This window comes from Microtus oregoni, unplaced genomic scaffold (assembly GCF_018167655.1).
Source record: "Microtus oregoni isolate MIOR12 unplaced genomic scaffold, Mior012 000023F_ref0000262, whole genome shotgun sequence".
NCBI classification, from domain to species: domain Eukaryota; kingdom Metazoa; phylum Chordata; class Mammalia; order Rodentia; family Cricetidae; genus Microtus; species Microtus oregoni.
Genome location: NW_024543082.1, coordinates 4,151,456 through 4,728,171, shown reverse-complemented (window position 1 = coordinate 4,728,171; position 576,716 = coordinate 4,151,456). Strand labels below are relative to the sequence as shown.

At 46.0% G+C, this 576,716-nt stretch overlaps 5 protein-coding genes and 1 pseudogene across 6 annotated transcripts in view; all 6 read right to left on the bottom strand.

The window, feature by feature from the left end:
• Nucleotides 1-63,933, bottom strand: part of Adcy5 (adenylate cyclase 5) — a 148,364-nt gene extending 84,431 nt beyond the window's left edge. Inside the window, exon 1 of the mRNA XM_041672832.1 lies at nucleotides 61,570-63,933. Coding sequence (XP_041528766.1) covers nucleotides 61,570-62,700 — 1,131 coding nt within the window. The 5' untranslated portion in view covers nucleotides 62,701-63,933. The remainder of the gene's footprint in view (nucleotides 1-61,569) is intronic.
• Nucleotides 63,934-110,592: 46,659 nt separating this feature from the next.
• On the bottom strand, nucleotides 110,593-205,390 carry Hacd2 (3-hydroxyacyl-CoA dehydratase 2). Its single transcript, XM_041673143.1, has 7 exons — nucleotides 205,169-205,390; nucleotides 201,724-201,841; nucleotides 188,104-188,122; nucleotides 153,904-153,992; nucleotides 120,683-120,804; nucleotides 118,246-118,424; nucleotides 110,593-113,394 (listed from the first exon to the last, which is right to left on the bottom strand). Exons 1-7 carry the CDS (start codon nucleotides 205,321-205,323, stop codon nucleotides 113,312-113,314), a joined length of 765 nt encoding a protein of 254 aa, XP_041529077.1. The 5' UTR covers nucleotides 205,324-205,390; the 3' UTR covers nucleotides 110,593-113,311.
• A 20,032-nt stretch (nucleotides 205,391-225,422) lies between these two features.
• Nucleotides 225,423-478,674, bottom strand: Mylk (myosin light chain kinase). 2 transcript variants are annotated; one of them, XM_041673002.1, is made up of 32 exons: nucleotides 478,530-478,674; nucleotides 409,875-410,042; nucleotides 365,654-365,861; nucleotides 351,259-351,307; nucleotides 350,396-350,555; nucleotides 349,089-349,254; nucleotides 346,724-346,742; nucleotides 345,164-345,678; nucleotides 344,433-344,639; nucleotides 338,026-338,160; nucleotides 334,370-334,522; nucleotides 320,026-320,163; nucleotides 318,082-318,279; nucleotides 317,167-317,416; nucleotides 311,461-311,532; nucleotides 309,935-311,022; nucleotides 303,061-303,177; nucleotides 293,238-293,324; nucleotides 279,085-279,135; nucleotides 278,205-278,332; nucleotides 275,573-275,726; nucleotides 268,349-268,651; nucleotides 259,054-259,086; nucleotides 258,860-258,953; nucleotides 257,386-257,589; nucleotides 251,216-251,433; nucleotides 249,200-249,323; nucleotides 241,459-241,611; nucleotides 239,066-239,189; nucleotides 232,655-232,784; nucleotides 231,039-231,170; nucleotides 225,423-227,521 (listed from the first exon to the last, which is right to left on the bottom strand). In XM_041673002.1, the coding sequence occupies exons 2-32, from the start codon at nucleotides 410,037-410,039 to the stop codon at nucleotides 227,268-227,270; spliced, it is 5,829 nt and encodes a 1,942-aa protein (XP_041528936.1). In that variant the 5' UTR covers nucleotides 410,040-410,042; nucleotides 478,530-478,674; the 3' UTR covers nucleotides 225,423-227,267. The 2 variants fall into 2 exon arrangements, with proteins under 2 accessions (XP_041528936.1, XP_041528937.1); XM_041673003.1 differs by lacking the exons at nucleotides 303,061-303,177; nucleotides 309,935-311,022; nucleotides 311,461-311,532; ... (12 more) ...; nucleotides 409,875-410,042; nucleotides 478,530-478,674 and adding an exon at nucleotides 302,355-302,472.
• A 6,428-nt stretch (nucleotides 478,675-485,102) lies between these two features.
• Nucleotides 485,103-489,879, bottom strand: LOC121462051 (annotated as a pseudogene).
• Nucleotides 489,880-498,789: 8,910 nt separating this feature from the next.
• Nucleotides 498,790-536,062, bottom strand: Ccdc14 (coiled-coil domain containing 14). The gene is made up of 13 exons (XM_041673241.1): nucleotides 535,956-536,062; nucleotides 530,415-530,467; nucleotides 529,318-529,390; nucleotides 528,894-528,963; nucleotides 528,684-528,803; nucleotides 520,631-520,864; nucleotides 520,427-520,521; nucleotides 518,516-519,035; nucleotides 515,871-516,012; nucleotides 507,617-507,687; nucleotides 501,449-501,667; nucleotides 501,237-501,369; nucleotides 498,790-500,071 (listed from the first exon to the last, which is right to left on the bottom strand). The coding sequence occupies exons 1-13, from the start codon at nucleotides 535,983-535,985 to the stop codon at nucleotides 499,141-499,143; spliced, it is 2,691 nt and encodes an 896-aa protein (XP_041529175.1). The 5' UTR covers nucleotides 535,986-536,062; the 3' UTR covers nucleotides 498,790-499,140.
• Nucleotides 536,063-545,706: 9,644 nt separating this feature from the next.
• On the bottom strand, nucleotides 545,707-575,562 carry Ropn1 (rhophilin associated tail protein 1). The gene is made up of 6 exons (XM_041673373.1): nucleotides 575,368-575,562; nucleotides 559,690-559,817; nucleotides 556,612-556,729; nucleotides 555,285-555,446; nucleotides 548,011-548,186; nucleotides 545,707-546,392 (listed from the first exon to the last, which is right to left on the bottom strand). The coding sequence occupies exons 2-6, from the start codon at nucleotides 559,803-559,805 to the stop codon at nucleotides 546,326-546,328; spliced, it is 639 nt and encodes a 212-aa protein (XP_041529307.1). The 5' UTR covers nucleotides 559,806-559,817; nucleotides 575,368-575,562; the 3' UTR covers nucleotides 545,707-546,325.
• Nucleotides 575,563-576,716: the final 1,154 nt, after the last annotated feature.

Below are 576,716 nucleotides of genomic sequence, written 5' to 3'. Positions count from 1 at the left end.
TTCTATACCAGCTACATAGCCCTCCTCAGTCCCCTACAAACGAGGTACACAGAACAGTCTGGCACTAAGGTTCTGGCTCTGACTGTCCCTTCTGCATGAGACACTCGAGGTCAGATAGCCTTTCCCAAAAGAACTGCATCCTTTCCACACCAGGATGTCCCCCAGAATCATCTCATCTATGGGGGGCAGAGTTGGCAGCTAGTCTAGTCTTTAAAGAGAGACAGTGAGAGCCAGGCATGCTGGTACATATTGTAACCCTGGCACTTGGGAGGCAGAGGCAGGAGGATCAGAACTCAAGGTCATCATCAGCTATATAGCAAGTATGAGGCCATCCTAGGCTACATGAAAGCACTGTCTCAAGAAGAAATAGTAATAATGATAAACTGTTATAAAAATTTAAAAAGTGTTGGTAAGAATATGGAGAAACGAACTCTTCTGCATTGTTGGAGGAATACAGACCGGTAAGGCTTCAAGGGAAATAGTAAACATAAAGTTGCCAAAGATCCATTGATCCTGTTTACATTCCAAAAGGAAAGCAAGGTCTTGGTTTGCACATCTGTGTTCATAGCAACATCATTCACAAGAGCCAAACAGTGGGTGCGGCCCAGAGCCACTGACAGAGGAATCGCTAAACAAAATATGGGCTCTATATACAATGAGCATTCCATACTCGGCCTCAAGGAATGAAATCCTACCACACTACAGTATGAGTGGATCTCGGCATCCTGTAAGTAAAGTAACTAGACAAACGCAGTGACCCCACGACCATGAGGGGCCTAGAACCGTCAGAGTATAGGGTATAAGGAGTATGGGCTGTGAGAAATGCCGATACTATTTCAGAGGGACAGGGTTTGTCTGGGATGATGCAAAGCTTCTAGAAATGGATTCTAGCAGTGACTACACAGCATGACAAACATATTTTAATGCCACAGATTGAGAAACCTCTATGCTAAATTTTATGTGTCATTTAAAACACTTTCCTTTAATCTTTAAAATTCCATTGACTTATTGTATGTGTGGGTGGGGTGCGCACGCATGCTATAGTGGGCCCGTGGAGGTCAGAGAGGAAACTTGTGGGAGTTGAGCCTCTGCTTCTACCATCTGAGTCCCGGGAATGGAACTCCGGTCACCTTGCTTTGCTGCAAGCACTTTATCTGCTGAGCCATCTCACTGGGCCTACAACAATTATGCTTTCCGAGGACAAACCACTCTGGCTCCTGCCAGCCCCCTCAGCCTCCGCCACAGGCACTCCAGGGTCTAGAGTGCTGCTAACAGGTAATTCCTGACCGCAGTTGCACAGTGGTGACCAAGTCCTGGCTCTGGGGTAGGGAACTGTGCCAGGGCTGCTGCCCAAAGGACACATTAAAGGCAGCTGAGGCCGTGAGGAGGAATCCCTCACTAACGACTGAACCTTTGACAATAAATACAAAGCTTAAGAGACAGGAAGTCCTGGGGGAAATTTGGGAACCTGAGCCCCTGCTCCAGGATCAGAGACCCGGGCGATGCTAAGCCTTGGGGCAGACAGTGACTGAGGTATGTGGCAACAGGAGAGGACAAGGAGGCCTGGCTCTGGTCTGCAGCCTGGCCCACAGCTGCCCTCTTGCCTCCTTGGGAATGAGAAGTGGGTCAGTGTGGCCTGGCACCTGAACAAGCTCAAAGGCCTCTCTCTCCCGTCAGAGCTCTGCCAGGGCGAAGGAAGGGGAGAGGGAGGTTTCTGGTTTCTAGATCCACTCGGTGAGGCAGGGTGAGTGGTGGCCCTAGGGCTCTAGCTCTCGCCTTCCCAGAGGTGGAAAAACTCAGGAGGACAAATGCCGGGCAGCAAAGAAAGCACTGTACCACCAATACCGCCACCACCAGCACCACCACCACCAGCAATAGTGCAGTTCCCCAGCAGAGCCCTCAAATAGCTAAGCTGAGAGGGGTTAAGCTACGACATAACTGGCAAGGACACAAAAAGGCCACATTCACATACACACACGTGTGTACATTTTCAGCACACACAGCCATCCTTCCTTCAACCTGGCCTTGTACACGCTGTTCCTCTTCCGTGGTGGGAAAAGGGCATCTGTCCGTGTTCCTGGACAGGGCTGCTTCCTGTACTGCTGTTCTGAAGCAGGAAGGCTCGTTAAATGACACTAACCATGTGGTCAGGGGGGTCAGAGGTCTCTAGGTCCCAAGAAAAGATCCTGAGGGAGGTTTAAAAATAAACCTCTGCAGATGGGACCGGTTGTCTCCTGTGAGAACAGAACAGGAGAGTTTGACAGAACATAGCATCAAGGACTTCCATGAGATCCAACATGGATCTTCCAACCGAGGGGAACCAAAATACAGAGCTTGGAAACGTCTCCAAGAATAGTGACCACCTCCCAGAAGGGAGTGTGTTCTCTGGGTTGGGACAATGTGACCGACTGGGAATATAGCTAACTAAACAGCCTTAGACACCCTGGGTGTATCTGCGTCCTCCCCAGTTGTACCCTTTGTGTTATCTGCGGCTTGGAGAGGCTGAGGATTTGCCTGTATCACACAGTGAGTGGCGGCCAGCGTTAGGATCTGAGGCCGGGTATGGCCACAGGCACTATGTAGAATCAAGCACCAGGGGCTTTTAGTCTGGTCATCTAAAAGCCATGGTACCAGCAAACACCTGTTGCCCTGCCACTCCCCATGAGCCCCGCCTCCCCCCAGCTGGCTTTATGCTCCAGGTCACCTCTGACACCCAACCTCTCACTTCAATCTGAGGAGCATAAAGACACCAAGAGCCCACTCAGCCTCTTTGATCTCCCTGAAACCAACCCTTCGGCCAAAGGGAAACAGAAAAACAACAGGAGTTTGGGGGTACCACGGGCACCAGGAGGACCAGCCTTCCTTGGAGTCTCTAGGCCCCACCCCGGTCCTCGAAGTCATAATATTTACAGGGAACCCTGTAAAGCAACATGCAGCCGCTCAGCCTGGCTGGCAAGTTACTGCAAACAGCAGATGTCTCTGAACAATCTGAACACAGCCCCCTTACACCCACAGCCCAGCCCACCCCCCACCCCCCACGAGGAAATAAGCAAGCAAGAAACCCCAGCCTGAGCAGCCGCCAGCTCTGAATGGCTAGATCCAAGAAGCTCCCCTTCTGACAGAGGCCACCTTGGAGCCAGCCACACAGATACACTGTGTGGGAGAGCAGGCACGTCCTTCTAGGGGCAAAAAATGTCCACTGCAGTGTCTCTCTCTCTCTCCTCCTCCTTCTTCTTCTTCTTCTCTCTCTCTCTCTCTCTCTCTCCTCCTCTCTCTCTCTCTCTCTCTCTGAGCTCTCTCTCCCCCTCACTCTTTCTCTTGCTCTCAAACACTCTCTTCTCTCATTCTACCCTTACCCCAGCCAGCACCATGATCTGTGCGAACTCTGGGAAAGCCAAGCATGGAGGGATGGAGTCAAGAGGAGGCAGAAGTGTCAACAGAGCCCAAACGCGTGTTTTGTTTGAAGCTTTTATAAACAGGCCTCACTTGTGCTGGACAACTCAGAAACATGCCGGCTGAAATCATGACTTTCGAGAGAGAAGATGGCCAGTATAGAGGTGTGTTCTGGGTGAAAAGGAAGACCTGTCCACGCTCTAAATGTGTATCCATGTGCCCCTCAACTTCTGGAACTTACACACAAGGGCCCGATCAGTCCTGAAGCTGCTACAGAAGCCAGAGTCCAAGTGCCCCGCGCCACCTGACTAAATAACCGTGGGTAAAGTCACTTGACCTCCACGTAACTTGGTTTCTCATCTGCAAAATGGAGACTCGGTTAAAGTCTAACAGCATTTACATCCAAGGGTTGTGGACAGTGAATGAGATATTAGCTATCACCATATTGGTTTGCTTGCTCTCTCTAGTCTACTAACAATAACAAACAAACAGCCTCCTTTTGTGACAAAAAGAGAATCACCACCATCAATGCCATTGTCACTCTGTCTAGTTCCACGGCAGCCCTTAGGGTCTGGAGATAAGGGCACTGAGGCTCAGAGGGACTGCAGCATGGACTGAGGGCAGAGCCTGAGCAATAGGCCATGGAGGATGGATAAAGAGACAAGGAGAAAGTGACAACCCAATAGGCCAGTTGAAGTCCATGCCACCATCTGAACTCTAAGCCGGGAGCAAGCAGGTAAAGGCTCAATGCTGGGAGCCAGGAGAGCTACATGGCTCAGCCTTGACATCTCACCTGCTGGGGCCAGGAGGCTGAGACCCAGCTCTCCCATCCTCAGTAGGTCCACTATCCCACACAGACCCCCAAGAGTCGGGATGAGACCCTAATGGAGACATCCCGTAGGATGGATGGCCCCAGGTGTCTCACTTCCCAGCCTGGAGATCTCTGGGCTTTTCGGAACACTCCAGGACCCTCCAGCTCCTACCTATGGGTGCTCTGGGGGCAAAGACAGGGTCTTTGGAACAGGCCTGTCACTTGGTAGGCCAGATGCCTCAGTGTGCTCAGCATAGCTCAGCTGTGCCAACTTTCCTTCTGCTCTCAGACATGACTTGGTTTCAGTGATGAACTGTATTGGTCACCATAGTCCAACCTTCCCCTCAGGTTCCTGAGGCCAGATGGTCTCCAAGGTACAGCATCCCACCCACCAGGGAGCACCAAGACCTTAAGTGGCATGCCTGACCACTTCCCTTTCCTTCCAGATCTCCACTGCCTTATGTAAACATAAGTGGACCCCTTATGTTTACTGCTTGATGATAGCACAGTGAGCTCTTCACATTACAAACAGCCATGGGTCTTGCACTGTTGGTATGGAAGGCAACTTCCGGCAGAAACTAAGCTAGAACAGAGGAGGGACCACCAGAGCTTGCCGTCAGCACAGTGACGGGTCACCAGGACCCATGAGAAACTACCATGGCTATGAGGGAATGACAAACACATCTCCCTCCAGCATGCTAATCTGTCTATTCACTCAGGAAAAATGTATTAGACAACCAGGTTATAGGACCTGACCTTCAATCAATGCCGCAGAATCCAAGAGCCTACGGACTTAGGGTGCAGACACACAAGTGTGTATACAATGCATGTGCTTAGTTATGCATGACTGTATTATATGAATTACTCCAATAACGCCTGGGAAGCCACTGGTTTCAGACATTAAAACACATCTTGTGTCTTATTTTTTAAAAAATACCCTTTGAGCCAATGTGCAGTTACCATGTTATTCAAAAGAGTCTGGACTCTGAGATCTTTTTTACTTCTGTAGAAAACACCAGGCATTAGGGAAGTTACCCAGAGGGAAGCGATCGATGCAGTCAAACTCATTGATCTGGGAGCACGGATTAATCGCTCAGGATTTGAACAACACAACAGGAAGCTGGGGGAGTCAACCACAATGTGCAATCATATGTGACAATCACCAAAATATGAAAACCCTCAACCCTGCGGGGAAGAGCTACCTCTTAGGCAGGAGGACAGCCATCCTGGCCTGCCCATCAAAACCATCAAACCAAATGAAAGAGCAGTCTGCTTACAGAAGGCAGATGGAGGAAAAATTTCCATACAACCGTCATTAGTCAAACATATTCTAGGGTCAACAGCAGGCCAGCACTTGGCTAGGATTGAAACATCCGCAAGGAAGCCCACCTTGAGCCTTGAGATAACCTCGTCTTGGAGGAGAAAGAGAAACAGGGCGCTTCAGCAGCTGGCACTGTGGAATCCCGGAAGAACACCAAGGAAGAAAAGGATCCATCCTGTGTGTTGAAGGGTGATCTAGGAAGGCTTCCTGGAGGAGGGGAAGTCTGTCTTACACCCTGGAATGTGGGTGCAGGTGGGAGGGGCAGGAGAGACAGTCTTACAGTTGTAGCCAGGCTGTAGGGCCAAGAAAGCCAGTGCTGGGGCTAGAAAGGCCAGGAAACCCTGTGCTCTGACCCCGGTGTCGGAGGAATGTCATTACATATGACAGGTAGCCCCCCAAAAAGGAGCAAGCTCAATCAGGAAGAGCTGCTGCAGAGGTCCAGAGGAGCAGCCATGAGAAGTTGGAAACAGCCAGTTGAGAAGAGAGAGAGATGGGCAAACAGAGGAGCACCTGAGCCAAGACTGCCAGGCCTGGGTGCCCCCAGGGGAAGTGAGAAGTGAGGGCGCAGTTGTCAAGAAGGGCTGTGGTTCCTAACAGGGCAGCAGGAAGATGGCAGAGAAACTGCTTCAGGAGAAGCCAGAGGGTGGAGGGCCCAACAGAAGCAGAGCTGACAGCCGGAAACACCCAGGAGACCACCAAGGGGGTGAATAAGGCGTGAACTAGGAGGAACGGGGACAGGCTCCATCAGCCACAGGAAAGATCCCAGATGGGACCCTGAGAAAAAGACAATGTTTGCAGATGAAGGAGAGGACAGGAGGCAGAAACAAGAGTCCATGCAGATGTGGGAGCAGCGTGAGGGTCAATACTGGCAGCCAGTGGCCTGCAATATGAGCTTCCAGGGTGCCATGACTTAGCCTGAGTTGAAAGCTACCCCGTCGGAAAGCCGGGTGGTGAGCTGCAGGAGGGATAATAAGGGGGCTGAGGCAAGAGTGAGGAGGAAGGGGGAAGCTGTCTGTGGTCAGTGTGCACAGAAGGGACCCAGAAAAGGGAGTGATGTGGCCAGGTCACCAGAGGCAATGCTCTGAGCAGGGCACCTGTGAGGCCAGGCCAGGTGGGCACTGGAGATGGGGAGGAACAGGCACTAGCGCATCATTATGGAAGCCGAGGACTGGAGAGAATGCTCTGTGGGTAAGAGCACTTGCTGCAAAAGCATGAGGGTCTGAGTTCGAATCCCCAGAACACACACACACACACCAGATATGGTTGCACATACAGCAGTAATCCCAGTGCCAGGGATGGGGAGGATCACCATAGCTTTACAGCCAGCACTCTAGGTCTAGGTTCTGTGAGAGACCCTGCCCCAGGAGAACAAGGCACAGAGCGAAAGAGCAGGACATGATAGTATCCCTGGCCTCCACTCGTGCACAAATGTGCATACACACGAGAGAGACAAACAGACAGACACACACACACACACACACACAGAGAGAGAGAGAGAGAGAGAGAGAGAGAGAGAGAGAGAGAGAGAGAGAGAACAGAAACCACGGAGAGAACAGCCCTGGAGAGGCTCAGATTGGCCATGCTGAGGAGAAGGATATAAAGAAAACAGTCAACTTCACCTAGAAATCTGGCTACTAGGGCACCAGGTTCAGAAGAGTGAGAGATTCTCCTCTCGGCCCAGAAGGGCAGTCCATATCCCTCACTCCAGAGCTCTGTCTGGTGCAGTCTACCCTGGTCATCAACAGGGTACATTTGCACAAGGGGAATTTTCATGAAAGAGAGCTGAATGCCACTCCGGCAGTGTGCACACACACAGAGACACACTCCACAGCACTAAGCACAGACACAGCTGTTTTCTCCCTCTTGGTGACACCCCCAGCTGAGCAGCACACACAGAGAGGCACAGAGGGACACTAAGGCAGAGGTTAGAAAAACCTGTAACATCCCTCCTCGCTGACTGTGGGGCCAAGCAACTCTCCTGGAACTAAGGACTTCTCTGTCTGCGGCCCTGGGTCAGATGGCGAATCCAGAGAGAATGAGCTCTATGCAAAACCAGGCAGAGGGAGAGCGTACACATGACCACACAGGTCTTCAGACCCCACCTACAGGCAGGGCAGGGTACAGTGTGAGGGTGGGCTCTGCTCCACAGGAAGTTACAAATGACTGTCCCTTTCTTCTCCCTTTGTAGAAAGGTATACAAAAATGCAGGACCACGCGAAGGGCAGAGGACAGGGCCTACACAGGGCTGGAAGCCCCCGGCCAAAGCAGACAGCACTGGGTGACAAGGGTGAGAATAGGCTTCCCTGTCCTGGGCCAGCAAGTGGCCTGCTTCCCTGTGAGCCCATGCAGTTGGACAGACACCGTGAGACAGCAGCTCGGAGGACAGCGTCATCTGCTAACTTTTGCTCCAGTCCCCTATCCTCCTAGTAGGCTGAGCTCTGGGCCAAAACTAAGTTTTTTCTCTTGTTTGTGGACAAGGGAGGTGGAAGAGAGGAAGGGGGAGGGAGGGAGGGAGGGAGGGAGGGAGGGGGAGAGAGAGAGAGAGAGAGAGAGAGAGAGAGAGAGAGAGAGAGGAGCCACATGGTGACTGGGTGTCAGTGCAGTCTTTGGCACCTCCTTGGTCATCCTGTCTGATGTCTGCCTCCTGCCCATCTGTAGCACTTCTTCTCCTGGAGACCTGTTTAACGGGCCTTTGCTGTGGCATATGCAAGTGGACCCCAGGAACCTGGAAAACCAGAGCTGCTTTTCTCCCTGCAGGGAGGGGGAAAGGTCGGAGGATTACAAGTTGCTTAAGGGGATTGTGATATACTGAGGCACCTTAGAGGGAAGGCAGAGGTCTGAGCATGGCTTCCCTGTGGGCTTGGCAGGAGTAGAGAGCTTCCTCTTGATTCTCTGGCTAGCCCAAGTCCACTCTAGGCCAGGGAGGCTGCAGGTGCAGCGGGAGGGCCTCGGGTAGGCCACCCAGTTACATCCTTGGAATTGGAACCCCCTCCATTCCTTTTCCTCTCTTCACAGGTTCAGGGCAGCAGGCAGAGGTCTCTGGGGCCTGCCCCCCAACTCTCTACTTCTTAAGCTTGTAACTGCATGATGCAAAGAGGTTCACAGCAGGGTATGCTGTGGGCCGTTGGTGGGCTTCCCTTCCCTGGAGTAAAACAGCTCCAACCGCTTTTGGAAAACCAGAAGTAGAACATTACAAAGACAGAGTGTGGAGCCAGTCTTGGCCTGGGGCCAACCAACTTCTCATCTGCCCCTCCAGGAGCTCAGGCGACACCCCGCGCACCTGCACAGAGGACCAGCTGCCCAAACAGACTGACCAGGGGTTCCTGGAAGCTCAAAGGAGAGATGGGGGCACGCAGGGGCCCTCCAGGTGGGTGGGATGGGAGGAGATGGCCGGGAAAGGAAGCAGAAACATGTGGCTTTAGCAGGGGGAAAGTGAGCTGTATTCTGAGAACTTGGAAACTAACATGTGCCGCCCCTGAAGCCTCTGGGCTGTGAAAGTAGGCCAAACCCATCCTTCTTCCCTGATGACCACAAACCGTCTAAATACTTCCAGATGTCCTTGAGGGCCATATAGAGGACAGCAAGTGCAGCCTGGACGATACGGAGTGAAAGCCCATCTCTTAGGAGAGGGGAGCTGCAGATAGTCAGAGCCACCAAGCACACAAAGAGAGAGGGGAGCTAAGGATTGGAGTGTAGATTTGCTTTCTGAGAGACAGCCCCCTTCCAGCCGCTGTCCTTGATCTGCCTCTGGTCCCCTTGCTCCAGACCATCCTCTGCAGTCACTATCTACAAAGTCCACCAAAATGCCTTTACCCCAATAATGTGCCCACCACTGTAGGGGCCAGGATTCTTATTAAATCCAAGCAAGGACACAGGCATTCCCGTAGGTATTGGCCCATTCCCTTACTGCACATGTGCAGGGTGGGGAGGTGCCATTCCTGGTGGAATACATAAAAATGGTTCCCCAGCAGGCTTCCGCATGGCATGCCAGGGCTCCTATAGGCTAAGAGGTTGTGATGAGGCCAATGGCTCTGCAACCAGCCCTCTGTGACAGGTCGTGGTGAGGTCAATGACTCTGCATCCAGCCCTCAGTGGCCATGTGCCCAGCTCCCCACGGAGCTTGCTAGCCCCTCATCTCCATTCCCAGAGACATCTGCAGTCCCCACCCTGGCACTGTATGGCCAAAGCGTCCCTGTCAGATCAGGACTCCGGGGAGATAAGGGAAAGTGAGTCAGCCTGCTCCAGGCCAGAGAGGCCACTTCTCATCTAGAATATTTGCCTTAATTCACTTTGTGTAATTAAGAAAAATCCACCGTTAGTTGCTCTAACCAGCGTTAGTTGCTCTCAAGAAAGAGGAAGTAAAATGGATTAAAATTAGGGGTGTTTTTCTTTCCTCCTTTTCCTTCCAGATCCTCTTTGCAGTGGAGAATGCGGCTTTCGTGGCTGGTGGAGAGGACAGAATGAACCGAGAGAGAGAGAGAGAGAGAGAGAGAGAGAGAGAGAGAGAGAGAGAGAGAGAGAGACACGCTCTCCCGGTCACCCTGGAAGGGAGCCTGGGACTTCAGGAGAGTGCTTACCTCCTTGGGGTAGAAGGCACTGGACCCTATGGACAGCACAGGGTAGGAAGGGTGACCAGCTCTAACTCTCAGGCCACATGCCAGTGGCCACTCAGCTGGCTGATGGTGCCCAGGTCAAAATCAAAGACAAGGTCCTCATTTCCGGGCTTGTCTTGCTTCTCTGTACCACTTTCTCTGTGTGTGTGTCTCCCCCCACCAACCCCACAGTACCTCCGGTGCTCACTAGAGGCCTTCATGCTGTCCCTTACCTACCCCACCCCAAGGTAAGTACAGTTGGGGTCAGGAAGATGTCAGTGTCCTCTGAGACCACCACTCTCCCCTGCTCCGAAGAGCTGCAGGGTTGCGTGGCTCTAAATGCTTTGGGTCTAAACGGACACACACTTGGAATGCAGAACTTCAGTCCTGCCTGGAGACCACAGACAAGGCAGATGAGTGGACAGCCAAGTATAAAAGCTGTGCCCCCACCACCCACACCCCAGCACACGTCTGTGACCCGTGTGCCATTCAAAGAGCATGGGACATGGGAGTGAGATGGGCCTCGGTTCAATCCTTATCCCATAAGCTACGTGTGCTTAGGGTTCTTGCTCTTCTTCTCTACCCAGGTCCTCGTCTAGACACTGGGAATGGTATAGACACTGGCAACGGTATAACCTCTAGGGGATTGGCATCGTATGCATAGACAGTGGCCTGTGACAAATCCTCACTATCATAGACAAGTGCACTCCACACGGTAGCTGTTGTCACAAGTTCCATCCCAGAGGAGCAGCCTCCTGCTTCTCACCCCACCTCCCTCCAACCTTGGTAACTAACACCGTGACTAGCAACAACTTTAAGATGTTGTTATTTTCTATACTTAAGAAAAAAAAAAACAAGATATTTCTTTTTCAGCCTCTCGGTTCAATATGATAAGGCTTTTCCCTCTCACTTAAATCGCCAGTAAAGGATGCTGCCTCCAATCAGAACCTTAACAAACCAAGTATCTTCATGTTCCCTTGAAGGGGAGGGGGTTGTTGTTTTTGAATGAATTTTTAAGAAGAAAAAAAAATGTGTTTCCACAGTAACACCTCTTCCATCTATAGCGATGTCAAGACGGGAAACAGCCAGCAAAGGACCTGACGGGACAGAACAGGTGTCATTCAGACCACACGGAACAATTACCCGAGTGCTAATCTCAGGTTATCACTTAGTACCTGATAACTGTTAGTTTGCACAAGGCCTAATAATACACTTGTCAGGCTCGTGCAGTTTAGAAATAGCAGGCTGGCGGTGGGGGTGGGGGTGGGGGTGGGGTGGGTGGGGACTGCTGCTCCAGGAGGATCTGTGACAACATTGAAAAGTGACAAGTCACGGCCTTGTCATGAAGAAGAAGACAGAAAAAGTGTTATTTTGGAAGTTGCTTAAGTTGGCTGGGAATGTAACTCATGAAGCCCTGAGCTCAACTCCAGCACCTCACTTACAGGGTGCAGTGGCACACACCTATAATACCAGCACTAGGGAGGTCGAGGCAAGAAAAACCAGATGTTTCAAGGTCCTCCATTACCTGATGAATTTAAAGTCAGTCTGGGATACAAGAAGCCATTTTTTTAGTTGCATAAGTTACATATTTAACATATACACACACAGGAGCTGGGCAGCTTGGTAAGGGGGAAACAGCCCTGGGCTCTCCACCCTCCGAGATCCACCCTCCTTGGGTTCCCCTATCTCTCTCCTGGCCTGCCTCACTTCCTGACACCTCCCTCCCCACCAGCGTCCCACTCTACCAACTGAATTCCCCTCACCACATAGCTCCCTTCTGAGGATCTGCCTGAACCCCATCACTCTGGCTTGGCCATAACCTATGTGCCACGGGGCTCAGCCTCATGGGTCCCCAGTGGGAAGAGTGCCTCACAAGTCTGCCTCACGGACTGGGAAGCATGGGTTGATCAACAGCAGAGCAGACCCTGCCTTCTCCAGCACGCATGGACACGCATGCTGCAGGGACCCTCACACACAGGGCAATGGCAGGAACTGATAACCGTGCACTCCTGGGAAGGCTCGTGCCCCCCTTTCCTCCACACGCCCTCAGTAAGTAGAAGAGCTTACTTTTTCCTGGCGTTCCCAAGAATGGGTGGAACTGGGTGAAAGAGGAGGAGGCTCTGCCAACTCTGTCATCTACGCAAGGCCTAGCTTTCCCTTATTCTGCTGTGTGGCACACTGAAGGGCAAGGGCCAGGAATACCCAGGATCGCTTTTGTCCCACTTCTTGAAGGTGTTTCCCAAGAGCAGCCAAGGGGAGGAATGACTGGCCTGTCTCTTCCAGCCCTGAATCTTCACAAGTGAAAGTTCTTCCTTTGGGGGGCAGGGTCCCTTCCACACTCTCAGCCATTTCTGCTCTGAACTGAATCAACTCCTTCATATCTTCCTTCGTTCCTTCGTTCCTTCCTTCCTTCCTTCCTTCGTTCCTTCCTTCCTTCCTGTTTTCAAGACAAGGTTACTTGGTAACCTAAGGTTATTTTGTAACCCAAGTTGGCCTCAAATTTGCCATCCTCCTGCCTTAGCCTCTCCAGTGCAGAGGCTACAGGTGTGCACCACCACATCTGTTTCAAGGGGACTTTTTGAAAGCAGGGGGAAGAGGTTGAGGAAGAGGCTTGAGAAAGCAAATGCTTTCCTCAGACTGAGGAGACGAGGTGGCCGAAGCAGGCACACCTGGGAGCCACTGCCGAGTGGAGCCAGAAAGCAGGAGAAGGGTCGGAAGGGAGAGCAGGGCTAACCCTGCCGTGGAGAAGTCCAGCTGGCTGCTGAGGCCCCAGCAGCTTACGGGTGTTTTGGGGTCCAGGCACCTCTGTGTCTAGGACACTCTACCCCTGGCCCTGCAGTACCAATGCAGCCAGCCATCTGTTGTCTTCCTACACAGAGCACTGGCAGATGTGTGCCCATTACCATGGCAACCAGCTCTCCCAGTACCTGGAGAGCGGGTCCCCGCAGAACTGGGGCCCTTGAGTGGTTTTGTAAAATGCCCCTCCAAGCTGAAAGCAAGGAGGGCCGACACTTTCCAGCTGCACGGACCTGCGAGGCCAGTGTGGACTTCGCTCACGACAGTTATACACAGCCATCCCAGGGCACAGAGAGGTCACACTGGGGTCTCCTAACTGGAGCCACATAGGGTCCAGGAAGGGACCCAATCCTCCATGATTTTTGCAAGGTGATGTCTGGACAATGTTTTACTACCATGTTCACCACATTCTAGTGCTCAGAACCCAGGCATGCCCCTGCTTCAGACCACCTAACACATGGGTCACCCCAAGTGTTACTTTTATCCCAACACCTGGGAGCAGCTCATCAGAGTAGACCTTACAGTGATGGCATTCACACCACCTAAAATTCACACTCAATCCTGACCCCAAGTCCCTGCCATTCTACTCTCCCCATGGTTGTCCTCACGCCAGTCTTCAGCCCCCATCCCATGTTCCTGCCCTGTGTTCTTCCCTGCTCCTACGGCCCTGCTTTGCCTGAGAGTCACCTCTTCAGCAAGCCCTGTTGCACACAGCCTTTCCTTACAGTAACCTTCTCTGCAACAATACCGGACAGTAAGTGGTCACCTGCAGATGGGTGCACATCTCTAGCTTACAAAGACTTGCCAAGGGGAGACCTTTCTCCTCAAATAGGCTCTGGAGGGCCACACATGACCTGAACCTGCAGAGAACCCACCACCCATCTTCTCTGTCTTATCCCTTAGACATAATTGCCCCAGATTCCCTTCCGAAACCCCTAAGGGCAGGTTCAAGGGAGCAAGTGATCTCTGGGCCTCCTCCAGGCCCCCCGCAGTTTCTGGGAATAGGTGGGGGCTCAGTGGAGAAGCACTGTCCACAGCAGATTTCTACACTGTAAAGGGAAAACTCTCTGGAGAGTCTGGGTACCAAAGACTAGACGTGAAGGGTTGAGTAACCAGCTGCTGGGCATTTTCTTCACATTGCTTACGTGGTAAGGCGAGCATGCTCCGGCTATGTTGGTTTAAAACAGCACCTCACTAAAGTCAGTGTACCTGTCTCTTTTTCACTTTGGAGAAACACGGCTGCACACTAGCTGCGCAAGCCTGACAGTCTGGAGCGTGAGTCCAAAGAGCCCCGGCACAGCTGGAGGCAGTAGCACGCACATCTGTAACCCCAGTGCACCCTCAGGAAAGATGGAAGACACTGGAAGTCTGCAGGCTGGTTAGCCTGGGGTGTGCAGCCGTGCACACGAGACCCGTCTCAAACAAGGCAGAAACCGAGGACCAACAGCTGAGGTTGTCCTTTGATCACTACAGGTGTGCCATAGCATGTGCACACTCCCCCTCACTGGGGAACACAAGGAAAGGGAGGGAGGGAGGGGGAGGGAGAGAGAGAGAGAGAGAGGGAGGGAGGGAGGGAGAGAGGGAGGGAGGGAGGAGACACATGTCTATAGGAAAACATTAGGCTAGTATATGTCCCACACTGTGTTTCTACTGTACTGGGGGAAGCCTGGGGAGCCATGGGGATTTCTGGATGGCACCTGTGTGTTAAAATGTCTCAGCCTGCTACAGGGTATGGAGAGAGTACCATCTGAAGTAGACTCCACACCTTAGTTCTTGCATTGCTTCTGTAAATTAATTATATCTTTAAAAACACAAAACCTAACCTGAACCTTACCCTCTGAGCATATTTTGAAGCAGCCACCACGGCTCTGCACTTTATGCCCCCACATCCCCTTTCTAGTTCTCCTGATGGATGTACATCTTTGAAAAATGCCTCAAATTCTCCCTACAAGGAACCGGCATTGCAAAATCAGCTCCTTCTATTTCAGTTGTTGGTACCCTAAGGCCAAATCTGAAAGCCAAGGTCATTTGGAATAGCCGACAATCACCAGCACAGCAACCTGCTGCTGTTCCTTACCACACAGCATATTTGCATATGTTGGCTCAGGGGGACACCAGGAAAGGCTGGGTCAGCATGAACAGCCCCAGTCCACCATGTGGTCCCCTGCACATACCAGAGAGACGACACACAGCCCTCTTCTGCCAGAAGAATTGACTACATACCAGGAGGCCCTGGGGTACAGCTCAACAAAACCCCAAAACAAACAAAACCCAAAAACAGTATTAGAATCCGAGCAGGTGGAAGACTTGACATCCAAACTGGAAACTGCGGGCCTGAATTCTACCTTCCTCTTCACCTCGGGCAGCAGCTCCCCCATCCTTGGCTGGGCTTTCTCATCTGGAGCACAGGATGCAGTAGACCCAACACATGCCCGCTTGCCCCATTGGTGGGAATGTGAACTGGCCTAATCCTTTTGTACAGCCATTTGGCAATATGTGTCAAAAGCCTTCAAAGTCTTTGACCCAGTAATTCCACTCCTGAGAATCTTAAGGAAATCACCCTAAATAAGGAAAAAGCTTTAAGTGCAAAGACCTTTATCTCAGAACTATTTATAAAACACGCAACCCCCCTAAAAAATATGGAAACACACTGAAGTCTAATAATAGGAAGAGGGTGGTTAAACTACAGTATGGCAAATCCACTTAATGAAATATTTTGAAACTATTTAAAAGAATTTAACATCAACAAAGAAGGAGAGGGAAGTGGGGTGTTTGTTGTTTGTGCTGTTTTCGAAGGGGGTGCTCATCTGAGCTATGGGGGAAACAAAGATGAAACGGCTGATGTTGTATATCTAAAGATAATTTCATTTGTACATTTATTTATTGGAAGAGGCACCATCACACATGCACGTGGAATCCAGAGGACAATTTGCAGAAGTAAGTTTTCCCCTCCTACCATAGGGGTCCTGGGGAAGGTCGCTAGATTTGGTGGCAAGCGCCTTTACCTACTGAGCCATCTTGCCTAGTCTATAGATAATTTGGGGGGAGGTGTGGGGGATTGAAACAGGGTTTCTCTGTGTAACAGCTCTGGCTGTCCTGGAACTTGTTTTATAGACCAGGCTGCCCTCAAACCCACAGATATCCCCTGCCTTTGCCTCCCGAGGGCTAGGATTAAAAGCTTGCTCCACTATGCATGGCTCTAATTTTTTTTTTCTTAAGAGAAAAAAGTGTTTCCTTTCTGTGGGGATACATAGGCATACATGTTCACAAAAGTCAGAGGGCATCCTCCGTTGTGTTCCTAACAACTATTCAGAAGGATGGGACTGCGAACCGTTTTCTTCACTCTGTTTCTAACAATGAAATAAGCCAGGAGGCCTAGCTACTTGAAAGGCTAAGCCAGGAGGCTTTCTTGACAGCAGAACAAGTCCCGGGCAATACAGCAAGACCCTCAACTCAAAACAAGCAAGTAAAAATGGCATGGGTTTTAAAACATGCACAGCAATGACCCCGGACTTGGGGCTTCCCAAAAGTTCCTCAACATGTGGCAGATCCAGGTGGTGGGCTAGGTGGTGGTGGGCTCCTGGTCTGAGCCCAGGTAACAGCTGGCTTGACCAGGAAAGCACCTGGGGCTCCTTGGCTGCAAAGCGACCCTAGGAGACCAGGGTCCAGTGTTTCTGTCCAGCCTACACTCTAACCACCCAGCATCCTAAGCACCTTACATTCTAACTTAGAACAATTGCGCTCTCTCTCTCTGTCTCTCTGTCTCTCTCTCTCTCTCTCTCTCTCTCTCTCTCTCTCTCTCTCTCTCTCTCCAGGGTCTGTAGCTTTAGCTGGCCCAGACCTCACTAAGTAGACCAGGCTAGCCTTAAACTTGCAGCCATCTTCCTGCCTTTGACTTCCAAGTACTGGGATTCTAGGCATCAGTCACCATTCCAGACTTGAACATCAATTTGAACTCTTATTCACTGGAGGTCACTCAGTGGCAGGGAAAAGGAAGGTCATCCACCTGAGTGGATCTTCATGATCTGACCTGGGCCTCTGTGAAAGACTTGGGAACAAAGGACAAGAGTGTCACGGTAGTTCTGCAAAGAGTAGGGACAAAATGGTCCCAGCCCTCTTGGGTCAGCTATTATCTGACCGGCCCAGAAAACCTTGCCTGTCTGAAGGAAAAACAAAACACAACACACACACACACACACACACACACACACACACACACACACACCCTTCAGAAAGCTCTGAAAAGTTCACATGTAACCTACAGTGCCCATTCCAGAGTCTTCAAGCAATGAGTGGCTCTCATGTTATATTTCACTCCAAGCCTGACCAGGGTAGAGCAGAGAGAGAGAGAGAGAAAGAGAGAGAGTTGTTTTTTTTTTTTTTTTTTTTTGCCTTTGCGCACAACTTTATTTTTTTTTTTGCATTTTAGAACTTTTTTTATTGAGAAAAGGAAAAAAAAACAAGTTTCCGCCTCCTCCCAGCCTCCCATTTCCCTCCCCCTCCTCCCACCCTTTTCCCCCTCCCCCTACTCCTCTTCCCCTCCCTCTCCAGTCCAAAGAGCAGTCAGGGTTCCCTGCCCTGTGGAAAGTCCAAGGTCCTCCCACCTCCGTCCATATCTAGGAAGGTGAACATCCAAACTGGCTAGGCTCCCACAAAGCCAGAACATGAAGTAGGATCAAAACCCCGTGCCATTGTCCTTGGCTTCTCATCAGCCCTCATTTTTCGCCATGTTCAGAGAGTCCGGTTTTATCCCATGCTTTTTCAGTCACAGTCCAGCTGGCCTTGGTGAGCTCCCAGTAGATCAGCCCCACTGTCTCAGTGGGTGGGTGCACCCCTCGTGGTCCCGACTTCTTTGCTCATGTAAGAGAGAGAGTTTTTAAGGGACGGGGTGTTCTTCCATGGCCAGGTCCAGGTAGCCCTCAGTGCTTCAAAGTATCACAGTCAGGGGGAGATGCGCGAAAGGGAAGCACCTCCCTAGCTGGACCTGGGGCCACAGCAGCTCTTGTTGCTCAAAGAACGGAGATCAGCCTTGGGCCGTGGGCTCAGAGGGACAAGGAGGAGGCCGAACCACGCAGTTATCAAGGGATGTGGTGGATGCCTGAACGGCCAGCAGCACCTTTTAAGGTCGATGGCAAGGAGACAGCCCTCCACTCTAAACACGGCACTTGGACCAAGCCCAGGAGTAGAACGCCACACTGCAGAGCATGGCCCTCACCCAGAGGGACTATTCTTGGGATCGAATCTGGCTGCCTGACAGCACTGGACCTTGGTGGGTGTGACGGCCATGCGCTGACAACACTGGCAGGCAAAAGAGGTACACAGACACCCGCTATCCGAAGAAGAAAGGGCTCAAAACATCTCCGAGTTTGCCTTCGATATGAAGCAGCTATGTTGCAGTTATTATATAATTAAAGATGGCAATAATAAAGGGAGGAAGAGATCATAAAACAGTCACTACTGATGCCGAAGGCGATGACATGGAAAGATGCCTTCACAGATACTTTGGGTCCGTGTCTGGCGAGCCAGACTAGAGGAAGACGGACTAGCAGCACAAATTTAGAACCAGAAAGACCCACGTTTGAGTTAAGGCTGCACCACTTGAAGCTTAGGGGACCTGGACCTGTTTCCTTGTTGGTGAAATGGTACAGATACTGAGCCAATAATGGGAGGAAGTAGTTCCTGGTTCTGTCCTCCTACAGATGCCACCTTCCCCCTCTTGGCACTGCCTGATAAACTAACCAATCACTCAGGAGCGCCCATGGGGTTGCTGCCATCTGGGAAGGAAGAGTGAACTCTGGGCAAGGTGTGGCGGCTCAGCCTGCCGTGCAAGCACTTGGGAGGCTGGAACAAGGGAACTGCCAACAAGAAGGCCAGCCTGGGCTACGTAACAAGGCTGTCTCAAAACAAATGAAAGAAAAGGGGGGAGGGAGGGGAGGGGAAGCAGGGGAGGGGGATTCTGGAGGCCAGGTTCTCCTAGCCTGCGGGGTCTCTCCTCACACAGTTGCTCAGCGCAAACCTCAGTCCCTCTTCTGCACGTGTCCCATCATATCAAGCTTTTCTGTCCCTTCGACTTTCAAGCCCATCGCCTTTGGAATCCATATTGCCCTTCAGGCCGTTGGCATCTCTCCAGCCAGAGGACATTGCTCTCTGCTGCTGGCCTGTCTCTGAGTACGGGCAGCTGTTCACAGATGCCCACCCTTCTGCCTTTAGCAAACCCTTGGAGTTTGACTGGTGGCCAAGAAAAGGGGTAAAGACCCAGGCTCCTCCCTCAAAACACCTGAACTCCAAAGCCGAAGCCCTCATAAGCCCATCAGGAAACACTGTACCAAGCTGAGCCCAGAGCACTGCAGGTGAGGCCAATAAGCAAGCATCACACGAGTTACAGACCGGCCAGGCCACACTCACCGGGGACTGGGCAAGGGGGTGAGTCTAGCAAGTCCCCAAGGGCTAAGAGCACAAGACCTAGAAGCAGCAAGGTTTCTGCCTCCCTAGATACCTGGTTCAAGCAGACACAAGAGTGGACATGGCCTGCCTTGAGCTGCTAGCCAGTTCAAAACATCGAGCAAGGGGCCCTCTGGCCCCGGCTTCAGCCCGCCTAGTACCTCCCAACCCTTGGGAGGACAGTCTGCCAGGGTAGAGATAGGCCGTCAGCCCAAGTCCCCTCCTGTGTCAGGGCCTGGCTCCTTCTGGCCCCTCTGTCCAGCAGTGTTCTGGAGAGAAGAATTTGCACTATGCCCAGAACAAACACTTGCAAAGACACAGAAGGGGGGAAGCAGCTCAGAGAAGAGTGGGAGGCAGCTAGGGGAGGAGAGGGAACTGGGAGTGCCTCAGACCAGGACACTAGCTAGCCCTCCGAGGCAGTACGTCTTATCATGGACGCCGAGTTCAGTGCCTAGGAATTTTTGATCAGATGGAACAAGATGGGAAAACCACAAAGCTGCGGCCCTCTATGGTGGTCTAGCAAGAAGACAGACCCTGGGGAAAGCCAAGCCTGAGGCAAGGGCACAGGCCAACACTGGAATCCCTGCACTGTCTCATCCCTCTTTCCAGAGCTCGGAAAGAGAGGCCCTCTCTGTGCAGGTGACCAGGGTGCTTGCCTTGGGGGGGTCTCAGCACCCAATTCTGTGTCTTAGTTTCCCTACAACCCTTGGGAGCATTTATACTTCCTATCAGTGCCTTAGGTGCTGTCTGAGAATATAGATGCACGGGGTGGGGGGCGCCATCAGGCAAAAGGGAGCTAACTTCCCAGAGTTTGCTACGCCATCCCCACACACAGGTAAAGGCACATGCTCTCCAGACCCAGCTTTCCCCAGCTGTGGCCTTAATTCTCCTGCGAAGGAGTCTCAGGCCCTTATCCAGCCTGAAGCAGCCTGGTCTCCATGCTCCTCCCACAGCCCTGGGTTAAGGTTCTGAGCACCAGCCCACAGCTCACAAAAAGGGCAGCAGACGACTTGTCTCTGGCCACAGAACCTCATCTTCAAAGTCTTTACTCTACTGGGAAGTGTCTTTGTTTATTTTCTATTACTATAACAGAATAACTAAGACAGCAATAGCAACAACAACAAAAGAAAAGGCTATTCAAGTTCTCGCTTATGGAGGTGGGAAATTCAAGATTGGGCAGCCCCGGCTTGTGAGGACCTCATGCTGTTACAATTCATGGCAGAAAGAGAAAGGTACCCAGGGAAAAGACAAAGTGCAGAAGGCAACCCCCCTTTACAACAACCCACTCTGGGGGTCACAAATCCAGCCGAGGGAGAAGACCCACCTGATGTGAGTTCAGGCGATGTCAAGACACAGTTCAACCCAGAAGCACACAAAGGCCTCCAGACCCAGAGTCTCTTCAGACGGGGGGGGGGGGGGGGGGGACACTGTCCCTTTACCTCCACTTCAGAACCTGACAGAGCCGTGGAGGCCAGGAAGGGGGCAGGACACCCAATGCCAGGCCACAGCAGGGTCACACTCAGGTCCCCATTGTGTTCTTACAGGGTGACACTCAGCTCACTGCTAACGGACCATGAGTGAATGTTCTATTGCTGTGAAGAGACACCTCAGCCACCCTTACGAAAGAAAGCATTTAACTGGGGCTGGCTTACAGTTCCAGAGTTAGTCCATTATCCTTGTGGCAGGGAGCATGGCGGCAGGCAGACAAGATAGCTGAGAGTTCTACGTCGGGATCCACGGGCAGCAGGAAGAGAGAGACTTTGGGCTGATGTGAATTTCTGAAAGCTCAAAGCCCAGCCCCAGAGACACACTTCCTCCAATGAGGCCACACCCACTGGGCACTCACACTTTCAGTTTCTTCATTGGCTATGCCCTGATGGGTAGCACCTGGCTGACCCTGCAGGCACTGGCCGGTTCACAGAGAGAGCAAATGCCTGGTCTGTGAGTAAAATTCTTCTAGCAGCCCAGACAAGCCAGAGACTACCTTTTCATCACCCCCTTCTACTAAGGAGTGAGCAATGTAGCCGAGTGGTGGCATTCCTGCCCAGCATGAGCACCACTGGGCCTCTACTCGCTCCCACCCTAAAGAAGGGTACCAGACAAGCAGGGAGTTGTAAGCATTCAAGTCAGCTGAGCCTACACCTGCTCAACAGTCTCACCTGTTTCTTCCCTTGGAAACAACAGGAAAAGCTCCTGCCCAGGTTTCTCCCTTGCACGCTCTGCCTGCCGGCATCTTGGCACCTCCAGGTGCCCACCCCCCAGGTACCATGTGGTCCCCACACTGGTGGCATGGATGGCAGTCCTCCGGGGAGCTGTAATGCAGTCGATGGCAACTGTCTCCACACCTGCCTGTTTCACCACACTTACAAAGTTTAAAATGTAAAAGCTCATCGCCAGGGAGGGCTCCCTCAATAATTACAAACAGCCACCTGATGCCACTGAGAGTGATTCGGTATCTTCATTTAGGGTAGGAGCAGTGAAGGGAGAAGAAAGGGATTCACCCCCCCTACCCCTACCTGGACCTTGGAGACCAGCTTTCCAGTTGTCTCACAGTTACTCAAAGGGGCACAAGTAATGGCTTAATGTGTCGGGGTTCTGTTGAAAGCGACAGAGGCACAAGGATGCAGGGACTGCGCTCTGGGGACTCCACTCAGCTGTCCCTCTTCACTTAACCTTCACCTGGCCCCTCTCAAGAACATACTGACCACCATCCCAGCAAGGTATGTACGAGTACACCTTTCCTTAGCTACAGTTTCTGAGGGACCGTGAACGCTTTCCATCCTAGGTCAAAATGTCTCGCTGGAAGCCTTCTTCCCTCATGGCTGGAGACATTGTTTGGAGTTGAGCCGCATTTCCAAGGATGGACCACTCCTTTCTGTGAACACGACACTGGTTACTTCTCTATTGATGTGAAGATACCATGCCCAAGGCAACTTGTAGAAGGCAGAGTTTACTCAGGGCTTACAATTTGGGGGTTGAGTTCATGACCATCGTGGTGTAAAGCATGGCTGTGGGCGGGCAGGCATGGTGCTGGAACAGCCGAGAGCTTACATCTAGGCAGAGAGAGCTAACTGGCCAAGCTGTGGGCTTCTGAAACCTCAAAGCCTGCTCCTAGTGACACACTTCCTCCAACAAACTCACACCACCTAATCCTTCCCAGGGAGTTCTACCAACTAGGGACCAAGTATTCAAGCATGCAAACCATTCCCATTCAAACCTCCACGCCTTCCAGCTGGTCCTCCACACAGAGAACACCACTCTACTCTGTCCACCTAATCCCCTAAGGGTATGACTCAGTCCCAGCTCTGGCCACCATCTCCCATCTTCCCAAAATGCCCTAGGACACTCACATTTCTCACTGTCCCACAGCGGTGTTCTTTCAAGGTCCCTTCTTCAAACATTCGCACACTTTAGCACCTAACTTCAGCCCATGGATCGCTCTGGCTACCTTCAAGAATGTACTTAGAGAAACAAAGTGTGCTAACTCTGTATAATGGACTGCCAATCCTAAGAAGGAATGAAGGGCCAGTTTATGTCATGGTGTAAATGAACTTCAAAAATATTATGCAAAGTGAGGGGCTGGAGAGATGGCTCAGTGATTAAGAGAATATACTGCTCTTGCAGAGAACCTGAGTTCAGTTCCCAGAACTCCAGCTCCAGGGAAATCAATGACCTCTTCTGACCTCCATGGACACTACACTCAAGTACACAAACTCATACACATACTTATAATTAAAAATAAAAATAATCTTTAAAAATATGCAAAGTAAAAGAATCCAGATACCAAAGACATAAATTATATGATTTTATTCATGTTAAAGAGTCATAATAAAAAAAGTCCTACATGGTAATTTGAATGTAATTAGCCCCTCACAGAAAGTGGTATTATTAGGAGGTATGGCTATGGCCTTCTTGGGGTAAGTGTGTCACTGTGGAGGCAGGCTTTGAGAGCTCATATATGCTCAAGCTATGCCTAGTGTCTCAGAACACTTCCTGTTGCCTGCATATCAAGATGTAAAACTCTCAGCTCCTTCTTCAGCTACAATTTCCATCTGCATGCTGCCATGCCCCACCAAGATGATAGTGGACTGAACCCTTGAACTCTAAGCCACCCCATTGAATATTTTCCTTTATAAGAGTTGCCATGGTCATGATGTCTCTTCACAGCAATAGAAACTCTAAGACACCATAGAAACAGAAAACAAACTAACTGGAGAAACAGCAAGTACTAATGGGTGTAGGATTTTCTCTGATGGTAACAAAATTGTTTAGGATTAGCTGGAGATACTGTTGAACATTGTAAATGTAGCACACACCACTGAATTATAGATTTAAATGGTTAAGCCTCTGTTAAATACATTTCATTTCAGTTGTTAAAAGGATGATCTCAAATAACGGATCAATTATATACAGTATATAATGTAAAACAGCATGAAAGGTAGCCTGGAATAGTGCAAGGAACCTTGAGCCTACTACAAAACAATCAGCCCCCAGTTGTGTGTTCAGTGAGTAGGAAACACTCAGCAATCCACGGCACAGCACCTCCATGAGATGCTCAACTCACAGGAGCCTGGCTGCAACACGGATCTTCATCTCTGTTGTGAGATTTGAATGAAATGACGTAGGAACATGAAGAAGTTCATCTGGGTACTCAGCAAGTGAATTAGTATGCAGACTGCTAAAATTTTAATACAAAGTAGCATGCTGGATATAATGGGGCATCCATGGAATTTAAGCCCTGGGCAGAGGAGCAGAAGCAGGAGAGGAGGATTTTCACACGTTCGGGGACAGCCAGGGCTACAGAGTGAGACTCTATAAATCATCTACAATTTACATATGTGAGATGCAACTGTGAAAATAAAATACAGAGTGTACTTGGAGAGCTAGCTGGTGTTTTAAACTAGAACCTGCTTCTAGAGAGAGTGCTGCCTATAACCATCCTGCGAAGCCTGTGACATTCCCTCTCCATTCAGCCCTCTCTGGAATTCATAACTGTTTCGCCATAATTCAAGCAGAATAACTTAGCTCCGACTTCCTCTGTGTGCCAGGGACTGTGCTAGGCGCCAGGGGGTTCCAGAAATGGGGAAGAGTGAGTCCCTTTACCCAGGCAATGTGCCATCGATATGAGTACCATAAAACCAAGCAAAAATGTGAAAAAGAGAACAGACAACCCACAAATGTCAGTCCTCAGCGTGGCCACTAGGGAAGGCATTCTTGGGACCAGGATGTGTGGCTTCTCCAAGTGGAAAAAGTGTTTCCTGCCTAGCTACACCCCCGCGAGGCGGGGAGAAAGAACCACCACACATCCTGACATGGCTCCCTAACAGAAATGGTCACCAGCAGCCCCCCATGACAGGCAGACTTTCGGTCTCTACCTGCTCTGACCTAGAGAATCAGAAACACTGGGGTAGGGCCCATTGGTACTGAGTATGGCTTCCCTGCCCTGCCCTGCATCCTTCACAAAGGCCCAGCAAAAACGAGGTGAAAATTGTTCAAGAGGATGCTCTTCGTGGGAGAACCCTCCCACCTGCCAGGCCCTTGTGGGATGAGCTGAGAAAATTCCCCAAGGCCAGATAGGCTAATCCATCCCCTGAATATAGATGAACTTTCCCTCTCCACCAACCTGCTGGCCTGGGAACAGCAAACACCTGCTTGGGAAAAGCAATAATAAAATCTACTGCCAGGATCCCTCCTCAGTTGCCCTACCCCGGCAGAGGTACTCCCATGGGGTGTGGCTCTGTAGTCAGGAGGTCCCCAGCAGGAAGCGATGGAGCTGACACAGCCCTCTTCCCTTGGCCCCAGTGCATCAACCCAGCAGGAGGTCCCCATTTGCCCTCTGAGCTAGACGGAGGAAGGAGAGGGTGGGAGGGAGAGAGAGAGGGAGAAGATGGATGGGGGCTGGAGCCCAGCTCATCACCCCAAGGACAGCAGAGTGACTGGGACTTTCCTTTCTAGAACTCCCCAGGAAGCAGCTCACAAAGGCTCCCAGGGCAACTCCACCCCTGCAAAAGCTTCCCCTCCACCCCCTCCACTCCCTCCACCCGCTCCTTCCCAAAGGAGCAGCCTGGGACAACCCCACCTCCCAGGGTCATCCAGGAACAGCGGGGGCCGTGCTGAACTGTCTGTTTAGGAAGGGTTCTCCCACTGTTATTCTAGGGTCCTTGGCCACACCCACCCACCTCCTACACATGCAACAAAGGCTCCATTACAGGAGTGCCCTGCTCATCACCATTCCTGTTTCCAACAGTTTCCATGCCTAACCATTCCCTGCTGGGTAGACCCCCAAATTTCCAGTACTAATTCTTGGAGCTCCCTGTCTATACGTGAGTAGCCACCCCAGGACACTCAGCAATTTACGCCAAGCCCAGTCTGTCTACTGCTGAAGAACACTTCTTCCTGCCATGTGTGTCCCTCACCTACCCCACATTCTGTAGGACCCCCTCCGGGGTTGGTGTTAGGGCCACAGGAGCACCTGGTTCAAGAAGCATCTGTGTCGTCCTTCCTGGGGGCCCCTCACAGAGGCCTGAGCCATGAGGAACGTGTCTGGAGAGTGAATGGTTCACTTCCAGGTTCAGAAGCTAGGAGGCTAAAGTCGGCAGGGGGAGCAAGCCGTGGCCCACTGGCTTCACCCCTCCCTGCCCAAGGCATCTGATAATCATGCCAGGGTTTTGTTCTAGGCACCTGAGAAAGAGGACATTCTGAAAGGCTCTGTCCTCAGTGTTCCCAGCTTGAGACAGAAACTGCCCAAGCCTCTGAGCCAGACAGGACTGCGGTGGTAACCTGCTTCTCATCCTGGACTGGAGATCACTCACCAAACCCAGGGGCAGCACCAAACCAATGCTTGCAGTCCCGCCCCAGGTACCGACCTAAGGGCAAAGGAGACCAGTAGAAGTTGTTCCCTCCCCCATATGTGGGGACCAGAGCCGCAGGGCTCCTCAAGGCATGCCCACAAGCACTCTCCCCACTGGGTCAGCTGGGCTGACATGTCAACACAGGTGAGCAGACTGGCAGGGCTTCCACGCGTGTTGACTGCACACAGGGCCAGGTGGATAGCCAGAAGCTTCCTTACTCTCCCTATGCACAAGTCAAGGCTGCCCAGGGCCTGCTTCTAAACTGCCCACCTCAACAGTCTGCCTGCTCCCAACACAGGCTAGCATGGCTTCCCGACTCTGAGCCACTACCCCGCTAACTAAAAGGTCTGTCCTTTCCAGAAAGCGCCACTAAGGTCCCTCGACCAACAAGTCCTCTTCCACAGAAGAGAGGACACGAGGATACAATGGGAGGGAACAAAAAGCTAAGAGAGGCTCCCTGACTAAAAGGACATCCTCCCTGCAACAAAGACTTTCTCCTGTGGTCTCACTGGCTGGCAGTGTCTGGGTCCAGCTTCCTGCTTCCAGGATGTCCTTTGGGAAGGCATTCTACCCACCAGGAAGCAGGAGGAGGAGAGGGTCAGCCACAGTCTGAGACTGATCATTTGAGCCCAGGGGTCTGAGACCAATCTAGGCAACATGGTAAATGCACCCCCCCCCCAATAAACAAAGAGTGACAGGAAGACATCTTGACTGGCCCATGCCCATGGGCTCCCCTCTGACTGCACAGAGACCATCAGTACTGCCACACCGAGCACAATGAACAGAGGGGCCAGGGGACATTCTTAGGTAAAGTTCTAAAGGCATATGGAGACAGCCATCCCATTGCTGATGGTGGTGTATGGGATTGTCAGGGAACTCTAAGAGAAGCTTTAAAAAATGCCTAAAGACTCACAGTAGTAGATTTATGGGCTTACTGCGAGGGTCCGGTGCCAACGGAATCTGTACCAGGCTTGAGTTAAGTACTTTTGTGGATGGCTCTGGAATCCATGTCCCTCTTGCCCCTCATTTCCTATCTGTCTTGGGGGGGACGGGAATGAAAAACAAAAACCTCCACACAATTAGAAACATCTGGATCCTTCCTTGGGCTAAAAACAAAACAAACAAGCAAACAAACAACAAAAAGGGCAGTCCTGGTTATGTGGCTCGTTCGATGACTGCCCTAAATAGCCCTGAACACACACAGGCCTGCCAGAACAGATGGTGGCCGAGTCGCCGGCCAGCCTGATCCAGACGCCTAGCCTAGAGCAGCCTCACAGAGCAGCAATCACTGCTCTGCCTCAGGCTCCGCCCCCTGGTCAAACCTCAAAGTAGCAGAGGCCCCCAGGAGACACCCTTGGTGTGGGAAGCAAAGGCAAGGCTTCTAAGGTGAAAGCAGTTGTGTCTCTGCTCCTTTTTCCTGTCTTCATCTTGGAGACTCGGCCAGTTCACGACAAAGTTGTTGCAGTCCGCCAGTCAGGCCAAGCCAAAGCCCAGGCTGCTCCTCAAATGGTGACCTTGGTGAAACAGTGGTGTGTGTACCTAAAACACCAATTTCCCTAAGCTGCAGGGAAGAGTTCCTGCTCCTGTCCAGGAGGGGGGCTGGATCAGGAATAAGGCTGTCCTTGTCTGTCAGGGAAGAGAAAATGTTACCTCCCAGACAGAAAAGTCCCAAGGTAGAATCATCAAACGCTGGCTCCAGAAAAGGCCTCCCCGCAGAAACCTGGCACCTGACGCTGAGGGGCCAACTGAAGACCAGCCAGCCCTGGACTGGTCTGTCCGAGGAAGCGATACACCACAAGCCTGAAGTTACAGGTGGCAGAGCCGCCCTGGGGACCTGATCTGCTGGCCCACCTTTAGTTCTGCCCCAGATTTATACGTGTGACGGCAATGCTGGTGTCTCTCCCTGAAGGAGCATATCGGCAGAGACCAGCGGACACAGAGGGAGGAGGACAGGGCTGTCTGGTGAACTGAGTCACATCCGAGGACGGAGTCCCGGCCTTGCCTTGCACTGTTTGACCCTGGAAAGGTCATTTCCCCCTGTGTTGAGCTTCAGTTAGGAATAGAGTGAGGGGAGACCCTCTCAAAAGTCCCGGCCAGCTCATATTCAAATAAAACAAAAGTAGAGGAAGGCAGAGAGGAGCAGTGGGTGTGTCCCGAGCTAACAGCACACAGCTGCTGGGGGGCACTGAATCTTCAAGGATTCACACCCCACTTCTCATCCCAACCCCCTTTGTCATCTACTCCCAGTGCGGAGGCACAGCAGGCTCCGGGCACCATCTGCACGTGTATCCTCCCTGAACCCCATTTTTCTAATCTGAAAAACGGGTGCGATAGGAACTCCTGCTTTACCAGTACCCCAAGGAGGTAACTAAGGCAAAAACTCTTTGGAGTCTGTGCCCGCATTGCTCTGTGCCCAGCGGGAGACACGAGAGAGGAGGACACTCCAACTCAGGGCCCTGCGAGCAGCCATTTCTGAGTTCCAGTTCTGATCCAGGGATCGACTCGTCTTTAAAACACCATTCTCAGGCTCTGCAGAAAAGAGACCTGAGCTGTGAATGGCTAGGCAACCTGCCCCAGGTCACAGGGATAGTGACGGCCCGTGGAGAGACTTGAATTCAGAACTGGCTGGCGCTAAAGCTTCTGCCACTCCAGCTACATGACTCACAGAGAAGACCCTGGGGTGAGCTCCGGTTGAGCAGCCACCTCGCTGACCAAGGCGGAAATCCACTGAGCTCTCTCACGGCCCCCCTTGGCCCTCAGGCCTGATAGGAACTGTTTATTCTAGACTCTGATATTTTCTGTAAACACTGCTCGGGTTGCCAAGGGAAGGAGAGAAATTCATTTCTTAGCAAGGAATAAGATGGAACCATAAAGCTCCCTTTGGCTCCACTAAGGACCAGAAGACAGGGTGCAATCGTCGGCACAGCCTGGAGCAGCCTGGCCCAGCCCATGGGAGATCAGTGCCACCTCCACGCCCCAGGTGCAGCCTGCCAGCCAGGTGCCTGGGTGTCTGTGGTCCTGGCCAGTCAGAGCACTCCTTGCCGGAGTCCTGAGGAGATCTTTATGGCAATAAGCAAAATGACCCAGATTCTCCCCGAGCTGGGCCACTTGTCCTCCTGGGGTGACGGCGGCCCCTGGGAGAACTAATGAGCCTCCCCTCCGCGTCTGCGGGACCGTTTAGAAAATGATTACTTTTCCTGTGAAGGGGGGTTGGTGGAGACGCGGCCCCCAGCAGCTCTGTGGCCTTGGGGATGCGCTTCAACCAGGGAGGAGGCGATCTAATTACAAAGCCAGCATCCAAGGTTTCATCCAGCACCTCTCAGAGCACAGCTTTTCCCTTTTGGTTTTCCACTTCATCGGAGCCCCACACCCTTGGGGGAAAATGCTCTGAAGGAAGCCAAGGAAGGGCTCTGCTGATGGCCCTGGGCTCACACATAGAGACCAAACATCGGAGAGAACATTTTTTCCAGAAAGAAATGCTAAGTATACAGGGGTCAGTGGATAGAATGGCTGGAAATGGCTTTAATACCTTAATATACTAAAGCAAGAAAGGGAGGTGGGGTGAAAAAATAATAAAATAATGGGGCAAGAATCACGGCAGCTGATAGACCGAATGATGGGCACACAGAAATTCAAACATCTCTCCACTTTGAAATGCTTCATACTGAAAAATCTCAGCCAATGGCCCCATGTCAGGACATGGGTGATGACCCAGAGAGCCATGGAAGCAAGAGCGTTTGTCCCTCAGAGGGTCCAGTTCTAGAATCTCTGTGCCCCCAGCCCTTTCCTCAAACGTCATCCCTCAGAACTTCCTGACTCTGTCGGTAGGGATGGGCAAGTTGAGAATCTTCTTCCCTGGGACTTTCATAGGCAGAAAATTCTGTCCAGGGGAGTCAGAGAAGACACCCAGCTGTCCCGGAGGAAGACAGAGCCAATGACAGTGAGCTGAAGAATGACAGAATGACAGAGACAGCTCGAAGGCCCTGTGCCACCCCCGGTACCTCTCTCACAGAAAGCAGTGGAGTCTGCAGCTCAGAACAAATGCTCCCCAGATGGGTCTTGCACAGCCCCAGACATGCGTCCTAGCACTGAGAAAGATGCCAACTGTGGTGCTCACAAGACTTCTCGGTTTAGCTTGCCTTCTACTTCTGTGATAAAGACCAAAAGCAACTTGGGGAGGAAAGAAAGGATTTACAGTCCATTGCGAGGTCAGGGCAGCAACTCAAGCTAGGGCAGGATCCTGAGGCAGAAGCAGAAGCAAAGACCACCCGGGAGCACTGCTTACTAGCTTGCTGAAGCCTGGCTTACTTAGTTTTCTTTCTTATATACCACAGATCCACCTGCCCAGCGATGGAAGTGCCCAGAATGGGTTGCCCCTCCCCCATCAATCATCAACCAAGAAAATGCAACACAGGCTTGCCTACAGGCCAGCAAGCATGATGGTGGCATTTTCTCGAGCGAGGTTCCCTCTTCTCAGATGACTTTAGCTGGTGTCAATTTGACAGAAAACCAACCAGGACAAGCGAGCCTTGTCACGTGATACGCCAATACATTACTATTAAACCATAACCTTTCCTTCTTGTTCATCCCCATGACCTCACATTAATATCAATATCACAACATAAAACAGCTGGGTGGTGGTGGCGCACGCCTTTAATCCCAGCACTCGGGAGGCAGAGGCAGGTGGATCTCTGTGAGTTCGAGACCAGCCTGGTCTACAAGAGCTAGTTCCAGGACAGGCTCCAAAACCACAGAGAAACCCTGTCTCGAAAAACCAAAAAAAAAAAAAAACATAGTGTTACTTTAAAATTCCTAGTCTTTAGAAGTTAGACTCTTAAAAATATCCAAAGGCTCTCTAAGAATCCAAAGTATCTTTAACTGTGTATGGGCTCCTATAAAATTAAAACAAAGTCACACACTTCAAAGAGGGAAGAACCAAGGCACGGTCACAATCAAAGCAAAGCAAAATCAAAATTCGACAGTGTAAAATGTTCAGTGCTTAATGTCTGGGACCACTCACAATACTCTGGGCCCCAGAGGGACTGGGCAGCTCTCTCCACTCTCTGGTTCTGCCATACACAGCACACATCGATCACTTTGCTGGTTCAGACCAACTCCACACCAAAAGTGCTGTGTCCTTGGTGGTCATTCCATGGTACATACCAACATCTCCAGAATGCTAGCATCTTCCACGTGGTGCCAAGCCCCAGCCTTTCTCCATGACCCGTTCAATCTTGGAGTTTCTATAGCAACTGAGCCTGCACCTTCACTAATGTACTCTCTTGGCCTCTTATAGCGCCAAGCCTCAGGTATTTTTCATGACCCCTTCATGTCTCCAAAACACTAAACCCCCTGCAAGACTCTTACACATTATCAAATTCTGCTGGCAGCAGAAAATACAGCCTTGGGCCCTTGGACCACAGCTTCTGATCTGCTCTAAGAAAACACTTCCCGGAAGATTTCACCTCAGTGATGCTGGTCTCTTCAGCATAACTTATCTCTCAGCCCCAGCAATCGGCATTAATTGTTCCAGTAAAGCCAAGGTTGCACCTTTAGTGGCGTGGACCTCTTGCTAATCACAGCCCCACTTCTTCAGCTCCAGCTGACCAGATGCTCCAGAGTCTTAGTTCAAATGTATCACATAAACGACCCTACCTGGAACGGTCTCTGCTTCCCTCTGAAACATCCCAAGCCAGGCTTCTATCTCTGCATGGCTCTCAGCACTATCCCCCCAGCTCCCCAAACAGCTCACAAAGCTCTCCCACTCAACGGTTTCTCGAACCCTAAGTTCCAAACTCCTTCATAATCTTCCCATAAGAACTTGCTCAGGTCTATTGCCACCACAACAGACCACTCTCTGGTACCACTTCTGTCTTAGCTGACTTTCTACTGATGGGATAAAGGCCATGGCCAAAAGCAGCTTAGGGAAGGAATGGCTTGTTTCAGTGCACAGCTTATAGTCCAGCATGAAGGGAAGGCAGGGCAGGAACTCAGGGCAGGACAGGACCTGGCAGCAGGAACGGAAACAGATCACAGGGGAAAGCTGCTCACCAGCTTGTGCATGCCTGCCTTACTCAGTTTCCTTTTAAGATATCCCGGGACTACTGTCCAGGGATGGCACAGCCCATCACAAGCTGGGCCCTTCCACGTCAATCATTGGTCAGGAAGATGCTCCTGCAGGCTAATATGGTAGGGGCACCCTCTTTAATTGAGGCTCCCCCTTCTCAGGTGACTCTAGCTTGTGTCAAGTTGACAAAAAGTCAACCAGGACACCCCTGCTGGAGACTGGATTGCAACACCCCAAATTTCTTACCCCATGTAACTGTAGTTCAAGCCTTTAGGGAGTAAAACAAAACCAAATGAGGTCAGAAGTTTGAGACCCTAATCTACAGGACTCAAGTCCTTTTTTCTTTTAGGTTTTATTTTGGGGGGGTTGGGGGTCGAGACAGGGTTTCTCTGTGGCTTTTGGAGCCTGTCCTGGAACTCATTTTGTAGACCAAGCTGGCCTCAAATTCACAGAGATCCTCCTGCCTCTGCCTCCCAAGTGCTGGGATTCAAGGCTTGCACCACCACCGCCTGGCCTCAAGTCCTTTTAAGAAGAGGAAAGAACCAGAGAAAAGATGAGGAAGGACCTGGGGCAAGGGCATGCCTCTGTCAGGTGCTAATTCAGGTGGCACCTTGATCTTGATCTTCCAGACTCCAGAACAGTGAGAGAGCAAATACCCGATCTGGAAGCCACGGGTGGTGCTTTGTCTTGCTTTAGTCTGGGAATGGAACCCAGGACCAAGCACCCACTCTACCACCGAGACACACCTAGCCTCTCTGGCAGTTAGCACGGCAGTTGGAGCTAACTAATACTCTCCTCCCTGGAAAGCAAGCCTCCAAAGGTCACTACTGCAGCTTCACCTGACCTTTAGAAATAGACTTTCCCAGCTCAAGAGTCTCTGGTGTCCTAGTACACACCCCCCACCATGCAGGATCAGGGTTAAGGCATGGAAAGGCCAGAAATCATGCTACCTCCCCAGCAGGGAAAAGAGCATTAGACACCCCTACTCTCTCTTCGTAGCTCCTTTTCCCAGACTCCCCAACATGCCAGCTGCTCCAAAGCCCTCCTTTTCCCCCAGACTCTCAGAGAGGCTATTTCCTGGACCCACTGCCCTGTACAATCCCCTACATGAACACACTTGATGAGTGTGTGCTCGGCACTGACTCGTTTCGCCAGGCAGAAAGTCTTTACTAAATATTGAATGTTGGAGATAGATGTGTAGCTCCTGACTCTCAAAGAAGTCAGAAGCCTAAAGGATGAGGAGGTAGAAGAATATGGTGGTGGTAGGGGCTATGGGATAGTATCTCAAAAGTGGGCTCTAAATCCCAGTCTCCAGTAGTAGCCATATTCTCTGGGATGGTCACCTCACCACCTCACCTCTCCGGCCTCCATTTTCACACTGAAAATGACAAATAGGAGATAGTGACAGCTTGCTACCACTCAGGCACCCAAGAAGTCTGAGGTGAAACTCAAAAAAGAGAAAATGACACAAATTATGAGTTGCAGAATAGGATAACCTTGGAGGTCTGTGATGAGCTGGAGAGAAAAGCCGAGTTGATATTCCCAGTATGGCAAGATCTTGGACCAAGCACCACTATTAACTCTCCTGTGGGCAAGAAGAGCTACTGAACAAGTCAGGACAGCTCATCTCTTTGGCAATCCCTGGCCATCAGACCCACAGGCAGTCCTGAACTACAGAGCATCCAGGAGCCAAGGCCCACCCTGGTTGCTGGTTCCTGAAGAGGACCGTGGTACAGGTTCACCCAAGGGCCACCTCAGCATCCACTCCATGCCCTCAATATTCCTGCTGTGAAGGTTAATTCTATAGGTCAATTTGATGGGCTAGGGGAAGCCTGGGAAGCTGGGAACACATTGTTTCTGGTGTGTCTGGAGGGAGCAGAAGGAACGAGCATTTGAATTGAGAGAGAGGAAAGAACATGGCGCTCGTCAACTGTGGTGCTTCATCTAGCCTGCTGAAGACTGGATGGAAATGCCAGTAAATCCTCTCCTCTTGAGCTAGGACCTCCTCCTGTCCTCAGGCACAGCTTCAGGTTCTCAAGCCCTTTGGACTTGGGGTTGTGATTTACTTTCCCAGACCTCGAGCTTTGGGACTTGAGCTAGGACTCTGACTGTTGGCTCCCTGGTTGTTAGGCCCTTAAGGATAGACCGAGAGCATCAACTGCCGTTCTGGCTTTTCCAAGCCAATGGCAGATAGGAGGAGCCTTCTCAGTCTCCACTGCTGGCAAGCCAATCCTTCACAATACATCTCTTGCCACATACCCCCATAAATTACCCTGGTGTTTCTCAGAAAAACAGCCAAATTTCCCAAACGCCCCAGAAAGACCTCTGTATCCCCATGTACCATGATGACCCCATCAAGAGTTCTTGTACCGACCCACGGCAGAAGGCACTCAAACACCTTCCCTGCATATGTACCGTAAGCTAGGGGTGAGGGATACTGCCCACCAACTTCTTTCAAAACAGCAGCATTATTCCTGTGCTTGTCTGCCTTATGCCCTCTTTTCTTTACCTACTAAACTAACATTCTTTTTTTTTTTTTTTTTTTTTTTTTTTTGGTTTTTCGAGTCAGGGTTTCTCCGTAGCTTTTGGTTTCTGTCCTGGAACTAGCTCTTGTAGACCAGGCTGGCCTCGAACTCACAAAGATCCGCCTGCCTCTGCCTCCCGAGTGCTGGGATTAAAGGCATGCGCCACCACCGCCCGGCTAAACTAACATTTTTCCAAAGGGAACATCTCTCCTTTGCCCACCTTCCCTTCTCTATCGCGCATCATCAACCTCTCCTCATAACTTCCACAGCATGCTCTCCAGCATTCCCTCCTTGTCCAACGGATCCTTCCAGAACAGAGCAAGTTCACGCCCCTATATGCCCCCGCCCCTTGACAGGCACTCATGGCTCCAGCAAGAAGCATGTGTTACCTGTCTAGCCTCATCTTCCACCTGCCTCAGGGAGCCCCATACTTCGGCCCCCAGAAAAGGCTCACAAAGCCATGCAGCCAGTCTCCAACACCAGCCGAGGCCTGGAACTTCCCTGGGCTCTGCCTCCACCGTCCCTCCCCTCAGAGCCCTTGCACTAAGAGTGATCTGTGCACTTGTTGCAGACACCCCAACCCCTTGCACAAACAGCACATTTCTTGTGAGCGAGATCTGCACCTTCCTCATCGCTGTGTCCCCAACAGAGGCACAGCATAGCTGTTCCCTCAAAAACCAAAAAACTGGACAACCAGTTCCTTGGAGGGAGCCGGCTGGGGCGGGTTGCCAAGGTGCGCTGCGGAGGGCCTTGGCGCTGCTGGCTGCTGTGTTGGGAGCTGCATCACCCACCCTGGGGACAGACAGGTCTCATCTGTCCAGCACAGTGTGATTGTAAGTTTATGAGTCATGGTCACGAGGCCACAGCAACTTAATAAGGGACACGCTCTATCCACCCTCACATCCGCAAACAGACACACCCCAAGACAGACAGACCATGTCCCGCTCAGGGATCCGAGCCGAGGCTCTAGGAGACAGACCACAGTGACCTGTCCTCTCCAGGGCCTTAGTAGTACTATCCACTCATTCTCCATTCCCTCTACTTCATGCAGGACCGATCTCGAAAGTTGAGTAAGAAAACGAGGCAAAAAGGTTTGGGGGAGAGTAGTCTACACCCCGAGCTCTGTGAGTGGCCCCATCTCCTAGCCTGCTCAGCAAGTGGCTGTGGCGGTGTGGATGGGCCAAACACTCATCACTCAAAACACCACAAGAGGGGAGGCACAAACGGTGACAGAGTCACTTCCTCGGAAGTGCCACAAGGGAGAATTGGGTCCCTGCCATTCATGCAGGGCCATGAGGGCCCCAGATGTTCCCCTGCTGGCAGAGTCTCATTTTGTTGTCAGGTCCTCTTCCCATTCTGTCGTTGTCTCCAAATCCCGACTTTGTATAAAAACTCCAGCCACTATTTATTAGGGTCAATCCTACCACTTCATCTCAACACAGTCCTTTGCAAAGGAAACAAACACAGGTGCTGTGGGTTAGAACCTCAGCGTCTTTTCTGGGGGGGGCACAATCCACAGGTAACAGGCACCAGGGACAGGAGTCAGTGGAGATCCTATTACTACTTTTGCTACTGAAGTAATAACTATAAAAGAGAGAACCCTCAAAGGGCAGGCCTTGTGCTTCAGCGTTTATTATAAACATGTTGAACAACAGCACGAGGCAGGTCCCTTTTATTAGCTCCACTTCCTGCTGAGAAAGCCGAGACCCAGAAAGATGACCTAACTTGCCCAAGCTCAGTTATAATTTGACAGCACCAGGATGCAAATTCAGATGGTCCTCGGTCCATGCCCTACAATAACCATATCACACTACATTTGCCTTGATGCCAGGCCCAGGCAGTTCAGACGTTCTGTCATCGTGACACCTTGTCCTAGGGTGTAGGTGTGGCCCACTAAGCCACCAGACTGGGCCATCCAGGAAGTGCTCTCACAAGTCAAGTGCTCCCTACACTCTGGCTCAAGCCACCACCCAAAGACATATGGGGATGTGAAGGGCAGTGAGGAAGGGGCACAGGGAAAGGACAGAGCTCACAGTCTCGATTTCCAAGTCCAGCTCCACCCAGCCCCAGATGAGCACCACTTCCACCACTTGGCCGCAGTGGAAAGGATTTGCTGGTTTGCTCTATGGGCTTTTGATTTAGTGGGAGAGGGAGCTGAGCTGGAAAAGTTTGCAGCTCGCTGCCTTCAACAGCTTACCACCATCCCTGGGGTACTTGCCACAGCCCTGGCCTGGGGCCAGCCCCTCCACTCACAACCGTCTCTATAACCATGTGTGCTTGCTGGTGAATTCGTGTTGTTGTTGTTGTTGTTGTTGTTATTGTTGCTGCTGTTGCTGTTATAATAATCACATTACCTGATGCTTCCTCCCTGGCCACTCCAGGGACAGCACAGACATTAGCTCATAATAATGCGGTCTTCAGTGGAAGCAAGAGACCTTGTGGGCACAGGGACTGCCAGCTCCCTCCCGAGCAGAGAGAGGCCCTCCAAGGGCTCTGCCCAGCTACTGCTTCAACCAGCTTTCCACCCACTTCTTCGGTAAACCAGCACCGAAGCTGAGTTTAGATATGGATGAACAGAAAAAGCAGCCAAAAGCGAAACTACAGGCTTCTGGAGAACTGAGGGTGGGCACAGTGGCTAAAGGAGGGGCTGGGCTTCTGTGTACATCTGTCTGTGTGGTTTCCAGGGGCCACGGGGAAGGCTGGAGCATTATAAACAGATGGGTACACTATAATTCTCGCAACAGCTCCGTGCGGTGGACAGCAACAGTTCCAAAGTCAGGTCATTTGTCCACATAAGCACCTACACACAGGTAGGTGGTAGAGAGGGACAATAAGCCCAGAGATGTCCAAATGGAAACCCTAAGTACCTGTCACTGAGTCCTACCTGCAGGGGAAGGCAGGGATGTTAGCTCAACACCCATGGGGAGTTGCAAAACCCTCCCAAGTCTCTGCCAGATTCACCTCTCCCCAAGCTACAAGATGACCCAGGCTTCTAGGTCAGGTCCCCAGCAGCAGGCTTGACCTCCCTTTAATAGCACCGTGGTTCATGTTGACAGAAATCTTAGATGCTCCAGAATTTCCTAAGAATTATGCCATTCCCTCAGGTGGGGCACCACACACAAATTCATGGTCCTTTTTCAAGTTGTGGAGATGGAGGCTCCAGGCTATCACGGGATCGTGGGAACCCAGAGATTCTTACACAAATCACCTAGATTCACAGAGTGTGGGGCCTTGTGTCACCATGGTCCTTGTGAAAAAAGGTGTCAGGTTGACGTCAGATACAAATTTATACTTCCCTGCCTGTAAGTGAGGGCCAAGCCAGTTATTGGAGACACCCAAGACTATTATCACATAGTAAGGTAGACAGAGCAGAGGCTCAGGCCTCAGATTTAAGGCCACAAGAGGCAGCAGCCACCCCCCTTCCACTGTCTATCCCCAAGCCACACCACTCTTCTGGCTCATCTTCACACACAAGCACACATGGGTGTGCACCTGAACACAACCCTAAATTTATGAGGTCTTGATCCTCTATGGTAAAATCATCCCCATGTTGCCTCTGGGGGTTGGGAGAGGAAATGAAGGAAGCAACTAGGAGATGCTGCTCTTGGCTCCACCTTCCCAAGGAGAAGGGAAAAAATTTCTCAGTCTTCAGTTAAAGTGGTGGGGGTCGATTTGGTTCCTGCCCATCCTCAGGACCTCCTAGTCTCATGGGAAAACCATGGTGGTCACCCACAGGAGCTTCTCATTTGATGGGGATGGGGGTTACAGTCCCTTGCCATCACTAGGCTCACAATTACTGTGAAGGACAAGCCCCTACATTCAGTGTTTCCTGACACCATTTCAAAAAGGACTGGAATTGAGTTTCAAGGCAAAGGTCCCATAGGACAGCACCCAGCAGACAATAGTCCCCCTGCGGGAGTATCCAGCCCCAGGAGTACAAAGCCTTCCTGAGACAGAACAGGATCCCTGAAGACCAGGACAGCAGATGACATATCCTTCAAGAAAAGAAGGGCAAACTGACAGCTGTGGGGGTGTAGGGAGAGAATGAAGAGGGAACCCAGGCATCAGATTGGCCACCATGTGCCGTGGGCAGTATCTGCACAGCCCCTAATGGTCTTAGAAATAGAAGCAAGAATAATTCCCATTTCTCACACACACAGGCCAAGACCCAGGGAAGACCTCAGGTATCCATCCCAGAAGGTCCTCGCATTTCACTCCCCATTCTATGCTGACCTTTGAGAATACCAGGACTGGGCAATGTGGAAGGGGCATGAGAGGCCCCAGCCCCAGAGAAGACAGGCTGCACTGAGGCAAGGAGCTGAGAAGCTCACATGTCCAGACCACTCTCCCATGGACATGCCTCGTGTTCGGCACAGGCAGGACTTAAAGTCCACCCTGGGACCTGTCCCTCTGTCAGCAGGCACACACTGCACATGCTACTCTCTGCTCAGGCATGTGTCTTCCGGGCCCTCATGCTTGAGGCTGAGGGACATGCATCTCTCTGGCAGGAATCAGTGCTGTCCCCACACTGGGAACAGGCACTAGCCAAGTGGTCCTCCTTCAGAAGACAAGAGCAGTGGGATCAGGCAGAGAAGAATGTCTTGGGGTCTCCACAAGGACGTGGTGTTCCCCAATAGCTTATGGGGTGGTCCTTGTGTTCTCTCAGTTCGCTTCTGGAAAGATGGTCTAAGTAGAACACATGATCCTCTCACACAGGAGGGGCAGGGCCATTTCTAGGGAGATGCTACTTCCTGTCACCTTCACCACCTGAGTCCCAATGTCTATCCTTTTGGTCCTTTGCCCTGGTGGGCACAGGCTTGCTCTTCCAATGAGCTCCAGGATAAGAAGGGGTGGGCATGCATGCGTTTGCACAAGAATGCCAGTGTGTGCCCATCTGTCCCGGGGAGCAATAATAGTTAATAAATAAATGAATGGCAAAAATAGCCTCAAAGGAGCTGACAGGCAGAAGGCCAGAGCGGCCGGGCGCGGGGCCAGCACCCTGAAATGTCAAATGTTAATTTAGCCAAAAAGAAAAAAGGTCCATCTTGAGACTGCCTCCATCGGCCAGTGCCAGAGGTTGCTGTACTTTCTGGGGCTGGCTTAGCCCCTCCCCAGACAGCTAGATGTGGCAGGCAGGAGGGGATCTTGAGGAGTTCGGCTAATAGGGCTGGGGAAAGAAAGGGCCCAGCCTGAGGCACACAAGGTTATGACCAGGTAGGAAGCTGGCAGGCCACTTCCCAGCAGGCCTCTAACCATCGAGCCAGCCATGGGTTCAGCCCCACAAGTTCACTCAGCCAGAGGAACACTCTGGATATTAGCACAGCCAAACTCCCCAGCCATGGGCCCTGCCCACCTAGTCGCGCACTCAGAAGCAGGGGACTACACTCACAAATGTGGCACTCGCTCACCCCTAGCTGATACCGTCTCAGCCGCTGTACTCTGAGGCCTCCTTCACACAGGGCTCAGAGCCCACGGCTCTCCCACACTGAGGTCTCTAGTGGTCTGTGGTCTGTGGTAAGTTTTGTTGTCCTTCTATGATACAGGCACATCCACCTTAAGTTTTAGAATGAGACGCATCTGGGAAAAGGCTTCTGGCTTCCTGGCATCACACCCATGACCTCTAAACCTATTGCAAGCCATCTGCAAACCTGTAAGCTATGCTTCTCGGGGTTTGTCTGACACACTGGATATCTCACTCCTTTGGTTTTTACTTTTTTTTTTTTTGGTTTTTTCTTTTCTTTCTTTTCTTTTCTTTTCTTTTTTTTTTTTTTTTTTTTTTTTTGGTGCTTTATTTTTCTCTGGGATTCTGTCCTGGTCACCACTGCACCCTGCAGGTCTGCAGGGTATTCCTTGAGGTTAGTGCCTGTGCTTTCTGGGCCTCAGTGTTCACCTTTCAGAAGTCGGGGGGTAACGATCATGCCAGGGAAGAGTCGTGTGCAGCACGGAGCATGACGGACAGTGAGAGCAGAGTGCCTAGCCTCACTTCCAAGGGGACTTCCAAGGGCCTAGCCTCAGTGTCCCCTTGGTGGCTGGGAGTTTGAAATCCACCTACACGGCAGGGTGCTCCCTGTTTGTCTCAACTGCCTGTGTGTCTGAATGGTAGGGGATGGAAGAGGATGGGGAAGAAGCCTACACTCCCTCTGAAAACTTGAGTAAGGAGAGCACAGGTCCTGGGCTATAGGTGCTTTTCCCCATCCCTGGCCTTGTCCTTATTCTGGTTGCAAACAACCAAGTAATCAACATAAACTCTAGGAGTGGGGCCAGTTAGTTAGCTATGACCATGACTACCTGGGCCCATGTGAACTGGGGAGAGGGCTGGGTCAGGTCCCACTGAATCAGGGGTGGCTGAAGCTGAGGTCAGCCCCGAGAGCGGTGTCCCATTCTGAGATCCAGAGAAGGGAGGAGGGGCTCGTGGAGGAAGACCGGTCAGACGCCTGCTTTACCCAGACGTGCCTCTTTCTGAAACTTCATTTACGGGAATGTGCCTGTGTGGAAGGATAGCAAAACCTCCCAAACGTTGCAGAGTATTTGCTTACACTGTAAAGACATGTCTTTGCCAAGGCGCCTTTTGATTGATTTAATAAAGAAATAAATGGCCAGTAGCTCAGCAGGAAGAGCTTAGGCTGTACTTTGGGGGAGACAGAGAGCACTCTGGGAGGGAGAAAGGTGGAGACACCAGAAGACGCAGAACAAGCAGGATGTGCAAGGGGAGAGGTAACAACCACGACAATGGCAGAATGTACATGAATATAAATGGGTTAAGTTATAAGAGCTAGTTAGGAACAAGCCTATGCTATAGACTGAGCTTTCATAATTAATAATATGTTTCCATGTCATTATTTGTGAGCTGGTGGCCAAGAAAAAGCTTGATAAGTCCAAAGACCACCAGTGTGGGGAGAGCCGCAGGCAGTGAGGCCTATGGAAAGGAGGCCTCAGGATACACTGACTGAGACAGTATCTGTCAGGGTGACTGCCACATGCATGAGTATAGTCCTCTGCTTCTGAGTGAGTGAGCAGGTGGAAGGGCCCACGGCTGGGGTGTGTCACTAGGGGTGGCCTCAGAGGATCATGGTTCCTCGGGGAGGAAAAGCTAGGAGATTGAATGTCTGTGTGTCTAATGACTGAATGAAAAGAGAGCCCTTGCTTGCACGAAGGAGGCTGTCATAGTTAGGGTTACTGTTGCTATGATGAAACACCATGACCAAAGAAACCGAGGGAGGAAAGGGTTTATTTGGCTTCTACTTCCAATATCACTGTTCATCACTGAAGGAAGTCAGGACAGGAATTCAAGCAGGACAGGAACCTGGAGGCAGGAGCTAATGCATAGGCCATGAAGGGGAGCTGCTTACGGGCTTGCTCCCCTTGAGTTGGTCACCCCACCTTCTTCTATAGAACCCAGGATCACCAGTCCAGGAACCGTACCTCCCACCATGGGCTGGGCCCTCCCCTATTGATCACTAAGTGAGAAAATGCCTTACAGTTGGCTCTCAAGGAGGTATTTCCTCAGCAGAAGCTCCTTCCTCTGATGACCCTAGCTCGTGTCAAGTTGACACACAGAACTGTCCCCCAGCTCTGTCCCCTGAGGACTGCAAGGCAGAAGCTCCGCAGAAGTTCCTATCACAAACTATACCCACCTCATTCTGCCTGCTAAGCCTGCCTCCGGCTGGAATTCACATGGCTGAAAACCATACAGAAACCAATGCTTCTATGGAGGAACTTTTGATTTTGAGACAGGGTCTCAAGTACCCCAGAGTGACTTGAACTTCTGATCCTTCAACCCTCAAGTGCTGGAATTACAGACATGTCCTGCCATTCCTGGTGTAGATAGTGTATGCTAAGCGCTAGTTCTGCCTCTGAGTACACTCCCAGACCAAGGAAGAGGGAACCTAGATAACCGCAGCCCTTGCTCTGCCTGGGAGGGATAATGGATAGCTCCCAGGTCACCTGCCTCAACTGTGGGGTGCCCACCTAAGATGTAAGTGGCTGGGCTCTGAACTCCAGGTAGCGGTCAGACTTTTCCATGGGAAACTGAGTGTGGCTCTTGGATGTTAACCTAACTACACCTGGAATTAACTAAAACCCAGATGACTGGACACACCTATGAGGGATATTCTTTTTTCTTAGTTAAACCATTGACGTGGGAAGACCCACTTCTAATTCAGATCTTTGGGGTGGGAAGAACCACCTTTAATCTGTAATACACCTTCTGCTGTCAGCCTAGATAAAGGGCATGGAAAGAGAAAGCTATCTGTCTATCTATCCATCCATCTATCTATCTCTCTCTCTCTCTCTCTCTCTCTCTCTCTCTCTCTCTCTCTGCCTGCTTGCTCTTGATCTTGCCAGCAAGTCCATTCCTTCACTGGCATTAGAGTCTACTTCTTCAAGGTTCCAGCATCTACAAGAAGTCTAGCTCAGTCATTCAGTTTCTATGCAACGATTGGATCCTTGGACCTTCCATTCATAGACAGTTGTTACTGGATTAGAGGACCACAACCTCCTGTCATTCTAATAAAGATCTCTCTCTCTCTCTCTCTCTCTCTCTCTCTCCCTCCCTCCCTCCCTCCCTCTACACACACAGAGAGAGGGAGGAAGGGAGAGAGGGAGGGAGAGGGAAGAGAGAGAGAGAGAAAGAGAGGAGAGAGAGAGGGGGGAGAGAGAGGGAAGAGAGGGGGGAGAGGATTCATTATGTAAGTTCTGTTACTCTAGATAAACCTGACTAATACACTGAGGAATGGAATTTTTAAACAGACTTTCCAAGAGTCCTGGTATGAATGGGTTTGGGAAGCACTGAGGCACCAGCTTAGAATGTGACACTGGAGAGCCACTGTGTCACTTGTTCCAATTTCCTTATCTGTAAAATGTTCTTCTCTGAGAAAAGGGCAGCATCAACTGCCTGGTCTAATTTGTGTTTCTGTAAGGACATACCATAGACATGATGAGCAGGAATGCATATGTCTGTGGTTCTGGAACCTGGGACAGTGATGTGGGCAGAACTGGACCCCATTCCCATGCTAACAGCATTAATCCAGAGTCCCTGTGACCTCATTGTCTCACCAATGTACACCCTCACTCCCTTCGGGCATCACAAATCCTTCTTCTCCCCACAACAGAAAGCCAAGAAAGCTCCTCTCAGGGATATGTCTGCCCCATCCTCCTCCCTTACCCATCAAGCATCTTCCCAAAAGTTTTTTCTGCCAGGAGCCTGGAAGTCAGAGTACACATACACAGGGATGCCTATGACTAAGACTCTCTAATAGCTCAGTCCCAAGCTGGTGCAAGGAAGGAAGAACAAATCCTAGCATGAGGGCCACATACACCCCACTTGGGTAGCCAGCCCAGGCTGCCTGGCTTCCGGAAAGGTTTCTACCCTCTGCCTCACCCTCTCCAGAACCAGATCACCTGCCTTGCCACCATCTGAGCTGGGGAGTGCGGTCCCAGCAGCCTCAGGAGTGGCAGCATACCCTGGAGAAAGGGTGCCTCACTTTATTCCAGGGTCTAGCTGTGCAGCTGACACATCAGGGGGCCCCTTTTCCTCAGCCATCTCCACTGACTACCCGCAGCAGACACACAAATACCCTCTGCTCCCTCCTGGGGTTGCAGAAGGGGCTGTCTCCATCTTTTAGTTTCCTTAAGAGAAATCAGGCAGCTTGGGCGGGGTGGTACACACCTGTAAGACTGTGGCAAAAGTAAGCCACTGGGCAAGACAATGCTCGGCTACCGACAGTATGCTGTCCCAGTTAGATAAGCAGGATAGAAAAGTCTGTCAGATATGCTAGGCCTGTAGGTGGAAGATGGACGACCAACGTTGCAGAGGAACTTTGGGTGACTGTCCAGGCAGCCAGATCTTTCTGTCATTACTTGATGTGGGAGTGTCATGTATCAATCTGTTGATTTCATTGGTTAATTATAATAAAGAAACTGCTTGGACCTCATAGGTTAAAACATAGGTGGGAGGAGTAAACAGAACAGAATGCTGGGAGGAAGAGGAAGTGAGCTCAGAGGCCATGCTCCCCTCCCCTGGGCAGACGCCATGAAGCAAGCTGCCAGGTCAGACATGCTGAATCTTTCCCGGTAAGACTGATGCTACACAGATTATTAGAGATGGGTTGATTGGGATATGAGAATTAGCCTGTAAGGGCTAGAGTTAATGGGCCAAGCAGTGTTTAAAAGAATACAGTTTGTGTGTTGTTATTTCGGGTAAAGCTAGCTGGTGGCGGGAGCTGGGTGGCGGAATGCAGCCCCGCAGCTCCTACAACAATTACTCACATATTTTGGAAGTCGCCTGCTTGCACTTCCTGCTTATTCAGTTAATATTATTTCTTCTTTGGGTCTCTGAGGTAGTTGAAGACTAGACAGTTGTAGTCTTCCTTGTTTACGAGACTCAGAAAAGAAATTTCACTAGAGCAATGTAAAGTATATAAGGTTGAGAGACATTAAAAGATAGGTTTGGATATAATAGAAGTTGTGGTAGAAAGTATATTAGGTACAAAATTTGGACTCACCAAGATATGATAGATGTGGAGTATTTTCTCTGAAAATGTCAAATGCAAATGTACTAGACATTGTTAATGTATTTATTACCTGTATAGATTGTAATATAATTATTATATTTATTGTATATAATTTTTATTATGTTATAGTCTTTTTATTTTAGACAAAAAGGGGAAATGTAGAGGCATTTCACTTGTATTTTAATAAATAAGCTTTGTTTCACAGAGAATAAAACAGCCCCACTGGTCAGCCTTACAGACCAGACAGTGGTAACACACACTTTTAATCCTAGTAGCCACACTAATTGCCATAGAAGTTGGGCAGTGCATGTCTTTAATCCCAGCGCTAGAGAGGAATATAAGGTGAGGGGAGAAGACAGCTCTCAGACACAGTCTCATTATGAGATTCCTAGAGGCAGGATCACCATTTTGGACTGAGGTCAAGATAAGAGCCAGTGGCTGGCTGCTTTGCTTTTCAGGTCCTTCAGGTTGAACCCCAATATCTGCCTCTAAGCTTTTATTAATTATGTTTCATAATGCAGAGGAAAACCCCATCTCAAAAAATAACTAAGTAATGATAGAGAAATCAGGACTGCCTTTAGATCTCCGAGTTCCTTGAACTTCAAGAAGAAAGACAGAACAAACACACAGGGCACAAAGACTAAAGGAGGCCTCAGATGCTGTCATCCACATGATGTCTCTGCTGCTGGAGAAGAAGGCTTGGGACTCCAGACCTCAATCCTGGAGAATGCGCGAATCCTCAGGAGCCTTACAGAAGCAGGGCATGCTCTTCAAAGCTGAGCCCAGGAGCTCCAGAGCAGCCTGGGGAACACAGCAGGGCCCATCTCTCTGATGGGGCTGGCCTTCGCCCCACTGACTCCCATGGCTCCCCAGACACCCTAGGATCTAAGATGAGTTCACATCACATCTCCTCAGCCTAGTTGGAGTACTAACAGACTGTGGAATCCCCTGAACATGTGAAGACAAAGTCAACAGGAACCCCACCGGTGGAAGGCAGGTGGGACAGGCACAGGGTGGCAACACCCCCTCAGGAGGACGTCAGACAGTGACTAATTGACTTTTCTGGGCCATCATCGCCAATGCTAAAGGAATATTCCACTTCCAAAATTTATCCAAAATTAACTCTCCTGGGATAACCCTTTCCCAAAGGATGACATGGCAGTCCACATGTGACCTTGGTGGAGCACTGACCTAGAGGACCAGCCCTTGCCCTGGACGATCCTCAAGCTGAGGCAATATGCTAAGGGCTTCCCATCTCTGTGCTCCAGGGCACAGGGGCTCCAACAGATGGTCCCATCCTTCTTGTTCCAGCACAAAGGGGGCAGGAAAGAGCTAGCCTTAGACTAGACAGGAAGGGTGGCTCTCACGGTGCACACCCTGTCGTCGTCCCGGTCCTTCCCACCCCCACCCTGTCACCTGCTTTTACTTTCTAGGTCTTTGCCACACATACATATGGGGAGGCAAAACCATGCAATCCCTTATTTTCCATGATCTGTAAAGTAGAAGAAAAAGAAGCCGTGCCAGACTGGTGCCTTGTGACCCTCAGTAAAGCCGCCCCTGCATCGGATGAGTGTTCGGTGAGCATCTGCTACAGAGACTGCTAGGCTACCTCGGGAGCGATCTAGAAACTACCGAACATGGCCAAGGAGGGTGAGGCCGAGGTGTTTGTACAAGGAAGAGAGAAGGGAAGAGCTACTCTCAACCACCGGGAATTTGTCAGCAGCTAAAAGACTTGGCCCTTCCAGAAGGCCAAGGGAGGTTTCCTGCTCAGCTGAGACTCACTCAGCGTTCATTTTTCTAAAATGTTCTTGCAGATATTACAGCACTGGTCTCGGCCATTTATCCAGCCGCATTTGGGGTTAATTGCTGGTGAGAAGAGCAACATAAACAAAGCAAACCGCAGCCTTGCCTGGCAACATTTTATACACCAACCCCCAAGCAAGTTTTCCTCCCTGTTACACGCCTGCAGTCATCTTTAGTGGCCATCGGTCTTTACTGAATCACCACAATAAACCCCTGTGTTATAAACTACTTGTTCTTCAATATCGCCATAAAGTAGACTCCCGTGTCATCTACGTGACCCCTCTGCTGACAGGGGAGGCGCGGGGCTCAAGTCTTCAATCTTGGGGCATGTTAGAATTCCACAAGAGCTTTACAAAACGCCGATGCTAGGCTGCAGGGAGCTTAGTGACAGAGCTGGGGCTGTGTACGCAGGAAGCCCTGGGTTTTAGCCCCAGCGCAGAAAACAATTTTATGAACACCAACACTCACAGCATCTCCACTGGACCCTAGGACTAGATAGAAACTTGTGGATGCGCCTCCTCTCCCTTCTGGTGGATTCTTTGAGGTTAACCCACTCAGCCAGTCTAAACGTCAGCCCCAGGCACTTACAGTGAAATGCAAGCAAACACTTAAACGATCACACGTGCTGATAAACTATAAGGAAGTTTGCCATGTGCTCTGGCGATGGCTATTCTACGGGAATGCAATGAAAAGAACAAATCCTTTCGGAACTTCTGTAGTGATCCCTGCTCATACTGGTACAGGCGGGTAGGGGAGGAGATAGGTGGGGTCCAGGGAAGGGGCCCTCTCTGTCAAAGCCAGAACTTTCTGCCCCCTTCCTAAGGGCTGGACAAGTGGGGACCAGAAGACTAGTCACATACAGTGAGCACGTGTGTATCAAAGCAAAGAACTATCTGAGCAGGAAGGGGAGAGACTCGGGGTGTCACACTGTGGTAGAGCGCTTGCCTTGCCTGCATGAGGCTCTGGACTCTGCCCTAGCACAGAACTATATTTCAAAGGCAAACTTGACAGGGGGAAGTTCACAGGCCCCAATCCTACACAAGGAAACTAAGGAATGCTGAGAGCAGGAAAAGCAGTCTTCCTCAGGGAAGAGCACACCAATTTGGTTACCCAATACCAAACGGTCAGCTCTGAAAACACACACATGAGTAACACTATATAGACTGGGCAGGTTATATTTACATATTGGTGAGTATATACAAAAGGCATGTGACAAGAACTAATGGGAAAAAAAGAGATCATAAATTTAAAAGAGAGCAAAGAGGGATATATGAGCGGGTTTAGGTGGCAGAGAGGGAAGGAGAAGTGATTTAATTATAATCTCAAAAAAATTAAAAAAAATAAATAAAAAGACAAAGCAGCATAGGTGTTACAAAGAAAAAGACGATGCTTCTAACTTAGTTCATAGTCCAGATGTTGCAGGGATAGGCCTACTCCAAGTTCCCAGATCTGCTCTATCCCAATCCAGATGTTGCAGGGACAGGCCTATTGCACACTTCCAGATACCCAGATGTACTCTATCCCAGTTCAGGCTCTGCAGGGACAGGCCTGGTCCACACTCCCGGATGCCCAGATGTGCTCTATCCCAGGCCAGACTCTGCAGGGACAGGCCTGGTCCACACTCCCAGATGCCCAGATGTGCTCTATCCAGTCTGCAGCCCTCTGGGCTGAGGTGTCAGTAGAGGCACTTCCCAGCTGACACTGTCTACTGGGGACCAGCCAGGAGCCCAGTGGCTCCCATCCACGCAGCATGGTGAAATGCTTACAGGAAAGAGACTTGGCCAGAGGAGGACTAGGGACTAGGGCAAGTTCAGGGAACACACAACTTTCCCATCTCTAAAAGAAATGTGGCAATCAAACTTTGAGCATACGCTCCGTGGCAAGAGTCACTTCCATGTGACCCCACTCCAGAGTAGACTGTCCTCCCGAGAGTTGTTGGGTTACACAAACTAGACCTGATGGGAGGTGGAGTAGGGGGATGGGAGACAACAACAACAAAACCAGGGAAAAAAATGCAAAACGTCAAACTTAGGCGAGCAGAGAGGCGAGGGTGGAAAGGATGGGTAAGGAAGGAGGATGGGTGGGGGAATAAATGTGATCAAAATACACTGATGAAATCCTCAAGGAATTAATAAAAATATTAACTTTTAAAGACTCGTTTTCCTGCTGGGTGATGGTGGCGCACACCTTTAATCACAGAAATCAGGAGACAGAAGCAGGTAGATCTTTGTGAGTTTGAGGCTAGCCTGGTCTACAGAGTGAGTTCCAGGAAAGCCAAGATTACACAGAAAAACCCTGTGTGTGTGTGGGGGGGGGGGGGGACCAGACTTCTTTTCCTTCTAGTCTTCCTGAGAAGACTAACTGATGCAGGGGTGGGTTTGCAGAAGATCATCCTTTGGGACATCAAGGACACTTTATAGGGCAGTGGTGGTTTTGGGATCTGGGTTTTAAAGACATCCTCCAAGTGCATCCTTAGTGAGCACTGAACTGTGCAGCTACAAGAAAGCTTCTCCTCAGGAGCTCCATGCTGTACCAGGGCTGTACCAGGAGGCAGTCCTGAGATACCTGTGACAGCCTCCCTTCCCTCTCACGTCTCAACTTAAGCTAACAGAAGACTAGCTCCGAGGTAGCCTCACCCCGGGGCTAAGCCATCCCAGCATCACGTCTGACTTTCCTCCCAGATCCTGGTCTCTCCTCACACCCATAAAACCATTAGGAGCTCCCCAAAGGTGATCGGCAGAAGGCAGGTGCAGGGAATGACACCTCATTTAGTGCCCATCTGCACCCGACACCAGGAGGGAAGACATTACAAATAAAAAGCAAAAGCCATGCATTCCAACACCGAGCTGAGGCAACTGCCTGGGTACAGCTGTGCCATCTACAGCTTCAGAAGCACCACAGGGGACAACTGGACCCAGCTGTGAACAATCCCGACTTCGTGTACAAAATCTGGATGTGTGCAGGGCCTAAGCAAAAGGACTGGTAGTGTAGCCTCAACGGGGTCATTTTGCCTCTGAGCCTCTATCCCCCGCCAAACCCCAGGGTATCATGTGACACCTCCGTCTAGGGCACCCTCACACACACTAACTTGTAGGGTCACAGGCCATGAGGACGGTGGTGTCACCGGGGAAGAAAAATATGGTGACTCCCCAGAGCTGTGGCACTCAACCAGGGCTGTCAACACCCCTGGGCTGCCAGAAGCAGACACCTGTGAAATGCTAGCTACATGGAGACGTAGCTGAGCCCTCTGGGATGACTGGAGCCATTGTCTAAACCACATCTTAACCCTGGGGACAGCTTGCTTTATCCCTGGAATTTATAATAAAAACAGGCTGGGTGGGTGTGAGTATGGATCTATTTTCAGAGCCCTGTAGACAACCCAAAAGTGTAAGCAGACAGGAAATCCCTTACCTTGACCCCTGCTCACCTTAGGCCTATGTGACCAGACAAGAGACTACACAGGAAGACATGCGTGCCCTCTAAAGAACTTGACCTCAGGGCTGGAGAGATGGCTCAGAGGTTAAGAGCATTGCCTGCTCTTCCAAAGGTCCTGAGTTCAATTCCCAGCAACCATATGGTGGCTCACAACCATCTGTAATGGGGTCTGGTGCCCTCTTCTGGCCTGCAGGCATACACACAGAAAGAATATTGTACACACAATAAATAAATAAATAAATATTTAAAAAAAAAAAAAGAACTTGACCTCAGTGTCCCATTATTTGATGCCAAGCCCTCCCTCACAAGCGCCACATCGCAGTCCTTTGGGAACATGTCCTCCGCCAGGCCACACTGGTGCCCATCAGTGAGTAAGCAACATACTGAATGTTAGCTGCCTGTGGGGCCCACCTGGACAGAGTCATCAGAGGGAGCGGGCTGGGCGTTCAGCAGGCAGAATGTGCCAGAGGCTCCACCTCTCAGCAGCGGGCAGAATGTGCCAGAGGCTCCACCTCTCAGCAGGTAAGGTCCCAGCAGAAGCCAAGAGGAAACAGACCACAGAGTTAGCCACCAGCTACATCATGTCACTGCCTGGCCAGCAGGCTCTAGGGTCAGCATGGATTTCTGTCAGATCCACATTAGAGCAGAAAAGAAACACCTAAATTTCTTTATTCTTAAATTCTTCTCATTTCTTTAAAAAAGAAAAAAAATGCTTTTGAGGAAATAGGTTTATTGCCTGCCATCTTGTAACAGAAACAGTAATTTGAAGAAAGGTCAGGTTAGCTACATAGGGTATATAAAGCTAAAAATGTTTAAGTAGCAACTAAACAAATACATGTCTCCCTAAAAAAACATTATTTTAAATTTCACCTCATTCCCCTAGTCTTGCCAGCAATCTACCAGTAACAAACACGTCACCGAACGGGAGTGGGGAGCCAAAGGCAAGCCCACGGCTGTACCGTCTGCCACCCAGTTCTGCACCTGATGCATTTCTGCCCCCAGCACACAGCCTCCTGCTTCCTAGTGTTTCCAAACTGGGGTAAAGTCAGGCTTGCCCACTGCTTGGATTTCCCCCTAACAAAAGGATCCCAAGGTGAGGATTTGAATATAGGTAGTTTGCCTGGGAGGTGACCCCAGAAAGCAATAAAAGGGGGTGGCAGATTACAACTGGGAAGGAAGAAAGCAACAAGGAAGAAGAGCAGGAAGAAGGGGTTTATCACCTGAACAGCTTTAGCGCTTAACCCTCCCAGAGAACTCTGGGAAACTGGAAGAACCCAAGCCTCCAAACAAGACTACCCCATCTCCAGGGCAAGGAAGGAAGATCCTCCAATGGTCAGGGTACTTCAAGCCTGCCCTCCCAGTAGACCCCAAAGTCCAAGGTCTTCAGAGGATAGCAGCTAAAAGTCCAGCAGGCAGAAACCAAAGGCACATACATGTCCAAGGGCCATCAGTCAGGGGACAGGCCATCTGCTACACTGCTTCGTGACCTTGCAGGAACTTAGCAGGTTGTTTGGTCATACACCAGTTTCTGCAGTGGCTGATGGGGGGTGGGGAGCTCTTCCTCTCTGGGTTAATTTTAAGATGAAATGAGGTAGGGTCTACAAGATGGTTCAGCAGTTACAAGTGCTTGTTGTGGAAGCTTGAAGGCCTGAGCTGGATCCCCGAACCCACAGTGGAAGGAGAGAACCTGCTCCCAAAGCTGTCCTCTGACCTCTGCACGTGGGCTCTGGCTATGCACTTGGCATCCCCACTTACCCCTGCATGCACAATAGTAAGAGTTACAGGACAGGCAGAGCTACACAGAGAAACCCTCTGTGTATGTGTGTATATGTGTGTGTAAGATAATAATAATAATAATAATTTTTCAAAAAGTCTTGAGATAAGAAGAGATTAATGAAGTTCTACAGCTGGACATGATATGCAGATTTATAATCCCAGAATTTAGAAGGCTGAGATTTAGAATGATTAGCTCAAGTTTGAGGCTAGCCTGGGTTATCTATTGCATTCAAGGTGAAGACAAAAAGACAAAATAAATAAAATAAATACCCCCCCCCCCCCGCACACGGTGCTTTAGCCAGCTCCCAGGGTGGAGTAGACTCAGGACCTATGCATTACTTAGGATCGACCCTTCATGAGATCCCTTATTTTGGAGAGTGGGGAGAGGAGAAGACAAAGACACATTTAGGGGAAGGATGATCCAGAATGGCCATGACTCCTTCTCCCTGGGCAGCTACACACTCAGTGCCTGAAGCAAGAGTTCCAGAAACACATTTAATAGAGCCCAGGCCTTCCCAAGCATTATCACGCAGAAGCCCAACGGCTCTCAGCCTAATGCCAGCAGACAACCCCTACAAGAAGTCAACGCTAGGTAAAGGGGACATCTCTCTAGCCTGGTCCAGCCCCGCCATTTTATTTTATATAGGATTTCTGACCCAGATGGAAAATGAGACTTGAAAGTAGGCAGCCAGCCAGTCAGTGCTGCCTGGGCAATCTCCTTCTAAGGGAGGCAAGCTGCCAAGTCCGAGCCTCAAGACATGCCTCAACATGCTGTTCGTGGTAGGTCTATCCCAGAGGCAGGGGACTGGAGGGAAGAGCAGGTCCTGAGAGTGCTGAAGTATGTTCCACCCAACACTAGTGTCCCCGAAAATCTTGACTGGAGTCAACTACATCTAATAAAAGCTTCATGCGATATCCCCTTCTCGGCAACTTTTCATAGATATTAATATATTAAAAGCTTTCAAACCTGGGAATTCTGTTCAACCCAGTACAGCTGTCCCTCAAGGTCTCTGGGGGACTGGTTCCAGGACCCACTGCAAACACCGAGATCTGCAGGTGTTCAAGCCCTTATATAAGATCGTGTGAGATTTACATATAACCCACACATCCGCCCATGCATTAAGCCATCTCTGGGTTCCTTGTGTCACCCTAATGCAATGGAAATGCCGTATGAAGTTATTATTAGGGAACAGTGACAAGAAAATGAAACCTGCATGTTTGGTGCAGACTCAACTATTTCCAATCTGCCGCGGTTGGATGGACAGACACAGAACTATGGGCGCAGAAGGCTGACTGTGCTTTCCCAAACTTATTTGACACGGGCTGTAAGTGTATTTATGAAATGTTGGTTAACGTCACTCTCGGGAATACGCTTAATGTGGGGCTCTGTTCTAAAGCTTGTCCCGGGAGAGCCAGGAACCAAGTAAAGCAAATCATGGCCCTTGAGCCTAACCCAGCGCCAGGGTCATGGAGGCACCAGCAACAGCCAGTTACCGGAGTGAATGACGAAAGCTGGGAGGATGACTGTGTGATGATTTCCCAATCTGCGAAGCTGTGTAGTATTAGCAGTGCCAGGCGGCAGCCCTGTTTCTAAGGCATGCGTTTTAAAATTGCTGCAGGAGGGTTTTGGAAGCCCTACTCGGAGTTTAGGATTACAACCCACCAAAATAGGCTTCCAAGCGGAGCGGCTGGCTTCCTTCTGTGGAGGTGTCGGTCTAGCACTTCAGCAAAGCCTGGAGTCGGCGTGCAGACATCCACCCACCCCGCCACCCATTCATTCATTTCATTTGTTCATTCAGACCATCGCCGAGCACCTACTACGGACGGAGTGCTGGTAGACAGGAGGCCGGGAGCCCCCAGGACCCCTCTGAAGGTGCAGCTAGGCTGCCCTGAGCTCAGGGACAATGCCCGATGCCTAGGGAGCCCTAGAAAGAAGGTGACGGTGATGTCAGGAGGCCTCAGTGCTGGAGCAGCAGTGTGTAAACCCCCAGAGCAAGGGGGGCGCATTTCATGCTGACACACGAGGCTGGCCGAGAGAACAAAGCCCCTTCTGTCTCCTTATGTTTTGTTTGTCTCCCCCTCCTCTGTGACTATGTCCCATTGTTCCGAGAGGCAACCCTGCCCCCACTCATGTCCTTCCTCTCCCCAGACTAGCAGGGCCAATCTCTTCTTGCCATTCCCTAAACCCTACCTCCCTCCTTCAAACCACCTCCTAATTCCCTAATCCCTTCCTCTCCTCTGCTTTCTATTCACCAGAGAAACAAAGGAGCAAACCCCGAGGCAAACCTAGTCCCCCCATCCTTCTACCACTCCTATCCCATCACCATGGCTACAGATGGCTGTGCCTCCATCAGGAAGGAGGGACCAGAACAGTTGGATGAGTGGAGAAGAAGAGTTCGGAGCCTGGCATCCCTCATGCTGGTTCACTGCTACCACCATCCAATCACCTTCCAGACCTGCATCCGTGAATCAGCACACACTCACCAGCCCCACCTGGACACCCTCTGCTCCAATGCAGGATGCAGCTGCTTTCAACAGAGGTCATGCACTGTGATCTGTGCATGGTTTGTGGATGCCCCTAAGGATCCACAGTGATTAAAGGGTTGCTCCCCAGGGTGACACTCACGGGAGGTGGTAGAAGCTTTAAGAAGTGAGCCCCTTGCAGGGATTCCTAAGGTCACCAGGGGTGTGAGTTATCTCCTGCATGCCTTCTATGTGACTCTATAATAGTTTTTACAAGAGCGTTGTTGTTGTTGTTGTTGCTTTGTTTTGTCTTATTTTTCCAGCCAGAGTCTCTGTAGCCCAGGCTGGCCTCAAATTTACCACATAGTTGAGGATGACCTTGAACTTCTGAACCTCCCTGCCTCCACCTGCAAGATTAAGATGTGGGCTGCTTTTGCCCAGTTTATGTCCCCGGCCCAAGAGGGTTATGATCAAAGCCCCGTCCAGCTTTCTCTGCTCCTGATTGAAGATGTGAGCATGTGGTTCCACACAGGTTCCTGCCTCTGCTACTCATTAAGCTGTAACACAACCCTCGACCAAAGTGAGCCAACACGGGCACTGTGCCCTGGAGCCTCCAAAAAATAAACCGCTTCTTTGTAACTAAAAGTTAACTCCCAGGGTCTCTTGTTATAACGATGAGAAATGAAATGATATACTGGGAGAGTGAGATGAGGGACCATAGAGGACTCCAGAAGCCAGCTAAGCTGCACTGCCCACTGAGCCACAGAACCCTGGGGCTGCACAACCAGAGACAGCTCCGCTTGGCTCCCACAAGTGAGAGCTGGCCATTAAGACTCCCTACCAGGAGAGCTTGGAACATGAGATCCAAGCTGTTTTAATAATAACAGTAAGCCCAGGCTGGGAGACTGATTGAGTAGAGTCCCCATTAACATGCCCAAGGCCCTGTATTTGCTCCTTAGCACCAATCGATCAATCAATCAATAGAAACAGACTATTTCCGGCCTCCACCCCAGACCCTTGGAAGCTGCATTTTCTAGCAGCACCTAGGACCCTGCATTTTCCAAAAACTTCCCAGAAGATACTGATGAGTCTGGGACTCAATGAGAGAATCGACCCCAGGCAAGCACTTCCCACCATAAGAGAGCCTTCTGGACTGCATTGGTACACTCCACTGACAAGAGAGTATCTGGTTTGGTCACTGCAACCCCAGTGGCCAGAAAGGTCTGGAGCTAAAATCAGTCCATTATTTTCAGCCATTTGTCCTACAGCCTGTCCTTGGGAGCAACGAACACTAAGTCCATCCTGTAAACAGCAGCCAGCGATCTCAGCAGCCACAGCTGGCCTCGTTCATTTCTCCTCCGCGCTAGCCTTCACTCCGTCAATTGTCCCCTTAGAATTCAAGGTCGTCAGTCCTCCTACCAAACTGGTCACCTCCCTCTAACTAAGCATTAAACACCAGGCTTCAGACAAGGTCTCAACCTTCCTGTGAACGGGAGCTCCTAGAAACAAAGCCAAGATTCCTACCTGCCTTTCCCACAGCCACACCAAAGATGGACTTGCTGTCTGTTAACTAGAAATGCCCAGATTTTGTTCACAGCACTGTCAAGAGCTTCTCCCATTTTACAATTGCCTTGAGAAGGGGAAAGTGTGTGTGTGTGTGTGTGTGTGTGTGTGTGTGTGTATAAACTTTGCCTTTCCAATTTGCTCCATTAAGTTTTGCATTTGGGAAAGGAAATGAATGCTTGTCCTGCTCTCCGTAAGCCAGCCTCCCCAAATCTGATAAGCAAGGATGAGAGAAGAACATACTAGATCATCACTTATATAACTATACCCTAGGGATCTGTGGGAAAAGAATGGTGAAGTTCCCTGAGCAAACTTTCCATTCCCGACACTCCTGAAAAGTAAACGATCACATGCTGGGCCTGCCACAAAATGAAAGAAGTTACCTAAGGCGCTATTGTGGTACCTTGTGGACCAGAAGTCACCCAGCTGGAAGTTGGAATAGCCCAGGGAGACCACTTCCTGGGGCTCCCTGACCCACCCCTACTGCCACATTTGGCTGGACCCTAGTGGCAGCTCCATTCACATCTCTCAGGAGAGGATGTGGCCTGATCCAAGCCTAGGCCACAGCCCTATTCTGCTGGCTGTCAGCTTTGACACAGGGACTGACGGCTAGGGCCTGTCTACACGGGACAACTTGTAAGGTAGGGAAGAGGTTGTCTGTCCTCTGCAGGGGCGTATGAGAGCTGTTCCTCAGCACAAAGACCTGAGATCTTACTTGTAGGTCAACTCAGACTGAACTGTGAACTGTGAGCATCCCTGTAAATGTCACAGCAGCACATTCTGACCCTCGGCTGAGTTCTCACTAACAGGCTCTTCCCTCTCAGGTTTCTGATCCCCTAAGACCTAGCAAAGGACCCCAGCCCCCAATCCAGAGGCCTGCTCCAACCCTTATCAGGAGCCACTCTGACTCCCTCCAAGCACCCTGTCCTAGCTGCCAGGAAGAGGAAAACAGAATTGAAACCACTTAGGAAATAGAGCCCGAAGATGCACTGAGTCCCGAGGGGCGACAAACAGACCCTCCTCTGCTCTAGATTTAAAGTCAACCCAGACTCCAGGCTGCTGGCTTTGTTTGTGACCAGACTGCCCCTGCAAAGAAATACAGGTGATGAAGAAGTTGCTGGTGACAGACAGTGCTGACCCTGGAGAGTAAAGGTGTGTCTTCTTCCACATGACCCAGCGGCATACTTCGGGAGGCCACGGTGACCCATCAGAAGGCCTCTGGGCCATGTTCCAGAGGAGGAGGCAGCTTCCCAGCAGGTGTTCCAGTGCTGTGGAGCACACGGGCTGCAGGGGGAGGACGGGGGGGGGGGGGGTACACGACACACCAGGGAGGAGATTGCTCAAGCCCAATCCCTCCCCTCTCAATGATTAAAAGAAGAGGGGCAGCACAAGCAGAGAACTCCCTGAGGAGCTCAGGTCAATAATGATAATTTGTTATCATTAGAATAATAAGAAAGGCAAGGGCCCTGGGAACCTAGCCCAAAACAAGGTCAGTGCTGCAAGGATCTCCTCTGAAAGGCTTTCCGGCCACCCCAGCACTAGACAGACAGACAGACACACCACACACACACACACGTGTTTGTCCCTGGGAAGTCATGGGACTCCATTGCTGACCTACATCCTCACCCACCCCTTACTTCCTAGAGGCAGACATTCACACGTGCTCAGTCACAGAACATCTCCCACACAGTGCCTGTGCCACTCGGATGGCTGGAACAACTGGTGACAGTTGTGGGTTCGAGCAGGCACAAAAGAAGAAATGCAAGAAGCCACCAAGCTAAGCTTCCCCCAATGAGACTGGAGAGGATAAGGACGAGGAGCTAAAGGAAGATAGAGTTCAGTGAGGATGGGCATCCACACGGCTAGCTCCCCAAGACACAGGCAAGATCAGAATCTTCTCCCCAGGAGCCACATGTGGCTACGTAATAAAACACCTCACATCTGAACAGTGTTCCTACTTCCTAAAGTGCTTTTCCATCCATATCGCCTCCTAAGGTATCTCTCGGAGGAAGAAGGGACTATCTCTTCAGACTCAAATGAACACTTCACCCCCACAGGTCCCAAGGACATTGTCTCCAAAATATTCTTTGACAGCCAAGCATGGGTAATAGTTGTGGGAGCATGCTTGTTTGTGTGTGAGTGCACACAGAGGCTTTATGTAGCAGAGTGGGATACAGTCAAACAAAAATGAGGTTGCCGTGGCAACAGGCTCCGGCATCATTGCAGCCTATTAACACAAGTGAGGAATGTGTTTGGCAGATGCTCGAGTGTTATTTATGGTATGGGTGTAGCAGAGGGACCGCTAACAGGCAGAAGAGGAGGAAAAAAAAACAACCTATGACGCTCTTACTGTACCCCAGCGAGGGGACGAAGGGGTGACAGCAAGTCAGGAGCACAGGAGAGGCTGAGAGGCCAGGAATGGGAGGTAAAAGAGAGGAAAGCAGAACGAGCTGAAAGGCCAAAGAAGGGCTAGGTGGGCAGAGAACGACAGAAGTGCTGGAGAGGATGGGGTAGGAAAAGAAAGTGAGAGGAAAGGAGCAGGTGGGGAGCGAAGAGGGGCCGAAGAGGAGGGTGGCAGGTCTCTAGGAGCTAGAGACAAAGAACTGGAAGAAAGACACATTGAGCGCGACCAAGAGGCCTTCTTCCACCTGGGGTCTCAGCTGTCACCTGAACATAGTAAGAAACCAAGCACAGCTTCTCCGCCTAGAGCCAAGGACAGAACCCGTGTATCAAAGGGGCTAGGCAGAAAATAGTGCACAGACAAGATCGCACCAAGACCCCATGAGGCTCTAAGAGGGCCGAGGGCAGCATGGCAGAAATGAAGAAATGTACACATAATTTACTGTCAGCCTGCTGAGTGATCAAGATGGTCAAAGCTCAAATGCTAGAACAGGTTCACTGTCACTACCTGTCCCAGGTACGTGTCTTTATTCGGGGGAAAAAAAACTAACATCAAACCTGAGTCACCCTCAAACACCTGCTGCTGGAGAGTAATCAGAGGTAGAAGTAAATGCGGGGCTGTCCTGTCCCTCTACTGTTTCCCCAACACCCAGCCAGCTTTTCCTCAAGAAGACACATTCTAGATCAGCTTAATCTGAAGGGTAAATCAAGTACAAACGCCAAAAAGATACGCTTTCTCAGAGGCCAAATAGAAAGAACGTTCGTGTTCCCCTGCCTTGGCCCATTCCTAACAACCCCGGCTAGACTTAAGAGTGGATCAAAAAGAGTTAAGTATAAACCTAACCAAAACCTTGCAGCCAAGGAAAAAGTGTAAAGACCACATTGTGAAAAGAAGCCTAGAGTGTGGCTGGGTGGAGCAGGGAGGGAGGGAGAAGGATGAGTTAGCCTGAGGAACTGCCAAGGGAGAGCTCACCTAGCAGACAAGGTTGCACCAGTTGCTCATGCTAGGAGGAAGCTGCAGCACCCTAGGGCTGGAGCCTCTGTCCTTGATTTTATCTCCATCTCCTAAGAGAGCCTATTATCAGGTCTGCTTCAGATCATTGGCAGACTTCAAGTTCCCAAGTCTGGTGCTGTGAATACATTGAGCTATCCTGGAACCTCCATGGCCACACTCGAACCAAGTGTCCTTCCTTCCAAAGAGAAGCTGCACTCCCCCTACGCTGACACAACCCCCATCTGAGACCATGGCTCCATAGCAACGGTAGTAACGTTTCCAAACAACAACCCCGTCTCAGAGGATCTCTCTCACAAGTTCAAAGCTGATCTCTACACACATACCCCACTCCTTCTGACGACACATCGGAAAAGCTACCATCACCAATTTGACCTGACCCCAATCAGTGGACCCCAACCAAGCTGGCAAAAAGTTACTAAATCACTACTAAGTATTCTGGGGGAAGGGGAAAGAGGGAAGGAGAAATAGAGTTGGATACCACAGGAATCCAAGGCGGTTACGCTGGACAGGGTTCAAAATCAGTGAGTGCCAGAGATTAACAAGCACTTGAACGTGCCTCTGGGTCCCGTGCTAACCAAACAATGGGGAGAGAGTCCAGAGTGGCCCTGAGAGAAGATTCCTGCAGGAGGTGATGCTCCGCACTGAGGATGCTGAGAGTGGAAGGGGCACAGTCAACCTTCTCATTCTCTACAAGAGAAACCTGAGACCGAGGGAGGTCGCTTCCCAGTGCCCTGAAGGGTTAGCCAGACTCCATGTGATTGGCATTCCCTGTGGATAAGCATGCATCCAGAGAGCACAGGCGAGCATCCCAGTATTCAACAGGCTCAAAGTCTGGGGAAAAGGAGGAAGTAAGTGTGGAGAAGCAGGACAGCAGCAACAAGAGAATACTACTAAGAGGCTCTATGTAACGAGGTAGATGTCAAGAGATGGGGTGAGGTGTGCAGTGGCGTCCTAAAGTCAAGACACTCGCCTGCTGCAACACCCCACTCTCCAACCGAGCCACATGCGAACAAGCAGACCCAGCAGGGCTCATAGACTGGGACTGAGAACACAGTGTGGATACCAGGGAGGGCATCTCACCCAAGCTGGAGTCACCAGTTAACCAAGAGTCCTATTCAGTCCACAATTCTAGGTTTGCCTAGCAAGTCCCATTAGGAATAGAAAGTTCCCACTAGAGCAATAGGGGTGTCTAATGGATATGAGTGTCCATTAGAAGGGGTAAGGGCGTTCAGCAAAGCCAGAGAGGGGACGGTCAGCACACATCTCTGCAGCTCTTTCTCACTTTTGCAAAAGGCAAAGAAACAAACTTCTCAGTCCTTAAAGATCTCTCCACCTTCCAAGAGCCTCTGGGGGCCAGGTTACAGACTCCTCCTTAAGGCTGGGCAAGGGATGCCCAGGGTCTCTCTTCCACAACTGTGTACCCAGGACTAGCTAATAAAGCCACAGTGGTGCTCAGGAGGGGTTGGCTGTTAGAAGGCCTGGCCATTTTTGTTAGGAGCTTTCTGTATACAGGACCAGAGACTGAGATCTTCTCAAACCCTCCTTCTCACTTGAATTGGCAGTTGTGCCTACTCTGAAGCATGCCCACTACCAGGCCGACAACATTACAAGTCATGCAAAAGTAGTCCTTAGTGGACAGAGAAGCTAGGCCTGAAGGTTGGCCTGGAAGTCACATAGACTTTGAATCAAAGCCTTGTTTCTCTGGTCACTTTTACCACTTAACTGATATGGGCTGGATCCCTTTACTTTAAAATCAGGCTGAGGCCTGCCCACCACTCAACCCAGTGTGGCCAGGTGAGTCCCTACCTGCTTCAGCAGAAACTTGTCCTGGGCGTTGGTATGCAGAGAGATGGCCAGGTGGAGGGCCGACAGAAGCACCCCGCTGAGCACCGCGGCCCTCATGCGCACAGGCAGCAGCGTGTAGATGGTATAGATGAAGAACACGGTCCACCAGATGCCCTCGGAGGCACTGCGTGGCTGTGGCAGCAACAGGCCCACTACCTGGACGGCCAGCACTACCGCAATGAGTGCATAGCAGGCCAGGCCCATGTGGTCCTGGTGGAAGGCTGCACGGTTGCAGAGCACGGCCATGATAAGGATCACACCGACAGCAGCTGCCAGCACCGCCAGGTAGGGTAGCTGGAGCGGAGGCCGCGCTGCGTGGAAGGCCAGCATGACCAGGCACACAAGCACCAGCACGGCCATGAGCATGGTGAGGCTGCTCTGGTTCAGGCGGAAGAAGTAGCGCTGGTACAGTCGCTCTAGTTTGTCCGACGGGAACTTCTTAGAGCGGAAGATCTGCAGTAAGGCCAGACAGCAGGCGCCCAGCGACAGCACCGCACCGGTCCCAGAGGCTGACCCCACTGAACTGCCGCCATCCCCGGACCCATCTCCATCCTCGACGGTGCCAGTGCCAGGCTCCAGCTCATCCTCCTTGCGGCCTTTCCCACGACGTTCCTCCAGGCCCAGCTCCACCGAGCGGGGGCGCACCTCTGTCCCACCTGCGGCCGCCGCGGCTGCCGCCGAACCGCCGCTGCCGCCCGCAGGGGGCGCCCGGGTGCTGCCCCCTCCAGCCGCGCCCCGCCGCTGCCGCCGGCTGCCGCGACCGCCGTCGTCGCCACCGCGCTCCTGCCAGGCGGACTTGGAACGGAAGCTGAAGCCGAAGCCCCCGGCCAGAGGGTCATCACCGCTTAGTGGAGGGTCGTCGTCGTCGCCACGCCAGCGGCTGGCCAGGCGTTGCTGTTGCTGTGGGGTCACTTCTCCCCCAGATCTCTTGGTAGAGCCGCGGGCAGAACCCCCGGGGGCGTGGGGGTAGCCATTGGCCCGGGAATCGGCTTCTCCCCACGCGGCACGATGCTCCGGGCCTCCCCGGGGCGTCGGCGACGCTGCTGTCTGTGCAGCGTAGCCCGGGGGGCTCACGCTTTTGGAGCCGGACATCCCCCCCTCGGCCTCGTCGTCTTCTTCCTCTTCCCCCGGGGGCCGGGCCGGGGGTCTCCAAGGAGAGGGCGGACGGCCAAGCAGGGGGACTAGACTAGGGTCACACGTCGAGGGCGGCCCGGGGCCTTGAGCAGCAGCGGGACATCGTGGCACCCCCGTCCTGAGCGGTGGAGGACAACGGGAAGGCTAGCGGGGAGACAGCGCAGCCCCGAGGTGAGAAGTAGCTGCGAATCAGAGTCTAGAGTCCCAGGTCCGAGACAGAGTTGGCTCCGAGCAGGGGCAGCGGGGACAGCTCCGGCTGCTGCGGCGTGGCGCGCAGGGACGTCCGGACTCCTGGCTCGCGTCGAGCTCGACGAGGGCCGGCCGAGAGTTGCGGATCAGGCGGGACGGAGAGATGTCCTTGCGGGCGGTGCCTCTCCAAAGCTGGCAGTTCCCGGGTGCGGCGCTTGCCGCTTCTGCTTAAGCGGAGCACAGCGGCTCTCCAGGCGAAGTGGCGGCGCGGGCGGCTCGGTAGGGGTCCCGGCACGGAGACTCAGCGGGTGCCCTTTGCTCGCAGCGCACTGGGAGCGACTGGGAGGTGCAGGCTCCTGCCAGCATTATTTTCTTACGAGGGGTGGGGAGGTGGGATGGGGGGTGGAGAAGACGGGGGAGGGGGCGGCGGGCGGAGCAAGAGCTCCCGAGCCCTGGGGAGGAGGGTCCTGGAGCCCGGGGGGGCCGTCACCCGCATCCCCCACCTCCGGCGGCGCGAGTGGGAGCGTGGCCCCCACGAAAGGCTAGCCGAGCCTCCGGCGCGTCCGCGCAGGGGGCGGGGGCGAGGACCGGCTCCTGCGGTGCGGCCCTTCCCCTCTCGCCCCTTTCTGTCCCCCAGACCCAGCAGGCTGGCCCGCACCCTCCGGTCCCGAGGGCTGAGTCGCTGGCTCCGCAAGCCTCCGGTTCCTCGTTGCCGGCGGCGGGCCCACCGTGGCCGGGCGCAGAACCTCTACGCGGAGGGCGGAATCAGGCGCAGCGCCGCCGCCGTTCTGCCCCAACGCAGGCGGGCTTCTCCCGGAGACCACGGCATCCAGCGATGGAGGGCTGCGGCTCAAGAGCAGCCAGCCGACAGGAGCCGGCCAAAGAGCCGCGGCGCCCCCGGGGCGCTCCCGAGGGGCCCGCGGGAGCCCGGCTCCGGGCGCGCCATGCACGCCTCGGGCCCTGCGCCGCTCCGGCCGCTCGCGCCGCTCCTCCCTTCTCGCCCGCTCGCCGCCGCCGCCGCCGCCGCCGCCGCCGCCGCCGCTGCCGGAGCGCCCTCCGCATCCCCTCCTCCCGCCGCTTCCCCGCCCCCCCCCCCCCCCCCCCCGCGCCGCTCGGGCCTCGGCTCACAGCGGCGTGCAGCCGCCTCCGCCCTCTGCCCTGCCTCGCCCCGGACTCTGGCCCCGGCGCCCCGCGGGCATACTCAAGACCAGCCCGGGGTCATTAGGGACCCCCACTCCCCTTACCTAAAATTTTCACTGCGCCCCTCCCTCCCTGGTGCCTGGAGCCGGGTCAACCAGCGGATCCCTCGTCGGACCTGGGTAGCGGGCCATTCACCCCCGGCCGGGTCCTGCGCCCCCAATCCTATCTCCCCTCTTTTTATTACCCTTTTCTCTCCCACCCCCATTCAACCCAACTTCAGCTACGGTGCTGTCCGTCCCCCCCCCCCCCCCCCTTCTCTGGTCCGGCTCTATTGGCGGTTTCCAGAGCTGTCAGACTCGAGTCCGGTGCTCTTATTGGGCGATTCTGTGGCCCCGCGACGGTGCCAAAGGAGGGCGCGCCGGGTGGGGGGCACCCCAGCCGCTTGTGCCGCAAGGAACTGGAGTCAAGAGTCCCTTGAGAGGACGGAGGGACCCAAAGCCAGACCCGGAAATGAACTGAGGAGATGCAAAGACCGAGGATCTCTGAGGCACAGGAAGACAGCGAGGGAAAAGATGGAGTTGCTGGCAGTGGGTGAGGCCGATGCAGCCAGGGTGGGGCGGACAGGACCGCTTTGGAGCATAGTTACTAACAAGAAACAACACTGATAGCTGTGAGAATACCTGGCGTTTCCAAGGAGCTCTTTGCCTCTTCGTGCCTTTTAAATCTCATCTGGTTCTAGTAACAACCCTGGGCTATGAGGTGGACAGGGCCTGTGTATTTATTTCCTGTTTGTAAATGTGGAAACCGAGGCTCCAAGAACTTAACCATCGTGTCTTCTAACCTTCAATACAAAGATCTTTTCTTCACTTCATCTTTTCTACACTGACTCCCACACCTACCAAGATGTTCCCAGGAAGGATGCCCACGGGCAAGGTATAGTCTCCTTGCCAGTTAGGAAGGCAAAAATGACCCTTCTGGGGACCCTGGTCAAAAGCAAGGGTGGACAAGACGATATTGCTGAGAAGACAATCTGGTAACGTGCCTCTTCAATTCCCTTGACCCCCCTAAACTGACCTGCTGGAGTTTTGGCCGTCTCAAAAGGGGAGGATGAACAAGAAATCTTCAGCCCCTTCATCCTTCCGCCCACCTCCAAAGTCCCAAGGAGCGTGGAAATCTGAGAGAGCCTTCTCTACAGCTCATCTCTTTGCTGACTGGAAGGTAAACCGTTCCAGAACTACAAATCGGGAGGAGGAAAATAAAAAGAATTCCAAGAGTTCTGAGAAGACTGGGTCTTGAGTAATCACCCAACCTTTGAGTAATCCATTTTTAGCTAAGTGGTAAGAAAACAACACGCACTTCACCAACAAAACCCGAGTGCATTTTGCACTATGCAAAGCACTGTGCGGGACGCTACCAGGAAAAGATGACCAGACTGGACCTGGACCTTATACTCAGGGAGAGAACAGGAAACCTTTTGGAGGTGGAATCTGGGTCTAGCCGGGGAGGAAGATGGGTAATATTTATTAAGCGTCTTGGTACTGAAGGAAAAGATTCTATTGCCGGTGTCAAAGGCCAGTCAGACCCCAAATTTAGTTGTGATCTTAATTGGCTTTGCTTTGTGATTCGGGAATGGAGCAACAGCTCGTTCTGTGTGATGACTGAGGGATGTGATGAGCTGCACGGAAGAGCTCTTACTTTCTAGACAGAAAATGGCGGAAGAGGCAGGCTCAGAACAAAGAGAGAAGGTGAAATCACAGCAGACCTCCTTGTCGCATCCAGGCTGGCTTGTTTGGAAGGTCCACCCCTACATAGTCTCTCTCTGCCCCTTAATTTCCTAGAAGGGGAGACGAATAACTTAGGGTGGCCTGGACTGGGATTTGAGCGAAAGCACCTCCATGTTGGTTGGGTCTGTTGGGGCTGGTGCAGGATCTCAATCAGTGACCTCCTGTAAATGTTATTCAACAGCACATAGCCATCTTGAGGAAAGTGTTAGTTACTCCTGCATAGAGATGAGGAAACACACTTAGGGAATTCAGCCATTGTAGCAAATACAGTGTCTGAGTGATGCTTGGGACATTGCCAGCAGTGTTCACAGAAGCCAGGTGGACAGCAAGGTTACGGGCCAGCCTTCCATCCTTGGACCTGCTCTTGCTCCTCCAGTTCCTTGGGTCATCCCTCCTCCTTCTCCTCCTCCCCCTCCTCTTCCAGCACTGTTAATTAAGTCTAGGACTCACACATTTACCACGCCACTGTTCTTTTAGTTCTGTTCCGATAAAGTAATCGTTTTACAGCAAAAGCTGTGTGTGACTGATAAAATGGTTAATGTTTCTCATGTCAATCAACATTCATTTATAAAACTCGTATTTTAGGCACACTTTCACCATGTAGCTCAGGCTGGCCTTAAACTTGTTCTCCTCCTGCCTCAGTTTCCTGAGCACGGGGTTCTAGGTACACTCCATCACACTGGCCTAATGTCCATTTCATAATGAGCACGTCGGAGTTGGGATAGCCAATACTCTACTGTTAAACATTACTGTCGTGGTCATTTACAAAATGTTTTTACTCTTTTACCATTAGGAACAATAAGCATTTTGCTAGCTAAGTCTTTACATGCATCCTTAATTATAGTCTTGGGAAAAATTCCTCCAAGTACATTTGTTCAATCAAAAGATGAGCATAATATCCTTAAGATATTTCAGAAATCTGTCGTTAGTTCTTGACTCTTGAGGTTCCAACTTTCCCTTGCCCTCGGATGCTCTTGAGACCCGCCCATAACTGATTCCTTTTATCTGAAATTAAGACCATCTCCCAACTAGCTTGCTGCCCCTTGTGTTCTCTCAGAGGAATGACTGGACCTACACTCCCGTGAGTGGCGATCTGTCCATCTGTCTCTGCCTCTCCATCCTCATCACCACCTTTGTCCGGATGGTCCCCTCCTTGCCTTGATGACTTCTGACTCACCCTTCTCTTTTGTGCTTTCATCTCATCATTCCCCCACCGAATGTTGTCCGTGCATCAACATCCATCAACCATCACTTCCCATATTACCCAGCCCCCGGACTGCTCCACGAGCCTCTGTAGACATTGTTTTCCTCCACAGTCACCAGCTCCTGGGGGAAGCCCTACTTAATGCCCCTGTACCTATTGCAAGGCTGGTAGGCACTCCCACCTCCTCTGCTCCCAGGGCACCTTGCTTGTATCCCTGTCCCACGGTATGGACACATTAACAGGCCTGGCTCCACACATCCTGAACCCTAAACCTGGTCCCTGACAAACAGCTGTCCAGTGATGCGCAGGATGCAGTCTCAAGAGTGTGTGTGGAGAGGGCTTGCCCTGATAGGTGGAGATGGACAGTTAGGTTGGAGCCTTCAGCACAATACAGAGGAGTGGAGATGGAGAATTAGCCCTGCAGTTAACAGCATTTGTTACAGCTGCCATGAACCCAGTGCGATTCCTAGCACCCACGTGGTGGCTCACTTCAGCCCCAGGGGATCTGACACCTTCCTCTGACCTCCTCAATCACCAAGCTCACCACGTACATTTTAGACATGCAAGCAAAATACTCAGACATAAAATAATAAACCTACAATATGTAAATAAAACTAAGGAGGTGGGGCTATGGAGATACTTTCTGCTTGAACATGAGGACCTGAGCTCAGATTCCCAACACCCACATAGAAGCCAGGGCTGCAATACCAGCCAGCTATGATAAAACAGGAAATTCCAGCCTCTTTAAGAGACCCTGTCCAGCCAGGCAGTGGTGGCTCACGCCTTTAGTCCCAGCACTCAGAAGGCAGAGGCAAGCAGATCTCTGTGAGTTCGAGGCCAGCCTGGTCTACAGAGTGAGTTCCAGGACAGGCTCCAAAGCTACAGATAGGCCCTGTGGGAGAGAGAAAGAGAGAGAGAGAGAGAGAGAGAGAGAGAGAGAGAGAGAGAGAGAGAGATCCTGTCTAAAAATAATAATAATAAGATGCAGAGCATGGGCACCAACAACTGGCCTGTACAGATGTGTGCACAGGAAGAGCACAGACATTTCAAGAAGTGATTAACTAAAGGAACTCCTGCATTTGAGGCAGGAGCATCCTGGTGTTAGGAGGCAACCTCTGACAGTGAAGAAAAACTCAAGACTACAGACAGAGCAGATGGAGTTTAGGACCAGATGTGACAAGACAATGAGAGTAAGACTGCTGGCTAGAAGATTCCCAGATCGTTCCCTATGTTAGCGAGGAACCCTTCTGATCAGGAGATAACTCAGAGAAGTCAGGACCACAGGATGGAAGAGCAGTCCCTAGGATGTCCAGACTGCATGAGAGAGGTGGACACTGGCCTGAGCCCTCTCTGGAATGAGTGTACATGTTGCCATTGGCAATGTCAGTCCTGTTCTCCAGGGCACCGAAGGTCTTTGAGATCTAGAGACAGATCTGAGCTGGCCATCTACCTCTCGTGTCTCAGTTCCCCTCAGGGCTTTGTTTACCACTACTCCAGGCTGCCCTTTTGGAAGAATATGTCTACTTTAGAAGTCAGAATATTAGAATGTAAGTGTTTTAGAATCTGCAGAAGCTTCTATAGAAATCAGTACTGATAGTACTCTCCTACTTACAAACAGTTTGCCTACGCTGCTTAAAAATCCCACTAGTAGACTGTCATACTTGGGGCTATCAATCACACACACACACACACACACACACACACACACGAATGCAGAAAATCCAGAGACAGAAAGTAGATTAGTGGCTTTTGAGGCCTACAGAAGAGGAATGGAAAATGGCAGCTCATGAGTAGATTTAGGGTGATGAACGTGTTTTAAAATTAGATTATGGTGGCGATTGCACAACTCTGTAAATATACTAAAAACCATTGAATTACATAGTAGAGTCTCTGGGGAGACAGCTCAGTAGGTAAAATTCTTGCTGCTCACACATGAGGATCAGAGTTCAATCCCCAGAACCCACATACGTGGAAGGTATGCTGGGACACGGGTGCCCTCCGTGGCACACAATTTCTGCCTTGGGGGCTGGAGAGATGCAGTAAAGAACACTTGCTGCTCTTCCAGAGGACTGGAGTCTGCTTCCCAGCACCCACATCAGACAGCTCACGAACCACTTGTAACCCCAATACCAGGAGATCCATGCCAGCTCCTGGCATCCCAGGGTACTTGCATACAAGTATGTATGCACACACATGCACACATATACACACATGCACATACACACATGCACATATACTTAAAATAATTATTTTAAGTTATATCTCAATACAGTGATTAAAAAATAAATCAGCCGGCGGTGGTGGCACACACCTTTAATCCCAGCACTCAGGGCAGAGGCAGGTGGATCGAGGCCAGCCTGGCCTGCAGAATGAGTTCCAAGGACAGCCAGGGCTGCACAGAGAATCCCTGTCTTGAAAACCCCAAAAACAACAACTAAATAAATGGATAGCTGTGAATGGAAGTGTTGTTAATAGGTTGACGGGCTCGTGATGTGAAAAACTATAAGCAAGTTGGTGTGCATGGGTGTTATCAGCCCATGCCCTACCCACAATGCCCTTAATACTTCCGACTAGGGCTCAGTTAGGACAAGGAAGAAGACTCGGAGGCAAGTGAAACCACAGTATGGAAAGCAATGGGTACGTGTAGGAATGAAAAGCATTAGGGACTCAAGGTCAAAAATGAATTTTCCCAGGCAACAGCTCAGTTGTCAAGAGTCCTTGCAAGTTGCTTTGTTGATTTGACACAAGGTAGAGTCATTTGGGAAGAAAGACTATCAATCAATCGAGAACATGCTCCTACCAGATTCCCCTAGGCAAATCTGTGACCCATTCTCTTGGTTGGTGATTGATGTGGAAGGACCCAGCCCACTGTGGGCAGTACCACCCCTGGGCTGGTGGTCCTGAGTCCTATTAGAAAGCATGCTGAGCCAGTCACGAGAAGCAAGCCAGTAGTAAACAGCACTTGCCTGGGAGTGAGCTCCTGCCTCCAGGTCCTTGACCTGCTTGAATTCCTGTCCTGACGTCCCTCCGTGGCGGACTGTGATGTGGAACTGCGAGGTGAAATGAATGCCTTCCTCCCTGGGTTGCTTTTGGTCCATGGAGTTTATCACAGCAACAGAAACTCTCGCGAAGACACCTAACATGCCTGAGGCTCTGAATTCTAGCCCCAGCGCTGTGGAAAACTGACATGATCCACAGACTTGTAATCTTCAGCACTGGAGAAGCGGAGGCAGGAAGACGGGGTTGTTCTCAGCTATACAAGAAGTTTGAGGCCAGCATGGCTGGAGACCCCGTCTGAAAATAAAAGAGAATGTTGCCTTCTGTATGTTTTCAGGAGATCTGCCTCGAAAGGAGTTCTTTTAAAAGAACAAATTCTGGGGCTGAAGAGACGGCTCGGTGGTTAAGAGAACTGGCTACTCTTGCAGAGCCCCTGGGTTCAATTCCCAGCACCCACATGGGACTTACAATCATCTGTAACTTCAGTTCCCAGGGATCTAAAGCCCTCTTCTGGCATTCCCAGGCAAAACACCCAAATACATAAAATTAACACTTTAAAAATTAAAAATAAAAGTAAAACAAGCAGATAAGTAGGAGAAAACACAATTTTTATTCATTCATTCATCCGAGACAGAGTTTCGAGCAGCCCCGTCTGGCCTCAAACTTCTATGGGATAGAGACAGGCTTTGAACCCCTGATCTTCCCACCTCCCTTTTCCAAGTGCTGAGAGTTGCCCCACTATTCCTAGCTACGTCATTTTTTTTTTCTGTGTTGTTGAGGACCAAATCCAGAGCCTCAGAACATGATAGACAAAGTGTCTACCGGTATACTACACTCCCAGCTTCCTGAAAACACATTTACTAAGAAACATTCACAGTATGAAACACAACAATGGCTTAAACACCCTCTTCATAAGGGAGTGGGACTGGGACCTGACTTCTGGAGTGAGGAACGGACCCAAGAACAGACAGTGTCCCAGTACCGAATTCATCTGGCTGCTATTCTAATTTCTCTTCCAAGTTGATCCGCGGGAGGATCCAATCTCAAGGTAGACGGGAACTACGGTGAAAGCCCCTGCTTCAGGACAGAGGGACCTGATGAGGATGGAGGCCAGGAGGACAGGGAGACCTGAGCTCGAAACTTTCATCTCACCAGAACATCCTACTTTAAGGGATCATTTTCTGAGCTCAGCCAGGATGCAAAGCATCTTAAAGATCACCCCATGCCTAAGTAGAAAGAACATTCGCATTTTCAGAGCAAGTCCTATACGTCAAACAGGATGACATAACTTTCCCACCAAGAACTGCTACCCTTTCAGGTGTTGGAGTAGATGACAGTCTAGGGAACTGTGTGTCTGGAGGGCAGGTCATCCAGGCTAGTACTTAGTATCTTAGCCCCGGGGCCACAAATGCCTTAGGTCTCTCGGCAATCATCCCCCTACCCAGCCTGTGTTTCACTAAGAACCCTGAGATCCAGAAGACCTTGTTCTTTACCTCTGTCAAGAATGGAAAGTCTGCACCTGGCCAGAGAGAGAGAGAGAGAGAGAGAGAGAGAGAGAGAGAGAGAGAGAGACAGAACCCTAGGTTTTTCCAAACTCCAGCCTCACCTTTATATTCGTGGGCCTAGGGGAGCAGGAACCCTGCAGCGCTCAGATTGAGCCTGGAAGTGGCTGGTACTGGCAGGATCCTGTTCTCTCCCAGGTGCTGGCATTTGCATTTTAATGGAGGCGGCTAATGCCGCCAGCGAAATGAGTGACTAATAGGTTATTTCAATTGCTACTGGAGGTGGATGGGAGACCCTTTGTTTCCCAGGACCTTTTAAAGACCCTGCCTTCACCGTACAAGGCCTGTAGCTCCTCTGCCTTTGAACTACTGTGCCCACATACCTGCCCTTGTTTTGCTTCCCCCTGCGTCTTTTCCTGCTAGAAACCTAGAAACATCCCAATGAGTCATTGATTCTTTGAGCATGAACTTATTGCCCGTGTGGAGAGAAGACTGCTGGGTAGAGTGGAGTTGAGGGAGCCCAAAAAGCATCAGAAGACACCACCCCAAAAAGTTAGAGCTGAGGGATTCATCGAGAGCTGGAAACATGACGTCGGCTCTTGATGACAAATGGGCCATGCTGCTTATGCCTGGTGTTTCTGGGGCAATCCAGACAAGAGGTAGCAAATTTATAGGAAAAGAGATTCCTGTGTGTCAGGGTGATCCAGAAAAGCTTGGCAGGGGCAGCGCGAGGGAGTCTGAAAGTACACATAGAAGTTAGATACAGAGGCTGCCGGTGTAAAAACAACCATAGCTCACGTCTTAAAGGGATAAGAGATAGTTTATTCTGGAGTCATTTTGAGTGTCCATTGCCTGGGAATACAGATTTAGGTTACCCCAAATTTCATATTTCAGCATGGAAGCAGTTTCACAGGGTTTTTATAGTTTTACAGAACAAATAAAGCCATAAAAGAAAGCAAGTGTAAAAGGCATTGGTGGATCAGGAGCGAGGCCATGTGGTGGTTTGAAGGAGAATGGCCCCCATAGGTCATAGCTGAGTGCTTGGCCACCAGGAGTGGAGGTGTTGGAAAGGATTAGAAGGATTAGGAAATGTGGCCGTGCCCCTGGAGGTGGGTGGGCTTTGAGGTTTCAAAAATCCAAGCCAGGCCCTTGGCGTGTGTGTGTGTGTGTGTGTGTGTGTGTGTGTCTGTCTGTCTGTCTGTCTGTCTGTCTGTCTTTGCTTATGGATCAGGATGTAGACCTCTCAGCTACTGCCCCAGCACCTGCCTCCATGCCACCATGCTCCCCACCATGAAGAGAATGAGCTAAGCCTCTGAAACTGTAAGCAAGTCCCCAATGAATCATGCTTCCTATTTTAAGAGTTGCCTTGGTCATGGTGTCACTTCACATCCTTAGAACAGTGACCAAGACAGGCAAGGTACAGCAAAACAGGGGTGGGGTGTTGTTTAGTTCTTGGACTGGCAGAACTAGCAGAAGCTTAACATTCTGCCAAGTTAAAAGCCTCTAGGACAGTGGTTCCCAACCTGTGTGTCATGCCCCTTTGGGGGTCAAATGACCTTTCCACAGGGGTCGCCTAAGACCATTGGAAAACATAGATATTTACATTATGATTCTTAACAGTAGCAAAATTTCAGTTATGAAGTAACAACAATAGTTGTTTTATGATTGGGGTCACCACAACGGTATTAAGGGTCTCCAAGTTAGGAAGGCTGTTAAGTATTAAATCCTGGTTAATGATAATCCGCCACCACTGATGTAATAAGCCAATCAAACCAAAGAATTTCTGGGTGACCCCATGGGAAGTTGAGGAGACCACAAGGGGAACACATGAGGTGGGGCTTTTAAGGCCCTCAGGGGTGGAGCCACCAATGGTGGACTTTCTCAGGGGCAGAGTCTGGACTGAGGCAACTCTAGGCAAGGTGGGTTGGGGTAGAGCCTCCCCCGCAACCTTCCAGACTCTTTGGGTATATGGATGTCAGGGGAGTGAATCTTCCACCCGAACAAGAACCATTGTCTAGGAGTTTTTATTTATTATCCCAAGACGTTGGTTCTGATATAGAGTGGAGCAAACAGCGGCTGTTCCAGAAGGCCAAGATAAAGTAATTAGTCTGTCCACAGCACTGACATTCAGCTGGCCCAGCAGTCTCTGCAGGCACAGAGACTCCATGAAGGGTCTTCGTTCACTGTTAGACACAGCTTCTGTTTGGGAATCTGCATTCACAGGGCTGATTCAAAACATTCCACTAATCACAAAGACCAGAAATTAGATGATCCTATTTGTATAAAATAACCAAAAAACAAAACCCAATCCATGGAAATCGCATAGATCGGTGGTTGCTTAGGGCTGGCGGGCAGGGAGTCAATCTTAATGAGGGCAGTGGAGTGGTGGAAATTGTTTTAAGATTATGATGGTGGTCCCATAAATATGCTTTAAAAGTGAATTACCATACGTTAATTGGGCCTAGACAGGCAGGTAAGTAACTTTTCACCAAAGCTGCTTAAAATGGGGGAGGAAAGGTAGAATATTTAAATATCCTTCAACAGTTCTTCTCCACAGTTACAGAGGTATCCTGTTCTGAGTCTTAGTCTTTCCTGCCCAAAGATTCTTTTTCTTGGGGAGGGGGCATTGAGACAGGATCTCTCTGTGTATCCCTGGCTGTCCTTGAACTCACAGAGATCCACCTGCCTCCACAGCCACCTGAGTACTGGGATTAAAGGCGTGCGCCACCACTACCTGGTTGGGTTCATTCTTAAATTTGTTTATTAGTGAAGCTAAGAACCCCAAGAGGGGACTCCAGTTTTCCTAGTACCATCTGGCTACCATGAAGGGAACCCCCTAATAGTTTTTGGGGTGGTGGGAACTAGTTGACTGCTAACATGTCGTCTCAAAAGTTTTACCTATTAGCCATAAAATGTTAGGTCAGAAATGAAGGTGGATAGAAAATGTCTATTAAGGGGATGGAAGATAACTCCAGAGAATTGAGTCTTCTCCTTTTTTTTTTTTTAACCTTAAAAATGATCTTTGGTCCACCAACTCCAGTAGGACAGGGAAAGAACCAGCACAGGTCCAAACAAGTCCCTCTGAATGTGGGTGACAGTTGTGTGGCTGGGGCAGACTGCGGGGCCATTGGCAGTGGCACCAGGATTTATCCCTACTTCTTGTACTGACTTTTTGGGAACCCATTCTCTTTGGATGGATATCATGCTCAGCCTAGATAAATTAGGGAGGGTCTTGGACCTTCCCCAAAGCAATGTGCCTTACCTTCTCTGAGGAGTGGATGGGGAGTGGGGGGGTGTAGGAGGAGGAAATGGGAGGAAGGGAGGGAGTAGGAACTGGGATTGGTATGTAAAATGAAAAAAGTTTGTTTTTTTTTTTTTTAAAAATAAAAGAAAATAAATTATTTTTTTAAAAGTGAATCTTTGGCTGGGAGATGGTAGCACATGCCTTTGATCCCAGCAATCAGGAGGCAGAGTCAGGTGTATCTTTGTGAGGTCAAGGCTGGCCTGGTCTATAGAGTCAATTCTAGGACAGCCAGGGCTAAACAGAGAAACCCTATCTCAGCCCTCCCCCACAAAAGACTCAAATAGAAGCTAGAGGACGTTTTTATTCGCCTTATAAATGGAAAGGTCCCTGGGTGGGCAAGTTTGTAACCTGCAGTAGCTGCCTGAGAAAGGGAATGGAGGAGAGAGGGGAGGTCACAAAGTCTGACCTGTCCCATGGCAGCGAGTGGGACAGGAGGAAAGGAAGGAAGCCCACAGCCCACACAGTACCAGAAAAGCATCCTTCCGTTGTGGCCAGCCTCCAAAAGGAGGGAAAAAAAGAAAAGGTACACCTTTTTGAACCAGGTGGCTCAGCTCATACCAGGAATTCTGGGAAGAAAAAGAAGACTGTCTCAATAAAAGGGTAATTAATCCACCTACCTCTTTAGCATAGCTGGCCTAAGGTGAACCCGCCTTCCTGGGGTGGTCCATGAGCTGGACCAAGGGAAATGGTAGGTCTCTACCCAGGGCAGAGATTCTATTCTCTTGGATAGAAGGAGTTTTTCCTTAATGGGCCTTCATTAGTACTCTTAACACCACAAGTGCTATAACATTTGAAACCTACAGAAGAGAAACCCTCATGCCAGCACCCACCCCACCCCCATCTGCTGTTACCCATCTTGATGTCTCCGCCTGTAATTTCCATCATTAGGTAAGTGGTTTGATTTCTGACTTTCAGTCTGTGGCCATCAGAATTCATATAACCTCTTTCGTGATGGAATCTGCTGTGCAGAGCGATCCAGGTCCATTCTCACAGGCCCTGGCTGCTCATATTTGGCTCAGAATAGACTATACATGATTCCTTCTGGGGCAAGAGCCATGTTTTCCATTGACACACACATGTTTTCCCACAGTTCTGGAAGCTGGAAGTCAAGATGGCTGTCACACCTGATAAGGGCCTCATGCTGCCATAAATCAAGGGCAAGGAGGCCCACTTCCCGTGTAGATGACCCTTTCATTCCTACAAAAGGCGGCCCTCATTCAGCCCTCTGAGCAGGATAACTCCCACGCCTCCCAATACTATTGTGTTCAGGAACTAATATCTTAACATGTGAATTTTGTGGAGACACACTTGAGTCATAGCAGTATATATGGGCTACCCCCACCACACACACACACACACACACACACACACACACACACACACACACACACAGAGTCCTGTTACAGTCACCCAGACTAAGCACAAACCCTATATTCTGCTTTCCCAGTCTCCTGAGCGCTGACATTACAGGCATATGCCACCACACATGGCTAGGATATATATATTCTCTTAGCTTAGAATTATACATAATTTGTGAGACTATTATACATTTAATAATTGAATTAAATGGCAATAATTCACCGATCTCAGAAGAGTGGTTTTGTGTCTGTGGGGCAGTTTGTTTACCAGACGTTCTTCAGCCTGGCTTTATGACCTCTTTCCAAGCCTTCTTAATGTCTGGAGGTCCCCAGGTTTAGAAGCCTGGCCAGTGCTTTGCTAAGATCTATCCAGTATGGCTCCCTGGCCAGGCTAATGGAAGAAAACCCATTATCAGAAAATCTGATACAATCCCCACCCTGGGCTATTGCCGCCTCTTCAGGCCGTTCAGCTAGAATGGCACCTTTCCTCCCCCCCAAACCAATGAGCTCGGCGGAGAGTGGACACAGCAAGGAAGCCAGCCAGGGCCTGGCTAGTTGGCAGACACTCGTCTCAGGCAAATGTAATTAAAGGCAGCAGCAAGTAAGTGCCTATTAATTTTTCATTAGAAACGTCAAAGGCAACCTCCTTGGAAGACGGCGTCATTGAACTTCAGGTTTGGTGGTAAGACTGGGTTTCCCCACGGTGGAAGTCCTTGCTCTCGAAGTGCATGCATCCACTCACACAGGGAGCCTGCAGCTTCCCACTGAGCACAGGAGAGAAGGACTGGGAAGCCAGGACCCTGACCTCTTTCTTCAAAGGCCACTCCATTCCATTTCCTGTGCCCTTGTAACTCAATGACGACTGTATGGACCCAGGATGAGGCAGCAGTCTGGGGAGATTTCGCCTCCTTATATGCTTACATATTGCTTTATAGTTTGAGCTCCAGTTCAGATGTCATGGGGAGGGGCTACTATTAAATACTCTCAAGAGAACCTACTCCCTAAGATGTCTGCTCCCTCAATGGAGTGGAGCCAGGAGTGGGGGGGTCTAAGAAGAGGGAAACAAATGGGGGACTTTGGTGGTTGCAGCTAACCATCTCCTGCAGGGCTAACTGCGGGCCCATCTCTCCTTCCCATCACTTCCAGCCCATCTCTCCTCTTCCGCCTCAGAGCAGAGAGCCATTCACACAGAAGTGGCTTCAGCATTAAACTAGGAGTCAGCTTGTTGCTAAACCCACTTCCCTGGGGGAGATGTTTTCATCGTCCCCTCCTCCTAAGGTCCCAATGACAAACTGAGGCACAACTCCACAAAGATCCCTGGGGGAAACCAATGAGTTTATTTTACTTCCTTGCAGAGCATAGGTGAGGGGTTACTTGTTGGACTGTGGGTCCTTCCCCACCAAAGTCTACCCAAGGGGGATGGTGGTTTTCCCATAGTCACATAAATGGAACCCCTTGCCCCCTCCGGACACACACTGCCTGCAGGCTTCCCTGAGTTATATTCTCTGGCCCCTTCTCAAGGCCACATGCGCACACAGGTGGTAAGGAGCAGCAGGAAGCCCAGGGGAGCCTCATGTCCCTCTCCGTTCCTCCATGAGGGGGTAGAAACATCAAGAAGCCCAGCAGATCTTTTGCAAGTTTTGCAGGATGGTGGTTGTTTGTCTCAGAGGATAATCCCGCACAACACAGCTCTCCCCAATTCCAGCTGTACAACCTCAGACAAGTCTGTTCGCCTCCTAGAACTGCAGAGCCACCAAGGATACTTCCCGTGATGTCTTGTTACCAGGAGCAAGAGAATGATGGGAAGTCCTTTTCAAATGATTCCCCCTTGTGTCGAGTGGGAAACATTCTTAACAATAACGAACGAATAAATTCACTCTGCGCAGATCCAATGTTTGCTTCCTAGGCTGGAATGAGGCACAGCTCTGGGTCTCCATCTCTTGCATACATTTATAGAGGACTGTGATAAATATTTTCATGTCTGTGCTGCGTTGTGTACCCACTCCTCTCATAGCCTGGAGATCTGCTCTTTCATCTTCTGTGTTCAAAGCAGGGCCCCCAGGGCTTTGCAGATGAAGTTCTGGTTCTCAGAGACCTTCCCGATTCCAGGATGCTGACAGCCAGCAGCCTGCCTGCCATGCCTACTGGCAAACTGTGTTGTGTCCTCCTGCAGGCGTGGGTGGTGATTAGAGAGGCCTGGAGGGGGCCAGAGCAGTGCTAAGTGTTCTTTCTCCTCTCGGTGGCCTCTCTGCTTAGCCTTGGAGTGGTCCTGGCCAGGCTGTGTGTAGCTGGCTCTGCCTCTGTAATGGACAACTGGCAAGTCAGGCTAGGGTTGACTGCTGGGGCTGGCTGACCTTCCCCAAACCCAGATAATCTCTCTCCCTGGCAACAGGCTAGGCTACCGAGGGACTGTGACAGATTGCAAAATCCTGGGGCTAGGCTTTCTAGAATTACTTTAAACAAGAAAATAATATCGAGTCTACACGTTTGTATCATGTTCTTTAAAAGAAAGAAAGCGGTGCTTAAAAACGGAGGGCAAGCCTGGGATTGCCTGGGAAGACTGACCCAAGTGGATGGGAAAGACCTGTTCTTGTTTGCTCCTAATATGGAGAACATTAGGAAAAATAATTTCCCCTCATAGATGAAGATATAGGAGAAGAAAATGGAGTGATGTAACAAGATTCCACAGAAGCAGGAGCAGAATTTGACTCGACAAGATTCAGTCATTTTAAAGTTAGGCAGAGAGAATGAGATCGAAGGGCCTGGCAGTTTGCCTGGTGAACCTGAGACCCTGGAGTGGAGACACAGTCATTGGATTTTTCCTCCTGTGGCGCATATGGGAAGATGCCCTGATTTGCATATCAAAAACAGTGAGGAGGAAGAGGAGGGGCAATGCAAGGCATGAGAAAAATGAGCATCCTTCTGCGAGGTTATTTTTGGTAAGGACCGTTGAACAAAGGAGCAACTTCAACAGTTAGGTGTGGACGGGGACAGCACCCGCTGCCGGGAAGGGCTCAGCAGGAAAATCACCAAATGCAGCCCAGCGGGCCACGTGCAACCACTGCCTGTTTTTGTAAATAAAGTTTTATCGAAACAATCATGTTACTTGTCATCTCAGCAGCTTCTGAACTGCAAGTGACAGATCTGAACATCTGTGAGAGATCTTGTAACCCATAAAGACTAAAGTCTTTAGTATCTGACCGTTCCAGAAAAAAAATAAAAATTTGTTCATTGCCTAGCACCATATACACAAAAAAAAAAAATGAACTCAAAATTTTTAGATCTAAATGTGTAGTGTAAAACTTTTAAAATAAGGCCGGGCGGTGGTGGCGCACGCCTTTAATCCCAGCACTCGGGAGGCAGAGGCAGGCGGATCTCTGGGAGTTCGAGGCCAGCCTGGTCTACAAGAGCTAGTTTCCGGACGGGCACCAAAGCTACAGAGAAACCCTGTCTCGAAAAACCAAAAAAAAAAAAAAAAAAAAAAACCCAAAACTTCTAAAATAGAACAAAGAAGACAATCTTCGAGTTAGGCCAAGATTTCCTTGACAAAACACTAAAAGCATAATTGATCATTTTTTTTCCTCAGTATTTAACATTATTAAACACTTTAAAATTTTGTTTGTTTCAGTGTAGGGAGGCATGCATGTGCCACGGTACATATATGGGGGTCAGAGGTCAAGTTGAAGGAGATGGTTCTTTTTTTAAATACTTATTTATTTATCTATTTATTATGTATATAATATTCTGTCTATCTGTATGTATGTCTGCAGGCCAGAAGAGGGCACCAGACCTCATACAGATGGTTGTGAGCCACCATGTGGTTGCCGGGAATAGAACTCAGGACCTTTGGAAGAGCAGGCAATGCTCTTAACCACTGAGCCATCTCTCCAGTCCAAGGAGCTGGTTCTTTCCTTCCCTCATGTGGTTCCCAGGGACCAAACTCTGGTCGTCAGGCTTGGTGGCAGCAACCTTTACGTGCTGAGCCATCTCACTGGCTTTCAACATTAAATATACATATTTATATAATATATAATTATTTGTATAGGTGTTTGCCTGCACCAATGTCTGTGCACCACGTCCATGCAGTGCCTACAATGTCTGTGCACCACGTCCATGCAGTGCCTACAATGTCTGTGCACCACGTCCATGCAGTGCCTACAGAGGCCAGAAGAGGGCATTGGATTCCCCGAAACTGGAGTTAATCATGGTAGTGAGATGCCATGAGGGTGCTGGGAATTTAATCTTGGAAGAACAGCCAGTGTTCTCAACAACAGAACTATTTCTCCAGCCTCCTCAATATTGTTTGATGAGTTAGACTTTGTTAAAATGAAAAACTTCTCAGCCAGATATAGTGGCTTTACCTGCTAGTTTTATGTCAGCTTACATATAAGATACAGTCATCAGAGAGGAGGGAGTCTCAGCTGAGAAAATGTCTCCTTAAGCTCAGGCTGTAGTAAAGCCCACTGTGGTGCCACACACGGGCTGGTGGTCCTGCCTTCTATAAGAAAGCAGGCTGAACAAGCCATGGGAAGCAAGCCAGTAAGCAGTGCTCCTCCATGGCTTCTGCATCAGCTCCTGCCTTCAGGTTTCTGCCCTGACTTCTTTTGATGATGAACAGTGATATGGAAGTACAACCCAAATAAACCCTTCCCTCACCAACATGTTGTTCAGGGTGTTTCAGCACAGCAAGAGAAACCCTAAGACAGCGGTGCACACCTGGAATCTCAGAACTCAAGGAAAAGCAGGGAGGTCAAGAGCACCCTGAGCTGCAAAGTGAGGCTGTCTTAACCTATTGTGGTGTTTTATTTGTGCTTTAATAAATAAAGCTTGCCTGAAGATCAGAGAAGCAAAGCGGCCACACTAGTCAGTCATACAGGCCAGGCAGTGGTGGTACACACCTTTAATCCCAGCACTGGAGAGGTATATAAGGCAGGATGAGAGAGGAACCCACTCTTTCCAGTCTGAAGATTTTGTAGACATAGATCTCTCTAGCAGCTGACTGCTTTGCTTCTCTGATCTTTCAGCTTGAATCCCAATACCTGTCTCTGGGTTTTTATTAGTCATGCTACCTCAACCAACAAAAATAACACCCACACACCTATACACCAATCCTGATCCAACTTTTGGCCTCTGCAGATGCACCTGAATGTACACTCTTGAACATGTGCAAAGACTGTTAAATCCACAAAGAGCCACAGATTGTGAGAAACTATGAGGAAGTCACAAGTATGATAAAGTATTGGCAGTACCCATAAAGAACTCTCTAAACTCACTGATAGTTAAAAAAGGAAAAACAAGCCAATAAGATGGACAAAGACATACAGATCATGTAGACCATAGAAAGTCATGCAAAGCTGTCCTACGTCATTTGTCATTAGGGAAAAGCAAAGCAAATGACATGTGAGACCCCATACATCAATTAGAGTGGCAGAATCAAAGAGAGAACATCTTTGAACAACTAGAATGCTTATCCATCCCTGATGGGAGTGGAAAATGCTACAGCCACTTTAGAACACAGAATCAAAGTGTCTTAAAATGCTAAGCAGACACATAGGATGTAATCTGTCTATCTTAGTTAGGGTTGCTATCGCTGTGATGAAACACCATGACCAAAGCAGCTTGGGGAGGAAAGGGTTTATTCAGCTTACACTTCCACATCATAGTTCACCACCAAAGGAAGTCGAGAAAGGAACTCAAGCAAGGCAGGAACCTGGAGGCAGGAGTCATGTGTGCTCCCATGACTTGCTCAGCCTGCTTTCTTATACCATTCCAGGACCACAGCCTAGGGGTGGCCCCACCCACAACAGGCTGTCCCACATCCATCAGTAATTAAGAAAATGCCCATAGGCATACCTATAGTGTAATCGTATAGAGGTCTTTTCTCAACTGCAGTTCCCTTCTCTCTGATGACTCTAGCTTGTGTCAAGTTGACATAAAACTAGCCAGCACAGCATCCAATCCACCTTATGTGTAGCCAAGAAAAGTGAAGGCACGTAAGCATATGTCCACGCAAAGACCTCTGGGCTGCAGTGGTGGGTATGGCTGCCTTCCAAAGACCCCTGTGAGGATATTTATAGCCTTTCTTTTTACAACTAGAAGCAATCCAACTATCCATCAACAAGTGAACAGATAAACAAAATGTGGGCTGCAGAGATAGCTCAGTGGGTAGACCACTTGCCTGATGACCTGAGTTCCGATCCTTAGTACCTTCTACCATGTGGGTCTATACATCAAACTCGGGTTGTCAGGTTTGATGGCGAATGCCTTATCCCTGTGAGTTATCTCATTGGCCCATTAGAAATATTCTTGAGGGTAGGCAAGATGACTTAATGGGTAAAGGTGCCAGCCTTGTATGCCTGGTGAGTTGAGTTCAGTCCCCACAATCTGCATAGAGATAGATGGAGAGCCAACGCTACAGAAATGCCCGCTGGTTGTCACGTGTACTTTATAGTATGCACCCACTCCCCTCCCCCTTAAAAAGCAAATTAATAAAAACAATACAAGCACGATCCAATCAATAAACAGGCACATAGATTAACACACTTTCAACTAAATTCTAATGGTGGAGGCTGAGAGTGTAGTTCAGTGAAACCCAAGGCCCTGGGTTCAGTCCTTGGTGAGAGAGAGAGAGAGAGAGAGAGAGAGAGAGAGAGAGAGAGAGAGAGAGAGAATGTTTTGAGACAATTAAATTTTTTTAAAAAAAATGGAAATAGCCAGCTGTGGTGGCGCCTGCCTTTAATCCCTACACTCAGGAGTCAGAGGCAGGTGGAGCTCTGTGAGTTCAAGGCCAACCTGGTCTACAGAGAGAGAGTTCCAGGACAGCCAAGGCTACACAGAGAAACCAAAAGATCAAACCAAACCAAACCAAAAACAAACAAACAAATTTAAAAGAAAAAATTAAAAATTTTTACCTCTCCTCAGTCAGGATGGCTATTAAGAAGAGAGGGAGAAAGGGGAGAAGGGAGGGAGGGATGAAGAAAGGAATGAAGGAAGAGAAAAGAAAGAATGAACAACAAGGGTTGGTGAGGATGCTGCGTGAAAAAGGACCTCTGATTGTAGGCGGACATGTAAATCAGTCCAGCCGTGTATATGATCCACGATCCAGCTGTGTTATCCCTGTGTTTATGTCCCCAAAGAAGCAAAGCCAATTTCCTATAGGGGCACCGGCATATTCATGTCCGTTACTGCAGTATCCACAATAACCAGAATATGAAATCCGCCTAGGTTTCCACCAATGGGTGAACAGATAAAGAAAATGTGGTATATATACACAATAAAGTTTTATGAGATCATAAAAGAGAATGAAATTATGTTGTTTGCAGGAAAATGGTTGGAACTGGAGATCATCACTGTTAATGAAATGACCCAGACTCAGAAAGACAAGTATCAGATGTTTGCTCTGATGTGGAATCTAGGTGGGTGGAAACAAAGAGGATGTGAAAGGAAGAGCATTGGGATATGGGAAGGTAAGGGGCGGGGGTAAGAAAGGGAAGGAGAGGGGTAAATATGGTCAGAGGACTTTGTATGGTTGGATGGAAATGTAGTAATGAAATCCATAGACAGCTTTTAAAAATTCAGTTGTTTCTGTCCCAACATCTCCTAAACAATAGTTTAACCATTGTTTCTATGGAAATTGTATTATATGAGGTAATAAAATATGAATATTATTGTAAGTGCACAGGAGGCTATACATAGCTCTTATGCAAATACTTTCTACTTATATAGGACCTGAGTATCTATAGATTGGGCATCCATGGAGGGGGCCTGAGCATGTATAGATTGGGCATCCATAGAGGGGGCCTGAGCATCTATAGAGATTGGACATCCATAGAGGGTCTTGGAATTAAAATTCCATGGATATAGATGGGCAGTTATATAAAATATGTCAAAATTGATCAAGCTGTCCACTTTAAGTATGGACAGATTATGTGTGCCAATTATAACTCAATAAAGCTATTTCCCCAGGCTGCCTTAAAAAATTTTTTTTTGGAAGAAAAATTCCTGAACTCTTAACTTCTTTAGACATTCTGTGTTGCTGGAAGCAGCCAGTTCAAACCCAAGCTTTATATTCATCACTTGTACACAATAGGCTGTGACAGCCATTCTGTCTTCTTATCTTCATCCTAGCGAACCACAGGCTATCAGCCTGTAGCCATCGCGTGGGATATAAAGGACACAGAGCAGGTCTCCTACTGCTAGCAGGTCACTGTTGCCCTCCGATCCAGCCAGGGGGGAAAATACAATGTCACCATCTCATTTCCCTGAGCTGTGGTTGCTTGGTACCATCTTGGTCTCAATGACTCTGTGGGGGAGAGTTAGTTTCAGAGAACGAAGCCCATCTCCCCGGGTGACTCAGAAAGGAATACAGTAGATATTCTGGAGATGTGTGTGAGAAACAAGGTCTCAGCTGTTTCAGTAGACAGGAATTCCTTCCGTGTGTGAGTAAATGAACTTGCCATGCAATATGAAACCCCAGGAAAGGAAGCATCTGCTCTGCGGTGGTTTTTCTCACAACACAGCACTTCTTAAACCCTTCCTTCTTTTCCTCGTTCCTCCCTCCCTTCTTCTTTCCTTCTAGTCTCCTTTCCTTCCTTCCTTCCTTCCTTCCTTCCTTCCATCCTCCCTCCATTCCTTCCTTTTTCTTTCCTTCTTCCTCTCTCTCTGTCTCTCTGTCTCTGTCTCTGTCTCTCTCTCTCTCTCTTTCTCATTAAACTATTTACAACTCAAACTCAACTGATGACCAGGACTCCTTTGATAAATTGCCATTTCACATCTGGAAAAGGACAAGGTGAATTTGGAAAGCCTCCCTGGGATAGAAAATAAAGATGTCCTATAAAATTGGCAGGACATGCTAAAAAGGCCACAGGATACTACATATTATTAGAATGGCTGAAAGGCAAGGACAAAACACAAGGTCCCCAGAAGGGACTGCTCCTCCCTCAGAACGAGCTGTTTAGTGTTCTGTGAGATGCAGCTCACAGACGACCTGGCTGTGAGTCATAAATGAATGTCAGCTTCTCTGGGGGACATCTGAGAAAGCCACCAGGGAGAGGCCTGGTGAAACGGATTCTATACTGCTGGCCTGCCTCTGTCAGTCTCAGGGCGAGCCCTCTCTTCTGAACCTCGATGATAGCACAGCATAGTACATAAGGGTCAGGAGTGGACCCGAAATGCTTCAGGCTGAGTTCCCTAGAATGCCAGGCTCCTTGTTTTTGCCCTTGGGATGTCAAGGATCAAATGGGGGCCGGGCTGTGTGTAGGTACCCCTATAGAAGAGTCCAGCTTCCCCACTTTGGGGGAATATAAGTATTTAAATATATTTGACAAATGTAACTCTGTTAACTAACTGGAGGGATGGAAAATACCAAGTTTTTACTTCTCCAATTTTCCAAAATCATTTTGAAGTCCCAAGATCCATTACCAGAAGCTAGATAAAATATTCACCTCAAGTCCTTTGAGGGCTCTTCTCTCAAGCAGTGCGTGACTCCTGTGACTAAGAGGTCCAGTGAGGTGAGGCCCTTGTGAGCCTACTGCCTCAGATGCTATACCACCCCTGAAACATGCGTACCTATTAGGAAGGAGCTGGCCAACCTTCTCTCTGTCTCCCCTCACCCCACAGATCTTTCTCCTCAGCCCACTTCCCACCTAAGGGAACCCTTTGGGAGGGTCTTGTATTTTTCCAAGGCATTATTCTGTGTGTCTTCCCCTGTTGAATATAGTTTCACTCAAGGAGTTCACCCCCAACACCTTGGGGCAGGACGCTCTTTCTAGAGAGAGTCAAAGCAGAGTGGGGTCATTTGGATCTGCCTCATCCAATTGGAAGTGTCTTTCTAAGAAGACGAAATAAGGACACAGCACAGAGGAAAGAGGGCATGGAGGGAGAGGAAGGAGATGTTCTCTATAAGCCATGGAGAGAGGGCTAGGGCAGATTCTGCCCACGGTGTCAGCTTTGATCACAGACATCTGGGCTCCTGCAGTGTGGAACATGAAGGTTTTGTATCCTTGACCAGCCAACCTCAGCACCTTTGATTACAGCCCTGATCAGCTACAGGGATTCCTGCTCTTTCCTTAGCTCCCATTGGAACTCTGCATGCTCTCCTAGGGATTGCAGGACAGTCCAGCTGCTCTCGAACAGAAGAGAAAAGGACAGGAACTAGACTTTATGCCCCACGGTCTCATTCAGCCACACATGCAGAGGGGCTATCTAAGCCAACGGTCAGAGGCTAAGACTGCTCTAGACGTCACGGGACTGGTGACCCATGATGTCACTGACTGGGTGATGGGAGGTTCTTCAGAAGATCAGGATGTCATTCTCTCTGTTTTTGTATATATTGAATTTTTTTCCATTATAAACTTTTGGTTGCGAGCCTAGGTTTTAACAGCTGAGCCATCTCTCCAGCCTCCACCATCAGCTTCAGAGGGGAGGTGGAAAGCATCTCCCACCACTGAGGCACTCCCTGTCTCTAAAGCTCCTAGCTGCGACTTCAGGCCCTCCTGTGGCCTGACCAGCCATTAAGAGTGACCCCCCAGCCCTCCTTCCCATGTCAACCTTGAACCCGGCGCCTTCCTCAGTCAGGCTTCAAGCTCTGACACCATCACAGCACTAAGGCAGCTCCAGTCCGCAGAGCAAGGGCGGCTGACAGATATTTCTCAGTCCCCAACATCAAACAAGCCTTCCCAACAAGCTGCATCACACCACAGTGGCTTCGCTGCATCCCCCCAGTGACTCCTTTCCCAGCTTCCCTTCCTCCTCTTGGTTGTTTTCTCTGTGTGTTTTCTCGGTTGTGTTCTCGTTTGAGTCCTGTGTTTCCATTTAAAATTCTAAACCAGAACTGTGGACAAAGGACCTGCGTTTTCTCCCCCCCCCCCCACACACACAGATGACAGATGTACACACATACACAGAGACACACATGGATACATAGATGCCCACACAGATAGGCACGCGCTTGCGTGCACACACACACACGGTCTACTTTTCTGAGACAGGCTCCCAGACTCATCAAGAACTTCTGTTGCTTCCCAGCCTGGGTCAGGGTAGAAACCCACAATCCTGTTATCTGTGGCATCTGAACTGGGCTCTGCATATGGTGGGTGTCGGGTTGACAGCCCTCCTGGTTCTAAGGTTAAACATGTAGTCAGTGGAAGCCCATCCATCTGGGTGTCCTCTCGCCCCAGTTCAGGGCTCTTCTTTCTTTCTGGGTTTTTATTTTTTTTCCCCTTAGAAACGTGTCTTTTACTTCGTTTTGAAGTTTGCAACACAATAAAACAAGAGAAGGAAAATGAACTTCCACAGGACTGACTTTAATAAGATCCGCAAAGTGTCCTTTTATTTTAGAACTATGTTTTTTTTTTCTACATTTTGTTAGGAGATATTTTCTGTCATGAAATGGTGGAGTCAGCACACCACAACAGTATCAGCCGAGGTTAAACTGCAGGCCCAGCCGTCACTTGAGTTATTTCAGCAGAACAGAAGAGAAAACAGGTACTCGGAACTTCCCACAATGATTGGGAGAGCTGGGGTGCCCACTTAGGCTGGGTTTCCTGGAACGCCTCCTGTGTCTGTCAGCTTGCCACCACTATAACAAACTACTCCAGCTAATTAACTTGCAAGTGAGGGAAGCGTTTCTTTCTTAAAGATTTATTTTTATTTTATGTATATGAGCGTTTTGCCTGCATCTATGCGTATGTGTCATGTGGGTGTCTGGGGCTGATGGAGGTCAGAAGAGGGCATCAGATCCCCTGGACTTGAAGTTACACCCTGTTGTCAACTGCTACGTGGATGGTGGCTACCAACCCCAGGTGCTCTCCAGGAGCAATCAGTGCTCTCAGCCTCTGAGCCCATCTTCCAGCCCTGTACATGTTTACGTTTTTAAAGGTTGTTTGCAGCTAGCAGCCGGAGAGCTGGCAGGGGCATTCACCCCAAGGGCAGATAAGACTCTGTGAGCAATGAGAACGAGGCCCAGATCTGGAGGTAAGCAGGTACTCTTGGGACGGTGCTCCATTCTTTCCTGGCCCACAGCCTGTCAGTGGTCCTCTGCTCCTCTCTCCTGAATACCAAGCAGTGGGCAGTGCCACCAAGCGCCCTTGAGGGAAACACGTTGTTCTTGAAGACAAGCCTCAGAGAATCACAGTTATTGTTGGCTACGGGGAGGTGACTGAAAATTCTGGAACTTGTGCTTGCCCTTGGGCCAGCATCTCTGGGACAGCAGAGAAATGTTTGGATGGGGGGGGGGTGGAAGGTGGCGAGGGGGGGGGGCGGGAATCTGGCGATCCCCGACCCACAGGAGCAGAGCGGGAGAACAGTCTAGTGTCTCTAGACCATGTTAGCAGAGCAGGCTGGTGGCAGCAGGAGCCAGTGCCTCTGGGTGCTCCAGACCCTATGTTCTGGATGTGCCCGATGCACATCCCTGATGCCTCCAGGGCATGCCATGACTATGTATCAGGCGTGCCCTGTGAAAGCGGGCACAGTCTCATTCTTCCCCATTCGCAGCCTGACACTGCCGGTACTTTGCGAGAGTGGAGGGAAAGGAAATGCCAGGCATTGAGCTAGGCAGGCAGTGAAGGGACAGATGGTATTAAGAAAGGCAGCAGCCATGCCCACGTCGCTTCTAGCCTGCGTGGTACAACGACTGACCTTCACTGAGTGTTCGGTGTTTGCAGACCCTGTTCCAACTTCATGGCATCTTCTCGCTGAAGCCTTAGGTCAACTCTGAGCTGGGGCATCAAGATCCCATCTTACATACAGGGGAAAGGAAGCTGAGAAAGCTGAAGTTACTTGGGGGTAACCTCTGAGGGCTTAATCTTCCCACCTCCTTGTCTTCATGCTCTTGTTGACCTGGGGTCTTGCTACATAAGCCCAAATGGCCTGGAACTCGCTATGTAGACATGACTGGCTTCAAGAGAGCATCGGTTTTCTCGAGTCTGCCTCCTAACGGCCACATCTGGCTTGTCTTCATGTCTTTTGATACTTTTTTAATTCCATGTGCAATGGAGGACGGTTTGGATGCATTCATGTCTGTGTAAAGGTGTCCAATCCCCTTGCAAATGGAGTTACAGGCAGCTATGAGCTGCCATGTGGGTGCTGGGAATTGAACCTGGATCCTCTAGAAGAGCAGCAGCACTCTTAACCACTGAGCCATCTCTCCAGCCCCTGTCTTCACATACCTATAGAACCCTTAACTATTTCTGTGCAGGCTGGGTTTGTTTTTTTATTGGCTTGGAATGGGTAGAATGAGGTAGACTCTGGAATATCAGCTTGGAGAGTGGGTTACAAAGAGACAGTGGTCTGCTTGTGGGTGCTGTCTTGGGCTATTCTGTTAGGGAAGCCAGATGCCGCCTCATAAGGCCAGCTTGGGAAGAGATGACGTCCATGTGACAGAGGTTGGAATCAGTTTCTCAGCTGAGCTCTGAGATGACCGTGACCTTGTGAGACTCCTTCCCACAAGCTAAACTGCTGTCAGATATCCTGAGATAATACACGGTGCTGATGGGGCTGGAGAGATGGCTCTTCCAAAGGTCCTGAGTTCAGTTCCCAGCAACCACATGGTGGCTCACAACCATCTGTAATAAGGTCTGGTGCCCTCTTCTGGCCTGCAAACATACACACAGACAGAGTATTGTATAAATAATAAATAAACAAATATTTTAAAAAAATACACAGTGCTGAGCTAACGTGCTAGGTCGCGAGAGACAGCTAACACACTTGCCCATCCCATAGAGTCTGTCCGTGATAAGGCTGGCATCATAGCTCAGGTAGGCCTGACTTCAAACTTCATATCTGCTTTTGTTCTTTGGTGCTAGACTCAAACTCAAGACTGTGGGACGCTGAGCCACTATGGAGCTACACTTCCAGCCCTTCAAAGCCCACTGTTTAGTTACTAAACCATGCTGCTTCCCCTAAAATGTAGATGAAAGACATCCTACCCCAAGTGAAGATAAAACTAAGAGCAAAGTAACCAACTCTGCATCAGTTTCCTCGAATGCAAAATTGGCTGAAGCTGATATTAACCAAACTCTTAAGGTTGTTGTGATGATGAAATACATTTACTTACATGAAGATCTTAGAAGATAATAAACATTCAGTAAGAATTAACTATTAGCTGGGCACAGTGGCAATGCCTGTAATCTAAGGTGTTTGAATTTTTTGGGAGGCTGAGTTCAAGACCAGCTTAAGCTGTTACACAGTAAAATCCTAGATTAAAAAAAAAAGGAGGGGGCCTGAGTTCATTATTGTTTTTGTTTTTAAAGATTTATGTTATCTTTATTTTGTGTGTAAGAGTGTGTGCCTGTATATGTGTGTGTGTGTGTGTGTGTGTGTGTGTGTGTGTGTGTGTGTGTGTACCATGTGCATGCCTGATGCCCATAGAGGCCAGAAGAGGGTACCAAATCCTCTGGAACTAGTTACAGACATTTGAGAGCTGCCATATGGGAGCTGGGAACCAGACCCAGGTCCTCTGCAAGAGCAGCCAGTGCTCTTAACCTCAGAGCCATCTCTTCGGCCATGAGTTAACTGTTGTTAGTACTAGATGAAATGCATACACACATTAAGTGATTTAAAATTGGCTCAAGCCCCTGCGAAAGAAAGATCAGCGATATTTGTGTAATGGTGATCACAATACTGTCGTCACCATGGACAGGACTAGAGGAACTGGCAGGGTGTCCAGCTTCTGCTAGAACCTTAATAAATGGCTGCATTGATGGAGGAGGGCCATATGTCTATGTGTTACTTTCATTGGTTAATAAAGAAACTGCCTTGGCCCTTTGATAGGACAGAAAATTAGGTAGGCAGAGTAAACAGAACAGAATGCTGGGAGGCAGAAGGCAGTGAGGCAGACGCTATAGCTCTCCTCTCCAAGATGGATGCAGGTTAAGATCTTTCCCAGTAAGCCATCACCTCGTGGTGCTACACAGATTATTAGAAATGGTTTAAAGCAAGATGTGAGAATTAGCCAATAAGAGGCTGAAACTAATGGGCCAGGCAATGTTTAAAAGAATACAGTTTCCATGTAATTATTTAGGGTAAAGCTAGCCGGTGGCCAGGAGCTGGGAGGCGGGAAGCTGCCCGCTCCTACTACACTGCATAGTGCCTGGGACACTCAACATCCATCCATCCATTCCTGGAACACTATTCAACACACATATAAATATACATACATGCATATACACATACATACATACCTGTAACACTCTACTCATCACATACATACATACCTGTAACACTCAACACACATACATGTACATACATATAACACTCAACACACATATACATACATACAAACAAACCTGGGATACTTCACTTAGCACATACACATACCTGGAATACTCCAAACATATTCATATAAAAACATACATACATAGACATATATATGTGTGTGTGTGTGTGTGTGTGTATATATATATATATATATATATATACACAATACATACCTAGAACACTACTCAACATACACATATATACATATCCTGGAACACGCTACTCCGCATACACATACAAACCTGGAACACTCCACCCAACATACATGCATACATATGTACATACTGACTACTGCTTTCGAGCAGCCAGGAGGTGCTGTCCCAGCACTCCGCTGATACTGTTCCCTGGAGTCAATCGTCAACCCCCTGCTGCAGGGTCTGGGGAGCCAGAGCAGTTATGGTCCCTGAGAAATCTGAGAAGAGGCCCGGTAGGTCCCGGTGCCTGAGAATGTGCCCTTGCGGAGCCCATCCAGGCCCCCTGCACTGGCACGAGCAGGACCTTCAGGCCTCCAAAGAGAGGGTTATGTTAAGAACCCCAAGGAGGGAATTTGGAATTTGTTCCATGGCCTCCCGGATCCCTGGGGCAGGAGGGCTTAATGAGTCCCAGCACAAAGGGCACTGCCGTTTCTCATTCCAGTTGGATCTCTCTTGCAATCGCACTGTTTGTGCTCCAACGGCACTCCAAAAGAAATAAACGAGTAAATAACACGAGAAAGATGGGCCTGGATCCACGGCCCTATGTGGGAATGTTTGGAAAAATGTGATGACCATCTTAGTTCAAAGATTTGGAGATTTGCGGAGCATGTTTGTACAAATCCCTTTGCCAACTTCTCCTTGAATTTTTTGGCAGTTGAAGTACCAAATATCATAAAGAAAAAAGTAAGAACCCACACAGCCACCAGTGAGACTGGCATACACTCATAAAAATACATCTTTGAATCAGACATGGTGGTGCCATTTGAGGTCTCAGCTGTTCCAGAGGTTGAAGCACGAGGATTGTGTTCGTGAGTTCGAGACTAGCCTGGGAACACAGTGAGCCCTCCATCTTCAAATCAACCAATCAGTAGAGTCTTCCCAGAAGATAAATGTCATGATTTTCCTTGAGGTCCAGCCGCACTGTCGATGAACTTCATTTCGGGAAAGATGCGGGCTGAGGTCCTTTTCTGGGAACCTTGTCCTTGACTGCCGACTTTTTACCCATAAAGTGTTCCATTTGACCTGATCAGGATTTTCAATTTGGCTTCTTGGGGGTACCCTGGGGGGTGGGAACACCCACTTCTTATGTCAGTCAGAGATGCTTCCCCTTTGTCAGTGTATCAGATTTTTTTTTTTTTTTGGGCCACCAACCAGTTCCCAAATCATGACACAGAGACATTATTAGTTTTGAATGCTTGCGCATTCAAAATGCTTAGGCTCATTTCTGGCTAGCTCTTTTAACTGAAATCAGCCTGTTTCTCTCTCTCTCTCTCTCTCTCTCTCTCTCTCTCTCTCTCTCTCTCTCCCTTTGTTTGTTTTTTGAGATAGTGTTTCTCTGTGGTTTTGGAGCCTGTCCTGGAACTAGCTCTTGTAGACCAGGCTGGTCTCAAACTCACAGAGATCCGCCTGCCTCTGCCTCCCGAGTGCTGGGATTAAAGGCATGCACCACCACTGCTCGGCTCTGTTTCTCTTTATGTACCTTTGGCTTCGGGACTTTTTACCTTACTTCTGTGTCTCTTACTTTCACTGATTCTCAGTGTCTGGCTGTCTGGCTTCTTGACCCAGGCATGTTCCTTGTTCTCTCCTCCTTCTCCCATTCTTCCTTCTCTCATTTTTTCCTTTTGAGCCTAGATTTCTCCTCCTATTTATTTTTTATGCCCACCAGCCCCACCTATCCTTTCTCTGCCTAGCTATTGGCTGTTCAGCTCTTTATTAGACCAATCAGGTGCCTTATGCAAGAAACCAAGTGAAACAAATGAGACCCATCTTTAAATAATTAAACAAATACAGCATACGCAATTCAGTTAATAATATTCCGTGACCCCTCAGTTTTAGAGCTCAGAGTCTTACTTTTTGAAAAAGGGATTTTGCTACTTATAAAATAGTAACACCTGACTTCATGTCCAGTGTTCCCCTCACCTACCACATTGTTTTTTTAAAGACAAGTTACTATGTAGCCTCAGCTGGTCTGGTTTTTACTACTTAGTTCAAATTAACCTTCAACTCCAGACAACCTCAGCCTTGGAAATGCTAGGTTTACAGGTGCATGCCACCACACCTGGCTTTGAATGCCCCTTTACTGGGTGACCTCTAAGGTCCTGACTAGGACCGATAATGCTAGATCACATTTGCTAGCTTGGAGGAGGGTGAGGGTTAAACTTGCATGTAAAATATAGAAACCAGGTTCACCGAACTGCATAAGAAAATCACTGCGACCACATAGATGGGAGGGAGCTGTGGAGTTCTGCTCTGTGGGGGAACCTTGAAGAAGAGTGTGGAAGGGTTTGAATTAGGGAGACACTGACAGTGCAGGGTTGAGGCGATGGGCTGGTTCCACAGTTGGATTCCACCAGCCTGTGAAATTCTGCCAAGAGCTGAGCAATTCCTAAACGGGGAAAGGCCTGGCAGACTCCAAGGCAGGCTGTTCCTCAGTTTCTTCCTTCCTCTGGCACTCACTCCTCCCAGCACTCCAACCCTCGCCGTTTACTGAATGTTCTGTGTCTGGTGCATCGAACCCAGAGAGGCCATATGGAGGTTAAGCTCAGGGTGTGGGAAACAGAGGACTCCCCTGAGGCCCAGCCCCAGGGCCTGATCCGGAGCTTCCACTGCGGGTTGGTGAGGCTGACCATCGCGGACAGTGTGACTTGGACCAGGAATGGTTTATACTTGGTCCTGTCCCGCCAGAGCCCCAGGAGAACACGAAGTGCACAAAGCCCTAATGGCTTACACTGCAGGCTCTGCGAATGTCACCTGTGTCTCTCGCAGTGGGTTGGTGTTCAGCACCCAGTGACTGGCTTCAAAGTGATGCTCAGGATGTCCGTCTCATGGCTGAGAAGACAGGTTACCACAGCCTTGAACAGGGCAGCGCAGGCTTCAAACAGGAACTGTCTTTACTAGCTGCAAGTCTTCCCAAAGCCCCCGTCACAGTGTCAGGCCCTCTCCACCTGATCATGGCTGCTCCTGCCCCAGCATGACTGCCAGAGCAATGGTTACAATGAGGGTGAGCAGAGAGTGGTCAGAGCCCTTGCTTGGTGAACTGTGGGTGATATGCTATTACTGAAGGACCCAAGAGGTGCAGCCTGGAGATAATTTTGGTATGTGGAGAGCTGGTTGGGTCAAAGGGCCAATGATGCCTGGTCTCCAAAGGCCTTCCTCCTCGTAGAGTCTAACCACTGTGGGGTAGCCTTCCCATGGAGGAAGGCTAGCACCTTACATATTCGGAGCCCAGGCTGGTAAGTGGAGAAGATGCCCCAAATGGCCACAGAGTATCGTACTGGGTAAGGATCCACTGGGGATGAGGGTGTGCTGGAAACTTGAGCCTTGTCGTCATTGGTTTCTATTACTGTGATAAACACCAGGACCACAAGTTGCCACTTGGGGAGGAAAGGGTTTATTTCATTTTACAGCTTGCAGTCCATTGGAGAAAGCATGGCAGAAACTGATTCAGAGGCCTTGGAGGAACGCCACTCTTAGGCTTCCTTATCTCCCCTAAGACCACATGCCCAGTGGTGACACCACCCACAGAGAGGTGGGCCCTCCCACTCCAGTCATTAATGAAGAAAATGCCCCCCAGGCTTGCCTGCAGGCCAATCTGATGGAGGTAATTTTCATCTGAGGGTCCCTCCTCCAAGATGACTCTAGTTGATGTCAAGTTAACCAACCCCAACTAGCACAAGGCCCAAGAGCCCCACAGGCTCTTCTCTACCTTCCGGCTACGTCCATCCTACAGAATGGCCACAGAGCCTGCCTGGTTTTGCTCTCAGTTCCCTGCCCACTAGAACCTACAGAGTCCATGGACATCTCTGTGGTGTTTGTCACCATAGAAACCAAGGACAACAGAGACAGAACAAGAGAGGAGGAAGGTGAGTCTGAAGAGCATGTGGGTTACTGTGCACACTATGGGCATGGGAGGGAGGCTGGTGGGGGTGCAGGATATACCACCCTATTGGACGAATTCAAACACGTGGGTGGGGCACTGAGATCCTCCTGTCAAGCCACAGATGTAGTGCCAGGTGACTTCTGCCCCAGCCCCTGAGAGGGAAGTGATTCTTTGGGACACTTCTAGAAGTGTGTACAGAGAATGTCTGCTAAATGGGACTTAGCAGGGTCTCTGTGTGATCCTGGAGATGATGAGACACTGAGCCCAGCCCAGCAGGTGCTGGGGACAGGTCATCTCCTACCAGCGGCAGAGGCAAGAGCCACTCTGGTTGGGGACATGGTTCTCTAGTGGGGGTTGGGCCAGGATCCCACCTGTCTTCTCCACTGTGGTGTTTTCACTTCAGAGGCAGTGGAGAGTGGAGCAGTATCATTAAATGAAGATAATAACTAAATTAATCTGTCAAGTAATTATAGACATAGCTGCTATTATAATGTGTGCTAACTGACCATGAACAGCAAACAGTTTACAAAAAACAAGGCAACGCCTTTCACTCAGCCAGGCTGGGAAACTCCAAGCAGGTTCCTCATGGTCCTGGCAGCTCTCCAGGATGCTGGGGACTGACTGAGTGCTGACCTGGGCAGTATTCAATCCCACACAACCACTGACACTTGCTTCTTGTGTCTCAGTTGCCCGGCGTCCCTGAGCAGCCCAGGATCTGTCCTTATCCCTCAAGGGAGTCCAGCTATTCTATCGGGTCTCTTTTGCCTCCTTCAATTTATCAATTTTTTTTGTGCCCCTCCTCCATGTAGCCATCCTCTACCCAGTGCCAGCAACGTGGAGGGGATGGCCAGCTAAACTGTCAAGGGCTAACAGAAACATCCATCCTCTTAGGAGGACAAGAAAATCCTCTTCATGATGTCACAAACATGTCATGGCTCATAACCAAAATACCTTTTGTTGTTGGGTTTTCTAGTCCCACATTAGAATGCCAAAATGTTGTTTGTTTTGACTCTTTTCTCTTTACTCTTTTGTTCTTTGGGGGCCTGACACCCAGCACCCAAATCTCTCCCCCCTTCTCTCTCTCTCTCTCTCTCTCTCTCTCTCACACACACACACACACACACAGAGGCTCATTCTTTTTTTTTTTGTTTTTTGTTTTTTGTTTTTTTGAGACATGGTTTCTCTGTGGTTTTGGAGCCTGTCCTGGAACTAGCTCTTGTAGACCAGGCTGGTCTCGAACTCACAGAGATCCGCCTGCCTCTGCCTCCCAAGTGCTGGGATTAAAGGCGTGCGCCACCACCGCCCGGCTCAGAGGCTTATTCTTACTTATAAATGCCTGGCCTTTGTTTCCAGCCAGCTTCTCTTGTCTTAAATTATTCCACCTATCTTTTGCCTCTGGGCTTTTATGTTTCTCTTACTTCTGTATATTCTTATGTTCACTCTCACTCCATGGCAGACTGGGTGGCTGACCCCTGACATCCTCCTCTCCTTGTTCTCTTGTTCTTTCCCCTTCTTCCCAAGTTCTCTTTGCCTGCCAGCCCCACCTATCCCTTTCTCCTGCCTTGTTATTAGCCATTCAGCTCTTTATTAGACTGTAACACAAGGGCCTGCTTGTTGGGCGTTTCTGTCCTGCCCAGTTCCCACAGCTGGTAAGCCCCAAAGAAAATCACACAGAGAGTCTGCATTAATAATAATAAACTAATTGGCCCATTAGCTCAGGCTTATATTAACCCATTATTCTTATCTATGTTAGCCACATGGCTCAGTACCTTTTTCAGCAGGGTAGATCACATCCTGCTTCTTTGGTGGTCTGGGCAGAACTGGGGAAAAAGCTTACTTCTTCCCAGAATACTCCTGTTCTTGTCACCCCACCTCTACTTCCTGTCTGGTTGACCTGCCAATACTTCCTACCTGGCCAATCAGCATTTATTTAAAACATGATTGACAGAATACAGACAATTTTCCTGTACCATTAGACCATCAGGCGTTTTAGACAGGCAAAGAATCACAGCTTCACAGAGTTAAACAAATGCAGTATAAACAAAAGCAACACACCTTTACACCATTAAACAAATGTTCCAGAGCATAAACAGATGTAACACACCTTGAAATAATAGTCTACAACATCCTTTGTAGGGCACAAAAACCATTTGGAGACCAGGGAGAGATGGCTCAGCAGTAAAGAGTTCATCTTTTGCTCTTGCCAAAGACTGGAGTTTGGTAGCTGGCATCTGCACTAGATTGATGTGGGATTCCCTTCTGTATGCTGTGAATATGTTTTATTACCATTAGTTAATGAATAAAGCTGTGTAGGTCAATAGCTTAGCAGAGCAAAGTCAGGCAGGAAATCTGAACAGAGATATAGAAAGAGAGTAGGCCGAGTCAAGGAGACGCCACATAGCTGCTGAAGGAGAGGGTTGCTGGAACCTAACCGGGTAAGCCACAACCTCATGGCGATACACAGAATAATAGAATGGGTTAATTCAAGATGTAAGAGCTAGCTAGAAGTACGCCTGAGTCATTGGCCAACCAGTATTGTAATCAATACAGTTTCTATATCATTATTTGGGTGTGAGTGACGGAGAAACAAACGCACAGTCTCTGGCTACACTGGATGGCTCACGGCTGCCTGTAACTCCAGTTCCAGTGAATCTGGCACCCTCTTCTGATCTCTTCAGACACCTGCATACATGTGTTACACACACAAGCACACACACACGAATAAAAACAAAACAAATATTTTAAGAAGCACTTTTAAAAAAGCATAACACAGATAAGTGTTGTGGAATATTTAACTGTGTGAAGGTGTGTTACATCGGTTTCTGCTGCATTTGTTTAATTGCGAAAAGATGTGTAAGGCCCCTGATTGGTTTCAAAAAAAAGTTGACCAGCTAATAGCTAGGCAGGAGAGAAATAGGTAGGGCTGGCAGGCAGAGAGAATAAATAGGAGGAGAAATCTAGGTTCAAGAGAGGAAGAAGAGAAGAAGGGGAGAGAAAAAGAAGGAGAGACCAAGCCCTGGGAGCAGGCAGCCAACGTGGAAGAAGCAGAAAAATAGGATGTACAGAATGAAAACGTTGTTTACCCCCTTTTGCCCCAAGGCAAAGGTAGATGAAGAGAAAGAGGTTAAGTTAAAAGAGCTAGCCAGAAACGCGCTAGGTTGAGCATTCGAAACTAATAGAAGGTCTCTGTGGCATGATTTGGACGCTGGTTGGTGGATCACAAACAAGATCAGTTCAGGTTACATTGGGGATAGCAAGGCTAGAGGAAGTGGAGCAGCGGGCTGCATCAGGGCGCAGAGGACACTGTGTGCATGCTAGCACGCAAGTCCTCAGCCTGCTGTTTCCACTTCCCATGGTCCATATTTCCCTAATGTGGGAATGGGCCCACCACTAATTTTTTTTTTTTTTTTTTTTTTTTTTAGACAGGGCTTCTCTGTGTAGCCTTGACTATCCTGAAACTCGCTCGGTAGACCAGGCTAACCTCAAACTTAGAGATCTGCCCACCTCTGCCTCCCGAGTGCTGGAATTAAAGGCGTGTGCCACCACTGCCCAACTGGTCCCACCTGTAATTAAGACGGGTTTCCCCATGTTAACATAATCAAGATAACCCTCACAGGTAGGCCCAGAAGCCTGCCTCCCAGGTGATGCTAGGTTCTGTTAAGGCGACAATTATCAATAGCTACTGGAGGCCTATAAATATTAATGACTGAAAGTTTAGCATCTTGTGATATGCAGATCACAGTGGCCCATGGGACCCATGGACTGGTACTCCAGCCACGAGTTCAAGAGTAGCTGCATCCTGAACTGGAATCCCTTCCTTTTGAACAGGGCTAAACAAGGTGATCAAACAGGGAAGAGACAGGGGACTTCAGTGTATTGTGTTCCTCAGAGGTCACAAAGGAAGTTCAACCTTGAACTTCTTGCCTTTTCTGGGTTATCAAGAGCTTCACTTGAAGCCCAGAGTGGCCAGTGGCCCTTGTTGCTTGGGCCCTTGTGCTGTCAGGGGTGGGTGTTGGTGACCAAATGGGTCACTGTAGCCAGAAACCATCCAAGATGTCACAAGCAGGGCGGGGAGCTCACTTCAGGGTTTGCAGCCATGTGAAGGCAATGCAGTTAGTGAACTCACAAAGGGCACAGGCTCTGCCATTCATGTGTCAGGTGACTTTGGTGGGCTTAATCCTTTCTGTGCCATGGTATCCTTCCTCATCTGTAGAATGAGCGTCTGACAGAATGACTTTGTAGAAAGTCGGAAGAACTAGGTCAGTTAATATCTATGAAGAACATGAACAGTGCTTGGCATAGCAAGGCCTACACAGTAGCGCGATGCTCCCTGGGCTCCTCCATGCATGAGGGCTGCACGCAGGGAGTCTTTTTGCATTTGAAATATGAGCTGTGAAAGAGACTTCTCGGCCTGCCTTTGACCATGAGAAAAGCTTTCATGAGGTGCCGGAGGAAGGAGAACTTTTGTTTTTTGGGGACAGGGTCTCATGTAACTCAAGCTGGGCCCCTTCTCACCTCTAAACTTTATTGCCAACATGAGAAGGCCAGGAACAAAGGGTCTGAGTAGATGGCAGGATCCCTAGAATAATGGAAAGAGATGGGTGAGGGCTGGGGATGTAGCTCGGTCGGTAGATTGCCTGTCTAGCCTGCACAGGTCTCTGGGTTCGATCCCCAGCCTAAACTAGGCATGGTAGCAGACACCTGTCATCCCAGCACTCTAGGGATAGAAGTGCAAGGATTGGGAGTTCAAGGGCATCCTCAGCTACAGAGTCACCTAGCTTGAAGGCAGCCTGGGCTTTTATCTGGCCTTTTTCTCTCCCTTGGAGCCTCAGTTCTGCCTTTCTGGTCTTAGGCCTCTTGGTGCAGACTGTTGGTATTTACCCCTGCTCCTGAGAGTCTGATGGCCCCCGAGCATTCTCGAGGCTGCACTCACTCCTCAAAATGCTTCTCCTTTAAATCGTCTGGTGTTCAGGCCAGGGGTTGCCTGGGAGACCTCGAGCAGTGCTCAGAGGTGGGGATGGAGACCTGGAGAAGGCTGGGAGGAGCCCGGCACAGCAGCATCCTTTAGGAAGTTCACAGTTCTTTTACCATGCCAAAAGCATGGTAGGGGCGGTGCTGTGTGTGGGTCTGCCAGTCACTCCTGCACATGGGATGCATGGCGGTCATTAGTTCCTTGCTATTGCCCTTCCAACCACAGGTAGATAAAAAGATCTGAGGCATGGGTGCCAAGGCCCTGGGCTCAAACAAACACCATTGGGAACTGTTCTGGCCTAATGGAGGGTCCCTGGTCCTGACCAGCCAGCATCCCAATGAAACTTATCATGCAAGGAGGTTTTTGCTCTCAAGGGTCAGAAGTTGCCGGGCGGTGGTGGTGCACGCCTTTAATCCCAGCACTTGGGAGGCAGAAGCAGGTGGATCTCTGTGAGTTCAAGACCAGCCTGGTCTACAAGAGCTAGTTCCAGGACAGGCTCCAAAGCTACAGAGAAACCCTGTCTCAAAAAACCAAAAAAAAAAAAAAAAAAAAAAGAGTCAGAAGTAGCTGGGTGGTGGTGGTGCATGCCTTTAATCCCAGCATTTGGGAGGCAGAGACAGGTGGATCTCTGTGAGTTCAAGGCCAGCCTGGTCGACAGAGTGAGTTCCTGTATTGTGAGGGGCTACACAGAGAAACCCTGTCTTGAAAAACAGACAGTCCCTAAAAACAAAACAACAACAGCAAGAAAAAAACTAGTCAGTGTAATGGTTGTTCTGTCTCTTTAAGAGACAAGCCATGCCCACTCCCTCCCCCATCCACTGAGGCAGGCAGGTCTTCCTTCTTGCTTGCAGCCTTAGTCTCTCTCTCTCTTTTCTGTCTTCCTCTCCGAGAGGCAGCTTCTGCCTCTCTCCCCATTTCTCCCTTTCCCCCACTTCTCTCTCTTCTCTCTCCTCTCTCTTTCTGCTCTTCTCCCCTTCTCCCTTCCCCCTCCATAACCCCCTGAATAAATATTCAACCTCACTCTGCATGTTGTGCCTATCCATGTCTCTGTCTCTTGCCTGCCCATCACGTGTCTCCCAGCCTGGGACCAACCACCACTCAGGGACGGGCAGCCATCTCTGCCTGGGACTGGCTGCTCTCAGGGCCCACTGTCTGCTGCCACATAGCCCGCTACCACCACATGGGGACCTACAGCATTTCTGCTGCCTGCTGCCACCGGGCATCCTGCAGCATTTTTAATTTTTCCATTGCACTTAGTGCTTAGTCATCAGGGAATGACACTATTTGAAAAGGATTAGAAGGCTTGGCCTTGATGGTGTGTTAGAAGTGTTTCAAAAGCCCATCCCAGGCCAATGTCTCTTCCTGCTGCCTGCAGATCAAGATGTAGAACTCTCAGTTTACTGACCAGGGTGTAACTTCTAGTTACTTCAGCACCACACTTACCTGCTGCCATGCTCCCAGCCACCAGGCTCCTGCTACCTGCCACCATGCTCCCGGCCACCAGGCTCTGGCGACCTGCTGCCATGCTCTCTAGCACCATGCTCTCTGCCACCAGGCTCCCTCTACCCACCACCATGCTCCCAGCCACCAGGCTCCTGCTACCTGCCACCATGCTCCTGGCCACCAGGCTCCCACTGCCCACTGCCATGCTCTCTGCCACCATGGCTCCCCACCGTGAAAGTGGACTAAATCTCTGAAACTGTAAGCCAGCCCCCAATTAAATGCTTTCTCTCATAAGAGTTGCCTTAGTCATGGTGTCCTTCACAGCTACAGAATGATGACTAAGTCACATGGTCACTTCTGGACTACTGAGGGGAGGGCATCCTGTGGACAGGAGCTGTTTCCTGGAACCAGGGTAAGGACAGACAGGACTGACTTCTTTTGGGTCTTCTTTTGCCCATCACTGAGGCAAGCGTCTAAGCATCCGTGGCTATCAACGAGCTAGGACACTTCAAGCCAACCCTCACAGATACCCTGCATTTTCTGTCCCTATTTTATGTGAAAAAGGCCGAGGGAGTGGTGAGAGCGAAAAGTGGAGAGGAAAGTGAACCCCAGCCTGACTCGAGGCATCACACGGCTCTGCCCCCATGGATGGAACCAGGCGCCGTGCTAAAATAGAACAGCACAGGCAATAATATAGGGCACAGAAGCGGGGTGAGAGGAGCAGGAAAGGGGAGAATCTCAGAAGACCAAGGGACATAGCAAACAAGAAATAAAAGACACGCGAGCAGGCCCTCCTTCATGTCCCTATGCCTCTCGTCACCTGCTGCCATAAAAGGCCCAGGCTGTGTGGGCTGTCTGTCCCCAAAACCTCCATTGCCAGCCAGAAGACACATGTGAGCATCAAAGTCTGATGAGGTGGTTCAGGGACCCTTCCCTCCAAACGACAGGTGTCTGTCTGTTCCCCAGGGAGCCACTGTGGAGCGAAGGAGCAGGACCTAAAGTGACAGGAACGCCACATGTTTCTTCAAGAGAAGCAGGAAATTAATTTTTTAAAAATGTGATCTCTCATAATTTTAAAATGAAAAAAAATATTTTAGAGGAAAAAGAAAAAGCTGCCAGTCGGCAGTAGGCACAGCTAAGCTTTGGCATATTTGTTTATATGAGGGTCTCTAGCTGGGCATGAAGCTCCTAAAGACCATAGGAAGGCACCGTGTGTGTGCGTGTGTGTGTGTAAAAATGAGGGTCAGGAGGGATTCAGAGTGGAAACAGCCTTTGGAGAACAATGCCTTGCCGTCTCCAAACACAAAAGGGACATTTTGCCACTGTCCAGGGCTGCTTTCTACCAGCCAGAGGCATCTGCTCCCCACATGGAGCTGAGAGGAGCAGAGGGAGGAGATGGGGATGAGTGAGGCGGGGTGGGAGAGGAGGGATGCTTGGAGGTGGTGGGAAGCGGCTCAGAAGTGAATCACAGTTCCACGTGATGGGTGCAGTTCACACTTTGGGAGAGAGCAGGGAGCGACCAGAGCCTGACTTTTCTAAATATATCAGCCAAGTCAAACAGCTGCCTGGCTTGGAATGGAGATTTGTGACAAGGGGCCGAGCACCCCATGTTCCTTGTCTCCAGTGGGGGGAGGGGTGCTGAGGCTGACTCAGGATGGAGCCTGGAGACTTCTTTTCCTAAGTGCTGACTGGGCCTCCGGAGACCATCACGGAATATATATATATATATATATATATATATATATATATATATATATATATATATATATAGAGAGAGAGAGAGAGAGAGACCTGTGTTTTCTGATGGTCTTGGGTGATTCTTGTGAAAGTGTTGTTTGGTCCCAAAGGGGGTTTATTCTGCAAGCCCCAGGAAGGAATGTACTTGGAGTGCCCCCCCCCCCCCAGCTGTGGCTCTGCTGCCTTGGTCAGGAGCCTGGGTCACCAAGGAGCCAGATATGCCCACTTGGCATACCCAGATGTGCCCTGCACACCATCGCGCAGGCTGTGGGGGGCACCCAGATGTTCCCTGCACACCATCGCGCAGGCTGTGGGGGGCACCCAGATGTTCCCTGCACACCATCGCGCAGGCTGTGGGGAGCACCGAGATGTTCCCTGCACACCATCGCGCAGGCTGTGGGGGGCACCGAGATGTTGTTCCCTGCACACCATCGCGCAGGCTGTGGGGGGCACCCAGATGTTCCCTGCACACCATCGCGCAGGCTGTGGGGGGCACCCAGATGTTCCCTGCACACCATCCCGCAGGCTGTGGGGGGCACCCAGATGTTCCCTGCACACCATCGTGCAGGCTGTGGGGGGCACCCAGATGTTCCCTGCACACCATCGCGCAGGCTGTGGGGGGCACCCAGATGTGGCCTGCACACCATCGCGCAGGCTGTGGGGGGCACCCAGATGTTCCCTGCACACCATCGCGCAGGCTGAGGAGCAGGGTAAAAGCAGCAGTTCTATCACTATCGGGCCACACCTTTTCCCTCCTTGGCCCCATTTCCATCTTTATGTAAGCAGAAGCCGGAGGTGACGGAGCAGGCTGAGGCACCTTCCAGCTCTAATGTCATAGTTCCCTTAGGTTAGAGGTGGGCTGGGGTTTGGGGGCAGTGACAGCCTTCCATGGAGTGGGTGGGACTCTAGTTTCCTTTGTCTATGAGGTGAATTGTGCTAGTCACTGGCAGGTCATGCCCATCCATACTTTGCTGGGAGGCAGAGAGGCGCCTGGAGCCTGACTAACAGCTCAGACACAGAAATGTGCCAAAGAAAGGTGGCTTCCATACTGCTCTGAGATCCCCTTGTGGGGACAGGCGCTGCCGCTGGGTGCTGCCGGAATCTACCCCAGGCCTCCAGGAATCCTGTGGGCAACTCCCAGTGGCTAGCAGCTTTGCCAATAGCAAGTGCCTGAGGAATAAGCCAAGTCTGGGAAAAGCTCTAACTCAGCTTGAAGGCAGCCGTGCAGGGCGCCGTAGCCCAGGATCTAGGAGGTGGCACCCTCTCAGGCCCTCCACCTTCCCAGGCACTAACTGTGCTTTTCCAGGAGTCATCAAAGATGTCCGGAGGGCAAAGGGGGAGCCAGCACAAGCCTCAGCAACCAGCTTTCATAAGCATATTTAAATATTCTACTTTGTGTGTATGTATGTATGTATGTATGTATGTGTGTGTGTGTGATGTGCATATAGGTCAACATCAGGTGTTTCCCTCAACTCTCTCTCTCCCTCCCTCTAGATAGGGGCTTTCCTTGATACCGGAGCTGTCTAACTCAGCTAGACTCACTTCACTGGCCATGAGTCCCAGGGAGCCTTGTCTCTGTCCCTTTGGTCCTGGGATTAGAGGGGAGCACCGCTGTGCCCAGTTTTTTGTTTTGTATTTTGTTTTTATAGTTTTTTAAAAGTGGGTGCTTAGGCAGTGTGGGGGGTGGGGGAGCAGAGGAGGGAAGCAGGTGGATAGTGGATGCTCAGGACCTAAAATCAATAGGCTTGAGCAACTGAGTGAAGTGAGGACAGGCGAGAACCTAGGAGAGAGAAGATGGCTCCAGGGCCTGTCTTGTGTGGCTGGTTGACTGAGGCCGTCAGAGACAGGAAAGACAGCAGTGGACGAGGACTGCGGAGGATGAAGATTTGTGGCGGGGCGGGAGAGGGGAGTTCCAATGTGGAAAGGTGAACTGGGTGTCTATGGATTCCTGGTGGAGGTCAAAAGTCCGAGGAGATCTGTCCTCTTCTTAGCATCTGCTCCAGGAGCCTCTAGGACCCGGATGGGCAGTGCCAGGGTGAGCTGCAGGACTGGACAGCCAGCACTGGAGCCTGAGCTAGTTCCCTTTCCTAGCACCAGATCCAACAGGTGACACCCTCCCTGGTTGTCACCAAGGCCCGATGGCAACTTCCTATGCCTCAGCTTTTTATTATTTTAGAAGATTACATGGCATCTTATACTTGCAAATTGTTGGCAACTTATTTGATTAAAGAGACAATGAGGGTCCAACAGAATATACTCACAAGTCAGATCTGCTCTAGCCCCGCAGGTCAAAGGCCTTGGGTTAGAATGAGAAGGAAAACAGATGGAATTTGTAGCACGATTAATAAAAATCCAGAGACAGATATTAGGGTTAAACTGAAGACCAGAAAAGCAAAGCAGCCAGTCACCAGCTCTTACCTTTACCTCAGTCCAAAGATGGCGTTCCTGCCTTCAGAAATCCTCAGAATGAGACTGAGCCTGAAACCTGTCTCCTCCCATTTTTTATATTCCTCTCTAGGGCTGGGATTAAAGGCGTGCGCCATTACTGCCCAGTTTCCATGGCAAACTAGTGTGGCTACTGGGATTAAAGGTGTGTGCTACCACTGCCTGGTCTGTAAGGCTGATCAATGCGGCTGTTTTAGTCTCTGATCTTCAGGCAAGCTTTATTTATTAAAATACAAATGAAATGTCACTACAGGAACCACCAAATCCAGGAGTCCCACATTGTTTTTTCAAAAACTCTCCTCAAGAGGGTCAAGGAGATGGCTTAGCGGGCACATTTGCTGCCAGTCAGGATAACCTGAATTTCATCCCCCAGAATCCACATGGATTACCCCAGTTGTCCTCTGACTTACACAAGCATGCTGTGTAACACGCAGTAAAATTTCTCCATATGCCCCTGCAAGTAAAACTACCCATCACTCATAAGCACTAGCAAAAAAAAAAAAAAAAATAGACCCTCAGGCTTCAGTGTTGCCAGTTGGGTGGGCTTAGGGGTAGCCCAGGGCTGATTCTAACGAGTGCCCGGAGTTCTTGGGGGCATACCAAGTACACGAGAAACCAAGTTGGGAAGGAGGCAATAAAGCTTGGCCTAGAAAATCAAAAGTGTGGGCTAATGGACAAGAGAAAACAGAGCTACTGATGTGAGGGAGGGTGCTGGCTCCCAGGAAGACTTCCCTTATCCTCCCACGGCATCTTTGCTTCTCCCCAAGGAAGAGGGATGCTGATCTTAATGCCGAGTCTCAAGGTTATGGATGCTGCTGATGGGCCTTAAGAGGTCATTGCATTGGGCTGGGATCTCTGGCCTCTCCCAGGCTTAAGTAGCGAGAGGAGTAGGGGTGTTCTCCCTAGCTCTCCTTGGGAACTGCCCTGCCTTCTCGGCCTAGTCCTCAGCCAGCCAAAGCCAGTTTGGTGCCAGGTGTAGTGGCCCAGACGCTCCATCTGTCTTTCCCTCCCCGTGCTAGTGCTGGGATGAAGAATGGGATGACATCTGAAGCGAGTTTAGAAGGTCTCGTCATTTCCTTAGTCTAAGTGACCACTTCACATTGGTTTAGGGAGGAATTTTTTGAGGCTCTTTCCCAGCCTAGAGGAATTCCACCCTGGAAAGATTAGCCATGACACTTTTTTTGTTTACTCTCCATGGAGGAGAAACAAGAGTCCTGGGCTAGCACTGGGCATTGCCGAGCCTCCTGGTTTATTCCAAAACCCTATCATGGTCTCTAGAGTCTGAGACTGCTGGGTGCCCAGCCCTAAGACAAGGACTAAACAGTGTGCCCTGAACCTATAACACGGAGACCACCAGCAATCTTGACAGAACCATGTCAGTGGCATGACATGGCAGGAGAGGGACAGAGAAGCAGTGTGGGAAAGAGCCCAGAGGCAGTACCAAGAGACTCGGACTGAATATCTAGAGTACGGCGGAGGGATGGGCCTTGGGTAAAGGTTAGGAGGAGGCAAAGTGTGTTTCCCAAACAGGTTTAGGATTTTGGTAGCAAAAACTGGAAAGATTGCTACTGATGGCCCCTTCCCTTCCAACACCTGCCTGTTTTTATTTATTTTTTTTTTAGACAGCATCTCTTTCTATAGTTCAGGAATCCACTGCTTCAGCCTCCTAAATGCTAAGATTACAGGTGTGAGCAACATGCCTAGCCTAGGTCACCGCTTTCTTGGTGAAAGCAGGGATTTAAGGGGGGGGGGGGGATGGAGTTTAGACTCCTACTGGGCAGACAGGGAGCCCTAGGGGTTTGACTGGACTTGGGGATGGAGTTTAGACTCCTACTGGGCAGACAGGGAGCCCTAGGGGTTTGACTGACTTGGCTTGGAGCATCATGGACAGAGTAATGCGCACTAGCGACACCTTTTACACCCACGGCACACCAGCAACCGTCATACTCCATCTGGGCTGGGCATACCTGCATCGTCAAGCTAAGCATCCACGTACTTATTTGATGAGAGTGGTGTATCTAAAAATCCGACCCACCTAGAAACGGAAGTAGCAAGCTCCCCAGATCCCAGGTTGAACCCCACTTCCACCATCCCCAAGAACAGGTGGCTATCCTTTGGAAGGCTGCCACCAACAGTCATAATTTTCAAGACGTGTTCAGAGAGCCTTGGGAAAAAACAGGTTTGGAAACTCTAACACAGCACCTCCTCTTGGAGATTCAAAATATACTCATAGAGTAAAAGCTGACAGGAGAAAACTTTCAGTGTTTGAAACCACGGCCACCCCCACCCCAACACATCCACCCAGAACTGTGGCGGATGGCCGACACATCTGGTTGGATTAGCCCTGGGTTATCTGCTTGGTCACGCCAATGTGGCGGCTGTTTAAGCAGCTCTCTGGAGGAAGAGGTTCAGCCTTTTAAAGAGAATAATTCATGGCATGGGCAGAGTATTTAGAATCTGTGAGAAAACCCACAGTCCACGAGTCAAGTTAACTCAAGTCCACAGTGTACCCAGCAAAATGCAGACAGCATTCTCGGGTCCAGACACTGCCTTATAAGGTGGTCTGACATTTTCTCATGGCCCAGACTGCCCTCCAAAAATATCCAGAGACAAAGCAAGAGTGGGAAAGGACCTCCTGGGGCATTTCAGATAATCACACGCAGGCTCGGCTGCAGAGCGGAGCTAACACCTGCTTGCTGCCCTGGCTCTCAAAGCTCTGGGCTGTGCAAAACAGGAGGACACTATGGGAAAAACCCGACCCTCAAGGCAGGCACCCAAGCTGCTTTTTCTTTGTATGCTTCCAGAATGTGCTCTCAACCTGCCTTTGCTTTATATGGACAATAGATGCGTGACTAGTTTTCATCTGTGTGCCTTGCTGCCCTTCTTATCCTTGGGCCGAAGCTGTTTCTGCGATGCTGCCAGTGCTCCCAAAGCCCAGATAGCCTGCGAGGTGCTGCCCCCCAGCGGGAACGGCTGGCTACTACAACTCGCTGGCGGAAATGGCGTTCCAGACTTCAACCAAGGCTGTAACTGCAGCATGTCTGGATTCCATCAGCCCACTGCCGTACAGACGTGAAAGTGATGCGGCGGACAGGATTTATGCTCTAGAATTAGGGAGCTCCCAGAAAACAAAGTGTTTTACAAAAGAGACATTGGATGTTTCAATACAAAGCGTCTCACTGTTTTAGAAAGATTACCCAATGGGGGTCATGGGACAAATTTGCCTTTTTATTTTTGGTATGGAGATTTGCCCATGTAACACCATGAGTGCCAGTCTAAATGGAAAAAAAAACACAAAAACAAGGAGTCTCTCACATTTTTCAAAGAAAGTATTGGTTAAAAACACAAAAGAACTTCATGGCTCTCCCCTGATCTGGCTTAGATACAAGGAGGGGAATGTTAATAGGTATGGCTATTTTTGGGTATAGTTACTTAAACAGTTTCTTCACCACCAAATGGTTTGACAATGAGCCAGGCTATTTGTAAGGCTAGGATTAAAAAATAACGATATGATGAATCGCAATGCTAGTTCTCACTCGTTAAGGGGCAGAACCCAGCAGCACAGAAGGCTGTGTAATAGGAGGCTTCCTAATCGCACCAGGCAAGTCTTCAGGCTAAGGCTAACATCAGCAGAGCACACATAGTTGCCACAAAGTAGACAACGGCAACCAGAAAGTGCCAGTTCCCATCACCACCCTGAGATGGTACAGGATGACTGACTTTCCCGCCTGATTCCTTTCCGCGTAAATGAGAAACAAAGGATCCTGCACGGGAGAGGGGCGCTCAGGCTGCTGTGCAGAGAGCAGATGTTCTCCCCTGGGATACCAGACAGTGGTTAACTTTGAGAAACACTGCAGATTTAGGTGGGGGCACCTAGGAGACTGGACAAGCCTGTGCACGGAGACCGTTCTAGGGAAAGAAACTGGATCCAGAGCGGGAGGGCATCCTACAAGGTCCCTCCAACACTTCTTAGGTGAGCTTGACCACCACGTGAAAAACTCCCAGGAACTTTCTGGAACTGGAACCACTTTCAGGGTGAGGTCCTTGAACTTCACCACATCTAGTTTCATGGAAGACGAACACTGCTGGGAAACAGTTATCTGCTACCTGGGGACTCAGCTTAGAAAACCCCCCAAACAAATAAACAAAAACCCCATTCTAGGGCAAAGGATCTTCCATCTTCACTTCTTACTGATTAATGTAGACTTCTGGTTCCTCAGCTGGGGGGCGGGGGACTCGCAGCCTTGTGCAGCCTGTTGGCAGCCTGCCTTGGTGAACCCGAACACTAACTGGCAGAAAGAAACATCTTAATAAAGTCTATTTTTTCTGTAAGTACAGAAGTGGTAATATCAGAAACAGATTTGAAAATCATCAAAGAACAAGCTGGAGTCTGTAATGGAAGGGGAGTTTCCACATTCTTGCAACATGGCCCAGATCAGACCCAGGCAGAGCACACACCAGTTTATTTTGAATGCAACATAGATCAGTGTTTGATGAGTATAACCTACTACATTAATATCAGATAAAAACAGCTTTCAAATGCATGCATAGAAAGTTAAGCATAGTCTTTGAGCTCCTTATTTCTAAATATACAAAAAATACATTTAAATTATATAATTTTAGTGAATCAAAGACTTATAAAATTACAATTTTGGTTTCCACAACATAGAAAAAATACAAAAATGATTATATATATGGTTGTATAATTTTTTTTCACCCAAATTTCAAAGGAGCAGTAAGTATTGACTTTGATGTTTCATAATGGTTAATCTGAAACTCAGAACTGAATGTGATTTTCAGGCGGACCACAGTGACACCAGCTTTTATTAGAAATGAAAAGCCAGCAGGAGTGAAAAGCAGCAGTACGAGCGATCCCTCGTCTGCCTCTTGGGCTGGTGTCAGCTGCATCATCCTCTTGCTCAGTTGGCTTTTAGAGGAACAGCGCTTATTCTGTGACTAACTCCACGGGGCCTCTGATTACAGAGCAGGACGTGCAGTGAGTGGTCCCCACCTCAGCACGATGCAGATTAACAACACGAGTCTACAGAGCACTGCTGTGCACCTCAGAGAATCCTTCCCTTCAAGAGGGCCCCTTGGGAAGATCTGAGACCATCACGGGTGTGGGGAAGATGATGCCTCAGACTCTTAAGTCTGAAAGTACCCTTTGAAGTACCCTGAGAAGCACCTTCCTCAGTCACACCTCACTATTAGACGTGACACTTGGAGGGACTGGATGTTCTCAATTTATAAAAGAACAAAATTACCTTAATTCCAAAGAAGAAATTAATTCATGTTAGGGATGAAAAAGGAAAGGAAAAAAAACCCCAAAACACTAAAAGTCAGCTGCCAAGAGAGGTGACTGGCAGACAGCTGCACACACCTGCTGTGCCTTCAGTGCTCAAGTCCAGAAGACACTGGATTGAGACCCTTTCTGAGGGAAACCGGTGATTGTGTTCTCATCACCCACATTCAATTCGATGTAGTTCAGCCGATGCAGAACGCCCCAGGAAGACCCTGTCCTTGGGCTGGACGGTTTGCTTCTCACATCACCTCCTGCAGCCATTCCGACACAACTGTGACAATCTTAGTCAGATACAAGACTGATAACCCAAGTTGATTCTGTTTTACAGAAGTACAGTTTGGAGGAATAAAAAGTTGAAGAAAATCTTTCCCACATATTTGTCTATCAAATACCAGAATAGATTGTGATTTAAACACAGCCAAGTTAAGAGAGCTGACTGGAGGCAGAATTCTAATGTTCCCTTTGACAATAACTTATTACACACCTGCCTGCATTGGTTTTTCAAGCTCCTATGAAAATACACATTTGAAAATGTAGTTTTCATTATATTCTTCTGATTATATTCTAAATGACAATGGCAAGATTTTTAAAGTCTTAAATAGAAAAGAAAACAAGGGACGAGATCCTATTAATGTGCTGTCTGCAATCAGGTGCACATCTAAACTCAGGCCTGGCATCTTCATTAGAACTTTGCTTTCTATTTTTAAAAGGACAGTTTGTTGAGTGCACTGTGAGGAGCGGCGGGCAGGGCAGTAACTCAGGTTTTGCCTGTCTCCTCCAAACCTTTCCTAAAGGGACTTCCATAGACAGTTAGGCAATTCAGTGCTGGGAAGACTCCTTAGACAATGCCCACAGTCGAAAGCCAGCGGGGGGCTGCTCTGACATGTGTGTCACTGAACTTACAAGGCAGTGGGAATTAACACAGGGCCACAATCAGGAAAAAAAGTATCCAAACAGAAGAGTCAAAAGCTAAAATAAAAAGTAAGTATAGATTTATATTTATTTCTGAATGCTTTTCTGAACTATGGTGGTAACTACAGATTTCCTCCTCCTGTGTAATGCGGGCTTCGAGTCTGGCAATGAGAATAGCTTTGGGCCAGTACATATCTGTGCTCTGAGCTGGGTACAATGGAGGTACTGGGCATTTACTAGGTACTGAGCCTCCCCTCTCACACCTTGGCTTGTTAGAACCTGCAGAAGCTAAGCCCAGGTAAGGGTCTTTACAGTATACAGACTTACTAACTCCAAGCACGGTTCTTAGTGGTAGGCAGTAATGAGTCAATTGAGAACAAATGAAAGACTTAGGCTTTTAGTGGCTTTCTGGTTACAGGCACTACCCGAAGCTTCACAGGCATATACATCTTATAACTCATTCACTAGATATGAGGACTAGGTCCTAGCCAGAACTTCAGAGCATTCCAAAGGATAAACTGCTGCTTCTTAATCACAGAGAGTTTCCAGCATGCCGTCAAGCACTTTGAGAAGGGGATGCTAAACACACTGCAGACTGCAGCTCTCGAGAACTCAGTGTTACAGGTCTCTATCTGTCAGGTATATGAAGGACACGGAGAAGATAAACGCCAACCCCTTCTAGGACCATCACAGACACTGGGAACTCCTGGTTATAGCATGCTGAAAGAACCAGCTAGGATGCTTGAACTAACAGCTTTCTGCATTTTTATCTTTATTTTTATTTTTTATAAAATCCCAGGCCCACGTGACACTGGATTTTGGTTCTTATTTTGTTTTTAATATTTTAAAAATAGTTCTTACTTATTTTCTATGAAATGTACTGGGAACTCAAAAAGTCTGCAGCATTTTTTGATCTTTGAGAAGTTTGGTTTCGGGTAGTGGTGTGGAGAGCTAGTCAAACTTCTTGTGTTCTTCAGTGCGAGAGAGGACCTTTCTTCTCTGGTGGAGCATGTGGAAGTACAGCTGGGGGAAAACTGGAAGACAAGAAGAGAACAGTGGCTTAGGCACCTTTGGAAGCTCCACTCACTCACTCAAAGCACGGCTCCAGACAGTGACCAATAGCACTAATAAAACAGGCGTGGAGAGGGAGGAACAACATGGGACTCTCCTGCTCCAGCTGAAGGGAAAGCAGTGTGCAGTGAAATGGCAGACACTATTGCCACTACCACAAGAGTCAAGATGCCAGAGGTCACCAAATAGTTATCATCCATGCCGGAGACTGGAAACAGTGTCACACGAGGCAAGTTTCTGTCACTGAGCAATGGGCCCAAAACTTGCTTATGCCCCACTAACCACATTTATTCTAGGCAACTTCAGAACCCCAGAGAAAGACATGTGATGGAGTCTTCCCGATTTCAGGAGAGGAAATCACAGCTCCAGAGAGGGTAAACAACATGCCTGGGTGCTCACAGGGAACCTGATCAGGTCCTGGGCTCTGGACTGCTTGGGGGTGGGGCCATAGTGATCACCTCAGGGCACATACTGAGAAAGGCTCATCTATGACAGGCAGAATGAGGAGGGAGAAGAGGGCCACAGACATAACAAAGTAGCACTAGGGGTATAGAAGGGAAGCCAGTATTTTGGGTACTGGAAAGCCTTCTGTCCTTGGTATTGATTTTAGAGGAGAGACTGCCTCCCTAGAGAATGTTTGGCAAGGGGGTTGGAGTAATGAGCATTTAGAATATGAAACAGGGATGCCAAAATATGCCTAACACCTGTTCACCACAAACCAAATGCCCAGTGGAGAAGTGCTGATTGACAACCTGGTCTTCATATGGCTACTGCAAACGGGGACACCCAATCACCACAGAAACACTGTGTAAGGACACTTCCCTTCCCTTTCAGTGGCCCCATCTCTGTGTTCCAGAGAATGGCCTGTATTTGAGGGAAGGGGGCTTCTACTATTGCCAGCTCTCCTGGGAAAGTTAATTCCTTAAGCTGATAACTTTTTTTTTTTTTCTGACAGAGTCTCTCTGTAGTCGTGGCTGTCCTGAAACTTGCTAGGTAAACCAGAGTATCTGCCTGTCTCTGTCTCCCAAGCGCTGAGATTAAAGGTGTGCACCACTATGCTTGGCTTTAAGCTGACCAAAATTTAAATGCCCCTCTTAAAGAGCTTCAAGGTATCAGGAGGTATCCAGAGATGTGGCCAACAGGCTCCAAGCCCAGTTGCCACCCCATTTGCTACTTCCAGGGAGGAAGTTACTCATGGAAGAGGCTCAGCTTATGCAAAGAATTCAATAGTGACACAACTATTTTGGTACGAAAGCCAGAAAATTTGACAAGCTCTATAATCTAAAAACTGGAAATAAGGATATAATTAAGCCATAGGGAGTGCTAATTGTAATCATTTAAAAATGTGGGCCAGCCACATCGCCAGCTTTCCCTAGGAAAGGGGCTCTCTGAGCTGAGCAGGCCCAGGACTGGCTGCATTTGTGACTACTGCATCACTCACAGGGGGTGGCAATGTGTTGGGAACTATAGATCCCTGGCCTCTTGACTTTCTCAGACCCTTTGGCTGCTGGAGTGAACTGAGCAAAACACCTGTGCCTGCAGCTGCTCGATCCCAAGAACTAGGCGTGGCTAAGGATCCCTATATAAGCTGTCCCTGAGCACAATAAAGACTGGCACTTGGCATTCTTGTATCAAGGATGAGCCGTGTCTGCGTCTCTCTGTGTCTGTCTCTGTATGTTTTTACGTCTCCAGCTTAGTTCCCGGCTCATGTACCAGTCCTGTAGTGGCACGGAGCTCCAGGACTGTCTCCATTTGGGCTTTTACAGCAATGCCCCATGGCATCTTCAGAGGTTAGTACTAGAGGCTATTCATTAGATCCCTCACTGGTAGTAGAAGCAGAAGATGGTCATGCATTCCTTCAGTCTCATGGGAAAGAGCTTGAGGCTATCAGCAGGGTCACACTACAGAAATGAGGCTTTTTCTAAATTTAGAATTTTTAATAAACATTTATTTAGTATGTGTGCATTGTGTCTGTGCATGTGCCGTGTTACATGTGTGGAGGTCACAGGACATCTTGTAGGTGTCGTCTCTCTCACTCTACCATGTGGGTTCCAGAGATGGCACTCAGGTTGCCAGACTTGGCACTTTACCCATAGACATTTTGCTGGCCCAGGCGTGACCCTTTCCGTTCTCTTACACTCGGCAGTGGCCTTTAGTGCTCTAGGTAGAAAGAGGAATGTATGTGGGAAGCTGGAGACTGGATGCTCTAGGGCGATTTTCTGTTCCAGGGGTGACTTCTTGGCAGTCAAAGCATTGATACTGTCTCTATCAGAATGACCACTGTGATCAGGATGAACACTACCCTACCCATTCTAAGCAGTAGATCCTGAGTTTACTCCTAATGTCAATGCAGAAACAGAAGAACAAGACAGCAGAAAACAGAGTAAACTGCCCCTATGTCCAACTGTCCCTCATGAAATGAGGAGGGGCAGAGGATGTGGATTGGAGGCTGGGGTGCCCCTGTAGCAAGTCAATCCTCAGTATTCAGGACACATGGCTACTTTAACTACATCTAGCCATACTGATGAAAGAAAGCCTTGAAGAAGATACTAACCTGAATAGGCAACTGAGAAATCTACTATCTTCTGTTGGTTCTGAACTGGAGAGCAGAAAGGAAGGAGGAGGAGAGACCTAAGGTTAGGAAAGCTGAGTTCCATGCCTGGAGAGACCAGTCAGCTGTAAAAAGCATATGTTTCTCTTGTAGAGTACCAGAGTTTGGTTCCCAGCACCCACGTGAGACAGCTAATTCTAGCTTTAAAGGATCTGATGCCTCTGGCCTCTTTTTTTTTTTTTTTTTAATTTTTTGAGACAGGGTTTCTCAGTGGTTTTGGAGCCTGTCCTGGAACTAGCTCTTGTAGACCAGGCTGGCCTTGAACTCACAGAGATTCGCCTGCCTCTGCCTCCCTCTGCCATGACTGTGATCCCGGTCACATGGAAAGAGAACTGACACATGACTGTGATCCCGGTCACATGGAAAGAGAACTGACACATGACTGTAATCCCGGTCACATGGAAAGAGAAACAACTCTTTCTTTTGTTCTCTGACTTCACACGTGTGCTCCTTATAAACAAGAAGTCAACATGTAAGTGAAAAGACAGTGAATCTAGTTTAGGGCTGCAGACACAGGCTAGTTGTAGAGGCTATGTGCTAAGGCCCAACAATCCCACTCCTCAAAAAGGAACGAGAATGAGAGCGAGTTCTGCCCTTAGGTCTGTGCTTGCTCCCCTCTCCCTGAAGGTCAAGATGGAAGACCCCACAGTGCTGGCTGTAGTTTCCACCAGGGCCCAGTATCACGGAGGGCTGCTCATGCCTGACCTGCTAGTCAGTCCAGCAATAGGCCATCAGGAAGGCTTGGCAAGGCTGGCTACCAGGGAGAGCAGAGGGAGGCCGCCTTGAGAACTGCTCCTAGATGGAGGCCTTACCAGCAGTGGGACTCTGGCAGGAACCCTGGGCTGGACCCTGGATCACCATCAGTGTGGAAGTTCTTGCAGAGGTGTGTCCATGCCACCTTCCCTGCCCTTCTTAGTCCCACAGTGTGGGGCATATCTCCTGCTTGTCAGAATAGAAACAAACAACTGAGGTGCCCACGGGGTTGCTATTCTGAGAGTAGTAAAACCACTGCTGTTCCTTGATGCTTTGGAGCCGAAAAAACGAAGCTCCAGGAAGCAAACGCTGAAAGGTGAAGAAACCGTGCATTTGCGTAATGCACATTTCACTCTTCCAGATCTGTCTTTTGTTTCAACATCCACGCCCTTTCCCATGTGAGGAGAAATGGCTGTTAGCTGCCAGGGACCAAGCACGAAAGGGGAGGGTTTGGGAATGTATAGAAGGGAAACCAAACCATAAAACAGGATTGCTGTGTTCAAGAATTTCTTCAAGACAAATGTGCAGATGAAATCTGCAAGGAGTTTTTTTCCCCTCCTCACAATGCGTAAAATGCAATTTTCCACAGAGGGACACAAACATAGGATGACTCACTCAGATAATGCTGGGGGCTAAAGAAATAAAATCTATCCCTGTGTGAACTTAGTGGGGTTTAAGGGAGATTCAGCGTTAGAGTGGCTACAGTCTAGCTAAATGAGAAGATGAGTTAGCTGGGGTTGTCCTTGAGTCTAACAGGTCCTTTTGGGAACACAGAGATCAACCAGAGGAGTTACAACTGAGGAAAACACTCCTCGTGACAGCAACAGGATCCGACGGCCCTGTCAGATGTGCCCTTCCCGCTCCGTCCCTGTGTACTCAGAGGTACATTGAATTTTCCGTACATTTAAGCCATCAGTGGTTCTATTAGAATAACTGGAAACCACGCTGAAGGGAACACTGTGTCCTATTCTGAGGGTTTTGTGCTTAACAAGAAAACGAGAAATGTAGAAAAATAGAACATTTGTTTTCATTTTGTTATTTGTTTCTTCTAGTCAGCTTCTAAGCTCTGGAAATGAAGCAGAGCTGCCTATTTTGATATAGCAAGCAAAGCAAACATCTTTTACAATGTGTTTCACAAACTATAATAAAACAATTCTTAAGAGATAGGAGAATAAAGCAAGGTAAGGCCTTCAGTGGCTTTCTGCTTTCTCCTTAATACTCTCCCTAATACAGGGTTGACCTAGCCTCCTCTTCAGTGTTTCAAACCCATACACTAAGAAGGGTTCATCTTTATTCAATTACTACCAGAGAAAATTACTTCTGATAGTTGGTGATCAATGAAAACCAAAGTGTTCCCATCAATGAGATTTATATTAGATATAAAGCAAAGAAAAGCAAAGATGTAACTCTAGTTACTGTAGAGCTGACTTTTGCACATAAATATACTTACGTGGAATGTAGGAGATCATTACCAGGATCAGGAATGCATAGTAGTCAAAGGAGAAGTTGTATTTGTTAGGTAAGCTGATGGAGTACAGGCCAGCCTGCCGGACAAAGGGCAGAGCTGCGTATATTGTGAGCAACTCTCCCGATACCCCCATTGGGTACAGCACGATGAAAAGCGTGTACCTGCAACAAAACAAAACCTCACTGTGTGGCTCAAAGCCATGTTTAGAAGCACTGTCTTCTCAGAAAGCTATTGTCTCTGCATTTCCTGATCACCTGTTTATATTCAGCCTTTACCAGACAATTTGAAAAGGGCCCATTGTAGGTACATCTTTCTAAATGTTCTAAAGCAAAGTCAATGTGTTTAGCCAGCCTCAAAACTTGTCTTCTTCAGAGCATGCCTCTTGAGACCAACAAAGGGGCATTAAGACATAACGAAGGGCCTTCCTCATGGAGGCACAGAGGAAGGAGGTAGAACAGCTACCCAGGAATTCCTAGGGCATACCAAGCTGCATGTGGACTGAAGAAAACAGCACATTACACACGTACTTTCTGCTGTTTCCCAAATGCCTATACATGCTACTGTGAAAACAGAATCTTGACTAATTTTAACATTAAATTTCTAATAGCCTTTAATTTTACAAATAAACCCACACAATTATACTATTATTGCTGCATGAGAGGCTCGTAGAATTATTCTCACTTTAAAAAGTTTTATCTGGCTGGGCAGTGGTGGTGAATGCCTTTAGTCCCAGCACTCAAGAGGCAGAGACAGGAGGATCGCCATGAGTTTGAGGCCAGCCTGGTCTACAAAGTAAGTTCCAGGATAGGCTCCAAAGCTACAGAGAAACCCTGTCTCAAAAAACAAAACAAAATAAAACAAAACAAAAATCCCAAAAAAGTTTCATCTGTTTTAAAAGAATTCAGAAGAGCTGGAGAGAGGCTCAGTGGTTAAGAGGACTTGCTGCTCTTACAGAGGACCAGGGTTCAATTCCCAGCACCCACATGGTGGCTCATAGCTATCCATAATTACAGTTCCAAGAAATTCAAAACCCTCTGACTTCTGCAGGCATCAGACATACATGTGCTACACATACATTCCTGCAGGCAAAACATTCATACATATTAAACAAAAAGAATTCAGAGGGCAGGTACTACTAGCACAGGACTGGCCTACAAATTATTCTACGGCATCAACATCCTGTGGAAATTACCAGCTTTGATTTAAGAAACCATTGCCTGTTCATGGCTCAAGATTAACCTGGACAAAACTTCCAGGCACAAGAATCTGCTGAGAAAGAAGCCATATTCTCTGTTGCCAACCTAGCTCATTAGGCAGGGTAATGGTAAAGAATTGTTCATAGACCACGGAGGAAAATGAGCCAAAGAACTCTCCAAGAGGGGCTGAAGAGATTAAGAACACTGTCTGCTCTTCTAGAGGACCTGGGTTCCATTCCCAGCACTCACACAGTAGCTCACAACCATCTATAATGAGATCTGGTGCCACGCCAGAACACTGTATGCACAATTAAAAAAAGAATTCTTCAAGAGTAAAGCCAAGGCCCAGCCAACAACCATCCCCACAGACAGAGAGCCGGCACAGTGGCGGTGCAGGTGGGTTGGGAGCTGCTAGTTCCCCTTTTTCCTGAATATAATTATTTCAGAAAATAATAAAAGAGGCTCATATACCTGAAATGTTGGAAACTGAATGCTGTTCCTAATGTAATCACTGAACAACAGCTGTTTCCCTTCCAGGAAATGAGGAGTCTCAACTCCAAAGTGAGTCTGGAGCTTTTTGCTATGTCCTCCTCACCCCATAGTCCTTCAGGCACAAAATCGTAACTGGATAGACAGATCTGCCATCAGTCTTTTGCCAAAACCATAACGGAATTTTCTTATTGTGATTGAGACAAGGATCTCATTCTGTGGCCAAAATTTAGGGCAACTCTCCTGTCTCAGCCTCCCAAGTTCTGGGAATTACAAAGGTGTGAATCACTGTGCTGAATTCTTAATTGAATTCTTAAAATGAAAAGCAAAATAAAACTCATAAGCTGAGAAAACAACATAATGTTTGTTATTAAGTAAAAATGACCTTAAAACTCATAGTTTCTTGAAAAAACAAGACTAAGAGAGGTAGATACAAACCAGAAATCACAACAATGGGACAAGTTCATCAGCTAAGTCGAATAAGGACAAAAACCAGATATTAAATCTCTACTGAATAAGTTAACAGAAAAGAACTGATTTCCATAAAAATAATCTAAGTAAAGCACAGAGACTGCAGAACTGTTTCTAGAGATGAAAGTCAAGACCATTCTGGTGAGACCCCTCCATCTCATTCAGTTCGAGTTTGGGGGAGTTGGAGGCAATACTCAGGTGGTGAGAGGAGAATACAGTGATGGATGCTTTCAAAGTTAGTGTTCGCTTATGCACTTCTTTACCTGGCCCATTTGATGATGTAAGGCAAATGGTTTAATAGACTGAACGTGTAAAAGGAGTAACGAATAATTTCCGTGATTGTCCAGGCAATAACAAACAGAAGCACACTGTCTTCACTCTGCACCTGCAGGGAAAGGAAAAAGATGTAAGAGCAAACAAAGGAGCACGTGGAAAGAGGCATTACAGTCTGCAGTGCCTGCAGAGCTGCCCAGTCACAACCACGCATCTCTGTTCTCAGTGGCTGTAGCACAGCTCAGAAAAGGGCTCGCTGACCAAAACCCAGGTATTACAGCAGTCCTGTAGAGACGCATAGGAGGCTCAGCTTATGGGCCAGCCCACAGGAGCCGCTGGACGGGAACTATCTGAGCTGGATCTCCCAGTGGGGGGGGGGGAAGGGGACAAATACAGCAAGGCTCTCTGCTGCTCTGAGAGGCAAAGGTACAGTGACACTGGCAGGAGTCAAAAGCAGGGAGGCAGGGAGGCCAGGAGGACAAGCTGGTAGGACGCTTAGGATCCGTCACCAAGAATCTGAATGCAATTGGTGTCACAGCTGGGATCTGAGGACATTTCAAGAACGAGAATGTGAGGTTAAAGCTCAGGTGGGCAGGATGAACTCAAGGGAGGAAGAGGTGTAGACCATTTACCAGGCAGGTGTTTATGGTGGGGCACTCATGACTTCTTCCCCGAGCCCAGGTTTACACCCTCTGTGAGGAGAAAAGCTGTCTTGCGGCTCACAGGAGGCAGCTAGAACCAAAAGAGCTTTGACACTGCCTGTTTTTTTTTTTCTCTTATCTACCCACATTTATTAAATCCTGCCTAGAAACAAGTCAATACGGAATAACATAGACCCAGTAAGTAGAACAGGAATTATGAAGACATTCTTTAGATCCTTAGGTGGACAATGATATTCTTTGTTCTTTCTTTCTTTCTTTTTTTTTTTTTGAGACTCAAGAACAATGGCAATGGGTTTTTGATCCTACTGCACGTACTGGCTTTGGGGGAGCCTAGGCAGTTTGGATGCTCACCTTACTAGACCTGGATGAAAGTCGGTGGTCCTTGGACTTCCCACAGGTCAGGGAACCCTGATTGCTCTTTGGGCTGATGAGGGAGGGGGACTTGATTGGGGGAGGGGGACTTGACCGGGGGAGGGGGAGGGAAATGGGAGGCAGTGGCGGGGAGGAGGCAGAAATCTTTAATAAATAAATAAATTAAAAAATAAAAAAATAATGACACTGCCTGTTTTTATGCTGTAAAAATGACAACCTTTTAAACTGCCACTATGTATCTTATAGATGCTGTTCCCATGCAGGGGAACTTACGGCTATAACATGAACTGAAGCACCCTCCCATCCCACTCTAGTTGATCATTTTTTCATGAGCCAAACCCAACAGAGACGCTGTTTCCCACACCCTCCGTGGTCGGTGAGTTGATGTGTTAGAAATCCGACTCAGTAAACTGAGCAGACTACTATGCACTGTTTTCTATCTTATCCCAAAACCTAGCAGCAAAGGTATAGCATCCCAGCCTTCACTTTTGCTTCTTTCCATCTGCAGAGGCAACAGTTTCTAGCACTTACATTCTTTCTCAGAAAGTGTACATGGAGCAATCCACCTACACAATGAAAGAAGCAGTCATTTACATAGCTATTAACTAAATTGCCCTGACAAAGAACTTCATAAATGCATGGTTACTATTCTCTAAAAATAATAAGAATTTTATACTGTCAAGAGCAGGAGTACTTTCTGCTTTCCTGGTGCTTTTTTATTAGCCACAGTAAGGCCAGAGTGCAGCACCTTCAATGCCCATGGTGAAGCTTTGAGTTAAAGCCTACTGATACTGAATCTAAGCTCGTAGGACGTGCTGCTTTTTCATGGATTTTTGTAAGCTTCTTTATCTGACACTGATGTAGGATTTTATTGGTTTTATTTTATTATTATTTTTTTTACAGCTATGGCTAAATCCTGTGTAAAGACCCCCAGTAGGAAGCTCCTCCAGTGTTTTGTACTCTATATCATCTTGAAAGAATATGTGATTTAACTTATCTTTTGTCTTCCCAAAGCACCCAATGCTTTTCCCAGGAACAAGCTCCACAACTATCTGTGGAGCAAAGGAATTCAACCTACTCAGCTCACTAGACCCAGTTCCCTTCTTTGTAATACTTAATATCTGTTACCCACATAGGCAGGTAACAAATGAGCAGATGAATCTCAAGTTTCTCACTTTGACCCAGTCAAGCAGGTGGTCTGAAGGAACAGAGAGCTTTTACACAGTCTCTGTTTACTTACGTCTCTTTTAAAGGCTGGGACTAGGGGAATGGCCATGTTGTACAATTATAACTGCTGATCAATAAGAAATTCATCCTTGGGATCAAGAAGGGATTTGAGCAACTACTGAGATGGCCTAGAGGGCACTTCCAGAGGACCTAGGCTCAACTCCAAGCACCTACATGGTGGCTTTCAACCATTCTTAACTCTAGTTTCAGGGGATTCAATGCCCTCTTCTGGTCTCTGTGGGTACCAGGCACACACAGGGTGCACGGACATACATGTAGGCAAAACACTCATATACATAAAATAAGATTAAAATAAAAAAGAAGAGATTTGGATAAAGTTAAAGGTCAAATCTTTCTGATTTGCAGATAATTATTTAATAACAAGGAACAAGGGCAAAATGTAATGAGTTAAAATCAACAAGATGACTGTAGTAGTTTGAATGCAATTGTCCCCATAAGCTCACAGGGAGTGGTACAATTAGGCTTTGCTGGAGTAGGTATGGCCTTGTTGGAGGACGTGTATCACTGTGGCGGAAGGCTTTGAGGTCTCATATGATCAAGTCAGGCCCCATGTCTCAGTTCACTTCCTGTTGCCTGTACATCAAGATGTAGGACTCTCAGCTTCTTCTCCAGCACAGTCTGCCTACACACCACCATGTCCTGCCATCATAATAGACCTCTAAACCTCTGAACTGTATTCTACCCCAATGCTTCCTTTATAAGAGCTGCCATGGTCATGGTATCTCTTCACAGCAACAGAAACCCTAAGACAACGACCAACAAGACTGGGATTGGTGTCTGTAACTCATGTCACAAAAGTATTAATCATAACAGTCAAAGGGTGGATGGAATTCAAGAGTACATTATGGATAAATACATCAACAACTGCATGTATGTATAAACATACAGAATAGGAAATATTATTAAGCCTTAAGAAAATCTTTACAGGTGCTACAACATGGATAAATGAACCTTGAAGATTATTTCAGTTAAATATGCCCTTCACAAAAGAACCAACACTATGATTCTACTTACATGAGCACATGAGAAGTCAAACTCAGAGGTAAGTAAAGACAGGTTTCTAGGAGCTGGGCAGGAAAATGGGGAAATACTGTTTAACTGGTATGAGTTTCGGTTTGGGAAATTGAAGAAAATTCTGCAGATGGAAGGCAATCAAGGGAATACACTTAAAGCAACTTTACTGTACACCCAAAAATGACCAAAATGGTAAATGTCATACCTATTTCTCCATGATAAAATAACTTACACGAAATATTTCAAAATCTATAGAAAGAAATATAAAGTCTTCCACAATTCAGCAATGAAGTGACTTCAGTACAGACTAAAGAATACCCTGGCTTTTGTATGCAAAATTCAAGAAGTCCTTGTTTTTTACTGCTGAGTAATACTCTAATATGTATATATTCCATACTTTCTTCATCCATTCTTCCGTTGAAGGGCATCTAGGTTGTTTCCAGGTTCTGGCTATTACAAACAATGCTGCCATGAACATACTTGAGCATATACTTTTGTTGTATGATAGGGCCTCTCTTGGGTATATTCCCAAGAGTGGTATTGCTGGATCCAGGGGTAGGTTGATCCCGAATTTCCTGAGAAACCGAAACACTGCTTTCCAGAGTGGTTGCACAAGTTTGCAATCCCACCAGCAATGGGTGAGTGTACCCCTTTCTCCACAACCTCTCCAGCAAAGGCTATCATTGGTGTTTTTTATTTTAGCCATTCTGACAGGTGTAAGGTAGTATCTTAAAGTTGTCTTGATTTGCATTTCCCTGATCGCTAATCATATTTGGTTTCTAGCCATAAATAAAGGACATTGAGCTTATAATTCATGTTCCTAGAGAAGCTAAATAAGAAGGTGAATCCAAAGACAAACACATAGGCATCCTCATGAATATTAACCTTCATCAGGCGATGAAAGGAGACAGAGACAGAGACCCACATGGGAGCACCGGACAGAAATCTCAAGGTCCAAATCAGGAGCAGAAGGAGACGGAGCACGAGCAAGGAACTCAGGACCACGAGGGGTGCACCCACACACTAAGACAATGGGGATGTTCTATTGGGATCTCACCAAGGCCAGCTGGCCTAGGTCTGAAAAAGCATGGGATAAATCCGGACTAGCTGAACATAGCGGACAATGAGGAATACTGAGAATTCAAGAACAATTGCAGTGGGTTTTTGATCCTACTGCACGTACTGGTTTTGTGGGAGCCTAGGCAGTTTGGATGCTCACCTTACGAGACCTGGATAGAGGTGGGCAGTCCTTGGGCTTCCCACAGGTCAGGGAACCCTGATTGCTCTTCGAGCAGATGAGGGAGGGGGACTTGATCGGGGGAGGGGGAGGGAAATGGGAAGCGGTTGCGGGGACGAGGCAGAAATCCTTAATAAATAAATAAATTTAAATAAAAAAAATCACCAAAAACTATTAAAAAAAAAGAATACCCTGGCTTTGGTGGTTTGAAAGAAAATGGCACTATTAAGAGGTATGGCCTTATTGAAGTAGGTGTGGTGTTGTTAGAGAAAGTGTGTCTCAGTCTCCTCCTGCTGCCTTCGGATCCAGATGTAAAACTCCCAGCTACCCCTCAGCACCATGTCTGCCTACTAAGCCTCTGAACTGTGAGTCAGCCCAAATTAAGGTTTTTTTTTTTTTTTTTTTTTTTTTTTTTTTTGTAAGTGTGGTGATGGTCATGGTGTCTCTTCAAGGCAACAAAAATTCCAACTCAGACAAAGCTGATACTAGGGACTAGAGTATTGTTGTGAAAAGCCTCACCACGCTTTTGTTGGGAGGAATGTGGGCTTTGGATTAGAAAAACAGTTGAAGGCTTTAAGTGGGGCTTACTGGCCCATCCTAGTAGGAACGTGGAAGACAGTGGTGCTGACGTGATCTGAACTGTGGAAGACTGGCTGAAGAGGTTTCAGAGAAGAAGATTAATATGTGCTATTAATCTTGTGACATTTTGGTGAAGAATGTGGCTGCTTTCTGTCTTTGTCCAAAAATATCTGCCTGAGGCTAAATTGAAGAATTTTTGCATTAATTGCATTAGCTGAGGAAACATCAAAACAGCCTAGTATTGACTCTTTGTGGTGATTAGTGTTCACTCTTAATGCAGATTTATAGCGAACAAGCTGAGCAAGGAAAACACAAAATGTACAATCTGAGAAGAAAAGGGGCACCAGGAAGTGAAATGGAGCTAAGGTCTGTGCTAAAGGAGATAAACAGATTAGAGAATAATCTAAAGTTATGTAGAGTGGTAATCTCAGGGCAAGATCCCACTGAGTTAAGCTTCCAATTTGTGAAAAGGAATTAAAGAAAGCTTAGAGCCAGGTGTGGTGGTAAGTGCCTAAATCCCAGCACTAGGAAGGCAGAGGCAGGCAGATCCACAATTCACGGACAGCCTGATCCACAACATGAGTTTGAGCACAGCTCAGGCGGTGAAGGAAACCATGCAGAGCAGAAGGCTGGTGGAGATGTAATGGAGTGAGCAGCAGAGATCCGGCCACAGCAGCAGCAGAGCTCGAGCTCCAGAACCACATACCTGTCTCTAGAGTCAAGAATAGAAGAAAGGGCTTATGGAATCTCCTCCCATGACTAAGGAAAGCCATTGGGGGCCAGATGTGTGTCAGGAGTGTCCCTGGATGGTGGCCCAGAGAGGCCACTGTGTGAAGCTGAGAAACCTTGATTGCCTTGGAGACCCTAAAATATTGAAGGTGCAGAGTTGTGGGATACCTGCCATGGAAAGGTGCTAACAGGGAGAGGAACCAGCCCCAGGAAAGAAGTGTGCTGCAATCAACAAAGCTGAAAAGAGCTGGAGATCTGAAGAGCATTTTAACATAAGACATGGAGATGCAGAGTTTGGAGTTTGCCCAATTAGTTTTTGGTCTTGCTTTGTTTGGTCCAATATTTTCTCACGCTTCTCCTGTTCTATCCGTTTAGAATGATAATGTGTAGCCTGTGTCATTTTATGTTGGAAGTATGTGATCTTCTTTTCATTTTGATTTTACAGGGGGTTACAGTTAAGAGACTGCATGAGTCTCAGTAAAGACTTTAGACTTTTACAGGATTTAGACTATTATAGACTAAGGGGATTTTTAAAGTTGGACTTAATGCATTTCTGTATTATGATATGGCTACAAGCCTATAGGGGCCTGGAAACGGAAGATGGTGGTTTGAAAGAATATGACCCTATAGGCTCATAGGAAGTTGTACTATTAGGAGCTGTGGTCTTGTTGGAGGAAGTGTGCCTTGGTCTCTTCCTGCTGCCATCAGATCCAGATGTAAAGCTCTCAGCTCCTTCTCCAGTACCATGTCTGCCTGTGTACTGTCATGCTTCCCATCACGATGACAATGGAATAAGTAAGCCTCTGAACTGTAAACCAGACCCAGTTAAATGTTTTCTTTTGTAAGAGCTATCATGGCCATGGTGTCTCTACACAACAAGAGAAACCCTAACTACGACACTGACTTATGAACCCCAGAAATGGGAGCAAAAGAATATGAGCGATTACAAAACACACACTCAGCATTCAGCCATTAATACTGTAGTCCTGTCCCTAAGACTATGCTCTAAATATATCAGACCCCAGCTAGGGGCCTTGAACTAGCTAGCAGAGTTTATCCTAGAAAAGGAAACAGAGGGCATGTACTTTAAAGCATAAAAGGACATCATTAACATGAGACTAGTAGATAAAAGCAGAAAGCACAGATGCTGGTCTGAAACCAGAAAACTGACATAACAAACCAGATGACTAAGAACACCTGCTACCTCCTTAAGCTGCAGGATTCTGGGCCATGGACTTAAATCCAAACTGAGGCCAGGAGCAAGGAGGAGTCCTACAGAGGATGGTGGGTGAGTTGAATGGGCGCTGACAAGGGGTCCTGTGCAGTGCCTTGGGAAGGAATGGTGTTACCTTCCCCTGGAAAGTCACTGGGCTGGCTAACAGTTAGAACCAGCCCAACAAGAAGGCAGGGGTGGAGGAGGAGGCAGAGGAGAAGAGAATAAAGGATCACTGGTTGCTGGGTGGGTGGGATTGGAGTGTTATATTTTCCTTTGATTAGAGGATGTTGAGCAGACCACGTCCCATCATTCAGTTTTCTCAGTTCTAGTTCAGGTCTGGTTCCAGGGCTGTATGGTATAATGCCTCTTACATTCAATGAAAACTAATTTTTTTGCTTTTGAAAGCAAAAGTTGGGACTATTTCACCAGTCCTATCTAATAGAGGGTAGTGATTCAAAGAGAAATGATAAAAAGTTTTCATAGAAGTTATGATAGTGTAGCTTAGGAAGGCATTTTTGAGAAAAAAAAGGACAAGTATGTCAAAGAGTTCAGCTCAGTTCTCTTTGTTTACTTGTTCTGGAGACAGTGTAGCCCTGGCTGGTCTAGGATTCACTAAATTGCCAGGCTGGTATCAAATCTGTCACTGTCCTCCTGCTTCTGACTCCTAAGTACTGAGGATACAGGAATGAGCCACGACTTGCAATTCAGCTATTTCAAGTTAAGACCTAGAGACATACAGTTTTATTAGCTATTAAGAATAAGAGGAGCTCATTGAATGTAGGGAGGTTGAACTAGGCTTGTATGGAGCCTTCACCCCTGTCTCATTGGGGTGGGAAGGTTCTCTGTGGGCTGTCAAAAGAGAAACCTGGATACCAACCCACACGCCCCTTCAACCTACAATCTGTCTGTCCTGCCTGTAAGATCTGCTGGGGCAATGGTGGTGTAAAACTTGTGGGAGTGGTCAACCAATGTCTGATTTAATTGAAGGCCCACACCAGGAGAGGGAGCCCATGCCCTATACTGTCTGGATGGTCAGGAACTGGAGACTGGATATCCCAGAGACCTAGGATAACCCTAAACTTGACTGGCAAACAAACAATGAAACGATTCCCAATGATATTCTGCTATACTCATAGATGGTTGTTATGTCTAGTGTCACCAGCAGCAGATGGGAGCAGGCGCAGAGAACCACAGCCAGACATTGTGCAGAGAGAAAAGAGTCTAAATTGAAGATCTCTATTAGGTCCCTCACTTCACAGCTCAGGGAACCCTTTGGAAGAGGAGGAGGAAAGATTGTAGGAGTCAGAGGGGATGGAGGACACCAGGAGAACACAACCCACTGAATCAACTAAGCAGGGCTCACATGGGCTCAGAGACTGAAGCAGCAAGCACAGGGCCAACATGGGTCTGCACCAGGCTCTCTACATATATGCTGTGGTTGTTAGCTAGGTGTTTCTGTGGGACTCCTAACAGTGGGAGTAGATATATCTCTGACTTTTTGCCTGCTATTGGAACTCTTTTCCTCCAACTGGGCTGCCCTGTCGAGCCTCCATGAGGACTTTTGCCTTGTCTTATTGTATCTTGTTTAGTCATGTTTGATTGTTTTCTCTTGGAGGCCAGCTCTTTTCTGCAGGGAAGTGGATCTGGGGGAGAGGAGAGGTGGGGAGATCTGGAGGAGCGGAGGGAATCTGGTCAGATTGTATGAGAGAAGAATCTATTTTCTAAAGAAAGACCGAGAGAGGGAGAGGTTTAAAGCTGAGTATGGTAGGATATAATCCCAGGACTCAGAAGGCTGAGGCAGGAGGATCACAAATTTGAGGTCGGCCTAAGATACATAGCGAAATCTTTTTCAGGAAAAAAAAAGGGGGGGGAGAGGGTTGCATTCAAATATTCATAGAACTATCACAGTTTATAAGAGTTAAAACAGTTGAAATATCTAGTAACTGGTGACATAATATAGTCATACAGCAGAATATGATTCAGCAACCTCCAGGAAAAAAACTGTATGTACCACAACATAAACTAGTTAAATGGGTTAAAAAAAACAAAATAAAACATGTGTCATACTGTGTAAAAGAAGCAAAATGTAAGTGGTCATTGTCTAGAAAAGACAAATCTGGAGACAGAAAGTAAATTAGTAGTGGCTAGGGTTTGGGTGTACAGTGAACTATAGAAGAGCAAAAAGCATCATATTATAGTGAAAGAATGTTCTAAGACTAGATTAAGGTATGTTGGTTGCACAACTTGTTAAATATACCAAAAAGTAGTGAATAAGTAAAATATTTTAAAAAAATCGCAATGTTAAAAACTGAAAAAGATTTTTTTAAACAAGATTATAAATAAATAAATAAATAATACTGACTTTTAACAGTGAAAAAGGTCATACAAGGCAAAAGAGTTAAAAGGTGATAATTGTGATTTACTGAGACTCAGAAAGGTCAGAGTGCAGGGCTAGAGTGGGCTTCCCCAGGTATCTTTAATCTTAAACACAGGGTCTGTGTCCTAGGCTGGCTAAAGATGACTCTGAATTTCTTATCCATCTGTCTGTACCTCCTGGGTGCTGGATTACAGGCAGGCACCACAACACTGGATTATACAGAGCTGGGGTTTGAATTGAGAGTTTTGCATGTGCTAGGCAAACAATATGTTAACTGAGACACTTCTCTGTCCCCCAAGTGTCTCATGCTGTGTTCAAAGATGCATGTTCACAGTGAGGGCACACAGAGGGCAGAGGTACCTCACCGGTGCAATGTGCTATGGGCTAGACCCTACTGCACACCATGGGCATGGGTCCTGTCCCTGATCTGAAGCCAGGGAGGAGGTAGTGTGTAGGTGGTTTGTGTGGTTTAGCCACAGGAGTTTACATAGCAATTCAAGCTGGAGAAACAAATGGGTGCAAGAGAGAAACCTTTACACATAAATAGCATCATCTGTCTGACTTTAAAAGGCATGGGGACTATCAGCGCACGGAAAGCTGTCACTTTTGTCACAGTCGAAGAGAAACAGATGGTGCACATAAGAAAGCAGCTATTGCAGAAACCCCATTCTTCTCAGTCCTTTGAAACCTGCTGTTTATCACTCCATTTATTTCAAAGGACTCCTGAGCCCAAGCTTTATGGCAAGCGTTCTTACTACAGCAGGGAGGAAGAGAAATGGTAAGGGTTCAGTAAGATGAGACACGGGACTAGAGGCTGCTCTCAGAAACACTAGGAAGGGGGTCTGTCCTCGGGCTACCCAGGCTTCATAGCCTAGACAATGGAAGTCAATTCTTTTACAGTTCCAGAGATTGGTGGCCATCAGGGTGGCAGGCAGCATGGTTGGCTGTGGTAAGAGCTTTTTCTGACTTGCAAGCTGGCTTCCTGACGCAGCCTCACATGAGGGTGGAAAGGGAGCTTTTTGGTATCCTATAAGGGTACTAATTCTTCATGAACTCAGCTAAATGAAACTGTCTCCAAAGGTTCCTGTCCAAATACCATCAACATTAGGGTCTTCTCATCAACATAGGCATCCGGGCAATGCAGTTGCATGTGTGCAGTAGGAGGGGCATTATCTGGTCCAGAACAATGTTCTAAACCAAGTATTGACAAAATTTTTCTGTAAAAGGCCCTATATAGTAAATAATTTGGGTTGTGCATGACATGAAAACTTTTAAAAATCTTGATTGATTTTTATACCCCTTAAAAATGGAAAAAAAAAAATCTGGCCAGGTATGGTGGCACATGTCTTTAATCCCAGCCCCCAGGAGGCAGAGGTAGATAGATCTCTGTGAGTTCAAGATTGCCTGGTCTACATAGTAAGCTCCAGGCCAGACAAGGCTATGTAGTGAGACTGTCTCAAAAAATAAAAGTAAGTATAAAAAAATTAAAAGCTGCAGGCTTGATTTGACCTAGCCGCCAACCCCTTTACTAGGTCTATTTGCCCTTCCTATGACTCCTCTTCCCACACAAATGGGTCTTTCCCTAGCATTCCTTTTAAAGGTTGAGTCTGAAGGACAGGAGGGCAGTCAATATGATTTTCTCTTTACGGCAGGGATATAGTTTGAAAAAGTGTCATGAGGTCATTCCATTGTGCAAACGGCCCAATACTTTTATTCAAATCCAAGTGATGAACCTAGAACGATCACATTAGAGTACACACTGCATGTGCTATATGTTCATAAAGTGGCAAGGTGGGTGTTTATATCAGAATCACCACATGTGAGTCACTAGGCAATAGAAAGTTCAGTCCCATTTTGTGATCACTTTTGTACTGTCTGAAATGATGCTCCATGATACATGACTGTCTATGGCCAAGGGCATTGTGGGAAAGGAAGTACTGATGCAAGACTATGCATGAGCTTTTCACATTACTGTATCTTAGGATCTCAGTAATCTTTGTGCATGTCAAAATACACATAGCAAATATGAACAGTTCCAGCCATTTATAAATTCATTCATTGGTAGTAAATGTACTCACCACATGATATAACCATTACCCGTTTTTGGCCAGAACTAAGTAGGGGTTGGGGAACAAGGTGGCAGGCCTCACACATGGTAGGCAAGCACTCTACCACTGAGGTCTTCTCTAACCCCCTCCAGACTACTTCATCATCTCAAAAACTCTGTACCTACTAAATTACAACTCCCCATTCTCCCCACGCAGCCTCTAGTAACTGCTACTTCAGTTTTTGCCTCCAAGAATCAGTTTATTATAGGTACTATACAGTTAGACTCATTCAGTACGTGTCCTTGTGTGCCTGGCTTGTTTTATTAAGCAAGATGCTTGCAAGGAACGTTTCCTTCCTTAGGAGTGAATATTTCATTGTGTTTAAATCACAATGTTGGTCAGTTTGCCTGCTGATGACTGTTGTTGGGTTGTTTCTGCCTTTTGGTTATGGTTAACAATGCTACTGTGAACAGTGTACAAGCTTGTTCTGCCCAGTTCTCTGGGGTGCATACTTAGTAACACACACTTGGAATTGCTGGATCAGTTGGAGTGGTAATTCTTTTTTTATTTTTATTTATTTATTTATTTTTTAAGATTTATGGGGCTGGAGAGATGGCTCAGTGGCTAAGAGCTTTACCTGCTCTTCTAAAGGTCCTGAGTTGAATTCCCAGAGACTACATGGTGGCTCACAAACATGAGATCTGGTGCCCTCTTCTAGCATGTAGGAATACATGCAGGCAGAACACTGTATACATAATAAATTGCCATGCTAGAAGAGAGCACCAGCTCTCATTACAGATGTTTGTGAGCCCCCATGTGGTTTCTGGGAGTTCAACTCAGGACCTCTGGAGGAATAGCAGTGCTCTTAACCTCTGAGCCATCTCTCCAGCCCCCTTACTCCCCACCCATGGTAATTCTATGTTTAGCTCTTTCAGGGCCTGGCAAACTGCTTTCCACAGAGATTGGACCATTTTACATTCCTACAACGCATTGGGGTTACAATTTCTCCACTAGTTATTTGTAGGTTTTTTGTTTTGTTTTGTTTAAATAACAGCCACCCAAGAATGTCACATATGACTTGTAATGGTAAAAGTAAAATGTTGCAAGTCCCCGAGTGGTGGCAGTGGGCAGCGGGTCCCAAGACCATGGCAGGCCACCATGGCAGCTAGTCCTGGGCAGGGAGCCATGCAGCAGGTGAGAGACCAAGAGCAGCAAGTCCCATAAGGACCCGCAGCCCTGGTGGGTGAGAGACAAAAGAATAGTGAGTTGACCAAAGGCTAGAGAGTTGGAACTTACTAATGTAGGAAGGTCATTTGTCTATCTGTTGCTTTCATTGGTTAATAAATAAAGAAACTGCTTGGTCTGATAGGTCAGAATTTAGATAGGCGGAGTAGACCAAACAGAATGCTGGGAAGAAGGGAGGTGAGCCAGATGCCATGGAGCCAGCCACCAGGTCAGACTTGCTGAATCTTTCCCAGTAAGCCACCATCTCGTGGTGCTACATAGATTATTAGAAATGGGTTAATCAAGATATGAGAGTTAGCCAAGAAGAGGCTAGATATAATGTGTCAAGCAGTGTTTAAAAGTTTGTGTGTTGTTATTTCGGGTAAAGCTAGCCATGTGAGAGCAGGGTAGGACGAAAATAGGCCTGCTTGCCCTCCTTACTACAACTTACCTCTATTCCTTCAATGTTATTGTGTTTCTACCTCAAACAAAGGTCCCAAGTAGATTTAGAACAGAGGGTTCTGTCCTCTCAAGGTTATTGTCAACAGGTGTGGCTATTTGCCAGAGCTTGTATTTCAGGAATAGAGAAGTAGATATGTTTCTACTTCAAACAGAAGTCTAAGGATCCAACTAATGTTCCAATTCTTTTAAGGAGATAACATTAGATTCCACCCAGGGACTGGTTTGCCTACAGAATGTTTGGTCTAGGGTATGAGCATGACTTGTTTTGTTCTAGCAACAGAATGTTTAACTATGGACTAGTCAGCGACCTTCAACTGGTACGTTCGTTTCCTTGTATCATGTTAATGCAGTTTTTTTGTCTTATTCCTACCTCTTGGGGTCAGGGTGTTTTAAGCAATTGGAAATTAAATGTGGGAGATTTCAGTATTCACCGGAACTTCCTTCCAATACTATTTTATGTTTTTCTGTCTTATTATTTTCACATCTTTGTATTCTTTACTAATATTTCTAAATCCCAATGTCCCTACCCTGACAAGTGATATTTTTGTCGAGGCTGGTCCCCAACACCGGGTGTATTCTCCTGTGCTTGTTGGTGTTTGTTCCACTTCTTTGAAAAAATAAATGCCTATTCAACTTCTTTGCGTATTCTTTTTGGAAGCAATGATTTTTCAGTAGCTATAAAGGCAACAATAAAGCTATTATACTAACTGTGTTTGGGCTCTTATACACTAAACACTTCTGTACATAAACTAACTGCCTTATGAATTCCCATTGGACAGACAAGGAGAGTAAAGCTGAGAAGATCCAAACCTTAACCTTGAACATTTCTGATTTGTGTTTTTGGGCTACACAGGTATGAAATAAATGGCCAGTGTGGTTGGGAATTAAGGTCCTAGGAGTAAATAAGTAAACTAACTGAGCAAATAAACCAATGTGTTAAGAAAAAATAGGCTTCTTTTGGCTGGAGAGATAGCTCAGTAGTCAAGAGCACATGCTGCTCTCACACAGGACAGGAGTTCAGTTCCCAGCACCCATATGGTGCTCTTGTTATAGGGACAGACAGAGAGACAGACAAACAGACACAGACACAGACACACACACACACTATTTGCAACTGTGAAATGAGAGTACTAGAAAGACCAGAGTATTGGAGGAATCAGTCTGACCTCATAACAAATACATAAACTCACATCGCACATACAATTTAGCTATGTACAATGTACAATGGAAGTACATTTAGATGTATATGTGTGAGTGCATGTATTCATAGATACAAGAAAGTATGCTTTAGTTTTCTCTACTCAAAGAACCCATGAGCAATCAATAGCATGTCTGCTGTAAGCTCTTCAACTGCTCAAACTGCAATTCTTTTTAAAACACAATTTTAAATTAAATTTTTTTCATATATATTGCTCATGTTTTCTCCATCCTAGATACTCCTCTCTTACCTACCCAACTCCATCTTTCTCTTTCAAAAAGACAAATAACAAAACTGGTCCTCCCCAGCCCAAAAGAAAAAAAAAAAGAACACAAAAAACATGGTCTGATTTATATTGGTAACTATTTTTGAACACAGAGCCTGCCTTGGAGTGTGGTTGATAGATCCAGTGTAACTTCACTGGCTGATTTTTTCCTATCACTGCAGTTATCAACTGCAAATACCTTCTTGGTTAGGGCTGGCTTTATACACACTCTCGTCCATGCTGGGATTTTCAGACTGTGGTTCTTAATACAATTCTTCACTAGAAGGAACACCAGGCTCCTTAGTAAGTGGCCAATTCTAGGGGGCAGGGGAAGTACAGGGTAAGTCTTGAAATGTTTTCACTGAATAAGATAAAGCATGACTGAATGATGGAGCTAAGATGAAAGGACCTGGAAAAATCACAATTTTGGCATCAAAATAAACAACAGATCATAATTCACTGATTTTTTGTGAAAACTTCTTAGTAAAAATCGATATGCATAAATAAATAAATAGGAAAAAGAAGTTATTCCTTATGGTAGAACAGGAGTGGAAGAAACAGCAGATAGACATTTGGTAGCCATCACAGAAGCAGTGGGCATGGTCAGGAGTTAACATTAACATTCCCACAGATGTTAATAAAAAAGAACAAAAAGCAAAATTAAGGTTGAGAAACCTGGCAAACATTATGAGGAGCTGGTGCTTGGGTCAACACCACTGGCGCAGGAAGACTGCCATACTATCTTGGTGTAGGAGGTCCTTCTGTTGTGTGTTGCTTTCATTGGTTAATAAAGAAACTGCCTTGGCCTAGTTGATAGGGTGGAGTTTAGGTAGGCGGAGAAGACAGAACTGAATGCTGGGAAGAAGGGCAGAGTAAGAGACGCCATGAATCTTCTGCCTGTTAAGGACGCTGGTTAGAATCTTGCCAGTAAGCCACAGTCACATGGTGACAGATTAATAGAAATGGGTTAAATTATGGAAGAATTAGCGAATAAGAAACTAGAGCTAATGGGTCAAGCAGCATTTTAATGAATACAGTTTCTGTATGGTTATTTCGGGTGTAAGCTAGCCGGCGGCAGGGATAAACAAGGGGCCTGGCTCCTTGTAACACTATCTCCTAAGGAGTGCATGGGGCCATTTCTGTGGGTTTCCTGCCAAGAATGCATGGTTTGTATTGTTAGGAGCAAACTTTGGGTGGATCTATGTTAGAGGCCACCAGAAAATATGCTCTTTAAAGCTGTCAATGATGTGAGCATGGGTGAGCACATGTGAAATATTGAGGAGCTTTCCAGACTGGGTTGAAGAGGCCTGACAGGAACATATCCTCCTTTCCCTCTGTGTTTTTCTACTCAGCACAGCACCTAAGGCAGACAGCACATCTCCCTGTATATATACACACATGTGCATGCATACATACATACTTCCAGAAGTACTTATATAGCTATACTGTCTGTATATGCATACATATATATGTATTGCCATTTTAAAAGGACATTGTTTGGCAGTTAGTGAAGTGTACATGGGCCCCATGGAATAGGTAGCCATGTTTTATCAAGCTGACTTCCTTATTTGGAGAGCTACATACAGGTACTTAGTATCTGAATCCCACACCTAAGTATTTAAAGGCAACAGAATGTCATGCACAACTTACTCTCAAGGATCAGAAGACGATACACAATGATGCACATATGTACACGCACTGGAATGGATGGAGTAAAATGTCAATGGAAGAAAGATATATTGGAGCTCACTGGACTGCTGGGGCAGCTTTTCTGCCAAGTTTGAAATTATTCAAAAGTAAACTTCCTTTTTTCTTTGGAAATTTTCATCAGCTATTGTGAAATCATTTTGATAGCATAAAGAGCATATTAATTTCTATGTGAAAAATTAATAACGAACATCAGATTAAACCCAGGGCCTCATGCATTCTAGGCAAGCACTGTATCACTGAGCACATCCCCAGCATAAGTAATCTTTTAAAAATCATCTAGAGGGTCGGGCATGGTAGTGCATTCCTTTAATCCCAGCACTTAGGAAGCAGAGGTAAGAGGATATTTGCGAATTTGAAGCTAGCCTGTGTTGTGGGAATTCATTCCACCAATAGTTTTGTTGTATCGGCCTTAAGGCATGGCTTCTTGTCTGCAGCTGTGATGGCTTAAAATGGGAGAGAGAAGTTGGGCACGCTCTCTCTTGAGTTGTGAAGATTGCAGCGTGTGGCCAGTTCCCAGCTCTCTAGATCCTGTGAGTCTGTTCTCCCCAGCATCCCTAAATAAACTGATTTTATATATATATATATATATATATATATATATATATATATATATATATATATAATATTGATTACACACACACACACACCCCTTTGTGATTCTTCCTAATAGCCTATTCTACATAGTGAGCTCCAGGACATTCAGACTTACATAATGAGAATCTGTCTCCAAAAATTAAAATAAACAAACAAAAAAAGATAAAAATCACCTAGCTGCAAGCTATAGGGTGCCTCAGTGGTTAAAATGCTTGTCACATAAGCAAGAGGACAAAAAGACAAAGAGCAAGTTGGCTCGTGAGGCTAGCCTTATCAGAGAGCTCTGGGTTTGACTGAGAAATGCTTCCTCAGAAGAATATGGTAGACAGAAATTGAGAAAGACATATCAATCTGAGGCCTCCACATGCATGAGCACCTGTATGCACCATCCCCCCACATATTGCAAGCACACACACACATCATAACATAAGAAAAAATGAAAAAACTCTTATAGCTGGGTGTGATGGTTTATAGTGGTATATTATTTGTGTTTTAATAAATAAAGCTTGCCTGAAGATTAGTGCAAAGCAGCCACACTAGGCCATACAGTGGTGGCACACATTTTAATCCCAGCAGCCACACTAGTTATGTGGTGGTAGTGGTGTACACCTTTAATCCCAGCACTAGAGATGAATATAAAATGGGAGGAGACAGGTCTCATTCTCAATCTGAGGATTTGTAGAGGTAGGATCACTCCTCTGTTTGTCTGAGCCTAGGTAGTGGTAAGATCTCTCCAGTGGCTTGGCTGCTTTGCTTTTCTGATCTTCAACTTGAACCCCAATATCTGCCTTTGGGTTTTTATTATTTGTGCTACAGTGGTTCATGCCTGTAACCTCAGCACTTGTAGGGCAAAAGCAGGAAGATTATCTAAGTTTCAGGGCAGTTTGATCTATAGTAAGTTCCAAGCCAGTCAGGGCTACACTATGAGATCTTTTCTCAAAACTGAAAGAAAGGTGCAGTGAGATAGCTCAGTGTGTAAAGGCACTTGTCACCAAGCCCAAAGACCTAAGTCTGACCACACGGTGGAAGGAAAGAACTGACATCCCCGAGTTGTCCTCTAAGCTTTGATTGTACCCACATACACAATAGACAAATGAATAAGGACAAAAACCAAGGAAAACCACCACCACCACCAAAAAAAAAAAAAAAAAAAAAAAAAAAAAGAAGAAGAAGAAGAAGAAGAAGAAGAAGCAACTACGCCGGGGAATCAATTTAGAGATAAATGGAACTACTACCAGGCTTCTACATAAACTTTTTAGTCCTAAAGGCTCAGGATGCGCTGGAAGAGGTGGGTTATGAAACAGTCTTAGGAAAGACATGAACATGTATAAAGAAACTTACCAATCAGGGTCCTGGAGAAAGACTAACAGGTTGGATGCTGGCCCTGTGCTGGGCTGGCATTAGTATTGTCTTAGAGCATAAAAACACAGGGCAGGCTACAAACTTGCTTTGAAGAAGGGTTAGCCTAGTTAGAAGCTAAAATCAAATTCTTAATAAATGCTTTAGATTAGGATAATAATCATGATTATGATAATGATAGTTCCCATTAGCAGGGATAATTATTCCTTAAGTAGGATAAAAGTAATTATGTAGAAATTTTCACCAGCTACTGTGAAACTATTTTAATAAGTAAAAGAACATATTACTTTCTATGTGAAAAGTCAATTATATCTCTGCTAGAAACCTCAGGACATAGAAAAGGCTTCAAAACAGTTACACAGGAAGTCGCCACTACACTGTCTTGAAAGGGTCAGGCTACATAATGGCTAGAACGCAGTGACTATTCACTGAGTTCTTCCAGGAGCCAAGGCTCCCCAAGGGCTGCTCTAAGAACTTTGTATACACTGACTCACAGCAGCCTCTAGATCTCCATGAAGGAAGAAATGAGTGTGCGAGACAGGCTTCCTTAGAAGAGGTGCTAACAGACTGACATTCAGTGGAGGCAGGACTAGTGGCCAGACCACCCCTCTTTTCCTCAGCTTCAATAATGATAATCCCACGGCGCTGTCCGCAGCCCGCTTGACTTGGTCTGATTTGTGCTGGGCTGGACACCCTTCTGAGGGCGGCAGCTGCATTTCTGTTTCTCCCGCATCCCAGCACTAGCCCCAAGGACACTGAGGCCCTTGTACTGGGGACCTAGCCAGTCACAAGGGCTGAGCGACTGCGACAGGAAAACGTGACATGGGCAATCTTGGTTCTTTCTTTAGTTTGAATAAAAAAAATAACTTTTTTAGTCACTTATTTAAAGGAATTTTATCCTTGGTAAAACACAGAGATATAGATATAGTGGTTTAAAAAAGACATTTCGACTAATTCTTCATCTTTTAACAGGTCAATTTCATATATTAAAGCACTCTTCATGATTAAATCCATGACAGGATACATAACAAACCAGAAAATATCTTTTGTTTGTTTTTTGAGATAGGGTCTCTCTACATAGTCCTGGCTGTCTTGGAACTTGCTGTGTAGACCAGGCTGGCCTCAAACTCATAGAATCAGCATGCCCCTGCCTCCCGAGTGCTGGGATTAAAGGCGTGTGCCACCATGTCTGGCTAAAATACTATTATTTTTAATGGAAAACATGAACTATATGATTAAAAAAATCACTATTTACCCCATTTAGAGGTTAGAAAAATGCGTTGTTGCCAACACTTTTTTTTAACTTATAGTGACAAAGGAAACCAATTAAAAAATTCTTACCATTATAAAATAATAACTAAGGACTTTGGGGGACAGTAGCTTGAGACAGAGTCTTATTATGTAGTCCAGGTTAGTCTCAAACTTAGAATCCTGTCTCATCTCCAAAATGTTGGTTAGAATTACAGATATGCATCACCACAGCCAGGTCAGGATTATTATTTTATATGCATGCGTACTTGTCTGCATGTATATCTGTGTACAACATACATGCATTGTCTACAGAGGGCAGAGGAGGGCTTCAGATTCCCCCCAGGACTGGAGTTACAGACAGTTGTGGGCTGACGTGTGGGTGCTGGGCATCGAACCTGAACTCTCTGGAAGAGCTGACAGGGCTCTTACCCACCTAGCCATTTCTCTGGCCCCAGGAGTACTTTAAAAACAAAGAAACAAAATGAAAAGAAAATATTTTATTTATTTATTTTGTGTGTGTATGTAGAAGTCAGAGGAGAACTTCCAGACAAGTTCTCTCTTGATACCACATGGGGTCTGGATTGATCTCGGGCTCTCAGACTTGGTGGTGGGTGGCCTTTACCCACTAAGCTGCATCACCAGCCCAGAGGACTACTTCTGATATGAATGATGATCTTGGTCTTAGGTATGAAATCAACTGCTCTGATCATGCATTAACAAAGACATACAGGCATGCAGTCAACAAGCAATGCACAACCAACTCTGCATCACGACATTGCCAGGCGTGCAGGTCTGATCTGAATGCTCTTTTTGTCTAGCTTTATGGCTTTCTATGTACTCAGCCCATTTTCCAGAATGCATGAAAGAGGGTCATGGGTACTTTATTTAAATAGGCTAGCTCGGTCACCATGTCACTGTTTCTGGCTCCTACTGGAACTCTGGAAGGAAAGAGACCTCCAAACTTCTTAGATGCACTCCTTGAGCAAGTTATTCTCTCTGAACCCTGGTTTCCTCATATGGAAACTAGGGGCTTGCCTTTGTGTGGTTGCAGGGTTTGCACTAACTCCTGACCTTTGCCAGCATTGTTCCTCAGTCCTAGCTGGGTCTCTCTCTTTCAAAGAGCACTAGCAACTAAAAAGATTTCCCATAGTTACTATGTTCAGCATAACCCATGTGCTGATTATAACTGGTTACATCTGAACAGGGCTATATGTAGTCCCATATATCTAATCCAATGTGAGGATTCTGTGAACTAATATTTCTGTAAGCACAGCGACAACAGCTCAGAGAACAATGTCCCCAGCATCAGGCTGCTGTGACCCTAAAGAAAGAGCTGGGTATACGCATACTTCCAACTATACTCCAAGGGGTCAGATATATAACAACTAGACACTAGAAGACATCACATTGGCAACACATATTGTGAATGCCATAGTGTTTGTTATGTGTAGTGTAATAAGTGCAAAAGTTTCAAAAGACAGGAAATAAAAATCAAAGCTATTGCCGGGCGGTGGTGGCGCACGCCTTTAATCCCAGCACTCGGGAGGCAGAGGCAGGCGGATCTCTGTGAGTTCGAGACCAGCCTGGTCTACAAGAGCTAGTTCCAGGAGAGGCTCCAAAACCACAGAGAAACCCTGTCTCGAAAAACCAAAAAAAAAAAAAAAAAAAAAATCAAAGCTATCATTAAGTACCAATTCTTGGAACAGAGATGAGAATGGTACCCAGCTGTCTCTGTCCACAGATGTCCTGTTTGGAATTGTACAGTGCTTTAAAAATACTTACACTAGTTTTTGTTCATTTGTTTGTTCTTTAAACTGGGAGATTTCATATTTTTTTAAAAAAATCTGTACTTTTGTCATTTTGTAAGAAACTCAGACAGTATCTGGTGGAGATGACTAGTTGAGGTACGCACTGGCTGCTTTTATGAGAAGGCCTGCTCTCACCAGTGCCCACATCACCAGCCTGACTAGCTGAGCTCTCCAGGGCTATAGTGCTATTGCAGTCTCATCATGGATTCCTGTGGACCTTCCTGTGAAATCATGAACTCAAGAGAAGACCTTTACAGCTGACCCAGTAAGACAGCCACCAGCACAGAAGGCAAGAGACAACTTTCAAACTCAGGTTATTTTGATAGAGAGTCAGAGCAAAGGGGGTAAAAGGGAGAAGCAGACAGACTTTGTCCTGTTTCAAACACAAATTTATGGCAGCAATCTGAGAACAAAAGTTAAAGCTGGACCACGTATCAAGCCTAGGGTACTGGTGATTAGATTCCCCTGTGGCACAGCAGGCCCTGCACATGCACACATGACATCCACACAAGAATCAAGTCCATCTTACAAAGTCCAGAGGTGCACCAGGGTTTTACGCCAGACTTGAAAAGGGTCCTCTCTGGAAAATGCAGACAGTTTAGTAATATGCCTTATTTCTTTTATGATACATTACTGTGACAATTTGAACAGGGTGTTCTGATAATGTAAAGTCAAACATGGTTACTGAGCCCTCTTTCCTAAAGACATTGTCTTTCTATAAGGATTGGAGTAACTTCTCCGAGTCCTCCTGTAGGTCACAGAACTGTTAATGGACAGTCACCTGATTGTTCACTGTGTAGAACAGCTCTCAGTGGGTGGAAAGTTCCAGGAGTCTTGACTTTTATATCCAAGCTTCAAAATAAATGTGCTTATAAAAAGCTACAGTGTATAGGGCACTGCTTGCTCTGCCAAAGAAGCAGGTAATAAGAGAGAGTTCTTCCCACATATTAAAAAGTTTCCACATGAATATTAATCAATGCTTTAAAGATTGCCATCCAATGTACTGCAGAACACTCCTGTTTAAACACACTGTATAGGTGAAAGCTTTTAACTTCTCTTGGCTGACATATCTTAGCGATGCTCACGATGCATGCCAATCTCTTAACTTTGACAGCAGGAAACAAGGATCTTTAAATTCATCCAGATAATAACACTGACTGTACACCACTGGTATTATTTAACTCAAAAAGGAGAGAAAAGGCATGTGACATGTTTCTCAACAAGGGTGAACCTGGGACATGCTGTCACAGTAAAAATCTCTCTAAAGGGTAAGGCCCACGTGGCCTCATAACTGGTGGTTAGAACCACCAATTTCTACCTCTGTACCAGACAGTGAGAAGATCGTGAATGCCACCCCCACTATCAGGATTTGTTTAAAATTAACAATCCTTTATTTAAAGAACAGCATTCCAAGTACTCCTAAGTTTTCTGACTGCTTTCTTGAAAAAGTATTACGGTCATTCACTAACCATGAGAAACCACACACATGAGAATCAAACTGGATGAAATACAGGAAGGCTCAGAAGGCTGCATGCACCATGTGTGTAAACCAGCATCTTAAGCCACTTCACCTGCTAACAACTCTCCACTGACATCACAACTACAGGCACAGTTATGTGATACAAGCTTTGTTCTGCATGTTATATTGCTCAGGTCACTCCCAGCCAAGAAACTGCATTTGTTTATTTGGGAAACTATTACTTTAAGTTCAAGCAATACTTTTCTTCCTTAACTCCTGTTCCCTTGATGTCAAAAGCCAAGCATTTTTGTGCAAGTGACCAGATTTGGCCCTGAACACACTGCCCACTACTGACAGACAGCTGCAATGCATATATTAAGACACCACTCAATAGTGTATATACCTGGAGGATGTACTCCAATAAGCTACTGTCAGAATTATCAAAGATAGGAATGATGCAGAGCACTTCTTAATATCCATTATAAACAAGAACCATCAGTATTTTAAAGGGCTAAAATGCAAAATGCACAAAATTCCCAGAAATCTGGGACCTGAAGCAAAGAGAAAGAAGCAGGTAACTCTGCTGCCTGAAAGGACTGGAACTGCCAGGGCAGGCCAAGGCAAGCCTGGCTGTAACTCCTGAGAGGCCTCAGCAAAGCGGCTCGGACACTCCCTACCAGCCCCAGCCTTTCCTCTGAATGGCATTTCTCAGAATGAAGACAGTGGTATAGGCTTCTAGAGAATTGATCTGGTGTTGTTTCTTCTCATGATGATTCTGACACCTGGGGATGCTATCAGATTTTAGCCTCAGGAATAAGAAAGCAAAAGAAGTACCAGGAGAAGCCTCACGTGCTGGATGTTTGCAGGGGAATGAGCTCAGCAGGATAAGGATGATGCAGGGCATCATGAAGTCCAGAGAAGAAAAAGACTAATAGTAAAGAAAACTTAGTTAACTTCCTGCTTTTGCTGAACTTGGACTTACTCAACTATAGACTGACCAGGGGAGTGGAGGGGGTTTATGCTACATTCTGTATGGAGTGATGATAATGCTGAACAGTTTACAAAGACAGTTGTAGTTCTTAAACAATGACTGAACTCTCACCAGAGGACATCATATTCTGAGTGACAAACATGCTGCAGGAAAGCCTGACAAGAGATGAGAGGGTTGACTGTAGGAGAAAGAGGCAGCTTGAAATGGCAGAAGTGAACATAGGCCAAGCCTAATGGATCTAAGTATTTGCAATATTTTGATGTAGAATACTGGAACTTGCCAAGCAGGTAACAGAGAGGGGGAAAAAAAAAAGACATTCTGGTTTTGCCACAATCACCCAAGATTGGTAATGGAAAAAGAACAATTTAGCACAGATGAGAAATCCAATCAATCACCAAGTGCCCGCAAAGATCAGACATGAAAAAGAGTGCTGCCTCTACCCAAGAGCTGCCTAAAGTTTGACAGTGCTTGATGAACAATCAAATAATTTAGTTTTTTGCCTCTACGAGTGGGCTAATTTTAAAAGTGAAGGTGATGTGCATCCACCTACAGGAGTATTTAAAATAGAAAGTAAGGAACTAGATGGAATAGGAGAATGGCAGATGCCTAGCTTTCAAGGGGACTACAGGATACTGAGCTGTGTCTCAACAGTATGAGATGGCTGGAGTATCACTGTGGGGAGGGGACAGGGGAGACTGGCATAGTCCAGGTACAGCATTCAAGACAATGACACTTGTACAGACACAGTATCTCATCCCCCTCCTTGAACAATAAGGACTCAAAGCTGATCTTTTTTTTTTTTTTGAAACAGGGTTTCTTAGTAGCTTTGGAGCCTGTCCTGGAACTTGCTCTGTAGACCAGACTGGCCTTGAACTCACAGAGATCCGCCTGCCTCTGGTTCCTGAGCACTGGGATCCACCACTGCCCGGCTCACAGCTGCTCTTTCTGCCTCACCATGCTTGTGCGTGGCATGCTGTGAACATAGACCCCCAGTGGCAGGAGAGGCAGGATGGGAACTCTGTGAACCTAGCTGGAGGACCCAGCATAGAAAAATAAAAAGGAGGGCCCAGGAGGAAGAGAGGAAAACCAGCTGTAGGATGAGCCCTTCTTCCTACAGAGTCCTTTCTACGCTTTCACCAGCTTCTGACTGGTTTCCAGCTCCCTCCACCTTGTTTTCACACATTGTTACTTTACAGCTGTGAGTCAGGAGCAGGACAGACAAGAAAAGCTTGAGGAGGCTGAAGGGCTCTGTCCTAAATTGAAAGTGTCAGACACAAACCATCAGTCGCATTCCTCCATGTTCTGGAATGCTGAGTTCCATTTACTCGATAATAGTACAATCGTCTAGGGCAGGCACAGCACTGCCTCAGGTGGAGACCTCCTACACAACCCCCAGGGCTGCTGTAGGCACCATGCAGCTAGGACCACAGCGTGAAGCAGATGCAGTTCCCAACACCTCTCTAACCGAACAAATGAGAAGTCGTTTTGTTTCCTAGATGCTGTGACTTCAAATCTTTGAAGGCAGACTACTTCTCCAGCTTCCTTTAAGGAAACACCAGAGCCTACATGGGAATTGTACTGAGTGGTTTAAAGAAATTTTAAGGATCTCCTTAAATCTGTAGGAATGAAATTGGAGCCCACTATCTTAGGATTGTCTCTATATTATCTCTCCCAATTAGGAATCCCAGATGGCTTTGTTGTAGCCTCTGTCATCCTGTGACCTGCCAGTACCAGGGAGGAAATTCTAGGGAGGCCACCAGAACACCCTGGCAGCCAGGGAATGGCATTATTATCATTTAAAGGTGGGGCCATTGACTATTTTTAAAGTTGATTTAGTGTATGGTTTGCCAGGATGTACAGGTACCATGTGCAGGCAGTGACTGTGGAGGTCAGAAGAGGGCATTAGATTCTCTGGAACTGGGGTTATAGGTAGCTGTGGGTGCTGGGAACTGAACCTAAGTCCTCTGGCATAGTAGTCAGTACTCTTATATGCTGAGCCATCTCTCCAGCCCAACCTTTCACTGTTGTTGAGACAGGGCCTCAAGTATCCCATGTTACCTTCCAAATCCCTATCTAACTGATAAGCAGTTTGAACTTCTGGTTCTTCTGCATGCATATGCTGCCATACCTCATTTATGAACTGGGCTTACTGAATGCTAGATAACTCCCGCTACATCCCCCAGCCCCAGCCACTGACTTCCCTCCTAAGGAGCTAGAATGTCCGGACTTTGTATAACGGGAGAACTATAGAACCCTACATTCCTAGGTATCTGCCAGTAGTACAGAAGTTAACTGACATACCAGGAATGGAGCCCAGTGGAGCCAGCCCGAGAAATAAAACACATGAAGTACAAATGAGAAGACCTGGAGAGCAGGGCTGCTAGGAGCTCCCACACCCCGGATGTCTGCCCTGCTAAGTTTCAGTACTACACTGATCTCAAACCTCCTTTGTATGCCCCAAGTCCTCCCTTCTGTAGGTCACTGTATATTGAAGGTGTGTATGTGGGGCTAGAGAGATGGCTCGGTGCTTAAGAATACTTGGTGTTATTGTGGAGGACCCAGGCTCAGTCCCCAGTACCCAAATTGTGCTTCACAAACTATAGTTCCAGGGGGTTCTCATTTTCCTTTTTGGCCTCCATGGGGCATCAGGCACACATGTGATGCAACCTACATATGTGTATGTATGTGTGTCTGTGTATAGGTATATGCATAAGAGCAGGTTAGGAACGTACCCAGGAAAGACCCAATCCTCTATCTTACAAATCAAATATATATTCTACCAAAATGTCTAGTCTACTTTGTACACACTAGAATGTGAGAAATACTGTTGTAACTCACTAGAATGTTTTCATTAAAAAGTCTGTCTAGCATGATTCAAATACAGCATTTAAAAAGTATCTGTTGACACTTGATAAACATATGCGGACACAAGCTTTACACAAGACTGTGGGGCTGTAGTCTCTGTCTGACCTGTTGCTCTCTTAAGTGTCCTCAATTCACTTCTCCTTTTTATAAATAAATAGGAGAGAATAATCTAAGAAAGAATTTGGGAACAAGGGCTGAAATGGAAAGTAAGACCAACAGAACACAGCTATCTTTAGGGCATTTCTCAAAGCTTAGAACTCATAAGATTATCTGAAAAAACGTTCATTCCTTGGCCCTTGGCCCAGATATCCTCTATATCTGAAGTGGGACCTGAAATTTGCATTATAAATAAATATTCTTAGTAATTTTGGTCCAAATGGTTCATGAATCCTAACTTTAAAAAGTTTGACAACTTTAAAGTAGATAAACCAGTGAAGTAGAGAGATTCACCCAAGAGCCATCAGCACAGTAACAAAACTTGAGAAGTAGGATTGGGGATCTCAGTGGTAGTGTTTGTCTACCATACTTGAAAGCTTGGGTTCAATCCCCAGCACTGGATAAACCAGGCATGTTGGCACATGTCTGGAATCACTGTTCTCAAAGTAGAGATAGAAGGATAAATGTTTAAGAGCATCATCAGTTACTTGGGAATTCAAGGCTAGCTTAGGAGCTAGGAGATTTTGTGAGACAGCTGATTTCACTTGTTAACTTGACATGACCTAGAATCCCCTGAGAAGAGTCTCAGTGAGGGATTGTCTATATCAGCAGTTCTCAACCTGTGGGTCACAACCCCTCTGGCAAATCTCTATCTCTAAAAATATTACAGTTCATGATAGTAGCAAAGTTACAGTTATGAAGTATAATATTACAGTTATATACTCAAAATTGGTTATGAAAATAATTTTATGGTTGGGGTCACCACAACATGAAGAACTGTATTAAAAGGTCATAGCATTAGAAAGGTTAAGAGCACTGGTCTAGACAAAGGTGGCTTCTGGGAACGCCTATGAATGACTGTATTGATTGTTTCTGATGTAGGAGGATGCAGCCCACTGGGGGTGGCACCATTTCCTTCTTCTGGGTCCTGGACCCTATCAGTGTAGAGAGTGGGCTGAGTAAAAGGACAATGTATATTTATCGTCTTCCTGCTACTGACTGGATATGAGGAGCTCCTCCACGCTCCTGTTTAACTTACCCACACAACAATGTAATCTGGAACTCTAAGTGAAAAAGCCCTTTCACCCTTAATGCTGCTCTGTCAAGGTATTTTTTTATCACAGCAACAGAAAGGAAACTAGAAGGCCCTATAACACAAAAGGAAATAAAGTACACAACAAAGCAAAAACTCGAAAGCAAAGTGCTGCAGGTAAGTCCTGAGGGGAGGCCCACCACTGATCTGCACAAGGTGTGCAACCGATTTGGTGGGGGACTCATACTTAGTAAACACATGGCAAAATGAAGTGTTGAAGAGGAAGCACGGCCAGGGTCCCAGGCAGTGAGAAGGGTGAGAATAAGGCAACTGTGATGTGGGCTCAAGACCCCGGACTCAAGCCCAACTCCAAATCTGACCTTTGCTGGTGTGAGAGTAACTTTACCTCTCTAGCTTCCAAACTAACAGAGGGCCTAATTTACCTCCAGAGACTATGGTCAAGAGCAAATGATTAAACTTTCTGTAAATTATAATGCATCAAACAATAATCAGTACAATAATAATAAGGCACCAGACACTACTTTCTTAAATACTGATTTTGACATACTTGTAATCATTTTGATGAATGGCAAGAATAGTAGAGTACTGCTGGAGAGATGGCTCAGGGGTTAAGTGTACTGGCTGCTCTTCCAGAGGTCCTGAGTTCATTTCCCAGCAATCGCATGGTGGCTCACAACCATCTAAATGGATCTGATGCCCTCTTTTATCACGCAGGACTATATGCAAATAGGGTACTCATATACATAAATAAATCCGATGGCGTAAATGTCCAGAAGCCCAGAGTGTGCCACAAAGCGGTGCCAAATAAGCTGCGTGCAGTGATTCAAAGAATGGGGGGAAACAGCCCTTGCTCCAGCCGTGGTAAATGGTAAGAAAAGGAGGTGAGGCTCTATCTTTGGGGTTCATTTTATTTTATGCAGGTCATCCCCAATAACGGGGTAGAGCTTCTCCATGGCCCTTGGCTGAAAGTCTTGAACTTCCTCAACTATTCTCCACAGAAGACCTGGGGCTTCTCCACCAAGAGCACAGTGCTCTAAAAACTTAGGGACTGGGTTTTCAGAGGGCTGAGTCAAGGAAAGAACAGAACAGCTGTGTGTCTAAGAGTTTGAGGCCAAGCTTAGCTGTTTCAGAACAAGCAAGCGAGTTTTGTTTCTGAAGAGAATCACAGTGAGAAACAGAAAGTGAACTCTTGCCCATTGCAATTCATTTTAAAGATCTTGGCCCTGTCTCAGTTCAATGAGAAGACTCACACTCAGACCCAAGAGAGAGTGAGGGACCAAGTACCAGCAGAAGGCAGAAGTGGAAGCAGCCAGGTCAGATTTGGGATAGAAGGAAACCTGGGGACAGACTAGGTCAGCTAGAGTTGTGGACTGCCTCTTGTGACTCCCCTCTCACCTCCATGCTGATTGTTGCACCACAGCTTTTCTTTGTTCATATGTATAATCTCTTTAAAAGGAAATGTAGGAATGATATTTGCTAAAGGAGAAGCTTTAGTATAGATACTTTTCTTTCTTTTTTCTTTTTCTTTCTTTCTTTTTTTTTGAGACAGGGTCTATCTATTTATCCCTGGCTGTTTTCAAACAGAGATCAGCCAGTTTTCTGCCTCCTAAGTGCTGGGATTAAAAATGAGCGTCACCAGGCAGGCCCACCTAAGATACTTTCTTGACAACCTTGTTACTGTGGTGTCACAAGCTGAGACTGGGTCCTTATGGTGTAAGAGAAAACTCTCTGATCATCTTTAGTTCCACAATGTGACAACTCAGGCTGATGTGGTAGTACACCTGGGATGTGGAAGCAGGAGGATCAAGATTCTAGAGTTCACTCTGAGGCAAGCCTGGGCTGCATAAGAGCCCATTTTTTTAAAAGGAAGGAAGGAAAGGGAAGGAGGATACTTCAATATAAAAGTCAGATCTTGAAAGGTTTATGAGTTCGACTGTAGCACATCACAAAATTACAGGAAAAAAAAAAAAACAAAAAGCAAAACACCTTTAATCCCAGCACCAAGGAGGCAGAGGCTGACAGATCTCTGTGAATTTGACTTCCAGGACAGCCAGGGCTACACAGAGGATCGTGTCTTGAAGAACAAAACAACACAACAACAAAAACATAAGAGGAATTAGCACTGAAGGCAGAGTAAGAATCAAACCCACAGAGAATGTAATTTCTGAGCAAGTGGATTACTTGCTGTCCCCTTTAGGGAAGAATATGACAAAGAAACTGAGAAATATGGAAACTGATACTGTATTTATGCGGTTCCCACGGTTACAGCACAGGCTACATAAGACAAATACAGCTACTTTTCAGATGCTTCAGGAAATGGAAGGGAAGTCATATGCAATGTTGGACACAACAAATGGAATTACAATTTCTAAGAAACCTCAAGACAGAAAATAGCATTTGGTTAAGACATGGGGCTTACGGACAGGTAAGAGGTAGCAAACAGCCTGACCCCTGCAAACACAGTAAAAGGTTTTTCAATTTAGGCGTCAGGTAACTGGTGTGTGTGTGTGTGTGTGTGTGTGTGTGTGTGTGTGTGTCCTGGAATCAACAAAATGACGAGTGAGTAGTTCTGTCTAGAGCAAAGAAATAAAATCCTGGGTCAGCAAAAATGCTGAATTCTATTTACTCAAGAAAAGAATAAGTCAAGTAATCAATAGAGTGCACAAAACAAAAGGATCCTGAAACACAGGATACAGAGGCGACAAGAAGATGGTGAAATTCACTACACTAGGTCTTCAGAAACTGGCAGGTTAACGTTAGCAGAAACTGGATCACTTTGACTGCAGAGAAACAGCTGTGAGTACCCGTATGTAATGAGTATATCCAGTAACACTAAAATGTGATATTATATTTGGAACCACCTGCTAAATGTCAAGTCTGCACATCTGGCAGATAGTGTGGTTACCAGAGCTGATGGCCAACTCTAGTACCCAGAATCTACAAAGATATATAATAGCTTTTAGAAAATCTGTTTCAATGGTCTGTTTAGGAAATCTGGGAATCTAATGGAATTGCTTTATCTGAACTGCAAGTATTTTTGGGAACTTGTCCACCTGCTTGGGCAACCATGTTAATAAGCAGAAGAGTGGTCAAGGAGGCAGCTAAGACATTAACACCTGGATAATCAACATCAGACTGCATTTGCAAAGTGATGAACAGTCTTTATTGGACAATATTTTGGCTCCACGTACTGCATCTCATTATTGAATCCACATAATCACCTGTTTAAGGTGTAAGTAAGCAGCTAGGCCTAGTGGTACAGGCATGTAATTCTAACCACTCTGGAGGTTTAGCCCTAGGAGCACAGTAATTTAAGGACTATGTGAGACAAAAGAATTCAAGAGTGACATGAGTGACTTAGTGAGATGCTACCTCAAAATAAAAATGTGAAAAAGAGGACTGGGGACGTGGCTGAGTGGTAGAATGCTTGTCTATCACACTTGAGGCCCTGGGTTCAACCCATAGCACTGGGGAAGAATACAATTGAATTACAACTAGGAAATATTTTAGGTTATTTGAAAATATTGGCAAATAAAATTAGGAGTTATTGGTTACAATGAAAAAAATTATAGCATAAATATATATTGTATAAATATATAGTGTACTATACAGTATAGTATACAAAAAATGTAAGAGGAAGAAATATACATTAAAAATACATGGCCGGGCAGTGGTGGCTCATGCCTTTAATCCCAGCACTTGGGAGGCAAATGTAGATGGATCTCTCAGTTCGAGACCAGCCTGGTTTACAGAGTGAGTTCTAGGATAGCCAGGGCTACACAGAGAAACCCTGTTTCAAAAAAACAAAACAAAACAAAACAAAATAAACAAACAAAACCCAAAGAAACAAAAACTAAAGAAAGAACTCTAAATGAGCCAGGCGGTGGTGGCGCACACCTTTAATCCCAGCACTCTGGAGGCAGAGACAGGTGGATTTCTGTAAATTTGAGGCCAGCCGACTACAGAGCCAGTTCCAAAGCTATAGAGAAATGCTGTCTCAAAAAACAAAACAAGGGGCTGGAGAGATGGCTCAGTGGTTAAGAGCATCGCCTGCTCTTCCAAAGGTCCAGAGTTCAATTCCCAGCAATCACATGGTGGCTGACAACCATTTAGAATGATGTCTGGTGCCCTCTTCTGGCCTCCAGGCAAACATGCAGACAAAATATTGTATACATAATAAATAAATTTAAAAAAAAAAGAAAAAACAAAAGAACTCTAAATGAAGACATTACATGGTATTATAAGTAACACAACTTCCCTAACTCTCTGACAATTACAAATGAGAATAGAGGGTTGTATGTTATACTAGAATTTAATTTCCTTTTACAACTTTTAAAACTGTGGTTACTAAAAGTAGGTACACAATTATTCTGCATGCTTCCTGCATAGTAAGTTTAGATAGATCTTGAAAGAATGAGAGATTAATAAGTAAAGTCCATGGATCTGTTCATCCCATGTGAATATAAGAAAATGATAGTTTATTAATCCACCTTGGCTAAGACTTCATTAGCTATGCACATTTTTACCTGTATATCATGTGGGTCAATTTTTAAAAAGTTAGAAAAAAAGCCTCATTAGCTGAAATGCAAATGAGACTGTCAAAAGAGATTATGACCAACACTGAAGTTTTGACAGAATTTCAGAATGAAGAACAAAGAAGACACAAGATTAAAGTTAACAGATAGATAAGCAATCGCTAGAAAGTCAGGGAATCCCATGGTGATGCTAACAGGCTGTAGAGATTGTACGCCAAAGATAAGTCTTTGTACCTGCCAATACTCTAACTCCAGGTAACAACAGTGATAAAAACCTGACACTGGAACAGCAGAATCCTCCTCAAAGCAACGTGAAACAAACCAATGCTTGGCTAGGGATTCACACTGAAGGAATGGTGGTTTTCTCCCAGTTCTGGTGGTGAGGGCTCCTGGACCTACACGAGCCACCTGGCACATGTAGCAATGCCATTAGCCCAGACTAGGGGGCTGGAAACAAGTTTGCTTCTCCTGGTACCACAAAAACAGAAGTGTTCCCCCATGCTCTCCAAATGATGCAGAAGCCAATGAGCTGGCTACAGACAGACACTGAGGCAAACAACTGAGTTGCTGAGAATATGCACACCCAACCTCCATGAGAACTGAGACTCCATGTCTTCGATGCTAACTCAGCTCTCTCCTGAGCAACAGTGAAGACTGGGATTATGTGTTGCACTTTTGACCTAACTGTAGCAGTATACATGAACTTTAACTTGGTAATTCTGAAATGATCTGAGTTCTGTCTTCAGTCAAAACAAACACGTACAAGAAGAGCTCACTGCTGATATTCCCTTTACTCACCTCTTTGACACTATGTGTTACTGCCCATATTAGGAAAACTCTTGACATCACCTGGAAAGAAGTCAGGACAACAGAAGATGGCACAATTCCTGGAAGAAATTTAGGATGTGTAAATTAATGTACTTTTAAAAAAATCACATAGTATGTTTTATCACATAATATGTTTTTCAAAACTTTCAAATTTAAATGTCTACAGTCAACACCACCTCCAACAACTGACACCTACTATGTGGCTATAAATTAAGTCTGGCAATATCACTGTAAAATTTTCCCTGCCCAAGCAGTAACATTGTTCATGACAAATGAGGAAGCTGGCTGGCTTCCTTTCTTAAGGCTTCAGAATCAGTGACCAAATACAATATTTTTAATACTTACAGACAAAACAAAACCACCACCTGACCATTAAACAAGGACCTTGATGGTTCATTTTCTAATATGGCTTTCCTGATGACTAAGCAACTATGGGGCAGGAAATCAGTCCTACTTACGTCTAACGAATGCTGAAAGTTCCTGGGTATAAAACTTAAATATTTGGCCAACAAGACTAGCAAAAATCAAAGCTTATTATCTTAAAACAATTTTTTCTCACCTTGTTCACTGCAAGCATAAGTCTAATTATCCTCTCAATACACTGTTTATAACATGAAAACATCTCAAATTCTACTAAGTTCATACTTCTTTGGCTTCAAATGCTATAACCATGACCCCAACATGTAGCATTCTTGCTTTTTTTTTTTTTGGTTGTTCGAGACAGGGTTTCTCTGTAGCTTTGAAGCCTATCCTGAAACTAGCTCTTGTAGACCAGGTTGGCCTTGAACTGACAGAGATCCAGATCCAACTGCCTCTGAGTGCTGGGATTAAAGGCGCGCGCCACCACCACCTGGAGAATTCTTACCTTATTAAAACCCCCAAATAAGCCATCATTTGAAAACATTCTCCTTGTGATGTTAAACTAGCATGGAACTGTTTTTAAAATGAGATTTGAAAGCCAGCAGCCCTTCTGATTCCCTCACTACTGCCAATGCCTATTCTCACTTGCTAGACCCCTGAGATTGAACATGGGATATTCTGCACCTTCCAGGAGCCTTCATCCCAGCCAGTATCTGTCTCCTTTAAAACCAAGCTTATCTTCAGCACAGCCAGTGGACCATCTGTATCCTGCACCATCTCTACTCTTCAGCACACTCACTGGCTATTCTGCACCATTTCAATCCTTCAAGCTCCCTAAAATATAGTCTTTGAACATTTACATAGCAGGACAAACTTGCAAAGACCATGTACAAGTCAGATGGAGCTACAATTGTCACCACAAGCTGGCTACAACAGGAAATCACTTTACATCTATTTAAGGGATGCTATAGCACGCTAAAAAACGGATTTTTAAAAAGAAACATGGGCTTCAAAGAGGGAGAGTTTGCTCCTTAAAGCAGGTATCATGGGAATGTCAAACACAATGTTTGGCATACAGAGGCATGTCGAATGAATAGAAGAAACTGCAAGTGCAGAGATAGACAGGCAAATGGAATACACAGTGAGTCCAGACAAGAATCTTCACCTTTACACTCACTTGATTTTCAGTAAGCATCTAAGACAATTTGATAGAAAAAATGATTTTATTTTCAACAAACTGGTGCAACTGGGTACTCCCAGGTGAAAACAAAGGACTTACACAAAACCTGACTCAGGAGCTAAGATGGCAAAGTGGTTAAGAATGCCTCCTGCTCTCCAGTTTGTCTCAGCCCCCATGTCGGGTGGGATGCCCAGTAAGTTCAGCTCTAGGGAACCTGACATGGCCTCCATGGGTACCCACACAGATGCGACATACACACTGACACACATACATATTTTAAAAAACCAAAGAAATTAACTCAAGGCTGGGGTTCAACTCAGTGTCAGAGCACTTCCCTATCAAGGCCCTGGGGGTTTGAGTCCTTGCCATTCATGTTCGAATGAACACACACATAGACACAGATACACCCACTCACCACACACCACCTACAGGGCCGAAACCCTAAAACTCAGTAGAAAACAGGTACAACTCTTGAAGGTTTGAATCACATAATAGTTCATGAGATATGGCACTAGGAAAAAATATATTTGGCTCAGAAAATCCAAATGCCATGTGCTTCAAAGGATACCGAACAGGAAGTGAACACAGCTCTGTTCCAGTTTGGATATGAGGTTTGGTGCCCAATTTAACAATGTTCAGAGATGAGCTTTGAGGAAGTAGCTGAACCATGAAGCTATATTCTACTAAAAGTGCCCTGACCTCAACAGTGGGTTAATTCACTGATGGGTTCCTTGACAGGAGAAAGACTTCAGGAGGTAGGCTCTACCTGAAGGACATACGTCACTGGGGCATGGCCTGAGAGAATGCGTATTGTCTTTGGATCTTTTCTTGGTTTTTGCATTTTTCCTGCATTCTGTCATCATCAGAGAAATAGCCCCCTTTGTCCCATGCTACCTCTGCCGTGATGCTGCTTTACAGTCCCACAGTAACGCAGCCAACTGACCATGGAATGAAAGGGTGAGCCAGGATAACCCTTCAATCACAGTGATGAACCGCTAATACACCATAGCCGGGAAAAGATCTGCAATCTTATTTGACATGTGAGAAACTTTTACAATTCCATAATGAAAAATAACCGAATAAAAAAAATAGTTGAAAGGAATGGGAAAAGCCACTGAACATCATTAGTCACCAGGAGACACAGATCAAAATCAAAAGAGACAGAGTTCATACCAGCTAGCACAGCATTGCTGTTTGGACTGTGAAACAGTACAGCCACTCTGGACAGTTGTCAGTGCCTCAGAGTATTAAACACTGAGTTATATACAGGCATGCATGTGGGCATACACACACCCACATACACACACCCAAAAACATGCGTGTGCACAAAATTTGTTTCCACAAAAATTTGTTTATGTATGTTCATAGTGGTGTATATATGTTTATGAACTGAGAATAAGTGTCTGTCAACAGGTAAATGGGTAAACAGAATGTGGTATACTCTTAAAGATAAAGATTAATAAAAACGTGGGGCTGGAAAGACGGCTCAGAAATGAAAAGCCCTGGTTGCTCCTCTAGAGGACCCAGGTTCCTTTCCAAGACCCCATATGTCAGCTCACCGCTGTCTGTAACACCAGTTCCAGGAATCCGATTCCCTCTTCTGGTTTTTGTGCGCACCACAGATGCAAGTGATACACAGACACACACACAAATGAAACATCCACACACATAAATAAAAACTGAAAATAGAATAAAAATAGATATACATGTTTGAATTTAATTCTCAAATAGTTAAAACTATATTAAAAATGAAACACTGTAAAAAGTAATGAAGCACTGACATATGCCACAATATTGATGAAACTTCAAGATACTATATTGAGTTATAAGAAATAAAGGGCAAAAGGCCATACAAATTTATATGAAAGTACATCTGTGGTTATCTGGAGTTTTGGGGGAAATCGGAAGTGACTGTTAATGGATTTCCTTTTGGGGTAATGAAAATGTTCTAAACTTGACTGTGGTAATGGTTGCACAACTCATTTTACACTCTAAATGGGTGGATTATATCTGAATAAAGAGATGTTATTAAAAATAATATGAGTGAAGTGCAAAGCCTGGTTACATAATTATGTAACACAGCTAAAGAAACAAATTAGCAAATCAAACATTTAGCTAACACTTTGAGAAAGTTTTACAAAAGGGCTGGAGAATTAGATTTTTATGAGCAGCAAGTATTTGTTGCTTAAGAAAAGATGAATATTTCCAACTGCTTCTTTTCCTCCTGCTCCAACCTAAAGACCAGTTTATTACAAAAAACTATGGTTTTGCCCTAATTTTTGCCCACCTTCCTTGTCCATTAAACAGTGTGTTGGCCACTGAGCTGCTGCTGTTTCTTGAAATGCTCCAGGATGCTGTTGTGAGCTTCAGAGTCCGGACTTCAGAGCTGTAAGCTCAAAACTGATTTGATCTCAGCAAGAATGGAGAAACTGATTTACATTAGTCAAATCATGTAAGATACTGTAATAATCCAAATATTAATTTACTCATCTGTAATAGTGGTGTAGCTTTCTAATAATCTGAGGCCAAAATCAGGATGCTCAGAAGTGTGGCTTTAACTAAAGAGTAGAAGGACAGTCAACTCAGCTGAACACGAGAACCCTTCCCACCCAGCAATGGAATCTGGGGCCTTGTGCAGCGAGGCAGGCATTCTACAAACCATGCCACAAGGGAGCCTTTTATATTTTAAGATTTATTTATTTTATGTATATGAATGTTTTGCCTGCACATCTTTTGTATGTGCACCACAGGTGTGCCTGGTGTCTGAGGTAGTGAGAAGAGGGTAGATCCCCTGGAACTGGAAGTATGGATGGTGGTGAGCTGGGAACTGAATCCTGGCCTTTTGCAAGAACAAATGTTCTTAACTGCTAAGCTATCTCTCCAGTCTCTAATGAGGAATTCTTGTGTTTTTAGAGACAGGGTCTTATTATGTAGCTCTGGCTGTCCTGGAACTTACTATGTAGACCTGGCTGGCTCTAAACTCACAGAGATTTGCCTGTTGAGATTGAGGCACATGCCACCATGCCCAGCCCAACAAGGGATTCTTACTCACCCCTTCTTTACCATAAAGTACACTTTTCTAGGTAATAAGAGTATTTATAATTGTTTTCTTTAAAAAAAAAAACAAAAACACTAAATTAAAAAATATCAGGAAGTTTTCCTTAGAAACAAAATTTGAAATCAAAAACAACGATCTATTCTTTTCCTTTACCTTTAAAAATGTATTTATTATCATTGTATATGTATGGTATGATGTGATGTGTGTGCCATGACATTCATGTGAGTTCCAGGGATGGAACCAGGTCACTGAACTCAGGCTTGCCCAGAATGTACTTTACTGGTAGGTTGAGTACCCTTGAAAGCCCTCTGAGCATATTTAAAGAGACATATGAATTCTAATGCTTGTGCTCTTTGAACTGTTTTCCCTTACATATTTCTCTGACACCCTTCAAAATATCTTGAGTGATACTATTCCTTTAAGTGAATATATTTATCCATTCTCCTTTTATCAGACATTTAAATGACCTCAAATTTCTTGATGTAGTTAAGTGAAGGAATAAAATACTATAAATAACTTAGCATTTTTGAGTATGGATTTGTTCAAGGACTCTTTTCTTGGGGTAGTTTCTCAAGAGTAAAAGTACTAAGTCAAATGGTAAGAACAGCTTTAAGGCTCTGAAAACACATTACCAAATTACTTTCCAAACAGTTTGTTATCAATTTGAATTCCTAATCAGCAATATCCAAGAATGTATGCCTTTGGCAACAAATTTAAATCTTATTCACAAATCAAAAGCTAATTAGTATTTTCTAGTTTGGTGACTGGCCCTGCTTTTAGGCACTCCTGCACTTGTAGCCAGGAACCTGGTTCTGTAGACGCTACCATTTCCCCATGCTTGTTCTTCACTCCTGCTCTCAGTGCGGTTGCAACTCACCCCAACAGGACACCCAGCAAACAGAAGTTGAGGCCCTGATCTAAACACACTCTCAAAATGCATGCTCTGAAATGCCGGTGGTGGGGGTCCTGGGGATGGAGCTCAGCGGCTGAGCACTTGGATAGTACTCCTATGGCGCAATGCTCAACCCCAGCACTGCATAACAACAACAACACAAGAAACCATCTAACAAAATATGCCAGAAGGAGCGAGGCACAGTGGTGCATGTCTAAAGTCCCAGGACTGGGAGGCTAATGCATAAGGATTTTACAAAGAAAAATGCCAGCAATGTCTTAGGGTTTCTATGTGATAAAACACCATGACCAAAAGCAACTGGAGGAGGAAGGAGTTTATTTCATCTTACTTGTATCCATCATCCAGAGAAGTCAGGGAAAGAACATGGAACCAGGAGTTGATCATGGAGGAGTGCTGCTAATTGGAATTGCTCCCCATGGCTTGCTGAGCCTGTTTTCTCACAGTACCAAGGACCACAGCCCAGGTGTGGCATTGCCCACAGTGACATCCTCCTCATCAATCAATAAAATGCCCTAGGCTTGCCCGTAGGCCAGTCTGGTAGGGGTACCCTCTCAATTGAGGTTCCCAACACTAGCTTGTGCCAAGCTAACACAAAACTGTATGTAAGGGGGTGTAGTAAAGAAAGTGCTGGATGGCTCCTCCATGGGGCTGGGGAGGTTTCTATTGCGAATAAGACAGAGAGAACATCCAGAGGCATCTGGATGTGTCCAGAGCAGCGGGAGAATAGTGAGAGTGGTTGGATTATAACATGAAGAATGAGTAGCTGGGAGGGAAATCTGTGAGCCAGAGCAGTTGAGGGTAGAAGTGGGCAGGGTGTAAGAGTGTGTGTTCCAGGATGCTAGCATGGACTTTAAAATGTATAATGGGTACTTGTGAATAGGCACCATAAGCCTGGAGACTAGCATGAACTTTGATATGATGACAAGTGCCACAGGTATATCAATGGGGAGCCTCCATTGACAAGGAGAATGACTCCTCTTAGTGAAGAGAAAACCCATTTCACAAGTTCCTGAGGAATGCTGGATTTTATCTAACCGCCAGAGATCCTTCTATAGTCCTGCTTGAGACGGGTCAAGACTGTCACTTCTGGATATATGCACTGCCTTTTAGAGTTTGGGGAATTTGAGTTCTCTTTGAACTTGACATTACAGCCTTTTGTTGATGATAAAAGACAGAGATAATCTCTGCTGCAGCTGTTTCTCAGATGAGGAGGATCAACTTGGTGGTCCAGAAAGCTGCAATGCAGTCAAAGGCGGGGAGGGAGGAGAGTTGGGCGATTGCAGGAGACTTGGGGAAATTCTGTCAAACTCATCACTTTACTGACTGTGCCTGATGAGACAGTGAGCAATCACACTGGTGGGACTGGTTTACATCCAGAACACAAGCAAGAAGAGAGGCCTTTCTGTAAGGAGGACTGGCTGAACGCCGGGGAGCTCCAAGTCAGCCTTAGATTCCAGCTACACAAACAGCAGAAGCCACACATCTTATCTCTAAAGCATCTATCTCAGAGAGGCTTGCGGTTATCAGATGCATGTCATAAGAAACTGTCAACCCCATGCTCTTTTCTGGAGGGATGTTACACAGTGCAATGCTTGCCCTAACTCTCTGTAACCCTTCCATAAAGCTCCAGATGGGAAACCTGCTTTAGACTTTATGTTTGCTCCTTTCCAATGATAAGAACTGTATGACTCAGTCACCCTGGTACCCAGAAAGCTTAAAGCTAAGCCTAAAGCATAAATCCCAGGCAATCAGAGTACAGACAGAAGAGAACCACTAGATGCCTTTCTTTTCTGCTTCTGTTCTGGTCCCACTGTGCTGTGGCCCTTGTTGGAACACAATGTATGGCATGTTAAAGTCAACTGCAGATGTTTTTGTTATTTTCAGGAGTCAGGGATTCTGCAATTTTAGTAAACTCCAGATTAAAATTTATTTAATAAAGATTTGCTGGCACCTATTGTCATTTTATTTAACAGCTATTTCTGGAATACCTATTTTGTGCCAGGTTCTGTTCCCTTGGTAGGATCCCAACTGTAGAAGACAAAGTTCTGTATGAGCTTAAACACAGCATGTAGGGAACATTCTTTAAAACACCTCTAATTTGGACCTTGAGATTTCTGTCCGGTGCTCCCATGTGGGTCTCTGTCTCTTTTCATTGCCTGATGAAGGTTAATATTCATGAGGATGCCTATGTGTTTTGCTATCAGGAGCAGAAGGAGACGGAGCACGAGCAAGGAACTCAGGACCACGAGGGGTGCACCCACACACTGAGACAATGGGGATGTTCTATCGGGAACTCACCAAGGCCAGCTGGCCTAGGTCTGAAAAAGCATGGGATAAATCCGGAATAGCTGAACATAGCGGACAATGAGGAATACTGAGAACTCAAGAACAATCTCAGTGGGTTTTTGATCCTACTGCACGTACTGGCTTTGGGGGAGCCTAGGCAGTTTGGATGCTCACCTTACGAGACCTGGATAGAGGTAGGCGGTCCTTGGGCTTCCCACAGGTCAGGGAACCCTGATTGCTCTTCGAGCAGATGAGGGAGGGGGACTTGATCGAGGGGAGGGGGAGGGAAATGGGAAGCGGTTGCGGGGAGGAGGCAGAAATCCTTAATAAATAAATAAATTAAAAAAAAATAAAATAAAACACCTCTAATACTGAGAACTTCTCTCTGAAGGCAATGAAGGTGCTTAGAATTTGTAAGTGACAGATGGTATGATCACATCACAGGTAAAGAAAGTTACCATCACGCTTTGTTTAATTCCAGCACTTGGAGGCAGAGGCAGGCAAATTTCTGTGAGTTCGAGGTCAGCCTGGTCTACAGCGCTAGTTTCAGGACAGCCAGAGCAAATAGTCTCAAAACAAAACAAAGAAAACAAGGAAGGAAGGAGGGAAGGAGGGAAGGAGGGAGGGAGGGAGGGAAGGAGAGAAGAAGGAAGGAAGGACACTACTGTCAGCAACTCAATCCCTTAGCTAGGCATGGGTGTAATTTGAGAAATCATGAAGGAATTTTGTTGAAAGGACAATGAACTTGTGGAGCATTTAGCAAAGACACAGTCTGTGTGTGTAAACTGTATATAGGTATTCTGGCAACCAGTGCCTACTTATATAGAAATGAGGATTTACTGAGTCATTACACCCTGCAGGGTGGAGAAGTCCTCAGGTAGGCTGGGTTAGTGGGGCTGGTAGACTAGCCACAGGTTGAAGACAAGCAAGACAAGGTTGAAGGTTAAATACTGAAAAGGCGAGGCAGGGGTGGGAATGGAGTCTTGTAGTAACAGCCAGGGAGGAGCCAACTAGCAAGTTACAAGGACAAGGTCAAGGACACCGGAACCAATGTTAGGTACAAAAGGCAGTCAGTGCCAGAAAAAAAGCTAGACATTAGCAAATGAAACCAGACCACAGAACCTCCCCACCAGGTACCTGCATACCAAATCGTAAGTAATAATGTTAAATACCACCCACCATCAGCAGCAACCAAAGAGAACGGGCAAGTGTGTTTAAGAGTAGTATACCTACCCAAGATATTCTGTGTAAAAGCAAATGTTAAGAAGACACCATTATCCCATGCTTTTTCAGACCCAGGCCAGCTGGCCTTGGTGAGTTCCCGATAGCACATCCCCATTGTCTCAGTGTGTGGGTGTACCCCTGGTGGTCCTGAGTTCCTTGCTCGTGCTCCCTCTCCTTCTGCTCCTGATTTGGACCTTGAGATTTCTGTCCGGTGCTCAATGGGATAAAACCGGACTCGCTGAACATAGCGGACAATGAGGACTACTGAGAACTCAAGAACAATGGCAATGGGTTTTGATCCTACTGCACGTACTGGCTTTGTGGGAGCCTAGGCAGTTTGGATGCTCACCTTACTAGACCTAGATGGAGGTGGGAGGTCCTTGGACTTCCCACAGGTCAGGGAACCCTGATTGCTCTTTGGGCTGACGAGGAAGGGGAACTTGATCGGGGGAGGGGGAGGGAAATGGGAGGCAGTGGCGGGGAGGAGGCAGAAATCCTTAATAAATAAATAAATTAAAAAAAAAGAAGACATCATTACAACAGGAAAGAACCTGGTATACAATGCTGACTCAAGGTAAGCTTCTTGAGGACACACAAGCTACTGGAATCCATTCAAGTGAAGTAAATCAAAATAGAGAACTCAGAAATGTTGTGGAATATTATTTTAAGGTGTGTTACATTTCTTCCTACTGCTTTTGTTTACAATGCAAAGACATGATGCGTTTATCTGTGGTCAGGAGGCTGAGTCAGTAACTAGCTGCCGGGAAGTGGTGGGGAGGAACCATGTGGAGCAGTGTTTTAAAGTGGGAGCTGAGCATTAGGACTGTGGATTTTCTGGAGACACAAGCAAGGAGAGAAGGTTAACTACTTGCTATTGAGTTTCTCTGAGTGAGCAGAATTTCACTTCAACCTCTGAATTCTGAGTTCTATAGAGGGGTAGAGATCTAGATAAAATTTCCCTTGGTGCCTTTGAGAGAGCCGATGTGTGAGGGAACAGAATTCCCACCAGATGCGGCCCTTGCGGCCAAACCGCTGCTGGTAGCTGTGGGTTGCAGCTGCTGATTAGGACAGAGTTGCTTAAGGCGCAGCCACTGTATTAGATGAAAAACAACAGAGAAGTCTTCCTTAAAGGGATGTTCTAGTAAGCCCCTTGTGGGATAAGAGTAGAAAGGCTATCCATCTTGAATATTCCACTTATCAACTAACTTCCTGGCCCATGTTACCATGTGAGAAAAGAATGCTCTTTGGAATATTTATCTAAAGTTAATGAAGATTTACTGGTAAAATTCAGAATAATTTTCTTTCCTTTTCCTACCAGTACTGGGGGGCAGATCCAGGGACGGACACACGGACACAAACACATGCACACACACAGAGCAAAAAGGTTCTGTGAGTTCAAAGACAGCCTGTGTACCTAGTGAGTTTCAGGCCAGTCGGGACTACACAGAGTCTACACAAAAACAAAAAGCAAAACCCTCCAGGGCACTTGGTGTACACTTGTCAGCTGTCCGCCACGGAGCTGGATCTCTAACCCTACTCTGATTCTAGACTCTTTGTAGTTTCCCACATTACCGTAATTCCTTTTAATTTCAAAATTAAAAGTAATATTCTTAACTCAAATTAAACTTTTAGCACTAACAAAAAGATAATTCTGAATGTGAACCAATTCTAATCTTAACACAGAAGTTCTCTTCAGTACTTTCTCTAAGCATACAGGTTAATGGCAGTGCAAGAGAAATGAAGACTGGAGAAAGACGTGTGAAGTCAGGGAGCAGGCAGAGCAGACAGCAGACAGACTGATACCACTGGGCTTGACTATGATGACGAAGGCCACTCTGGACAGACAGTGAGTGGGCCATTCTCTGTTCCTCTCCCGGAAAGCAGAAAGGCGACCATGTCTCTCGAGGCTGGAGTACCCAGCCATCTCCAGAAAGCAACTGCTGTACAGTTTACACAACCACACGTATGCTACTGAGTTTTGACCAAAGAAATTTGGTGGACTCTTAGGCGGGAATCAACAGCACAATCACATCATTTATATAACCTCTGGGGGGGTATCTGAGGTTCAAAAATGTTGTCAACATCCATGGGCACTATGTTGTACACAGTACTCTAATGTACACAGGCACTGCACTTTCTCTATGCAGAAGGACAATGTTCTAATGAGTGCATTCATTCTTACATTTTTATTAAAATAGAAATGATACAAAGGAGAAACAGAAGAAACAACCTATAACATTACACGTGTCGCCCTTGGTAACAAATGTACAGTAAGCATTAAATCCTGTGAACTGAGGGGACAGTCACTTCAATAGCAGAGGTGTAAATAAATGGAACATGTGAACCCTCAAGGTGTGAAGACTATTACAACAGTTTGTACCATTCAAATTGTTCAAATTCAACTCAGAGGCAACTCCACCAAGCTGTTTACTATATGACTGTGCACACCAGAGTGAGGGCCCTCATCTCACCAAGTCTGCCTCTCAACGTCAGAATTTCTATGTATAGTCCTGAATGTAATTACTTCATGTGACATTCAAAAGACACAGGAAGACACAGTTTGATCATTACTAGGTCACACTGTGAGCCAAGAGTAACCTAAGACATTTTTCCTTATAGAAGCAATTCTGCCTTAGGGAACACAGGCACAGGATGCATGGTACTTCTTGGAATACTAATTTTTCCTGGGATTTTTAGGGGAGATCTATTTTCACATTGATATTAAAAAGGAACTTTAAAAGTGACCCTTTCTACACTGTTGTCAGGCTGCCTGTCTCTAGTCTCAAACCTCTTGGGGTAGAAGAAGACTCCTGCTATTACAGAACCTCGGAAGAAAAGCACTAGAACACAGGACCAAAATATAGGGGGAGGCTGGGCTGGAGGAAAACAGGGCAAAGGAACTTTGATACAACCAAAGAAGGGGCAACACCTACGTGGGTGGACACGGAGGCTAGCACGCTTGTGTAGGGTAGGGTGTTGATCCTGAGCTCCTTTTCTACCAATACAAGGAAATAATAAGGCTGGTAACCAAGAAGGAGCCAGGAGATTGGCTCTTTGAATCATGTTCTCACGTACTGAACGGCTATTGCTGTACTGGTTTTAGGTTGCTGTACTTTTCAGAGCCATTTCCTGCTTCAGATGACAATTGTCAATGTGCCTGTGAATAGCAGCTTATTCTTCCATTTACTGAGCTTTTCATATGTAAAACAGCCCCAATAAACTGGTTTTAGTGCAGACTCAGTGTCTTCTGAAAGAAAGGGGAACCTTTTGGAGGCTCCTTCCAACAGTATTTTCACTTGCTTACTTTGGAGGGGGGTCTCTGCTATCATTGTCTAGCCTCTGAATAAGCAAAAGACAAACATGAAACATATAACCCGAGTCTCCATGTTTCTGAAGATAACATAATAGAATGTCATTTTGAAAAAGGTGAAGCCATAAACATACTAGAACTATACAGTAAGCCAAAGTCATGGAGGCTTACTCAAACCTCCATTAGAGTCAGTGTTCCAATGGCATTGGCATTCCCATCTGATCATCTTCACGGTATGTATGTAGAACACAAGGTGTTTACACCAGACTACTGATTACATTATATGGATGGTTCACACGCCACCTCATTTTTTTTTAATTTTTTTTTTATTGAGAAAAGGAGAAAAAAAACATAAACAAAAAAACAAGTTTCCACCTCCTCCTAGAGCAATACTGACGAGTGTCATTTTTTTTTTAAAGTAAAACTGTCAGAGGCAAACAAAATTGGCAGCTGAACTATGACATAAGTAGCACTATACAAACAGCACTGAGTTGATCTACTCTATTTGTTATGTCAAAAGGAAAAAGACATGGGGGGGTGCACACTGGTAGGGTAGAGAATGAATTATTCACTGAGAAATCAAACTCATATAAGTATCACTGCAAAGATGGTGTGTGCTTGAGCAGATTAAAACAACAAAATCTCAGAATTCACTTAGTAGACAGTGTAGTTGTAACAATGATATGCATATGAACCAGATCTGGAAACTCAAAAATAAATTTGTTGACTAAAACTAGAGATTTTATGGTTAGTTTTTTTTCTTTTTTACCAAAATTAATTTCAGAATTATGATAGCAAGAGACTAGGAGTTACACTGACTCCCTGACAGACAGACAGGAAGAGGAGTCATGGCTAGGTAATAACTTTCAAGATAGCTGGCTGCTTCTTCTTCACCCTCCTGCCTGACAGTTTTTACCTCCCTCTCTCTCTCTCTAAAAAAAAAAAAAAAAAAAAAGCCTTGTCTATTTTTGTCTGCCCCCAGCAGGCCCCTGCTGATGGACCTGCTCAACAAGTTCAAGGCCTGCTAAGGACATGTCACCTAACAGTTCTTGGCCAATCAAACATCTAGCTTTCTTCAAACTGACCAATCCTAAATTAGGGGAGGAAAAACCCTTCAGAGGCTTTAAAACCCCAGGCCTGGAGAAAAGACTGTCATGGTCTTTGTGGTGGTTGTCTGTGCCTGTGTCCGTCCCCCACTACTTCCCCCTGCTTTGTGGAGGGTCTTTTTCTCCGTATGTCTGGTCTGCTGTGTGCCTGTTTCCTCACCCTCAATAAATGCCTTTCTTTACCTGCTGATTCTATCCGTGGTCCTGAGATTTCTCTGCTGCTACCTGCTGTGTATCAGATTTTTCCTGACTTTCAATTCTTTAACTGGCAAAAAACAAAACAAAACAAAAAACCCAAAACACAAAAACAATCAAGACCCCTAGACTATATCATTTCTAGACTCTATCAATGTAGAAGCCAGGTTATTTGAACCTTGAACCCACAACCAACATACTGAGAACAATTTGGGGTTAACGTAACTACACAGGCAAGAGGAATAAAGAAAGGGTCTCCTGAGGGCTATTCACAGCAAACACGCACAGTTCAAATGTCTTTGCCGTCTGTTTTCCCTTGCTGCACTCATGGAGGTGGGGTGGGGGTGTTCACTGAGTAGGAGGCCAACAGAACATGGAAAGAGCCTGTCGACAGCATATAAAAGACACACACTGAAAACACTGCTTGCAGGAGGAGTGAAGCTTGTCAAAGTACTGCAGAGGCTGGAAACGTGAAGAGAAGAGAAAGCAATTATAACCTGAAGCTAACAATTCCTTGGCTAATTTTAACTGGAGAGGTGGAATGTATCTGCAGTTGAAAACGATAGGCAAACGAGTGTTCAGGCACAAAAGACCCACCCACACAGAGCCTGAAATGGCCACTGCAAGAAAAGTGTATTTCCCATCAATCATCTGCCATGGCTCTGATAATACTTCACTTGTGGCTCCTTTAGAATAAATAAATGGCCTCAGGGAAGAACAAAAATCCTAAGCTCAGAGCAGAAGCTGTAACTTTTTGTTACAAGATAAATCAAAGTCAGTAAGACTTTATTAATGTCAAATTTGGCAGAAATGCCACTTTAACATTTCTCAGCTATGAATAATGGAAACCAAATATTAACTCATGTTTACTTTTACATGGAGTTGAAATAGTTATTCAGCCAAGGTTTTCTTAACTTTTTGAGTCAAGAGCTAGCACAGCTAATATATTTATTCATATTGAAGTATGTTCACAAATAATTTTAAACATGTTTCCCATTATTTTAAAATCAGAGACAACAATGACAATTATTTCTTAGTGATAGGATCACGAATGACTCTTAAGTTATTATGAGAGGTGTCTTGTACCACGTGAGGGGAGGGCAGAGGACAACTATTCTCTTCCTCCATCTTTACATGGGTTCCAGGGTTTGAACTTAGTCACCAGACTTCCAGGCTATTACCTGTTCAGTCAGCTTAATGCTCACCCTGAGGGGTGATTTTTACATTCTTCACATATTTTGGCATTAGATTATTTTTTTAAAACACTATGCACGTGTTAATTTTATATTAGAAATAAAGCCTATTCCTTTAAGAATGTTACAACTCAATTTAATAGCCATTGAGTTAAAATGGGTACAATTTCCAGAAAAAAACAGCTGTAACAAGCAGATTTATGAATCTTTTTAACAGAAAAGCAAAACTCAAACACATATAAAAAATTAAACACAATATGTGAAAGGCTTTATTTATTAACTGCTCCTTTTACTAGTTGAGGATTTTGCTGGGAGGAAGATGAGATTACACACAGGTCATTACTGTGATTCACAAACATGTACGCTGCCTAAAGGCAAATCAGTGCTCTTTTTAATTTAAGCTTAGCAAATAAAAAACATTACTCATTTACATTGAGTATTATCCCACCACTATGTTCTACCACCACGTGGATGCTGTGCTGCTGGAGCTCACAACGTTGGCAACAATCCAAACCCTGTCGCTTACCCTTTGCACCTCCCCCTCCCCAAAACACAACACTGGTTTGGGCACTGCTGATACACTAGTTTCCTTGCAATCCTTTGCACCTCGAGGAAGCCATGGAAAGCTTTGCTAGAGTAGCCACTTTGTGCCTGTGATATGAATATGACACCACGTAAGTTGCCACTGTTGTAACGACTGGACCACAGCACAAAGACAGAAGCCACACAGTGAAGATAACAGAGTAGAAAGACAGACTTCCCACCTAGGAAAAACAAATCCTTGTTTGGTTAAGCCCACAGTGGCCAGAATTCTGGATAGCATAGCTAAATGCAATGCCCCTGCCGTGTATAGCTTGGAAATTAGCTTCAAGTAGCTGAGGGGATTCAGAAGTCAAACTAGAGCAGAGTCAACAGTGGCCTTCCACCAGAGGCTACTTCAGTTATACTCTCTGCACACAAAACAAATAGCATCACCAGGAAAGAACACAGTGGAAATCTAGTGGATTTTCTTTTCTTTTCAGAACCATCTATAAAACAGTTCATTATGTTTAAAAGATCACTAATATTTTATATCTAAAAAATGTGAAACCCGTATCACTAATATTTTATATCCAAAAAAACCTGAAACCCACTTCATTTTACAGTCCTGGCATGCGGTACTCATGAGTAGCACTTAAAAACATCTTTCTGGAGCCAAGGTGTGGCAGCTCACTTGATCTAGACAACAGAAATGCGGTACTGAGTGAAGAACTGGGCTGCTCTTTAATTTAAAGGTTGCCCTTTAATATCTCTTTTCTTTGCAAGTGTTATAAGTGTCCCCCCCTCACCTTATGCACAGATTACTTTAGGGAAAAAACACCCTACCCATAAGCATATTACCTAAATAATTAGATACAAATCTAACAACAAAAGAAATAGGAAAGGAAATAGGCCCCAGAGTTAAAAGTACGCTTTGCACTCAAAAGGAGTTTAATAAATAAGTGTGTTCTGAGTATGGGATAAGTCTTGAGCAATGAGCACAGACCACTCGTCCAAAAGCAAGGCTCAGCATATGTGTATTAGCTCTCATACTGCCCATTGCAGACGGACTCTGTGCACATCATCACTGCGCTTCCACCGTGTATTCCTGAACACAGAGGACAGCACTGGGTGAGAGGTGTAGCCCAGGCATGAGTTTACAGACAGACACTAACCAGGCCACACTGTTGCTTACACTAGCACCACCAGAAGCCATCATTTGCTAAGGGCACTCTATGCCTCAAACTTAACTCCAGAATAGGGAGGAAAAACACAGGTCAAAACAAGTCTAAGTGATGTTAAAATATGTCCACGAATTCTTTGATATTTCTCTCCGTCAGATGTAGAATTTAATTCTTCCTTTGATTGTGGTGTGCACTTAGTAACATGCTTTTATCAAAGAAAAAAGCAGAGCCAACGGTGTGTAATTTTATAGCCTACATCACAGAGGCCACTGTGGCTCTCTCACTCTGGAGGAAGACAACTATCAGGTCTTGAGAGATATCCCAGGAGACCTCTCTGGAGAGGCCAAGCAGTGAAAGAAAGACTTCCTGCTATCAGCCACCCTTCGGTTCTAGTCCGGGATCTAAATGATGGTCACCCTGGGTGACACACTGACTGAAATGACAGGACACAACTAGAAATATCCAGCTGAGCTGCTCAAGTCCTGAGCCACCACTCTTCAAGCACACACTGTCTTAAGTGATGATTTGGGGGCTAACTTTTAACACATTAATAGAAACTACTACTAAGGGAAAGGACTACTCAGGCACTTTCATCAGAATCCTACTTCCAATCAAGTCATTTAGACTAGTTGTCAACTGTATAATTAATGGCTCCATGTGGCTGCTCATTCCCTGGAAGCAGTAACTATTTTGATCAATTCAGAAGGAACAACAAATCCTTTATGTCCCTTCAAAAGCATAATGAACTGAACTAATTAATTTTTGAAATCCTACTCAGAATTTCTAATCAGAAAAATTCTACTCAGAAATTAAGCAAGGGCTACAGGGTATAGCTCAACAGTAGATCATGTAGTCAGAAAGCAAAGCAAAGTAAAACAAAACACCAGGAAATGTATAAAAAAATGAATGATTATTTTGGCTCTAATATTTCACACACCCTTTTTTTCATCTAAGTCCATAAAGAAGCAATGTAGTCTACCTCCGACGATCTAAAAGAATGAGCTGTCTACTTGATTCCCGACAGTCTACTCAAGGTGCTAATCTGCCATTATTTATAGACCCTTGGCTCCTTTCTGCGCAGCTGCCATTAATAGAACAACTTAGGAATTCAAAACACATTATCCAACTCAACTGCCTCCTGGAATATTAGTTTCTCAAACCTACAACTGTGTAAGAACTAAAGACAAACCACGTCTTCACAAGGCTATGAAGAGCTGCCATGAAAAACACCAAGATTAACTGTTGCTCTCAGACTGACATTTCTTTGAAGTCCCTATTCCTAATCACTACGGAATCTTCTATCAGCTTTTAGGCTTCCTCTTCCTGGGAGGGCTCTCTGTCCCAAAGTTACAAATGTCATCCGGGAACTCCTACGTCCCCCACAGACAGGCTGGTCTATCTCCCAGGTTTAGAAGGGAAGGGGCAGTACTATTTCTCAGCTAAAGCATCCTCTCTGAGCCAGGCTTTTGAGTTTGGCTACCCATCTCAACTCGAGCTTTATAAAGAACAGGTCACAACCAACTGGTACCTGGGAAGTACATCTGGAGAAAGTCTAAGGGCAGGGAATGTAGACCAGACACATGAAGAACCAAGCAGAAAAAGGAGAAACAGAAAAAATGAGCAAGATTGAAGAAAATAAAGAAAAAGCAAGGAAGAAAAAGTATAGAGTTTTTTTTAAAAAGCAGACATGAGATCAAACAGGATTCTTATATAAATTTATATATATAAAGATTTATTTATTATGCATACAGTATTCTGCCAGCATGTATGCTTACATGCTGGAAGAAGGCACCAGATCTCACTATAGATGGTTGTGACCCACCATGTAGTTGGTAGGAATTGAACTTAGAACCTCTAGAAAAGCAGTCAGGTCCTAAACCTCTGAGCCATCTCTCCAGCCTCCAAACAGGATTCTTAAAAGTTGTTGTTATAGTGTGTGAGCACACTCACACTGTGTGCCATAACACACAAAAAGAGCTTGACTCGGTGGAGTTGGTTCTTTCCTGCTACCTCTGTGTGGGCTCTAAACATCAAACTCAGGTCACCAGACTTGTGGAGCAAACCTCTTTACTTGCTAAGCCCTCTCACCTATTCCCCAAAAGGATTTAAAAAAAAAAAGATAAGAATATGGACAGAAACAAGGAAACAAAGTTCTCTGAAGGAAAGAGGCAGAGAAAAAAGCAGGTGGCAGACGGTGGAAAAAGCAAAGACCGACTCAAGCTTTCTGACCGAGGACTAGTTAGAAATGGATAGGGCCACAGCAGATCCAGAGAACAGAAGACGGGTCAGGGTAAAACCATGAGAGAGGTTCTGGACAAGCTGAGTTTATGGTGTCTGCAAAATGAGCAAGACAGAACCAAGGTGTGACCCGGAAGAGATTACAGGGAGCCACTTTTCCACAGAAGAGTGGTAAGGTCACACTGGGAGACTGTCAGCAGACGATGATTAAGGACCAAAGTCCAGGGAACTTCAATATTTGAGAAACGCAGGGAAAAAAAAATCTCAGGACAGGAGCAGGTGGCTGAAGCCATATGAAGAGAGCTATGTTATAAGAATGAATGACCACAGCTTAGTGAGTCCACAGTGCTTTCCTTGGGAGGGTCCAGTATCCAATGAGGTTTGCAAGTAGTGTAGAAAAAGAAGACTTTATGGTAGAAAATGCCCCAAGCAGCTCTGTGGCCACTTTCTATGCCCTCTGCATTTCTCTGAGCATAAGGTCTACTATACTGTCTGTTTCATACCCTTTTAGGAGTGAGCTGGGTTCTTGCTTTTGTGCACCCTCAACTGACTGTCAGCACAGCTCCTGTCATCAAATCCTTATGGGTTTGCTGGAGGACAACTGGAGAATGTGAACTAGTGAAAGTCTCAAAACGACACTGCCCTTGACCTGTGTCTAGGAGTTACCAACAGAGATTGATCTAGTTGTGTAAAACCACAACTACAGTATGGTTATAATCTACAATGTGAAAGACCCTGATTCTGTCAGGGTCTTTCACAAAACAAAAAGACCAAGAAAGCCTACTACAGACTCATAAACACAGAATTGACTAAAACCAAACAAACCGATCTAAACTACAACACATCTGTACAGCTGAATACCATAAACCCAAATGCACAAAGATAACAACAAATAAAACCACACAATACCCATACCCTTAGCAGAACTAAGAGATACGGGTTAATATAGGTGAAAAACAAAAGACTTCATTTCCAACACAACTACCTTGAGCTTCCACTGCAAATCTCTGTAAAAACAGAGCTTGGAAATGGCTTGATGGAGGGAAGAACAGTACAGAGGGCCAGCATCAGACTTAAATTACCTCTGAAGAGGACAATATGCCCTTTGTAGAAAAACACCTCTTAACTAACTACAGAACCAACCAGAGGGATGGTGTCAGCCCACAGGAGCAGCAATCTGAAATCTGAAAAAGATTCTCCTACTGCAAAGGGGTGGGCAAAAGGAAGCCAGAGGTGCCCTCTAGCGACTGGTAAAGGAGAGGAGGCAGCAAGTGCTGGAGCCTATAACACAAAGGAGAACTAAACAATCAGGACTTAACATCCATCCCTAGACAACCTCAAGCAAGACTCCACCCATCCACACTTCCAAACCCACAAATCAATCAAAAATCCCCCCCCCCAAACAACCAAAAGGAGACTAACATCATTCCAAACAAAACAAAGAACCTTTAAATAAACATTTGGCACCTAAAAAGTGTTAAATCAGAATTTTAAAAGGCAAGATTAAAAATGGACAAAACAAACAAAAAACCCAGAAGTGCAATAAAAACTGATTAGACTTAAGAAAAGTAAAGAAAAACTAATGTGGAGACAAAGCCTTAAGTTTCAACATGCCCAAAGGAGGACAAGTTCAAATGAATACATAACAGAGGAGACTCAAGAGTGGAGATAAAACATCCAGGGAATTGAAGAGAACAAATCAAAAAGGATAAAAGGGAGAATTCAAAGAGCAGGCAGGTGAAGTTGAGCCAGCACATATGTATTTGAAGTCCCTGAAAAGGAAACCTGCAAAACAAAACTAAAAAAATTTAAACTCTAATCCAGTAACACTTTCTAGAAAAAGAAGGCATAATCATTGTTAGGCACAAATCTACTGAGTGCTAGGGGCTGGGTGTAATGCAGTGCTTGTCAGGCATGCATGAAGCTCTGGGCTCAATCCTCAGCACCATATCAACAGGGCTGGGTACTGGGTGACTGTTATACTAGCACTCTGGAGACAGAAGAGGACCAGATGTTACAGGTCGTCCTAGACCACACAGGAATTCAAGGCCAGCCTGGGATACATGAGATCCTGTCTCAAAACAAAAAACTGTGCTAGTATTGTCAACTCTGAACCACATTCTAGGAAAACAATCTTACCACCCTCCCTCACACACAACCACAATGTTTTATGATTTTAAAAAGGGCTGGAGAGATTGCTGAGGGATTAAGAGTACAAAACGCTCTTGTAGAGGACCTTAGTTCCCAGCACCCTTGTCTGGTAGCTTACAACCTCCTCTATCTCCAACTCCAGGGATCCAACATCCTTTTCTGGCCTCCATGGATACCTGCATAAATGTGTGTGCATGTGTGCATCTGCATTCACACATGCACGCACACACACAGTTGTATTTTCAACAAATTCAAGGGAAGAGAGAGTGGAGTATTTGATCTAGAAAAGGCTAGAAAGAATGCCTATTACAAGTCTGAACTCAGGGGAAACTGCCTGCAAGCCCTTTTTGAAAAGCTTTCTAGAGAAGACAATCAGGCAGACACCCTGGATTATCCTTGTTCGTGCAGAGTCCTAACAGTCTTACTACAGAGTCAAGCTCACTGATTTACTTATCTGAGACAGTCTCACTCTTAACCCAGGCGATTTCCTAGGGTTCTGTTTTCAGGAAGCAACCTTGGGTGATGAGGGAGCACGCCCCCTAAAGAGCTTCCATCTACTAAGTGCAGATTTCCTTAGTTCTCCATTCTTCCATAATACAAACTGCTGTCATGTAGACATTCATATATACTTACACGTGACGTGAGAAGCATAAAGAACTATTGCAAATAAATGTAGAGCTTTGGTTACTGCTTCTGTCATAAGTAATAAAGTTCTTTGTCCCTGACTTGAGAGTCTTGTCTTTTGCCAGCACTCAAAAAACAGTACTAAGCAATTCTACCAGTTGGGAAGTAGGGTAAGAGCTCCAGTTGTCAAAACTCCCAATGGTACCAAGGAAGCTCCAACCCCCTAGAAGCTGATGAGCCGGTTAGAGCAAAGAATGGAGGGTGAGCAGTGAATATGTGTCCACCGAAGGCTAATACCTAGAGAAGAAAAAGATACAAATGTATGCATGTTCTCAAAAGGAAATAATGTAATTCTAAACACAGGAGAAGGTGAAGGGAAGCAGGAAGGCAACAGGTGGAGTCAGAAGGCAGCTTTTAAAGTTGACAAGCTAGCTGGGCAGTGGTGGTGCATGCCTTAATCCCAGTACTTGGGAGGCAGAGGCAGGTGGATCTCTGTGAGTTCGAGGTCAGCCTGATCTACAGAGCGGGTGCCAGGCCAGCCAGGCTACACAGAGAAACCCTGTCTCAAAATAAATAAATAAAAATAAAAAAATAAAATAAAGTTGATAAGCTAGACAATGAAAGATAAACTAAGAAAACTGAGGACTGAGGATATTAAAAAAGGGCACAAATCCAAAGATCATCACTAGGAAAAAGAAAAATTTCTAAATTCCAAAATTAGTAAGAAAATAAGTCGGGTCAGTAAACATAACAGAGTAGATGTAAAAGCTATAACATAAACTGACAGAGACCTCCAGAAGAATGCAGGCTGCCGCCACTGCTCTTAACTGCTCACTGCAGGCCCCTATTGCTGAAGACACAATACATTTGGGTTGCAGGACCTAAGAAAACTTGCCCACTTCTGACTAGCTTTCCTACTTTAGAAAGTCACCAATGGTAACACCTAGTTAACCCTGAATGCTACAAATCATCATGCCAGGCATGATGTGTCCCCTGGTGCCACAGGGCATGAAGGTTGTCAGAGTAACCAACTACTTTCTGGGTTTGACCTATTCCCCAGGGGAGAATTCATGCCTAGCGTAAACCTGATGAAAAGCTCACAGGCTGTAGGAAGGGACCTACTACTGCTGCTCTGTTACATGTCATAAATACTTATGTTTACATCCAGAGATTGGTGCTGCTCAACTGGGTCAGAGAAGTTGCTTCTGCAAGGGGCAGCAGTTGACTCACACATAACTGGTCAAAGTGCTGAGAAAACGGAACATCTGTATCAACTTCTGCTAGGGCTCAGGGAATGGATGGGAAGATGGGAAGAAGTAGTGTGAAACGCTGTCTCTGACACGGCATGACTGTCGCACTCATGAACTTACTGCAGTAGTACCTGCATAAGACGGGAATGAGATCAAGCCAGTTAACATTCCAGTCTGTAACACACCAGGTTACAAAAACACAGCAGATGACATGAGGTGGGAGGGATACACAAGGGGGTGTCCTGGTGGAGCTGGGGGTGGATGTGATAAAGATCCATGGTATACATGTACGAAACTGCCAAAGAATAAAAGATATTTTAAAAATTGACAGAGCAATTGTCATATCAGCAACTACACATGAGTTCAACTTATTTATCAAGAGGTTTTTAATTGACTTACAAAAGAAGACCCGACCTTGTATCATTACAAAAATGATTCAAAGGGGCACAAATAAAAGAATGAACAAAGGATATTAGGCAAATGGAAACAAAATAAAGTATAGGTCAAGATCCTGATATCAGACAAAGTAGAACGAGAGGGGGAAAACAGCAGTTAATGTTACCATCTGTGGTGTACATGCCTCCAATCAAAACTACTTGGGATGCTGGCCTAGGAGGATCACATGTAGAAGGCCAGAACAATTTAGCCAGACCCTACTAAAAATGAGAGTATAAAGGACTCTGGGGATATAGTTCAGTGTAGAGCACTTGCTTATCATGTGTAAAGCATTGGGTTCAATTCCCCTTCCTAACCCCGTGTGTGTGTGTATGAGAGAGACAGAGAGACAGAGAGAGAGAAGACAGAGAGTCAGACAGGACAGACAGACAGACTGTATTTAGATACATTTTTTTTATTATGCATGTGTTTGTCTATGTATGTCCTACTTTGGTATCTACTGTTGTGACAAAAATACCATGACAAAAAGACTCTTGGAAGAAAAGAGTTTATTACGCTTACATGTCCAGATCGCAGTGTATCACAGAGGAAATCAGGATAAAAATTCAAAGAGGGTAGGAACCTGGAGAAAGAAACTGAAGATGAGACCTTAGAGGACTGTTACTTGTTCCCCTTGGCTTGCTCAGTCTGCGTTCTTATACCACCCAGGACCCCCTGGCCCGGGCTGGCACCACCTACAGTGGGCTGGGCCTCTCCACATCAATCATTACAATGAGTCCAAACTGATGAAGTCATTTTCTCAACTGAGGGAACGTTCCATTTTCCAGATAATTCTGTCTTGTGTCAAGTTAAGAAGAGTAACCAGGAGAGAGGCTGCATGTACATGAGTGCACTGTCACCCACAGAAGCAAGAGGTAATGGACCCCTTGGAGCCAGAGTTACAGGTGTTCGTGAGTCTCCAAGCAAGGTCCTAGGAGCCGAAATCCAGTCCTCAAATGAGCAGCAAGCACTCTTAACCTCTGAGCCATCTCTCTGGCCCCAGAACATACTTTTTAAATGCTAAAAGCCATACTTTTCAACGAAGGTATAGCAGTTAGAAATACCTATGCAACAACTATTACGGACACTTTTGTTTTTGAGACATGAAGCACTGGTTGGCCTCAAACTCACAGTAATCTTCCTATCTTGGCCACTGGGGGCTGAGACTATAGGCAAGAGAAATCATACATGACCTATAGCAAACATTTTTGCTAAATCAAAAGCCACAGAAGATCATAGGGAAGTAAGACATATATTGATAATTGTAGGAACTTAAACAGGCCAAATGAACAACAAATATAAGCAATGAAACAGAATAGCTTTTTAAAAAAGAGAATATACACTGAATTTTCTATCTAGATAATATAAATGAAGAAGTATATATTATTCAAAATTATTTGGGCAATAAAAATTGAGTTGAAAAAGGTTTATCATTCAGTGAAGAATATAATGAAGTAGGCAGGAGAGATAGCACAGCAGTTAAAGGTGAGGCTCACGACCAAAGTGTCAAGAATATAATATAACAAACATCATAATCCAGGTCAGACCACTGCAGCAATATAGCAAGACCATCTGTTAGCAAAAAGAAAGATGCAGAGGTTGCACACACGTGAAAAGACAGGAACATCCCTGGCGTTACTCAGACAACGTGCCCCCTTTACTTCATTCTTTACCCAGTACGTTGTCACAGAACTATACAACTAATAGCTTAAGCAGTTTAAATAACAACTTCTTTTGGGATGGGGGGTGCATGCCAAAGCACACGTGTAGAAGTCAGGGGACAACTTGTGGGAGTCTGTGAGTTCCAGGGACTGAACCCAGGTCAGGCCTGGTGGCAAGGGCCTTTACTCACTAAACCATCTTGCTGACCCTGAGTAATTCTTTTTCTGAAAGACGATTCACACCTCCTCTGTGATCAACAGATATTCCACGTCTCATTTTAGTCACTACACAGTGTTTCTCTACCTTCACTGGTCTGATCCGGCTTTTGAACCTAAGAATATAAACAAAATGTTTTCTTGACTTCCGACTGCCACAAACTCTCACAGGAATTTCAGAAGTGGAGCATTTGCCTTCATAGACAAACCAAGCTCATTCTCAACTTAAAAGAGTTAAGAAACACTATATAATGACCTCCCAGATAACACATAAAGTTCCAGTTTTTCATTATCTACATCATTAATGACTAACTCAAGAGGCAGCAACAGAAAAGCATCCCCTTTCTCTGGTTAACGTACTCATGCCTCTCCAGCTGGACCAGGACTGAACGAGCATGGGATAAACTGGATCCTCTAAATGTGGCTGACAATGGGGGCAGACTGAGAAGCCAATGATAATGGCACTGAGATTTGTCTCTATGGCATGTACTGGCTTTTTGGGATCCTAGTCTATGTGGATGCACACCTTCCTAAGCCTGGATGGAGCGGGGAGGGCCTTGGACTTCCCACAGGGCAGGGTATCCTGTTCTCTCTTAGGACTGGAGGGGGAGGGGGAGGGGGAGTGAGAGGGAAGTGGGAGGAAGTGAAAATTTTGAATGGTATTATTTATAAAGTAATAAAAAATTATTAGGAAAAAACTTACGCCTCTGCTTCAGTTAATGGTTCACTACAATACATTTTTAAGAGGTATTTTCTTACTAACACAAGGGTGCCACCTAGTGACAACTGTGGGAATATGGTATAGAAAACTTCATCAGTCCACAGAGCTTGTCAGGCAGGCCTAAGAATCTAAATTAGATCCCCAGCAACCACGTGAAGGCTGGGTTTGGTACCGGATGCCTATACACTCAGTGCTGAGGTGGAGGAAGACAGGCAGATCCTTGGAGCTTGTTAAACTGCCAGTTTGGCTAAGTTGGTGAGCTCCAGATTTAGTAAGAGACCCTGCCTCAAAAATTAAGGGGAACATGCCTGATGTCAACCTCTGGCCTCTATATGCATATATGTGCACCTGCCTATGTATGCACACACACATACCATCTTAGTCACTTTTCTGTTGTCACATAATACCAACAAAAGTAATTTAAGGGAGGGTTTACTTTGTCTCAGTTCAAAGTACAGCCCATCATGGTGGGGAAGTTAAGGAAGAAGGAGCAACTGGTTACACTGTGTCTGCAGTTATGATGAAAACAATGAATGATGTACACAGTTCACTTTCCCCTTTTTATACAGTCAGGATCCCAGCCAGGAATGGTGGTACAACATACAGTGGGTGGCTTCCTACTTCAGTGAACTTAAGAGAGTCTCCTACAAGCATGTCCGGATGCCCACGTCTCAAGTGAATCTAGATCATGTCAAGTTGATTACTGTGACTAATCACATGTACACAGGAAAAAAAAAAGAAAATTATATTTATTTTATCCCAGTTCTGCTTTTTGAAATGACTTTTAAAATGCACCAAAAATGGTAGCAATGCTACCATACTTGAGCTTCCTAACACACACATGGACACACTGAAACATCTAATAAACACTGCTTACATCGCTGCTCAGTTCACTAATCTCATTTAGGATACAGCACCTTTTAGTTTCGTGGAATTCAGAAAACCTGGTATTGTGGTGACAACATCCTAGCTTCTCAGATCTCAGCCCAGAGTGTAGACGCTTGACTAGTTACCCAGGCACCTAGATAGAATACAGTTCACTCACACCAGCTTCTTGTGGACTAGAAGGAGTTAATGGTTGATGAGGATGGCATTTTCACCACCTTTAGAGATGTTTCCGATCACGAGGCCCTGGCTTCTCCTTCAAGGGCAGCAGAGGGCAGCCTCTGGGCTCTTTTCACATGTTCCCTTCTGAACAGGAAGTGGCCACACAAACCCAGGTACTGTTTTGCACAGGCTTTGGGTTCCAACTACCAAGTGCTTGTGAGGTTTCAGGTAGTCTTCACAGTCCCAAGTGCCTTGGGGTCCTGAAGAGCACACCCCACTTCTCTCCCCTTTCGCTAGTCTCAGTATGTTTGTTCCAAGCAGAGAACAAGTATCAAAGCTGGGTGTTCCTGGCAAAGAAGCTGTATGTGCAAAACCAGAGGTGTGAAGAAGGAACTTATTCAGAGAACAAGAGTGGAAAACTTGTGCATCGGGAGCAGAACGTGCAGGTGCTAACTCCCTCTTTACTTTCTTTTTTCTTTCTTTCTTCCTTCTTTTGTGGAGCATGGAAGGAAAATATATTAGGAAGCAACAGAATGAACCATAAGCAAGACAGGGCAGCTAAGCCAATGCAGTCTAAAGGAAGTAATTGAGTTGGCAAAGGTTTCAGTTTGGTTAGTGCCATCCTGACATGAATGTATGCAGTGTGGATGCTAAGAAACCACTGTATTTGAGGTAAAAGGCAAAGGTAACACCATAAAGGATGGAAGGTAGCTGTCCAAAGCTGAGCCTTAGAAGCCTGAAGATGGAGCACAAGCTGGCCAGCTGAGCATGAGTCTCCATTCTTCTGACCTACTCCACTTGTACCACTGCAGTCCAGACAAAGGCCGCACCTAAACCCAAGTGAGAAATGGTCTGTGTTCTTATCTGTAAGGAGGATGAAAATGTGGGGTTGGAACAGGGGTCAGGACTTGAAGAAAGGTGGTTGAACTGGCTCCCAGGAACTAAGCATGAGTTAGGCTTTAGGACCTAACTCTTGGTTTGTTTTTTTGGTTTTTTTTTGGCGATATGAAGTTTTTATTTTAGATAAGTATCCCCCTTTTCTTCCTTCCTTCCTTACTATTTTGGTAAAGTTCAGTTTTAAAATGTCGCCCACATTAAGTAGAACCAAATAAAGCAGTTTTGGGTTCAAAGAAAGCAGTTCTGTTTGTGTGCCCAGCTACCCTGAGGGCTGGGCACAAGCTGGAAACAGATGTTAGGGGTATTAGCTACTTTTCTTTTTGCTATGAGCACATAAACTAGCAAGAAGTAACGCAGGCTTTAGATGGGCTCAGTGTCTGAGCATATATGGTCTGTCTGTCACTGTACAGCATGGCATGGGTGGTCTTGGTGCAACAACAACATGTGGTAGCTCCTGGGGTTTTATTGCTCTTTCTTTTTTGTTGTTGTTGTTGTTAAGATTTATTTATCTTCTATGCGTACATGTATTTTGCCTGCATGTATGTCTGTGTACCACATGTGTGCAGTGCTTGCAGAGGCCAGTAGAGGGCATCATATCTACAGGAGCTGGGTGCTGGGAAAGGATCCCAGGTCCCCTGCAAGGGCACCCAGTGCTGAGCCATCTCTCCAGCCAAGGCAGCTGTGAGACTGGGCCAGCTCAGGCTAGAAGTAAGTGCCTCTGAACTGCTCACAGGAAGATCACAACTTAAGAAAAACAAGAAAAAAATTACATTTAGATTTCATTTGCACATGTGCACTGCACATGTTGGGTGGTTTGATAAAAATGTCTCCTAGACTTGGTCCCAACTCAGCAGCCGTACTGTTTAGGGAAGCACAGATCCTTTAGGAGACACTGCCTGGTTGCTGGATGAAGTGAATCACAAGGGGTGGGCTTTTCGGGTTACTAACCCCACCCACTTCCTATTCTCCCTATGCTTCCTGGATGCGGATGAAATGTGATCAGCCAACTTCCTGAGCCTGCCACAAAGTCTTCCTCACCACCGCAGACTCTCCCTCTGGAATCTTAAGCCAAAATAAACTCTTGCTTCTGTAAGTTGATTATGGAGTTTCATCACAGCAAGAGTAACTAAGAGAGAAAAGGGGAAGGCAGTGTGTGAGTGCAGGCATGTGCGCATCACAGCACATGTGGGCAGTCAGAGGGCAACCTACAGGAACTGGTTCTCCCCTTCTCCCTGGGTCCCAGGGATCAAACTCAAGACTTCTGGCTTGCCTGGAAAGTATTTTTATCCACTGAGGCATCTTACTAGCCCCTAAGAGATTTTTTGTTGTTGGTGTGCATGCATGCGTGCATGTGTGCATGTTATGATGTATGTACATAGGATCTCCCTGTCTCTGCCTCTCAATCCTGGAATTACAGGCATGCACAGCCATGTCTGGCTTTTTACATAGGTACAGGGGATTTGAACTCAGATCCTCATACTTTTACAGTGAATGTTTTCACCCACTGAGCCATCACCCTAACACTTACATAAATCAAACTACTGACCATTATACTGGCTTCAGAATAAACGTATGACACTCTGTGCCATGTTGTTCTCATTTTCAAGCCGGTAAGCTGCAGGCACTGTGTTCCATGTTCTTCAGGTACTGTTGGGCCGACTTCCACAACCTTGTCCAGCAGGGTCATTAGCTCCTTTTACTGAGATAGAAACGACCAGGTATAACATCTGCCTTACTTATGGGAGCCACGCAGTTCACAAGCAACCCAGTCTGTTCAAGGTCCAGGTTTTTCAGTTTAGGAGCAAAAATATTTTAAGCCTGTAAGTTTCTAAAAGATCAAGTGCTTGTAGTAAACTTCCAAAATCAATCGTTATTCCAAAAATAAACTGCAGTTTTGAGTGCCTTTAGATAAATACTAAAAAAAATAGCTCATTTTTATTGTTATCATTAATTATTTAAAGTAACTGAAACTACTTTGGAATATATTTTGGAAATCCACCAGGATTTGGTAGGCCCATGATCACTGATCACGAGGCTACATAGGTGTGACAGGAAGTCCTAGTGTTATGAGCTGGAACACAGGGACCAGTAAGAACAGTTTTTGATTTCCAAACAGTAAGGGCATGAAACACAGTGACAAAGCACACATTCTACAGAGGACATGGCACTGGGTCTCACAGCAAAGCCACCTACAGTGCGTCACATAGTCAGAAGACAGCAGGGGAGTGTAGAGAAGGAAGGAGCTAAGTCAGTCAGGTGGCCATGTGCTAGGCTCACTCCAGGAGAGGGAAAGGCCCAGACACAGATCCAGATGCAGGAAGCCAGAGCTGCCCTAATGCGGACTGGAAGGCTGGGTGTAGACCATGAAGAAATGAAAACCTGTCAAGGTTTTAAGGAGGAAGCAACACGTTCAGAGCCATCCCTTAACTAAAGCCCTCAGGGACAGAGTGAAGCAGAAACGTGGGCAGCATGGAAATGGGCTCAACACTTGGCTGTATCAACTGCTATGAAGAGAAACCATGACCATAGCAGCTCTTAGAAAGAAAACATTTAATTGGGGCTGTCTTACAGCTCAGAGGTTAGTCCATTATTGTCATGGCAGGAGCATAGCAGCACACAGACAAGGTGCTGGAGAGGTGGTTCTACATCCAGATCCTCAGGCAGCAGAAGAGAGAGCTACTGGACATAGCTTGAGCTTCTGAGACCTCAAGGCCAACTCCACGGACACACTTCCCTCCAAGAAGGCCACATCTACACCAATAAAGCCACACCTCCTAACAATGCCACTCCCTATGGGTCTATGGGGGCCATTTTCAAACCACCACAAAGATAAAACCTTTTATTCCCCCTTTTTTAACACACACACATCAATATACTACATGGTTGGAGACATATATTAGCTAAGATTAACATCTGTGTTAGCTCACATACTTATCTATGGTGAGAACAGATGAGATCTACACTGGGTCTTGCCAACTGTTAATGGAGAGTAGAGTAAGACATAGCAAACTCAAGTAGTGGAGCCCAGCAAGTGATAAACGGCAGCTGCTGACACGAAGACTGTGTGTCTCTACTTCAGGAACATCTACATGGGAGTCTGATGAGATCTACTGAAAACCCTCATGGGAGAAGTAGCTTTCAATTCTTCAGACTGTCAACTAGACAATCTGAAAACTATTTAGGGGATAAAATTGAAAACTTCAGTGATAGCCCAGGGCTAAAGTGTGAGAGAGAAGGTGTTAGTGATAAGCTCTAGGTCTAGGCTGGGTGATGGAAGGCTGTGGCTGGTGGCTCCTCTGACCAAGAATATGGAGGCAGAATGAGTCTGGCAATGTGGGGTCTTGCTGAGGAGCGGACCCTCGTGTGCATACAGGAGTAGAGACCTAAAAGGTCAGTGGGCAGGTCTGGGGTGTGGGTACAAGGTACGGCTGGGAATTAAGAGGGGTTATGAGCACCTCACACCATGAGAAGGGAAGACACCGCCTGGAGAGGGCATGTTCAGTCAGCTCAGTGAGCCAAGACGGAACCTGAGAACACTGACAGGACAGGAGGCAGGGGCACCCATGGAAGAAAAGAAGTACAAAGTAGACTGGAGCCCAGCTCAGTGAGTGAAACACCAGCCATCAAATGCCAAGACTGGAGCTCACCGCACACCTGCAGGGATGTGTACTGCTCACATTTCATCAAAGAATCTTCTTCTTAAAGCTGATGGAAACCATCACAGAAAGCCACAGCTAGTCAGCAGGCAGAGAACAACTGACTCTGGGGTATCTATAACACATTAACACAACCCTTCCCCTAAGGCCCAGGGAACGTTAAGGAAGAAGGGGCAGAAAGACAGCAAGAGCCAGAGGGTCAGAGGATCAGAGAGTCTGCTGCAAGACTGTGTCTTTTAGATCTGACAGGGAAGCCAAGCCCACGGAATCTCAATATGGCTGTTTAAACAAGAGCAGAGCAGGATAGGGAAAATCTTATGGGGTCCCATGCCCAGATGAAGAGCTACAGGCAATTAGAGACTGCTGAGAGGGAAAATTAGTCTTCTCCAGATGAGCCCCTTAAATTGTTATCCAATCCCAAGTGCTCAGCACTAAAAATATATATGGATAAGCAGCACTAAACAGACTCAGCAGGTTGTATTAACATATTTACTTTCATATATGTGTATGATGTGTGTGTGTGTATATATATATAAAATTAAAGAATGAGAGGCCATGAATTTGAATGGGAGCAGGGGGAAAGGAATCATGAAAGGAGGAGGCAATGATATAATTATATTTAATTTAAAAACTTTGGGTTTTGAGATTAGTTCTGTCTACATAGACCTGGCTGTCTTTAGAACTGACTCTGTAGACCAGAATGGCCTCAAACTCACAGGGATCAGCCTGCCTCTGCCTCAAGGGCGCTGGAATTAAAGGCGCCGGCTAACTAACTTTAAAAATAACTGGAGTTCAGATTCCCAAGAACGCAAGAAGAATTTCAACTTATGATGGCAAGTGTTGTCAACCAGACAAGACCTAGAGAAGGACCTCTTGGCATGCCTAAAGGGGGTTATCTACCAACCCACTACAGGTGGTAGTAAAAGAAAGTCTGCTAAGCACAAGGATCCACTGATAGAAAAAGAGAACATTTCTCTCCCTCCCTCCGATTCATACACACATACACACACCACCAATTGTAGGTACAATGTGACCAGCTGCTTCAAACTCCTCTGCTTTGATTTCCATGTAACTGTGAGCCGAAATAATCCCTTTCTCCTTAGCTTGCATTTGTCAGTGTATTTTGTCTCAGCATCAGCAAAGGAAAACTAAGATAATCTCAGCTCTTATATGGGGAGATGGGAGGAGGAAAAGACAGGAAATCCCTGGAAGCCTGGGGTCAGTTATGCAGTGGCAAACAACAACAGACCCTGTCTCAAGCAAGGTAGAAGACCAGGACTCAGCGGAGCTTGTCCTTTGACCTCCAGATGCATACTTGTATGTGTATACATTTACACACGACAAGGCATACGCAGCAGTGGGAAGGGGAAAGAACCTGCCATACACTTAGGTGATGGGACAAGGGGGAACTATCCAGGAGGAGGAGGAAACTGCAGACTCAAAGGTTAGGCTCAACATTATAGTTTTGGCTCTTTGTTTAGACAGGGTCTCTTTATGTAAGCATGGCTGGCCTGGAACTCACAGACATCCTCTTCCTGCTGCCTCTCAAGTGCTGGGAATCATTATTTGTAAGATAAAGAACTCTGATCATTCTGTGAACTGTGAAAAATAGAACCACAGACAATACAAAGAACAATGACGAAGCCGGGAAGACCCATTGACAGGACAGGGTCCTTGAGAAAAAGAAAGGCTTTCAAGATTCACCCGTGTATCAGGGGCCTCCTAAGAGCTCACAGTCTGCCAGGGGAGCAGTATCAATAAACAAGAGGCACATTACGCCACAGAATGGAGGACCCAAGTGGCATGGCTTCCCCGAACCATATCTGTAGCTGCTCTCATTCTCCATTCCTGCTGTCTCAGGCAGCAGCTGGGACCCAGCCCCACCAGGAATTTGATGAGGCTTTTTTGTTTATTTTGTATGAATGAACAAATGAACCCACTGGTATTTACTCCCAGGGATGGAAATTTTAAAGAAGTGTAACAACTTATTTTAAGATAAGCAAAGTAATTTGGGACATTAAAACATTCAGACATTAATAAAAATAATACTATACATACAATAGTACACACGTCTACTTCAGCTGTCAGGTAAACCGAGCGGGCGATACTGGCTTGCAGCCTCAGTTCTCAAGTTTTCAGACTTTCGGTACGTTTGAATAAATATCATCTGCACACTGTCCCTTTGCTTTATAGGGTCTGTTCACTTTCCGAAATTGACCTTTGTTTAACTACAGGTGTCTATCCATCCCATACTAGAAGCTATGCCTCAGAGTTCCATGGCAAAATGTGATGGCTCTCCCAATAAAAAGGAACCATTTGGCCAACCATGAACATGATCTACTTTCATTAGAACTCCTGTACATAGTGTTAAAACTATTATGCTTTACAATACACAGAGAACACCCATGTATGGGTCACAGGGGAATTCTCCAACAAAGCACAGCACCTGAACCCGAGCCACGCTTAGAAACATGGGAGCGTCCTATTTATTACTACTGTGTTCAGAAGGGGAGGTCCCTCCTAAACCGACAGGAAAGGAGCTACAACAGATAATGTGTGTGGTGACAACATCTAATCAATACTTTCTATGTCAGAAAGCAAAACTACTTAAATGAGCAATTATATACATATTAATTAAATAATCTGAGTTTTAAGGACCAAACCAAGTCCATCATCTATGACTCTAAAAAAGGCAAAATTTAATGCATTCAGAAGGTGTGGGGGGGTGGGGTGGGGTTCTACTTACCTATAGCACAATGTAAAATCTAGAGAGAAAAAAAAGGGGGGAAGAAAATTAGTGAGGACCAATATTACAGCTTTATTTCACATAAATTGCTCTTTCAGTTAAGAAAAAAGCAGCAGTGGCCAGCTAACCCGAAAAAAACGAACATTCTACTTTTAAACCTTGCTACAGGCTATTTAACAAAATAAAACTTGTTACTAGTTTTGTTTGTTCATTTTAGTTCGTGTATCTCTGAGAGATCGTAAAGACTTAATGGTCACACAGTGGCTTCTTAGATGTCAATGACCTCTTTTATAACTCATCAGCTCACAAATACAGCCCAAGCACAGCCTCTCCTGTGTCCTATAATGTGCAGAACAGAACTGTCACAGGCCACACAACGTGGCACCAGTAGCGCCTTTGTTGGCTGTTCTTGCCCACAGACCCTTCAATGCGGATACACATTCTTCAAAGCTCCATCCTTGGTCCCTCTCTCGCCTTACTCAATGATCCTGCTGCAGAGTTCTTCCCTGGTCTAATTTCTACACTTGTCTCCCAGCTCCAGCTGCACTTTCCAACCCACCGTGGACATCTGCATGCACTACATCAGCATCTCAAAACGGTTACCTCAAGGAGGCACATTGCTTCCTTCCTCTCTCCATTACCGGAGACCACTGGGCTCCCAGTCTGTTGGACTAACGACTCCTCACCTCCAAGACTCAACTGGCTTCCTATTCCTGCTGGTTTCCACTTCTAGCACCTGGACTGAGAATGCCATTTCCACCCTATCTCAATGGCCTCCCAATTGGCCAATTGTGTCCTTCTAAATCCCTGTTGCTTTAACACTGGTGATGACTGTCTTGATGCCACCTCAAGGACTGAGTTCATGAACAGAGTTCTTCTGGGCGATAAGGATAAAATATGTTGCAGTTCCTGGTATCACTTTTACAAAACATCTCTAGCAGTTCTTTATTTGGTCCTGCTAGTCACCCTGACAGGTAGACAGGGCAGTTAGGACAGTGGGTGGGAACACCAGGACACAGAATGCTGCACAGCTTGCCACAGTGGTCAACAGCAGCCTGGGCAAGAATCCACACCTTGGTTTTCTGTCTTCTCTATGTTTTCTGCCACTATTTCTGAGTTCTGAGCCCCGGAGGCAAGACCATCACAAGACAGGCTTTAGCTGAACTATCCCTGATCAGCTCTATGCTTAGAGACTACTTATTTCACTAACGTTCCCAGTCTCATGGAGAGAGCAGAGTAGAGGGAGAGAGTCTGGCTTTAAAAACTGAGCTATGCAAAAATTCCTGCTACCCAAAAAGAGAAGAGAAAATTTTTCATCCATCCAGTCATGTTATCCCTTTTAAAAGATGCTCCGAAAATCTCAAATGTGTGACTATTACAAGAGAAGCTCAATCTCCTACTGCACAGCTTGGGAAAAGCAGAGGACAAATCTAGATTAAAGTGAGGGCTGAAATGAAGGGCATGAATGAAGAGCAGCCTTTGAGGAGACAAAGCAGCATGCATTCTCTTCATGTGTGTGACAAGACATCCTGACTGCTCATTAAGGACCGGCCCTGGAGGAAAAGATGACAGCAATTCGTGCTACCCTGTTTTCTAGGTCTCCATCCTCTCATCACACGTATTTTATAACATCCCCTTCACCTTCCTAATGAAACTCAGCTGACGTGACCTACTTACACAAAATTTTCAAAAACTACCCTAACTGATACACGAAGAAGAAATAAGAAGAAAATAATTTAATTAAAAATACATATTTCAGTATGTAAATGCTTTTGGACATAACTATGTAACAACAAGCAGATACAATATTAACTCATAATAAATAAATTTGGATTTAAAAATAAAATGGCCAGGGCCAGAGAGATGGCTCAGCAGGTAAAGCCTTGCTGTGTAAGCCAGGCACCCATGCGAGGAGCCCATGGGAAGGTAGGTGGAGGGGCTGACTCCAGTGTTCCCTGTCTGCCACCATGTGCACTCCCATGCCCATACCCACATAATAATAAATAAAACTTAAAAACGGTAATGTAAATATCTGTGTTTTCCAATGATCTTAAGTAATCCCTGTAAAACCTACAAGGGGGGGTTGCAACCCACAGGTTGAGAACCGCTGTCCTAAGAAGTGCCAGTGCTCTGGGATCCATTGAATAAATCACTGGACTAGAAGAAGCATACCTGTAAACTGAAGTTTCTGTTCCACTAGCTCAGTTGGGAGAGCATGAGACTCTTAATCTCAGGGTTGCGGGTTTGAGCGCCACATTGGCGCCAGGATGTTGCTACAAATATTTTCCGCCCTGCTGGTCCCCCTGGACTGAATTTTCTCAGCCCGCCTGTTCCCAAAGCTGCTTATAAAATATCATTCTGAGGCTTAATATTAATTACATACTCTTTGGCCTATTAGCTTAGGATTCTTATTAACTAACTCTTACATATTAAATTAATCCATTTCTATTTATTTTATATTTTACCACAAGGCTCATGGTTTGTTATCTCACATCTTGCTTCTTGGGCGGCTACATGGTGTCTGACTCCGCCTTCTTTCTCCCTACATTCAATTTAGTTTTCCCTCCTAGTTACATACTGCCCTGCCATAGGCCAAAGCAGCTTCTTTATTAACCAGTGGTAAGAAAACGTATTCACAGCATACTAAGGGGGATCCCACAACACATACCTCATAGGAATAACAGTAGAGAACTTGCCATATTCAAACTGCCTGTGAAAACACCACACAGTCTTCCCTCGAGAGCCCTTTACATTGTGGGGATGTGGCAGCCAGTCCTAACATGACGACACTGTGTAATTGCCTCTAAATTACAGTGACACTGCCCCCAGAGTGCTCAGACCTGTGTAATAATTCACACATTAACTCCCCTGTGATGGCTAAAGAAATTTAATGTGGTACCAGGCAACCCTTAAGGGCTGTTGACTTCTGCCCTGGAATGCCTGTGAGACCCCAATGGCCTGAAGATGCGTTAAGAATAGGATAATGGTGTTCCTGCTTTCTGCCTTGTAAACCTACCTAACACTCTGGGACTGGGATGAAGTGGTCTTTTTATTACTATACAATGGGGAAAAGAAATAACTGGGGGAAGTAGAACAATTTTCTTTCCCAGCTATGAATTCCATAGATAACTGTAATGTACACCTTGCTATCCACCTTTATAAACCTCTTCTTTACCCCCATTTGGCATGGAATACTGTTTGGCTGTAAGGCCGTTGTTTTTCAGCTAGCAGTAAGAATAAATTCACTTAATCTAAATTTGAGTTGAGTCTAAGTCTTTGGTCTTTCCCAGTGGATTCAAATGCTACAGTATCTACCTACCAAAATATACGCTGGTTTTGGTTTTAAATTTTAACTTCAGTATCAAATGCCATCTTGTATAATGGCTTTTTAGAAATGCCCTTTTGAAAAAGTTCCTATGATTTGAACTGAGGAAATTTTGTGAGTTATCAACAAACCTTTCCAATTTCATTTAAAAATATTTTGTTAATTAATGTGCATGGATGTTTTGCCTGAAGGTATGTCTGTGTACCACATGCACACCTGGTGCCAAAAGAGGGACCCAGATTCCCTGGAATTCTAGTTACAAATGACTGTCAGCCAACATGTGGTTGCGGGAAATCAAACCCAGGTCCTCTGGAAGAAGAGTCAGTGCTCCTAACCACCGAACCATTTTAATTTCAGGTAAGGAAATAACAGTAAAACACCCACACAGAGTTTAACAAGTCTCAAGGCGAACAGGAACCCATGGGAGGATAAGAACCTGACCAGCCCAGTATGGGTCAGGTATGCACCCCTGCTTCAACTGGCTATGGCTTAAGAAGGTGAGTCTTTGGCAAGGGATGCAGTCTCAGGAACAGAGAGAACGTCCACACATGACAAACTTCAGAGCTGGGTAACTCACTCGTATCTACTAGAGTTGTCTACACTGTGCAGTAGCCCATAATTAACTGTGCACATCAACTAAAATTTGATTCAATTAGGAAAATAAAATACCATATACAGATAATCTCATTTTGCTTTAAACCCATGCATATAACATGTAACCTTTTCCCCCAGTGCTGAGGACCAAATCCAGGGTCTCACATATGCTAAGTAGGTACTCTACTACTGAGCTACACTCCTAGCCTTAACATGTAGTCTTGAGGGTCAGACACCAAAATGTGACGAGCAATTTTGAGGCATGGAGCATATGAACAATATGTACACCTCCTTCACCATCTTCCATCCAGTGAACACACACGGCATTTACTGTTAGAAGGGAGAACCTCTCTCTCCTCGGGTGGCCAAGAGCAGGGTTTCTGCCAAATCCTACCAGTCTTTCTCCACCTTTTAATTTATTTACCTCAGGAAAAGCGGGTGACTCACCCTGGTGTCAAATTTGGAAGGAATAAACAGGGTGTGCTGGACTCAGTCTCACCCACAGTTTCCATAAAGTGCCTTATGTGGAAGGAGGCCAGTGGGGCAGGGAGAGCAAGCAGGGTGCATGCGACCACTATGTGTGATGCACATATGTGAAAACGTATAGTGAAACCTATTATCTTCTACAGTGAATGTGTTCATAAAAGTTCTTGAAAACAGAACCCTAGGTTCTCATGGATTCTCCAGGCCAACCTGGCTGCTACCACCTGTGATGCAGTGTGTAAAGTTGCTTCTGGGGTTCATTGAGGGACGAAAGCATGTTTTCCAGTCTAGCCTTCACTACACAGGCAACTCCTTTTTAAATGTTTAGAATCTAAGCAAAAAAACAAAATGAAACACCAGAGGCACCAAATGTTTTTCCAAAATCCTTTTACATCCTTGAAGGAGAAAACAAGTGAAATTTCCCTAATTGCCAATATTTTCTCATTGTTCTTAATTTCACCATCTTGTAGCACTATAGTGACTAATTTGCTTATCTTTCATTTTCTGAGAGTAAAGTGCTAAAGTTTCACGGAACTTAACATTGGAAAGTAATTTAATACAGTGTGTTCACTGCTCACAACAAATTGAGGCTCAAGAGAAAGAGGGTCACCGTGCTAATCAATGACAAAACTGTCTTAGATTTGTGTCTGCAGCGTTTGCATACACAGCATGACGAATCTCAAGACTCCATTTTCACTTCTCAAGCACTTATGCCAGCCTTTCTACACATTTTGATTCTCTGTTCAGATAAACATTTACTCATCAAATGATCTCCCATGTTCTCTGCTTGTTGTGAAATCAGCTTTATCTTATGCTGATCTTCCTCTTGCCTTCCCTCCCTCCCTCCCTCCCTCCCTCCCTCCCTCCCTCCCTCCCTCCCCCTCTGCCTGCTCCTCTTTTGACTAAGTCCTACTACTTAGCCAAGGGTGGTCTCAAACTCCCAGGCTTCCAGACTCAGCTGGGATTACAGTAATGTGCCACCATGCCCGTCTAGTCTCAGCTAGCTTTTCTTTTCTCTTTTTCTCTCCACCCACTCTTTTGTGGCAATGGAGCTGAAACTAGGGTCTCACATATGCTATGCAAGAGCATTTATTATGCTTTTTGTCTATCGTCTTGTAAGTTTATAGTAATTCTGTCATACACAGTTTTTGTAAAGATTTATTTATTTCTATTTTCTGTATGTGAGTGTTTTGCCTCCGTGTCTGTTTGTCTACCATGTGCGTGCCTGGTGTCCACAGGTGCCAGAAGGAGCATTAGATCACCTGGAATTGGAGTTAGACCGTTGTGAGCTAGGTGGATTGTGGGTGTTGGGATCCTGGATTCTCTAGAGGAGCACAGAAGCCATCTCTGAAGCCCCTCCCACTCTCACTTTCCACTTTGATAGGCTCTGTACAGCAAACGCAGATCTCAGGTACGTTTCCATGACCCCAAGCTCTCAAGCTGAGGCTTCAAGACTGAACCCACGAACTAGCTCAGCTATCGCGTTCCTTATCCAAAACGATTTTAATCCTGCTTTCCTCACCCATCCAGCTTTTTCGCATGTTATTACATATGTTATTCATATAATTATTGTCTTTCAAGAGTCATATAAAGAGGTACACAAATGTATACAAAACACAGAAAGTAGAAGAGGATAGCTCTTACTCAGCACCCCTACACTCCGCACAGACAGCACTGGCAATGGCAAAGCCCTTCAAGCCTTTCTCCACCAGAAAACACTCATGCATCTGAGTAGTTAGTCTCATCGCTCTAAAGTTATGTGATGTAACGTTTACAGCACGTCAGCCCCCTTACTCAGTCACCACCTTCCTACTCACTCTGTTCTGGCAGAATCGGAACCAAGTCATGGAATTCCAGGGGGCCCTTGGCAATCTGGATCATGGTCTACCTACCCTGGGCTGTGCAGATGCCACTAGTCATACATACCTACCAAAATGGAAACAAAATTTAAAACCTGTTTTCAGTCCCACCAGCCATGTCTCCAGGGCTCCACAACCATGTGATTAGTGGCTACTGCACTGGGCAATACAGATCTGGGACATTATTAAGCAGACAGTTTAAACACACTTAGCTAACGTCTTTATTATTTATGTAACAGCTAAACGCACTTTGGTTCTCTTCCCAAGTCTGTGCTTCTGGAGGTGTTAGGATACCCCACCTGTAGGAAATAGTGCTGCCTCCTTAGGGGCCCACTGCTCTCAGCCAGCATCACGTGGACTTTGTTTCCTTGGAAGGTCCAAGTCTAAGGCCCTAACTCACTTTTACTATTTCATTTCCAAGTTTATTTTCTTCTAGGAATTAAGATCTTTGATCTAAGTTTAAGAACTTAAAGAGAAATCCAAAAAGAGGAAGAATGTTTTTCCTGGCAGAAGTGCTCCTCTGTGGTGTGCCATAAACTGTCAAAAACCAGCCTTTTCCTTCAGAAAAGTCTCTGGATTTTTTTCTTCACGATTACTTTGAATTACACTTTCCAACTTTTCCTATTTCTTTGAGTAGCCTTATTATTCTTTTAAAGGTTTTATGCCTTCATTCTATGGACGCACTGGTTTTAACACTAGTGGTTAGCTCAGCGGCTCCGCGTCTTCACAGACTGGGCCTCTGTTCTAGTACCATGCACCCACTAGCCAGTCCAATATACCGCATCCATTGTACCAGGCAGCCTGTGTAATGTTCTTTTTAGGCCTTAAATGGTGAACTCTGCAAAGTTCTCAATGGCTTCTGCTCTTATCTGCTTTACCTGGGCTGCTCTATGACTGGGACTGACTGTTTCGTGGTTATTGCCTGTGTCACCACCGTCTCTTTCCTGCCCTACAGTCACTATCAATAGATTTAGTTTTGGGGGTTTGGGATTTGTTTTTTAATTTTAGCGCATTCTGTTCTAAAATCATTAGCTTTCTCAGTTCTTTGAGCACTGTATTATTTAACTTCTACTTGCTTGAGTTGTCAAGCAATGACACCTGTGTGGGTGGGTCTTCTTTCCTACAGACTCCCTCTTCCTGTCAAATGTTGTGACAGTTCTTACATCCAGGCTCGTTTTCTCCCATCCAGTTCTCACATAGTTTCTGAAGCTGGTTTTTCTGGGATTTGTTGTTCAACAAGTTTGTACTAGATGTCTCCACCTGACTGGCTCTGCTAGCCCTCCCAAACTCTTCTAGATCTGTTCTCTTAAAAGCAATCTTCAGAATAGAGGGACTCTAACAAGTGCATGTAGATTGGTTCAAATGGCCCTTAAGACATAAAACTGTTATTGGAAAACCAACAGGTTACCACAAAAAATAAAAACAAAACAAACAAACAAACCCTGGCCTTTTGTGAATCATCCCCACACCAGTTCACAGAAGCAAGCCTGACACGTAGTGTGCCTGGAGCATACAGCTCTATTAGTAAAACCTTGACACTAACACAGGAAGTAGGCAAGATTTGAGCCACAGGGCCAGGCAGAGGCGTGAGCTGGGAGCCTTTTTCTTAAAGACATATGGAATAAGAGTGCCTCTATCTAAAAAGCTCTCAAAACCATCTCCTCCTCCATCTGAAGGATGGGTAGGCAGGAGGACTGCCTAGATACAGAGGTGGAGCAAGAATTGCTCCCCGGGGTAATAGATCTGGCAGAAGTCGTCTGCGGTCCTCACAGCCCTCCAGAACCAAGTCTGCCACTCCAAATCCAGCAATAGGAAAGCTCTAGAAAAAGGTAAGAAATAAGCCTGCATATTTCTCCGTATCATCGATAAGGGCTCTGCACAGGAGAAGATCTGGAGGGCAGTAGGACATAAAAGAGTTGTTGTGGGCCACTGGGCCAGAAAGACAGAGGCAGACAAATGAGGTACATAGCAACCTCCATGGTTTGTACCAGCTCAACAGGCCTGTGCAAACAATCTCATCCTGCTGGAGATCTCACTTTCAGTCCTGGGCCACAGTCAACATGCACTCCTATTTTAACCAAACGCATGCAGGAATGCAACTTTACTCAGAAGTCATTTTAAACTGCCATTCTGGCCCAGTCTACAGGTGCAGGTCTACTTACTTCTGAGAATGAGACAGCTGGGCCTCAAGTTCACTGCATGGCTGGACTATAAAGGGGGTTTAAGGGCAGCCTGGGCAAGTTAACAAGACACTATCTCAAAAATGAAAGGTTTTTTTTTTTCTGAACTATGTATTATTAGTGGGGGGCACATATGTGTGGAGGTCAGAGGACAGTGGGGGCACATATGTGTGGAGGTCAGAGGATAGTTCTGTGGAGTTAGTTCTCTTCTTCCATCATGTGGGTTCCAGGGAATGAGCTCAAGTGCCCAGGCTTGTGCAGCAAATGCTTTACCCAATGAGCTTTCTTGCCTGTCCAATAAAAGGTTTTTGTTTGTTTTTTAAGGGAGGGCTAGAGATATAACACAGTAGTACAGTGTTTATTTACCTAGCATGATGAAACTCTAGGTTCAACCCCAGTCCAAACCAAAGCAAGATTAAAAAAAAAAAACTATCATGACTGTAACATCAACCAAGTATTTGTTTGTGTACAAGGAGTTGAACGTAGGACTCTACCACACACTACATCCTCAGCCTAATGTTCAATCTCTGCTCAGAGAACTAGAAAAAGTCTGCCTTGTCAATGACTATCACGAAACAAAGCAAAAGTGAGAAGAAGCTGACCCACAGCACATTTTGACAAATAGCATTTTAAACCAAGATATGATTTACAAGATGACAAAATCCACCCCTAAGAAGTGTATGATTCAGTGATCTTGTTCAGTACAGGCACAAAGTTGTAAGTCAGCATCATTACTGACACTAGAACATTTTTATCCCTTTAAAAGGAAACCCTCTACCCATTAACAGTCAATCCTCTGCCTCTACAGACTGGTACCCTGAACATTTATGCAAAGGAGTCACATTATCTGCTGACCTTTTGTGTCTGCCTTCTTTTTACACAGTGTGTTTTCATGGTTCAGCCAGGATGGACATGCCACCAACAATTCGTGTTTCTGGTAAATACACATCACATTTTGTTATCTATGAGTAGCATTTTAAAAAATATGTTGGTGCTGCTCACATTAATTAGCACAGAATTATTCAAGATTTGACCCAAGGTACAACATATATTTGTGTACTGATCTTTGGGCCTATATTACTGATTATTAACATTTTACACTGGTTAACTTATAAATCACATTATAGCCAGATACGGTGGTGTGTGTTTGTATGTCCAGTGCTTTGGAAGGCTACAACAGAGGATTGCTTAAACCCACAACGGGGAGACCAGCCTGGAAAATATGGGGAAACATCCTCACTTAAATCCTAAAGCAAAACTCATAGATAAATAAGATATTAACTATTACATGTAATAATATATATTATCACATATTATACATAATAAAATACAAGATATTTTCATTTTGCTGAGGGTCTTGTGAAAAGTCTAATAAAATACTTCCCGCCTTTATCTGGAATCTCACTCTAAAGACTGTCCCTTTCCTCCTGTCTTTCCGGGTAATCACTACAGCAGCAATCCCTGTCTACAGAGGTGACAGTCCAGGATGCACAACTGATTCAACTGCATCTTAGCTCCTCACTACAAACACAGACCAAGACTCTGCTTCTAGCCAGCTGGTCTCACCTTGGTTGGAAGAGCTACATTAGGAGACTAACTGTTATCGTCACCCGGCACACAGAAACAGAAAACTAGACTGCAGGCAGGGAATGGTTGGGACACCACTCAGAGAATAGCAGACACAAGTGATGGTGCATTAACACCTGAGGGACTCTGGCCGTTCCTACGGCCCAGCTACATTCCTGCCTTGGACTTTATAAAATACTTCTAATAAGTTCCTCTTGATGACTAAGTGAGGAGGTTCCTATGATCTCCAGCCAACAGCCTTCCTACAATTACCTACCCAACAAGACTGTAGGCTCCTATTGTTTTTTCCTGTAGAGTGACTCCCAGGCCTCGTGCTGCTAGGTGAGCATACTGCCACAAAGCCCCTCCCCAGGCCTTAAGTTAGTTCCTTTTTAGTAAGGGTTCAATTTTCACAGTATTCATTAACCAAACACTTAAATTAATACCTGTAGAATAATTTGGAAATTATTAAAAAATAAAAAAAAATAAAAAAATTATTAAAAAAAAACCTCAAATGTTCTTGGATAAGTAGGATTCTATCAATCTTACTAAAATTCCTTACCACTGGGTTGGCAGCATAGCCCAGTGTTAAATTAGCCGTATGTGTGTGCAAGGTCATGGGTTCAACACCGAGTACCCCACCTCCACACACAAAAAAAGACCAATATCGTGTACCACCAGTTCAATGTATCCATTGTGCAAAAATAAACAAATAAATCTCTTCAGAAAGTAGATTATTTTGAGTTTTGTTTTCGTACCACATCACTGCATGACCATTTGGGCTTGCTTAGTAAATGCCTCTATGTCTTTTATATATTCCTAAGAAGAGTTGAAATTTCTTAGGAACTACTAACTTCTATTGTTTTAAGTCAAAATTCCCAAAGGCCCCACTGAAGAACATCTGTCAGCACACAAGGAAATGAGTAGCTAACTTATCTAGATTATTTTTCTCATCCTGTTAATGGGATACAGTGTAATTAACCAAGCTGCACACACCTACCGAGTATACTGTGTATGTGATAAAGCCCTTCCTAAGCATGGCACATAAGTGTGTTTGTGCGGGTGCTCTCCACAGCCACTACGGACCTCTGTGATGGTCACCTGTTTGTTTTTAGAAGTCACCGCTTCATCACACACAGTTCTTTTTACTATCTCTTCCTTTCTGAGAGGTGGATAGCTCGAAAGACTTTTCCATTTTAGGGCAGAATCTTTTCCTAAAACCAAATCCAGGACTTGTCATGTAATAAGATTTTAGTGGAGATTGACAAAGACAAAGCAAAAAAAAAAAAAAATTAAATTAATTTCTTAAATTCCTATTAAAAATTCAACAGAGATGAACAGGCCAACCATCCTTCAAAGTCTTAAGACTTGGCTTTGGAGTGAATTCTGTAATGCTCTATTTAATTTACTTACCTTCCCTAAGACATATTTACATTTTTAAAATTATATTTGTACATTATAAAATCTTCAAGGAAATCCCCTTAAAATCACTGATGTGTTTAACCCCGAGTCACCCCTCCTATGTCAAGCACTGAGGCTGTTTCTGATGGCCCTGACCTCAGATGTGCTTCTCTGTAACTGAGGGAACTGTGTGACAAGGTGACGAGAGACTACGATAAGTACTACTTATCTCTTCCCCATTTCAGGAAACCCCAGCTCCAGGCTTAAAATGACTCACACTAGAGTCTGCTGTGGAACAGAAGATTAGCTTAACTATACAGAGATGTGCTGCATCTGTGCTGCACAACAACTGTTTACCTAGGTAAAGATGGGTCGTATTTGTTTATGCTGCATTTATTAATCTATGTAAAGGTGTGTTGCTATTTCCCTTGCCTGCCTAAGGCACCTGATTGGTTAAAAAAAAAAAACTGAACAGCCAATAGCTAAGCAAAGGAGGGGGCAGGCGGGGGCTGGCACGCAGCCAGCCAGGGGCCAGCCACAGAGAAATGCAGGAAAGCAGGATGGACAGTATGTAAACAGATAAGGTAAATGAGCCTCGGGGCAGCACACAGATGAACAGAAATGGCTAATTTAAAAGAAAAAAATAGCTAGAAACAAGCCTAAGCTAAGACCGAGCATTCCTAATTAATAATAAATCTCCATGTCATGATTTGGGGACAGGCAGTCCAAGAAAGCCTACTATAAGAATCTGTTGGTTTTCTTGGACTCAAACTGTTTAGGCAGGAAGAAACTAGAAATCGGCTTTATCTTAACTCTTTTCCAAATCAAAAAGGTGAACAAGGGATAAAAGACGAATCCACAGCCCAGCTGGAGTAGGTGCTCAGGGGATGCTCAAGTCACCACAGCATCCCTGCAGGTGCAAAGTCGAGAGTGCTTACTTTAAAGCAGTAGCAAAAGCTATGACCTTCTGCTTTTAAAAGTTAGTGTGAGAACCGGAGACCTTAAAACGTCTTTCCCTAGTTTGTGTTTTAAATGTCATGCTGGGTTTGCCCTGGAGAATGCGGGAAATAAAACTGAGCTTGTCTTCTATACTACCAAAGGTTTTCACTACAGTAACTATGTAGCTTTTGATTTGTATGACCCTATTTAACCTCAGCCCCTCTTTCCACTACCAAAATCTATAATCCACTGGCCAGAAGAGTAGGCACACACTCTAAGCCTGCTGATCAAGTTGGTATAAATAGGGCCAAACAGAACCCTTCCTAGACCTGTATCTGAAACAGCCACTCAGAAAAACTAAGCCCTTTCCCCCACATGAAGGACGTCTTAGCAGAGCCTGAGAGAAACAGAGTTCTAATGTCAAATCACTGGTTCTCAGTCCCGATCTGCTTCCCTTCATCTTATAAGTTAACATTTTATCTTTTTAAAACATTATTTTACTAACTTATTTTTATGAGTGTTTTCCCACATGTATTACTGATGCCCTTCGGGGTCAAAAGAGGGCATCAGATTACCTGGAACTAGAGTTACAGAGATGTGATCCACCATGTGGGGGCTGGGGATCGAACTCAGGTCTTCTGGGAGAGCAGTCAGGACTCTTAATTGCTGGGCCATCCCTCCAGCCCAAAAGTTTGTATATCTATCAGCTTCAGACCAAAAGATTCCTTTATTCTTAAAATTCTTTGAGTTGGATTTTTTTTCTGTCAGATCCAAACTACAGATTCAGCAAAGAGGATCAAGATAAGCACAGCACCACCAGCTTCACTGAGAATCTCTACTGTCTGTCCTTCAAAGCCTTAGTTAATTATTTTAAATTTAGACACCTTTGGACAGGTTCTGCTGTGTCTCCCATCTATCATTAATACATCCGCCAGCACTCACCATTCCTGCTATAACAATCCCTGTATGAGTTTGTCAACACTCCACAAGGGCATTCCTAGAATTCCTCAAAATCTTAGCATAAGCTTATGTCACTTGATTTCCTATAAAAGCTGGATAAAAAATATATTCCAAGCAATACATTAAGTGGAATTTTAATTTTTTTTTTAGAATTTCAAAGACTGTTGAGATGCTGCTTTCATAAAACAAAATTTCTAAATTTTGTTTGCAAAAATCCAACAAAGACAAGGCAATTTCAATGTATTTTATCATAATAACAGTATGTTTTCTACTTTATAGCATTTGAAATTAGTGACAAAAATCTCAAACGTACCTCCAGTAAGGCTCCTGTCTGGAAAAATTTCAAAGGCTTTTCTATTGAGTAATAAAGACTGTGGTAGCTGCCCTTAGCCAGGTATGCTCTCACAAACCCAACTGCTATCACCAGCCATCTAGGAAAAAAGAGAGAGAGCAATTAGGAAAGAGAACAAAGAGTAAGGTGGAAGATAATATAAAGATATAGTAAAAGCACAAAGCACAGCTTTAAAAAAAAAAAGGATTCTAGATTTATCAAATGTTATGGTTTGACTCTAATAGTGGTTCTCAACCTGTGGATCAAGACTCCTTTGGGGGTCAAATAACCCAGTCGCAGGGATCACCTAAAACCAATGGAAAACACAGGTATCCATTACGATTCGTAACAATAGCAAAATTACAGTTTGAATTAGCAATAAAAATAATTTTATGGCTGGGGGTCACCACAACATGAGGAATTGTATTAAAGGGTCCCAGCATCAGGAAGGCTGAGAGCCACTGGTCTATGTGAAGGGCACAGTCCCCAGAGTAACACTCTTGGGTGGAGGTCAACCTTCAAGACATGAGACCTAGTGAGAAGTCTTTATGTCACTAGGGACCTGCCCTGAAAGAGGACTGTGAGATCCCGAACCTTTTGTGGCATGGTCATGAGGTGAACAGTTTTGTTCCTGATTTATCAATTGACCAACAAAAGGAGATCCTTCAGTTGTGGGATGGACCCCCCACAACTGTGCGCCCAAACAAAACTTCCTTCCTTGCAAGTGAATTATTTCAAGTGTGGTATAAAAGTGATGCGCGCACTGACTATAACTTACAAAAACCAAGTTGTAGCACAAATAAGTGTTACACCACCTACCGCACACTGTTAAAATAAAATTACATGGTGGCACCTCACTCATCAGGAACTTGACTCTTCGGTAAACGTGTCTGCTGAGAACAAGGTCAATATAAACGGAATAAACTAAGATGGTCTTTGTGCAGTTAAATCAGATCCCACAAAGTCTAAAGGGGAACAAAGGGTTCGATTTTAATCGTTTTGTGTTGTTAAAGTATCTTTAATAATAATATTAAGACTGGAAAATATTTCAAACTATTTTCACAAGAGTCTCAGTGCGACATGTCCATATATAATCTTATCTAAATTATCAATGAAATATAAATAAAAGTTGCCTTTGAAAAAGAATAGTTTTAAATTTCCCAAAACCAAATGAGAAGAGAGATCAATAGGCTTATTGATTAGAATAACATGAAACAAGAAAGCGCAAGAACATGCAGCTGTGAACATTATCGTTCTGCTCAACTCTCCTTCTCAAAAATAAACATCAGGCCCTGGTATTCCTTGTTAAATTCCATAATGAAGCAAAAGTAACTCGGTCATTAAGGCACATATCAGAGAGAACAGCTGAATTTAACTAAATTGACACACTCTATACCTATAAACTATCACAGAAGGACATTAAATAAGGGTTTCGAATAGAAGAAATGAATTCCTTATGGGTAGAACTGGCCAGACGCCTGTTATAAATTCATGCTCAGGTTTGTTATCAGTATTAGGCATAACTTCCCTCTCAAAATCCCAACTTCTCTTCCTGGTTTAAGATCTCACTCCTCACTCTTATCTCAAGCTCATCACCCAGAAAAAGACGTTCCTTCTTCCTCAGAGAAGCAATGCAATGCTTCTACTAACACCTTTGCTAGTACAGGAACTTTACACACAAGCATACACAGATCCCTGAATAGTCTCCTAAAAAAAAAAATCACTCTAATTGATCTGGGGAAATTTATGTGAAATACAACTTGGATCTGCATTAGTTTTTCACTAACCTGAGTTTAGATTCAGGGATTCTGAGAACTTGTACAATCTTATGCAAGTTACAACTTCTTAAAACCTATGTTTCTTTTTTTCTTTCTTTCCTTTTTTTTTTTTTTTTTTTTTTTTTCTGAGACAGAGTTTCTCTGTGTAGCCCTGGCTGGCCTTGAACTCAGTGATAGACGGTGCTCAGCCTGAGCCTATGTTTTAACACCCCCATTTCTAATCTAGCAATAAGCCTACCACCCTCCCAGCCTATTTCTTCATTCAAAGGCAACATACTAACTATAAACCTCTAACATTTGTGTAAGTGTACAGTAGCATGTGTTAATAACAACATCTGAAGGAGCTACAAAATTAGCTGATTTAACAGTAAGGTGATCTGGGTGGAACAGCACTGGATGTATGTCTTTGTGTATATTTTAAAATTTGAATCCTGCCAACCTATCTCCTACTCTATAAAACAATTAAAGCTGAACTTTCAATATTACAGTCCATAATTCTCTTCTCTATATTTGAAAGTTTTATCTAAAAATTAGCTGGAGATGGAGCACGCCTTTTAATCCCAGCAGTCGGGAGGCAGAGGCAGGCAAATCTCTGTGAATTCAGGGCCACCCTGGTCTACAAGAGCTAGTTCCAAGACAGGCTTCAAAGCTACAGAGAAACTCGGTCTCGAAAAACCAAAAAGGAAAAAAAAGAAGAAGAAATTGTTGGGGAAAATGGCTACAGTCCTAGGGATATAGCTCAGGCAGAGTGCATGCAAGCAGGCCCTAGGTTCAATCCCAGGACCACTAAACAAACAAATGAAGGCATGCTAGGGAGTCAAGAGGGGTGGCACAGCAGTCAGAGGACTGAGGCAGGAGGATCACAAGTTCCAGACCAGTCAAGACTACATAATGAGCTCTAGTCTTAAAAAACAAGGGGAAAGGGAAGGAGAAAGAAGTAAGGGACAGTAAGAAAATGTGCTTTACAATTTAGAAATTGCCTAACAAATCATATCGGGATCCACCTCACTAAAGCCAGCGGATTGCGAAACTGGATTTACCTAGCCAATTCCCCCTCACTGAAAAAACCAGAGGCCCAGACACAGCAGCAGATTCGGAGTTGCACGGCAAGTTGTGTGAGAACTAGAAGTAAAACCCTGCTATTATTAAGGGGCAGACCGAAAGAGGGGAAAGTCCTTTCAAGGGTCGATTCATTCCCAACCTCAACTTGGCCCAGTCCTCCCTAGAAAGTCTAAATCCGCCCATCGGACAGCTCCGACTTGGGTGGCTGGTCAGAAACTTTGAACGCGTTCCCACTCCCTCCGAGATGCAAAGCTCTGCCGGGATTTTGAAAACGGCCGCTGAAATGAATGATCGCCGCGGCTACCGCCGCTTCCACGCCGCGGCTCGTGACCGGCCGACCGACAGGGCTGGCCTCCGCTCCGCTTCCCTCCGCCCCATGCCGCACCTGTGGCCGCCCCGGCGAGGCCCCGGCCGGGCAGCCCCGGGCCAGCCTTCCCCGCGCTCCACCGAGCCCGCGCCGAGCCCGCACCGAGCGAGCACCGCGGCGGCCCCGGGGGCGGGTTCCCACTCCTGGCCGCGCGCGCGGACCGCACGGCGCCCGGCCGCAGAGCTCGCTCCCCGCCTCCCCGCGCTCGCCCCAGCCTCACCCGGCCGTCATCACCACATTGTAGATGACCAGGTACGCCGTGGCCACGGGCCCGGGGCCCTTCTTCTTCCGCGGGCCGCTGCCTTCGCCGCCTCCGGCTCGGCCACTGCCGCCCCCATTCCCCTTGGTCGCCGCAGTCGCCGCCACTGCCGCCATGTCAAGCGCCCGCAGCCCGCTCTGCTCGCTCGCCGGCGCGCGTGCACCTCAGCCCCGACCGGGTGCTGCGAGGGGGCGGAGGGAGAGACGGGGAGGAGGCGGGGCCGCGGCGCGGGGCGGAGCCGGGACAGCGCCCACGGGGGCCGCCATCTTGGATGAGGGCAAATAAACGCCCCAGACACTCCCGCCGGTCTGCTCGTCTCTGTAACCGCCGCCACCTTGGGTGGGGATCATTCCCTCCCCACTTCCGGCACGCTGCCCGTGTTGGCGTCCAGTGCTATGTTGCCATGTTTGATTAGGTTCATATGAACCTGGGGCTCACATGTCAGGCCTGGCCCTACGCACAGATGGATGATTTTTGTCTCAGGCCATTCTCTTATAACCATTTCTTCCTGCTGTATCCAAATGATACACCCTGGTCTGTGTTTCTCTTAGCCTCTCCCAGGTGCCATGTCTTCACCCCTGTACACAATTGCCCAAGTAGCTTGTCATTTTAGATTAGGGCTATTGACGTCAGTTAGGCTTCCCGCCCTGTCAAAAGAGCAGAAGGAGCCAGTATTTTTGCCGCATGCATCTTTTTCTTCAAACTGTAGCCAAGTTAGGGAGCCAGACTTCAGTAGTGTCTTCCTTGTCTTTTGATTTTTAATTAACCTGAACTGTACAGTGGAGACTCCGAACTCGCAAAGAGTTAGGCAGTTCGTCTCCATTCATTGGCCTGATTCTTGTGAAGGAGGATTAAGGTTTAGTTGAGAACCATGTGTGGTGTAAAGAGTTGTTTATACCCACAGAGTCTTAGCTTGATGGAAAACTCTCCTACTGAGTTAAAACAGAAACAATTTCTGGAAGTTGCTTTTGTCTGCTGACCCCACTCCTTTTTTCTAGGTGTTTCTTCATTAAAGTACCTTGCTATCAGTATTCACGCAACCAAGCATCTCCTTAAATAAGTCACTATATAATGTAATAACATATGCATTGATTCCATGACGTGTTTATGGAGCATCTACAAGGTTGTATTGGAGCTTATCACACTAACGGAAAGAGACAAAAGTCTTCAGTCTCCCAGAGATTACACAGAAGGAACCAGATATAAATAAATATGCGTTAGTTGGTAAAAGTAGTATAAATTAGAAAATTATTACATGATGATGGTGATTTAGGATAGTTTATGATAATTGAAGAAACAAATGCTCAATTCTCAGAATATTTTAGAGTTTGTAAAATGTCTAGATAGAACATTAGATTCTAATGGAAGGCAAAAGAGACATTGGGACAACTTGGAAGAGTAAGTTGTAAAGAAAGAAGTGACTTTTAAGGCAGAAGTCAGGACTTTTATGTTCAGTTTGAAATCCTTTTTAAAAATCCAAGTGCAGATTTTGGATAATTAAATTTCGACTCTGAGGTTAAGGAAAACTTGAAGGCTAGAGAGAGAGAGAGAGAGATTTGAGAGCATCAGGATGATTATAGGATTTAAAATCACAAGGCTCCCAAAATTGAGAGGTAGAAACGGAGAAACTGTTGAATTCTCATCCAAGATTGTAAAGACATTGTATGACCTTGTTTTTCCTGACTTCTGTAGAGAACAAGTCAGGGAGGAGGGAGCAGGCTTGGTTTTCAGTATACACGGGGTGGTTCACAAAGGATCCATTGCCCTCATCTGACCTCTAAAAGCACCAGGCACATACCAGGTACATATACATACATGCAGGCAAAACACTCCCAAAATAAATAAATATATCTTAAAACAACAACAAAAACCAAGCAGGCAGATCAAAAGTGCAGCAAAAACCTTCCCCCTTTTCACGAAGGGTGAACTGTTCTGCAAAGCAGTCATTCACCTAAAAGTTCCCCTCATTTATTTCATTGATTCTCTATCCAATATAGTATACCTAATGGGGAAGTAGAAAGCACAAAATGCATAAAATTGAAAATCAGCTTAAAACTCAGTATATCTTCTTGTAGTCGTTTATATCCAATCCCTTCAGTTCTGCAAAAATATCGGTGATCTTTTCTAAGTACAAATTTGTTCATGTCTACTACTTCTCTCGTCCTATTCTTTCATGACACTTAAATGATTTTTAATGGCAGTTAAGATACCGTGTAAAAAATTCAATGTGACCTTCAATAATCTGAGCAGTCCGTTTATTGTCTACCTGCCCCTTTGGTCTTGTTCCTGGAGCCTTAGGTAAAAAGTCCTGGATCCAAGAGCCAACGTTCTATTCACACCCACTCATCCCAGTGCACACATGATGGCGATGAGTAACTATGAAGAGCAGAGAAAGGAGATTTAATCAATGTGACTCCATTGGGAAACAGAGATCAATGGGTGCAGTGATTCCAAGTTCCCTTTGGAGCACTGACACAAGCCTTAGGTATAAACAGAAGAAGAACTGGAACATGGGGCAAGAAGCATTCATGGGTAAGCAGTCTTGGCCAATGTGGGAATTAAGCTGATCATTATCTCAGCTATGGTAAAGTAGCTGGAAGAAGTCTCATCTTTTGAGAAGATAAGCTGGTTCCTGTTGTTCTTGGCTGAGGGTACTCTCATGGTAGGATGATCTGTCGGCAAGGCTCTGCTGTTGCTGGATCCACAGTGACTACAGTATTAGGACAATGACGGGAGGCCTTCGGGTACTTTGAGGATTTCTGGAACATGATAATGTGAAAAGCTGACAGTAAACTAACTCAGTTACCATTCTTGCCGTGCCTTTAGTTTTAAAGGGTGCTGACACAGGCATTGCCATGTGCCTTAGTCACTGTCCTATTGTGAAGAGATGCCATGACCAAGACAACTCTAATGGAAGAAAGCATTTAACAGGGGGCTGACTTACATGGCACCTCAGCAGTAGCTGAATGCTATATCCAGATCCATGGGCTGAGAGAGAGAGACTCCGGGCTTTTGAAACTTTAAAGCTCACCCCCAGTGACACACTTCCTCCAACAAGACCATACCTTTTAATCCTTCCCATCCTTTTAACTGATGTCACATCTTGGTGACAAACATATGGGTAGGGAAAGCATTCTTATTCAAACCACCACAGCATGTTTTAGGTAGACACTCTTTGATTAATCTGCCCATGAGCAAAATGATCCAAAGTAAAGGAGACAGAGGAAGAAGTGAAGGTAGACATGCTGGGATTTCATCCTGCTTTTAGTTACCTTGTGGCCCCATGGGAGAGCTAGACCTTTTTAGCACAAACAGTTTTCTTGCATGCCTGTTCAAGTCTCACTCACACCCTGTTCTGCCTAGCCATAGCATCTTTATCTTAGCTCCTCTGGTGAGCAAGCTTTCTTTTTGCAAAGATGACTTCTCTCATGCTGTTCCATCTGCCTAGAACAGCACTTGTCCCTGTCTTCGTAATTAAATTTTTCAATCACATTCTCAAATTCATTTCTTTGAATTTCTAGAGTGAATTGATCTCCCAGCTGTGGTGTCTACATATTTCTCATGATAAATACCAAAGCAATTTCACACTTACTTGTGTGGATTCAGCCTCCCACTACACTACAAGATTTAGAAGACATAAACAGTGGTGCATTTTGTCGGTGGGAGCTCATTTGAGTTCTGTGTTTCTTTTTGTTGCCCAATATACCAACCTGTCAAAATGATATAGTTTGGTTTGACCTTGGTGATTTTAGAACTATGATCATAGCCCTACTGTGAAAATGACTTATAGATGCTTAGATAGTGTTTGTGGTTTTTGCTTGGATTACTAAAAATGATGCAGTACTGCATGTTGTGGTAACCACCCTCTCTTCTATGTGTATAGATACTGTTAATAGGAAAAAAAAAGCAAACAGACATGGTTGTACTAGCTATCTTTATGCTGTGGTGACAAAATGCCTAACAAAACTATATAAGGAAAGATTTATTTTGGCTCCCAGTTTCAGAAGACTTTAGTTTACAATGGTGGGAAGATATGGCAGGTTTCATGCAAGTGGGAGCACTATCCTCATCTTACAAACGACCAGGAAGCAGTGTGGGCCTGGAACTAGAGGCAGGGCCATGACCTTCAAGGACCCACCTCTAGAAACCCTCTTTAGCTACTAGGCCATCCTCCTAATGGCTCTATGACTCCCCCAAAACATTAAACCTATGTGGGGGACAAATACTCAAAATATAAACTTATGGGGGACATTTCAAACTAAAACCATAGCAATCTGCTCCTGATGCTCATAGGTTCATAGCTGTGTCCCACATCACAGTACAAATTTCATTTAATCTATCTGTAAGAGTCTCAAAGTCTTAACACATTGTCCAAAATCCCAAAGTCTCTTTGGGACTCTTGACTATAAGTCTCATAAAATATGATTTAAAAGTTACATACTTCCAGCATAAAATGGCATAGAGTAAATGTTCCTTCTTCAGAAGGAGGACTGGGATGATAGCGAGGAGGACCGGGCCAACATAACATACAAGTCCAGCAGGGAAAGTGCTACGTCTTGAAGACTATGTCTGGCACTATGTGAGAGACAGAATATTAGCACATTCGGGAGATCTAATTAAATAATTTGAAGACTACAAAACAGTTTTTACTGTGAGGAGAAATAAGCCATGAAAAGTTTTCAGACAAGGTACTGACCACAGTGAGGAAGAGGGTGAGTCAGGAGAGCTCAAGGGTAAGTGGTGTGTCTACAGAAAGCCAACCAGGGTGAGATGACAGAAATGATTTTAAGCAAAGAGTGGCATCTTGAGTGCTAGGCTAGGGATTTAAATTTGAAGTAAGGCATGATAACAAAGTATTGTAAATTTAAATAGTTCGGGAAGTGTTATCCCAAAAGAACAGTGTACTTCACACGCATGCTACTTTCTATTGCCTTTGTAACAGATTACTACACACTTACTGGGTTAAAAAGCATGACTTACTCCCTTAAGGAGGTCAGAAGTAAAAAATTATTAATAGGGAACAAAACTAAAGAATCATCAAGGGTAGTTCCTCCTGGAGGTTCCAGGAGAGAATCGATTTCTTGCAGCTTCTAAGAATGCTAGCATTCATTGGGTCATGGCTACCTCACTCCAATCTCTACCTGAGCTGTTTCCTGTTCTCTGATTTTAATCCATTAGCCTGTCTCTCATAATGACCTTTTTATTACATTAGGACACCATAGTGTGGGGAAAATGGAAATGGATACTTTTGGGAAGGATGCATTATTATGCCTACCATATTTTATTATCAGAAGATTGGAAAAATGACAAGTATTCCTTTTAAACAATTTCTGGAAGTAAGATATATATATATATATATATATATATATATATATATATATATCTTTATATATATATATATAAATGGGGGATGAAAATGTGGCAAGAGCTTGTAGAAGTAAAGAATGGTAAGCTGATGCTATAATAATTATCAGTTATGGAAAGAAAAAGTCAAGATCAGTCTGAGGACAAATGTTAATGCCAGTGAGACTGGGGAACTAAGGCCTAGAGACCATGGTAACCAGAGGAAGCCAGACCTCCAGGATCCCTAAAGGGGCCCTAAGCGGTCAATACACTAGCTGGTTCCTAGCATAAGCATATAGGAATCCTCTGTAGGGAATCATCTCCACTGTGGACACGCACCACCCCTGGTTTTCATGTGCATGCTGGAGATTTGAACCGAGGTCTTCCTGCACTCTCACCCCACAGAGCCATCTCCCCAGCCCAGCTTTCCCAAGCCTTGCTCATGCTTTCAATGTGAGTATTTCGTACTTACTTGAAGGAATTTTCATACCTTTTGGAGACTAATTTTTTATTTTACATGTGGCAAATATTTTCTGTGCCTAGATTTTTTTTTTGCTTGTTTGATTTTATCTCTCAACTAACAAAACTTTGTTGTTGCTACTGAAAATGTATTAATCTTTTCACTACTGGTTGGTAACTTTGATATCTAGTCTTAAAATTATTTTATCGTTGAGCCGGTAAAGTTACTCTTCTATACCAGCTTCTAAAAGTTCTAAATATTATCTCCATATTGAAGTCTGACAATGATTTTTGTGAAGTATGTGCGATGGTTTGAATGTGTCCCAGCTTTCCCGCACTAGGAATTTAATTCCCAGTGTAACACTGGTGAGATGGAAGTCTGATGAGGTGGTAGAGCCATGGAGACTCATGGGTCAACACCAACCCCTCAGGAGTGGGCTAAGAGAATGTGTTCTTAGTGAGAGGATCTGCCTTCCCACCTCTCTTGAGAGCGCACGCTCGCCCTCCCACTTTCTGCAACAGTATGACATAGCAAGAATGCCCTCCCCAAATGCAGGTCTCACAATCTTGAGTCTTTCAATATACCAACTTGAACTGGGGATGTAGTTTAGTGATAACACACTGATCAAGGCCAAGGCCCTGGGGGGATTTTATGTCCAGTACCACAAAAGAAGAAATTATAAACAATAGAAGTTTATATTGCTTATACTTCTGGAGACTAGGAATTCCAAGACTGAAGGGATGCACCTGATAAGAAATGTCTTGCTGTACAAGATGGTAGACAATTAAACAAGTACATGTGATATAGAAAAAAGTGGACGAGGAAGGAACCCAACTTACAAAAATCCATTCTTACAATAACTAATCCGTCAATTCATTAAGAACTTTTATGACCTAACCACTTTTTAAATGCCTTGTCTCTTTAAAAGTATGTATAGGAGAATACAAGTTTTATGGATGTCAGAGACATCAGATCTGCTGGAGCTTGAGTTACAGGCAATGTGAGCTGTCCAACATAGGTGCTGGGAACTGAACTCTGATCTTCTGCAAAAGGAGTACACAAGTCTTTTGTTTTGATTTCTTTTGATTTTCAAGACAGGGTCTCTCTGTGTAGCACTGACTGTCCTGGAACTTACTCTGTAGACTAGACTGACCTTGAACTCACAGAGATCCACCTGCTTTTCCTGAGTACTGGGATTAAAGATATATTCCATCACTGCCTGGCTGCGGTACAGAGTCATAAGCAGTGAACCATCTCTCCAGTTCCCGAAGTCTCACCTCTAAGCACTGTTACAATGACATTACCATTTTGACTTGAGCTTTGAAGAAGACAGTCAAACCACAGCAGTGTTTGCCTCCTCGGGGTATGATACACTTGAACTCACACTATACATAGCCTTCTCCAACTCACCCTGTGTTTCATATCATATGGTCATCATTCTGACTGCATACTACACAGAGGTGGTAAAAGTGTGGACAAAGCAGAGAACCCTCATCCTCATCTTTTTGCCTCCCCCACAAAGGGCAAGTTTCTGAATGGAAGTTGTAATGTACCAGTTAGATTTCCAGGTTTCTAAACAATGGAGCCTAACTCTGGTTGGTTAGAGAGAAAGACTTTATCGAAGGGACATTGAATAGTTCATAAAGTTGATGGAAAGCTGAAGAATGAGGGTTGGACATGGACAGGAACCGTGGGAAATGAAGCAGCCATAAACAGGGACCAAATCAATACACAGGAAGTATTGTGGTCATGGCACAACCACCTCTGGACCTTGGATGTCACCCTACTGCTTCTCCTGCCACCCTTGGGAAGATTCTAGACTGCCATTTGGTTGTGCTACTCCAGTGTCAAGGCCTTAATTAGTATCAGCTGACTGGAAGATCTCATGTCCAAAGTTTACAGACAAAAGAGCTGGAGAAGGGACTGTTTGGCTGCATAGGAGGCTCCTTATGTGTACACGCTCCAAATAGGAAGTGTGGTAAGCCGGCTCTGATGAAAAACGGGCATCCTAGGGAACATCAAAAATAAGCATATCTGGCTCTTGCCTACCCAAGGGAAGGAGAACTGAGCCATGTAATTACTTAAGATCTGGGAGCGTCATTGAACCTTGTCTTTGCTTGGAACACGAAGTTGTGCAGTCACTGAAGTGAAAGGCAGCTTGGGCTGCTCCTTCTGCTTGGCAGAGCACTGTTCTTACCTCCGTCTAGTTTTCTTTGCCTGTGACTGAGGGAGGGGAGGGAGAGGAATTCTGTGCTGTGGGATAGGCAGGTATTATCCATCCAGGAAGCAAGGGAAGGATCTCAGCCTCACTTCCCACCTGGTTATCAGGAGAGGGTCTACAGTGATGGGTTTAGGGCTGCCTGGTCAACCATGAAGACAGCTACCATTTAGAATCTCATTTACTTGGAGAGCTAGCTTCTCTAAAACCTTGGAGGGAAGAAAGCGAGGTGACCGGGTTGACGCCGAGGTTCACCCTAAACTACCAGTGAGCTAGTTCTTTGTTATGGTTTGAATCTGGTTTGTCCCCTCTGAAATCCTTATAGATGTTTGATTGTCACTGTAGCAGTGTTGGTAGTGGGCCTTTAAGAGCCAGTTAGGTTGTTGAGAGATTAATGACTTTCCAGATTAATTGGGTTCACTTTCAGAGAGCAAAGGGTTTCAAAGAGATCCAAGTTTTCTTTCACGGTGCTTACTTGTCCTCCCTCTTCCTTCAAGAAGATTCTCAGAACCATGAACCAAATAAACTCCTTTCTTTTATACGGATTACCCAGTTAGCAACAGAAAATGGTCTAAGACACACCAAGACTGGCTGGCATATGTCCTAACATGAAAACAATATTCTGTCAGATGCATGGGATGAGCAGAGGCAGAAAAGTCAGAAACAACAAACTATTACTGGCAAAAGCAGCAACTAAGCAGTGCCTTGTGTCGAGTCTCAAGTCCCATTACAGAGTGCTAGTGATCAGCAGATGGACACACACACACACACACACACACACACACACACACATTATCGTAGTTTAAATATCAGCTGTCCCCTATGGGCTCAGGTGCTTAAATACTTAATTCCCAGCTGTTTGGGAAAGCTGTGAGGTCTTTGGGAGGTAGAGTCTTGCATGTAGTATGAATAATAAAAACCCAGAGACAGATCATGTAACTACAATGACGTGTATAAATGGCATTAAGAAGTTGATGAACAAACCTATTGACTTTTGGTATACATGTAACTTAGTGGGAACAGAAGTATGACCCTTTACTAACCCACTTTACAGGGAAAATAAAGATTGTGATTAAGACAGCAAGTTATGGCCAATGGAGACAAACAGCCTCTGCTCTAGGTACATGAGTATGCCACTCTTCTGTTGTTATGGACACCTAGTTGGTTCAGCCAAGTTATGAAGTCAACCTGTCTTTAAAATGACATCATCAAGCAATTTTCATCATTCTTGGCTTAATCTCTTTCTTGCCCTTGAAATGGATGCTATTGAAGTGTTCAAGCTGTTTACCTGGGTTCACTACCATGCCTGGCCTAACTCCCAGAAATCCCTTCCTCTGCCTTGATCTTCTTCAGACTTTTGGCTTTGTCTTTAGAGGCTTTGGTTTGTGCCATCTATTACCTCGAGTCTCCCTTTTACAGTTCCTGACTCTACCAGCCTCTAGCCCTCTGTGAACTCATCAGGACAGATTTACTTGTCTGTCTTGGGAGAGGTAAGAGGGATGCAAATGCTTGTAGATGAAAGTTTCTGTCCCACCCCAGTCCCACAGCCATTCAGTCCCAAAGAAACTGTTTGGCCTGTTACCTCAGGATTATTATTAACTAGCTCTTACAATTTAACCCATAATTCTTGTGTATGTTTAGCCATGTGGCTTAGTACCTTTTCTCAGTAAGGCATTCTTATCTTGCTTCCTCTGTATCTGGCTAGTGACTGACTCTCTGCCTTTCCTCTTCCTAGAATTCTCTTAGACTGGTTACCCTGCCTGGACACAGGCCAATCAGTGTTTTATTAAACTACTATGAGTGACAAATTTTTACAGTGAACAAGAGCATTGTCCCACAGAATTTCCCTTTTTTTCATTTCAAAACAAGAACTCTGAATCTAATCTCCTTTGTTTAGATTTTTTTCCTGACCATTATCTATAACAACTTGTAACCAATAGTCTAAACAAAGACAGACATCCATGATACATTTTTCTTGCTGATTGGAGGAGCTGATGAACTTATGGGGACCCAAAGAAAATTTAGGATTATGGTCAATTCCTGACTGGAGTATTCTGTGAGGCTGGGTTATCTCAGCCAGCAGTCTTGAGTCTGTTTTGGATGTAGAACTCAGAGGAAACTGCAACAGAGGTGCTCTGAAATGTTGGATCATCTGGGCCATCATTCCCACTGGAGATTTTTCGGGGGATCTTCATTGATCAAACCTTATTTTTCTTAACCCAAAATGAATCCAAAGCCTCCTATTTCCTGTGAAAACAAAAGCAAAACCTCTTGTCCAAAGTAACATCTTTTGACTTAAATTGTGAAGTCAAGGCATTTTCAAAATATATAGGTTAAATTAATCCAGTAGCATTTATAATCAAATGACTTTTAGCAGCTGTTGCTCCTTCCTCAGCAGTCAAAAAATTCAAAGACAACACAATAACATACAGTATCCAGACTTTTTGTATATTTTCCATCTTTATGTGTCTTTTTTTCTTACCCTATTTGTTTTTAAAGGACTTTATCATTTTTCTTTTCTTTCCTAAGCCTATGTATATTTTTAAACTCACTGTAAACAGTTTAGAGGTTTTTTTTTATCTGAATCTGTCTTTATTGTATATCTCTATCTTTTCTGGTCACATGAGGCTTTAATCTGCTAAGCAGCATGGCTAGGATAAAGTGGTGGCTTTGGTGACTGGCTCTGAAAGTCTAGCTTCATGACATAAGTATTGGTAGGATCCATGTTTATTGTCACAACTCTGCAGAGTTTCTAGGTCCATGCTGCTGCTGCTCATAAATACCATTTAACTGTTTGGTGGCAGGGCCTCTTTTTTTTTTTTCAAGACAGGGTTTCTCTGGGTAACAGCCCTAACTTTCCCAGAACTAGCACTTGTAGACCAGGCTGGCCTCGAATTCACAGAGATCTGCCTGCCCCTGCCTCCTGAGTGTTGGGATTAATGTCATGCATCACCACTTCCCAACTGGCAGGGCCTCTTATAAGAGCTACCTTGTGGTTTTTGCTGCTAAGGCTGAGCAGGAGCCTTTTTTAAAGAAGCCATGCCTCTGCTTGCCACCAGCAAACAGAATCTGCCAGAGTAAAGATGATTACCAAGAAACAGTGCTTGATTCTGTTCTTGGCTGCCTAGAATCATTTTTTCAAAGTTTTCTCAGGCTTTATGTGGAAATTCTTGCCAAATGTTTTGGGTGCCATTTGTTTTGAAAAGAAAAAAGGGGGATATATGTAGCTATAATAAGATAAAAAGGTAGATTATTGAATCTGCTTTTTAAAAGCAACTACTAGTTTTAAATATTTTACATAGGATTGGACTTTTTATTTTGAATACAAATTTTGTGTACTGATATGAATTTGAGATTAATTTTGTTAGAACATACTGTATATACATTTCTATTCTTGTTCAAGGTATTGTACCCATACAACTCATATAACAATGTAATGAAAATTTCTAGTCCTTGAAAGTTACTATTACCAACTGTTTAGAATAATAAGGAAATGCAGGTTAGTAGCTAAGCACCTATTATAATTGAACTTGTAGTCACAGTTATGTTTTCAAGGTCAAACAGATATATTTAAACAGGTCATATCCAAACACTTCCAGAGATCTACAGAATGTGACTGTTAAGATGTTTTAATAACATCTGTTCTTTTTTTCTTTTTTTATGACGATGAGACATGTCTGCTCCTAGCAGCACCAATCTACTTCAGAGAAGATGATGGGTATCAAAGAAACTCCACATGGAGCTTGCTTTCTTTGTGACAAAAGTAAACCACTGGGCAAGAAAGTGCCCTTGCCCCAGTTGCTGAGAGTATGCTGTCCTAATGGGACAAACAGGACACAAGAGAGTGACTGTCAAACCTTGCCCAAACAAGGTGAGGCAGTCCTTCAAAAACCCTGCATCATAGAAAAGTCTGTCAGATATTCTAGAACCTATATGCCAAAGATGGATGATTCAACATTTTAGAGAACTTTGGGTGGCTGTCTGTCATTACTCACATTTTTTGGAAGTCACTTGCTCACATTTCCTGCTTACTCAATTAATATTATTTCCTTTTTGTATCTCTAAAGGAGTTGAAGACTAGATATTTATAGTTTTCCTTGTTTACTAGGCACAGAAATTAAGTTATGATAGAAAGTAAATTAGGTGCAAGACTTTTGACTCACCAAGATAGGATAGATAAGGAGTATTTTCTTTGAATTTGTCAAATGCAAATGGACTAGACATTGTTGATGTATTTATTGCCTGTATATATTATATATAGTTATTGTATTATTGTATATATTTTTCTTTTATCAGTTATAGCCTTCTTTATTTTAGAGCAAAAAGGGAAATATAAGGATATCTTATTTACGTTTTAATAAATAAAGCTTGCCTGATGATCAGAGGGTGGAACTAAGCCTCTAGAAGCCAGGCAGTGGTGTCACACACCTTTCTTTAATTCCAGTATTTGGGAGACAGAGGCGGAAGGATCTCTGTGTGTTAAAGGCCACTGTGGGCTACACAGCATCAATGCAGAAAGAAATCCAGGTGGTGGTGATTCACAGCTTTAATCTCAACACTAGGGAGTCACACAACTTTAATATCAGCACCAAAGGAGAATATAAGACAGGAGGAAACAGAGGCTTAGGGCTCAGTCTGCAGTTGCCCAGTCTTGGTAGAGGTAAGACTTCTCTAGTGGATTCTGATCTTCAGCTTGAACCCCAGTGTTTATCTTTGGTTTTTATTATTTGTGCTACAAGTGCTTGATGAACTCATTTTTCATTAGCATGGCTCTTTCTCTGTAGAAAGTTACTTTTACCTTCCAAACTTCTGATGGATTTCATATCCCAAAGGAGGACACAGTGGAGAGGCGCAGCATCCAGACGTGGCAGAGAGGCACCGCAATCAGGAAGAGGCTTTGGGGGACCAGCGCGGCAGCAGACGCAAGCAGTGGGGACCTGCACGGAGGCAGACGCAAGCGGCAGGGACGGGCGTGCAATAACGAGAGCAGATCGCCCTACTACAATTAAATCAAAGAGGTAGGCCTTTTGTTTGCGAGGTCACTGGCAAACGGGGAGCCTGGTCCTGTCCTGAAGACCCTTCGGAGGGGTGAAAGGGTTCTTGGCCTGTGGCAGGAACCAGGAAACAGAGTGAGGGCATTTTGTAAGCGGAGCCCTTGGCCAGCAGGGAAACCTGATCCGGTTTTTAAAAGACCCATTAGATAGGATCAATAGGAGGAGATGGGCAGGCGCCAAGGCAAGAATTCACCCAATAAGCTGAAAAACAACATGAAAACACCAGAACCCAATGATCTTACAACAGAAGTATTTGAACAACCTAACACAGAAGAAGTGGAAAAAATTGACTTTATGAAAGCAATAGAGTCCCTTAAACAACATGTGAAAAATGCCCTTATAGAAATGGATGAGAAGTATAACAAAAAGTTTGAAGAAATGAGTAAATACGTACATGATACCCTGGAAAACCAAGAAAAACCGGTAATGGAAACAGTTCAAGAATTGAAAACTGAAATGAAGGCAAGGAAGAAAATACAAACTGAGGACCAGCTGGATATGGAAAATCTAGGTCAACGAGCAGAGTCTACAGAAACAAGCATAATCAATAGAATACAAGAGATAGAAGAAAGAATCTCAGATTCTGAGGACACCATAGAGAAAATAAACAAGATCGACAAACCCCTATCCAAACTAATTAAACGACAGAGAGAGAACACGCAAATAAATAAGATCAGAAATGAAAAGGGGGACATAACCTCAGACACAGAGGAAATTCAGAGAATCATTGGATCTTAATACAAAAGCCTGTATGCCACAAAACTGGAAAATACAAAAGAAATGGACATTTTTTTAAAATAAGTACCATGTGCCAAAGCTAAACCAAGACCAGGTGAATGATCTAAATAGACCTGTTACTTGCGAAGAATTAGAAACGGTTATCAAAAATCTTCCCTCGAAAAAAAGCCCAGGACCAGATGGTTTCAATGCAGAATTCTACCAAAACTTCCAAGAAGAACTAATACTTATACTCCTTAATGTATTTCACAATATAGAAACAGAAGGGTCATTGCCAAATTCCTTTTATGAAGCTACAGTTACCCTGATACCAAAACCACATAAAGACCCAACCAAGAAAGAGAATTACAGGCCTATCTCACTCATGAATATCGACGCAAAAATTCTCAATAAAATACTGGCAAACCGAATCCAAGAACACATTAGAAAAATTATCCATTATAATCAAGTAGGCTTCATCCCAGAGATGCAGGGCTGGTTCAACATACACAAATCTATCAATGTAATCCACCATATAAATAAACTGAAAGAAAAAAACCATATGATCATTTCATTAGATACTGAAAAAGCATTTGACAAAATTCAACACCCCTTTATGATAAAGGTCTTGGAGAGAATAGGGATACAAGGGTCCTACCTAAATATAATAAAAGCTATTTACTGCAAGCCGACAGCTAACATTAAATTAAACGGAGAAAAACTCAAAGCCATCCCACTAAAATCAGGAACACAACAAGGATGTCCACTTTCTCCATACCTCTTCAATATAGTGCTTGAAGTTCTAGCAATAGCAATAAGACAACATGAGGAGATCAAGGGGATTCGTATTGGAAAGGGAGAAGTTAAGCTTTCGTTATTTGCAGATGATATGATAGAATACATAAGCGACCCTAAAAATTCTGCCAAAGAACTCCTACAACTGATAAACACCTTTAGTAATGTGGCAGGATACAAGATCAACTCCAAAAAAATCAGTTGCCTTTCTATACACTAAGGATAAGGAAGCAGAGAGGGAAATCAGAGAAGCATCACCTTTCACGATAGCCACAAATAGCATAAAATATCTTGGGGTAACTCTAACCAAGGAAGTGAAAGATCTATTTGACAAGAACTATAAGTCTTTGAAGAAAGAAATTGAAGAGGACACCAGAAAATGGAAGGACCTCCCTTGCTCTTGGATTGGGAGGATCAACATAGTAAAAATGGCAATTCTACCAAAAGGAATCTATAGATTCAATGCAATCCCCATCAAAATCCCATCAAAATTCTTCACAGATCTGGAGAAGACAATAATCAACTTTATATGGAAAAACAAAAAACCCAGGATAGCCAAAACAATCTTATACAATAAAGGATTGTCTGGAGGCATTACCATCCCTGACTTCAAACTCTATTATAGAGCTACAGTATTGAAAACAGCTTGGTAGTGGCATAAAAACAGAGAAGTCGACCAATGGAATCGAATAGAAGACCCTTACTTTAACCCACAAACTTATGAACACCTCATTTTCGATAAAGGAGCTAAAAGTATACAATGGAAAAAAAGAGAGCATCTTCAACGAATTGTGCTGGCAAAACTGGATGTCAATCTGTAGAAGAATGAAAATAGATCCATATCTATCACCATGCACAAAACTCAAGTCCAAATGGATTAAAGACCTCAATATCAGTCCGAACACACTGAACATGATAGAAGAGAAAGTGGGAAGTACTCTACAACACATGGGCACAGGAGACCACTTCCTACGTATAACCCCAGCAGCACAGACACTAAGGGCATCATTGAATAAATGGGACCTCCTGAGACTGAGAATCTTCTGTAAAGCAAAGGACACTGTCACTAAGACAAAAAGGCAACCCACTTACTGGGAGAAGATCTTCACCAACCCCGCAACTGACAAAGGTCTGATCTCCAAAATATATAAAGAACTCAAGAAATTAGACCGTAAAAGGCTAATCAACCCAATTATAAAATGGGGCACTGAGCTGAACAGAGAATTCTCAACAGTAGAACTTCAAATGGCCAAAAGACACTTAAGGTCATGCTCAACTTCCTTAGTGATCAGGGAAATGCAAATCAAGACAACTTTAAGATACCATCTTACACCTGTCAGAATGGCTAAAATAAAAAACACCCATGATAGCCTTTGCTGGAGAGGTTGTGGAGAAAGGGGTACACCCACCCATTGCTGGTGGGAATGCAAACTTGTGCAACCACTCTGGAAAGCAGTGTGGCGGTTTCTCAGGAAATTCGGGATCAACCTACCCCTGGATCCAGCAATACCACTCTTGGGAATATACCCAAGAGAGGCCCTATCATACAACAAAAGTATATGCTCAACTATGTTCATAGCAGCATTGTTTGTTATAGCCAGAACCTGGAAACAACCTAGATGCCCTTCAACGGAAGAATAGATGAAGAAAGTATGGAATATATACATATTAGAGTATTACTCAGCAGTAAAAAACAAGGACTTCTTGAATTTTGCATACAAATGGATGGAAATAGAAAACACTATCCTGAGTGAGGTAAGCCAGACCCAAAAAGAAGAACATGGGATGTACTCACTCATATTTGGTTTCTAGCCATCAATAAAGGACAGTGAGCTTATAATTCATGTTCCTAGAGAAGCTAAATAAGAAGGTGAATCCAAAGACAAACACATAGGCATCCTCCTGAATATTAACCTTCATCAGGCGATGAAAGGAGAACAAAGACAGAGACCCACATTGGAGCACCGGACAGAAATCTCAAGGTCCAAATCAGGAGCAGAAGGAGAGGGAGCACGAGCAAGGAACTCAGGACCACGAGGGGAGCACCCACACACTGTGAGAATGGGGATGTTCTATTGGGAACTCACCAAGGACAGCTGGCCTGGGTCTGAAAAAGCATGGGATAAATCCGGACTAGCTGAACATAGCAGACAATGAGGACTACTGAGAACTCAAGAACAATGCCAGTGGGTTTTTGATCCTACTGCACGTACTGGCTTTGTGGGAGCCTAGGCAGTTTGGATGCTCACCTTACTAGACCTGGATAGAGGTGGGTGGTCCTTGGGCTTACCACAGGTCAGGGAACCCTGATTGCTCTTCTAGCGGATGAGGGAGGGGGACTTGATCGGGGGAGGGGGAGGGAAATGGGAGGCAGTGGCGGGGAGGAGGCAGAAATCCTTAATAAATAAATAAATTAAAAAAAACATATCCCAAGGGATTATAGCTTTTAAAAAAATACCTTCTTTAATGATCAGTTCAACAGAGGTTCTGGAGACTATAGAGTAACTGCTTATATTAGCAGCTCCTATTTCGCCTTCTCCCTACTCTGGTGACTCCCTATTTCTGAAATTCTTCATCTTCCAGTGCCCCAGAAAATAGAAGTCTCTCATTTTGAGCTTTCTAGACAGCTTTGAAAAGATATGTATTTAGCCTTTTTCTCTGTATAGTAACGTGTTTGTTCTGTGGTTAATATTCAGACAGAAGCAAATGAATGTGAATTTGCTTTTGTAAATATCTATTAAAACAGGAAACTTTTTGTGATAAAGGTTAAATGTGATTGAAGTCAAGAAGTGAACACTACTGATTGTAAAGGTAGACACATACATTCAGGTATGTTCTAATCCTTCAACGAGTAAGGACTACTCATTGTGAAGGAAGACTCCTAACTTCAGAATGTTCTAATCCTTCAGCAAGGAAGGGAGGAGTGCTTTGAGACAGGAAGTGAAAACCTTTTCTTAGTAGAGGAGTTGTAGCATCACTACTCCTAGGAACTATTTTTTATATAATTGCAGAGATGCCTTAGTTAGGGTTACTATTGCCATGATGAAAAAACATGACCAAAACCAACTTGGGGAATAAAGGGTTTATTTCACTCACAGTTCCATAGAACAGTTCATTATCAAAAGCAGTGAGGGCAGAAACTCAAGCAGAACAGGAACGTAGAGGCAGAAGTCATGAAGAAATGCTGCTTACTGGCTTGCTTAGCCTGCTTTCTTTTAGAACCCAGAACTACCTACCCAGAGGTTCACCACCCACAATGGGCTGAGCCTCCCCCATCAATCACTAATTAAAATTCTCTACATGTTTGCCTACAGTAGGATCGTATGGACATTTTCTTGTGGTAGGGAGAGCAGGGCCCTTTATTTGTCCTGGCCACCAGGTTAGGTTACACCTGAAATAACCACACAGAAACTGTATTCATTTAAACACTGCCTGGCCCATTATCTCTGGCCTCTTATTGGTTAACTCTCACATCTTGATTTAACCCATTTCTGTTAATCTGTGTATCACCAGGAGGTCTTGGCTTACTGGGAAAGATTTAGCACATCTGATTCTGGCAGCTCCATGACGGTTCTCTCTCTGACTCTTTTTCTTCCTCCCAGAATTCGGTTCTGTCTCCCCACCTACCTAAATTCTCCCCTATCACCAGGCCCAAAGCAGTTTCTTTATTAACCAACAAAAGCAACACAAATACAGAAGGACCTCCTACACCATTTTCTCAATTGCAACTCCCTCTTCTCCGACAACTCTAGCTTGTGTCAAGATAACCCAAAACTAGCCAGCACAAAAGGTAATTTCGATTACTCTTCTTTGGGAATTTTAATGTCAAAGATCTTTCTTTGGAGTAGAATTTGAATAATTCTTCCCATCTTTCATAGCCTATAACTTTTTCAAATATTCATTTGAAAAAAGAATATTTCCACAGATCTACAATTGGTTCCCTCGGAGTGGAGAGGTTTCTACGTAAACTCAGTACCTGTGTGCCAGAGTAGAGGCTTTCACGGACCCAGGGACTGTGCGTGAGCTCAGTTACTCTTTATATCAACCTAGGAATGAGGAGCTATTCTTACGTTAATTTACTAGGTGGTGAAACTGAGGTACAAGATACCAGCTATAGTAAATAGCAGCTTTCATAGAAGGAATAGAACCTGTGTCCTATTCCTATAGACATCTGAGTTCTGAAGATTGTCCAATTTGAAAATAGTTCCACTTGGCCGACTGACCAGATAAATCCTATTTCAGTGTATCACAAGCACTTGCCTTTAGTGAACATGCAAGATTCTTTCTAGAGACTGTATGATTATTATTAGTTTTTTTTTTCTGAGACAGGGTCTCACATGTAGCCCTGGCTGGACTGGAACTCACTATGTAGATCAGACTGCCCTCAAACTCATAAGAGATCTTTCTGCCTCTGCTTCCTGAGTGCTGGGATTAAAGGTGTGCGCCATCATGCTGACAGTGTGATTATTTGATAATGTTTGGCGAAGCTGATCTGAGGCTTTCTTTTGCTAACAGAGCCCTGGAGCAAGGCTGTAGAGAAGCTTTAGAGCAGTGTCTCTCAACTGTGGGTTGTGATCCCTTCAGGGTGGAATGACCCATTGCACAGGGGTTGCCCATCCGATATCCTGCACATCAGATATTTACAGTGTGATTCATAACAGTAGCGAAATTGCAGTAATGAAGTAGCAACAAAAATAATTTTGTGGCTGGTGGTTACCACAGCATGAGGAAAGGGTCTCAGTATTAGGAAGGTTGAGAATCGCTGCCTTACAGCAACATAACTCCTAACTGGCGATCAAGATGCCTGCCTAACAGACATCAGTTAATGTGAAGGGTCAAGATGACTTAATTTGTAGTTCCCTCCTTTACTTATGGTCAATGAAAGAGAAATTTGGTCAGCAGAGCCAAATGGTGTCTTGTGAAAGTTTATCAGAGGTCACTAACAGAAACTCACAGGGCTGTGACCTCCAACGTGAAGACTATTCTGCAGCGTGAAAGAACTTAGAAGGCAGGTAAGACACACTCTTAAAATCTAAAACAAGCAGCAGTGGTAAGTCCTAAAACTATATAAAAATCCTTCCTAAGGTAGTCACTAAACTGATCCTTGGGAGAGACTTTGAACTAAAGTGTAAATCAGGTCACTTGTAAAGACAAGAGGTATCTTAATTAATTTTCATCCTAGGTCAAGCACAACTTTATAAGTCAATTCGTGTGTTTGCTTGTGTGTACATGTTTACATGTTTGTGTGTTGGCCAGATATTGACATATGTTGTCTACTTCAGTTGCTCTCCGTTCTGTTTTGGTTTTTGTTTTCTAAGAGAGTCTCTCATTGAACCTGGAGCTCACTGATTGGCCAGGCCGGCTAACCATCCAGCTTCCTGGGATCTGCCTGTCTCTGCGTGCGACACCTGCCCTTTGCTGAGCCTGACTTTGAAACCGATGCTAAAGATCTGAACGTAGTCCTTGTGTTTGGGCTGCAAGCTCTTTACCGGCTGAGGCATCTCCCCAGCTCTAGAAGCCGATTCTTCATAATTATGTAGCACAGTGTTTGGCTGTAATTACAAGATGAACCCACAGACTCTGCAATTAGCACCGAGAGAAGACTACAAAGACAGGACAAACACCATGCACTGTGGTACCCTTTATTAAAAATCGTGAGCTAACTGCAGTTGTAGCGTTCTCGTTCATCATTTCGATGGCATAATAAACTGAGAGCACATTGATACAGTCTCAGGAAGGCATTAACCTATAAACACACGTATAACCACCCATGCACACATACACACAACAGACACACAAAGATTATAAAATAAACACAAAGTGATGAAGAACACTTTGAATGCTCTAAACCAAATTAAAACCCCTTTATTATTATGATAAACTGTGGCACTACTGTGGCTATAATGAAAGATATTGTAACTGCTTAAGAAGCCAAAAAGGAAAAATACTGGCAATTTGAAGCTAGCAGCGAAAAGCAGGCAAAGGAGAATGGAAGTAAGAAGACTAAGAAATATCAAGTTTCTAATGTTGGTACTGTGTAGGATTGCACAGACATAATTCAAAATTGATTTTTAAGGAACTATTTTAAAAGTCCTTTGAAATATTAACTTGCTGTGCTTTCCAAACAGTGGAAAAGAAAAAAAAAATATTTGGAATGTTACACACACACACAGAGGCAACATACTAGGATATCAGTTTATGGTCTTTGTTTATGACCTCCAAAAAGTTTCATAAGAAAAAAAATTAAGTGCCAACGAAGTGAAAGAAAGTTAAAAATTCCTAAAGATGCAAGTCTGAGTGCAGGGATGAGGTCTAAGTACAGCTCAGGGGTGGGGCAAGGCAGGACTGATGCGCATTCAAGAAGGGAGCAATGGGGGGCCCCAGAAGGCAGGCCGAGCTCTTGGAGGAGCACAGAGAATGAGGGTGTATTCAGCTCAGACTGGAAGGAGCTCCAAAGTGCATCGAGTTCTACAGTTGCTCACCAGTTGAAATCAGTTTCAGAGTGCCCAATAAATAATCAAAACCAGCATTTCGGCAAACTGGGCTTTCTACATCCAGATGCAGAAATAGTCACTGCACAAGCAGGCTGATTGTTCGTTAATGGCACAAATATGAATCCTGGCGTAAGGGGGAAAAAAGCACATTGGCAAGGATCTTTTCTTTCTTTCCTTCATGGATTCTCAGGCAAATATCTGAAGCTGCCCAAGGCTTGCAAAGGGGGGTGAGATTAGTTTCCTATGGATTTTTAGAGGAAAGGAGATTTTATTTCCCCAAGGAAGCCAGAGTCCCCCATGAACAGGGGACCTGTTTTCAGGATGGAAGAAATATAATTAATGTCCTGATTGCTGCAGTTCGTGCCAGCTTCAGAGCCAGGAAAACTGGCAGGTAGAATGCAGAGAGAAATGGGAGGTTTGAAAGTGGGGAGTTGGAAGGCTGCCTGCCTCCCGAGTCAGGGTGGCTCAACCGCTTTCAGAATGAGACACTGCACTGTGGGAGGAGGCTGGTTCTCCGGACCAGGGTGGGGGTGGATAGGTGGAGGTCGGGGGTGGGGTGGGAGGGATAAAGAGGCATTCTACCGCCAGGGAATCTGGGCTGAGCTGCAGCAGGAGGCTCAGGGCCCTGGTGGTGGCTTTACTTTACAGGAGTGTATTCAGTTGGGAAATTATGACTTTTCCCAGGTAAATATTCCTTTTAGTTATTTTCTCTCTAAAATCGAATTGGTTAGACAAGTTGCTGGTGACTCCCCACCCAACCCCCGGAATCTAGCTGCACTGGCGTCTTCGGGTGCTATCTAATTCAAATTAATGCCCGTCAATAACGCTGCTGGGTACCAACTGCTGTTGCTGAGGAGTCAACCCCCAAATGACCTAACTAATCTACCACACGAGGTGCTTTTTCTATCTCGAGTTTTCTGAGCTTTAAAGAACTAGTCCTTTTAAAATGACTTAGAAACTGCGTCTGTTTGGCTCTGCTTCACTCTTCTTCCTCCTCTTCCCCTCCCCCTTCCCCTTCCCCTTCCTCCATGGTTTCCACAATGAGCTCCGCGGTGCAGGTGGCTTCTCCGAGGCTGTTGACAGCCTTGCAGGTGTACTTGGCATCGTCATCCCCGCAGACATCGCTAATAGTTAGAGAGCAGTTCCCTTCTTCGTCGTAGTCTATCTGGAAGTGGCGGGACTCCCTGATTGACTGATCATCCTTGAACCAGACAACCTCGGGGTCTGGGTATCCTGCGGCACAGGGAGAAAACACAAGTTGCAGAACCTGTCAGCAGAAATCCTTATCGACATCAAGTGGCTCTCAAGCTACCTCTGTTGATTAAAACATAAGTTGGCTCATAGGGTACATCTCCATATTGACGCTAGAGTATGGACATATGCTGTAAAGACTCATTTCTTAAACCTCAAATAGAGTAGTCTAAGTTTGTTTTTGTTTGAGACAGGCTCTTGGTTGTTTGAGACCTGGGTTTGAAGCTCTGGTTAGTTTCCAACTTTCAAACCCCCTGCCTCAGCCTTTTGGGTGATGAGATTACAGGTGTGTACCCTGAATCTCAGTGACCCTGACAATGCTCCAGGTGTGCACCCTGAATGTCAGTGACACTGACAATGCTCCAGGTGTGCACCCTGAATGTCAGTGACCCTGACAGTGCTCCAGGTGTGCACCCTGAATCTCAGGGACCCCGATAGTGCTCCAGGTGTGCACCCTGAATGTCAGTGACCCTGACAGTGCTCCAGGTGTGCACCCTGAATGTCAGTGACTCTGACAATGCTCCAGGTGTGCACCCTGAATGTCAGTGACCCTGACAGTGCTCCAGGTGTGCACCCGAATGTCAGTGACCCTGACAATGCTCCAGGTGTGCACCCTGAATGTCAGTGACCCTGACAGTGCTCCAGGTGTGCACCCTGAATGTCAGTGACCCCGATAGTGCTCCAGGTGTGCACCCTGAATGTCAGTGACCCTGACAGTGCTCCAGGTGTGCACCCTGAATGTCAGTGACCCTGACAATGCTCCAGGAGGTGTGCACCCTGAATGTCAGTGACTCTGACAATGCCTCACTGTCAGATGGAGGAGTGTAGTCCAGAAATGTCTAAATTCTAACTGTATAACTAAGGCTAGACATATTGGTGAAAGTAAAATGTCTAAAAATTAAATGTATAAAAGTTTAACTTAAATTTGAATTAAAAGTTATAAAAAACAGGTACAAGGAATCCTTTTTAGTGGCACACAAATTCTAAAATTGGGTTGTGACAGTTATTACAAGATGTGAATTTGTGAGAAACTTTAGCTGTAAATCTAGAATGGATGAATTTATTGTATGCAGATATTAACTCCATACAGCAAGTAATGGCTATACAAAGCACCAGACAGGGGAGCTGGTAATACTGCTAAGAAAAAGAAAACCTATCTTTTTTTTTCCCCCGAGACAAGGTTTCTCTGTGTAACAGCCCTAGCTGCCCTAGAAATCACTCTGTAGACCAGGCTGGCCTCGAACTCACAGAGATCTGCCTGCCGCTGCCTCCCGAGTGAGTGCTGGGATTAAAGGCGTGCACCACCACCGCCCAGCTTAGTCTGACCCCAAACAGGTAATCTGTTTGTGTGTCTCTAGGGATGGGTCCCAGTGGCTGGCCTCATGCCATGCACTAGTTATGTCTCTATATGGAATAAAAACACGTAAATATATGTGTACTATATATTTTAAAATTCTGTGTGTACACATCCATCACCAACTTTGCCTATGTGTATTTTTAAATACATAATGTACTACAACAACTTGTTCCTAAATTTTGTAGAGGTATTTTTAGATGAAAAAAAAAACCACAACCCTGTAGCCGCTGGCAGTATAAAAATTATACACAAAGCTCGAGAATTCTAGCATTCCTTCCCAGGGTAATTTTGCTTTTATCAGAACAGCGCCCATATGCTTGGGTTTTGCATCAGGGCTGTAATCGGAAGTTATGCAAATACCAAGGAGATCATTTCAAAGAGAAAAAGCACAACAGATGAGAGCCACACGGCCATGACACTGTTTCAACATTTCAAAGGATAAAACCCCCCGGAGGTCCAGTGACAACAGTAAGGATCTGAGTGAGAGGCCTCTCTTCAGAGCTGTCAGCAGAGTCCCCAATGTCAGGACCTGCTCCCCACCGCAGGAGACACATCTGTTAGACCGGGGGCCTGCTGCTTTGAGAGAAAAGGTCCTACCGAGTAACTGGCTTCAAGACCTGGCGTGGTGTGGAACTTTTCACCAACGCCCGCCCCCCCCCCCCCCCCGCCCCAACAATGTATACAGGTCTAACGTCCCCTTGTTTGGGGGATTGACTCCTCTGACACTTTGCCACGCTCACCCCCATCCTGTGCACGACAGCCCCTCTTTCATGCTCCTTCACTTGAAGCAGCTCTCTTAGAGTTCCTACAGTGCTCCCAATTGTTCTCCTCCCCCAAGGCCTGGTCACGGCAGGTCAACAAAGCCCGTCTCCTAAAAATGATCATTTCAGTCAGTGTATGCGTGGGTGCGCGTGCGTGCGTGTGCGCGTGCGTGCGTGTGCGCAATAGAGGGGACTGGACCCAGGACCTCACACCTGTCAGGCAGCTGCTCTCTCTCCCGCTGGGTTACACCCTCAGCTCTAGAGTAATTTCATATCAGATCCTTCATGAATTGACTGCTCTCTGTTTTCTTTGCTATAAAAACATCCACTTTTAAAAAAGAAGACGGAGAAAGAAAGGTTGTTTCTTCCTTCCTAATACACGGCTACTTTACCCAAATGGAACTGAGCGCCCCAGTGCTGGAGAACCCCACTAAAGTACAAGATGCAGCTGGCTGTAGCTGCCGTGCTGGGCTATGTGACCTTGGGGAGGCTGCTTGGTAAGTTTTTCTGCTTTACTTGGTGAAACCAGGATGAGAGATAACCCTGTACTTCGTGGGCACATGTTAGCACAGCCCTGAAGCCACGCGGCCTGTCTTATCCTGCCACCTACCTTTTCAAAATGTTGTAATCTTTTGAGACAGAACGGCTTTTGTCTTCAACTTTGCTAATTCCTTGGGACCTGTGCTACGATTCCTGAGGCCTTTGTCACTCACTACTATGTGGTTGTCTGATTGACTCCCAGGAACAGAGACACCACACAAGGAAGAGAAGACAAATGGAGGTTGGCTCTGGATGTGGAGGGCCCAAGTTTCCTTACTGTAAACTGCTGTGCATGCCCTTGCCCTGACCAACCTACCGTTTCATTTCTATCTTTATTCTAAAACCTCTTTAAAGAGTTAACAGGCCTTTACTTTCATAACAGGGCCTCGCAGAACCCCTAGGACCACCCAGATATCAGATATTATTTACCAAATGAGGGGCCTGCTCTCAGCAGCGGTTCGCTCACCACCCAAGGTCACACAGCCTGTAGACAAGCAGTTAAGCTGGCTGACTCCGGTGCTGGACTTCTGTGCCAACGGTCCTTGCAGAGCCTCTCAGTGCCTGCAAAGTCCCTGTTCCACGTGTCCCACAGCTAAGGAGGTCCAAGGTGGTTCACATGGCCTAGTGGCTGATATGACGAAATTTCAACTAGGGCTGTGGGAAAGTCACTGAATAGCAGTCAGGAGAGCAGAAGTTGGCCCTTTTGGACCAAAAGGACCCAGTGTCCCTCTGGGGTTTGACCGTTCCTATCACTGAAGGCAGTAGAGGCCTAACATCTTGCCCAAGCTCTCAGGTACAGCCATCACTATGTATCGTAAGGAAAGGCTTGGCCACAGCTTACCTTCAATCTTGCAGTCAAATCTAGCAGCACTTCCCTCTACGACTTCCAGGTCACGGATGGTCTTAGAGAAATAGGGCTTCACATGGGGCTTTTCCTCAGCAACAGCTTCAAGGAAAGCCTGGGAGACATCTTCTAGAATATCAAGAGGAGACCACGTCATGTCTTCATTCCTTGTGCCCTCCCTGAGTTTAAATGCCTTCTTTCTTTTCTCTTCTTTTCTTTTTTCTTTTCCTTTCCTTCTCTTCTCTTTTCTCTTCTCTTCTCTTCTCTTCTCTTCTCTTCTCTCTCTCTCTCTCCTCTATTCTCTCTTTTTCCTCTCCTTTCCTCCTCTTCTCTCTCTGTCTCTCTGTCTCTGTCTCTGCCTCTTTCTTTTTAAACTTGCTATAATTTAGAAAATAGTGCAGCTTAGGGAAGTGAATCATAGCACGACTTTCTCCTGGGGATGAACTGGCCTGCTGCCAAATGGTTTTTGGCAGCAGAGAGTACTGTGCCCAAAACAGGGAACTGCTCAGCCTCCCCCTTCCCTGATGCTGACACATTGAAAAAGAAAGTCATCTTTAAAAAGGATTTTTGGCTGAACTTCACGGTCTTCAGGATTCGGTTGAGGGTGTGAGAAGGACGGAATCTACCCCTTTCTGATCTTGGTACCCTAGTTCTTCCTGTTGTTGTAGGTCCCTCACCAGCTTCTGAGAATACTGCAGAGCCCCGATAACTCATCAGAGTTCTGTGACCCAAACCTATACGGCTCTCAAGAAGCACAGCTGCAGGCTAGGATGTGGGACAGGTCCAGGGAACAACCAAGCCTCGGAGGAGCTCCCGTGTCCTCTCCTGTCCCCCTGGGCTATTTCTGTCTCATCTGGAGGAGCACAGAGGAGTGCAGCCTGTCTCTAGCTGTAAGGATGCTCCGTAGCAGCCAGCTACCCCACCCTGCGCATGAAACCTTCTCGACTTAGTTTCCCACCTGTGGGTAACAGAAGCTTCCCCACTGTGAGCATGAGGGCTGTCTGGCTCAAGAAGGAAAGGACCATCCCTGTGTGCACTCAGAGCACCGAGAGGTCAAGACCCTCACTGTGGAGAGGACTACGGCAGCTTCTTGCATGTGGCAGCAAGGAGTTAGCTCTATCGGTTCCGGGAAGGGCCTACTGACCAGTCTATGTTTCAGCTGCATAGACTCTGTCACGGAATCTGGCCTGTATGAGTTAATTTTTCTTTAAAACAAAAACATAAGGCAGCAGGAATTGGAAGGATATTTTTAAAATATTATATAACCATATGTGATTTTTTATTTTATTTGTTCTTGTCTATCAGTATACAAAAAAATCTCATTTTTATAATAAGAAAAATAGAAAGCTCTTATTAAAGTCTTTCTGAAGTCTTCCAGAAAATTAGGCAAAAGTTCTAGTTCTATCAAACAAATAATAGCTTTTCCTCTGAAAATAGTTAACAATTAAAGAATAATTGCTAGAGATAGTAGTTGTCAGGGAAACCCCCAAAGTCCTTCTGAACTTACTGCTCTAGAGCATATTTAAGCCCAAACTAAATCCGAGATTGTTAAAACGCTCCTCTCCCAGCAACCTTCCCCATCACGAGCGCCTGGGAAGACGCTGCCCCCTTACCTTCAGACTCTAGCTTCTCTGCATTGATGGGGCTGGTGGGTGACCCTGTGGAGGACTTCCTGCCGCTGAGCCCTGATATCATTGCCATAGAGGACAGTCTCCCAATGGCTCTCACAGCATTGCCCGTTTTCTGAAAAATAGACACGGAGCTTGGACTCAGGCGGCGGTCCTGGTTCCAGTGAGCAAGTTCTGATCAGAGGTGGAGAGCCCAGGATGGGAGACGTAGCTGCTAGACGCAGGGCCTTTGGACTGAGCCCAGCCTCGCTCTGCTCACACTGTCAGCGTGTCCGAAGATGTTCGGAGAATGGAATGGGCCCTGGAACTGATGTGTGCGTTAATGTGACTAAACAAGGTCAACATGAGACAAAAACTCTTTCATACTGTGCTTCAACTCCCATAAAAGGGATAGTTTATATAAAGCCACTGCAGCCCGAGACAGCTCCAAAGACTTATTGCTGACTGGGCCCAGCGGGGCTGTGCTCATAAAACAATGCCTGCAGCAGGGTTTCAACTGGTCAAGGAGCTAGTTACTCCAGACCCATGGGTCCAGAAAAGCGAAGCGGCATTCTATTGACCTTGGGCAAGCCATCTGATCTCTCCGGGCTTCAGTTTCCTTCTGTGTAGAAAGAAGGGGCTGGGCGAGGTGGTCTCCAAGGCCTCATTTGTTCTGTTTATGACTGAGATACTTCAGAGATTTGAGGAAACACCCCTGGTGGCCCCAGCACAAGACTATGGTTGCACAGTGGACTCGCTTGTGTCCACTCGCGTGTCTGAGACAAACACTCCAATGGCCACTTGGGAGAGGGAGGAATTTCTGCTGCGTAGGGTTAGGACTAGTCCCATAGTTTCCACACATTGTGACAATTCTATCCAGCCTAGGATTTCTATCAAGAGGTGCTGGGGGACAGCGGCACCTCTGACTCACATCTTCCAGGACAGTTTCTCAGCCTTTCCCCAAGGTCAGCGGGGTTAGCTAAGATAGCCCAAAGCATCTTCCTTCAGCAACCAGAGACTTAAACTCACAGAGCTGACCTCACCTCAGACTGGCTCCTTGTAGGAGTGAAAAGGAAACCAGTTTCCTCCTCATAGGTGCTTGCCTTGCCCTCACTCAGGGGACATCATACTGTGCTAGCAAAACCACTTTCTTCCAGAATTAATTTCACACATTCGTGGATTTCATTGGCCTCACAGTTTTGACTATTTGGAAAGACAGTGTTTTCAGTAAAAAGGTTGATTATTTCAAAAGTGGAGAATGCCAGGCTATTGAGGGCTCGTGCAAAAGTGTGTGTGTGTGCCTGCACGCGCATGCATGTGTTGCGTATGTGTCTTAAGCAGAGACCTCTGTTGCAATCCTAACTGCTACTCTGCCCTCCTTGTTGCAACCTATTTCTGTGCACTTTGGACAAACATTCAAACTGACTGACATCTGGCCATCGATCGCTTCCTCCACATAGCACTGCGGAGTGTGGGCATGCCCCTAGCTTCATGCTACCACAGTGGAGTGTGCGGGTGGGTACGTGGGGGAACCTGAACATAACCCAGGGAGTCCCAAGTAGGGGGAAGAGAGACGGTGGTAACCCTTCAGAGTAAGACCATGTGCCAGCCTTCAGGCTCTCCTGGTGGTCTGGCTGGCTGGTTGCTTGCTTTGCCAGTTGTAGTGTAGAAAGAGCCACCTTTGCCCATGGGAACCTACCTTGTCTTGGGAACTGATGAGGTGGCATCCATCCCAGTGGAGTCAAGATCTCAGCAGCCCACTCCCTAATCGCCTGATCCTCCCTCCTCAGCTGACTAGCCCCTTTCCAACACACACTGGTTTGTCCTGGCCTTGGAGTCTAAGCCAGAGGACCCCTTCCCAACAAGGTCAGTTCTCTGGCTGCTCATTACTCTCTGACCTTGTCCAAGTTAGTTCTCCCTTCTCTGAGCCTTGGAGTCTGGATCCTAAATAAAAGCCAGAAGATTTTAATCCTCTTGCAGCACTAGTTTACCCCAAGAGATTATGGATTCCTGCTAAGGACCCCCACCTTCTGCCTTGAGCCCCCCGGGCGCCCTGATTCCAGACACATGGGGAGTGGGGTTGATCAGGACTGTTTTCCCTGCATGCTGTGGCCAGATGATGTCTTTCTTCTTTCTTGGTTTTATTTTGTAATCAAATTACTAATACAAACTTCTCAGAGCGAGGCAAACAAAAGCTGCAGGATTTCAGAAGGAGCAGCAAAGGCATTAAGAGAAGACACTGTCCTGTGGAGAAACTTCCAGCAGACATAGGCGTTCATATCAGTTCTTAAGTGGGGATATTTGCAAGCACTAAACAATGAAAAATTTAAAACTATCGACATCAGAATCAATTCTTTGGAAACTGCTTTCTGTAGAGCAGTAGCAAGGAGTTCTCAGAGCTGTCTAGTCCAGTTGCATGTCTCTGAGCTGAAAAATAAAAACCCGATTGCTGCTTCACAAAGACCTTTGGAAATTTTGTAACAAAAATCAACAGAGCCAAGTTTTAGTTCTTGCGCTTGTTTAGCAAAAGCCTCTCTCTTTGTTGGAGGAGAAGGTTGGCTAAGGCTGTGCTTCTGGTAGGTGCTGTGTGCCCAGGCCTCCCGAATATAGTCCCAATCCCCCAGCTCTTGGAGACCCAGCTAGGATGACCAGAACTGTTGGCCCAAGACTGTTCACCTCCCAGGATTGGGTCTCTCAGTGTTAACAGCTGAACAATGCTTGGAAAACTTAGGCAAGCTGGTCATCTAAGCACCAGCCTGCACCCAGTTTTAAAACAGCGCCAGGACAAGAGCCCCGACAGGTATATGATCGCCACGAGCAGTCTGTGTTTATATATCCACATTAAAATATAGAACAGACTCTGATATTTTATATACATTGCTGGAGTCTCTCTGGTTCCTAGAAAATAAATGCAGCTAACTTTAACCCTTTAACTTCCACTCTTCTTTGCCTTCTGCTATTGTTGCGGAATATTTGTTTGACTATGCAAAAATCTGTTGCGTTTGTTCAACTATGTAAATATGTGTTGCATTTGCTTATGCTGCACAATATTTGTTTATGTGTTACTGTTTACCGTGCCTGCCTAAGGCACCTGATTGGCCTAATAAAAAGCTAAGTAGTGAGGGAGGAGGTACAGGTGGAACTTCTGGGCAGGGAGAGTAAGTAGGAGGAGGAATTTAGGGTGTGGGGGGAAGAAAAGCAGACGAGAAGGAGACACCAGGGGCCAGATAGACAGACAAGAGAAAGAAAGGTAAAAAGCCCCAAGGCAAAATATAGATGAAGAGAAACAGGTTAAATTAAGTTAAAAGACCTAGTGGGACAAGTCTAAGTTAAAGCCGAGCATTCGTAATTAATAATAATAATAATAATTAATAATAAATCTCTGTGTCTTTCTTTATTTGGGAGCTGGTTGGTTGGCCTAAGAAAAATCATAATTACATACTCCTCCTCCAACACCCAGTCTTTTACATCTAGTTTGCAGACAGAAGCCCTGTAACCCTGTCCAACCCACCCCAATTGCCATACTTCATGCAACCGTCTTTGGACTAGTCTTTCAGTGTGAATTGGAAATATGTCTTCTCTCAGAATAACTATGCAAAGATCAATAATGTGATTAGATATCCGTGCCCCACCTAGCCTTGCATGGAGGGCTTTGTTAGCAGGCCAGCTAGCTCCCTCTCCCTGTTTTTTGGAGTCTTTTATCAGAACAGAATAGTTAGAAGGTTCCTTTTGGAGTCAGCATGCCACGTGTGCCCCCTGCTCCCTCTCCCTGGATAGCCCAGTCCTACTCCCCGTGTCCTGCTGCACACCCCCTTGGCTACTCTGAGACAGAGTCCCATATTCCTGGAGAAGCCAAACTTCTGGAACTGGAGTTTAGATGTGGAAAATATTTCCTTAAGGAAGCAACTTACCAGAAGGTCAACACGGCTGAACTGTTCCCAGTGAAATTACTCCCAGGGACATTCATGTTAAGTGAGATTTTTACGGGCTAATGGGTGTGCAGTTTTGCAGAAAAGTTATTTCCAAATGCTTTGCTTAAATTAAAATAGGGAAACAAGGTTCTTTTTCTGAATTTGATCCCCCACCCTTCCAGAAAATACTATTGCCAGTAAAAAGCAAAACCAGCAACTAGGAGATGCGTTGTGAATTGTGGGTCCCTAGCTGCAGAGAGAGCCATTCTCTCTCCCAATCTCCCTCATCCACAGCTCCTCTCTGTGCCCATGCCCTGGCCCCAGCACCCTCCTGGCTTAGAGCCACTTGCAGATATTCTGAGGTGACAGCTGCCCTGACCAGTGCCTTATGCAAGCGAGATCCAGTTAGACTTGCTTCTTTGACTGATGTCTGTCTTTCCTTCCCAAAGAACCCTCGACACCTGACGGCCAGAGCATCATCAACAAAGACAACTTTGATTTGTACATACTTAAAAAAAAAAAATCAAGTGTACTTTCTACTCTGACTGGAAAGGCCCCGGGAGGTGAGTGAGGCAGGTGTTCCAACCCATTTTGTATTTGAAGGAGTCAGATCAGCCCAGGGCTTCCCACCTGTCCTTGCAGCAGGGCTCTGGCTGCTGTGTGCTCAAGACGCCAGCCTTTTACACCCTGAGCCTGCAGGCCCTTGTGGTGATTCCTCAACTTTCAACCCTTGTGTGAAGTTGTGTTTTCTAAGGGAACTGTGGTTTAGTCACTGTGTGGTAGTGAACAGTGCTCCATGAACTCCTTTTTCCCCATCACACGGGCAGTCTCAGTGCTCCTAACCTTGACCCTCCTGCTAAAGGCTCCGCCCTTTATGTCCAGTCCTACGTAGTCTCAAGATGGGCCCACTTTCCACCTGCCAATCCCTCCACCATGCTGTTGCTCCTTACCGCTGGGCTTTAAGTATCTGCTCTACTAAATTCCCAGCTTCTGCCCCTGAAGGGTTTTCTCAGAACCGTGTCAACTCTAGTGGAATGCCCCCTCGCCATCCACACACACATATATGGTCATGGAGCTCCCGATCGTGTATAAATCCTGGCGTGTGTGTGTTCTTTCATGTGACATTTGCTTTGGTTTCCCACTGCACCATATATTCCGTGGCTATGGAAATCATGTCCTCTCCTGAAGCCCAGGAGTTTTACAATTCAAATCGTGATAAAAGAAAGAATCAAACAGATGGAGAAGGTGCTAAGTGCTCTAGGGTCTGGATGGAAATATTACCATCTTGCTATTAGAGGCAGTTCTGGTATTATCAGTGCTTGTACTTTGGAGCCAGATTCTAGGCTCGATTTCCTGGTTTTCCACCATGACCCCAGATGACTTCTCTCATCTACTCTCCTCCTTGGTTTGACTGTGAAGTGGGGACACTAATCGCTACGATGATAAGATATGAAAGCAGTGCACAGATGTGATGTTGGTACTTAGTGTTAACATGGGCACACCTGAGAGGGGCTCTCTAGATTAGGCTAGCCTCTGCACAGGCCTGTAAGGGATCATCTAGATTAGGCTAGCCTCTGCACAGGCCTGTAAGGGATCATCTAGATTAGGCTAGCCTCTGGACAGGCCTGTAAGGGATCATCTAGATTAGACTAGCCTCTGGGCAGGCCTGTAAGGGATCATCTAGATGAGGTTCACCGTGGCGAGAGAATCCACCTGCTGTGGGCAAAACCATTCTATGGCTGGAGTCCTAGGCTGAATAAAAAGGAAGCAAGCTGACTGTTCACTGATTTATTTTATGGCTGCAGATAGGGTGTGACCAGTGGCCCAATCTCCTAACACTGTGACTTGTTCACCAAAACTGACCATGCCTCATTTCTGAGCCTTGTCCCTTACGGATGTTTTATCATGGTAAAAGGAAAAAGAGACTAGCACACAGGACATCTTTGAATAAGCCCTGACCCGCGGCCGGTCCTCCATACATACTAGCTACTGACGGCATTGCACTGTGTTCCAGGCATTGTCCAAGACACTTCGAAACTTGTCTCATAATTTCCCACAATTTTTGGTACCAGTGTTCTCCCCACTTGCTCGATAAAGTTACCACTGTTTCCTCTTTGGAGCATACGCCCTCCCCACCCCCGTCAAGGAAATACGTTATCATCACGCTCCCCTTATGGAGCTCAGCTTCTCTAGGACTGCCAGATACTCTTCAGGCCATGCTGCTCCTCCCCAGCCAGGAAGACTGGAGCACTAGCAATTTAACCTAGGTGTGCAGGCTGCACAGGCCTCTGGTCCCCATGAGACAAAGCTGAACAGGACTGGAGTTTCCTCTAAGCTATTCTGAATTCAGGACTTAAGTAACTCTGGGCCTTAATCAGCTATCTACACTGGACAGAGGTCATTTCAGAAGCACATTCAGACCTTCCTGGCATCAAGTTATGGTCGACTGGGCCTGAATAAAGCTGATCTGAAGGGCAGCATCCTGTCCCCGTGGAGCCCACATTACCTGCCACTTCCGTCTTGCCATGTACTTCTTCATCCGGTCCTTGGACAGCTTCTTGGCCTCCATGTTCTTGGTGTCTTTCATCAGCCATGGGTGCTGAAGGCACTGGGTGCAGTCCAGACGGTTTCTGATGGAGGTAGAGATCAGAGGGTTTCTGAACAGGAGGGGAGCTCCGAGATGATAAATGGACACAGCCCAGGGCTGCCCGTTCCCAGCTCACACACAATGATGGGGCACTGTGCGCTTGGTCCCTTCTCCCCTTGCTCTGGATTGCAGTGACTGGACCCAGCTTAACCACCAGCAGATTCTCAACCTTCTGGGGGTCAAGAGGGTTAGAGTTACAGGCATCTACACATGACACCATATTCCAGGGAGGTTTTATCATTCTGCTGGTCACACAGGGGCCTGATCCTTTTGCCTCTCCAAACAGGGGATGAGAATGGAACACTAAGACAAAACCTGTGAGCACCTCTGAATTTTCGTGTCTTATAGTGTGGTTGAGTATCAGGTTTATCCTGTCACAGTCCAAAGAGGTTGTGGCCTACATACAACTTCTAAATTAGGGCAGCCTAGGAACTGCACTGAAATTCATTTAATCTTCCCGAGAGCCTTTGGAACTGAGAAACATTTCAGGGTTATCACTTTAAGGCGAACAAGACTAAATCCAAAGAACCACATGCCAGCAAAAAAAGGAAAGTGGCTAGAAAGAAGCACAGTCCTCGTGGGGATCTTCGGATGAAGGGACCATGATGCTTTAAGTTGACTTACAGTCTTCATATGTCTGCATCCTGCGTGTAGAACTCCATCACAGACATTTAGAAAACAGTGACTGATAGATGGGGGCTTTGGAAGGTGTGCTGGGCTTAGGGATTATATAATGGAGCTTGTTCTGTAGGAAGTCTGTTTTATAAGCACAGAGGAGGCTAATACAGCCTGTTGCCAGATCATTCTAAGGCCGGGGCATCCACACAATGCTTCATCTATCACATCTTCTATGAACGAAGTTTAGTTTGTAAAATCCATGCTTGGGCCAGTGTGATCAGAAACATGCTATCTATCTTGGGAGGAGGATCCTTCACCTTAAAAGGGAATCCAGACTCCCATGACTCCCAGAGTCTTTTGGGGTTGCTAAATTCTGACACAACCACCGTGGCCACTAAGAGGCTGGGAAGAATTGTGAATATAATTCACAACTGTGCGTTCCTCACGTTGTGCGGAGGAGTGGCTATCACCCGGGGAGTCTGAATCTGGGAGGCTCAAGAGGATTCGGGGGTCGGTGGGCATTAGGAGGTTAGGCACAGCCATCTAAGAGGATCTCCAGCAGTCACCTATAGCAACCGCTCTCTCCTATTCCTAGCGGGGGGTGGGGGGGGTGGGGAGGGGGGGAAGGTGACAAGCTACAGCACAGGGAGCCGCAGGCCAGATGCCCAGGTGGTAGTCAGGTTGCAAAATCACCTGCCAATTTTGAACCTCTCACCTACCCCTGGAGGTGGCTGCCTCCCTCCTGCTCCTGTCACATCACCCATGTCAACTGCACCCTTCTTGGCATGGTCGCAACTATCTCCTGTTGCCAAGCCCCACTTGGAGCTGGGGGCGGAGCAGGGGGCGGGTACTGGAAACAGGTTCTGCCTCTGGGCTGACACCTGTTAGCCTAGAGCTCCCGGCCCCAGCAGCTCCTGAGGAGCACAGAGGCTCCTGAGCAGAGCCTCTACCTTCTGGCTGTAACTTAGCTGACTCCACTCACCTGGAGAGACAGACCGACAAGTTGTAACCTCAGCTCATCTCTTCTACCTAGCCCGCTCCAACTATGATAAAGGCCGCATGTTTAATCTTCCTTCACAGCTTGATTTCATGGGCAGGGACACCCCAGCACCCACTGGTTACCAGTTTGTCTGTGTTAGAAGAAACTGGGCCGTATCAAAGGAATAGTTTCAATGTGAATAAAACACCAAGCCAGAATAATCTGGGGATATAAAAAGGACTCTCCAATGAGCTATTGGCCGTCTCTGTCATCTGTGCTTGTAAGTTAAGCAGGCACTCCCCCCTGTGAACCTTGACGAGGTCCTGTGGGGTCTGCCAGACTGTGAGGGCCACAGGAAAACAGACAATAAACGCCAGTCATCACAAAGGAGAAGCTGTCCTCTCCTTGAGACCCTTGCTCAGGGGCCACCATTCCAATGGGGGTTCTGTGCTTCTAAAGTGGGCGGGGTGTCTGGCACCTGGAAGCAGGGACCACTATACACAACTTCTAGCTGGGTCTCTTAGTGACCACTCTTTCCTTTTCGGGGAACACAGGACTGAGTGCAGCCAGGAAGAGGGAACTTCACGAATAAAGAAAGGCCCTGCCTTTGGAAACAAGCCAGGAGACTGACAAGACCGCCACCCCAGCCTATTACTTCATATCCTTCTTCAGCAAGTTACTGATGAAATCCTTGGCATCATCCGAGATCTCGTCGAACGCCTCATCATCAAAGTCCCAGGTGGCAGAGGTGACGTTGGCTAACGTCTCATTATCATTGTCACCCATGAAAGGGGACAGTCCGCTGACCCTGGGGGAGAAGAGCAGAAGAACAAGAATGATGGGGAGTTGAGCTGGGAGGTATGGGGGGAGCATGATTTCCCTAAGTGAGCTGAGGTCAAAGGTGGGGGCTCACCCTGCACTCTGAAGCACGCACTATATGGCTCGTGCACCTGCCCTTCCTCTACCTCCAAGAAGGAAACCATATAGCTTCTGTGTCTCTTCTCGGCCACTCACTGCATTCCCTAAGTCACCCCTAGGATCCCCGGCCTCTTTCCATCAACCACCTGGGAGGCTGAGGTGGAAGACTTGATTAATCTACAGACTTTCATGATGTACAAAGCAGAGCCGAGACCCTCCCCAATTCCATCTTCCTCTTCCATTCCCAACCTCAGGCTGGTTCTCAGCCCTCAGAACTTTCACTGAGTCCCTTCCCCCCCATCTAGTTTTTATTTTTTAAGATTTATTTATTTATTATGCATATAACATTCCTTCCATGTCTGCCTGCATGCCAGAAGAGGGCACCAGATCTCATTATAGATGGCTGTGAGCCATCATGTGGTTGCTGGGAATTGAACTCAGGACCTCTAAAAGAGTAGTCAGTGCTCTTAACCTCTGAGCCATCTCTACAGCCCCTCCCATCTAATTTTTTATGTTCTCTTCTGTATTCTCCTTTCTACTTCTTTATATCCCTCCAGATGTGTGTGTGTGGGAGGAACCATATAAGGATGACTCATCAAATGTGAGCCCAATAAACATGAGGACTTTTAACCAGCAAGGAGGCACAAGCTGCCTGAGGCGTTTATGTCCCTCTGGGAAGCCCATCTCCAGGCTGGCTGGCAGAGGACAGAGCACAGCCTCATCAGCTAAGTGACCTTAGGCACTTTCCCTACCTTCTGGTGTCCACCTTCTCTTCGTGCTCCAAAACAGTCTCTTCCTTAACTGTCCTGTCCTGTCTTCAGCAGCAGCAGGCACTGAGCACGCTTTACCACCCGCGGTGTAAAGATCGGAAACAGATGAACTCATTTCATCTTAACACCGCCCCGGAACACAGGTAATTTTCACCTCTTCGTTATATAGAGATGGCAAGTGAGGCCAGGTACAGATTTGTTAGGTAACCTAACAGAGTCCCAGACATTGGAGCCTGAACCCCCAGGCCAACCCTTTATTGCTGCTGTGTGCTCATATTTCTGTGCAGATTAAGAAAGTTGTAAGCATTGCGCTAGTGCATGGAGCAGTTAGGGTTCATCCGGCACCATGTATATCACACACGGTGTGAACTATCTCCCAGGAGCCTAAGCCACAGTTTGAAGGGCAGCGATCCCAAAGTCCAGCAGAACAGACTGAAGCTCACCATCCTCACTTGTGACCTCAGAATACCTCTTTTTTGGCCTGCAGCCCCCTCACCTTGCATTTCAAACCAAGGGCTGACTCTGGGTGTATGACCTGCACAGCTGCCCAGAGTCCCCCCAAGATAACATCAGTGCTCGACTGCCACCATCTTTAAATTGTTAATAATGCTTCAACAAATGGCCCCTACCGCTTCAGTTTGAAAACTGTACTCAGTCCCTTCCTGACCCTGTCCAAATTCCGTGAAATACACCCAGGGTCCCCTGAAGTCAGGGTTTTATGAGCATCCTGCTCCCAAATCCTTATTAATCCATCACCATAAACCACAACACACCGACAGCTGCTGGAGCTGTTCAGCATTCAAAAGGCCTCAGTGTACGAAATCTGCTTGTACCCGAACACTGTGCTTGAACAACACCCACTTAAACACTGGGAGAAGGGTGCCCATGGGAGGAGCCCCTGCTGAACGCAAGTACAAAGAGTTTAGCGTTGGTGAGTGTGTATTTTCTCACTCTAGTTAACATACTTGTGTTTTTGAGTAACAGTACACCATGGCAGACGGCTTTTCTTAAAGCAAGATGCTGACTTAAGTCCATGAGGGCAATCTGAATCAGTTTTGATCATGTGCCCATGAGGGCCTGGTAGAAAGAAGGCTGCCAGTCTTTGAATTTACACTGCTATGTGCTACTCCATCTTGACACCATACTGACTGGGCTGGGTTTCCTAGGGACCTTTCAGTTCCCCGACCTCTGTGATGTGTGTGGCCTAAGAAAGCTCCACCAAGATGCAGCCTGTCTTCGCCTGCGGGCACCTGCTTCTCTTCACCCTTACATTTTCTGTTTGAAGCAAGAAGAGGGAAAGTCCTGCAGTGCCCCAGAGCACAGCAGGGAAAGCAAACAGTCTTGCTGAGGAATGCCAAAACGGCCCCTTCTGCATGCCTCCTTTCCTAATTAGGACTTGGAATCCTGCAACAAACGACAGGTCTTAATCGCTGTCCACGTCACAGGCACGGGGAGCCCCAGCCTCTGGCCTTGGCACTGCTTCTTCCTGGCAGCACACCCATCTGAGACACTCTGTTCTGCTGGGCTCTCTGCTGGCCCGAGTTCCCCCTGAATTAGAAACTTACAATACTGGTACACAGAGCATCATGACCAAGGTAGAGTTGGGGTATTTTAGTAATGCTTGTGCTTCTGGTTATCTTTCTACTTCCTGGCATTCCTGATCATCCTGCTTCTGCTTCCCAGGTGCTGGGATTAAAGGTGTGAACAACCATGCTTAGTTTGGGATTGCAATTTTTTTTTCTGGTTTGGATTTTATTACTAGAACTTACAAAAAGGGTCACGTGTCCTTTTATCTTAGAAACAACCTACCAACCAGTTAGCAAATACACTAATGCTATATGACACCCTACCCCCAGTGTTATCTAGTTTCAAATCAAAAAACTTACCCAGTTTTCATAAAACTGCTATCTGTCTAGGCAAGTTCTTGGATGCTTGGCTTTTCTCTCAATCATGTGGATTCTTGACATTCATTCTCAAATCTGGACCATGGACTCTTCAGGGTGTTCTACTTTCTTAATAGCCTTTCAATGCAGGGCATTAAACCCAAGCCAAAAGCATGCTAGACTAGCCTTATGTCCCTGTGCTAATTGCTCAATTCTTATTTGTTTTATGTATATGAATGTCTGCATGTATGTCTGTGTGCCTACATGTGTGGCCTGTGCCCGAGAAGACTAGGAGAGGGTGTTGCATCCCCTGGAACTGGAGTTACCAGAGAATTATGAGCTGCCATGCAGGTGCTGGGAACCAAACCTGGGTCCTATAATAGAACAGCAAGTGCTTTTAACTGCCGAACCAACTCTCTGGTCCCCTAATTGATTATTTTTGCTTGTTTCTTTTTAGTTTTCAAAACAAGGTTTCTCTGTGTAGTCTTGGCTGTTCTGGAACTTGCTCTGAAGATCAGGCTGACCTCTGCCGCCCATGTGCTGGGATGAATGCCACCATGTCTGGCCTTGCTTAATACTTCACCCCCCCACACACAGCCGAGCTTCACCATCAAATCTGAGGCTTGAGCCTGTTCTTCTCGCAGTCAGGGTGGAAAGTCGGGAGAGCGGAGAGCATGGAAATGCCTCTGGACTACCCTTGCACCATCGCAGGAGTCACAGGCATCCTCTAACTGAATGAGTGGCTAGTTATGGGAAAGCATGCCTGTCGGCAGAACTGCTCAGCACTTCCAAAGGGCTTAACGCTTTATCCCGCTTTCAGAAGCCTTAGGAATCCCCAGTGGAGAATCGGAAACAGCTGGGCAGATTCATGGCGGAACCAGGGACTAAACTAGGGGTTTAGTCATATTTGCCAGAGAGGCAAAACCTGAAGGTAGTGGCTGGGCTTGGCAAGGGAGCAAAGAGGCAGGAATCGGAAGCATTCCTGGGCTCAGCAGATGGGAGGGTGGCTCAATCCCAGGCAGGGCAGACAGAGGCTACAGCCACACACTCTCTTTTTCTAGGCATTTCCCTGACATGTATACAGTGTTAGAGGATGGCCCCTGGCTCTTTGGGGTTGGGAGGATGAGGCACTAGGGAAAGGGAACAGGTAATGACCTCCTTTTCCTTGGGATTTCGCAGAGAGGGCAGGAATGGTGGAATAGGGATGGGGTGGGGCTCAGTCAAGAGTGGCTTCCCCAGGTGTAAGGAAACACCCAGTGCTCAGGAACCAGGGAGGGAAGGTGGGCAGGCGGGAAGGAGGTTTCTGGAAGGAAGGCTGGTTTATGATTTCCTTCCGGGAGTGTGGCCCGGAGCTCCCCACACTCTTCCTGTCCACTCAAGCTACCTTCAGAAGGAGATGCAAGGAACCTCCCTCTTCAGGATCTCCTGGGTGCTGCCACTGTCTCCATGCAAGGACAGGAACTGCCCTGCTTTTCGAAGTGGTCAGACCTTCTGGCCCTATGTCTTAGCTTAGTCCCAATACTTGAAGCTGCTGCAGGAGGCCTCCCCTGGAACTGCTGAATTTTTGAGGAATTCAGATTCCCATGATGAAGCCGGATCCCCCTGCACGGATGTGATGGAGCTTTCTGTAGCTCAGGAGGTACTCCCCAACCACTGTAGAACATTATAAAAACACACTATGATTTGGCCAGTGAGACCCAGTAGCACTCACTGGTCCTAGACAGGGGGTCAGGAGGACTTTCTATACAAAGGCCAAGGTAGGAACTGTTAGACAGACAACCCACTCTAAAGCGAGGGATGAGGCAGGGCAAAAGATGCCACAAGGGCACTCAAGAGCCTCTGCTGCCGCTTCCAGTGCAGCCCTGGTTCTGCACAGCAGGGGCTGAAGGGAAGCCATTGGGCTGGCTCCAATCTTTGTTTTTACCATCACGTACTCTATGAGAGCCCCCTAGCTCTTGAAAGGAAGTCACAGATTTGGACCAGTCCTTAAGGAGCAGTTCAGAAAACTGTCACAGCCACGGGTACAGCCGGGTACAGCTGTCAGGACACCGAGCTGCGGTTGAGCCTTCTTGTTATCTGCCTCCCATCCCTTTCTTTACTCCTATTACCAGGCCAGTTCCTGTACATCAAGGTTGCCTTCCCCATTTAAAAAGCCTCTTTATTTCTTAGTCTGCATTTTAGAGGCAACCTAGTAAACAATGGGGGTGCGGTAGCAGTATCTAAAAGGATTTTTATTTTAAAACACAGTGCTCTTCTGACCCGGTACTCCAAGTTCCAGGTTACATTTCCAACAGAAATGCACAGCTATTCTAAGAACACGTGTGCCCAAAGGTTGTAACGCTACACACTGGACACTACCTAAGGCCCCGTCATTCACTGGATTATGTTCACACAATGGCATGCTGTACAGCTTAGATGGTGAGCCCCCACAGCTGTGTGTGACAGTATGCATTGGTCTCATGGCTAGAGTAAAAGAAGCCAGCTGCTCCCTTCTGGGTCATTTCATGACGCCCGAGGACAGACAGACCTGACCATTAGCTTCAGCATAAAGGGATGATGTTGGTCTCTGGGAGGGTGAGCATGAGCGGATCCGAGGTCTGCAGGATGCTGGTTCTGTCTGGCTTTTTGATCCAGCATGAGACACAGGGATGTGTTCATTGTCAAAACGGACAGAGCAGACCAATTACCACCGCGACTTCTCCTTGTCTGTCTGGGACTATTCCCATTTTTATGATCAAAGTCCCATTCCCTAGGAAACTCTTAGTTCTGGGAAAAATGAAACACTTGGTCACCTGCCCGGACCACGGCAAGCAGTCAATCATGCAGCTTCCATGGCCCTAGTCACTTTGATGTCCAATACAGTCAATCCCCTGCCGAGACCCACTCTACATTTGTGTGAGATCAGATCTGCTCTTGTGAATATCAGAGGATCAGATGATCCCCGTGCCGAAGTAAGAGAGGCCTCCTGTAACAGGCAGTTCTGCAAGTATTGGGACCAAGCTAAGTCACAGCACCAGCAGGGTTGTCCAGAGCGAGCTCACCAAACATGGTTTCTGCAGGGTTCAGTGTTTCACTAGGCCAGAGACCAAAATGAATCTGGTTGCCCCACTAGCCCCAGAAGAGATAGACTGAGCTATTGGCCTCTGTTCTGCACTTAACTAGGAACAGGGAAAAAGCATCCAGTACAGCATCCTCCATCACTAGCACCTCCTCCAAGAGAGCACAGGGAGAGGCAGAGAAACGCAGGGGTTCTTCTCCGGCCTGGAGGACGGTGACTTTAGGCAAGAGAGGCAGGGACTCTCTGTGGCACAAACGCTATGGCCCAGGTCTAAGGGAAGGAGGCCGTTCTCACAGGCCACGGTGACGGTAAAACTCTGAGGATGTGAAAATCCAGGTCACACCAGAGTTTTTCTAACAGAGCTTCTTAAGTTGACTGGGCATTAAGAGTTAACTTTCGCCCTGGGGGCTGAAGACCCCAAATGTCTTAGAGAACATTCCTTGAGATCTTCCTTAAAATAAAATTTTTTTAAAATTGGTGTGTGTGTGTGTGTGTGTGTGTGTGTGTGTGAGAGAGAGAGAGAGAGAGAGAGAGAGAGAGAGAGAGAAAGAGAGAGAGAGAGAGAGAGATTGAGAGAAAGAATACTTAAAAGAGGGTCTTGGATCTCCTGGAATGGGAGCTGTGAGCTGCCTGACATGGGTGCTGGAAACTGAACCCAAGTTCTTTGCAAGAATATAGTAAATGTTCCTAACCACGGAGCCATCTCTCTAGCCTCAAGTTTACTTTCCCTTTTGTTTTAGTGACAATATACATATGTATATATTTCTGAAACAGGGTCTCATGAAGCCCAGGCTGGTTATGTAGCTGAGGGTGATCTTGAACTCCTTATTCTCCTGTCTCCATCTTTCATGTGCTGGGACTGTTAACGTATGCTGTCATATCTTGATGTTCTTGTGCAGTGACAAGGCCTGAACCAGTCCTTCATACACACTGGAAAAGCACCCTACTGATCGAGCAACACCCCTAACCCCGACAATAACAGACTTAGCAGTTGCATGAATGCCACAGCTTTAGGAAGATCATTCCACCATTGCATGTTGCCACACAAATTCAATGGTGGCTTCTAAGGCTCATGACTGTGACCGAAGCTTCATTACAACCCAACAAAAGTAAGTGGAGCTTGGTTACTCCAAATGTAGCCTTGGACAAACACTACGGGTGTGTGGGTCCTGTTAGAAGTGTGGAATCTTGGTGGCCCAGTCCTGAGGCCAAGCTTGCAATCTGAGGCATTACCACAGAGGTTGAGATATATTATAGGTTGCCTAGCACTGGTGTATACCATTGGCTTCTCCTCTTTCCCTCCAGCATTGCTAACTAATTACTGTATTGATCTGTTGTCTGCTGTTCCCATAGAAGCCTCTCCATGAAGAATGCTCACTACTCAGTATATATGTACTGGAGTGAGAGATGAGCCAGGAAGGGGGTGTCCATCCTGTGAGGATGGGGTTCTGCCCTCAGAAAACAGTGAAGATGCTCATCCGTGCTTCCTCTCACCTCATAAGCCCGACCAAAGCCCCCAGGCTGCCAGCACTAGTGAGGCATCCATCATGGAGATCTTTATGTGTGGCACTATATGTGGCTATGGAAGGGTGATGCAGGCCCAGGAACAGGATGGGCTGGCAGAGCCAGGAATGGAAACCAATCACCCTTCTGCTTGGAGGGTGTGGTCCCCATAGTGATCCATCCTCGCCTCTCCCTCACTATTACATAGCCACTTGGGGGCCCTCTGGTGGGAGTGTTCCCCCCACCAAGAACCTTGGGACTCACAGAATATAGCAGATGACCCCGATGCTCCACATGTCTGTGGCGTAGCTGATGGGTTCATAGTTGATCACTTCAGGAGCCACAAATTCCGGGGTTCCAAAGAGGACCTTCAGAGACCCAGCGTTCTCTGAAACCAGAACGGAGAGGGGGTCAATAGACAGCATATCACCGAGTTAACCTGGGGCACAGACAAGGGCTTCACCTCCAGGTGTGTTCCACACACAAGCACCTGGCCACCTGTCAATACATCAACCCACCAGGAAAACCAATAAGTTATATTCTCAATATATAGCTTAAATGCCCTGAGTTGGGCAGGAGTGTAGAAGAGGACACTAAAGTACCTGTCCCTGAGTGGTCCTTTCATAAGTTTGTATCTTTGGCAGGCCAACCCCCCAAGGTAGAGACTGTGACTTGTGTCCAATAATTTCAAGTAGACTGGGATGCTAACATTCACTATGTCTGCTGTACTTTGTTACGAGCTTCAAAGGGATTTGTCTTTACATTGGATACATCCTTCGTCCTTAAAAGGATTTTATAACAACATTCTCCTTAATGCGAGGATGATTTCCGTGCTACCTCGGGCAAGAGAGGTTCAGGGAAGTGAGGTGATTTCCCCATCCAGCTCACTAAAAGTGCTCAGGACCTGGTCCCAGGTGGTCTGATTGCTGGTCCAGGTTCCCCACACCCCCATCCACTGCTTCTCATCTTTATTCTAAGTCTCTGGTTTCTCCTCTCCTCTGCTGCTTGGACAATAGTTGGAGAGACCTAACCTCCAAAGTGGTCGATCTGGGCCATAAAGGAGCAGAGATGTCCATTAGTGGCCAGAATCCACCTCCTGGATGGGAGATGTCAGCAGTAGTAGAGCTTTGGCTTGGGAGCCACATCTGGTCTGGTTCAACACATCAGGACCCGTCTCAGATATTCCAAAGCAAGGCCTTACCAGCTTTCACAGCCTGAATTCCCACCCCAGCTCACACCTAACTCCCCGCTACTTTTTAACTGCTTCCCTGTTCTTTGGTCCTCAGATATCACTGTTCCCATAGTGCCCCTCTACCAAGGAACCGGAACGCTGTGTTCCTTGGGCTCTGTCACTGCCAGATCCTGAGGCCAGTGCTTCCCTGTTTGTTCCATTTATTGGTGATTACTGTCCAAAGGAAGGTCCTATGTGCTGGCTACCATCCTACCCATCCTGGTGGCAGAAGATAATAAAACAAACATCTGCTCGGTATCAAAGAGGGCTCTGGCCATACTGGGCTGGCTGTCAAACAAGTCCATGCCTGTGAGGACCTCACACCCTCAGTGTCCTCTGGATGACCAACATAAGCCTGGACGTCCTGGAAGGCTTACCAGGTGGGATTATCTTGTTTAACTATTTCTTGCTTCTCACGGGGTGGTAAGACACAGACTCGCTCACTCCATCCCTACAGCTCTGTATTAACGGTAGTGTCTGGGAGGGAGAAGGATGCAGCTCAATGGCAGATATCAGGGAGCCCCCGGGCATGCTGAGCTGGGTCCAGGGTTCCTAGGCCAGGCTCAGCACGTCACTGGGACCTGCTGGGCATCTCCTCAACTATGCCCTCCTCCGGGTAAGAAGGAGTGAGGTTGGCTATACATTCTCTTAATGTGACAGCACTCTGCAAGCTGTAACATAATACAGATGTGAGCAGCCGTCATCACCAAAAATGAGTCGTTGTCATCATTATCATCCCCATTATCTTCCCACCACTGTCCCCATTACCACCAGCTGCATTATCACCATCATCATATATGTAGTTAATGCCAAGACGCGTACTGTGCGTAAGGACTATTGCCATCATGCCTTAGCAGCCTAACACTTCTATGGGGCAGGTACTGTTTAGTTCGGCTTAGTGTGATAGAGCAGTATGTAGTAGGGACTGGATTTGAACCTGAGAAGTCTTACTGGTCTCTGACTTTGGCTCCAACACTGTGCATTTCCAACATGCAGTGTGTAGAGCACACACAGCCACTGCCACCATGACAGATAGATGATGGCCTTACCTAGTCTTCGTGCCAGACCGAAGTCAATGAGCTTGATCCTGGTGCCCGTCTTGTTGACACACATGATGTTCTCGGGCTTGAGGTCCAAATGCACGATGCCCTGCTTGTGGATGTACTCCACCCCTTCCGAGATCTGCCTCATGTACTTGATACACTCTCGCTCCGTCAGCTCGAAGTCCTCGTCGATGATGCGCTCAAACAGCTCACCCCCCGACACGCTGTGGGGGTAGAGGAGGCAGGAAAGGCACTGTGGTCACATCCTAGGGTTCTAGGGACCAGAATGGCAGGGTATCCTGCCGAGGTAGGCTAGGGTGTGTTTCTGCAGCTTTCTAAGCCCCATTCATTCTTCTACACATGTACCTGCTAGGCTATTGGAGGGCTCAGTGGAGCATCTGAAAGCCAGGAAGCCCTCAGGCCATGCAGGGACAGAGAAATAAGGACAAAATCGCCTTATTCAGAAGGGTTGTCCCTAGTTGTCTTTTTCTCTTATAGACCCCAGCTATGCTTTTAGGTACAGGGAACTGACATTTCAAATATTCACTTTTCAATAGACGATAAGAATATATTTGCATAGTCAGGAAGAGAAAACTGTCCTTGATAATGAGAATCCTCAGCAAAGTTGCTGGAATTAGTTGATGTAGCCTATTGTTATCGCTATAACAGATCAGCTGACTCTAAGAGATTACTCTCTCTAGCCGTAGCAAGCTTCTCTCGCTTCTACACACACCTGGTGGACTGTGTGTCCCGGGCATGTGTAATCCACTCCACTTCCAGAACCCATATCTGGGAAGCCACTACTAATTTCAGGTGGCCAACGTAAGGCCCTGTGTGAACACGCGGCCCTGGTGTCTGAGGTGTACCGTCTTCTCTGATCCCCATTGCAAGCCTCTAAGTCCACTTTCCCTGCTCACTGCTCAGAGAATTTGAAGCCTGCTTTGGTAACCTATGTGACAATAGGTATCAATAATGCGCCGTGTGAATCCAGTCTCGGAGTTTTACAAGCTGTGACTCTGGGCCAGGTAGTTCCTTGCCACTCACCCTTGCAGGGGAGACAGACAATCCTCTGGAAGCTGAGTCCGGTAAAGGCCGGTGAGTATTCCGGCCACTAGAAGGAGCTAGAACAGACACTTTAGAACCACCCAGAGAAGAAAGACCCTTCACAGCCAGCAGGTGGCGCCTCTTGTCCTGGGGCCTTCATTTCTGCTGATTTCCAGCAAGGCTCTAGGACAGTGTTTCTGAACTGGTGGCTCACATCCCCTTTGGGGGTAAAACGACCTTTCACAGGGGTCACGTATCAGATATCCTGAATACCATACATTTACATTAGGATTCACAATAGTAGCAAAATTATAGTTACGAAGTAGCAACAAAATAATTTTATGGTTGGGGTCACCACAACATGAGGAACTACATGTAGGAACCTACAGACGCTCAACATCCTCCCTCAGAGATTTGACTCTGTAAAGTCTTGCGAGGAATCTGAGGCTCCTCACATATTTTAAAAGTCCTTAGGTCACTCGAATGACCAGACATGTTTGGGACATCCTGGCTTCCTCTGCTCTGGCTCCTGTGAGAAACTGAAATTCAAGCTCTTGGCGAAAACCTCCCCTATGCCACACGAGAGCCTCCATGCCCTGTCTCGGCGCTGTGCATCAAGCCTGTCTTGTCTCAGTTGCTGGTCACCACAGCTGTATGAAGCCTGGCTCATTCCCAGGCTCTCACTTGCAACTGCCAGCATCAAGCATAAACAAGGTGCCCACAAATGTCTGCCTCTAAGCTTAAACTGTTCTGAGAGAGCAGGTGTTAGTCTGGCTTCTGGGGGGGATCTCTGAGCTGTGTCTGTCTGAGCCACGAAGCTCATATGGCTGCACTTCTAGAGGTAGGTAACTTACTCAGTTCACACGGCTGTATCTAACGGATTTCTAAGGCATTTCTTTAGTCACTTCCTGGTACAGAAGGAGTTAAATATTAAGTCTCATAGTTCTGTAGGCTTCTCTTCAAAATGGTCAAGACTGCAGGGAGAAAATACTGGTTTGCTAAAGGTTGCTACCCACAGACATGGGCCAGGATGGGGCCAGAAGAAATGTGTTCTTAGTAAATTGATACTGAGGGATACTGAGCAAATGAATGGATGGATACTTACTATCACCAACACTACCCATCCCAAGGGACCATACTTATCCCCAGAGCTCAAGGTCCGGGCAAGCCTTCCCTGGCAGTCAGAGAGGACAATGCTATCTAGGGACTTGGTACCCAGTATCTCCTCCTTGTCTCTTGGCAGTTATCTGGATGCTCTTTTATACACTTTGCTAACAGTGGAACAAAGATGACATCAGCCCCCAGGGACCCAGCTGAAACTTCATATCCTCTTCAAGGCTCAGCCTCCCACCACCACTTGGCCAGTCCCAAGCACTTCCGACAAGGCAAGCCCAGGCCCAGGCCAGCAGCCAGAAGGACCCTTGCTGCTGTGTGACCCGGGCTTGTTCAGAAACAAAGTCAGACAGGCTGCGGGCATGCTCTCCCTTCTTTCCGCATGTCTGAGGCAGGGACTCCGGAGTGTGTTTACTTTCTCTCAGTTTCTCTATCAAACAAGAGCATAAACTTGCCCTGCAGACTGTCAACCTTTCCCCTGTCTGTGGCCATGTGTTAGACTAGGTTAGAAGGGTGACCAGGTGGAGGATGAGCCCTGGTTCCAGTTCCTAACCCTCAATAGAGGCTAATCTGGCATCTGTGCCTGTGAGACTCGTTTCGTCCGTGGGGGAGGAGTGGGGTGCAGGGATGAAAGCCAGACCAGCTGAAACCTCCTTACATTTCTCTGCTTTTTCCACCTGGCTTGCCAAGTCCCAATTCCAAGCTAAGTATGGTATTCTGCCCACTGGTGCCGCTGCTTGGCCTTACCCAGCCTCGCCTGCCTCCTGCCCCCCTCACGAACTTGCTCAAGGTTGAACTTCTAAAGATAAAGCCTTTCTCCACGTCTTCACATACCCACACTGCCTGGACAAAGTGAGCCATTCTGGAACAAATGTGAGATCTCAGCCCACGAAGATACTGAAAATGGGGCCAGGGTCACAGCCAGGCGCTCCATAGTCCTAAAAGGGGGTTGGTGGTGCTGAACTTGACCATTTGACCATAAGATACTAGTGAAAATGTTCTCTGAGCCTTTTGCGATTCCACAGAAAGGAGGTGTTTATAGCCAAATGGGGGGGCTTGAGATTATTTAATCTGAATACCTTTTGGCTGGTAGAACCTAACAATTAAAAAAAATCCCTTTTAATAGTTAACAGAGCTCAAAGGCAGGCTTCCCGAGTACGAGAAAGGACTTGTTCCACGGCATCTGCTTGGAGGCTAAAATGTGCTCAGGATACTTCTAAGTGGAAAACAGATCCGAATACAGAAAAAGTCAACGTATCTTTCTTCTACTAGCTGCCTAGGGCTGAGCACTGAGCCTCACTCACAAGAACTCTTCCACTTAATCCCGCAGCATTTGTGAGGGAGCAACAGCTTCTTCTACAGAACCCAGTAACCTATCCAAGGTCAGGTCATGAGAGGTGGGCTGGGCTCTGACGGAGGGCTATCTGACTCACATCTGCACTGTCAACCATTTTTTTTCCTGTCCTAAGAGCACTTTTTTGGGAGGAGCCTGCCGAGTGTCTCTGTGCTGAGGAGAGAAGAAGCTCACTGCATTCTCAGGCCTGGTCCTTCCTGGGGAGGAATGCCCGCCAGAGTAGACAGCCCATCTTCTCCAAAACACTGATCCAAAGTTCAAGGTGCTCAGTGCAACTCAAAAACCCTCCAGTGACCATGCTCTTTCACCCTGAGCAGCATCACTTCTGGGACGCAAGCTATGGGCACCCACAGGTGTCAGTGACAACAATGTGTGTGAGGCTGCATGCTATGGGCATGCACAGGTGTCAGTGACAACATGTGTGTGAGGCTGCATGCTATGGGCATGCACAGGTGTCAGTGACAACATGTGTGCGAGGCTGCAAGCAATGTCTGCAAAAGCAAAATAAGGCGGGGCACCTGCTGACCTCTCTTATCAAAAGCAGTTGGCGCAAATTCACGCACTGTGATGTGGCACGTGTGTACTGTGAAGTCCCTCGGAGCTCAGAGGATGTACAATGGGGTGTGGCATGTGTACAGTGAAGTCCCTCGAAGCTCAGAGAACACAAGCACCATGATGTGGATGTGTGTACTGTGAAGTCCCTTAGAGCTAGGAGACACATGCACTGTGATGTGACATGCATATAGTGAAGTCCCTCGGAGCTTGGAGGACACACACAGTGATGTGGCATGTGTATACTGTGAAGTCTCTCGGAGCTCAGAGGACACACAGTGATGTGACATGTGTATACTGTGAAGTCCCTCGGAGCTCAGAGGACACACAATGATGTGGCATGTGTATACTGTGAAGTCCCTCGGAGCTTGGAGGACACACACTGTGATGTGGCATGTGTATACTGTGAAGTCCCTCGGAGCTCAGAGGACACACGCACTGTGATGTGGCGTGTCTGTACAGTGAAGTCCCTCAGAGCTTGGAGGATGCACACTGTGGTGTGGCATGTGTATACTGTGAAGTCCCTCGGAGCTTGGAGGATGCAGGGCTTGCTAGGGTGGTAGTTTACTGAAAACTATCCGGTGCAGGACAGTGAGTTCAAGCCACACATTGTGATAAAAGGCAGGACAGTAAAAGTGCACAGGCCATATTATGTTTGCATTTTCATAAAGAACTTTGGAAGGATACAGCAAAACCCACTAAAACCGTTTACCTTTGGTGGTGTAGCAGCAGGGAAGGTGAGTGAATGGATAAGAATACATGCAGCTGCATGCATTTCCTTACATTTTAACGTGCTTTTATATATTAAAAAAATAAGGTTCAGCACATGAAGCCCATGAAAAATGTAGGTGGCTTAATGATGTATGTGCATGTATATAAGGGAAGTGGGCATCTGGGGTATGGAGGAAATAATGGATTCTGGGAAAGCCTTGTCTGCAGGTCATCTATTCAACCCCCACCTTCTGTGTAACCCAGCAGAGAAAGCATTACTCTGCCGAGTGACTAATCAAACTTGTTCAACAGGGAGGAATGGGGAACAGTAAGAAGCAGAGGGGCTAGAGAGAGGGCTCTATTCCAGAATTCCGAGCTCGCAAATCTGGGTACCCTCCTCTTTTGCAAGGAAGGTAAGACATGGCCCTGTTCCTTCCTTTCCTACCGTACACTACCTCCAGGTGAGACCGCCCTGTAAAGCAAGGAATCTGCTATAGCTAGGCTCGTTCACAAGGAAACAAGAAGACAAAGGCTGCAGAGGTGCCAAGGCTGCTGTCAGGCCGCTGTGCAGTGGCCAGGGCCAATTATGCTTCCCACTGACCAGCCCTGGTCATGGTGCTGGCGAGTATCTTGGCCATCATACCGTGTTATATGGTGAGGAACACGGGGTTGTTGGGAGTGGGGAAGCAGGTAGGGGGCAGGTAGGAGGGCAGGTAGGAGGGCAGGTAGGAGGGAAGGTAGGGGGCAGGTAGGGGGCAGGTAGGAGGGCGGGTAGGAGGGCAGGTAGGGGACAGGTAGGGGGCAGGTAGGGGGCAGGTAGGGGGCAGATGGGGAAGGTAGGGGACAGGTAGGGGGCAGTAGGGGGCAGGTAGGGGGCAGGTAGGGGGCAGGAAGGGGCAGGTAGGAGGGCAGGTAGGGGGCAGGTAGGGGACAGGTAGGAGGGCAGGTAGGGGGCAGGTAGGAGGGCAGGTAGGAGGGCAGGTAGGGGGCAGGTAAGGGGCAGGTAAGGGGCAGGTAGGGGGCAGGTAGGAGGGCAGGTAGGGGGCAGGTAGGAGGGAAGGTAGGAGGGCAGGTAGGAGGGCAGGTAGGGGACAGGTAGGGGGCAGATGCGGGCAGGTAGGAGGGCAGGTAGGTGGGCAGGTAGGGGACAGGTAGGGGGCAGGTAGGGGACAGGTAGGAGGGAAGGTAGGAGGGCAGGTAGGAGGGCAGGTAGGAGGGCAGGTAGGGGACAGGTAGGGGACAGGTAGGAGGGAAGGTAGGAGGGCAGGTAGGAGGGCAGGTAGGGGGCAGGTAGAAGGACAGGTAGGAGGGCAGGTAGGGGGGCAGGTAGGTGGGCAGGTAGGGGGCAGGTAGGGGGCAGGTAGGGGGCAGGTAGGGGCTCTCAGACTACAGTGCCACTCACATTTCCAGAACCATGACGATGTTGGCCTTTTCCTCAAAGGCATCCACACACTGCACCAGCTTGGGGTGGTGTAGGCAGTTCATGATGCTGATCTCCTCCCGAATGTTCTCTTTCTCCTTGGCGGAATAGGCCTTGAAAAACTTCCCTGCCCAGATTTTTCCAGTTTTCTTTTCCACAAGTCGGAAGACTTGTCCAAACTTCCCACTGTCAATGAAAGGAAAGAGAAAAGCCGAGTTGAGCAGAGTTCTCTACGAAGCTGGGGTGTGGCAAACCACAGCCCGTGAGGCAGATCTGGCCTTACTCTTTTTATAGTAGAAACTTATTGGACACAACCACACACCTGCTCACTTACATGTTCGCCACGGCTACATAGCTGAGTAGTCGTGATCCAGGTGTGGAGCTCAGACCTAAAATACTCTTGACTAATAAAGAACATCCTACTTCATCTTAAGGGTGGACTTCTTCCTTTCCCTGTGCCAGGACCCCTGAAGAAGGACTGAGGTCCTCCCCCAAAACCAGAACCACTGAACGTCTGTCCTCCCTCTGCTCTAGCCCAGATGCTCTGGAGGGTAGGACAGATCGGCTTCCCCTGCCGGAAACAGGGAGTTCTTCTTATTCCAACAGATGACTTCCTCCCCAGACCTGGTAAGAGGCCTACACTGTGCCCTCGGTTCCCCCAAACCACCAGAAATAAAAGCTGAGCCATATTGTCTTTTTTCTTTAAAAAAAAAAAAAAAAAGGATACTGAGCCCAGAGTATCCTCAAACTAATGACTACCTTGACTTGAGACTTCTGATCCTCCTGCCTTCACCCCCTGAGTTCTGGGATGTGCACCATCACATCTGGTTTATGTGCTGCTGGGAGTGGAATCCAGGCTCTTGTGCCTGGTTGGCAAACACTCTACTAACTAAGCTACCTGACCCCAAGCCCACCCCACTATTCGCTTAAATAAACTCTTATGCTTCTCCAGAGACTGAGAGCTGGGAGAGACGAACAGCTTGTTGGTGTGTGAGCAGCAGAGTCTTTTATGTCCTAGGGAGTGAGGCTCAGTCAATGGCGGCACAGGGCTAGTTCATCCAGAATTGTGAGGCTCACGGGGCATTCTTGGCAACCCTCGAGTTGGTGCAGCTACAGAGAAAGTGCTCGCCAGGCCCAGCTACTTCATCCCCGATGCAGGGGATGCTAAAGAGAACTGATTCACACATGGTCCTTGTGTTTGAGGGCTGTGCTGTGGGCAGAGGCACAGAAGGCCTGGCCTGAAGCTCCTACAGAGCGGAGTCTGTAGAGAACCACAGGAGTCGCTGCAGAGAGGGGCCCTGGCAAGGGATGGGCTTGTGGGTCATTCCCTCCTGGTCTGTAGACACTCAGTGGGAGGAAGCTGGGTTTAGAACAGCACAGGAAGAACACTGGGGTGAACTGGGGTCTGGCACCACCCTCACCCTGGGACCCAGAGGCAGTTTGGAACTCCACTTACGATCCTAGTCGTTCTTCAACGTCGTACACATCAGATACTTTCTGCTCAGTGTTAACTGTCACTGTCCGATAATCGACCTCAGGTTCCTTTTCATCTGCAGGGGGGCACAGGTCAGGGTGAGCATGAGCCATCGGATTCCCCCCTCAGCCCCTCCATCCCAAGAGCCTGTTCCAAAGATAGCTGCCCTCACTCACCGTCATCTGACACTTCCACTTCATCCTTTGGCTCTGGAGAGACAAGGAAGGACAGAAAGGACATGGTGGTTAGTACTGAAGGCCACCTAGAGCAAGGCATGCTGTGGGCTTTTCCAGATGCCAGCACACCTGGATCACATGGGCATCCCCTGAAGTGGGCTGGTCCTTACTGTAAAAACAGCCAGATGCAGACTGGCAAGTTCTGGCCTCCTCATCCCAGCCTCACTCCACCACCATGTCTAACTGTCATCCCCTCCTCTCACCCAGTGACCCCCAGACATCTCCCCTTCGACATTTCTTCCAGTCTTTTTGGTATTTCAGAACCCACACACCACTGCGACAGTCCCGCTTTTCCACGGTCTGGAAGCGAGCAACCTATAATTACTTCCATTGTTATGTCTGTTTATACATTTGTTGAACATTTGTTATTGAATTCTAGCAGTATAGCAAGCATCTTGCCAGTTATGTGGGCACATGACATAACACACATAACACAAGGCATAGTCTCTTCTCCCTCCCTGAAGCTTATAATTTACTTGTATAGGCAAAAACAGAGACACTTGAAGTAAGCGTCAATTACATATGTCACAGAATGAGGTAGGTACCAGCATGGCGCCGGAGGCACAGGGAGGAAGGTGATGTAGCACAGGACGGTGATAAAGCCTTGTTCTCAGAAGGAGCCCTTGAGAGGCCTCCCAGAAGACAGGAGACAGTGAAGGTGAACAAGGGCACACAGGTGAAGCCAGCAAGTGCGCATGAGTGACCCATTCCAGCAGCCCTCATTCATATGCCAGGAGCCAGGGCTAGGGAGGAGACAGGTTAGACGACCCCAGACCTTGTCTACTTCAGAGACCTAGGGTTTCCTCTGCTCCGACATTCATATAACTTCCTGATCTTGGCTGAGTATCTTTCCCTTTCTGGACCCCAGGTTCCTTCTCCATAAAAGGAGCTGTACAGGTGACTTTGAGTGGCCTGGCTAGCACTCTATGGCACGTTGTGTAATGTTTTGTACTCCTTCAGCCATCGTGGGGACCGTGACTGATGGATGGATGAAGGGAGGTGTCCTGAGGCAACAGAGAGAGGACATGGCAAAAATCAAAGTGATTACAGGGTCATTAAAATGGAAATGTGTGAGTGTGAGGGGGTGTGTGTGTGAGTGTGGAAACATGGGAGTGTGTGTGTGCTGGTGAGTGTGAGGGGGGTGTGTGTGAGTGTGGAAACATGGGAGTGTGTGTGTGCCGGTGAGTGTGAGGGGTGTGTGTGTGAGTGTGGAAACATGGGAGTGTGTGTGTGCCGGTGAGTGTGAGAGGGGGTGTGTGTGAGTATGGAAACATGGGAGTGTGTGTGTGCCGGTGAGTGTGAGGGGGGGTGTGTGTGAGTGTGGAAACATGGGAGTGTGTGTGTGCCGGTGAGTGTGAGAGGGGGTGTGTGTGAGTGTGGAAACATGGGAGTGTGTGTGTGCCGGTGAGTGTGAGCATGTCTACATGAGCTGGTGTGTAAGGATGCGAGCACAATGACAGTGTGGAAATGTGTGAGTGTGAGGGGGGTGTGTGTGTGGAAACATGGGAGTGTGTGTGCCGGTGAGTGTGAGCATGTCTACACGAGATGGTGTGTAAGGATGCAAGCACAATAACAGTGTGGAAATGTGTGAAGCATGAGTGTATGCAGGGGACAGTGTAGAGGGGGAGCACAGAAGCGTGTCAGTATGATTGTGACCGTGTTAGAAGAACGTGGATGTGTGAGCGTGTCAATGGGCGACAGTAAGGGAGTGCGTATGTGGAACAGTGTGGAAGTGTGTGAGGATGGGTAAGAGGAGGGCGTGGCTGTGCGTGAGTGTGCACACATGTGACATCACTATCTGTGGGGCTGTGTGTGAGACTGTGAGTGTACACACATGGGATAAAAACAGCGTGACATCACTATCTGTGGGGCTGTGCGTGAGTGTGCACACATGTGACATCACTATCTGTGGGGCTGTGCGTGAGTGTGCACACATGTGACATCACTATCTGTGGGGCTGTGCGTGAGTGTGCACACATGTGACATCACTATCTGTGGGGCTGTCGTGTGGGACTGTGAGTGTGCACACATGTGACATCACTATCTGTGGGGCTGTCATGTGGGACTGTGAGTGTGCACACATGTGACATCACTATCTGTGGGGCTGTGCGTGAGTGTGCACACATGTGACATCACTATCTGTGGGGCTGTGCGTGAGTGTGCACACATGTGACATCACTATCTGTGGGGCTGTGTGTGAGTGTGCACACATGGGATAGTCAGAAACAGTGTGACATCACTATCTGTGGGGCTATCGTGTGGGACTGTGCGTGAGTGTGAGAGGGGATGTGTGCACGGGATGGTGGACGAGTGTGAGAGAGTATATGTGTATAGAGGAGTTTTGAAGTGTATGATGGTGTGAGTAGATGTGTGTGGAGTATTATGGGATGTGGGAGTGTATGTGGGGGGCAGCCTGGAGGTGTGAGTGCGGTGGCCTGTGAGCGCATTTGTATAGGATAGCAGGGGACTGTGTGACTGTGTGTGTGTGTGTGTGTGTGTGTGTGTGACAGTGTGGAGGTGTGTGACCGTGTATGTGGGATGGTACAGAAGTGTGTGTGAGATAGCATAGAAGTGCATGGCTATCTGTGTGTAGGTTGGTGTGCAAGTGTCTGGCCGTACGCCTGTAGGTTAGTGTAGAAGTGTAACCACACGCACATGGCATAGTGTGGAGGTGTGTGAGTGTGGCTAATACATAATATCTGTAAGAGTGAACACATGTGTGGGAGGCAGCGTTGGTGTAAAAGTGTGAAATATATGTGCGAAGGAAAGCATAAGCACGTGCATTTTCCTGAGAGCCTTTGTATATGTGTGTGAGGGATAGTATGGTGTGTGCAAATGTGTGCATAGGTGTGAAATAAAATCAGTCCATAAGTGTCAGTTAGATGTGTGTGTGAGAGTGTGGAAGGAAGGCGGGAGGAAAGGCTGACTGTCAGAAGCTGACACCAGAACAAGGCTGGCGGGGGGCACCTGTGGGGCGTGTGTCTTGGGAGAGCAGTGTACAGAGGGCCTGGCAGACACGGCTGGTAGGGAGGGCTGTGCACCGGCGTGCTGCGCTCTGCGGGGCTTGCAAGGTCCTCGTCTGAGGTGGAGGTGAGGGCCAGGGAGCAGGTGCAGCCGAGCCTGTGCACAGCAAGCGCCTCCTTTAGACTGAGGACAGAACACATGGGGATCTAAACAGACAACTAACCCAGGCCCACCGAAGGTAAGTGCCTCTTGCCAAAAGAGAGTTCCGAGAGTTTATGAGCATAAAACCAGAAGCTGTGATCTGTTTAGAGTTCTTAAAATGCTGCGGATGAAGTTTAGTTTTAGAAACCTAAACACAAGGGGCCTGGGAAGAACAACACAGAGAACAGCATGGGAAAGCGAAGTGCGCAAGGCAGACAAGGACAGGGTTGGTGGTGGACGGGAGCTAACGGATCGCTCTTCTGAACCCACACAGCTGGCACGGAGTGGCACTGTGCAGCTCAGCCATGACAAGGGTGACCCAAGGGAAGTGCTCCTAGGCCGTAAGGGTGAGAGCTCAGGGAGGACTGTCTCACTCTGCCTGTGAGGTGTCACCCTAGGGAGGGCTGTGAAACCCAACCCAGGAGCAGTACTTCCGCTCGCGGCTCTGCCCAACAGAACACCGCGCTGGGGACTACAGGTGGATTGGTCTGTGGCCCTTCCTAGAGCTTCGGGCATCGTTCCCAGGGCTAGCTGTGGGCAGTTAGAAGGCTACGGTGGAGCTGGACAAGAGCTCAGAGTCGCTAGGGGGAGGGACCGCCATGGTAAGACAGTCAGAAAAGGCTGGGAACCCACGCGAGGGTGAAAACACTAAGTTGGGGGATTGTCCATGCCATGTTTCCCATAGGAGGACTGGAGACATATGGAAGCCATGCTAGGATGTCCCGGAATAACGGGGTCAGCGGATGCTTGGACTAGTTCATTGATGCTTTAGAACACAGAGTTCTAGAGGAAGCAGAGATCCAAGGACAGTGGTCCTGACTATCTGGTAGCTGCTAGTCACCCACCCAGGTCTTCCAGTCGATGAAACAACATGTCTTACCAGGAAGTCCCATCGCCCTGACCTATGCTGTCCGGTCTGAAAGAGTTCTTCTAATTTAATTTAATCAACACCCTTCATTTTCTTTGTCCCCTGTTATATCCTGCCGGTGTTCTATAGAGCATTCTAAGCAGCAGAGTACGGGAAAACAAAGGCAGGCTTTCTTGGTCAGGTATCTACAAAACTGGTTTGTGCTCTGCTTGGGAGAGGCCTTTCCAGCCACCTAGTGCAGGGTTTTCCTCAGCCAGCCTTGGAGAGGGACTTAGTTCTGGAGCTGGCCTTTTCCCTGCCTGCAGTCACAGAGTTGGCTTCCTGGCTTGCCCGCCTGCCCTCACACCTCAGCTTTCTAATGTGGTTGGGGAACAGTCCCTCTTCGCAGAGAGTCAAGTTGCTCTCTGAACTGTTCAGGGTAACTTTCCTCTGGGAGTACTCGCTGAGATCCCGGGATGCTGGCATGTGTCTGCCTTCTCGTCTTGCCTCCTTTCCAGTTGTGGGGCAAGATGAGCAGAGGGGAGAGGGGACGAGTTGAGGGAAATCATGGCTCAGTGAGCTGATCTCCCAGACCATAAACAGAGGTAGCCATCTCAAAGAAGAGCCCTTGGTTTCTCTCTTTCCAAGAAGGAAGGAGATAAAATTACAAAAGAGGACCTCAACTAAATCTTTTTTTTTTCCAGTCATTTAGTGGGCTGGAGAGCTGGCTCAGGGATTAAGATCACTGGCTGCTCTTTCAGAGGACCCAGGTTTGATTCCCAGCACCCATGTGGTGGCTAACAACCACCTCCAATTCCAGGGAATCTGATGCCCTCTTCTGACTTCTTCTGACACCAGGCATGCATATGGAGCACAGATATAGAGGCAGAACACCCATGCACACAATTTTTAAAAATCTATTTAGAATGAGCCATAGCCTCAAGAGCTCAGTGGAAAAGCTATTTGGAAGAGGGTTAGGAGATGCTTTTTTAGACAGATGAACCTCATTACCATGGATGGCGTTAGGAAAAGACTGGCAAAGCTCTGGGAGCCCTCACAAAGCAGGTCCCACCAAGTCTCCACGGCAGAGCTCTTTACTTTTTCCTTACAGAGGACTGCAATGTGTGCAGTGAACACTAGAGGGCAACCTGGCTCTGGGTACCACTTTTGAGAGCCCTGCAGAGCCTCAGCCTAGCTGTGCAGTTCCAATTGCCCTTGGGTGCAAGGAGCTGACTGGCAAGCAGCCTCGGCCACAGCTGTTTTGCTAATAACACTGTAGCATAGAACAAATTAGGAGCAGGGGCTAGGATGGAAGGGAGTTCAAAGGCAGAGTGGGATTAGTGGGGAGTGGAACCCAAGACTCAGCTGGGGCATCGAAGTAGGGGGCTCTGTTTGCGCAGGTCCGGTGAAACTGGGCAGGATGTTGTCAGGTCAGGGATAGGAAAGATGGCTCTGTCATGGGGGGAGGGTCCCTGGAGCTGGTGGGAAGCCCTCCTTTTCAGTCTCCCACTGGATCCCCAGTGTCTGGGGAGCAGCCCCAACACTGGAGGGACACAGGATGCCCACGGGTGAATGGAGTGAGGGATGGGTTGAAAAGGGATGGAACTCAAAATCAAGAGGAAGTAGAAGACAGAAGCTGCCAGGACAAGAGCGGTTAGTTGGGCAACAACACAAGCTGGGCTTGTGGAGTGAGGGCTGATTGGTATCGCTTTGAGTAAGACCCTCATAGCCCGTTACTCCACCGATGCAACCTCTGTGACTGCTACTTCTCCCACCTGTCCGCTACTGCTTCCAAACTCATTCCCCACCTATGCCTCCCAGAGGGCCATTTCGCCTTTACCCAGAGAGAGCTATCTTTGCTGAGAACTCACAGCCCTTGAGGAATCCATAAAGAACTTTGACTTCGGGCATCCCCACCCTCTTCTCCCACTCCCTCTTCCTCCTCTCCTTCACCCCTTTACTCCCGTCTTCCATTCTCAGGCCTAGCTTGTGCAAACTGTCCTTCCCCTCCTCCTCCCTCTTGGATAAGACAATTGAGCCTGGAGTGGGAGTAGCTTCCTATCTGGAAGCCCTGGGTGGCCTGGACCCTTCCTTTGGATTTCAGGCAATTGCCCACTTCGGTTTGTCTGCAGCAGTGGGAGGGTTCTGGAGGCTACATAAGAGTTCAAGGGCAAGGCCACTGCCCCCCAGCATGGCATTCCCCATAATCCCAAGCACTGCAGCTCTGGCCTCTTGAAAGTCAAGCCACACCTCCATCAGGGTCCCTGGGTTGATTAGGGATCTGGTGGCTTCGGGTTTCTACATCAGGGCCTGGGTGACTTCCAGTCCAGCCAGTGACCATGTTTTCTCTGTTATCTGTCACTCCCAAAATAACATCCTGAAAACGCTCTCTGCTCCACCTATTCTGCCTGCTCTCTAAGTCGTCCAGTGCAGAAGGATGGGGTGTGTTGGAGTGTTAAGAGGCAGCAGATGGTGGCTTTGTTATTCGGTTCCCCCCAACATTCACTTGTAAGCAGACAGTGGATGGGAGCCTTATGAATGTTACCATGAGCCAGGGCCCAGGCCAGCCTCCTCTGTGACAACTGTGGCCATCCAGGGAACCCTGCCTGTGTCCATCCTGAGGGTTAAAAGAGAAGTGCCCAGCATGCAGCTGGCTGGATGGTATATGAAGTTGGTGTGTTTTCTACTTCCTTCCTTTGGAGCCCTCAGTTGAGGGCTGTTTTATACCTAATTTTGGAAAGCCAGGAGGTCATCATGAAGACAGCTACACAGAGAATGCCCTGGGTTACATGGGGCTTCCAGGATGGGTCTCTCCCCGTCTCCTTTAGTGTCCCACCATGCTGCCTATTGACACCCCAAATATCTCTCCAAGAGCATTGTCCCTTCTGTTCTCCACCTTCTCTGTCTTAAATCCATAGTGTTCTTGTCCCTCTCTTTGCATAAAACTCAGCAAAACACCCCACACTCTGGCCTCTCTCCAACTCATTCCCTTGCCAGAGCAACCATTTTCCCACCCTGTGCAAACTCTATGGACTTCTATTGCAAAGATCGCTACCAAGCAACAGGCAATCCCAATGACCCAGAGTCCCTAGCTCTTTGTCTTTAGCATTTAGTGCAGTACATTTGCAACTTGTGCCCCCCCCCCCACTTCCCGTGTCTACAATGAACTCAGATTTCTCACAGTCCCTTCTTCTAGTCCCACAGGCTTTTACACTACGGCACAAGTGTTGACCTTTTCTAATCCCTGGGTGACCTACTTGGTTTTATTCCGTTGTCCATTAAACGGCAACGCTTTCTGAATCGATAGCCCTTGTTTGAGCCTTCCTCCCAAGGTGGTACCCCTCAGATACCTCTACTAAACTAGTCTGAAACTAAGACCCTCACCATCTCCCAGTCTCTTTGTTATTAAGTTCCCCAAGTCAGTGGGGGGGGGGGGGGACAGCCCGGCAAACCTTTCCCCTCAATCTGACCGAAGGAGAACAAGCTCCGGGCTAGACAGCTCTGGGTTTATACACGCCATTCACAAGTTCTGTGACCTTAGGCAAAAAGTTCCACCCCTCGACGCCTACTTCCCCTCTGTCCGAGGAGGGCAATGGTGGCAGTGCCTGTGTCACTGGGCTATGAGCATCGGACTGGAGAATGTAAAGATGAGGATGTTGTCATATGACAGATGCTCAATGGCTACCATCAGTCACATGACTTAAAATAATAACCCTCTAATTATCTCCTGAATGTGTGCTTGGTTATCTAAGCCAGGAACTAGGGAGTCGCCTTAGAATCCTCTCATCTCTCTCTAATCCCCTCACCCCAAACTCATCAAGAGTGGTCCACACTCTATCCTAGGGAGATTTAGTTCATGCTCCTCCCATCCCTGTACCAGGCTGGGATAGCAGAGGCTCATGGAGACTTGGCTAACTCCAGACTCATCTTCTAGGCCATCAGCAACCGAAAGGCTTCTCAAGTGTTCATGGTATATGAATGCCTTCAGGAGCAAACTGTGCCAAAATGAGGCTTCAAGAAGCCAGGGGACACCCAGGCTGAGAACACACAAGGCTGCCACACTGCAGTGGTATTTGAGTGACAAAGCTCTACTGCTTCCCAAGTTTGCTTTCTAACAACAGGCCAGCCACATCATCACCTTCTCTTGTCTGCAAAGCTTTGGTGAACACTGTGATTTTATCCCAAGTTTGCTTTCTAACAGGCCAGCCACATCATCTCCCTCTCTTGACTGCAAAGCTTTGGTGAACACTGTGATTTTATCCCAAGTTTGCTTTCTAACAGGCCAGCCACATCATCTCCTTCTCTTGTCTGCAAAGCTTTGGTGAACACTGTGATTTTATCCCAAGTTTGCTTTCTAACAGGCCAGCCACATCGTCTCCATCTCTTGACTGCAAAGCTTTGGTGAACACTGATTTTATCTACACTATCCTTTTCACTTCCTTCTGTTTCATCTCACATAACCTATGCCCTCGCTACACTTATGCTTCTCAAATGCCACCTGTTTCTGTCACTTCCTACCCTTGCTCAGGCTCTCTCCTTTGTGTGGGATGCCTTTCCTTATCTCCCCTGCTTCTCAGTGTACCAGTCCCTTTTCCAAGACACAGCTTAAGTGTCACCTCCTCCAAGAAGCTTTTCCATCTTCCTGGCAGGATTTTCCACGCTTATCGAGCTGTCCTTCCCTCTTTTTATTTACATCACCCTAGTGAGATGTGTCTGTCTCCTTGTAGCTGCCTGTGTATTCCTCCTTCAACTTGAGTTCCTTATCTGTCCTGTAACCTGAACACTGATGTGGAGTGGACACTCACCTGTGAGAGCAACAGAAGCAGGTAAGGGGTGAGAGGGGAGCAGAGGAACCTGAGGTCTGCCTGACAGCCCACCTGCCAATCAACACACCATCACCCTCTGGTGGCAGGGTAACAACCTTTCTAGTACCATGTTTTTTCACTGAGTGTGATATCAGTGGTAGCACACATCATACCCTAGGAAGATATTCTGACACTGACCTACAGCCTCAGCACCTTGGCTAACGAGTTTCTGAACGACCCTCGGAACTTCTTTCAAAGGATGGGTCAGCGACACAGTCTTATAAAGTAAGACCACCTAAGGTACTGCCAGCCACTCCTCCATATCCAGTCTCTCTCTCTGAACCTCCCTCCCTTTGTAGATTCAGTCCAAATTCATGCATATTTATTTCAAGGCCAGGAAGAAATGAAGGCAGCCTACCCTCAGGTTTCTCTCCCACGGCTGTGAGTTCAGACTCCTGGCTTGGCTCGCTGGTTCCATAGACGTTGACCGCACGCACCCGGAATTTATACTCGCGGTCAGGCAGCAGGTCTTGGACATTGTAAGAGGTGCTGCGGCAGGTGGCTAGCTCCTTCCACATCTTGTCCTCTGTGTCCCAGATCTCCACATTGTAGGACTGAACGGCACTGCCTCCATCATAAGACGAGCCGTACCAGGACAGGGTCAGCGAGGAACTCCGGATGTCAGACGCACAGGGTGTACCAGCTGGGGGGTCTGGCTTATCTGGGGATGAAGAAGCACAGTGTCACGTGATAGGACTGTAGAGGAAGAACTTCCCTCAACTCCAATGCTAGGGATAAAGTCTAGGATGCCTCTCTCTTGTGCACACACCCCACCCCAGAACCAACCAGTCCTAGACTGAAACATTCTCGAGTTAGCTCTGCCCTGAGGAGACCTGGCTAGTGAATTCAAGCCCGGTTCTCCACGTCCTCTCTCAACCTTTCATACATCCCGGGTTAGCAATGCACAAAGCTCCCAGTTCTGAAAGGCCCATGGATACCTTCCTGCTTGGAAGAAACGCTATCCTGGGCTAGTCATGCAGACCCCAAGTTGTGCTTTCCTGTACTTGGTCCAAGTCATAAACATTTTTTTTCAGAGTAAACAGATCTAGGAAGCTATGTAGGAGCTGTAGACTATTTTCCATGAAAAACATGTTTTGAGAGAAAGTTGTGTGTGTGTGTGAGTGTGTGTGTGGTGCCATATGTCTTTCAGGCTCAAAGCCAGTGACCCGTGACATCACTTTCTCTGGAGCTTGGGAAATGCTGTCCCATTAAGATGCTTGATAGCACAGCAGATAAGTTCTTAAATTAGGTAAATCTGGCTTTGAACACAGATCTGTCCCCGCCCAGTAGCTATTAAATGCTGTGCCTCAGTTTCCCCATCTGGATAGAGTGCTGTGAGGCATTCTTAGAATGCGGCTGACTTGACTAATGGTTATTGTTACTAAGAAGCTTATTTCTAACCTTATAGTGGAAAAAAAAACCCACTTCTGTATTACCTCTTCGTTGCTGGTTTGGGTTTTGGTGCTGCAGAATACCATACATGCCGAGCGCATGCATGTTTTACCACCAGGCAGCAGACCTTACCCAACACCTTCAGCTCTCATGGGACTGGAATGCAGAAGGGAGCCACAACTGTAAACCATCGCTGTCCCTGACTAAGGGATAAAAAATGGACTGAAGACACAAGAGAGAAGTGGCCCTTTGCCTGGGTGCCTTCCCACTCGGATGACCTGGGCTTAGCCCAGTAATGTTGCTCATTCCAGGCCATACCGTGGCAGCCGACAGTCTAACGAGGTCCTTGAGTTTCCCTGCGTGCTCTGAGTTGCTTATCTGAGCCAAACTATTTTTCTGATCCGTTTCTGCAGTTGTTTGGTTAGCTACATGTGTCTGTTAATTACAGAAAACCCTTCCTCCTCCACCAACCGAGTCTGAGTTCCCTTACAGAGAAGCAATTAAAACCACATTATGTGGATTTGTATGTGAATGCCAGTAAATTTAAGGCCAGTGTGTTTGTCTTTCTTACTGGGAAAACGGTGTTAACATGTAGCTCTTAGGATTTCTGCAAGCATTGAGTATACAAACACGGACAGGCAAGTAATTGACTTCTATCTCTTCTCTTACTCCCAGCCAGACAGGAAGGACAAAGAGATTCTGATACATGGCCCTATGACCCTGTGAAGAAACATCTATATGTGCCTGTGTGTGTGCACGCATGCACACACACACACACACACGCGCGCGCGCATACACACACACACCCACACCCACACACAGGTTTATGTATGCAAATATAAAGTACATATTCATATGTACACACACATTCCTTTTCACTCATCCATTTTAATTCTCCCCCCTTATTTATTTATTTATTTATTTATTGTCTCATGACCCACATTGGCCTTGAACTCATTCTCTAGTCAAAGATGATCCTGAGCTTCTGATCCTCCTGACTCCACTTTAGAGTCCTTTGATTGTAGGCAGTGCCAGGACCCCTGGTTTATGTGGTGCTAGGGCCTGCAACTCAGGGTGTAGTGTTGGCTAGAGAGGTGCTCTATCAGCTGAACCCCACCCCCAATCTGCTGTCTCCTTCTTCCACATTCCAGCTTAATATTCACTGCCTGGTGCCTTTTGTGCCCAGAAACCAAAGGTGGCTCTACTCTAGGAGTGACTCCAGGATCATGCCAGAGTCACCTCCCATCACTGCAGCCAGGGTCACAGCCACACTGGTGGCCTCCTGCAATGGAGCCACTTTCACTGGTTGTTTAAGATGTTCTCTTAGAAAATCTGTTTGCTCTGAAGGATATATTGGTCTTTTTTAGAAACATTTCTGGTGTTGGCAAAGATGTTTATTATTCTAAATCCTCTTAAAGGCAAGTGGTTCAAGTCTTCTGGAAACCAGCTAAGGAAGTAAAAGAGCCTGCTGGGGGAAGGAAAGTTCTCACTGTCCCCGTCCCAGACCCTCCTGGCAGATGCAGTCATGGAGGTTTATACAAGTGAAGACCCTGCCCATTGGCCGATTCCCTCCTCTCTGCTTTGCTTTGGAAACAGCAACTCGAGAGAGAGCTCGGCGTTGCTCAAGAGTTGCTATGTGTGCCGACCCTGAGGCAGACGCCTCTAGTTTACACGGGATGGAGTTTCCCTCAGACAGCACAAGAGAAGGTGCAGAATGTGCAAAGGGAGGCCTACATTCCAAGTAAAGCGTTGCCACTGCGAAGGAATTTGGTGCCCAGGAAAGAGTTCAGAAGTCCTAGAAGTTTTGGGACCCCTCCTTCACCCATGTCCCCAGAGCCATGGGCTATGTCTGCTGCTCTCTATTATTTCCAACCTATGGAGCCCACATGTGTCAAACTACCCAGCGATGAGAACCCTTAGGTGGAAACAGGGTTCTCCCACGAGCCTCCTTGCTAAAGACAGACACATTCAGCCTGGGCAGTACCTGGCAAACAAGAGACTGGCTTGGTGTTTGCAGTTGGACCCACGCTTCCTCAGAATTCTCCCAGGGCTCCCTGGAGACATGGCTGACAAAATGGGAAACCCTTCCAAGGGAAGGGTTCCTTATAGCTCCAGCTGCAAGACTTTGTGCTCAGTAAAGGGTTCCTATTCCTGGGAAAACGGATGACCTTGTCTGTGAGGCTTCCCACTAGCCCAGCTTCTCCTTGCCCTCTGTGTGTTTGCCCACACAAAGTCTGTCTGTGAGCCTCTAAGCCGGCCTAGATGGTCATGCCTAGATCCCGAATTCAACAGCCATCGACCTGAACTGCAGCACACTCTTGGAAAGGGACTCTCGGAGGCCGAGGCTGAGTTCAGTGTGCTGCTCCGTTTTAACTGTTAGTCTGACACAACCAAGAATCAGCTGGGAAGAAATTCTCAACAAGGAATTATATAGAGCAGGTTGGCCTGTGGGCATGTCTATTAGGGAATGTCTTGATCGCTAACAGATGCAGGCAGACTCAGGCCATCATGGGTGGCTAGATTTCCCAGACGGGGGTCCTGGAGAGTATGAGGGGGAAGAACTAGCAGAAAACTAAGATGCATTTAGTCTCTTTGCTCTTGGCTGTGGATGTAAAGTGAACTTGCTGCTCAAGTTCCAGCCTTGGGTGCCCTGAAATGATGGACTGTAACCTTGAATTGTAAGCTAAATGATACCCCTCCCCCCGCCCTGCCAAAGGTTGCTTTCGGCCAGGGTTCATTATCAGAGCAAACTGGAACACTCACTAGTCAGCGAAAGCCACAAGGAGAGTCCCACAACTCTGTGTACCAGACAGGGTTTGGTCCTTGGGGTTATCAGGCAGAATGAGATCAAGAGAGCATGTTGTTTATACTGTTGAACCAAGCCCCCCTGAGGACCATCCCCACCCTTTCAAATCATACAAGTTTAAAACTCAGAAGGTATTTCGTGTATGTTGGGTGGTTATGGTTCTCTCTACTTTGTTTTTCTCCTTTAGAGTTAGGTAGAGGCCACTGCTCCTCCTCCCTCCTCTCCCAGGCCACACGGAACAGTGGTGCAGGCCCAGGCCCAGGCCACGCAGTGTTGCTAATTCTTACACTGCTTCTTAAAATACAATAATAATTAGTCTCAGAAATAGCTAAGGATCCCTCAGCTAGTTTAAGTGCTAGTTTTTATTGATTTGAAAATATGAATCATGGATGATCTGGAAAGAAAACAGCTCTTCAAAGAATATGCCATAAGAGATCTCTACAGCTAGCAAGTACAAGTTGAGTGTAACCGGCCTTATTTAGCTGGCCCATCAAGTGGATGCCTCTCAAGTGCTTGAAAACTGTCTGGCATAGGTGGAACGATTTCTGCTTTATCTCATTTATGTTTACATCTACTTAGTAAACGCTGATCAGATAATATGCAGATGTCCCTGGAGACGCGGAGGTAAATCAGTTTAATCCTGGTTTACTTTGGCCTAAGTCTAAATTCATGGACTCTGAATGAATGTAGCCTTGCTGTGGCCATCAATACAAGTCCTCATTTTATTGAGTGATTCTATTCTTAGCTCTGGGGTGGGGGAGGCAGACAGAAAGCCCGCTCTCCATTCCATTCCCCTCCCAGGACGGCATTTAACATGTTGCTCCTGCCAGCTGGCAGGCAGCCACACCGATGGCCCTGTCAGCACTGGCCGTGGAGAATAAGAAACTCAACCATAAAAGGCCAGAACTGCAGCTCCTACAGTGGGACTGGGGGAGGGGAGTGTGGCACCGCACAGGGGCGGCCCCAGTGGGGGCAGGGAGTACTGGGTCCAGAAAAGCAGTTCGAAGTTTCTGAGCCCAAAATCACTGCAACAGGGACAGATGAATGGGAAACACTGAGGAAGAGCAGGTCCTGATGCCTGGTGGGGGCACTGGGGTGTGAGTCAGCCAGTACTTTCAGGTATAGATCTAAATGCACAGCAAGTGGGATCACCAGTATCAACCCCCAAAAGTTCCTGACTCCTTGGGAAATTATAGAAATCAACATCTAGAGTTAGGAGAGAGAGAGAGAGAGAGAGAGAGAGAGAGAGAGAGAGAAACAGAGAGAGACAGAGACAGAGAGAGACAGAGAGTTCTCCTTTAGGCAAGAAACTCATTCCATGACCCCTTGGTACACCCACCTTCCAGATCTAAGGAAGCAAAGGAAGGGAGGGGTCAGAGGAAGATGAAATGAAAAAAGGACATTGGCCAGAATGATGGGCACTGAGTGAGGACACAGACAGGAAGTGGGAAAGGACAAGAGAGAAGCAGAGATAAATGGGGTCCATGGTAGGAGTGTGCACTGATACTCTGTGTTCTTGAACTCCTTTTCTCTAAGATCTCACTCCTTCCTACTGCTTAGGACCTGGAGAGAGATGCTACAAGGTTTCCCAGGGCTCAAGGTGGGAAAGCAAGGTCAACAATGAACTCCCTAGCATGTGGCAGCTCTCCAGACTGCAGAGGTCCCCAGCCAGGGTTTCTTTATCTTAGAGAAATTCTCCACTCTTCACCCTTCCACAGGTCCGTGGGTACCTCTGGAGGGCAGATCTTTGAGAGTTTAAGGCTAATTCTCCCCTTAGTTTTCCTTCTGTATGGTTGGAAACATACCTTTCCATTTGGGGCCTAAAGTGAAGATACGAGATAAAGATAGAAGAGGAAAACTGGGACCAAAGTCAAGGACCATAAAGTGATGGAGAAGAGAGCTTCTAAGTCATCGCCAACTGCCAACTTTATCCCTGGAAGATTCCATAGATAGGTTCCTATGGGTGAGCTCTAACCACTGTGACCTACAGCCTTTTCTAAAACTCTTTTGTTCTCGTATGTCCAAGGCTAGGCTGTGAGCCCTGCTATGAAGCTGGGGTGTAGTCTTCACACTGAACCCCAAAGGAGCTCCTTTTTCTAATTTTTACAAAGGAAACCCTATAAGCCTGAGTGTCAAGATCAACTGGAAAACCCACTCAAGTCTAATGTGCATGCCAATGACTACCAGGTCAAAGTTGTTGATGCACCCCACATGTGGAGGCCCACATAGGCACAAAATAGTCTACTATCCACCTAGCTACCCTTTGTCCCTCTACTGTACTGTGCACCCGCCACATGGGGAAGCAAGACCAAGGAAAGACACTGAAGATTACCTATGGGAGGATACCACTCAGCAATTCAGATGTGTGAGAAGACAGACTGGGGCCCAGGAACAGTGACTGGGAAAGGGAACAAGCAAACTTGAGACTCAGTCTAAATATGGGTTCAGTTTAGTGGTGGGTCACAGAGAAGGAAAGGGAAAGTAGTGGGATTAAGAGTCACCATGATGCCAGAAGAGCAGTCTCTGCACACCAAGGGGCATGGAAGCAAGGGGCAGGTAGCCACAGAGTGCCAGCTAGGGTGTGCCCAGGGGGTACAGAAAGCAGAGCCCTGCAGGAAGGCAAATCACTACAGAAGGGTAATGCCTGTGCATTTGGCTAAGATGTGGCAACTTCTCAAGCCGGGCGGTGGTGGCGCACGCCTTTAATCCCAGCACTCGGGAGACAGAGGCAGGTGAATCTCTGTGAGTTCGAGGCCAGCCTGGTCTACAAGAGCTAGTTCCAGGACAGGAACCAAAAGCTATGGAGAAACCCTGTCTTGAAAATAAAAAAAAAAAAAGATATGGCAACTTCTCTCACTGCTGTGAGGAACAAGCAGAGAATGAAAAGTTGGGTGAAGTAAGGATGGTGGAGCCCCAGGAGCCCGGGAACTGGACCAAAGAAAAGAGACCCCACAAAGGCAAAGGGAAGCACTAGTGCATGACATAGCTGGAGGCCACCATGTTCGGAAGAGTCCTGCCTCACGTCTCATAGTTCTCAGTGAAGCCAGAGGCTAAGGGCTCTGGAAGTGTGTTGGGAGGACAGAGAGCATGTCTCAAGAAACAGCATTGGCCTTCTGGGCAAGGACAGAGTTCTGAGGGGCACTGATACCTCAGCTAGCCTGGGGGCACCAGACTACAGCTTGGAGTGTACAGGTGATACAATCTTCATGCTCCCATGTCCTATGGAGACAGCATGGATCCTGGGTGGTGATTTGCAGATACCATATGGTGGTTTGAATCAGATATTCCCCCCCCCCCCCTGCAAAGTCTCCAACATTTGGATACTTAGTTCATGCCTTTTGCTTCCCCTCCTCCGCCTCCCTGCTGAGTATTTCCCAGACTTACCCACGACTGTGAGGTTGACTTGGGCCTGCCTGATGCCCAGCTTGCTCTCCACCACCAATGTGTAGCAGCCACAGTGCTCCTGGCGCGCTGCCAGGATGGTGAGCTTGCTGCCGCTCTCGCTGTTCTCCACCTTGATGTGCTCGCTCTCCTGGATCTGCAGGTAGAGGCGGGAGTGAAAAAGGGGGGCTCCTCCACTCTCTCTTCTCAAGGACATGGGGGAGGGAGCAGGGGTTGGTCCCTTTTGTCTATTGTGGTACATATTATAATGCCACTGCTGGGGAAGTGGAGACAGGAGGATGCCTGGTGCTTGCTGACCAGTCTAGCATAACTGGTGAACCCCAGGCCAATAAGACACCTTGTCTCAAGGGAAGTGGATGGCTTGCCTGAGGATGACAGGTGACAGCTGAAACTGTTCTCTCTCTCTCTCTCTCTCTCTCTCTCTCTCTCTCTCTCAACAGAATAGAAATAGGGTGCCAAATCATGTTACAGCACGAATGAGCCCCGAAAACAAGAACATCCTTTCAAAAACCTCAAAAACGCAGAGACAAAAGATCCTGGGAGAGATTGCATGATTCCATCTATCAGAAACGTCCAGAACAGGCAAATCCATAAGGATAAAAAAAGGAGACTAGTAATGGCAGAGACTAGAGGGAGAGCCCATGATACCGGTTTCTAGGGTGAGGAACTAGATAACGCTAGGGTTTATACACTCTTGTGTATTGACTAACATCATTGAATGGTATACAGTGATTCTTTTTAACTAATTAAAGTTAAAAAATTTATCCAGAGAGTAGCACGGACTTGTAATCTCAACTGCTCAGGAGTCAGATGGATCACCAGTTCAAGGCCAGCCTGGACAACTTAGTAAGACCTTCCTCAAAAAGTAAAAAGAAGACTGCATGTACAGGTAGGTGGTAGAGTGCTTGCCTAGCATACCTGAGACCCGAACCTAAATTCAGACCTTAGTACTGAAAAACATTGCAGCTTCCCGTGGTGGTCTGAATGAAAGTGCTCATGCTCATATATTTGAGTGTTTGGTTCCAGGTTCGTGGAGTAAAGTTTAAAATGTATGGCCTTGTTGGAGGAGCTGTGTCACTGGGGGTGGGCGTTGAGGTTTCAAAAGCCCATGCCAGGCCCAGTCTCTCTCTCACTTCTGTCCGCATCTGCAGATAAGGATGTAAGCTTTCAGCTCCAGCTCCAGTGCCATGCGTGCCTGCCTGCAGCCGTGCTCCCCAACCAGGACGGGTCTAGACCAGCCGTCTGAGACTGCAAGTCCTCCTTCTGTAAGTTGCCTTGGTCATGGAGCTTCTTCACAGCAATAGAACAGGGACTAAGGCATTCCTCAATTGTGTTAGCCACATTTCATGCACTCAGCATACAGGGCCATTGGCAATCCCACTGGATAGCACAGATGCCAAAAGGTTTCACTGTTGCAGAAAGTTTTGTTCTGAATTTGATTAATCGGCTCTGAAAAGGGATGAGAGTCTACTTTGTCCATTAGTCTAGGAGGGGTGGGGCTACATTCTTCTCCACCTCCCTTGAAACCAGCTCTGCTTTCTTCCCAGACACCGGTGGCTCATCTCTTGGCTATGACAGTTTTTATGGTATGGAAACAGCGAAGAGGCTTATAAAGAATCCTCATACCTCCTGAAGGTTCCTAATGCAGGACCAGCCCATTCCTCTGGGGTGTCTGCCAACCACACACATGAGTGCCATTACCAGCACAAACAGTGAAGAGCTGGGCCCTCCACGTTTCTCTACATGCTGGGTATTTGGAAATTCAAATGCGTTCATAGGGAGCATTATTATTATTTGTAGCTATACTTCCAGGTCATTCAACCAATTTTTTAAATTAATTAATTATTAATTTTGGTTTTCCAAGACAGGGTTTTTCTGTGTAGTTTTGGTGGTTGTCCCAGAACTTGCTTTGTAGATCAGGCTGGCCTTGAACTCAGAGACCCGCCTGCCTCTGTCTCCTGAGGATTAAAGGCGTGCACCACCACCACCTGGCTCAAAATTCTATTTAATATACAATTTAGATACCCCAATACCAAGACCCACTTTGATCTTTTGGCAGGTGGTAAGTGGAAGCTGTAACCAGATGGGAATCAGGAGACTGGCATAGAATCACAGAAGCGATGGTGTCTGAGAGGACTTCTTCCTGCCTCTAGAAAGAAGTCTAGGCAGATGGACTCAGATGAGGGCAGGAGTAATTTCATTAAACAAACTGCTTATAGAAAACAGGCTTCACTGGCAGACATAGAAGAAAAGATTAGTAAGAACTCAGGTTTGGTAGATAGGTTCTCTCCCATTTCTTTCTTTTTAAATAATCTTTTAATTTTTTCAGTAACTAGGTTTTGTGATGCTAGGCAAGCATTCTACCATTAAGCTGTATCCCTGGGCCTCTGTGCTTTATTTGGACAGGATCCTGTAAGGCTGGCTGGGCTGTCCTTGATCATACAGTTCTCTTGCCTCAGCCTTCCAAGGGCTGGGATTCCAGGTATGCACTATCATGCCCCATGCTCTCTTCCATTTCCAAAGTGAAGAAGAGCAACACATTCCCTCCAGCATGGCATTTCTCGATTTTCTGGTCCATAAGCCATCCTGAGGCCACCCTGCTTCCATGACTGACCTGCTTTCGGAACTTCATCCACGTGCAGGTGATGGGCTGGGTACCAGTCACTTTCCCAAACAGCTCCACGGGCTCTCCTGCGCGAACCTTCTGGTCCTCAGGGAACTGGATGATTTGAGGGGGCATAGCTAGGAGGTAACAAGTACAAAGTGAGGAAGGGGCCTTAGGCATGCTGATCTCACTGGTACCGCTAGCCATGTTGGTCTACTAGTGCCTCTCTTCTCTTCTGGAATGTTCGAGATAAGCATGGAGGTACCGACCCCTGTTCCCAAAGATCTGAGTGCTGGGACCTTACTAGCTTTGTTCTCTTTAGAATCCCCAGAAATGACCCACGCAATTTACGCAACAAAGTTCTTCACGGATTGGTTGTGGTGACAGTTGTGGCCCCCGCTCTCTCCCCCCCCCTCCGCCATAGTCTGAATCTCTGTCCCAGCTCATCTCTTAATTTAGTAGTAACTTGTGTCTAACTTTTCAGTCACCCTGGCTGGTAGGCTCAGTGTGCTTTGTGCCTTCAAACGTCTTCCCAGGGCCAATAAACAAGGACACCCAGAGCAGGGCCTAAAAGCAGTATGATGTGGGCCACCTCCATGCAGGGTAGACTGGAGGACTAAGGTCCAACTTAGCAGAAGGAACAGGAAAGCCACCCGCAGCCTGTGATAAGGCAGACACAGATGGAGGCAGAGGAAGGAAGCAGGAGAGGATATGGGGGAGGTACCAGCTAGGCATAGGTTCCCTAGAGAAGGAAGAGGCAGCTCAACACGTGAAGTCAGAACAAGGGAAGGGTCTCCTGACCACCACCCACATGGTCAGTTAGAAGGCGGAAGAGAAGGTCCTATGGCAAAAGACTCCCCTTGTCCTCAGGTAGGACTGTGGCTATTACCTGCTTTTGTAGGTGTCTTGGGGGCAGGTTTCTTTTTGACAGTTGCGTCACCTGAAACAAAGACATGTACAAGTTAGGAAGTTAAGAGGTCAGTTCTGTTTTCCCCAGAAAGCTCCCAGGTCACAGGAGGATGCTGTCTTGCCTGCTGGCCCCTCATTTATAGAAAGCCCTCATTCTACTTTGTCTTCTCAGGGAACTCCTTGCCCTGATGCAGACAGTGTTATGATACAATGATTATTAGTTCTCAAGTGTCTTGGGGGGAGGGGTGGGGGTGGGGTGGGGCTAGAACCAGTGGGACAGAAGCTCTCAAAACTCTAATGCCCCTCAGAGTCATAGTTAAAGATGATAACCAATAACTCACCAACTACAGGCTCACCCTAACTTTCAGGAAATGCAGAAAGGAAATTATGTCAGATAAACCAACTAAAATTAGCCTTGGTATGGATCCAAGGGTCTCCAGCTTCCTTTGAGTCACAGACTGTGACTGATAGATGTTTCTTAAAAAACAAAACGCAGCACAGCACAATATAATAAAACGACAAAAATCCCCAAACCAAATGGATCAATGGATGAATGGACGCTGGGAGTGGCGACTCAAGCCTGTGATCTCCGCCCTTAGGAGGCTGAGTTAAGAGCATTATCGTGAGTTCAAAGGCAGCTTGCGCAGCATGGTGAGTTTCTGCCAGCCTGGGATGCTCGACACCCGTGCAAAGCCCCAACCCTCAAAAATCAGTGAATGAATATATCTTACTATCTTCCCTTCCTACTCTACTTTCTCCAACTCAACAAGAAAAATAACTCATACAGAAATGCCTCACAGCAGATCTACTTCTCTGACTAAATAGAATTATGATACACAGGCAGAAACACCTGCATCATTTCTCATGGCTTGATTCATCTCTCTTCCAGGTCATTTTTAAAAGTGAAGATATAATTACATCATTCCCCCCCTTTTCTTCCCCTAACCCTTCCCTTTTTCTCATAAATTCATGAGCCCCTTTTCTTCAATTGTTGACAAATGATTTTTCTCCTCAGCTAAGAGAAGCCAGATTCAAAGGCTCCTTACTGTATAATCCTACTTATTGGGAAGGTAAAACTCTAAGAAAGGAGAACAGGTCAGTGGTTGCCAGAGGTGTTAGGGGAAGGGTTGATAAACAGCACAGGGAGAGCTAGCTTGACGAGGGTGGTCACTAAATGACTGCTCAGATCATTCAGGGTGCACACAACTCTGTGCTACAGAAGCTGTGCAGGGAAATACCCTTTACACAAGGAGATCTGATATCAGGGTCCTGCACTAATCCTAGCCCTTGTACTAGGGACTGCTCAGCGATTGAATGCTTGTCTGACAAGCACAAGGCCCTGGTTTTCATTCCAGTACCACAGAAATCACACACACACACACACACACACACACACACACGGGGGGGGGGGGAAGTCTGCAGCACTACTTACAGCCTAATTTATGATCTTCCCCAGTACTTAGCATATGACAAACTATATCTTCACTTGTTTTATTGTCTCTTTCCTTTCCCACATGAAGTACAAGATTTTGAGGCAGAGTGGTTCTGTTGTTCACTGTTACATATCCAATGTACCTGACACACAGTAGGCAGTTAACAACTTCTTACTAAATGAATGGATGGTGACCGTTGAGTTACTTGGCAACTGCAAAACAGAGGGACAGCACTGGGAACAGGCATGGCTGTGGGACTGCTCTATGATCACAGGTGGTTAACCTTGAGTATTTCCACAGAGGAGACGGTGCTGCCACACAACTGGTGACCCTGAGAGGACAACAGGAAGGAGGGGTCCTGACAGAAAAACTGTGGCCCAGTGGCTAAGTCTAGGGAAAGGTCTGTTTCCCCTCTGACTGGTCGCCATGGATGATCCCTATCTTACTGTAAGCCTACTGTGTGCCACTCAGTATACACTTTGAGCCTAGGTGCTGGGGAGAAAACCAAACAGATGTAAGAACTTAGGACTTAGCTTTAAGGTCCTAAACATGAGGTAATGTGGTCTACAAGCAAGGCTTTTATCACTTTTCTTCCAAAAGGAAGACTTCTAGGACAGCTGAAAGGGTTTGAATATTGTCAGTAAATTAGACGATAGCGTTCTATCGATGTTTTTCTATTTTAATCATTACTAATGTAGTTTATAGAACACATTCGATTTTAGGGGAAAACCAACACTAAACTATTTAAAATTTAAGATTTTCTGGGTATAATTTTCTTTCCAGCTGCTCAAAAACATAATTATGTAAGTCTATATCTGCATGTGCATATAGAGGTAGAGAGATACAGAGAAAGAGGGAAAGGCTGGAGGATACAGCCCAGTGGGGAGAGCACTTGCCTAGTGTAGTCAAGGCCCTTGGGTCAACCAGAAGCCACCTCCTACACCCACAGAAGGAAGAATATAGAAAAAGCAAACAGTAAAATGTCAATATATGAGATATCGGGAGGCTATAAAAGAATTGTTCATATTTAATCTTGCATTTTTTCTATAAGGCTGAAATTATTTCAGACTAAGAGTTAAATAGAAAGCTTAAAAACACAGTATAAGGGCTGGAGAGATGGCATAGTCATTAAGAGCACTCGATACTCTTACAGAGTCCCTACAGCTCAGTATCTAGCACCCAGTTTCAGGGAATCTGACGCCTTCTTCTGGCTTCAAATGTACAAGGCATACATGTGATACATATACATACACGTAGACAAACACTCATACACATAAAATAAAAATAAGTTTTAAATTTTTTTCTAAAAATAAACAAAGAGTTGTTCAAATGCAGCAAAAGAGAAAATGTATTGAGAACATGGCCACAAGCTCATCACTGGGGAAGGGCGGACCCACGGCCTAAGAAGATGAACCTAGAGAATTGGAGGAGCCCATGGTAGCAACAGATGATGAAGTCTCAAGCAGGGTGGTTTGGGTGGAGGTTGGCTAGAGGATATGGCTGTTATCACAGGAAGTTGAAATGAAGCTAGGATGTCAATTTAAATTAAGGAAAATTAAGTATTTAGTTCCTCTATTGAGCTAGTTTTATTTTAAGTACTTATTGACCCAACGATGATTAGTGGCTATCGTACAGTGCAGGCACAGAACAAGTCCATTGCTATGGAGAGTTCCGAGGGACAGCATTAGCCTTGTATGCCAGAGATCTGGGTCTTTAGCCTCAGTGATCAGAGAACCTTCTCACACACAGCTGTCATGCTGGGTCTGCGCGCCCTCAGAGGACAAGGATATCCAGTTAGGACACTGCCACCTCTTGAAAGGCACTTGGAAGGACCACACAGCAAAGATGACTGGGAGACAGAGAAAGCACTATATTTATTATATTTAGGGGACTATACAAAGTGGAGGTGCAAAGGTACTTTGAGATTTCTTTCTGAGAAACACGGTGACAATTGTATCAGAGGAAAATGGGATGGGAGAGTGATTGATGAGTAATTTGGCTTGATCAAGGGGACTTGATGGATGAAAATATTGATCTGTGTGTAAGCTTCTAAAAGCCAGCGTGGGAGTCCTGGAGAAACACTGGCGGAGTCTGGAAGGTGAGAGTTTCAGAGTTAAGCTGAGAGTAGAGGGGAGAGAAAGGTGAGAAGGGCCACGGCTTACACCAGGTGATTCACTAGAAGTTATTGACATCTGGGTGACAGAGGGGACCATGGAAGGACTAGAAAGAATGTCTCTGTGAGCAACAGTGGAGAAGAGATGTTAGGAAGGAGATCCATATGTAACCAGAGCAAAGTCATGGATGATGCTGGAGGCTAGTGGGTCACACATCATTCAGAGGACAAATCCAAGGAAAACAGAGGGTAGATATCCGCAGAAATTCTAGCCAGGAGCAATTCTAGTGCTGAACGGACAAAGAAAAACAGCCAAGAAATGTTCCCGCTGTGGTGGAAGCTGACTTTCAGGACTCAGGAGAAGGCAGGAAAGCCTGAAGATGCTACAGGCAACCACACAGGGAAGGCGATTGTGGAAGGTGATGACTAGCTGAGGCACTCCAGGAGGACTGGAGGAGAGAGGCCAAGGGAAGGAGCAGAGCTGATCTCCTCAGGAGAGAGCAAGCCGCTTGTTCAAAGGAGCTGAGGACTGTTGTTAGAATCGCATGGTGTCTTCTTCCATCCATGTGCTGAAAATATTACCCCCAGGACTTCAAAAGGAGGCTGCCTCACACACAGGGCATTATTAATATAGGTCAGTAGGGTGGGCCTTAATCCAATCTGACTGGTGACCTCACAAAAAGGGAGGAGGAAGAAAGGAGGAAAAGGAAAGGGGGAGGGAGAGGAAGAGAGAGTAGGTAGGGAGGGGCCAGGGAAGGACGAAGGGAGAGAGAAAGAGAGACCCAACTAAGCAGATCTGCACACACAAAAGGAACCAGATGAGGAGGGAGAAGACAGCCATCTGCAAACCAAAGGAGAGAGACCTTGATCTTGGCTTTCTGGCCTGTGTTTCAGCCACTCGGTCCACCATCTTGTTATGGAAGTCCTAGCTGATCACTGTAGCTAGCTGTCAGTGACCTCCCGCTGAGGTGGTGGTGGTGGATGAGAAGGAGGGGTGTGAACTGGGGGTACACAAGGAGGTGGACAGCATGAAACCTGAGACTACAGATTCCTCCCCTATCTTATTGGCTCTGCAAACCCTATGTGGCTAGAAGCTACCCCCAAATAACATCTTTGAGTGTTAGGGTTAAGTAGGATTGAAGGCCACGTTTGAAATTTGTTCTATTAAATCTGTGGTTACTGCGGTTTGAATTTGTTAGCATTTGAAGCTGCTTTTGGTTCTACCAGTAAAAACAACTTCAAATGTCAACAATGTTCTGTATGCTATACATATTTTATATGGCCATCTGCAGGAATCCATTCGCGGTGTTCTGTTCACTCAGAGCTCAGTCACAGGATTATAAAATGCGGTTTCTTGGGGGAAGCGTCTCACAGGTGTTCTACTCTGAGCAAATGCATGCAGAGCACCTTCCCGTGTTTCCACCTCATGAAGAGCGAGCTGGAATCGCATGTATGTCTGGTGGCTTCCCAAGTGCATGAAGCCGTATGTGCCTCAGCTAGAAATAGAGCCGCTGACCATCACACATCTGGCTGCTGACCATCACACATCTGGCTACTTTTTGACTTCAGCACACCTGCCCCACCTTCCAAGGCAAGCCCTGGGAATCTTCTTCTGTTCCTGTGCACTGGGGCTAAGGCTCTAACGCTGGACTTGGGTTCAACTGCTGTCTCATCATGAGCTAAGCTGAGGTGCTTGCCACCTGTTATATAACCTGTCAGCTCTTCAGTTTCCTATTTGTAAAGTAGTGTGGGGACAGGCTAGCAAGTTGTCTCAGTGGGGAAAGGTGCTTGCTGCTAAGCCCAATGGCCCAAGTTTGAACCTCAGGACCAACACCTTAGGAGAAAACCAACAATCCTAAGTGGTCCTCTAAGCTCCACAATAGAGTCATGGCACATGCACACACAATAAACAAACAAGTAAGTGAATGGATGTACCAACAATCTAAAAAAAAAGTTTGAGAAGTATATTTTTTTTTTTGAAATAGAAAAATCCAGTACACAGTACATGTTCTTTGCTGGTCCCTTCCCTCACTTAGCCCCTCCTTTTCAAACAAGCAGATCCCAAAGGACTGCTCTGCCCTCTGGGACAAATTTAGTGCCTCCAGTAATTTGGGATGTGATAATTAGTCTCGATTAGAATCACCTGGAAGACACCTCTGACTAGGTCTGTGAGCATGTTTCCAGACAGGTTCAACTAAAGAGCCAAGTGAGGCTCAGCCTGAATGTGGATAAGATTATGCAAGGGATGGGGGCACTGGCCGAGTCCAAAGGAAGGGAGCTGAGTGCCAGTATTCAGTCCTCCACTTTCTGCCTCAGATGCAATGTGACCAGCTGCCTCATGCTCCTCTTGGCCCGGCTAGAGCTGCTCTTCCCACTACACTGTGTCGTGATGGCTGAGTCCCATCACCCTTCCTCCTTGAAGCCGCCTTTGTCAGGTATTTGGGAGAGCAAAGGGAAAGTAATGAAGCAGTAGCTGACCCTGTTGGTCCACTCAGCCGGCATCCTCGTGGGAGTTCCATGTCACCGCACCTTATCATCCTCAGCTCAGGTTTCCAGTTGTGGGTGCAGATACCCAAATTCTCAGTAGAGATAAACTGGTCACTAATGAGTTTCCACTTCCCTAGACTTACCCTTCTTATTATCTTGTTAGCCTCGGGGTCCTTTGGCTCTCACCCAATCTCCGACTCCCCAATTTTTCTACATCAGTCAGTGTGAGAAAAGAACATCCAACAACAACATGGAAACCTACCATCTTTGCAAATCCCATGATGGCAATGGGCCACGGGGTAAGGAGGGGACAGAGTGCCCTCTGCCTGCTGTCTCTGAGAGGGAGTGGGGGCACCTCCCTGGACAACCAGCCCACATCCACATCCTTCCTGGCCAGGCCTGGCCCCTCAACACTCGTGTCTTCATTCAGGGTATTTTTCTCATTGCTACTCTCACTCTCTCCCGCCCACATCTTCCCTGGAGCCAGGCCTTTCTTCTGAGCCTACACTCCTGTGTCTAACCTCCTAGACCCCATCGCCCCACCCCAAATCAAGCCCAAGACCTTTTCCCCAGATTGCTTCTTGTCCCACATCTTGCAAGAGCCTCTCCTTGCCCATGGCCAGTCACAAGTGCTCATCAATTCTATCACCCAAACAGATGGTTGGTCTTTTTTTCCCCCCACGACCTTCACCACCACTGCCCTATTCTCAGCTCAGTACCACCCCAGGGCCTTTTGTCTCCTAGTCCTTGTCCTAAGACATTGTCCTAAGACATCTGTCATACTGGGACCAAAACAACTTTTCTCAAATATAAATCTGAAGTTAAATATAAGGCTACCCGCTACCCTTCAGGACCAAGCTCATCTGGTCTTACAAGGTCCTTGAGACTAGCTCTGGTTTCATCTCCGGCTTTCTTTCACACGACTCTTTCTTGGGAATACCCTTCCTCATTCTCAAGTCTCAGTGTGCATTGTGGCCACCTAGAGACTTTCCAGGTTTCCAGCTGCTACTGGTCAGCTGTGTGCTGGTCTTTAGGTGATGCTCCTTGGCACGCCACACTCAGCGTCTTTCAGTTTCTGCGCACTAGCATCGTGCCATGGCTCCCCATACATGCTGACACCCTCGGCTGACTTCTACACATTCTGCAAGCAGCTCTCAGCTCCGGCATGCTACCTCCAAGAGGAGCTCCTCTTAATGGGTCTATCCCGGTCACCAGCCGGTTCAGAAACCTACTCACAAAATATACACACCAAGTTCCCAGGGGACAGCAAAAGGGTCCCAGGTCCCCCTTCTATACCTCGAAGGTCCTAGTGAAAAACTGGCGTGGGCTTGCTAAGTAGGTACGAGAGGGCAGAAACCATTAGATCTCTGGGAACCTGGGAATTTCTAATGAACAGATGTCGAGATGTAGCCAGGGTGTACAAATCTTACTGCCACGTTCCACAACATTAAGTGTGTGCTCTGTCACCTCCTTGGTCAAAACTTCCAGGAGCTGAGCCTTCTGCTCTAGATGAGACTTGGAGGCTAGAAATGAAACAGCCCAATAAAATCATGAATGAAAGGAAAGAACGGGAAACTTCCTCGGAAAACCGAGGCACTACTGGAAGAAATCTGCGCTGCGTGGCTGATTCTGCTAATGCCTTTTGCGTCTTTCTGCCCAGGCCTAAGATAGTATTGGCCCTGAGAACCTTCTTTCTGTCATGGAAGGGAGAGGGTCAGTCTCATGGAAGTTTTTAGATGGCTCAGTTTGAAGTCAGATGAGTACCCCTTTCTGATTCTTGCAGAGTGAAAAGGGTCAGTTAGGGAGCTGGTGCTAACAACAACAGCCTTGGGTTCCCTGGATCTCTATCTCTCTGGGGACATTTCCCTTTTTAGGTAGTTAACTATAAATAGGCATCAAATTCTTTCAAATTCCCAAAACCAGCATTCACTGTCTGCTTAAGGCTCCTGGGAGTGACAAAGACTGGGTAAGGCAAGAAGCAGAGCCACCCCTGAGGCTGGCGAGGGAGTCTGGGGCTAGCAGGCCAGCTCCCGATAACCCCCACTAAGAAAGGCTCAACGCACTGACTGTCCTCTCACCCACTGACTCCTTCTAGTACTTTATTACAGACATGTGGAGACATACTGGTTGTCTTCCCAGAACTAACATCTCTGGGCAAACTGCCCACTTCCCTCCCTTCATAGCTTCCAGAGGAACACAACTCCTCATATTGCTGCAAGCTCTTATTCCCAAACCCCATGGAATGTCATGATAGTTGTGAAAGAGGAGTCTAGCATGGCTGGGCCAGCAGGGCCAGTGCGGCTTGTCAGGCTCTCATAAACTGATTCTGGAGATGGCCGAGATCACCAGTTACTCAGCTCATGGAAGGTAGCGAGAAAGCTGAAGGATCTAGAAGTGAAGCTCAGTGAATGACCATCAAGGTGTCCCATGCATGTGCACAGGTACATGTGGGGTACTATCACAGTCAAATATCCACCCTGTAAAGGGGAGTAAGAAGGGCTGGTGCCTGCCTTCAGAAGCATCTGTAAAACATCCTAACTGCTCTCCATGGGTGCCACACTTCCAGTGTTAGGCAAGCCTTGATGCTGAATCCCAACTTCTTCTAGATTTCCTTTCAGCTCTGTGGGTTCTATCAGAATTTAATATTTCCCCCTAAAAAAGAGAATGCTTTTTGACCTTGAGAAGACCAAGAGGACTAGACAAAATGTTTGAGATGCATAGATAGTTTCAAATCGATTTGACTTTTGGCTTCATAGAGACACATAAGATGGTCCAAAACAAAGAGAAACATTGTCATCAGAAACAGTCCCCTGTGGTCACCGGGAGCCCATGTGCACCACCCTCCAGAGGTGAGTGTCCAGGCCAGGCACAGACTCCAAAGGGAAAGTGCCCCTGAGTTGTCCCTAAGTCACAGAACAGTGAAGGCAGGGGCCCTTAAAGCAGAAGGAGCTCATGCCTTGGTTAGGAAGATTAAATACCCAACTCAAATATCTACTATGCTAAGCTGTAAAACCAACAGGTACTCATTATCTCTTTCTAATTAGGACCCAAGTCTGTCACCAGGCTGACATTGCTTCTTCTGCACTTCCTCTCTTTTTAACTTATATTTTCTAAAACCATCTTTTAAGGTCCATGAATCCATCCTTCAAGTAAAATGCTTGCCTTCCTCTACACAAAACCCCCAAGAATTCCACTGGCTAGTGAGATCCCCTTCAGTAGAAGCACCCCAAAGTTGGGCTTTAGGCTCCAGGCCACCTTCCCTTCAGGGTGCTTCCATCACTGTGTTATCCTAGATGGCCAGATTCTCTTGAACTGTGTCCCTCACAACTCAGCTTCAGTGTCCTGATGTCACAGCTGGACAAGGTTTGAGATCAGCCTTGGAAGGTGTTCATTGGATACTGAGGAAGCCATGTTCTAAAGGGTGGAAGGGCTTTAAGAAAAGCTACGTGTTTAACTAGGGGAAAAACCAAGACCTCTATTTCTTGCTACCCTACAGCTTTCTTGCTATGCCCCATGTCTGGAAGTGATTAGTAAGGTTCTCCTGTCTCTCAGTGGTTAATCAGCTCAGGCAGAGACCGGGTGCTTCTCCCTGGGCCTGAGCACATCTCCCATTTTATCTCCAAAGCAAGGAGAGGAGTCTATTCTGTGTTGAGGGAGGAGGTAAAGTAACCCAGGGATGCTGATATTATATTTTCACTAAGAAAAGACACTATTGGGCCAAGTGACAAAAAGAAAGAAAGAAAGAAAGAAAGAAAGAAAGAAAGAAACGAGGGTAGACTGTGGACAGGCTAGATAGCAATATTGCTTAAGTGTCAACTTCCCTGATTCCAACTACATATTGTGGTTTTATTCTTAGACAATGAGTAAGAAATGAAAGTCTGGTAACTTTGATTTAAAATGTTATCTGTCTATCTCAATGAAAATTATAAATATATATAGAGAATGACAAAACGGTGGGATAAAATGACAACTGGTGAAGGAACACAAGAGTTCTTTGCACCGGTTCTTTGGTGGTTCTTGGACTTTCTCTGTAACTTTGAAATGATATCAAAATGGCTCTTTCAAAAATCCCATCGTGAGGCATGCAGCACACACACTGACAAGCCTCTGGATCCAGGAACATGGATCAGTGCCGTTCCTGACTCCTCTGCCACCACCCCACTTCCTTCTGCTGCCACTGTGCGTCACAAGGAAGAACTGTCAGCCTTTGTGTTTGTGCGGTCAATGTGAAGTGAGGCCAAGTCTACAGCAAGATGAAAGGGGACATGGCAGGAAGACGAACCACCGTAGTTCTGTTCCTTACGAGCTGGGAGACCCTAAGGCAGGTCAGTTTCATCTCTGAGGCTCAGTTTTGCTTCTCTAGGAAATGGGAGCAAAAAGCATTTCTAAGACAACAGAAGCTCGGCTACTGGCGTGCAGAAGGAGCTCCTGACATGATGCCTGAGCACGGCACCAGCACACCGGTTTTGTTTGACTCAGCTGTCCTCCCAGCTTTCCCTGCAGCATCTGCAGTTCCTCCCCCAAGCTCCCGCCTGCCTCTCCTCCCCTGCCAATGTTATCATTCTTCTTCAAACCACATAAACTACATTCCTCTGCCTCCTTCAAAACCAGGTTCTGAGTTTTCCTCACCTCAAACCCTCCCAAACTTCCTCCCGTGTTTGTGGCTTGTGACTTGACTGACTGGCAGGGTAACAAGTACTTTAGTCATGGGGGTCTGAGGGTAGACTGCCTGGATTCTTTCTCATGCCACAACAAGGCTTGGGGGCTCCCAGGCAAGTGTGGTCAACACTGTCCAGTCCTACACCAACAGCTGGCTCATAGGAATAAACCATCCCTGGGGACAGGAGGGTGCACAGAAAGGGGCCTGGCTATACTCTGTTTGACAGGAAAGTCACCCCCCCCCCTTTCCTCAGGAAAGATGGATTTCCTCCTTAGATTAGATACTTCACAGCCTTGTGACAAAACCACATGTATAATCCAGAGAAGGACCGCTCATAGAATCCAACACGTCTGGGAAAGAGGATAAAACCCTAGCAAACATGGCATGTGATGAGGGCATGCACACTACATGTCTGATTCCGTTTCAGCAGGGAGGATAAACCCTTCCTGCTGAGGAGTTTCTGTGTTAACACACATACAAAGTGCACAGAACAAAAGCAAGTGAGTGTGTGAATGAAATAGAAGATAGAAGAGGATTTTCACATTGTCTTGGTATATTCTTGTATGTCTTAAGATGCTCACGAGAATGCACGCACATATAACTTAAGCAATTTCTAAAGAAATTATACCTCAAAGAATAAAAGCATTGGGGACACAGACCTTAAAGACACCACCTTTACTTCCTGTCCCTGGGAGCAGTCACCTTGTCAGAAGGCGCCAAGGACCAATCTTGGTGGTGTCCCTCAGGCCTCTGGGGTGCAGGTTTCTAAGGGACAGGAATGCATATGGGGGGGGGGAGCAGCCAAAGCCATAACCTAAGGCACAGAGGGACAATATGCTTAGGGTGGTAGTGACTGAGCACAGGGAGGGGAAAGTGGCCATCAGGGTGCATGGGGTAAGATCACCACACAGGACCACAGAGGAGTGAAAGTCCCGTTGCACATGGGTGGGTGGAGTTAATCCTGTGCTGACTGCATTTTTCATGGGGTCCAAACACGTCCTGCCAGCCCCTGCTCCCCCCCCCCCCAACCACACTACCTTAAGGCTGCCTCCACCGGCTGACTTGCTCTTAAGACACTAGTATGAGGGCACCTGGGTAACTCTGCATCCTTTCCAGAGGCAGCAGGCAAACCCTCTCCTGCTCTGAACCAACCATGGATAACAGGGACAGCTTCCCACGGAAAGGCAGATTTTTAGTATGGCCCCACACTGGGATGATCTCGGAACATGAACAAACGCGGAATCCCAGCCGCCACCCTAGAGTTTCTGTTGACTTGGTCTGGGGGCAGCCTGGGCACGGTGGTTTCCAAGCTCTACAGGTGACTCCAATACGCAGCCAGAGCTGCTACCCAGGCCCCCAGAGTGTGATGATGACAAGTTGGTTGAGGTTTTCCATGGCCTCCTGCTCTGCAGGGCAAAGTGCCCAGCGCGGAGTCTGCTCATTGTCTCCCAACCTCCTTTCGCTTGTTTTCCTCCAGTCTGCTCTGACCCTGCCTTACCCTCCTCAGGATTGCACAGAACGGGGTTCCAGACCTGAAGATGGGGCGGCTGGCCCTCTGTCCTTGTCAGGTGAGCCCCCTTATCACGCCTGTGTCACAGTCCCTGCTACTCTTCTAAGAGCAACACTTGGTTTGCTCATGTTTGCCCACAGTTAGCACAGTCAGGCCCAGGTGGCAGTTCTGGAGAATAACACCGCGAGCTCGTTCCTCCTGGGTACGCACGACCGTCCTTGAGCTTTCGACACCTTATTAAAATCTACTCAGAACAGTCCTGGCTCCTCCGCTGTCTGAGTGAATCTCACTTTGTGTAAACATCTTGGAGAAATTATACCTTCACGTTGGCTACCCCACCATGAAGGCTGAGGACCTCTGATCCTTCGGTCCGATTAGCCGTGTTTAAGAGCTCAGCAGCAGCAAAGGCAAACACACGACTTTACAAAGAAAAGAATAACGCAGCCATAAAACACGGCCTTATCATGGGAAGAAAAGTGATCTTTGGAACAAGGACACCAGATCGCTTCCCTCTACTAGTAGAAGTGAGAACTTATCTTCTGGTTTTGTTTTCTGTCTTGCTTTTTTAAATTTTTTCTTTTTTGAGAGTCTCGCTTTGTATCCTAGGTTGGCATAGAACTCACTAGGTAGCCCAGGCTAGTCTCACCTTAGCTTCTCAAATATTGGGATTACAAGGGTGCGCCATGCCTGACTTTCTGTTTATTTTAAAACTTAGTGTGTTCTGGCAATGGCCAAGGAACTCTGTGCCCTATAAAACTGGAACTGTAATAAGGTAGTTCTGCTAATAAAAGCCACACTAATAACCACAGCAGAAGACAAGGCTGCATTATGGCTTTTGAGGACTTTAGGAACGTCTGTGTCTATCATTCGACAATTTTATTTGATATGTATTAAATTTTGATTATGTAAGTTATGTTTTACAACTGCATAAAAATGAATAAATTAATATTATGCATTTCAAAAATATCTTGAAACAGTTCTTTTTTTTTAAAAAAAAAATGCAGCTTTGTAGGCATAAAAGCAGCATGTACCCTAAAGACCCTGTCTAACAGTGATGCTGGGCCCTGTGGGTGGGAATGGGATTCAGATCCAGAGGGAGAGAGGTAGTCTTGTAGAGTTTGGGTTATACCTGTGCCCTTCCTTCCTGACTATCTCTAATATTCTGAAATCTGACTCAGAAAGACTCTAGTGAGATGCTTCCATAGACACAGCATGTCACCCTGAGGGCCAGGCTGGCCTTCAGGGGACACACAAGGAGCAGGAAGATCAGTCAAGGTGGAAGCTGGATGTTCTGGAAAGTTAGTGAGGTGGCTTTAGTGGGAGTTTTCTGGAAAGTTGCACATGAAGGCAAAGTCACGAGAAAGGAAAGGAGATGGGGCTCCCTAGGACTCAGTGAGGAGCTCTCTATGGAAAAGCTGTTAGGGAGGGGGGCCAAGCATGAGGTGGCAGTCAGGGCACACATGGGGCTGCACCTGTGCACACATAGTACAGGTGTAGGTTTGCTCAGAGCAGGAACACATGAGAGGCTCACCTGTGGGAGTCGGTAGGTGCTATGGACCATTGGACATTTCTGATGATAAGCACAAAGTAACCATATAGGAAGGCTCCCTTGACAGGACAGGATCGACTTAAAGATGAGGAACAGTTCCCATGGGGGTCTAAGCGACAACCAAAAAGAGATGCAGGAGGTCTGGAGGTTGTGGTCAGGAAGACAAAGAACCCATGTAACAGCCCTAGGCTGCAGATGGGGTAGAGAGAGACTGGCAGGGGTTGAGAAAAGGTGATTAGCTCAGTAACCAGGAGGGCATAGGGTACCCTGGGGGATGGGCAGAAGCATGTCCTCAAGGAGTTCAGGGCAGAGCTGGTGACCAGGAAGCAGGGGCTGTGCCAGCACGCCTGCCTTTGTATGGAGAAGCTGAGAGGCACTTACTCTCTGTTTCTAGCACAAGGGGAAGAGAGCTCTTGGGTCTCCGGGATTTCATCTCCGGGACCTTGGTGTTCTCACCGGGCCGAGCATCTGGAACAAACAAAGGGAAGAGAAACATCAGTCAGCAGCTGTCTAAGGAGCTGAGTAGAGGAGGCACCCCAGGCAGCACCGTATCTTGACCCTAGTTGGCCCACCCACCCTACATTCCTCTCGGAGGCCCGGAGGCCCTCTGTGCCCGCCGCCGAGTGGCGCCTGCAGCAGGCCCTTCCTCCAGGGGAGCACCAAAGAAGGAGCGCCTGCAGGATGGTCCTGATAAATCAGGTGGCTGGGACAGTCACCCAGCAGGATGGATGGCCAGGCTAGGGAGCTGGTTATTGCTCCTTGCTGTAGCAGTAGAGGCTGCCAGGACTAAGGCCACTTGGCAGGGCTTGGGCTCTCAATACCCTTTGCTCTTGTTGTCCCCATGGGGCCTTGATTCACTTATCTAAATGGTCTACAACTCAAAGGCTTTCTGCAGATGGAGGGGCCTCACACAGAAGAAAAAGACCAGGCCCCTTTGGGTTCCTTTGGGTTCACAGACTAAAAGGTGTGTGTGGCCTTTGGTTTCTGAGACTTTGCTTTTGCACTGGGCCAGGCCTGGCCAGATGAAAGCTTCAGGACAGGCCACTCACATAGTCTCAGAGACTAAGGCTGGGACTCATTTAAGTGTTTTTGCAGCGCATCTACAAGGCAGGTCTCCGGATCCCTGCAGTGGCCATTGGCTGAGGCTGGGCAGCAAGTTCCCTCTTCCACAATGCCAGGAGCAGGTATACTCTCTCTGAGGATAGATGTGAGCAGCACCGTGGGCACAGATAGGGCTCTCTCTGGATTCTCACGAGACTAGATTTTTCAAACTTTGTGGTAAAACCACCCAGGACTTAGATAAGAAGCCGCTGGCTGACTGGCCACTACCAGGCTCGTGTTTTCACTACTCTTCGGGCAAGGGATGGAAGGCACCTCCCCCCATCCCCCAAGTTTCTTCCTGTCCTTATCCTTTATTTCCTGCTCCCAAAGAGGAAGCTCAGAGGGAGGAGGGGATTTTCCAGCAAGGGTTTGGCCACATTCCTGTGGCTTGGCTGGAGAAGAAGGGCTAACAGGCTGTCCTCCAGGTTGGGCACCTCAGCTGCCTTGTCTAAACTGGGTTCCCTGTAAGGGGTGGTAGGTACTAGGAACACAGACTACAGAGGTTGCGAGGGACACACACTTCCTAGTTTCTGGTTGCATTTCTCCTAGATGACCTCTGGTCCCTTGCATGCTCTAGAATGTGCATCTGTCCACACAGCCCCTTTAACTAAGTCTTGTTTAGGTAGGCTTCCTCCACCGCATGCCTGGCCTCTCTGTGAGCTGGGCCATCCAGTGACAGACGCTGCACATGGGCACAGTTAGGTGGCAGTCGAGGGACAACAAGGTCAACACCCCTGTTGAATACAACCAAAGCTATATACACACAACTGTGGAAATGATTCCACTGGAGCCTTACTTAGGGGTTCCTAGCACTATATGATGGGTGAGGTAAAGGGACAAAGCAGAGCTTGACATCCCAGCCCATACCCTGCTGCCTCTCCCACTGTGTGATGCCCCTATCTGCCACCTCCCTAAGAGCAAAGGAGCCCCAGACGGAGAGTTCAGGGTTCTTGGCTTCTGGAGCCGACAAGGTCTCAAGTTGCCGCCCATGCTCCGAGGCACCAGTTTCACGTGGATACATTGGAGGAGCAGAAAGACCCCTGGGACTTTAAAGAAAGGTGCACTCAGAAGTGTCTTGTCCTCCCCTTCCTAGGAGGAGGGATGAATGGCAGAGTGCATATGGAGTACCGAATTCCGGCTTCAGTGTGCTTTTCTCACGGTAAGTTCCAGAGCAGAGAGGAGTCTGGGAAAGAGGATCAAAGAGGATCAAAGCCCTTTTTCTGACATGTAAGTGGAGGCACAAGCAAGCCAGGGTGATGGGCCCAGATTTCCTGGCTCCTGAAAAAGGGTACCGGGAGCCCATGGAGTCCTTTCCCCGTCAGTCATGCTGGGTGCTATTTTGGTGCATTTCGTCTTTGTCATTGGCCCCTGTGAGGACTTGGGCGAATCATTTAAACTGCTTTCATAGCCGTAGAAAGGGAACTTTTATCTTTTCTAGTTCACTGCATCCCAAAATCCAGGGAAGGCAAGGCATAAAATGATACTTTGGGCCGGGCTGTGGTGGCGCACACCTTTAATCCCAGCACTCGGGAGGCAGAGGCAGGTGGATCTCTGTGTGTTTGAGGCCACCCTGGTCTACAGAACGAGTTCCAGGATAGGCTCCAAAGCAACAGAGAAACCCTGTCTCAAAAAACCAAAACCAAACCAAACCAAACCAAACCAAACAAAACAAAAGAACAAAACAAAAAACCACAAAGCAAAAAACCAAACCAGATGGTATTTTGGCGAGATCAAAAGCACCATTTACCTAAATGAACTCATTCTTTTTGTTAGCCATGTTCCCTCACCTTCTAGTGAATTTTAGCATCCTCTCTCTTCAGAAAGCCCTCGATCAGCCAGCTCTACCTGCCTCTGCAGTGCCCTTGGCTCTGGGGCAGCGTGGGTTCAGGTAGAAGAGTGAACACTTCACCTGGCTGCACACGGAGCTGGTTCTGAGAAGCTCCCCTCACTGCAGCTTATCTCCCCATCAGACCCTGAAGAAAAGGGCTCAAGTTTCCCTTCCAAATCAGGCATATTCCAAACCCAGAGGCTCAGGGCAGGGGAGAGCAGTACCCCCTAAGTGCCAGTAATGTGGGGGCTGTGTAGGAGGTATGGGGCTCAGCCAGGAATACCAAGCTGCCTGGCCACTGTGAGAACCGCAGCACGGAATGGGCTGGGAGGACCAAATGCTTAATCAAAACCAGCTTTGTGCTCACGTGCTGCCCGGGGGATAAAAATAATAGTAATAAAAGTTTGAGAGCAGCTTGTATTTTCTATTTTAATCATTTTGTGATGAAACTGGGTTTTATTTCTAGATCTGAGCCCCAGGGCTGGAGTCCTTTGCTGGCCTGGATGTGCCCCTAAAAAAGTACGGGGGTCGAAGATAGAGGTGTGGAAAATCTGGGGCTCCTAAAGAGATCAGGGGATCTGCCCTTACATGGACAATGCCTCATCCCTTCTACTGCTAGACTAGCTTTGGGCTCAGGCCCCGGCATACTTTTTTGTACTATCTCCCCCACCCCCAAGAGGTTGTATCCCTGGACTCTGACCCTAGGCAAGGGAGAAGGCAGTTTTGGGAAGGTTCTAGGGGAGGGTCTGAACTTCAGGAGCCTCAGGAAGGGCAGAGCAGGGGGCTGGGCTCCTGCATCCCCTGGGACGGCTCTTTTCTTACTGGTCTCTCTGCCTAAGAGCAAGCAGCATAGGAGCATACGGAATTCTGGCCGGGGAAACGTGAAGTCTTCTCTGCCTGGGTTGTTTAGTGGTGACGAGCCCTTGGATGAGCTCCTAAACTGTGGGATGAGAACCTTCCTAGTTAGGAAAAACAGCATCCCACCGGAAGAGCCAAGGGCAAGCGAGTGGCAAACAACAGGCAAGGAGCCAGCGAGATGCCTCAGTGGGTAAAGACACCTGCCACCAAGACTGAGGACCCGAGTTTGATCCCCGGGACCCACACGGTGGAAGGAAAGAAATGACTCCTGCGAATTGTCCTCTGAGCTCCACACAGACTCTATTTCATGTCCTGAGGCCTCAAATAAATATTAAAGTGTAATAAAAAAATCGAAGTAACAGGTGGCATTCATGTATGCACATGTATTTCCTTCATGGACTCACAGCAGGCAAACATGACACTCACCAATACTTAAATTTTTTCCCTCCCTCCGTCCCCTCTTCCTCTCTCTCCCTCCCTCCCAACCACCCTCTCTCCATCCCCTTTCTTTCCTTATATTGGAGACAAACTCTCACCCTGTAGCCCAGGTAGGTTGGTACTTGCCACACAGCCCAGGCTAGTCTTAGACTCAACCCAATCCTCTGTCCTTGGGCTATTTGAGAGTTTTAGAGCTGTAAACCCAGTCATTTGCTTCAGTCCCGCCTACTTCTACTAGCTGCACATGAAGATTTAAAGAATAAATATGGAAGCAGGAGAGGATTAAGGAACATGCTAGGTCTCAGACCAAGGCAGGTCAGCTTCTACTTAGCACAGCCAGCTGATCACAGCGGTTAGGAGCCAGCACTAGGGTTTAAGTTCCTATCCAACTAGCCAGGGTGGCCTGTGCAGGTGATCCGGTCTCTCGGTATTAAATAAAGCTGAGACTGCTGTCAGTCTCCCGAGCCCCTCTTGTCATGGCCACTAACGATCTCTGTGTTATTCTTTCCAATGGTCATTGATCAGGCTGAGCCGCCCCAGTGGCAGCATTGAACTCATTGGTCATTCTTTTCTCTCTAGAATCCTGACCATTGGGCTTCTGGGATATCTCTCTCCCGGACTTGGTTCTGTCTTCTTGAGGACATTCATCCCAGTCTCTTCTGCAGACCTCTGAGCTACCTCTACCTCTTAGGGCTTTTCTCTCGGGTCTTTTCTTCAGTCACATCCTCTATAGGAGCTCAATCAATCCCAACTCACTCAACGACTTCTCCATGTGGCTTCCACCCTATGTTCTGTCTTCAGTCCCTCAGATTCAGATTCATCTAAATATTTGTCCATGTGACTCATCTCTGGAGCTGTCTCTCCTGGGCATTTGATCCTTATATGCATGGAAATTTGACGGTCCCCCAGCCTTCACATTTTGACTTAAGTAGGTAGCATCACCATTGACCCTTCCTGCCCCCTGAAAGCCTAGATGTGACAAGTCAGAGACCTGGCCCCTGTCCAACTCTCCAGATCGAATTCATCAGCAGCTCCTATCATCTCTTAATCAAACCAGATGACAAATCCCATCTCTTCTATCTACTCCAACAGTCTGAATGTCGTCACACCCTGCAGCTGGCCTCCCTGCCCTCTTTCTTACATACCTGAGGTCTGCTCACCATGAAGATGCCTGAGCGAGCCTTCACAAGCATGTGGTGCTGTCCCAATACACTGGGACATACACAGAAAACCCGGTTTCCTGTTCCAGTTCTTGCTACTCTGCAGCCCTAGACCCTGCCCCTCTTTAGCTTTCTTTCCTGGCACTCTGCACCTGGTGCTTGGCCCAGCAGTCTGCTGCTTCTTCCCACGCTGCCCACAAGCACCGTCTCTCTGGGATTTTCTCTTGCTTTTTCTCTCTCTCACCTCTTTTCTCTTCTAAAACTCCTTGAAGGTCTCTGTCCAAATGTTCATTCTACCATAAGTCCTCAGCGACACTTTTCTGAAGAAGGAGTCCCTTCCCCATTACTAGGCTGCGCTTTTCCAACATCACATGGTATTGCTTAAGTGTTTGTGTGTGCGTACACACGCACACATGCACACGCACGAGGACAAACACACACACATGAAAGTCAAGTCCAAACACCAGCTCCTTGAGCTGTGCCTGGCTGGGTGCAGACCTAACTATTCGTTGAATGAACGAACAATGGCATGGGTGCCACTGCTACATGCTCCTCCTACGCAAAGGCGTGTCATCTTTTGTGACCGGGAAGCCCTCCTCTCCCTGAAGGTAAGGCTGGGTGCCTTGGCTAGTGTACCTGAGTTGGGAGGGAATCATAGGAATGAATGTCCCTTGAGTAGAAGTGACTTCCAAGCAGAGGGCTGGCAATAATGGATGCCAAGGTCTCTCAGAAGTGACTTGCCATGCAAATTCCCTGACCAGAACCGGCTGGGAAAGGTCTGGCAGGCCCCAGGACCAGACACACCTGCGTTCTCTCAGGACAATGAATATTGCGCTTTACTGTGCGGGGCTTCAGCCTGGAGTGGTGTTTATTGTCAGTCTTTTTTTTTTTTTTTTTTTTTTTTTTGGTTTTTTGAGACAGGGTTTCTCTGTGGTTTTGGAGCCTGTCCTGGAACTAGCTCTTGTAGATCAGGCTGGTCTCGAACTCACAGAGATCCACCTGCCTCTGCCTCCCGAGTGCTGGGATTAAAGGCGTGCGCCACCACCGCCCGGCTTATTGTCAGTCTTTGTGAGCCCATTTGCTCCTTGGGAAAGGTAGCCTGCCCCTTGTTGCAGAAACTGAAAAGATGACGTACAGAAGTCTCCGGCCACCGTAGGTATTAAAAGTCAACTACTTCCCTTGTGGGTGAGTTTTTTGTCAAGTTCAACCCATCACAGGGTCAGGATGGGACAAGCTGACACCTACCTTCTGCTAAGTTTGGAAGGGTGATATGACCACAATCAACAAAGGGCATAAATGTTTTCATAGGCAAATGACTCAACTAGGGCTATTAATAGCCGAACACACTGCATTCTGTAGGTTACTCCTTCCTGCCTTATAAGAACCAGAACACTTGCCAAGCATGGTGGCACACACCTTAATCCTGGCACTGTGGAGGCAGAGGCAGAAAGATCTGTGAGTTCAAGGCCAGCCTGGTCTACAGAATGAGTTCCAAGATGGCCAGGACTACACAGAGAAACCCTGTCTTAAACAACAAACAAAAGGAGAGGAGAAGTTGGAGGAGCGAAGGAAGAAAGGAAGAAGGAAGGAAGGGAGAAAAGAAGGAAGGAAAGAAACAGACAGAACACACCTGAGCCCAACAGGATTCCTGTCTGTGAAATCCTGAAATGCATCCTTACATTGTAGTCTTAATGGTATTGGACACAGGCTGAATGAGTGGTAGTGGCTTCCAGGAGGCATGACCAGCTCTGCTGAGTGACAGCAGGAAAGCCAATCAGAAGTCAGCGCAGTAGAGAGGGACCTCGCTGTCATTTGGGAAGGATGCAGGACTGTTTCTACCCATTGTTCAGGCAGGAGGCTACAGTAGATGGATTAGACGCACTCACTGATGAAAAGTCAACCCTTGCTAGCTACTCCTAAGGGCAAATGTTTTCTCCCTTCCTTCCTCCTTTGACTCATCTTTATTTCTTTGTTGAGACAGTCTCTTATGCTGGTCTTGAACTTGTGATCCTGTTGCCTCGGCCTCCCCAGCACTCATAATCCAAGACTGCATACACCAACTCTCTTTGAGAATTTGACTGAAACCATGGATCCTGCTTTTTAGAAAGATGCTCTTGCCACACATATGTGGGCTTTTGACAATAGTGAAGGATGGCCGGATCTACTGAGATCTCTGAGGACCGTGTCCCGGGAGTGCAGAAAGCCGAGAGAAAGAAAAGACAGGAAGTCACTCAGCTTTGACAAACCCAAACCCAAAGGAGGCAAAAAACTGCCATAAGGTTGGTTAAAAAGCCCACTGTCCTTCAGGGTTTGCCTGGCGGTGGCTCCTGGGGGGCGGGGGGTAAATAGAGCTAAGTGTGGCAAGAAGCTCATCTAAGAGATGGCACGGGACACATCGCCAACTACAACAGCATGGGAAATGGGGAGTAAGGCTGGGGAAGAAGGCTGCCCTTTTCCCTCTCTACAAACAAAACCAGACCAAGGCCAATTAACTGTGAGTCGCTTCTGTTGTCTCAGCTGCTGTCTCTCCTGTCTCTCTTCTAGCTCTCCTTCCAAGTCCCAGGTCCTGATTTGTAGCCAGAGGCCAAATTCTGACTTTGAAGGAACTGGGGAGAAGTGACAGTGGAGACCACAAAGAGTCCCCCAGGATGCCTTTTAGGCAATCAGAGTTTCAGAATGAATGAGTCCCCTAAACAGAAGAAAAAAACCCTCAAACAAAACCTCCTCAACACATTGTGCAAAGGAAAAGGATATTGCCCTTTGCAAACAAATCTGGAAAAGGTGCTGACACTGTGCAGATAAGGAGAACAAATTGCTCTCTTGCCTGCAGCGAGCCTTGTAAATAGGAGCTCAAGAGACCAGGGGTTTCCAAAGCAGATAACCTCATTAGCCGATTGGCCATTTACAGATAGGAGGAATCTCCCTAAGCCCCCAGTGTGGCCTTAGAAATAAATCAGTTTCCAGGAAGGCACCACCTGGATGGAGGGCAGTAGGTCCCTAACCCAGGTGGTGACAGGCAGGTGACACACACCAGGAGTAGGCAGGAGCCTCACAGCAGACAACTGAGTTGACCATGAACCCTGATCCATCAGATCTACTTCCTCAGAGGCAGAGTCTGTAGTTCCTAGAAAGTCATTCCTAGGCTAGGCTACTTGTACCCTGTCAGACCATATTGGTGGCTTCTTCTTCTTCTTCTTCTTCTTCTTCTTCTTCTTCTTCTTCTTCTTCTTCTTCCTCTTCTTCTTCCTCCTCCTCCTCCTCCTCTTCCTCCTCCTCCTCCTCCTCCTCTTCTTCTTCTTCTTCTTCTTCTTCTTCTTCTTCTTCTTCTTCTTCTTCATTATTATTATTGCTAGAACTATTTAATTTACTTTGTATGTTTTCAAAAGACACTTTCCTTCAGAAGACACCCCACCTTTTCTTCCATTTATTATGTATGCCACTTTGTGCTTTGTGACCAGGAAGGGGGTCATGAGATCCAGCATGAGGACAAAGACTCTCTGACTTACGGGATGGCCATAAACCAGGTTAAGATTTCAGGACCAGAGCGATCAGACTCAGGAGCCAGAACAAGGAAGCTGCTCCTCCAGATGCCTTATTTGGACACCAGTTTTGACAAGTTACTGACGGTTATTAAACAGGCATTTCAGGGGCAAGAAACTGATTCCCCAAAACTACCTTTTTAAATGATTCCAGGAAAGTATGAATATATGAAGGATAGGCACTGGATTGAAAAACACACGGCACTGGGTTGAGAGACTCACAGGGGTCGGTAGGGTTTGATTTCCAATGCTGACAGTGATGGCAAGGAGAGCTGATAGCCAGGATGTCAGTCTAAACCGGCACAAGGCTCCTTCTACCCCCAGGCTCTAGTTCCACACTCCTCATGGACAGGATGAAGAGACACAAACTCACGCTTCCTGCAGGGCCTTGCTCCTTCCTGAGTTGGGGAGCTCTACACTCCTCAGGGGTCTCGGTCTCTCTTTCTCTCTCTCTCTCTCTCTCTCTCTCTCTCTCTCTCTCTCTCCTGCCCCTTCTCCCTTCTCTCTGCTGTCATGATTTCTTTTGGCAGAATTAGCCCTATTCTCCTCTCTCCCCCACCTCAGCCTGACTCACCTTCTCTTGGAGGACACTTGCACACTCAGCTCTGTCCTCAGGTCAAGGTTCCTCAGGGGGCCTGGGCACCAGCACTGTACGTACACACTTGCTTGCTGTGGTCTGTCAAATACTTAAGAGTCATTTTCCTGTGGGTGTGCCCTTTCTCTTGCTGGTGCCCTTGTGCCCGACTTCCTTGCCCAGAAGCTTCTGGGTGTGGAGGTCAGGACAGGGAGGGGAGGAGAAGGTGAACAGCCCTTCTTCCTTGCTAGAGATACAGGAAGAGGCCATGTGGGCAGTCAGGTAATCAAGGTGAGGTTGTCACTTCCCTTCTTTTTTTTTTTTTTTTTTTTAAGTTTTTCGAGACAGGGTTTCTCTGTGGTTTTGGAGCCTGTCCTGGAACTAGCTCTTGTAGACCAGGCTGGTCTCGAACTCACAAAGATCCGCCCGCCTGCCTCTGCCTCCCAAGTGCTGGGATTAAAGGCGTGCGCCACCACCGCCCGGCGTCACTTTCCTTCTTGACTCATTTTCTCTTCCTTCCTTTCTTTCTTCCTTCCTTTCTTTCTTTCTTTCTTTCTCTCTCTCTTTCTTTCTTTCTAGATACCTGGAGTCTCAGCAAATGAATGTTAAAGTAAGGCTGGAGACCATTTGGGGTGGGGAGTCATTCAGATGCAGGAGGGGCCAAGAGATGGGCCCTGCATGGCAACAGTGGCTAAGCATGACTTACCATCCACAGTGACTTGGCAGGAGCACTCGGCCTGGCCGGCGCTGTTCTTAGCTACGCACTTGTACAAGCCCCTGTCCTCAGGCAGTGCCTTCTCGATGGAGATGGAGAAGAGTGAGCCTGTGGGGAGAGAACAGGAACTGTGTGAATGCCCAGGCAAGGGCGCATTCCTTGGTAGCTGCAGCACAGGAGGTGTCCTTAAAGGCCCCTTCTCAGAATCCAAGAGCGGAGACCAGGCGAGAATTTGGCTGTCTCTGAATCCTCAAACTCTCTGTTGATAACCTGCTTCCAAAGAGCCTAACTCCTAATTCCCAATCAATCCTTCAGGACCCCTCCCCCACTGGAGGACTCTCTCATAAGCCACAGAAGAAGGGAGACAAGACTTTGTCAGTGGAAAGAAGGGGGAGGGGCAGATGGACATTGCCTGTCCCCAACACAGAGCATAAGCAGCCAGGTACAATCTCCTGGGGACAGTGGCCAGGAAGGAGTCACCTTCCAGTGACGCTGGGGATACTGTTTGGTAAAGCAAGTTTCTAAGAAAACAAAAACCATGAGTTTGGCTGGACAGTGGTGGCGCACGCTTGTAATCCCAGCAGCTGGGAGGCAGAGGGAGGCAGATGTCCATGAATTTGAGGCTAGCCTGGTCTACAGAGTAAGTTACAAGACAGCCAGGATTGTTACACAGAGAAATCTTGTCTTGAAAAACCAAACCAAACTAAACGTGTGTTTGCTATGATGTATGTGTGGAGGTATGAGGACAACTTTCAGGAAGCTTTTTCCCTCCCCCATATGGGTGCCAGGGATTAAACTCAGGTCGTCAGGCTTGGTGGCAGGCACATGTTTCCACTGAGACATCTCACCAGCTCAAGGTAAGGGGGTTTGAGTGAACAGGTAAGTAGGAGAAGTGGGAACCTGTGTATAACAAGGACACTGGCCTTTGGGAAGCTCTCCTGAGAGCGTAGTGGCTGTGGTGTGTGACTTGGCAAATGGCTTTTTTAGGAAGAGTGTTATGACTTAAGGACAGACCACCAAGGGGTCCTAGGCCATAAGAGAGACTCCTGGGGCATTCTTCCTACAAGGCCAGGTTGCCCAGGTTGCCTGCCCCCTCGGGAGGGGTGAGGATGGCTTCTTTCCCTACAATCCATGTAGGCTACCCTTGCCTAAGAACCACCTCCAAGGGCCGAGAGGGAAGGCAGGCTGAGAATATACAAGAGCTCAGTGATCCGGTTCTTCCTCATCCGGTTCTCTTATCCTCAGACTGATCGGGACTCTTAGATCTTCCTGGGGGTAGGTGTGGGCCATCTACCAATGGGGCTAGCCTGACCAGTCAAGAGTCAGCCATCTGCTAGGTTCTCCCTTGAGCCTTGTGAACAAGCCTATAGTATGGCATCCCGCTCAAGTCACCCAGTGAAGAGAAGGACAGAGCAGAGCCGTGCCACTGTAAGCTATCCAGTCCCACAGCCCCCAGGCCACTGTCACTGGGAGGATGCAGAACAAGATCAGTGGGCACTGTTCCCAGCGGGGACATAACCAATCAACATGGTTATACAAAGCAGGCAGGAAACCGAGAGAACAAGGGAAGCGTCAGTTGGGCCCACAGCACCATGCCCAGGCTGGAGAGTTGGAAAGGCTACACTGTTTCATGGGCCATACCCAAGCTGCAGAGTTGGAAAGGCTACGCTGCTGTTTCGTGGGGCGGCACAGCTGATCTGTGTCCCCTCCCTCCTCCCAGCTCTTGAACCGGTCTCACTGTCTTTCCACGGAGAAGGCAATGGGCCACCATATCGTCCCAACTCCAACAGAATGGATTTAAGTCTGGCATGAGAGTAAGAACTGGGAGGCACAGGGACAGAGAAGCAAAGGCAGCTAGTCCATTCATCTTGGTAGGAGGATGTTAGGATGACCCCTAACATCTGAGCCTGCAAGACAAAGCTCAGAAGAAACCCACCCTCCTCTGAATTTCCCTGGTCTGGGAGGACAAATTCAATTTCCCCATCCCCAAGTTATATCCTGCTTCATAACCCGCTTTTTGTTTTTGTTTTTCACGATTTGGTCCCCTGGCTGCCTTTGGCCTGAAACTTAAATGACAGGCACAGTAGATAGTAGTGCGAGGGCTTGAAGGGCAGTGGCATATTTGAACCAGAGCCCACTTTTCTTCCCAGCTCTCCACGGCCCCAGCAGAGCTTAGCCATGGCCACATGCATCGTGGCTTAGAAGACTGGGCAGGCTGGAGGCTGGCCACCCCAGATGAAGAATCTGGTATTTCCTGTGGGACGTCTCATTCTTGACCTCCAGAAGAAAACTGTTTCCCAGCAATTTTTTTTTTTTTGGAAGCCTCAGCTGGTCAGCCTGGTAGGGAGTATTGAGGAGGAGTGTGGGGGATGGGAAGCAGGAATCCACTGAGTGGTTCAGCAGGAGCTACCCAAGAGCCCCTCCTGGATAGGAAGTGGCTCTTCTGTGATTAAAGACCCCCCCAAGCTCTTCCCTTTCCTGAGTGGGTTGGGAAGGGGTGAGAAGAGGCTAGGATTACGGTCAGGAGGTTGCCTGAAGTCCTAGAGGCTCCTGGTGGTTCCAAAAGCCTCCCTGACCTACCCCCCCGATAGGCATTGACCAACACTGCCACTCATCTAGGGTCCCTTTCTGGGGCACAGTGTCCTCTGTGTCACCTCTAAGGCCCTTGCTCTAGCTGTACCTTTCCTGGGCTTCCCCAGGCACCTGACGTAGCAAAGCCCACCTCAGGGCCATTGCTAGATCACACTCCTGTCTCCCAGGCTAGCTCTGGGGGAAGTAACCATGCTGGAATGTAGTTGCAATAAGTAGTTGAGATTATCTGAATGGCAGAGGCTATTTCCACAGCAGGTGACCTGGAAGGATCTATGCAAGACAAGGTCACGAACACACAATCAATAACATATATTAATCTGTATTGTTGAAAAGATCAGACGGTTTCTAGACAGAAAGAAATAGGTAATTTTGAGTTCTTTAAATGGAGTCTACACACAAACAAAGGTACCATGTATAATTAATGCTCTGTAGGTGGTAGGTGCTATGTAATTTGCAGGATGAATTTATGCAAGATCGAAAAAGCCTTTGTAAGAGTCCACCCTGAAGGCAATTTAAAAAAATGAATCATCTCTTGATAATAGCAACAAAAACAAAGAGTCATTACTAGACTGGGAGAAGTGTTTTGCTAGGGGAAGCCCAGCCTGGAGTCAGGAAGCAAATCTTGGAAATAAAGGCCCTTTTATTGCTACCTCAGCCCTGCCTGGACTCCAGGGTCACCCCTATAGCCAAGATAGGTCTGGAAAGGGAAGCCCAGGTGCGTGTCCCCAGAGGGCAGGTCCAGATGATGGTCTCTTGAACACAGATATCCCACAGCACTGGGGACAGATGAGGAAGACCACTTCCACTTCCTTGATCCTCCGAGAATTGCCTAATGGTCAAATCCCACCAATGGCCATCACACCTCTTCTAGGGGTTTTCTTCGCATTAAGTGGGGTGGATGTGATCCTGTCCTGCAGGCCCTGGGGCTCAGCAGAGGAACCCCCATACCTACACAGGTCATCCCTAGCAGTGGGCCTTCTAAAACCTACGGATTAACTGGGTATAAGGAGGGCATGAGTGTCTCTTGACTAAATAGACAGGAGGCTAATAAAGTATCCTGGAGGAAGTGAATCTTGAAAGAGGGGGAGATTGACAAGATAGGCATCAGTGCAGCCGGAGGTAGAGGTTGGGAGATAAACAGGAAGATGGGTATTGCCCTTTCCCCCACCTCAAGTCACCCACTGAGTTTCAGGGGTACACCCCTGTGGCTCAGGAGCACTCAGTCCGCCCCACCTCCCTCCTCTGTGCCCAGCCCTGGCCATCAGCCCGCCCTTCAAGCCAGGCCACTGATTGTACAGCAGATGTCTGTACTTTTTGCACTGGATTCTATCCCTTTGTGGTTCCGCTCACCCTGAGAGTGTGGACCTCACCACCATCCCCTCCCTGTGCTATCTTCAGCAGTGAGCCAGCCAGAGCCCCTAAAACCCAACTGTTTGTAGCATTCCTCTCTCCCAAATCTCCCCTGCGTGGCCCTCTGCTGCTTTCAGACATGTTCTCTGACAGGATGTGGGCTGAAATCAGGGCCAAGTCACTACAGCTAGTCCAGATAGGCCCATTTGCAAGTAGACAGCCTTTAGTGCCCCCATGTACAGGGACCATTTACTTCCCTATTGCCCAAGTCTGGCCTGCTTTCTGAGCTCTGAGGGAGCCCAGGGGCTTTCCCGTCAGTCATTCCTTTCCTTAGCATGCTATAACTCCCCTCAGGTCCACTCTGTGGTGCCTGGCTTCAACAGTTTTATAATACTGAGCCTATGTCTTCTGTGCCAGATCTACTAGGAACAAATTTGTCCACTTCTGGCCATCTTGCTGCCTTCCTGGACCAAATAGATGATTGGCAGCTGATAAGCCCTAAAATGCACATCCCTCTTAAAGACTTAGTGAATCCAGGTCTAGGAGGTGGGGCTGGCATCTGGAGGACAAGCACTCTCCGCTTTACTGTGGTAAGAAAGCTCACAACACGTTCTGCTCCCTCCATCCCAGAGAAAAGACCAGACGGTTGGCAAGCCGAGGGTACCACCTGTCTTCCAGTATTTGTGTCTAGTCACAAAAATCTCAGCAATGTGAATTACAATCCCAGCTCTGTTACTGAAGAGCTATGCAACCTTGGGCAATTTACTTAACTTCTCCGTTAGAAAGATAGATAGGAGGGTGAGAATTAAGCGAACAGGAAGTGTCAGGTGTCTAAGACGGCATCGGGACATGGTGTTCAACCGATGGAAACTAGGTATTCCTACTTTGAAGTACTGAGAATACTGTTTAGAGTCTGGGTTGGAGCTCTCTGCAAGGAGAAGATGCTGTTTACATCTCTGCTCTACAGCCTACTCTAAGCAACCCAGGCATAAGAGAAGCTAGTCCCTGGTGGCTTAAGAACACTTCTGGAACCAGGGCTGAGGCCTACCTTACACTGCTTGTTGAACAGACTGGAAGTGGCCATTGGTGGCTTTGGCTTTAGGAACTGCCACCTTCACCACTGTTTGAACCCCTGTTTGTCCGAGGTTGATGTACTCATGGACATGACTGCAGGAATCTATCACTTCATGTCCCAGGCTGATAGCTGTCCTCCATCCTGCCCAGAGCGGTCACTAGACATGGAGACCTGGGAAACACCCCTGGCCAAGCTTTCCAGTTTGTTTGTGTGAGGGACCTTGGGTACAACAGGGAAAATGGTAGCACCCACTGCCACGTACTTCTCACCCCACCACAGAGGCCCTAAGACCTACTGTGTGTGAATATCATAGACCCAGAACTAGCAGACATGGGGACAGATATCTTTGGAGAATCCTGCCAATCTGGGGACATCCATGTGAAAAAGTTATTGTGCCAATACACTAGCGGAAGATAACATCATCTCTGTCTGCCGAAAGAAATTCCAGCTTGCTTTGTGGTCCTTCAACATTTAGACTCTGTATATTTTGGCCCCTCTGGGTTAGCTGGCGGAACCGTAGAATAAGGGACAATGACACTGCTATCTGTAAACACCTCCCTCCAGGTGTCTGGAGGTAGACAGCTGTGGGAGGAGGGGAGAGTCGGAGGAGAGGGGAGAGGCCCCTGCTAAGACCTGTCCACTCAGCCTCTGCAGGGACTGTCCTCTGCACCTCAAAGTACATGCTGCATTCTGGGAACTTCTTCATGACTCACTAGGGTCAGCTCTAGCTCAAGCAGGACCCCATCCCTCCACTACTCACCTCAGGGGACTGTGGGATGTTGTCTAACCTAGGAATTCCTGGCAGGACTTGGGATGGATACGGTGCCTTAAAGCACACTGAAGGCTGGTAAGGTAACTCAGCAGCAGGTAAAGGTGCTTGCTACCCAACCTAACTACCTGAGTTTGATTCCAGGGGACATACATGGTGGAGGGAAAGAGCCAACTCCTCTGACCTCCACACATGCACCATGGTAATGTGTGGTCACATTCATAATCCACCAAAGACCCCCCCCCCCGACACACACACACACTTACACACACAGATAAATAAATAAATAAATAAATAAATAAATAAATGTAGTAGAAGAACAAAGCATGCTGAGAGCGTGGGGATAAAGCTCTCACTCCTGTTTTCTCTAGTGTAAACTGGCCCATCTGAGAACTCCAGAGTCCCAAAGGCCATAGGTGACAGGACTTGCACCACCCCCAACCAAGAATGTGAAACACCAGCAAACAAAAGTCTCATCCAAATTAGGAAGCAAGCAGCTCTGCCCCGCGTGAGTGTGGCCATCGGGCTGTGCCGAGTGTTTGGCTTGCCCACGGGTCCCTTCGGACCCACAATGTTCTCAAGGTTGAACTGTCGCTGATGCCAAGCCCCAGTTCCCTACCAGCATACCACCACCCACTGTTTCCTAAACTCAGATAACTCTTCTCAATCAGTAATGGGCACAGGGCCCCCAGCTGACCTCAGTTTCAGGTACCCCCCGTTTCCCAGTCTGCAAGCATAGCTCTTTCCATGAGGGTGGGGGGACATTAGACAACTCATTGCTATAGGTCTGCTCACAGGGGCCCAGGGTGGGGTGCCAGGAGAAGGTTCTGCCAGACAGACACCAAGGCACAGCGAGTACTTTACAAACCAGAAAGCCAACTCTCGTCACAGTAGGGTCATGTATACACCCAAGGGCCCTCAGCAGGGAGTCCATCCCGTAAGTGACAGAGGAAAAGGAATGGCTACTCCAACTCAGGCTCTGGCTACAAGTGACCACCAAGAGGACTGCAGCTTCATGCTCTGACAGTGACCCAGGCAGGTACAGGCACCCCAACTTCACTACCCTCACCCCTGTTTACCTTCTTGGGAGAGGACGATGAATTTCGTGGTCTTGAGTGTCTTTCCATTCAGTGTCCAGGTGACAGTGGCTGGGGGGTCAGAGGTCACCTGGCACTGGAGCAGCAGCTTCTCGCCCTCGGCTACACGGACGTCTTGCAGCTTTTCCTTGAAGACTGGGGCCGAGCCTTGGCTCTCGGGTCTTTTCTCATTGCCTGTGGCTCCGGCATGGCTTTTCTTATAGTTCACATCATTCTTAACCTCCTTGAGCTCTTCTTTCCCAGCTGCTTTCAGGGTCTCAGCAGGCTTGGTACTGGCCACGGGCTTTGGGGTCTCAGTAGACTGTGCATTGCCCACGGGTTTCAGGGACACTGCAGGCTGTGCATTGGCTACGGGTTTCAGGGTCTCAGTGGGTTTGGCATTGGCTGCAGGCTTCAGGGTCTCAGCAGGCTTGGCATTGCCTATGGGTTTCAGGGTCTCAGCAGGCTTGGCATTGCCTATGGGTTTCAGGGCTCCAACCGGCTGTGTGTTGCCTACAGGCGTGGGGCTTTCCCCGGCCTTGACATTCAAGACCTCGGCATTGTTGCTCCCGTTCTCTGAGGGTGATTTCTTCTTGCCACCTAGCACTGAGCGGAAGTCTGGGGTGGCAGCTTTTGGGGGTGGGACCTTCTCAGGAACGGGGGTCTTAGGGGTCCCCTTCTTGGCTAGGACAGAGCGGAAGTCAACCTGCTGGGGGCTATGTACCTTCCTTTCTTCCTCGGACACGGTCTTTGGCTTCACTTGCCGTTGAAGGTTGGCGCGGAAATCCATCTGCTCGGCTGGGATCTCCTTCAGGTCTTCTTCTGATACGGTCTTGGTGCTCACCTTCTTTCCCAGGAGGTCACGGAAATCCAGCTGCCCCACCTCCTGTTGGCGGATGGCCTCTTCTGTGTGTAGTCTGGTCTCCACCCGTCTCTTCAACAGCCCCCTCACGTCTTCTCCGTCTTCCTCCTCTGGCCAACCTTGCCCTCTTGCTGGCCAGCCGGGCCTCAGGGTCCCATCACGGTCACCATCACCATGAGTTTCAACTCCTCCACCACAGAGGCCCTCACAGGCAGCAGGCTCCCGCCCCCTGCAGCAACCAGTGAAGGAAAAAGGGAAAGTAGCAAGAGGAAAAGGGGCTGGGTAAGGCAGAAACGTCAGGGGAGAGCAAATCCCTGAGGGCGGAGGGTAGAGAGGAGGGGGAAGGGGACGTGGGGGCCGGCCAGGCTGTGTTTATAGAAGGGAACATTGGTGAGAGGCGCTCACTTGCCTAGTTGGTTTATTATATCCGTAATGACTTCAGTAGCCTTATAAGGGTGTGTGCAAAAAAAAATAATAAAATAAAGAAAAAGAAACACACATCACCCCCTTCTTCGCCTTCCCCTGCCCTCCCTCCTTCATCCCCTTCCAATCTTTCCCTTTGGCTCTGGTAGCCTCAGTAGGAGGACACAAACAATCCCAGGCTTCGAGGCCAGGAGGAGGGTGGGGAGTGCAGGAGCCTGACCAGGCAGCTCCTGGGGGCACTCACCGTGGTAGGGCTCTGGCGGGTCTGTTCTGTAGCATCAGTGACACCTGGCAACTGCACTCGCCAACCCGGTTCCTGGCGAAGTCAAGGACAGTACAGTAAGGACTATGAGACTCCCTGGGCAAAGGACCTATTCAGCTCAGGGCTGGAAGAAAGGCAAGGCAAGTGTAGACCTGGTCACGAGCTCATGGGCCATCGGGGATGAAGGAGGCCTAGGGTTTAGCTGTGGCATCCTTCCCAGACTTAGATTTAGGGTAGATCTCTCACCTTGTGGTCAACCTTGATTTTTATAGTTCTGAATTAAAGAGAAGGGAGACCGAAAAAAAAAAAAAAAAAAACCTATCTGAGGCAGCAGCAGCATGTACAAGTGGGAATTCTTTCTTAACTACCAGTTAATCACTCAGTCCAAGAAGAAAGGCTGCCAGGGGCTACAATGAAGCCGCTGGTCTATGCACACAGGCCCTGCTCAGATACCCGCCATCTGATTCTCCAATGGCCGAATTCTCCCTGAAAACAGTCCCAGCCTTCTCCCTCAACATTCTGTGTTGTTCTGTGTTAAAAACCTAACAAGCGTGTCTCCCAACATGGGTGGCCTTTCTTTTCCTCCTTCAGGCAGGGAGGGCTTGCGATTCTCTAAACTCATAGACCTTTTCAGCCTCGAGGGGTGCACACTGGATGAGGCCCCTCTTCTTAGGCAGGGGCTGAGTGGTTAACAGGGCAGATTCAAAGCAGAGAGTCCTCTGGCCTACAAGGTTGCCCTCTGCTGGCACTTCTGAGTGCTGTTTAGGGAAGGAGCAAGTCCACCATTCCAAGGACTAAACTTTCTATCCAGGATTGTCTGGCCCTCACGACGGCCACATGCTTTGTCTTGCTCTCAGCAACATGCCAGCTAAGTTCAGAAAGGGTAGGAAAACACAGGAGGCTGTGGGGATTGTGGGAGGCAGTGCTGGGACTCTCAGGTCTCACTCAGTCCCCTAGCGCCTTCACAACACTGCTAGGTTTGAGGGACCCGTTGAGATCCCACGATAGGTAAAGCAGTTGCCAGCTCTGGGACCTCTTCCTTACACAGCCCGACTCACTTCACCTGTGGCTCCAACAGGCTAGAGGCAGCGCTGCTCTTTTAGGACAATGGAGGGGGTGAAGGTTAAATAATGTGCTAAACTCACAGAATTAAGTAGCAGGGACAGGGGCCAGGACATACTAGACTTGTGGCCTGTATGCAGGTTCTACATTGTTCATCAGAAATAGTTTGCTCTGGGACCCTCGTGTGTTTCTTACAATGTCTGTATACATGTGTGCCTTAACCATACGAGTGGATACACACATAAGTGTATGGGTCCATCTGGTAGGAACATACACCTTGAATCTGGGAATGTATGCTTATGCCTCCTGCTGCCACAGTGGTACATCCACCTCATTCTGTCTGCTACATCCTCATGGAAAGATGCTAGTGGACTACAGGATGGTTCTGCTCTTGGGGTCTTGGGCAGGGACCTTTGGGAAACTAGGGCAGATCTACTTGCTCCCTTTGGGCCTCTCTCACCTGTTGGGGCCTCATCCTTGGCCCCAGCATTGCCTTTATGTTATACCAGGCTGTGCCTCTGTAGATCCCTTCATGTAACCTCAGCTACCCCATTCTTCTCTCCTCTCCTTACAGCCCCCCCCCCCCCCCAGTTTGTTCCTTCCTCAAGCCCAGGATCTCCGAAGTTACCAGTTCAAGCAGCCTGAAGAGTCCAGGCTACACCTCTGCTTACCAAGCAACTTGTTAGTGCCAGGCTGTGGGCATGATCCCTAAGGCCCCCATTCCGCCAGACCACCGGGCAGCATCAGGCCGTTCTTTCCCTGCTCCACACTGTCCCGTGCCTGATGCTGGCCAATGGGTGTTTACTTGGTAGCTCGCTACTTTTCCTCACGGAGTTTCCTCTTGTCAGAAAGACAAAACCCAGGCATAGAAATTAGGAGCAAATACTGACCAGACGGGCCCACTTTACCCTAGCCGTACCCCAGGAGGCTGTGATCAGAGCTGGACTGCCTGATGAGCTGGAGCCAGGCTTATCTATATCTCCCCATGGAAGGACACAGTAAGGGCTCCCTTCATCATCATGATCTGTCCCCATTGCGGGGGAGCACAGACAAAGATCAAGTCCCAGGGTCTCTGGTTCCACCTACCCCCAGACCTCACCCCGAGGTATTCAGACAGCTGAGGTGGGAGAGCACCAAGACACCATGGCCACTGGGATAATTATCTTGAAAGCCAAAATGTAAAGCTCTATTGGGTCTTTAAGGCAAGTCATGGGTTTTCCTGGAGCCTAGAGAGCTCATACAGACCTTCACTGGGGTCATCTACCAGTGTCCTAACCAGCAGGAACAGCATCTCGAGACAGCTTTAGTATTACCCATAATACTCCATTACAAACTTGGGCAGAGACTGAGGCCCTGCCCTGGTCTTGCCACACAGGACACAGCAGCCATGCTGCATGCTGCCCCTGCCACAAAACACGGAGACCTTTGGTTCCCCTTTCCCGAGTCCCACAAAGAAGCTCTTGCTCTAGTTAGAAGTCTGCCTTGGGTCTCACCACAAACCACCCGCACATAGGGTGATTTCCTGGAAAATATCTATGTTCTCTAACATTGCAGCTGGAGTTTGGAGTTGGCTTGTTGCTAGCTCTCCTCTTGGTCAGAGCTTGTGAAGGGTAGGGAAAGTGGAAACTTAGTCTCATCCACTACTCCATAGTAGTAGAAACTGATTGGACTCCCTTGGTGTTCTCCCGGCCCCCCAAGCCTTCCTCCTTGAAAGGCCCTCCCCCATGGGCTAGGTCTGACTTCTGTCAGGACAAAGACAGTGAGAGGGATCAAGGCCCCTGGTTGGCCTGGCAAGCACTCCTAGAGAGAACTTTCCACTGACTTTCCATTTTTTTTTGCTGGGGACAGAGTCAGCATCATGGTAATGGCCTCCCAGAGGAATGAGGAATCCAGACTTTGCGAGGAAAAGGACAAGGGAGACATGGGTGAACAAACCAGCGTGAATTCCCAGGTCCCCAAATTCCCAGTGCATGGAAAGACATCCCCAGTGTAAGAATGGAGGACCATCTGATTGAAGCAAAAGACGAGGGCTTGAACTTAGGCTCAGCTCGTGACCATGAGCAGGTCAGTGACCTGAGACCTCCGTGTTTCTCATTATTAGATGAGAAGGCTAGATAATTTCTGCGTCGCTGCCAGCTGGGATAGGCTACATTTTATGGCTGTCCCCAGCTGGTCCCAGACAGTCTGCCTTTTGCCCTCCCTCTAAGGGTCTGGCAAACTTCTTCCAGCCCTTTGTTTTGAGTCCTCTGCCCCCCTTCTTTCTCGGCTCATTTAACAGCTGGCCAAGACCTAGTTTTTCTTTTTGCTTCAAAAATCTCCCAAAAAGTCAGGTGGTGGAGGCAATAGAATCAGGAATTCAAGGTTATCCATATTGAGTTTGATGCCACCCGGGCAATATGAAGTTGTATCCCACAAAATCAAACCAAACAAACAAAATCTCACACACACACATAAAAATTTCATTTCTTATAGGATATCTAGCTTGGTTAATACACGGATCATCTCAAAGTACTGTTCCTTCATCAGAAAGTACTGCCATAGCCAGTCAGTTTCTGTCCTGGTGCTAGCCTTCTGAGCAAGGGTGTGGGCTCCTATAACAGAGAACAGATTTGTCCCCTGGGTAATAATGAGTTCAAGCAAAAGGCAAAGTCAGTTGACATATTCTAGGCACATGGCTGATGGTAACAGGACAACAGATAATTGTAAGAGGGTCCTGTGTTTAGTTCAGATCCACAGAGTTCTGCCCATATGGGCATAACTTCTGAGCAGACCCAAAGATTTCTAAGAAATAATGGTTTTATTTTTTGAAAGTATATCTTTAATACCCTAGGTATCTGGGGTGGTCTGTTATGTAGCAGTAGCTAGCTGATGTCAGTAGGTATCTGGGGTGGTCTACTGTGTAGCAGTAGCTAGCTGATGTCAGTAGGTATCTGGGGTGGTCTACTGTGTAGCAGTAGCTAGCTGATGTCAGTAGGTATCCGGGGTGGTCTACTGTGTAGCACTAGCTAGCTGATGTCAGTAGGTATCTGGGGTGGTCTACTGTGTAGCAGTAGCTAGCTGATGTCAGTAGGTATCTGGGGTGGTCTACTGTATAGCACTAGCTAGCTGATCTAAGTAGAAAGTATATGCTCACAATTATTGTAGGCACAGTCTTCCATCACAGCAAATGCCTTGGCATGTGGCTTAGAGAGCTGATACTGATGAACACCATGGGCTCAGCATGGGGAATTGATACAGTTCAGGAAGGAAGCTACAAAGTAGTCAGGCACCCATTACCTGTCTAAGCCTAGATAAACAATCCTTCATGAATACTAGTAGCTGTACAGAAATCATGTTCCTAGAGAAGCTAAATAAGAAGGTGAATCCAAAGACAAACACATAGGCATCCTCATGAATATTAACCTCCATCAGGCGATGAAAGGAGACAGAGACAGAGACCCACATGGGAGCACTGGACAGAAATCTCAAGGTCCAAATCAGGAGCAGAAGGAGACGGAGCACGAGCAAGGAACTCAGGACCACGAGGGGTGCACCCACACACTAAGACAATGGGGATGATCTATTGGGATCTCACCAAGGCCAGCTGGCCTAGGTCTGAAAAAGCATGGGATAAATCCGGACTAGCTGAACATAGCGGACAATGAGGAATACTGAGAATTCAAGAACAATTGCAGTGGGTTTTTGATCCTACTGCACGTACTGGCTTTGTGGGAGCCTAGGCAGTTTGGATGCTCACCTTACGAGACCTGGATAGAGGTGGGCAGTCCTTGGGCTTCCCACAGGTCAGGGAACCCTGATTGCTCTTCGAGCAGATGAGGGAGGGGGACTTGATCGGGGGAGGGGGAGGGAAATGGGAAGCGGTTGTGGGGACGAGGCAGAAATCCTTAATAAATAAATAAATTTAAATAAAAAAAAAAGAAAAGGCAGAGAAAGATCAAGGCATGCATGCTCTCTGCCTCTTGCCATATGATGCCATGAGACTTTGCCAGCAGGAAGGCCATCACCTTCCTGCTACCACCCTGGGACCTACAGAGACCTTTGTTTATAAAGTTATCAAGCTTCGGGCATTTCATTACAGCAACAGGAAATGAACTAACACATCAGTCCACAGAAACTGAACAAGTATTTGCTGTTTTAAATTGGTAAGTGTGGAGGGATTTGCTACACAGCAAAAGGTACCTAATACTAACACATCCCCTTAAACCTCTACCCTCCCGTATCCATACCTTCTTTCCTGGCTCCTTCTCTCTTGAGAGAGGGTATAATTGTGTAGTCTCGGCTGGCCTCAAGTCTACCGTGACCCTCCTGATCCAGCCTCCCAAATGCTGAGATTAAGATGTGAGCTACCAGGCCTGCTTCACATTTCTGCATCTTTCATAGTCTTCACACCCCACATAATATCTCGAGTCAATATGTAATGCTAGAGGCTCCTGGGGAACCAAGTTCCCGGGGAACTGAGCTCAGAGGGAAGGGCTCTCCTCAAGGACCTGTCCTATTCAACTGCAAGAACCAAGAGCATGGTAACCACACTGGGCCCGTGCCAGCTGCGGTTTCCTCTGGCTTCCCAGTCGTAGCCCAGGAGTCTGAGGAGGGAGTGAGGAAGGCTGGCAGGATATGCAGACTCACTTGAGCATGATCTCATACTGGCCGGCATGCCAGGGCTGTACGTTCTTTAGGACTAAGGTGAACACGTCCTCATTCTGTAACAGCTCGAAGTGGCCGTTATCCTTGGAGAGGGCTTTGCCATCTCGGAGCCAGTGCACAGTTGGGAAGGGGTCTCCAGCTATGGCACAGGAGATGAGGACACTCTGGCCCAGGCAGGCTGTCACTGAACGAGGCTTGCTGATGAACCAGGGCTGGGTGCCGTCATGAGGCTCTGGAAGTAAGCAAGGGGGAAAAACATTGGGACGGAAGCTCTTGAGCACAGGGCTTGGCATCCACTCCATCCTCCATGAGGGCAAAGGGTCAGGAGACCTTGGTAACAGAAGTGTGTTACCAAAGACTAAGTGGTCCAGAAGGTTCTTGGGCAGGGTATGCAGATACAGCACATACTTCTTGAAAATCTGCCTCAGTTATGTTATCAGACGATACTATTGGAGTGAATTTATGTAAGTCAAAGTGAGGGCAGCGAACCGTGACAGTATGGAGTCCAAGGCTGGGTGCTCCAGATGTGTATACAGTCTGACTGCTGGGAACTGCTGCTCACTGCATGTGTGTATCTCACGTTTCTTCTTTAAAAGGAGGCCTCCACAGAAAGGACTCCAATGTGTAATTCATATCCCAAACCATCAGCACCAAACTTTACGGAATTACCTCAGCAATCCATCCAGTTTAGCAGCAGCCCAGAGAGAGCTGGGACCTCAGGAAGCTGGGAAGGAAACCCCACTCTGCAAGAGTTTGAGATGGAGACAGTGATCTGCCTCTGGCTGCAATGGGACCAGAGTGGTCTCCTGTGTTTCCCTCACCTCTAAATGGCTTTTGAAGAATCTGGAACACCACCCCCCCCGCCCCCACCCCCACGCCAAAGGAGCTCAGGTTCACCTTGCACGGTGAGTACGGCCTGGGTGCGGACTTCTCCAGCACTGTTCCAGGCCTCACAGGTATATGTGCCCGTGTCCTCTGGGAACACTTCCTGGATACACAGGCTGTGCCGGCCACCCTTCTGTTCAAAGTGAAAGTCTTCTGACTCCTGGATCTCATTCTCATTGTGAAACCATATGACTTCTGGAGGTGGGTTCCCTGAGCAGAGAATAACAACAGAAGATTGTGAGAGAGGGACTTCCCTAGCCAGGAAGCAACTGTGCACTGAACATGCTAATGCTGGGCTAAACAAGCTACCAAAGGCTTTGCCTTAGTTTCCTCACATGTTCTGCCTTGTAGGATTGTTAAGAGAAACAACCGAGTTAATCTAACCTTTGTGAGCTGCTCACAGGATGGCGTGGAGCACAAAGAGAACACCTAGCCCTGAAGGTGTTTCTGCCCTACCCTGCCCTGCCCTGCCTCACATGGAGACTCCATAGGCAGGCAATGGTGATGCCACGGTAGCGCCCTTGCAGACTATCACCAGAGAGAACTCTGTAAGCACGGGGCCAGCACACAGGACCACCACAGAAATGTGGTCTCGGGACCCCAGCTTGCAGAGGATTGGTTGGTGATGGGTAGGAATGCCAGCCTATGCTTCTGGAATGCATTGGGGGTACAGATCAATGGCCATGTGAGGGTGTTCATAGGTATGAAAGCTGACCACGAGGCTCTACTTCCAGAGGAGTGAAACCCCTGGGGAGACTTTAGAGTGAGCAGATGGCCATTTGTCTGCACTGGACAGGCACAGGTCTGGAGATCAGGTGCCAAGTGCCTCTTATCTCTTTCAATTGGATGTCAGTGAGATCCAATTGGCATGGCAAATGTGGAAAAGAGACCTAGCCTCTGTCTGAAGCTGTCATGGAAAGACCTTCATCCTCTAGGAGCCTCTAGGAGCCTCTAGGGATCATCACCTCCTCAAGGACAAGTCCTGAGGTCCTGTGATGGTTCATATTTATTGCTTTTGCAGGTCTAGAGGAACTAGGAAGCCAGAGATGGGCCCTCCTAGTTTTCAGAGGCACTGATAGAAACCAAGAACCACAGATGCATCCAAAGGTACTAGGTCTACTCTGTCTTGAGTGTGGAGCTGGGACTTTGTGAGCCTCTCCTGCTAACCCCAGCAAGGGGCACGAGAGCTTGGTCTCTGTGCAAGCCACATTTCTTTGCCTGTTTTAGAAGGATCTCTGATTATCAGCTTTCTACCTCAGAATCTGACTGGACAACTCAGATGGCTGCGGAGACTCGAGACCTCACATGAGCTCATTCTGCACCATCTAAAAACTTTCTAGAAAGTCTTTAGGGTTTTTTTTTTTTTTAAGTACAGGCTTATATTTTCTATAAATTGGATAGTTTGACTTCCTCTTTTCCTATTTGCAACCTTTTCATTTCTTTCCCTTGCCTTATTGCTCTGGCTAAGATTCCAACCACTATATCGATTAAGATCAGAAAGACTGGGCGCCCCTGTTTTTTTTCCTCATATGACTTGAAAGTAGAAGGGGGACTATTTGGGAAATAGAAGGGGGCTGGTGGGAGGAAAGGAAAGGTAACTAGTAAATACAGTTAAAGTATATGATTATTTTGAATAAATATAATTATAAAACTCATTATTTTCTTACAATGAACATGTACCAATTAAAAAAGAGTTGGAATTATATAAAACAAAAAACCAAAACCCCAAACTTTCCATTGGGACTAGGCACATTAACCTTTGCCATCTTCTTCCTCTGGACCATATAGCCCTCAATCTATAAATGATACCCACACAGCAGGAGAAGCCAAGAGGCTCCATTCCTTTGAACCCTTTGCTGATGGTTCCACGATGATTTTCTGGGCACCTAGGAGCAATACCCATTGCCACATGGTCACCCTCTCACACACCCCGAGGAGAGAGCGGTATGGACAGACCTGACACCTGGACTGTCATGGTGACCTGGCTTCCATCCATGACTTTGAGATCAGTGAGGCCTTGCAAGAAGATGGGTGCAACGGGTTTGCTGGGAGCCGGGGGCGGAAGGTGCTCCCTCTCTCCTTTACTCTTCTTTTCTGTGTTGTGGGAATAAAATGGGAGAAAAACATTCTATTCTTTGACACACTCAACAAACACACTAGACGTCAGAGTTGTGCTGAAGCTCGGGTCTCATGCCTGTCGGGAGGCTCTGGAGAGCACAGGGGACAAGGCAGGCCCCATGTCACTACTTGACGTGACGACGCTCTTGCCTGACAGCAGAGACTAAACAGTGAAGTTCCATGGAGTCTTGGGCAAGCAAGCTCGGCTTCCCGAGGAGAACCTCGGGGAGAAAGTTCACACTTGGCATCTTCATAAAGATTTTCCCCCTTAAATTCTCTTTGCTCTTTTGAATTAAGTGATTCACTCATGTGACACAGAATTCAAAAGATGCCAGAAGGCCTATGTGAAGTCTCCCTTCCAACCCCGCTCGCCCCCTGGCACTGTCTCCCCAGCAGTAAACAATGCTTGGATTCTTCTTAATCCTGCCAGACATGATCTGTGTGTACAACGTACACAGCAAACAGAACAATTCTCTTTCTTCTTCTTCTTCCTTCTCCTCCCAGTCCCTTCTTACCTCTTCTTTCAGTGCTGGGAGGCAAATCTGGAATCTCAGATATAAACACCTACTCTACTACCAACCTCTACTTCTGGGATCATTTCTTGCCTTTTCTGAAAAATAGACTAAAGCTAGGTGTAGCAACACACACCTCTAATCGCTGCACTCAGGAGGCAGAGGCAAGAGAACGGTGGGCTTGAGGCCAATTTAGGGTATGGTCATGTCTCGGCTAAACAAAGCAACGTTACTGGTGGGATGCAACTCAGTGATTGAGCGGCAGCCTCACCTGTACAAGGGTTAGGATTCATTTTTAAGCCTCCCCTCCATCTCTCTCTCTCTCTCTCACACACACACGTGTGTGTGTGTGTGTGTGTGTGTGTGTGTGTGAGAGAGAGAGAGAGAGAGAGAGAGAGAGAGATCAAACCAGAGAACAGAGAACCTGACAGCATATCAGTGGGTGCACTCAGCGAGGGGTGGGAGATGGATCAGAAAAGAGCACTGAGGAATGCTTAAGAGAAACAGAAATGTTCACTTTTTAGTCCTTGGTAAATGTTCCATGGTTATACACATGCCTTCTGAACTCATTAGGTTCAACTTCTAAAATACACGCAGCGTACTGTACTTTTATAAGACTTCAGCAAACCTGGGAGAGGGTCAAAAGGAGTGTGTTAGCTAAGGGCAAAGACCGGGACAGGTCTCTGGGTACAGGCCTGGTCCACCACTACTCAGCTCTCTGATACACAGGAGGGCTTTTCCTTATTCTTGCCATCTATGCCCAAGCTGGCTTTAGCCAGTCTCTAGGAGGTAAAGTGCTGGCTGCTTCCAATGCAGGACGAGCCCTTCACGATCCAGTGTCTGTTCTCCTCTGTAGCCTTTTGCTGTTTCTTGTTTGTTTGTTTGTTTTCTGGTACTGTAGGGCATAAGATTAGCAGGGCAGTTACTATGGTTTGAATTTATTAAAACTCAGGGTGAACAGCAGCAAATGATTATTTTTTATGTGTTTGCTGTATTGGGTATCAAACTCAGGGCCTGAGATAAGCAAGGGTTCTACATGATCTTTGAGAGTCATAAAGAAACTTCACTCTCAAAACAAAAGCATTGGAAAGGGGTCCTCTGAAAGACAATAGGTCATGGAGACAGCACCCCTATGAAGGGATAAAGCCTTTCTCAAGAGATGGATAAAGCTCTTTAGACAACGGATTAGTTATCTCAGGAGTGAGTGGGTCTCATGGAACCGGATTGGTTAAGGTGAGAACCATGTTCTAAAGTGAGCCTGGAGCCTACACTGATCCTGTCTTCAGCACGCACTTGTACACGGCCCCATTTCTACTGCTTCTTAGCTCTGATAGGACAGAGCTTGAGACATTCATGAAGACCTGTGAAAACATCTGTGTCTCCCTTTCTGACCTCTAGAAGTAGGAACTAAGGCACGCTTGTTACAAAGTATCCATCTTCGGGCATCTTTTTATAACCTGAACCACACTAATGTCTCTAACTTACAATCAAAGTTTCAAGGGAGTATTTTGGGTCTCCAACACCACAGGGAAATACATTCCAAACCTCGTTTCAAACTCTAGAACTTGGGATAGTTTCCAGGGTGTTTTCTCTACCATCTTAATTTTTACCTGGGGCCACAGAAAGCAAAGCTCTCCCAGTCCAGCCTCTGGGACCATGGAAGGATAAGGCCCAGAGGGCTGAATAAAGGTCAGAATGAAGCTTCTTCCCAGCCAGTGTCCCAGGGAGGATAAGGAGCAGGCACACAAGAGCAGCAAAGACAGATACGCTCCATCCCACCTCTGGCCACCAGGTAGGGTTCTTGATCCCCTGCCCGCATCTCAGGAATTCTCTTTTGATGGAGTGCAGCTGCTCGAGGGGTCTTGGCAGGAGGCTGTGGAAGTGGACTTAGGGAGCCTGTGTTGGAAATGTACAAATCTACCTCATGTCCCTGCCTGGGCTGCCGCAGTCAGGAAAGCTGGCTGCCTCTGGAGGGTTGAGGAATTTCCTGTCTTGCACAGATTGAGAGGGCTCGAGGACAAAATGTTTTCCCTCTCTAGAGGACTCCCTGTTCCTGCTCTGCCTCTCAGCCCAAGCCATGGAGCTCCATACAGATGGACTGGAATTCTTTCTGGGTGCGGCAGGAACATCCAGATTCCAGCTTGTTTGCCTTCCAGTCGGTGGTTATCTGTTCTTCCAGGCCACCCTCTCTCAGTTCTCCCCACTGCCTGTTTCCTCACCTGGGAGCTTCAACAAAGCCATGGTACCCTGTGGATCTTGGCTGGTGGGATCTAAGGACCTGTCTGTACCTCCATCCTGCATGAGGGATGATGGACTGGAAGCTCCCAGGATCTAAGACCTGAATGTCTGTCCCCTGTAGCTGGACAAGAGACATGTCTTAGGTTTCTATTGCTGTGATAAAATGATCAAAATCAATTTGGGAAAGATAAGGTTTATAGATTTCAGAAGTGCTCATAACTTTCAGGTCATAGTCCATAGGGAACATAAGGACAGGAACACAGAGGAGGAATTGAAACAGAGGCCATGGAGGAGTGCTGCTTACTGGCTTGTTCATTATGGCTGATTTAGTCCGCTTTCTTATTCCATCCAGGCCCACTGGCCTAGGGAGTAGGACTACCCATAGTGGGCTGGGCCCTCTCAACATCAACTATCTACAGGCCGATTTGATAGAGGCATTTTCTCAGTTGAGGGTCCCTCCTCTCAGATGACTCCAGCTTGCAGCAACTTGATACAAAACAAAACAACAACTAGCCAACATATGACAGAAACCTAAGACTTGGGGCCATCTCTTGGTCATAAGTAGATCTCTGCCTCTACCTGAAGCCCCACATCCTCACCTGTCTCTAGGGGTTCTGTCATCTCAGGGCTCACTACTATGTCAGGAAATGCTCAGATTCAAAATTTAAAATCTGAAGAGAGATTCTGTGAAAGGTGTGTGTGGTTTTCATGCCATCATAAAGTTGAACACCCCAAGTTGAACCATCCTAAATCAGGATTGTCCACATTCATTATCAATGGCATTGGTAGAACTGGCTAAGTCCTACCTGTCAGAGCCACACAGTGGATCCTAAAAAGCAGTGGATCCTAAGCCTCCCTCATGATTACTGACTCGTTTTATCTATCTATCTATCTATCTATCTATCCATCCATCCATCTATCTATCTATTTATTTTTAAGTAGCCCGCAGCAAGTTCTGTGATGCCATGCTTGGAGACACCATGGGACAGATATCAAAGTAAATTAATGGAACTTTGCTGCATCTTCCCAGGCAAGGAATGAAGGAAGCAGCTCAGGCTTTAGATCCAGAGTAGTCACTGTCCCTGACCCTGCTCTTTCTTCTCTTTAGCCCTACAGCGACAGTGGCAGGAATAACTGAATGATGGGAATTAATCTGTTCTCAAACGGGCAGGTTGATGTTCCTGTTTGTTCTGCATCCCTCCAGCAGGAGCAGGGTAAGTGACATGGGACATGACGATCATGAATTCAGGTCAGAGGACAGCAGTCAATCAATCAGCCCAAGTTCTCCACGGGGTGAGGAAATGGGTCAGCCTTCCTATAAACACACGCTGAAGGAGAGAAGGGGCCTTGGGTTCCCAGTAAGTGGCTTCTGCCGAAACCCAAAGAAAAGGAGCCTGAGTTAGCTCCTTAGAACCCCAGTCTCAAGCTGCTACGTGTTGTAGGATATTAGTTTAAGATGTGTTACATTTGTGCTGTAGAATATTTATTGAATGATGCAAAGATGTGTTATATTTTTTTATGTTGCATTTGTTTAACTCGGTAAAGCTGTGTTACTTTGCCTGTATAAACACCCAATTGGTCTAATAAAGACCTGAATGGCCAATTGCGAGACAGGAGAGAGAAATAGGAGGGGCTGCCAGGCAGAGAGAATAAACAGGAGAGGAAGAAGAGAGAAGGGGGAGGAGTGAGATAAGGAGAAGGAGAGGAGGAGGCCAGGGGCCAGCCACCCAGTCACACAGCCAACCATGGAGAAAGAATTAAAAGAAAGAATAAAGAAAGGTTAAAATGACCAAAGGCAAACATAGTTAAAGAGAAACAGGTTAATTTAAGTTAGAAAAGCTGGCTGGAAACAAGCAAGCTAAGGCTGGGCATTCATAAGTAAGAATAAGACTCCGTGTATTTATTTGGGAGCTGGGTAGTGGGTCCCCAAAGAGTTAAAAAAAATAATTAACTACAACTGCCCATCGTACTTAAAGCGTGTGCAGGATGTGTTAAGGTGACAAGATGACCAGGGTCGTGGAGCCAGAGCAGGTTGACCAGGACAGAGGGCCAGACCTCCTGAAGACAAGGCAGGACACACCATAGGTGCCTCTCCAAAGGGAACCAGCGTTCTCCCGTGCTGACCACAGTAAGCTGTGACAGGGCCACAGAGGACAAGAACATTGCTGCTCATTCATGCAGCAGATTCTTGACAACTGAGAAAAACAGAGCAGAAACAAGTCAGGCAACAGGGGCGCTCTGTGTGTGTGTGTGTGTGTGTGTGTGTGTGTGTATGCGTGCGTGTGCGTGCATGTTTGTGTGTGAGTGTGCACGTGTGTGCATGTGTGTGTGTGAGCGTGCATGTGTGCGTGCATGTGTGTGTGATTAGCTATTATCAGCTACGGAAAGGCAGCACCGACAAGCAGAGTGGACTGTATATGCGACTCCACTGCAGGACTTCCAGATAATTCAAGGCAACTACATGTGAAAACAGTCGTGGGGTTGGCGGTGTAGCTTGGTTGGTAGAGTGCATGAATTAAGCTCACTTCAATCCTTAGCACCACCTAAGACCAGGCATGGTGGTGCAAACCCATGCATTCCATCAGTCCAGACAGGGAGGCAGAAGTCAGAAATTCAAATCCATCCTCCTCAGCTACATAGTGGGTTCAAGGGCCTCTCTCAAAAGACCTCACAACAATCTCTAACAACACTTTGCGTTTCTGAGTCCTGCTGGCTGTTTTGATTGAGCAGGGTCAACACAACAACAAGACAAGCATCCCATCTAAGACTTAAGAGCAGCTATGGGGATAAGCCAGAAGAGCCCCTGACAAGGTTCTCAGTGGGCACACTGCTACTCAACAGAGGAAGGTGGCCTTTCTGACTCCCCAAGGCTGCAGTGGCCAACAGACGTGAGATGTGACTGTCTGGGTCAGGCTTCTTGCTTTCTCTCTATGGATCTAAGACCTGAGGCAGGCTACTCAAATAATACCACCTGAATAGTGTGTCCATGCCCAGGGCTGCCTGTTAGTCCAAATGTCTTCCTTTGAGGTCACAACAGGAAGTCAGTCTCAGGGGTGAGAGCATCCCAGCCTTCCTCATCTAGGAGGCAGGCACTGGCTTCCCACAGCACACAGACTCCAAGGAAGGAAACCCTGAGACCAGGGATGGATGCCTGTATCCAGCTCCAGTGGGTCTAGACTAAATAGACCTCTCACTTTTCCCACAGCTGTGCTTCCTGCTCCCACTGAGAGCGAGCTCAGAGAGGCTGAGCCACAGCTCACTAGCCTCGGGCTAGCCACCCAAGGTGGGTTTATCTGTTCCTCCAATTCTTGGTCCCTGTGTCCAGCACTGAATGGACTGCCACCGTTCCACTGGGAGAAGGGAAAGAAAAACACGGCCAAGAATGAGTTGTTGATAACGTCACTCACAGACATGTGCAAATGATGATATATACACGAATGTTGTTATAGGGCTTGAAAAAAAGAAGGAAATAGGAGAAGGGAAAGAATGAGAGAGGAGAGGAAAGAAAGAATGGGAAGGAAAGGTGGAAGGCTGAGACAAGTAAACATTGAGGTAGGCAAACACAGGTGCCCTCCACACGCACATACACATTCACGCACGTGCACACACGCAAACAGCAGTTCACAGGTGCCCTCCATGTGCACACACATGCACACACACATAGCAGCTCACAGGTGCCCTCCACACACACACACACACACACACACACACACAGCAGCTCACAGGTGCCCCCCATACACACACACACACACACACACACAGACACACACACACACAGAGCAGCTCACAGGTGCCCCCCACGCACACACAGAAGTTGACCCAATCCCTCTAAGCACTAGTTTCTTCATCTATAAAGGTACCCAGGAGCTGCTGAGAGTCACCGCAACAAGCCACCGTCTCCGCAAACGTACTTTTCCCATGAAAGCTCCCCTCAAAAATACCAATGGCAGGGACTTCAGTTCAAGAACAAATGCAGTGTTTTGGAAAACTTGGAGAATAATCAGTGCCCACAGGATGGAGCAGTTGGTGGCATCGTATACCCACCAGTACAGTACAATAAGCAGTATAAGCTGCTCCTCCTACCCGAGCCACTAAAGCCTTCAACTCTTCCTGGGCCTGGGGCCTTCCACAGCCTTCGCCCAGGTTGCTGGTGCTGGCTGCAGTGTCTCCTGGTACCGTGCAAAAATTTCCCCTTTTCTTCCCTCAACAGTCCTTCTCCAACTTTCTACAAGCTTAATAGGAAAAATAACTCATTCTGAATTTCTCCTTAAAACCATTACCACCCCCAACCCCCCACCGCCACCTCTGGACAACCTATGCTGTCAGCCTGTCTGCTCTCTGAAGCACCGAGCCTATAGATCCAAATGTGTGTTCAAATGAACACATTGGCCTTTATCTTGGATCTACTAAAGACTCTCTTTAGTTCTTTGAACACCAGCCACTTTCCTTAGCTATCGCAATACAAAATGCCATTCTAACAGCAAACTGGATCCCCTCTCACCCCCGTCATTCTATGGAAATCTAATAAATCACCAACTGAGGGACATCTACAGCCAGTCTTTCCCCTTCCTTTATTTGGAGCTCCAAATGCAGTGTGGTCTCCACATCGGGGACTGGTGCCTCTCACCCACATTCTGACACGGGGTTTCCTGACCTTGCAGGAAGGCAGCCCAGCCCCTTCCCATTTCCAGAGCATTTGGCAAGCTAAAAACCCCTGGGGAGGTATCTGAATTCCCTTTAACAAAAGCCTGTCTCTAACCCGATAGAAGTGTCTTGGAATGTCGGCACGGGTCTGCTCTTCTGACTGTTTTGGCCGTCTTTCCTCCTGCTGACTTCTCCAGAACTGAAGAAGTAAGTGGGGAGAGAAAGGTGCAAGGAGAAGAATGAAAGGAACGCAACGCATGACATCTCAAAAAAGATCTCTGACCCGTAATGATGGGTTGCTCCAAGACAGGCGGGGACCCCCACCACCTCAGCCTCCCTAAGGTCCTGGAAATTATAATCACACTCCAAGTGGGCAGCATCCAAACCCCCAGAGTTCCTTGCCAGGGAGGCCTAGAAACCACACTGCTGTGTGTGTGTTGTCAGAACTGGGGCTCAACTCGCCACTGGGAACACAAGGCTCTCATTCTGGACGGTGTTTTTGGCCAAGGTCTGCGAGCCGGGAAGTAGGGGCTATGGTCTACAAAGGGCTGTAAAAGTGGACAGTTATGAGCCTCTGTAATTGTCCCATTAGTAAAGCAAGGCTCCACTTCTGAGCTTTGTACCAGATGGACACATCAGGCCCACAAGCCTCCCTGCAGTGTGGAGGCTTCAGTCTGCAGAGAATGAAAATGCTGGCGAGGCATTGATTTGATGCTTACCTTGCTGCTTAGCTTAGGTTTCAAAGGCTGTCAGCAAACGCTTGCACACACTAAGGGTCTCAGTTTTTCGAGAAGGGGTTTCTCTGTGTAACTGTACTGGCTGTCCTGGACCTGGTTTGTAGACCAGGCTGGCCTCGAACTCACGGAGATCCACCTGCTTCTGCATCCCAAGTGCTGGGATTAAAGGCATTTGCCACCACCGCAGGCTCAATATAATTTTTTTATGTTTGCTTGTTTGTTTTTTAAAAAAGTTAAAGACATTGCTGCCTCTTCTTCATGGAATCTCTCTTTAAAATATAAGGGTGAAAATGATGGCCAGTGTGCTCAGTTGGCAGAGAGCAGGGTCCATGATCTATGCCAGCAGACAGATGACATATGGTCTTACGTGCACACACACACTTGGGATAAGCAGAGGAAGCTGGGAGCTGCCACATGCCAGAGTCAAGAACACGGCTGCCCTTGGGGGCCTGTTGTCCTCACCAGGGACTCTTCATCAGACAAACCCTCTAACCTTATGTCCTCATAAGAAGTTTTTTTTCCCCCGTCAGATTTTTTTTCTTTTCACCTTACCCACAATGTATGTCCTTAGGTTCCTCTCACAGGCCCAGTGTGACTTTAGTTTAATAAACAGACCATTAGTGGAAAACTGTCTCAAAATAGGTAAATCAGCAGATTATTAATGCATCTTATTGTTTAAGAATTTGGCCTTGCTTAAGGTCATGCTCAACTTCCTTAGTGATCAGGGAGATGCAAATCAAGACAACTTTAAGATATCATCTTACACATGTCAGAATGGCTAAAATCAAAAACACCAATGATAGCATTTGCTGGAGAGGCTGTGGAGGAAGGGGTACACTCATCCATTGCTGGTGGGAATGCAAACTTGTGCAACCACTCTGGAAAGCAGTGTGGCGGTTTCTCAGGAAATTCGGGATCAACCTACCCCTGGACCCAGCAATAGCACTCTTGGGAAAATACCCAAGAGATGCCCTATCATACAACAAAAGTATATGCATCTCCCTGATCACTAAGGAAGTTCATAGAAGCATTGTTTGTAATAGCCAGGACCTGGAAACATCCTAGATGCCCCTCAATGGAAGAATGGATGAAGAAAGTATGGAATATATACATATTAGAGTACTACTCAGCAGTAAAAAACAATGACTTCATGAACTTTGCATGCAAATGGACAGAAATAGAAAACACTATTCTGAGTGAGGTAAGCCAGACCCAAAAAGAGGAACATGGGATGTACTCACTTATATTTGGTTTTTAGCCATCAATAAAGGACATTGAGCCTATAATTCGTGATCCTAGAGAAGCTAAATAAGAAGGTGAACCCAAAGAAAAACATATAGGCATCCTCCTGAATATTAACCTTCATCAGGCGAGGAAAGGAGACAGAGACAGAGACCCACATTGGAGCACCGGAATGAAATCCCAAGGTCCAAATAAGGAGCAGAAGGATAGAGAGCACGAGCAAGGAACTCAGGACCGCAAGGAGTGCACCCACACACTGAGACAATGGGGATGTTCTATCGGGAACTCACCAAGGCCAGCTGGCCTGGGTCTGAAAAAGCATGGGATAAAACCCGACTCACTGAACATAGCGGACAATGAGGATTACTGAGAACTCAAGAACAATGGCACTGGGTTTTGATCCTACTGCACATACTGGCTTTGTGGGAGCCTAGGCAGTTTGGATGCTCACCTTACTAGACCTGGATGGAGGTGGGTGGTCCTTGGACTTCCCACAGGGCAGGGAACCCTGATTGCTCTTCGGGGGCTGACAGGGAGGGCGAGTTGATTGGGGGAGGGGGAGGGAAATGGGAGGCGGTTGTGGGGAGGAGGCAGAAATCTTTACTAAATAAATAAATTAATTAATTAACTAAAAAACAGAATTTGGCCTTGAAATAGATGTGCTCTCTGTCTCTGTGTGTATAGGTGGTGTGTGTGTGTGTGTGTGTGTGTGTGTGTGTGTGTGTGTGTGTGTAGGTGGGGTAAATTGAAAAGATCCTAGCCCAGGGAAGGCCCCCTGCCCCTGACTCAGTTATGCCTGGAGTTAGTGGCTGTTTCTGAATCTTCCAAGACACTGGAGGAATTTGGATTCATTACCCATTAGGCTCCATTTTTGGTGTGGAGGGAAGATAATATTGCCTGGTTAATAGTGGGGATGGTCTTTCTCCTAGCCTGGAGAGAGGGGAAAACAGGCACGTTTGTTGAGGGTCTCTTGAGAGCAAATTTGCAGGGCTCCTGGAAATTTCAGAGCTCTGAGAACCTAAACAAATGGGGAAGATGAGGGAATGCCTCCCTGCCTATGGGGAGAACTCGTCCACTTCACTGCCCTCTTGGTCACTGCTCATCCACTCACAGGAGCTCAAAGGACAGGCCCTGAGCCACATGCAGTATCAGGAGGATGATGGCTTCCCTGAAAGAAGGCTGCAGACACTTACAAAAGGCAATTAGAGAAAATGTTCCTCAACTTCGAGGTCCTGCATGATATAACCCCACCTCTCACCCCACCCATTTTGTGTTCTGCTACTCTGAAAGCTGAGGCCCTGCATGATATATCCCTGCCCCTCACTGTCCCCATTATGTTCGGCTACTCTGCTAAATGCTCCCTTGACTCCAGCCACAATGGCCATCTTGACTAGGCTGGCCTTGCTCCCACCTCAGGGTCTCTGTGCTTGCCGCGTTGCCGGCCGCCTGCCTAGAACACCACTCCATCTGCCTCTGTCTAATCTCGTTCTCCGTTCACTTTTGTAAATAAAGCAGTCTATGTGTGGTGCTGGGGCTCCAGTGTGGGAATACAGGGGAGGTGTAAATGTTCTCCACATCTGAGCAACAGCTCCAGACCTCTATTCGCGTTCATTAAAGTATGCATCAGCAGGTAAAGTCAGCCACATCTTGACTGCCGCCGCCATCAGAGGACAAAAGTAGACCTGTGCTTTACAGTGTCCCCAGACCAGCTGAACGCAAATACTCAGCAAAGACTTTTGGTAAGTAAATGGGACAAGGGATATGTGGTGAGAGCAGGGCTTATTCTGAGGTGAGCAGGGAAGGCTTCTGGGAGAAAGTGACATCTGTCTAGGCTAGTTAGATAGGCTTCAGGACAAGTAGAGTAGCTGCAGAACAACTCAGGGTGCTGGGCCAGTGCCCTGAAAGGTTGCAAAGGATGAGGAGGTGAGAAAGAGTTCCCAGGTCTGCCCTTCAACATAGAATCTGCTAGAATCTCACGGACAGAGCTCCGGAAAAATGGCAAGTGGAGGGCAATGCGTTGCTGCATTGTGCCACCTTGTGGTCACAGCCTTGAGATGCAGCACAGGAGCCCATGGCTGGCTCTAAGTCGGGCTGTGTAGCCCAGGCAAACCTTGCCCTTCACCCAGCAGGCAGATAATACTCTACTGCTGCAAGTTAATTCTTGGGTAAAATCACCTCCTGGGATAACACTTCTTGTTTAAAGTTTGAGCACCTATCATAACAGCACGTATGGGGCATTCAACAGTCTGGTGACAACAATTCATTTAATCCTCACAGTCCTGTGACTACAGTGCCCCCCCCCCCCCCCCCCATGTCACAGAGGAAGGTGATGCCTGGAGAGCTCACACTGAGGTGGCAGGATGAGGAAATGGTGAATGGAATTCAGGCCAGGCAGTTGGCTTTGTATCTGCACTTTCTGCAATGCCACACCGAGAGCGACAGAACCAGGCCTGGGGAGCTACATGGAAGGATGGATCGGCAGTTGAGGCACCATGGAACAAGTCCCTGAACATCTCCCAGGAGCCTGGAGCCAGAGGAGCTGCCGAGAAAGTCCGAATAACTCCAAAGCTGGGGATGGTGCCTGATACAGCCTGGAACCTCCAAAGCACCTTGGGGCAGGGTGCCAGGAATGTCATTGTGCCAGGTTTACTCTGCCAGCCCTGTGCAGGGGAATCTTGTATTGGACCCGAGCGTGGTTGTGTCTCAGTCTTGTTTCCCATTTATGGTTCTGAGCCTCAGTCTGGCTTGTAAAGGTCAGCACATCCCCCACCCGGGAGGGCACTCACTCACCAGGCTGCCGACAGCAGATCCGGAGGGCCTGGTGGGGCCATGCTGCAGCCGTCCCCATCTGCCTCTAAGCGTACTGAGAGGGGCCGCCCTCAGCCTTCCCCAGCCTTCCCAGCACCCAGGAGTCAGGGGACTGTCTCGGAGTTCCTCTGTCTTCATCTGAAGACCCCCACTACCCACAGAGAATGTTAGCTTAGCTGAGTCTCTAATACAGTTGAAACCCAAGCAACTGAAGACAGATGCTGGATTAGCTGACTACCAGAGGAAGCTGGCGAGGCCGCCTCAGACTCAAGACTGGGTAAACTGGCCCACCCTATGCCATTCATACTTTCCCGCCCAGTACAGATGGGACCGGCCTCTGGGAAGATGTGAACGCTGCTGCCCTGGGCCTCTGAGACCAGGGTATGAACTTCTGGGCTTCCTTGGAAATCTCACACCACTGCCCCCCGAGGCCCGCAGTAGCCATGCCATGAGATAAGTTGTTATATATGTGTACCAGAGAGGATCATGGGCTACCACCAGCTCTGACCCCAGTGTGGAAGGCTTCCTGGAAGAAAGGGGCAGGCTGGTTCACAAATGACTCCACACAGAGGCATTTCTTCAGAGAAATCCAAGTCCCTCCTGGCAGATGGCTGCACAGGGCAGACAGTTACCACATTCTCTGTTAGCGACAGCTCCCTTAGACCTAGGGAAGGACAGTGCCCTTCCCTCTGTGGCTAGCCTTTCCCTTTGGGCAGGGGCGGTGTACTCTGAGAAAGGGCAGCTCTGTGGTGACCGGGCCTCGGTCCCAGGGCCTGGGCTTAGAAGCTAGCTTCACCTACTATCCTGGGGTACTACCAAGCGCCACTGATGTGGAGGCCACTGGACCCTTCTGTAGAAGACAGGGACAACTCTGCCCTGAGCCCCAGGGGCCTCTGTGAGGTATGGCTGAGGAGCTAGAGAAGGCAGAAGGCATTTTGTGCTCTTTTCTGTGATAACAACTTCTACAACCTTTCAGAACATGCTGTTCGCACTACAAGGGGACTATACTAAGAGGCCTGAACATTGGGGGGAATGAAAAAAGATGAGGTATGGTTTTCTGCTTGGCTGGTAGGGAAGGCTGGCATACTCTACCCCGTTTAAGCACCCAGAGGACCCTGTCACTCTCAGGAGCTTGGGACACGGGCCAAGGAAGGCAGGAATCAGGGTCATGGACCCGAGAAGCATCCCGCCTTCCTGGAAACAGCCACCATGCATACCCACAGCCCAGGGTCAGTCCCAAGACTGTGATTCATGGCGATTCCCACAGACTAAGTGCTGGGCTGATCAATGGATGACTGTGACAATCAGATTACTTGCCACCAGGCTAGTGATGAATGAAAACACCAGCCTAGGGATGGGGGAGGGGCGAAGGAGACCCTTCAGCTCTTCCGGAAGTCTCAGGGCCTGCTTCATCACCAGCACCTCAGAACATAAAGGGGTTTGTGAGGCGGCTGCATGCTAATGACCTGTGAGTACCCTCCTCAAGTCTTGCGGGGCAGGTGGTTTTCTTATTCTAGACTGAGGACTTCTGAAGTCAGGGAAGCCCTTGTCTCTTTCCCTGGTGTGTGTCCATGGCCCAGTGGGGTCAAGGGATGGGAGACAGACTCCTGTTACTGTGGCTTGCTAGAGACTCTGTCTTCCATCTGCCTGCCTTCATGGTCAGGATCTTTCCTTCTCTCCTTTCTCCATTCCCTTTCTTCCTTAGAGACAGGGTCTCGGTTTCTATGTATCTCAGGTTGGCCTGGAACTCAGGATCATCCTGCCTCACCCTCCCTAGAGCGGGGATATCAGCTGTACCACTTCATGGCGATGCTCGGGACTTTCCTTTGTCCCTAGATGTTCCAGCATCCTCTCTGCTTCCGTAGCTGCCTGCTAGCAACCACAATTCCATTTACACATCTGCTTCTTGGCTTTGGGCCAGTCATCCTATGGTCTATAAAAGCACTCTCCCTTCAAAGCAGACAGCCAGAGCTGAAGGGGGAAATGATTGAAGGATCCTACCTTGGACGGTGACCCTGGCGCTGCAGGACACTTGCCCCAAGGCGTTCTCAGCCAGGCAGGTGTAGGTGCCACGGTCCTCTGGCAGGGCATCCTGGATGTGGAGCTCAGCCATGCCAGCCTCACAGACGGAGTGAGCAAACTTGATGGGCTGCCCTGCAGAGGGAAGCACAGAAGGGCTCAGGCCAGGGAGCACCTGGTGGTGGGACACCAGCCCTGACCCCAGCAGGGACACTGTCATGGCACTGGAGCTGGCCCAAATCCATGGAGGATAAGACCGGACCTGGAAAGACTGGGTAGAGTCACTCTGGAAGAATTTGGCATGCAGGAGGGCAATGACAGACAGCTGGCATTTTGGGATAACCTCCATTCCACACACCTGGAAAGAATTCCGCAGGGCCTTTTGGTCCACAGCCCAGACTCAGGCAGAGTAGACCTCACTCGGTCTGAACATGTGGTCCCCAGCTCTTTTGAGACGTCTCCAGAAATAGAGATTCCATTTCCCATTAGAGATATTGATCAGAGAGCAACGCTGCAGCCCCACCCTAATGTTGCAATATGTTCATTTCCTCTGCGCAATAAACTACACTTTAGCATCCAAGGAAAAGATAAACATGCAGAATGAGAATGAGTGGTCCTAGAAGAAACCCTGTTTATATGCAGGTCTAAACAGGCATCGGGTTGTAAGCAGTTAGCATCAGCACCATCCTTACTCCTGCATGCTCGAAAATTGCATCATCCCATAATGGAAGCTTTATTTCTAGGGAAGCAGTCAGTCTTACTACTGAAGAGTCTGGCCTCTAAAGGAATGCGTTCAATCTGCTATACAGGCAGCAACTGTCACTTTGTTCACTTACGTCCCCCAGTCCTACTTTGCACTTCATAAAACTAAGGGTGAGGAGGGAAGGGAGGCAGGCAGTTTAGGAAGAAACAGCCCTCCCCACAGAGCAATGTGTTCTTCTGCACATAACAACACTTCATGTCTCCAGGACAGTTTTGCAGAGACTGCCGAGCAAGAGGGAGGAAAGAGAACTTTCCCAATCCATTGCACTCCAGAAAAGGTCTGAGAGGATGGACAGAAGGAAGGCAGGGGCTGAGACCGCCATTGGAAGGACTGAATATCCTTTGTTCTTCTTTTTGTAACAGTGACACCCCCAGAAACAGACAAGATCGCCTGACAAAACTGGGAGCATGGGGGTGGGGGGATAGGGAGGGCAGAAGGGGAAGACGGTGGGAGAGGGAGGGAGGAGAACTTGAGGGAATGGGATAGTTGAGATGGAGGAAGGACAGAGATGAGAGCAAAAAAAAAAAAAGAGATATTTTGATTGAGGGAGCCATTATGGGGCTAGTAAGAAACCTGGCACTAGAGAAATTCCCAGGAATCCACAGGATGACCCCAGCTAAGACCCTAAGCAATAGTGGAGAGGGTGCATGAACTGGCCTTGCCCTGTAGTCAGACTGATGACTATCTTAAATATCACCATAGAACCTTCATCCAGAAACTAATGGAAACAGAGGCAGAGACCTGCATCGGAGCACTGGACTGAGCTCCCAAAGTCCAGTTGAAGAGTGGGAGGAGTGAGAATATGAGCAAAGAGGTCAAGACCATGATGGGTACACCCACTGAAACAGTCTAGCTGAGCTAATGGGAGCTCACCAACACCAGTCGGACAGGGAAGGAACCAACATAGGTCCAAACTAGTCCCTCTGAATGTGGTTGACAGTTGCATGGCTGGGCCAGAGTGCAGGGATACTGGCAGTGGCACCAGGATTTATCACTAATGCATGTACTTGCTTTTTGGAACCTATTCTCTTTGGATGGATACCTTGCACAGCATAGATATAGTAGGGAGGGCCTTGTACCTTCCCCCAAAGCAATGTGCCTTACCCTCTCTGAGGAGTAGATGGGGGTGGGGGATAGGTAGAGGGAATGGGAGGAGGAGAGGGAGTGGGAACTGGGATTGGTATGTAAAATTTAAAAAGATAGTTTGTTTCCTTTAAAAAAAATAGCTCGAGTATCAAAAAAAAAAAAAAGCAATAATGATACCCCTAGAATCTGAGGTCACCAGCATGCTCCCTGACTGTCCTCAGCCTGTCTCCTCTGCCCCAACATTCGTGACAAGCACTGTAAGAGCTTGTCTTTTACTGATGTAGAATTCCTGACTCCTTTGGGTCCCACAAGCAGGGATGGAGCACCAGAAAGAAGCTGCTGGCTCAGAATACATCATGACTGAGAACTAAGAAACTCTCAATTTGGAGGGCTGGTCGGACTAGTTAGCAGCCAAGGAAGGTGAATTTAAGCACGATTGCCCTCTAGTGGGAAAAGTGTGGAAAGTCAAGACCTACCCCGCATTCAGTCGGCACAGCTAATAGCAAACCACCTGAACCCATGCTCCAAACCCCACCTGCAACCTGATATACCTAATATAATAATTAATGTGCTATATTAATTATTTAGAATATAACACAATTGCTACAATTTTATTGTAATATATTGCATTGACAGATACAATAGTATATAGTAATATGTATTAATTATAAGGTGTACTTATGTATATTATATATTAATTCTTTGAGAATTTCATACAATGTACTTTGGCCATAGTCTTCCCAGCTCCTCCCCCTCACTCCTACCAGTTCCATTCTCGTCCCAACCCACAACTTTGTGTTCTTTTTGTTTTGTTTTGTTTGACAAACCCATCAAGTCCAATCTTTGCTGTTCGTCTATTCTTGGGTACAGAGCATGTACAGATCTTATGTAGGCAACCATGGACTCTGAGAGTTCAAGAATGGAGCGGTCCTGTCATGTCCAGAGATACTGTTCCAGCAACCCTCCCCTACTTCTGCAGTAGAAGTAGAAGAGAAGAGTTTCTGTTAGCCACTGTTCAGTTTCTAAAAACTTCTCCTATGCGATTCGGTTTTATACATCTGGCAAACTAAGAACACTATTTAAGTACTATCTCTGTGTGTGTGTTTAAATAAAAAAGAATAAAATTTCATGACACGGGGAAATTGCATGAGCTTCTTATTTCAGTGCTCACAAACCTTATGCACACTGTCTGTTGTTTCTATGCTGCAACATGTAGTTGAACAGTTGTAGAGGAGTATGCCCTAAAAACCTGAAAGGACTTACAGACTGCCTCTCTGGAGGAAATACTCGTTGATCCTTTCTTAGCTCTGCCCATACTGATGGGGTCTTGAAAACAAAACAAAACAAAAGTCAAATAGCCTTCCTTAATTATGGAATTATAATTAGCATCATAGAATTGCTAGTTTTCATCCCGGATCCGCCTACCACCCAATAGAAGATCAAATTCTTTGGCCAAGTTCTGATGTGGTTTACCAGGTTATTCATTTGCATGTTCATTTATTGACTCAACAAATGCTTATGGATGATCTCTTAGGAGTCTAATCACAAGAAAAGAAACTGAAATTGCATGTGTATCTTTGGGCAGGCATCTCATTACCCACTTTGTATAGGTGAACTTAGTGAATCTGTAATAGTCACCTTGCCAGGTTGGATGAGCTAGGTCAGTGAGTAAGTAGCAGACCCAGTTCCCACAGCTTCTCCTTCTGTGCTTCTGAGGTACACATAGCTCAGAATGAGAAGCTAGAACTCGAGTCAGGAGGTCAATGGAGCTGGAACAGGGGGAACTCACCATTGAGTAGCCAAGTGATCCGGGGAACTGGGGTCCCTCGTACAGAGCACCGCAGCACAAAATCCTGGCCCTCGACAACAACACTGTCCTTCAGGACACTGGAGAATGAAGGGGCCATCTGTGCCAAGTCTGACCCTGTGAAGGCAAACAACACAAGGATCCTCTCAGACATAGCTCATCCACCTGGTGGTTGACCAGTTATCCCAAGCCTGGTAAGGCAGACACCCTATTGTCTTGGGCCCTGGGCTTCCTCAATTACTGGCTATGCCTCGCCTACCTCCATGCTTGGGGAGGAAAAACATCAGACACCTGCAGTCCACTCAGTACAGCTGACAGGGTGTCTTCCAGGGTTACAAAGCTCCCTAGTGCTAGGGCACACACACAGAGGGGCCTGCCTTCCATCCTTGTGACACAGGCCTCTCCCATCTACTGTTGACGTTGCTATCCTGAGCATCCTGGGAGTGCCTTCTCTCATCTTTCTGTATTCTAGGTTCTCTTCTTTATACATATCACCATCGATCCCATGGTCTCATTTCAAATTAATACCTTATTTGTAGAAACTATGGACACATAGTAGGGCATTTCCATTTAAAATGATTTTAATTAATCATTTCCCCCATTTTCAGGGCTAAATCAAATGGCAAAGATTCATATGTATTTTCCCAGTATGGCCTGGGCCCTGTTCTAGGTCAAAGGTCCAAAGTGACTGACGGCAATGCTGTACACACACTGTGGATGAACTTTCTGCTCTCGGAGAACCGCCTGTGTGTCTTTCAAAGTTCAAAGCCTTTCACACTGTAGATTGAGAAACACTTTAAAACTTGAGGACCTTAATGAAGAGCAACAGGTACAGATGATGCCTTCTAAACCATCCTGGATATGGTAGCGGAGTCACAGGCAACTCTGATTTCACAGCCACACTTTCTAGACTTTATGGTAGGCGGTGCATGAGCAGACACAAGACAGCAATGGTGCTTCTGATCTGGCCCGACATGGAGGAAGGGACCATCCACACCTTCTCTGACTCATCATCAGACTCCCTCACTACAGAGATGCTGTTCAGAGTCACTGACAAGATTGTGTTCCACCGACTTGAATTAGAAACACGGTATCTTTGATAAGGCAACCAATGCAAGGAGGGCGTTTGGCACAAGCCTTGCCTGCAGAACATTCACAGAGAGCATTTGCCACTTCTGTCAAATGGAAGCTGTGTGTGGAAACTCTGTTTGGAGGAAGTGGAGTTTAGTGTGAAAGAGTAGAGGGGTACAGGAAGAGCTCCCGAGAAGAGATGGGGGAAGAGGAAAGACGGGGTGGGGAGAGGCAGAGTCATCCATGCTGGCTAAGCTCTCTACGGAGGATGGAGGGGTTGAAGAGATGCGAGAGTAAAGGAAAGAGCCCTTCTGCAGTTATAGGATAGTGAGGGCTGGTGCGCATGCCAAATCACATGCACAGCAGAGACTGCGTCTTGGTAAAGTATTTGCCAAGAATGAATGGGACATTTGTAGTCTGGAGAGGTTGCAAGATAGTGGTTACCTTAAGAAGAGAGGGGAACGCAATGCACTTCTAGAAGGGGAGAGAAAAACAAAAAAACAAAAAAAAAAAACTTTGTAATCTACTCCGTTAAAGCAGAGAAAATGTCATCATAGAGACTCTAGGTTAAGCTTTCCAGAACTCTGGATATTAACCAAGGCGTGAGAAACCCAAACTGCATCCCTCCGAGCTCAGCTGGATCTTGGGAAGGACAGCAGGCTCTGTGGTCTTTCACCTCTCATTCCCTTCACCCCAGCTCTTGGCAGCTTTGAAAACCAGAAGCAACTATGGAACTTGTGAAAATGAACTGTTTGGCAGGAGTTGAGAGGGGGTCAGAGCTCCCGAGAACCACAGCCCCAAGAGAATCATCATCCCTGCCTGGTTCCAGCAGTTCCTTCGGCTCCACCTCCAGCACTGTCTGCTTTGACCTGACTCAGAGCTTGGTCTATGTGAACCACTTTATCCCCAAGGTATTTGTGAAAAAGCAATTATTTAACATCATTGCTACTGAGGCGGCAATATCAGCGGGGACTAGTAAGAGTCTGACCAATAAAAACTTACGAGGGAAAACTGGGAAAAGGCCCATGGCTATCAAACCCCGACATATTCTCAGCATACACAAAGCTCTGTGTCTGCTCAAGTCAGACCTGAGAGGCCCTGCTTTCATCTCTGACTGGTCTGGGGACTCCGTGCTAGCGGGGAATAACGGCTAAGTTGAGCTGTGAACTTTCAGCAGTAGAATGAAGATTTTCTTTTTTTTTTAAAAATATTTATTTATTTATTATGTATACAATAGTCTATCTGTAGTATGTCTGCAGGCCAGAAGAGGGCACCAGACCTCATTACAGATGGTTGTGAGCCATCATGTGGTTGCTGGGGATTGAACTCATGACCTTTGGAAGAGCAGGCAATGCTCTTAACCACTGAGCCATCTCTCCAGCCCCCAGAATGAAGATTTTCTTAAACACATGCAGAATCCCTCATCAAAGACTGGAAGACACACTGGTCCACGGCATTTCCTTAACTTTATCCGTACGCAACTGTTACTTCAGTCATCAAGATGATGAAATGGAGATGACGTTGGACACATGGTAAGTATTCTGGTGCTACCGATGTCCCCAAGGTGCCCATGAGTTGGGTCCTCAGCATTCTGGGCTATGGTGAACCCTATAGGTGGGGTCTAGTGGAAGGAAGTTCAGCCACTGGGGAGTGTCCTTTTGGGGGATATTGGAATTCTTCTCAGTCATCTTTTGCTTTACTCCCTGGTTTCTATGAGGTGGGGAGCCTCCTCCATCACATACTCCCTGGTAGGCTTTGTCACCACAGGACCAAAAGCAGCGGAGTTAGTCGACCATGGACCGTCAGCCAAAGAACCTTTGTCCCTTTAGGTCAATTATGTCAGGAATTTGATCACAGGACAGAAAGCTAACACAGCCAGACTTTGCAGGATAGGAGGAAACATTAAAGATCATACGTTTAATAAAGGACTTGTATCCCAAATATATAAAGAACTCTTAAAACTCTGCGACAACAAAAAATTGACCCAATTAAAAAAATGGGCAAAGGTGTTTCACTAGATTTTGGCAAAACACACACACACACACACACACACAACCAACAAACAACTAAAAAGCACATGACATATACTCAGAGTTAATCATTTGATGAAAGCAAGTCAGAATCCCAGAGAGACAGCTATAGACAAGTAAGATATGGAAGGTAACTGCTGGTGTGTGGAGAAACTGGAACACTTGTGCATTGCTGCTGGAGCAAAACGGTGATGCTACTGTAGAAAACGGTCCGCTGCTTCCTCAAAGGGAAACACAGCATCACGTCATGACTCAACAATTCCACAGGCATTAGAAAGCCTTGCACACAAGGGTCAGAGACAGCCCCATTCCTAGAAGAGCTAATGGCTGCTGAGGGAGGGAGAGACAGTTTCCTCTGGACAAGAACCTTCTGATCGATTTCTCAGTCCTAAGTAGTCATCCTTAAACACATATGCCTACAGGTAATACTAACTGGACTAAGTAAGTGTGTGTGTGTGCATGTGTGTGTACACAGTAATAATTATAAAAGAATATGTCATGAATTAGAGGAGTGATGGGGTACACGGGAGGAGTTGGAGCAGAAGAGGGTGAAGTATAAATGTGTAAATGCAGTGAACTCATGTAAGAAATCTTTAAAAATTAAAGTAAAAGCCGGGCGGTGGTGGCGCACGCCTTTAATCCCAGCACTCGGGAGGCAGAGGCAGGCGGATCTCTGGGAGTTCTAGGCCAGCCTGGTCTACAGAGCTAGTGCCAGGACAGACTCCAAAGCTACAGAGAAACCCTGTCTCGAAAAACAAAAAACAAAAAAAAAATTAAAGTAAAAAATGCCTAGAAAGCAGAAGCACACTGAACACACATCTTCTGATGACGAAACAAACACAACAAGTTCATGCAGACAATAGAATGTTATTTATTCCGCTATAAAGGTAATAAAGTGCTGGCTTCAACCAAGACAAAACTTGGAAACATTCTTCTAAGATAAAGAAATCGTTCACACGTTATAATTCCACTGATACAAAATGTTCAGAATAGACAAATCCATAGATACAGAAAATAGATAATGGGCACTGGGGCTGGAGCTGGGGCCAAGGGAACAAGGGATGATGGTACGGTTTTGGTGAAATTGTCTAAATTTAGATGGTGGCAATAGACATACAATTCTGTGAATGTGTTAAAATCAGTTGAATTCCAAACTTCCAAGGGTGACTTTTATGTTACATGAATTACGTCACAAATTGCCTACCACACAAACCAACAACAATAGCAACAAAATGATAGGGAGCTGGTAAGCAACAAGCTACCCCAAGATGGAAATTAAAAAAAAAATGTTTCCTCTAAGATGTAGACATATTCACAGCAGACAAAACCAGAGAAGAATCTAGGCTCTCCAGACATCCCGCTCACCTTTGGTAGCCCTGAAGACACACATCTACCCCATAGCAAGACGTGGAGCCTGGAACAACTGACAAAGCAAGAGCTCCCGACATCACTACCCACAGTTCCTTGTAAATAAATTCACCAGCACAGTAACATCTCAGTAAAGAGGCAAGCAAAGGAGCTGGAGAGATGGCTCAGCAGTCAGGAGCACTGGCAGCTCTTCCAGAGGACCAGGTTCAGTTCCCAGTACCTGTGGCAGATGGCTCACTGCATGTAAATCTAGCTCCTGAGGCTCCTGACACCCTCTTCTACTGAGTTATTTCCTGGGGAGACTTTCAGACATACCCAAAAGCAGACAGAGTAGTGTAGTGAATCCCTGTGCAGATGTCACTTACTTCCACTTTTCTAGACCAATATTGTTCTCTGAACATTCTTGCCTAGGCTTCCCAAATGTGAAGTATTTTTAGGGCGAATACAAGAAATCATATACGCTTCACTAGAGAATAAGTTAAGAATAAACATGGAGACGTTCATCACAACCTTAAATAGCGCCGTGTGTCTAATATCTTGTCAATGTCTACATTTTTCTGATCTCTCATAAAAACTTTTAAATATTGTTTCAGTCAGAATTGTACTAAGTCTACAAACTATCAATAGATATTATTTATAACTTAATTTAAATATTTTGTACCTTGTCTCTGTGTTTCTCTCCCTCCCTCTCTTCTTTTGTCCCCGCTTTCTACTTTCCTTATAATCCACTTGTTAAAATAACCTGGCAAAGGTTGTTGGTCCCATAGATCTCCCAACTTGGTGTATTCTACTTGGTGATTGTACTCCTGGGGTTTTCATTTAATAGATTTATCAATGGTTTGACATGGACCTAGGGCCCACAATCATGCATTATGTATTTAAAAGGGAAATTTTAAAAATTAAATTTACTTAGTGTGTGTGGATGTCTGTGTGCATGTGTATGCATGTATAATGCACAGGGCATAGCAAGGATGTGGAGTCAGGGAACAATGGTGGGAGTTGCTTCTCTCCTCCCACAGTGTGTGTCCCAGGGATTGAACTGAGGTCATCAGCCTTGGCAACAAGCTTCTTTTCCCACTGAGTCCTCTCACCAGCCCAAGGGAGAAATTTTATAGAAAACCAAATGGAAACGTAGACTGACTGACTGCCTCCCTCCCTCTTCTTTGTTCTGGGGTCAGAGATCAAAACCCAGAACTCATGCAAGCTACACACGCACTCTACAGCTGAGCTGCCTGTCCAGGACAATTCATCATGGCTTCTCTGTAACAGTGGAAAAACGACAACAACAGAAACAGTCAGCACAATGAGAAGATGCCAAAATTATCCATGTCCACTCTCACAATAGCAAATGGCTACTAAACATCATGCCTTCAAAAGTATTAAACAATATAGAAAGAGGTTTGCGTTACATGAGTAAATTAGGATTGAGAGCAGGACTCAGACAAGCACAAAGCTGATTTTGTTTAAAAGGCTTTAAAATATTTATTTTGGAGCCAGAAGATAATATATGGTTTAAATCCTGCACAATGAACACAGATTGCTTCTATAAACAGACGCTAAACAAGCATAAAGGCGTGGCACCCATGGCCTGTTGGTTCTTTAAGCCTGTGTATTAAGCCTGTGAATGCTCTATCTCTGTGGTTAGAGCTGAGTCACGGCACTGCTCTGACAGCCGAGGAACCTAAAAGAGTATAGCTGTAAACTGGCCTTGGCAGGGACCGGGGAATGTCTGTGTTGAGGGGACTCTGCGGTGACCATCTGATTAAGAATGGGGGGTGTGAGCAGTGACTTTTCCCTTGGCCTGTAAGTGAGGGTGACAGCTGCCAACTAGGGTGTGGAGCTGTAGGACCTGAACTGCCTGAGGCATGCAATGATCTATGAGAGTCACCACACCAAGAATCCACCTTGAGATGTACTCACGGTCCACCAGGAGGGTCCAACTGCAGGACACATGGCCAAGGCTATTGGATGCTGTGCAGCTGTATCGCCCACTGTCCCTCATCCGGGCTCTCCGCAGGCAGAGGTAATGGGATGCCCCATCTTCATAAATCTCAATGCCGCCTTCTCGTCTCCTCACAGGGATGCCTTCCAGGAACCAGGCCACTTCAGGCTTTGGTATCCCTGAAACTACAGGGCCATGCGTGGAACATGTGCCCTCAGGGAGCACTGCATGCTTCTAGGGTGGGGTGGGGAGAGACTGACAGGAGGAAGAACTCAGGCTGCGCAGGAACTGATTCCCTACTTCCAAGTTTGCCTCTTTTCCTGGGATCCTGCACTCACTGAGTAAATGTCCTGTGAGAAACAGGGTCTTGAGGTGGGGGACAGCAGGTGGGGGTAATGAGCCAGTTCTCCAGGGGAGACAGGGACAGGAAAAGAAGGACAAAGAAGAAGGGGCTTGCAGTGTGTTTGTGGTGATGGATATGCCAAGTTAGAGCACAGGACCAATGCTCTATTCCATAAGGAGTAATGGGCCACTCTGAGGGTTTTAGAGACTGAGCACTTCCTAAAGAGAAGACCCAGAAAAGTAACATCCCAAGAGACTAGTTTAAGGTGATGCACAGACACAGAGGCGCAAACTGATGTGCTGAAGGAAGGGAGTGGCCGTCCAGGGGCTACATTTTGGGAGCCAGCACCAAAGCTTCTCTACTCACCCTCACAGACGAACTTGACTGTCTGATCTTCGGTGACTTCTCGGCTTTGGGGCTGACTCTCAAATCTGGGGAATGATGACTCCCTGTGGCTCTCTAGGGGGATGTTCCTGGTGACAAGCTTCCCAATTGGGCCTCCCGGGCCAAACTGTCTGCTAGGGAGCATGGCTTGCTGAGGGACAGCCAGGCTTTTCCTCTCTTCCCCTGAAGGAGAGAAGGCCCTGAGGCCTGGCACTCTGGCTTCTGGCTGGACTTTGGTAGCCTGCAGGGTGATTGTGCTGGATGTCTTCTGCAAGACTGAGGACTGCAGGGCCTTTCTGGGAGCCTCCTCACACAGTTTCAGCTTGGGCTCCTGCGGGGACTTCAGGTGGCTGTTTGTGGTCCAGGCTGCGGAGACACTCCTCTGGGGGCTTGAGCAGTTCTTACTTTCGGCCACAGTCTCTGGGTCCTTGGAGATTCCATTGGTCACCTCCTTCCTGGTGTCTGGACTAGGGGTCTTGGCTCCTCTCACAAATGACCTGTATAATGATGAGGGCCAGGAGGGGAGAGGGAAAAGGGACACGGTGGTCAACAGGGTTACTTGTAAATGTCACCATGGTACAGATGCCAAGTATCACAAAGCCCACAGATGAAGGCTAAAGCGAAGTATTACAGCTTGTTCCACATCCCACATCAGAGCTTAGGGGCCATCCTTGACCCTCCCTGTCCTTTGCTTCTACCCATAGCCCTATGCATTGATACATCTCTCTTCCCTGGGGCTCTGGAGCTCAAACCGATCATCTTCCCTTGCTCACAAAGGGAAGCTCTGATCCAATCCTAAGTAGCCATGGCAGTCAGCCTTTTAAAGACATAAATTGCATTGTATCACTTGAAGCTCAAGGAGGTTTCAGCTTCCCGTTCTATTAAGGATAAAGCCGAACATCACAGTGGCACCGAGTCCTACTGTCTCTTGCCGCACAAGCCACTACCACAGACCACCATGTTAGAGCCACGAGAGGGTTATTGGGGCCCCACAGGGAGCTTTCCTTAGGATGTGTCCTCCCGAGCTTTCATCACCTGCTTCTGCTACACTTCCCGGGTCTGAGTTCAAACGTGGACGTTTCAGAAAGGGCCTTCTCGACCCAGGAGTGAAATTGGTGTCCGTCTGTCCTTCTTTACAGAGAGCACAGCTGTCATTTCACAAGCAAGGCAGTGGAAGCTCTCCTCTACAGTGGGTGGTCTGTTCTCCCATGTCCTGACATCCACACTGTGCCTCACATCCACAAGGGAAGAAAGCAACCACAACTGTGTCCCAGAGGACCAGTGGATAGCAGGGAAGTTACCCTCAGTGGGGCTAGCTTTGGAAGACACTGAGGGGATACTGAGGCACCCAGTGCTCCGAGAATTTCCACACTGACAGCAAATTACCACAGGAGGAGAAAGCAAAGCACCCCAGATAAGGCGACCCCAAGCCAATCCTCGCTTCCTACACAATGCCTTGAAAATTCCGAGTATTTCCCCTGCTATTGCTGTGTGGGGTATTTTAAGATGAAAAAAAGTAACCATTATGAAGAAAAGACATACCTGGTGGCACTGTCCAAACCTGGAAGAGGGCAGAAAGACAGTGGATTACTTTCCACGCCAAGCAGAGACAATGCCAAGGTGACACTGTTTCCATTTACTAAAAAGCTCCCCTGCATGGGGCCTGGAGTGGGCTGAGCAATCTTTTTCACACTAGAATTATTTCCTGGCTTTTCCAACAGCAGCTGGGGCCTGAGGGCCTGGACTCCCTTCCTCCTCTCCAGCCAGAGGGAAGCATAATCAAGAAGGCAAACCAAGGAACAAACCCTCCAATGAAGGTGCCAAACGGATGCTTTCACAGTTACCTTCAGCCTTCAAGACCACACCCAACCCAAAAAAGTCCATTTTGGGCAGATAGATACTTTAGAAACATACAAAGTAAGTGACATTTTAGTCTTCCAGGAAGTATAAATATACTCTTTTCTTACCAAGTCTATCTCATGCTTTTTAAATTTTATCATGGACAATTCCAAAACATATCCCAGTAGAAAGGTGGACATTACAAGGCCTGAACGTCATCAGCATAGTAAGGAAAGAGCATCTTACCAGTCCTGTCAGCCTCCTTTTGTCTTATTCTGTTTGTTTGTTTTTGAATACTTTCAAACAACCCCAGCAGTGTATACTTTTGTCATCAAGTATATTAAGAGGGAGAAGTTGGAAATATAAGGGTTTGGAAAATCAAGGATGGGTGGCCCAACCTTGCTGCAGAGGACTGCCCCAGGTCCTGACTCATAGGGAGTGGGCAAGTCCAATCCTTGCATCAGGACTGGGGTTTCTTGTTTTAACTGTATCTGGTGGAACAGAAATACCAGTGTATGTGATACACAGAATGTGTCAGGGTGGTTCCGTGAAACCTGTTTCAGTTAAATATGTTTATATACACAAATTTCTGTGGACTGCAGAAACATTTAAATCAAAATAAAGAGATGTTAAGTAGATGATAGATAGGTAGATAGATAGATACATAGATAGACAGATAGATTGATAGACAGACAGAGCAAGAAGGCATAGTTTCTCAGGAAAGGAAGGAGATACAAAAGGGAAAACTCATAGGCAGAAGTGGGGAAGAGAGGAGGAGGAAGATGTTGAGGTCACTTCCCCTTCTGATTTCAGTAACCAGTGAGATCTGTGAGCACTGAAGTTTGCCAGACTCCTCCCAATGCACATGCTCAAGTTTCCCCAGGCTGAACTTGGAAAAGGCAAGAGAATCATAAGCGGGCTATTCAGAGAGGCTGACACGGAAGAACTGACATGCACTGAGGATGAAAGCGAGGAGGGAAGCTATTGCTGACAAGTTCAGTCTGGTGAGGAGGATCCTGGGTATAAAAAGTTACGTTGAGGGAGGATCTTTTCAGGTCTAAGAAACTCAGGATAAATGGCCCAGGTGCCTACTAGCACACCAAAGTGCATACTGGCCCCCAGGTTCACTCAGCACCTCTCAGCTCCGCTCCACACACCCTGGCCCTATCCTAAATCTCTGGAGCTCATGAGCTTCCCTTCCCCTAGCTTCTCATTCCTATACAACCCTGCCGTTTTGACCATGCACCCTCTTGGTCGTCTCATTAACTCCTTCTGTCTTCTCTTCCACTCTCACTTTCCCCATCTCATGGCCTGGTTTCATCTGCTGCTCATGCTCAGCTTACTACTTTCTCTCTCCACTCTAGACTTTTCCAGATGCCTCGGGCCGTATTCTCCCTCATATCTACAATGAAAACCTGCTGTAGGAAGTATTACAGCTTGTATTTACCCACCTACTGGAGTGTGGTCTCTTATACTATTTACGGGAAAGCCGAACATGCAGGTGTGCGCCCCTTCTCGCTCTTTCCCCTCGCTCTGTTCCTGCTGGCTGCTCTTTTGGATCGCGTGATTCAACCGGTCAAGCGGAGGATTCTGATTTGTGAGTTTACCCCTTAATAAATGACTATCGATTTCTTGATTCTGAGCTAGTGTGGGATTTCTTTTAAGCGTCCAACTGCCATAACAAAAACCCCCTCAACCATGCCATGGAGCGGTCACGTTGCCAGAGTTTACACACATCTGATTTGAGGGACACATGGACCGGTTAGAGCTCAGGCAGGAATGACAGCAGAGCATCGGCAGCACCTCCTTCCCCAACAGTCAGAGATATGAAAAGCTACCTGAGTTAGGAAAAGGACAGAAGACACAGGAGCAGGGCCGAGTTCAGGACACAGATGAAGGAGATAGACAGCTCAGAGCATCTTCCTCTGGGCCTGGTCTGTGCTGCTAGCCCATCCCTTTTCCTCTAAAGACGCACAGTTGTCTAAGTCTGTCACACGAACATCCACAAGAGAGATAAGGAAGAGCTTCCTCTAGGAGGGTCCCTCTGCATCAGCCACCCACCCGATACCTGGGATGGAGAGCTCGGCTGACATGGAGGCTTTCCCTGACCCATTCACCGCCATGCACGTGTATGTGCCCAGGTCATCCTGAGTGACCTCATGGATTTCCAGGATCTGCATACCATTCTTCTCTGACATAGATAGGCGGGCACTTGGCTGCAATGGGACATTTCCCTATAAGTAGCAAGAGGGGAACTTGGTTACAGGAGCCTGCTCTCTTTTTGACCCAGTTATCCTGCCTTCCGCCCTTCCTACGGGGTGGACACCAGGGCTTGATTGATGGTTGGTGTGGAAGGGCCCCACCCACCATGCATGGGTCAGGCTGTCCAGGGGTAGGTGGTCCTGGTGTGTATGAAACACCGAACTAAACAAGCTAGAAAGAGCAAGGCAGTTATCAGCGTTCTGCCATGACTTATGCCTCGGCTCCTGTCTCCAGGTTCCTGCTCTGATTTCTTTCAGTGACGTGGAAGCCAAAGTCAAATAAAATCTTCACCTTGCTTTTGGTCACGGTGTTTAACACAGCAACAAAAAAGACAACTAAGCCAACACCTACTTGAGCACTTAGGCTTGGAGCCAACGTGTGGAAACAGCCTCAAAAGACCTACGTTTCTCTGAAGGAGGGGATATGGGAAAGCTTTCTATACAGTCCCCCTTCAGCTTGTCTTTGCCGCCCTTTCTTTCTGAGGATGAGTTCGGAAGAACCAAGATTTAGGTAAAAGGAGTCCTGTCACTCATCTCACTCAAGATATCCTTCTCTGAAAAAAAATCTATTCTCTCCCTGGCCTTGACCCCACCTGCTTCTGACATCTGTTAATGTCCTGCTCCATCCCCATCTTTCTCAGCACCTGGCACGGCTAGCTTCTCTGCCTCTCGTTTACTTGGCCCAGCTCTGAACCGTTGATAAAGCACTTCCACATGGAAGTGAGCTAGAGCCACTAGCTCGTGGAGGCATTATTCTGACATCAGAGATAAGGAGACCGGGTTCCAAGAGTTAGGGGACTTGTCTAGCATCATGAGCCATAGAGCTGTTGCCTGAAAACCACCACCCCAATTCAGATTCTCTCTCTTGAGATGCCTGGTCTATCTTTACACAACGGCTTTACGCTGTTTTGTGAGTAGGAGGATAAGAAGACCAAGTAACAGCAGGGGAGCAATGGAATAGAAGTGTCCCTATCACACCTACGGAGAGCTTTGGGGAGATGCCTGGGACTGAAACAAAAAGAACTAACCAGAAAGCCAGATTCCCACTAGTCCCAGGGTTTTAAGATCTCTGACTTCCTGGCCAGGGTCAGAGTCTGGACAGACAAAACGTTACCTTGAGCCAGGTGACCTGCGGTGGAGGCCGGCCAGTGACCTTGCAGGAGAATCGCCCCATCTGCCCTTCTTTGACCACAGCTCGGCCCAACTTCGTGGCAAACTTTGGTGGGCACTCGCCCCAGATGCTAGGACGGGTCTCCCCTGCTGGGGATGAAAATCTGTCCCCGGAAAGAAATCAGCAGAAAATCCAGACTTAGGGTAGCAATTAGATTCTCCCTTTCCTTCCTAAGTTGATAAAATTGTGGCTAGAAACCATTCAAGGGTTGTTTTCCCAACTCTGTGCCTCTAACGTGTCCTCTTGTCTCCTCGGGTAATCGGTGTCACTAGAATATATCACCTCTACCACATGGAAATACAGCCATGTGGCATTTACTAGTCTCCCTCAAACCTGAGTTCTATTGAGGTTCCTCTGCTTGGGCCCAGCATTCTGTCTAGGTGCAGAAGCTCCAGGAGATGGAGCTGCACAACAGAAGAAGCTCCTCGAAGAGAACATGAGAGCTCTAGTTTGTTCAAGAACATCGGCACTGAATGCCCCTTTGTTGAGCAATAAGGTTGGGTGAGCCACTGAGACCTGGGACTTGTCTGTGACGGCAGCTATTATTAATGCTTCTTCTGAGTTTACGCATCTGAATTTCATATCCATTACTATCTCGATTGTTAGAATCCTCTGAAGGCCATAGACACAGTCTTGCACTTCCTTAGTATTCAGCAGCTGGGCCAAAGGCCCAGAGGCTGCTGGGTCAGAATGATATCCAATGTCCCTCGAGGATACACAAGACTCCTGCACTAGACCTATGTCAGTCAAGTCAGCAGAAAAAACCAACCCAACCCTTACTCCGGCTTGAACATTTCAGAACTTACCCTGAGGTTTTGGAAACAACAGGCTGACCAGGCTTCTTCATAAAATTCCCTGCAAGTAACAAACACAGAGAAGGCTAAGGAGTCAGGGCCAGGCTGCATCCAGTGTTGGCGAGGAGTCATGCAGATTCAACAACGGGAGAAGCCGGGACAAGGATGGTAGCAGTGAACCTGGATGAGCACGAGCTGACTCACTGGGGACATCAGGCTAGCACTTCACACACACTGGAACATGGATCCCTTGTGATAACTAAATAAATTTGGTTATACACTATTCTTCCATCTTTTAAATTTTTTAAAATTTATTTGTTGTTATTTTGTATGTATGAGAGTTTACTGTTTGCACACATGCTCACATTAGGCACATACCTAGTGCCTGTGGAAGCCAGATGAGGGTGGAACTGGGGTTACAGATGGTTGTGAGCCACCATGTAGGTGCTGGGAACTGAACCTGGGTTCTCTGTAAGAACCGTCATTGCTCTTACCTGCTGTGCCATTTCCCCAGCCCTCTTCCTGTATGTTTTCAGTGGGTAAGAAAAATGAAATCACAGAAGCCACGTGTGTAAAGTCAGACCCCAGAGTAGTTCAGGAATTTATCAGCTCTCCCAAATTCTGGAATACTTACCTCTTTGTTGGGCTGTGAGGTACTGCTATGGACTCTCTGCTGTCAGAGTTACCTGCAGAGATCCAGCAGCATTCCAGCATAGCCCGGTTTAAGTAAGGGAAGGAGATGCCCGTGGACAACTCTCACCATATCTACACTTGCTGGATCTGATGAAGACTCCACTCTTCCACAAAGGGCTGAGCCACCATGGAGCCACACCTCCCTCAATCAGCACTACTGCCCCTCCTAGCTCCACCAGTCCTTGGCAAGGCATGATTGTCCTGGGCACCCCCAGTTTTAGGGGAGAAGTTAATATAGCCAGTGCCATTGAGCCTGGGTGAGCTGCTGACGTACCAGGCAGGAAACAGTTAAACAGCAAGCCAAGAGAGACAAGGTGGGGTGCCCTTCGCCAGCTGCTGCAGCTGGGGACATAATATATAATGTGGCCAGGAAGTAAGTATGCAGTAACGATTGCACAATAGTGTTGTTTTTGAGTTAGAAGGAGGAGGAGGGGGAACTGCACGGTTTTGAGACAGCCATCATGCTGGAAGTTATTCTCTTTCCACCACAAGCTGTGAACACGTATAAAAGCCTCCTTAAGCCCTACATGGAAGGCTCAGTCATTCTCATAGGAGCAAGTGTCTGCAATGGGGAACATATAGGGCGGTTATTGGAAAATGGTGGATTTCTTCATACTCTCTTGCCTATTTCATTTACATGGTTGCCCAGGAATGAACCCAAGGGTAAAGGCTAAAGGTCACAGTAACCATTTCCCCAGACAGTCCTGTCTTGAGTTTTCAGCAGCGCATCAGTGAGATGGAATCAACCACAAACACTTGCATCACGTGCGAGCTGTGAAGCCATGCATCAGTGAACACTGGGGATGCATTTTCACTCAGTATGACCATAGAGCGAGGGGAGTCTGTCATCACATCCTCCAGTCAAGGGTAAAAGAAACTTTAAGCTGATCAAAGCAGAGACGAGATTTGAAAGGACCCAACTGACATGTACAGTTAAGATGCTGGGCCCCTTCCATGCTGTTGGAAGAAGTTCAAACATAAGCATTATTAACGGCAGTTGTTCGGGGGTGGCGGGGTGCTCAATAACTTTAGCTATATTCTGCTTTCAGTAATAATAGCTCTATTTTTTTTAAGATTGATGAATATATATAGTTACAAAAGAAACACAATGTAGTCACTCCCTCCCCAGAAAAAGAGAAAGAGAAAATGAACGCTGGCATCCAAACAGGATGTCAGAGCATCTTCTACATGTCCCGTACAACAGCATCCACCTGCCAGGCTGCTGAGATTCCCACCACATATCATTTACCGCACTTATCAGCACTACTGATCTTATCAGTGCTACCCATTTGACCTGTATAGGGACAAACAAAACGTAGTTTATGCGTGCAATGAAACATTACTCAGGCATAAAAAGGTATGAAGTACTGACACTGACACACTAGAGCATGAATGAGCCTTGAAAAATGTGAAGTGAAGGAAGCTTATCACAAAGGGCCCATATTTTACACCTTCATTTCTAAGAAACGTTCTGAACAGGCAAATCCACAGAGAAAAGAAAGTGGTCGGCAGGGATCGGGGCCACAAGGAGGAGAAAAATTAGTGAGTATGGATTTCTATTTGTGATAATGATAAAGTTCAAGAGCTAGGCAGTGGTAGTAGCTGTGAAAGATGGGAGTGTACTGATGATCACCTCAGGGCAGTGTGCAAGATGGGGGTGTACTGATGATCACCTCAGAGCACAGTGTGAAAGATGGGAGTGTGCTGACAATCACCTCAGGGCAGTGTGCAAGATGGGAGTGTGCTGATGATCACCTCAGAGCACAGTGTGCAAGATGGGGGTGTACTGATGATCACCTCAGAGCACAGTGTGAAAGATGGGAGTGTACTGATGATCACCTCAGGGCAGTGTGCAAGATGGGAGTGTACTGATGATCACCTCAGGGCAGTGTGCAAGATGGGAGTGTACTGACGATCACCTCAGGGCAGTGTGCAAGATGGGAGTGTGCTGACGATCACCTCAGGGCACAGTGTGAAAGATGGGAGTGTACTGATGATCACCTCAGGGCACACTTTGGTAAAATGGTAAAAAGCATAAATATTGCATGTTTTTATACTACAATGAAAGAAATTGATTGAGAACTTTTAAAAAAAATCTTAGGAGCTAAGCATCTTAATCCGAAGGCTCTAATTCCTTAAAAAAGAAAAAAAAATCTGGTATTTTCCCATAGAATAGCAATGTTTACAGGTGTCTCTCTGTCAAAGCAAGGGTGATTTACAGTGTTTTTCAAGGGCAATGCACCCATTGGTCACCCAAAAGTGGATCTGAAGAATGCTCATCAGTACCAGAGAGCTTACAGCAAAACAGAGAGAATTTAGACTAAGATAACTATGGGAGTGGGGAGAGTCAAACTGTAAATAGTCAGTCGGCTAAGGCAAAGCCCATTTCCCAAAAGCATGAAAGGCTGGCGGAAGACTAAGACCATGATGGAAAAGCAAGCGGAAAGGAGATTAAGGTAGAGCGCCAGAAACGGAGAGCAAAGGAAGAGAAATGGTGAGGACTGGAACGGTTTGCGAGGGAGCGACCAAGATGCTGAGGATTTTAACACTCATCTCAGAGTTTTCCAGATCACAGGAATGCTGGTAGGCCCTAGGAGCGAAAAGTTCAACAGAGGAGGGGCTAAGAGCAAACCTGGTGCTTTTCACTGGACGGATACAGAACACCTTGATCCAAAAGCAAAGAGCGTGGTCAAGAGGATAAGAAGGAGGAAAGCTCCCAAGGATGTGGCAACACCATCTATCACTCAAACAGGACGTCCACCAAACAAGAGACATGATTAATAATCAAGTCAGGGCAACAGGCACAAACCCCGCCTGTTCCAGGTGAACCAGAAATAGCCAACCTACTTAGCCATCTTCAAAGTGTTTCTTACGGAAGGCTTAAAATAGTGCTTCTCCACTCTATTAGAACAAATCCCACTTTCATAACATGCCTTTAGTCATGCCCGGGCCACCCTTAATTGAAGTTCACGGCTAATTGGCCATGTATATGGTTTCAGAAACTCATGTAAAGCCTTAATCAAAGCAAGGTGACACAGAAAGTAGACCATAATCCTCTGTGTCACAGTATGTAATTGTTCTGCTGGAACAGGTTGGAGGATAATGAGGTCATCGGATGTTTGCGGAACTTGTGAAATATGCTTGGATTTTAAAAATGAATGAGCAAAACTCATACCATCAACCAGTACAGGAAAAGGAGGAGTGAGGTGGATATGAGAATAAAATTTTTTTAGACTAAAAAAATGTGTATATATATATATATATATTAGCCTTAAAAGAGTCAGGCAGCGAAGCGATGAGGCAAGTCTTTAATCACAGCACTCAAGAGGCAGAGGCAGACAGATCTCTGCGAGTTCAAGGCCAGACTGGTCTACAGAGCGAGTTCCAGGACAGAGAAACTCTGTTCTGAAAACAATAACAACAGCAATAATAATAATAGTAATAATAATAATAAAGGCTTAAGAGGTAACATAGCAAGGTAAGTTAAGGATGAAGGATGACTATATAGAGAAAAGAGAAAAAAGACCTCAAGCATGATGTCGAAACAATTCTATTTTATGCTACAGAATCAGGTAGTAAAAGATTACTGTGGAAGCCTTATCTATGTCTTAAACTCCCACCATGCCTTGCAGCACACCCTCAAAGAGGGACGTGAAGAAAGGAAAAGTGACAAATGCTGCATCTGTGACTTCAAACTAATGTCCCTATGCTCCCTTTCAAAGCACAAATCCGTTGCAATACCGCCAACTTAAAGACAGGTGAGAAGACAGAAAATCTAAGGAGACATAAGTATGTCACCTGTCTCCTTGATTTAATACTACTGGGTTCCAGTTCTGCAGAGTCTCAGGTCTCCTCTGGTTTACATGTGATGCATGTAAGCACATGTCAGTACAATGCTTGTATAGACATGTATACATTGCTATATTTCACTCAGTAAAAAAATGTGCACAAAATAAATATTGCAATAATTTTTAGGCTATAAATTTGAGACCTCTCTTTACAGACTGGTCATTTCTTAAATTATTTGGGTAGTTTTCTCAACTTAAGAAATCCTGGGTGGTATTAAGGGCCACAGAACCCCTGGCTTAAATGTTTCTGGAGTATTGTTTTAGCAAGATTGTAAGGAAGAAGGGAGAGGTCCTTTCTAAGAAACACATACTGTATTCCTAGAACTTTCCCACTAAATGCCCACAAACTTCCCTGACCACTGGGAAGAGAAAGGGACTTCGTGAATGCCATGCCCTTTCCCCTAGGGGGTGTGGTGCTGTTCCAACTTGGAGCCAGTGGCTTTAGTACTGGAGAAGTGGCTGGCATTTGATGAACTGACTGATCACGCTTGATCATTAAGAGAAGGTGAGCAGGGCTGAGTGAAACTAGAGGGTGATGAATTGTTGGATATTTCTGCAGCAAGATGGTCTCTTCAGTTCTCTTTGACACTCGGCCTTTCTCTGGAAGCCTGAGTGCTTGGGAGAGGACCTCACTGGCTCCCAAGGGAGGCAGCCTGGTCAGGGCTCTCCATGAGAGCTCCGGGCACCTTGAGAGTACTGGAAAGTTTATGGGCTGGAGACTTTAACGAGAGCCAAACACATCCACAGGGAAGGCCTTGCTGACAGTCAATCACTGAAGGATTAGAAAGAGAGGACGATAAAATCCGTTGTGCATTTTATAGATATTTTAAATAGTGATGTGAACACTAAAATTGAGGACAAGAGAAAAAGGAGGCCACTGGGAATTTTAGGTATGTGACCATGATGGCAAACAGGACCCGGATGGTGGTGCTGAGAATGAAAATAACAAACTATGTAGGAGGTGACATAGCAGGACCTGGTGACACCTGATGTAAGGATAGGGAGTATTTGGGAATGACTGAGGTTGCCTGGTTGCCCTACTTTCTCAGAAGATATGGATTGTAACCTGCTGGTATTAACAATCTTCATGGTCCCATGAATGTCTTAACTATAAAATTAAATACCTCTGCTGGGGATTCCTGCTGTGGTATAAACTGAGTTTTTCCCTACCCACTGTCATTCCACAGTCTTCCTTGTTGCGGTCCGCTTTTGCTGGAACATACACCCCACAGGTTGTCAGTAGTGGGCACATGCCTCCATGGAGGCCAAAGTTCACCTAAGGAGCCAGACATTTCAGCATCATGTTTGAGGATCCAGGAAGTGGAAACCCTGAACAAATCTTTCTTGAGGTATTGGAATAAAATACACACCTCTTAGGAGAAAAACTGTTTCCTGGTGTTTATGGATGAATGGGTTAAAGGAGGAGCTGCGTGGAGTTTTGTACTGGAAAGGGGATTAGCTAAGTAGCTAGTTTCTGCAAGTGATTTCTTTAAACAAAAATGTTAAATTATTATTATTTTATGTGTATGGGTGTTTTGGCCTGCATGCATGCCTGTGTGTGCAGTGTCCTAGCGGGCCAGAAGAGGGTGTCTGAACCCCTTCACCTCCGGAATTGGAGTTGTAGACAGTTGTGAACCTGGAAATCAATCCCTGGTCCTCTGGAATGATGGCCGGTGCTCTCAACCACTGAGCCGTCTCTCCAGTTCTAGCAAGTGATTTCCTAACTCTTGTCCGCAGTTGCTCTGAGAGTGTAGATACTTGGCGGATAGAAACTAACATTTCTTTTAGAGTCATCATTGAGAGGCCAAGACCCCATCTTAGAATCCTCTTTCTCTAGAGTTTCCTACTGTGACATTCCAAATAACAGGGCAGGCATTCTCTTGCACACCCAAGTCATTAAGAGCTAAAGTAACTACCCCATCAGAAAGCCATCAAAGACGTCTACCCAATCTGAGGCACTACCCTTTGGGTGTGATGTGGTTTTAGCCATTTTATAACCAACCCCTGCACAGGTGTCAAGTTGGGGACCATCCACTGGCAAAGACAGCACATGGGAAGGGTATTTTTTCCTTAGTTATTTTTTTAATTGATTTTATTGAGCTTACATTTTTCTTTGTTCCCCTCCCTTCTTCTCCCCTTCCCTCCCCTTCAACCCTCTCCTATGGTCCCCATGATGCCAATTTACTCAGGAGATCTTGCCTTTTTCTACTTCCCATATAGATTAGATCTATGTATGTCTCTCTTAGGGTCCTCATTGTTGTCTAGGTTCTCTGGGATTGTGATTTGTAGACTGATTTTCTTTGCTTTATATTTAAAAACCACTTATGAGTGAGTACATATGATATTTGTCTTTCTGGGTCTGGGTTATCTCACTCAAAATGATGTTTTCTAGTTCCATCCTTTTGCGTGAAAATTTCAAGATGTCATTATTTTTTCTGCTGTGTATACTCCATTGTGTAAATATACCACATTTTCCTTAATCCATTCTTCGGTCAAAGGTCATTTAAGTTGTTTCCAGGTTCTGGCTATGACAAACAATGCTGCTATGGACATAGTTGAGCACATGTCCTTGTGGTACCAGTGAGCATCCTTTGGTTATATACACAAAAGTGATATTGCTGGGTCTTGAAGAAGGTTGTGGGAAGGGTATTTTAAGCAGATGCCTAGAGCAATTCATTGCAGCAATCAGCAACTCATTTTGGGGTAGGGGTGGGAGAGGGTCTTGAAAGATGATGGTCTACCAAAAACTAATAAAACACTTGAAAAAAGAAGGAAATTGAGACAACTAATCTACTACAGCTTGAATCAACCAAAACTAAACTGCTGGGGAATCCTTCCTTGTGAGGGGCTTCCTTAATTAGATTATTGAAACAGGAAGTACACCCTAAATCTGGGCTATCTTCTAGCAGCAGCCCAGATAAGAGCACATGGAAGAAGGAAACTTTGTTTTTGCCTGCTTTCCTCTGCTCTCCTGGGAAAGTTATCTGTTCTGTTGCTGCAGCATTCTTTGCCTGAATGAGAACCAACTTCTTGGGGATTCCACCAGAGACAGAAGACCAGCAGCCCTTTGAAATCCAGCAGGGACTCCAGCACCAGGTTGAGACTGAACAACTCTTGGATTCTTGGCCTTTCCTTTTCAGCATGAGATAGTCATTGCTGGACTACCTGGAAGGCATCCTGTAACCACGCTAATAAAATTTCCGTTTAATACAACCATGCATTATTAAGAGAGTCAGTGTCTTGAGGGGAGTTCTCTTGCTCCTTATGCCCCAGTACAAAGTATGAATTTTCAACAAAATATAACGATAAAAGAGAAAATAGGTCTATGAGCAACTGGGAAAAACCTGAATCCATTGAAGGCCAAGGTTAGAGAAGGGGAGAGAGGTGGAGGACCAAGTGATGGGGAGAATAAAGGAAGCGCTGGAATGGAGGAGATACCTGGGGGCTAAGATCACACATTCTGCTCTGGAAGCTTCCCAGCACCCACGCCTGGTGCCTCAGAATCTCTAACTCCAGCTCTAGGGAATCTGATACGGGTGCTCCTCTCGCTTCTGTGAGCACTGCACTCAAATTAAAAATAAAATAGAACTTAAAAAAAATGGAAGTCCTACGGCAAGATCAAAGTAGGGCCACCACAGGAGTGGAGTGAAGGATGTATTCTGGAGGGAAGAAGAAAGAATGACCAAGGAAGATGAAATGAATCAGGGAGAGAAACCAGTGTGAAGGAGAGTTAGGAGTCCATCCTCAAGAAGAGGATGAGAATAAGCGCACTGTCGCTGGATTCTTCTGTGTATCCAGTGCGGTGTCTGACAAGATGGTCTCAAGACACAGCTAACCTCCTAGGAAACAGATCACCAAGGCAGAAAGCAATGCCCTCACTGTACCGCATCCGCAGTGTGAGCTGTGATGAGAGAGGGAAGGACACAAGTTCAGGAGCATCTCAGGATTCTGCCTGGATTAAAAAAAAAATAGGGCACAAACCCCTAAAAAAAGAAATTGCACTGGGGAGTCTGATAGATTAGACTGTGTTTATAATGGGTATAATTGGGAAATATATAAATAGACCTTTCAGAAGGGAGGGAAAGTTAGGGAGGTGGGGAGAAAACACAGCAGACATTTTACAGGAACAATATAATATTATTAAAACTCTGTCATGTAAAATATCCAGTGTCATGAGCCCACTACAATGTGAGGTGAAAAGTGGTCTGGCAGTTCCTTGAAATGGACAGAAGCTCAAAAAGAGGAGCCGTCACCATACACTCAAAACCACCCAAGAGTGCGGTGTCCCAGGAGCTGGCCCCTGAACTTCTGTGACACATGGCCATTCCCCCTTCTGCCTGACATTCTTGGTGGTCTTCAGAAAGGCCCTCTCTTCCTCTCTCATGGTCAGGAGTTGTGATCCACAGGTCAGCAGTTTCATCTATATGCAGAGAGCAAGACAGCAGTCTCAGTACCGCTAGGGGTCAGGGATGAGGGGAAGAGGGAGGGGATGGCCAGGAGGCCAGGCTGGAAGAAGACAGAGCAGGCTGCTCCAGGCCCGCTGATATTTCCTGAAGTACCACAGATGATTTATGTTTTGGGGATAGAATCTTGATAGAAGCCCAGGCTAGCCTTGAAAATAATAATAATAACAATAACAATAATAATAACAACAATCCTTAGTGTCCCACAGGCTGGCTTTGAACAGGTATGCATCACTATGCCTGACTATGTGAGTTGAAATCCTCCTAGTGAGGTCTGTGGGCAGTAAAAGGGTGACACCTGGTGGTGGCCGAATTTTCAACATGGGTATGTGACGAGACTCCCCAGAGAGGCCTGTGTGTGTACATTTGCACTAACCCATCCTGTAACACTGACAAATCTGTATCTCTTCTGGGCCTGCAATTTAACCAGACTGGGTACTAAGCATAAAGCCTGAGAGGCAACCCGCTATCAAAGAGACTCTCTGGGTCCTCAAATTTCAAAAGCCTTCATCATAAGTAGAGGATACTCATGTTTATGCGGAGTGTACTCCGAAATAATAGCATTTTGGGTATACTGAGCTAAATAACTGTCCTAGGCACCTGGGTAACTGTGGTCCTGTCCTAGACAACCGAGTAACTGTATGACCCTGTCCTAGACACCTGAGTAACTGTGTGGTCCTATCCTAGACACCTGGGTAACTGTGGTCCTGTCCTAGACACCTGGGTAACTGTGTGGTCCTGTCCTAGACACCTGGGTAACTGTGTGGTCCTGTCCTAGACACCTGGGTAACTGTGTGGTCTGTTCTAGACACCTGGGTAACTGTGTGGTCCTGTCCTAGACACCTGGATAACTGTGGTCCTGTCCTAGGCACCTAGATAACTGTGCAATCCTGTCCTAGACTCCAGGGTAACTGTGTGGTCCTGTCCTAGACACCTGGGTAACTGTGTGGTCCTGTCCTAGACACCTGGGTAACTGTGTGGTCCTGTCCTAGGCACCTGAGTAACTGTGTGGTCCTGTCCTAGACACCTGGGTAACTGTGTGGTCCTGTCCTAGACACCTGGGTAACTGTGGTCCTGTCCTAGGCACCTGGATAACTGTGCAATCCTGTCCTAGGCACCTGGGTAACTGTGGTCTGTCCTAGGCACCAGGGTAACTGCAATTCTGTCCTAGGCACCTGGGTAACTGTGCAATCCTGTCCTAGGCACCTGGGTAACTGCAATCCTGTCCTAGATGCCTGGGTAACTGTGTGGTCCTGTCCTAGACACCTGGGTAACTGTGTGGTCCTGTCCTAGACACCTGGGTAACTGTGTGGTCCTGTTCTAGACACCTGGGTAACTGTTTGGTCCTGTTCTAGACACCTGGATAACTGTGGTCCTGTCCTAGGCATCTGTTCTCATGTTCTGATATAGATATGAATAATTTGCATTGGTATGGATTTTAAGGTCAATTTTGTTATCTGTATATGTATTTCTGATATTGATTAAGGTATTGCGATTGTGTAGTTCATTTAAAAATGTAATGTATATAGGTTGTTAATGGATAATCATCTATAATAGTCAAATTTGTAGTCATGTTAGTTAGATTTTCTAGATATATAGAGATATATTTCAGTTAGATAGGCATTCTTAATATCTTTCAAAGACTGCAGAATATGGCATTTAATGTTTTAATAAGTTAGGGCTTTTCATGACAATGAGACACATCTGCTCCTGGCAGCACCAATCTACTTCAAAAGGAAGATGGGCATTGAAGAGGCTCCTTATGGAGTTTGATAGCCATTTGGGCAAGAAACTGCTCTTGCCTGGACTGTTGCATAAACTGGACACAGAGAACCCGCAGAGAGAGGACTGCTGAACTTGCCTAAAAGGTGAGATGGCCTTTCGGGGTTCCTGATTCATGAAAGAGTCTGCGAGACATTCTGCAGGACACAGCAGATAGTGACTGAACTGCCTTTGAAATTTCCTGCTTCATGGAAATGTCTTTGGATACTATGGGCCCAAAGGCCGAAGATGGATGCCCCAGCAGTACAAAAGAACTTTGGGTGACTGTCCAGGCAGTGAGATGTCTCTGTCATTACTAGACTTTTGGAAGTTGCTTATTTCTTGTTTAATTAGGTAATATTATATCCTTCTGGAGTCTTTGATGGAGTTAAAGAATATATAGATAGTTATAGTTTTCCTTAGTTATGATAAAAGATAAAGTAGATGTAAATATTGTAACTGTAATTCTTGCTTTATAACTGTTTTGTTATATGTAATTTTGCTATGTTAAAGTGAAAGCCTTTCCTTTTTGTTTAAACAGAAAAAGGGGAAATGATGAAGGAAGGTCATTGGCTAATAAAGAAACTGCCTTGGCCCATTTGATAGGCCAGCCTTTAGGTGGGTGGAGTAAACAGAACTGAATGCTGGGAGGAAGAGGAAGTGAGCTAAGATGCCATAGCTCTTCTCTCTGAGGCAGATGCGATGAAGCTCCGACCCAAGATGGACGTAGGTTAGAATCTCCCTGGTAAGTCACCACCTCGTGGTGCTACACACATTAATAGAAATGGGCCAAACTGTATTATATGAATACAGTTTGTGTGTTGTTATTTCGGGGCATAAGCTAGCCAGGCGGCCGGGAGCCGGGTGGCAGGAACGCAGCCCACAGCTCCCTACTACAATGCTCCTTGGCTCTAATCGCCAAACTGGAAGTCAGGCAAGGAAGCTTTCTTTTTTTTTTTTTTTCTTTTTTTACAGGCTTTCCTCCATGAGTATTCTAAAGATGTTAGGAGCAGCTTGGATAATCACTGGGTACCATTTCCTAATGGCGAGGGTCTACACTAATCCATACACCACTCTGTGTGATGTCCTCCACCTTAAAGGGAAAGAAACATGGCTCAGAAAGGTCCATTTGCTCATAGGTAGAAATCAGTACAGCTAAAACTCAACCAAGGCATTTGGCTTTCTGCCTCCCATATGACCACCAAAGATTAAAAGTTTCCACCTGTCAGTCAAACTTGATTCAGGGTCTCTGTTCTGTCCAGGGAAGAACAGAAGTTGCAGAGGAGGTCAGAGGTGGCGGGGGTTGGGTGCAAGGGTGGGGTGGTGGCTGCTGGAGTCACTTTGTGAAGGTAGACACTAGCCTGGCAGGGTTGACAGTTTTTTTCACGGCAGGAAGCGATGAGTAAATTCTTCTAGGCCTATAGGACACACACACACACACACACACACACACACACACACACACATATATATATAACACATCGCCTCAAACAAGTTTCTGATATGGAAGTGGGATGCCCCAGATCTGTTCACAGAGAGAGATGGCAGCCACAAGACCATTATCCCTTTAGAGTTAAAAGCATAATATATCTTATATGCCGGGTCAATCTACCCAGTTAAAACCCAGCCAAAGAGAAGGTGAAGAGTCCAGACTGTGAACCTAGCCTTGCTCTACTATGATTGTCCCACCTCCTTGCCTCTCTCCTCCTATCACGACCTGAAATTTGTTCTGCTGGGGTGAGTCACCAGATTAAACTTCCTGAATAGTAAAAACCAAGAAGGTTCACAAATTATCTCAGCTTTATGTAGACCAGTCTAGCTTTGAACTCGGAGATCTACCGGTATCTGCCTCCAGAGTGCTGAGACTAAAGGTGTGTGCCACCACAACTGATTATGTTGATTTCATATAATTTCCATGCATTCCCAAAATACCCCAGTCTTCCTTAATATGAATAACAGAAAATAAGGGCTAACCCAGGCTGCAATGCTTGGAATTCACATCCGTTTTCTGCAGAAGCCGAGGTCCAGAGGTTTCAAGTCACACATTAGATTGTCACAAGCTGGGATCGGGACTTTGAACTGTGACTCATAGCTCAGCATTGTGCCTCGCTCAACTCCAAACGGGAAGTCAGCAAAGGGAAGGAGAGAAGTTTTGTGGGGGGTGGGGGCTCGATTTCCAACTTTAGACTTTGTGATCAGTAGTATAGGGGACAGCAGAGCACCAAAATGACTTTTGATAAGTTTATTCTGAGACTCTGACCAGCCACTTCCTGTCTGGAATGCCCCTGCCTCAGACACTTGAAGGTCATTAAAATGACCCAGTTAGAGAATTTAAGGAAAACGTCCAAACTATGCATACTCCACTCTGGAACTCATACGCCCTGCAACTGCGTGGGGAAATAAGGCAGAGAGGTCGAGGAGTGGCCACTGGCCCAGGTGCACATCATCCCTTCTAGAACCTTCCAAAGCACCCGTCACAATTTATCTGAATTGCTCACATACAGCGTCTCCTGCAAATGAGGTTGGGAGAACAGTCTTCTGAAGAGAGAAAAAGCACATTTGGCTGTGTGGTTTATCAGTTCCCAGACAGGATCCAGGGAAGCAGGTCTTACATCTGAGGGGGCTGGCAGACCCCTTTGTCCTTCCAGACATCAGGCCTTGAGAATCTGCCAATGGCCTGACATGGAATGTTCAACCCCGGAGAGCAGCTTCAGCCTGCCAGGAAGACAGTGGTGACAAACCCCATATTATTTATAGCCAAATGCTTCTCCCAGATACTTTTAAGTTAGTCAAAATTTTGACCACAGACATAGGGAGAAATATATATATTTGTTGTTGTTTGAGATAAGGTTTTTCTGTGTAACAGCCCTGGATATCCTGGAACTAGCTGTTGTAGGCCAGGCTGGCCTTGAGCTCACAGAGATCTGCCTGTCTCTGCCTCCCGAGTGGTGGGATTAAAGGTGTGTGCCACCACCGCCAAGCAGAGTTACATATGTTTTTATGGTGAGCACTATTCTCTAGTGGTGATGCTAACGATAGATTCTGTCCATTCATTCCCAAACATGTGATACTGACCTGTGCAGGGATACTAGAAAAACAGTCATAGAGAAGGTAACGACCCCGAGTCTCAGAGCTGTGTGATGGGTGCTTAGAGGGTGACAAACCAACCTTAAAGAAAAGCTGTGAGGGAGTTGACAGGAAGGAGAGTTGGAGTCGGGGGGCTGGCGGTGGGGTTAAGAAGGGTTCTTTCCAAGTTGGGGCTTTGAGCAGGGACCTGAAGAACACGAGTACAATCTGGGTGAAAGCTCAGGGCAGGAGCTCTTGCTTGTGTAAGCAACAAGGTGAAATCCCCAAGGTTTGTCAAAGGAGAGCAAGGCTTGGCCACAGTGAGGTGATGAGTGAGGAGCGTGGGAGATAGGACAGGGGTCCCTTTGGAAAGACACCATTAAGAGCCTGTCTTTAGTCTTGGTGTGATGTAAGTCATAGCAAGGCTGGAATGTGAGTCTAGACATGAGTCCAAAGCCCCAAGGTGTGTGTAGCATCTCCTATAAGTCCTCCCATCTGTGAGAGAGGGCAGAAGGCAGCAGCAGACCCAGGAACTGGCAGCTCAGCTCCCACCACAGAGCTGCCCCTGGGACTCACCTTCCACAGTCAGCTCCACTGTCACCTGGCGGGCACCGCTGCCATTGCTGGCTTCACAGGTATACTTTCCGTTGTCCTCCTCATGGACAGGGTGAATTACAAGGCTGAAAGTCCCCCGTACTCCATAATCCAGCAGGAAGCGGCCCCCATGGGTGATGGTTTGCCCATTTCTGTGCCATGTCACCTGCGGCTCTGGGTAGCCCCGGACCTACAAGAAAAAGAAACTTTGTAAGGGCTTCTGTTTCACACAGGCTCACCATGTGTCCTAGAGTTCAGAGTTCATGGTTCCTATGCATTATATTATATGCTGGGTTGGAAGAACAGTACAAAAAAAGAAAGAAAAAGAAAGAAAGAGAGAAAGAGAAAATAAAATAAAATAAAGATCTCAATAGTTTGAGCACTGTGACATGCATTTGTAATTGCAGCACTTGGGAGGGAGATACAGGAAGATCTGGAGTTCAAGGTAATCCCCAACTACACAGGAAGTTCAACCCAGGGCTGTGTAAGACTCTATATGAATCCCTCTCCATCAAAAACAACAAACAAAAAGCCCCCAAAATACCAAAACCCTCAATATTAAAATTTATTGAGTGCATGCTGGGAAGTAATGTATTTTATATTTTGGCAATAAATCATTAAGATGAATTCCAACCTGTATTTTTCTCTGAAGTTTTCTTGTAGTTACTGTGTAACACGAATAATAAAAACCTAGAGACAGATATTGGAGTTGGGGTTCAACCTGAAGATCAGAGAAGCAAAGCCACTAGAGAGCTCTTTCCTCCATGAAGTCTTCAGACTGAAAAAGCAATTCCTGTCTCATCCTGTCTTATAGTTCTCTCTCATGCTGGGATTAAAGGCGTGCACCACCACCGCCCGGCCTCTATGGCTAACTAGTGTGGCTGCTGGAATTAAAGGTGTGTGTCACCACTGCCTGGCCTGTATGGCTGACTAGTGTGGTTGTTTTATACTGATCTCCAGGCAAGCTTTATTTATTAAAATACAAATGAAATCTCACCACACTACTGGGAGAGACAGCCCTACACACGCCTCCCTTGGCAGTCTCAGGATGGTCCTGCATCAGCTCTCTGCCTCTGGCAATAGTTACGACCTTCTGTGAGTGCTACGGGGTCAGTGCTCACCCAAGCCTCAGAGTCCCTTATTCAGAAAGCACAACTCTCAAAACAGGGAGAAAGGAGGAGATAAACTCCCATGTAAGAATTATCTTCGAGGGGTTAGAAAGATGGCTCAGCAGTTAAAAGCATGTGTTGCTCTTGCAGAAGACACAGAATTGGTGAGGAGGTCTCGCCTATGTCAGAAAGCTCACAACTACCTGGAACTCCAGCTTCAGGGGATCTGAGGCTCCCTTCTTGACTCCTCAGGCATCTGCACTCACACATGCCTCTCTGTCTCTGTCTCTCATACACACACACAGAGATCTCTCTGTCACACACAGATCTCTCTCTCTCTCTCTCTCTCTCTCTCTCTCACACACACACACACACACACACACACACACACACAGAGAGAGAGAGAGAGAGAGAGAGAGAGAGAGAGAGAAGATAAATTTTTAAAAAATTACTGAGTTCCAGACAAGAAAATTCCGTTAAGTACCCTTGAACACCTGAAATGCAATGGATCCCCTCAGGCTGGACTTATCTTCAGTGGAGCAGTGCTGCCCAGTTCACCCTGCTCAGCGAGGACCTAGAACTGGGCAACTCTGCAGTAGGAATGTGCAGAGACCGTGTGGAAGGCCCCCGGGAAGGAAGTCGCTTTTGTCACAAACATTGTAGAGACATTTTTTATCCATGCAGCCATTCCAAGGCAAGAAAGAATGGCTGCAGGTGAAATGGAACCAAAATTTGCAGTACAAACCCTCCCCACCCCCACTCCCACACTCCGTAGCTTCCCCCCTTCCTCACAAGGTCAGGTAGTGATGCTATATGGACATGAGGGGTAACATCTGCTAGCTCCTAGGCACCCACACACTGTGGTGACTCCCCTAAGCATGCTAGGGGAGGGAGCTCTGTTGCAGCAATGATGCATCTTTCTCTTGATGCTGGGGATCCGCCCCAACCTCACAGCTGCACTAGGCTAACTTTCCTGAGTTCCTCTGTTCCCACCATCTTCAGACTCAAACCGGAGTATCTAGGATATGGACTTTTGTTCCTAAGGAAGCATTGACTCCCAGTTAAAAAGCCCAAAGCCAACAATCCTTCTTGGATTAATTCATATAATCATCCCTTCAGCATAAGTTTATAAATCTTATATGACCTGTCCCTCCAGCCCGGCTGATACAGAGTCAGGCTTCAATGGAAAGAAGAAAGAAACAAAGAAAGGAAAGAAGGAAGGAAGGAAAGAAGGAAGGGAGGAAGGAAGGAAGGAAAGAAGGAAGGGAGGGAGGGAGAGAGGAAGGGAGGGAAGGAAGGACCCAAACACCAAATTAGTATTATTCATCTCATTTGCAATTCCCACAAACAAAAAGCTCCTTCCTATAAAAATCTAAATTATGCTCTTGACAGAGACAGATGTCCCACGAGGAAATGCTTCAGTTTTTAAGTTGTCTCCTTCAAAACTTGTCAGCAATGCCTGAGACTGTCATGGTCTCACCACAACTATTTCCCACCTTAGATGTGACTATGACCACATCCACCTGGGTATATGAACCCTCACCACTGCTGTTCGAAGCCAAAGGAGACAGTGCAGGTTTCTGCAACTCAGGTTTGGGAATCCCTCCTTTTCCTTTTAGCTAACTGTCTACCTGTGATATTTCTGCAAATGTCACATGCTTAGTCTTTGTTAAACAGAAGAAAATAAATGTGCTTCTTACATTCATGTATCACTAATGGATTACAGTCCCTCATTCATTTGTTGAAATAAAAGAACTATACAAATAACCACTATGTATGTTTGAAGGTGGCCTGCATTGTGATCCCATATAAAACCATCATCATATGGCCTTGATCTCGTCACAAGCACTTATACAAAGGAACATTCGACATCAGGTATCCTAATAAAACAGTCTCCTGTGTTTTCAGAGAGCAAGCAATGAGGCCCTGAGGCGGAGGTGGTCACATGCGGATTACAAGCCATGGCTGTCTTCTCCTGAAGTCTGTTAGGTAGGGCTGGCCCATTCTCCTGAAGATGATCCCAGAGGCCTGTCGACTTCAGAGCATAGGGGCTCAGTTCTGCAGCCAGGAGCAGATAAATCATTAACAGCACCCAAGGCTTCCAAGCATTCCAGCAGTGTGCACGCTGGCCCCCTGCAGCAGGCCGCTGGGGGCAACAATGATTAACTGGGAACACTGAGAGCGTTCCAGACCTCAGGGACATGATCCCTTGACCCTTTCCTCTTTTCTCCTCATTGTCTTGCTCCAGAGTTACCTCTGAAATGCCATATTAAAATAATTATTCAAAGGTTCCTGAATATGCTGAAACTGGCATGATTTTATAAGACAGTCTAAGTGTGCAAACAAGACTTCCATGACTCCTGGATCTAGGGCAAAGGCAGGGACTTTGTGACCTTGCTCAGTTCCGAGGTCTGATCTGCAATGTGAATGGATACAGGTTCTGCCACCGTGAAAGAAGCTCAGCAGGCCCCTAACATCAGTCATTCGGTTTCAGGACGTCCCTTTTATCACTCACTGCCTGTCCTCTATGCTGGATCCAAGTAGGGAAGATGGGAAGTCTTGGTTCACATTCTTGGGGTGCATGCACGGCTTTCAGTTAAAAAACTACAGTTGGGAGTTGTATGGCTGGGATCTTTCAGAGGCCGGTGAAAGTCCACAGATGTCTAGTTCTCAGAGAAGCTCTGCACAGACCCTCCCTTGACTCACAGCACTGTGAGGGAGGACCTTAGGTCGAGCTGCTGTCGTAGAACACTATCCTCCGAGCCTCACAGCCATCGACGTCATTGGAACAGCTGCAAGAAACTGCAAGAGAAGCCTGAGGTCTGGCTTCTTTATTGATGGTGTTCCCTCACAGAAAGAGGGAGTGGAAAGGGTTACTGGACCCTCATAACTGCCCCTTACTGAGCTTCCAAGCAATCGGTATGTAATTCTGACCTAACTGCGCATGACTGTGCACTCTTGAGAGCAGACAGACTGTCAAAGGTTAATTGAAGGGGATTCAATCTATGCAGATTTGGGTCAGTCTTCATAGTCTTCATCCATACCTGGGAGAGACTTTGTGATGGCAGAATTGCTTTAGGATCTCTGATGCTCCTGTAAGCAACCCTTCACCCATACTTTGTGAGTAAACCAATAAACTCACTGATTACCCAAGTTGGGCTTTTGTGGAATCCTACTTTGGTCTGTTGCTGGTGTCTTATAAGGAAAGGGGCAGACACTGGTTTATGTCTCCCCAGGGAAAGAGCTGCCTCATCAGCTACCCTGTGATGGGGACCTGAATGGCAGCCATGATGCCAAGTATAATATTAGAGACAGAGCGGAGTGGGTTTCCCACCATCTCACATGGCAGATGGAGTGGTACATTGAGGACCACAGTTCTGGTCTCCAGTTTCAGAGGTTGTCCAGACCTCACTGCAAATACCTCACTAAGGAAAACAAGTTTTGCATAGCCCAAATTGGTGGCAAGAACCTTTCTCTCCTAGACCCTCCATCTCTTAAAAAGCTGAAAGCAATGTCCAAAGGGTTCAAAAAAGATATGGTCATGCCAGAGGGGACTCATAGGTTGTTCCCTGTATTGAGAGCAGGACAGGATCAGGGCCAGGAGAGCTAGGGTGGAAGAGAGAGGGCAGCGTGACAGCCAGGCCTCAGTGCCTGGGTCTGGTCAGACTTCCTGGTCTCTCTGCGCTATAATCCCCTCCTAACATGGAAGAGAAGATTATTCTTTAGGTGTCCCGAGCTCCTTCTGTCTCTGAGGTACGGCTTTAAGTGGTGACTCACCTAGCTCTTAAAGTAGCTTTTTCCCTCTCACCTCCATTCCCCTCTGGGCCCAACCCACAGCCTTGCTGCCCTCTAATTCCTCATATGGGAAAAGCAAGTGACCACAGGAGGAATGTTCATGAATGCAAAGAGGCTTGCCCTCCCTTTTTCACCATAATGAGTTTTTGGAACTGGCCCCAAAGAGGGTCATTCCGAGGAGAATCATATTTTTGCCACAGTAACCACATTTAATTGGAGGTTGTGTTCTTGAACAGAAGCCCAGAATCAAATAAATCAGGGGCATAACCAACAACTGTCATAAAAATAAAGATACAGCAGTCAAAACCCCTATAATAATTTTAAATAGTAAGACTGTGCTCCCGCTCTATAAAATGTCCTTAAAAACCGTTATGGCCTCAAAAGGCCTTTAAAAGAAAATGGGGCTCCTGAGAGTGTGGCTGGTAGGGGAGAAAGCAGGGCTTCTGTTGGGGAGTGTTACCCCGTCTCGTGTCAGTGTTCAGATCTAATGGAATTGACTCAGTGACCACAGGGGACCGTTCACTAGGCTATCAGACCGGCAGGTCTCTTCGAACATGTTGAGGGTCCTCACCCATCCCTCATTGCCTAGGGCAGATCTTCCCAGCCTGAACTCAAAGCAGTGGCAATACCGCTGACTGCACAAACCTGCCCAGACTCTAAGCCACACATCTGCCCTCTCTGAACTTGATGCAAAGTAAAAAGGGGATGATTTTGCAAAGATGGCCAGCCTCCGTGGGTCTTCTGATCCTGGCAGCTCCTGGCCCTGTGTGTACACTGCAAGTCCATACAGCTGCAGGGACAGCTGCAGCAGTCTGACTGTCAGCCAGGACTAGGCAGGACCAAAGAACTGAGGTTTTGCCCACATCTGGGATGAAGGGAAACCAAAAGGAGAGTAGCCAGGATTGGGTGCTTGCCCAAGAGAAACAGACTGCCTGGCAGGATGCTGGGACCAAGAAGATGCACATACAAAGACTAAACAAACAAACAAGGCAAACAGTGGGCCAGAATCACTAGGGGTATAGCAGGCAGTGACGGGTGGATGCTGGGGATGGCTGGGAATTTTCCCCAGGCAGAGAGACCTCTTTCCCGGTGCAACTGCTGCCTGTGGCTCTATGCTCTGAGCTCTTCATTCTCTAACAAGGCATCGCTATCTCCAGTAGAACTCTTTTCCTATTTTTTCCCTTAAAGCACGTTCTCACTTAACTGCCAAGATGGTCCTTGGACTCACTCTGCAGCCTGAGCAGGCCTTGAGCTTGTGTTCTTCCACCCCCTCTCTGCCTCCCAGGTAACTAAGATTGTAGGTCCATGCCACCAGGTTCAAGCACCTGTGTTTATAATACATGCTGTATCCTGTGGTCAAAGACTAGAACAGAGCTGAGGATATAATCCCAGCACGGAGGAGACTGAGGCAGGAGGATCGCAGGTCTGTAGCCGACCTGAGCTACATGGTGAGATCCTGACTTAAGAAAAAAAAAGTAGGGGGTTGGAGAGATGGCTCAGGAGTTAAGGGGACTGGCTGCTCTTCCAGAGCTCCTGAGTTCAATTCCCAGCAACTACATGGTGGCTCACAACCATCTGTAATGAGACCTGATGCTCTCTTCTGGCCTGCAGGTAAACATGCAGAGCACTTATACATAAAACATAAACAAATAAGATTTTTTAAAAAGGTAGGAAATAAAGGCAATGGGGCTGCAGAATTGGTGGAAGACTTAGTCCTCCGTTCTACCTCTGAATATGAGCTCCCAGGTAGCAAAACATCACCTCCCCACAAACTGGACCACAGGTACCGTGAGTCAAGTCTTGTGGGTATATTAGCGGGTGAGGAGTGAAGAGTAAGCCATGGCCAAAGCATGACCAAGCTTCAAGTCTGTGCCAGCAGCTGGCACCCACCCCACAGCAGGCAGGCAGGTACTTAATTAAGGCTTAGGATAATCCTCTTGCACCCCAAAGCCCCAAATGAACCGGCAGAATGCACCAGGAAGAGATCATAGCCGCTGACAACAGCAATTAGGAAGCCTTAGCTGTGGCTTCTTTCATCCCTGCCCCTGCTGGGGAAACTGGAGGATGAAAGCTGTTCTGAACGTCGTCCTCAGAAGGTGTTCTTTAACTGGATCAGTGGATGCCAACTGGATCTCCAGGGACACATGCTTCAAGTCCCTTCAAGCCCTTGTACTCTGCCGCTTCCATTTCTATGATTTTTCTTTCTTTCTTGTGAGCAGGGACACAGGCACCCTCAAGTCTCTGGACCTGCAAGTCTATGGACTCCATTCTCTTTCTCTGAGTAGCCCAGGCTGTCCTGGAACTCACTTTGTAGACCAGGCTGACCTAGAACTCAGAGATCCCCCTGCCTCTGCCTCCCGATTGCTCTGCTTTTTCTTTCTGACAATTTAAGGCAGCATGGAGGTGGGTGGCCTTGGGTGACACTGCAGTCCCTTTAAAATCTTACAATGAGAAGCCATTTCTTTTTGTCAATAGGCATAACTTCCCTATTCTCATTTAATGAGACACCTAAGTCCTTGAAAATGCGCAACCAAGACACAGGAGTAAAAGTGTACAGGGGAAATTCCCATACTGACAATTCTTAATTCCCTGTAGGTCAGGCTTTTCATATATATTACCAAGATTCTGACTGAGCTTCAGCCCCCTTTGGGGTGGCTAGTGGAGAACTCTTCCATGTAAACTATGGTTCTGGCTTTATTTCCTGTTGCCATGGGACTCTGATGACACAGTCTTTAGCTGACAGGGCAGATCCAGGAGGTTAGCGTTCTGTGGTCCTCAAGCTTCTGTGACCAATTTGAGAGAGGTTCTCCGTCATGGAAAAGGCCACTAGAAAGCATGTGGTACTGTAGACACCGAAGGAACCAAAGCTTTGGTGTGGATTGTTTTGATTTGCTCAGGCTCTCCTGCCACCTCCCCAAGGTCAGCAGCATGTCCCTTCTTAGGGGAACTGTCTCTCCCCACTGCATGGGGGTCTGGAGGGGAGGCCTGCCTGTGAGCTGCCTCTGGCCAAGGTGCTTGTCAGACATTGGGCACACATACCATCAAAGCCAGCCAGTGTGTGCTCTTCCCTAAAATTCCACTTCTGACTCTTAGGAGACCAAAATTATCCCGGAACTATCTCTTTCGCTGCCTCCGAACCTCTCATGTTCCCGCCAGTAAAGGACCCAACAAGTGAAAATCTGAGAGCCCAGGTATACAATGAGGAGAAGCCATGAAGACACTGGAGGGCAGCGCTGTGGGGGCTTCAGATCTACTCAGTTTTATGAAGTGATACGTGTCCTCTGCTTAACCACTCTGGGACTGGTTTCTGTCACTAGTAAAAAAGAATCCCTACCAATCCAGGAAGACATCTAGGCTCTGAAATCAGACCCGGCATACTGTGGTGTGACCTGACTCTTGGCACGTAGATTCCGACTGCATCAGTTACCGACTGCCTGGCTGTGGATGAGCAGCTTCACTTACCTAGTCTGCACACCTACAAGATAGGAACAATGCTGGGATCCACATCCATGGAAAAGTGTGTAATCAAATCAGATGGTACACACATAACATCTCATTAACAGATTCCAAACATTACACCCTCACTCTTTTCTTCAAAGTCAGTAATTCTTTATAAGTTATCCTAAAATTCACACACACTTCCAGAATTCTTAACACTATGAAGCTATTATTGCCATAAGAAATACCAACAAGTACTAACATTTGTGAATAATAAGCTTAAGTGTGCCTCGTGTACAAAATTCACACTTATTTTTTTTTAGACAGAGTCACTTTATATGCCCCGCCAATCTCAATAACCCTGCCCTTGAAACAGATCATATGGGCCTAGAACTCACAAAGATCCACCTGCCTATGCCTCCCTCTGAGACTAAAGACATGAGTCAGTGCATCCAGTTACAACTCATATTTTTATAGACAACTTAGAGAATTCATATTTCTTCAAGAAAATCTTATGTGTGCACACGTATGTGGGTGTACACAGGCCAGGGCATGTGAATGGTTGCCAGTCAGTCTTTTCCTTCCACCATGTGGGTCCCAGGGATTGAACACAGACTGCCAGGCTTGCCAGCAAGCAGTTTACCTGCCGAGTCATCTTGCTGGTCCAGAGAGCTGGTCTATAATCTTTTTTAAACATATTTATCTATTGGGAGAGGATGCCTCAGTATGTGGGTCTGCTCTCTTCATTAGGTAAAAACCTGACACTTTAACTAAGAACACCTTCTGTTCTGGGTGAAATGGTTTGCTATTTCTAGCTAAAGAATGAAACCAAACTTGAAAAGTGATCATTATTTTTATGTAGCATGGCAAAGCACATTTGGAAACGAATATCCAACCTGTCATTTTTCCACACCATCATTGCCTTCCCGGAATAGCACGTGCAGTTTTGAGACAGGGAGCATCTCTTGAATTTCTGCCTCAGTGACTAATGCGGTCCTGGAATTTGAAAGACTGTGGGCAAGGGTTGGGAAGGCAGTATCTGGGGTAACAAATCTGAGTTTCTACCAGGCGTGGCTGCGTCCGGAGAAAGGGATATACTTCATTGGCAGAAGGGTTGAATGGAGCCAAGAGCTGCTCTCCAAGTCACAGAGGCCATCATCCTCAGCTATAGCAGCCAAGAGCACAAGACATGGAGAGACAGCTCACTGGTTACAAGCACTTGTTCTTATATAAAACCTAAGCTCGCTCCCAATGTAGACAGACAGGGCAGTTTAAAACTGTCTGTGATTCCAGTTGCAGGGATCCTATACCCTCTTCTGAACTCCTTGGGCACCAGGCACACATGTGGTGCACAGACATCCATGTAGACAAAACACTCATATACATAAGACAAAATAAACCTAAAAAATTAAACCAAAATGATTTGGCCCAGTCTTTCCACTTTGGGATATATACTCAAGAGAAATGGAAGTAGGAACTTCAACACATTCATATACCAATATTCTTAGTAACCTTCACACTAGTTAAGAGAGACCAACCCAAGTATCTATTATTAGATAACTGGAGAAGTAAAAGTTTTACAACGGAATACTGTTCATCCATAAACAGAGAATTCTGACATATGCTACAACACGGGTAAGCCTGAAGATACTATAGTAAGTGACAAGAATACTGTCACTACAAAACTTCAGAACACACGATTTCACTTGGGGGAGGGACCAAGAGAAGTTAAGTTCACAGAAACAGAAAGCAGAATAGTGTTGCTTAGTGTTGGGGGGAAGGCGACTAAGACATTGTTTATATTTTTGGCTTTGAGCCTAGCCTTTAATGACAGAGCCCACGAGTATCAGGAAGGGAGCAGAGGATGGAGGGAGAGACAGCTGGAATTGGGGGGGCATTTATGGGCAATGTGGAAACCCAGTACATTGGAAACTTCCTGGAATCTATGAAGATGACCCTAGTGAGGACTCCTAGTAATGGAGGATATGGATGGAGTCTAAACTGGCCGTTGTTTGTAGCCAGGCAACGCTTCCGATGTTGGGATGAGTTGCAACTGCTTGAGCTGTTGGCCGATGGGGCCCTGTGGAGATCCTAAAAAAAATGAAGGCTAGTGCTAGGACAGATGGTTGCTCTCTGAAAACTAACAGTGAGGTCCCATTGCTGAGGATGACATCCACACAGACTCATTGTACATAGGAAGGCGAGCTGTTGCCAGCATGGAACCTTCACCCTGTGTTCTAGTCTCTTTGGTGTGGGAAGGTACTCTGTAGACACTGGAAAGAGAAACCTGGACACCAACCCAGCTTCACTTCAACCTACAATCTGTCCTGCCTGCAAGATGTGTTGGGTGCAATGGTAGCACAGAAGTTGTGGGAGTGGCCAACCAATGTCTGATTTAACTTGAGGCCCACACCATGAAAGGGTGCCCATGCCCAACCCTACTTGGATGGCCAGGAAATGGAGATTGGATAGCCCAGACATTTAAGATAGAACCAAATCTGACTGGTCAAAAAAAAATCAATGAAATAACTGATAATTACATTCTGTTATACTCATAGATGGGTGCCTTGTCCAGTTATCATCAAAGAGGCTTCCTCTGGCAGCAGGTGAGAGCAGGTGCAGAGAATTGCAGCCAGACATTATACAGACAGTTAATCTAAATCTAACTAAGCCGGGCTCACATAGGCTCACAGAGACTGAAGTGCCAAGCACACGGCCTGCATAGGTGAGCATCAGGTCCCGCGTGGGTCTGCATCAGGTTCTATGCATATATCAGGTTAGCTTGGTGTTTCTGTGGGACTCTTAACAGTGGGAGCAAGTATGTCTCTGGCTCTTTTGCCTGATCTTGGGACTCTTTTCATCCTGTTTGGTTGCCCTGTCCAGCCTTGATGTGAGGACTTTTGCCTTGTCTTAATTGCATCCTGTTTTGTTGTGTTTGGTTGTCTCTTGGAGGCCTGCTCTTTTATGAAGAGAAATGGAGGGGAAGGAGATGTGGGGGAGAGGGGTGGTGGTGGAGACCTGAGAGAGTGGAGGGAGGGAAAACTGTGGTCTAGATGTACTGCTGTATGAGAGAAGAATCTATTTTCAATTTTTTAAAAAAATGAAGTTTTTGTTTAATGGTCCCATAGTTATAGTTTTATAAGGCAAAAGCTGTCCTGGATATGCACAGTGGTGATAATCACATGACAGTATGACCATATTTAGGTGACTGAACTGTACACTTGAATGGCTAAAACCGTAACTTCTATGTTATGTATGTTCACCAACAGTAAAACAGATTAGGCCAGGTGTGGTGACGAGAGACTAGGAGTTAGATAGACACCTTGACAGAGAGACAGACAGACAGACAGACAGACAGGGAGAGGGGCCATGACTAGGTAAAGGTGATGAAATCCAAGATGGCCGGCTTCTTCCTCACCCTTCTGACTTGAGACAAAAGCCTGGCATCTTAAAACAAAGGCCTTGTGGGCTTCTGTCCCCCACCAGCAGGCCCCTGCGGATGGACTGGCACACAAAGTTCAAGGCCTGCTAAGGAAATGTCACATAACAGGATGGACCAATCAGTCATCCTAGCTTTCTTCAAACTGACCAACCCTAACTTAGGGAAGGAAAGCCCTTCAGGGGCTTTATAAACCCCCAGGTGTCGGGAGATGTTTCCCTGAGTCTCCTGTCTGCTCTGCAGATGGTCTTTTTCTTGGATATCTCGTCCCAGCAAATGCCTTCCTTTGATGGTTGGTACTGTCTGCGGTGTTTGAGACTCCTCTGAGCCTCCTTTGGACTTCAGCTTTTTCCTGCTTTAATTCCTTAACTGGTAAAGCAAATGAGACCAATCGAGACCCCTAAACTGTATCACTTCAGTCAAGTATCACAATGCCCTTAGAGAAATCAGACCAAAGTCATCCTTCTAAAGACCCAACCTTGCCCTCTCCTCTGCCCCTCCTCTCCCTGCCCTCTGTCCCTTCACACTCTTCCTGCTACAGAAGCCTTCTCTGGGAGGCCACCCTGGCACACCTTGAGCAGTTGGTGTTGTTCTAGATGTCTGGACAGCAGGCTATGGAAGCTTCCTGAGGGTGGAGGCAGGGGGAGGGAGGTTCATTAAAGTGTCGCTGTGAGCTAAACAGGCTACGGTTGGATACAGTCAGCTCCCTGGGAGCAGGACTCGCAGGGCTAGGCATGGAGGTCAGAGCTCTGTAAGAAGCTGCACTCAAGTGTGCAGAAGGTGACAGGGTGCTCCTAAATGCTCTGTCTACCTCAAGCAGGGTGCTCAGGAGTCCTTCCCTGGGAAGGGGAGTACAAGGCCAGCCTCCGAGGAGACCAGGCCTCCTATATTTTTGCAAAGCGCTCTCAACAAGCAGCTTCGGCTGAGCCTCTTCCTCAGCTGCTTCTGCCTCATCTGCTGGTCTTGCTAACACAGTTTTGCAGACACAGCCCCCTCACAAGCTATTGTTCAGGAATTTTAGGGCAAAGCCCTGGGGACCCAGGGGAGAGAGAAGAAATTAATGCCAGCAGCCCTATTGTGAGCAAGCGACTGGGGTGGCTCTCTCAGTTTGCCGGTGGCGCACTGGGAACACCAAAGGGGTGAGTCCTAGATCCAAGCCCTCATTTAAAGCAGATTTAGGCTTCTTAGTCCAAGCCATTGAAATTGTTTCTGAAGAAGCATCTGGAAAAACGGAGGGAAAAAGCTGCCCAGTTATTTAGTGAAAAACAAAACTCAAACTTTCCTTTCTGCCCTCCTTCCAATGTCCCTTTCAACTATGTGCTCCTTGGGGATGACTGCTGGAGCCCAGAGACCTGGCGCTGAGCATCGTCATCCCCAGAGGAGCCAGCCTTACCACAAGCACTGGTTAGAAGGCTGGGTATCCTCTCCTCCCTAAAATTTGGACACAGGATCTGGCTTTGTCTTAACCAACATCTAGCTTGCAAAAGGCTGGGTTCCTGCCTTTCTATTCTGGTCTTAGGGACCCATAAGGAAGTAAGTGCCAGTATTAGATGGAAGCCATACTTCCTACCCTGGGTTGAAGATCCTGTAGACGCGGGTGGCTTCAGTACAGGTGAGGGCTCGGGCCACCCTTCTCAGAGAGTTCGGGGTGCAGAAGTCCTGGAGTCCTAATAGGCCCTCAAAAACAAATATGTGGCTGGGGTGACTCCGTGGTACAAGAACATCCTCAGCCTGGGTAGGGCCCTGGTTTTTATTCCCAGTATCACAAATAAATAAAACAAATATAGCTGGGCCGTGGTGGCGCATGCCTTTAATTCCAGCGCTCGGGAGGCAAAGGCAGGCAGATCTCTGTGAGTTCAAGGCCAACCTGGTCTACAAAGTGAGTTCAAGGACAGGCTCCAAAACTACAGAGAAACCCTGTCTCAAACCCCCCCCCCAAAAAAAAAAAACCAAAACCAACCAACCAAACAAACACATATGATATTTGCCTCCAGTCTGAGGGGCTGAGGGAGAACAGGGTCTGGGGTCAGTTCCATTGAGAGTGAATGAAAACTGGCAGGGGGAAGCAATTGATAAGGAAAAAGGATCCCTAAGGGGAGCCTTGTAGACGAACACTGGTGAGACCTGACTAGGTGGTCTAGTTTATATTTTCTGTTGCTAAAATACGGCTGCACAGCTGGGGGATGTAGCATGCATGAAATCCTACGTTCATTTCCCAGCACCGCATGAACCAGGAGTGCTGGCTCATGCCTATGATCTCAGCGTACAGGAGGTGGGTGCAGGAATATCAGGAGTCCAAAGTCATCCTCAGCAACAGCGAGTCTGAAGACAGCCTGGGCAATGTACAAACTTATTGTCATATCCCAGGGAACCACCTTAGCTTAAAGCAGTTTAGAACTCACCAATTAGCTCTTTGGCCTCCCAAAGAGCTTCAGACCCTAAAAAGGCTAGCAACATCCCAGCAACCCAGCAACAGCTTCCCCAGTAGCTGAATCACTCAGGGCATTGCCCACCACATCATCACCACAGGAGGTGCTGCAGAAGCTAAGGGGAGCCAACCTGCCCTGTGGCTTGGAAGGACTGGGCATACCTGGGGTCCAAGGACCACTTTCCCACAGTGGCACAGCCTATTCCAGAGCCGTTTCTACCACAGGAGCTCAGCACTAGGTCTAGTCCAGGGTCCCAATTTCAAGGCTGGTGTTCACTCCTTCCTTTTACTGGACACAGGGAAAAATCCAATATGCTGTTACTATCAGTATCTCTGGATCTAAGTTTACTGCCTTTGCAGGGTCTGTCCCACCCCACCTAGAAAATATGTAAGCCATGTATGAAGTTGATGGTGGAGACAAAATTCTCAGTTTCACTCGGTTCTCTGAAGAGAGCACTCAGGGAATAAGGACCAGCCTGACTGAAATGACACCCAATCTTCCTCCCTTGCTAAGACCCCTTAACACCTACAAAGGGGGATATTCACACTTTACTTACATATACTTCTATCTGTCCTACATCAGATTCCTCCCCCTAATGCTGTCCTTCCGAAACACGTCTACCTTACACTGTTGGAATACTGGAGGGATGCTCCAGAACTAAGCAAAGATAGTGGACCGAAGGCAGCGATGTAGAGATGCACAGTTGGTTACTTTCCTGTTGCTGTAGTAGAACACTCTGAAGAAAAGCAACCCATGGAATACAGAGCTTGGTTTGCATATGGTTCCAGAGGATTAGAATCCATGAGCGCAGGAATGGCCTGGCAACAGCTGCCAGAGCGAGAAGCTGAGAGAGAGTACGTCTTCATGAAGCAGAAGGCAAAATGGATGTAGGGTGAGGTTTATTTATTTATTTATTGAGTTTCTTTTTTTTGTGTTGTTGTTTATTTTTTTTAGTTGTTGAAAAAAAATTTCCGCCTCCTCCCCGTTTCCCATTTCCTGCCCCCTCCTCCCACACATCGCCCCCTCTCCCCACGAGGGGTGCACCCACCCACTGTGACAGTGGGAGCTCACCAAGGCCAGCGGGACTGGGACTGAATAAGCATGGGATGAAACCGGACTTTCTGAACATGGCGGACAATGAAGGCTGATGAGAAGCCAAGGACAATGGCACTAGGTTTCGATCCTAATACATGAACTGGCTTTGTGGGAGCCTAGCCTGTTTGGATGCTCACCTTCCTGGTCCTGGATAGAAATGGGAGGACCTTGGACTTCCCGCAGGGCAGGGAATCTGGACTGCTCTTCATTCTCGAGAGGGAGGGGGAGAGGAGTGGGTGGAGGGGGAGAGGGGGAGGAGAGTAGGGTGAGGTTTAAACCTGCAAAGCTCGCTCCCTAGTGATGTACTTCCTCCAGCAAGGCTGCATCTCCCTGTAATCTCTCCAAATAGGACCACCAACCAGAGACCAAGTAGCAAATGCCTAGGCCTATGGACAACGTCTCATTCGAAGCATTGCGGTATTCCTCTCCACCTGCCATTCTCCCCATTTAGTCTCTTGAGGTGGCCTGATGCTCTCCCCTCTCCCTAGTCTTCGGCCCATACCCCTCTCCATAGTGACCACATCTTTTAAAACAGTGTGCATTGATCACAGTGCAGACTGCTTAGAATCAGGCCTGGCCTAGAAAATCCAAAGCAACAAATCACTATGACATCACCTTCCATATTTCTCTGCCTACAGCAAGCACAGGACCATATTTTCCATTAAAAAAAAAACAACCAGGGCATATTATTTGATGAGAGATTTATGGGCTGCCTCCAGGTGCACGAAGGGGTTGGAGTTGCAAATGTTTCAACATCAAAATACTGGAACCAAGGATATTTGGATGATTTTATTGGAAACATGAGTTTGTGGGTTTTTTTTAAAACAGGAATGGGTAGTGACCATCTGAGAGGACCGCATGTATGCCAGCCAAAAAGGTTCCGCTTTGGTTTATTCCAGGTATCCTGGACACAACTCAACACAAGGCAGAGTTATTTAAGAGAGGGACCAGGCATTGTACCTATTTCAAAATCAAAGTTCTCCCAATGCCCAGCAGGGCCACTAAATCCTGGCTAGACTAGGCTGGCTGATGCCTCTCTCTCTGTATCCTGGCTTACGTGTCACTGCAAAATACTTCTGCTGGTTTCCCAAACCAGGTCACACTGTACTCTCACTGCCCCTGTGTTTCTCTGTCAGCGGACTCTTTGTGGCAGATCATTCGTGTAAATGCACCGCTAGCAAACCGTGCCTGTTTCGGAGCATGGGGCTGTGATTGCCTGTGGAAAGACCTGCAACAGTTCTGCCCATCAAAAAACTGGAGAGCGGGGTGTGGCAGCTTATACCTTAATACCAGGACTCGGAGACTGGGGGAGGACTGGGCTACACACGAGATAAACTCAAGCAGAGAGAGAGAAGGGGGGGGGGGAGATGAGGAGAGGACAGAGGGGGAAGAATAAGAGAGAAATTCCTAATTCCCGACACTATTTCAAGCACAGAAGGTAGAAAGTCATTTTTTTTTTAAGAGGGAGGAGGGTAGAAGCAGAGAAATGAGAGGTAGGTACAATCACATTTTATTATATACATGAATTACTTTCTCCTAATTAAAGAAAAGAAATGGAGAGACTGGGGGTGGGGGAAGTGGCCACTCCTTCTGCTGCCCAAATTAGTCTCAAAGTCATGGGCTCAAGGAAGATCCTCTTCAGTCTCCTGGAGTTAGGAATACAGTCATTATGCCCAGCAATCAATGTATATTTTTTAATTAATGATATTGTTTCTCTGGTAGGTTCCTTGACTCTTTACTTATGCTTTAATCCCTTGTTGATTAATTTGAGTTTATTATTGATATATTTATTAACACTAGCTATTACATTTATGGAGACTACAAGGTTGTTCACAGAACTATGGCTGGCACACTACTAAGAGCAAAATGTGGCTCAGATTCAATGTTCTAAAAGAATAGAAGCCCGAAGAAGAAATTAAGGAAGAAGGAGTCTTGTAGAATGCATGGTTTGACATCATGGGCCAGACATAACTTGTATGTGAAAAGGACTGAGTTCTGAACGTCATTAAATCTTAAACTGCACCAACAAAACTCAGTGCCCAAACAAAGAGAAGGTAACTCTTCCAATAGAACGCTTCTGGGCGCATATGCCACATGTTTGCAAGGCACAGACGAGGGGCTCACCATCAGAAAATGGATGGCAATACACAGCATCCAGTCAGCACCTCGCCTGTGCGCAATGAAAACTGGATCAACACACAGAGTAGTTGCTAGGAGTAGGCACCCTTAGCAGGGAGTAAAACCCAAAGGAGGATATCACAGTTTCAACTATATGACAAGCTCCGGTACGGAAGTCTACACACAGCACAGTGCCAAAGAGCAGAAGCAAGGGTCCGCATGTAGAAAGGCAGATGGTGGCTACAACAGGGAGGGACAACACCTGAGCAAACAAGCAAACCAGTTGCAAGATGGTGGACCTCACCTCCAGAGCATTCCTGCCAAGTTGGTAACACAGACCACAGTCCCTGGAATGTCTCACAACCCAAATCTTACTGTCCAAGGAGGTGACAGAGCTGAACACGCAAGGGTGAGCAGGATTGTGAAGGGAAGAAGCCATTTTCTACCAACAAGTCCTGCGCCAGACGCAGCCTGAGATGGTCTGTCCCTTGAAGGCTTCCATGAACTCAACCACAAACTCTCTCCAGCACTGGACCAGCAGGCTGTGTTCTACCGGGTCCGCTGGGTCTCAAATTCCTCTCTCACCAGGCAGAGGAATCTACTTTTCCAGAAAAGTATTCACTTCTTTCAAGAGTAGGTTGTCAGAAGTGAACTTGAAAATCTCATGTCTGCCGGTTCCAGGTCAGCGGTGTGACCCCTCTTCTCAATTTCATGTATCTTTTCTGATTTCCTTTGATTGGTCTCTCTGGATTTGCCTATTTTCTATTCCTAAAACCTTAAAGTAATAACTAATGCTTATAAAAGTATGGTAAAATTAAATTCCTAAACCTTGTTGGGATGAAGACCAATCTGTAGGGATAAGTCCCGCCCCTTAAGGGGCGTGTTCGCCTCAGGCTAATGTCTGCCTATAAATTTGGCGAGCAAGCTCCGAGCTTCTCGCTTCTGCTTTCCTGGTCTCCGCGGGAACGGTGGTTCTGTAAGTCTATTTCTACATTAAAGCTATATATATATTTTTACACTCTGTCTGCATTCGTTTACGACACTACACCAATCACTGAACTTCATTTTTTTTTCTTTTCTCTGAAATTAACACAGCGATGCTGACCTTACAGCGCTTTCTTATTAGTTGGAAAATGTCCATTCACAGACTTGCTGAGACTCAGAGACTCTATTTGTGAGATTTCCTGCCTTTAATCCCAGCACTTGGGAGGCAGAGGCAGGCGGATCTCTATGAGTTTGAGACCAGCCTGGTCTACAGAGCTAGTTCCAGGACAGGCTCCAAAACCAGAGAAACCCTGTCTCAAAAAACCAAAAAAAAAAAAAAAAAAAGAGAGAGAGAGAGAGAGATTTCCTTTGGGTGACTCTGTGATAATGGATAGTGTTTGTTTTCATTTAATTAAAAGTTCAAATATTTATTAGGAATCTGTCAGTTGGGTGTGGGGGTACACACCTGTAACTCCAGCACCAGGGAGCTGAGGCAGAGGAGCTGTGACTGCACAGCCAGCCTGAGATACTTACTTGAGTACCTCACTCAAAAATAAACACAGAGGGAAAGTAATCTAAATGTGTAAAAACATAGCATATTGAAAATAGTATGGAACATCAAAAAAACAAATATTCCATTATTAAAATTATCTTGGGACTTGAGAAATGGCCCAGCAGTTAAGAGTACTGGATGCTCTTCCAGAAGAATGAGGTTCAATTCCCAGAACCCACAGGCGGCTCACAACTGTCTGTACTGCCTGTCTCAAGGGATTTGACATCTACTTCTGTCACATGGCACTGCATGCATGCGGTACCCAGGCAAAACACTCCTACACATAAAATAAAAATAAAGGGAATTTTAAAAAATATTATGAAGAATTATAAGGAATGTCAATATCCTTTAAGGAGCAACTAAAAATACAGCTCTTTACAACTATAGTTATTCAATATCTATAATTCAGCTTTTATTAAAAATGCTGCTGGGGCTGAAAAGGCTGCTCAGCAGTTCAGAGCACCGGCTGGTCTTCCAGAGGATCCAGGTTCAGTTCCCAACATCCACATGGTAGCACACAAGCGTCTGTAACTCCAGTTAGAGGGGATCCGATGCCTTCTCCTGGCCTCCAAAGTCACCAGCCATGCAGATGGTGCACAGATACAGATACAGGCAAAACACTCATGCACATAAAATAATAATGAGAATAAAATAAAATGCTGCTATTTCTGGGTTGGTCGATTGTTTTCTATAAGTACTATATTAAAAAACTATGATAAACATTTTACTTTTATGAATGTTTGTCAAAAAAAATTAAAAATGTCACTTTCTGGGAGTCAGATTCTGCACACTGAGGAAAACATTTTTAGAGAGTAAATTAAAACAGAGGTGTGTGGTGACTACAGGTCCCCTCAGAAAGACAGACAAAGGGAGCAGTACACTGTGCTTGTCATTAGGAAATTCAGTTGTGATGGGCATGGCTGGTGACCAGCTGAACTAAACTAAATGCACTTCAGCATGGCATCTCCTCAAAGCCCTGGCAGACGGGCCTCTGCAGAGGGGTGCATGGCTTCACAAGGGGCAGTGTGAGTGCTGGGCTTTGGCCGTGTCCACAATCTCTAGCTGGTGCCCAGCAGGACTTAACCGAATGCTCTAGCCTATCCATCAGGCGTTGGGTAGATGGCCCGACACCCGCTTGGAGAGTCTGTCCTTAGTCAACTGGACCTGTGTGGGTTCAAGGAGAGGTTAACTCCAACCCCTGTGAGTACTCAGGGCCTAGATCCTCTTGGGTTCTGAGCTAGAGCCTGAAGCTGAGCAGAGCCACCACGCAGTGCGAGCCCAAGCTGCCAGGCCTCTTGGCAGAGCTGAGTTCTGCTGGCCGAGCGAGACAGCTCTGGGGCACGGAGAGCGGAGAGAGGCTGGCCGCCAGCCTCGCCCAGCTGTTTCCAATAAGGCTCCACTTCTGTGGCTGCTGGCAGATCGCTGGAAAGCGCGGCACCAACCTCACATAATGTTTTCCATCAAACCCACAATTAAGTAATATTCTCTTAGCTCATGAGCTGCACAAGAAAAGCTTTTCCTGTCACTTCTCCATTCTCCTCAAAAGTCTCCTGAGCAGTGGGTCAGGCTGGGGTTACAGGCTCTGGCAGGTCGGGGGAGAGCACAGGCCTCTAGAGACCAGGATGGTCCTCCTGCCACGCGAAGATGGAGGCCTGGGAGGTCCCATAAAAGCCACACTGTACACAGCACTTCACTTCCTCTCACCACCCCTGTCAGTCAGGGCTACTTTTATAGGTAAAGAAAATACCTATAGCATTCTCAAAGAAGTCAAGCAATTTGTTCCAGGTCCCCCAGTTCAGGCTTATTCCACCACATCCCACCACCATGTAGGGGAGTCCAACAGAACCACAGGCAAGAAAGTGCCAAGTCTCAACAGGCAAGGCCTAGACTTCCTACTCTTTTGGCAAGGTCTGTCACCAGTGTTCCCCAGGGCTTATGCTTTGAGAGTACTGTTAAACACCACACCCTTATTTTGTAATTGAAGGAATTAATAACTCCTAGAAAGGCGTAGGAGGGATGCCACCTTCTCCGCGAGCTCTTCTCAATGCTTCTCATCCCTATCTTTTATTGTGTGTCTTATCATATTTTATACCCTGACCAAAGAACACCAGGTCTTTTTCACTCACCAGTGTTCACCCATTCAGTAAACAAAACTCAGCACTGTCCCACTTGTACTGGGCTAGACGGTGGCGATGAAGAGATAACCCAGGACTAGTATCCACGCTGCAGGAATGTCAGCTCTAACAAGGGGCAGGGGAAGAAGATTCAGAGTGGTAGGTCTGAGAAATCAAGTTCGGGTTCAGTGAAGGCACAGCCAGGCACATCTGTTTCAGGGCCTCGGTCAGGTCGCACTAATACAAACAAGAATGGAGTCTCAGGACTTCACACCTCCTAGGACTTTTCTCAGTACAGCTGTTTTTAAGCACACAGAGGGGACTGAGTTCCAAGAGCCCCCGAGGGGCCCTGTGGATACCAAACTGTAGGTGTTCTAGTTCTTCTAAGAAAATGCTTTATAGCATGAAGGGGGCTGGAGATGTATAGAGTTCAGGGGCAGAATTCATATTTATTTATTTATTTATTTATTTATTTAATGCGTATGTGCTTGTGTGTGTGTGTGTGTGTGTGGTGTGTGTGTGTGTGTGTGTGTGTGTGTGTGTATGTGCGCAATTATGTGCATGCAGAAACCCTCAGAGGTTAAAAGAAGGTGCCAGACCCCTTGGAACTAGAGTTACTGGCAGTTGTGAGCTGCCGTGTGGGTGGTGGGGAACCAAGTCTGGACCTCTCTAAGACCAGTATGTGCTCTTAACTGCTGAGCTATCCCTACATTCCCAGTGGCAGAATTCTTGTTTATTAAATCCAAGGCCCCTAGGTTCAATCCCCCAGCACTGTAAAAATCCTAAGGAAAACAAATAAAGAATTAGACATGAAAGCATCTGTATAACATCTGAGACAACATGATGCTCTGTAAATGTCATTACAGCATTGTTTAGAGAACAAGGACAAGGAAAACAGCCTGGGGGCTGGAGAGACAGGCTCTTGCAGAGGACCAGAGCTCAGTTCCCAGCACCCTCTGCAGGTGGCTCACAACTGCCTCTAACTCCAGCTCCAGAGGATCCAATGTCTCTGGTCTCTGTAGGTATCTGCAGTCAATACACATAATTAAAACTTCTCAAATAAATCTTTTAAAAAAGTCTGTACAAACACATGACATTTTCTGCCTGCCACATATTTTCAATTTGAAGCAGGTTGAACCCACAGATGTAGAACTCACAGATACAGAGGACCAGCTCTACTTGTCACATACCTCTTCCAGGCAACACCATGACACCTGCCTTGGGACACACCCCCATCGCTCCCCGGAGCATTGTCCACCGTGAGAGCTCCTAGTCTAGGGCCCAAAGAGGAAACTACACACACACACACACACACACACACACACACACACACACACACACGCTGAGTGGGATAGGACCACAATGGAAACATTTAAGTCAACACAGTGTAGATCACGGACCTGCGAATAAGGAAGGAGAAAAAGAGCTAGAAAGACTTGACCCTGGGTCAGCAAGATGGCTCAGGAGGTAAAATGCTTGCTCTCAAAGCCTGACAACCTGAGTTCAAGCCCCAGACCCTGTATGACGGAGGGAGAAAGCCAACAAAGCTGTCCTCTGAGCGTCACTTGTGACAGCATGGCCCTCACCTCTCATAAATAAATAAATGCAATTTTTTTGAAAGGGAAGTCAGCAGGGCAAAGCCAACAAACTTCCAGAGGAATGTGGTCCTCAACCACTGCTTTCCTTATGTATCTTGCCCCATCATTGTCCCCCAAACCCGGTCTGGAGTTTTCATTTCTTAACATGTATCAGGTCTCATATGGGCACTTTGGTGTCCCCACTCTGGGTTATATGGAGCTGTCTGAACACCAGGGTGAAGAAATCTGCCTGGAGTGCTCACTGCCTCTCCCTCTCCTGCCACTGCTAGCGATCTCGCTCTGGGGGTCCTGGCCTCCAATCATCCAACTGCTGAGAAGCAGGCTCCCCAGACCCTGTCTGGCATAGTGCTGGACCAAACTGGAGGGGAGACACAGAATGAGGTCTAGAGGATTCTGACTCAGAAGCAGCTTGGCAGCAACAGAGAAGTTGCCTGTGGATGGAGGCTCAGAGAAACTTGGGGAGAGAGATACTTGATAGACTCAGTGCTGGGGAGCTGGAGGGCCATAAAACTGGTGCTGGGTCTCATCCCTTTCTGATGGCAATGCAAACTGAAGAGCAGCCCTTAGGAAAGTTCTTGAGATGAGAATCTTCTGTCCCATCATTAACCTCTCTAGTGCCAACTAATCAATCCCTAGGAAATTATATTAAATTTTAAGTTTCATATAGAAATATATACATGGGAATTCAATTTAAAAGAGGAACTATAGAAATCACCTAAATAACTGCATCCAGGGGAATGATTCACCAAACAACGGTGCATTGTATTTTACAGAATATTAGCCATTAATGTCACATGACAGTGCTCTGGAAATGACTGAGTCCTCAGATAAAAAAACAGCGGACACCTAGCAGTATGAGTGACTTCACTTGTGACACAAAGCTCAGCTACCAAGCACGTACGCTATTCCACATGCCACAGTGACCTTTCATCCAGACAGTGCCAGCACAGAGGCAGCGTCACTTCCTCTCTACAGACAAGAGACTGACTTCAAGAGTAATCGGCCAAATTACCCAAGGTCACAGCTGGTGGAAGCTAAGGCTGAAGGAAACATGAAGTCTGACTCCCAGTGCAGCCATCTAAAGGAGACCTGGCTCAGAGAAGAAAGACGGGGCAGAACTGTCAAGGAAATGGCGACGGTCGCTGCATGGGCCGGCAAACTCAGCAGCAGACTCGGCCTTCCTTTGACGTTTGCCCTGCTGGTTGTTCCGTTAACTAGCAGCATGTCTGCCCAGAGGCTTTCTTGAAGAGAGACTGACAGAGAGAGGAATGCTGCGGGCAGTCCACAGGAGCTCCCAATTATCTAGGGCTCCTCTTGCCGTAGTTTAGATACTTGTGGCCAATGGTTATCCAAAACATAGTAAACAGAAAGGTCTAGAGATAAACAAGTTTTAAGTTTAGACAACTTTGGTGTAAAGCATTGCTAGGATTCTTCTGTTGTACCACTAGCTTATTCTCACGGATCGTCCGCTGAGTCCGATCTACAAATTAAACTTAGCCATATATGGGTAGGAGGAGGCAAACAGTACCTAGAGGGTTTGGTACAATTGTGGTGTCAGGTGGTTTTAGACTGCATCTCCGTATCTAGATAAAGGGTCTACGGTAGCATGATGTCTCCACGTTACTAGAGAGCTGCTGTGTGCACATCTGCTAAGGTACCAAATTTCTCGCTATACAGTGAGGTGGAGTGATTATTCCCATCACGTCCGCGAGGCTCAGAGAACACAAGCAGGAGAAATCCCAGCCCAGGCCTGCCTGTGAAGCCTGCACCCTTGCTATTCTTCCCACCACTCGGATGCTCAGAGGTGCTTGGTTTCCTGCCTGAGCGTTTCATGGCCACGCTCTGGAAAGTACTTGTTGATAAACACATGGTGGACCTCTCCAGGGTCTCAGGCATGAGGGTGAAAATCAGGACTCTGCCATAGCAGAGTGAGGCTTGGTAACTCTGTGCAGCCCAGTTTATCTTCACCTCTTCCTCAGGGAGCAGTGGTCCACCTGAAACCACAAACTGTACCAAACCCTGCTTGGTTTCTTCTACATCTATATGAGATGTTTTTGCCTGGTATTTTATCACAGCAACCATTTTCATTTTATCACATTTGTAACTTAAGAATAACTAAGCGCTAAGTGGAACACAACAATGTTCTGCTGTGGGAGGGTTTTGCCCTTTATTTTATGCTTGATACTTCGAAACTTCAAAATGAGAAACAAATAAAATTGTTAATATATTAAAAAGTCTGTTCTCAGGAATTTACCCTAACGTGATTCTCATGGTTTTTCTTAGACTCTGGCCTACAAAGAGGTAGTAGTATAATAGTAAGAGAAGTTCACTGATAGTATAAAAATGCCCAGGCTTGAGACATGGCTTACTACTCTTGCAGAGAACGTTATGCAATTCCTAGCACCCAGATAGGGCAGCTCGAACATATCTGTAACTCCAGTTTGAGGGGATCCTCCACCCTCTACTGAGCTGTGCAGACACCAGCACTAACATGTGCACAAAGCCACATACACAGACACACTCACACACATACTCAGATACATATATACACCTAATCAAAACTAAAAAAAAAATTCTTAAAAAGTTAGTGAATGTAGCCCATACTAAGAACAGTATCCCAGAAACAAAACAAACACACAAACAGAACAGAACAGCACCCTACCCTGTTGGTCCATTCAGCAGACACCCACAGGTCACTATGTGTTATTGTCCTTCCCATCTCAGGCCCTCAGTAAACACCCTCGCTGGTCCAGATGCCCAAACTCAGTAGAAAGAAACTGGTCTTAGCTTAGTCTTAGCCAGTTCTTCTCTAGACCCACCATTCTTACTATTCTTATTATATTATAAAGAATATTATTATTAATACCTTTGGGCCCTTTGTCTCCCATTCTCTGCTCCAAGAAGCCACACTTTCTACCCCAGCCACTGCCGGAGAGGAACATCTTAGAAGGGAACAGAAATCCACCATGTCTGCAAATGATGCGATGGCTGTGAGCTGTGGGGCAGGGCAGGGGGCAGAGTTCCCTCCGCCTCCTGTCTCCGAGAGGGAGCTGGGGCACCTCCCTGGGCATCCAGCCTCAACCCAAACCCTTCCTGGCTCTCATGCCCCTGCCCCAGGGTACTTTACTCAGCGCTACTCTTACAGACTTCCTTCTGTCACTCTCTCCCACCCACATCCTCTAGAGAGCCAGGCCTTTCTTTTTAGCCCATACATCTTTGTCCATCCACCGAGTCACCATCTCCTCAGGAGGTGTCAAACACATACTGCAAGTCCCCATCTTCACCAAGTCCAGGCAGTAACACCCCTATAAGGATAAAAATTAGTTCTGACAAGGGGCAAAATACAAATCCATAATCTCATTCTCTCTCTCTCTCTCTCTCTCTCTCTCTCTCTCTCTTTCTGTACACACAGACACACCATGGTACATAACAAGAGTGACATCTGTGGCATTAAATTCCTATTGTGTAGCTCTGCAGGGGATGCTAATGAAGGACAAAAGAGTTGAGGAATTACTAGTCTGAGTTGACCGTGCACAGCCATCCATGGATTCCTTCCCATGATACACGATCATCAGACACACCATTCTCAAAGGTAAGGTTGGGCGAGACAATGAAGTCCAACCACCTGTTCTAAGTCACCCCTTTGCCACATGATCCCCTAGGGGTGGCTGCCGCCTACAACGTGATGCTGACTTCCAGACCTGAGTGGCTCACGGGGTCCCCTGGCTGCTTCTGAAACACTCACTGGGTTCTGAAGGACCCCGCTCTGAGAAACACCATCTCTAAAACCTCTGCAGAGTAATTGACTCGCGCGTAAACATCTCTAGAATTTGTTTCAAACTCCAGATGAAGAGGGGTGCCTTTATTACAAGAGTCTGCCTCATACAGTCCATTGACTATGTTCAAGGATTTCTTGTATGTGTGGAAGACTGGCTGAAACCAAACTGTTCCAGAAATGCTTCCCCTCCCCATTTTCTATGCATTCATAACAGGAGCAAGTGTCCTCATCCTCCAGCCCCAAGCATTCCACTTGTCAAGCATTTTCTGTCGTTGAGCAACCTGGTTGTGGGGACCACAGGCTGGGGCGCCAGGCTAATAGTGCTCCACTTCCCTTCACTGCTGCTGGACAGTGCCAGGCCTGTGTGACAGGCTGTGGAAAGTATGTCCAGGTGCCTGGCTTCCCTCGCTAATGCCTCTTATATCAGGATCCAGATTTGATTTTATTTTTCTTGCCGTCCTGGCTCCAACTCTTCCAGGCTCATTTTTCACCCCTCTGTCAGACTTCCCGGAGCTTGGTGGCCAAGTGCTTCACACGTCACAGGCATGCCTTCTTCCTAGGCTTGGGACGCTGGGCTGACCATTTAACTCCTTCCCTTAGCAGGTTCCGCCCTGCCTTACCAACTTGAACTGCACCCTCAGTCTTACTAGGGTTTTGTGCCTGGGACCTGCGTCTTGTAGAAGAGTTTCCTGGGGACTCAGCGTGTCACCAAATGGAAAGAGAAATGTGTATTAATCCCCATCCTCACCCTCACTGCCAGGTGTCAGGGCACAGGTATCTACTTTCTGTCATTGTTCCCCAGCTAACTTCCATCTCGAAGGGTTCTTTAGCAGAGGTAGGGAACAGAGATGACCTGAGGAACCATGAGAGCTAGAACCAGTGTGCACTCCTTATCTTCTCAGCCAGCATCCTAGAGTGTGTGTGTGTGTGTGTGTGTGTGTGTGTGCGCGCGTGCGCGTGTGTGCACGTGCACGCGCGCGCATACATATGTGCATAAGTGTGTGTGTGTGGGGGGGGGGATTGGAATGTATGTGGTGGCTGCTCCTTGCATGGAAGGACAGCACTGTGGTTCTGCCATATTTTTTATTCCAAGAGTAGCAAATGTCATCCTATAGCTAAAGTTTCCGGAAATAAAGCCACTTACAACTGACCCACGCCAGCCAGCCTTCTGAGCCCCACAGCTGTCCTGAAACACTGAGGTGGAAATGGGGCAACTGGACAGCATGTTAAGAGAACCAGCAGGTCTCGACTCCAATATCCCGTTCATACTTCACTCTTACGATGTTACAGAATGTTAGTACGTGAAGGGGCCTGGGGATCATTTGGTTTGACCTTCTCATTTTATAGAGAAAGAAACTAATGCCTAGAAGTCAGAACATGCAGAAACTGAATCCCAGGCACCCGGCCACAAGCCCAGCCCTCCTTCCAGGTTATGCCATGGTCTCAAGGGAAGCAGACCCTTACAATAACCAACAAGCTGCTGGACAAAGTCATTTGAAAAGACAGCATTTGTGCATCCCCAGACTGATGGGGTGTCCTAATACACTTATGCCCATTCTTCCTCAAGCACAGACTAAGCAAAGCTCACGGGCTATCTACTGTTGCCAGGTATGGTGGTACCTGTCTGTAATATCAGCAATTAGAAGTTCAAGGACAGCTGTGTCTACGTGAGACCCTGTCTAAAAACAAAACAACAAAAACAATATACACACCCATAAATAAGGAAGCCTACTGTTATGATTTGGATCTGAAATGTCTCCCCCGCCCCTCCCGACTTATATTTTGATTGTTTGGCCTCCAATTTGTAGTGCTTTTTTGAAGGCTGTGGAGCCTTCAGGAAACGAGGCGTGGCTTGTAGAAGTGGGTTCCTAGGGGCAGACGCTGCACGTTATAGCCTCCCCTGGTTCCCACCTACTTTCTTCACTTCCTCGTCTGCTGCCTCTCCATCCTGACACCATGGCTAAGCTGCTCCATCCTGCCTTCCCCACTTTGATGGATCGACACTTCTGAAATGACAGATCTTTCCCCATTCAGGTTTTTGGTTAGGTATTTTGGCCACAGTAACCTAAAAGTAGCTGACACAGACTACAAGTAAGTGGAGTTGTTTCTGGGACTAAGTCTGACTACATGGTTCTTGGGCCTTTGGAACTGGCTTGTGGGGAGGATTTGGACAAGTCTGGACCTATAGCTAGAGTGGCCCCAGAAGGCTGTCTGCTCCACCTGATGATTGGAGGTGTGCAGTAATAGTTCATTTGTATTTCAATAAAAAAAGCTTGCCTGAAGTTCAGAGAGTAAAACAGCTGCACTAATCAGTCTTACAGACCAGGCAGTGGTGGCACACACCTTTAATCCCAGTTGCTACATTAGCTTGTCATAGAAACTGGGTGGTAGTGGTGCAGGCCTTTAATCCCAGCACTAGAGAGGACTATGAGATGGGAAGAGACAGCTCCCAGACACACAGTCTCATTCTGAGATTCCTGTAGGCTGGATCACCAGTTTGGATTGAGGTAGCAGTAAGAGTCATTGACTGGCTGTTTTGCTTTTCTGCCCTTCAGGTTGAACCCCAATTTCTGTCCCTGGGTTTTTATTAATCGTGCCACAGTGGTGGGAGTTTGAAAATGTGAGAGAAATGCAGACAACAGAGGCTGTGATCTTGAGGTTTCATATGGTACTAAGGTCTGGGATGGGAAATGAACTAGAGGCCACTCTTGCACATTCTGGCAAAGAATCTGGCTATATTCTACCTGTGTTTAACCAATCAGAGGGAGGCGAAATTCACAAGTAATGATCTAATTTATGTGGTGAATAAAATCTAAATATGGCATATCATTTAGTCTGTAGCATGGTCATTGTCAGCTACTTATAGCCGCTTTATGATGACAATCCCAAGAGGCACAGCAGAAATGCCATTAAATGTCAGCTGTGCACGGAGCACTGGGGCCACAGGAAAGCTTAGCCTGCTGCGAGACCCCACCGCCACCTCCACCCAAAGACTCCCAGGCGTGAAAGCACAAGCTTCCACTTGCAAAGAGCATGCCACTGGGCTGCCCTGCCAGAAAGAGCTTTCCGGGAAAGCATTTTCCAGTTCCGGCTAGCCCTGAGGCCACTGCAGCTATGTCCAAGGGTCATAGGTAGGGTCACTACTGATGTGATGGAACACCATGATCAAAGCAACTTGGGGAGGAAAGGGTTTATTTGATGGGCCCTTCCACAGCACAGGCCATCATCAAAGGAAGTCAGGACAGGAACTCAAGCAGGGCAGGAACCTGGAGGCAGGACCTGATGCAGAGGTCGTGAAGGAATGCTGCTTTTACCGGTTTGCTCCTGAAGACCTGCTTTCTTATAGAACCTAGGGCCACCAGCCCAGGGATGGCACCTCTCACAATGGGCTGGGCCCTCTCCACCAATCACTAATTAAGAAAATGCCCTACAGATTTGCCTACATCCAGATCTTATGGAGGCATAGTCTCAATTGAGATTCCATTCTCTCCGATGAATTCTAGCTTATGTCAAGTTGACATAAAACTAGCCTGTCCAGAGACTCAACTATTTCCTGAGCTAGCATCCGTTGTTAGCTCCACAGAATCATCCATGTGACACCAGTTTTGTAGGTAGGCAGAATGCCAGAGTTGTGGGACCATGAAAGCTTCCACCAAAGTTTAAAATCAAAAGCCCATGAAGCCCGGCATTGTGTTAACAGGAGTGGATTCCTTGCAGAAAGTCCCTAAGCAGGCTATTCATGAAGGCTGCTAAACTGAAACATAAGTTACAATGGAGATCCCAGGATGCTGGAGATGCCAGGAATGTGAGAGGAAGGGTTTCTCTTGAGGAAATCTACAGGCACAGAGCACACTGGTCAAGCAGAGAAGTCATGTATGAAGAGATGCAGGACCCTAGGGGCACGCCTACCCAAGCCCGTTGGTGTGCACACATGTCACTATGTGCTGGGATATTATAGGCCCTGTGGACATTAAGGTAAAGGATTTGGGTGTTATGTTGTAGTTTTCTCTGCTGGGTTTCAATTCATTTTTCCTTGGTGTCTCCTTGCTCTTCTCTTTCATAATTGTGCAACTGTATGATGGAATAATGCAATCTGTTCTTCTTATTTTTTTTAACAGGAGCTCATAGTTAAGAACTTTTGGTCACTGCTGGAGCTCTTAAAAACTAGGGAACTGTTAACATCGACTAACATTATGTTTCATTATAAGACAGTGTAATTTCTAGTTACATTGCTGGAAGAAAATAACCTGACCAAAAAACAACTTAGGCAAGAAAAGGTTTTTTTTTTTATATTTTTATATATATAAAAAATTTATATATTTTTATATTTTTGTAAATATATATATATTATAATTATATTTTATTTATTCACATTCCTGGGTTACAATCTATCTTAGCAGCAAAGCCAAGGTGGCAAGAACTTAAAACAGTTGATCCTATCACATGTCAGAAAAATATAAAAATAAGTGTATGCATGCACACTTGCTTGCTTGCACTCAGCTTGATTGCTACACTCATTCATTTCAGGACACCACCCCTACCTCTCATATACACACCGTGCATAGAGAATTGTGTTCCCTGAACTGAGGCAACCCCACAGAGACATGACGAAAGACAATCCCTCATTGAGACTTTCAGGTTGATAATTAAATAAAATCTTCTCAGATGATCATGAACCTTTGGGGCTAGGGAAAGAATAGTTTCAATTCCAAGGTTATGGGACTATTTTGAAGGTTGTAGAGGCTTTAGAGGTGAGACATGACTGGCAAAGGTAGGTTATTGGGGTCAGGCCTTTGAAAGTTATAAGTATCTCTGGTTCTGGCCTGGCATTTTTCCTGGTCACCACCATGTAAACAACAGCTTCATGCTCCCACTGCCATGACTGAGTCACTCTGTCCTGCCTCCTCTGTTATCATAGATTGGACCTCAAAAAAAGAAGAAAGGAGAAGAAGGAGAAGAAGAAGAGGAGGAGGAAGAGAAGGAGGAAGGAGAGGAAGAAGAGGAGGAGGAGGAGGAGGAGGAGGAAGCAGAAGCAGCTGCTTTCTTCTCTTAAGTCATTCTCCCAGGTATTTTGGTCATAGCAATTTCAAAGGCAGTATATAGCTACCATGACTAGGAATTCACCTTAGAGGATCTGGAGAACCAATGATTAACAAAGTGATATGGGATTCCCCTCTGTATGCTGTGAATACCATTGGTTAATAAAGAAACTATCTTAGGCCTGTACAGGGAATAGAGGTAGGTGGGGAAAACTAAACTGAATGCTGGGATAAAGAAGGAGGAGTGAAGAGCCATGGAGCCACGCCCTGAAACTTTGCTGGTTGGCCACGACCTTGTGGTGATGCACATATTAATGGACATGGGTTAAAATTTTAAGATATAAGAGTTATCCAATAAGAAGTTAGAGCTCATGGGCCAAGCAGTGATTTAAACAATAAGGTTTCTGTGTGGTTATTTTTGGTCTGAGCTGCCAGAATGAACAAGCAGCCTTATTACAATAGCAAAGACTTGCTCACAAGGGTGTCTCACTCTAGCAACAAGTTCCCAAATAAGCAGAACTCAAAGCCAAAAGTATTTTATACAAGAAAACTCCAGCACAGTCTGCAGCTGCATGGACAAGAAGAATAGGGCAACTGGGAGTGACAAGATTTAGAAGAGGCTGGGCAGCACCAATAGACTGGAAAGGTAAAATCCAATTAGAAAGGCCTTATAGAAGTCTAAGAGGCAAGGCCCAAGAAATGACCAGAAAATGTGAATTATGGCATAGTAGGCCTATGTGATGGGACAATGGGAAGAAAGCTGGTTCAGATGTTACAAGTGGTTGAGAGTTCTTTTCCTTAGGTAAGAATTGAAAATATGTATTATCCTTTAGTGTTGGCAGCTTAAGCCCTGATTCTTTGGGACTGGGCTTATAAACCCAGGAACTGATAGCTCGGGCTCTGCTAACTAATATCTTATACCGCTAAACTAGACACAAGTAAATCTGGATGCTTGGGTCAGAAAATTATTGCTCTGGCTTTGAACGCAGGCAGCCCTGCAGCTAGTGTTACAGCTCCTGAGTGTTGGCAGTCCCTCGGTTCTTAACACTTGGGCACTCTCTTTGGAACTCTTACACTGACCGGAAATTGTAGTTTCATCTCTCCAAAGTCCCCCACTTTTGATCCTTCACAGTCTTTTACTCCATAGTCTCAGCTCCCCACCATCTCTGACCCTCTTAGGATGTCCACAGTCCCTGTCAGCTCGGATCAGTTTCTCTTCCTGGCTGCTCTCTTTAACACCTCAGCAACCTTCCAGCTCTGCCATGGCTGGTGGTATCTGTCCTCTGTGCAACCATCCCGAGCCACCTTACCTGTGGTAGACTAAAATAGGCAAAAGGCCATCGGAAATGGCATCTGGGAGCAAGAGTTGTATGCATGAAGAGATCTTAGCCTGACCACAGGAAAGGGAAATGGAATGTGATTATAGAGTTCTGCTTACACACTCTGGAAAGGAGTTTGGCATTCTGGTAGTGATTTTAGTTCCATCACTCATGGTCTTGTTTGTGTATGGTTTCTAGATCTACCAACCACAAGCCTCAGATACACACCAATTGCCGGCATTGCATGAGCACCAATCACAATCTCTGTGCTGTTACTGAGAAGCTGTTATCTCCTGTTTAAGAATAGCTTCAAGATGAGTGAGGTCATCTAGAGCAGTCAGAGGCTTACACCCACCAAAGCGATGTCCCTTAGGACCTGTGCAAGTTGTCTGGAGCAATCATGATCGAAACAAGACTGAAGCAGAAACTGTGGTTTTGGGAGAAGCTGTGGTGGCAGTGTTCTTAATAGGTAGGGGGATGTTTCCTTGAGGAACCCATGAAGAGTCTAAAGCAGATTGACTGCCATGAGCAGCCTAAACAGTTGCTAAAGAAGGAAAGAGTTGGTTAATAGCTCCCTATTTTAGATAGCCAGGCACTAGGGAAGGGTCTGGCAATTGTCACTTGGGCTAAATGACTGTCCCTTAACATACTAGTTGAAAGAAGAAAACGGGCATTAGAGGGTGCTGATAATAAAACCTTACATCATGAGTCTGAAGAGATGGCTCAGCCATTAAAAGTGCTTGTTGCTCCTGCAGAGGACCTGAATTTGGCTCCCAGCACCTACACAGCAGCTCACAACCATCTTTAATTCGAGTTCTAAGGTATCTGATACTGTCCTCTGTTCTCTGGACAGACGCACACACGCAGTGAACAGACTTAAATGTGGGCAAAGCATTCGTGTACAAAATAAACAAAGAAAAATTTAAATGTCATTAGCATTCTTAGCAGTACCAAAAAGTTCTTAGACCCCAGGCAAATACCATTCGGAAGAGTTGAGTCCACATGACCTGTCTCGCAGTGAACTAACCCTGCACAGTGGAGAAAGCTGGGAAGGAACCTGATCACAGAGCTCCACGAGGGTTCTGTTTAGAAAGGAAGCAGTCACGGTTGTGCACTAGGAAGAGCTTCAAGGAGACAGGCCCAGAGAGGCTGAGCAGCCAGCATTTGGAATGCTTGGAACCAAGTCTTCAGCACCACCACTCAGAGGCAGGTGGGTTTGGTTTGTGGGGAGTGACCAATACTGTTGTCATTCTTCCCCGAGCCCTCCTACAGAACTCTGCGCTTGGAGTCCTTGGCCTCCTTATATGCTTCACCTGGTTTTCTCGGAGTGCCAGGACACAGAAGAGAGATAGTTAGCACTTGCTGCCCTCAGACTGGAAGGGCTTCATATACAACACAAGGCTAGATAAATGTCTGGCATATTGTTAGAAATAAGCTCCTATCAGAATAAAGAATAAAGGAAACTGGCACCGAGATACAGACCAAATAATAGAATGCTAGAGAAACGACCATCGAGATTATCGGGCCCAGCTCCCAACGCGAGGCGCAGAACGCAAACACAGCCATATTCACACATGGCAGTCCTGCGCTTTTCACAGGCTCTGAACAAATTAACTGTCTGGCTCAAGTGCTCCATTAACTCTGAACGTGGAAGACTGTTACACAGGACCAAGAATCCCAACATACTAGAATTCTAAGAGTCCAGTGAACTCGGCACCAGCCCAGGCCCACTGACTAGCAACAACCGGTTCTCCATACCTTGACCTTGTGCCACCTGCAGGATAGCGGCTGTGAGACCACCTCAGCCTGGACTCTCCATCTCCAACTGCACATTCCGCCACTCCACGTTGTTTATATTTTGAGGCAAAGAGACAAGCTAATTAGAAACAGCTAAGATAATAGGCACCTAAGTGCCTCCCCTAGCACAGCCAGGTCCATGTTAATTGTGCCAGTCCTGTCCTCTCTAATCGGGAAGCTGTCACTGAGCAATTTTAAAAACATAACATTTAGAAAACATCCAACAACAACAAACCCTACTTACGAGGCTGCAAAGCCTCTACTAATTGCATGTAATAGGCATGTTGGTGCTTTCATGGGGTTGAGATAGGTCTAGGCAACCACATCCGTGTTTCTGTTTTCTCTTCATCTTATGCTATTCTCCCACATTTCCATGTATGGACGTAGCTCCCCAAAATGTCAAGCAGGCAATACGTTATGCAATAGCTGCCATACTGATATATTTACTTAGTGGTCTTTCTTTGGTACAAGCTGGCTCCATTTCTACTATTATAAATAGTGTTCTGAGCACCTCTATTCCGGCTATTTTCCCTGCTTCTCCACTAAGAGGTAAAGTACAGTGTCAAAACAGAATTCTTGGTAAAGTGGATCAATGGTTTTATTGCTCCTCTAACATTCTTCCCGTCTGAGCCCATCCCAGGAGGCTGAGCTAATAGTCAATGCTTCCAGCAAAGGAAACATCCCGCCTCCTCACTGCTCCCATACTGGGCCTCGAGAGCTTGATTTTGTTAGTTTTTCAGGTATACAACACTTAAAAGGAATTTAAATCTCTCTTTGTTTAATTGCCAGCAGAGTTGTGTAATGCATTTTGATGTAGTTATATGTTTTTCCATGTCCAAATGCTGTCTATGATATTTTCAGTATAAACTTTGGATCTGTCTTTGATCGTTTATCTGACAGGATCTGGACACGAAACTCAGATTGCTGGAACAAATATTTTTATAAGCATTTTATTATGCTTTAAAATTTTACAGCCATAATTTTTATCTACTGTGAACAGAAACTCCAGCAATGAGAACACACGAAAAGTACAAGGTAAATGTTGAGAGTATAAACTGACAGAAAAAAGATGTTTTCCCCTCTTAATCTTTCCCCTTCCTGCAAAATTCACTTCCCAAGCAGAGTCTTCAAAATCATCTTTCTATTCTTTTTATCATTAACTTCATAATCAATACTAACACTCTCTGGGTGTGATGATTAGTGTTATCATTAGCTAAACGGAATCTAAAACCATCCAAGAGATAGGCTACTGGGATCTGCTGTGGGGGATTGACGTGGGAAGATCTGCCTGTCTGTTGCGGGTGCAGGCACCATTCTGTGGTCAGGGTTCTGAATTATATCTGTAGGGAAACAGAACCGAACAGCAGCCACGTGCGTTCACTGCTCTCTGCTTCCTGATGATGGGACTGCATGCGGGGCAGTCTCCTGATGAACGTCAGCAAGCAGACAGCATATCCCACTCTACTCACTGTGACCAAGGAGCATCTTTCTCCCTGAGAACTGGCTAACAGCTACTCCAAGAGCTCTAATGCCCTCCACAAAGATGCTAGAAAGCCATCAAAAAGATGGTAGCCTCAAATATGAAGCTCTGTCTTCTGTGGCATCTTTATCCAATGTCTGCTCCTAGGAACAGCGGTAGATTACTTCAGGGAAACCCTGAGGGATTCTCAAAACCATGGATGTCCTTTTCTTTGGTACTCAGTGTGCAGCTCTGAACTCATCCTCGCTTGTCCTTAAGTTCATTTCCAAGGCATGTGTGGAAGGGAAGGAATTACTAAGTTGGTTCACTCTACCAGGTCAACCCTGATGTAGCCACCAACTGTTGACAGCGACAGTTTTCAGCAATATCTACTCCATCATCCTATTCTATTGCTTCAGGGACTGTGGCATGTAGGCCATGTCTGCTAGCCACCTGGAGCAGGTATCTGCAGGACTCTAGGGAGGAAATGCACGCTGGCAGACACAAGGCTAGCATTTCCCCTATAGACCTCAAGAGGTGACAATATCCTTTGGACAGATCTTATACCTTAAGTAAATTCTGAAGAATTCAATGTTTCCTTTCTATTGTGAATGACACACTTATTGAAAATTAATTAGTTTATACAGATGTTTATATGCCCGAGTGTGAACATATGCATGCTGTGTGTGCAGCAGAGGTCGGAAGAAGGATTTGGATCCCCTGGAACTGGAGTTACAGGCATGTAAGAGCTACCACGTGAACACTGGAAACCAAATTCTAGTCCTCTGCAAAGTAGCAAATGCTCTTAACTGGAGAGCCATCTCTCCAGCTCGGAACAGCTATTTTTAACTATCTTTTAGCTGCGATTCACCAATACCCAAGGGCTGAATTATTAAGAATGTTCTAGACTAGGCATGTCCAAATGCTTTGCTGTGATGCAGAAATACTTAGTAATCTGTGCTGTTTGACACAGTAGCTATTAGCCTCACATAACCACTGAGCACTTAAAATATGTGCATGGCCTCGTAAGTGTATTTCCCAAGGATGCCAGGGAAATGAATTTTCAATTTTATTTAATTTTAATTAGCATTAAAGTAAATTAGAAAGGCATACGTGGCTAGCGGTTATCCTATTCAACAGTGCAGATCCAGACCTTGAAGAACTCACTCTCATTAAAGAAGCAGAAGATGTTAAACACGGACATGGTTGTAAAGGGCTAGAACACAACACAGTGGGGCTTCCGTATTAGGGAAATTCAGAGGGAGCAACTGAGAGGGAGCAAGCTGGCGAGTATGTCCTGTCCATGAGGTGCAACCACCCACTACTGTGCAAAACGCATGGGAAACAGGACTAAGGAAGCACAGCCGGCGGCCGGTCGGCATATATACACGGTGTGGACGAAGGGATATTCAGACAGATGCTGCATTTACATGGACCATTTCTGAGCATCCGTCTACACTGTTGATGGTCACTGTCTCTGAAAAGTAGGAATTAAAGGTCAAGGCAGAGCATTTTCAGGTTTCTTTTGAGTTTTTATTATATGCATTTGTCTCATGTGTAGGGGCCTTTGGGGTGTGTACCACAGACCCTCCCTGTCCATCTTGTGTATCCTGGGGGCTGAACTCAGGTAGTCAGACCTGGCAACAGGGGCCATTAATAATAGTTTAACGTTGAAATCATTTTCTTCATTTTAACTGTCACAGAGATGATTATGGGATGGCACACTTTAAAGACTCAAGAGGTCAAGTCTTTCCTATGGTTGCCATTCACGACTGATCTTATGTGATTACCAGGACCATTCCACACCCTACAACCATGGCTCTTCTGTAGTCTAATAAAATAGCTAAAAGTAATACTGATGGAAAGTGCCCTAAGGGAAGTAGAACCTAAATCAATAAACTGGGCAGGAGAAGGAGGTGCATCTTGATCCAGGCACAGTCTGGGGAAGAACACGAGCCCTAAGACAGGGATGGGAAGGGGTGCGGGAGGGATGCTGGGCCTCGGCTTAGAATGAGCTCTGGGGCCACTGTGACTGGAAACAGCTGGAAGCTCAGGTACAGCCCCACCCTGGTGTCCTTAGGGAGGCAAAAAATGTACATAATCATGCAGTAGGCACTGTGTTACTTTTAGGTCCATCGGCCAACAAGAAACAGCTTCAAGAATTAGACAGAGCTGTGGAAGGAAGGCAGGTCTCAATTGGAGCATCGGACATAAGGTCTAGGTGCAAAAGCTCTGGGCAGAGCACTCTGTGGTGCCACCCCGGGAGTGATAAAAAAGACCAGGACTGCATGTGTGACCCCATCAGTCATGACAACGTCCTTGGTCCACACCACCCCCACCCACAGCGGTAAATCGGTTGACAGGCTTTCTGCAACCGTCTAGTTATACACAGTCACAGCTGCTGCTTATGTATGCACACCTTTCCACACCACAACACTTAGGACTCCCGGGGACCAGTGGAGGCCAGGCATGGCATTTAAATTCCCCATGCTTGAACACAGTGGCTGCTTCTCAGTTGGGTGGAAACCGGGAAGAGGACTCGGGGAAATGATACTTCTATCAGTTAAAGCACAAGCGGAAGGTTTTCTCATGGTCCTTCTCTGTTCTCCACAGCCGAAGCAGCATCTGCCTTGAGAAGACCAAAGCAGCACTCTACAGGAGGCCCACCCCAGTGAACCCAGTGAGCCCTTCTTCTGGCTGCACTTTTCAGAAGCGCTGGGGCTATGGTTTTACTTTATTGATAACAGTGAGTCCCTGGGCAGCGGGGAAAAAATTCCACTGATCTTAGTATTTTCCCACATTGCTCTTTTCATACCTGACCCTGTGGTAGGCAGGCAGCCCACCAATGTCACAGTTCACCACAGGGACCAGAAACAGCCAGAGGTACTTCCGTTGGTCCAACAAACGGGACACTAGCTATACCCTGCAAAGACTGCCAGGCAAAGGGGCTGTTCTGGACATAGGTGCCCGCCCTCCTTACATCTTGCAGTAGGTGCCTGTGTTGAGGAGATCCTCCTCAGTGACAACAGTCACGAGAAGAGGTTCTCATAGGCCACTGAGGTAGAAAACCGACGGGTCCTAGGTGCCATATTGAGAAGGCACAGCTGGGTTTCTAATGTCAGCTCAGGGCATGGCGTGGGGTGCTGGAGTCTAAAGGCAGCATGAGTGGAACATGAAGGCAAATGTTTGCGAATTTCTGGAAACAACCTCTCAAGCTTTGGGTGTGCAGAACCCCACCACACATGCACACTCAAGGACACAGTCTAACCAGTTACCTAACCCACACATGCACACTCAAGGACACAGTCTAACCAGTTACCTAACCCACACATGCACACTCAAGGACATAGTTTAACCAGTTACCTAACCCACACATGCACACTCAAGGACACAGTCTAACCAGTTACCTAACCCACACATGCACACTCAAGGACACAGTCTAACCAGTTACCTAACCCACACATGCACACTCAAGGACACAGTCTAACCAGTTACCTAACCCACACATGCACACTCAAGGACACAGTCTAACCAGTTACCTAACCCACACATGCACACTCAAGGACACAGTCTAACCAGTTACCTAACCCACACATGCACACTCAAGGACACAGTCTAACCAGTTACCTAACCCACACATGCACACTCAAGGACATAGTCTAACCAATTACCTAACCCACACATGCACACTCAAGGACACAGTCTAACCAGTTACCTAACCCACACATGCACACTCAAGGACACAGTTTAACCAATTACCTAACCCACACATGCACACTCAAGGACATAGTCTAACCAATTACCTAGACCTGACTGGACAGAAGCAGCTCCATAGACCATGCCACTTCCCTTCAAGTGCAAGATTTTTTGAATGGCCAGAGGCAGGACGGAAGGAATTCTCAAATTCAGGGCCATATTAAACGCAGAATGAGGCAGTCTGTCGTGGCTAGTGAATTTGGAAAGGGACCAAAAGAGTTTATAGATGGTCCCTGTGTGGTCGTCGTTTAAAGGATGTCTACATATACATCACTAGTGCAGTGCATCATCTGAGGACATCATCTACATAGACATCATTAGACTGGTCAGGAAGATATTTTTGTAAAATTTCCTATATGGATAATCACAGCTAAAGATCTTATCTTGGAAATCTTGAAGCCTTAGGGTTCACTTGTCTCTTGGTTGCTAGTCCTTCTCCTGCCTCCAACCAATCCTCATGGTTTTAAAATAGCTGCCTGATCACGGGCATTGCACCTGTACTCAAGGCAGGAAGAAGGTAAGGTAGAAAACAAAAGCATCAACAATATCTTTTTTTTTAACTTTTAATCATGAAAAAGACATCTTTCCTTGGAGCCTGCTAGATGACTTCAGCCCAGATGTGTCATTGGGCCATGCTGAACTGCAATGGAAGGCTCTGGAGTTATGTCAGGCATTGAAATGGCCAGCTAAGGGAACAGCCTATGTGTTCGCTGACCAACGCATCTGTCACGGAGTGGGAAAGCGCTATGAGATGCAACAGACCTAACGCCAAGCATGGAGTGCCTCAGGGAGGCCTGAACCCAAGGGGGCAACTGTGGTGCCGCTCTACAGAGACCCATGTCTTGCTGATAAGAAGAGGCACATTATCGGAGGAGGGGTTCATTCAGTTCTTTTTGAAAGTAGACATAACAGGAAAACAGAGTGAGTGGGCTGTTGGTTTTAGATTTCAGGGATAAAAACAATAAGGCTAAGTTTCACCCCAACTGCTACGTACAGCCTTGGAGGTGGAGGGAAAGAGTCTTCATGACCTGCTGACATCTGTGGCATCCACTGAACCTATCCCTGCCCTCACCACAAGATGCCGGACCCTCCACTTGGGGTGGCAACTCTCAAGAAAGAGGGGAAGAAAGCAGGGGTCCTTGGGCAAGAGTAAGAATGAGCCAAACAGGAACTGCCAGGCGGAACTGAAGGATGAGGCATAACCTCAGAAAGATTCCTTGGAAAGAACTCCCTCGAGAGCCCAGTCCCCAGAGCTGCTGTCCTACAGTGGCTGTGGTGCGGTCACAGGCACAGAAGCCACTGAACATGCGTGTGCCCCATGAGAGGAGGGCATTGCAGGCAGGGTGCAGAGGTTCAGAAGCAGTCTTGGAGGGCAGCAGGCACCTCTGGCCAAGCATCTGGGAGCCTGCATGCAGAGCTCAATTTCTTCTAACAGCAACCCCTGCTCCAAGCAATCCACCTAATTTTTTGACTTCTGTGAGGGCACAAGGACACCATGTCCCTGGCTCAGCTTCAGCCTTGATATCCACACAGCAAGCTTCCTCACCCTGGGGTCATTAGAGGTGGCTCTTCCCTGATGTGAATGTCTTCATGTGTTTGTGGCCAGCTTTCTGCATAGCTCCATTGCCTGTAAGTAAGCCAGAGCCTAGCTGCATATCCCTCTCTAACATCCCTCCGTACATGCCATACCCCAGCACGCTGCCAGTGTCCTGTGGCAAGCAGCAAGGCAGGCCCTAGGGATGATTCAAAAGGAACACACAGACCACAAGGAATATGCAAAGTCAACTCCTGGGTCAACATAAGTCAAATAAAATATCCCTAAGACAACGCTGTCTTAAGAGTTCTTCAGTTAACACTGCTACAGTTTGGATTTGGTTTGGCCCCAAGAGGCCCACGTAATGAAAGCTTGTCCTTGGAGTGGCACTATTGCAAGGGGGTAAAGCCTTTAGTGTGTGGAGCCTCAGTGAAAGGAAATTAGGTCACTGGGATGTGCCTTCGCAGGGGCTGGGACCCTGACTTCTGTTTCTTTGTTTCTGGGGTCACACAGAGAGTAGCTATTTTTTTTTAAAGCAAGGAACACATGATAAATATTTTAATAAACATTCTATTCCAAAGTGTCTAAATCTTACATTGGAAATAAGCTTAGCTAAATCGTAAGAGGAAGGTAATTATGATTAGATTATTAAATCTTCAACCCCATCAAAGGCCTAGGAAGGGAGATAATATTACTTGAGTAGGTAGGAAGTGCTATCAAGGAGCCTCCAAAGTGAGCAGTATATGACAGAGACAATTGGTTACCTGAACACTCACCCAAAGTCTCATTTGCAACGTTGAAGCAACCAACTTTGGCTAAGGCCTAGCGTAGGTAGCTTTTTCTACTGCATACCCTACTATGATGCACCGCCCTGCCACAGGCCCAAACACAATGTACCAAGCAATCACCAGAAATGGTGGTTCCAAAGAAACCACCTTTAACTCAGCAATGTTGTTACAGTAAGAGAATGGCAAGTAATGATTAAATTTGTATTATGTGAGTTTCAACTCAGCCAGAGAAGTACTGCATTACGACACTTTCTGACAGCATAGAGCACTTCTAATGTCTTATTGGCTGCTCTGGGTTAGAAACAGTCAGCATTTGTGGTTCGTTTTTGGTTGAATGGTTTTTTGTTGCTGTTGTTTTCCCTCAAATAATGAAAACCTAGCTTCATGGGAGGTCCAAGAGAGTAGCTATGCTAGCTGTCAGATGAGTGTTTCTGTCCTGACGGTCCTAACTCAAAGCTATGGCTCCTTCCTAACAGTGGCACTGACAGAAGCCAGGGTGTCGCTGTGCTGTGGAGAAGCCAAGCCAAGGAAGGAGCCGTCTCTCAGAAGCAGTGTGGTTAGAGGGTGGGAAGATCTGCTGACAAAGGCACATCGTAAATGGCTTTTAAATTTTATCATGTGTATAGTTCAGCATTTTATAAAAACATCCACAAAGTCGCCCCGCCACCATGGCTGTCTATTTTCAGGACATTTTCTCCATCCCAGAGAGAAACTGCAACAACTGTCAGCCACGCCCATCTCTCTCTCCCCCACCTGCTGGGACTGTTCGTCTCTCTGTCCTCCCAGAGGTGCCATCCTGGACATGTAATATAAATGGAATCGTGTGGTCTGGTCCTTTCCTGCCTGGCTTCTTTTACTTGCTGGAGTGTTCTCAAAGGTCACCAATGCTGTGCCAGGAACCAGCCCTCCCTCCCTTTCTGTGATCACGCAAGCCTTTTCTGAATACTCAAGGTTTCTCCCTGGCGTGGAGAGGAGAGGGAGAGGACTAAATTCATGGCAACAGAAGAGAGCCTCATCCTGGTGGAGCCCACAAACATCCCCAACATCGCCCCTGTGCTCTGCTTTAGGTAAGATATATAACATATAAATGTTAGGGCAGACCCGTTAGCACGAGTCCTTACTAAACAGACCAGTGCCTTACGTACGATTCGGGACAGCTCTGACCTGTCTCCAACACAGAAGCCTCAGCACACTCGTGGCCAAACCTGCTACCACACAGAGGTAAGGCCACTGCCTCCAAGAACATCCGCTGGACTCCGTTCTTCAGCTGACTCCCAGGAGCTCACTGTTACAGTCACAGGGGGACTTAGGAATCCCTCACAGTTCACTGAGTGCTCACGCCAAGGCCTTTATGCTTCTGGCTCTGAGACCCCTATGCTTGATCTCCAAATGAACACTACCCATAACCTCCCTCATGTCCATGTCACCTCCGTGTGAAGCTGACGTGATGCCTTCTTACAGCTTACTAGAAGGCTTTCCCACCGGGTATAGCCTCGGCTATTCTTACAGATTTTCTTCCAGACTCTCCTCTTTACCTATTTAACAGGCAGTAGGCAAGGGATTGCTATTCATACTTTCAGAAGAAGAAATGGAGGCCCCAGGAGGGCAAGAGATCAAGATTCATTGGTAAAAGGTGACAAATTGAAAATGGTATCCTGGCATTCCACTCCTCTGAGTGGAACAGGAGGGCAGGCGATAAAACATTCCTTCCAGAGAAGAAATGGGAGAGAAATCAGTCCATTGGTAGGAGCCCAAATTATGGAACACATTCTTAAACTCAAAATTCATTCCTCCTGACAGCAGGCCATGTATCCAGAACATAATGAGCAACAAAATATCTCAAGACGGTCAATGTGCCTGATCCCCTCCTCCATGGCTGAGTCCGCCACCAGAGACTGAAGTTCACCATAAACCAAGAAATAGGGCAAGATGGTACACATCCAATTTATATGACAGTCCAAAGGAAGGCTAGACCTTTAGTCATGTCAGGCTTGCTGAGGACACGTTTGATGAACACTCCCCGTCTCCCCATCCCATCTCCCAATCAAGCACGCTTCTTACCCTCCCTTCGAACTTGGCTGTGGCTCCTTCTTTGGTGCAGAGGTTCCGAGGGGGCAGGATGAAAGCAGGGGCCTCTGTGAGGGGCATGGAGCTGACTCTTGAGGACTCCACACCGTGGGAGGTTTTGGACATGTGTGATGAGGTAACCAGTTTCACGTCCGCCATGGTCTACAAAAGGAAGAGGAGCGAGTCAGGTCTTTAAAAACGCAACATGTCATCTCCCTTGTGGATACCACTCGCCCAGCTCCGTGGTTTGAACTAGAAGGTGCAGGACCCTAGTAAGGTCAGCATCCACCTGGAGTACCTTCTGTGGCTTCTCCACATAATGTACCAGGCAAGACAGAGCCAGTCCTAGACCCCAGGCCATGCCCACCAAGAGCTCCCATCTGTCTGCTGAGAGAGCAGGACTTGGACAAGATCAGGAAAACTGGATACTCATAGATTTCACAACAGGCCCCAGAGGCTCTGTGTTCAACAACATCTACCTGAAGCACCAAAGTGGGAAGTTCCAGCTACTTCTGCCTACAAAGATCGTGGCCTAGAGAGAAAACAAAACAAAGCAATAAAACGGCATTGAGACTCCAAGAAAGGAGGAAGGTTGGGGTTAATGTGACAAGGGCCCTAGGCAAGAAGGTGAGAGTTGGTGGCTGAATAAAGGGGAGGGTCAAGCCAGGCCTACTTTGTAGAAAGACTCAAAGATCAAAACATCAAGGAAAGGAAGGAGGCACTAGAAGGTCACCCAGGCTGACTCCTTCATCTGTAACTAAGGTCCAAAGAGGCTGATGCATTTATCCAATGAGGTAGAACAAAATTATGCCATCACTGCCAAGAATACCTTGAACCTGGGATCCTGTCCAAGGCAGGTATGGGACTAGACAGGATGTGTCTGCAGGCTGGCGAGATTATCTAGGACTAAAGGACTGATATGGAGAGGAACAATGGCTATCCACTGAAACAATCAATGATTAATCATTTGAGTTGCTTCTTCTTAACTTTAAGTATGTTTCAAGGTAAAAATTAGAAAATACCAATGTGCAAATATAATAAATTATCATTTATTGGTGGGCTGGCAAGATGGCTCAGGGGACAAAAGGCACTTGTCTCCGAGCACAATGGCCTGAGTTTGATCCCCTGGTCCCACATGGTAGAAGGAAAGAAATTACTTCTTTGCCTTCTCCTCTGACATGCACACCACAGGACACGTGCATATACAAACACATAATAAATAACATTTTAAATTGCCACTTACTGGACACTCCTCTGTTTCAAACACTGTGTAGAGGACCTTTATCTATGATCTCACATTTAAGATTTTTATCGTTTTAATTTTGGTTGACATAGTAACTGCATACATTTATGGGATACAATGTGGTGTCTTGGTACATGGCATCATGTGCTCTAAGTTGGGACAGTCGGCATATCTGTCCCCTTGGACAGTTACCACTTCTTTGTGGTGACAATACTTGGAAGCTTTTTCCAGCTGTTCTGAAAGGTTCCTCATAGTTAACTACGCACTTCTCCCCACAGCGCAGCAGAACTCCAGATACCGCTCCTTCCGCTCCTCCCTTCTAACCTAACACCTCATGAACTGGCCTCATCTTTATACAAATGAGGAACCTGAGTGACAGGAGTGAGGGTGGGGTCATGCTACATAGGCTGAAGGAGCAAACTGAAAATATCCACAGGTCTAGTACACAAGATGATGCTCCCTTGTGACTACAGAAAAGTAATCATTTTACACAGACCGCGAGGGGTGCACCCACACACTGAGACAATGGGGATGTTCTATTGGGAACTCACTAAGGCCAGCTGGCCAGGGTCTAAAAAAGCCTGGGATAAAACCGGACTCGCTGAACATAGCGGACAATGAGGACTACTGAGAACTCAAGAACAATGGCAATGGGTTTTTGATCCTACTGCACCTACTGGCTTTGTGGGAGCCTAGGCAGTTTGGATGCTCACCTTACTAGACCTGGATGGAGGTGGGTGGTCCTTGGACTTCCCACAGGGCAGGGAACCCTGATTGCTCTTTGGGCTGAGGAGGAAGGGGGACTTGATTGGGGGAGGGGGGGGAAATGGGAGGCGGTGGTGGGGAAGAGACAAAAATCTTTAATAAATAAATAAATAAAAATAAAAAAGAAAATTAAAAAAAATGTTTCCTAATTTTTTCCCCTAAATTTTCTTAAAATTAAATGGATAAGAAGCTTTTAAGAGATCTGATTTAGTCGGATGGTGGTGGCACATGCCTTTAATCCCAACGCTCAGGAGGCAGAGGCAGGTGAACCTCTGAGTTCAAAACTAGCCTGATCTACAGAGAGAGTTCCAAGACAGATCAACACAGAGAAACTGCTTTAAAGAAAGAAAAAAGAAGAAATAAATAATAAATGTGATTTAAAGGCCAGTGGGTAAAAAGCATTTGCTACACAAACACAAGGAGCTGAATTAGGATCCACAAAATGTAAACCCACTGTTGTTAGGGATGGAGACAGGAGGATTTCTGGAGTTGACCACCCGTCTAGCTCCAGGTTGGGTGAGAGATACCACCTCAAAGGATAAGGAAAGTGACAGAGAAGGACATGTGTTGTCCTCTCATGACTTCTGCAGATGCACACGCAGGTGCAGGCACGAGTGCACACACAGGTGTATGCGCAGGTACACACACAGGTGCAGGCACAGGTGCACACACGCACAGGTGCACACACATACCCACGTGTACACGGCCTATCTTTAGCCTTCTCTTACTCATTCTTTCTGTGACACAGAGAGAAAGAAATCTGAACAAAACAACTTAAAAGACAGGTGTCTGATGAGCCCCCACCACGGGCCACTTGCCAGTTTCTACACAGCAGATATTTAGCCAGCGTATCTGTGCTTGGTTCCTCTGCCTGACAAACCTGGCTTCCTTTCACTGATAAGGCATTAGCTGTGCAAACAAAATTCCTTTCCAAATGAAACAACACTCTGGCAGGCTGCAGGAGGTCATAAGAAAAGCGAGTACCTGAGTCATAGTTCCTATGTGTTGGGAACAGACTAAGCACTCTGTAAACCAACGGTTCATTGGCTCCTTACAGGACTAGGCAACAACTAATCTCACCATCCATTTTAAGGGCTAGAAACCTGTCCAAGGATTAGAAAATCGTGCAAAGTCAACAAAAGCGGGAGCAGAACTGGCACTTGAACCCAGTGTGTGCCCTGTGCACTGTGCCTCCCGCAGCAGTCAGAGTTGAAGTAACGGTAAAGCCTGAAAGCGGCTCAACTCACATCACTTAAAAATGTCCCTGTAACGCTGGACGTGGTGGCTCACTCCTCTAATCCTAGCACTTGAAAGGCAGAGGCAGGTGGATTTCTGTGAGCTCCAGGCCAGCTCGGTCTACAAAGTGAGTTCCAGAAAGCCAGGGCTGTTATACAGAGAAACCCTGTCTTGAAAAACAAACAAACAAACAATTTTCCCTATAAGATTAAGATTTTTTTTGTATATTAAAGAATGACACTTACATTAAAAGATGAATGGTAATATAGAAGAAAATGTTCACAATGAAAACATAGAACCAGAATATTTTCACAGAAGAAGAAACCATTCCAAGACATGGATGAGTGGAGAATATTGTTGCAGAGTAAACCGGGGAATGTTGTTTGGCCCCAGGAACACCCAGTAGTGCAAGTCAATTACGACCTGTGTTTTTGTAAACTAGGAAAGAAACAAGCACTGCTTGTGGGACCAGGGCACTCTCCATATACCCTTGCTGGCAAGCAATGTGGCAAAAGGATTCTGAAGGACAGGTGTCCACGAGTTTTTCTAGTAATATTACATGTAGAAACTCATTGTCAGGAAAGAATCCGAGACAGCCAAATGTGTATGTAAAAATAATAGTGGCATTACTTAAAGCAAAGGCTGGACATATAAAAAATCCAGCAACAACAATCAACTGTATACAGGGGGCATATCAGACTAAACGATGAATGTAATGATATATAAAGGCTCAATTTTTTAAATCATTGAAAAATTTCAAGCATACAGAAAACAATGACAAAAAAAAATCAGTGCCCCAAACACCCACAGTGAGCATCACCAGTTAACATTCTCCACACTTACAGCATTCTGCTTTGTGCGTGTGTGCAGAACCACTTCAAAAGCATCAGGACAGGATTTTCTGGTTGACACAGTGATAACTAAACACATGCATACCTATGTGTTCATGACCAAACACAGTGACGACAGCTCTCCGTTCTTTATAAACACACAGTAAGTTACTGGAGCCGGAAGTACCTCACTGTGTTAAAGGGTCCAGGAACTAACTGTATGTTGGTGCCTGTTTTGGTTTAGACTTGGATTATCTACCAAGGGTTCATGTGTTTCAGGCTTGCTCACTAGTCTGTAGTCCTGGGAGGCAGTAGAACCCTCAGTGCTTAGTGGATAGGTGTGAGGCCATTGTGGGTGCACTCTTCAAGGGGACACTGGGACCCCAGCTCCTCTTCTGTCCCTCTTTGCTTCCTGGTAGCCCTACAGCCTCCTCCACCGTGCCATGACACTTTGCTTTCGTACAGGCCAAAAGCAATGGAACTAACTGGTTATGGATTGAAAAGTATGAAACTCTTAGCGAAAATGAACATTCTTTCCTTCAGGCTCATTTTTCTCAGGTATTTCACCACAGTGTCAAAAAGCTGGAAACAGGGCCGGGCGATGCTGGCGCACGCCTTTAATCCCAGCATTTGTGAGGCAAAGGCAGGTGGATCTCTGTGAGTTCGAGGCCAGTCTGGTCTATAAGAGCTAGTTCCAGGGCAGGCTCCAAAGGTACAGAGAAACCCTGTCTCAGCCCCACCCCCAAAAAACTGGAAACAAACCCTGAATAGCCAACTTGCTTCTCTACTCTCTACACCCTATTTTTCAAACTATAATTTCCACAACTATACTTTCTATTTCTATGAAATTATTTTTTAAGTTTCCTAATATGGATTAAACTTATTTAACTTAACGTAATGTCCTCCAGTTATCTACATGTTGTCACAGACAATAGGATTTTCTTTTTTAAGGGTGAATAATATTCCACTATGTGCAGATATATATATATATATATATATATATATATATATATATATATATATACTATATTGTCTTTATCCATTTGTCCATTGTTGGTTACTTGAATTGATTTCCTGCTTTGGCTATTGTACATAATTATTACAGTATTGTAATAGTTATGAGAGCTCTGGTATATCCTACTTGGCATAATTTTTAAATTTTTAAAAAATTATATTTATGTGTGTGTATGCAACTGTATGTTACATGCATGCAAGTGTCAGAAGAGGACAGAGGATCCCCTAGAACTGAACTTAGAGGCAACTGTGAACCAGCTGACATGGGTGCTGGGAACCGAACTTGGGTCTCTGGAAGTTTGACAAAGTGATCTTAATTGTTGAGCCATCTCTCCAAGGCCCTAATATGATGGCATTTTAATGGCAAGAATAAAGAGATGCTTATTCACTCAAATTATACAAACTGAGCATCTGCTAGCAGGAAACCAGCCTACTATCTATAAAACAATGAAGGGCTCCGTGTGGGAGGAGTCCTGGCTGTGTGTGATGCCTGGGAGTGCGGGAGTAGGGAGGAGACCACGGTTCTTACACCCTGCAGGTGACCCTAGGACCATGGCCTGGAAAGATCACGGCTTCATCCACTGCCACCAAGGTGAGCGGCAGACACTCTGTGCAGCCGACCCTAGAACTAGGCTGGAGGCGATCCATGTAACAGGAAGCTCAGACTGGCTTAACTTCACCACTGGGGGACACAGCTGCTTCCCAGCCATGGTTTGGTCAAGGGACCTCCATTCTCTTTCTCTTTACCTCTTTATCTCTTCCTGTCAAGTGGGAACACTATGAACCCTGCAGGGTGGAGGGGATATGAGTGAGAAGGCAGTATACACAAACCAGAAGTACAGTGCAGAAGACACCCACTGCGCAGACTTGGTCACAGCATCCCTCACCCAGAAGGAAGCCTGTAACTCTCCTCACTGTCAAAGACAGCAAGGAGCCTAGCAGGCCTAAACCAGCCTCAGGCAACTCTGCAGGGAGGAGGCCTGAGCCCAGGGGCAGCTTCCAGAGGCAGCAGCTTGTGAGTGAGGCGGATGCTGACTGCACCTTGTGGTCCCTCTCACCTGACCCTATCAATCCTACAAACAGTTTTTGGGCTCCCCTTCCATAAAGGAGGACAAGGAAGCCTAATAAACCAGCTACACTCACCCAAGGTTCCCAAGCTTAGCAGTAGAAACCAAAGCAGGCACAGAGGGCTGTCATACTTTACTGGATTTCTGGAGGTTCAGACAAAGCTTGTCAGGCTGTCCTCAGTGACTGGAGGTATAGCAGGCAGGGGCCTGAGAGTTGTCATGGGAAGAAGAGCAGGAGAGACGACTCCCCATTGTGGCTTGGAGTATCTACCCACAGTTTACTTATTCAAGGTTTGAACAAATAGGTTCAAAGATGCTGAATCTAATCAGTAGATGCTGGATCTGATCACTGGGCAGTGGCTGGTTGTCAGTGGATTCATGCATTTATGAGTTCACACCAGTGGGCTATTACAGGGCGGGGCCTGGGTGGAGGAAGTAGATCACGGGAGAGGGGTCTGCCTTTGACGGGCATCTTCCTCTCCCTGCCCTCTGCTTCCTGGCCTCTGTGAGACAGCTGCTAGGTTCAGCACTTCCTTCCCTAAGATGTTCAGCTTTGCCATGGTCTCAGAACCAGGAAGCTGGCCAACCATAAAACCGTTAGCCAAAATAAATCCCTCCTGCTTCTGAATCCATGTCTCTGAGGTATTTGTCAGCACGACAAGAAGCTGACTAGCCTTCCCTTTTCTGCTCCAGAAGACCAAAGACTCCACAGAGGGGCTCGCCAAATCTTTGTGACTCCAAACATCCTGGAGTCCATCGAGATCTCTGGAGGGCCCTAGATAGTCTCACCAATAGAAACACGCCTGGCCTAGGGAGACAGTGGAGAGGACAAGGCACTCACTCTGCAAGTGCAAGATGATTGAATCTCCAGATGCATAAACATCAGGCATGAGGCAGATATGGGAGAGTCCCAGGAAGCTCGGGGCCACCTAGCCTGGCATACACAGCAGAGCAACGATCGTGACCTTGACTCAAGCAAGATGCAAAATGAGGGCACCCATCCAGGGTTGTCCTCTTGTCTCCACACACACACTAGGGCACCCGGGAACCTGCATTGACATATATGTATGTTCACATGTATATTAGAATTTCTAATTTTGAATTCTATTTAAAAAGTGACACACTTGGCCTAAAGAACAAAAGACAAGAAGGGGTCTGGCTTCTAGTTGAGAAGACACAGACAAGTCAAAACTGCCAGGAACCACCTAGTCCCCTGAGAGGTTGCTCCAGGGAGGAGGATGACTCCCCTGTCACAGATCCAAGTCCCAAGCTGTGTAGCCATGCCAAACAGCTGCACCCATTGTCAGCCCAGGGCTCCGTAGCTGCAGTCAAATTCCAGCCAGGCTGTCAACTGATGGCTACTGCATATTTGAGGGAAATAAATAATAAATTGAGCCAAATCCTCTTGTTCCTCTCTCCCTCCACCGAGCCTGGTGAGCACATTCCAGCAGAGAATACCAGAGAGACTGGATGGCGTGTGCCGCGATCTCTATCGGCAGGGCAATATTCAGCTGTTGCAATCAAACGCCCCCAGCCAGGGGATCCATTCAGTACTCAGTCAAATTCAGACCAATAGACAAAGGAGAAACAGAAAAGCACAAGGAAGGGGTCAAAAAAGCAGTGGCCCACTGACGTCTGGGCCAGAGCCAAGCTCTGTGTAAGGTTTCTACACGTAACACAATTAATTAATCACACAAAGCAGCTCTGAGTAGAATGGACTTTAATTTGATCAAAAGTGCTGTAAATTGTCTCTTGAACCTGGAAAGGAACTTGTCACTACAGCCAAGACAGAGCAGTGCTCAGAGACACAGAGACAGACAAGTCAAGTTAGCCAGCAGAGGGAATTTGGAAAAGCCAGCTGCCCCTCCCCTATTCTGAGCACACACACACACACAGGAGATCACTTTGGAACCTTCAAGTCACAGGATACATTGGAAATACCTAACCTTCCCTGCGGGGAGGTGCTTCCTAGTAGGTGTGGCATCCAGCCTGTAGAACCCCCAACAGCTCATATCAGAGGTGGCAAAACCACTGGAGCACAAACACCGCAGGCACTGATGGCTCCCTCTGCCCTCCTTAATCCTCTCTGCAATGCTCTCAAATCCTGACAAATACCCTAATCTCTCCTAATCCAGCACTGAGCTGCTCCTCAGCTGTGCCAGGTTGCCTCACCATGACCCACCCAAGCAAAGTGGGGCAGGGCCACACAGGGCTACCCCCAGACACACCTGACGGCAGCCTCCTCCCCAGGGAGCATTCACAGAAGGCAGATCAGAGGCCAGCTTCAGTGCTGATGAGATTCTGGTCCAACGTCCAGCAATAACGGAGAGAAACGGGAGAGCCGAGTGAGCCAGGCGGAGAAAGTAAGGAGCTTTGTTCTAACCCTCCTCGCAGATGTTGCAATTTGCCTGCTGCAGGGCAGCCAACTTTGCTGGGAGATCTGTTGTTCTAATCCGCCCAGCTGGGGTGACCTTTGAAACCTCTGGCTGCCACCGCAGAGACACTCAGTGAAGTCCTGGGGAGCCAGGGGAGGAAGCTCATGGGTTTTCACTTGTTGGAAGATGCAGACTCCAATCTAAGTGTAAGGCAACTGAAAAGACCCCGTCAAGCAGAGAATTTGAGCTCCAGATGGGCTGGGCACTTCCCCAACTCCACATCTGGCCAGACTGCCACTCTAGCCCCTTGGTGCATCTGGTCTGGGATTACCACCAGCTCATGAGACATGTGCCTCCTGAGACCCAGCCCTGTCTTAAGCCAATGGAGCCCCACTTAGGATGCCTAGCCCAGAAGGGACGCTCAGAAGGCTGAGAATTCCTATGCTGGAACTGGAGGCAGGAACACAGCAGCGTGTGGAGCTGAGAGCTCAGCAGTGTTCGCAGGTGCTCAGCACTGCACAGCGCTTCTGCTTCCTTCCAGTGGACGAAAAGAAGCTGGGCTGGGAGCACATAATAAAGCTCCGTTCCTTCTGTGGGCAGATGGAGCATCCTGAGCTTAAGCCCTGTTGGGTGAGGGTGGATTCATAGGGGGCTGCTATGCCCAAACACCTAGGACATCCGTGATCTTCCACAGCTCAGTGGCTGAAGCCTCTATGGTCTCAAAGCTCCTTTGTGTCCTTTAAAGTTATTAGGGTCCCAAAGGCTTTTATTTGTGCTATCGAGGTTTGGTGTATTTGGTATTAAATTAAAGAGTAATTTACATAAAAATATTAACAAGAAACCTTCATGTTCATATGCTTTTTCTTGAGTGGGGGGGGGCTTCACTGTGTTGCCCAAATTGGCCTTAGATTCCTGAGTTCAAGAAATCCTTCCTGGCTTAGAGAAGTAGCTCACCACTTAAGAGTATTCCCTGTTCTTCTGGAAGACCTGAGTTCAATTCACAGCACCCACATTGGCAGCTCACAAGAGCCTGGAACTCCAGTTCCAGAGGATGTGATGCCCTCTTCTGCCCCTTAAGGCACCAGAACACACACGGCAAAGATTCACACAAACACACACAAATAAAAGCAAACTAGAGCACGACTGGGGCGAGGATGGGGGAGGGGAGAGAGAGCTTTTCTCTCTTGCCTTCTTTCCTAGTAGCAGGTACACACCTCTGTGGCCAGCAATATAAAAAATTTTTTTAAAGGAAAACATATTTTCTGGAAAAAAAATTTTAGGAAGAAGTTCAGTTCTGCTGTGTGTATATGCTGTATGCATGGTCCTGGGCATGGAAACCAGGGCCTTACACAAGTTAGACAAGTGCTATATCACTGAGTTACATCCCAATCTTGCAAACTTCTACTTCTTTTGAGTGTTTATTTATATATGTATGAGGGGGTGCGTGCAACGGGTGCGATGTGGAGTTAGTTCTCTCCATTTGCCTTGACGTTGCTTCCGTGAATGGAGCCGAGGTTGTCAGACCTGCTTTGCCCATCTTGTCAGCCTGCAAATGTCTTTAAACATCTGGCCTAACGATGCACAATTACATCTTTTCATCTGTTTCTGCATCTTGTCTACCGTGACATCGCAGGGTCTACAGCTGCTAGGCAATGCCACCATATGGAGAGAGACTAGAAGAAGAAAAACAAATATCGTCCTACGCAAAAATAACCTGGGCTCCTAAAGAGGCTCGGGGCCTTCCCTGGTTACACTAAGTCTCCAGATCATACTTTAGAACCTTATGCCAGCTAATCTCCCAAGATCTCTGTGTCCCCATCTGTTCTCACTTCTGGCCCTCTTCAAACACCCGAGAGTAAAGGGAAAAGCGGTTGTCTCTAGGCAGTGGTGTGCGGCTTTAAGGAACAAGAGAAGGAAAATGTAATTCAACCTCTAACTCCATTCTCTCTCTTCTTCAAGACCACGATATTAAACAGTCTGACCAGAAAAGTAAGAAGCCCGAGATTGGCACTACGGAAACACCTTCAATCACATAGGTCCTTGACCAAGACTCTGGAAGACCTTGTACATGGAGACACCCCCAAAACCTTTTTTGCTACAGAGGGAGAGTTTTATAGAAACAGAAGCTGCTCACAGAAAACAGAGGCAGTCCATTCCAAGCCTTCTCAAACAGGACTCTCAAACCATGTGATCGGCAAGTCATTTTACACTGGACAAAACCAGGGACGAGGTTTTGGCTAAAAGCATGGAAGACATATTGGAAGCCTGACGGTTCCCTCAAACACATGGAATGGCTCATGGCTTGAATGTTAACTATAACCCTAAAATATTAGCACCATGGATCAGGATGTGGGAGGAAATTTACATGAAAAGCAGTCTTTAAATTCCAATACTTTTGTTAAAAAACAAATGCCCAGGAACAAAAAACCTGACCAGACACATTGCAAAGACTTCTGGCCCCACAAAGAGACATCTGGGTCCTGTGATAGACAGACACACTTATCAAATCCTTGACATTGTCTTCGTCCCATACATCACGGCTGGCAGACATGTAGAGGAGTGACCATTTAATGAGCACCATCTGTGTCCCTTGTGGAAAGTAAGCCACGCCAGGATAAAGGGCATGCATGCTTTCTTTATTCGGTGGTGTATTGCCAATGTCTAGTATACTGACAAGCACAAAATACCTTCTAAACAAATACATGTGTATTCCATAAGTGAATAGAAATTTTTATGTTAAAAGTTTACAAGTCACTTTCGTGCTGACTAGTTCTATGTCAACTTGACACAAGCCAGAGTCATCCGGCAGGAGGAACTTCAACTGAGAAAACACGCCCATCAAACGTGCCTGTAGGCAAGTCTGTAGTACATTTGCTTTATTGGTGGCTAATGTTAGGGCCCAGCTCACTGTGGGCAGGACCACCCCTGCTGGTGTCCTAAGCAGCTCAGACCCAGATCCGCGTGTCCCGCATGAAAACGTGCAAGGTTATCCCACACCTGTTCCCACCACTGAGTCCTCCCCCAGTTCACCAGACAGCTCCCTCCCACTGCCTCGTAGGCCTTCTTCCTGGAACCCACATGAAGACCCCAGCTGCACCCCAGCCAAACCATATCAGCCATACCAGTAGGGCAAAGGCCACATTTGACAGGACAAACCATGCACGCACATCTCTAGTAGAGAGCTCCTTGGGGGCTGTCTTAAAAGGGGGTGCAATAAACACTCTCTCTCACACACATACTCACACACACACTGATCTAACAAATACACAAACCCACCTACCCACTCTCACAGTGAGAATGGCATGGCCTGGTCTCCTGGAGATGCTCTCCGGCTGGGATCCCCACTAACTTGGGGTTTAGTAAGAAAAAGTTCAGAAAATCTTTCTGCAATTAAAATCATAGCTAATGAAGCTAAAACCTGAACTAGAAACCCTAATTGTAATTACATTTTTCCAATACACATTCTAGCAACAATGCTCATGTTCATACATTTTGTCAACACACATCACCTTACAGAAAAAAATGTGGGGTGTCAAGTGGGTTTGTTGAGCTCTGACCATACCCTCCCCCTCTTAAATCCCATGTGTCTCCTCCCTTTGGTCTATATCCCACATTCTCACTGAACCCTGTGGGTTGAGCAATGCGCACCTTCAGGTAGGGCTATCATATGAGCTTCAGAACTGGGGTGCCAGGAGACCACCAATGCATGTGGTGAACTGAGGGATGGAGTGAATGTGTAAAGAAGGGGTGAAGTGCTGAGTGAAAGTATATTGTTAACATGGGCACAGCCATGTCAAGGACCCAGTGCCTCAGACCTACGCGAATGGTAAAACCTTTCCCATACAGGTCAGGCTCAGAACTGGCAAAGTCTTCCCCTGGTTCTGTTCCGGTGTTGATGTGTGTCTACAAATGACTGGGCAATGTGTGCAGAAACTAGCAGCAGCCACTTTCTTTTCCAGGATGTTGACAGCCCCAGGCTGCTGTCTACAGAGCCCTCCTACCGAGACTAGCTAACTTCTACCCGTGTTGTTCATAATAAATACTTCTGATTTGGTGCCACTCCGGCAGAGTGTACACAGCCCACCTGACCCCAGCTGTTCTCTGTATGCGTGTCTGTGTGTCATCCTTTCTTCGTTCCCTCAATGCCCCAGTCAGGTCAAATCTAAAACCTTGAACATAAACGGTTCTTAGTGGCCAGCTAAGGGAGAACAGACACTTTCTCTGATGCAGGACTAAGCACCCAAGGCAAGTGAAAAAGTCTCCAAAGCCTTAATTTATGCGTTTGTAGAATAGGCTACCACTCACTCCTGAGGGGCTACTGTTATTGACCCAAAGGACTACTGTTATTGACAGGATCAGCCACAGGTGTTATAAAGAGAAGCAAGGAAGATAAATGTGGCCTGGTTCTGGAGGAATTGCCCCACAGGGCAATCAAGCCAGAACCTGAGGGTGAGAGCAGAAGCCAATCACCTCCTGGTCATCACAGCTCCAGCCTAGACAGCTGTAACACTTCCTACCCGACCACATCTGTGTTTCTAGGATGGGCCAGCTCTCCACGGATACATGGGCAGGATGCAGGCCCAGTGTGAGGAGCCAACCCAGAGCAAGACAAGTTATAGCAGAAGTCAGAAGAATAGGCAGAGCCTGGCCACCAGACTGCAGCTTGGGCCACCTTACAGGGTTCACAAGCCAGCATGTCAAATAACTCAGGCACTCCTAAAACTTAAGACACAAGCACAGGCCATGGAGACTGAGGACTGGGCTAGGACAAGGACAGTCATGCTTGCAGTTATCCCAGGTTCTCAGCCCATCACCAATGTACAGGTGAGTGTGGCCCCATGAGACCTCCCTAGAGAAGAAAGGGGGTGGAGGAAGGGGAGAAAGAAAACTCACAGTCATTGCTCTTTACTGAGAAGTTTCTGTGTCAGGCCTTAGACTAAGTACTTACTGTTGACTCTGTTTATTTCACCGCTCCCCGCACCAGGGCAGTGACCAGAGTAGCCTCAAATGAAGGAGGCCTTGGGGCATATCATTTACTTGCAAAATAAATGGGATATGTTCCTTTTCTTTAAAGTATCCCTTTCTTCATGCTTGTTTCAATAACTGACTACCAAAGGCCGAAGTGCAGACAAAAAAAAAAAAAAAACTTCAGCAAATCCAGGATTTCGAGGAGAAACTCACTAGAGACTATGGGCAGAGACACACCAGAGGTAGTAACTAGACAGAGAGCCCCACCTCTCTCCACCCAAAAGCAGGAAGATTATCATGTCCCTAATTTGATCGATATTTACCAGTTATATATAACTGATTAGACAGCAAGCGTTGTTCTCATTGTTTAAATTTGGGTGTACTCTTAGTCCACTTGAACACAGCAGGGCTGCAGAACGTCAGGCAATGAGAGAACCTACTTCACTGAGTCCACTGCTGATTTTACAGACAAGGAAATGAGGGTCAAGAGTGGAAGGAGGTAGAGGCCAGAGTAAGGATGGGTGGCATTTAGAAGTCCTGGATAACAAGGCATTGCAACCCAAATCAGCAAATCTATGTAGAACTGATCTGGGAGTGGGTACATGTAAGAGCAGAAACTCATTGGGTCAAGAATAGGTAAAGGGGAGTTTTAAAAACCACAGTTGATTGGATTGAAATATCATCGAGGGGATTGAGACATGGTGTAGATTGAGACTAGGTGTGGAGGATCCCAGTGAGAACAGAGCTCTTTGATAATACTACCAAAAAAGCATTTACTAACTACTAACTACTGTTTTAATGACTTAAGAAATTCCTTCCTAATCAAATCTCAGTTCATGTTGTTAGCACCGCATATTCCATGAATGACGGTGTTGGCCACTCTGAAATACCTGAGATAGATGTTTAAATGCACTTGTTACAAAGCCGCCCCATATACTGCTCCTAGCGTCATGAGGAAATAACATTAGCTCAGAGAACAAATTTTTACAGAAAAAGTTCATAACATAGTAAAATATCTTATCTTCATTTTGTTGAAGGGAAATATGATCCTTAAGGTCACGCCACGGTTTGAGTGTGTTCCCCAGACGTGACATATTGGGAGCTTCAATCTCTTGTTTTGTGGCGATGCTGAGAGATAGCAGGACATTTAGAAGGCAGAGTCTGTGCTATGTGGCTCTGGGTCCCTTCCTTGATTCTGCTGCTGAGTATAAGCTTGGTCTCCAGTGTTTCTGAAGAAAACAGGATCATGCTATGATTGCTATGATGTTGTGTGAAGCCCAACATTTCTACATGCCATCACCCTTTGCTATCTCTATTACAGCCTCCAGGGAGGATGAGAAACAATGGCTTAGTGTCTGCCGGAATTTACCTAGGGTGGTGTGGGCTGCCAACCCAAGCCAGCCAGGTCTACCAGCCCAAGGGCAGAGAGTCAGGCTCAGACACAGCCCTGCTCCTCCTTCTGCTGTGTGTGCTCTCTACTTCCCCCTTCTATTGGTTCTGCTTCGGTCTAGATGCAGCCTACCTGGGGCAGGGACATAGGGAGCTGGCTTCTCAGGGGTGCCTTAAGGATTCTTCAGCACTAACCTCAGACCTTTGGTGGAAACTCACATGCCCTAGGAACCAGGAGTAGCACAGGAAGGAGAGACCTTCCCAGTCACCCAATTTCATCTCTACTTAAGGCCACCTCATTCTAGAACATTTATCTTATTCAGAGATTTGGGGGACTGCTTTTATATTAAATACAGCTTATTTGATAGAATACCACCTGTGAATGAATCTGGCAACTCAGCAAAGATGTTTCAATCTCAAAGCTTTGAGCCTGCTATTGGAGGCTGTAACTCAAGTTCTACCCCCCAGGTCATGCGTTCTTCCACAGTCAGCCCTAAGGGTGACAGTATTAGAGAAGCCTGAACCAACACAACCTTCCCGCTTCATAGAAAAGAAACCCAAGGTCCAGACCAGTGAAGCCACAGTATGTACTGCTGTGATAAAAGTAATCCATGTATTGATTCTTTGCTGGGAGCTAGCTCTGTATCGAGGGCTTTTAGCCTAAGTTCACTTCCATTTTCAAAGCAGTTCCTTCAGATTTCAGTATAGCCCAAACCTTAAATCATCAGCCATGTCTGAACTCAGGTCTCTTGATTCTAAGCTTCAGACCCTTGGTGGCAATGTCACATTGCTGGAGGTGCTGTGAGGGACACTATGGAGTTGACGAAGCTCAGAGGTCCTATTGTCTTGACCTGACTTCACCACTAGACTACATACGACCACAGAGTTCAAAGGCTCTTGCCTCACACTCCCAGTCTTGATAGAAAAAACAAGGCCTAAAGAGAAGGGATTGGCTTGAGGCCAGACTCCCCAGTTTCAGGAACAGAATATGGAGAAGTGTCCTTACACAAGGTTGGCACTCTAACACACCCTCAAGGATGTGCGGCATAGGATCCTAGGAGCGTGTCCCGCAGTCTGCACGCGAGCTCCAGCTTTGGAAGGATCTTTGCTCTGGGGAGGGCAGCTCACACTCTCCTTGTCCTCTCATCACACAGCAGCATGAAGGGTTCATAGGGTGACTGTCCCAGGCACTGAGCTTCAGAGAGTGCTTACCAGTCTGCTAATGGCCAGATTCACCTGGCACACTGTTGGAGAAACACACACAAGCAACAGCATGCACACCTCCGACACAAAAACTCTGGAACTTCATTAATGCCTGTCATGTCTCCAAAGGACCCTTCCTCCAGATCCAACTTCTTGGGCCACTGTTGTTATCTAGAGACCTGGAGAAGCTAGCTAAGCTTGGCTCTCTCCTACCCACTTAGAGCTGTCTCCGCACTGCTGACTTGGGCCAAAAGAGCCAAGCCTATCAGGTCTGTGCTCTCAATGTAGCAGGAAGAACAAGGGCCTAAAAGGCAACATATTTTGTCCACACAGACTCTCTCTATTTACCGAGTACCTGCAAGGCCCTGGCTGAGCACAAACAGGGTGAGACAGCAAAGAGAGCCTGGCGGACACTCCTTCCTCTCCATAGTGACATGAGTGTGTCAGAAAAAGCCAGGACACCCCCTTACTACCCACTTTATCTTGCCCAGCTTTCCTTCCTTTCCACAGTCTTCCCCCACCCTCTGACAGCTGTCCCATCCTGTCCCTTCTCCACTGAAATGGTCAAACCCTGGATGAAGGGTTCAATCAACAGCTCCCTGCTGGACACAGGTAGGTTTGGTATTCTCAGCTGGTGTTCACTGAGGCTGGGTCGCTGTGGGCCTCCTCTGGGTTGGCCCCAGTACCTCAGTGTTCAGCCTTTCTATTCATTTGGTCATGCACATACATGATCCCCCCAAAGTTCATGAGTTGTATACTGAATCACAATATTCCCGTGTGAACAGTATTTGTAGAACTTTGAAAAACTAGGTGGGATTAGGTGAGGTCATATGGGCACAGCGCTTATGATAGCGTTAGTGGTCTTAGCAGAAGAGGACAAGAGATACAATGCCCTCCCCGCTTTGCTATGAGGAATCAAGAAGACCTTCACAGATGTCAGCTAGAAGCTATCACCATGTTCTCTGATGGGGCTCTAGGTGTGCATGTGCGTGTTAGTTTGATTTCTATTGCTGGGATATAACACTGATCATAAGAGCAGAAACTGCAAAGGAACACTGTTTGCTGGCTTGCTCTTCATGACTGTCTCAGTGTGCTATCTAATACAGCCCATCCAGGACAACCTGCCCAAGGATGGCACTGCCCACAGTGGTCTGGACACTTTCACATAAATCATTAATCAAGAAAATGGTCTACAGACTTGCCTACAAGTCAGTGTGAGGGAGGCATTTTCTCAACTGATGTTCCCTTTGACCAGATGGCCGTAGCTGTGTCAAGTTGACAAAAACAAAAACAAAAACCCTACCCAGTACACTGTATATAATATATATTATTATCTTCCATGTGTATACTTTTAAGGACAAAATAATACATACACATGGATATTACCTCCTTCTCAACAAACTCAACAATGAATTTATTCCTGGATGCAAAGCATTCTTTATAAATCTTATTTCCAATATTTCATCAAACAGGAAGTATAACACCTCTCAATCACGCTCCTTTTATTTAACATTAAGGCTGATGATAATTTCACACACACACCAAAAAAAAAAAAACCCTCAAGTCACAGTTTTACATATAAAACTTTTCTTCTAGATTACTTTTCAGGATATGCTTCAAAAATTTTGACAACTGATTTCAAGTGCTTGACACTTTGACAGAACTTCCCCGTGACCCAGTGCCAGGGCCCAGATTAAGAAGCAGGTCTGGGGATTTACACATGGCTAGAGGGGATGTACATGCATGATACCCAACCAAGTTAGGTAAGCCTTGGAGAATGATTGAGCAAGACAGGAAAGGAATCGAATTCAAGAGGTCACAGGTTCAAAAATACTTTTGTTATCTAGCAAAACAGCAAGGCTTTGCCTTCCTATGGGATCCTGCCAGGGACATAGCTCCAGGAGGCCTCCCAGAGGCTACTCTGGTGAATCCTGCTCTACCGCAAGGCACATCTCTTCTCTAAGGTTACTCCAGTCAGACCCACAAACCGCCAAAGCCTTTTCTAAGACGTGGACCCCCAAGAAATTCCTGGGAGGAAGCTCCCCCCTCCCCCAGCTAGTGAAGAAAGAGAGAAGAAGACAGAGGGGTTCATAAACACACATTTAAAAGCTGTCCTTTTGTCCCCTTTGTTTCCCTGTGACAATGTCAGTAGCTTTGTATCAAGCTTGCTTGGTCATCACCTGTATTTGCCAAGCTCAAACTTCACAGTGTCCAGTCCCCAGAGACACAGCAGTGGACAAAAGGACAGGGCAGCCCCTACTTAGCCAGGCTCCGGTGCTGGCAACAAGTGGTTTGGGCCCCTGCCTGCAGGTTATGGACAATTCTGGGGTTTGTACATCTCTGGACTTTCCCTTCAATACACACTGACGGTGAGACAGTTTCCTAGAGACACAAACTTTCCTGGGAGTCTGGGGAGCACTGTTCCCACAGCAGTGTGTCATGGGGAGCACTCTTCCCAAAGCAGTGTGTCATGGGGAGCACTCTTCCCAAAGCAGTGTGTCATGGGGAGCACTCTTCCCAAAGCAGTGTGTCATGGGGAGCACTCTTCCCACAGCAGTGTGTCATGGGGAGCACTCTTCCCAAAGCAGTGTGTCATGGGGAACACTCTTCCCACAGCAGTGTGTCGTGGGGAGCACTCTTCCCACAGCAGCGTGTCATGGGGAGCACTCTTCCCACAGCAGCGTGTCATGGGGAGCACTCTTCCCAAAGCAGTGTGTCATGGGGAGCACTCTTCCCACAGCAGCGTGTCATGGGGAGCACTCTTCCCACAGCAGCGTGTCATGGGGAGCACTCTTCCCAAAGCAGTGTGTCATGAGGAGCACTCTTCCCACAGCAGTGTGTCATGGGGAGCACTCTTCCCACAGCAGTGTGTCATGGGGAGCACTGTTCCCACAGCAGCGTGTCATGGGGAGCACTCTTCCCAAAGCAGTGTGTCATGGGGAGCATTTATGGCACATGCCCATTTATGTGTGGCAGTGAGGGAATCAGACAGAGAAGTCAACTTCCCCTGGCAGCTGGTTTCTAATCCTAGCTCTGCTTTGGGAACTCCAGCAAATTCTTTAGTTTTCCTTGGCCTTTGTCCTCAATTGTAAGGTAGGGAAATGTTGTAGTCTGTTTTCCGCAATTATAGCAAAATACTTCATGCTGGGTAGTTACAGAGTAATGAGGTCTCTTAGCCCGCACTTTGAGGCTGAACATCCAAACAGCACGACGCTGGCTCTAGTGAGGACATCACGGCAGGCAGGAGGCATCACAACGGCAAGACTGCGCACAACAGGGAGTGGCCGTCTCACGAGACCAGAGGCGAGGGAGTCCTAGAATCCTACCACTGGACCCCACCTCTTCATGGCCCCACAGCCTTTAAACCTTGTCATACTGGAAACAGGACAGGAACTATCAGAGGACACTCATATGTCTAAACTACATCGTAACATCGTTTGTTTCCGATGGCTGTGAGGAGCAAACCCTTTAGCGCTATGCCCGGAACAATGAAAGCCCTTTCTTAAACATGGTCTAGCTGCAGTGGTACATACTTATCCTCTGGGTCCTAAATAAACCGAACTATTTAGTGACTGATGACATTAAACCAGGAAGAAAGTTCCATAGTCAGAGACTCAAACTGAAGCTGAAGGTGCATTTGACGACCCAGGAAAAGGTAAGGATATAATAAAAGTAGTCAGAAAGGATGTAAAAAAAGAAAAAGAAAAAACTAGAAAATCTTTCTCTTCCTTTTCCAGGGCTGCCAATACCGGAAATATGGTAAAAGGTTTCTGCCAAGTCCAGATGGCTCCAGTGATGAGCACGAGCCAGAACTCAGACACAAACGGTGGAGCTGAGCTGGGGAAATAGGACTGGGGGACAAGCACAGCCAGCTCCAGGACTCTCCTTGAGGATGGACATTCCAGACAGATAATTCCCAGTGCCACTGGGCGTTACGGAATTTCAGAAGTCTGTGGGAGGGCGGGGCAGGGTGGAAACTGAGCCCTGGCCGCAACTAGCAAAAGGACCAAGGCCCAACTTGGCAGAAGCTGTTCTTAGCACCGCGATGTAAATGGAATGCTGTCCAGACTTAATATCAGTGGCGCAGATAAAAACAATGTCAGCAGACTGGATAATTAGAGCTTTTGGCTCATTCCTCCTCTCTCTCACTTTCTTGAGGGATGTTGAAAGAGAAGGAGGAGATGGGTCCAAAAACCCAAGAATTCCTCAGAGCTGCGGGGTATTTTTAGCTCCTCCTGGCCTCTGGGAGAGCAGAGACATGACTTCAGGATCAGCTCTTGACTGTGCCCTTTACGCCAGTCTAAGCAGCGCTTTTTAAACCCCTTTGATAAAGATGAATGTGTTTAAAAAAATGCACAAGCTAATTAAGACCACATTTGGGGAGCCGTTCCCGTTCACCAGAGGACCACGCTGGCCAAGTGGAACAGATCTGAAGTCAGCAGCCACTGCGCCTATTGCTCACAGATCCCCCAAATCCTCTTTCAGCCACTCCAGGATCTAGTGCCAGCCTTTCAGCTAGACCTGCTAGGGTGACTAGGGCCACCCCAAACCAGCAGGCTTCCAGGGGCACAGCCAGGTCATTACAGAGAGCCTGGGCCCCGCCACCTGTTACTGTTGGCTTTCTGGAATTCAGGTCATTTGACAAGGAAAGAGTGAATCACAGGACCACAGACACAGTTAGGAGACCTAACGCTGCCTCCCACCCAGCAAAGGAATCCTGTCTTTCCTAACTGGGCAACAGTGGTCTGGGCTGTGCATGGGGAATAGAGACGGCAGAAGGGATGGGCCCAACCTCAACAAAGTCCAAGATATGACTTGGTCAATATCCTGTGGGTCCCCTAAGAGCAACTTGAGATATCTGGAACCTCAGCGCCTGGTTGACACTCCTCTACACTCTGAAGCAGGGACTGGACACCCCAGCAATGAGACACAAAGGAGTTCTGTCTGACCACAAGGGACATCAACAGAAGGCAGGGGAAAGGTCTAGAACACATTCCTTACCACCTAGCTCTCCTCTAGAGAGGAGAAATAGAGGTGTTTATTATGGGGATCTAGACGGACCCCAGTTAAGTCATCCATACATGGATGAATGACCAAGAAAATCATGCACAAATGAGGTTCTTTCCGCACAAGTCCCCCCTTCCCATACCATCTCAGGATACAGTCTGCTATTTATGGAATCATGATATATCCTCACTGTATCAAGGTCTCCTGCAACCACCAAAAGTAAATGAATAAACGTCCCTCTTTGAAGATAGTTCTCATTTATCCTCAATCTTCTTCAGACTAAACACAGTCCCTTCAATGATTCCTATTTCACACCATGTCCTTCCACACCGTCTGCACACATACAATGACCCTGAGGACGGAAAAAAGAATACAGCAGCACAGCAGTTAAATGCACACCCTGGAATCCCAGCTCCACCCCTCACCGAGTTTTCACTTCCTCAGCCTGCAAATCTTATTGGGAGAATTACTTGATCAGCATCTAATTCAATGTTTGCTACCCCTGCTCCAGTGCTTTGTACTTTATTGTCCCTACTCACCAGCTCCTCGTTAACAACACAGCAGTGCTGTGGAGATTGCTTAAGATCTTTGATGAGACATGCTCTGGCTGGTACTGCTTACACAGCAAGGATGCATAAACACTGACATCCTCTCCTTTTCTATTGCTGATACATTTCAAAGACCCTTCTCCCTGGGTCTCACAATTCTGCACCTCTTACCTACCCACAGAGGCACTCATGGCCTTTGTTCCAGGCTTGCTTTTCAAGAATACTTGTGCACTCAACAGCTCAGAAGAGGGAGAGAGACACACTCCAGTTAGACACTCCCCCTTACTCCCAGTGGTTAGGGCCCAAAGAACCAGAGTAAGAAAATGCTGATGCTCTAGCTGTTTTTGTTGTTAAGCATAAAGTGCTTTATCTCTAACCCACAAGTCTCCTCTCCTGCCAGAAAGCATGAAACTGGCAGATTAACTCCTTTGCAAACAGGTGAATTCCCATTCTCTTTATAGTTTTTGAAAATAGCCTATAGAAAAGATAGTGGCAAAATAAACTTCCTTTCTCCAGTCTTTAACTTAGAAAAATGACCAACCCCATCACATCCTGTCCATGTTTAGCTTATTAAAAAAAAAAAGCTAACCAAATGACTCTAAAAATCCCTATTGATTCTCATCTTGATTATAATCCAAATTTCCTTTTGAGGTTTTGGTGAGGTTTCTTTTTAAGGAAGGTTAGTCTTTTTAATTTGAAGGTCTCCTGTTAAATTCTCTTGCTGGAGACATTTGTCCTCCTGGTTCACTCATTCATTCCACCAGACAGGAGAGCTTCCCTCTAAGTAAAGATCGTACTGTGGAATAATCCTTCTGTACACTGTGTATATTACCTGTGACTGATTTAATAAAGAAGCTGACTGGCCAACAGATGAACAGGATAAGGTTAGGTGGGAAAACCAGACTAAGAACACTGGGAAGAAGAGCAGAGAGGAGTCGTCAACAAGACATGGAGAGAAAACAGGAAGTGCAAGATGTAAGAATGCAGATTAATATAAATGGAATAATTCAAGCTGTAAGAGTTAGTTAGCAATAAGCCTCAGCTATTGGTCAAGCATTTATAATTAATAATGAGTCTCCCGGTAGGTAATCTGGGAACTGGTGGGTGGGAAAGAAAAGTCCACCTACAAAATTCTCACTCAGACATCTTCCAGTAACCCCCATCCCACAAAAAAAGGGTACGTGCCCTGAGGGTATGACATGGGTGAAGACTAGAGGACACCGGCTAGGGCAGTAGAGCAGAAGAAGTAATGCAGCCCACATACTTCTAGCAAATCTGGCTGAGAACCACCACCACCCAGATGTGGGAGGACAGTTGCAGGGGAAGTAGACACTGCCAGACTCACATCCAGCACTGGGAACAGGCAGACAGGGTAGAGTCCGAGGCAATGCTATGAAATTCCCAATACTATTTTCACACACTTCAGGTAACCTGGTGGGAGACTGAAGGATGTGGAGGTTGCCAGTGGTTCCCCACGTCCCTCAGATATGGGACATGAGCATCTCCTCTGCCTTCACCACCACCGTCACGCATTTATAGCTGAGGATCCATGGGGAGGCTGAGCTTTGATTCACAAGTGACCATGGCTACTCAGCTAAGCTACTGGAGATTTTCACAGTTTTCCCCATCGGGCATGTTCTTGATTTCTCTTACGGTTCACCCACACAAACTACAGAATTGGGTCCCTGTAGGTCTCAGCATCTAAGATTAAACTATAACTTATGGTTCTTGTTCAAAAATAAACAAAATAATCCAGGAAAGCACGTGATGTAAAATGCTTCGCTATTATTCATCCTTTCAATGTTTTAGCTTTATTTTTAGCTTTTACTGCTTACAATACTTTTAAGCATGGCTTTAAAATCCGGAGCCTTTAACATCTGGTCATGAGTTACTTGCAGAACTTCAGCATAGTTTTCTTTCTTTTGAAAACTAATTAATCTGTGAGGGCTTTAATGGATGGCAAATGAATAAAAGCAGCTTTAACGCTGACATGATTTTAGCAGGCCTGATGATCAGGGGTCGTCTGGAAAAGTTTATATCTTGGTTCCAAGGAAAACTCCAGGAACTGGACCCTGCGCCTGGAAGCTTATTATCAGTTTGAGCTCTGAGGGGGCCCTCATTCCACACCAATGGTCTTCTTTGTTCATAGAGGAATCTCAACTGGTGGCCCTCCCTATGCCAAGACGCTTTTCCGTCTCTTCAAAGCACTCATAAACATTTCAATCAGAAAATATGGCTGTCCGTTCCTGAGGTCCAATGAGTTCTCTGGTCTCGCCACATCCATGGAAGAGAGAAAGGATTAGACCCAAATTTTATCCCCGTCTCCTAAATGCCAGGAAACCTTATTTAAGTTAATTCCCAGTTTGCCCAGTTCTCAGGAATTCAATGGTTGAGTATGTCCCCCGAAAGTCTTAGAACCCAAATTCTGACTTCAGTGTTGAGATGGAGGACTTTTTGGAGGTGACTGGGTGGCGAGGCATCTGTCACGCGTAAGTAGGCTCATAATTTTGGAAACAGGTTTGCCATAAAAGTGAGTTGAATGCTGGGTCTTAATGATCTCTTGGCTATCTGCCTTCCAGCATGAGATGATGCAGAAAGGGGGTCCTCACAAGATGCAGCCCTCTGACCTTTGACTCCAAGACTTTAAGAGACAAATCTCTGTTCTTAAGTCTCCCAATCTGTGGTCTTTTGTTAAATGAGCTCCAAACTGCAGGCATCTCTAAGGCTGTTCTGCTACAGGTACTGCCTCCAGTCAGAAACGGCCAGCTCCCTGGGCCCACGTCACTCTCCTGAATACCACACTAATAATGATCAAACGAGGAAGTCACAGCTGACCCAAAGTACCCCATAGAATCCCTTCCTAAACACAGGTCCCATTGGGCTTTGCTCTTGCTAAGTCCGCAACTCATGGTTATGAGAGAAGTACCTCCAAGGGAGGCCAGAGAGGGCTTCTCTATGCTTCTTCAACCACACACGGGACCACACGTACGGCACAGAAAGTGGAAAATCCCAGACAGCATCAACTGGGTATTCAAAATGCCCGTCACTATTCTTCTACGTCCCCTATCCTCAGGTTGGAGCCCTATGATCACAGAGGTTGATGGTTTCTTAAATTGGGAGTCTGACATCTGCACACCCTTTCCTGTTCTTTCCATCTTTTCTGCCATCCAACTCCTTCTACTCAGTTAAGACAATTCCAAACTCTTCCGGTCTTTCCTTGTCAGAACTATCTCCCCTCCACCCCCCTCTCCAACACACACACACACAGGCACACACACACATGTCTACTCCCCAAACAGGGCAAGCAGAGTCACTTTGGGTCTCATACAACAGAGCTGAGATGTAGTTAAGTTGAAACAGACAAGGGGAGCCTATCCCTCCTGAGAGCACCACCTCTACTGGGAGCACCACCTCTCCTGGGTGCCCACCTTTCTTGGGAGCACCACTTCTCCTGGGAGCACCACCTAGGTGCTAACACTGGTTTAAAAGAAAAATCACTTAGGATTAATGATAAATTTTTTAAATTCTTACTGTAAGCATTGGCGATGCTCATCTTCCTAAAAAAGACGTTTATATAAGCAAAGACTTGGGGGGGAAATCCCAAATTGAGAAATTCTAATACCTAGGCCTCTAGGAAGCTTTAAAGACAACTGCTTACTGCCAAGGGCTAAAGAATCACAACTTCCCAATCTTACAAAAGAACTATTAACATACCATGAAGTTAAAGGGTACTTCTGTCAGAAGCCTGCATGAGTATAAGGACAATAGAGGGCTGTCCCTACCTGTGCTACTGAACGACAAGGAATAGAAAAGTTCCTAAGAACTAGCACTTGAAAAGCGGCTCCTCACCTGCCTCAACTTCCACAGGGTGGAGCAGACTCCAGTCACAGCCATGAGTGGCTTCAAGCACAGAAAGAAGAGTGGATCAGCCCTGTCCTCAATGAGTTTCTAGTCTAACGGAGAAGATATGACCTGATTACACCCGGACGGCATCATTGCCAGTTTCTATGGAGTTAGGATGCATCACGGTGCACTGGCACAGCTATCATTATCGTCATCGTCATCATCATCATCATCATCATCATCATCATCATCATCATTATCATCATCATCACTTCACAGTCTTTCTGCCCTGGCATTCTAGGATATTGCACTCTTCCCCTTTTCCTCCTCCTTTCCCTTCCTGGACCCTAAAGGGCTCACTTCCTAGATGACCTAATCCAGACTTATAGATTTACACATAAGCAAGCACTTCCCATACTCACACAGCTTCCCTATTGATTCCCAGAATGTCACAGCCAGAGGCCTGCAGGACACCACTAATTTTCCTAAAAGAACATGGCAGAATTTCCCATCTCTCCATCTAGATGTTCTCCAGTGGCGGTATCTCCCTCAGTAGTTTCTTCCCAGGCAAAGGCCCCATCTTCAACCCTGTGGTCAGATCTTCTTCACCCTGCCTCTTACTCAGAATTTACTTCAACCGGTTCTCCATCTAATCGCTTTAAGGCCACTGCCTACCAACATCACGCTTACAGACCATGGCAGAGCCTACCACCTGTTTCCTTTTCCATTCTTCTCCTGAATAGCTGAGCCCCAGGAAGCAGTCAGATACCATCACATCCCACACAGCACCCTCCAGGGGCTGTTCACTACACACAGAATAAAATCCAAAGTCCTTACCATTGCCTACAAAGCTGCAGTTCAACTGCCAACCTAGTAGGAAGAAGAGCAGAAGGAAAGAACCAAATCAGATACAAGCAGCCAAAAGGGGTAAGGGAGTGGTGAGGAGGATCATGGTCTCTTGGGCATAGAGGAAACAGGTCAATACCCGAAAGGTAACAATGCCCTGCCCATTGTCAAAATCCACTTCCTGTTCAGCTCTGCTTCACCCTTCTGCTGTCACCGGCCAACTTGCCGCTCCTCCACCCACACTAATTGATTCCAGCACCATCGTGGTCGCAATTGACAAGTTCTTTGCTTGAATCGAGTTCTCAGTCCAGATCACCAAAGAGCCATGCTTTTACCTCATTCTCTTTGCTTCTAGGTCACCTTCCACAGAAACGGTGTACTACTTGACCATCCTACATAAAACAAACATATTCTCTCTCTCTCTCTCTCTCTCTCTCTCTCTCTCGTTCTACTGCTCTGTTCTCCACTGTACTTTAAAGCTGCTGCCTGCTTCTCCCAACAAAATGAAAAGTTCATCAGGGCAGGAATTTTGACCCTCTCACCACACAAGAAAGACTCATCGAATGAACGAATAAGTTTCGGGTTGTGTTATTTTTATTATACTCTTTTTTTTTTAAAAGAGGACTCAGTTTCTCATAGGGATCGTTACGCTATTGTTAAGTACCCTAAGCATACTTCTGAGACACAGCCCCAAGAGAAAGCCATTTACTACAAGGACCACCCATAGGCAACCCACTGGAACCATGAATTTCACTATAAGGAGCAATGCAAAGGAGCAAGGCGACGTGAAGCACCCAAAGGAGCCCATTAATGCTTTATGACAGGGTTCAGAGAGAATGCCTACCTCGTAGAGAGATGACTAAACTCCACTTCTGAATATGAGCTAGCAAGGAACAACGTCCCAGAAAAAAACGCATACTTTCGTAAGAAAGAGAGCTGACAATGAAGCATATGCCACTGTGGTTTGAGGCGCTATCATTGTTAGTTAAGGATGAGAGCCCATTGAAGGACACTGAGGATGAACCCCTCCCACACAATCGGCGGTCTGTAAAACCAGGAACTGGAACTGTACGTCAAAGGAATGGGATCTGAGTCACTTTTGGCCCTAGAAGAAGACATGACTTTCTAAGCTTCCCAAGGTCCACAATTGCTAACGAGAGCAAGGGAGAAAGTGCAGTCAGTGAAGGGCTTGCTATATAAACCTGAGGATCTGAGTTCAAACCTCAGCACCCACATCACACCAAGACCCAGTGATGTGAACGGCAATCCCAGCTATAGAAAAGCGGAGACAGGAGGATCCCCAGGGCACGCTGGTCAGCTAGTCCAGCCAAAATGTGGAACTCCAGGTTCTGTGAGAGATCCTGTCGTAAAAATGAGGTGGGCCCTCAGTGAAGGGTGAAGGAGGCAGACGTAATTGTCATCGTTAATGTTATTTCCCCCACAAGTGAAAAGAACAGAGAGTAAAGCATGTACGTAATACAAGTTATGCCCACAAAATACCAAAGGGTGACCCACAGTTTTGAAACCTGAGAATATTTACTATTGTACGATTGCCCACAAAAGGCACCCTCTGCATTCAACAGGCATTCTCTCCGTCTGTTACTATAAGAGCTTTCTCCCTAAACAGAAAGCCGGCGCATTTGCGAAGTCATGCCTGTGGGAGTTCACAGGCGAAAGAAACCTGGAGCAGCTTGGCCCCACAGAACCAGCTGTAGTTATGGGCTCAGTAACAGAGCCCTACTGCAGCCCCCAAACCAAGGAGGTCTACTTCTTACAGAGGCAAGGAGAACTCAAAAGCAAGCAGCGTTCATCAGAGGGGTGCCCTCGCAAGACATGAACAGTCTCCAGCAGAAGCTAGAAGCCCCGCCCCTACCCCACCTCACCTTGTCAACTTGTTTCTGGCTGGTCTCAATGACAGTTCCCATGGACTCACCAGGTCTAGCATAGCATTCTACCGGCTAAGCTAAGGCCAACACGTAATTCTAAAGCCTCGCTTGACCCTCACCTGCCCAGGGAGCTGACCAAGCAGCTTGTGACAGAAAGGATCTCCTGGGGAACCACGAAGATGCAATCCCCCTCTCCTGGCTCCTGAGGCCAAATGGTCAACAGCAGATCTTAAGCCCTGTTGACTCACCAGTGTCTTCCCTGTGGTCTGTTGTGGTAACTGGGCTGGAGAGCCAGGAAGGGGCCTGGAGGACCGCTTCCTGCCCTGCGAGCCCCGGGAGCTGCTCTGAACTGCAGCACAGGCAGACAACTCAAGCCGCCTGGGTGGGATAGAGAAGAGGAGGAGAAAGGAAACACAAATAAACCAGAGCCAGACCCGTCCGTGTGAGAGCAGCTAGGAGCCGTGCCGTTCTCAAGAGAGTCTCCCGGGTGACAAGAAGCGAGGCATTACAAATGGAGTTCAGAAACAACAGTCCCGAGAGGAGCCAGAGCGAGATGCCTTCCTCGCGAAGGAAGACCGACGGCAGTGTTCTGGTCAGGTTGAAGGGTCTGGAGAGAGGATCTGGCAGGGATGTGGGAGAAGGGCTTTGGGAGCAGCCTCCATGCAGGCAAGAGGCAGCAAAGACAACTTCTGAGGAAGTTGCCTGGGTAATTGGGGGCCAGATTGGGGTGACACTGCCATAGAAAGAAGGACTGACAGCTAAAAGAAAATACACTATGGAAAAAGAATGGCCTAGAGACAAGTGGCCCTCAGGCAGACTGGGCCTGTATCCTTTGTTTCTCTAGATTCACATTAGGGCAGCCCACCGAGTCCACCACTCGGGCACTGAGAATCTCCCTTCTCCTTTCTACAGAGACTTTTGCTCCCTCTGGAGGCAAGTTTTACATTAAGAGGGAAACGAATAGCTTTGGGAATCCATTTCTACCAGAGTCTCCGGCTTTGCCCTTGGTAACTTGTTTTTGTCTTTCCTGAGGCATGCTACTTTATGAATGGCAAACCTAAAGGAAAACGAGCCCTCACCATGGCATACCAGCCAGGAGGTCACAGAGTGAAGGGTCTTTACGAAATCCCTTAATAGAACAGAGCACGCAGGAGGCCCAGAGGGCTCCTTCACTAGCTTGCTGGCTTTCTTCCCACTTTGAGGCACTCTCTAAAAGAGGAAAGGGGACTAACTAGGCCCTTAGAGGAATGTGATGGATGGGTGGGCTTCTCAGCCGATTTCAGTCTCCTGGCTAGATGCTCTGCCTATGTGATGGGAAGCACCAGCCTTGTAGTGTTTGGCCACAGGACCAAGAGGAGCTGAGTCAGGATGGGTATTTCTGCTTCTCTCGTGCGTTAAGTCAGACTCTGAACTCAAAGACAAAGGTGGAGCCCAGCTAGCTCATCTGCTGTTTAAGAACTCTTAGTTCCCTGACCTTAGATCCTCTTCCAGGACATGCTGGTATTGTCCTTGCTAGTCATTTTCCATGATCTGACAGCTGGAGATGCCTCTAAGCACACCATTCCTCCTGTCTATCCTCAGGACCACCACACCACCTGTGTGGACCAGGCCCTTGGATGCTTCGTCATTCCCACATCATCCCATAATCATAACTCCCTGTTCCATGGGCATTTCATACTTCTCTTTTCAAAGGACTCGAAGTCACACGAAAACATGAAATAAAGCTACTGATCATTTGAAGATAATTGTAGAAAAGCTCATCCTAAGCTAATCTTTCAGCTCTACTAAGAATTCCATCTATTCCTGAGTTTCCTAATATTTGGGAGAAAAGAAAAAAGGAGGGGTCACATAATTCTCCTGCTACAAAGAGAGTGAGAGGAATGGGGAAACAGGCCGTCCAGTGTGAACTCCTAAAGGCCTCTCTACAGGACAAGAGTGAGCTGAAAACCACTGGACTTTTAGAGAGAAGTATTTACCAGGTGGCCTCTTTTAATATCAACATCTGTTTTAAGAAAGCATCGAAATACAAAAGCACGGGTTTTCAAAGGCCATTGCTTCAGTATTGGGGCAGAGGTCTGGAAGCTAATACAAACCTCATGGTTCTCAAAAGAAAACTGTACGGCTATCACCATCCATCCTGGGAGTGGGAAGAGAGGAGAAGGTGGTGATCAAAGACGTCAGAGGGCATTGAATGTGTGGTGGGATGGACCCGTCTTAATGAATTGAGGACAAAGGGAAGGATCCAATTACCTACATTAAACAGAACATTCATTTAGAAAGAATACTTTGCTAAGATGCTAATAGCATCCTGCAAAGCAGCACTGGAAGGGGAATGGGTAATTAGCGGACCTCTCCTAGCACCGCTCTTAAGTACCAATTAAACCTGCACTGGGAGTTGACGGCAGTGACCACAAGAATGTCTGCTCTGGGGAGCACTGGAGGAACAAGGTGCCAGGTTTCTGCCATGTCTGTCTGCTGGTGGTAAAGTACATATTGTCTGAGGAGGAAGGATCCTGTCAGGCATCACTGGGCAGAAAGCTGAACAACAGTGAACTACAGACAAGCCCAAGGAAAGAAAACATGCCTATCCCGACTTTGATTTCTATATACATCGAGAAGAGGGTGCAGCTGGGACACCAAAGTTCTACTCTAGCGTATCAGTGGAGAAGCTATTCCGCCTTGACGGTCCTCAGACTGTGGTCAGTTCCCAGTTAGCATCGCCTCGGTAGAAACTTGTTAGCCTTGAAGATTCCTGGGTCCACTTCAGAGCTGCTTAACTGAAACTTTTACGGTAGACCTGGGCATCAACAAGCTCTCCTATGACTCTGATGTGCTGAATCAGATAACCACCCATCCAGAAAGTTTGGGGCTAACTGTGGGAGCACGCCACAGGAGATATTTTACAATTACTGCTTTGTCTCTCTACAAAGTCCCTGTTATACTCTGAGAAGGAGAAAGGTGTTCACACATGCCCATGGCAGACCAATGACCTAAAGCACCTGGAAAGGGTTTTGATGGCCCAAGAGTTAAGAAATGAAGGAAAGGGGTAAATTTTAAGGAGCTAATTCAGGTCTCGACTTGATTCACCAGAGAGGAATCTTCTGTCTTAGGGTAATGATACGCTGCTCTCTGAACAGTCAGTGCACTGACAAACTCACAACTCGAGACACGGAAGAACCGCATCTGCTCCCAGATGGCTAACACCAGAGCGCCTCCCAGAGCCAGCAGTATCAGCCATACAGTGGAGATGGTGCAAGATTATAGGTGTTAGAAAATGGCTCTATCAGGTAGTAAGGTGTTCTTAGTTTGTGTCTTTAACACTCATTGGTTTTTAATTCTGACAGATAAAATATGATTTATAGTTATTGGACTTAACAGATAAAATCCTTCCAAGTCATGTCACTGCTTTGAGTTTTCTCTGGTATTTGAGCTCCTTTCTGCTTTTATCCTGGGGTACCTGAGTCACTGGACACTGGCACTATTCAGTAATGCTATTTCATTGTTAATGACCGGATCAAAGATTTCCATATTACTGTCCATTGCAGCAACATTTCCTTCAAAACTATTTCTGTTCCTAGTTCTTCAGCACCATCAGGAAGATGTCTCTCCCTTCTGATTTCTACGAAGTTTTTTACTTTTACTTTTTTTTTTTTTGCCAGTGTAGCCTCCAAATGTAAGGCTTAAAGTAAACAAATAAATATACAAACAACCTTACTGGAAGAAATTCACATACCATGGAATTTATACTAATCAGTAGGATTTTCCTGCTATCATCACAGGGCTGTGCAACCACCACCCTGGTAAATTCCAGAGCACCCTCATCCCCGAGAGAGAAAGTCTGTGCTCACTGTTGCTCCCCACATCCCCAAGCCTCCCAGCTCAGGCAGCCAGCAGTCCACACACTGTTTCCAGCAGATCAACCAGCACACGCAACACAGTCGGGGAATCAAACTCAATGACTTCGGTGGTAAGTCCACACCCAATGCCTCCACTCTCCACTGAAGAGCAGAGAAACAAAGGAATGAGGAAAAAAACGAACATTTGCGGACAACAGCACAGTACCAGATGTTCTAAAGCAAACCATATATTCTAAATAAGTATAAGTAATAAAAATGGTGGTGACGAAGTGAAACAAAAAACCCTCTCAAATAAAATTACATCAGGTAGCAAGAGAAGATAAAAGCAAAGAAAGATTAAACAAATAAAGATGGATGACATTTTATCCCAATCATATTAGTAATTATATCACATAAATAGTCTAACACTAATTTAAATGGGATTTGAAAAAAGAAAGACCCAATTATATACTATCTACAATAAAAGCTTCTTTGAGGGTATAAATGCAAGCACTAATTAAATAAGACACAAAAAGCTACACTGACACCAAAGGGGCTCAGAAGAAAGAACACTGCCAGGAATAAAGACAATCACTTCACAATAAGTCAGATCACCGAAGAAAGAATAACCCTCAAAAACATGCAAACACTGAACACAGATTTCCAAAATACTTTATTCAAAAACCCTTAAAACTAAAAGGAGAGCTAGAAAAATCCACTGCTATAATTGAAGGCCCCGATACTCCTCCTAAGTAGTGATGAACCAAGTATACAGGGAACAGGAAAACATCAGATGATCTGCACAATGTTTCAACCCAATGACTAGATCCCTGGTTCACAAACAGCAAATACACATTCTTCTCAAGTTCACATGTAACATTCATCAATTAATCCAGATTCTGGGCCACTGAACAAACTGAATCAAAAAGAAAGAGAGAGAGAAAAAAAGAAAGAAAAGAAAAAGAAAAGAGTTCCAACATACTAATGTCTTCTGAAAAAAGATGAAATTAAGTCAGCAGGGTCAACAAAATTGTACATGAAAAGTTCCTAAAATAGAAATCAAACAGTGTTGACTGAGTTTTCCGTAATGCCCAGTTCCCGCAATTGTTAAATCCCAAAGAAATCACACAGAGGTCTACATTAACTATAAACTGATTGGCCCATTAGCTCAGGCTTCTTAATAACTCTTATAACTTATATTAGTCCATTATTCTTGTCTATGTTAGCCACATGGCTTGGTACCTTTTTCAGTGAGGCAGTTACATCTTGCTTGCTCTGTGGCCAGGTCAGGACTGCAGACAAAGCTTTCCTCTTTCCAGAATTCTCCTGTTCTCATTTCCTGCCTCTACTTCCTGTCTGGTTGTCCCACCTATACTACCTGCCTGGCTACTAACCAATCAGCATTTTATTAAAATACAATTGGCAGACTACAAACCATTGTACCACAGCAGAACAGTATACTTCTGAAGAACCCCTAGTTCAAAAGAAGTCACAAGGGATCTTAGAAACATTTTAGATTGACCGGGCACGGTGGTGTACACCTGTAACCCAGCACTTGAGAAGCTGAAGCAGGAGGACTATGAATATGAGGCCAGCCTGGGCTATAAGACGAGATTTGTCTACAAAAAAAAAAGAAATTCAAAGTGAAAGAACTTGAAAACACATGATATTAAATGTGAGAATTGCAAGAGCCTAAAAAGAAATCTTTAAATTAAATTTAGTATTAAATACCTGTATCAAATCAGTGTTCTAAGCTTTCACTTTAGGAAACTTGGAAAAAAGGCAAACTAACCCCAAATCCATCATGAGGAAGGAAATAATAAAGGCAAAAATCAATAAAATTGAAAGGAGAAATAAAGAAAGTTAAAGAAACAAAAATTTGATTTATGAAAAGATCAATAAAGTTGATGAATGTGTAGCCACGCTGGTCAGGAAAAACAGATAACAGAAACTACAAATCTCAGGAATGAAAGAAGAGACACTAGTACAGATCTTACAGATACAGAAGAAATAGAGTGCTCTTCCCTTATTCACCCCAAGTGGATGTCAAAGAGTAACAAATTCTGTAAACACTTTTTCCCTATATATGCACTTCTATGATAAAGCTTAATTTACAAATTAGGCACAATAAGAGATTAATTGCTAACAAATAATACAACAGAATAAATATAACAATGTTCACATTTTAGGATCATCCTTAACTAAATTATAGGTTGCTTGGATACAGCCACCCCAAAATGTACATGATATGTACAAGATAATTGAAATGGTCCCTAAATGATTAGTAGGCAGATAGGATTGAACAAGGATATTCTGGACAAAATGACAGAGCTGGATAGGATGAAATTTCATCATACTACTTAGAAGAGTATACCATTTAACACTGACTTAAGCTGAATTCCTTATTTAAAATTTCTGGACTTACTGTGGACATTCAGCAACTGTAGCCATGTGCAGGGGTGGGGTACCTGCTACATTATGACTGATTCTATGACCACAACTTGGCAACAATAAGATGGACAAATTTCTTTAAAAATATCAGCTGTCAAACAACATTAAATTCTTTAGTATGAACTAAAGAAATGTCATGAGACCAACATTATTTGATATGAAAATCGGATAAAGAAATAGTAAGAAATGGGAGATCATGGCTAATGAGCTGGCTTCATGGGTTATGGGGCTGGTGCCGAGTCTACTTACTCAAGTTTAATCCCCAGAACTCACATGGTGGGGGGAGAAAACTACTCTTAAAGCTTGTCCCCTGACTTTCACAAGAGGGCCATGGCACACACATGCACACAAATAAATATTTAGAAGTATAAAAAAAGGAAACTACAAGCTAACATCCTTCATATAAAATTATATCAAAATAATATCAAATTAAACTCAACAATATAAAAATACTTCATTACCATAAAAGATTTATCCTAAAAATATAAGCCTGATCCAACATTTAGAAATCAGTACCAAAAATTAAAGCTGCTTCTTGACTTGTCCCATCACATGTTGGAATTAGAAACATCAGCACTAAAAGTTTAGGTATGGTTTGAACTAAATGTGTATTCCTTTAACATATTAGTAAAATCAAAAGTTCCTAACTCAAATCACTGTAAAATCAAGAACCATCTACACATGATAGATTTATTAGATAAACCTCTCCCAGAAATCTACAATTCGATTTCTATTCATGGTTCGATTGCTCTAGTTGGAATACACAGAAAACAACAAAGAGAATAAGAAAACCTGTAAAAACTGGTCTGAACCAGACCCAGGTGCTTAAAAGATACAGAGTCTTCCGACATAAGGACACATGGTAGAGATGTGAATCATGTGATAGAGCCATAATACAGTTGATTATCTAAGAGAGAACCAGTCACATGCAGGCAGATATCAACAGAATAAGACTCTCCACGTTATCAGGTCTCTGGGCCAAGGTAGCTGCTTCCCATTTAGAGTGGTGGATTCTTAAAACAAATTCAAAAGTTCCTGGGCAGGACTTGTCAGGGACACTGCAGGACATCTTCTTCCTTAAATGGCATGGGCCTGATGGCATTGGAAGTTCTAAATGCTAAAAAAGAGCAGGAAAAGAAAAATCCAGTTGGCTTAATTAATGTTTGCTAAATGGCAAGTAAGGGGATGTGAAATTAATTTACATTTAAAACCATGATGCTATCTTTACACTAGTAATCTAGCAGGGATGTGTACGTATTTCTAAGATGTATCACATACAAACATTTCTGTAAATCTCTCTCCTGCCATTTACTCAAAAGAAGCTAAATAACGGCTTAGCTCTTCCTGCCTCATATCTTCAACCATTTCTTTTCTGTCCCCCTTCCCCCACTCTCTCTGCCTCCTGATTGGGCTCTTAAAGACCCACAATTAGACCTGCTGCTCTGTCCACCCCATTTCTCACCTCTCTCTCTACTCACGCGCCTTCAGTGAGTCAGCGCCACCTCCTGCCACAGACTTTGAGGACTCCCCATGGGAGGCCTCACCCTCTCTGAGGAGTAGATGTGGGGGGAAGATAGGGGAAAGGTCGGGAGAAAGGTGGAACTGGGATAGGCATGTAAAATTTAAAAAAAAAAAGATTGTTTTAGAAAAAGAACAAATAGAATAGAATAGAATAGAACGCTACGGGTCAGGGAGACTGAAGCATCATGGGGAGGATATAACATTGCTTCTCCAAAGCTTCTAAGATAGAAATCAGTTAAGGCATTGGGTTTAGTTACTTGTCTGTTGGTGTGGAAAAATGTCCTGATCAAAAGCAAACTTGGGGAGAAGTTTATCTTAACTTACAATTCCAGATTACAGTCCATTTTGGGAAAGTCAAGGCAGGAACTCAGGCAACTAGTCACATCACTTCCACAGTTAAGAACAAAAGGAAAGCACCCATGCTGTCTGCTTGCTGCCTCACAAGACTCCTGTACAGTGTAGGACTCAGCCTTGGGAATAGTGCTGCCCACAATGGGCTGGGTCAGTAAATAACCAAAACAATCTCTCAAAGGCATGACTACGAAGCAACCTGATCTAGTTAACTGCTCAGCTGAGACTCTTTTCTAGTGATTCTAGGTTGTATCAAGAGTTAAAACATGTAGCTAATCTAAATATTGATCAGGCAATGACAAGAGACCTTAAATTTTTGGAACCTTCTGGTACAAGGTTATGATAGATTATTTCCTGTGACATCATCAGCAATTCTTCCATATTCACACACCCCTCTTATATCTACTCCAACTCTATCACAAATCACAATAATAGACCATATTCACCAGTAAACAAATTATATACGTTTTATTTATAATACATATAATACTTCACTATATATTCTTTGCAAGATGAAGCTAAAACACACAAAGACATTTAAAAGAAATGACTGTGAAAATATGTAGGGCAAAAACTAGCCATCAAAGAACTAAGTTAATATTAGGTAAAATAGGCTTTAATAAGTAGTTAATCAGGAAAGAGATTATTATTATCTCCACATGATAAGCCAACTGAGATAAAAATTTAAACTGGCATTGATTTTAGGAACAGTATGTCAGCAACTGTAGTCCCCAAACAATAGCTCAGAATCAGCCTAATTCTGCTCAGTTTAACTCAGTCTCACAATTATTTAGGTGAAAACACAAATTTCTTATGATGGGCAGAAAAGCTTGATCTCACACACATTAATAGAACCTGTGTTTGATGATTAAAATATATACACTATTATTTTCAAACAGGAAGTGTTTTCAAAGGTAAGGCTGCAAAGGCAACACTGAAAGTCTCAACAAATTCCAAAGCATCGAGCAATTCAACTGGCCTGTTGGTTTCCTGCACCAGTATTTCACCTCCCAGCTTTCCTACTCAATGTCCTCCTCCCCACTTGACCTTCTCTGTGGACACTGTAGATGCTCATTCATACTCTCAGTACATTTTGATTAAATATCTAAATGCCAGTCACTGTGGTAAGCACTGGGGATTCCTTAACAAAATAAAGAACAAAGGACCCTCCTGGGAGGAATTTACATTCTAGAGCCACTCCATTACTGGGGTGCAAGTGTCTTAAGGCAGGACCACGTCTAACACAGATTCAGTTGGCTCCCGGAAAGCAGCTGACTCTGGTATGGCACATGTCACACACACTGATACCAAGCAAAGAGGACTGGGAGCGCTTATAGCATGCTGTGACGTGCCATGGAACATGACTGATGGGGAAGGTATCTGGGGCCAAGGGTAATGACAAAATATAAACATGCCTCATCACCCCACTATTGACAATCCAGTATCTCAAGGCTCAGGAGTTCTTGAGTTAAAGCAGGAAAAGGACTAGAAAGCAGACTATTAGAGTAAAGGGGAGCCAGTGATGTTGATGGTACCAGAAGCAATGAAGTCAGACTGGAAGGAGCAACTGTCTCTTATCATGTCATTGAAACTTGAGTTCTGTTTTAAGAAGCCAGGTGAGCCAAGTGACCATGACAAATAACTAGGTCCCACAAGTTAGCTTCAATGTAAGGGCTCTTTTCCCCCTTCCTCCATGAGGTAGAAAGGATAGCTATGTCCGAAGTAATATAGGCCAGGAAACGGGGCAAGAGGAGTGCTTGCAAGGGCAAGGGAGTATGTAGCTCACTGAAAACAGGTTCATGTTCTGACTGGAATGGGGAAAAGATGGCTGTCTTTGGAGAGTCTGCTAAGTTCCAGAAAGCCAAGAAAGAAAAAGGATCTGACGAAGATGCTTCTTTAAATACCGATTAGCTTTGTCTGCAGGGAGGTACCCTTAAAAAGGCCACTTTAGTCCAGGGAGGATGAAAAAGAAAAAGCACAAAGCAGTGGCCCCATGGCTGAAGAGAGGAAGGAAGCTATTGAAAGCCCTTGTCCCTTTGTTAGGAAGAACATAATAGCCAGGACCTCTGTGGAACAACCACGGCTTCAACAGAATCCCTCGGACCTGGTGTTTTTTGGGTTGTGGGCCTGTTTGAGCACTGTTACTATGGCAACAAGGCTGGGATGCTCAGTTCTACATGAGGGGTTTATCCCTCCAAATATGTCTCTTCAGTAAACAACAAAAGGATTCGATGAACCTCAACTAATCTCATATTCTCCTGGGAGTCCTCTTTTAGGAGGCACTTCCCCTCCTTACTCCCACAAACTTCCTAGGTTACACTCTGAGTTCAGCCCACAACCGCATCTAGACAGTTACTTTCACACATCACCCACATCTGGGTCAAGCAGTTACCCTGTCAGTCACAGGAACTTCTCCCATACCTGCTATGCAGGGACAGAGCAAGGACAGTTTTAAAATTCTCTTAAGATCCACATAGTTACTTATAGTTGGCCCTCTCTATGCACATCTTCAAATCCAGTCAACTAATGGATCAAAAATGTCCTGAAAATCGAGTGTCTCTCAACATGCATACTTTTTCTTCCTATTATTATTCCTTAAACAACACAGAGTGAAATCTAGAGACTGTTTAAATGAGGACTGGGGAAATAGCCCTAGAGGTACTGGGCTAGAGGAGCACAAATACCGTACACATACACACGATTTAACACAGGGAGATATGACACATGCGGACTTTAGTTAGAATCCCCAAAACCTACTTGTCTTAGTTTCATTTCCTGTTGCTGTGATAAAAACATTCTAGGTAACATGGGAGGGAAAGAGTTTATTTCAACTCACGGTTCCAGGTTCCAGTCCATCAGAGAAGTCCCAGTGGTGGGAGCTAAAGGGAGCTGGTCATATTACATCCATAACCCGGAACACAGAGGAAGGGACACATGAATAATTATTGTTCTATGCTCACTTTCTTCACTTTATCCAACCCAGAATCCCCACCCCCACAGTGGGCACGCTACTGAACTAACATAATCAAGTTGCCACCTCAACTAATATAATCAAGATAATCCCCACAGGCATGCCCAAAGGTCAGCCTAATGTAGTCAACTCCTCACTGAGACTCTCTTCCCAGGTGACTCTAGTGTGTTTTAAAACACCATTCCATACTTCTGCGGCTGATAAACACCTTCATCAAAGTGGCTGGATACAAAATTAACTCAAAACAACACCTACTACTACTACAAACCAGTAGCCCTCCTATATGTACATGATGAAGGGGCTGAGAAAGAAATTACAGAAATAACACCCTTCACAATAGCCACAAATAATATCAAATATCTTGGTGAAACTCTAACCAAGCAAGTGAAAGACCTGTGTGACAAGAACTTCAAGTCTTTGAAGAAAGAAATTGAAGAACTTATCAGAAGATCGAAAGATCTCTCATGCTCATAGATTGGTATGGTTAGTCATCTTACAAAAGCAATCTACAGATTCAATGTAATTCTCATCAAAATTCCAACACAATTCCTTACAGAACTTCAAAGAACAATATTCAACTTCGTATGGAAAAACAAACAAACAAAAAAAACAGAATAGCTAAAACAATACTACACAAAAAAGAACTTCTGAAGGTATCACCATCTCTGGTTTCAAGCTATACTGCAGAGTTGTAGTAGTAAAAACCACATGGTATTGATATAAAAACAGACACGTTGATCAAAAGAACTCAATCAAAGGCCCAGATGTAAATTCACATAATTATGGACACCTGATGTTGAATAAAGAAGCCAGAAACACACAATGGAATAAAGAAAGCAACAAATGGTGCTGGCCTAATTGGATGTCAGCATGGAAAAGAGTGCAAACTGACCCACTTGGAACCAGATACACTGAACCTGATTTAAAAAAAAAAAAGACTACCAATCATGCAGACACTAAGACCAGCAATTAATAAATGGGACCTTGTGAAACTGAAAGGCTTCTGTAAGACAAAGGACACCATCAAAAGGACAAAACGGCAGCCTACAGAATGGGAAAAAATCTTCCCCAACTCCACATCTGATAGAGGGCTGATTTCCAAAATATATAAAGAACCCAAGAAACTAGACATCAACAAAATAATCCAATTTAAAAATGGGGTACAAATCTAAACAGAGAATTCTCAACAGAGGAATCTCAAATGGCCAAGAAACACTTAAAGAAATGTTCAACATCCTTAGCCATCAGGACAATGCAAATCAAAATGACTGATATTACATCTTATCCCTGTCAGAATGGTTATGATCAAAAACACAAGAGACAGCTCCTGTTGGAGAGGATGTGGAGCAAGGGGAATACTCCTCCATAGATGGTGGGAGTACAAACTTATATAGCCACTTAAAAAATTTATATGGCAGTTTCTCAGAAAATTGCAAATCAACCTAGCTCAAGACCCAGCTAATACCACTCCTAGGCATACACCCAAAGCATGTGCTATCATACCACAACTTGGAGGGCCAGGACCCAGAGGCTGGACAACCCAGAGACCTAGGACATAACCAAAAATGACTGGCAAAAAAGGGGGGAAAAGGTCAATGAAACGATTCCTAATGATATTCTGCTATATACATAGATCATTGCCTAGCCCAATTGTCATCAGAGAGGATTCACACAGCAACTGATGGAAACAGAGGAGAGACACAGACAAACATTAAGCAGACCTCAGGGAATCCTGTGAAATGGGGGAATGAAGGATTACGGGAGCCAGAGGGCCAAGGATACCACATGAGAACCCACAGAGTCAACTAACCCGACCTCATAGGCACTCACAGAATCTGAATTGCCAGCCAGAGGACTTATATAAAACTGATCTAGGCCCCCTGAAAACATGTTAGTGATGCAGCTTGGTCTTCTTGTGGGACTCCTAACAGTGAGAGCAGGGGCTGTCTCTGACTCCATCAGCTGCTTTTGGGACCCTTTCCTCCTACTAGGTTGACTCTCTCATCGTTAATAGGAGAGGAAGTGCCTATTCTCACTGCAACTTATTTATGCCATGGCTGATATAAATAGGAGGCCTTCACTTTTCTGAAAAGGAGATGGCATAGAAGGGAGGAGAGGAGAAGGGAAACTAGGAGGAGAGGGGGAGGGAAAATTGTGACTGGGCTGGGGAAATTAATTAAATAAGTAAAATAAATTAAACAAAGAAATTATTACACTCATAGGGGAAACTATATCATCCCATGAAAAGCTGGGCACAGTAGCACACATCTCCCATCCAGTGCTTCCATGGAGAGATGGGAAACAGAAACAGGAGAATCTCCAGAAACTCCCAGATGAGCTAGACTGGCATACATCATGGCAAACAACAAAAGAGAGACCCTGTCTCAAAGAAGGTAGAAGCTCTCTGACTTCTGCACTCAAACCACGGTGCACACACATGTGCACTCACACAAATGCACACACAAACAGAACACACGGACAAACAACTTGTTCTGAAAGGAGAGATTAGTTAATAGACATAGAAAGGACAGGTTACATGTATATATGGTGCCATTTTACATAAGGGACTTGAGTATCTTCGGACTCTGACGTCTTTAGGAGGATCCTGAAGTCAGTGTCCCATGGACACTAAGAGAGAACTGTATGCTATCTGAGGTTTGCTGTATTCATTTACATTTTCCTCACTTTCCTTTTGACCACTGGAGTTAAGAGTTTGGCGTTGATGCAGTTTTCAAAATATACATTAAGAACCCAATCCTTCTCTCCAAGATGAAATTTCTTTTAAAAGCAGGATAATCTGAGTCTGTCAAGTAATGATACCTGTATAAGAAAAGCATCCTTACCTGCACAAAGCCTGCAGCCTCAAATGTGGCCAAGGTGAACAGTCTCCAGATGCCCTAGACCCGCAGGTCCTGATCATTTCACCCCTGAATCTGTTGCTGAGGGAGTCAACTAGGACATGGAATGCTGACAAGAATGTAAGGTGAATCTAATTCATAATTCAAGTATAAACATTTCAGGTAGAAACTACCACGTGGAAAGAACGAACACTGCAATGTGCTGGACTTGAAGCCACCAGGCCGTTCCTTCCAGAGCAGAACACAGTACACCTGCATCTGGGCAGCTCCTGTGTCTGAGCCATTATCCTTTCTCTGTTACAAGATAATAAAGTGACATAACTTATATTTGGAACTGATACATGGAAAGCTTACAATATGTAGGTCTCTCTTGTCCCCCTTCCTGGTAAAGGGGATCTTCTTGCCTTTGAGCACTAAAGTGAAAAAGCTCACTTCCATCCCAAGCACACTGCTCTGTAACACACATCGCTGTCACCCAGGAGTGTGCGGGAATTTCTCAGTTCACCCAGCTCAATGAGGATGTCAACCTCTGGCCCGAATGCATGAAGGGTGGGCGAGCTCCTTTGTAAGTGTGCTCATTCTGTCTCTGCTTTTGTCAAGCCTTCCCTAACAGTTTTCCATTTAGCTTTACTACCTGTGATAGCTAACCTTGGCTGTCAACAACATGCCTGTGATGGCTAACCTTGGCTATCAACGTATCATGGTGACTTGGAATCACCATGGAAGAAAACCAATAGGTATGTATATAGGAGCGGTAGTCCTAGACTGTGCCAGCTAGGGAGGGAAGACCCATCCTGTGGCTCTGAGCTAAATGAAAAGGAGAATGCAAGCTGAGCACCAGCATTTGTTGCTCTCTCCTTGACTGCAGATGATGCACTGTGACCTGCTGCCTCAAGCTCCTGCTGCCAAGACTTCACCACCATGGCAGACTGCATCACCTCCAGCCGTGAACCTTCCTCCAGCTGATTTTATATCAGCTGTCTAGTCAGAGGCAACAAGGAAAATGGTTAAATACTACCTATTCAAATACTATTACATACTATCATACGCTCGTGTCATCATACATTGTTCCGATCCATCTTTCCCTCCCACGGTCCCCATACTTTAGTCATGCAATGTAAGCCAGCTTATTCCCACTTTTCAATGAAGGACTCTAGCTCAGACGAGCTCAGTGGTTTTCATGGTCTATACAGAGTAGACTTTGAGGTCAGGGTTTAGGTTTGTCTATTATTCCTGCAATCTAAGAATACTTCTTTGGGGTATTGAAAAAGTGTATGTCATAGGTTATAGCCATGGACACATTTTCAGTTTCCTGCCCAGGGGCAAGTCCAACCCAGTGGTCTGTGCGGAGCCTGTCCCCTAGCTCATAGACATCCTTTCCCCTCCAGTCCACCCCTCACACCTGTGTCTGGGACTGAGGCCTTGAGACACTCAACTCTGGGCATAAGGTAAACTGAGGGACTGAGGACTCGAGTCCTCTCTTGATGTGGAGTTCTGGGCTCCTTCAGGGCCTGAGCCTTGGGAGTTGCCGCTGCTGTTGCTGAAGCTGTCTGCTTCTCAAGCTTATTTTTATCACTTGCAACAGTGCCCAGATCCTGTGGTATTGGCCTTGGCCCTGACAATGTATAATAAGCAGAAGACTTGGGAGAACTGAGATCTCCAGAGTAGGGGAAGCCTCAGAGAACTAAGGAAATAAAGACTGGAACTAATTCTCTGAAATGGGAGCAAACTCTTACCCTCCCCCCATGGCCGTGGTCTCTTACATAATTCTGCGGCAGTCTGAGCTAGCCATAGGCCTCATTGCAGGACTAGGCTTCTTCTCACCCAGTCCAGCTGACTCCAGATAGCTTCCGTGAATGCTTTTCCACACATGGCCTTGCTGGCGCTAGGACACAAGCTGGACAGGGGAGGGCATCCCCACTGGGTAAGACTCAGATGAAGAGATCAGCTCATTAGCAGGAGAATCAGAAGTAAATCGCTGTCTCCCTGGCCTGAGTCCAGTGTTCCTGATGCGCAGACAAGGGTGTCATTGTGGGGAGTCTTGTCCTCATCTCTTCAACACTCACTTCTAGTGGGCTTTGATCCGGCTCATCACATGAATTATTCCAATAATTAATTAGCAGCCCTACCACCATCTGAGTCCACGAGTACTCCGTCTCTAAGCCACTCATCACTTCAATACATGATCTTAGTTAAAGCCAATCTAGCGGTGTTGCTACCCTGTGTGAAGTCATGGTTTTCTATGTTCTCCATGCTTAAGTTCAAAGTCCCCAAAATAGTGTGACATGGTCTTTATTCAATTCACCAGCCTCATCTAAGGCTGCACCCTCATACGTGAGCTGTGGCCCACAGACCTCTCTGTAGCTGCTGCCGATCTACTTGGAATAGCTTACTCCCACCTGACCTCCTGAAACATCTTTACCTGCATCGGTGTGACTTGTCTTTAGCAAGGTCCTCCTGGAGTGCCTTCTGCCCTCTTGTTTCTATGTTACAGCTTTATCCCATCCATACCCAAGAGCTCCTATGGGGCTGGATGTTATAACCTGGGTCCCCAGGATGTGAAATCAGTTCCAGGCCACATAAAAGTAGATTAATAAATGTTACTTGACTCAAGTCGAGGTTCTTGCCTGACTAATTTCTGTTTCGCTCCTGAATATATAAGTTCAGGCTGGCCTCTGCCCAGACCATCAGATATTAGATGCAGTTATTCAGACCTGACAATATGATCTTAAACTCATCCCTTTATGATCAACTTACTAACATGATAATCAGAAATTCTGGTTGAAGAGTCAGAATCAGAATAAGTCAGTGTGCACTGGCCACTGCTGTGTGCCAAGAACCCGTCTCCCCTGGCTGCACAGACACCTTTAGAAAACAATGTGTAGACAGCACTTTAGCCACACAAAACAGTGCAGACCTCTCACAACAAACCCACAAAAACCTCTGCACCTAACTATGTACATGTGCATACAGGTGTATTTTTGTTTTTGAGTCAAGTCCTCATGTAGTCCAGGCTGTCCTTAAACTTGCTGCGCTATGCAGCCGAGAAGAACTTTCAACTTCTCATCGTTCTGCCTCCACCTGTCTAGTGCTGGAATTGCAGGCATGCAGCCCTATGCCCAGCTTACCTGTGACATCACATCATACAGACTCTTTATCCACCTCTTCAGGCTTTTTCAAAGACTTTATACTGTGGCTTAGAGTTGGGTCACTGCATCAACCTGGCTGTTTCAAATCCTGGCTCTGTTATTTGTTGACTGTGTGTTTTCTCATCTATATAGTGGATATCTCACTGGGTGTTGTGAGTATGTTTAATCCGTATAAATAGTTGAAATAACCCAAGTAAAGCACTTAGCACATGTGGTACACACAGTCACCCAGTAGATCTTAGCTAGAGGAAAAGTTCACCCTTATTTAGGCAATTCGTTCTCTTTGATTGATATATAGATAAATCGATGGAGAGAGAGAAATATTCTTTGATATATTGATATATATAGAGATATATTCTTTGCTATATATCAATATATCGATATATATTGATATATTTCCAAGAATATATATGTGATATATATAATTGTTTTAGATAATAAAATAATATCATGAAAACATATACGTATTTCCACATTAGTATCCTCGGGGAAGTTTAAAAAGCCATTTGAAGGTGGTTTGACACAGTTTATGAGGTCCTCTGTCAGCAGCTTTTACATCACTGTGGCCAAACGCCTGACAGATTGAACTTAGAGAATTATCTTGGCTCACAGTTCCATGGTGGGCAAGACACAGAGGAAGAGTTCAGAACAGGAGTGTGCGGTGCAGGACCAGGAAGCAGAGGAGACAAGGTGGAAATGAAAGGGCGGGTATAACCTTCAAAGCTGGCCCCATCTCCCGAAGTTCAGAACTTCTCGTAACATCGTTAACCGAAGACCCAGCATTTAAAACATGAGTCTCTCTAGAGGAGATTTCAGATTCAAAGGTCCCTTACAACTATTTCAACTAATATACAATATTTAGAGACATACATGGGCTATAACATTATAATTTGATATGTGTATATAATACAAGATTCAAATCAAAGTAATTACATCTATATCAAACATTTATCATTTCTATATGTTGGGAGAATCAAAACTCTTCCAGTTATTTGGAAACATGTCAGGAATTATTGGACATGAAAACTGCCCTACAGATGCGTAGAAAAATGAGTGAGAGCCCACAGTCTGTCTTTCTGTGACTGGCTCGTTTCATTTATCATATGGCCTCAGGGTCTACCCATATTGCTGCGGATGACAAGACGTCTTTATTCTCATAGTTCAATAATAAATACTCCATTGCGTGTATATACCTTATATGATTCCATGTCTTGGCTACTGCAAACAGTGCCGCCAGAAGCATGGGAGTTCAGACACCTTTGATAGTCCTTGGGATATACATCAATCCATGGGTTTGCTGGATCCCATGGTAGCTGTGGTTGTTACTGTTATTTGATGAAGCATCTTCATACTGATGTCTACAAGTTTTATGATTTAAATAATCACCAACAGTGTGTAAGAGTTCCTCCTTCTCTATATTCTCATAGCACATGCTAGTTTTGTCTTTGTAGATGTAGCCGCGCCCACTGGGGTGAAATGACAGTTCGTGGTGGTTTTCAGTTGCACGTTCCTGGTGACTAATGATCTTTTTTTTTTTAGATAGATATTTTGTTTTACTTGGGAGAGTCTTCCAAATGTTATCAAGGAATTATTTGTATGTGGCAAACTTTCAGGTATTACATATATTTTACATCAAAAAAGTAAAACAGAAAAGTACAAGAACAGATCTGGCTTTTGTTGAAAGTTTTAAAAATAGCTCCACATTTTTAAAATTATAAAGGAAGTTTGATAATTACATCTATTCAATTTTGCTTAAAATTATTTTTATTATTGTAACTAATTCTACTAATGTAAATTACTAATGTAAATCTTCAAAACTAACAAGTGCTTTAGGAGCATCTTTTTAGACATTTAAACCACATTTCAAAGTAGAGAACAATTTGTAAATGATCATGTTGTAAAAGAAAAACAAACAGTTTAGAACCATTAAAAACAGCATCATGGTTTATGAAATGATTTTTAACCTATTGTTTTTTCATAATATGTATTTTCTGATTATCTCTTTGCATTTTCTTCTTTCTTAATGTACTTGTCAGTTACTTGCATGTCTTCTTTAAGGAAACAATCATGCATATTATTTACTCGTTTTTCTGAAATGATTTTTTTGCCGTTGCGCTTTTCTGAGATGAGGTCTCCCTAGATAGCCCAAGCTGTACTCGACAACACAACCTTCTTCCACGAGACTTCCAGCACTGAGACTGCAGGTGTCTACGACCAAGTCTGGACTACTGTTGAGTCTTTGGGGCTTCTTATCTATTCTGGACACTAATCCTTTGCTGAAGGAATGGGTTGCAAATGTTTTTTGTTCATTCTATTTCTTTGCTCTTCTGTGTCCTTTGCACCGCAGGAACTAGAGTAGAAAAAGCCCTTTTTAATTCCCTCCATCCTGGAATTAAAACTTTGTCTTCTCCATAGGCAAGATACTGACTGGTGTCATATGGTACTGAATTGTGGGGACTGATAGGTCCGTCTCCAGTTTTCTAATCCACCCTACACGTCTTGCCTCTGCAAGAGAGCTATGCGCTTACCGAGGGTCAGGAGGCTTAAAATTGTCTGTACTGATTATATTTATTATTTCAATTGCATGATTAAATTTACATGAAACTTTTAAAGTATATGAAGTCACTAAATATTAACATAAAAATGTTTCTGTGAACATTGGGTGATAAAAATGAAATGTTTAAAAGTTATTATTGAATTATGTTTGAATGAGATAACTATAAAACAGTGAGAAAAATTATAAGAACTATACATGTTCTGCACTTTAAAGGCTATAGAACATGTCTTTTTTTAAAACATATTTATTGATTATGTATACAGTGCTCTGAAGCCTGAATGTACACCTCCACGCCAGAAGAGGGCATTAGATCTCATTACAGATGGTTGTGAGCCACCATGTGGTTGGTGGGAATTGAACTCAGAACTTCTAGAAGAGCAGCCAGTGCTCTTAACCTCTGAGCTATCTCTCCAACTACATAAACCATGTCTTAAAAGTACAGTCCAAGTGAGAAATATAATGTTGACTCCTGTCAACAAACCCACAGGCCAAAAGTGTCCCCTCAGGGTGTAAGTTTGCAAAGTTCTATTATCTGGTTTAAGTTAAAATATTTAATATACACATTCATGATGTTTTTGACAGCTCTCTCAGCTAGTCAGTTCATTGCTCATCCTAGTCATTCCTCCAACACTGTGGAGTCTCGGTCATCTCAGACACCAAGTCTATGACAGGCTTACATCGTTCCCAACACTAAAGCAACGCTGCTGACGTCAGCCAGCCTCACTCAGCCACATCACGTGTCATCCAGTTCCAAAACTCAACTCCATGTTCAAAAGGTGAAACCATGTCACAAGGTTTCTTAAAGGTCTGTCCAAATATCATATCATATGGAGAGCTTCTATAACACAAATAGTTTAATAGAAAAAAAAATAAGGCAAGGTGAAAACAGACAACCAACATCATCAGAGGTACACACAAATTAGCAATGGCCTAGCATTGAAATGAATCTCAGTATCTGGTTTTAGCAAAGTATAGGCATCAAATTGTTGCCAGTTCTTTCCTTTGGGTCATAGAAACAGAAAGTTTATACACAGGTGTGATTGTTATTGTTATTGTTGCTATTGGTAATGGTGGTAGGTTTTTGTTTTGTTTTGTTTTGTTTTGTTTTTTTTCCCCTGGAGACTGGGTTTTTCTGTGTAACATCTCTGACTGTCCTGGAACTCACTTTGTAGACCTCGAACTCACAGAGATCTGCCTGCCTCTGTCTCCTGAGCGCTGGGATTAAAGATGTGCGCCACCACCACCGATCTACATGTATAAAATTTTAAGTGACAGGCTCTTCAACCTTTTTAGACACAGTTAAATAGGATATAAACCTCTCTTGCAAAAAATAAAAATGGAACTTTACTTATTCTCAAGCGTAATGGTGAGATGAAAATCCAATAACGGGCTGAGCAACTTAAGTTCTCTGAAGAGAACCACTCGATGGGAGTCAGAGATCTGACCCAGGGCTAATGTAAGGCACCCCCGCTGTAGGGCAGGGCTCATGCCATGCAGTCCTGACCCAGGGCTAATGTATGGTACCCCTGCTGTAGAATAGAGCTCCTGTCTTGCAGTCCTGACCCAGGGCTAATGTACGGTCCCCCTGCTGTAGATCAGGGCTTAAGCTCACATCTTTCGATCCTGGCACAGCGCTCCAGATCAGGGGCATGGAAAAATTCATGCTGTCAAGAAGCCAGTGTTGCTGTCTTTCCCTTGACCTGTGGTTCTTTCTGTACCTGTGCACAAGCCATGAGTCACGCTAGGAGGGACAGTTCCCCTCTCACAGTATTTGATCAGGACATTGCTTCTTCATCTCATGCTGCAGACTTGCTGGTAGTTTATCCCTTATAACACCCAGACCCAACAGTAAAATAAAGACTCAGTTTCTTATATCCTCGAGCCAAGGACATAGTATTCTATCTATACATTAAGATGTAGATTTCCCAATGAAAGGCAAACTGCTTGACTGAGGAAGAATGACTGGGCTGGAAAATAATTCTAACTGGTTAAATTTTGGCATGTGCACACACACACACACACACACACACACACACACACATCAGCCAAACTGGAGAACATGCCCTTAATACATATCTTTTAGAAGACACAAGATGCAGACTCTAACAGCATCATCTCATAGGATGGTCACAAGGGGCAACCAAGCTTATTTAATAAGTGAAGCCGTCATGGTAGAGATTCAAATGTTGTTTATTACAATGGATGACAGAAAGTGGGGAAGACAGGTGATGAGGAGCCTGAAATGTCAGCTGTTGGATGTGAAGGCCATGTACAAGATATTTAACCACATGCTCTCCCCAAGCAGCGTTCAGTCATGGCATGTTTGGTCTCCATTGGGCACTACCACACACCTCTCTGTGACAGTGTGAGGGCATCCACGACAGCATCAACTCCCCTGTTCCCTCGGTTGTCGAGGATTCACCTTGCATCAGGTAACTGGAAGGGTCTGCATGTAAACATGACAGCCCTTGTCCTATGAAAGCTCAACTTGTAAAGATGGAGGTAGCAAGAAGAGTCCTGTGAGGAAGGTGTCACGAAGGGGAAAGAAGGGCTTTGGTTCCTGTCCTTTGAATGTGAGCAGGCCTATCACTGTGCCAACCAATGGAATACAGCAGCAGTGACAACATGTGACCGCGGAAGCCAGGTAAGGACACAATACAAAGCTCGCATGGGCTCTCGCTGAACGCCAGCTCTCTAATGTGTCCCTGTGGGAACACCTCCTCCAGACACGCAGGCACCTTGCTCTGAGGAAACCCAAGCCACAGGCAGGTGGAGGCTCTGAGTGCTCCCTGCCAAGCCCAGTCTTCAAGCCTAGACCCCCGTGGGTGGTAAAGAAGCTCTCACACAATTCTAGCCTATAGCCATCTGCCTGGTTCCTTTCAAACTACTGACCCCTCAAAAAGATCTGGGCATAATACAACAATTGCTATTTTAGGCCACTATGTATGAAGTAGTTTACTATCGGTAATAGAGACCCCAAACAATTCCTGATAGACTGATGACAAGCCCTGGTCGCCTAGGATAGGGACCTGGGCATCACCGGAGTAATACCCTCAAAGATAATAACTACTTAGCCCCTTCTCAGTTTTTGTTCCCCTTACCAAGTTTGCAACACCTTCCTTTATTCAGCATTTAGCTCACATGGGCTGTGTGCTAGTGTGTACCAATGGCGTGACTTTAATATTATATACAGACCGTGCCCTTGACGGTCAAAGCACAGAGGACCAGTGTCTTGGTGGAGTGCTCAATCATGTATAGGACATCTATATCATACCCCTTTCCCCCAAGGCTCAGGGAACATCCCAAAAGAGAAGGTAGAAAAGCTGAGAGCTGGGGGTTAGGGAATGCGGGGGCAAAACGGTGTCCTCTGGACACGACAGGCCTGCAGCAAAGACTCATGGACTGACACAACAGGCTTGTAGCAAAGACTCATGGACTATGGCACCCGCTGGGGCTGCCTGCACAGGACCCGCACAGGATCAAGCCAGACAGCATTCCAGCATGGGTGGGGGAGGGGCTCATGAGCTGATGGCTGCTAGGGCAGGGACGGCCACTTGGCTCCTGGTAGGCTGGCCATGCTCCAGTGGGTAGCCTAGACCTATCTGTGTATGGGCAGCACAAAGTGGACTGAGTGCGTTATTTAAAAACAACAACATAAAGTTGGAAAGGGGAATGAGGGTATTGGGAGAAGTTAAACTGGGGCAGTTAGGGGTGAATGTATGGATGGATGTATATATATATGTATATGTATATGACTTTCTCAAAGAATAAATAAAAATACTGTATTTTTAAAAGTCTTTGCCTCAGATCAGAAGGATGGCGCTTGCTACCAAGCCTAAAGACCTGAGGGGACCCACATGGTGGAGGAAGAGAACCAACCACAAGTTGCTCTCTGTATGGCAAGCATGTGCCCACACCTATATCCCTACATGCAAAAAGTAAGTAAATATACCAAAGTAATTTTTAAGTTTTTTTTTAAAATTGTCTCAATGATTTCACTGTGTAATAGGAGAAAAGAGACACAGAAAGAGGTTACTAAAACAAACCCATGCTGGACAAGAGCCTGGAGCAAGAGGAAAATAAGCCAGTGAGAAGGACACGAAAACCAGAGTGAGGCTGGCATCGTGGCCAGTGTGGCCAGGAAAAGCTCCTGGAGAAGCTGGCAGAGCACAGTCTTGCAGAAAGGCCAGATGCAGGGACTCCAGGCCCCAGCTGGCTGTCCTCTCTTTAGTGCCCTCCCGTTATCTGCTCACACCTGGCACCCAGACATACCTTCAGACTATCCTTGGGGACAAGGAGCTTGAGCCTCTCCAAAGCGTCCAGCAGCAGCTGCTTGCTGGGAACATCCCACAGTGGGGCAGTTTGGCGCCATGGAACAAAGGCACAAAGGAGGGCCATACCTGTCACCTAGCTATGCTTTTCCTGGAATGCAATCCGAGGAGAAGACACAACAGAGAAAATAAGCCATCTGGACAAAGATGATCACAGCAGTGTTGTCCATAACAGTGGCATAAAAACAGTAAGCCTTAATTATAGAACACTTTTAAAAGGACATCATAATAATGCCTAAGGTTTTATGAACACTTGCTGTATGCCACGCACATTGCAAGTGGGCCATGTACATTGTTGGATTCTTGTGATCCATATATAAACCAGAGGAGGTAGTACCAATACCATTACCCCTATTTCTATATAGAAGAAGAAGCTTCTTCAAGATCACAGCACAGAGATAACAAACGGTCACAACTTTACACCCTCTATTCAGTTTGAGTCATGGATTCACCAGGGACATTTGATCTTTAAAAAACAAAAAAAAAACTAAGTCCCTAAGCCTCAGACCATCATCTATAAAATGGGAACAAGAGCAACATGAGGGGCCTGAGTCAGGGTGGGCTGAGTAGGCTAGAAGCAGAAGTGTCTCTAATCCACTAACTGCAGGAGAGGCAAGGTCCTCATTCCAGACAGCTGCGCCCAGGCAACTGTGACCTTGGCAGAGAGAGGGACCCTGGAACACAGGAAGAGGAGCCGTCATTCTCCCATAACTGGGCAGTCATGAGGATGATAAGGATGTGGCCAGATCCAGGAGTCCTGGCACCACCAAATTTTACTGGTTCTGTAATTGGTTCCACCAATTTGAACCTGGCACCTCAGGGAAGCAACCCTGTATTTCCACATTCTTTGTGCAAGAGAAAGCAACCATCTTGCATTTCCACATCCTAGTTGTATTAGTTGACTTACGTCACGATAACAAACATACTCAACTACATAACTTTGACTCACGGTTCTGTAGCTTCCAGTCTGTGACTGGTTGGTCCCATTCTTTCTGGCCTTTGACAAAGTAACTCTTCACCTTGTAATCAGGAGCAAGAAAGACGTAAAGCATGGATCCAAACCATAACGCTGTTCTGATGGCTTTCCCCATCGGGTTTTCAATTTGTTTGCGAATCTCTGGAGACTCTGGTCTACTTACTGTTCCTCGCTCCTTCCCCGGCCCAGGTCAGAGGTTAAGGTAAACCTGATAACAAAGCTGGGAAGTTGTCGGCCTCTTTCTTTTATAGATGACTGAACTGGAATTCAAAGTTGTTAAATTATACGCCCAGGGTCACTCACCCAGTAAGTGGCTGAACTGGACTTAGTAGCCTCAGCCCTTCATTTTAAAAAGGGGATCTGTGTGTGTGTGTGTGTGTGTGTGTGTGTGTGTTTGCATGTATGTGTGTTTGTGTGTGTGTGCGTGTGTGTGTGTGTGTGGTGTCGGCCTCCACACATGTGTGGAGGTCAGAGAACTGTGAGGCATACACTATGGGTTCTCGGGGATCAAGCTCAGGCCATCAGCTTTGAGCAGCAAGTGTTCTTACCTGCTGAACCATCTTGCTCACGGTCCCAGACTCTCATCCTATCCAGCCTTATCCATGCTTCCCAACCAGTGTGATAGAGCTGTATCAGCATGAGGTAATTTGGAAGCTGAACAGGCCTAGCCTCCTCACACACACAGCACACACCCTTGTGTTAAAAGGGACTTCCGCCCTAGAAAGGGTCCAATCAAGTCCTCTCAGAAAGCCAGCATGGGGCTGGCACTGGGAAGCCCAAATTCATGGTGCTAACTGCACCCTTCAGTGAAAGGGGAGCATAATTAGAGAGCAGGCTCCATAGACAAAACTTGAAAGTTCTGCCCAGAACTCCAGAGTCCAACTCTTTCACATAACCCCCACTTCCTGCAGGCCTCTAAGCCGACCCGTGCAAACACTATGTGGGAAAAATGGTACCCATGGGCACGGCAGTACCCCTTCTGCCACAAATGCCCAGCTGGGGGGAGACACATGGTGGCACTGTTGTGGCCTTACACTGAGAAGCTCACAGCAAGGCTAAGAAACAGACTAGAATGTTCCGAACCAAGTGATGTGTATCTACAGAACGAGTTTATCTGGTTCTACAGATGAAAATCAACAACAAAATGAACTATACTGGCATGTTTTATAGCAGGGGTAGGCAAACTGAGGCTTACTGAAATGGGCAAAAACCTGCTGAACATCCTGTTGTCTTTCCCTGAAAACAAAACTTTATTAAAATACCTCCATGCCCATCATGTGTATATGCCTGCGGCTGTTCTAGTGCTACAGTAGCAGGAGGGGCAAAGGAAAAAGCCCACAAAGCTGAAAGTATTGACCACCTGGCGTCTCCTTACCAAAAATTCACTCACCCTTCTTCCAAAGCATCAAGAGAGAGTCCTTCATCGCCAGAACCGCAGCAACCCCAGCTCTCTCTTCCATGTTCCACACACCATGTTGGGAACAGTGAGTACAGGGGCAGAAGGAAGACCGGCCACTGGCACCCTTAAAGAAAACAGCCTTCCTTCCTCTGACCTCACCCCAGGTAAAAGCCTCAGGGAATCCCTGCAAGAACCTGGGAACTAAAACTTTCCCTAGACATGATTACAGATAGAAAAACACTTCTGCACCTCCAAGGCCCCCTGCCCAAGTCTTCTGACCCAGAAAGGAAAAACCTGTATTGGTGTCAGGTCAGTGGCCTTAGCCGCTGCTTTGACCTGGTAGAAAAGAAAGGGCAACTACACCCAAGGCAGAAGAAATAACAGAGAAGAAACCAACGAATTGAACAGAAAATAAAAAGGTGGCGGGGGGGGGGTCAACGAAACCAAGAAAGGATCAATAAAACTGACAGTTTTGAGCCAGACTAAGGAAGACAAGAAAAAACACAAACTACAGATGTCAGGAATGAAAGATGAGATGCTACCATAACTCCTAAAGGCATTAAAAGGAAAATAAGTGAACACAAACTTTCTACCCTCACGTAAGATAAACAAATTACTCAGAAGGAACAAACGGCTGAAAACCACTGACTAGTCCTTTCTTTAGTTTTAAAATATGTGAGAACCACCCCACCAAAAGTTAAAAACTTCTTGGGTAAATCCTACCCAAAACTTGAGTAATAAGCAACAATTTTTATAAAATTGGTAACTTCCATACTCTTCCAGAAAATGGGAGGGACCATGTCTTAGCCTATCACATCTGTCACTGAAATCAGACAGGGACGTCCCAAGAAAGCCAGATCAATACACTCAAGGACAAACACAAAGAGCCCTCCACTAAACGTTGACAAGCTGAATCCAGCACACGGAAGTATGACTACGTCATGAGGAAGTGAAGCTCCCAGGAATCCAAGGCAGGCTCAACACTGACAAATCAACTACCCTGGTTAGACATGGCGACAGGAAAGAGCAGGAGTGGGAAAGCAGGGCTGGGCACAGGCCACCCAAGTCTAACCCGGAGCCGTTTTTGAGTGAAGATCCACTGTCACACCAGTCCACCCACTTGTTTATATACTGTCTCTGGGCTTTTCTGGTTTTTTATTGGTTTGGATTAAGAGAGGGTTTATCTCTGTATCTTTGGAGTCTGTCCTGGAACTCTCTCTGTAGATCAGGCTGGCCTCAAATTCATAAGAGATCCACCTGTCTCTGCCTCCCAAATGCTGGGATTAAAGGTGAGCACCAACTCTGAGATTCCATCTTACATCTGTAAGAATGGCTAAGATCAAAAACACTGATGACATCTTATGCTGGAGAGGTTGTGGGGAAAAGGGAACACTTCTGCATTGCTGGTGGGAATGCAAGCTGGTACAACCCCTTTGGATGTCAGTGTGGTGATTTCTCAGAAAATTAGGAAACAACCTTCCTCAAGACCCAGCAATACCACTTTGGGGTATATATCCAAAGGATGCTCAATCGTGCCACAAGGACATGTGCTCAACTATGTTCATAGCAGCTTTGTTTGTCATAGCCAGAACCTGGAAACAACCTAAATGCCCCTTGCCCAGAGAAAGAATGAATAAGGGGAGTACTACACAGAAAAAACAAAAAACAAAAACAAAAAACCCTGACATCTTGAAATTTGCAGGCAAATGGATGGAGCTAGGAAGCATCATTTTAAGTGAAATAACCCAGACCCAGAAAGACAATTATCACATGTACTCACTCATAAGTGGTTTTTAAACATAAAGCAAAGAAAACCAGCCTACAAATCACAATCCCAGAGAACCTAGACAACAAATGAGGATCCTAAGAGAGACTTAACATAAATCTAATCTACATGGGAAGTAGAAAAAGATAAGATCTACTGAGTAAATTGGGAGCATGGGGACCTTGGGGAAGGGTTGAAGTGGGGAGGGGAGCAGAGAAAAATGTAGAGCTCAATAAAAATAAATCTGAGATATATATATATAATAAAGGTGAGCACCACCACGGCGCCACCACCCGGTGACTCTGGTTGTTTCCTCACAATAACGGACCAAATGAGTCAGTGAATAAGTGGGACCTTACAGACAACAAAGTCTAAAGTATTTATCTGTGGTTACAATGACTTGTTTTTCAGTCCTACAACATACTGTCCCAAAGGTAGGGGTCTGGGGATTTCCCTCACACCACTCAAGTGTTTGGGACTTGGGACACCAGCTGGGGTCCTGCACTTCAGTTCAGGTCCCACACTGTTTACCCTAGGTCACCTCACTCACAGACCAAGGGCTCATTCCCTATTCCAGATGACAGTCCCAAGTCCTAGGCCTGTGATAATTCGGACTGGTCAGCTATTAAAAAGCAAACAAAATACACTTCCTTCTCTGGCTCATTAATTTGCTACAACAGCTCTAAGAACTTGGGAACACTGGCTACTGACATTTGCAAGCTGATTATGAAGGATGCAGTGCAGGAATGGCAGTGGATTAGAGATGCATACGTCAGGAGCCTCTAGGCATACCCCCACGCCAGCATCCAATCCAGAAGCCTCTAGGCACACCCCCATGCCAGCATCCAATCCAGAAGCCTCTAGGCACACCCCCACGCTAGCATCCAATCCAAGAGCCTCTAGGCACCCCCACGCTAGCCTAGCATCCAATCCAGAAGCCTCTAGGCACATCCCCACGCTAGCATCCAATCCAGAAGCCTCTAGGCACCCCCACGCTAGCCTAGCATCCAATCCAGAAGCCTCTAGGCACACCCCCATGCCAGCATCCAATCCAGGAGCCTCTAGGCACACCCCACGCTAGCATCCAATCCAGGAGCCTCAAGGCACACCCCCACGCTAGCATCCAATCCAGGAGCCTCTAGGCACACCCCCACGCTAGCACCCAATCCAGAAGCCTCTAGGCACACCCCCACGCTAGCACCCAATCCAGAAGCCTCTAGGCACACCCCCATGCTAGCATCCAATCCAGGAGCCTCTAGGCACACCCCCACGCTAGCATCCAATCCAGAAGCCTCTAGGCACACCCCCATGCTAGCATCCAATCCAGAAGCCTCTAGGCACATCCCCACGCTAGCATCCAATCCAGGAGCCTCTAGGCACCCCCACACTAGCATCCAATCCAGAAGCCTCTAGGCACATCCCCACGCTAGCATCCAATCCAGGAGCCTCTAGGCACCCCCACGCTAGCCTAGCATCCAATCCAGAAGCCTCTAGGCACCCCCACGCTAGCATCCAATCCAGAAGCCTCTAGGCACACCCCCACGCTAGCATCCAATCCAGAAGCCTCTAGGCACACCCCCACGCTAGCAGCCAATCCAGGAGCCTCTAGGCACACCCCCACGCTAGCACCCAATCCAGGAGCCTCAAGGCACACCCCCACGCTAGCATCCAATCCAGGAGCCTCTAGGCACACCCCCATGCTAGCACCCAATCCAGGAGCCTCTGGGCACACCCCCATGCTAGCACCCAATCCAGGAGCCTCTAGGCACACCCCCATGCTAGCACCCAATCCAGAAGCTGTTCAAACCCCATGATTAGAAGCTTATATGGGGGATCCATTATAATACAACAAAATGATTGATTAAATATCCTTTAGCCAAAACGTTAGCCTTTCCCTCTTCTCTGAAGGTTGGAGAGCAACCTTTTAATTACATGACTGGCTCTGCTGACAACCTGCCCCTAGCCTGACTCTATACACAGCGTGGAAACAGTTGGAGCACCTTTTGAATAGCTACTAAAGGCTCTGCTCTCACCCGCACCCCTCAGGCAATCTGTAGGTTTAGAAGTTTTGTGCCTGGAACTGGAGATAAAGGTATATACATATTCCTTAAATATCATAATATCACACTTGTCCTTTACAGAAAGCGTTATCAGCTCATAGGAAAAAGAGAAGCAATGTACAATATTCTTAACAGATCCAAAACAAGTACTTGGAAAAAAATCCTATTTATTTCTGATTTAAAAAAAACAATCTTAGCAATTATAAAGATAAACTCATACTTCCTCAACCCTGTAAAGGGCATGTACAAAAGTCCTACAGCCAACACAGTACATAATCGTATGTGCCTAAGTGCCTGGCCCCAGTGATAGAAAATAAGGCAGACATGTGGGTCTTCATCACTTAACATGATACTGCAAAACTACCACACAAGCCAAGAACAATAAATGAAAGTCAAACAGATTAGAAAAAATAAGTCTTTATCAAAGATGACATCTATTCTCTACGATGAAAATCTCTAAGAATCTAAAGATAAAGTACTAGACTTAAGAAATATCACATGATAGAAGATCAATTTAAAAAAATCAACTCAAAAAAGAATGCCCAGGGAAAGTTTAGAGGTAGAAGTAGGTAAGGGCTTAAGCTTGATTCTATATCTCAGGCTCCAAGACTGGTCAAATTAAACATTTTATTTGTCGGTTAACTATAATTAGGTACCAGTTACATTAGATCCCTGAGTACTATAAGTATATTCACCAAATTTCAAATTTTAAAAAAATCTGTTAAAATAAAATTATTGTAATTATAAATAATAGTAATAATCAATCTGAAAATAAGGTTTTACTAAATGTAATATTTAAGTTTGTACTGAAAACATACAATGAATATGCCTAGAATCTAACAAAGTACATTCAACATTTATATGCTAAAAAGTATAAAAACTCTGGAGAAGAAATCAAACAGTACACAAATCAATGGGGACATGTGCCTAATGAGCATACTACACACACACACACAGACACACATACACACACCTCAAGATGCAGGCTCTCTCCTTAATGTGAAAACACTATTGATCCAAAGCCCAGCAAACTTGGAAGCTGGGCGAGAGGGTGCACACCTGTAACAGCAGCGCCAGAGCTGCTGGGTACCGGAGGCTTGATCTACACAGGGAACTACAGGCTAGCCCAGGTCATGCAATGAAGACGCTTAGTCTCCTTTTCTGCAGGCTAGCCCAGGTTATGCAATGAAGATCCTTAGTCTCCTTTTCTGCAGGCTAGCCCAGATCATGCAAGGAAGGCGCCTAGTCTCCTTTTCTGAAGGCTAGCCCAGGTCATGCAATGAAGACCCTTAGTCTCCTTTTCTGCAGGCTAGCCTAGGTTATACAATGAAGATCCTTAGACTCCTTTTCTGTTTTTTGTCAGGTAAACACCCTGACAAAAGTGGCTTAAAGGAGGAAGAGGCTGGCTCACAACGTCATCACCATGAAGAAGAAAAGGGAAGAGGAAACTGAAGCAGTTGGTCAGACCACAAAATACCAGCCAGTACCTACCTTGCTGTCTCCGTTTTATACAGTCCAGGATCCGCTGCCAAAGGAATGCTCCCACCCACAATAAGAAGATGATCTTTCATATCAATGAACATAATCAAAACTGCATCTGGGCTGAAGAGATTGCCCATTGGTTAAGAGCAATTGCTGCTCAGGCAGAGATCTAACTTCAGCTCCCTGCACCCACACTGGACAGTTCACAACATGTAACTCCAACTCCAGGGGATCCATTGCCTTCTTCTGGCTTCCTCAGGCACAGATATACATGTACATACACACACGGATGTGCGCACACACACACACAGAGAGAGAGAGAGAGAGAGAGAGAGAGAGAGAGAGAGAGAGAGAGAGAGAGAGAAGAGAGAAACACAGATAAATACAAATAAGTCAAGACAACCCAACACAGACATTCTCAGAGGCTAACCTTAATCTATACAATGCCATACAGGTGTGCCCAGACATCTGTCTATTTGTAGTTACAAGAATAACAATCAGATCCTGTCTCAAAAAGAGAAAAACAAACAAACTTAACCAAACAATCAATGACAAACAAGACTTCCAGCAGGATTTTAATGCAGACATCAGCACGATGGTTCTGAAATTTATCTAAATAGTAAAAGCTCTAAATCACTAAATCACTTGAGTGACTTTGAGAAGAAAGTAAGGTAAATTAACTTCTTGATTTTAAAAAGCCTAATAAAGATATAAAAGTTTACTACTAAGAAAAACACATAAAGCAAGGCCGGGGGGGGGTACTCAGCTATGCTCACACACACACACACACACACACAATTGACTTTCAACAAAGGTACAACAGGGAGGGGCAGTTTTCTCTACACTGAACAACTAGACATTTCTATTCAGAAAAGAACTTCTTGTCTTGAAACAAGAACAAGAGCTTACTCAAAACCAAACTGTATCAAACGTCAATGTAAAACCTGCAACTATAAAACATCTTAAGAATATCCTAACAAATTCACATAATGTAAATTATACGCCCTGGCTTCAATACCAAAAGCATAATCCATTCTTAAGACGAATGGGACTTGATCAAAAAGTGAAAATCTCTTGTTCTGCAAGACAGACACTGCAGAGAGGATTTAAAAGACGTCGGTTCTAGGCTAGCCAGATTCATCAGAGTGTTTGTAGCTAAATGCCGTCTTCTGACCAGCCAAGACATAGGGCCAGCCTCTCCTCACCACAGCTCTCATCCAAACTGCCAAGAACTCTGCCATACTCTCCCGGTCATGTCGGACTGTACCTTTTCAAACTATGAGCCAAAGTATTTTTTTTTCAGGTATTTTATCACAGGAGAAAATAACGTAAGTACTGAAGTCTATTTTTCAAAGACTCTGGCTAATTTTCAGGACATCAACTTTTAGCAATATTATTTACATATAGAAAAACCAAAGCCATGAGTTGAACCTAAAAGAAATGTAGGGAAATGTATCAGACTTCCTTTGGGTCACCAACCAGCTCCCAAATCATGACACAGAGCCTTATTATTAGTTACGAATGCACGGCCTTATCTTATGCTTGTCACACCAGTTCTTTTAACTTAAATAAATCTGTGTCTCTTCATCTACATTTTGCCTAGCGCTTTTTTTTTTTTTTTTTTTTTTTTTTTTTTTTTTTTTTTACCTTTCATCCTGTATGCCTTACGTTCACTGCTTGTTGTGTGGCTGGGAAGCTGGCCGCCCCAGGTGTCTCCCTCTCTTTCTCCCTCATACTCTCTTCTCTTCTTTCCCAGCCTAGATTCCTCCTCCTGCTTATTCTCTCTGCCTGCCAGCCCTGCCTATGCCTCCTCTGCGTCGCTATTGGCCGTTCAGCTCTTTATTAGACCAATAGGCAAGCAAGGTGAAAGAGCAACACATCTTTACATAACGCAAATACAGCATAAACCAACGTAACACACCTATACACAGCTAAAGTAATAATCTGCAACATAAACAAGTGTAAAACATCTCTGCCTAGTTAAAGTGATATCTCACAACACGGAAATTCTGGTAGACTTCAGTATCTCTGAGAGTGGTTCTGTTCGTTCCAAAGATGTAAAGGTGTTAAAAATTGGAGGTTCAAACACAACTGGACAAAGAAAGCAACGACAATAATTTTATCTCATGAGTCATAGATGCAAAAAATTCCAGAAAAATACTAGGCGATCAAATCCAACATAATATAAAAACAAACAACAAAAAGTACACATCTTAACCAAGATTTTGTCTTGGAACAAGGATTGGTGAACATTCAAAATCATGAAGACTAGTTATAAAAACTAGCATTTTATCTTGAAATCCTGTATAACTCTAACAAACACAGTTCAGAAGGGTCTTTTATATTGTGATTCTACTAAGGATAAAGAAATCGGTCCCAACTCTACAAAGGGATGCTGTCATTTGGACAGCATTTGGAATGTGTAAATCAGAGGAAATGCGTGCTTCCTGAGAAACTACAAAATGCCACTGCACAGCTATTTATTCTCCCTCCTTTCCTCTCTCCTTCCCTCCTTCCCTTCCTTCCTTTTCTTTTTCTTTATCTAGTTAGTTTGCTAATTCTGAAGAATTATTGCTAATACACAAACCAAAGGAATGATGACACCATGGAAAACCAACTTGGGTTGAACCCCAACTTTGGCTGCTCTCAGAATCCCCCAGGGAGCTTTGTGAAAACAAAAACCAAACAGGGGAGTCCCTGAACCCACTGAGCCTGTCAGATTAAGAGGGAAACTTTACCAGTCAGCTCTGTAACCCTGTTGTGAGGAATAGACAGCCACCAAGCCCTTCCCTAGAAGAGTTTTCAAGGGCGTGGTGGCACAGACCTTTAATCCGAGTACCCAGGAGGCAAAGGGAGAGAGTTCAAGGCCAGTCTGGTCTATAGAGTAAATTCGAGGACAGCCAGGGCTCTGTGAAAAAAACCTGTCTTGAAAAATCAAATAGATAAATAGATGATAGATAGATAGGTAGGTAGATAGATTTTTACCATAAAAAAATCAAATAAAAAACTCCACATTAATACATGACTTGTCACCTTAAAAAGAATTTTACAAGAACAAATTGCTACAAGATGTTAAAACTGAGATCAAAGGCAGCCTCTATTGGTGTCAAGAATTAGAAACTCAGCTCATTTCTTGAACGAACAGGCAAGGATAGAAGAATTTAACAGGCAAAGAGACACGTGGAGAATGTTCCAGAAGATAATAAGCTAGAGAGAACGGCACTAGGCAAAGGCTGTTGTGGGACACAGCAGTAAGGGTGTGGACTTGTAGTGAGACTGGGGCTGGGGGGGAGGGGTCCTGAATTTCTAGATGAGATTATTCCAAGGGAACAGAACTAGCAGGTTTCCGAAGGTGGGGGTGGCGTGGTCAGTCTGTGCTTTAAGATTAACAAAGCAGGAACTGGAGAGATGGCTCAGGCATCAGAAGCACTGGCTGGTCTTCCAGGGGACCTGGTTTAATCCTAGCACCCACATAGTGGCTAACAACTTATCTGTAACTCCAGCTCTGGAATCTGATGCCCTCTTCTGGCCTCCGTGGGCATTGCATCCATGTGATCTACAGACACACAGACAAAACACCCATACCCATAAAAGTAGATAACAATGTAAAATAAGTAAAAATAAAGAGGACAGCTCTTAAGGACTCTAAAGAGGCAAGTGAGATAAATAATGGAGCCAATGTGCACCCATCCCTCTGGCTTAGGAAAGGACGTCGGCCTTCCCATCCAATCACCATCCACTAGTATGAGTGCTTCAGTTCTTTCTGTTTCTCCTGCCTCCTCAGTCGTGCAAACGTCAACTGGGTGTGACTCCATTAGTCCAGCGCCCTGCAATTCTAGAACAAGAAAATCAGCAACAGTAAATGAAGCACAGGAAGAAAACACAGACCCCAGAAACTCAGGAGTCTTCTACGGGATTGGGCCTTTACTGTGGCCATAGATTTGCTGCCTCTCGTTATTTTTGATTCAGCATAAAACTGAATTCATTCCTGGAAGACTCTGGGCAGGAAAAGAAAAACAAGCCGAGAAATGAAAATCATTCACAAAATAAATCTCAAGAGAAGCAGGCATGCATGGCTGGGGGAACACCACAGGTCAAAGGTGTCACACCAGGTTCTAGCTGAGAAAGGTCTGAGAACCTTCAGGCACTGGGCAAGTGTCCCTGCCCCCTCTCTTCTGGTGAACAGCTACATTGCTCTCTTCCTCGAGTTTCAGGCCCTCCCCACCACCGCAGCCCCTGAATGTCTTTGAAATTCTGTACTCTCCCTGTTTTCTATTTATTTCATCCACACCAACTGTTTCCTCACCCAAACCCAAGTCTCACAGGCATAAGACCCTTTGTTTCACAATCACCCACACAGCTAGGTGCAGAGTAGACATGTGTGCCGGCCCGTTTATAGCCGTCCCATGGACGTGGTGCACACTAATCAATGTTATAATAGTGGTTACTCCTTTCCCCATCCTGTAGTCCATTTCACTGTGTGTGAGTGTGTATGTGTATGTATGTTTGTGTGAGTGAACATGTGTATGGGCATGCATGCGTATATGTGCATGTGGAAGCCAAAAGTCAACCCCAAGTATCTTCTCTCAGGAGCTATCTGCCCATATTTTGTGATAGACCTGAAGATCACCTAGTAGGTGGGCTGGCTACTAAGCTGGCTGGCCTTGAGCCCTAGGGATCTCCCCGTCTTTGGCTCCGCGGTGCTGAGATCATGAGCCTGTGTCACTATGGCTGCTTTTTTAACATGGCTTCTGGGAATGAACTGCCGACTTTCACACTTGGAAGGCAAGCACTTCCCTGACTGGATTATCACGGGCCTAGTCTTCTCAGTTTTAAAACTGCTCTCTCTCGGGGTCAGATAAAGATGTTAAAGGCCGCTCACAGAGGTTAAGGGCTGTGCCCGAGAGCACCCAGCCAGTAAGCAAACAAGGCAGGGCAGATCTGAATACTTAAACGTCACAATGCACCTGCCACCCCGCTGCCACCTCCTGTCAATTTGCTGAAGAACTAGCTGTACTTAAAAAAAAAAAAAAAAATCACTAGTTTCTGGAAACAAAAAAGTTACACAGTTTTTCTTTAATTTTTTTTTAAAACCTTAACTATACTCCCAAATTACCTGTGTCCCCTGAGGATTATGAGAAGTAATCTATAAGGTCCTGGACTAAAAAATTAACATTAGGCCTGAGGGCCCAGAGCTGGGGCGGGGGGGGGGGGGGGGGGGATCAAGCTGCAGATCTGAAAGAAAGGGAAATCCTCTCCTTTGTCCTGGGGGCTTTGGGTCTCCAGAGGGCTCTGCACTCAAGACCCAGGAGGGAGGAGCAGAGCTGGGGTGGGCAGAAAGGGAGGGCACAGAAGAACCAGAAGTGGGGGATGGGACAACACTGGGGAATTGACGCTGGGTCTACACAAAAATTCCCACAGCTTCCTCCTGGGGTTCCCATTGTGAGCATTCGCCCTCAGACACCCAGGGACCTTGAGCAGCAGGGCACTGAAGAGAAGACCCCAGGGAGCATCTGAAAGTCAGTCTTCTTTAGTCCCTGAGCTTCAAGGGGCAGTCCCTGCTGACCCTGCCTGTGCCCTGGCCCCACTAGGCTGGCTGTCCTGGCACAGTGCACAAATGCCACAGCCCTGGTATCTGAAGATCAGGGACCAAGGTAAAAGGGGCAACCCACTGGCCTGTGTGACAAAGTGAGGTCCCACAGTCTCAAGCACGTGAGCTTTAAATCTGGAGGAAACGGTGAGCAGCTAAAATCCAAGCAAGAACGATGAGAAGGCACCTGCACAACGGACACATAGGAGGGAAGTGATTGATAAGCTGGCTGTCGCCTGGCACCTCACCACTCCTGCGGGACAGGAGGCTGAGGGAGCAAAGGAAAAGAAAAGAAGTCATCTGGCACTGGGGCTCGCTGCAGTGACAATGCTCTGTCCACACTCTGGATGACTGCTTGATGATGCCTTGGTTCTGAGCCCCCATAACAGCCAACAGACTCTTCTGGGACCCAAGCACCCAAGTATAGAGACCTTCCATGCAAATGTCCTCTGTGCGCACTGCACCCCTTGTTTGCCAAAGGGGGGAAATGGCTCAACAGGTTACATTTAGAAATATATATATGTGTGTGTATACATGAATATAACAACAAGTAATGAAAAAGAGGCCATAAATTTGAAAGAAAGATAGAAAGAAAGAGAAAGAGAAAGAGAAAGAAAGGAAGAAGAGGTATAAGGAAGTGTTCAGAGGGAGGAAAGGGAAAGAGGGAATGCTGCAATTATAATCTCAAAGAAATTTTAATTGCTCTCCATTGAATGTGGGCAAGATCAAAGTCCTCTGTTGGAAAAGTCACTTTATGCAGAGGTGTTCTTTTTCTAAGTTTCACTAGCTTTGCAAAAAGGGCAGAACAGGAGGTTTTGTTGTTGTTTGTTTTGTTTATCTGGTGATGTTTTTAGCAAGGTCTCTTACTATGTTGACCAGGCTGCCCTCAAACTCACAGGGATATTCCTGTTTCTGCCTCCCAAGTGCTGGGATTAAAAGCAGATGCTAGTAGGCCTGCCCAACAAGAGACTTATTCATTATTTATTGTTTTATTTTTGATTTTTCGAGACACGGTTTCTCTGTGAAGCCCTGGCTGTCCTGCAACTTGTTTTGTAGACCACGCTGGCCTTGAACTCACAGAGATCCACCTGACTCTGCCTCCTGAGTGCTGGGATTAAAGTTGTGTGCCTCCCACTGCCCCTGTAGGAGGCTTTTAAGAACGAGTAATCTCCTGTGTGTATTGCAAAACATTTTTCTGAGGAGAGGAAACGAGACGTGTCATTAACAGAGCCGTTTCATTCTCAAATCCCCACTGTATGACTCTCTTTAACAAAGAAACAACAAAACCAACTAGATGCATTTCACAGAAAAAAAAATGGGCCTAGAAGAAGTGTGTAGTGATCCATCTTCTCCTGTGAAGGGAAAATCAAGGGGGAGACAGAGAACGCACTGAGGAGAGACCTTACCAGTCAGGACCAATACTCTTCCTCCACTGCACACCTTGCACAGGTCTGTTTCCCTTCAGTATAGCTGACGCCAGACACGCCTTTGCAGACCCTCCCCTGCTCGATGTGACAGCAGCTGTCCCGTCTATCCAGGTAGACCTACCAAGTCTTACGAGTTGGATCAGGACTATCCCTAAGTTCTGATTTCATATATGTCCTCTAAGATCTACCCCTGTGGAAAGTCTCCTGAGGAAGGGTCAGCAAATCTCTCACACACAAACCACTTTGAGGACCCAAACTGTCACGTCTACTGCCCAGATGTGCTCTACCACTAACCCAACTTACCCTCCTCCTCCAACGGCCAAGCATAGTGCCCTCTAACGCTTCCCTCTCTTACACACACACACACACACACACACACACACACACACACACACACGACTGAACAAGAAACAGTAGCTGGTACAAATGCTCGCTACAGTGGGATGGTTCTCCAAGCTCATGCCTGGTGCTGGATCAGTGAGCCTGGGGCTGACCTGCTTGGTACAAAGAGTCCTGTGCATATCCTCAGAGTACAATCACTTCCCACTCAGAACCAAGTATTCCAGAAGGTCTCTTCTAGCCCTAGCTCAAACCCTTGGACCATGAGGGTGGGAACACACCGACAAGTTCACTCTGGACCAGGACAGGACCATTCATTGACTAGCCTAGGGCACAGAAGTGAAGGCATCGCCCTCCACAGTTCTTTATGAGGCAGAACAGAGCAGGAGGCTCAGACCACAGAAGATGGCTGTGAAGGTGGTCAAGACAAGAAAAGCAGAGTTGATGGAGAAGGGAAGGAGAGAAAAACAAAACAATTCTAAACACCCTAGAGGCCTTTTAGGAACACAGATTACAGAGACACCACACTCCCCCCTCAGAGACCAGTGTGCGGATACCCAAAGCTTGTGTGGAGTAGAGTTGTGTATTTTAACCAACAAGCTAAGATTGTTCCAGGGCAGAGACAGGCACAACCTCGCTGGGAGGGTGAAGCAGCTCTCAAGCAGGTTCTGGAGAACTGAGGTATGAGGGGTGGCGGGACAAAGGGAAATTCACATACCCCAATCTTTGCAATTTAGCAGAGGGTTGGTGAGCCAGCTCCCTAAGCCCTAGCACCACGTCCACTGCCTGGGTGCACCCTAAGCCCCACCCAGCTCCCTGAAACCACAATAGCTATTGTATTCCCTTCAGACCCCAATGGAGAGGAGTTTTTCTCTTCATAATATTCTCACCTCAGTTAAAAAAAATTCAAACACTTTCCCCAACAGCATCTTTCCATCTGCCATGCCAATCTTAGAAGTTCAGTCCTTTGAGCTTTGAAGGATTACAGAGTCCTAAGATCCAGAAAGGGGCACGATTTAAGCCACCCTTAGGAAATCAGTTTATCTATCCCAAACTTCCCAACAGCGGTCATCTCTAACAAAGTCCCTCAGAAAGGCGCCCTGGCTAAAGTGAGGGAGGCGAAGCGAGGCGGGCTCGGTGCGGTGCTAGAGAGCAAACCGAGTCCCAGCCCACGAGACCGTCCACGTCCCAGCATCACTCTGGTGGGTGTGGGGACCAGGCGGTCATCAAGCTGTCTGCAAAGGCCGGGGCTGGAGGAGGAGCCATGCTTTGGCGGTTGGCTTCCCCTTACACCCCAACTCTCGCCGCTCCCACCGGGAGCCCGGTGACGGCGGCAGGACAAAAGCGCGCGGGCAGGCTCACTCACCCGCGCGGCGAAGACCGGTGCGAGCCGGCTCGGGCGCTCGAGGGTTGGCGTGCAGCCACGGGCGTCGGGCTCCGCGGCCGGTCGAAGCGGCGCCTCGGGCTGGACGGGCAGCGAGCGCCGAGTTGGCGACTCTGCACGGCGACAGCGAGCGCCGGGCGGGAGCGGACCGAGCCGGAGGGCGGCAGCGCGTCTCTCAGGACTGGGAAAGCTCACGGAGCCGCAACTTCCACGCGCTTATTTGCATGTCATTTGCATGGAGCTCCAGGAATGGACCTGACACCCTGACGCCACGCCCACTCCCGCTGTGCCTAGGATTTACGCGACCCACCCGATCTAGACTCCGGTCCTCCCACCCCGCTTCGTACCAAGTTCTTCCTAGCGCGCCTGAGCAGCGGTGCCCCCCGATTTTTAAATTTTACTTTTGCATCTCATGAAAGAACTCTCAACACAGAACAAACAGGCATCACACGTTGGGAAATTAATTTTCTCTCTCACGGATATAGCTGTTAACAACATCAGGGTCGCGCGCGTGGGCGCGTGCGTACACACACACACACACACACACACACACAGAGTGTGTGCTGAAACATTTTCTACAAAATATCCTGAAAGACAACTTTCTTTCGAAATTACATTATATGCAATTTCCTTCAATTTATGACAAAAAACAAATTACGTAGATAGGATAACACAGCACTTAAAAATGTGGATTCTGGAATTGACTCTACCCCCTTCTAGTTTACAAACCTTTGGACAAGTTACTTAACATTTACAAATTAGATTTTCTTATCACAGGGCATTGCAAACATGCCGAACATGCAGTTACTAGTAAATCTGAAATGTGCACGTTTGAACTGAAGCCTCCTAGACTGAGAGAGAGGTAGCCAGACCTGCCGGGCCGGCAGAAGGAGCAGACTGTGGGAAAGGCTATAGAAGCAGGGGACGTTGAGAAAAGACAGCTGCAGGCCCAGCCCAGAATAACCCACCCAATCCCTCAGGCTAATCAGATCCCATCCTGGAAAGTTTCTGGACCTGCTTTCTCCCAAGAAAACCAAACCTTGGTGTTTTTTGAAGCATTCTCTCCGTGGCTTCTGTCATTGGAAAGTCCCAGATGGGGAGAGCTAAGTTTTAGATCTGGTTCTGATAGAGCTGGCCCTGTGGGCTGGTGAGGCCCTGCCTGACTCTGATTTTCTACTCTGTATAAAGATGATGTTAACGGACTGACTAGCTTCATTTCCAGAACCGGTAGGGTCTCTCTGTTAGATGGTTTTCCGGGCATCTCTAAGCTCTGAACCGTTAGTTCACGGTTTCTCTGACATATTCCCTTTACTCAGATTCTCAGAGTTTGGAAGACACCTTCAAGTCCCTTTAAAAGCTGGTTTGGGCTGGTCTGTGGTGGCATTAGTCTTTAATCCTTGCACTCAGGAGGCAGGCGGATCTCTTTGAGTTCGAGGTCAGACTGGTCTACGGAGCTAGTTCCAGGACAGCCAAGGGCTGTTACATAGAGAAATCCTGTCTCACAAAACAAAACAAATGAACAAAAGCTGGCTTGGGGACTTGCCTTTTCATTTTGTTTGAACTTAATATGAAACCTTTCCAAGTTTCCTGATCTCTCTGTCTGAACTTTCTTTTGGGTTGTTTTTTTTAGTTTGGTTTTGTTCTTTTGCTTGTAGAGAACACCAAAGACAAACACATAGACTGAGTTATTGTGAAGGGAGCATCCTGGAGTCACGACTCAGATCAAGAAATACAGTTCTGTATAGCTGTAGCGGCATACACCTTTGTAATCCTGGCACCTGAGTAGCTGCGGTAGGACCCTGGCTACATAGTGAGACAGAGATCCTACTGATCTGGAGTTACCACATCTGGAGTTGCTTGATGTGAGTGCTGGGGACCAAACCCCTGTCCTCTGCAAGAGTAGCATGCACTCTTAACCACTGAGCCATCTCTCCAGCCCTTGTTAGTCTCTTAACCAATGGCATCTTCCAAGGCTCATCTTGCTGGTGTCTTTAACTTAATGTGTGATGTGGGATTTTCCTCTGTATGCTGTGATTACTATTGATAAATAAAGGAACCACTTTGGGCCTATAGCAGAGCTATAGGGGAACAGAGCTAGGCAGGGAAAACTAAACTGAATGCTGGGAGAAAGAAGGAGGAGTCAGAGAGAAGCCATGGAGCCCCACCAGAGTCGGATGGAACTTTACCTGGTAAGTCACAGCCATGTGGCGATACACAGATTAATAGAAATGGGTTAAATTAAGTTGTAAGAGTTAGCCAATAAGGAGGTAGAGCTAATGGGCCAAGCAGTGATTAAATTAATATAGTTTCTGTGTGATTATTTCCAGGGTCTGGGCAGCTGGGGAACCAACAAGTGGCCAAGCAGCCTTCCTTCAACAGATGTGTCTTTGGAGTCGTTTTCTTACAATTAACTTGTTGAAGAACTTGGGGCCTCGAGAGCTCCCCAGTGTGGGAGCTGCACGTTCAGCCTGATCTAGGCCTGTGCGGACTGCAAACTGGTAGCTGATCCAGACTTCATCAGACCAAGGTCTGATACCTTTTGTAAGATTGTACATGGTGGCACATTTTCCCCAAAAGACAGGAGACAGTTGCATTTTGTGTCCATCCGTGGGGGGGGGGGGGGGCTGTGGTGTGCTATGCATGTACACCTGTGTGTATAGGCACACACATAGGCATGCATGCATGGAAGCCAAAGGTTGGCACTGGGTATATTTTTCTACATTGTTCCACAGTATTTTGGGGGACGGGTTATCTTACTGAACCTGATGCTTTTGGGTTCATCAAGGCTGGCTAGCCAGCAAGCCTCTGGCACCCTCCTGTCTGCCTCCCGGTAATGGGATTGCAGATGTATGCTGCCAGGCCAGCTTTTTACCGAGATGGGATCCAAACTCAGGTCCTCAGGCTCACACAGCAAATGCTTTACCAACTGAGCCAACCCCCCTTGCCTGGGCTTTTGTTCATTTTTTTTTTTTTGGTTTAGTAGCAGTGAACACCAATTCCTAGATTCATTAATTAATTGTTTGAAGGTGACAATTACATTTTTTTTATTTATTAGTCAAATACATTTATGAGGATATACCTCTGGTCTACTTGGCTTCCTACTGTGAGGTAAGACCATGCAGAAAGAGCTGGATAAACACTTTCCCTTTTAATTTACCACTTAAGATACAACAAAATTGTTTTTATCCCTAGAAGGATATTTACTAGACTTTATTTCTTTTTTCTTTCTTTCTTTTAATACAATGTCTCATTACATAGCTCAGTTTTATGATTTTTGTCTCGCGGGTCCCGAGCAGCTTGCGGCCAGGGGGGCTGGTCCTGGCAACAGTGAGGTTCCCTGACCAGGAGAGCTGCTCTGACCCAGCCATGCTGCTAGCAGCTGGGCAGGCAACAGTGAGTCCCCTGAAGGCACAGGTTCCCAGTGGCAGGCAGGTGGGCAGGCAAGCGGGTGGGAGACACATCATATGGATCAGAAGTGGGGGGGGAGAAGAAGAGGAGGGAGGGAGGGAGGGAGGGAGGGAGGGAGGGAGGGAAAGGGGGGAGCAGAGAAGTGGGGAGAGAGGCAGAAGCGAAGCTTCCTCTCTGAGAGGAAGACAGAAAAGAGAGCAAGCTCAGGCTGGAAGCTGAAAATCAGCCTGCCTCAGTAGATGAGGGAGTGGGCGTGGCTTGTCTCTTAAAGAGACACAACAATTATTACACTCAGAATGGTCTCAAACCTGGCATATAATCCTTCTGCCTCAGATTCCCAAATGTTAGTATTACAGGTGCTTGCCACCTCCCAGCTAGGGCTCAGTTTCTTTTGAATATCATTATATATTCATAAATTTAAATATATTTAATGAGTTTCAATACACCAAAATTCTAGAGCTCAAACTGTCCCATTTGGGATCACGAGGGAAAAGCCTCTTGCAAATGTCTCTGAAGCCTGTCTGCTAAGGCTTACTGTCATCAGGACTATGATCACTAGAGTCTAAGGAAGTGTCTGGGGTGGCAAAGGGGAGCTGGCATCAGAACTGGTACAGATCCAGAGGGATAAGAATCCATCATGATGGAGAGGCATGGCAGCCGGAGCAGGAAGCTGAGAGATCAAGCTCCATCACAAGCACAAAGTAGAGAAAGTGAACGGGAAGTAGGCTAAAGCTAGTGACACTTCCTCCAGCAAGTCTGTACCTCCCCAGTGACACTTCCTCCAGCAAGTCTGTACCTCCCCAGCACTGTAAACAGCACCATGAACAGAACCAAATGCTCAACTGCCAAGACTTACAAGGGTACCTCTCTTTCAAAACACCATACTCCTCTTCCTGGCCACCATAGACTCGTGGCTGTATCAGAATGCAAAATGCATTTAGTCCAATTTTTGTTGTGCAAATTCTAATTGGTCTTAATAATAAAAACCCAGAGTCAGATATCAAGGGTGAAAGTTGAAAAATCAGAGAAGCAGAGCAGCCAACCACTAGACAGTTTTTTCCTCTATGAATTCTCAGACCAAATAGGTGATCCTGTCCCTATGAATCTTCAGACTGAACTCTCTGGGCTCCTTTCTCCTCCCACCCTCTATCTCTCTCTCCACCCAGCCATATCACTCCTGTCTCTATCTCCCCAGCTTAAGGTGTGTGATCCCAAGTACTGAGATCAAAAGGTATGAGCTCTGTTTCTCTTTCAGACTGACTCAATCTCAGTGTAGGCCAGGGTGGCTTTGAACTCACAGAGATCTGTCTGCCTCTATCTCCTGAGTGCTGGGATTAAAGGTGTGCGCCACCACTGCCCGGCCTCTATGGCTAACTAGTGGCTTAGCTCTGCACTCTGATCTTCAGGCAAGCTTTATTTGTTAGATCACAAACAAAATAGCACCACAAAGTTAGAAGATCCCTGGGTCAATTTGAATAAGAACAGCCTCCATTAGCTCAGGTGTTTGAATGCTTAGTCAGTAGGGAATGGCACTACTTGGGAGTGATAAGGGGGTGTGGCCTTATTGGAGTAGGTGTGGCCTTATTGGAGGAAGTGTGTCATTGGGGGTGGGTTTTGAGGTTTTGAAGGCCCAAGCCAGACCCAGGGACTCTCTCTCTTCCTGCTGCCTGCTGATCAGGATGTAAAACTCTCAGACACTTCTCGTGCATTGTGTCTGCCTGCCTGCTGCCATACCTCTGAAACTGTAAGACAGCCCCAATTAAATGCTTTCTTTTATAAGAGTTGCTATGGTCATAGTCTCTTCACAGCAACAGAACACTGGCTAAAACAGTATGCATAGTCTCTCACAGTCTCAATACTTATTTATTTAAAAGTTCAAAGTCTATTCTGAGACTCAAAGCAATCTCTTAATTGCAATCCCCTATAAATAAAAAAATTCAAATTACATACTTCTAACAGATAATGGCATAGAATATTCATTACCATTCCAAAAGGGAGGAATCAGGGAATCAAGAGGAAATAACGGATCAAGGCAAGATCAAAACTCAGCAGGGCAAACTTCAGCTCCCGCAGGTCCATGTCCTGCCTCACTGCCTACTGTATACACCTTGCTTGGTCTGGCCACTCACTCCCTGTTTGGAGTACTTCTTTGCAGATAGCTCATGGGTCTGCCATCTCCAATATCTTGAGGTCTCCACTGCAACCAACTCAGGCTTCTGTTTTGCTTCACAGAGTGGCCTCTTAGGGCTCCCTGCCCACTAGGGCCTTCATGCAGGGTCTTCTCTGCCACATGCTGCTTAGATTCATCAGCTCTCTGGAAGTGCAGAAGAAGAATTGACCACCCATTAATGAAGCCTTTGTGCCTCTACATTCAGCGCAATGGATGACACCACAGAGTGTGGCTGCCAGTCTGGGACACCCTGGTGCCTGGATGACATTAGTAGCAACGCTCCCATTCAGGTGCCTTCTAGGGGCAGAAAACACTTAGGCTCCCCTTCATCAATTAGAAGCCTAGTTAGCTGGGGTCTTGACTCCACCCCCTAGAATCTCTCCCTTAGTTCCAGTACAGAGTAGGCCTTTCCTCAATGGCATTTCTCTCCTCAATAATTCATTACAGCCTCTCTTCCAGCACACGCCTCGGCTGTAACATTCAGCTTCTTCAGGCTCATTTTCTCTCCAAACTCTATCTTTCTATTCCTTTCTGCCCCACCCACCCTCTTTCACTGAAGTCCTGCAAAAGCATTGTCAGTAGCAACCATGCCACAGATCCAACACTATATTGTCTTCGAATTTTCTCCAACAAAAAATAATTAGTCTGTTCTTTTTCCATTTAGTCACCGGAATGCTCTCAGAACAAGGGCAGACGGCACCCTGATTCTTTGCCAAAGCATTACAGGAATTGCCTCTACCCCAGTTGTTGTTAAAGTGTTTGCTTCCTTCTGAAACCCTTTGACCTGGGTCTCTACAGTAACCTTGCTGTCATTTACACTGTCTCCTAGGTTCCTTTAGAACTCCCCTGTGAGCTCTGCTAGCAGCCTTCAACTGCTTTTCCTTTCTTTCTCCCTCCCTCCCTTCCTCTCTCTTCCTCTCTCTCCCTCTTTCTCTCTTTCTATTTTGTTCTTTGGGGTGTTGGTTTTCACATTTTTATTAGGGAGCAACAGGGAGGGGGACTTCTTCCATCATTGGGAGTATTCGCAGGTTCTCCAGCCATTCCAGGCTTGGGCCCTGAGGTTCCCGTGGGTGGCTTGGCACTTCGGACATGTCCCAATATCTCACACAGGCACTGGGTAGTGCGCCTTGTAGGGAGTTGATCATGGTGGCATATTGCTGTGGGGGCTGACGATGAGCATAATTATATTGAGGCCCCAGACAGAGAAGGACACCACCAACACTGGCTTCTTTGCCCAGGCATTCTTGAAGAAGGCAGAGAGTCATCTGGGTCATCTTGGTCCCGGCCTCCACTGCTTTTCTAGTACAAAGTCTTTCACAATTCACAACAACAACAAATGCAACATGGCAGGCTCTTCACAGCGAGCGCCCACTCCCTCACACAGCGAGCGCCCACTCCCTCACACAGCGAGCGCCCACTCCCTCACACAGCGAGCGCCCACTTCCTCATACAGCGAGCGCCCACTCCCTCATACCAACTTCTACCTTAGCAAACTGGAAGCAGGACTAGGCTTCACACTCTTAAAGCCTGTCTCCAGAGACATACTTCCTGTTACTCTTCTGTGTCTGTGGTAAAATCAAGAGCAGCTTATGGAAGGAAAAGTTGATGCTGTCTTAAAGCTCCAGAGTATTGAGTCCATCATGGCAGAGAGGCGTGACGGCCAACGGCAGGCACGGTGAGTGGAACAGGAAGCTGAGAGATCACATCTCAACTATAAACACAAAGCAAAGAAAGCAAGCTGGAGGAAGTATGAGGCTACTGAAAACCTATCCCAGTGATCCGCTTCCTCCAGCAAGGCTGTACCTCCTAAATGTCCCAAACAGCATCATCACCTGGGACTTAGTGTTCAATGCCTAAGCTTACAGTGGGAATTTCTCATTACATGTATTGGGTTTCTACTGAAGGCCTTTCAGGAAACTTAAATTCTCTGCTATTTATAGTCTAAGAGAAAAACACCAATGGCTTAAGTGGATAACTAGGAACTTACATGGTTACACTCTTATTTTACATTCTATCAGTCCCCCCGCATTCCCCCATTTTTATAACAGTTCTAATAATCTGTTGGTCCTCTACTCCCCCAACTAACCATTGCAAACTCCTTGCAGATGTCAACTTTCAGAAAGTGTGGTTGTTTAAACAAGAATGGCCCCAATAAACTCATCTATTTGAATGCTTAGCCATCAAAGAGTGACACAATTTGAGAGGGATTAGGAGGTGGGGTCTTGTTAGAGTAGGTGTGGCCTTATTGGAGGAAGTGTGTCACTGTGTGAGGGCTTTGAGGTTTCAAAAGCCCTAAGCTAAGCCCAGCAACGCCCCCCTTCCTGCTGCCTGCATATCTGGTTGTAGAACTCCCAGCTATGTCTCTAGTGCCATGCCTGCCCGTGTGCAGTCATGCTCTCTGCCATGATGATGATAGACCAAATCTCTGAAACTGTGAGCAAATCAAATTAAATGCTTTCTTTTATAAGTGTTGCCATGGCCATGGTGCCTCTTCACAGCAACAAAACAGTGGGTTAGACAAAAAGTGATGGTGATCTAGTTAGGAGAGGAGCAGAGCGAATGGATCATATAAAGCACATCTGACATCTTCTATGTAAAACCTCTGGTTTACTAAGTTCTGCAAGCTTAATTTCTACACAATAAGAATCTATTACCAAATGATATCATCTAGGAAAAAAACTTTCTTAGACAAAAAGGGAAGTGGGGGTAGAGGGTAAAATAGCACTGACATCTTTCTGCTCTAGGTCAGAGCAGCGAGGCATCACAGCCCTTCGCGCATCAGCTGCCTGTTGGATGGCAAATTCCTCTCCTTTCTCAGCACGAATACTTGCCTTCGTTGTCCCATGATGGTAACAGCCTTCTAACTGGCTGTGTGCTGTTAGTCTTATGCCTGTACTCTACAATCCACACTACCTGACAGAATGATTTCCTCAATACACATCTGTTCAAGCATGAAAACCAAATACCTGATCTGTAGCTGCTCACAACACCAACCAACCACCTCCAGCTATAAGCTCCTCATCATTGGCTGATCAGGTTCCAATATCCAGAACTCATTAATCCTGCAGTCACTCAGTCCCAAATAAACACAGAGAGGTTTATGTTAATTATAAACAGTTTGGTCTATTGCTCAGGCTTATTACTAACTAACTCTTACAACTTAACCAGTAATTCTCATCTATGTTTAACCACATGGCTTGGTACCTTTTCTCAGTAAGGCATTTTCATCTTGCTTCCTCTGTATCTGGCTTGTAACTGTGTCTCTGTCTTTCCTCTTCAGAATTCACCTAGTCTGGTTTCCCAGCCTATACTACCTGCCTTACTACTGGCCAATCAGAGTTCAATCAAAAGCAATACTAGTGACAAATCTTTACAGTGTACACGAACATTATCCTATAGCACATTAACTGTTGGCAGTGCTAATACTCCTACCTGTAATCCGACCGTATCCCATTCACTGTCTGATTTTTATATCTCTGCTTTGTTTCCAGTAACATGTGTGGAAAACACAGGTGTGTGTGTGTCTGTGTGTATACCTGTGTGTGTGTCTGTATGTCTGTGTGTGTCTATATGTGTCTATATATACATTTGTCCCAAGATTGGCTTCAAGACTTTGACAATGACCGGGTCTGTGTTTCTATTCTAGTAATGAAGAAAGCAAGACCCAGAGTGAGCGAATCAATACATTCATTATATCACCAATCTGTGACAATACATTTTAATCAGCATTAGTTGCTGCTAAACTGCTTTTAGTTGTCAACTTGACAGGATTAAAAACTACCTAGAGGCCGGGCGATGGTGGCGCACGCCTTTAATCCCAGCACTCGGGAGGCAGAGGTAGGCGGATATCTGTGAGTTCGAGACCAACCTGGTCTAGAGAGCTAGTTCCAGGACAGGCTCCAAAGCCACAGAGAAACCCTGTCTCAAAAAACCAAAAAAAAAAAAAAAAAAAAAAAACTACCTAGAGGGCTGGCTGGCAAGGTTGAGGCATTTGTCACCAAGCCTGATCCTTGGGACTCAGGTAAAGGTGGAAGGAGAGAACTGACTCCACAGAGTTGTCCTTTGACATCTATGGTGTGCTGTGGTATATCCCCCCAGCTGTACATCAGATACAAGGGCATATGTTAACGATAACTAAAACATCTTAAATAAAAATGAAAATAACTGGATGTGCAGCCTGAAGGCAGGCCATTCCTGCACAAATGGCCACCAGTGCAGCCCAGGGCAAAGTCATAAACCTCAAAGACTGAGGGTCTTGGGGGAGGGGGGCGGGAACTTGCTTGCATGGTACTTGCTGGTGACATTTGTAGACATAACTGTTCTATCATGATGTCAAAAGCCTAAAATGTCTGTTACAGCACCTCCTGAGGTGTCTGTGAAGGTCTTTCCGAGAAGAGATTGCCACTTGACTCTGGACTGACATAAAGGCTTCCTCTTATTGTAGGCAGAACTGTCCAATCAGAAGACCACAATGCTGAAAGAATGTGTCTTTTTTCTTCCTAGTGTTGGGCACTCTTCTCTTGTCACTGGAGTTGAGAAGTCTAGGCTTTCTGGATTTTGGAGTTGAGGACTTACAACAGCGGCTCTCCACATCCCCAGACCGAGAGGAAGCGCTTCGTGCTCTCTGGTTCTGAAGCCGACACACTACTTGTATCATGGGACTTCTTAGTCTCTGTGACTGTATGTGTCAATTGTCCTCATAGGTCCTCTTCCACAACTCTGCTTCCTTACCCTGTTAGTTCTGCCCTCCGGAGAAACCTAACACTGTGTCAACAATACCTCCCCAAACAAAATATCTCATAACAAAATATATTTTAAGAATTATTTTATGTGTATGGGTGATTTGCTTGTATGTACATGTGTATGTCTGGTATCCATGGAGGTTCAAAAAGGGTGTCGGACCCCCTAGAACTAGTGTTACATACAACTGTGAGTTGCCATGTGGGGGCTGGCAATTGAACCCGGGTCCCTTGGAAGTTAAATCCACTGGAGGAAACTTCTGCTCTGGGTTAGCCCTGCCCATTTTACAATGGTTCCCTCCATGTCTCTGTACCCATCAGAAAAACCAGCTAGTTAGGTCAACAACTCTGGCCTGAGCAGAAGCCTGACATTAGGAAGTTAGCTAAGATAGCCGTGGTCTAGATCCAGGGCTCTGTAGCTCTGTCCGGGCTCATCTCTCGGCATGGCCACACTTCAATTGTCCTAGAAGGCACACATCACTTTGTCACCTCTTGGAAATGAGCGGTCAATCTACACATTCCAGTGACTGAAGTTCTACCTGAGAAGTTTTCTCATATGCTTAGGTTGTCATTCATGATGCTAATACAAACCTATTCCGAGTATGGTAGTGACAGAAACTCTAAATGCTTATGAATAAATTTAACCAAATGATTCAAGATCTTCATTATTAAAGATGGACAAAAGTATTAATTAAAAGGCACAAGATGAGATTTGAATAAACTGAAAGTCATATCCTTTTCCTAGGAGGAAAGACTTCATATTAAATTTAACTCTAGAAATTTTAATAAGGAATTTTATTGCTATTGCAATCAGTTTTCCCTTGGAAGTAGATAAAATGGTTCTAGACGTAAAATAAAGGATACCAAAGAACAGCTATAAAACTATTGAAAACTGTAAGGAAGGAGCTGGGAGATGGCTGGGTGAGGAAAGGGCTGTCACACAAGCATGACCACCTGAGTTTGGATCCCCAACACCCACCTAAATGCCAGATGGGCATGGTGACCTGCCTGCCATCCCACAACAACGAGGACAGACACGAAAGGTCTCTGGAGCAGGCTAACTAGCTACACTAGCTCCAGAACCAATGAGAGACCCAGCCTCATTGTGTAAGGTAGAGAGCAATTGAGGAAGGCAACGCATCAGCCTTCGGTCTCCACAGCCATGTGCACATCTGTGCACATTCATCTGCACATGCATATGTGCCTCCCACATGAGAACATATATAGCACATACAAATACACGCACAAAAATGTAGGAAGAGAAAGTGTGTACGTATCAAGTTGTTAAAATACCTAAACCACTACAAAACTGAATTCAAATCAACATGCCATCCGCAAGGACATAAAGTGTATTCGAGGCACAGGGTGAATAGCTGATAGCTGTGTAGCACTGGTTATTAGAAATGTTTGTGAGTGAGCTGGGTGGTGGCATACACCTATGATCCCAGCACTCGGGAGGGAGAGGCAGGCGGATCTCTGAGTTTGAGGCCAGCCTGGTCTACAGAGTGAGTTCCACGGCAACACAGAGAAAGCCTGTCTGATAAAAAAAAAAAGTTTCTGTGAATAGCAATATGTCTGAGAAACTGCTATCCTGACACAGCATTTCTCTTTCTACACAAAATACCCTTTGAAAGACAATGGTCAACAACTAAATAGAACATCACGCAGAGAAGACAAATAGTTCACTGATAGTCCCAAAGAACCCACAAACATGAGCTTGCTGAAACTCAGGAGAAACCGGAGAAACAAAAACGAGATGTCTTGATGTCACTCACATTGGTGCACGCTAGCCGCCAGAGTTTCCATGGATCTAACGGACAGCGAGAGAATTTATTTAAAAATCACAACCGTAATGGGATGAAACACATCAAATAAGTTTAACCAATCACTTCATAGTCATACTGAAAAGAAAGGTTCAATAGAATCACCTTGAATTTACAGGTTAATTTGAAGAGTAGCCATCTTTATCTATTGAGACCGATAATCCATTAATGTTGTGTGATGCTCCACTTATTTATCCTATAAAGAACTTGTTAATTTTTTTTGGGGGGGGGGGGACTTGCCGAGTCTTTGGTGACAAAGTGATCATGAGATTAGGCAGACAACAACATGGAGCAGTATCCATGGATCAGTGTCTAAACAGTGAGACACTCTATCAAGTGTGTGCTTTTCAACTTGCCTTAATTTCCTGTCTCAACCACTCTGTTTCCCTATTGACAGCAAGGGCAACCCACGGGAGAGTGAGCAGAAGGGAGAGAAAGGTTCAGGGTGGGCACAAAAAGAGGAGAGGAGAGGGGAAGAGAGGGGAAGGGAAGAGAGGGGAGGGAAGGAAAGGGGAGGAGAAAGGACGGGGGGAGAGGGAGGGAGGATGAAAAGGTAGCAGAGAAGAGAACAAACAATGGTTCTTTTTCTCCATCCACTGAAGCACTGGGTTTGAAAATTATTTTTCTTTTGCCAGTTTCTTCCTGCTACCCTCCAAGAGGGGCTGTTCTGCTTGATTTGGAGCAGCTGGGCTTAAGATATTTGATTTTCGTCTCCTCTCTCTGGACCTGAAGTTCACAGCCAAGTGAAGAATCTGGAAAGGATGGTGGGGTGAAAATCCATACTTGGCTGTGTGCTCCCTACTGAACGGCTGACCACATTCTTCATTAAGATGCGAACAAATACATGTCCCGTTTCAAAAGGGGCCAAGTTCAGGATGGTCTGTGGTATTGCATGTCTCCTTGGAATCTCCATGAGATGAAGGTGTGAAGATGGTACCAGAGTCTGGAAACTGAGAGGACTCACACTGAATGCCGGTGCCAAAGGGAGAAAAACACAACCATTTTTAATAATGACTCATAATAAAATTGGCCAAGTGACAGGCGGGAGTCTTGTTCTATCAGTCACATGCTAGACAAAGATTTTAAGAACAGTGTGTCTTCAGAAAGAAACAAAAAAGCTTGGGAGCTTGGCACGCGCACACACACGCACACAGACACACACACACACACACACACACACACACACACAGAAAGAGAGAGAGAGAGACACGAGCGGCCAGAGGCAGTCAACACTCATCAGGATCGTGTTTAGTTCAGAGCAACTCCATGCTCTCCTGTTTAATACACACGACAAATACCAGAGGGGATTCTTGGTTATTATACCTTGGCTCTCAAGTCCCGTGTGTTCAAACTAGACTGAAGATTATCCTACCTCGTTTAAGGTGTTCCATGGCAGTAAATTAGTATCTGGTTATGTTAACTCCATATTTTGGTGTTCCTGTTTCTAGTCATTGTGACCTCAAGAAAAAGGAAGCACTTTGACTCTGCAGTGAATGTGAGCTTTTCCTTAAGAACAACTGACTACTTATTTGGAAATGTCTGTCCTAACATGGTACTATTTTACCTCCAGGAATGACAATGTGATTATCTGGGAATTGCATCCCTAATATGCAATATAAGGCAAGTTGATAAGCATACACTTGATAGAGCACACACCTGTAGCAGGATATGATAGCTCAGGTAGCCAACATGGTTGTTGTCTCATTTTAAGATAACTGTAACGGATTACAGGAAAGTCGCTTGACCTGTATTTCATTTGACCAGATCACATCCACTCATTGTTGCTATGTCTATAATATAAAAAAACTCGTTGATGAACTAGCTGAAACCTGAACAATGACAAACAGAACGGTAAATAAGAGCTCTTTAAATGCCACAAGTTGCTTGGCATTTGTTGTGCACGCCTTTAATCCCAGCACTTGGGAGGCAGAGGCAGGCAGAGGCAGGCAGATCTCTGTGAGTTGGAAGCCAGCCTGGTCTACAGAGTGAGTTTCAAGACAGGCTCCAAAGCTACATAGAGAAGCCCTGTCTCAAAAACAAACAAACAAACAAACAAACAAAGCCACAAGTTACAGATTACACAGCGCCCAGTTTTCAACAGCTTTGCCTCCATTAATCCTTCTCACAAATCAGTCAGGAAGGCTGGTGGGTTATTCTGCAGATGACATGATTAAGTTTCTGTCCTATCTCTTCATAAATATTTAAAGGATCTATACCTCTCATCACTTGCACAGTGGTGTGCATGTGTCGTCTACTAGTAAAGGGATTTCTGCCTCTGAAAATAATAGGAATAAAAGGGATAAGATTTCCGAACAGCAGGCTAAGGCTAGCAACTTAGGTGGAATAAAGCAATAAACTGCTATGGGTGCTTAATGCCAAGTGAAAAACATCCCAGGAAGCCTAGGGCTGTCTGTCAGGGATTTAGTGAAGTCTGAGAGGAGTTACTGTCACCCACTGTATGAGAGTTACCAAGTGCCGTGGAAATGAGCGGGACTAGGCAGGGCAGAGACGCCGGAACCGGCAAGTATCAACAAGGCAAACACAAGCAGTATGATGGGCTTGCGTAGGAACTTGTTGCTGGACAAAATGCATGCTGGGTGTGCTTGGGGTCTCTCCAGTACTGTCACTACAGAAGACTCCCTCTAGTTATGAAGATGGCTTTTAAAGTCCTTTGAAACTCAACTTGGAAGGTTTTTTTTAATTTTTTTTATTGATTTTATTGAGCTATACATTTTTCTCTGCTCCCCTCCCTGCCTCTCCGCTCCCAACTTCAACCCTCTCCCAAGGTCCCCATGCTCCTAATTTATTCAGGAGAGATTGTCTTTTTCTATTTTCTACTTCCCATGTAGATTAGATCTATGTAAGACTTAGTGTCCGCATTGTTGTCTAAGTTCTCTTTGATTGTGTTTTGTAGGCTGGTTTTCTTGGTTTTATGTTTAAAAACCACCTATGAGTGAGTACATGTGATAATTGTCTTTCTGGGTCTGGGTTACCTCACTCAAAATGATGTTTTCTAGCTCCATCCATTTGCCTGCAAAATTCAAGGTGTTATTTTTTTCTGCTGTGTAGTACTCCATTGTGTAAATGTACCACATTTTCCTTATCCATTCTTTGGTCGAGGGGCATTTAGGTTGTTTCCAGGTACTGGCTATGACAAACATAGTTGAGCACATGTCCTTGTGACACGATTGAGCATCCTTTGGATATATACTCCAAAGTGGTATTGCTGGGTCTTGAGGAAGGTTGTTTCCTAATTTTCTGAGAAATGACCACACTGACATCCAAAGGGGTTGTACCAGCTTGCATTCCCACCAGCAATGTAGAAATGTTCCCTTTTCCCCACAACTTCTCTAGCATAAGTTGTCATCAGTGTTTTTGATCTTGGCCATTCTTACAGGTGTAAAATGGAATCTCAGAGTTGTTTTGATTTGCATTCCTCTGATGACTAAGGATGTTGAGCATTTCCTTAAATGTTTTTCAGCCATCTTAGATTCCTCTGTTGAGAGCTCTCTGTTTAGGTCTGTACTCCATTTTTTTATTAGATTATTTGTTCTTTTGGTGACCAATTTTTTGAGTTCTTTGTGCATCTTGGAGATCAGACTTCTGTCTGATATGGGATTATTGAAGATCTTTTCCCATTCTGTAGGCCATTGTTTTGTCTTGTTGACCGTGCCCTTTGCTTTACAGCTTTTCAGTTTTAGGAGGTCCCATTTATTGTTTCTCTCAGTGTCTGTGCTGCTGGGGTTGTATTTTGGAAATGGTCTCGTGTGCCGATGAGTTCAAGTGTATTTCCCACTTTCTCTTCTATAAGGTTCAGAGTGGCTGGCTTTATGTTAAGGTCTTTGATCCACTTGGGCCTGTGTTTTGTTGCACGGTGATAGATATGGGTCTATTTTCATTCTTCTACATGTTGATATCCAGTTATGCCAGCATCATTTGTTAAATATGCTTTCTTTTTTTCCATTTGATATGTTTTGCTTCTTTGTCAAAAATCATGTGTGGATTGATATCCGGGTCTTCTATTCGGTTCCATTGGTCCTCCTGTCTGTTTTTATGCCAATACCAGGCTGTTTTCAGTACAGTAGCTCTGTAGTAGAGTTTTAAGTCAGGGATTGTGATGTCTCCAGAAGTTCTTTTATTGTACAGGATTGTTTTGGCTATCCTGGGTTTTTTGCTTTTCCATATGAAGTTGAGTACCATTCTTTTGAGGTCTGTGAAGAATTTTGCTGGGATTTTGATATGCATTGCATTGAATCTGTAGGTTGCTTAACTTGTAAGTTCTTAAGAAGTTTCTATGACGTTACTATTTCTGAAGTTCTTTGGGAAGTCCAGCTCAGGTCAACTGCTTTAGTTTAGTTTAAGCCCAATTCCTTCCAAGTTGAGTTTTAAAACATGGGGAGAGAAACGTGAGGTTTCTTATGTAAAGTGAGTTCTATTCCCAGAACCCTTAAGCAAGTCTGAATAGAAACCAATGGACTTGAGTGACTAAGGGAATGTTTGTGCCAATAGAATCCAATTCTTACTGGTTCCCTGCTTTGATTCTGAATACCCTACATTTATAAGTTTAGAAATGGGCCTCTGACTTCAGTGAAAACTTAAGCCAATTCCCTCACTATGCATCCTGTACAATAGGGATCACAACACAAGGAGTTGGTCAGTTGTTGGGTTGGCTACATGCTTTTCTACCAAAGAGGAATTTTGTCCTTCTTCCCATATGGTTGAAGCAGGCCTTTTGAGTCTCTAAGACACTCATCACCAATAAAACATCATTATTAGTACTAAGTATAGATTTCTGGAAAAAGATTTAACTTAAAGTGAGGCGGGAATACACACTGAGTGTTGCCTTGGTTGTTTTTTCAGCCTTGTTTCTTTCCCCCTAGACCAGAACTGGAATTTCCCCTCAAGGCATCAAAGAATGAAAAATCTTCCCCCTGTATTGAAAACTCACCTACTTCCTCTGATAGTAGATCATAAGACTCACTTCAGCCCGTCATACTCAGCAGCAGGAATGCTGTACAGAAGCCAAGAATTTAAACAGGCCTGCTGGGCATTATATCATGGTTTTCTGTCCAATCACTTATCTACGTCAGTGTTTCTCAACCTGTGGGACATGACCCCTTTTGGGGATCAAATGGCCCTTTCACAGGAGTTGCCTAAGACCATCAGAAAATATTTACATGACAATTCATGACTAGCAAAATTACAGTTATGACATAGCAACAAAAATAATTTTATGGTCACCAGAGCTTGAGGAACCGTATTGAAGAGTTTTAGCATTAGGAGAGCTGAGAACCATTGATCCATGAGGATGTCTGTGCTTCAATTGTGATGCTGCAAAGACATCTCAGCAAAGCGCAGGGGAGGGAGGGCTTTTAGGCAGTAGGATTATGTGGTTGAACAAGAACAGACCCACACACCTAGAGGACACACTAGCCCAGTTTGATGGGGACAGAAACTGTAGGTAGCATCCTTCCACACATTGTCCTAGCCACCTCTTTTTCTGGCTGTTTAACCTTCTTTAAGATAAACCTGTAAATGCGTTTTCTTGAGTTTTGTGAGCTGCACTAGCAAACTTTTCTATTCTGATAAAACACCGTGACAAAAAATAGCCTGGGAGGAAAGAATTTATCTTACAACTCTCAGGTCACACCCCATCATTGAGGAAGTTAGGTCAGGAAGTCAAGGCAGGAACCTGGAGGCAAATCGGAGGAAAATTGCTTACTGGCTTGCTCCCCGTGGGATTTGATCAGGATTTCTTTCTTCTTCCTTCTCTACTTCTACTTTTTGGTTTTTCAAGACAAGGTTTCTCTGTCTAACAGCCCTGGCTGTCCTGGAACCAGTTTTGTAGACCAGGCTGGCCTCAAACTCAGAGATCTGACTGCCCTCTGCCTCCCAGGTGCTGGAATTAAAGGAGTGAACTGCCACCACCATCATCCAACTGATCAGTCCGCTTTCTTATGCAACCCAAGAGCACTTGCTTAGGGATGGCACTGCACCCAGGGAGCTGGGCTCTCCCACATCAATCAGTAATCAAGACAAATGCTGTGGAATATTATTTTAACTGCATGAAGGCTTGTTATAATTGTTTATGTTGCATTTAATTTTGTAAAGTTGTGTTGCATTTGTTTCACCTTGCCTGCCTAAGGCCCCTGATTGGTCTAATGAAGAGCTGGATGGCCAATAGCTAGGCAGAGAAAAGATAGGCGGGGCTGGTGGGCAGAGAGAATAAACAAGAGAAATCTAGGTTTGAGGGAACAAGAGGAGGAGAGAACAAGGGAGAAAGAGGGATACACCCAGGGCCAGAAACCAGCCAGCTTCCAGCCAGCCATAGAGACAGCAGGAAAGATATCAGAAGTAAGGTAAAAAGTACTGAGGCAAAATGTAGATTAACAGGCTAATTGAAGTTAAAAAGAGCTAGCCAGAAATGAGCCTAGGCTAGGCCAAGCACTCATAACTAATAACAAGTCTCCATGTCATGATTTGGGAGCTGGTTGGTGACCCAAAAGTAAAAGCCTGGCACAAGACAATACCCTATGGACTTGCACACAGGCCAATCTTATGGAGGCATTTTCTCAATTAAGATTCCCCCTTCCCAAATAATGTCTAGATTTATGTCAAATTGACAAAAACTCACCAGCTCACTGATCAAGTCTATTAAGGGGTTCATAGGAACCCTGATGTACAGCTGGTCAGTCAGTGTGAACTTGTGACTAGCATCTGAAGCAGGTGTTTAATGTTTAATGTCTGTTGGCATTGAGACCACAATCTGTTGACTCTCCCTCCAGGAACAGTGTCTGAACTGGACTGGAGTTTCTGCAGAATCCACTGTTTGCTTGCTGGTGAGGTGAAGTCCCTATGCATTCTGAGATCATGGGAATGAAGTGGTGTCCATGTATAGTAAGAGAAACACTTCCTTTCTTGTGCATCTTCAGAATTGTCATATCAAAGAGGTTAAGGGTTTAAGTGTGTGGGCATGGATCTACCATGGCGCACAGACGAAGGTTAGAGGACAACTCTAAGGGTCAAGTTTTCTCCTTTCACCTTTGGGGAAGCACCTTTACCAGCAAAGCCATCTAACTGGCCCCGAATTTACTTGTGTTTATGAATAACAGTTGATATTTGAGAGCAGATATTTTGTGTTTCTGAACTTAGATGAAGAGCTGTGACCTGTTACCTCCAAATAAGTTAACAAAAAACTTAGGAACACTGAAAGTAAGTATGCTTAAAATGTTAATGAACAAGTCTATGACAATACTTTACAACTCATTTTAATACATTCATACCTTAAAAAACCCTCTATGAAGTCTGGATATATTAGTCTATCTGGTTCCTTCAGAGGTTGTAGCACTATGAAAATATAGCAGAAGGAAATCTTGGATCCGGCAGAATGCTTGAATGCCAGAGGCTGCCCAAATACCAAATTCAGCTACACCAGACAGGTGGCTTGTACCAAGAGTTACCGACAGCACAAGACTTAGCTTCTGAGAGGTCAAAGGTGTTTACACAGAGAGGTGACAGCAGGCAGCTAGGAAATGCGGGTGCATCCATTGCACGTCTGTAATCATGGCGTCAGGCTGAAGTGGGAAGATGGAAGTGTGAGGTCATCTTGGGCTATATGGCAAGATAGGACAATGGGCTGGTAACGAAAAGCAGAGAGGGCAACATAGTTCATGTTAATTATAGAACAACATTCTCAGCTAAATGATGGGGAAAAACTGGGCCAGAGAAGCAGAATTATCACCAGTGCCAAGATTTGCAAACTCCGTCATTTTCTAAGACAGTAAGAAAAACCCAAATCTTACTAAAAAACAAAATTATTAAGGTAAAAGTTGGTTGTTAGCATTACCTGATCAGTCTGACCTTATTTTTGAAAGGTCTTAAGATGTACATTCAGGAAAAGTATAAATAAAACGTCCAAGACTTAGACTACATTTCCCTGAACCAACCAATGCTTTGTATGAGGTGGGTATACCGGGGCACCTTTCTCTCAGAAAGGTTAATGCATGTCATCAACAGCATGGCGTATAATCCAGAGGACCCCACGCATAAGCACACCATCACTCACATACAAACAACGGATATTCTAAAGCAGAGAGGAAACTTTAATTGCCAGATCCTTTCCCATTATCCTTCTGGACAGCCGCAGTCCTCGGTACCCGCACCACTGACCCGGCAGTTCCACACGGAAGACTCTCTCTGTGACACAGTGAGGCACACAACACTTGCTTAGGTAGCCACAACTTTCTTCTCTTAGCAATTGTTAATTTCTTAAGAGAATTTGTTTTTATAAGTTTCAGGTGTTAAAATAGTGCAATAATAAATTTATTCCATTATTATTTCATACATAATTAATAGTATAAAATGTTCTCTGTAAGGAAACCTAAAATATACTATGAATGTAGCCAAATTCTAATATTTAAAAAAAAAAGCACCCAGTCAGTTTTCTTCCAAACTCATTTCTCCAGAAGGCCAGTCCTTAAGGACTTCTGGAGTCGAGCGATGTTGGCATCCAAAGCTGCCAGGCCATTTCTGAAGTCTTGTTCATCATGAGACGTGAACGTTGAGAAAGAGGAGATGCTCCAGTCTGACGTCAAGTCGGAATTTAGGAAGCTGATATCAGTGATGACATTGCCCTTCACTGGGACAACAGGGCTGCGACAAGCTGGTGACCCATGATGTGTGGCCTGCTCCTCTGGGTGCTCAGCCTGAGCAGCAGCAGGGATCTTACCGATCGCTTCCTTTATTTTCCTGAGGAGCTGCATGTCCTCTGTGTCAGATGGGCTGGAAAGTCTCCCAGGAGCATCTTCTGCTTCGTTTCGTGAAGAACAAGCTACAGGTGCACACAGTCTAGGTTCTCTTTTAGAGGCGGGTGTGATGCCGCTGGCTAGCTGTGTGGTAGCAACACTTCTCACTGGCTGGGGTGACAGTCTCTTAGAAAGTGGTGGCTGCTTTTCAGAAGTGCTTCTGGCAAAAGGAATATAAAGTGTACCATCCACATTAAACTCATCTTCTGTCAAAGCGATGGTTTCACATTCTGTATCGGAATCCTCTACCACAGCAGCAGAAGCCACTACAGGTGCAGGACCCCCACCCACCGCCCTGGTGTCACTGTGTGGAGGGCCCTGTGCAGGCAGCACGTTCTCATGGAGCCTGTGCGGCTCTGTGGCTTCCTCGTTGTTAAGGAGCACCGAGTGAGCAAAGCTGTGATTCGTCTCCAGCTTATTTAGGTAGCTCATTATGGACGTGTGAGAAGGGGCTGGGTCCTGCTGAAGCTGCTGATCATAAATATTCAGAAGTGACTTGGTGAGGTTACTCCCCATCTTGCAGCGGGCAGTGTCCACACTAAGATCTGAGAGCAGCTTCGCCATACTGTTCTGTAAAGTTCTGCCAAGAAGAATGCAGGACAGTCACTACTGTTTGTTTTATGCATTTTGTTAGCTCATTTCTAATGCTTCTATCCTTTAAAAGAAGGACTTAAAGCAAGTATGAAAATTAGTGTTAGAAGGCTTTGACAACAGAAAATTACAATAACAAATGACAAAAGATCTTGATTTATATAATTTACTATCATACCTAAAGATAAAGGCTCACAATTTTTTTCTTAAGGTATAGAAATATTTTATTCTTGAGCAACATTGCAAACTGAACCTTTGAGTTAAAAAAAAAAATCAGCCTAGTAAGAGGTATGCCAAAGTAAAGCAGAATTTCTACATTAAATTATTAAGTATATTCATAAACTAAGCACATTATATATAACATATAATTTATATATACAGACATCTAGTTCCCAAAAAGCTTATAATTAAAAATGAATCATTTGGGATGATGAGCTTCCAGGATCACTAAAGGAATAGTCAGATCTACTGGTTTCCTGGTCTCTAATTACTAACTTCTCTGAATTGTTTAAAAGTACTTGAAAATCCAATGATTAACAAATGTCTCAAAAAAAACAAACCCTGATTTTTGTAAGGTTTCTATAAAAGTATAAAAAGTAAGACAGATTTATTCATTTGGAAAGAGACTGAGTAAAGAATGAAGATATTTAGAGCCTGTGGTCAAATCTTTCACTTTACTGATGAAATGAAAATCAGAAAGCCAAAGAGGTTAAGAGACGTACCCAATAACTTTGGCATGAGGACTCGACACGTTAGATGCACATCACGAACTATTCTGTGGTCCCCTGACAACTTTATGACAGAGCTTTAACGGTTAAATAACACGCACAGGATCACTCCGCTAATACGCAGCAAGGCTGAGAGTCCACCCAGGCCTCTCTGTGTGCGAGCCAGGGAGCTTCACTGCTTCACTATACAGTGTCCAGTTCTTCGCTGGCATCAACTGGTTCCCCATAATCTACAACCCCATGGTTTAAAAAAGTCTTATACAAGTCTGGAATCTTTAAAGTGAAATAGCCCAACACATTAGAAATTAAAAGAAGTGGGGGGTAAAGGAAACTATCGGGGAAAAAGGAGGAAGAAAGATCTGTGGCTTGGGGTTTATAAAGACATCTAATAAGAGGCCTGGGTTATCTCACAGGAAGCGAGTTTACCTGGTTAGTTCTCTAAGTCGAGCAACCTCAGCATCACGCTGGCGTAGTGTTATTCCCAGTATCTGATTTTCCTTTTCTGCAGTCTCTAATTTAAACTGAGAATTCTTCTCATTGGCCAAGGCATCCTCCAACTCTAAAGCAAACAACAAAAGCAACTTCAGTTTCCTTACTGCTTTAGAAACAAAGACTATAGCTACAGTTCAAATACACACCAATTTTTACCCTCGTCATTTCAATGTCAAACTGCTGTTTATTCTGCAGAAGAGTTTGCTCTTTGTCTTTAAACAAAGTCGTAAATTTTTTGTTTTCATCTCTCTGGTTTTCTATCACTTTTAAGAGTTCTTCATTTTTACTCTGTAGTAACTCCTGGCTCTTCAGTGACTCTTGCAGCTGACTTTGCAGTGACATATTCAACGACTGCAGGGAGAACACTGTAAGATAAACACATCAAACAGCTGTTTCCCAGTTTTTAAAACATGCCTGTTTTCAGGAAAAGTCCTTAAGTTTACTATTTCCCTCAATAGTAACAATGCACAAATAATGCTATGTAAATATTAAATACATTTTATAAAATAAATGTCTTCTCCAATTGATATTTTAGTTATAAATTGTTTTTACCTTTTAAAACAAATGAATAGTACATCTGCAAATAATTATCTCAAACTCCACAAAAATGCGAAAGACAGCACCAAATAATTCTCAATATGTCCCCCCATCCCTGTCAGCTCTCACACCAGAATCATACACTATTAATTTCGGTTACTGTACTGGCAAATACTTATGCTGATAATGATTTACATAAATATATATTTAAACACAAAAGAATCATACTATCCCACAGTTGCTAATTTCACACCTTCCCCCTTGTAGACTGTTGGTATCAGCCCACAGATCTACCAGTCTTTGTCAGAGCTGTAAAAGTGCACGTAGACTTCCATGTAAGGAAGTCTGAAAGACTCATCTTCAAAATGCAGTGAAAGAAAACAGCAGAAATAACACACACAGTGAGCCCTTGCCTTCAAGAGATGAGGTCTGTAAATGGCCTAAGGAAGGCCTTGCAAGGAAGCAGGCAGGAAGACCAAGGGTGGGAGCGCAACCGGAAGTCCTTCCAGTTGGCTTACTGGAAGCTGCAAGGGAAGTGCTCCTCACGGCACCACACAAACCACAGCAGAACCACAGCAGAGCGCAGGGGTTCAGGACACTACTAGGAAACTTACAAGCTCCCCTCCTGCTTTTGCCAGAACTCCAAGAACGCTGAGGCTGCAGAGAACAATGGCGCTCTCCCCTCTCTCACATAGCAGCAGTGGAGCCCTCCAGAGTTAGAAGGATCCAAAGACTTCTTCACCTTTCAACTCTGTGCAACTGCACCAGCAATTCATTCCATAAGGCTAGCAACCCTGAGTTCCTAGACTGAGGAATTATTTTCTGAACTACACACTCAACTCTACCCGATATAAGCCACTTAAACATTGCAAATCCTCCAACTGAAAAAATACAGCTTATTAAAACAGACAAAAAAAAAAAACAACAAAGCAACAAAATAATACTAGAGGTATAAACCTCAGTGTTGTGGCATAAGAAACAAACAAACAAAAAATCCAAGACAATATAGCTTCTCCAAAAATTATTGTTCCTACAGCAATGACATCTGATGAAATCTATAGAAAAGAAGTAAAAATAATGATTATGTGTTGGGATTGGTGAAACAGCCATTAAAGAGTGCTTGCTTTTAAGGACAAGAGTTTGGTTCCCAGCACCCATATTTGGCGGCTTACAACACCAATATGCCTTTCTGGCCTCTGATGCAGGAGGGTCATATTCTATCTGTTGCTTTCATTGGTTAATTAATAAAGAAACTGCTTGGCCTGATAGGTCAGAACATAGGTGGGTGGAGTAGACAAAATAGAATGCTGGGAAGAAGGGAAGTGAGGTCAGATGCGATGGAGCCAGCTGCCAGGTCAGACATGCTGAATCTTTCCCAGTAAGCCACCATCTTGTGGTGCTACACAGATTATTAGAAATGGGTTAGTCAAGATATGAGAGTTAGCCAAGAAGATGCTAGAAATAATGGGCCAGGCAGTGTTTAACTGAATACAATTTGTGTGTTGTTATTTCGCATGTAAGGCTAGCTGTGCGGGAGCTGGGTGAGATGAAAAGCAGGCCTGCCCACTGCTCTTACTACAGGCCTCCATGAGTACTCACACACATGAACACGAACACACACACACAAATAAAGAATAAAATCTTTTAAAATATGTTCAAAGACACAAACAACAGCAAAAAGAAACACAGAGAAATGTTCAAGAAAACCCATTCTGAATTGCTAAAAAATAAAACCAGAAGCAGTGAATCAAACAAAAAGCTCTGTAGAAAGTCTTTGCAACAGACTGGATTGAGGAGAGGACAGAACACTGGAGTCTGAAGACAAAGTAGAAGACTTGGAACAATTTAACAAGGACAAAGATAAAATAACAAGGCACCATGGGGATTTCAAGATATACCCGACACTGAGAAAAGACCAAATCCACAGGTAATGGGCACAGAAGGAGAAGAATCTCATTCTACATGCATAGAAAAATAACATACATTTTCTCAGTATTGGGAAAAGATTCAAATCCAGATAAAAAAGTTACTTTAAACACTGAACAGGAAACAACCTCCCCTTGTCAGATTACAATTAAAACACTCTCCTAATGAACATTAACTGTCAACTTGGTACAGCCTAGAACCACCTGAAGAGAGAATCTGAACTGAGCAACTGTCTATCAGATTGGCCTGTAGATGTGTCTGTGAGGGACAGTCTTGATTGTTTTGTTAACTGTGGGCAGTGGTATTCCCTAGGTAGGTTCCAGCCTTGACCTCTTTCTCTCAGTAATGGAGTGTGACCTGGAAGCACAGGGCAAGTACACTCTTTCCTTCCCTAGGCTGGTTTGGTCAGAGTGTTTAATCACAGCAACAGAAAATAGAATAAACACACTGAATATACAGAACAAAGAGAAACTGAAACCAGCAAGAAAGGGACGCCAAGTCATATATGAAGGCAGACCCATCAGAGCCAGCAGAAGATTTGTCAACTGAAACATCAAAAGCTAGGAGGGCCTGAAAAGCTAAATTTCAAGTTCTGAAGAATAGCATTGCCAACACAGACTATTCACCAAGAAAATTATCTATCATAATTGAAAAAAATAGTAAAAACTTTCCAAGATAAAAATAGACTAAAGGAATTTATGACCACTAAGCTGATTCCAGAGAAGATGCTAGAAAGAGTCTTTGACTGAAGAAAAACACAGTTCCACCTATGAGGTCACAAGAAAGAAAAACACATGCTAGAGTAATAACAACAAAGGAAAAAACTAAACACAACAAAATCAACAAAATGCAGCAATCAATACACACCTTCCTAGGTCGTAACAACTTCCTAGTTGGTAAACAACTGAATACCAATGCACAGCCAACTCCGTAATCAAAAGACACAGCTAGTAGATTAGATCAAAAGGCAGGAATCATCTATGCACTGCCTCCAAGAAATTGACCTCACCACAAAAGACAGACTACCTTATGGTAAAAGCGATGGAACAAAGTATAAGTAAATAGTAATTTGCACCTAGAAAACAAACAAGGGTCACTGTTCTAATATCTGATGAAACTGACTTCAAACCAAAACCAGTAAAAAAAATAAATAAATAAATAAATATAAAGGTTACTTCCTCCGGATTAGGGAACGATCAATCAACAGGACATTAAGATTTTGAATGTATGTCCCTGAATTCCTGGTGTACCCAACCTCATAAAACTAGATGTAAAGTCAGAAATGAATCCCACTGCAATGGCCAGTGGCTGATTTCAGTATCCCACACTCACAGACACATAAGTCATCCTGACAAAACTTTAACAGAAATAAATACCTGATCTTACAGGTCAAATGAACTTAACAGATATCTACAGAATATCCCACCCAAACACTATAGAAATCACATTTTTTTCCCTCAGCAGCTCATAGAAAGTTCTCTAAAATAGATCATGTATTAGGATGCAAAACAACTCTTGACAAATATAGGAACACTCAAACAATTCCTACAGTTATATATCTAATCACAATAGAGTAAGACTACAGATGAACAAGAGAAACCCCAGGGAATGCAGAAACTCGGGTAGGGAGGAGACAGACACCAGTAATCATACCTACAACTGGACCTGGTATGCCACAGTGCTGATCTTCTAGGCAATACGTGCCCACTAAAGACTGTCGAACTGTAACGGAGTCAGCCAACCACTTTCTGATTGGATTTGAGCCCTGCTACACAGGAGGGAATTCGTACTGTAAACCTCATGACTAGAGAGGTCATAGGCCCTAGGGGGAACTTGCTTATTGTTGTTTTGCTATATGGTTATGCTGTCAAGCTATCCTCTGAAGATTTATGTTTATACTTATAGATCTATGCTGCTCTTGGCCGTGGTCAGAGAAACTTTTTTCTAGTGGGAAACAATGCAGAGACTCATAACTGATCAAAGTGCTGGAAATAAAAGACTAAGAATGTCAGACATAAATGTGACATTTATGCTAACCCCACTCCCCAGGTTCTGGGAAAACAGAAGAGGGGCAGAAAGAACCAGGAGCTAGAGGACGGGAAGGAACGCTGTGAACACAACATGGGCATTGCACTCGAGCTCACAGCAGCTATGGTTACCTGCATAAGACCAAACCAGTCAAAACCCTACCCTAATAGTGGAGAAACTGCAGGCCTGCCCGAATGGAGGAGCTCTTTGTAGCTGATGGATCCCTAGGGTTGAGTCATTTTCTTTGGGGGAATGCCGTCGGTATGCTGCCTATGCTACAATAGAAGGACACACAGCGACACACTTGGAGGCAACAATAATTCAACTCACTGGGGTTTTTAAGAAAAGAAGAGGGCATGAAGTTGGGCAGGGGATGTGTTGGGAGGTCTCCTGTGAGAGTCAGAAGTGTGGTATTAAGGGGTGGGAATGATGAAAATGCATGGTATATGTTCATGAAGTTCTCAAAGAATAAATGAAATTACATGAAAGTATATGGCAACATTTTGTTTATCTAATGCAGTCTTAAGTGACTGCTTACTGTGTATGAATTACTAATAGAACCTGGGTATGCAACAGTGAGCAACACAGACAAGGTCCCTTTTCTCATGGAGCCTGTAGTAAGCAAATTATTATAAACAGTAATAAATACTCTCCGAAGAAGTACACCAAGGTAAATGATTATGAGAATACAAAGAGATAAGCCGCTTAGAGAGGCAACTGCTGATTCCCACTTCCGTATGGCCTCCTCTCTTGCCTTCTTCCTACCCCCCATACCCTTGTTAACAGCCGAACCAGAAAGACCTACCATAAATTACTCTGAAACTAGGCATTTTTGAAAAGTGCTTACTCTATTGGTTGCTCGGATTTTCCCCTGCTTTGCAAGAGGGTTATACATTAAAAGAAATAAGCTTGTTATGTCATATATTAGAAAAGAACTTTTCCCTATTCTGCTGATACTTTTTGAAAATATTTTATCATTCAGAAATTGAAAAAAATTCTAGGGCATCAATGTACTTCGTTGTAACATCACATTTACATTAGACTCAAGAAAAAAACTCCAAGAACATTCAAAATTGTTCTCATTTGTTCTTATGCTCTTGTTTTTCTCTGTGAAGCTCTGTGACCCATAAAGACAATTTGGTATTCACCTTGTAATTCCAGCAACTGAGTAAGGATGGAGGATCAATTGAGCCAAGAAGCCGAAGAATAGCCTGAGCAACACAGTAAGACCCCCATTTAGAACAAATCATCAGAAAAAAGAGGGGTCATTTGACAATATCTGTCAAAACAGCCACTATATATACATTTTGGCCTAGCAATTTTCCTAGAAATCTCGCCTGTAAAATATGTATGTATGTGCAGACATTGGGACAGAGCTCTTCATTTCTCCTGTAAAATGTGTGCAGACATTGGGACAGAGATCTTCACTTCATTGTTGCTCACACTGTAGGAAAGGCTGAAAGTACCCAAGTATCTTTCAGAAGACCTTAAATACAGGAGAGTCAACAAGAAGAATACTTATGTTGTTATTTAAGATATGTCCATATTTATTAACTTGTTTTCTCTAGATAGGGTCTTACTGCATATACTTTTTGTTGGAGTAGTACTCGATATGTCGCCCAGGCTGGCCTTAAACTGTGGCAATCCTCCTACCTCACAAGTCCTGGGATTAAGATTAAATTATAAAACAGTTATTCCTAATTTTAAAGTTGATAAAGAGAGAAAACCCACTTAGACAAAGTAATTGAGAAAGCACAAGTCTGCACCAACATTTCCAGAGAGACAAGGACTTCTGTTTCGTTTCTTAAAGTTCTTTTACCTACATTCAAGGTTACTAGGTGCCTTTGGAGTTTTCTCTTCTTCTCTGAGGCGCTGGTTCAAACTTCTTAGCTGCCTAAAGGAAATAATGAAGACTTGTAAAAATCCTAAACTCATTTTACAGTTTACATCTGATACCCTATCAAAAATACATAAATTTACCAAAAAAAGACAAATACTATCATCACCTGTTCATCTCAAATCCCAAACCAAACACAAGATCTAAATGAACAAAACAACAAAGCCACACTATTCAGGGGTCCATTTTGTAAACAGCAGCCCCTGACCTGACAAGTACTTTTTATATCTATAGAACACACACACACACTCACACTTGAGACAAAGTCTCAATCAAATTTCCAAGGCTAGTCTTGAACTTGAAATCTTCCTGTCTCAGTAGCTGGATTACAGATCTGCAGCACCAGAACCAGGACAGAGAGTTGCAAAACTACTGTTCAGGACACCATAACTCTGCCCCACGGTTTCCAAGACTGGCCTGGAACTCAGTACTGTAGCTCACAGTGGCCTGAACTTTGGATTCTCCTACCTCAACCTTTCAAGTGCTGGGACAATACTCATGTACCATCACGTCCAGCTGTTTCCTTTGTTTTCCATATCTTTACCTTCACATCTCTTTTGAAATAATACGTGTGAGTGTATATACATTTACAGAATCTTTACTACTGTAGTTTACCTTTAAAAATAACTGTCATTGCTGTCAACTAGAATACCTGTAGGTCTCAACTACCAGACATATTCCTGCTTCATGTCTGTGATACATTAACAACTTGGGACACATAATTTATGCCTTCAGCAATTTTATTATTAGATGGAAACGTTCATTTTTAATAGCTACTTCATTAGAATGTTGGTATCAACTCTGTTTTCACAAACAAGAATATGTAAGTAGGTACTGATTAGGACAAAGCAAAAACTCTCTGGTATTTAATATCTTTCCAGGACTGGAAACTTTCTGAACTAAAGTATATGATTTAGTTACTGAATCTAAAATGATAGTACCCTTACCAAATACCATTCACAAGTATTAATTCTTGATAGATTAGAGTTAAGAACACAAAATATACCAATAACACAAAATCCAACAACTCAAATTTTATAAGAAAACATAAATAATCTTTAACTAAGGAAGTCATCCTTAAGCAAAACTCAAAATCCAACATCTATCAAGTAAAGAATATAAAGATTAAACACATCACAATTTGAAGCTTGTTTTAGAATTGAAGTTCTGTAAAAAGATAAAATAAGCAATTTATCTAAGAAAGCTAAGTGATTAAGAAGCATCCAAGAAAGGCATTGCTTGAGGATAGGGGATTGACTTACCACAGAAACAAAGGGCCTGGGTTTGGATTCCTAGTGCTCACATGAGAAGTTGGGCAAAGCGGCATGATACAACTGGCCTCCAGGTGTATACACAAATACATGAATATACAGAACACACACACGCATGCACACACACTCATACACTACAAAAATATAAAATAAAGGAAATAGTTCTTCATTAGTGACAGTATAGGGGAATTTTCTCAGTCAGTAGGAATTTATTGTAACCATTTGGATTACAGTTTGGCATCATCCAAGCTATAAAACATATATCTTTGACAAAATAGTTTTTAAAATTAATTTCATTTTATGTGTATGGGTGTTTTGCCTGCATGTCTGTGCACCACATGTATGCCTGGTGCTAGTGAGGCCAAGCGGGGCCAAGTCAGACCCTCTGGAACTGGAGTCTTGCAAACCTGGGTCATACGTGAGAGCAGCAAATGCCCTTAACCACTAAGCCATCTCTCCATCTCTGGAAAGTTGGTTTTACCTATAGGTTACTTACTCTGAGAAATAGCTATATAAATACAAAAGCATGTAAAACATTACAGATATATACAAGATATATAGTGTAATATTCGATGAGAACTGAAAACAACTTAAGATGTGATACACGTTATAGCTCATCCATATGATGAAATACTGATATACACTGAAAAATAATTAAATATACATATGTACTGCCATAGAAATATCACCACAAAGGGCTTGGGGCTAGCTCAGTGACAGTGCACTTTCAAAGCATGTACTAGATCTTGGGTTCAATATCCACCACTGGGGGAAAAAAAAACCAAAAAAACAAAAAACCTCTAAGACACATTATAAAGTAGAAAAGAATAAGCAGCAGACAGAATGCTATTTTTTTTTTTCCTAAAGGGTTCCCCTCAATAACAAAACATGCAGATCTAGAAAAGGCAGAACAGAGTGATGTCCCAGAATATAAAACGAATACCTCTTCTGGTATCTTCCAGAAAACTAGCAGGTACCTTATATGGGAAAATGCTTTTTCTTATCATCTTTTTGAATGCTGCTGTTCAGGTTCTTCTCCTTTAAAACATTAGCCAATTTGAACTTTCTATCACTCGCTACAGCCTCCGACCCCCATCCTATTCTCTAAGCATTGCCTTCCTATGATGAGGAGAGCCTGCAGAAGGTACAGTTGCAGGAGAGCTTGTGTAGCGTGGGAGTTTGCTGGGCATGACCTCAGACCCAGTGCTTGGGAGGCAGAGACTGGCACTCACTGACCAGCAAGCCTAGCAAACCAATAGTCTTCTGGTTCAGCTCCAGGTCCTATCTTACAGGAATAAGATGAGCCATTGAGGAAGGAACTCAACATTTTCGTCTGGTCTCCACATGAGTATACCTGTACATAGAATTCATTCTCTGGTGTAGGAAGGTCTTCTTTTTATGTGTTACTTTTATTGGTTGAATAAAGAAAACTGCCTTGGTCTTTTGATAGGGCAGCCCTTAGATGGGCATGGTAGACAGAACAGAATTCTGGGAGAAAGGAGGCAGAGATAGAGAGCTGCCCACCACGAAGCTGCCAGGTCAGACATGCTGAATCTTTCCCGGTAAGCCACGACCTCGTGGTGATATACAGATTATTAGAAATGGGTTGAATCAATATGTGAGAGTTAGCCAATAAGAGGCTAGAGCTAATGGGCCAGGCAGTGTTTAAATGAATACAATTTGTGTGTTGTTATTTCAGGGTATAAGCTAGCCAAGGTGGCCGGGAGCCTGGCAGTGGGAATGCAACCCGTCCCTCCTTTTACTAAAATTCTCTCTCTCTCTCTCTCTCTCTCTCTCTCTCTCTCATTCTCTTTCTCTCTTGACCCTGTCCTCTCTCAGTTCTGCGCCTGCAGCTTCATTCCTTTGGTTGACTCCTGTGTCTTAGCTGAGGTCCACCCTGAAACTCCTCCCACATTGATGAAAATGCTCCTTACCAGGAGCCACTTTTTTCTCTTATTCTCTGCTTTTTAAATTTTTGCTGTTTTATAAATACTAAAAATTAATAATAAGAATAATCTCTCAAGAATGGCTATTATATAAACTATTTTTAATGTGTTCAATTTAAATATATTTAATTTTAACCAAAGACAGATGACATTTAAGTAAATATGCTTTAATTGGTTTACTTTTATGAAACTGTTTGGAGATAAAGCCTATGTACACTAATATACATATATTTAAAGTGCATTTTGTCATATGGTGTGATACAACCTTCACAATAGTAAGATCCACATCATTTGGAGTTTCCTCGGGCCAATTTCATACCCTTCCTTTTCTGGACACACAGCTAACCATGGTTTAGATTGTTTTCATTTTCTAGAGTTTTATAGATATGGAATCTTGAAATGAACACACTGACATCCTGGCTTCTTCTACTCAGCATAACAATTCTCAAGTTCATCCGTTCTGCTGCATGTATCAACAATTCCTTTTTTTTTAATTGCTGAATACCACTATGAACACCTGTCAACAGACATTTGTTTCCTATGAATATAAGTTTTTATGGACATGTGTGCTTTCATTTCTGAGAAAATGCTGAAAAGTGGACTAACTAGATCATTCAACAAATTTACACATCATTTCAAAAAAACTCCCAAACTTGTTTCCAAAGTGCTCTTACCATTTTACATTCCAACTAGCCAAGATGGCTCCACATCCTCACTAATAATGGTTTGTTCTTTTGATTGTTGCCATTCCAATGAGTATACCATGATGTTTCATTGTGCTCCTACCCTGCAGGTTCCTAGTGGCTGATGATAACTATCTGTTTGTGTTCTTATTTGATTTCCATGCATTAAAATCCTAAGCTTCAATGATGTGGGATGCCCCCTCTGTATGCTGTGAATGTTTTATTACCATTGGTTAATAAAGAAGCTACTTTGATCTATGGCAGGGCAGAATACGGCAAGGCGGGAAATCCAAGCATGGATACGAGGAGAAATAAGGCAGAGTTAGGGAGACGCCAGCAGCGGCTAGAGGTGTAAGATCCTAAAGCATTACTGGTAGGTCATGGGCATGTGGCAACACACAGATTATTAGAAATGGGTTCATTTATATGTGGAGCTAGTCAGTAAGAAGCAGAGGTCAAACAATTATAATAAATATTAAACCTCAGAATGATTATTTTACAAGCAGCTGTAGGGACCAGCAGGCGGGAAAGAAACTGGTCCAGCAACACTGGATGGGACAGAGAAGATTTCTAGCTACACTTCACACATGCCATGCAAGAGATCTCCTACTAGGCCACATATGTCCTCAATCCAAGCCTTGTTTTGTTTGGTTGTATTTATTTATTTAGAGGGAGGGGTCTTCCTGTGTAGGGTTTCCATTGAATTTAGGATTACCCTTGCTTCTAACTTCCATCTTTCAAGTGCAGGTATGTGTTTCTGTACCCAACTCTGTATGTTTTCTGTAATAAAGTTCCTGTTCAAATATTTTACCCATTTTGAAAATAACAGAAAATAGAGTTATAATATAGAATTTTAATTGTTCTGTTTTCAGTATATATATAAGTTCTTTGTAAGATACATTTTGCACACTTTTTTTCAAAGTCTGTTGGTGCCTCTTCATTTTGGGTTAAAAGTATTTAAATTTTTGAAAAACAAAATTTGAAATTTTGAATTTCAATATAATTACTTCTTCTGGTTTATATTTTGGGATTATTGAGGAATCTTCTCCAGTAAAAGATATAGGACCCTCCCTATGCTTACTCCCACCAGCTTTTGGGCTGTTATTCTTTGCAAGTTAACTTGTATATGGTATGATATAATGGTTGCAATTCATTTTTTAGTACATTTTAAAAGAGGACAGTGTGAGTGTGTGTATGTTGTACACGCTCACATGTATGGAGGCACAAGTGCTGGTGCATATGCACCTACAGTGTGAATGAGCATGTGGAAGCCAGAGGTTCATGTTGGGTGTCTTTTCTGTTCTCTATTTTGCTGAGGAAGGGTCTCTCCCTGAACCCAGAGTTCACCGACTTTGCTAGTGTAGCTAGCAGCTTGCTCACAGACCCCTGTCTCTATTTCCCAAGCTAGAGGCCACTAGGGCCATATGGATTTTTTATGTAGGTGTTAAAGAAACAAATGCAGATCCTCACACATGTGCAGCAAGTGATTTTATCCCCAGGCCTCCAAAACATTATTTTTGAGCTTGAGCTTAGGGTATTAAGCAGTGGTAGAAAGCTTGCACAGTATATGCAAAGCCCCAGGATTCATCCCAGAACACCAAATCCCACACCTCCCCGCCCACACATCAAGGGATGAGAAACAACGATGAGATACAAAATGTAAAGTGTTTGGACAAAGAAATAAGACTGTTAGGAGATGCTGAACTATTAATCCAGTAGAAACTAAAATGGGAAGGAGGAAAAAAAAAACCCACAAAAGCCCCAAACCAATACAACAATTCAGTGTTCATATGACCCAAGTTTGAGTGGCCTGCAATAGTCTTACTTATTTCTCCAGACAACAGAATAAATCTAAATTTTCACACATTGGCTCTCCCACCACCTCTCCTCAACTCTGCCTGTTTGCTCTTAAACTGTTACGTTCTGTCTGGACTCGAATGAGCTTATATTTGAGTCTGCAATCAGGAAGTGACCATAAATCCTAAGTTACCTCACAAATATTAAGGTAGTCTCTAACCTGAAGGTTCTTAATATGACGTAACATTCTACTCTGAACCTCCATCAAAGATATTTTGGGATGTCCTAGGGGCTCCTATAGTTAGAGTCAACAAAACATTACAGATTACAGATATCTTGTGGGTTGGGAACAGAAAAAATAAATAAAAGACTACTGTGTTTCAAATATTGCAGAAGATCTGGAAGCATGGCATCCAGCAGTTTTTCTTTTCGCCACAAGATGGCGATGCACTAAGTTGTGTGGGGTGGGAAGGGAAAGGATCAGGTTTCTACTTAAAAACATATGGTTTACAAATGTCTACAAGAAAAAAAAAGAAATCACTTCTAAATAAGCCCACCCATTCTAGTTTTTATTTATAGTGAGATTTATGGATTATTTTTTTCCAAATAAAGATAAAAATAGTATAAAATTCCCACATGGTTACTGGAAGCCTTAGCCTATTCTAAGGAACTCTAACAAATTCATTTTTCAGTAATTTTATCCTCTAAAAGGTCAAGTAACTAACAGTGGCAAGAGAATGTTCTACAGTCTTTTTTACCTAAGGACAGACAGCTAAAAATCTCTGCTGTCAATTAAACAGAAATGGATACCAGTTAAGTTCATTTTTCTAAGTCACCTTTAGAAAAGTTAAAAACAACTGGTGACAAAATAAAGGGTAAGCCTCCGTTTCATGAGGGGTTACAAATGAACTCCAGCAATTCTGGAATGTTCTGAGGGACGGAAGTGAGGACCAACGATATTTCCACGGAGACAAGCTAAGCGGATAATGTTCTCAGATAGGTTCTGGTATGCTTAAGGACCAATTATTGGATTATCACTCTTTTAAATAATAGGCACTTATTAGTATTATCCTTTTGTTCTGCAAAATACACCTGAAGAGTGACCCTTAATTAAGTCAGCGTCTATTTCCTCATGGAGTTACTGTAGAAGCCCACAGCTAAGATCTGGGACTCTAAAATCAAATCACCTTGATTCCTCCATTCCTAAATACACAAGTTTCAGCAAATCACATACCTTTCTGTGCCTTGGTCTCCTCCTCTCCAAATGGAAGTAGCATAATACTGTATAGAGCTACTGGGAGGACTCGAGTAACGGCGCATATGAAGAACAGCGGCCAACACAGCACAAACACTCAATAGTAGCTGCTATCCATTCCACATTACTTAATCTTGATTTTAATATTGAAAGATTAATACTATTACAGGGATCCCTCAGATCAGGACTGATGACAGTATGACAGTGTTATTAGCATTTAAATGCAGCAACCCTATCCACAAATGACCTCTTAATGATCCTAAGCAAGGAAAGCTCACTGGATGTCATCTCTGTGGGCTACAGACCCATGACTTTGAACTACTCTCCAACTAGGAATCCTTTACAGTTTTCAAGTTTCGTGTAGGTCCCTGCAAGTCCCATCTACTCCCACGGTAACAGTCAGGGCGCATTCACAATGCAGAGCTGCAGAAGCATCTGAAAACAAACCCCAGTACAAAAGCAACAACAGATCCTGGACTTAAGCTTTATTGGTTATCACAGGAACACCCAACGTTAAAACAATACTGAGGTTATATGGGTGATTTCCTCTACATTTCAAGATTACTTCACCGGTTTAAGTCTTTCTTAAGCAAATTAAGAATATAATTACAGTAAGTTAATAGGGCTAAAAAGAAAAAAGTATTTAAAAATTTAAGTAAGTTTTGTCCTATGCCTCAGTGTGTCAGGGCTCCCAGCACTCAGCTCACCCTTATCCGGGTTCTCTTCCCTGACCACACATTGCAGGCAATTTTATTAGGACACAGCGTTTGACTGATTTTAAATTTAGACTACAAAATGTTAAGGACCAAGAAATGACTACTTCTGGTCCAAGACACCTAATATTCACACTCCCTGTCCCCATCTGTCCCCTGGAAAACATACTGAGACAGTAGCTTTGTAAAGTAGAAGGAATCTTTTCCATTTTCTACACTTTTTCTGTGACTAAGACGTTTGTTACTGTAAAAAACTTAGACTACCACACAAACTACACGAGGCAGGTACACCTCCTAGGTACATGCTAACAAGTGACATCAGGGATATTGGTGGGAGAAAATGTATCCTAGTGGGCAGAAGTAGTGGAAAGTTGAAGAATGCAGAATCCACTGGAAGATGAGAAAGGAAAGGCATAAACACTAGAGCACTGCTCCGAGCTATCACACGTGCCATCTGTGTGCTGGCTGTGGAACTCCCGTACCTATAGACAACAACACTAAAGAGCAAGTCTTACCTCCGCAGCTGAGCATTCTCACTTCTCAGTGGCTGCAGGGCCAGTGCTATTTCAACGTCGATGTTTGTGCGGCCACTCACTACTGAAAGCCCAGATATGCATGCCTCTACTTCTGTTACCAATCTCTGAACTTCCGAGTCCTCTATAAAAGACAGGTTAGTAAAAACAGTATTTTAAATTGAAAAGATTATTAGCATGTATTACTAAAAATCTTTATAGATAAATATATACCCATTATAGTTTTCATTACTCATGATTATTATACAAATTCTATTTCCTTTATCTTGCTGTCTGTATTTGCTCACTCAGATCAATTCTAAAGAAGTTACACCAAGTAAGGAAAGATTAATCTTAAATCACAGTATTATATTTAGTGATTTTCTGGTTCATTTAAGTGAAGTGGGAAACAGATTTACACATATCTCCTAGTTGATATTTATCAAAATCTATAGTGGACTTCATCAAAATCTATAGTGGACTTCATCATTGCTGTCGAAGTTTCCTATAATTGGCTACTCTATAAACATCAGTAATAAAATCTTTGATCTTGTATTAAAAAATATAGCTAATTTTGGGCCAGGCGGTGGTGGCGCATGCCTTTAATCTCAGCACTCAGGAGGATCAAATCACCTCAGGAGGCAGATGGATCTCTGTGAGTTCAAGGGTGATTGATTTGGCAAAATATTGTAAGTGGGTTTCCTAGGACATGCCATTACTTAACTTTATAAAGCACTACTGTGACCCAGAGTACCCTCTCTTTTGTAGAGAGCGGCTATGTTTACACATGGCCAACAGATGTAAGGAGTGAGTATCAGATCTTCTATCTTTTTTCTGTCCCTCCTTTCTCTCAAAGTGTTTACTTAAAATAATATTGCAAGGGTAATCAAGTTATAAAAACGTATTCAGGGCCACAAGCATTTGAACACTGATGAAAAGCACGCGCACACAGTGAACAAGGATGTCCAGCAACTGAGCAGTCACCACTTTCTCTCGAGTGGCTCTGCTCACAGCTCTGAAGGTGAAGCGGTGGCCCAACCACTATGGCAGCTTTGACCTTAGTCACATAGAAATTGTGTGATTTTGCTCACAGCTCTGAAGGTGAAGCGGTGGCCCAACCACTATGGCAGCTTTGACCTTAGTCACATAGAAATTGTGTGATTTACTGTGTATAACATGTTTTGAATTATGTATGCGTAGTGCAATAGCTAAATTATGTTAACAGACATGCATTGCCTCATGTATTAATTTTTTGTAATGAGAAGGCTGGCAACCTAATCTCTGAGCAATTGAGAATTATATTGTATTGTTACTATAGTCAGTGACCATACTGCACATCAGATCTCTTGATTTTAGTCTTTCCTCCTCTCTAATTGAGATTTTTTTTTTATTTATTATATACTCTGGCCAACATTTCAATTACTTCACTCTTGAAGTCTAAATTTCTTCATAGTTAAATGGAACTAAAAAAGCAGTCTGTCACTGGGTGACGGAGATCAGAATGAGATACTGTTATCCAAAACTCGTTTCCTTCCCGAGAGTGGAGACCATTACTGCAGTGAGACCCGGGTGGGACCACTCAAGTGAGAGAGCACTCTAGACCCCTAACACTGGCGCTGTCCTGCACTGTTGCGAGCATGACTGAACGTTTGGTTAAAGACGACAGAAGAGTGGTGGCGCACACCTTTAGTCCCAGTACTTGAGAGGCAGAGGCAGTTAGGCTTTTGTAGGTCCAGTCTGGGTCTACACAGCAAGTTCCGGGCCAGCCAGAACTATACAGTTAGTCCTTATTTCAAAAACAAAAACAAAAACAAGCCTGTCTAATTTGAAGCTCTGGAAACGTAACAATTTTAGCACATTTGACCTATACCTTAACTGTGCTGTTATTCCCAAGGACTTTAGAGTTCTGTATGTATGTCAGCCTGTATAAATGGCAGCTATTCTGTTAGCTTCACAATCAATTACTGCGCTTTCTACTCATAGCTCTGATATTTGCAATTCATTCCAAGCAAAAGCCACTACTTCAGAAAAATACATACACAATGAAAAAACCAACTTGGTTCAAAAACATTTTATTGGTTTAAGAGAAAAATGCTAAACACAAACTAAAAGGCCAGTAACTGGCACTGGTTACTATGCAAAGTGAAATCTGTTGAACAATTTAACAGTCAGTTACAAAATAATGGAAGGAAATTTGGATCTTTGTTAAAGCGAAAAATAGTCATCTAACTACTATAATTTTCTTTCTATGGATTCTTGGTACTGGATCTTTTCAAGTCTGTTTGCATCAAGCAGAATGAATACACACTTGGAAGTGTTTGCTATTTCTCAATACATGTCAAGTCCCGGGAACCCCAGCACACAGACAGTGGAGGAAGACCAGCAAAGGCTAGTGGTCCAACATCACCCTCAGCTACATAAGCTGGAAGCCATCTTAGAATACATGAGACCCTGTCTCAGGAAACAAACAAAAGCCCCAAAATGTAAGACAACAAACAGAACTCTTTTCCTTACTGGGTTAAGACACAGTTCTGTGAAAAACAGCAGGCACTCCTTAGCAATCACTGTCATTGGAATGACAGCCAGAAGACATACACTGCTATTAAGCATTATACCACATTACAGAAAAGTTTGAAACACTCATCTACCTTGTTCTGCGACCAGGGCCTTGAGCTCTCCCAACAAGCACTTGGCAATTCTGACTTTTTCAGCAGTTTGGCTCACGTTTTCTGCCTGCTGCACATTCTTGGCTATTTTTGCATCTTGCACATGTATGCTTAAATACTTTCCTTCGTTTGTGGTCTCTCCAATTTGTTCTCTGGCACATTTTTCTTCATTAGTGGCCAAGGAGGCTGGCTGCAATTGAGTGGGGCTTTGGTGTGCCTGACTGTCCGAGGGAACGTCTCTTCCATGAGCTGGAAACAGAGACACATGTGTTTGGAAACACTTTCGCAGGTCTGCTTCCTTAGCTCTTTGTTGTGGCAGCATCCACGACAAATTAGCAAGAGATGGCTGCTGAGGCGTGGGAAGAGCTGCTTCGTCAGTGTGGGGAAGGCCACATGGAATTCCAGGAAGAACACTAGGGGAATTCTTGAGAACATCAGGGCAGTTCACAGAGCTTGCTTGATCTTGTGATGCAAGATGGTTATCGTCATCAGTCTGAACTCCCTAAGCAGGAAAAACAAAAGCCTTCAAAAGTATGAACAATCCACTAGTAGACTATTAAAAACACAAATCAGTAATATTAGAAAATCATTTTCTACCATTAAAAACCAATTTTGTAACTGTTCAGCTTACAAGTAAGCTGGATGTCTCCACTACACAACAAAGACTAGTTTTTCAGAGCTTAAGTAGCTCACTCTGCAACATGAGAATATTATAAGGTCATGATGAAAATAGATTGTTTACAAATACCATACATGCTTTAAAGGCATCAAAAAATTAGCCCACATTTGGACTGAAACAAATATTTTCACTTTGAGAAACATTACAAGAAGCAAGCTAAGAGACTGGAGAGACAGCACATCTGTAGGGTACTGCCACTATTGCAGAGAACCTGGTTCAGCTCCCAGAATCCACGTGGCTGCCCACAACCTTCTTTAACTCCAGTTCCAGGGGACCCAATGCCATCATGCATGTGGTGCACGGACATACATGCAGGAAAAATCTCCACAAAAAAATAAAAATAAAATGATTATTTTATTAAAAACCACATATACAGAACTTTAAGAAAGGTCTATTCAGTTAGGGATGTAGCTCAGTGGTAGTGTAAGGTGGTGGGCTCAATTTTTAGTAACAGAAATAAAAATGCATGTGTGTATATAGAATGTATATGAACATGTTAAAATAATAAAACTAGCTGTTGGCTCAATATCAAATCAGAGACTAGTGATTTTATTATACAACTTAGCTCAAAGACATTTGTCTTATGAAAAAAATACCCACAAAACACAGCTTCAACTATATAAAAGGTATACTGTAATAAAAAGTCGTCAACTAGGTCTCGTGGTGCACACCTTTAATCCCAGCACTTGGGAGGCAGAAGCAGGTCTCTGTGAGTTCAAGGCCAGCCTGGTCTACAAAGTGAGTTCCAGGAGAGCCAGGGCAGTTTCTCAGAGAAACCTTGTCTCAAAAAAACAAATAAACAAAAAAGAGAGAAAGAGAGAGACAGAGAGAGACAGAAGCAGAGAAAAAGAAAACACAGTCATACTAACAATGTATTAAGTGAAAAAAAGCAGTATATAACTATATAAAACTATAGCTCTTATTTTAAAAAGAAAATCACTTAAACAGAAAATAAGACACAGAGGTAAATGAGTAAAGACACGTGTCACCAGGTGTTGGCTGTGCTTGGGTCCTGGGTAAGTTTGGTTTCTTTCCTCAGGATTGCTTCTTAATAATACCTATGTTCTTAACAGGTAAAACTTTTCTAATTCAGAAAATACACAAAATTGGTTTTACATCCTAGTACACTGGAGTGATTAATTCAATAATCCATTGCTAAGATGACAATTTCTATAACCAAGTTGTTTCTTGTTTAGTATACAAACTATACCCACCGAGTGAACCATTAGAGGGCAGGACAGCTGCTGAGGTGACCAGACTGAAGTGGAAGTACAACAGCCATAACCAGAATGTGGTATTGCCTGAGACTCTAAAAGAAGTGGGAAAAAAAAGTGTATGTATCATTCACATTTTATAGTGCTTATATAACAAAGTAATTTAATCACGGCTTACATTCAATATTCAAATATCATACTAACCTAAACCAGACACAGTATGACACGCAGTAGGCATTCTGCTGGGGCCATCTTTTGAAGCCAAGGTATTCATCAGTGACATTTGAGTCTGCACATGCTCACAGAGGGCTTGGTATATTATCGGTGAGTACATTCTATAATGGTCTCGTAATGACCAGGGCTGTGCTATGTCTGGTGTGTCTCTCTCACTTCCAGTTGAAGCTTCACTAGATATCCATTTCTTACTTTCTGAAGACACTAAAGTGGAGAAAGGAAGTAAGTTCTTAAAACCGCATCTTCAACAACTTTTACTCCAGTATCTTGGGGGGGGGGGGAGAGACTCTCAGATGTAGTTCAACTGATCATATGCTTTATAGAAGGGCTTTACTCAACTCCCTGAAGAACATCTTAAACTCTCCATTCAAGGCTACTTGGAAGCTCTCCCTTTAGTTTCAACACCTGTAACGGATATTACCACGAACGCTCAATAAGCTTCTTGCACCCGGTCCCTTGTCCAGTTCTTCTCAGTGGAAAACAGAATAAGAAAGGCAGGACATTGTGTAACTTTCTATGTTTTCATAGAAGGCCAACCAGTAAGAATAGTAGATAATCAAAATGCATAAATTCAATCTTCACCTAGTACTTAATGTTCGTTGTAATTAATAGCAGCAGGCTACATTCCTGGAACCCAGTTAGCCTTATCCAAAGAAATAATTACACAGAAACTGTATTCTTTTAAACACTGCCTGGCTCATTAGTTATAACCTCTTATTGGCTAGCTCTTACATATTGATCTAACCCATTTCTAATATTCTGTGTAGCACCACAAGGTGGCTTACCAGGAAAGATCTTAACCTGCGTCTGTCTGGAGTGGGAGAATCATGGCGACTGCCTGACTCGGCTTCTTTCTCCCAGCATTCTGTTCTGTCTACTCCGCCTACCTAATTTTCTGTCCTATCAGGGCCAAGGCAGTCTCTTTATTTAACCAATGAAATTAACACAAAACAGAAGACTCTCCACCATCAAATGTTTCCCAAAGTCTGACCAGCACCTACTTCCCAGCTCTCTTGGAACCGCAACTTGAATGATACATCACTAGGGTAGCAGAAAACCCAGGAAGCCTGGCTCGCCTGCTATAACATTGCTTGTGATGACCTATCTCTTCCAATCCCCCCACCTAGCTCACATAAGTGTTCCTCATATGAGTCTAGTGATGACTATTCTTCACCATCTCAGAGCACAGTGTCTACTTAGATCATAATACGATACATATATTGGTCTGTGTTACTTATGTTTTATTATCTTTGCTCTCTGACCAAACTCTAGTTTCTCTAAGCAGGGCTGATTTTGCACTTCATTATTAAAGTCTTCTCTAGTGTACGTGCAAAGCATATACCTGGTATTAATAAGCTAAAGAATGAAAAAGACCTTGATACAGCAATGTCCTACAACCAGTATAAAAGGAATCTAGATTCTTTTATTTTAATTTTTGGCTTTTTGAAACAGGGTTTCTCTATGTATCTTTGTCCTAGAACTCACTCTGTACACTAGGCTGTCCTTGAACTCACAGAGATCCTCCAGCCTCTGCCTCCCAAGTGCTAGGATTAAAGGTGTGTGCCACCACATCCAACTACTTTCTTTTTTTCTTTTTTCTTTTCTTTTAAGGACTTTAACCTTTTTCTTTTCTCTCCCAAGCCTACATATATTTTTAAATACACTGTAAATTGTTTATAAGCTTTTTCTTCTGAAACTATCTTTACTGTATCTCTTTTTTTCTGACCATATGAGTTTTTAATTTGCTAAACAATATGGCCAAGATTAAAGCTGTGGCTTTGGTGGCTGGATCCAGCCCATTCCTTGGCTTTATGAGATTTCAGCCTCATGGCAGAGGTACTGGCTGAAGCCATGTTTATTGCCACAACTCTATGGCATGTCAAGGTCCCTGCCACCACCAAAAAGCATGCAGTCAGTTTTTCATCAACACTATTTAAGTGTTTCATGGCAGGACCTCTTAAAAGAGCTGGAAGATTTTGCAGCTAATGCTGAGTCGGGAAGCCTCTCTTAAGTGAGAGTGCTTGCCTCTAGCAAGCAGAGCCCACCCAAGAAAGTGCTGCTATCAATAAGCCATGCTTAACTCTATTCTTTTTTGTCTAGAATTACTTTCCAAGTTCTGTCAGGCTTTATGTGGATGCAGTTGTCCATGTGGGCACCATTCTGTTGTCTGAAGTTTCTGTCCTGCCCAGTTCCTGCAGTCGTTAAGTCCCAAAGAAATCACAGAGGTCTACATTAGTTATAAACTGATTGTCCTAGTAGCTCAGACTTCTTATTAACTCTTTTAACTTATATTAGCCCATTATTCTTGTCTATGTTAGCCATTACCTTATTCAGTGAGGCAGTCTTATCTTGCTTCTTCTGTGACTGGGACATCAAAAGAAAGTCTAGATTCTATTTCCCTGTCTAACAAGACCCCCCATTCCCTACTGTTTGCTAAATAGCATTAACAGAAATGAGCATATAGATATGAAATAGACTTTGAAAAATAGCTTGGAATGGCACCTACAAAAGACACATCCAAGCTATGACACAATTCCACTTCCACACACAGCATTTATGGCTACTAAAGGACACATACTAAAATGTTCACTTACTAGCTGAGTACCCTTGAGGATATGCCTAACCTTTCTTTACCTCCTCATTCTTATTAGAAAAAAGGTTAAAAGAATGGTTTTTAAAAATGATTAAAAGAATACAGTTTCTTCAAAGCAGAGTGGGTTTAGGGTTGCTGAAGACCTTGAGGCCTGACTCCTATTCTGACATAATATTGTTACTTCTGCAGGAATCTGTAACACGAATAATAAAAACCCAGAGACAGATATTGGGGTTCAACTTGAAGATCAGAAAAGTAAAACAGCCAGCCACTAGAAAGACCTTGTGCCTCTACCAAATCTTCAGACTGAAAAGGCAATCCTGCAAATACTCTCCAACAACCTGACTCTACACTCCACTGAGTTCCTGACTCTTCCCTTTTATATTCCTCTCTCCATCCAGTCATACAGCTCCTGTCTCCACCTCCATAGTGCTGGGATTGTATGATCCCAACTGCTCAGATCACCTTTGTGTGAGCTCTGTTTCTCTTTTAGACAGATTCAATCTTGTATAGACCAGGATGTCCTTGAACTCACAAAGATCTGTCTGCTTCTGTCTCCCGAGTCCTGGGATTCAAGGTGTATGTCATCACTCCCTGGCATGTATGGCTGACTAGTGTGACTGCTTTGCACTCTGATCTTCAGGTAAGCTTTATTTATTAAAACACAAATAGTATACCACGAAGGAAGCATAGGTGAGATGACAAAGTCCTTACAAAAATGAATTCAGATACCTCCGTCTTTCCATGCCTGCTGCATCTGCATGGAAAGTCACCTCACAGACCCAAGTGCGACAGAAGGCAGGTGCAGTTTTTGCAGGCCCTGTCCCCATCTTTCCCGGGAAGAAGCCCAAACTCTGTCTCTTCCCTGCTATGCAGGAGACTATCACAGCGGCAAGTCTTCAAAACCAGTACTCTTACGAAGACTGCATGGACTGCTAGAGAGGACAGCTGCATGCAATGCCTGAACGTGGAGGAACATGCTATGTGAGATTCACTAGGAGACAAAGATAATTTTCTAAAGATGGAAAGAAGATGTTGTTTGCTCTAATCTAACCCTCAGGAACACAAGGCTCACAGACACTCACACTGAAACAGTTATGGTAAAGCTCCTAACCAAACAGGATCTTGTGGGGCAACATCCAAGAAAACTAGAGAGATCTAAAGAAGGGAGCTGAAAAATCGACTGATGGATTTGGATTTAGAGTCTCTTCAATAACCAAACAACACGATATGCTGTTTAACGATGTGAGAAGTTCAGTGTTTAAAAAGTGAATCTTTAAATTCTGATAGGCATTACTGAGGTGTGGAGAACCCAAAGGTTCATTTTTGGGAAACCCTAGTAGGAGGTGATTGTGAACTCTTCAAACTGCACTCTAGAAGCCTGATGGAATTCTCAGATAAGATAGAGCCTGGGGCCTGGGGAGACAGCTAAGTGGGTAAAGTGCTTGCCACTCGAGCAGCCGCTTAAAAACCCAGGCATAGCCATAGGCATCAGGGACCCCAGTGCTGGGGAGTAAGAGACAAGAAGATCCCCAGGGCTCGCTGGTCAGCTGGTCAGTCTAGCTAGAGGAACAAACTCTAGGTTTAGTGAAAAAACTGCCTCAACAAATAAGATGGGAGGGAGTGAAGAAAACCTGTGCTGCGTGCATGTAGCCCTGGGTTCAAGCCCCAGAGCTACCAAATAGATAAGCAAGATGAGGGTCGACGGGACATCTGACAGCAGCCTCTTTCACGTGCACACGCACTCAAGAGCTGAGACCCATCTCTTCTTTCATGTGAGGATAGGATAATCATTAGTCTCCTCCACCTCCTGAATGTTTCCTCACTAGATGGAAACCCCAGGAAAGGTTGGTATATTTTATAATTTTGAGAGTAGAAAAGGAATTTGCTTAACATCATCAATCACCACCTCACGTCAAGGTTCCCTACTTACTCCTTCAATTTCCCTGTCATTCTTTCATTCCGTCCCCAAAGCTGGTCACACATCATAAAAACCTGACTGTCTAGGTACTCCTTATCTGAAGGAGCCCTCTCAGTTAAAGTGAACCAATACTGTACTTGTCTTTTTCTACTTTAATGTAATCTCATTGTTATTAAACACAGAGTAAAATACAAATAAAAATCACCAACGTCGAGACACTTGGGCTATAAATAACATTTGGCAAGCCATAAGAACAGTATGTGGTACACAATAAAAACTCAACATGTCATATCATCAAATAGTTTCAAACTGGCCAGATAAGTAAATATTTCATGTTAATAAGTCAATCTTGCTATCTAAAAAATATACTTCCAAAACATGATCCCTCTGAGACAATTTAAATCCAGAGCAATAAGTTGGACGGTGATGGTGCACGCCTTTAATCCTAGCTCTCAGAGGCAGAAGCAAGCGGATCTCTGTGAGTTCAAGGCCAGCCTGGTCTACAAGAGCTAGTTCCATGACAGGCTCCAAAACTATAGAGAAAGCCTGTGTCAAAAAACTAAAACCAACCAACCAACCAAACAAACAAAAAAATCCAAAGCAATAATGGATCTTCTCTACCAGATGAGCCACAACAAAATTAGCTAATAATTTCCTATAAAGTACCAGTTTTTATTGAAAATACAATTTTATAATAAACAAAATAGGAAATATCCTCTAAAAATACTTTCACTTTGAAGTCTAAGGTGAAACACAGGAGATTTTTGTACACAACCACAGAGCACACAGCCTTGTCCTCTCCTTTAGAGTCCTAGGCCTCTCTTTTTAGACTTCCTTTGGTTCCTTAAGAACTGTCTAACCTGAGGAGTTCTGATTTCATGCTCATGGGCCCAAGTTCTCCAGTCATTAGCTCTCCTCCACCTTCTCTCTGTAGTCCCTCAGTCACCTGAGCGACACATTCTGCCCTGTCTCTGCCAGCAGATGTCACCGCTCACACAAATTAACAAACTCCACACAAGCTTCCTTCTTAAAAGGCCAGAGTCAACATTTAAGGCTTACTGAGCTAGCGGTCTCTGTCGCAGCTCCTCAGTGCCACCAGGGCAGCACAAACGCAGCCATGGAGAATATATGAACAGCAGACTCCAACAAAACTTTAGTTACAAAATAAACCTAAATATTATTTTTAAAAACACAACTGGCTATATGGTACTGACCTAGTTAAGACTGTCCAACAGAAACAAAATATAAGCAATATATGTAATTTAAAATTTTAAGTAGTCACATTACAAAGTTAAATGACTTACTTTCCATGTGTTACTTAAATGTAGCCAGAGCTGGGGCTGCAACTCAATAGTATAGCTCTTGACTAGCACGTAGAAGGCCTTGGGTTTGACCCTCAACACCATAAAAATAAATAAGGAAATGTAGCAAGAATACTAACATTTCAGTATGTAATGCCCAGAACAAAACACTTTCTGTATTCAAAATTCAGCATATATTTTACACAAAGCATACCTTAAACCAGATACTAATCAGAGATATTTCATCTTCATTTAGACTGAATATAATTTATAGTTAAAAGAGTAGATTTACATACGCAAATTATTCCAAAATTCTTAGTTTTATAATTGCATCAATATCAGTTTTCAAATTTAGTAAAATTCCAGCCTAGGGGTTGCAATGGTAGCTCAGTCAGTGAAGTGCCTGCCGCAAAAACACAAGAGCCTGAGTCTGGATCCCCAGAACCGGGCAAGGGCTGACAGCATGGCCCTTAACCCTAGCATAGGGAAGCAGGGACAGAGGGATCCCTGAAGGTCACTGCCAGCCAGCTTAGTCAAACCCACAAGCTTCAGGTTCAGTGAGGGGGGGAGTGAATAAGGAAAGACAGATACCATGTGTATGCACATGGGTACACAGCCACAGTAATCATGTGCACGCGCGCGCGCGCACACACACACACACACACACACACACTCTCAGCCCATTGGTTGTATTAGTCACAGTGTAGGGAAACACAATACACGGTGAAAGGTCTCCAAAATGAAAGCCTGAAGGAAGCTGTTTTTCTGGCTTTCACTCTTAACTGATGATCAGATGGGATGACAATGTTCAGTCCTTCCACTTCCATATTCTAGGCTTTTTGCTTATACCTTATCTCTTAATATCTAGGGAGACTGTCTTACTTTTTAAAATTTTTCCCCTTGTGCTAAATGTAAGCATGCACTTATATACTGAATGACATTTTGACCCATCTGAAGAATAGGACTAGCTGATTTCACCCACAATTCCCATTGTAATATGATTTGATTACTCTGCACTGTACACATGTGTGGAAACATTTGACTGTACCTCATAAGTATGTATAATTCCATGTTAATTTAAGAATGGACTTCATAATGTAGACTGTTTCAACTGTCTTATGCTACAGGTCTTTAAAAGACAATATTCTCAAAATATTTCCTCAATCACTACACTTAATTTTCAGCAAGGATAGCCATGAAAGTATAAACTACCATGTCTCTGGATACATTCAATGTCAATCATTGGCAGGTGTTTTTGCCATATATCCTAACTGCACAGTTCAACAAGATTACTCTTTAACTAACTTAAATTATATGCACACAAGTTAATTTTAAAATAACTATTATATGTAAGTACATACCCCAAATGCAACCAGTTTGTGATTAGCTATGAAAACAAGGAATATGCCAGGCATAGTGGCACACACTTTGAATCACAGTACTCGGGAGGAAGAGGCAGGCAGATCTCTGAGTTTAGGCCAATCTGGTCTACAAATGAGTTCCAGCCAGCCAAGGGCTACACAGTGAGATCCTGTTTCAAACAATCAAGCAAACAAACAATGGCAGTGTAAACAAAGCTGACTGTACACTTCCTAACATCATTCGGTTGGAAATTTCTATACTGCACACCCAGAAAAGAACCTCAGCCCCTGCTTGGAAGAAAGTGACAGCTAGCAGAGTGACTATCTGGCAATGAAGAGCTGATTATAGAAAAAGAAGCAGAAGTACACACTTAAACCAAATAAAATAAAAATCAAAGACAACTGCTTCATCCTGATAATTTATCGAAATCCCAGAATTAAGTTATCTTTAAGGGCTGGAGAGACAGCTCAGTCAATAAAGTGTGTGCTGCCCAAGAACAAGGGTATGAGTTCAAATCCCCAGCACTCGTGTGAAAAGTTGAGCACAGTGGTGCCTGCACTCCCAGTGCTGGAGAACCAGAGACAGAGGGATCCCTAGCTTGCTGGTCAACCCTCTAGCAGAACCAGTAAGCTTCAGGTTCAGGAAAGAGACCTTGTTGCAACAGTGGAGATTAACTGAGGGACATGCCTGGCATTGCGCGCGCACATGCGTGCACACACACACACACACACACACACACACACACACACAAATACACTCTACATGCACACACACAAACACATTCTACATAAACACATACACACTCTCAGATGCACAACCTTTAAGTAAATATGGGGAAATGCTTACATATCTCTTTTCGAACCACTGAAGGAGTATGTTTTCCAGGTCCTTTCTTTTTAGCTCTGCAGGTTTTGCCTTCTAAAGGTCTGGCATTGCACCTGTGTTCCGAATATAGTATTTCCGAGCCTGTTAATAATAAAAAACAAACTTCTGTAAACATTAAGAAGAACAGTTCATTGATAAAAGGTGATCAGCAAAGAACTTTAAAAACAGAACCTGAATCTTCATTTTTCAAAATGTCCCGCAGCAAAGAAGCACAGCCATCAAGTCCCTGCACAGTCTCCGTCTGCAAGAAGAGGGTCACTTAGAGATAAAATACACCCTGCCACTTCAAATGCATCTCTTTTCTTTTTCTTTTTTTGTCTTTCAAGGCAGGGCTTCTTTGTGTAGCCCTGGCTGTCCTGGAACTCAGTCTATAGACCAGGCCAAGATCTATCTGCTTCTGCCTCCCAAGCACTGGGATTAAAGGTGTGCACCACCACTGTCTGGCTTAAATACATTTCTCAACAGCCGACGTACTTCCTTGGTGCAAACTATACTTTACCTTTGGACTGTATGCAGTCCCACTTCTTAGCTTTTACCTGAGGACTAATTAAAATAGCATATTGTATCCATTCACTTTGCTTATTGTATCCATTACCTGACTTTCCGAATCAGAATAAACAGGACAGGCAGAATCTGCATTTAAATGTGCTACTTTCCTTGGGTGGGTCCTAGAAAACAAAGTAGATAACCCAAAATATGTAATTAATCACTTCCTTTCCAGTAAAGATTGAAGAATAAAGTTCATCTAACCACACATGAAATGAACACACTGTGGATATTATGAGGACTACTAGACACTAAAATCACTCAGTCAGGTTGGTATGACCCACGTGGTGATGCAATATTCTGAGAACATCTCTTCTGTTCTAAAAGACTGGAACTTTTACTGGACTTCACAGCCAGAGTGAATAATAAACCTTGAGATCACGTAAGACTAAGACTGCTCTCCTACTGTGTGCGCAGACCGTTTGTCTAACCTGCCTTTATGAGAAGCACCCAAACTAACTGCCTTGGATTTCCCCGTAATCAACTTTTACAACCTAAGCGAATACACAGCTGCAATCTTATGCCCTCTTCCATGCCCCTGACCCGTGCCCGTGTGTATCATTTGCTGAAAACCCAAAACACAGAAGTTGAAAGCAACTTTCTAAAATCCACCACGTAAAGGCTGGAAGTAACTATTATGGATGCTGGCTGATAACAATGTTGTCTGCTCAGCTGGAGTGACATAATCCCTTGTAAAACTCTGCTAAAGATTTCCATAAAGTATCCTACTCCTTCCCCCATGTGATGCTTTCTGTACTGTTCAAGAAATTCAGAGCAAAATCCTGTTTTTATACACAGACACATAAAACAGACAGACACATACAGACACGGGGACACATTCACAAGACAGCCTTCAGGCAGGCAGATTCAGATTCATAAAACAGAGGATGGAAGACACAGGGAATTTGATGTAAAGAATTCAAATCTGGACTCACTCTTGGTGCTTTTCTTCTCAGTGTGACACCGACGTATTATCAGTGAATTAGACTTAATCACTAATGATTTATAATTTGCATAACAACTAACTACTTGTAGAGGCCCAGCCCACTTGTTTATTTTCCAGGGGTTGGCAGAACACAGTCAAGCCCTAAGACCTGAAGATGTGCCTAAGAGTTCCTGAACTTAGAGACTTTGAGAAGTACTCACCCTTTCTTTCCATGTGTTAACTTAGATCCCGGATACCTTCCTGAAGATAACACCTATGACATAATAAATTATATTACAATAGATATATATTTCTTGTTCTATTAGGTTGGCATCCTGACATTCCTGAAATATTTTTTTTTCACAAAGCCAAATTGAATCATAGTCCCCACTGCCTGGCAACCATTTTTCTACTCTCTAAAACATTCGGCTTTAGAAACCACTTCTAAATGGAATATCTGTCCTTCTGTGACTAGCAGAGCATCTTTAACCCTCATCCATACTGCAGCATAAACCCAAACTTCCTTTCTTTTATGAGGCTGACTATTCCATTTCATATAGGTAGCATGCCACTTACTTTTTATAAATGGGAAATATCTTAAAACTGCACAATTATAATTTAGCTCTTATGCAATAAATGTGTTCTATAAGCAATGTGAGGAAAGCAGCACAAGCATTTGTTCCTTTAGACTACTTCTTACGTCTGTAAAGAAAACTCGAATTATTTTGAAGTCAAAAGGACCTATTACTACTATATTAGGACTGTACTCTTTCCTTGAGCATGTTCTAGTCTCCAAGTTCTCTGATCATGTAACCCAAATACAGGACTAAGGGGTCCGGAAGGGCTTTAGGGAAGAGCGCTCGTCCAGCACAACAAAGCCAGGGAGACAGCTCAAACTGACGGCAGCTCAAGCATGATGAACTGAGGTCAAATCCCCAGCATCTACATAAAAGCCAGGCTCTAGCTGGGCGGTGGTGGCGCACGCCTTTAATCCCAGCACTCTGGAGGCAGAGGCAGGTGGATCTCTGTGAGTTCGAGGCCAGCCTGGTCAACAAGAACTAAAAAAAAGCCAGGCTCTAGGGTCCCTGTCCATCACCCTAGCAATGGAGTCGAGGATGGACCCCTGGATTCTGGGGGGACCACTGGCCAGCCAGTCAAACCAAAATAGTGGAGAGCTCCAGGTTCAGTCAGAGATCCTGTCTCAAAAAATAAAGTGAAGAACGTTAGAAAACTGACCTGACCTCCCCACACATATGCAGAGGTGATTACACCCATTCACATGCACTAAAAAGTAAAAGCTTTCTTCAGAACTCTGGCTCTGTCTTCTGACTTCTTAGATGGCTCGACAAAACTCGCACACTAAAAACTTCCTTGCTGGGCAGTGGTGGTGCATGCCTTTAATCCCAGCGTTCAGGAAGCAGAGACAGGAGGATCTCTGAGTTCAAGGCCAACCTGGTCTACAGAGCAAGTTCCAGGACAACCACGTATGGATGGTCATACAGAAACCCTGCCTCAACAACAAAAAAACAAAAAAGGAAAAAGAAAAAAGAGAAAACAAACCCTGCTTTTATCTAGATCTACTTCTCTTATTCTTTTTAAACTCAAATAACAATTTTATGTCTGCATTTTACAAATATAGGCGGGCTAGCTTTACTAAAGAAAAGATGTTCATTGCTTTTATATGCACTCAGCATCTTGGAAGCTGTGTAAGAAGGTTGTCTTCAGAGAGGAAAACTGAGTATCTGGAGAAGCAGATTAGAGAGACTTACTTGCAGAGCGGGGCAATAGAAACTTTATATCACATATACCCTTATATCTTAATAACTTTGTATCTGATAATAGCATCTCCACTCAAAACAAAATCTTAGAACACCAAAGCCCATAATCCTCTCCTCATTCCACTCCTGGGTCCACTCAGTGTTGGCATCCATTCAATTCTTTGTACATTTATATATTTCATACTTTAGAGAGTAACTACCAAACTTCTTGAGTTGCTTACTGTTCTCTATTTGGAAACACACACAAACACACACACACACACACACACACACACACACTGATGCACACGTTATGTATTTTTTGCCCCTTCCAATATTATTGAGAATACATTTTTTACAAAACTGGATTGGTTAGAGTTACATTTTCTGAGATGCCTTGGAATCTGATGGAGTGTCATGATCGACACTATCATACAAAAACAAAGACAATCATGTCTCAAAACAAAGACCATTATTTTTTTGTCTTCCCACTTCAAAATAAGTCACAATCATAATATTCTTAAATGGGGATGGAGAGATGGCTCAGTGGTTAAGAGCACTGCCTGCTCTTCCAGAGGTCCTGAGTTCAATTCCCAGCAATCACATGGTGGCTCACAACCATCTATGAGACCTGGTGCCCTCTTCTGGTGGGCAGGCATACATGCAGATAGAACACTGTATACATAATAAATAAATATTCAAAAAATAATAATAATATTCTTAAATGTTTTTAAGGACAAAATTCCCTAATATAGCCATAAAAATTCAAAACTTTGGGATTATAATCTAACTAAATAGACCTGATTCATATTACACTTATCCCAATACTGTCCTTCAAAATAGTAGTCCGTATCTAGTCCAGGACCACACTAAATTGCTACGGTCCTTGAATCTTCTTAAATCCAAATTCCTTGGGCTGTCACTATCTTCCCTAGCTTTGACATACTTAAAAAGTAAAGGCTAGTTATTTTGCATAATGGCCCCCTGGACATTTAGATGGACTGTTTCCTCAGGATCAGATTCAGGCTATCCATTTCTGGCAGGAACACTATAAGAGATGTGTCATTTTCAATACAAGTAGGCAAATGACATTAGTTTGTCCTGCTACTGGTGATATAAATGGATTTAAGATGGTGTCTGCCAGGATTTTCATCATTAAGGTTACTATTTTTACTCTTCTAATTAAGCGTTTTGTAAGATACCCTGACACAATGTGGATATCTTCAGACTTTCGTTAGGCAGTCTGAACATCCATTTATGACTCCTGTTAAGTCACTGATCTATCAAAAGCTGATTTATTCATTTTGCTATACAATTGGTTCTACATTTATTAGCTAATTTCAACTAATAAATTAGAACTAGGGCAGGACCTTTCTTTCTTCTTTGCTAATTGGTTAGTGTGAAAACACTGATTCCTATATAGTCAACACACCAAATATGATTCGTTATCATTGACACTGATGCTGACATGTAAACAAATATACAGGTGGATACAATATAAAAAGTGAAAAAAAAACAAGAAAGAATAAACATTAGGGATGAAGAAGGACTGAATGTAGATAATGGACAGTTATAAAAGCCATTGTTTTTCTAGTTCTTTGCCATGCCTTTTTCATTTTTTGGTGATGGTAAAGTACATAAAAATATATTTGATAGCTAAAGTATAAACTACAATGTGAAGCTTCACAGCTTCAGCAGGGTTGTTCTAACTATGCAGAATTCACTGAGTTAAATAGACTTTGAAACTGAATAATTTTCTTTTGTGATATTTTCCATTAGCAAGGCTTTTAATAATAAAGTTTATGAAACATTTTTTTCAAAAAAATTGATGGTCAATTTTTTCCAGAGTCAATCAGAGGAAGCACCACCAAGCTGGATACTTTATCATTTTTAGCCAAGCCTCGGAATCTTTTGAGCTGTTTCTTATTTTTTTATAAAGACTGTTATAAAAAAATATTTAATATTTCATCTACCTTAACAAAATAAAGTATCAACTGAAAGGAAAAGTACCGGCTCAGGACCCCAAGACCAAGTTCTCAGCACAAAGGAGATGTATTTGCCCCAGAGGGACAGAGGACAGGGAATAAGAAACAAAAATAGGAGACAGAGAAGGGGAGGGAACAAGGGAAAGGGGGCCAGAGTATTTGTCCCAAGAGGACAAAGGGCTATCTCTGAACAGAGGAGACAGATGTGGAGCACAGGAAAAGGGCAGCTAATGAGGGTATAAGGAACCCCCCCCCCCCCCGTTAGGATGAGGTGTGTAATTTTAATTGGGCAAGCTAATAAGTGCAGTCAAAGAGGGCTTTTGATTGCTGGACTTCAATAGTTTGATAGCTGGACCTTGGTTGTCAGCCTCAGGAGGAGAAAGTGGCCAAACAAGGGAATAGACCTTTAAGAATGTAATCTACTGGTTTTTAGCAAGGCAGAGGGAATAGGAGAGAAGGGCAAGGCCTGTCAGTCATGCTTGAGTGAGCGAGTGTCCTTTCCTTAACTACAGGCACAGATGTCTAGATTTCTTATCATACATTTAAAACTTAATACCTCTTGAGTAGCAACCCCACATTCTCCCCAGCCCAGCCTCTGCAGTCGCCATTCTATTCTGCTGAGCTGAACCACTTCAGGTCCCACATCAAAGTACAATTATGCGGTATCGTCCTTCTAGGACTAGCTCATTGCCCCTCAGAATGTCTCAAACATCACATTTGCTGTTGCATAGGGCAGAACTTCCTTAAGGCTGAATAATATTCCATTAGAGAACCGCTCACTTCTTTACCCATTCACTTGTAGATATATAGGTTGCTTTTATGCTTGGCTATCGTAAATAATTCAACAACGAAAGAAAACGTGAACAACTCTTCAAAATCTTGCTTTCAATTCTTTTGAATAAATACCTAGTCATGGATCTGGCTGGGTCATATCAGCTCTACTTTAAATAGTTTGGTTTTATGAAACAAGATTTCCCTGTTATTCAGGCTGGCCTCAAACTCATGATCCTCCTGCCTCAGGTCCCCAGGTACTAGGACTACAGTTGTGTATCACCATGCTTGGCTTATTTCCTGAGAAAATTTCATCCACTTATTCATAGCAGCTCTACTATTCATATTCCCACCAGGACTGTATACAAGACTATCGACATTCTCATTAATACTTATTTTGTGTTAGAAACTATCACATAGTTTTAATTTCCATTTCTTTGATTATTAGAGCATATATTCATGCACATATTGGCAACATGCATCTATTCAAAAAAGGAAGTCTCAAGGCAGGTCACAAAAAAAAGGGTGCAAAATTCACATTAGTAGGAAAGACATTATAGGTATATTGATAAATGATGGAAAACAAAACCAAACTCCAATCTATCGTATATGCCAAGTTTTCTAAATCTCCAAGATAGGGAAGGAATATTCTAGTACAAGATACGGAAGGTGGCCTGAAGCACACCCAACGAATGGTGTGAGGGCGTTAAACAGAGTCTAGAGACAGCTCTTGAGCTGAGGGCTAGATAGAAGGTGGAACTACCACAGCGTGAAAAGGCATGGAAGTGTGCAGGGAACTGCAGGGCCAAAGCTAGTTTAGCTGTGTTGGACCTGATTGGACAGGGGCGGGAGCTGAAGAGGATCCAAAACAGCTCGGTTCCAAGCCAAAGAATATTTACTTTGAAATAGGGTCCCTATCGTACTTTGGGCAGTTACTAGAGTACATCGAGAGTCATGCATTTGAGAACGGTAGGGCTGGTACAGAGATCAGCTCACTGAAGCACCCGTGGCAGCGGACAAGGATTAACTAAAACTAAGTCACTGTACCGGTGATAAGAGCTGGGGTTCGAACCCGGGATCTGACAACCAAACCCAGCACTCTGTAAAGACTGGGACGCCTAAAATAATGCATTCACCTAGCGACGTCCTCAACACTCTCAGTCTTTGTTTCTATTTTTTCTAGCACCTTCCTAAGTCCCCTTAGTCCCTCGCCACCCCAGAGTGGACTCATAGGGTCCGCAGCCCTCACCTGGCCCGGGCGAGATCCGGACCTGACCATTTCTCTCAACTTCAGAACCGCCCAGACATAGGGAAACGAAGCCGTCAGGAAAATAGAATTAACCGCCGAGGCGTCCCGACGGCCCTTATCCCGCCCCCCAAGCTTCCGCTTCCGGGAAGGCGCCCGCCGAACGCCGCGCCTCATGGCCTCCTTGGCGCTAAGGTCTTTCCTTCGGGTCCGGATCTGGCCACCGGGGCCTGCGCAACAGACTTGGTCTTCCCCATCTCATCACGCTTGGGGCGGGGCCCGGCGGGAGGGGCGGGGTGGATATGGGGGGGGCTAGGGGCGGGGCCCGGGGGAGGGGCGGATACGGGGGCGTGGTCTGGTGTGTCGGGGCGGGGCCCGGCGGGAGGGACAGGGCGAGGAGCTGAGGCTCTGCTCTAAGTGGAACCACAGTCAACAGAAGAAGGAACTCACTGGCCCTGCAGGACCTGTTTCAACTGGTTGCAATGGGAACCAGCCAGCGCCAGAGGAAGGGCCCGGCACAGAGGACTCTATCGTTGCTTTTCAGAAGTGACCTGAGTTTTGTGTGCTGTTTTAAATGTATTTGTTCTTGATACGCGTTAAAAAATTAAACCTCGGTATCATTAACTTTTGGTTCCGATGGCAGTTTCAGAATTATTCACTGTGGCCTTTCTGCTCAGTGTTCAATAGTTGGAATTTTGGTTTTTTTCTGTGCATGTCTTGGTTGTCTACTCTTCTATTGAGATCATTGCTGTTCATAGAGAATGACTATTTTTATCACTGACAGCTTTGCTAAATAGAGAATGAGGTTTAAGGCACTCTATTTGGGATTGTTTTAAGTCAAGATGGAGAGAAATTAACTCAGTTGATTCTATCCTTCTTTCTATGGTTAAATAGCTACCATTGTTTTTTTTTAAGTGCATTAATTTTTAAAACCCTGGGGATTGTAGAGATGACTTCCAGCTCAACTCAGGTTGGGTACCCACATCCAGTGGGTCACAACCACCTGATACCAGTTTCAGAAGATCTAGGGCCCTCTCTGGACTCCTCAGGCATCAGGTTTACAAGTGGTGCACATACATACATGCGAGTAACTGCCTGACTTGAAACTTACTATGTAGAGACCCTGCTGGCTTAGAACTCACAAAGATGCGCCTCCCTCTGCCTGCTTTCTGCTGGAACTAAAGGTGTGTGCTACAACACCCTACTTAAATAAATATTTTTTAAAGAATTCATTAAAATGGAGCTGGAGAGAAAGTTCATCTGTTAAGAGCACTGGCTGCTCTTACAGAGGGTCCTGGTTCAATTCCTAGCACCAACATGGCAGCTCACAACTGCCTGTAACTCCAGTTCCAGGGAATCAAATGCTTTTTTCTGGCCTCTGAGGTCACCAAGCACCACACAGCACATAGTACAGACATACACACAAGGAAAACACCTATACACATAATAATTAACATATATTAAATTAAAATGTGTCTAAAATTATATATGTACATATTCTACAAATAAAATCTTTCTTCCTGTGTATTTCACAACTCCTACTGGAGGGATTTTGCGAAGTATATGTTTGTTGTTGGCCACTAGGTGGCATGTCTCTGAGGGTACCTATGAATGCCACTCAAACCTTAAACTTATTACATTATGAGGTGGTTTTGCTTCCATTTTTTCTTACTCTATTTGGGGTTCTACAATGTGAACTTTATAACTGACAACTTTATGCCTCAATTTCAAACGGCCGGGTATGCCTATATACCCCTGAAACTCCTTTCTTTCTCCATCCCTCTGGTAAGTGTTCCCCTGAAATTACAAATGTTTCTCTTTTATTTTCTTTTTAATTATGTATATATGTGTCTGTGTAGGAGTTTGTGCACATGAGTGCAATGCCTGCAGAGGCAAGAAGAGGGCACTGAATCCTGTTGGGGGCACAGAGGTCCTTGTACTCACAGAGAAGAGCTAGGAGAAACCGCAATGTCAATCACAGAGGGGTGTGTTCTCAGTGGAGGAGATAAAAATCAAATACCTGCATTCCGTCCTGAAATCTGGAAGTGAATTTTGATAATGACCTGGTGACTTTTTGATATCAAGACAGACCTCACCCCAATTCCCCAGAATGATGACCCCAGACTCTTCCCTCCCTAGACTGTCTCCCATCCTTAGGGGAGGCGTCACAAGTACTCTATGGCCTGCTGACCTCTATGCTGTGGTCAGAGACCACACCAGATTCTAGGCCTTTTAGCTACGGAACCCACCCTCACGGTCACATGTACTTTGTAAAGGCGTTTCTGTGTAGTCACACCTTAAGCTTCATTGTGCACCTGGAATTGGACAGATCGTTGCCTGAAAACCTTTTCCAAATTGTACTGTGTTTAAATACGCTGACAGTGAACCGCCTGGCATTAGACTCCCGAAGTCTGATCCAGGTTAATGAAGTCAGTCTGCACCAGGTTACATTCTCATCTCTTGACCTGGTTTGCCTCCCCATATGACACCTGCAGAGACCCCCTCAGGATCCCCTGGAGCTGGAGTTACAGGTGGTTGTGAACCTCCTCATGTCTGTGCCGGCAGCTGAACTCAGGTCTTCTGAAAGAGCAGGAAGTGCGCTTTATCACTATGGCATCTCTCCAGCCCCAAAGATGTTCTTCTCAATTTGACTTTCTAAAACATTGTTTTCTTAATTGTACATACTTACTTTTCAAATATATGTAAGAAGAGGAAGAAAAGGAAAGAAAAGAGAAGTCACCTATAATTCATACCACTCCTTGGCACATTTCTTCCAGACTTTTTCTACTTGAATATTTATCTATAAATACATTTTGGATAGGTATTAACATTTTTCTCTTAGTAGTACATTAGCATTTCCCTTTTCATACACAATTACAGAATGGCTGTGTGCGGTTCCATTATTCTTTCCTTTTGCTTTTTCTATTTTTGGTTTGTTATTTGATATTATAAATGAAGCGGTAGGGAGAGATGTCAAAGTGAATTTGGAGAGGGGAGAGGAATATTCTTTCTCTTTCAGGTTTTATGTTTTGATTTAAAATTTTTTTATTCCTTACCAATTTCATAGATGTGTACAATATATTTTGGTCATATCTATCTGCCACTTCACATTCCAACTCTCCCAGGACTCCCTCCAAACACATCCCAACTTCACATCATGTATTGATATAGATACAGATATATAAATATCCCGCTGAGTCCATTAGTACTGTCTCCATACACACAGAAGCAGAGACATCCATTAGAGCACAGGCACCCTCGAGTGGCCACACCCCCTAAGAAGAGTCTCTCTCTTCCAGCAGCCATCAGCTCTCAGTTGCTCCTCAGCTAGAGGTGGGACCTTTGTGAGCCCATCCTTTATCCACAGTGGAATTTTGACTGGTTTGGTCTTGTTCAGCTGCCAAAGGAGAAAGATGCCGCTGGAACCTTACTGATAGGTCACAGCCTTATGGTGATACACAGATTAATAGAAATTCTGGGAGAAAGAAGGCAGAGTCAGGGAGACGCCACATAGCTGCCAAAGGAGAAGGGCACCGCTGAGACCTTACTCAGCCTTGTGGTGATACACAGATTTATAGAAATGGATTAAGATGTAAAAGCTAGCTAAGAATATGCCTAAACTATAGGAATATGCACAAACAATGTTGTCATTAATATAATTTTTTTAATATGCACAAACAGTGTTGTCATTAATATAATTTTTGTGTATTCGGGTCTGGGCACCCAGGAAATGAACAAGCAGCCTCTGATTATGGTTCCCAGAGGAACTGTGTGTGTGTCCTTAGTGGAGCGGGCAGGAAAGACCCACTTTCAATGTTGGTGGGCATCATCCAATGCTGGCACAGTCAGGATCGGCTTTCTTGCCACTGTAGATGAGCTGAGTACTATAAGAGACCCCATGTCCTTCAAAGCTTAAACCATCTCCTGCCTCACTCTTTATGATGGATGTACTATTTCAGGAGAAAGACAAACACGTATGTGAGCTATTTCCCCACCTCCAGTTTCCACCCTTCCCTGTCTCAGGGACTGACCTGTAAGAACAATATCACTCGGACTTGTTCTCCAGTTTCAGGTCTGTTTAGTCCACAGGAATAACCAGCCAAAGACAGGAGAGAAGGGGTGAGATTGAGGTGTTTCTCCATTCAGTACCACTTGGCTGGTGCACTGGATCTCTACAAATATAGATCCTTCTGGGCTCATGGGCTCCAGGTCTCTCCAGCCTTCAATAAATACTGTCTCCCCTCATCTCTTCAGTCTTAAGGATGTTGATGGTTTGCCAGTTCCTGAGTTCCTCGATATTCCTTTATGGTTCCCTTGTCCATGACTCTGTAAAGCAGGTTTTATTTAAACACTGGACTGTCTTCTGTTCCTATCTGAAGCAGACTGATTGGAAAGTCTATGTTCAATATGATGGCATTGAGAAGGACGGGGAAGAGGTCTAACTGGTGAGGAGGGATAAAAAGGACACACTTGAAAGCACATGAGAGGTCAGATGGAGAGGATTTGGGGAGATATTTGGGAAAGCAAAGGGTAGATATTTTCCTTGCCCTTGTTTTGCATGCTTTTATGCAGGACAATCAACAACAAGGAGGGACACTTATGAACTCACTCGCCCCCAGACATTTTGTTGTGGGAAAATGCCAAATAGGATGTGTCTGGGGCATGTTGAGATATGGAGAGCCTTGGAGTCGCTCCAGAGGACTGAGTCAGCGATTGGTGAAAAAGGTGTGGGCTGAAACACATCTCTTTCATATGGCTCTCAGTTAGCTCAAGGAAAGCTTTCCTTCCATCTCTGCCCTGCTCCCAAATACGAGATTGTGTTCTCCAGGCTAAGATGGACTAACATCAGTTCTCATCACGATAATCTTATGGCTAGCTCTATGTCTGTGGTCTCAAGTAGAATTTAGTGTCTGTGAATGCAAAGACTTTGCATTATTCAGTGAAAATCTCTATTGTCTTAACACAATGCCTTGCATGTGGTAGGAATTTAAAAATATTCAAGTATATAAATTAGTCAATTATTTGGGGGACTGCTGTGGTAAACCAGAGTTGCCAGCTACTTAAATGTCCAAGATTCAGGACCACCCAGTGCTGATCCTGTGGGCCTGACATGGAAGTTTTAGTTCCTCTTCCTATTCGAGTACATGGCTCTACTTTCTTTATTCAGTCTTTTTATAACTCAGCACACTGGACCAATGAATGACTTTCCAGGTAACTCAGCACACTGGACCAAAGCTTTCCAGGTGACTCAGCTCATTGGACCAATGACTTCCTAGATGACTCAGTACACTGGACCAATGACTTTCCAGATGACTCAGCACACTGGACCAATGACTTCCCAGATGACTCAGCACACTGGACCAATGACTTCCCAGATGACTCAGCACACTGGACCAATGACTTCCCAGATGACTCAGCACACTGGACCAATGACTTTCCAGGTGACTCAGCACACTGGACCAATGACTTCCCAGATGACTCAGCACACTGGACCAATGACTTCCCAGATGACTCAGCATACTGGACCAATGACTTCCCAGATGACTCAGTGCACTGGACCAATGACTTCTCAGGTGACTCAGCACACTGGATCAATGACTTTCTAGGTGACTCATTTCTGAAGTCTGTTCGTGTTTGACCATGTTCCAAAGAAAACCAAAGTTGCATGCATATGAAGGTCTGAATTTAAAACACAGGTTTCAAACCAAATATATAAACCCAGGAGACTGTCACATTCTGGGTGAGTAGTGAGCTCTGTAGGGCTTGAAAAGATTTGAGGACTATTTTGTTGCCTTTCCCCAAGGCATTTGGTGTTTTCTGGAACCATTTCCAAACAAAGGGTTTTGACCTTTACAACTTTGAGATTCACTAAAAACTTTGTAAGTTTTTCCCCCTTGGGGAAAAAAATGCTAATGTATACATTTCTGCAACACATTTGCCTGGAATATCATCAGAGGTATTCAGGAACCGCTCCAAGAATTTCAAGTTAAGATTATTCTAACCTATTTCAAAATCAGTCATCCAGAGTCAAGAGTCCAGCTCCGCTAGCTTAGCAAGGTGACCCTGGAAGTTGTTAGCTACATAGGGATGGTAGGGGGAGAACCCCCATTGAACAGCATCAAAGAGCTGGCAGGGCATGAAATACAGTGAAATGAAATTAAACCATGGTTTTGCATTTTTCCACTGAAGTTTTAAGTGTATCTTTAGATGTAGCTTTCACTTTAATCAAAATAGCTTAATTTAGGGGGAAAAGAACCCACTTCTTTTTTCTTTATAAAATCCTAAGTTTATTGCTTCCTGAATGTATTCTTTTTTCTTTTTAAGGAAGAAACACATACCATCTGCTCTGAGGAGTTCCGTTTGACAGCTTAGCCAGGGTCATGCTAGGATTCCGAAACCACTGAGTGTGAAAGAGAGGCCCGAGGTACAAGTCTGACACAGGTATTGGCAGCCAGGATCAACCTAAGCAGTGTGGGTGCAGGGGTGGGCTTTTGGGTCATGTGTGAGTTCTGATATATCTCCTCATCAGCCATACCTTGCCCTACAGCCTCCAGGGACTTGCGTCAGGCCCATGGAGAAGCAGTAACAACGATTAAATATTAAAACTTCATTTAAGTCTCTGTAAAGCCTGCTGTGGATCCTGATGGCTGCACATTGCGTATACCTGTGACTTCCTGCCTGAGAGCAGTTTCTGCCGCAAATGGAGCAAGCCTAGACAAACAACGTGAGAAAGTTAAGCCTTTAGACAATTACGGATAGGGGTTTGGTGAGGAAGCGGCCCTCAACAATGGTAGGGGAAGAGCTTTTATCATGTTCCAGGCTGGGACAACTGCGTATGTCCTACACTGTCTGCCAGAGGTCCTCGGCACAACTGGGATTCACGGCTAACAGGTGAGATAACTCACCCTTTATGACTGACTTCTTTTCACAATTTCTCACTGTATCCCCTCCTCATGCTTCCTAGGATTGTCTCCTTTATAACTTACTCTGACTTAAATACAGGGGTAGCTCAGAATCCTTTCCAGGCAGGTCCTGTATGTAGTCAGGCCCCGAGCATGTAAGCAAAACAGCACAGGTTAAGAGTCACACAGACCTGGATTCAAATTGCTTTTCAATGACACTGAAAAACCTACTTGTTCTAAGACAATTTTTACATCTATAAAATGAGATAATGGCACAGCTTTTATATAATTGATTCAAAGAAAAAAATCTGAGAATACGCTTAAGCATTGTTTCCTATAGTTTTTTTGTACATGGTAAATGAAGTATAAATATTGGTTACGGTTATTGTATTCAATTTTTTGTGTCACTGTGACCAGATACTTGAGAAAAGCAACTTGGAGGAGGAAAGATGAGTCTTGGCTTGCAGTTTCTGTTTGTCACGGTGGAAGGGGCATGGCAGAGCACAGCGGCTCCATCACAGAAGCCAGGAAGCAGCTGAGAATGCAAGCAGCAGACGAGAGGAGGCCATGGCAAGGTATGTCCACCAGGCACAGGCTCCGTGGCCTACTTCTCCTATCTGTGCCCCATCTTCCACTTCTTACAAGCTCCCAATGAAGCTATGCAATGAAGCCATCCAGGGGGTATTTAACTGATGAGGTAAGAGACCCCCTCATCACTTCCCAAAAGCCTGTCACCTGGTAACCAATTCCCCAGTTAGATGAGCCTGTGATTAGCACTTCATAGTCGACCCATACCAATCGTTAACGTGACATTTAGTTAATATGGTAGGAGAGTTTGAACAAGAACTGGCCCCATAGGTACAGACATTTGAACAGTTGTGGGGGGAGGGGTGCACCTCAGTTGAGACCAGCTTCCTTAAGTTGCTTTTGATTGATGTTTTATGACAGCATCAGCAAAGTGACTAACACATACAGCATAGCCCTGGAGGCCAATGCTGTTTCCCATCCTTGGGGTGAATGCTGACCATGACTGATTCGGCAGATTTGCTGGAGAACATGATTCTGGTGAGTACTGTAGGCTTAGCAAAATCAATAGCACGGAGAATAGGGGGAAAATGATAGACAGCCAATGTTATCTCAGAAACTGAGCAGCAATGTGGGGTTAGGGAGGTGGCTTAGTGGGTAGACCATCTGCCACGCAAGGGTATGAATTTCCAAAATGCACGTAAAGCTAGATGCGGCTGCAGACATTTGTGGTCCTAGTGTTTCTACAGAGAGACCGGCAGGAGATGGGCAGAAGCCAGGGAAATCTGTGGGCCAGGTAGCCTGGCACATAGAAGCAGCAAATAAGAGACCCCCATTTCAAACTGGGGCACTCAGAGATTAGATGGGCTCCCTGATCAGCAAGCAAGGAGAGGGACCATGACTACTAAAGACAGTGAAGCTCCAAAGTGGATGGCTTTTTCCTTGCCCTTGCAACTGGGACAAGAGCCTGGCATCTTAAAACAAAGGCATTGTGGGCTTTTCTCCTGCCAGTAGGTCCTTGCTGATGGACTTACGTGTCAAGTTCAAGGTGGGATCAGGACATGTCTACATACCAGTTGTCGACCAATCAACCATCTTACTTTCCTTCCAGTGGACCAACTCTAGGCTTGGGACAGAAGACCCTTAACAAACAGCAGCCCATAGGGAGAAGCTGGGCTTCGGGTTTCCTAGTCTGTCATTCACTTAGCAGAGGGTCTTTCTCTGAGCCTTCTGTATGTATGTTTCTTCAACTGCCAGTTCTGTGAGCTTCTGCTTGCAGTGTTTGAGATTTCTCAGCTGCTACCCACCACATTTAAGATTTTTCCTGTCTTTAACTGGCAGAGAAAACAAACTGATCAAGACCCCTGGACTGTTAACAAAATCGAGTAGAATCCTGAACTGATTCAACACACAGGTTGTCCCCTAACTTTCCACATTTGCAAACCTTAGGACGGACAGGCACACACACACACACACACACACACACACACACACACACACACTCCAACAATTTTTTTTTGTTGTGTGTTTTATTATTTTCAAGATAGGATTTCTCTGTAGTCTTGGTGCCTGTCCTGGAACTAGCTCTTGTAGACCAGGCTGACCTCGAACTCAGAGAGATCCGCCTGCCTTGGCCTCCTGAGTGCTGGGATTAAAGGCGTGCCCCACCACTGTCCAGCCTAACACTTTTTTTAAAAGATGGATGCCCCAACGTTGCAGAGGAACTGTGGGTGACTCCAGGCAGCCAGCTGTTTTTGTCATTTCTTACGTTTTTTTTTTAAGTTGCTGGCTTGTACTTCCTGCTTATTATTATTTTCATTTTGGGTCTTTGATTGGATTGAGGATTTTATAGCTATAGTTTTAGTTTTCCTTGTTACTAGATTCAGAAAAGAAATTCACTGAAGAAATGTAAAATATATAAGGTTGAGAGACATAAAAAGATAGTCTTATTGGTAATGCAAGTAAGAATAGAAAGTGAATTAGGTACAACCTTTTGGACTCACCAAGATAGGATAGATCTGGAGTATTTTCTCTGAATTTGTCTATTGTTAATGGACTAGACATTATTGATGTATTTATTGCCTGTATATATTGTGGTTATTGTATTTATTGTATATAGTTTCTCATATTAGTTATAACATTTTTTTAATTTTTAGACAATAAAAGGGGAAAGGTGATATTTTGTTTGTACAAATAAATCTTTCCTGAAGATTAGAGGGTGGAGCTTAGCCACTAGCTAACCATAGAGCTCTGGACGTCTGTACAGGCAGAGAAAAAAACGATAAGGCTAGAAGAGAGGAAGTGATATGGCGGGGAGGAGAGAGGAAGTGTTAAGGCAGCGGGAGAGAGGAGCTCAGTCTCTTTTCAGCGGTGAAGTTGAGTGGGTAAAGTGGCTGTGGTTTTGCTCCTTTGTCTCTCTGATCTCAGCATTTCCCCCAGTATCTGACTCTGGGCCTTCATTGCTAAGACCTGTTAGAACTTGTGCTACACAATTTTTTTGTTATTCATCTGAAATTCATGTTCAACTGAGTATTTTAACTTTTACCTTGCCACCTTATACCTCAATAAAAATTGGTAACTAAATGAATAGATGCATGATGAGCAAATGGAGCAGCGGATGAGCAAAAGTTGATGACCAGGATCCTTATGTAAACGACACCCAGCAATCACAAAGCATCACAATCACAGCAGCCGGCTTTCTGCCTTTTAAAGTTCAGTCTGGCTGTGACTTGAGATGAGTTTTGTAGCCAAGTTTTGTGAGCCACTTTTACACCGTGTGCGAGTGTCCTGTCCCAGCAACCTTACACCTGAATTCCACACATTCCTGGCTAATTGTTTATTAGTTGTGCCAGGTGTAAAAGAAAATTGACTTTGGGTGGTGTCTGGAGCTCACTTATTCTGAAGTACATCTCTGTATCTTCCTTTAAAACTGTCAGAATTGCGCTTTTATTCCAGCCGAACCCTAGGGTTTTGAGTAAAGTCATTCACCTTGATTAAGCCATCAGGACCAATTCTATTTGGGAAAAAAATAGATATCTGGAATTAGATTTAGCGAGCAATTAAAAAAACATATTATATATATTTATATATGTATACATCACCCAAATTAATTTCACTGCTGCTGCCCCAAAGGCTCTTATTCTTTTTCTTTAATCAAGAATGCTATTCTTGTGCGGACACAATGTATGTGTGGAGGCCAGAGGACAATTCTGTGGAGTTGTTTCTATCTATCCTCACAGGTATGGTGGTCTGAACGAGAAGGGCACCCCTAGGCTCAGACATTTGAGTGTCTGGTCCTCAGTTGGTAGAATTGTTTAGGATGATTTAGAAGGTATGGCCTTGTTGGAAGAAGCGTATCATCAACAAGGGTGGCCTTTGCGGCTTCAGAAACCTCACGGCATTCCCAGTGTCTATCTCTCTCTGTCTTATGTTTGTGGATCAAATGTAAGCCCTCAGCACCAGCTCCAGCTCCAGCAATATGCCTGTGGTGTGCTCTCCCGCCATAATGGCCATGGCTCTAACCCTCTGGAACTATAAGCAAGACTCTAATAAACTCTGTCTTCTGTGAGCTGCCTTGGTTATAGTGTCTCTTCACAGCAATAGGAAAGCCATCAGGACACATGGGCTCCAAGATCACACTCAGGTCATCCGGCCCGAGCAGCAAGCATCTTTACTGGTAGAGTCACCTTGCTGGCCACCTTCCCTTCAGTCTTGGTTGCCTAATCGTCTGCCTCCCTCCCCCTCTCCTCTTTCTCTCTGGTTTCTCTGTTTTCTTGTGCCTTCTTTCTCCTCCATTGGTCAACTTAAGCTCATGCAGAGGCAGCTGGCAGGTTTATTAAGACACAAGTTCCTGGGCCTTGGATTCTGCGCTTCTAATATGCTCCAGGTGGGGGCTGCTTCAATTAACCTCTGAAACCCTCCATGGGTCACTCTCCTAGACTGTCCCTTTTCCCAGTCAGTATTTCATGTTCCTCAGAACAGGAAAGTATGCAGATGTTCCTTGACTTATAATGGGGAGCAAGTCTTTGAATCCCTGTTGTATGTGGAAAAGACCACGTGGAGGGGCTGCAGAGATGGGCCAGATGTTAAGAGTGCACATTGCTCTTGCAGAGAACCCAAGCTGAGTTTCTAGCACCCATGCTGGTTGGCTCACAACCACCTGTAACTCTGGCTTCAGGATATCTGGCACCTTTGACCTCCAAAGGGCGCATGTCACCTGCTCATGACCGCCACCTCTTCATCATTAAAACAAACCTTAAAATGCAAAGAATCTTCTCTTTTTAAAGAAATAAAATGTCCATAATGTACTCAATACCCCCAACCTATCTGGACCCTCCCAGATCAGCCACACAGTAAACAGGTATCGCTTCCCTAGCAATATAAAAAGCTGGTTGTTAGCTGTGATGTGGTGCATCTATCAGTATCAGGGGAGATTACTGCACATTACTGGGATATTGCTAGTTCAAAAAAATGAAATTTAGGTTCTACCGAATATGAATTCTTTTACGTCATTATAAAATTAAGACTTGTAGACGAAGCTACCAATGACAGGGACTGTCAGCAGCAGCCTCGCCCCTAGGTCCCAGATAGTACACTTTTGCTCTCCCTTGCCACACTTCCTGTTTACTCACACTTCCTGTTCAATGTAGTTGAGCATCCTGCTGACATGGGATGAAGAGATCTCCCCATCCACTTCGGCAATATACGTGTAGAGAAACTGGAAGGTGCTGAAGGGGATCCGGGGTGGTCCTCCATCATGGTCGCCGGACAGCACTTCACACACTATCTTGAGAGTTTTGGCAATGGTCTAGAAAACCGTAAGACAGGAGGAGGAGAAAAATCACTCTTCCGGGCTAGGACCCTGAGATCAGGCTAGACTCAAGAAAGAAAACAAAGTCACTGCTCCTGGAGGGTGGAGTGAGGATAACCCAAGACTCCAGAAAGCTAACGTGTCAATCAACCCATTCCTTCTAAACACTGACTACCGCATGTCTTACCTTTCTTTCTGGAAGCAAATTTGATTTATAAACTGAAAAGTACTTGGAGATATTTGTAAGATTCATTAGAAGAACCTCTTCCAAGGAGAAGTGACTTTTCCTTCTATAAAATTAGCACTCTCTTAGGCCGGGGAGATGGTGTGGTGAGAAAAGGTGCTGGGCATACAAAGCTGGGTGGCCTGAAGGTGATTCTCAGGACTCACATGTTGGAGAGTGTTATGGCATTCCCATGCTTTCCCAGTGGGGAACCATACCAAGGGCACAGGGATTGCTAAAGGTTTAATGGGTGCAAGGGTAGTTCTGGCTATGCACAGAAGGGAGCCAGGCTTGCACAGCCATCCCCAGCAGTGTATGCGGCTTCCCAGTCCCCAGCTACATTGTGAGTAATTAAACATGCCCCAAGGTTTGATGCTTGAACAAGTGGGGAGATCTACAGTGTAACATTATTATAGCTATCTCAAGCCAGCCCAGGCTGCTCTTCCCAGGCAGGTGTCAACCAGGAGCAGAATCCTGCTCTCCCTGATAAGAGAACCGAGTGCTCCTTAGCTAAATTCTGTTCTATGTAACTTAGCATTTCCGAAGAAAGTTTAGTAGACCCTTTGAGACATCAACTTATTATTCCCAGTTTTTCCTAAAAGAGAGCCAACTTCTGCAGCCTGGCCTCTGACCCTGTGCAGATGCACGCATGCATAGTGAGCAAATGAAAAATGGAAAAAAAAGAAAATTAAAAATATTTATTACCTTCCAACTTTATCTCCTAAAGTGTAGAGATCTCCCTCTCCCTACCTACCTATATAAATATATATAATAAATATAGGACACACACATACACACACCACACACATGCACACACACACACACCTGGAGCAAAGCCCATAATAGGAGAAGAGTTGAGGGATGTATAATATTTCTAAAGAGATAGGAGGCCCACAAGATAGACACCCATTCTTCATGAGGATCCACTTAAGTAAAACCATCTAATAAATAGTCCTGGTTAGTTCTTATGGTCAACTTGACACAACCTAGTGCTACCTAGAAGAGGGAACCTCAATAGGGAAATTGCTTTGATCAGATTGGCTTGTGGGCATGTCTATTTTATGACGAATTGGTGTCGGAGAGCACAGTCCACCATGGAGGCACCATCCTCAGGCAGGATGCCCTGGACTGTATAAGAAAGCTCCTGACACCAATAATGAGTAGCCGGCCAGTAAACAGCGTTCTTCCATGGTTTCTGCTCGTTTTCCTGCCTTTACTGCCCTCAGTGATGGGCTGTGGGCATGGAAGTATAAGGTGAAGTAATTCTTTTCCTCCCCAAATTGTCTTTAGTCTGAGATTTATTACAGTATCAAAAAAATGACCTATTTTTGCTCACTCACACACACACACAGACACACACACACATTTTGCTAAAGCTGCCAATGTGAAGATACATCCTCCAGGGCTCAGTCAAGAGTTGGTCCTGAGTGGTGAGCTAAGCATCCTGGGATGATGAAGCAGCTGCTGCATGTCCTTACATGACTGGCCAGAGAGGTTTTGTGGATGTTCAGCTCCCATCCCCTCCTAGAATGCAGACTGTCTGGATGGTGCTTCTTTAACTGTGAGGCCTAAGAGGATGTGAATAAATTTGGCTCATCTTCCTAGAGACGGTTTCACTGAATGGCAGTGATTTTTAAAGGTCTTTTGCCCTAATTAATTACTATGCATTTTGAGTTAATAGTTAATTTTTATATCCATTTAACTCACATTGTATAAAATAGGATCTTTAACATGTAACAGTTTAAATATGATAAACCCTAGGTGTCAAAAGACTACTGAGGTTTATAGCTTTGAAACAGGTCAATCTCCTGTTACATGTCTTCTGTAACATGGGGTGGGGGTCGGATGGCAAGATGTATGTGTGAGGCTATTGGTGGGTGGGGAAGGCCTAAGTGTCAGATGAAAGTGATTTGGAGTGTATTTGTAAGCATGCGTGTGTGTGTGTGTACTGAGCTGCATAATTCTGCCCACAGTATTTCCTAATATAATTCTGTCCCCATACTTCCTGTGCTGTCCTCTTTTGGGGGTGCTATTATAGGCTGAACTATCCTCCACTCAAGTTCTTAAGTCCCAGAATTTCAGAATTTAAAGAGTTAATGAGAACTGAACGAAATGGTGAATACCTATAATTGAAGCACTCAGGAGGCTGAGGCAGGAGGATGGACAGACCATCCGGAGTGATATAATGACCTACTGTCAAAAAGCATAACACCAAAACAAAATGCCACCCACCATAAGCGTTAAAAAGCGAATTAAATTGCAGCGAGATGAGCAGGGTGGACCTTAGCTCGGCATGACTGGTGTGTGGCAGGGATGGTAGGAGAGAATGTACAGGCTCTGACACTGGAGGAGGAAGTTCCTCAGACGCCAGAAGAGGAGGCTTCAGAAGAATCCACCTGCTAACATCACCGCCTTGAACTGTCTGGCCTCCAGGATGGTAAGACAATACTCTTTTGTTGTGTAAACCACCCAGCCTGTGGTAAGTTGTTGCGGCCCTTGCAAGCAACTAGGTGCTTTCGACCTCTAAATTCTAACAGCCTCATACTTTTGGTTTTTGTTATGTGTCTGTGTGTGAGCATGTGCACATGAGCACATGAGTGTAAGTTCCTCACAGTCTAGACCAGGCTGTAGCTGGTTTACATGGAGTTGGAGTTACAGGTGGTTGGGAGCAGCCTGAAGTGACTTCCAGGAACTGAGCTCAGGTCCTCTGTAGTACAAAGTGCTCTTAACCACTGAGCCAGATCTCCAGTTCTCTTTATAAAACTATAAAATATTTTAAATAATAAAAAAAGATCATGGATTGATGTAGGATTCCCCTCTGTATGCTGTGGATGTTTTAATACCATTGGTTAATAAAGAAGCTGCTTGGGCCTGACAGGACAGAGTAAAGCCAGGCAGGAAATCTGAACAGAGATACAGAGTAGGCAGAGTCAAAGAGATGGCATATAGCTGCTGAAGGAGACAGAACCCAGAACCTCACTGGTAGGCGACATCCTTGTGCCGATACATAGATTAATAGAAATGGGTTGATTTAAGATGTCAGAACTGGATAAGAATACGCCTAAGCTATTGGCCAAACAGTGTTGCAATTAATATAGTTTCTTGTTGCGGGAGGTCCTTCCACTCCTCCAGCCTATAGCTGCTGAGATATCAGCCCATTGGGGCGTGGTCTTTCTCCCTTTAAAAAAGCGGCCACTTCCCTCTCCTCTCTCTCTTCACTTCCTGCTCCCCTGGTTGCGACTACACTCCCTTCCTGGTTGCGCAGAGGGCTGTTGTTTGGGACTGTGATCTGTAAGTTTTTTCCCCTTTAAATAAATATCACCCTATTAATCATAATTCCAAACTGGTGTAGCATTGTTTGTGACTTATGCCTTCAGTTTCTATGTGACTATTCAGGTCTGGGTGGACAGGAAACATAAGAGCAGTCTCTGTTTACGATGGTTAAATAACTTCTCGGAGTAGAACTTCTCAAAAATTCAATTTTAATGTAAACAGATCTTCACATTCTTTCTCATCAGGTTTGTGTGTATGTGTGTGTATGTATGTGTGTCTGTGTGCTTGTATGTGTGTGTGTGTGTGCGTGTGAGGGGAGAGGATACATAGCAACAGCCTCCAGCATCATATAAGACTTTGTTTTAAACTCAGGCATGAACACACTGATTCCATACGTGACCTCTTCCTTTTTATGTACACTCTTGTTGGAACAGCAGGTAGCATTATGGCAGCCTGGAGGGAGGAAGGCTGGACAGGAAGAGGATACAGGTCTGCCAGCCATGTGGAACCACACATGTTAGGTCCAGAGAGCTCAAGACTGGACTCACTATTCCTGGTGCCTACTGGAGTAAAAATTCCAGTAGGTAGACATTTCCAATGGGAACAAAACCTGCTTTCCCAGCTGATAAAAGACCAAAACTTGCTGCAAAGAAAGGAAAAATTTCTAGCAGACTGGTCTCCAAGGACATATGGCTAGATGGACTGCAAACCCTCTACTAAATGGTGACACCTTGACTGTCTCAGCTGGCTCAGGCTTCTATCATGAAGAAGTATCTTAGACTCAAAGATTTAGTGCAAATCAGAAATCTGTTGCTCACAGTTATGGAGTTATGAGGTTTAAGATCCAGGGCTGACAGTGACCTGTTTTTCTTAGGTGGTGATTTCTTGCTGTAGTCTCTCATGGTGGAGGGGTAAACAACCTCCTCCAATCCCCCATTTATTAGACTGACTGCACTCTTGTGACTTCAGGCCCCACTCCTTGCAAGATTTCAACACATGAGTTCAGGGAACACAAGCTGACTGCTTACAGCATGGAGCAACCCCACAGTTAAGCTCCAGCATGGCATAAGTGAGTATAGGTATCTTCCTGGGTTCACAGGCACCTTCAGTATAGACTATATTTCCAGGCTGACTTCACCTCTGCGTGTGGGTGGGCACAAGGATGGTCATGAGGCTGTTTTGGTGGAAGCAGATAAGTGGGACAGAAAGTTTGGACCTTATAGAACACCTGATCCAACATCCTTGTTTTGGAAGAGATGGAGAAAAACACAGCTCACCTCTTGGCTTCCTCCAAGTTTGGGAGGCAGGCACATCAGAGCAAGCCTGCCAAGTATGTGATGTGCAAAGCAGAAAAGGAGTTGTGGCTTTCCAAAGTCCCCCCGCCCAGGCTACTGTGAGGGATGGGGACATGAAGATGACTCAGCCATCTCACACACCAAAGCCAGGGGGCAGATGAGGACAATGTACACAAAACACTGGTGGGGGTAGGGGGAGCGCAACACCAGGGAAACCTGAGATGGGCTAGTGGGGACCATTATGATGCTTTGACCAAACTAAGAGATGCAAAGGCCAAAGCTACAGTGGCGTTGCAGTGAAGACCAGAGGGCCTAAAGAGGCCACACCCTTTCATCCCAGATCAGCCCTTTCCTAAAGCACTGCATTGCTACTTTGGAGAAGAGCATGAGGAACCCCCGAGGCAGCGTTTATCTGGAGGCGGTTTCATTTGCTGCCCCAATCTAAGCGCTAAGATTGGATCAGAGCTACTCAGTTCCTACTCTATCCTTTGAAGATGGGGCAGATCAAGGTCAGAATTAACAGAGAAAGAGGATCTCAGAGCATCGTGTTAATAAAGTGCAGACTTATGAGACTTTAACAAAATATGTGCATTTTAAAGTAGTTTTCTTTTCTGATTTCTTTCACTCCTTGAGGTTCTTCCCCCAAGAAATGTGAGCTTCATCCTGGTTGACAGGGCATTTGCCCTGCCATGTTTGCTCCCGCTCCCCCCGCCCCTCCCCCCCGCCTGCCCTTGGAGAACAGCCATTTATTCATTATGTAATGTTTCTATGAAAGACAATGAAACAAAACCCACAAATATTCATCTCTTTCCTCCTCTCTGGAGAAATGATTATGAATCGGTTGCAGGGGAAACCCACGGCAAAAGTTGGATTACAATATTTCTGCTAAATTTACACCGAAACAAAAATGCCAAGTATGTGTTCGGAGCACATTTGAAAAGAAAGACCAAGATCGTGCCTGGCTGTGCTGAGAGATCCAAGTTCCTTTTTCATCCTTGTTAGCCTGTGTGGAGGCAATGATCTCCTAATTGGCTTTTACATGTATCTCGGGTCTTTAGAAATCAGTGAAGACTCACTTTCACAAAAACATTCCTGGCGCATTTTGGTTCATTATCAGTGACTAATGTGAGTCCACCTAGATGATACCTCATTTTTAAATGCACATAAAAGCTGACCTCAGCATTTCCTTCTTTCAAAACAGGAAAAGGACTTTTCTAATTTTCAAACTAATTTGGAAAAGGCCTGAGTTGGTATGAACTTCCCCTCTCTAAGATTATGATTCTAGAAATCTAAACCTTTTCTTTTTTCCTGCCCCTTTAAAAAAATTATTTCAAATCCTCTTTGTTTTCTGTTTTTCTGACTCTTACGTCCACTTGTGTTTGCCTGCCGTTTTCTATCAGGCTGAACACCCCTCTAAGGTCGCCACCAGCATGGCTTCCAGTTATCTAGACCCCACAAGTAAACACGATTTATCATACAGCTAGAAATCATGAACTAAGAACAGACTGAAAATTCATCTGAGGGCAATGATTAAAAGTCACAAAAAACCCGAAGCCAAACTTGGCCAGCTCCTGCAGAACCTGGTGAGAGCTGCCTTGTCCTTTTCTACACCTCTTCGTTCTGATCACTGAGTCTGGAAATGACCTAATTCAGAGAGCAGAAGGCACAAAAGGCAGTTCTTCTTTTCACCATCTCTGGGGAGCTGAAAGGGAGCAGATGCATTGTCCTTCGGGCCCAGAGAAAAGTTATGGGACATTTCAAAGTTTGTCTTTTGCACATTGAGAACCGAATCTAGAGCTTCACCCACACCAATGTGCCGGGTCGTGCCAGCCCTCCGCCCTGGGAGACACAGTACAGACACCAATGTGCTGGGTCATGCCAGCCCTCCGCCCTGGGATACACAGTACAGACACACCAATGTGCCAGGTCGTGCCAGCCCTCCGCCCTGGGAGACACAGTACAGACACACCAATGTGCCAGGTCATGCCAGCCCTCCGCCCTGGGAGACACAGTACAGACACACCAATGTGCCAGGTCATGCCAGCCCTCCGCCCTGCGAGACATAGTACACACACCAATGTGCCGGGTCATGCCAGCCCTCCGCCCTGCGAGACATAGTACACACACCAATGTGCCGGGTCATGACAGCCCTCCACCCTGGGAGACACAGTACACACACCAATGTGCCGGGGGTCGTGCCAGCCCTCGGCCCTGGGAGACTCAGTACACACACCAATGTGCTGGGTCGTGCCAGCCCTCTGCCCTGGGAGACACAGTACAGACACATAAGCAAAGCTCACTTACAACTCCGAGAGAGCTACACGCAAGGGCTAAAAACTTGAGCCACTCGATCTCCTCCGTGAAGCGACCCACGTTCATCACACTGTTAAACAGATCTGTTGGGAGATTCAGCACCTTCCACATCTGGGCCAGCTCGTCTGCGTGGATGATCAGTCGGCCAGCAACCTTCAGGACAGAGGACACACAAGAGAGCCTCAAACAAGATGCCCTGAGTTCTCCCAGCACTAGGAGGGGGGTGGGGAGCTGGAGAGGCCAGAGGATCCCACTGGACAGTTATCTTTGCGAGGCTGTGACACAGTTTTAATATTTTTAAATTCCAGACATCAGAATTATGGTCAAGAGATCCATTTATAGCACATTCCATTTGTAAATGATGCCTTTATGGTCTCTAGTTTTGTTCTTAGGTTGCCCATGTAAGGAAGACAGGTCAACAGAGGCTTGAAGGAAATGCTTGAGACCTTTAATGAATCAAGAATGACATTGTCTCTCCCAGACTATACAGGGTTCTCTGCACTGAGTCCCTGTATATATATATATCCCTCCTGTCTCTGAAAGAGTGATATGTGGTACCTGATGGCTGACCTACAGGGTTTAGCATGGATGTCTAACATTGTTGGGTCCAGGAACTTGAGAGCTCTGCCATGTTCACTCCACAGAAAACTCGGCAGTTAGAAAGCTGCCGTTAAAGGATGGGTGCCAGTTAGCTAATGGCACGGTGAGGTGCAGATGCCCCATTAAGTGTCCCAACCCTTTGCCAGGGCCTCTGAGCCAAGGGAAATGCTGGAACTCTGGAACCCAAGCTCCAGTGGGTCCCCGGTCACCCAAGCCTCCCCTAAAGTGGGGCACCATGCTGCTCAACCATATCCTGGGAACTGGACCAACCACCAGTTTCTCAAGCCAGTCCCTCCTTTTCCATCACAGGCCAACTCCTGGGAGAATGCGTGGGGATTGGCACGCTTTGTCCTGAAGGCTGGGCAGTGGTGAAAGTAGAGTCTGCACTTTCTCCAGATTGTGCGAGATCTCTCCTGGTCTGGATCCATCAGGGAGATGCTGAGGAGCCTGGGGAGTTACTGTCTCTAGGCTAGGCAGCATTCATTCCACTGAGCCCCTAAATAGTCTTCCAGATTCGGGGGAATCTGTGGTGACCCCAGGAGACAGCCCATCATCCATCAGTTTCTTCCATACTGATTCCTGTTTCTCTGAAGGAAGCCCTTTTAGGCCAGGCTTTAGTAAACTTTGGGGTAGCGCTGATGGCTACCTGCCTGGCGGAAGTACAGGTAACCCATGCCGAACCCATTCAGTCTCCACACCATCTGTGAATTCTCCATACCCGAGAATGCAGGACCTTCAACAGCTCGGGGGTCAGCTCAGCCCAGTTGGACAAAGTAACTTGCTCAGACCTCTCTCTCACTGGGGGCATCTCTCCACGGGACATGGCCCCAAAATACCTGCAGAGAAAAGGGAGTAGAGGAAGGCTCGCAGGCTCCAGTGACCGCTCGATAGTTTATTTACTTTTCTTTCCTTTTCCTTTCGGAGGAAGTGAGTAGTTAAGAAGCAGTATTTTACCATCTTTAGTTCGTTTGCATACGGACAAAGTCTGATTGTGTTATTTCCACTTTAAGGTATGAAGAACACTTAGGGAACGAAAGGGTTTTCTTTTCTCTAAGAATAATGGGGAACAATCAAGAAAACGTTGGCAAGCCATCACCCGAGGCATGTTCAGTCACCCCGCCCATCCCTTCTTAGTATTGTATTCGCACGCACAGACAAACCGAGATCCTAGGACATTTATAGGACATCTGTATGTGTGTGTTTGGCAGGTGGGGGGAAGGTGCATCTATGAAAACAAGAGCACATGGAATGTTCGGGGGTGAGTGAGGCTGGCATGGGACCTCAGCAAAGGGGAGAAGGGCAGTAAGATACGTCAAGGAGGGGATAAAACAACCTGATATGGTGCGTACAAGGCACCCCTTCTCGCTTCCGTCAGAACTTACTTAAATATGGCTGCCGTGTGTCGCAGCTTTGTGGGATGAACTTGATTTGGGGGTGATGTGAAAGATAGGTCAGGTCCTATTTCAAGACTGGCACAATAGGAAATTAGCCTCCTGCCACAGGGAGAGGACGTGGGCAACAAGATGCCAGGGTCTGTCCCCATCAAAACCTCCGCCCCTTCCTGCCCTCACTCCATTCCTTTCTTCAGAAGCAGGTAGCATAAAATACAGAGCGTGTTTTATAAAAGGCCTCTGTAGGCTCAGTATACATGACAGAGCTAACTATTGCTCATCTCTGAGACACAAGACAAGCAGGACTAAAGAGACGTGGATCCAAACAGTAACTTCTAGTCCCTGGCTGGAGGTCCTCAGCTGTAGAAATACTTAGATGCTTTTGAGCCTTTACCTGGGAACTCTCTGGAGGCAGACCAGTGTTTGGGTGGGGACAGATACAATGGGACACCTAGAACGGGATTGTGGCCTCTGACTTTACAACCAGATGAGGAGATGAAATGGCAGGAATAGCAATACCATGGCACCATTATACAGATGTACCTGGGTGGAGTTACTCTTGGCACTCTCGGAGGAATAGTATTTGAGTTGTGTTATTGGTTAGAAATCGGCGGAAACGAAGCCGCATCCATGGACTCCTCCCTCTAAATCTCTGAGCTCCATTTGCAAGTGAATGAGGCCACAGCTATGGTTGGAGAGATTTAGGCTCTCACACTGCCTGCTGCAGGACAAACTGGCATCTGCCCCGCTGATGCCCGGAGAATTGGCTTCTACATTGTTGGGGCACAGGGGGAGGAAATTCCTGCTTGTGATAAACTAAATACTTATTTTATCCTGGAGATACCTGATGGCGTTCCATGTGCTGGAACCCTACAAGTTTGGGAGTCACAGAAAATGAGTGGTTGAGAGCTTTTGATGTCTAAATGGGATGCAGAATGTTCTTAGACCGTGCTCTTTTTGACTGCAGTTGAAGTACAGACTGATCTTGCACGGATGTCTTAAAAAAAAAATGTGTATCTATCACACTACACAGTATGGAGCAAGCAGGCTACAGCGGCAGAAAGTTATTCTCCATAAATGTCAGGGACAATATCAAGAAATGTCATTTTTCTTCTGATAACCGAGGAGCACAAGAACAATCAAATGGAGTTTTAAGCAATCATATGGCATAATACAAAATCTGTCTATGCCAAAAGAAATTAGTCTTCTGACATTAAAGTGTAATCTTAGAGGTAATACATACAGTTCAAAATAGAAAACGACACGGGAGTCATGACTAAGCAAAGCAATTCCCTTTAGGCCTTTTAAAAGCACCAGGGCTTTACTTTCTCAAAGGCTTCCTACTGGCTCAACCTGGGAGCGGGGGAGTTTATTCCTCCTGAAAGGGCTCCACAGCTTGTCTCCACCACCTGCTGGAGGCACCCACACACACCCCAGGTTCTCTTTCCCCGAGCCCTTTCCCTCCACAGACCGAGGTATCTTCCCGCAGAGGCACCGCTAAGGAAGTAACCCGCCAGCGAGAGAAACAGCTAGAAAAGGACCTGGGAGCGTCTTGTTAGCTCCCAGATCAGGCACCGAGGCTGCCCAGTTTCCAGCAGGCAAGTGTAAAAAGCAGTTTCATAGTTGAGAGGCTTTCTACGTGAAGCGGCCACGGTGAGGTCAGCCCGCTGTGTAAGTTCACCCACTGAGCAGCCTCCAGGGGCCCTTCGAGGAGCAAGGGTGCTATAGGCACACCGTGGAGCCCAACTTGACCTCGTCACCCAGTTCTGCCTCTTTTTCCAGAAAGTCATGTGACCACGGACATCTTCATGCAGAGGGGAGGGATCAGTTTTAGTTAGTTTTTTTTTTTTTTTAATCAATAACAGACCCCCTCCACCACCCCCCAGACGGGATGCAAAGCGTCTTTATTCTGGCACAGGTTTGAGTTTCCACAGCCATGAAGGAAGGTGTTTCATTAATCAGAGGGAACCAGCTCGGAGAGAGACCACCTCCTCCTCCTCCCTGCGGGATCGCGCACCGCCCCACTAGGTGTACTGCTGCCATCTAGCGGTGAGAAGAGGATAAGTTGAGGCGTAAACCAAGGAAAGGTGAGTTGAGCTGCAAGCCAGATTCCCAGGCCCCTTCCAAACAGGACAAGCTGATGGGAGGCAGGGATGGCCTAGGTGGTCCTGTGCTAAGTGTGACGGTAAACTAACTGGTAGTCTTTACCCCAGGACACTTGGCCTACTTCCTCCTTTGCTACGAGCTTAGGGAAGGGCATCCCATCCTCTCTCTTTTTGATGCATTTATTTTTAAAACTCAGCTTCTCCTTAACAGCCTGATTGCCTGACTGAGGGCTTGCCAGCCTCTTCGGTTTCCCACAAACCCTCTTTCCTCACCCTTACCCTCTGGTAGGAACAACTTACTCGGCCGCCCACTGGATGAGATCCGGAGGCTGCGTCCGAATGGCAGCTTTGGTAAACTGCTTCAGCAGTTCCGGCAGCTCTGGTGGGATGCATACTTGCTTGTCTGTCTGAGGCATTGATCGCTGCACCTAAGCGCAAGACAAAACAGAACACGGGGATTGTATTTGAGTCGTCAGCAATCACGAACTGTAAAAGGCGAAGGATTTTTATAATCTTAAGAGAAACCAGAGTATAGCAATCATGAACTGTAAGAAAGCGGTCTGGAATAAGAGGTCCCACAGACCTGATATAATACTTATTTTGGATGATAGGCTAGCCCACAAGATATATGCAGTCTAGAAAGGAGAGCACCGATCTTTACATTGTGCTGTATGCTTTGTTTTGTTTTGTTTTTGTTTTTTTGAGACAGAGTTTCTCTGTGTTACAGCTCTAGCTGTCCTGGAACTAGCTCTTGTAGACCAGGCTGGCCTTGAACTCACAGAGATCTGCTGCCTCTGCCTCCTGAGTGCTGGGATTAAAGGCGTGGGACACCACCGCCTGGCTACATTGTGCTGTAAATAATTATGTCCTTTACATGAAAAAACACAAGTACTTAAAAAATAGAAGCCAGCAGAAGTAAACAAAAACATTCCTTAATATGTCATCCCCAAATCTACATACGTATAGTGTGTGTGTGTGTGTGTGTGTGTGTGTGTGTGTATAAATAAAAGACAGGGTTACACAAAGCAGCTTATGTAGCACCGAATCATGAACACCTTTCTGTGTTCCCTCAACACTTCCCTGGATGAGAACTGTAGCAAAACTGGCTCCATGAGTCCTATTCTATGATTGACACTAGGTCTTTTCCAAATCAAGGCCATTATCAAACAGTCAGTTGATGAACCACACTCTTTATATTTGTGTCTTCTTGTCTACTCTAACATTTTCATGTTATATCAACATGAGAATCTACAGATGGAATACACTCCTCTATACAAACAAAGGATTCAAAGTCTCTGAAGGAGGCAGACTCAAAAGAGTAAATTGTCCCAGCTTCAAAACACTGAGATGGCTGACAGATCTCGGTAAGCACCTTGTGTACTGCCTTGCTGAGCTTGCAGTAAAGAGAGAGAAATCTTCAGCTGTCAAATCAAGAACAAGACAGAGAGCCCAGAATGGGGAACACATGAAGATTTTGAGCTGACCTGGAGGCAAATGTGGCTGGAAAGAACTTGAATGTGGGCTATAAAAGGCAGTGCAAGGAGGGGATGGACCAGGGATTGGCCCACCGACAAGAAGTGACTGAACTAAAGGACACTCTCCTTTTCTGGCCTGCACTTGAGACCCCACAGGAACATCGTCTTTGGTGTGGGTGCAAAGAATAACATCTTTAGTGTAAGAACGCAGATCGGAAACAATTGTGTGTAGGGTCACACACTGAGAGCTGGCTCCATAGATTTGTGTGGGGAGAGAAAACGGTTCCAAGAGGGTGACATCACACAAAAGAGCTAAGTTTAGATTGATGCCAACAATGCCTACTTGGGAAACCCTAAGACAATAGATAACTGTGGTCTTAGGTTGGTGGCGTTTCACTACTTTTTGTTTTGTTTTGAAGACAGGGTTTCTCTGCAACTTTGGAGTCTCTCCCTGGAACTTGCTCTGCAGACAAGCTGGCTTCGAACTCACAGAGATCCGCCTGCCTCTGCCTCCTGAGTGCTGGGATTAAAGACATCTGCCACACACCGACTGGCCTTGCCACTACTTTTTAGTTATTCATTTATTTGGAAGATGAGGATAAAGACATTTAATTTTAGACTTCATAAAATGTCAACTATGTGTACATTTTACTAATACTTCTCACAAGCTAATAGAGAAGAAAGATTATAAACGTCATAAAAGTAACTACTAGGTATGTAAAAAGAAGGAACAGAACTTAAGTATACACCCAATGATCCTTCACACAAAACAAACAAACACAACCCCCCAAACCCAAAACATCTTGATCAATTCAAAATAAAACGAAAAACGAGGTGGGGAGGAAACCGAGGAAATGTGGACTAATAAGACAGTTGAGAAGAATCCATGCTGATCTCTAAACACAATGAAAGGAAATAGCCTTAAGTGGGTCAGTGAAAGACAGAAATCTGATGTAAACTCTAGGGACAGTCAAAGCTGAGAAAGCCTGCACAGACACAGAACCGTGGAAGGTGAAGAGACACAAACCACCAATCAACCAGATTGAGATGTTGGATTAGATGTCACTATGGCTAAGAGAGACTTCAAGGCAAACCACATATAGTCTATGGATACTGCCTTCACAGGACCATTCTGAGTCTGGAGATACATCACCATGGGGGACTCTCACGGTGCCCAGGAGAAAGCAGGGCATTGTTTGGGATCCTCTAAATTATATAAATATAATAATAATGATCAGGGGTGATAAGCACCAGTCCAGAATTGGCAGTACACCACCATAGGGGAGTCTCACAGTGCTCAGGGGAAAGTAGAGAGTTCATTGCTTGGGATCCTCTCAGTATTGTAATAATGACTAGGGGTGAGAAATACCAATTCAGAATTGGTAATTTCCCTGGTTGGAGTGGGAGACGATGTCGTCAGGGGTTTCTATTGCTGGGAAGAGGCACCATGACCACGGCAACTCTTACAAAGGAAGACATTTCATGGAGGTGGCTGCTTACAGTTTCAGAGGTTCGGTCCATTATCATCATGGCGAGGAACATGGGGCATACAGGCAGACATGGTGCTGGCTACATTTTGATCAGAGGCAACAGGAACTAGACTGTGCCATTGGGCAGTATCTTGAGCAAAGGAGACCTCAAAACCTACCCTCAAAGTGATACACGTCCTCCAACAAGGCCATCCATACCTACTTCAACAAAGTTACACCTCCTACTAGTGCCACTCCGGATGAGCTCATGGGGGGGGCAATTACATCCCAGCTCCCACATACCTATATTTATATTACACACTTTATTTTTTATGCATAAGCTGTGCTTTCCAAAGCTACTATTGCAAGTCATTTTTGTTTTGTTTTGAGTCAAGGTGTCATGTAGCTCAGGCTGGCCCTGAACACACTTTGTAGTGAGAATGCCTTTAAACACATGATTATCCTGCTTCCGCCTCCAATTGCTGGGTTTACAGATATCAGCCACCAAGCGCAGCCTTGTAGATTGGTTTGGATGACTTATTTTATTTAACAAACAACAGTGCCTTAGATTGCTTATTTGTGTGTCTGAATTTATTCTGATAAAAATGTAGCATGAGATTTACCATTTTATTTGTTTTCAGTGTACAGCATTACATATATACACATTTCTCTATAGTCAACACACACACACACACACACACACACACACACACACATCCATTTTCAGAGCTATCTCATGATCTCCGATGGAAACTCTAGGGTTGGACAGAAAGGCTCAGTCCTCCTTTGTCTCTGCCACTAACGACAGCTCTGCCTTCTCATCCCGTGAATTTTACTTCCTTTAGGAGCCTTATGTACAGGGGCCATACACATTTGTCCTTCTGGATCTGGTAGATTTTGTTTAGTATAATGTCTTTCTGCTTCATGCATGGTGCAGCATGTGCCAAAACCTCCATCCTTTTTAGGCGTGCACAATGTTCCATAAACACACAGCCCTTTTTGGTTGCTTTGCTTATGCATTCATCTGTCATTGGGCATTTATAATAGGCTGATGGCATCTTTCGGCTATTTTAATAATCCTGCTTTGAACACGAGTGCATACATATCTAGCTTTTCCCGGCTTTCGTTGTTTTGGGTGAATAACCAGAGGTAGAATTGCTGGGCCACATGGTGAGTTCAACCAAAGTTTTTGAGGAGCCGAGTTTTCCACAGTGAATGCACCATTTACTGTCTTAAAATATTTTAATGGGATCTTAAGAAAAAAGGTGTGGGGGACATGTGGGGGCATGGAATGCAGGGTCTCATGCATGCTAGCAAGCACTGCCCTACTGAGGTATATCTGCAGATCACCAAACTGAACACAGCACTCCTCATCTTCTGTCCAGGGGCCTCAAAGCCCTTCAGTCAGGTCTTGGTCCTTTGAATCTCACTAAATCCCATTGATAGTTCCTTTGATGGGTGTCTCCTGTTCATCCCTCTCTATCTCTGCCCCTCTGTCTCTGGCACTGCCCTTCCTCACCCACCATATCCTCATTTCAGGTCATTCTCTGGTCCATCCTACCAAGGTCACATTCATCTTCCTGACTGCTTTTTGTAGACCAGAAAGCCCTGCTTACAAAGCAGCAATCAGACCCAGACCGTTGAAGTTCTCCATGATCTCTCTATTTCCTGCCACTATTGCTAGCACTGTCTGCTGCGCCCACTGCCTAAGGGATTACACTTGCAGAGGGTAACACCTATGTTTCTCCTTTTCCCTTGGGAAATTACTGCCGCTCTAATGGCCTCCCTTTCTTTCTTCTATTCCAACCCTACGCAACCCCAGAATTCACCTTGAGACCATCCGGAACTTTCCTAGAGAACCTGGGTAGTAGCAAGTATTGTTGACATTTTGTATCCAATCCTGCCCTGTCTCTTACTCAGGGAAGCAGCGCTCCTTGCCTTGGCTGTCCAGGATGGAGAGCAGGTGTGCACAGAGAGAGAGGGTTGTAAACAGTCTACAGTGATGCGAACTTTACAGCCATTTACAAGCAGACAGTAGTTGAAATTATATTTGGATGCTGTTTGGCGCAGTCAGTAAACTTCCAGATTTCAGTACCTTTTTTTTTTTTTTGTGCTTAACCTTTTATGCATAACACCTGCCAACAGGCACACATAAAGGGCTTTCCCCGTTAAATACGACAATAAAACAGCCCTGTAAATCTGATTTTTCTCTTAACTGTGATGTATTTGTTATCAGTGTCAATCTTTGTGCATCTGTGTTTCAAAGATTTTTGTAAGTTTATTCTTAAATTTTCACATTAGTTCTTTGTAACAAATATATGCTTCCATAAATCATTATCTGTCTCTAATAATTTACATTTGTTCATTTATGACTAGATCATGCCCTTATTCTAAGCTTTTTGTGCTGGGGAATCAAACTCAGGGTCTTGCCCAGGGTAGATAGGGCTCCACCACTGGCTTCATCTCCGACCTTGGGTTTTGAGACAAGATCTCACTGAATAATCTAGTGCTGTGCACTCAAGAGCCTTCTGCTTCACAGGAGCTGAGATTACAGAGTCATTTTGGTTTTTGATCTTAATCTCAAATCAAACATATAATGGATTTTTAAAAAAATGACTTTTTTGTTTATAGAAATTGCAAATGCTTCCTTCTAAAAACAAAAATGAAAATTAATACAACCAATTCTATAAATAAAATCTAACTTTAACATAATAAAAACTTTAGAATATTTTAATTGTATACCTCTTGAAATAAATAATTATATTGAAGTATTAGCATTTTAATAATTATATTCAATATTTCCTAAATTTCCCCCTTACTTAAATGCTCAAATTTTTAAGTTTCAACTTGACTTTCTTTGAAAATTGATTTGTTGCAGTCAAAAATCTACAGCTTCCATGAATACCTCACAAGAAACCGCAGCCTCTGTGAACACCTCACAGGAAACCCACAGCCTCTGTGAACACCTCACAGGAAACCCACAGCCTCCGTGAACACCTCACACACACTGTTTTCTGCTGTAAAGAATAATTTTGGCTTGGGGTTTTAGTTCAGCATTAGGGCACTTGCCTAGCAGCTGTGAGGCTCTGGGTGGATTTTCTGCTCCAGAAAAGAAAAAAAAAAGAATATTCCTAAGTATTATAAATTTTATTAATTAGCTCAGCATTTTTAAAAGACTAGCAAATCATTCAGTAATTAAAATATAATTCACTTAGGAATATACAGAGCGGGACTATTTTTAATTTGTATTCTCTTCTCTGTTCAATTTTTGTAAGCCTAATAATGCTTGGGAAAGCCAGCAAAAGAGCAAACCTGCCAGGTACACTATGCCAAGGCCTTAAGATACAATCTAACAACACAATGTCCCTTGTGAATGCTATGTATTTATTTACTGTGGGGGGGGGGGGCACAAGTGCCACACAGCACCTGTAGAGGTCAGAGGCCACCTTGCAGGAGTTGGTTCTCCTCTTCCACTGTGCAGGTCCCAAGGACTGAAATCGGGTCCTCAGGTTTGGCGGCAGCAAGTGCTTTTGCCAACTGAACCACCTTTCCAGCCTCCCCCCCCCCCCCCGCATATCAAAATTCTGTTTTTAAAAATTTCACTGTGTGGGTGTAATATTTTGCATTTAATTGTTCAAGAATTTTATGTGTGTGTAATGTGTTTTGATCAAATCTACTCCCGTTCTCTCTCCTCTAATCGCCCCCTTTCCCTCCCAACTGCTTTTGTTAATGGTTTAAGTCTATCAGCGTTTGCTATTTTAGAAATCAAAATTGAATATTTTAATTATATTTAAAACAGAAATAAATCTCTTAGATGTTACTGTAAATAGTACGTTTTTTATGAAAAATAGCTACACTTTTGTGGGGGATGCTTGGGGAGAGCGGCACTGTTTGCTTCTCTCCCACAAAGGCGCGGATGCCTGGCTTAATGAAGATAGTTTCACATCCTATTGGTGTTCTGTCCTGCTTGGAGTCTCTGCTGTGCACTTTCAGAGTGACAGAGGAGGCAGAGAATGATTGTGTTGTCACAAAACAGCTCTGACCACACAGATACCTCCTCCTCCAAAGTCAGGGCCTTTCAGAAGTTTCCAAAACCACGCGAGGAAAAGCGGGGCTTTAGAAAAATGCAGAAGCATTCGTGGCAACTGGACAACTGTAGTTCCCGTCAGCCTGGGGTCAAATAATGAAGGACTAGTCACATAATGACGAAATAAAGCCCAAATGTCTCCCGTAACGCACTCTTGTACCACACTGTCTGACCATGAATGGGACCAAAAGGAGTAAAGGAATAGGAAGAGGACAGTCTGGGACACACTATTGGAACACAGTGGTGACACACCCAGCGTGTACTGAATCATGAGGTTCCCTTATAGAATGATGTGTCTGCATTGGCACAGGAGAGCACTTCCTAAATATAACCCCAGCAGCACAGACACTGAGAGAACCAATTAATAAATGGGACCCCCTGAAACTGAGAAGCTTCTGTAAAGCAAAGGACACAGCCAACAAGAAAAAACAGCAGCCTAGAGAATGGGAAAAGATCTTCACCAACCCCACATCAGACAGAGGTCTGATCTCCAAAATATACAAAGAACTCAAGAAATTGGTCATCAAAAGAACAAATAATCCAATAAAAAAAATGGAATACAGACCTAAACAGAGAGCTCTCAACAGAGAAATCCAAAATGGCTGAGAGACACTTGAGGAAATGCTCAACATCTTTAGCCATCAGAGAAATGCAAATCATATACAGAATGTCAGAATGGCCAAGATAAAAAAACACTGATGACAACTTATGCTGGAGAGGTTGTAGGGTAAAGGAAACACTCTTCAATTGCTGGTGGAAGTGAAAACTAGTACAACTGCTTTGGATATCAGTATGGTGATTTCTCAGAAAATTGGGAAACAACCTTTTGCAAGACCCAGCAATACTACTTTTCAGTATTATACCCAAAGAATGCTCAATTGTACCACAAGGACATGTGCTCAACTATGTTCATAGCAGCATTGTTTATCATAGCCAGAACCTGGAAACAACCTAAATGCCCCTCAACTGAAAAATGGATAAGGAAAATGTGGTACATTTACCCAATAGAGTACTACACAGCAGAAAAAAAATAATGACATCTTGAAATTTGCAGGCAAATGGATGGATCTAGAAAACATCATATTGAGCATGGTAACCCAGGTTTAGAAAGACAAATATCATATGTACTCACTCATAAGTAGCTTTAGACATAAAGAAAAGAAAAACCAGCCTACAGTTAACAATCCCAGAGAACATAGACAGCAAAGAGGGCCCTAAGAGAGACATACATGGATCTAATCTACATGAGAAGTAGAAGAAGACAAGATCTCCTGAATAAATTGGGATCATGGAGACCATGGGAGAGGGTAGTAGAGGAGGGGAGAGGAAGGGAATAGAGTGGAGAAAAATAAAAAAGAATGATATATCTGTAGAGCTAACAGTATTAGTTTAATATACTAGTTAGGACCCCCGAAGAGGCATGTTTGGAGGATGTCAACTATCCTGCCAAAAAAAGTACCAAAATGAACTACACAAGATGCAAGATTTGAAGCAGAGACCTAACAAGATAAGGAAGACTTTCTGGATGTCATTAAATACAGTCTGAGCAGACAGAAAGTTTGATGACAGAAGTTAGGCCTTTTCTTGTGCTGTTTGTTCATTGGTCATGGAACCCCAAGAAGTATGTAAATGGTTTAGGTTGTTCCCATAGGCACCCTGGTCTGCCCATTCACCTGTGGATGTGAATTCCATTTTGAAAGGATATCAATAATAAAGTCCAGGCCACCAGGGTTCCCACCTGTATGTATGTGACTGCGAGCAATGAAGACGTCCTTTGTTGTGTCCCTACCAAGCTACCTACCCAGGGGAGTTTGCTAGACTCATTCCTTTTTCTGGAGATTAGATGACACACATCAGTGATCTTCAGAGAACAACATTAGTTTACTGACTTCCAAAATGGTTAGACAATTTTAATCACTAGCGTGATAAACACCACTTGTAAAATGGTTACTAACACAGTTAAGAGCTTTCAAGGAGAAGTGAGGTCAGAGGTTAGCAGTCCAGTGGGAGTGTTCTCACTCCAAAGACTAGTAAAAATGCATCTCAGTGCATGGATGGTGTCTCTTCACAGCAATAGAAACCGTAACTAAGGAACAAGTTTTTAAAGAGAAGTTCTTGGCGGCTTGACCAAAACCAACGACATTTTGAGGTGGTCATGGGATTCTAAGGCTGTGCAAGTTGAGCAAGGCATCTAGAGACACACACGTGGAAAGAGCTTGGTTGCCATGTCCAGTGGGCCGTGCTGATTCTCTCTAACACTCTAGGGCATAGGTTTGTGCACAGTTAGGCTCCATATAATCGGCAGTCACCTATGACCCAGGTTGTTCTTGAAACCTTGCTCCATAAAACCTAAGTTTTACAATAACGTCCATTTCAGTGAACCCCTACTTTACATCACACCTACTAAGGTAGCTGACTTACTGAGTGCTTCTGCTTAGTACCTGCTCCCCAGGGCCACTAATCAGTTTCTTAGTTCACTGCTAGCCTGTGTCCCACCCAATGACTGTCCCTCATTGCATCAGAGTGAACTTATACCCTCACCCCTTTGCCACCCTCAGTGTGCCTTCCGGTCTCCTGTCCCCTTCTCCAGCATTCAGACACCCAGTTCTTCTCCTTTACAAAGCCCAGTGAACAAGACTGTGGCATTTATCCCTTTGCAGTCTCTGGAAGATGCCATCTGTGTCCTCACCTCTGTCGCACAGCTTCCATTAAGTAAGTCACAGTCTGCACTCCTTTTTAAAAAACTGTTTTTTGATCTCATTACTTCTCAAATGATCTCATTTTCTTCCCTGCCGGACCACGCAGGCTGCCCACAGATTGACTCCCTTCCCTCTGCAGCGTGCTCCTTAGCTTCTTCTAGAAAATCTTCCATCTGATGACTGCCTTGCCACTAATTTCATGGATAAAGGTGAGCAGTCTCCCTCGTTTCTAAATTTAATGGTTCTTCCAGGGACATATTTTCTTCCATCATTCTCTACTGCTTTTTAAATAACGGATTGCTCCCCCAAGAAGCACTTCATTCCACCGGGAATGGTTACTCCAACTTGTTTGTCTGAACTATGTTTAGTTTCTGGGTGCACTTTAGTGTATGCTGCTCTGTGTCTCTTCCATCCCTTTAAAGATATGTTTTCTAAGGGTCTATCCCCTCTCATCTGTGTTTCTCCTTCAGATTGTTCTGGTAGATATTCCACGTGTACTTGAAAAGAAAGTTGAGTTTGTAGTTGCGGAGTGTAATGTTCTATACATCCAGAGGGTTGGCTATGTAGGTCAAATCGTTGACATCCCCACCCTCCACCCCATTTTTATTGGGTTTTAAAAACATATAAAAAATAAATGTAGGTGATGTCAATATTCACAGGAATGCCCTCCCAATACTTGGTTTCTGCTCTTATTCTTTTTTTTATGCATCTTTATATTCTTTACTAATAGTTCAAAAATCCCACACCCCTACCCTAGCAAGAGGTGTTTTTGTCAAAGTTGGTCCACAACATCCAGACTTTAGTAGAGTCATTTAGGCTGAAGAAAAATGATGCCAGAAAGTAATATTGGCCAGAAGGAAAAGAAAATACAGAATAATTACATGGGAAAACAATGGCTTAATATTGATGGTCTAAAAGTTGATGATGTCACCTGCCAACAGTGATAAAAATATATGTAAAAATAAAATAAAAGATGACATTAGTACAAGGGTAAGAACAGAATATTGAGTTAAATTATCATAATTACTTTCACTATTCAAGAAGTAAAATTAAGGGTAGTCTTAATAAATTTAGGATGCAAGGATTTGTGTCCAGGACAGCCCCAAGTTTAAAGAACTATCTTTTCCCATTCTCACAAATAACTAAGATGTTCTGGGTAATCTCATCTGCATCGTATAAAGCTCATTCTTAGCACCTTGAGTAGAACAGAAGTCTTTTGTCAGAGTAGGTCCCAATTTTATGCCCAGATTTTTTTTTTTTGCTATTGTCTCTTTAAGCACATTCTGACAATTGCCATACTCAGAAAAGGCATACTCAGAACACAACCGGCATAACGCAACCATTTCACATTCTTCACCTCACTTAGTCCTTGCAAGAACCGATGGGTAGGTAAGTTCTGATATTAAGAGTTTTCCAATGCCGGGAAACTAAGGCATTTTCTTAGTTTGTCAGATCAACATCCTTAACCACCCAGAAACCCTCAAAAGCCTTCAGTGACTCTTCATTTATTTTCTAATCAGAATGATACTCTATGTGACTTCCCAGATCCCCACAAATTAAAGCCTGGTATGGTGGAACATGCCTGTAATACCAGCACTCAGGAGCAGAAAGAGGGAGATTGCATAGGAGTCTTAGGCCATGCATCCTACTTAGTGAGGTCCTGTCTAAAAAAATTGTTTTAAAACTCTACAATTTATCTTATTTATATTAGCCTTCTTTATTTCTCTAACTTTCTATTATTGAAGCCTGGATCTTTTATCTTGGGCAAAATCCATGTTCAAGCAGATACAGTGTTTGCATGCCAACAGCAATATTGCTAAGAGCAGGCTCACTTGACTGCATCCTTGTTTTTTTGAGTAGTTTTTTTTTTTAATTTTCTCAAGTTCCCAAACTTTCATATTCATCATGCTAGTACCACCTTCTAGAAGCCATAAGTTCCACATTATTTAGCAGCTGGACAGGTACTTCTTTCAATCTATCATGCTTAGTCACACTTGTATTTCAAAAATTTCCTCCCTGTTTACATCAATGGCCCCTAAATATCATTTGTACATAGCTTGTCCACAGACTGTCACATGCTTCCTAAAGCTGTCTAATGTGATTTCCCGATTTTGGGATCTGGTGTCACCTTAGCCTTGTCCTTTCTAAGAATATGATGAAAAAATTTTATCTAGGTATACAATAGAAGTATTTTTTTTTTATTTTATGTGCACATTTGTCTGTGTGAGGATGTTGGAACTGGGATTATAGACAGTTGTAAGCTGCCATGTGGGTTCTGGGAATTGAACCTGGGTCCTCTGGAAGAACAGCCAGTGCTTTTAACCACCAATCCATCTCTCCAGCCCTGATGTAAGTATTTCTAAGTATATGATGGTAGTATTTTTACCTAGGTATACAAAACAAATACTTGTTTTTTCATAAAAAAAACTCACACCATCCCCCCCCCCTTTAGGCATTCTCCCTACTTCTACTATAATTGTAGCAATCTTGATTCAGAGACTTGAAGTGTAGGAATAAAAGTTCTCGGGCAAATGCACAGTAGTCTAAAAGACAAGACCTGAACTGTGCTCCTCTCCCCTTACCATGTATTCTCCATATTTACAACATCATATTGCTCTTTTCTAACATAGCACACACACAGCTACTGTCTTTCATAGCAAGGTGTAGCTAACAGCTCAAATAGCAGATACACTCGTTGGTGAAGGAGCTCTCTTGGCCACTAGAACAGGATTATGGAACTGGGCATAGCTTTAACTTTTGGATCCTGGGAAAGCCATCAACCTAATCCAACTTTGTGTGTTGTCTTGGAATTAGACTAGACACTAGAATATAGAAATAAATAGATCATACACACCGAATTCATGAAGGAATGGAAAGGAGTCCCTCATGGTCAGGGACACCTTGCAAACACAGCCCACTGGATCAATTGATTGGGTCTCATGGGAGCCTGTAGGGGTCTGACATTTTGACTGAGTAGCTTGGTCTTCTCGTGGCACTCCTAACGGTGGAAGTGGGGGTGTCTCTGGCTCTTTTGCCTGCTTGTGGGTCCCTTTCCTCCTACTGGGTTGCTTTATCCAGCCTTGATGTGACAGTATGTGCCTGGTATTACTGTAGCATGTTACACTGTGTTTAGTTGATGTCCCTTGGAGGCTTTCTCTTTTTTGAGAGGAGGCAGCAGAGGGGGTGGATCTGAGGGAGAGTAGAGATGGAAGGGAGAGACTGGGTGAGGGGAGGGAGAAGAAAATGCAGTCAAGATGTAATATAGAGAAGAAAAAAAAAGAATAAGAGTATGGTAAATGTCAAGGAGCCTGCATTAGATAGAACAAAGGAACGGGGACTGAGATATAGGGAGGCCTGGAATGCTTATTACTCTGTTCCCATCCAGCAGAAGAGTCCCCGAGTAGAGGGCAATTGTTCAGTAAACATGTTTGCCATTGAGAGAGAAGAGAGAATTCACAAGAAACAGGAAAAACAAACAGTTTGGAGGTTTTAGAAGCTGGCAAATTTAGTAACTGTAATCATGGTGCTAGCGTAGATGAAAGGGGACCATTGGATCTAAGGCTGGATCTGTTTCAGCTCAAGGTCTGAATGTAAAAACCCTTCTGAGGCTTTGTACGTCAGAGGCAACAGAGAGCTGGGAGGGTGATTTATGGGCCGGGGTCACACAGGCAGATTCTGCTGATACACTGATCATCAAATCATGGCCTCTCAACTCTAAAGCCATCCTTCACTGCCTCAGCCAAAAGGGAAGTAGGTCCTTTAAATGTTTTCCTTCTGCCAGCTGCCATCACGTTGGGCTTTGCCTGTACAGAGCACTGGAGGGACCTACAGGGAGGGGCAACCATTTTTCTTAAAGGTCCAGACAACTTGGGGGTCTCTGGTGTCCCCAGCTCTGGACCCTAAAACACAGCGTCTCTAGCATGTGACTCCTGCTCTATGCCATCTCTCGAGTGCATGTCTGTGGTACCCATAGCTGGCATTTTTTTTGTTTGTGCTATGGTTTAGTAATAAACTCTTAAAGTCTGTATGTTAAAGAACTGGTCCCCAGGGGGTGCTACTGAGAGGAGCTTGAACTTTTGAGATCATGTGATCTTAGGGTCTTCCTTTTCTCTTTTCCTCCTGACTCAGGAGATGAGTGGCTTGATCTGCCACGATTCTCCATCCTTACTTTATGATGGGCTGCTATTGCTAGAGGACAAAATTAATGGGGCCACTTGATCTTGAATTAGACCCACTAGAACTGTGATCCAAAATAAGTCTTGTCTCCTTATAAGTTAATTTCCTCTGGCACTTGGTTATAATGATGGGAAGCTGACTGACTCTTGCTGGCACCTTCTTAGGAAGCTTTGTAGCAGAGTGCTGCCAGAGAGTCATGATCTCATAGTTTCTCTGACACCCTAGAGAGTCAATTCTGTGGGGTGGCATCCTGGAGGTCGGAGGAACTGTGGTCACAAGCCTCTACAACACACTCAGTATTAGTGTTTCCCTGAAGTGGTCTAGCTCAAGGCTGTTCCTCATATTTGTGATCCCTGCATCTTTTGATTCTTCCCTATCTCTTTTTAGCCACTCCTCCATCACTTCAAGCTCATTGCTGTTAATTTTTTTTAATGATGATCCTTCTTGTAAAATTACTTGGTGCTGTTTCTGTTTGAGCCTGAAACACACTGGCCAGTAGCTTCCTGAGTCAACTTTGGAGAGTGGGGTGGGCCCAGATAGGAACCTGGCAGTTCTTTGAGCACAACCAGAGCTTCAAGTCTCTAGAAAGTAGGGAGGGACAGGAAACAGACATTTAGGAGATTGGACATCCAGGAGTTGGTAAGAGGTGTGGAGGAGAGAGGAGTCTAGAGTAACTCCCAGTTTTCAAGGCTGGAAGATGAAGTGGGTGGTGGCATTACCTTTGTAGAAATGTCCAACACAGCAGGAGTGCAGAGAAAAGTCTCCTTACTGTCACTTTCTTTCAGGAGTTCCGTGCACTCTTGAGTCACAGAGCTTTGGAATCTTAAGTTCTTTGTCATCCAGACCCAACTTCTCAGCCTCTGAGCCATATGACCCACTTATTCCCATCCATTTCTTAAAGGAGGGGAATGGTCTATTCCATCTCATGGTTCCACTCTCTCACGGTTCCACTCTTCCAGCGTTTTGCAAAGTTCTTTTCCATTCTTAAAGCTCTTGGTTTGGGTAGGTTTTCTTCAACTATACATTCCAGGGCCCACCTTCACTTCTTACAACTCAATAAATGCCCGATTAAGGGAAACCTTCACGCCTCCCAGAGGAGAACATTGAGCCAACACATACTCGCTAAGTGCTAAAGAATATAGGTTTATCAAGTATCACCTACGGGCCTGTTCTGGGATGTCATTTGGTTTTATTGGTGTGGCCTAAGGGTTCGGTTAATTTGTTCAGTTACAGGAATGAAAGGCTCCACACACCGGAATCTCCGAGTTGTTTGCTATGAACAGTTCTTGGGACACAGGACCAAGCCACTGTGTATCCTTGCTCTTGAGATAGGCAGTGGTGGGCTTGGAACACACAGTGACTCTGGCCTGGAATGTGCTTCCTTCTTTACACAGGCTAATTCTTCCCTTAGAGCTCAGTTTAATTCTTCCCTGACCTCCAAGACAGTTCCACGACACCTTTTCAGTGACACTTAGCTTAAAGATGACAAGATTTGTGTGATTCTTGGATTAACACACTTCTTTATATGTTGTAAAGCCCAGGGCTGGCTTGGCCAGCATTTTGCTCACTGTAGAATCCTAGTGCTGGCCTAATGCCTGGAACTCAGAGTTCAGTAGATATTGGTGAAAGAACGAGTGGGACCAGTTTATAGTGTGTCGGTCACGCCCGTTAGTCCCCACAACTGTCTTTCCAAATGTGTGCTTATGTCTGCATTACAAATGGAAAAGCAGTGGGGGCTAATCAGATTCCACTGTGTTTTCAAGCCACAGTATTAAAAAAATATAATAGTAGTTCTGGGTACACACACACACACACACACACACACACACACAGTTTGGCCAGAAAGCAACACTCCCCCACTTAAAGATTTCTGCGCGCCCTTTCCCTGTTCTGTGGACATGGAAGAGATGGGAATTCAGGTGGGTCCCCTGCAGCGGTGGCCATGGCCATGGCCCCTCCCCTCCTCCTTCCACTCCCCCTCCTCGTCCCCCTCCTCCCACTCCCCCTCCTCCTTCCACTCCCCCTCCTCGTCCCCCTCCTCCCACTCCCCCTCCTCCTTCCACTCCCCCTACCTCAGGTTGGCTCCCAAAGGGGCTATCCCGCTTCAGGTGACTCCTAGCGCCTGCTATCAGGCGAAAGATGTGGGGAGTGCCTGGGACCTTTGGCGGTGGAAGAGCGGCAAGAGCTACTCCGAAAGGGCGGGACCACGAAGGACGCAAGCACCACTCAGGGCTTTATTAGCGGAGTGCCTTGCTGGGCAACCCTACTGCCTGCCCACCAGCGAGCAGGAACATTATGTGACGTCATAGACTCTCCAGCGCCGAGTTTGCGATTGCGTTTGCGGGAGGGAGGATGATAAGGCCTGTGGAGGGGTGGTGGTGGTGGAGAGCCCATAGGATGGGGGAGGAAATTAGGAACCCTGGGCAGACGTGAAGCGGTGGGCCCTAGGCTTGAGTGCTCTGAGAAAGTGGCAGGTGAGGGAGACCCTTGGGGCTCCCAGCCAACATCACAGCACGTTTGTTCATGCCAGGGCATACTGTGAATGCAATTCAGGTATTAACTCAGTCTGTCCGTTCGGCCACTTTTACCTCCACATTCTCAGATGAGACGACTGGGGTGTTCAGCAGCTAGACCCAGATGAGGATTAGCTAGAGACAGGTCTAAGCTAGCTCCAGAATCCTCCCTCCCAACCTCTATTATGCTAAGAAAGGGGGTAGAGCTAATGTGTATAAGAACAGAGGCTGAAACGTTTGGAGGCACAGAGCAAAAAGGAATGTGTATTCTTCCTGCAGATTGTGGTCATATGTGATGGGTGCTTTTACACACACAAGGCAATGACGTCTCTGGGTACCTTCACTATAGGGGATAGCATCAGGCTCAAAGTTTGGGGTAACTTGTTTATGGTTAGCTCCCTGGCAGTAACCCCTAACCCCAAACCCCACTCTGGGTCTTTTGATTTGAAGGTGATTATCATTATTATTATTATTATTTTTAGAGGCAAGCAAAAAGACCCACCATGGTCTGCTACCCCCTTTGTTCCTTCACATCCATTTCCATGGGTCTGGTCACAACCATGCAGTCTTCCAGCCCGTTTTGCGCAGTAGTGTGTATCAGCCAGAATCAATGAGTTCCTTCACCCAGGGCCTTCAAAGGTTTCTGTAGTTGTGAGATGAAAGCCGTTGTCTCCTTAAAGCAATTTCAAGCCTCAGTGAGTACGTGGGGTTTTGGTTTATGTATGCAGAGTGCTTCTCAGAGCCCGCCGCTGTTCATTCGCAAAGGGCCTGTCCTACTGTTATTTGTCAAAATCCTGCAGGTGCTTGCACACCTGGATGATCTGGGGAGCCACTTGCCCACAGGCAAGATCTAGGGATTAAAGAAATTTATCACTGGCTATCTACTGCCTTCCCGAGGCCTTGGTGGA

Coding starts and splice junctions, on each gene's coding strand:
- Hacd2 (XM_041673143.1), bottom strand. CDS start 205,323: ATGGCGGCAGTGGCGGCGACTGCGGCGACCAAGGGGAATGGGGGCGGC. Junction 120,805..153,903: donor TAACACATAGTGTCAAAGAG/GTGAGTAAAGGG, acceptor CTTTCCCTGCAG/GTGCAGAGTGAAGACAGTGT. Junction 113,395..118,245: donor AATGATCTCCTACATTCCAC/GTAAGTATATTT, acceptor CTTGTCTTCCAG/TTTTCCCCCAGCTGTACTTC.
- Mylk (XM_041673002.1), bottom strand. CDS start 410,039: ATGGCGGACGTGAAACTGGTTACCTCATCACACATGTCCAAAACCTCC. Junction 338,161..344,432: donor TTGGACCCTCCTGGTGGACC/GTGAGTACATCT, acceptor TTGCCTTCACAG/GGTCAGACTTGGCACAGATG. Junction 303,178..309,934: donor CATCGTCCTCTCCCAAGAAG/GTAAACAGGGGT, acceptor CTCTCCCCACAG/GCTCACTCTTCTCCATCTCC.
- Ccdc14 (XM_041673241.1), bottom strand. CDS start 535,985: ATGGTCAGGTCCGGATCTCGCCCGGGCCAG. Junction 529,391..530,414: donor TTAACACATGGAAAGAAAGG/GTGAGTACTTCT, acceptor TTTGTTTTCTAG/GACCCACCCAAGGAAAGTAG. Junction 520,522..520,630: donor TCATACTGTGTCTGGTTTAG/GTTAGTATGATA, acceptor CACTTCTTTTAG/AGTCTCAGGCAATACCACAT.
- Ropn1 (XM_041673373.1), bottom strand. CDS start 559,805: ATGCCTCAGACAGACAAGCAAGTATGCATCCCACCAGAGCTGCCGGAA. Junction 548,187..555,284: donor CGTGTAGCTCTCTCGGAGTT/GTAAGTGAGCTT, acceptor ACGGTTTTCTAG/ACCATTGCCAAAACTCTCAA. Junction 546,393..548,010: donor AACTACATTGAACAGGAAGT/GTGAGTAAACAG, acceptor TTTCCCAAATAG/AATTGGTCCTGATGGCTTAA.